This window comes from Neofelis nebulosa, chromosome 2, assembly GCF_028018385.1.
Source record: "Neofelis nebulosa isolate mNeoNeb1 chromosome 2, mNeoNeb1.pri, whole genome shotgun sequence".
Taxonomy (NCBI): Eukaryota; Metazoa; Chordata; class Mammalia; order Carnivora; family Felidae; genus Neofelis; species Neofelis nebulosa.
In genome coordinates this window covers 79237121-79724707 of record NC_080783.1, presented here as the reverse complement: position 1 = coordinate 79724707, position 487587 = coordinate 79237121, and the positions used below count along the sequence as shown (strand labels likewise).

Here is a 487587-nt window from a genome sequence, read left to right as displayed (position 1 = left end):
CTTTTACTCAGGTTTTAAAATACACAATACAATCTTCTGTGTGAAAACTATTAAAAAAAAAAAAAAAAGAAAGAAACAGTTCAGTTTTCTAGCCTCTGCAGTAACTAAAAGGCAATGGCGTGTTTTTATTAGGAATGAGAAAAAATGGTTTTGCTCATGTTTCCTAAACTATGGTTTGTTATCTAGTTTTTTGTTTTGTTTTTTTCCCCTCAAATAAAGCACAAATTGTGACTTAGAAATCCTCAGGGCTGTGCCATCAGTACTCCAAACATATAATACCATAGAAAACACATATAATTTATTAGACAGACTTAAAAACCCACACAAATCAATTTTAGGCACTTCTTGGGTACAGACTATGGGCATCTTCTTTCAAAAAACAGGATATCTAATAGGCAAGACCATAAACTTTAATTTTTAGAATACAACAATTAGACAATTGATTTAAAAAATTGCATAAGCAACCCAACTGTATCCTGTTATGATTTCTTCACAATTCCACACACCATTTTAGGATTTAATAGAAACAGCCATTTTTTAGCATCGAAAGTTTTAAAACTCTCCTTCCTTTACTTCACCGATATGGTCTTAAAACTCATATATTCTTTGAGGAAGCATGATAATACAAGTTCTACTTTTATATAGGTAGAACTTTAAATTAGTATTTTCTATACTGTGTCTATATCTATACAGAATCAACATATTATGGTTGATGATTTTGATGTCTTCTAAAGTCCATTTCAACAGGTTTATTTTGTAAAGATAGGCTTCTCATTACTAATTCTTTTAGACATCTAATGTTTATCTGTGTTCTTTAAGTAAACATGAGGAAAAAAACAGAATGTGAGCTATGGTTTTAAGGAGATCTTCAGGTTAAATACTACATATATATATGGTTTGGCAACTATTTTTCTAACTCAAAATAGTTTTATGGGTATCCTCCAAAATGTAATCGATTTTTGGTAATGGGACGATAACATGCACATAATGTAATCCCTTCCATGCGTAACTAGCAGCTTAAGGAGCTGGCAAAGTCTAGGTAGTTCTGTTATCTTTCTGAATCTGCTTTTCAGCATATGAAGCTAAAATTAAGAAACATTAAAATGTTAAATACAGTATGAAGGATTTTACTACTGGCTTTTATTTGCTGTATATACAGCAAGCCAATCTTCTGATATACCCCACAACCCTGACAATACACTCTTAATGAGCAAAGTACAAATCAATACATAAACCCAGTAGTGGGGACACAGCCAAGAACTAGAGAACCTACTTAGAAACTGGTGGTTTGGGGAACAATGGCTGTAAGGCAAAGTTTAGAATACCTCCAAGACTGAGTAACATACCTTCACTGATTGTGAATGAAGATACAGGAGAGCAAGGGATGGCTGAGCTATGAGAAAGCTGATCCTGAAGCAGGAAGTTTTAGAGTACATTTGGACATCTGGGAGGGGTTACTAAGTCATGCAAAGAAACCTTGCCTCTACCCAGCCTCGAAAGAGGGACTGATGCCAAGATATAAGTGGGCAATTGAGAGAAGATGACCCCAAAGTCCACAGGATAATCTGGGATGTGCTGCTATCCTCTATATACAAAGTAGAACACATTACAGATATATTCCCAAAAATGCCTGCAAAGAAAACTAGAAAGCTGTCTATAGGTTTTCTATTTACATTAATATAAACAGATTTTGAGGTTGTCTGTACTGTCTGTGGTTGCTGTAGTCACAGCAAGAAATGTAAAGTGCCTATGAGAGAGGACAATAAAATCCCATTTCCAGGCATCTTAATTCTATACACTCAGACAATAAAGAAAAGAACATCTCAGGGACTTCCTGCCTTTCCTCAAGCTCCCTGTATTTTCTGTTAACTACCTACTAGGCACTTCGTAAAGGCCAGAAACAACACTCTTCCATCTCATGCCACACTTCTAAAATCACTTTATCTATCTGCATTAAAAATGCCAGCCAGCAGTGCTAAAGCACTTTATTCTTAAGGCAAAATGTCATATTCCATACCCACTTCCCCCGTCCCCCAAACCACCTGCCTTCACTATATTCTTTGCCCATCATGAGAGCCAAAGAAGTTAGAAAGAACTGAAAATTTTCAAACGAGACTCCTCGATATAATGTGTAAGATATACTTTATAAATGCTATTATCACAAAATTAAACACACTTAAATGCTTATAGCATATGGTTACTTTTACCAAGATATCAAGAATAACTGTATGACTTTCAAAATTAATATCAAACACGGGATATTTAATCCAGCCACATGTACAGGGGTATGAGGCTTTGTTCTTTTCAGAGGTAAGCACAATGACTCTAAATTTAAAGATGATTGTTTACCCCCAAAAGTAGCATATTAAAAACCAAAAGCATTGCCCTTCACTTAATTCTACTTAAACTACATATAAATTGCCAATATAACTATTCATAAGGCTCGTCATCATATTTGGAAAGAATACTGTTAAAATTATCTTGATGTATATTTATACATGAATTAAAATTTTTTCCTCATTGTAATTTTGGTTTTATGTACAAGCATACAGGTACAACCTTATTTCTAATGCTTGGCCTAGAAAGGTAGAATGTCACAAAAAATAATGTTTCATAAATGTGGTATAAGACTTCATGCATTCCCATGATGCCATGTCAATAACCTACTACACTAAACCAACTGTAACAATGCAGTGCATGCTTTAAACATCCAATTAAGAATAAATTTTAGCCAGCAGCTTGTCAACAAGGGAATGTGCTGGTATACTGCTGAATTCACATGGCAGCAACCCACAAGGCTAACCCATGAAAATTCAAATTAAAAGATAAATAGGGTAAAAGATGTAGATTTGCTGGACTACTTTACAGAATATCTCAGATGAAAATGCAACATCTGCAAAATGGACTTGGGTTTTTAAGGGAGTTTTTAATATAAAACAAGTGATTCCTAATAGTGATTTGAAAAGTATGAGAACATATGAACAAATAAAGCTTAGTAATTTAGAATTTACTTTTGTAAAAGCAAGTTGACAAATATTAAAATGTTATACTTGCATTATGAACATTATAATATAAATATAAAACACAAAACATCCACTGTTAAACACTGATCTCCCATGCCTGACTTGGATTTAGCTACTGAGTATATTATATTTTACAGAAAGAAACTCAAAGTTTTGTCAATGCTTGTAGTATATACTATTACTCCTCATCAAAATCTGCGTGAAATCCAAAAGGCTCATATTAAAGGTAGTTACTTCTCTTCTTGAATATTCTAAAACATGCCACTTTTATCAGCCTTCAGATTTTCAGGGCATGAATACAAAGAGAGTACCCAAAAATATGTGTGAACACATTTAGGATAAGTCTGTTTACAATTACAATAAAAATACCTTCAACCTTCATATCTTTCCATTTTCAGTGAAAAACAAAATACCCTAACCAAACATAAGATATTTGGGGCCAAGTTACTTCTTTGTAAAAATAATTTATCATGTGTTGATCGACTTTTTAAACCAAACTCTTAAAAGCATTAAAAAAATTGTGTTTTATAGCTGTCGATGCATTCACGTTAGTAAGAAGTGAAAAAGAAAAAAGTGTAGAAACAAAAAAATCTCAAACTATCCCAACTCCAGAAATAAGAAATTTTCAAATTAAGAAATAACCTTTGTTGCTTAGAAAATAAGTACTTTTCATCTCAAACTCACTCTAAATGCTTGTATAATTCAATACCTAAGAAGACTCTAGGTAAATTATTTTATAATATTTATAGGGTGATACTTCTCTGGGTAGGCATATTTTACACAATAGCTTCCAATTAATGCGGGAAAAAAATCACTTGATAATTTTAATAATTAATGATTGATTAATGGATTAACATTTTTCTCAGTAATTCAGATGGCATAGATACAACAAAGGGAACAAGGATTGCTCAATGTGAAATTCTGTCCATTCGTAACACTAAGCCAAAAATTTGCAGGTACTCCATTCAGATTACATATTTTCATGTATGTAATTTGAACAACAAAAAAATAGGTACAAAGTGTCGAGCTTTCTCCTTTTCTTTCTTTTTCGTTCGTTCTTTCTTTTTTTTTCAGAGCAGTTCAATGATTTTGGGGGTTGGTTAGTACAATACAGAGAACACAAGGGAAAGCACAAAATGGCACTTAACACCACTGCCAGTACTCATCTCATTATGGTTATAACTAAGGATAGTATTACCTTTTGTGTTATTTGCTTTTCTTTAGAACATAAATCAAAGCCATAAACTTGAACTTGAGGTATATACACAATAGATACACAACCTTATGCAAAATACTTTTCATAAGTAACCTTACATTTTAAAATATTGGAAACTGAATATCTGTGCTGATTTGTATTCTGACTTAATGGAACAAGAAGAGAACAACATTCAACTAGGGAGGCTTATACTGACAATAAAGCTCTTAAAGTTAAAAATGTCTCCTTCTCCCTTTGTACTTACCACAGGCTACACAATGTCCTGAGAGGATTCATTATGAGAAAAATGGCAATCACAGCTTTAAAGACCTTGCTTTGGAAGGGACTAATGAGAAAGCAGATTGGAAAATGAGACTTCATCTTTGTTCTCAAATAAGTGGTCTTAATTATTCTTCTTATAGAAAAAGTTTAAATCAGTTTATTATAAATATATCTAAACCATGAATTTTTGCAGCTTTCAGATAAAGTCCAGCACTTCGTTTATACAAAGTCTATGAGAAGAGGTCAGTAGAGATCATCTAATCTTAAGTCGTGACATCATCCATTCAAGTCCTTGGCATAATCTATAAAGAATATAAAAATCACTTGATTAAATTCAACTAAAAAACTATGAACAAACTAAAAGAAGATACCATTTTTCATTTACCTAGACAACAATGATTAAAAAAATCATTAATACCCAATGTTGGTGTTACTGTGGTGAAGCCATACTCTCATACACACATCCATGCTTTTTTTGGTTCTTTTTTGTCTCTAGTGCCTAGGACACTGTCTGACACATAAAAGGAACTGAGTAATTATACAATGAATATCCACAGAAAATAATTTAGCAATGTGTATCAGAAATATTTAAAATATCAATACTCTACCTTTTTTCTACTTCTAGAAATATATTCTAAAAAAAACATCAGACACAAGGACAGGTTGATGTATAAGACTGTTCAAAGCATTTTTAATGGGTAAAGGTAAAATTTAACTACTTAGAAATAGAGAAAATTAAATTATAGAACATTCATATGATGAAATATTAAAAACTTCCTTTCAAAGACTTTATTACAGTGTGATAAAATGCTCACGATATAAATGAGGTAAAAGTGGCAGGATACTAAACTAAATATGTAGCTGAGCTGCTAAAACAAAGTATATTTGCAATATGTATATTACATCTGTATATTTAAAAAATTTGAAGGAAATAAAGTCTCTCATCACTAATACTAGTTACTGTTGAATAAGGTGTAATTGAACGCAATGCAAAATACAGAAAGAAATGTTCACTATGATAAAACAAACTAAATGTTTACCAAGAGTAAAATTATATTATAACAAGAAGAAAGACTGTTAAAGACTATTATATAATTATCTATGAGGACGTTTGATAGGTATGAGAAACCATGCTACCGCACTTAATTGAAAAACACCACAACCCAGATTTTTGTGGAAGTATGAATCTAATATTATAAAAGAAGAAAAAAAGAAATCACAATGAGGTTAAAAAAAAATGGTTATTTTGGTGTTGGCCCATACTTTCCCTCCTATTACCAGATTCCTTACTTTTAAACTACTAACAGGAAATGGTACAAAAAATAAGCAAACAGATTAACTCCAAACTGTTAAATGAACAGAAGTTACCTAATAGCAAACTAGAAACCATGCTAAGCATTTAATATCCATTATCTTAATCTTTACAATGTTGAGACCAGAACCCTTCCCATACTACAAGAGGGAATCCAGGCTTAAAAGATGCTAGCAAATGGCAGAGGTGGGGGTCAAAATGCCAACCAATACTAAAACCAAGAATTTAGATCAAGGTGGCTAGACTGCAGAAGGGAAACATTTTCACCCAAACCAAACATTTCCACTTGATAACTACTGCAAAGGGAAACCCCCATAAACCCAAAAATTGAAAAGATATACGATCATTCATTGATTTCCTCTTTTAAGAATGAAATTGCCAGGGTTCATATCCATCCTAACTAATGATGTATTTTCCACACAATTACTCAAAGTATGTAAGTCAATCATCTACCAATTCTAGATGATCTTCTTTGCTGTCAAATTTATTAAAATCAGTGCTTTTGCTTAAAGACCTTTGGTAGACAAAGACAATGTATAAAGATATATCTATAACTATAAATGTATCTTAACATGTATTAAATTATTTGACAAAGAAATATGCAATGGATAAGGTATTTTTTTTACCTAAATGAGGATGTAGACAATTGGTATTATTTGTGACTTTTTAAAATGCATATATTTGCTTTCTTAAGGTTCTAATTATGCTCTATCAAATGTCTGTCATCAGGTAATACTGCCTTCTAGTTCACTAAGATTCAGCTTCAGCTCCATTTAATTCTTTTTTTCTCTGCTTTTAAATACATACATGAGGGATTCTAAGTAGAGGTCTTAAATTTGGGGTTGAGGTTCTTCTGATGTTAGGTTAAGAGCAGAAGCTTGAGGCAGACACAGATGAGTTAGCTGAAGTGAGAGAAATTCTCTTCCTCACAAGACCAAGGTGAAGGGTGAACCAATATAATGGATTACTGAAGCTATCTTATCTCTGCCCCGAGCTTCTGCCCTTTCCAAGTACCTGAAGAACCTCAACTTCAAATGTAAGACCTCTAATTAGAATCTTCATCTCCAATTTATTTTTCACTGCTTTTAAATATATACAGATCCACCACATTTTGGAAAAACAACTACACCAAAAATCTTAATTTGCTCATCTTTCTAGCTCTTTATCCTATTTCTAACCTCCTTTATTCCATCTCTCCTAATAGCATTCTCTCCATCCTCCTGATCCTTGACCTTACATTTGACAATGCTGACAACCACATCTTTCTTGAAATCCTTTCAGGTCTGGGCATTAGACTAGAGCAAAATTCTACTGTAGGCACCTACCTTTCCTTCCCAAACCAGGAACCGTCATGTCACACTCTCTCCAATTCTAACTTTTTTTTTTTTTTTTAAGTGCAGCGACCTCCTCTTGACAACACTGGTGGCAAAATGAGTACTCCCAAATTAGTCTTACATTTGAACCCTTTTCTAGTTCAGCTTCTTTATGGATAAAACGCAAACTAAAGACACTTGGTCCACCAGATTGTTACGAGGAATAAATGATACACCTGATACATGATACACCCTATGAAAAGCACTGGAGACACAGACTCGCTAGTGTTAAATCCCACCATCAGTGCACGAACAGTTTCCTGACTTGTCCAGCTCTCCTTCACACTTCCATTTCCCTGAACCCCTACAGCAACTCTATCAACTACGTGTTCACATGGATTTGTTCAGTATGTTCATATGTATTACATGTATGTTACAGGTTTTATTTATAGAACCAAGGTAAAACTCTAATTATAGATACAGATTATCCCTTACGTTGTTTTATACATGGTAGCCTTAAATATTTATTGACTTTAAGAAAAAATACATGTTTGTAAACTAAATACATGTTTTCTAAAAGACCTCTTACCCCTCGCCAGTAAGAGCACAGCATGCTTGGATATGCCACTGGTGATCTTTAATAGAAGTTAATTTCAAAAACTGGGAGATTTCTGCTACAGTCATGCATTCTTTAACATCTTGCTTATTAGCAAAAATCAGCAATCCAGCTTTTCTTAGGTCCTATAAAAGCAAATAAAACTGTAAAAAGGCCAGTGCATTTTTATTCACAGATTTTCCAACTTAAACAAATACTTTTGACAATCTTTTAACCTAGAATTCGACTACCTGACATAAAAGCATCTCACGGCTCTGATGCTGATAGATGGCAAACTTAAAACTAAGCACATTTTAAATAAACACATCTGTATTTGTATGGATTTACGTATTTCTTATAGCCCTGAATTACATTTTTTATGGACCCAACTGCTATATTTAACAATAGTCATGACTTCAAATACATATTTACCCCTTCCCCTAATCCAAAACTAGGTTTCCATGGCCAAGAGCTACTCTTTAGCCTGGCACTCAAGAACTTTTCAAAATTTTACCCCTATCTATTCTTTAGGTACCCATACCTAAAGCTAGTACCTTCTAGGTGCCTAGGAAACACACCATGTACGCCTTAGGGCCTTAGAGCTTAATTCTCAGTTGAGAAGTGCTATCCTAAACCAATCCTATTCTTCTGAGACCTAGCTCCTCTTTGTCCATGTAGATTCCTTAGATTTGAATATTCAATACGGCCATTTTGGACTGGCATTAAACTTATCAAATTTCCCAATTAGACAGTAAGTTCTACCACTTCTATGTTCTGCCTCTGAAGCAAATTCTTTAATCTTTCTGAATTTGTTCTTAATAACATTTATTGAGTATCTAATCTGAGCAAGACACCCATTATGTTAACCATTTTCCAAATAAAATCTCTTTTAATACTCACAGGATTCCTGTAAGGTAGGCCTTACTATTCCCATTTTATAGATAAGGAAACTAAAACTCAGCAGTAAGTAACTCATACAAGGTTATACAGCTACTCAATGACAGAACCAGGTTTGAGCTGATATCTTCCCACTATACCTGCTGCACCTCATCTATAAAATTCTGAGACTATCACCTACCTCCTGCGGATATAGTTTGAATGAATGAACTACTACATGAAAAACACTCAGTTCAGTACCTGGCTTCAGGTAACAGTTCAGTAAATGTTAGTTCGCTTACTGTCCTGAAAATGTGGATCACCTTTATCTTTGTGCATACCCCAAACTGACTGGTCTAATGTTTTATTCACAAAGCAGGCCAATGGTTAGTCATCGCCTTTTGCTCTATCCTACCCTCCCCTCTCCCATTTTTAAAGACAGAAACTTCTTTGATAATCTGCTGAAAGTCATGGACCTTTTCCTCATAAAAATGTATATATGTATATATGCAAAAAAAAGTTTATATGTAATTTTAGGGTGTTAATAGATACTCTAAAGTCCATTCATGGATCCTAGATTAAGAACCCATGATAGATGCACTCATATATATGTGTGTGTATAGATACACGTGCGCGCGCACACACACACACACACACACACACACACACATATGGAGAGATACTGAGAAAACTAAGGTTTTGGTGCTGTGCTTGCAAGTTTTCTCAACTGTGCAGAATGACATCTTTATAGGATATTTTTATTTCAATCGTGTGTATCTGTGTCTGAAATAAGAAAGTCTTTAGTAGATACAAATTGACATTGCTCCACATTATTTTACTCTTATGAGAACATAGTTTCAACAATTTATATATGATTTTATTTATGATGTCAATAAAAAATATAAATAGTAAATTTCTTATTTGTTAAAAGGAGTCATGCAAAACGTTTTATACAACAATCAAGACAGACTTTTAGCTACAGCGCCCTCTCCAGGATGGCAGCTATGCTACTACCATGGTTAATGACAGTTACCTGAAGAACAGGGTCAGAAAAGGATACTCTAGAATGTTAAGTTTTAAGATTTTATGTTCAATTTATTTCACCTATGTTCAGTTCACCTGTCTTATAAACAAGGCAAAAAGTTGAAGGGATGGGCTATAACCAGGATATCTATTATATTCATTATCAAGGATCAAGTACTTTTTCTCCTACCCTAAACGGAAAATAGCATACTTATCAATAGTTGATATGTGGCTGGATCACTGAGTAGATGGACTTTCCATGGAATGTAATTCCTATCTTCCTATCTCCCAGGTTTCAATACCTCTTGCTAGTATATGCTGAAATCTTATATAGGTCAGGATTGCTAATGCTGGCATGTTCAAAGAGCACATTTCTGACATTAGAAATGCCTGGCACAAGTTAAAACACATAGTTTATGCTATTTTATTTGTATATAATCTATACTCATCACTCTTAGTGATGAAATTATTCGAAGAAGCCCCTGGACTAAAAATTGGAAAACAAAAAATAAAGCCATTCTATTGAAAGATTTCAAAGTAAAACCCATATTGAATATAATTTTTCTAGATTTCATAGGTTCAAGTTATTTTATTTGGGGTTCTTGTTTTTTTTTCATTTTCTTTTAAGTTTATTAATTTATTTTGACAGAGAGAGCGCATGTGCATGTGTGCACAAGCAAGTGGGGACAGGTAGAGAGAGGGAGATTCCCAAGCAGGCCCTGCGCTGACAGTGCAGAGCCCGAAGCAGGGCTTGAACCCATGAACTGTGAGGTTATGACCTGAGCTGAAACCAGGAATCTTAAATGACTGAACCACCCAGGTGTCCCAGGTTTCTTGTTTTAAAAAAACAAACAGCTATTTTCCCTATTTTTTAAGCAGTATTTAGGAAGAGAAGAAAATCTTCCTTTACTGTTTTTATTAAGTAACTTCAGGATCAATTATACATTTTGCTAACAGAAAAGAGATATATTGGATTAAGGCTGTTCATCAACTGGACTTAGCAAGAGGTCAAAGTACAAGGTGAACAGTGGTGATTTTTATCTATTAGCCATTTTAAACTTTGAAAAACTTTCTGCTACCTGTTACAGATTGTTGTTAAGAGTCTAAAAATATTTTTTCATTTAGTGAAGAAGATGAATAATTGCTGCACACGCAAGACATATTTATTTAGCATCTTCCATATGCCTTATGCAGTTGTCAATATGTCTCTCCAAGCTTCATTTGCAAAGATAATTCCTAGAAGTTGAGTTACTCCAAATAAAACGTCATCTACCCTTTTGTGTTTGGAATGATTTTAAAATTCATGAGCTTCAAAGTTTTGCACTTCATTTAAGATGAAGCTTTCGGAAATATTTAAAATCATTTTATAGTTTTATAGTTTTGTATTCAGTAATACAGGTAAAGCATCATTAGTGATGGTAAAAAGATTTTGTTGGTTGCTATGATATATATGAAACATCTGACTAACCCCATGTCAAAATTTGTCTTTCACTCACACATTCTCATTCTTTGATCCATTCGCCCCTTTTCAGATTTCTGCCTATTTGGCTCTTCCTGACCCTATTAATTGGTTTAATCCAGCTCCCAACTTCATCTGTAATTCCTTTCTTCTCTGGCACTCTCCCCATTCAGTCTCTTTCACTTTCCAACTAGGCCTTATTTCTGTCTTTTTTTCTTCTTAGCAAAGAGTCTGAATAATGAGAATATTTAAGTTCAAATACTGGCTCTTAAAAATCTGGTCAAGTCAAATAAATTTTCAGGACCTCAGTGTACTCATCCATTACAGATGAGTAACATCCACAAGAGAGGAAGTGACCAGCTCAATTTAATGTCCCCAGCTAGTAAAATTCAATGACTTTGAGTCCTACTACTGAGCTCTTTGATCCTGCTATATATTGGCCAATTAGAACAAGGATCAAAGAAGAAGACTGTTAAGAGTGTAAAAAACATACTCAAGATACAAATACATTTGTGTCTTCTTTTTCCTAACTCTTCAAACAACAATAACTCCTTGGTGTAAAATACAAAAGGAAAATTAAAAAAAAAAAAGAAAATCCTTAGTTTTCTACCTTTTTTATAGTTTATTTTTTGTTTCTCAAACTAGAATCAAAACTCGTTAAATGCATGAATAGCAACAGGTATTATCTTTTTTAAAAACCCAAGGGGTTTCACAAAGCTGCCAGAATGAATCCAAGACAGGAGAAGGTGCATCTTGGTGGACGTGATCACCACATGGAAAACAGAACTTCAATTTATACAACCACTTTATTAGGTGTCCTTACATCTTGACCGGATGCCAGAAACATTCCAAAATTCCTAATGCAAATCTCAAAAGCAAACCATCAAATCAATATTAAAATTAACATAAAACTTCCTTACAGATACACCATTTTTAAGCTTTGTTAAAATTCCACTAAAATTAACAGTTACACATATAAATCTAAACATTAATTTTTCTATTTCTGTCTATAAATATGAGTTAAAAATGTAATATCTGTTGGGTTCCTGGGTGGCTCAGTCGGTTAAGCGGCCAACTTCAGCTCAGGTCATGATCTCAGTCTGTGAATTCAAGCCCTGCATCAGGATCTGTACTAACAGCTCAGAGCCTGGAGCCTGCTTCAGATTCTGTGACTCCCTCTCTCTCTTGCCATCTCCCCCACTTGCACTCTGTCTCTCTCTCAAATATAAATAAACATGAAAAAAAGAGTGTAATATCTGCAATAAAAGGCACACAAAAAAATCAACTGCTACTACAGTAAATATTATATGATTTTATAACTTATTATTATTAACTATATTGTTTAGTTTATTTCATTTTTAAATCATGCTACCTATAATAATTCTCAAAGACTAAGAAAATGTGGCTAGTCACGTAGTTTTGTTTACTCAAAGGGACAATATCAGAGAAACATAAGAGCGACAACATTTAAGTATTAGTCTGATAACTGAGTTACAATCAAGCCTTACTAAATGTCCATGAGACCTTAAAATCTCATTTCTAGTGATAACCGTCTATATAATTATTGTTATAAAAGGCAAAATGAAAGCCAATTTAGGTCTTTTCACCCAGGAAAACTTCTAGACCAAATTAATCTAGGATAAAAGAAATAGAAATCTATAACTGACTCCACAATCTTTCTGTTGTTTCCAGATACACTTCCAATTTGGGAAGTGTCAAACTGGTAAAGCAGAATGGCCAACAGATTTAAGCCCGTATTTAAATCTGAAGTACGGGTGCTTGGCTGGTTTAGTCAATACAAGCATGTAATTCTTGATCTCAGGATCATGAATTCAAGCCCCACACTGGGCGTAGAGCTTACTTAAAAAACTTTTTTAAAAAAAATTAATAAGTAATATTAATAAGTAATATTATTTTAAAAATAATAAGTAACAAATCAATAAATATTTGAAGTAATATCGTAACAAGAAAGTAGAAAGAACAAATGTGATAGCAATATCACACACACACACACACACACACACACACACACACATAATGCCAGAATTCTACTTACCTCATGGGCTAACATTTTATAGAGTTCTTCTCTAGTTACAGAAATTCTTTCTCTGTCTGTACTGTCCACAACAACAATTACAAACTAAAATAATTACAAAAAAATAGTGATTACACAATTCAATATTCATAAAATTTATAAAGTACTTAATTGATTTACAGACCACAAATACCAAGAAATTAGAGCCTCATGGTATGGTATTACTGGAAAACCAGAGATACCTTCTATATACATTGTGAAGCCTGAAGGTTTGATCCATTTCTATTCAAATATCATTTGCTAATTTTTAAGAGAAAATAAGAGAAAAAAGAATACAATGCTAACACTATTAGAATGTTAGTTCTACTACTCCGTTAATATTCTACTCCATTAATACTACTCCGTTAGTATTCTAACCAATATACATGTTTGTTTCTAAATTAATGTCTTGAATGGTAATGAGCTTGTATCCAACTATGTGCACCACAGTCAATATGAAAAAAATACAGTGAAGCTAACATAATGTTGTACGCTAATTAGACTTTAATAAAAAAATCTTACTGAGAAAAAATATGAAAAAGAATACATTATAATCCTAGATTTTATATATTTCTACAGATATTATTTATTAATATCGATCTGAAACTCTAAAAGGGCATGATACAGGAGTAATGTGACAGTTAAATCAACTTTTAAAAATCAACAAATGAAAGAATACATCTATTTAAATCCATGCTTCTCTTGTTTATGTAAATGGTACCTACTGCCTGCAAGCACAACTCTTTCTTGAACTAATGATGAGACTAGGGTCAGAAGATGTAGTGAGACCTGTGAAGGAGCCGAGGAGGACTGAGCTACACTGTACCTCTTCTTCACCTGCACGAGTACCAAGAACCACCATGGAAGCAGAACCCGAAACAGTCACTTTATGACGGCACTGGTGATGCCCAGGTTAACTCTGCTTATAAAGAACAAGCACTATGGATTTTTTAAAACTAGCTTTCCATTTCCAGATAAACCACTGTTAATTTTCAGAGTCTTTTCTATTTATCAGATGTCATTAACCATACGGCAGATGGCTAAGAGAACTGCTACTTTACCTCTTCTCTCACTTGACACTCACCTAAGACCCATCCTATTCTAAGGCATTTTAATAAAACCATTAATTTTTAAGATGTTGTCATAAATTTGATACTTGCAGCATTATACACAGAAATACTAACCATATATACCTTTCCTTCTCTAAAATACATGATCAAATGCTTAGCAAAGTGTTAGGGGATCAGGTCATTAGAGACAATTAATAGTGTCTTAATGATACAATATGCATCTTTATATACATTTGGAGTTTTATAATCAGTACTACAAAAACAACTGTCACAGTAAATTGAACTTTCAATTTACAAGGTCTGTACAATAAAGGTCTCAAATGTCATAGGTCTGAATTGCCTCTTGGGAAATAACATATAAATAAAAACATATGATTTATGTCCAAATTGCTTTATAACCAAAAGAAGAATTATTTCATGTGCAATTGTGCTGCATAAAAGAACATACATAGTAAAGGTCTGGCCAGGATTCAAGCCTCCAGAACCCTCTCATTTAACTAGGATTTTCTGTACGCAGACAAAAATAAATACTAAGAGAGAAATAAAATGACAAAGTGTGAGATTGAACTTACTGTAAAAACAACTATTTAAGATGAGTTCTGGGATCCATACATAATCAGACTAATCAATCACCCCTTCATTCCAATTCTCCCTATAGACAGGTTCAATGAGAGTGGATATACAGAACAATGACCCTGAAACAGGGAATCAAAGATTCTATCATGTTTAAATTCTACTTTTATTAACATATTGGGATATTTCAAAAAGATTAATTATAAGAGTTCACATCTAGGAGATATTTCCCAAGCATTCTGTTCTTAGAAGTTTTAGTATATTAAGAAACATTACCTCTGTGTTAGTATAGTAAGTGTTCCAGGAAGAACGAAGAGATTCTTGACCACCAATATCCCACATTAAGAAACGTGTATTATTAATCACTATTTCTTCTACATTACTTCCAATTGTAGGTGATGTATGTACAACTTCATTCATAGAACTAGAAAAAAAAAAGTTCAAATATATTACAATTAGCAGGGAAGCTAGATTGTTTGAGCATTTTGCAATCAAAGGATAAATCAGCATGAGTTTTCATATTTTATATCCAAATGGCCCTTTCCCACTAGCTCAGAAGAGTAAGGTAAGGGTTGGGGCATCTGGGTGGCTCAGTCCTTACGCATCTGACTTTGGCTCAGGTCATGACCTCATAGATCATGAGCTTGAGTCTCACACCGGGTGAGCACATGCCCTGCTTTGGGGGGAGCATGAGCTCCACTTCAGGTGAACACAAGCCCCGCCTCAGGTGAACCCCACTTCTCTGTCTCTGTCCTTCACTCACTTGTGCCCTCTTTTTCTAAAAAAAAAAAAAAAAAAAAAAAAAAAAAAAGGAGTGAGGTAAGGGTTTAAACAGGGATGGAACTAGGTAGTGGACGATCTGGAATACTCTAGATTGATTCCCAGAAACTATATAAACAATATTTCTCTACTTTCTATAAGTAAAAAAACTGAACAACATGCTCTACATCATATAAATTTCTAGCTGTCCTACAACAGTTGCTTAAATCTGGCTCCTGGTTTATAGTCAACCTGACTTCTTACAGAATATTTTAGGTGCATATAACTTTTTATTGCTTTTGCTAATCAAATATTACCCAGGCAGAAAAAATAATTATGAATGATAAAATAAAAATTTTAAACTAGTTAATACTTACAACTGGTAAAGGATGGTAGTTTTCCCTGCATTATCCAGCCCAACAATGATAACTTTGTGCTCTGAAATAAAAAAAAAAACATTAATCATTTATTAATTAAAAACAAAAATAGGCCATTTAAGTTCTAACCGTGAATTTTAGCCATCAACTGGGTACATAGTGGGGTGGGGTAAATTAGAAAAAAAGGTCAGCCTTTAAATCTGGTAGCGGAAGGCCAGGTCCCATCATAGATAACCGTAAACTGAGTACATTTAGACCACAGAATTGTTCTAACACCAAATCTAACCAAATTCTAAGGTTAGAATTTGTTCTAACCAAATCTAAGGATGTATGGCTATGGTGGCAGTGACTCCCTCTCCCTTGGCTTCTATGACACCACCTTCTCCCAGTTCTCTTCCACTCTCTCTTGATATATATAGATTTTTTTACCACAGATTCCTCTTCCTTGGGTCTTCCTTCAAAAACATTGTTACCCAAGGCTGTCTTCTTCCATTCTCTTCACATTTTATTTAGCAGGCACTCTTAGGGCCTATCTAGTTCTATGCTATCTAAAAACTATTCCAAAGATAGTATGTGGAAGAAGCTCATTTCCAAAGATGGTGTCTGCATAGTCTCTTCCCTTCCCTGATTCCATGTGAATCTGAGCTGGTCCTGTGACTCACTTTTAACCAAAAGAATATAGCAGAAGTGATGCTGTGTGACTTCAAGCCTAGACCATTACAAACCTTGCAGCTGCCTGGCTCTCTTGGACAACTACCCTTGGAGTAAACTGGACACCATGTAACAAGTCCTACTATCCCCCAAACCACTATATACGTAAGTCAGAAAGCCTAAGCTGATCATGTGGCTTGACCCTGTGGAGAGAGATCACCACATGGTTGCCCCAGCTGTTCTAGCCATTCCAGATGAGATGCCAGACACACAAATAAAGAAGCCATCTTGGATATGTAGCCAGGTCAAGCTATAGATGACTCTAGTTCTAGCTGTTAACTGCAACCAAATGAGAATCCCAAGCTAGAACTTCCTAGCTGAGCTCAGTCAAATCACAGAACCATGACAGATAAATAATAAATTATTGCTTTAAGTCACAAAATTTAGGAGCGGTTTGTTACACAGCGGTAGATAACACAAGCACTATGGAAAAAGACATGCAATTATGTGATCTTGGGCAAATGACTTATTTCTCTAATCCCTAAGTTTTCTCGCTATAAAACAGGGACAACAATACCTATCTTTCAGAGTTGCATAATGATTAAGATAGCACATGAGCAGTGCCAACCACTAAGAAAGATTGTTCCTAATCCCAAATCTCTCCTAAACTCCAACCTATCTAGTAGACACAGTGCCACTCAACATATCCCAAACCCAACATTCAAACCTTTTTCTAATTCTATTCTACCTAATTTGCTTAATGGCATTACCACAAATTCAGTTGTCCCTGGAGCCTATTCAATGTTTCCCTCAACCCCAACAACTAATTTGTCACCAAGTTCTATGGATTCCACCTCAAAAATATATCCTGAACCTGCCTCCTTTCACCGGTCCTAGTTGTAGTCCTTCTCATTTCTTATTGTAAAACCTTCCCTAAGTAGACTGTCTCCAATCCACCTTCCCACGGTTTTTACAGTAATTGTTCTACACTATAAAGCTGATACCACCACTCTTATTGAAATGATGGCTCTCCATTTTGACAGAAAGACATGGCACAAGTTCTCAGCCTTGTAAATAAAGACAGTCATAACTGACTAAGCTCCGGCTTTATCTCTCACCACTACCACCAGGTACCTAGGCTGAAATTCAAGCCATTCTCCCCACATAAGCTGCCACATGTCTTTACAGCAAACATTTCTCTACCTCTGCTCGGTTTTTCCCTGAGCCAGAATTATCTTCTCCGATTCTCCATTTAGGGAATTCCTACTAATCTTTTAAGTTTAGTTTTCCCCCCAAAATCACTTTCTCATGCTTTTCCACAATATCTCTAACTAGCACTTACCATTAACTATTTACACATACACTAACTAATCTTCTCAGCCCAATGAGGCATGCTTTATGCATATAGATCCCAGGCCAATCATCTTTATAATCCCAGTCACTACAACTTTTCCTGGCACAAGGTACTCAACAAATGTTGAATTAATTACTATTCATTCTATAAATAATAGATGTTGAGGACTGTAACACCTCACAGTAAGGATATCTTTGAGAAAAAGCCTTTTCAATGAGATGGCATAAGTTTTCCAATAGTTGCCATTTACCGTAGAGGGGAATTCCTATTATACAAAAATAGGAAGATCAAGTAAATAGAAAATTTTAATACAGTCTATTTTCTCCAATCACTCATTTCTCTGAAGAGAGGGCAGGCAGCTTAGGACCACTAGGGTTCTAAAGGGAGATGATCATGTTTTCCCCTTATAGGTTCTTAAAAACAATTTTAAAGATGCAGGGCCCAGTACATTTAATCTTTCAAGGTGACTAGGGTAAAGGAACTGAGAAAATGATCAAATACAAAGATGATACTTATTTTAAATAAAAGGTTAATAACACGTAGAGGGCTTGCTAAGGCAAGTTCAGTTGAATGACCACCAAAAGGCCTCATCAAGTGATGTTTCTCTCTGGTGAATTTACCTAGTGCATGGCCCTTCATCTCCCAGGTCCACAAACTCAATCCTGCTAGTATCTCAGAGTAGACAGGGCTCAGAGAAAGCAACTCACAGAAATGACATATACACAAGAATGTCAAAATGAGTAACATACAATGAGATCAAATGTTCAAAACTAACCTGGCAAGTGCAGTCTCTCCCTAAGGAAAAGTAATAGGGTGGTCAGATTATTTGGGGAACATGGGCTCCCGCCAAAGGGTGTGTTTTATAAGCTTAATGACTGGATATATCCATCTTCACATTAGGGCCATACCTGCATCAGGGCCAGATTATAGAGTTCTTGAAGGAAGGTACATTTTACCTGGAAAGTTTTTAAAATGCATGGCAATTCTGCCTAATTCTGTATTTTTCTATGCCCCCCAGAATAAGCATTCTTCTTTTAATGGTGTATCTCTTCTTCACTTCTATTACTACAACCACCTATAAACATTTTAATTAAGCAGAATTCACATCAGGCTATACCATGATCTCTGGCTTGGATGAAAATTTTTAGCTTCCCACTTGAATACTAATTTTTAATAATACCATTCTCAAAATGCCAACTATTTTTAGTTTCAGGAATATCATTTTCTAACCTCCACTGTATCACTGGACTAAATTTAGACAGACTAGACTAAGACAGACTAGACTTTAGGCCAATACTGAGGAAGAAAATACAATTAATCTGACCCATGTGAGAAATATCATTCTAAAAAGTATCAAATTAATAGGGGCAAAAAGAAACAGTACAAATATAGGCAAGAATCTATGGCAAATAACTATAGACTGACTTAAAAAAGTGTGTGTGTACAAATAACACATACAGACACCCCAAATACAAAAAGCATTGTCTGTTACAAAGTCCTTCATCACTTAAAGAGGTTGGAGTTTTATTCTAACCATGCTTCCATTTTTCAAAGTATTTTGCTACATTTCATTTGTAACTGCTATCAGAGCCTGTGGTACACTGTTTTGAGCATTCACACAGAGCCCCTTAACAGCTGAAGACCCCTTAACAGCTGAAGATGAATTTGAATTTAAAGGGGGATGGGAGCCACTTGGCATTATCTCAGCCATAAAGTAAAAGATGGTTCAAATGAGTGCTATCTTTTTTCCATTAAATGAAGTATGACCCCTAAATGATAAGAATGATTTAAAGATTTGTCTAAAAAATTCTAAAAGGAGTTTCTAGGGGCACCTGGTTAAGCGTCGGTTAAGTGTCTGACTCTTGATTTCGGCTCAGGTCATGCTCTCATGATCAAGCCTCACTTTGGGCTCTGCTTGGGATTCTCTCTCTCCCTTGTTCTCTAAACAAATAAACTTAAAAAAAATAAATAGGGGTGCCCAGGTCACTCAGTTGGTTAAGTGTCCAACTTGGGCTCAGGTCATGATCCCACAGTTCAGAGTTTAGGCCCTGTGTTTGGCTCTGTGCTGACAGCTCAGAGCCTAGAGCCTGCTCCGGATTCTGTCTCTCCTTCTCTCTCTGGACCTCCCCTGTTCCCACTCTGTCTCTCTCTTTCTCAAATATAAACATTAAAAAATAGTAATAATAAATAAATAAAAGGCGTTTCAATACATATTTTGAGTAATAGCAGGCGTATATGTAGAAAAGCTCTCCAGCCTTCTAAAAAGCTTTTGGGGCACCTGGGTGACTCAGTCAATTAGGCATCTAACTCTTGATTTCAGCTCACATCACGATCCCAGGGTCGTGGGATTGAGCCCTGCATCAGGGTCCACACTGAATATGGAGCCTGATTAAGATTCTCTCTCTCCCTCTCTAAAATAAACTTCTAAAAAAACATTTTTTAATAAAGTAAAACAAAATACAATGATAGCTTTTAAGGTGAAAACTTAACCTAGCTTTGTTTTTTAAAACGGTCTCCTTATTTTAGCCATGCCCCATAGGACTTATTTCCTGATTCCAACCATAGTACTTTTCTACCACTTCTATAAGGAAGGACTACAAGACAAAAAAATACTACAGAAAGATTCTTTATCATACCTGACCACAAGCTGAACATAAGCAAGGTAAAATTGCTGTGAACAAAACCCACTGTGCAATAACACACAGACATAAACTGAGATAAAGCACATGGCAGAAGAGGCTCATACCAGAGGATTCCATCTTCTCATAACACAAGTTAGTTGCCTGCTGAGGACAGGATGTGATTTTCACAACCACTGCATAGAATGAACTAGAGAATCAATAAGATGGAATCAGATAACAACATATCCTGTTGTGGATAAATATTTAAACTGCCATAAGTCTGTCTTCAGTAGTGCCTAGGAAAAAAAAGGATACTGGGAAGAGAAGGCACGGAGGATAGTAACAGGATGAGGATTCTTGTCTGGCATGGTGGAAAATAAGAGACAAAAGCATCAAAGATGGTGAGAGGGGAAGTAATGTAGTACTGGTTTCTGTACTGGAAACCTCCTTCTTCTATTTAATTTTACAACCTCAATACATTCCTTTGTCACCTGCAAGTGCATAAATATGCAAACATGCCTCCAAATTCTTAAGACATAAGAGAATTTCTAAAGTCCATCAAGGGAATACAAGCTAATGGAATTAAAAATATAAAGTTTTTAAATTGGTAAAAAAAAATTTTAAAGAAAAAAAAAAGAAACTCCAATCAAATGTGTGTGGCACCTGGAAAATCTCCAAGGAGCTGCATGTTCTATGGGGCAGTCTAAGATCTCTTTGGAGGGCATTCCAACGAGGAATCCATGATGCAGAAGACCTTCACCTTTTCACCCCACACGAACACCTACAAGCCACATTCATCACCAATTTCTATCCACCCTTCTCCCCAAGATTTGTCTGGGGAATTTTTAAGTGTTTTACAATAAAGCACCAATGGCTGTTTAACTGCTTCCTAAGTCTAAGGTATAGCACATAGACCACAGTGAGAACTACAAAATTAAGATATAACTGCGTAATAGGCTCAAAGATAAAGGTGGCAACTTCATGGTGAAAAGCCAGTTTACTACCAATGATAGGGTTAAATTATTCAGACTTTCTAATACTGTATCAACTTCCTTTGGAAATTCTTAGGCTCCTTCACCACCCCAGCCTGTTCCTCCCATTACCAAGATGGGAGCAGAATTCTATGCAAAACCTAAAGTTGTAGCCCAAAAGTGTTCTAAGGCACTCCAAAACAAATATTCTACAAAACCTAAAACATAACATGCATACTAAAAGATAAGGTTATTATGGGCAAATGCAGTAAGAATTTTGGCTATTCCAATTCTTTGATTCATGTGATTCATTACGAGTTTAGTGTTTAGCATGATTTTTCTTTTAGAGTATCTATGCCACAGCATTCTTATTCAGATAAGCCAAAACAACTACACAGGGTTACAATGCTTGGATAGAATTTGGAATTATCATTTAGGCTTCAGTTTCCCAATCAATACTTTACTGTTTTGTCATGAAAATGCTCCTAGTTTCCCCTCTTCATTTCCTTTTGTCACACCCAGACAGCCTATCAGTTCCATTCATTGCCAGGTTCTAAAACTCAATTTATATATATATTCCTCCAACCACCAGTCAGCAAATTAAACGAAAAGATGTCACTGCCATCCTGGAGGACTTCTAGTTCTGTGAATCATACCAAAGTCAAAAAACACAAATGCTAAGGCAGATAAATTGAGAGTCATTCTGACCCTTCATTATCATCTCATTTCTACACTACACAAAACCCTAACTCTATCTTACATAGAGCAAAAAATCCACCTGTCATGTTGTCCATCATTCATTCTCCCAGTCCCTAGCACCGAACCTGGAATAAAGCAGGTGCTTAATAAAGTATGAATGAAGAAATAAATCAGATCTGGAAGATATAAAGGTTGGACGTGAAATATCTGATCAAGTCACTTTGTATTAAAAGTTCAATTTTCAAAATCTAGAAGCATCATTAACAAAAAATAGTTTGAAAATAAACTTACTATTTATAACAATGGTAGTAAAGTCTCAGGGAAAAAACACCTCTTTCACACTAAGGTTGCTGAATGAAAAGCGATGATCATACATGGCAAAATCAGAGATGCAATCAGGAAAGAGAAACCACACAATAATTTGAACTTGCTAAGTTTAGTGTAAAGAAAACAGCTGGGGCAGGGAGCACCTGGGTGGCTCAGTGGGTTGAGCGTCTTGACTTCAGCTCAGGTCATGATCTCACGGTTTGTGAGTTCGGCCAGGCGGCGGACTCTGTGCTGATAGCCCAGAGCCTGGAGCCTGCTTTGGATTCTGTGTCACCCTCTCTCTGCCCTTCCCCCACTCATGTGCTCTCTCGCACGCACGCGCTCTCTCTCCCAAAAACAAATAAACATTTAAAAAAAAAAAAAAGAAAGAAAAAACTATTAAATGGGATCAAAGTAATGAGGGCTTGGCTAATAAAAAATAACGCTAGACTATTGGACTGACAAATATAAGGAGAATCCACTACACTTAGGGGCTTAGACAGAGCTTCCCCAGAGCCCCCTGGACTGAGATGCAGACCTCATTGGAAGCCTTGGTTGTGGCTCACTGAACGGCACAGAAGTAGCTGTGGGGATCTGCCAGTGAATCTTGCTGGAAATCTTCCCTTTAGGGTGTTGGGGAAAACTTCATTGAGAGAGATTTTGCTGGAGGTCCTCCACGATGAAATCAACTGAAGTGGGTGCTAGAAACAGCTGGTGATTGCTAACCACTATGCAGTGCAGGAGCCAGCCACTAGAAAAGGTGTTCACCCTCCTAAAGCAGGACAGAACCTGCTAAAAGCACACTGTACCCAGGAAGAAAAACTGTTTCCTCATTCAACGTCCCTCCAATGCCTTGTCTACTGATAAAGCTTAATATTGTGCCAGCTGGCAAAAGAAAAATATATAAGGATCCAGCTCCATATCCACAGAGCATGCAAGAACGAGGATTATGGAGCTAAATTTTATTGCCATAGTCCATCTCTTTGACTGAGCTTCCATATGTACTCTACTCTTCTACATAGCTGAACTCCCATACAAAAAAACCCAACAGCAGCAGGGGTGGCCTTCCCAGCACCAGGCTCCAGCAGCACAGGCAGCTTCATCAGCATTCATTCATAACTTACTCCTTTCCTAAGAGCCAATCAGAAGAATAATACAGGCTATCAATAAGGAAATTTCACAACTTATTCATAGTTCACATAATGACAAAGTTCTTCCGTTTAGCTAACGTGAATCCTTCTTACACAAAGAAAGTTTTTTTATTTCTTTTTTAAAGAGCACTAACTATGGCAATAGGTGACCCTGGTTAAAATCCCAGGTCTCTTAACTGTAGTGCCTTAAGCAAGTTACTTAATGTTTCTTTGTCCCTATAAATTCGGGAGAAATCTTCCTCCTAGGGTTGTTGTCAAGAGTAAATCAACTGAAGTGAAGACTAAATCAACTAATCTGCGTTGAACCTAACCTTGCAAAAGTCAGCAAATGTTAACTATTATTATCTCATCTCTAGAGATGGAGTTAGCTTATATCCTGTCTCCCCACACTAGAATGAACCCTCCACAAAGGCAGTGAGATTTGTCTGTTTTGTTCCCTGCTTTGTTCCCACCACCTACAACAATAACTGACACAAACAGGTGCTCAAAAATATTTAATAAACCACTGATCACAAGCCCTTCTATACTAAAAGACACTCATGACAATTCTTCAAAGTCCTACTGTTACAAAGACTTATAACTTAGTAACTGAGAAACAATAAATGGGGAGAGGGGAATCAAAGAAAAAAATTATGCCAATCGCTCCTTTAATAAGACATGTGTCTACAACATATTTCTTCAGTGTTTTAACGTGGCATTTACCAGTTGTGTGGCCCAGGAAAATCACTCCATCGGAACATCAGTTTCCTCTTTTGAGGGGAATAACTACAAAGAATAACTACAAAGAACTGTTGAAACATTTTTTTTCTTTAAATAATGTATATAGCACCATTTAGGACAAAATTTATATTCTATTGAATTTAAATATCACCTAAAGGCAACCTCTGGTTTTTCAAGTTTGAGAAGTATGCAATTAGCTTTCACTGTGCACTCAACCAAGCTAAACTTAAACTGAAAAAAAAAAAAAAAAAAAAATTCTAAAGGTGTTTCAGAAAAAAAGAGATATGGCATGAAGTTCCCTCAGCACAGCCAATTCTGTAATCCCCTAAAATTTTCCTTCCAAGAGTTTATGTGAAAAGAACATAGGATTGTGTTCTGTACCTTCTGAAGGTAAAATAAAGCATCCAAGATCTATCTGACATATATATCATATCTCCAATTTAAAAGCATCAAAATCTGACATTAGATTTAATGAATATTCTGAAATATGATCCTACTGATTAACAACCACATCATTTAGCAGAATAGTTTATTCACATTTTCACAATATTTTGACATCTAAATTTCTAAAACTTAACTTCATTAGTTCCTCTTACTATTAATTTCCCAACACTGAAAGAAGTGTCCAGTCAAAAATTACCACAAAATACAAGCAACAAGAACACCACTATTAGCAATTTTTAGTAGCAACGATGCAGTAACATCCTTATTGTTTACTACTTGCAAGTAGCTGTTGGCAAAGCTGTAATTCATTCTTAAGTTACAGACACAAATAATTTTATCACTGACTTAAAATAGGAAGTGGAGATATCTCATTTTTCTTGCAGGACTAGAGCTCAATCAACAAGCAATATAAATTTCATAGCAGAGCTGAAATACTAGCTTTGCTAAAAATAATACAAAAATTATGGAGGTAAAAACTAGAATAGATCCTATCTACTAGAAACACTACCGATTTTACAGCAATGTTAGTTCCTATTCTTGAGACCTAGAGATTACCTTTCCAATATCTGTAGGCTCCACAGTCACTCACCCAAGATCCCTGGTGTTCTACATTGAGAACATCTAGACCCAAACAGGTTAAATGACTATGTCTCACTTCCCCTCTCCCCACAGAAACAGCTAGCTAGAGACCAGGCAGATTAGAACTGGTTTTCTCCATTTAAGAAAAATTCCCATATCAGAAAAATCATTTTAAATATTGCTCTTCTGAGTGTCATGTGATCTACACTACCATTTTTTTTTTTTTTTTAAAGATACACAGCAATTGCAAGTTCCAGTTCTGCTCCCTTCCTATCATCTTCTTATAGGAGGCTGGATCACGAAGGAGAAAGTGGGGATACGTTGTACATAATAGATGCCACCACTCATTCAGGTCTTTATTGGAAAACTTTGGGATGTGACACCACCACCAGCTTACCCAAGACAAAATAGCAAACTAAGTTACTGACAGCAGAAATGATAAATCACCCAGCATGCGTTAAAAAGGAACAAAAGAGCACCACTAACTATAGTATATCTCAATGACTATGGAGTTTTGTTAAAGTTGTATCCTCTTTCCTCAGTTTTAGAGATTCATCTTGTAACAAATTTTAATAAACCTGATATGCATTTCCAGTCAATGTTTGAGTTCAGATGAACTTAAGCATCCCTGTGTGATAATATATTCTGTATGTAGTAACTTGCTCGTTACCTACCTAAACAAATGTTTCGTGTGGCATGTTTTCACATGCTTTCAGTGAAACACTTTAACACTTTTCATCCAGCCAAAAAAACCCCAAACCCTCCACTTAAATAAGGAACACAAACAGGAAAATGATCTTAAGCTTAACCTTAAACACAAATATGAATATAGGAAAAGGAGTGAGATCCATTGCCATTCGGGATGCACTAGTCTCCCCAAGGAGAGGGATGGAGGTGCAGGGAGAGCTCATAAACCGAGGTGTACTGGACAACTCAAGAGCGATTCCTCAAGTTTCCCGCATTCTGCAACCCTCCATCGCTCAGTGGTGCGGCTCGGGCCATAACCTATAACCTTCATCCCAGAGGACCCCAGCATTTCTATGTGGTGTCCAAACCCAACTGCTGGAGGAAAAAGGGCCACAAGATAGGCCAGGCCCTACAAAGGGACGCCGGACGTGGGGCAAGAAACCTTTTCCTTTCCAAATCGAAATCGGAGCAATGGGTGCATTTGCAGAACGGATTTCGCAAGTAGGTCCCTTAAGAAAAAAACCATTCCCGAACTCGGGAGTGGAGACTGAAAGCCCCCCGAACCCGCATCAACGCAGCCCGCACCCAGAGCTGAGACGGCGCGCAGTCGTACCGCCCACATTCCGGAAGTATTCGGAGACCACCCCCCCCCACCCCAACCCTCCCGGCCAGGGCCGACCCTCTCCCCCAATCCTAAGCCCTCGGCCCGCACCCCTCACCCTGGTGATTGAACAGTCTCCATATCCTGGTGAAGAGAATTCCCATTCTTGGGCAGCGGACCCCCCCTCCAGCCACCCGGGCCGCCTGGCCTCCCCCGGCTCAGGCTGAAGGGGAGGAGAGAGACGCGCCGGTGCCTCCGCCTCTGCTGCTGCTGCTGGTCCCGCGCTGGCCGCCAGCTCGCTTCCTGGGAACCGGAGGGAGGCCGAAGCCCAGGCCGCCCTGCCGCGTGCGAGGCCCCGCCGCTGCCGCCGCGGCACTCGCCTGGCTCGCGGACATCGCCGCCGCGTTGTCTGCGACGAGCCTCGCGGGCCACCGTCCTCCCCCAGCTCCTCTCGGGCGGCTGCGGTGGCGGCGACCACGCGGGCGGGGGAGGAGAGGGGCGGGACGAACGGGACCTGAGGGCGCAGGCGCGCGGACGGAGGGGCGGAGCCTGAGAAAGGGCGCCCGCTTGGCCCTCTTTCATTTGCTTTTCGGAACGACCTGTAGCGTGCGGGACTGAGCCCGGGGGGGAAATCGAGGTAGTGCAGACTGCGGGTTGTGACAGATAGCTTTTATCTACTTGCTTTAACGTCCTTGCCCTTTTCATGTTATTCCCTGCATTTCCTCGACGGAACCATAATGTAAATGTGTTAATTGAGTGCCTAATACCCATCCGCAATCTTTCATACACGCTACACCAAAAGTTCCACGTCTTGCCCCGCAAAGACTTTGGGGTTCTGTGAGGGAAGCTTAACTTCTCTCTCGCTCGCTCTCTCTCTCTCAAACCTCTTGCCCCTGCCATCCAGCTGAAGCCAGTGGCCTTACCTACACAATCACTTATTGCACTTAAGGATTGTACGTCAGGGCTCTTCCCTATCCAATCTCCCTCCTCTTTCCAGTCAATCTTGCCCCGAGCAACGATTTTGATCAAGTCCCTCCTAGGGTTAAAAAAATCTGCCTGGGTGGCGCAGTCGGTTAAGCGTCCGACTTCAGCCAGGTCACGATCTCGCGGTCCGTGAGTTCGAGCCCCGCGTCAGGCTCTGGGCTGATGGCTCGGAGCCTGGAGCCTGTTTCCGATTCTGTGTCTCCCTCTCTCTCTGCCCCTCCCCCGTTCATGCTCTGTCTCTCTCTGTCCCAAAAATAAATTAAAAAAAAACGTTGGAAAAAAAAATAAAAAAAAAAATCTGCAGTAGCCACTAAAACTGAGCAGGAGAGTCCAAATACCTTAGATACTAATTTTTCTCCAGACTATGGCCCCAAATAGCCTTTCCAGCTGGGATTTCCGTTATTCCAAACTGGTTACGCAGCAGGTCAAATGTTTTCCCCTGCTCTTACAGTCTCCTTGCCTGGACACCTAGAATAGCTATGTCCCATGCTCTGCATGTGTCGCATTGTATTTAATCAACCTTCTGCTATGGGATATTTCGAAACTAGCATAAAAGTGAACCATTAGGTTACTTGATATCAGAGTTCTGCTTCCACGTGTTATATTTTATCTGGGTAAATTGCTTAATCTCTCCAGGCCTCAGTTTTCACATAAGGAAAAACAGTGGGTTTGTCCCTAAGGTCTTTCTTTGATTCTAGGTCATCCGATGAAGAGGTCATTTGATAATCTGATAATTAGTCTCTACGCTTGTTAAAGGCGAGAGGTGGGAAAAGAGAAACTAAAGTTGTTTACTTTTCTTTCACAAAGGAATCAGAAACAGCTCCGACCCTTTCTATTCTCCTTAACTTTGGTAAAAAAAGAATAGAAAGAAGAAAATGTGAAACTTATAAAAGGCATTTTGAACTGTTCTGCCCCTCCATGCTCAAGAACTGAATGAAATTAAACAAAATCAACAGTAAATTACATCTTTCCACCTTACATCTACTAGCTGTACAATATCTTGTGTCAATATATAGAACAAGTAAGACCTTGACAGTCTACATTTCTTCTTAATTGAGCTAGAAAATTGTACCCGTAATACAAAGAGCAGCATAGAGGACTAAAATGTGTCTCTTTTTAAACATCTGTGCAAGAAAAAAGTCCTTTGACTTCTTTTGGGGCTTATGGTTAAAAAGCCAAATTTTATTTTATTTTTACTTATTTTATTTTAGAGAGAAAGAGTATGTGTGAGTGGGGAAGAGGGGTAGAGAGAGAGAGAAAGAGAGAGCCAGAGAGAGAGAGAGGGAGAGAGAATCCCAATCCATGCTTGGCATGGAGCCTGCTATGGGGTTTAATCCCACAACCCTGGGATCATGACCTGAACCAAATTCAAGAGTTGGATGCTCAACTGAATGAGCCACCCGGGTGCCCCAAAAGCCAAATTTAGAGGAGACATATGAAAGGAAAGAAAATACTACATTAATCCATTTTATGTTTATATTTACATAATAAAGTTCTTTCTAGGCTATTTAGAAAAACAATATTGTTTGTGTAATCAATTTACATTAACTCTTTGATATTTCCATTCTTGCACACTGTAGGTGGTACTTTTGGCAGCTCTTAAGACATTTTACAAACTCCCCACACATCTCTGTCCACCTATGAAATGGTTATCATATCCATATTTACTTGCAAAGTTAGGGCTTAGTCTGCCAGATTATCTCTAAGTGGCTCTCAAAAAAAAAGAAAAGAAAAAGAAAGAAAGAAAGGAAGAAAGAAAGAAAAGAAAAGAAAAAGGGAATTTGCCTAATATAATATTGTCCAACTATAGGATCCATAGGTGAAATATAAATTTGGACCACTATGTAAGTACAGTAATTGGAAATGTTTGTCAAGTAGTATGAAGCTATTTGTGAAAACAAACTCCTTATAAAATCTTTTAAAGACTATCCATGATGATAGTAATGTGCAAAATGTCATTAAAGAGACTTCTGCTTCCAGGTATGGGAAAGTGGGATAGTCCAGAATTATCCTCCCATCATTAACAAACAGGAAATTGGACAAAATGTAGAAAACAACTGTTTTCAGATATTGGGCAACATACAGCACAGGATTGTGATCTCTGATAAGAGCCACGAATGAGGTGAGTCTAACCATTACCTGGATTTTCTGCCTGGAGGCAATGCCTAGCCAGTGACAGAGGGGGTGGGAACTCAAATTGAGTCTAGCAGTCTCCTTGAGTTGAAGACAAAGATCAGTGTTCCAAGGTATCAAGGTAGCTAGAATTTGTGAAGCAGAGTGGCTGAAAGGAGGGAGCTGTACAGAGAAAAGCTCCAGAAGCCTGCTGAAGTCAGCGACTAAGTCTTTGGCTATGTATCAACCTGTATCCGTGCAGAAACCCGAGACTAGCCAATAACAATTTCTGAGAAAAAAAAAAAAAAAAAAAAAAACAAGTACCAGGGAGCCGTAAAACATGTAATTCTTAGAGTTTACTAAGGACCAGGGATGATCTGAGTTCCCTTCCATCAGAGTGAAGAGAATTCACTAAATATATGGGACATTCGGTAGACACCCCAGAGACCTTAGAAGAGGAGCTAAATTAGCCTAAGAAGAAATCCTACTCTAGACTAGTCCTAACGGAGCTTAAAAACAAACCTTCAGAGGATCAAACTAATCTACAATTGCCTGTCAAAACAAGTCCAGCATTTTTTAGAGGAATATAAGAACAAGCCATCCACAATGGAATATTTACAATACCTTGAACCCAGTAACAAAATTACCGGACCTACAAAGACACAAGACAATGTGACCTGTAACCAAAAGGAAGATTGCTCTACAAAAACAGATTAAAGTACAGGCAGGTTAAGTGATTGCCCCAAGCTCATAGTTGGTTACTGCCAGATCCAGGCTTTGAACATAGGCCGGAGTTATGGCTTACAGTTTAACCACTATCCCAATCTGCATGTTGTATGACAGGACAAGCAAGATTTTTCTTCACAACCTATCCTATTAGTAGAGATGTGTTAATGACCAGAGAGGTGGCTTCAGGCATACGGCCTTGATGGAGTCGTTGCAGTGAGCTGTAATTATTCTATTTGGGAATTTCGGATTGTGGGTTGAAATGCTTTAATAGATAGGACAGCCCTATTTAATATTTCTCCAATAACTGAAGTATCGTTCATTTAGTCAACATTTACTGTATTCCAGCACTGTGTGCTTCAAATGACTACCAGCGTAAAAACATTTGATGTATGTATTTTTAGACAAAAGTATTTTGCAGAGAAAAGTTACCATGATCTTTGTTTTTCTCATTTGTAATTGGGTCTAATAATCTATGCCCTTCCTATTTTCCAGGGTGGTCAGATGGATTAAATGAGATAATGCTTGTGAAACAACTTGGCTGCAATAAATCACTGTGTAATTCTAATGCAGTAATTATAATCAACATAGTGCACATTTCTTTTGAACTTCTTGCGCACTACAATGAGAAAAAAGTCAAATGCCAATCAATTCACAGCATGGTCGACTGACATGGAGCACATGAAATGTCAAGTCATAAGCTATGTGCCATCCATGAAATGATTATGGGTACAGGATAACCTCTGGAAACTTCTGGTAACTACTACATTAAAGTAATCATTTAGAGATTTGTCGGGAACAATAAAGTTTACCTAGTTTAATTTTCTATACTGTATTTGATCCTGTTTTACACACACATATTGTAATATATTCTCTGTGTATGGATTTAATTTAAATGCTGTTTCCGGGGCGCCTGGGTGGCGCAGTCGGTTAAGCGTCCGACTTCAGCCAGGTCACGATCTCGCGGTCCGTGAGTTCGAGCCCCGCGTCAGGCTCTGGGCTGATGGCTCGGAGCCTGGAGCCTGTTTCCGATTCTGTGTCTCTCTCTCTCTCTCTGCCCCTCCCCCGTTCATGCTCTGTCTCTCTGTCCCAAAAATAAATAAATAAAAAAAAAAAAAGTTGAAAAAAAAAAAAAATTTAAATGCTGTTTCCTAATATAATACTTCTTTTGTAATAACTCATATATCCTAGCAGAGTATTCAGGAAATCATCATTTAGCTGAATCTGTGTTGTGAGAGTAAATGTTTAGGCTTCTTTTTTTCCTGCAAGAGGTATAGGAACATACCTCCAGAATGACATAAATATCTCTAGAATAATATAAAGGAGAGGTATAAGGCTGATTTCAGTGTTTTCTCATTTATTATATAAAAGAAAAAATTAATGCAGTTGATTTATACACATTTAAATTCCATAAAACAAATCCATAGAAATTAGGATACTCTATGCATGCACTCTGATTTTTCTCTGTTAAATGTTTTTCTTCACAAAAATAACAACACATTTTTTTCTTTAAAGCCACAAGAGCAGAGGGAGAACAAAACATGCAGCACTGTACACATTTGCATAGTATATTTTACCCAGCATGCCTTGTAGAATGCTACACATTTACCTATATAAGAAAAATAAAAGGGGGTAAATTTTTAAAATAAATAACTAAAATTTAAAGAAAGAAAAAACATTATTCAACAAAGGCAATATATTTTTTTTCCACTTAGTAGCTGGAGATATAGCAATAGCTTGGGATATCAACAGCCCTCAGAATAGTAGGGGAAATCTTTTTACATTAATTTGCCATGTTTATTTTTAGTGTTAATAAATGTATGTTTTTCCCTCCCGCCACCCAGTCAAAAAAACAACTGATGGCTTTAACTTATGTTTCAAAATAGTATTCAGTACAAAACAAATTGAAGAATCCCTAAATACTTTTTTGTTGTTGTTGGGACATTTGTATTTATTGTTCTGACTTTAGGCTGTGAAAAATAGAAAACATTTCAAGTATGTCCAAAATTCAGAGGAGCCCTATGAGCTCACTTGCCATACTTTTTGTAGTTGTTACTGAAGGAGCAGAAATAAGAACAGTAAATATAATATGAATCTTATCACAAAATAACATTTAATAAGTTTTATGCAAGGGAATAAAATAAAAGAAATTACATCCACAGGTTGCAAGGCTATGAAATAAATTGCTGGAAAAGTATCGAGCAGCAAGTTAAAAAGATGGTAGATGAAATAAATCTGATAAAACTTAGAATTAAATCTATATATTTTTAAAAAATACGACTGCCAAATTTAACAGTGGATTTTGTTAAGTTTGTGCTATAACAAATGTGCTTCTTTCTCCTCAATCTATTTTCATATTATTGGCAAAATATATATCTTTTATAATTTTGTACTGTACAATATATGTTTTGCTACATTATTTATTTTTCTACTGCTAATGCAGATTAGAAGTAACAACATAGATTTATTTTGGCAATAAAATGCTTTCATTTTAATAACGTCCCAGAAAATATCGTAAGGCATATGAAAAATAGTATGCAACAATATAGCATTAACGATCCTGTATCTTTAATACATCCCTTATGCATACGGAATTCACACTGACTTCAGTTAAAAGTGTGTGAAAATGGCATGCAGGTAGGGCAAGAGTGGCCCTTACATAAATATAGACATAGCCATTTGTTGAGAAATTTGAGTGTTCAAAACATAACTAAGAACACTTACAAAATTGAAAAGCTAGAGGCCAGCCACTTTGGGTTCTCACATAGCTCTCATTTTAACTCCTAATTTTCAAAGAGGATGCATTCGCATACACCCCAGACCACTCTAAATTCATTGGTAACATTTTCTACCATGTTTCAGCAAACGCTTTACATACGTCACAAGAAACGGAGGAAAATTTTTATATGTAACCGTGACTCTCCAACAGTCTTGTTATTCACTCTTATTTATATGCTTTTCACGGTAAATGGGAGTTACAGCCCTTGTTCAAGATTATCTGATGAGATATTTTATAATCGTCTTTTTTGTCCCTCAATTACAGGAAGCATTTGGGATTAAACGATCCACAAGTAGATAAAGATAGTTGCCAAAAGAAGATGTATTTCATTGGAGAAAGTTCATTTTAATAAAAGAAGAAATCTTTAAAAAGTGATTTTTGAATGCTGTAGCTCTCTGCCCGTTTGAGCCAGTTTTACTATTTTGACTAACTTGACTGCTTAAGTCAACAACAAAAAAGTTATCCTTATTGTCTGCAGACAACTATCTTATTGACTGGTTTGCTCATAATTATCATTTAAAAGAGGAGGCCTGCTCTTTGTCCTATAGACACAATTTGAGTAAGTAACTCAGTAACAAAGTATTAACAGTATTTAAAGGTATGAGGAACTAATAAAACAAATTTTATTACATAATTTGCTCTGTTTTCATTCATGTGGTCATCCAAAGATGAGTTTTATATAATTAAAAAGAAAACAACAGGCAACATTGTCATGAAACACAAAGGCAGAAATATAAAAGAAATAAGGGGTACATTCCCATTTATTTAAAACATTTATATGGAATTTGCTCCAATGACATGGGAGTCCAAGATAATGCATACCCTCACCTAGTAAATGGCTGTCCATGGGAGACATTAAGGATCAAAATTTGAATTTTCAAACCAGCTGCACTTAAATATCAAGTCTCTGGATCTATCCTTGCAGGCTTAGAGCTAGATATTATAACAAATTTCACACAAAGGCAATTCCCTTGCAGATTATTTTATTCCCTCTGATGACTGATTTCTTAAATTAACTTTGTGTGCTGGTAAAATGTGAACCAATTCAAAGAAAACTTCACTAACATGGAAGAAATGAAGGGTGACAAGAGTATTTTGGATACAGTTTAAAATTTAAAGGGAAAGTATATTTTAAGAATTTATGCATTTAGTTTTGCAGCTGGGTTAGCAGTAAGAGTGATAAATTTGATCACTACTTACTGAAAAGTGTTTTTCTCCTTAAAGACAGATTGTCTTCTCTAGAGAAGAGGTAGTATAAATATTAATATATAGGGCAATTTCTATAGTGGCATTACATCATTTTTATTTTTTAGCAAATACCAAAATAAAATTGTATTAACTGAAAAAACACACTAGCATGCAAATTAAAGTTGCCTAGAAACATTCTTAAATGACATCCTGGGTCTCAACAACATTTTGTGATATGTTCATTCAGAGTTTAAATTTGCAAACCACCTTTTGGCATAATTTCTTTCTCTCCCTCCCTTTCACTGACCTAGCTTCCTAGTATGAATTTTAAGGCCCCCACACAAAAGACAAGTTCAAGTATGCAGGTATGAAAAGAGGTTAACATTCCAAAAATACGTTTTGCAAACAACGACAATAATAATTAAAGTAATTAACAAATTACTCAAAGGGAACAAATAATTTTCTTAGAATTTGTTTTATATTTAAAAAGTTCTTTTCATTAAGGACTAAGTGCAATGACATATTGTCACATAATTAAGACTCTCTTATTAGGAAAGACTATCAGTCTAAATTGTTAATTTCAATTTTCTTTCCAATAGAACTGTATAAAGATAAGAGAGAATAATCAGTCATTTATAAACATTTCCAAGTGTTGCTTTAAATATTGGTGTAAACAAGATAACATTGTTGATTATAATATTGGAGTCACATTGCCTTGAGAATTAACATCAGGATTGACAAATTGCATTCCCTTTTTTCCAGAACTACATTTCCACATTGTCACACATGTCTACAATGTTACATGTTCGCAGACTGAAATTACAGAATATGTAATTTACATATTCTGATATATATACTGAAGTTACAGAATATGTGATTTATACTACAAGTTAAAACAGACTTAAAACATTGTAAGACTTGTTTCTCCTGCTTATCATTTGCTATTTTGAAATGAAGTCAGTTAAAAACAAAGTATTTGAGGAATATGTATTTTTCAAAGGTGCTTGATATGCTTGGCAAAAATAAAACTTTCATTTAGTATATATGTGTATTTAAGTATCATTTACACAGTAAACTCTAACACTTAAAAAAAAGGAAATGCATATTTCTTTTTCATTTGGAGAAGATAAACTTGTTAATTACAAAAGGAATGAAAAGAATATGCCAAATCAAAGTAAAAATTTAAATATATCCATCAAGAAAATATACTTTATACCCCTTCCAAGATTGTTAGCTTTTGAATAAGAATGCAAAGCAAAACAGGTACAGACACTTGATGGTAAATGACAGATTGGTTCTGTGCACAGATATTGAACGGACCTCTCTTTATTAGCATATGACATGGGAGACTTAGAAACAAGGCTTTGAGAGGTTTTTAAAAAGAAGTGATTTTCAAAAGTTGAAAGAATATGGTAATCTTGCTGACTAGGAAATATATGTAAATGCTGTTGCAGCTACCTGCCATAAAATGTAAATATCTTAAAGTAGTTAAATGACCAGATTGCTAATGCTACTACAGAAAAAGCTGAACAGCTGTCTAGTCTAAATTTATCACCTTGATGCACTCTTTGCAATTAAATACTTGAATGCGCACAAACAAGAAACCAGTAAAGCATATAGAAAAATGTTTTGGCTAATGTTCTCTTTCTCATGCAAATATGTGCTGTACATGTAATAAATATATTTTCATTTGCTGGAAAATGCTCTTCTTTGTTCTAACAAAGTATTCAGTAATGGCAGGTTATATGTTTATTAAAGTGCCTAATGAATACAGCTCTTTGAAATGTCTTAACTGAAAGTTCTGTAAGCTTCATTAGATGACAAAAGAACTCACAAGCCAATATCACATGTTAACTTTTAGAATTTACCGAGCCCATATTTTCAGTTGTATCAAATATGTGAAATAACTTACATAATTATAGGCATCCCCATCATCAGCTAAACAGGTTCATAATGGAGTATGCACAGTGAACAGGAGGAGGAGAGGGAATGTGGGAGGTCACCATGGGCGTCAAGAGATGTATAACTGATCAAGAAATTGGAACTTGTTTTCATGGCGAGGAAGATTATTTAACTGGTGCATGCTTTGAAAGCCTAAAGATTGAAAGGCTTGGGAAGAAAATAAGGTAATAGAAATCAATTATCATTGTTTTCAAAATACAGTCTTCATGACATGTACCAGTACAAAGGGATTTTTATGCCTGGTCCTTTGGGGGCTTTAGAAAAATGCATGCATTGTGGATTTTTAGAAACAAGAGGCTTTTCTGAAAGATATTTGTATAATATATAAAAGGGTCAATTTTCAGTAATTCCTTGGATCATAGTGAATCTAAGGCTTCCTTGATAATATAAGACAGAAGGTCACCAATTTCGTAATTACAGCCACTGGAAAAACTGTGAAGATTTCACAGGTGAAGAGGAGTGTTCATTAGAAATAAGGCAGCTCAATCTCCAAATTCTTTATAATTCTCGTCAGTAAAAATGCTATAATTTTAGTGAACAGATATACTCTGAATCTGTGAGTTTGCTTTATATTGCAAGCTTTAAGTTCATCATTTTTGTTTTCACATTTTTCATTCCATTATTTTGTATAAACACAGCTCTCAATATCAAAATTGAATGTTTCCATGTAAAACAAGTCCTTAGCATGATTATAAAGAATTTGGGGAAGGGCTAGAACATTCACATATTCAAAGACAGAGACTGAATGAAGCAATGGAAAGATATGCAACTGTGCTGGCAGGAAACACAGGCCCCATGTTTGTGGTAAGTTGGACAGATGAATTCCCATCTGGAGATGTTTAGCTTCGCACTCAGGAGGCTCTGTGCCCATCCTTACTGTCTGACTTCGGATTCCTGGATGTTGTTGTGTATGTAGTTATGCTCAGATTGAGTAAAGGGGAAACAACTCCTCTTTTTCCATTTCCTGTGACCAGCTATGATTGGGCTTCTTTATATTATTCTCTCTCACTGCTAAAGAAATTTTGAGGGTTTTTGTTTGTTTGTTTGTTTGTTTGTTTTTTGCCAACTTCAGACAAGCTAACAGTAGTGACTAAACACAAAGCAAAACACTTTGAATACAACAGCTGTGCCAGGAAAGAAACAAAAATATTAAAATCTGAGGAGAGTGAATAATTTCTGCATTAATTGGAGACTTTTTTTTTTTTTTTGGCATCATCAATACTTTTGGTGAGTTTGAAAGCCATTCTGGCAACGTTAACATATATTAAAATGTTTATACATTCCGACTTTAAATGTAAATTTAGCTTCCAGCAAATAAAACCATACCTGGTTTTGGCTTCTTTTGGTATTTTGATTTTCTCATTAATTAGGTTTTTGGTTTTTTTGGTTTTTTTTTTTTTTCAGATTTTTAAATTGACTACAACATGCTCAAGTAGACTTTCTAGTCGATTCACCCAAATTCCAACAGGAATTGGTTTATAAATTGGTTCCAACTGGAACTGGTCATTTGGAATTTCCAGCATGGGAAATTATTTTATATGTGCCTTGATAAGTACCCTAAATTACAAATCGATGTGTCTAAATCTAATGAAGAAAACAAAAGGTACTGTTATGTAAATGCCGCGCTTAAAAATATCTATATGACTGGGCATCTAATAACCATCTCGACTTAAGGGCATAATGTTTTTTTGTTGGTTTTTTTTTGCCCCTTACCTAGCATCAAATGACAGCAGCCCACAAGCACAGGAAACACTGTGCTGTACTTGCCAAGTTAAGATGATTGGTTTATCCTAGCAGTGCTATGGCAAATTGTCAACAGATGAATTTTTTGTTTGCTTCTGCAGACTCAAAGCCTATGTCGGGAGTCATGGCTATATCCCCCAGGCGATCCTCGGTTCCTATGGGGTTTGTAAGTGTCCTGGTATGAGTCAGGGTAATCTTCTTCCACAAGAGGGTAATGATCTCGGCTATGCTGGGAACTGGAAGACAAGCGGTTCCTACTCTTCCGAGCCCTTTCATTGTGATAATTTTCATCAGAGGTCATTAGACTTCGTCTTTCAATTGGAGAGTTCTCTGTGGAGTGGTTGCTGTGCCTCATACGCTGACTCTATAAATATCAGATAGTTCAATGGTTAAATCATGTCAGCCTCATTCATCTAGAACATTTAAATATACGTACAACAGTAGGATATGTACAATAAAACGCTATCAGACTTAATAAAACATTTTGATGCATAAATGGTCTGCTCAAAAGATCTGGTCTATTCCATTCAGGACACAACGTTGCAAAGATACTAAAATGCTGATATTTTATGAATTTAATTACATAATGCTAGGTGATTAGGCTGCCTATTAAAAATAGAGAATTGAAAGTTAATTGCTGAATGGAACTTAATATATCTAGGAATACCTAATAACTCCACTTCTACTGCAAAACTGAGGATTATTTTACTTTTGGGAAATAAGTTAAAGTTCAGAATAGCATCTGCTATTTTATTTCTCTCTTTAACTGGTAAAATCTTTCTCCTCCTAAAGTCACACACTTCACCTTTATCTAGCTGAATGTCCCTTATGCCCTATAAAATATTTTCATGAAATTATGATTTGTGCTGCCCATAAAATAATGTGTTTGTTTCTTCATCACACATAAACATTAAGGCTCTCAGCAGTGTTCTCTCCAAAGGAGTGTATAATAATTATGGAGCTGGCTAATTGATATTTGCAATTCTTGCTTCCTCAACTGAAATGTCCTGCAAAAATTATCTTCAGATATCAACTAAATTCCTCTAATATCATTTATTGAAATTAATATCTTCAGATACTTATTTGATGGCTCAGAAAATGTTATTCAACATTTTTCTTTAAATCATGGGAAAACACGTATCATAGCTGTGGCTCTCTACTTAGGTAGGTCACCTCCATTAAGAAACAGGATCCCGATGAAACCAAGGACCGAGATACATTTCCTCTAAAGGGACACTCACCTTCACCCAGTGGGAAAATCATTCAATAATTAGAGCCTGTGTCTTTCACCCCAGCCAGGAGGCTAACAATTAAATACTCATGGTCACTAGGAGAAATAGGCTCCAGGATAAAGGGCACCACATTAACTCAAGTGAAATTGGGAGAACCACTCTAGGTGGATGCCTTAGAGGTGAGTCAGAGTGTTATATTCATAAATAAAGTGCATTTCGCTTCTACCTGCATTATAGAAGCATATTGCTTCATGCATCCATTTCTCTCCCATAGTATACAATTTGGAGCCAACCCAAACTAGTCAGTGGATATGCCACACTTGGATTAGCACACAGGCAGCGAAACCAGGCAAGAAACAGTCCTGGTGCATACATAAATATGTGTATTACCCTAGCACATTTCCCATGTTCATTTCCAGCCTCAAAAGCTGCTCCTTTATAGGGCAGTTTTTTGCTTATAAAGATGAAATTTTGTAGGAGAGTAATACAGTTATAACACAATACTTCAGAGAGTGCCCTTCCTCTCAGGCTTAACTTTACATGATCTATAATTACGATTATCATTATAACTCTTTAATATAAAACTAGTCATGATACAAGAGGGCTCAATTGACTAGATGTACCTCAGCCACCTGTGGGTTGGGCTCCATTCCAGCAGACTCTCGATAAATGGTAAATAATTATTGATGTCAAAAGGCAAAATTCAGTTTGTATCATAATGCCTCTGGCTCCTGACATCTAGCCCTGACTGCAACAGTAGAATAGCAGAAGAGAAAACCTCCGGTCCTTGAACTTGTCCCCAGCTTTCCTAAAGGAGACCTACCATAGCCGCTGACCAACATGGGCCCCCACACTCCCCCCACCCCAAGAAAACGCAGGGATCTGTCACTGTTTCCAAACAGAGTGACTCTACTTGTGTGCACATTCTGTGTTGAGGAAGCTAAGGGACAGGCCCTATGGGCCTGTAATATTTTGGATTTTTTTTTTAAAGATAACACCCACATATGTTTTCCTCTTCAGATTAAGGATAATCCCAGTCTTCATCCCCATTAAGTTCTCTGTAGAATCTTCAGTTGTAAGACTGTAAAAGCATGAGTGGAAAGTGGCAATACCTGTAACCCAGAAATTGCTGTGGGGTATGGTGACAGTGCGGTTGAGCCCAAATTCCTTCCGAGCAGAGGGGTCATGGGGGTGCTACTGGTTGTGTGGGTAGCACGCCAGTATGCTTCAAGGTACTCTCCCAGATGTTCACACGCATCCTCCAGCTGATTTTCATCCAATATAACATCAAACATTTCCTGCGGGTGACAAGACAAATCCGTTTTACTTATACTTCACGTTTTAAGCAATGAAACCTAAAATTCCACTTAATGCAGATAATAGCACCCCTAACATCTACTAGCAAATATCACATTGGAGAGGCTATGCTGTCAGTTTCTAAAGTTAAAGTCCAGTGAGGAGCTATACAGTTAACCAAGTGCAAATTTGGACATGGTCACGAAAATGAGAGTGCTCATGAAATATTTAGATCTTTCACTATTTAGAAGAAAAAAGATGACGTGAGTGTAAAAGTGTTATATGTAGAAGACAGCAAAAACATATTTATATTTATCCATACATTCCTATAGAACTCAATTGTACTTACTTCAGAATATTAATGGCATTGAAAGAGGCATTCTCAAAATATTCTGGGCAATGACCATATCATGGGAATAAACATTTCTCCCCCCCCCAAAATATCTATGTTGAAGGGAATAACATTTACTAAGGCACTTTTCAGGATGTTTGTGAAAATGTTATCTGTCTCATGATAAAGCAACATGGAAAGAAGATTTAAGATTAATAATAGAAATGCACATTACAGTGATTTCTGCTACCAAAAGATCATTGTGTGAAATGGTTAAAAAAGAACAAGGACCAGGAGTATTTAATTGTGGGAAGGATGGAGTGACACACAGGAAGTATCTGGTATCCATGTTTCTGTCAGGAAGGACTTTGTTCAACATCTGGCCTGTAAGCAGGATGTGTTCTACCCCAGAGGGGCAAAGTGGCACTTCAGTGACCCTGCAGTGTGGCTGGGAAAACCGACAGGATTTACCCAGGATGCAGATTCCCTGGAGAGACAGTCAGAAAGCCGTGGCACCTCACAGAGAGAAAAGCCATTCCATAGCTAGTGAAAGCACATCCCTAGCTTTCAACCGCTGCATTCACACCTGCCCTCTTGCAAAATCTCCACCACTACCTACCTGCTTTCACAAACTCATTTTGCCAAGATAAGAACCTTTCACTAACGAATCAAATACAGGGTTACTGCCACCAGCACTGATACTGCAGCTAGATTGTCGGTTCACGGAAACTGGACGACTATGAGTTGGTGGTAGGTCAGCCGACTCACCTGCATCAATGTGAGGCTTCCCTTAAGCAGAAGTCCCCATGGAAACAATCTTTTCCCAACATTTATACTGGAGTGTTTTCATCACATTGATCTCTACTGCATATGTGGACCCTAATATGCAAAGCAGTTTGCAAGTCATTGGTTGCAACTGAGAAATGTTTCGCAACTAGGCAAAGAATAAGGTGACTTCAGTCCAAACCGACTGCTGTTTGAGAAGACTCAGCCAGTTCAACTCATGCAGAGGCTTTCCCCTTATTGGTAGACTTCAGGTGTTGTTTCGTATGTTTTATTTATTCATCAAATATGTACTCAGGACCTATTTTGTGCTAGGTATTGTAAGTGTACAGAAAAGAAAACAGACATCATCCCTTTGCTTAAGAAGCTCCCCTCTTCTAGTGGGAAAGACACGTAATAAACTCCTTAATACCCCAAGTCACACTGGGACTTTAATTCAGAGCAATCTAGAGACAGTTAATGTTCTCAGCTGCAGCTTCCAATTCTGAATTTAGAAGGAGGCCCAGAGACACATGTGAAAGTTGGACTTTAATAAGGGAGGGAAAATTATGAGTAAATCAAAGAATTCTATCTGTAGAGGGAAGAGAATAAAACAGAAGAAGCAACGGAAGAAAGAGACCATGTGGCCCATGAGAGAATGGAAAAACAGCTCGTTCCTACAGAGTCAGGCAACATACACCCTTATAATAAATCCCCTGTTCCACTAAATAACTCAAAGACATTTCTGCCTTTTGCAATCAAAAGCCCTTTCCCCACCTTAAAGTAACCCATCAAATGTCGAATCTGAGAATTATTCATACTGCTCTGATATGAACTTGCATTCTGACAGCTTTGCAGCACTGACTTGAGTGGGACGAGAACAGGCTTACCCCAGAGAATGTTGCACAGACTCAGACAGATGACACAGGGAGAAGAAAGTTGAAACTGGGCAGCACTGGAACAAAGGCCCACTCTGTCAGCCAGTCCAGGCTAACACGGTTCACAGTTTCTAAACTGTGTGTGATTTGGAGGCTGCTGTTTACATAATTTCATTTATGCTAACTGTCTAATTCACCCTCATAGGTCTCATTCTATAATGCGGGTTCTCAACAAGGTGTGGTCTCAAAAACTCAATTTTTTTCCTTTCATAGAGTCCCAAGTTAAAGAACCTCTGAGGACACCTGGACTGAGGGTCCTGACTGTCACAGGACAACAAAGCCCAGAGAGGGCAAGACCAGGCAAGCAGCCCCCACAAAAAAGTATTATTTGAATAAGGTTTATATCCACTTGGCTGTTCCACACGCTACAGCTATACCGTCATGCTGCAGATACAATTAAGCATACAGTTTATTACAAGTAATTTTAACAAAGTACTCCTCTTTGCCAATGGACAGAATTTGTATCCATCAGCACACGGCTGTTTGCTCAAGCCTCAATCATTTCTAGGAAACGATGCTTTTGCACCTGCTAAAAAAGACAGTTATATGATGGAAGATGATTTGAAACTGTGCTTTCAAAAGCACAGAGGAAAGCAAATTTCAGCTTCTGAATGAGTACTGACATATGCGGCTTATTTTCAACTAAGAAGAATTTCACAGCCTGTATATCTGTGACAATTTTTCTTTTCAACTGTTGAGGAAATAACACAGCTGATTAGACCAGAGTGTTAGAAAGTGAGTATAAGGGCATAAATTTTTAAAAATATTATACATGAAATTCAGAGGAGCAGCCCCATGAATTATGCAAACTGGCTTTGCCAATTTTTCAAAAATGTAATGGTTCAAGTCTAATTAGTTCCTTACTGTGCAATACGTGAGGCCTCCAGCGTGGGATATGGACTCAGAGAGTTATCTGATCAGCAGAAGAGGGTGTGGGTAATGGGACAGTCACAGGCAGTGAAGAGGGACCCACTCAATGACACCATGCCCTTGGTGAGTGCCAGAGATAGGGTACCACTAAGCTGTTTTCAAAGCTCTACCACGGCAAACGCCTCTGCTATACTGTGATGGGATATTTTCTTTAGCTGAAGTGGGCAGAAATAATGTGGCTGCTAAAGTAAATACATAGTGAACACAGGAGTCAAAACCATTGGAAAACCAGGCACAGTAGGTCCCTTTTCTGGATAAGCTCATTCAGGAAAATGATATACTAAAGCTTTATAAATAAGAAGAGTGAAACCCAGGCCTCCAGCTCACCCAGTAGTTCAGAGAACTAGATGACAGGGACGAGAGAAAGCAAAAGACTGATGCTGAACTGAATGGACATGAAGAAAATTGGCAATATCTTTTTAAAAAATTTAAGTACTTAACAATCTGTCTGGTTCTCCATCCACAGAGCATCACAAAGTTTCCTATGAAAGGCACCTGAATTAGGGCAACCAACTATCCTTATGTGCCCAGGACTGAGTGTTTTTGGGTACTTGGGACTATCAGTGCTCAAATCTGGAAAACCCAGGGGGAACTGGAATAGTCGGTCCTCCTAGTTTTTACAGAACATAGAGCACTTCTCAGTTCCTACAGTGAGAACTGGAGCAGGTCCCATTTACTTCTGGTACATTCTTTGAGGAGGGGAGATACAGAGACAGAGTGTACAAGTCTTTCTTTATAACTATGAAATTCATCCTTTCTAGCACAGAAGGGAATGTCTCATCAAAACTAACATATAATTTGTAATAAGTCTTATCTAGCAAGTTTAGCAAGTTGCTAAACATTTTCTAATAAAAAGTATATTAGGCTTAGAAATTAATTTTGCAAGTTAATTTTACCTTTTTTTTTTTTTTTAAAGCTGGTGCATGACAGAATACTAGCTAGTGAGGACATTAAGTACAAACTCTCCCACGGTATACGCATTGTTTTACATTTATTTATTGTGCATAGATAAAACCTCATGTGGGGAATCTTTCCTATTTCTAGGAGGAAAAAAATAATAGGGGTGGGTATGTTTTTATTTCTTTGCTACTAGAATAAAGAGATCCTGAATCTGCCACCATTAAAAAAACAAACAAACTGGAAAATACTATTCAGTAAAATAAAATGGCTGAATGGCAACTATGTAATACTAATTATAAAATAATTAACCAACGTTTCTTTCATATCACAAGTGCATTTTTGATATTATTAAAGCTTTTGAAGTCCTGAGTACTTAACTAGTGATGGGAAACTATTACTAAATTAAACAAATCTAGGAGGTATTATGGGGATAAAGGAAAGCCTACCGATATTGTGGGGCTCTAGCAGTTCATCTCAGGTACAGTTTCCAGCTTTAATAAGCTGCACAGGAATGACAATCAGAATTTGCCACTAATTTCGGGGGCGGGGGGGACATGAAGGCAAAGAGTACCAGTGACTTTTATCCCTTGTAGTTCCTGTCTTAACAATCAATGATGTTCATTAATGAACCCACGCACATTTCCTCACTACCCCCCTCCATCCTGTCCATTCCTATTCTTCAAAGAATATAGCAACATCTACCCGTGTTACTGTCTGTAGAAACACCCAGTGTTTTTGTTACGTTCAAATTAATCCAATGCTTTAAATCATAGCACTGGTGGGAGTGAACTATCCCTAAGTCCATATATCTAAGTTGGGTGGCTAAAATCCCTACAACAAGAGAAGTCTCCTTTGGATTGAGAGAACTAGATCCTATGTGGCCTTGTTTCATGAAGGAGACATCTCAAATTGATTACTGTCTTTTTCAAAAGCAGTATTATGAATTAAACTGTGGATGTCCAGAGGCTCTGTAATAGTGAAAGCACCGCTGGTGACAGTACTTTAAATAGATGGATGAATCCACACGATTCTAAATAATTTACATAAAGTGGCTGGAAGAGGGCAGTGGAAAATTACTACCATGATAGCAATATGATCAAGGATACGGGGCACCATTATTCACTTCAGAGTGCTTGTATTTAATAGAATAAATCTGAGTCTATTCAGCAGTGGAAAATAAAGGGTGACAGAAGAGAATTCCTATGGTGACTGTAATGTTAGAGGTTTGCAAGACTCCGTGAGGAGATGAGTTCCCCTCTTGCAGAGAGAGCGATCAATGTCGTTTTACACGCTCAAAAAAATCACCCAGCTCAGAGAGCCACAGGGTCATCTTATGGTAACACAAGCCAGCTTGTAACTAAGTAGGATTAAAGGATTACATTTCATTTATATATTCAATTGTCTGCCTGTCTACTTTTCTCACCATGTATTATGTAGCTCTTATTACCACGGTACTGGGCCAGTTCGAACTTTGGCCTTCTTAAAATGTACTATTTTCAATTTCTCTGAAAAGGACAAGGGTACCGATACCCAGTGAAACCAAAATGAAATCTAATCATGTAGTGTATACATGAATATTCCAACTACAAATTCAGGCCAGTCATATTAAAAAAAAAAAAATGGGTCCTAGGTTCATTGGCCCCTCTTCTGTCTGCATCCCACGTTTTCTTCTGTGAATCCAGGGAAGTCAATGAGGCACTTCTTCCCTCTTCCAGAGTAGAGCTGTCTGTGGCAGATTAAACATGGCCACATATTCTTTTGATGCTCCCTGCACTGAGATGGAGAATTTATGTCCTCTCTCCTTGAATCTGTGCAGCTTCTGTGACTCCTTTGCCTGGCAGAATGCTGTAGAAGTGATGCTGTACCATTATCTAAGTCCAATATCTAAGCTTAAGAGATTGGAATGTTTGGCTTTCAGAGCCCTGGGAGCTGCCATGTAAGAAGCCTATATCCCTGTGGGAGAGAGCCCATGGAAAGGCCCAGCAACCATGTGGAGACAAAGAGGAAGGAGCTGGCTAAGCCCAGCCTTCCAGCCATCCCCAGTAAGGAACCATGTCAGCCACCGGCTGAATACCACCAAATACTCATTGTTTGAAGTCACTAAGTTTGAGGGAAGTTTATTGCACAGTTATGGATAAACAAAACATTGTCCCAGAACAAGGGTGGCGACTTTGGTGCAACTTTGGTAGGGTGGCTACAGGCCTGCCTCCTGCTTCTATAAACAAAATTTCACTGGAACACATGCACTCACTTACACATTGGGTATGGTTGCTTCCCTGCTACCAAAGCAGAGTTGAGTAGTTTTGTGAAGAAGACCATAGGGCCCACAAAACCAAAAATATTTGCCTTCTGGCCTTTACTGAAAAAGTTTGCTCACCCCTCTCTTAAAAGAAGCTTCCCCAGGGTGCCCGGGTGGCTGAGTGTTGGACTCTTGATTTTGGCTCAGGTCATGATCTCATGGTTTTGTGAGTTCAAGCCCCATGTTGGGCTCTGTGCTGACAGTGCAGACCCTGCTTGAGATTCTATCTTTCTCCCTTTATCTCTGCTCCTCCCCCACTCATGCTATCTCTCTCTCAAAATAAATAAATAAACTTAAAAAAAAGAGAGAGAGAGAGAATCTTCACCTGTGAAACCCAAGCTTCTCTTTCCAGGAGGATAAATAATAACCAGTTTGCTGCCATTTACCATCTGATGCTGACTTTGGCCAAGTCTTATGTTCTTTGGAAAGCCAATTCACCTCTCTTGGTCTCAGTTCCCTCCTTTGAAAAATGAGGAGGTTGGACTAGATCAATCTTTCCCTAGAAGTGTTCCACGAAACACTAGATTCATAGGATGCTCTGTGGAAAAATGGTTCCACAGTCAAAATTTAAGGGAAACACTATATACTATCCTGATGGAGATATAAAACACTCATTAGCATATTAATGCAACTGTAGTAGAGAAATCAGTTTATCTTTGTTTACATAAGTTGTTTCTTCAAACATTTTTGGTATCAGAACTCTCCCCATAGTACCTGCTGACATCACATGGAGATCATATTGGGAAGAAAACACTCCAAGAAATACTACACTGGCTGCTTTTCAAGGTTCCTTTCTGCTTCAACAATCCCTGAGCCTAGGATTCATTTTTCTGGCTACAGAGAGCTAAGTTTTTTCAGCACTATTTTAGACTTCCCTTTCTAAAGACTGCTGCCTTTAATTTCTTAGCAATGTGCGACTCTGCCAGTATAATTTGCTGACTTTTCAGATTGGAGATGTAGTGGCCAATTAAGCAAGTTGTAAACTCTCCTAGAGGAACTAAAATGACACAGTGATCACCAGTCTTTCAGTGACAATTATAATCATGGTCTTAAAGTAAAGTAGGGACAAATGCAGACACATTTTTAAATTACTACTAGTTTTTATAATCCAAAGACTTTTTTTCACACGTGCCAACATAGAGTGTAAAATTCCTTCTTAGCATTACAAATGCTATTCAAACAATATCAAATGAACATGTTTAATAATGTAAACAGTGTTTAGAAAATATTAAATACAAAGTAACCTTACTTATCCAGACTGCTTGTTTAATATTTCAGGTTATCCGATCAATTACATAAAACAAGAATTTGCTGCAGAGGGGAGCCTGGGTGGTTCAGTCGGTTGAGCGCCCCACCCTGGATTTCGGCTCAGGTCATGATCTCATGGTTTGTGGGTTTGAGCACTCACAGTGTGGAGCCTGCTTGGGATTCTCTCTCTCTTTCTCTCACACTGACCCTCTCCCTCATGTGCACGCACATCTGCCCATGCTATCTCCCTCTCTCTAAGTAAATAAACTTAAAAAAACTTTTGCTGCTGAGACATAATAGAGCAAGACTGTCTCCCAAGTGCCTGAGGCTGTGTGAGGTTCCTGACATGTGGACAAGTCTTAAGGGACCTCACGGTATTATTTGCAATTAAGTATGCGCCTATATTTTCTTGGTTCCAGCTATTTCAGAGGTAACAGATGCATCATATACACAACTATTCAATTTTCAGCCCTCTCAGAAGCTAAAATGCCTCAGTTTTAATAGGACACAAGTATTTTCTCTAATAGTCATGAGGAATACATATTAATAAACTCATTCTCATAAAAAGATCAAACTAAAAAGAAACAAGTTTAATTCACCTAGAACGTATCTCAAGAAATCACTTACTAATAAGACTTCTAAAACATTACTCACCGAGACTTACGTATATATTAGCCTAAACCAGTGGTTCTCAACCAGGAGTGATTTTTTTTTTTCCCTAAAGGACATTTGGCAATGTCTCGAGACATTTTTGGTGGTCACAATTTGGAAGTTGTTGCTGGCCAGGGATGCTGCTAAACATCCCACAATGCATAGGACAGGTTCCCATAACAAAGAATTATCCAACCTAAACGGTCAATAGTGCTGAATTGGAGAAACCCTGATCTAAACCACTCTTTTGGGGTGCCTGGCTGGCTCAGGTGGAAGAACATATGGCTCTTGATCTCAGCGTCATGACTTCAAACCCTGCGCTGGGTGTAGAAATTACTTAAATAAAAAAAACTTAAAAAAAAAAAAACACTTTTAATCTATAAGACATTTCTGAAGTAATATCTGTAAGGATATTATGATCTACCAAATTGTTTGCTAAGAGCTGACTTAGTCAACTGCAATCTATTTTTTAAAAAGTGAAGTGTAGTTGACATATCCTATCAGGACACACTGATTCCACAATTGTATACATTACAGAATGCTCACCACAAGTGTAGCTGCCATCTGTCACCATAAAAAGTTATTACAAATTATTGACTATATTCCCTATGCTGTACTTTTCATCCCCATGGCTTATATTCATTTATAACTGGAAGTTTGTACCCTGTAATTCCCTTCACCTATTTCCCCTGCCTCCCCTCTGGCAATCATCAGTTTGTTCTCTGTATTTGAGTCTGTTTTCTGCTCTTTGTAGCCAACTGTAATCTTATTAGATTATACAGTCCTTGAAGGCAGGCACGTGCCTTTGAATCCCTAGCACCTAGCAAGGTAACAGGCCTAATGCTTGAATAATATTTGCTAAATGTCATTCTTGTAAGTGAGCCACACGGAATTGAGATGACCAAATATTTGAGTTTGTCTGACTTAACCATACGGTGACATGGATACTGTGTCCTCAGACATGCTCACGGACCATCGGTAGAAGTATCTGATCTTAATGCCATTTTGTTTGTTTGTTTGTTTAGCTTCTTTTTTTTAATTCAATTTTTTATTTTATTTAATTTACATCCAAATTAGTTAGCATATCATGCAACAATGATTTCAGGAGTAGATTCCTTAGTGCCCCTTACCCATTTAGCCCATCCCCCCTCCCACAACCTCTCCAGCAACTCTCAGTTTGTTCTCCATATTTATGAGTCTCTTCTGTTTTGTCCCCCTCCCTGTTTGTATATTATTTTTGTTTCCCTTCCCTTATGTTCATCTGTTTTGTCTCTTAAAGTCCTCATATGAGTGAAGTCATGTGATTTTTGTTTTTCTCTGACTGACTAATTTCACTTAGCATAATACCCTCCAGTTCCATCCACATAGTTGCAAATGGCAAGATTTCATTCTTTTTGAGTGTCAAAAAGAATGATCTTAATGCCATTTTGAAACAATGAGGATATCACTTTACTTGACATATTTTTTGCTTTTAAAATTTTTAAAAATTTTTTTTAAATGTTTATTTTTTAGAGAGAGAGAGAAACAGAGCACAAGCAGGGGAGGGGCAGAGAGGGGCAGAGAGGGGCAGAGAGAGAGAGAGAATCCAAAGCAGGCTCCAGGCTCCGAGCCATCAGCACAGAGCCCGACCGGGGGCTCAAACTCACGAACCATGAGATCATGACCTGACCCGAAGTCAGACGCTTAACCCACTGAGCCACCCAGGTGCCCCTCTGCTTTTTTTAAATACTCTTCTCTTCCTTGGGCTCCATAGCCTTCATGGTTTCACTAACATCTCTACACTGATTACTTCCAAAATCTAGATAGAATCAGTCTTGCAGTTGAAAAGGGTCTTAGACACCATATCCTTCAGCCTTCACCAGAAGAGATTCCTCCTACATCTTGACATCTGTTTCTAGAGGCCACTCCACCTCCACCCTGCCTTCAAATGAATGCAGTGAGAGACTAGGAGCTCAGTACTTAGAAAGGCATCCCATTCTTCCTGGCATTTGCATTTGAGTAGACTTGTAAAATGCCTTGCTCCTTGTGGATGAGTCTGCTCACTCTGTCCAGTGAAATTAGACACACGTACCTGCTCTCTAGTCAACACAGATCTGCTCCCAAAACTTCTGCAGATCTTGGGGTCACCTCAGGGACCTCACAGAACTAGGCTGACTGCACAGCGTAGACCCTTCTACCTCTCTGAAGGTAGATATGATCAACGAATTTTGAGGTAATAATCTGTGTTTCTCCTTTTGTATTTCCCCCTTTTCTTTTCTACCACTCATGCAGGTGGCAGCGTCTGGGCTTCCTTGTCTGGGGGGCAGGGGAGGGGGTGCTATGGCAGGAAATTGCCAGCTCTCCATTTCCCTTCCTGGGTTTTGTTTCCCAAAAGCCTAAATTGGTTGGAGAGATTCTGCTGACTCAGGAAACAATAGAAGGTGGGGATGCTTTTAGATACAACAAAAGCAAAGAGGAAGTTCCGTTAATAGCAACAGTAGGGGAAAAGAGGGAGACACCTCCTCTCCCCCAGACATAGAAGAGAAAGGAACTCTCCTGCCAATGTCCCAGAGAGGAGGCGCTTATCTAAAGATTCCCTGCCTTACCAAAGATTCTCTGTTCCAGATGAGGTTTGATGCAGCAGAATATCCATCCTTAAGGACCACATGGGCATGGCCAATGGTTGTCTGAACTGGAACTCCCCCCCACAACTCCCTCAACTTCCTCAACAACCCCCGCCCTACCCCACCCCCAGCCCCCATCCTTGCCCAGTTGAGGTCTTTGTTCTGCCCTGAAGATATTTCTTGCACAGCAAAGTTGGGGCCAAAGATTCACCTGCACTACACAGCTCTGTGCAGAGGTAGAGAGGCATGGGAAACAGAGCTTTGTTGGAGTCAGACAGATCTAGGGTTGAATCTTGGGGCTCATTTACTAATTGTCACCTCCAACAAATTTCTTAGTCAGGGACTTAGCTTCTTTCCCTTCTAGAAAGCAGGGATAATGTTATCTACTAGAGTACTCTCAGATTTCCTGGAAAATTTGCTGTGATGAGTGAAGTCAGCAGAAACCCCGGGATGGGGGTTAGGGGACCTTGGCACCTTCCAGAACCACTACAGCATTCAAGCCAAGGCCACGCTCTCCACAGGCTGCTCCTAGCCAGTGCCTGAGCACAGCGTGGGGACTAGAGCCTGGACATTTCTGCCAACATGTGACAAACATGCAAGAAATCTGCATCTCAGTCTGAGGCTCCTTCTATCCATTTCTCCTTCCTTCCTCCTTTCCTTTCATGAGATCAGACTTAACGTCTGATCAGAAGGCTCTCCCGCCTTCTGCCCCTTTCTCAGGCATTTTCTCCAATCAATTTTCAGTTCTAATTCCATTTAGGTGTCTGCTTCCCAGAAGACCCAAATTGATACAACTCTACATAAAACTATTCTAAAAATTGGAAACAATAGCATAGTTCCTAGCTTTTGGTAACTGTTCGATAAAGGTTAACATCCTTTAGCTGGGAAAGATTATAGAGTCAGGGCTGGGTAATACATTCTTCAATATACATGCAGTGCTTTAATCATACATCCCATTTTGCAAGTGGACTTCATTCATAGGCCATGTGTAGTGAGGCTTCTTAACATAGCACTCCAGCTATCCAAATTATCTGTGGACAGGTAACCAGGCGTGTATATAGGTGGGTGGGACTGTGAGGGCAGGAAACTGGCTTTGACACCAGATAGATCTAATCTAATCCTAATTTGCTGTGTGACCTTAGTAAAATCATTTAACCTCTCTCTCTCTTCAGTCGCTTCATCTACAAATGGGGATAATATTGCCTACTTTACTAGATAACAGTGAAGATTAGAGATAATCTATGTAAAGCATCTAGCACAGTATCTGGCCTATCCAATAAAAGGATGCATCATACTCTTATTGCCTTTCATTCACTCACTCGTCAAAAAAAATATTTACCGTGGGCCTACCATAATAAAGGACTGAGATAAAACAGTAAAACGGACAGGGACAGATCCTTACAGAGCCTGACAGGTTAGGCATGGCACAATGCAAAGTACATCCAATAATTATAACAGAAACACCTAGATGGTGCTTAGTATGTGCCAGTCCCTGTTCTAAGAGCTAAGAGTCTCTCGTTGAATCTTTATACCAACCCAGTGAGGCAGATACTTGCTGAAGATTACATAACTAGTGTGGACTTGAACAGGGCAATTTGGCTCCACAGTCCATACTTTTTGCGGCTATGCTGTATTGTCTCTCTAAACATCTGAATTAGATTTTATGCTTCCACAGAGCATAAATGATCCTTACACAAGTATATGAAAAAATCTAGTGAATCAAATCAGTAGGAAAGACAGTTATTTCCTTTAGACAAACACAGGCACAGAAGTAGTAAATCAGCTGAGCAGGAGTAGACACTGATCAGCCACTGGTGACCCATATGATAGCAGTTATGTCCCCCAACACCCACCAAAATCTCTGCCATTTTCTTGGCTTCCAACTCAGCAGCTGTTTTCTGGCAATGGCACTAGGAGTAGAGTTGCTATGGTTTTTATGGTTTTTCATTTTTCTTAACCCTGACTTCTTCTTTATCTGCTATAACCACAGGGCTCTTCTTGTTCCCATAAATTCTCAACCTTCAAGGTCCTATCTTTTCTGCCTACTGGAACTTCCTGGCAGAAAAGTTAAAGAAAAGTCAAATCAGTATGTTTTATTTTTCTTCTCTGTTCATAAAAGTGCTGGCATGACTGGATTAAGTAGTTTGCTGAGTGTTTGCGAGGTAATCAAGGTAGCAGGCAAGGACATCAGACGCTGAACACTAGGTTTAGTTCTTACTACATGGCAGACACCCCCCGTTTCTGGATGCCTGAATGTAGCCAACATGACAGCAGCACTTTGTTTGAAAAATACCTTAATGTTTACGACAACATGTCATTGCCATCATTCTAGAACAAAAATGGCAATGGTAACACGAAAACAAACAACAACAACAACAACAACAACAACAAAACCACCACTCTCTCCTGTCTAGGCAAGAATGATTATGACTAAACACAATGGTACTTACTGGGGGGCATTGTGCAAGTTTATCAGCTGCCACCAGTTGAACATTTAAGTGTTTACTTTGGGACTTTCCTCTAGATTTAATCAACCGCTGTAAAACCTGATAGAAGAAGACATAAATCAACAAGTTAAAAGAAAACTAAAAAAAAAAGACAAGATCTTTTAAATAGTCTGTTTAAGCCCTGAGTATTAATAGAGAAGAAATACAATATGAAAAACCATATATATATATATATATATATATATATAAACTCTGTAATGACATCACCCACTTACACTGGCTCTCAGTTATAGTGGATTTGATAGGTTCATCCTATTCTCGCTCCGTGTGAGGCCTTGGTGGGATCTTGAGTTCCCGCCCTAGATTTTACCCAGAGAGTTCAAAGAGAGCCCTGCAAAAGTGGAGGAACTGATCTGTACCAGGTCATTTATGTCCATATTCAGTTGAGTAATATTTTAGTTCACTATCTCAATGTCAGATAAATATCAGTCACTTATATATTTGGTTCTTTTGGTCACTGATAATTATTAAGGTGTTCCAGTTTAACTTTACATTAATAAGAATGATTTTATGATAGAAATCTAGGCAAAACATTTGCACTGGCATATTGCTACATATAAACCAGTGAATATCTGTTCTATAAATGCTATAACCGCATTTGCCATATACTCCCCTCTCCCTTACTTTTTTAAGCTGAAACAGGGTCCTTCCCCCAAAACAGTACTAGTCAGTGAGGCTCTATGATAACTCAGTGCATATATCCATAGGTACCCCTGTTCCTACACTTAATGACCCCATGGTGACTGGAGCAGGGGTGATGGAGGTTGAAATCTATTCTACTGCAGTGAAGGATGCTTGAATCTCCTTCAGTTCTGGGCCAAATAGACCTCCAGGTGGTCAAGGCAATTTCAATCCATTCTAATGGTTCTCCAAAGGCCCAGGTTTGGTCAGGATTCCCAAATCCATCCTGTGCAGAACCAGTGCCCAGAGAGATGGAAAGCTGAGGGGTTGGGGAAGGGCACAGCTTCTCTAGACATTCTCCACCTGTGAGAGATGACTGGTTGGAAGCTGAATTGGCATTTTAGCACTAAACTGAACTCTTGGAGGCATTGAAAATAAACTAATTATTAAGCTTGTACCTCTCTAGAATATCTATTTCACATTACTTATTACAATATCATCTACCTTTGTGGCATAAAGACACATGGCAGATATCCCATTGTGTTTAATCACAGCGTATCTTATTCCTTAAAGAAGCCAACCTAAGCATATATATACACACATCAATTACTTTTCCATAATAGATTCTATACAGTAATGTTTGACTCTATACACGATTAATGTAGATTCCTTTCTTGAATTACATACTCTCTCAACTGGGGAGAGAAGATAGGTGTTACAAGAATCAATACTACTCAAGACATTTACTAGGACAGAACATAAGTCTCTGAAAAGCCATACTTTACTTTTCCTCACCTTTCTTAATCTTTTGTTTCTATTTTGCTCTTGCATAACTGCCCAGTTGGGGAACCACAACAGACAGGGAACTTCTTTAAAACAATGGCTATTCTTTATTTGCTATCTTAGGATTTCTAGAAGCTGTACAGACTACAGGAATTAAAAACCGCCCATTAAAAAGGGCCTCAAATGTGGAGAAACGGGAACCCTCTTGCACTGTTGGTGGGAATGCAAACTGGTACAGCCACTCTGGAAAACAGTGTGGAGGTTCCTCAAAAAATTAAAAATAGACCCACCCTATGACCCAGCAGTAGCACTGCTAGGAATTTACCCAAGGGATACAGGAGTACTGATGCATACATAGGGGCACTTGTACCCCAATGTTTATAGCAGCACTCTCAACAATAGCCAAATTGTGGAAAAAGCCTAAATGTCCATCAACTGATGAATGGATAAAGAAATTGTGGTTTATATACACAATGGAGTACCACGTGGCAATGAGAAAGAATGAAATATGGCCCTTTGTAGCAACATGGATGGAACTGGAGAGTGTGATGCTAAGTGAAATAAGTCATACAAAGACAGATACCGTATGTTTTCACTCTTATGTGGATCCTGAGAAACTTAACGGAAACCCATGGGGAAGGGGAAGGGGAAAAAAAAAAAAAAAGAGGTTAGAGTGGGAGAGAGCCAAAGCATAAGAGACTCTTAAAAACTGAGAACTAGGGGCGCCTGGGTGGCGCAGTCGGTTAAGCATCCGACTTCAGCTCAGGTCACAATCTCGCGGTCTGTGAGTTCGAGCCCCACGTCGGGCTCTGGGCTGATGGCTCAGAGCCTGGAGCCTGCTTCCGATTCTGTGTCTCCCTCTCTCTCTGCCCCTCCCCCGTTCATGCTCTGTCTCTCTCTGTCTCAAAAATAAATAAACGTTAAAAAAAATTTTTTTAAAACTGAGAACTAAATGACGGTTGATGGGGGGTGGGAGGGCGGGGAGGGTAGGTGATGGGTATTGAAGAGGGAATCTTTTGGGATGAGCACTGGGTGTTGTATGGAAACCAATTTGACAATAAATTTCATATATTAAAATAAATAAATAGGGGCGCCTGGGTGGCGCAGTCGGTTAAGCGTCCGACTTCAGCCAGGTCACGATCTCGCGGTCCGTGAGTTCGAGCCCCGCGTCAGGCTCTGGGCTGATGGCTCGGAGCCTGGAGCCTGTTTCCGATTCTGTGTCTCCCTCTCTCTCTGCCCCTCCCCCGTTCATGCTCTGTCTCTTTCTGTCCCAAAAATAAATAAAAAACGTTGAAAAAAAAATTTTAAATAAATAAATAAATAAATAAATAAATAAAATTAAAAAAAATAAAATAGAAAGGGCCTCAATAAGATACTCTCCTTACTCATGAACAAAAATGCACAGAGCAAAGACTATTTCAAAAGAAATGAGCTTCTAATTCTTAAGGCAGAAATGAGGCAATTACCTTTGGAGATGAAACTTTAACATGAACAATAATTGGCGCTAAAGAAGTCTTTATAAGTTGTGCTGGGTGATTGATGGTGTCTGCGTCAAGAACAACCAGTTGCAAAGATCTTGCCAACTCAAAGATTCTTTCAATTTCACTTTGCACTTCCGCTAAAAGGAGAAATAATAAACAACAGGGCATGGTTATTTTTATTAATTAGTTCTTATATGTAAAACCATTTAAAACCATTTGGATGTTTGTCTATATTGCACAACAGAACATTCTGAATGTCATGCTTCTGTTAACTTAAGATCTTTCCTAAAGAGAGAGAGATGGGTTGAGTTTTTCATAAAACCAAAAAATTGGTGAAAAAAAATTGAGATGGCTCTCTTGACTCACTTCTTACACTTGCCCTGATATTCAGCTACTTATATAGCTATGTTGTTTTTGATTATTGCTTTGTTCCAAAGAACTTTTACTTTAGCTATAAAAGCTAAAACCACAATTAGGAAAGAATTGAAATACATGCAGAGCAACACTGCATAGAAAGCAAATTATACTGAAATATTCCAGCTAAGCAAGAATTTATATATTGATATTTTGTGAATATGTTTTTAAAAAAATCCCACAATTCATCTGTTTTGACTGATGTGCACATTTTTGTATCCAGGGTTAAATGTTCTGGGTCTACACTTAACGTTAACAAACTGCTACGCTTTAATTCAAGTATTAGGGCCAGTACACTTGTTCTAAGGCATAATCTTCAGCATTAAAAAGAAAAACAACTAAGGCCAATTATATTATAAATGCTGCAATGCCTTGAGAATGCAAATCTATTCAATTGGTTGTAACAGCCAAGTGACTGAAATCTCTGTGTGAATCTGGTCGAATAAAAAAATCTAGTTATTTGTCTGAAGTACTCTAGCTATTTTTTTAAAAAAAAATTTTTTTAACGTTTATTTATTTTTGAGACAGAGAGAGACAGAGCATGAACAGGGGAGGGGCAGAGAGAGAGAGGGAGACACAGAATCTGAAACGGGCTCCAGGCTCTGAGCTGTCAGCACAGAGCCCGACGCGGGGCTCGAACTCACGGATCGTGAGATCGTGACCTGAGCCAAAGTCGGCCGCTTAACCGACTGAGCCACCCAGGCGCCCCACTCTAGCTATTTTTAAAGCAAAGCAGATTACCTATAAAAACATAATACGTCTTTCTAAAACATAAAAAACTTTTTCACATACGTTTTATAAATCATCTGACTTATTGGGTCATGTCTAAAGTCTGAATTAGACTACTTAATTTTCAGAGAGATGATCTTATTTTGCTTTTTACTTGTTTTTATTTTTGGCCTATTTATTACAGGCATGACCCAGCAATGTTGTAATCTCATTTAAATTACACAGAGCAAACAAGTTACCTAATTTAAATAACTTCAAAGATGGCCTAAGTAAGAGGTGATGTTGCTCTAAAAATAACTCTAGAAGAGTTTCTACCACAATGTCGTGATTTGTTTTGCTTATCCAGTATACATTCAAGTTCATGTCACCCACCACAAGCCAAAACCTGCCATAACCAAACATACGGACAAGGTGTGTGGGATCATGGATGTTCAAGACTATCATGTAACTCTAATTTGGGGGGCTTTGCATAATAGCATAAAATTCTGACTTCCCACCAAATCACTGATGTTTAATGCATGATTTGTATTAGAAATATGAATTTAGAGAGTCAACATAGCAATCATTGTTCATATTATCCAATTCCAATGGTCTGAAAGATGTCATGTTACTTTGAACTGTGACTAGCTCTCAAGGTATCTATGTAAAGAATCTGGACGATTAGGCTTATTTGCAAAATTCTTCTGAAGTCACCTAGTACATTTGTCAATAATAAATAACATACCCGTCCCTTTTTTCTCACATGTCAAAAACACTTTTTAAAAAAAGAGATCTTTCTTATGAGAGAAGTTCAGAAAATAAATTTTATTTTTATTGTAGTAGATTTCAGCCTCAGGCTGTTGGGGTGTGTTCTCCATTTGTTGTTGTCATTAAATTGACACTGGTTTAAGGTAACTCCTGGTCAGGACTGTTATAGAACAAGTCTGCATTGCTTTAAGTTTCAAATCTGAATACAACATTCTCTCAAGTAGCAAAATGGCAGTGAGGCAAACTGGACTGCTCTGGTATAAAGAACCCTTGAGACACACTGTGTAAATAACTCAGAAATGCCTGGGCCTTATTTACTCTACACCAGCAATGAGATAAGTGTGGTTTTTGACCTGTGCGGAGGGCAAGCACATCCACAGCTTAGGCAACACAAAACTCTTAGGCAATGGCATTCCAGCACAAGTGGAGAGGTGCTCAGGCAAGCAAGCCAGGAGGCTGCAGACGGCCACACTATATACTAGAGTGGGTCCCTATGTGGATAATAGGTATATAGAATTCAATACCTAAACTGTCTGAGAAAGAGAATGGCATATGTATCTACATAGCTCATTTTCTTAAAAACTTAGAGCAAGCCCAGCAATCCTGACTTTCCATGCTGATTCTCAGAAGGTTCCAAAGTTTCACCATGATCTTACTACAGACAAATGGGGCTCTGAGAAATTTGGACTATGATGCTGGAGGGACCTCAATGAACACTTCTATAACTTGACCACGACTGATCTAGATCCACCTCTCTCTAGCATCTCTGACACCTGTGATCTTTCTTATATCCAAATGCTTAAACTACTTCAATGGCTCCTTTGGGTTCAAAACAACATTGCCCAAAGTGAATACCCTGGAACACTAATCCCATAAGATATCTTAAGGGGAAAAAGAGATTTTTTTTTTTTTGCAGGCTATAATAATTTCTTTTGGAATTTCAAACATGCATTACCCTTTGCATCTTTTTTTTTTTTAATTTTTTTTTCAACGTTTTTTAATTTATTTTTGGGACAGAGAGAGACAGAGCATGAACGGGGGAGGGGCAGAGAGAGAGGGAGACACAGAATCGGAAACAGGCTCCAGGCTCCAAGCCATCAGCCCAGAGCCCGACACGGGGCTCGAACTCACGGACCGCGAGATCGTGACCTGGCTGAAGTCGGACGCTCAACCGACTGCGCCACCCAGGCGCCCCGCATTACCCTTTGTATCTTAATGGCTCTTCGAAGTCTTGCAGTAAAGAAATCTGCCAATTGTTTAATCCAAATTTCCAAATTTATCTGACTGAGGAAAATGTTTGGATGTAACAACTATTAGTATCTTTTAGAACCCACATTTCATAGAATCTACCTTGGAGGAGGTTTCTTTAGCAAGGCATACTAGAGCCCTAACATACTAGCCTCAACCCACTTTTTCAGTCTCTTTCCCTGTTGCTCTCAAACCATGCCATCCACTCTCTTTTTTTAAGTATGCTGTGCACAAACTATTTGTTTATCACCTACACAGTGTTTTTTACATGTTGATGCCTTTGGACATTCTTGTCTTCCATGAAGAACCAGCTCAAATATAACTTCTTCGAACTCTTCTCTTTCACCTCTTACTCCCTACCCTTCTTTCTTTATACCCCTAGCTTTTTGTTCATAAATCTATTATCAGACAGTATTTTAACCACCTGTCCCTTCTTTCTGTTGGCTTATAGGTAAGACACTTTGTCTTTAGTTATGTTTGTACTTACTAAGTCTGGCATAATTTGTGGCATATAACAATAACCATGTGATGAGGAAATCTACAAATGTGCATTAACAAGCAGGCAAATGGACATAAGTGGCTCACATAGGGATTATCATAATAGATTTCCATTAAATTAATTCCAATGGCTATAGGTATATGAATTTACAAAGCAAAGGAAAAAACCAGTGAACTGACACTGCCTTGTTTCTTCATCAATATTTACACTAGCTCCACTCCACTGAGTGAAACAGGTGACTAGATTACACAGAATGACTTCAAAGAATGTCCATGAAACCCTTGGCTGGTATAGATGGTGAGAGTCAGGCAACCTCACTTATGCATCTAAGTGTTTTTTAGCCTCTCATTATTTATCAGAAGAAGAAGTAACTAAAAGTCAAAGGCACTTTGTGGAGTGAGGAGAGTGGAAGAGGGAAGAACAGACAACAGATGCTTGTTCGAGAAATCTTCAGTCTAACTTTTCCAAAGAAGACATCCAGATGGCCAACAGACACATGAAAAGATGCTCAACATCACTCATCATCAGGGAAACACAAATCAAAGCCACACTGAGATATCACTTCACACCGGTCAGAGTAGCTGAAATGAGCAAATCAGAAAACAACAGATGCTGGTGAGGATGTGGAGAAAAGGGAACCTTCTTGCACTGCTGGTGAGAATGCAAACTGGTGCAGCTGCTCTGGAAAACAGTGTGGAGGTTCCTCAAAAAATTAAAAATAGAACTACCCTATGACCCAGCGATAGCACTACTAGGAATTTACCCAAAGGATATATATATAGGAGTGCTGACACATAGGGGCACTTGTACCCCAATGTTTATAGCAGTACTTTCAACAATAGCCAAATTATGGAAAGAGCCTAAATGTCCATCAACTGCTGAATGCATAAAGAAGATGTGGTTTATATATACAATGGAATACTACTTGGCAATGGGAAGGAATGAAATCATGCTATTTGCAGCAACGTGGATGGAACTGGAAGGTATTATGCTGAGTGAAATAAGTCAGTCAGAAAAGGACAGATATCATATGTTTTCACTCACAGGTGGATCTTGAGAAACTTAACAGAAGACCACATGGGAAGGGAAGGGGGAAAAGTAGTTACAAACAGAGAGGGAGGGAGGCAAACCACAAGAGACTCTTAAATACAGAAAACAAACTGAGGGTGGATGGGGGAGGGTGGCAGCCCAGGGGAAACCCAGGGGAAAATGGGTGATGCGCATAGAGAAGGGCACTTGTTGGGATGAGCACTGGGTGTTGTATGTAAGCCAATGTGACAATAAATTATATTCATAAAAAAAAAAAGAAATCTTCAGTCTAATTTGGCATCCTTGTCTCTCACAGTATTTAACTTTAGTCACCTAATCTGATTCATCATCATCAACTCTTTCATTGTTACCACCTCAAGGTCAAAATTACTGTCTCTTTAAGAGTGTTTCACTCAGCATGTGAGGGATCTAAATACAAAACTAAGGAAAGAACCACTGATGTCCAAGCTCCTGCCTTCACAAGAACAAACAACTATTCATTTGGTATGTTTAACATTCTTTTTATAAAGCAACCATGCAGCAGACATTTATTGAACAATTACCATGTGCCAATCCCATGCTAGGAATATACAGGTGATACTTTGTAGCCTCTTTGCAATCTGTACAATTCTTGGTGCAGGGTCAAGGTATAGCCTTCAATGAATTCTTGATGGGACGTTTAGGCATGCAAGCGATCTTGGAATTTTTTTGTTTTCTATTATCATCTCAGTAGTTTAAGAAAATATAGTGACAGAGAAGACCCTTATCTTTCCCACTCTGCCCATGAGGGAGGAGGTAGCAAAACAAACTGCCCTCAGAATGTGAATGCAAAAGAGACTCCTAGAAAGTTATAAGTGGACTGCACCACTCTTGGCAATCATAGAAACCACAAACAGGCTTTTGAGATGAATGTCGTGATTGCCCAGCAGTGTGGACTTGTTTCTGTGGATGGTAATTCCATCTTCCACAGCCCTGCTCATAACATGGTGTTATGTAGCTAACCATATAAGGTGTTCTTCCATTTTCCATCATGGTGAATTTCATAATTCTTTCTAACTAGTGCTCCAGGAAAGACACATTTAAACTCCCTACATGTTATTAATGCTCATTGCTATTTCCACTTAAAGATGTGACTGTTCTGGGGCACCTGGGTGGCTCAGTCGGTTAAGCGTCCGAGTTCAGCTCAGGTCACGATCTCACGGTCTGTGAGTCCGTGAGTTCGAGCCCCGCGTCGGGCTCTGGGCTGATGGCTCAGAGCCTGGAGCCTGCTTCCGATTCTGTGTCTCCCTCTCTCTCTGCCCCTCCCCTGTTCATGCTCTATCTCTCTCTGTCTCAAAAATAAATAAACGTTAAAAAAATTTTTTTTTAAAAAAGATGTGACTGTTCTGGATACTACCAGCTAGCAGCGAAGCTATACTAAGACACCGTTAGCTAGCTTTCTTCTAAAGATCTGAGAAAGTTGAACATCTCATTTCTTTTCATGTCAGCTGCGACTCAGGTATGGCATATCATTAGCATCACTGAGAAACTTGGGCAGAGTAGAGATGGGTGCTTTCACGTGGTTAGGCAGTAGCAGACCAGGGGAGCCCAATGAGGGTTCTTCCCACCAGGCTACAGATTAACTGATTGACTAGAGCTGAGACAGAGGAGGTTCTGGCTGTTGAAGGAATCTGCTCCCTTCTTTTCCATGAGAGCATTCTCTTCAGTTCATCAGCACTTCCCCATTCAGAATGGGGAGAAGACTGGAAAAGACATTCACAAATGAAACATGTGTCATCCCACTCCGAAAACACAGCTTGGAGAAGTACCATATTTGAACATCTTACCTAAGCTGGACCGAGTGTTCGAACGTTCAATTATTGCTCGCTTGCTGGGATTATTTAGGACAGACCTCTTAGCAAGAGAAATGTCAGCTGTCACTCTTGTTATTGATATCCTATGAATAGGAACACAGAACAGAACAAGCCAGTAGAAATGTTATGGGGCTCTCAGGTGATTTATAACCACAGTATTTAGTAACCACTTTACATACTGCATTGCAACCACAGTATAATAAACATCGCCACAAGTATTTTAAATAGGCTTTGGCTAGTATTGAAAATATAAGTCAGGTATAATGGAGGAAGGTTCTGGCTATTTAACCAAAACAAAAAGCAAACCTGTGGTTAAAAACAAAGCTCTTCCTCCACCACTGTCTAGCTTGTCAAATTCTCTTTATAACGCACACCACACCAGGAGGGAATCAAAATATGTGAATAAACATGCTCTTTCTAGGAAGCATCAACACAATTTCCCTACAATTCACAGTTGATTTGCTCTTGAATAAGACCTTCAGGAACTACAAATGTTCTGCCCAGGCATATCAACCAGAGGGGAAAACCCTGTTCATTTTCATCAACACTCAACCAGTTGGTAGTGATGTTGTATTCCTGATGCCTAACAGTTAATTCATGATACAAGAAGCATCTCTCCACGAGCCCAAAGGAATGTTTCATTTCGAAGAATATGGAAAATATGACTTCTATTCTGCCTGCACAAGATCCGTCAGCATATTTGCTTAGGACTTTGAATGCATAAAGTGGAAAGGCATAAGACACTATAGTTGAGGGCAATGTGAGGATTGCGCCAGGATTTTGGCAAGTCAGAAAGTTTCCTGCAGTTACACAAGAGAAGAATAAAGCTAAGAAGTTGCAGATGAACAAAGAGAGGAGTCCATATGCACATGATTTATCAAATAAGAATCTCTGGAATTTACAGCCTTAAAATTCTTTATTTTAAACCGCGACTGATGAATTTCAGGTTATTATCTACCTGTAGAATGCAAAGCATGCCTCTCTAAGCCAGTTACTGCCACCATGGACCTTTCCCCATTCTCATTTTCAGAGCTTTGGCAGAGTTCTGGAATGGAGACAAGAGAGTAGTGCCCCTTCCTTTTTTGCTCAGTGCACCCATTTGCCTTCATTTTTATATTCCTTCGGCGACTGGTGCAGGGAAGAGGTAGAGTTGATATCAATGACTGAGTCATAGTTTTGGTATACTATCAGCACTCTCAGGAGACTCTTCACCTGACTTCAGTGACCCAAAGCCTTAAGGAAAATTTAAAGTATTCCTTGTCACAAATGGTTCTTTAAAGCTATACAGGCTATCTAAAAGTTCTGATACCATTTTAACGCAAAGCACCTTCTTGTGTCATTGTATTGTATTTACATGCTGTAGATGGTCAGTGAGTTTTAAATTCTTAATGTTTTTAGAATTTTTAGTCACTAATAAATTATTGGAGTCATCTTCATATTATCTTCTACAGAAACCAAGAGTTTTGTGAAATACCTCTGGGCCACCGAGAACACCAAGGGGAAGCTGAGTTGGCAGACCTCCAGCTTTCCTACCTTCCACTTCAGGCAAACGCCTCTGCATTTCTGTTTTCTACATTGGGGCTTTATATATGATTTCCTTGTAAAAAGCTGCCCAACTGCTAAAAGACATTGGAAAACACTGGTCAAGTACAACTGCTTCATTTTACCAAGAAAACTGAGACACAGAGAGGAAGTTCCACATGATTAGTTAGAGACTAAGAAGACCTGAAACACAGGCCCCCAAGCACCAGGCCAATCCTTAGTCACCTGAGTGATGATAAGTCTCACAGAGCTTCAGTTTTCTTCTCCAGCAACCCCATATCCCCAGATGTAAGCCAAATCATCAAGTGCAGATGCAATCGATCTTGGCCATGTGCAGAGAAGTGGTCAGGACTTTAGTGAGCTTAAAGTCAAGGGAACCCCATGTCTGAGTCTGCATTACTCAGTTGGCTTTTGCAACTTGAAGTATGAAATCTCATAGGCATCCTGTGTTCACAGCTTCTTTAATTTACAGAATAGAGATTGCTCATTTATTTTTGTGTGTTTGTTTGTTTGTTGTTTTAAGGACAGAGTTGTTGGTTAGAAACATACAGTCAAGTTCCAGAGCAATTCAAATACATGACTGGAGACGAATGGGTTAAATTAGGAATAGAATTCAACTTTCTAAAATAAAGACTTTTGAAGGGCCCAAAAAGTCTATTCTGCTTATGGGAGATCAAAATTTGTAGTTCTATACAAGCCAAATAGTGAGTCTTGGTTCTTAAAATTTGAAAGGATTACCACCATACCATCACATATAGAGTTTTATAAGTTTTTACAAGTTTTACAAAAAAGCAAGCAAACAAACAAAACAGTAAGACACACACACATCTGCTTCATATATTCTCCAAACAGAAAAAGGTATGGACAATACAGGGTTCTTTTTCTTGTTTTATTTGTCACCAAAATACCAGCGAACTTGTTAATACAAGTTATTTCTTTTTAAAATTTTTTAATGTTTATTTTATTTTATTTTATATTTTTTGAGACAGAGCATGAGGATGGGAGGGGCAGATGGAGGTGGAGACACAGAATCTGAAGCAGGCGCCAGGCTCTGAGCTATCATCACAGAGCCTGATGCGGGGCTCAAACCCACAAACCGTGAGATCATGACTTGAGCCGAAATGGAAAGCTTAACTGACTGAGCCACCCAGGCACCCCAATACAAGTTATTTCTTAATAAAAGTACACATGCATGCATGAAGGAGCTCAGGACAAGATAGACACAGCCCCAGAAACCCTTCAGTAAGACAAAGCAGAGTTTTCTGTTTTCTACTGCAAAGATGCTTACTATTATCAAAATAAAAAACCAAACCCAAACTTTTTTTTTGTAAAAGACTCTCCAAAAATATAATTGAATACTTCTAGTTTATATACTTTTTTTAGTTTTATATACTTAAAAAATATTTTATATACTATATATTTTTATATTTTTATATACTAGTTATATATTTTTATTACTTTTTTTAACTTAAAAAAATGCCCTTTCCACTTCTTTTCTTGCTGTACTCATTCCCCCCAGTACTTCCACGCATCTTGTTTGATGTATGTTTTTACGAAGTTCCCTAGGAAACTTTTCTGTGACATAGTGTTAGTAGTTACTGGCTGGTCGATTAATGCTAACAGAAGTTCAGCTCCTCAGCAAACGGGGTTTAGTAGCAAATGTCACTGAAAACTAGCAAAAATTGTTCTCTAACTCTAGCAAATCTGAACCCCACCTGTTCTTTATTTCTGTTTTCGAATTCATCAGAATTGCCCCAATCTATCATGACCTATGAGTATTAGTTTTTTGAGAAAAGATATTACTTTCAGTTATAACATATCCATTCAAAAATAATTGTTATTTCCATATTGGTTCAGAATGGCTATAAGGTCCTTCTATGCTCTATCTTTGCTACATCTAATATGCAACACTGTTAGTACATTAATTAAAAAAAAATAACTCCTAGTATTCATAGAGAAGAGTATTCCAAAGAACAGAACAGTGCACTGTCAAGAGAATTGGGATGGAGGGCCTACATAGACCTGAGTATTCTTCCTGGATCTTGCTCTTGCTGGTTGTGTGACCATGGACAAGTCAGATTAGCATCAGAATCCTAATCAACAAAATGGTGATACTGGTCAAAATAGCTAAAATTAACAACTCAGGAAACAACGGATGTTGGTGAGGATGTGGAGAAAGAGGATCTCTTTTGCACTGCTGGTGGGAATGCAAACTGGTGCAGACACTCTGGAAACAGTGTGGAGATTCCTCAAAAAATTAAAAATAGAACTACCCTATGACCCAGCAATAGTACTACTAGGAATTTATTCAAAGGATACAGGAGTGCTGATTCATAGGACACATGTACCCCAATGATTATAGCAGCTCTATCAACAACAGCCAAATTATGGAAAGAGACCCAATGTCCATCAACTGATGAATGGATAAAGAAGCTGTGATTTACATGTACAATGGAATACTACTTGGCAATGAGAAAGAATGAAATCCTGCCATTTGTAATAATGTGGATGGAACTGCAGGGTATTATGCTAAGTGAAATAAGTCAGAGAAAGACAGATATCATATGTTTTCACTCATATGTGGAATCTGAGAAACTTGACAGAAAACCATGGGAGAAGGGAAGGGAAAAAATAGTTTTAAACAGAGAGGGAGGCAAACTGAAGGTTTAAGGGGGGGGGTAACAGGGGGAGGGGAAAATGGGTGATGGGCATTGAGGAGGGCACTTGTTGTGATGAGCATTGGGTGTTGTATACAAGTGATGAATCATGGGAATCTACTCCTGAAGCTAAGAGCACACTGTATACACTGTATGTTAGCTAACTTGACAATAAATTATATTTAGAAAAAAAATAATAAAATAAAATAAAATAGTGATAGCAGCTTTGCCAAACTATCTTCTGGGAGTGCCAGTAGGGGCAAACGAGGTAATATACAAAAGTGCTTTGTCAACCTAATATATAAAAGACAATTACTGCAGATTTGAAGACTTGAAGGGGACAGTTTCTTTATATTCTGTCCTCAAAAAAAAAAACAGTCTACCATAAACTCTCCTACCACCAGAGTCCATGGAATTTATATAGACTTTCAGGGGAGGAGGATCAGGTCAGACGTGTTGTAATCAAAACCTGCTAATTTAAGTATTCATGTTTGGCATTAAAGTGTTCAATTACTTATCTCTAGTGTTTGACCACTGATGAGTCTCCACCTGAAGAGAGAGAATGGTAGAAGGAGATGATAAGAGGGTGATATTGACTTTGAAACAGAAGGTGCTGTGTTGTTCTTTTCCATTTGTTGACGGCAGTTACAAGGTGTTTTGATTCTGCCATGACTTGGCTGCTCTGTTGATAGCATCAAGGATTCCCATTGCTGTTTATGAACAAACATTACCTCTCTGAGTCTCCTAAGTTGTATTCTCAGCCTCGTTTCTTCAAATTCTTCCTCAAACCCTTTTTAAAAAAGTATTCCCCCTCCCTTTATTTTTATTTTGGAAAGAGAGAGAGAGTGAGGGAGTGTGAGAGGCAGAAGGGCAGAGGGAGAGGGAGAGAGAGAATCTCAAGCAGGCTCCACCCCCCAGTGCAGAGTCCTGACACAGAGCTCGAACTCAGGAACCATGAGTTCATGATCAGAGCCCAAATCAAGAGTCAGATGCTTAACTGACTGAGCCACCTAAGTGTCCCTCAAACCCTTTTTTCCTTCGAGTGGCCTTTGGCTAATAACTTCCTTTAACTTTAGATTTTATCTATATAGATTACAGGATGTTCATTTAGGATTTTTGGCCACGATCATGTCGATTACAAAGTGTTCAGTAATTGCCATAGAGCTGATCTGATCTAGTCATCAAAATGCCTAAAGCCAGCAATTTTATTGGAATTTGAAACGATTAGCATAGTTCAACAAATGGCAGTTGGTTTGACTGCCTGCTGTTCTATGAATGGTATATTCAACCAGCTGAACAAACCTCATCCCAAAGGATGATCCCCAATGAATGTTTGTGGTAGAAAATGAAGAGAGAAAAGTTCTACATCGTTGTGAACCCTGTGTGTTCACCAGGCTGATGCCATCGTACCAGCTGGTTAGGCTCATCTAATTTACGATCTGTGCACAGGCACTGTCACCACGTGTGGATATGCACATGGACGAGGGTTCCTCAGGAACTGTTTGGTACTATGCTTTTCATTTTTCTTCCGCGTATTACAGTTAGGCCCTACAGTAGCAATCATGGCGATAAAACTGTCCAATAAGCAGCTCTCAACGGACCCAAATAATTTCTAAGGTATCAAAAAAGGGCAAGTATATGATTTTGTAACAATCAAGCTACTGGACTTTAATCCAATTTGTTGAATACTGTCTAACCATGATCTGGAAAACAGTACTGAAGAAAGCCTCTTGGCCAATGGATCCATTTTTTGCTTTGTCTGGAAAATAATAAGACTTTCTCTTGACTATTTTGTCTAACCTACTACATTCATAGCCAATGACACACTGAGTGGGTTTTCATTAGAACATACTGTTTATGCTGTATCACTGTGCTATAGCCTTCTGTGTAATTGTTCTCTTGGCTGGTTTCAGTTAAAGACTATTTGTTGTTTTCACTCTCTTTATTAATTGGTAAAACATAATACAGCAGATTGTCACAGCTCAAAATGTAAGGCTATTTCCCACACAGCAGATGTGTCAGAGTCTGCGTGAAGCTACAAGCACATGGCTTCTTCCTTATCAAAGTCTCTACATACCCTCAACTAATAAATTCATTACTGGTTTTTCTGCAGCACTGTCCTCTTATTATCTGAAAGCAAGTCCACTCTGCTACTCCCACCTTTACTGTCTATCTTCTATCAACTCTGCCATAAATCAGAGCTCTACAGCACCGAGTCTCTTTCTCTGGCTATTACTTTGGCTGCTGTTGAAATCTTCCTTTTATCTCTAGATCCTCTGCTGTGCCATCAGACCATATGGAACACTTGGCGTTGACATTTCAATCCTATTTCTACTAAAACCATCTTCAACAATGTGTATAAATGCTTGATGCAGCAACTTTACCCGACTCAAAACAAATCTCTGCTGTTACAATCAAATGAACTTCCTCTTTCTGGGCTGAAAATTGAGGAAGAACCTCAGATGCTTCATTCTTGAAAGTAGTAATTAAGCCATTCACTTTCTCTTTGTGAAATTTTAAAAAATCCCCTTCTTCTTTTCCTTTCCATCCTACCTTTCAGACAGTTAAAAATACTATTATTTATAAGGATGTTACATGGTGATGGAAAGAATCTAACACAAACAGGCTGTGTTATGGGACACAATTGTTCAGCTTGAGGACTGTTACCGGGTCTCATGATGAGGTACAGCTCAGAACTTCCTTAGGTAAAGACAACAGAGGTTAAAACCATGTGACTTCAAGCATAGTTAAAGGAAGTGTGTGTGTGTGTGTGTGTGTGTGTGTGTGTGTGTGTGTATGTGTGACCAAGAACACAGAAGACTGAGGGGCGCCTGGGTGGCTCAGTTGGTTAAGCATCCAATTTTGGCTCAGGTCATGATCTCGTAGTTCATGGGTTCAAGCCCCACATTGGGCTCTGTGCTGACAGCTCAGAACCTGGAGCCTGCTTTGGATTCTCTCTCTCTCTCTCTCTCTCTCTCTCTCTCTCTCTCTCTTTGCTCCTCCCCCACTCATGCTCTATCTCTCTCTGTCTCTCAAAAATAAATAAACATTAAAAAAAGAAAAAGAACACAGAAGACTGAGCCATGAATGTTAGCTGTCAACAATCCACAGACTGCTGCATGAAGGTAGGGATTAAGGCCCAATCACTAGAAGGCAAGACCAAGACCAATGCTATTAAATTAAAGAGTCGGAGTTCAGCTGTTCTTTGCAATGCTTTTTCAAGAAGTGAATTCTCAATAACCAAACATTCCCAAACAGAAGCAGTTTATCCATCTATTTGTGGTTGCTGAAGCAAAGAGATTAGAATAAAAGAACTTTTACATTTCCTTCCAACCCCAATATTCTAGTATTCAGTGCTTCATTTGTTTTCTTTGAAACCACCTCATTCTCTGCGTATCTTCTGTTTAAAAACAAGGGGGGTGGGGAGAGGAGCAGGATAAATCCAAAGCTTTCTTAGTAAGCCTTTTGGGTGCACTAGATGAATGTGGCAGAGACGGTTATTTGTTCAGCAAAATCGATTTCCTCTTCCTCCTGAGCCATGGCTAGACTGTATTTCCCAGCCTGTTCTGTAATTCAGTGTGGACACACAACCAAGTTTTAACCAATGAAAAGTGAGGATCCATGTGCGTCATGTCCAGGCTGGCATGTGCCTCTCCCCACCAGCTGACTGGAGAGCCCCTCTCAGGCAGAGGGCTCCAAATGATGGATGAAAGAAGCTTTCCGCCCAATCCTCCCCTCCGCCACTCTATCACTTCCTCCTCGCTGAGGGACACCTGCCTCAGACTGTTAAATGAGCAACAGTAAGCTCCCACTTGTGTTTAAATCATTATATATTTTGGGGTCTATTTATTAAGGCAGCCTGGCACTGTATTAATGTACTCAGCTATTCACATAATGGCTCTGAAGCATTCTGATTTCTTGAACTAAAATCTCAATTATTGGAACTAAAATCTCAGTTTCTTTGTATATAGTCCCAGAAGCTAATGAATATTTTAAGTACAATTACCCAGAAGGCTTTTCTTTTGACAAAAGTATACAGTTTGTACTCAAAGCATGGTTTGCTTTTTTCCCTTAAAATAGCATATTTTTCAAAATGTATTTGATGCTGTTTAAAAAATATATTTGGTAAGCTGGATGCATGTACCCATACTTCTCAGTATACACTGTGTGCCTTTTCTTCATTTCTACTATGTCTTCGATATTTGCATGTTATTTTTACAAGGAGTGTGTTCTGCATTGTAAAGGAGCTTAGTACATCGTATCAAGTCAACATGGACTTTTTCCCATTTCTCTGCGAAACACAGGAACTCTTTCTAGACGTTTTTCACAAAACCTAAATGATAAAATTATTTGATGGCTAAAGACTGAGCCGTATGAATAAGAGGATACATACAAAATACACTAACAAACTACAAGGTGATTTCTGATGAAAGGAACCCAGAACTAAGCATCCAAACAAGTGCTATTCTCTACAAAGTAGTCACTTAGGGAGGTTTATGATGAAAACATTTCTTGCACTCTTCTTCTGAGAAAACGCAGCACTTTACACCTTCATATGATACACACGTACATGCATACACACACACACACACACACACACACATATGCACGCACACAAACATACGCACGCACAGTTCCCAAGTGCTACTACCAGCTTGACCAGCAAGCCACCACATTTATCAAAATATTCTATATTTTCATTAATATATTTCATAAAAATAAGTTTGATATGAATTCACTAACAAGCAAGGAATAAAGACAAACACATACATTTAATTAAAACAAATGGGTTATTTTCCTTCTCAAGGTCCTTTCTCCCTTAGGGATTCAATGCTATACTTCATAACTTCATATCTTCAGAATTCCCTCATTGTATTCTTCCCTGAATACTGAGTTAACTTTTAATTAGAGAACTTCTGCAATCGCTGGAAACACAGATCCACAAATCAATTTATCATACACGTTCGGTTAAAGGAAAATAAAAATACAAAAACATCTGTATGTCTCACCTCCCATCAAACCTGTGCTTCAGGAAATCAAAGAGGGCTTTCTGCATCATGTCTGTTACCTTTGCAGAGGTGAGAAAAAAAGAATGAGGCAAACACACGCAGAGAGACAGAGAGAGAGAGAAGTCAAAAGTGAGAGAGGTGGAAGGGAAGGGCACTTTGTCTGAGCAAAGACCTCACACAGCCTGTTGTCTCTGAGGGGTAGGGCAGGTTGTCCTGGAAGGTGTTTTTCATGCTTAACCACTTACACTTACTCAAGTTTCCCCCTTGGTTGTCCTCTAGGTTGTTGAACGAGCCAGCAGTGTTCACTAGACCTAAGGCAGACTCCCTTCCCTTATTAGGTGATAGAACTGCAGCCAAGAGACCACAATAGGCTGGCTTTGCTCGCAAGTGCTGCCTGTCCTTGGCTCGCCCGAATGGGTGCTTGCCTCCAGTGAGGACCAGCTAGAACTCCTGCGGCCAGCCCTGGGCTTGGCCACCTGCTAGTCTGTGCATGCTGGTAGAAATTCTCCATTCCTACAGATCACTCGCCTGCTTTTCCTCGGACATTCCCCACTGAGAACCGAAGGGAAGGGGGAGAGGAAGGAAGGAGACACATTTTAATGTCCCACCCCACCTAGTTTTATCTATGCTAGCACGAAATCAAAATGGAAACACCCGAAACATAGTACTTCTAAAGCCTTCACTCTTTTCCTTCTTAAACGCATTAAACGCATGGTATTGTTTAATCTCTGAACAAGTTCATTAATACTTTCGTGGACAATTTTTCCCTTCTATGTGTCTTTGAAATAAATGGGAGAAATATTTGGTGGGGTATGGCATCATGTTGAGCACCCAGCAAGGTGAGGTTTGTTGGTGCTTTGAAGGTTTAAGTTTGCTGGAAGATTGCCTACATTGTTCTCTTGTGCTGTTCATACTCATTTATTTATTTATGCATTTATGTATTTATGTATTTATTTATTTATTTAGTTTTACGTAAGCTCTACAGCATGGGGCTTGAACTCACCACCCTGAGATCAAGAGTTGCATGCTCTACCACTGAGCCAGCCAGGTGCTCCCATACTTGATTATTTCCAACAGTAATGGGAATGGTTGAGACTACATAGTCCTTCACTTTGAATTTAATGCAGAGGAAACCTTTGACCACAACTTTCCATCATAAAGGTTTTAAGGGATGTATTTCTAAACAAAGTGATACATATAAGATGAGAAGCGTGCCAGAGAGGGAAGAAAGAGTGAAGGGCCACATGAGCCCCATGCTGTGCCACCCGCCTTCACATGTGGAGAATTGGCCCCATCGGTACCTCTCTGTAAGCAGACCCTAGAGGAGCAAGCTCCCAAGGCTGTCTCCTAGGTTCTTGATCAAGGACTGAAGCATAACAGACTGGTATTTGTACCTCATAACCCTTCAGTGACGGCCCCACTAACACCACCGGACGCATGGATGGCACAACATCATAAGGAGGGATGTGCTCCGTCTGAAAAAGATGATTGGACAGCATGACAAGGTGAGGATAAGCATGCCTTCTCAAAAGCCATAGCAATCGTAATTCTCAGGTCGAGCACAAAATGATTACCACAGGTCCCCACCAAGGAGGCTCATCCCTTATTTTATAGCCATTTGGGTCACTGAAATGGAACATTGCAGGCACGTGCGGATAGAAACCTTAAAGGAAGATTTAAAAAGGAAACACAACTTACCACTTTTTGCTTCTGTTTTGCTAAAAGACAACAATGAGAGCCATATCAAAATACGTAATCTCTGTAAATGATAGTACATGATTTTAAAAGATGGAAGAATGTACCAATTTGTCCCTATAATTCTCATCATGTCACTATTACCCACTCTGTGGAGAACTACTCTATTATTTCATTCTGGACGAGACAATTTTGAAGACAAATGAAAAAACAGACAACTTCTCCCTGTACGAATGACCTTATATCCTGATTTCATGTTGGGTGTGGAGGGTGGACTGCATGAAAACACTAGAAATTCTGGGCCAGCCATGGGCCATAGGTTGTTTCCTGCTACACACAGCATACAGTGTGGCTGAGAACAACTTGGACAAATATAATTTGATAAAAAGGAATTAAGAACGACGATTTGGGTAAAAATGATCATCACCTTTATCAGGAGTTATTTTTGGATTTGTAATTTTGATGAACCAGGAGAAAAATTCTGCAGTCCTTTGTGTGTTCGTTAAGTTTTTGCCTACTTTCCAGGATAGTGACATATTTTTCCTACTATGCTGTTCTTAATTTCAAATAAATTTATAACCATTTATTCCTGTTCTTTCTTGTTTTTAATAGTGTAATAGGTTTGTAATGACCTAAATGTCCAACAAATGGGGATGAGGCAAAATACATTTGATACCTGATTAAACTGATTTTGTTTAAACTGGTTTTGTTTGGCCATCAAAGTGGGTCCGGTCCATCTGGGGACAACCCAGAGACCTAGTTCAGTTCAGAGCACAGGATATGAGGAAAGATCCACCCAAACAAGGACCCAGCACTCAGCACTACTCCAGAACCAATCCCGTTTCCTGCAGTTACGGTAGGCCAGGCTAGACCTTACACTTGCCCTTCTGAGTTGGTAATACTGGATGCTCTAATGCAGCATCAATTCTGGGCCAGAAGAAATTAGACTATAGGAGTCAGGGAATGTGGTAGAAGGAAAATTCCTGCTTGAATGTCTCCATAATTATCAAATATATAACAACTCTTGATTGGACCACCACTGTCACTTCATTTCCATTAATTCCAGGGCTTGGTTATCTGCTTTCCAAACAGAAATGAGGTCATCTGGGCCCATTTGCTGCTTCAACCTTTCCAGTCTCCACAGCCCAGGCTGTACCATCTTAAAGTTCCCCATGGAGACTGAAATAGAGCATTTTCTTGAGAGTCTACAACTTTTTTTTTTTCTTTTTAATTGGCTTTCACCATCTTAAAGTCTGTTGGGTTCTTGGGTGGAATAATGAACTTGCTTCAGATTGGTCTGCACAATGGACAGTTACTCGCTCTGGGGGGTAAACAAGATTTTTCAGAATCAGATTGTAATGATTTGAATTTTTAGTTTCACAAGTACCCTTTAAATCAAATCAAATTACTATAGAAAGCAAATGAGCAATGAAGAGTTAAGTAGAAGAATTTTTAAATCAAAGCCTTAAATTATTTCCAAATTAGTAAAACTACTTGTGTGTATGTTCAAATCCTAAGGGGAAAAAAAACCCATTCCATTAAAAAAACCCGTAAAACCCTTACCTGCTGATGTGGGTGTTGCTCGAAATGTCCCTGATACCATTTCTCCAAGACTTGAAGAAGAATTTCCACTGGATTTCCTAGGATAGAGAAAAGGAACTTAGGACTCATTCCCCAGATTCCTTGAAAATAGAACTTGAGAGTACAAAGCTTTCTTTGGCCTAAATCCTACTAAATAATTCAAAACACACCAAATCCTGCCTTGGAGAAGAACTTCAAGAATCTGTCCACATGTTTTCTTTGACCTATTTCTTAGAGAAGGTGGGGAACAAACTGGACCTAGAAATACTATGCAAAAATATCTCTCCTAGTTATTCAATACAGAAATTAGGCAGAAAAAATCACTGACAGAAACACTCTTGTGAACTGATGCTTAATACCAGTCACCAATGCACCAGTCAGATGTCAAACACAGCTCAAAACAGCTGTAAGACCTAGAAAAAAACATTTCCTTTTAAAAGTGATTTTATTGGGTGGTGCCTGGATGGCTCAGTTGGTTAAGCATCTGACTCTTGATTTCGACTCAGGTAATGATCTTACTGTTCTGGGTTCGAGCCCCTCATTGGGCTCCACACCGATAGTGCGAAGCCTGACTGAGATTCTGTCTCTCCCTCTCTCTCTGCCCTTCCCCTACTCACGTGTGTGAGCTCTCTCTCAAAATAAACTTTAAAAATAAATTTTTAAAGTGATTTTATGGGAGTCAGAATTAAAAAAAAAAAAAAAGGTAAGGATTTGGTCACAAAAAACATTAGTTGTGACCTATTGGGCAATTGTTCCATCAGTCTCCTCTTGCTGCTTTGGAAGCTTCCCAGAAGCCCACAGAGTCCCTTGGGAGCCTACCTTCCTAGTGTTCTTCCCTTTTATGCTTGAGAGTATGGTCCTTAGGTCAGAACTATCTAATTTCTCATCCTGGCTTTTCCCCTTACTAGTTGTGGTAGCTTGGCACATCATATTTCATGTCTTTGAGCCTTAGTTGCCCTATCTACAGAAAAAGTTACACCTCACAGGGTTGTATAAGATCATGTCTGTGAGCTCTTGGTTTTACTCCTGGCCTGCCACACACACACAAAAAAAGCTTTTATTCAAAAGTACATAATAACATAATAAAATAATAATAAAATAACAATTTTGGAAATGATAAAAATTCATTTATTATTTCATTCAACAAATATTTATTGAGCATCCACTGTTCTAGAAACTAGGAATACAACAGTAGGGGGGAAAGACAAAATCCCTTCCTCACAGAGACAGATTTTAGTGGGAGATATCACTATCAAACAGATGAACAGGTAAATACATCGTATTTCTGACAGTAATAACTGCAATAGGGAAAACGAAGTCAAGGAGAGAGATAGGAAGTAAGGGAAGGGAAATGGGTACAATTTTAAAGATGGTGGCAGAAAAGGGGTCACTGAAAAGATTATATTTAACAAAGATCTGAAGCAGATGAAGGAGTGAGCTGGTGGAAATATGAAGCAAAGTGTTCCAATAAGAAAAAAAAACTAGCAGGTGCAAAGGTCCTAAAGCAGGAACGTGTGTTCCTCATGCATTTAAGGAGCAGCAATCGAGACGAAACAGTCAAGAGAAGAAGGGATAAGAAGAATTAATAATTAATAATATTATAGGCATGTTACATACTAAAGAAGATTGGCAATTAAAAGTGGGGCTAACTGTACTTTTGTGATGTTTTATCATAATTAAGAAGTTCCCTTTAAGACAAAGGCAAAGGGCCCCTTAAGAACACAGGAGTTTTTGAAGCAGAAAAGGATCCAACAGAAAAAGGAAGTGAGAGTCAAGAGAAAGAACTGCTTCTATTTTAGGTCTTTCAAAAAATGGTAACACTTATTAAATTCATGCTTCATTGTAGGTTCTCAATATATGCAGGCTCAGGATGATTCTGATTTCTCTTTTCTCAGGCTTTGTTTGTATCCTTGGGACCTACAAACACCTGCACTCTGAGATTTTTGTAGCTATTTCTTTAGTGTACTACAGGTTGATTCATCTGAAGTTAGAACCTTCACTCCATCATCAAGAGATGGTAGATGCCGTGGGGTGGAGGCAACCTCTAGCCCTGGGATGGTACCATATGTACCACTGCATTACATGCCCACTTGAGAGAGGGTCTCTGAAAGTTAACCAGGAAGGGCCCTGATGCCAGGTCAGGTCAGGTTCCCACTTACTGTACTGAGAAAGAATGCCCTGTGACCATCACGGAGGAGACCTTAATCTCCAAGCAGGGTTTGCTGAGGCCACAGAAAAGTCTCCGCTGTGGAATTCATGGTGATGCCAATGAGGTGAGACTTTACATGCAGTGGGGACAATGAACTCCCTGAAACCCCTCTGTGTCAATGTCAGAAACACCTCATACACAGAAAAGTACCTTTTACTCTCAAAGCATACATATTTAACCTGATGAGCAAACTTGAAAACATCATCGTATTTTTCTACTCACCTCCCAAAATAAGTTTCTAAGAAGGAAGGAGCCTTACCCTCCGTGAAAACGTCCCCTTTTTTGTTCTTGCTGAATCCGTATATTCTCCAATCTAAGTGGACTTGGGATGAAGCCAATCTCACAGCCCTCTTTCACCAGTCTTCCTATCCACCAATCATTGTTGTATTTCTGGAATGCAGAAATAAAACTGCTATCAATAGTAATTCACTTATCTTCACATTCCATTAATTAATTTCTGGGGGTGAGAAGAACCAAAAATACTCTTTACATTATACTGTACTATATTATATATACACACTACATTATATTATACTATGTTATACATATCAGAACATGTATCGACTAAAGCCAAAGTCTACAACCTTGTATCTAAAGGCACAGATAGTAAATATTTTAGGCTTTGGAAGCCACATGGTTTCTGGTGCAACTACTTAAATCTGCTATTGTCACATGTTAGTGGCTATAGACAATACGTAAACAAATAAGCATTTGCTATGGTTCAGTTAACCTTTTCTTTCCAAAAAAGACAGCAGGCTCTAATCAGCCTGCAGGCCACAGTTTTCCAATCCCTGGACTAAAGTTGGATCCTAATCTTTGGATTCCTTTGGTCCTTGTCAAGAAGGCCTAGCCAAGTCTTAAGGAATAGATAGTATAGGGATAATTATGCATCAATGTAATTGGAACCCTGGAGAACAAGACAGACAAGTCTGAGATGAAATACACTCAACTGTCTGTTATTTGTCGAAAAGTTTCAGGTAAAGATTCCACAATATTGTCTGTAATCTACTCTCATTGGAGAACTGTAATCTTCCAAACACAGGTTTACAAACTAGGGTCCATCTCACTACCTGCTGAAAAAGGTTACTCTTACAAAAGAAGTATATTGTATATATGTGGAATTTTTGAAACAATATCCAGATGGCCTGAAGTTCAACAGAAAAACCAGGATTTCCATTTATATAAAGTTCCATGACACATAAATTCAGAAAACAAACCCACACAACTGCTTCAGCCAATATGGGGTAAGACTCTGTGAACGTGATCCTATTCGGTGGGTCAGCAAAATTGTATTTGGAAATACAGATTTGCTGGAGCCTAAATCAGAAGGTATATTTAATCCAAGCCACCTGCCTCAAAGGAAGGTTTCAGGTAGATGATTTTTAGAATGCAGGTATCAGTCCTATTGTTTACATCCTCCAGAGATGATTCCAAAAACTCTTGTCTTCATCAGCGTGGGGCAAGGTAATTCTCTCTCTTTTTGATCCAAAAAGTATCTGCTTTTTTTCAAAATGAAAAACTATATGTAGTACACTTTGTTTAGCTCAGAGAAAAGGGAAATTTATGTGTATATGACATTGATACACTGTGAAGGAGGAATGGATGTTTTCATTAACTCACTGCAGCATGAAATTCTGCATAGCTTTGAGTAATTCTCAGCAACAGCCTCACACTCAAAAGCAAAATGATATGCCTTAGGGATTTGGCCTTTATTATGCACACAGCTCCTACATGAGGCATGCATGGCATGTAGTATGAGACTGCACTGAAGAAATGTGAGTTGACCTAATATAAAATCTTGAACAATCTAAGTCGTGGTTTTTCTATCTTCCCATCTTTTATTTCAGGATAACAGGGCTGAAATAACAGGCCTGTTTATTATGGAATTAACAAAAGGCAAGAGAGTCCTTTTAGAATCTTTGGTGCACAGGTCTGGAATTCAAATCTTATTGTGGTGGGGACAAAGCAGACTATGAGTCAGAGTGTCCTAGGGTTTAAGTTATTTCCTGAACTTTGAGCCTGCTAGAACGCTAATTTATTAAATGATACCCAAGTGACCTTAAAGGGCTTCCTGAAATGGTTAATGGCAACTTCCCAACCTGTTTTAGCCTAGTTCTAGGAAACAGTGAAAGCTCGGTGATAATCTGGCTCAACGTAAATGAAAAATTCTTTGAGCTACCGGGCGGGAAGTTGCTAAGTACATTCAGGAGCTTAACACACTCGTCATTTGGTGTGTGTGATAAGCAGAACTGTAGCTTTTCTTTAAGGTTAAGCTTCTCATTACTGAAAAAAGTGTTTAAAACAGTGCATGAGAGATGGCTTTCTAGATGACAGAGAGAGGAGGCTACAACCTGATTACACAAATGTGTGCAAATGTGGATGTTCCAGGAGCTTGTGCCAGCGTTCTGGGGAGGTCACCTTAGTGTTGCTCCAGTCCTTCTCATTTTCATCTCCCTAACATGATTAGCACTTTCTCTTTCTAAGATGTTTTCTTATCTGTTATCACAAGCTCTGAAAACAAGTGGCTCTAATCCACATAGGATTACCAGCTCAATACCATCCATCCACCTGCCTGTGTGAAGAGAAAGTCACTGATCAAGAGACATGTAGATCAAAAAGCAACCAACGAGACAAATGGAGAATATTGATGGCATGGAGGAAAGCAATAAAGTACAGCAAGATTGGAATGCAGGTGTGAGTGGGTATGGATAAATATGTGAGAACCTCTTACCTTTTAAAATTCTGCTTCTCCTTTGAAGCAAGGGGTGTTAGTGACTAATGAGCATGGTTTGGTCATTTTTGGTGGAAACGGTGAGACAATCAACTTAACCATTCAGAGGCTGGGGCACATGTTTCAGGCTGAGAGTCCCCGTCTACTAGGCAAATATGGATATCCTCACCACATACACCTTGAGAATGCAGAAGCCATCAAGTCAATGCTACCCCAGCTTCCTGTTACCAAGGCTCTGAACTGTCTGTGCCTTCACCCATCCTTTCCCTGCGTGTTGCAATAAGTAAGTGGATACCCTGCTGTCAAAAATCTCTCTCCCCTATTCAGGGTCTGGATCCCACCCTTCTTGCCTCCCCAAAAACTTTACTCCATTGCCTATCTTTCCTTTCCCATCAACCTTTCCCTCTCTCTGTTTGTTAATATCAGCCTGTGCAGATGCTCCAAGCGCTTCTTTCTCAAAGAAAACCTCTTTTGACTTCACATCCTCCTCAGTCCACTACCTGGTCTGTGTCAGCTTCCTTGAAAGCATGGTCTATGTTTACTAAACATACTTCCTAACCCCCTTCCCACTTCATCCCCTTTCATTTGGCTTCCAGACCATGGTCCCAGTGACTTCCATGCCACTGACCACCATGTTGCCGATCCAACATTCATTCCTCACTCCTCATCTTAGGCAACGTGTGACACCATTCACTACGGCTGACTTCTTCCTCCTTTTGTACACACTCCTCTCTTGATGTCTACATATGGCTCTGTCTGGTTTTCGTCCTATATCTCAGGCTTCTCCTCTTCAGTTTCCTTATTTGTTGAGTCATTTCACATAGCCCACCTCTGCAGAATGGAATTCCTTAGGGTTTGATGCCCGGCTGCCTTCTCTTCTCCCTCTAATCTCCCTTAAGTGACTTTGATCATTGACCCACACAAACTAATGATGTAAATTTACATCTTTGGCCCAACTCTTTTCCTTGGAGCTCCAGATTCTTATATCTAACTTCTACTTGATATCTCCATTGAGATGTCCACTCCTCATCTGTCCTCTTCCCACCCTCATCATCTCCATCCCTATTGATCAGTTCATAAACCTTGATTTCCTTGATCATGCTGGATTTCTCCCTCCGTCTTAGTTTCTACACCTGACCCATCACCAGCACTCTTCATTGAATGTCTGCAATAGATCTCAAATCTGTCTACTTCTTTCCATCTCACTGCTGTAATGCTGGCTCAATTCCATTATCTCTCACTGAGAATGGTTCTAATGGGCTCCCTGATTCCATACTTATCCCATTCCAATCCGTGGTCTCTATAACAATCAGAGTAGCTTTAAAAAAATAATAAATTCATCCCATTCTTCTGCTTTTAAAGTTTTCAATGGTGGGGCGCCTGGGTGGCTCAGTCGGTTAAGCGTCCAACTTCGGTTCAGGTCATGATCTCACCGTTTGTGAGTTTGGGTCCCACATCGGGCCCTGTGCTGACAGCTCAGAGCCTGAAGCCTGCTTTGGATTCTATGTCTCCCTCTCACCCGGCCGCTCCCCTGCCCGCACTGTGTCTCCCTTTCTCTCTGTCTCTCAAACATAAGTAAACATTAAAAAAAAAAGTCTTCAATGGCTTCTCATTCCACTTAGAATAAAATCTGGTCTCATGATCACTTTAAGGTTCTCCTTGACCTGTGCCCCACTTAGTTCTATAACTGTCTCCTACTACTAGGTCCCTTGTTTATTGCATTCCAGCCATATGGCCTTCTTCTAGTTAACTGATTGTTCCAGGCTATTTTCCTACTACAGGGCCTTTGCACATAGTGTTTCCTTTCCCTAGAAAGCCTCCTTTTAATCGTTTTAATGCTGGCTCCTCTTCATCCCTCAGGTGTCTGCTTAACAGTCATGTTCTTTAAAAGGCCTTCTCTGGTCACCTCTGTATTTAAAAGTATATATAACCTCCTCATCCCTATATTTTAATTTTTTTTAGCATCTGCTTCATTTTTTCCCCAAAGACACAATTTGGAAGTATTTGTTCATTATCTGTCTCCCCACTAGAATTTAAGTCCATGAGGGAAGGAAATCTGTCTGCTTTTTTTATAGCTGTCAGACAACATCTGCCAGGGCCTGGCACATACTAAATGTTCAAGAACTATATCTTGAACGAGTAACTTAACAAAGGAACAAATGTAGAGCCTCAGCCAGCTCACATGGACACAGCAAAGAGAGACATCTGTAGACATCCAGATGTTTGACCTACTTGCTATCAAGTGGTTAAAATGTTAAAACTATGTACGTCTTGGTGTCAATAATGCCATCTTAGAATGCAGAGTTTCTTTCTTTTTTTTTTTTATGAAATTTATTGTCAGATTGGTTTCCATACAACACCCAGTGCTCATCCCAAAAGATTCCCTCTTCAATACCCATCACCTACCCTCCCCGCCCTCCCACCCCCCATCAACCCTCAGTTTGTTCTTAGTTTTTAAGAGTCTCTTATGCTTTGGCTCTCTCCCACTCTAACCTCTTTTTTTTTTTTTTTCCTTCCCCTCCCCCATGGGTTTCTGTTAAGTTTCTCAGGATCCACATAAGAGTGAAAACATATGGTATGTGTCTTTCTCTGTATGGCTTATTTTACTTAGCATAACACTCTCCAGTTCCATCCACGTTGCTACAAAGGGCCATATTTCATTCTTTCTCATTGCCATGTAGTACTCCATTGTGTATATAAACCACAATTTCTTTATCCATTCATCGGTTGATGGACATTTAGGCTCTTTCCATAATTTGGCTATTGTTGAGAGTGCTGCTATAAACGTTGGGGTACAAGTGCCCCTAGAACGCAGAGTTTCAAAGACAATGATTTTCAAAATTGTTACATATTTACCATGCATATCACGTTTTAGACTGTGGGATAAGTGCAGGTATCTCAGCAACCTGGAGTGATAGGTTTATGTTGACCACACTCCTGTTTCACCTTACTGTTCCCCCTGTACACTCTTTCCTAAGACCCAGTTTCTAACACCTCCCTCTAAGCAGTGTCACTGGAGACCAGCAAGCCTACATGCCCTCCGATGTTAAGCCCCTGAGTCTGACTGGGAAGTCCTGTGCAGAACAAGAAAGGCAAGACTGTGCTCCTGACTTGACCTAGTTCTTGTGACCATCTCCCAAATGCCATCCTCACCCCCCCACCGCCGCCCATCCCCGCCCCTCATTCAATCAGTGATGGTTTTTCCATCCAATATATTTCACTAGGTTCATTATCTCAGCATGGGAAACATGCTGAAATCTTCCCTGTTTAACTAAAAAAACAGGGGAGCCTGTGTGGCTCAGTGGGTTAAGCTTCCGACTTTGCCTCAGGTCATGATCTTATGGTTCATGAGTTTGAGCCCTGCGTTGGGCTCTGTGCTGACAGCTCAGAGCCTGGAGCCTGCTTCAGATTCTGTGTCTCCCTCTCTCTCTGCCCCTTCCCCATTCACACATACTCTCTCTTTCTCTCAAAAATGAATAAACAATAAAAAAAACTTGGGGGGAGGCACAAAAACAGATACTCAGATCAATGGGACAGAATAGAGAACCCAGAAATGGACCCACAAACATATGGCCAACTAATCTTTGACAAAGCAGGAAAGAATATCCAATGGGATAAAGACAATCGCTTCAGCAAATGGTGCTGAGAAAACTGGACAGCGACATTTAGAAAAATGAACCTGGACCACTTTCTTACACCATACACAAAAATCAACACAAAATGGATGAAAGACCTCAATGTAAGACAGGAAGCCATCAAAATCCTCGAGGAGAAAGCAGGCAAAAACCTCTTTGACCTCGGCCACAGCAACTTCGTACTTAACACGTCTCCAGAGGCAAGGGAAACAAAAGCAAAAATGAACTATTGGGACCTCAAACCATCAAAATAAAAAGCTTCTACACAGCAAAGGAAACAATCAGTAAAACTAAAAGGCAACCGACAGAATGGGAGAAGATATTTGCAAATGACATATCAGATAAAGGGTTAGTATCCAAAATCTATAAGGAACTTATCAAACTCAACACCCAAGAAATAAATAATCCAGTGAAGAAATGGGCAAAAGACATGAATAGACACTTCTCCAAAGAAGACATCCAAACAACACATGAAAAAATGCTCAACATCACTCATCATCAGGGAAATACAAATCAAAACCACAATGAGATACCACCTCACACCTGTCAGAATGGCTACATTAATAACTCAGGCAACAACAGATGTTGGCAAGGATGGGAGAGAGAGGATCTCTTTTGCACTGCTAGTGGGAATGTAAACTGGTGCAGCCACTCTGGAAAACAGTATGGAGGTTCCTCAAAAAATTAAAAATAGAACTACCCTACGACCCAGCAATTGCACTACTAGGCATTATCCAAGGGATACAGGTGTGCTGTTTCAAAGGGACACATGCACCCCCATGTTTATAGCACTGCTATCAACAATAGCCAAAGTATGGAAAGAGCCCAAATGTCCACTGATGGATGAATGGATAAAGAAGATGTGGTACACACACACACACACACACACACAAAATATGGAATATTACTTGGCAATTAAAAGAATGAGATCTTGTCATTTGCAACTACATGGATGGAACTAGACAATATTATGCTAAGTGAAATTAGTCAGAGGAAAACAAATATAATGTGACTTCATTCATATGAGGATTTTAAGATACAAAACAGATGAACATAAGGGAAGTGAAGTAAAAATCATATAAAAACAGGGAGGGGGACAAAACATAAGAAACTCTTAAATATGGAGAACAAACAGAGGGTTATGGGGGGGGGTGTGGAAGGGGGGATGGGCTACATGGGTAAGGGGCATTAAGGAATCTACTCCTGGAATCATTGTTGCACTATATGCTAACTAACTTGGTTGCAAACTAAACAATAAATAAGTTAATTAGTTTTTTTAAAAAGTTAAAAAAAATTTTTTTAATAAAAACAAATACAAATTTAAAAACACTCCTTCAATTCTATGTTACTTTTCTCTGGCAAGAATGCATTCTCCTTTTCAACTCAAAGCATTTAGGAAGAGCAAATTGCAATTCCTCTCCTCTGGCCTTCAGATTATGTGGGTAAAGGCCTATTAAGTGTCTTTTTTTTTTTTTTTAATTTTTTTTTCAACATTTTTTTATTTATTTTTGGGACAGAGAGAGACAGAGAATGAACGGGGGAGGGGCAGAGAGAGAGGGAGACACAGAATCAGAAACAGGCTCCAGGCTCCGAGCCATCAGCCCAGAGCCTGACGCGGGGCTCGAACTCACGGACCGCGAGATCGTGACCTGGCTGAAGTCGGACGCCTAACCGACTGCGCCACCCAGGCGCCCCTGTGTCTTTTTTTTTTTTTTAAATTAATGTTTACTTATTTTTGAGGTGGAGGGAGAGACAGAGAGAGAAGGAGACACAGAATCCAAAGCAGGTGCCAGTCTCCAAACTGTCAGCACAGAGCCTGACATGGGGCTCGAATCCACGAATCGTGAAATCATTACCTAAGCCACCCAGGCGCCCCAAAGGCCTATTAAGTGTCTTCACAGGGGTTTCAGAATACCCCAGACACAGTGTACCTAAAAGCCAATTCATAACCACATCCACCCTGCAACAGGCGTCTCCCTTCTCTGCCTTCTTTATTTTGAAAGCTGACACTGCCCACCTACCCTTTCTAGCAAGCTGTAAAGCCTTTCTCCATCCTTCCTTTCTATTTGTCTTTCTCTGATATCCCTTCCTCATGTGAAGTCTCCCAATCCTGTCTGTCTGTCTCATCATTCTCCCTCCAAGCTTCTCCCTCTCTCCAGCCTCTCTGCTGCAACCTTAGTTCAGCCTCTACAATACTCCCTGGACCATCAGAGTTATTATGCTAAGATCCAAGGCTGGTTGTAACTGTCCATTATTTAAAATTCCTCTTCAGCCCACTGCCTGGTGATAAAGTCCAGTTTTCTTGTTAGGGCCAAAGAGGTCTTTTCTTATCAGGCCCCTGCCTCTGAGACCTGGCTCATCCCCTGCACCACTCCCTACTTACTGCCCTCCAGCCATGCTGCAATGCTCCTGGCTGTCCCTTCCACCAGATGCCACCCCCATCCCACCCAGCCTGAATGTCCTCAGGCTTTACCACTTGTGTAGAGCTCTCTGGCCCTGTGATCCTCCTCCCCACCAGCCAGGTGGTCCCTCCTGCTCCTTCTTCAGGCTCCCACAACACCCATTCAGTTTTACTATAATAGAATTTGTCATCCTTGGCAGAAACTAGGTGCCTGTTAGTCTTTTCCACCAGATTCGGAGCTCCCGGGCAGTGGGGACAGTGAGCCTTCATCTCCAATCGCTCAGTGCCCCGCACAATGTCTGAGATGAAGTAGGATTTCAATTTAGGGTGACTAAATGAAAGTTTTTCATGTAATTATTCCACCTTTCAAGTTGCAAGGACTCAAGTCCTCCTTGTACTGCTCAATCCTTTAAGTTTTCTGTTTCCCCAAAGTCCTCTGCCCTCTTCTTAGCTTTAATACTCTAATGATTATAATGTCTAGTGTCAGTTCCAAGGTCAAGGTCCACAGGATTACAGCACAGATGTTTATAATTAAAATATCCCTTGTAAATGGTGCCTCATGAGTAGGGCTCCATGCCACCAAATTCACGTTTCCCTAAGTTGGATCCATAGATCTGTGGCTCTGCAGTCATACAAGGTGGTTAAAAGGTGACCAGGAGACCACAGGTCTGTCTTAAATCCATCCTATGATGACGGTGATCCAATATTCTCAATGTGTGATAATGCAAGCGATGATGTCAGTCTTCTAAATCTCAGTGAGAATGAATGGATTCGGAAAGCCCAGCAAATTAAATGAGGTAACACATTGGCAGTTCCTCAGGGTTCCTCTCTAGTTTGGCACAGAGCGGATTCGAGCTCTGGCCTTGTGGCAGTTGCAGAGAATCCTACATTTACCTCTTTAATGTGGAGAAAGTCCTTGGCATCAAAGGAGATGGCCGTGCTTGGAACAGGCACATCCTCATCCAACGCACCACAGTAGCTCACGTTCGTCTTCACAGCAAATGCTACAGGCTTGGACTTCGGGCAGAGCCATGGTGTGAGGATGGGGGAGGAAGACAGAGCAGGATTTTTCATATTGAAAAGTATAATACGATAATTGATAGTACCAGGCCGGAAGGGAAACCACTTTTCAAACAGGTGTCTCCAATGGGTTCCCTGGCAGCATAAATTTGTAGCAATGACTCTAACGGTGATTCAACCAGATCAGCCCAACCATTTCCTCCCTCTGTGGTACTTTCCAGCATCCTAAAGACAGAATCCTACCCTGAAGTATTGGGGACAGATGGAAAGATGGAAAGAGGTTCTCTGCTTTCTCCTCTGGTCCTAAGCTTATGTTTGTTTTTTAAAATGATAACTGGTGTCCCTTGGGATACAGGAAACGTGTGCTAGGTCTTACATTAAAAGGTGGTGGTGGGAGTAAAATAAATAGTTTTGAAATAGCCTCCTATTTCTGAAAACCTGTGGGGTCTCACTCAGTAGAATACCTTGTCCTGCCAGGAAAAAAGAAAGGCCATTCAGGGGGTAGACAGCAAGGACAAACATCATCTTCTCTCTAGGTAACAAAAGCCGGTTCTGAAACTGTTGAGACAAATTCCTCCTCGGCAAAGTGCTTAGGCTGGTGCAGCCTCACAGAGGCTAAGCAAACCAACAGCCTGAGCTGACGGCACTCTGGCCGCCATCTGGGTGACCACAGAGGCCACAAAACACTCTGAAAGAAAACTAAAACAAAAATTAGCCACAAATGAGAACACGAGGTTCCTGCAATCTGGGGCTACTTTGTTAGTGGCTCATTGTTTGTGCTGAGAACGTGACTGGGGGGCAACAGCTGAGGGGAGACCCCAGCTAGGGTCTCACTTTCACGGGCACCACCCCAAACCCCCCTTGGCTAACCGAGCACAGACAGCATGGGTGTTACAGCAAATGAAGATGCCTCGTTCTCCTCTTACTACTCTCATAAAGATTTTATTATAAAAACAGAAAAAGGAAGGAATTCATATTATTTGAGTTTCAGTTTTTCTTCTAAAAATAAGAAAGATTGGATCAATATGCTTTAAGAAGTCTGTCATGGAACGCAAGGAAGAGAAGCTGGCCATGACCCCTGTCTTATATTTTGCTATTATGCATAAAACCTCATCTGACAAAAGGAATTCTACGCTAAAAAACAAAAACAAGAAGTTTGAGAGACACAGAATGGGAGATCTCTAGTGACTCTTCCGATTCTAAGATTCAAAAATGCAATTTGCTCCTGTGGCCTCTTGTGGGTACAGAGATTTGGGGCTGGAGGTGGGGGGGGGGTCATCCTTTTGTGTGATATCTGAAGTTCGGCAATGCCTTCTACTGCTCATCTTTGCTGAAATGCTAGTAGTTGTTCAAAGCTCTGAACTTCACCCTGAACTTGAGACAGGAGGCTGAAACCAAGAGGCAACTGGTAGAGAGACCCACAGGGAAACCCACAGAACAATAGTGCACATGTAGCCTGTAATGAAGGCTGAGGTCACGGACAATGAGGGGTCAGAAACAGATAGAGAACCTGTACCTTAGGAGGCTCTCTGCCAACACTGGGAGCGGCATGCTTAATATTAGCCACAACCGTGAAGTTGGAATATAGCTGATAATTCAGCCCCAAACCTAACACAAAGGGTGAAGAAGGGTCTGTACCTCAGGAAATGGCCCCCTGGGAAAGTTACTAACCTCTCTTAGGGGATGAATGGATCAGGGAGCCTTGAAATCTGGTGCCTCATTAGGATGATCCTAAAATGACTGTTCCAGAGGAATTTGAGGCAGGGGAAGAGCAGCTGATACCTGCTGAGCAACATGACACTTTGGAACCCAAGAGGGGCAAGAAAGTCACCTTTGCTCTCTCAAGCTGGATAGCGGCTTGTTGCTCTCTCTCTTGCCGAATCGCTTCCCGATCCTCTTCCAAAGAGACATCGGAGTCAGACGGCCTGCTCGTGTAGGAATCCGCTGAACCCTGGAAAGGAGAACCCACAGTGGTTTAAATGAGGTGACGTGGAGCTTCTTAAACTGTCACGTCCATAACAGCATCCTGGAGTGAGTTCTTTTCACTTGCATGGGGTTTGATGCACACACTCTGTGCCTCTGTTGCAGGTATACATTTAGACAGCAGAATATAGTGAAGCATCTGAGGGATCCGGAAGGTAGGAATGTTGTGAAGGAAAAGAGTTTGACTAGATTAAGCGCTAGGAAGTGAACTGCGATGAAAATTGTGTGATATTTGGTCCCAATTCTTCTTGCTTTATGCTATGTTTATATTAAGCTCACATTAATTTGTAGACCTGAAGTTTCATTCCATTCTCTTATACATACATCTAAAGGAAAAAGAGACTCAGCTTATGACAAGAGCTAAATTCTACCTATATCTCGGACTACAGAAGATAGATTTATCTAAGGTTGCAATACAGGCAAGCAGAATCCTGCATTAGTACATGAGTTCCAGTTCTAGCATCCACACCATCGAACTCTTTCACTGTGAAAATTTCAGTCATTGTCCTATAGTAGCCATACCTGGTCACTATGGCCACTAAGCCATGAGCCTTGAGGATGAAAACAAGGATGTCCTCAACTGAAGCACACAACCTAGAAGGGCTATTTGAGCAACACTGAAATCCAGTCTGACAGAAGTGACAAGGTACTGGGGGTGCCCAGCATCACTCAGTATTCATGCTGTAAGAGCTGAGAACTACGGCAGCTAGTTAAAAGTTAAAAACAAACAAACAAACAAACAAACAAACAAACAAAAACCTCTTTGTTTGCCTCTGATTGCTAAAGGAACATCACTGTGACAGTTTCCTTAAGCTGGCATTACCAGTTGATATTTGCATAGATGACGGCATTTACACAGCAGAGGTATTGATGGAACTGGTGTATTTGGCATTTTTCATAAATCATGCACAGATTTTGAAAAGCATAGCTTAATCCAGATAGCTGTGAATTTGTTATCCACCTCAGAAAAGAACTCTAAGAATGGTTGACCGCTGAAATGGATCTTTTGAAAATTTTTCTAAGCTTAGAAATGTTACCATTAGCACAGATTTTCCTGGTAGCCTAGAACAGTAACTCCTGATCAGAAGTTTAATCAGAATACCCGATAGACACTGGTTCTAAATTCTGCCTCTGCAATGTACTTTTGAAAATCTTATGCAAGTGACTTCAGCCACTCCAGACTCAGTCTCCTCATCCACACAATGGGGACACTGCTTACTTCAAAGAATTAAATGGAATAAGACATAATGAACAGCTAATATTTACTTAGCCCTCACTATCATAGTAGCACAGAGCTAGCGGCTTATCTCTCTGAATCCTTGTAGCAGTGTAGAAGCTAAGATTCAAACTTCGGTAGTCCAACCTTCAAACCAGCAGTTTCGAACCCTACATACACTGAGCTGCACTGGATATTAAAATATTTACTCCAGGATCTGGCATCTGGTAAGCACATAATAAATGGCCATTCTCATTCCTATTTCCTGGTCCTGACAGCTCTACATTGATTAAAAATTAACAGATTTTAATCATTCTTTCAACTCACTCATAATATATATTCATAATAGCCCATCTTGAAATGTATCCGTTTTTCTTATTGTATTTGTTGCCAAGAAAACACTATTGCTTTCCCCCAGCTCTGTTGAAATATAATTGACATGCAGCATTGTGTAAGGTTAAGGTATACAATTTTTTTGATTTGATATATACTGCAAAATGATTACACTTTAAGTTTGATAACTACCATGTGCCCAAATCCATGCACTTTTGAAAAGGCCCTTTATGGAGGAAATGGATTTGTTAACCAAATTATAACCAAATTCTTCTGTGCAAACCTACTGGGGAAAAATTTGGACCTACAAAATGGATAAATACAGAGCAACGGACTATTCTCTAGATTCCTCATTACTGGGGGGGGTGGGGGGGGGGAAGAGCTACCTTGCAATCTTTTAAACAAATTCTCTTAGAACACAACTTTTGTCCAGATGCATAAAATCCAGAGTAAGAGAGAAAGAAAACAGCATTTCTAAAATATATATGAGAACAGTTTTGAGTAAGTTCTAGGGAATGCTTTGCTGTAGGGTGATATGTGCAATAGATCTTTCTAAGGTAATGGACTGGCTACATGAAGATGTCTGGACTATAACATGATTATGATGCAGGAAGTCAGGAAGGAGGCACTTGCCTTGTTTTGAAAACACGCTGGGGAGGCTAATAGTGAGCACAGGCCACAAGCAAGCAGGCTGCCTGCTGGAGCAGTGGGGTGAATGACTAGAATACACAATCTACTGTTGACATAAGGAGACATAATTCCCAAAACAACCTTAACGACTTTTCAAATCCTGGCGTTCCGTCATCTCTGAGCACACAAGAAGCAACTCAAGGATTCCTGCCAATGAACTTTATTTTGAAATGTGAACAAGACTGTGAAAATTTCACAATTATTTAATAAGTTCTACTATTGCCAAATATGTAAAAGCAGAAACTTCTGTTTACTTCCCTATTTCTAAGAATATTGGTTGACGGAAAGATAAAGCACTAGGGTATCCATTTTCACAATTACAGTTGTTCCATCATTTCAGCATTTACTCTGCTTTTTCTTTTTCTTTCTTTCTTTTCTTTCAATGCTGGCTACATTCTTTGAATATGGAAATCACTGCTGCTGTGTCTCAGGATCCTAGGGAAAACAGAAGTCCAACGTCAAGAGCCCAAAATTGGCCCATGGACGTCTTCTGCTGGCTTGGTACAGAATTGGTTTCTTGTTTTTTTTATTTGTTTTGTCTTGTTTCAGCCGGGTGAAAGAGAGGAGAGACATATCCCAGGAGAAAGGAAGGAAAGGAAAACAAAAAGGATCTGTATTATTTATAAAGACTCAGAACAATAGAGCCACCGAGAGGCAAGAGGAGAGTGCCAGGCCAGACCAAAGGAAGGATCTGGAAGGGAGGGGGCTACAGGAAGCTTAGTACAACTGAGGGTTGGAGGGACTTCCAGAGAGATGGTTAAACATTTGTGATCAGGCATAGGGACCTGGCAAGAAGAGAACAACGCTAGATGCTGGGAGGATATAAGTGAAGATGTAAAGGTTACTAGCTCTGGCAAAAGCTGGAAAATGCAGCCCCATCAGCTTTTCATTTTCCAGAATTCCATTTCATAAAATAGGTGAAGAGCAAGCTAACCAGCTTATCAAGTGAGACAAGCCTGTACAAGAGGCACAACAGGGGCTCGCCTCAAAAATTCCTAAGCAGACACCACTGCAAGTCACATCCTGAAGTCTCCAATGAACCAAGTAAAATCAGGAATAAAAATGGAAATAAATGCTGCAAATCTCTTCATATATATCATATTGTATGTAGACGTGTATATACAGGCATATATGTATATGCATATATATCATTTTAAAAGCATCTTAGTGAACATCAAGAGAGAAACGCACTATCTTTTCATTAACCTAAGGTTTGGCGTCTCTGCCCGCCTTTTATTCAATATTGAAAACAGATTCATGCCTTTCAGGAATCCTTTTGAGTACAAAATACAAAACACTGATAGAAACATTGGGAAATCGGTTTCCCGTTGTCCTGGAAGAAGGAAAGTGACCTCAAGTCAAGCAATGGAAGGACTTCTTCTCAGAGAAAGGGCACGATGTAGGGGAGAGGGCTGCCATGTGCTGGTGGGCCAGACAGTGTTACATTTAACACTCTTGCCAGTTCTCACTGGCTGTGGATCTTGGGCAACTTTATTTTAACTTTCTGACTCTCAATTTCCTCCCCTGTGAGATGAGGATAATAATAGACACCTTGCAGAATTTCCCAGTGTTTGGTTAGAGACAGAGCATCACTTCTTTTACCATCAATAGGGAAATTCAGGAAATTCCACCAACTAATCTTTGACTCACTAAAATTCTGGACAGCTTTCAACATTAAATTTGTGGCTGCCCCAGAGTTTTAGGGTTTACATCTTGCTCTTTAAAAAAACAAAACAAAACAAAACAACAGCGTTTCTAAGGCATAATTTATATACCATTAAATTCACACATTTTTAAATGTACAATTCAATGATTTTTAATAAAGTTACAGAACTCAATTTAGACCACAATCTTGTATTAGAGTATTTCTACCACCTCCAAAGAGACCTATGCCATCTGGGCATCCACTTACTTACTTTGTCCTTTTATTATTATTTTTTAATGTTTATTTATTTCAAGAGAGATTGAGTAAATGTGCGCATGCACGCATGTGGGAGAGAGGCAGAGAGAGCGAGAATCCCAAGCAGGCTCCATGCTGTCAGCACAGAGACTGACGCTGGGCTCAATCTCACTAACCATGAGATCACGACCTAAGCTGAAATCAAGACTCAGATGCTTAACCAACTGAGCTGCCCAGGGTCCCCTTACCTTTTCCTTTTAAAACTGAAATATACTCTCTCTTTTTATATGTAATTTTGATATTTGTATTTTATTATTTTACTTTATTGTTTATATTTTGTGAGTATTTTACTATTATGTCATTAAACTAGATTAAGGAGGAGGGAAAGTTCACAAATGTTTGATATTAAAGTGCACCAATAGCAGAACAGAATCTTGTTCTTGCCGGAACTTCTGGGCTTTCGGGTCGGACAGTTCTGGGCCTCTCACTTGGTAGCTCAGCTGTTCGTTCACTGAACCACTGGTCAGGTGCTGCAGTGGCCACTATGTGAGAGGAGAATGGCTTAACTTTCAGAAATTCTTTCCTCATCTGCAAAGTGGGAATGAAACCCTTCAGGGTTATTTTGGAGAATTAATAAGAGACCATAGCACAACAAAGTGAACAAGCATAATAATGGCATGTAATAAACCCACGCTGTCCAGGAGAACTTTCTGCAATGATGGATGTTCTTTATATGGGTGCAGTCCAATATGGTAGCCACTGGTCACAGGTGGTTATGGAACACTTGAAATGTGACTAGTGAAACCAACAAACTAGAATTTTCATTTAATTTTTTTTTTAATTTTTTTTTAACGTTTATTTATTTTTGAGACAGAGAGAGACAGAGCATGAATGGGGGAGGGTCAGAGAGAGGGAGACACAGAATCTGAAACAGGCTCCAGGCTCTGAGCTGTCAGCACAGAGCCCGACGCGGGGCTTGAACTCACGGACCGGGAGATCATGACCTGAGCCGCAGTCGGCGGCTTAACCGACTGAGCCACCCAGGCGCCCCTTCACTTAATTTTTAAATGCTTAAAATTTTATTTTACTTCAATTAATTTAAATAGCCACATGTAGCCAGTGGCTACCATATTGAGCTGTGTGAGAAATAAGCCCACTGACCCAATCAAAAGAGGGACTGGGAGCACAATGAAGCAAGGCTTTAATCAATGTTCTTGCAAGAGCCTGTCTGATGGACAGGCACACTGGGGTAAGTTACAGCAGGCAATTTATCCCCTAGCATACAAATCCCTTCCCTGGTTCCTCATTGGCTGAGTACTACAGAGGTTACAGCCTTACCGGGATGTCGCCTATGCCCATGTAAGGCAAAAAGTCATCTGATTGGAACAAATATACATTCCTTGAGGTGACGCAGAGACTTCAGTTCTCTGGCGCGTGCTCATTGCAAAGCCCACAAAACAGAGAGGGGAAGAACCAGAAAGCGATGTGTCAGGGTTTGGGACTCCATTGTGGCAGGGCCAGGTGGTGGGGGTGGGAGGCTCGTACGTTTTCCAATAGGTTGTAAGCCTATTTTAATTAGACAGCACAGCTTTTATTTGGTACTTCTGAAAACGAATCATCTCCCTTCCTTCTCACAAGCTGTGCAGTAGCAGACATTCCACATGTCAGTTTCGCTTCCAGATCAGATAAGTGAATGTTCAACTTGGTGTAAATCTGGTATGTTAATAGTTGCACTGAGTGGACTAAATGACACTGAGTGGACTAGTTGCACTGAGTGGAATGTCCAGAGAAACCTGTCACTCCCAACAGGTTTGAGTTTGTTTCTCTCCAACGAGCTTGCAATGACTGGGAGGATGCACTTTTCCACACTGCAGAAGAACAAACCCTTTCCGGATTACTTTCCCAGATTTCCCAGGGTAGAAGGGCGAATAGCCCACTCACAAGGCTGCCCTAGGCAAAAAGATCTCTTAGGCATCCCTTATGTTTACAACCTACCCCCACTTTCTTACAGATGCTTTCTTTTCCTTCACCCCTTTCACCCTGGAGACGCAGGGTCCAGGCTGCATCTCCAAGTATACAGGCCTTGGCAGTGTCTGGCATACTGCAGAGCCTGAGTTTTGTTGAAAGAAAGACACTCTTACTCCCATCAAAATCTATCTATTCTCTATTCCATGATTTTAAGTTCTAAGATGGCTGGTTAAGTTCTAAGATGGCTGATCAAAGTTTATGCTTACTGGGTATGATGATAATTGTTAGCAGTCCCACCCCCAAAACATGAGTGGGTTTTTTTTTTTTTAGTTTAGTTTTATTTATTTTGAAACAGAGATAGAGAATGGGCAAAGGAGAGGCAGAGAGACAGGGACAGAATCCTAAGCAGGCTCTGTGCTGTCAGCACAGAGACTGATGCGGGGCTTGAACTCCTGAACTGTGAGATCATGACCTGAGCCGATACCAAGAGTCAGATGCTTAACTGACTGAGCAACCCAAGTGCCCCAAGATTTTTTTCTTTTTAAGAATTATGGTTTTCAATGCCTTAAACCAAAGCACTGCATAGTGTGTGCATTCCCAGCACTTTGGCAGAACAAGGACCTTTTGAAACTATACCTTAGAGATGACAATTTAACTTTGCTTTAAGTTACCTTCTGCCATTTCTTGTAATTAGGAGGTTGGTTGAAAGAATGAGGCAGCTCTGCAGCCCACTTCTACTGGACAGAAGACCTGAAGGTCAACCACAGCCATAAATCCAAGCTTCGTTTTGGGGCTTCAAAGAGCAGTCAAGTGCAGCAAAGCAATATGACAAATGCTTACTCAACCCTTACTTTATGCTGAAACAAGGAAACTGGATGCCCTTTTTTTTTTTTTCTTTGTTCCTTTTCCAGCTTCTATTCTTGTTAGGGCCTGCATGCCCACCCCACCCTACACATGCCTGGTAATGCAAACAGCATATGTCCTCCTTGTAAGGGATAAAGAGATAATGGTATCTTTGGAGTCTTTCAGCACAAGAGATAACATCTAAGGAGTGACCAGGTGGGGTCATCATAAATGTTCTCCAAGACCACTGACTCCAAACACCTGACTTCAGGGAATGAGCGACTTGTGAAGGACCCCTGGACCTGTCCTTGCTCTGACCAGTTCCTGGATGCCTAAGAGTGACATGTGTACCAGATCACAATCATCGATAAAATCCTAGACTCCAAGCAAAGATGAAACTCATGCTCTTTTCCTATCTGAGTCTCCCAGATGTTCTGTCCATAGCTCTCTTTCTATATCTATATCTTCAGTAAACTCTGCTTTCACTTCCTGCTGGCTCCCATTTGACTTCCATCTTGCATAAAGCTAAGGACCTTCTTGGCTAGTCCTGTGGGACCCCCTTTCTGGGTCCTTGGACCTGACCTGCTGGCATCAATGTGAATTACTAACTATGGACTTTATATTATCCTATCAATCCTATGAAGTAGGTTATAATTATCCCCATTTTGCATATGAGGCATCTGAAGCTCTTAGTGAGTAAGAAACTTCCTCCATGCCACTCTCACAGGGCATTGTGCAGGGGGCAGTGTAGGTAGAATCTTTTTAAAAAATTTCCTCTACAAAATCAGATGCAAAAACTTATGTCCAATATTTTAGTTGCCTTCAGTAAACCAAAACAACATTCTGCAATATTTTAACACTGATCATATACTAAAATTCAGTAATTTGGAATGACAGATGTAGGTAAAGAAATGAGAATCCGAGGTCATAGAAAGTGAATTGCAGGCTACCTTTCAAAAGACATGTTTGCTAACTCCACATAGTATCTCTAGATTATTAAAGTTTTGGTTTGTGGATTTCTTTGAGCATCTGTTCTAATGACAGGATTTTGATGCTGCATTTTAGTTACTGGTAGGAAATTCGAAGGTAACTTTGAAAGCTTTTTCTCTTAAATGATAACTCCTTCAACTGTGTTGACACTACATATCTATAGACTATGTCTTATAATTAAATTGTAATTATATATAAATATATAGTTAAAAACAAAATGCCTACTTTGAATGATCTCATTAGTGGAATCCAAATTAATGGGTTCTAATATAAGTGTTTTACACAATTTATTTAAAAGGAAGTAATATTCATTTAGAAAACTTAACCAACCTCACCCTTCTTGTTGACTAGTTTGACAATTGCTGTAATTGACTAATTTCAGATTGCTATTTCGCTTGTGGAGAAGACCCATTAACGGAGGTACAAGAACAGCAGAAGAATGTCAACTGACCTCACAAGTACAAAGAGGGAAGTGACAAAAAGGCCTAGATGGAGACGGACAGGAAATCTGCATCAGCCAGAGCCATGTAGGTGCTGTGGGAAAGGAGAAGTTGAAATGTGGGCTGAGAGCAGATTTGCAAACTAATCACTGGTGATGGTGGTAACCAGGGCGGCGGATTCTTTCTATACTGGGCTACTATAAGAGCTGCAATTTCATACGGTTCTACTTAAGATACTGGGGGAATATCAAAAGATAAAGATTACTTCCTGTAGATGGTATCGGGCAAAAACTGCTTTGATAACTAGTGCCTAATATTATACACGTATGTAAAAAGTGCTGCATCAATGAACACAATTAGTAGTAAGTCAAATCCCGTCTGTGAGACTGAGTGTAGCATAACTTGAAAAGGTCATGATCAGGGTCTTTTGGGGCATCCAATAAGAAATTGTATCCTAAAGGTGGGGATGGTGAGATTACGGGGCTCACTCGCCTTTTGGGAAAGCGGAAGTGATCACCTGCTGGGAAGGTGGCCTCAAGCAATCAGCTTTAGCACAGTACAGGCCACAGAATGACTTCATGGGCCACTGAGCTGCCACCCCAGGAACCACCCCTGCCTGGTCAAAACTTAGCGAGAGCTTCTGACCAATCCATGTGACACAGGTGAGTGCCTTGGCGGCTCCACCTGACTAAGCCCAGCCCTGGCAGCTGTAAGCGGTAGCCACAGCACAAGGTCTTTATTCAAGGGCAGCAGCTAGAGCGGTACTAATCTAGTTCCCGCTGAGGCGTTAAAAAGGAAATGACAGTATTTGCTCAGGAAACCCTGGATATGCTGCTGGTAGATGCAGACCTGGATACTGATGAGGTGACTAATAGTTTCTTGTAAATGTGGACTTCTATGGCCCTTCCGGAAGTGCTTCCTTCTCATGTTGCCCATGGTGGTTTGCAAAGTAACCCACCAAACACTACTTTTATATTGTGGTCTTTTTTTGAAAATCATATTCGAGATATGACAGTAAAATGTTTCTCCTAAAAGTAGCTCCAGGCAATCACTTACATCTTAAAAAAAAAAAAAAAAAAAAGACCTTTCCTTCTAGCATATAAGGGGAGGGATAATACAGGTTGGTTTAGAAGCGAAGAAAAACGTATGGAAAGACTTAAACCTCTCCTGTATATTATTTCTGTAGCCTCAGAAACTGATGAAAAAGTACCTTTAATTCTCTGGAAATATTTTCATTCATTCAATTTCTCATTGAGTGAATGTGTTTTGACCGCTAAGGAATCGAGGTGTGTTGTCAAGAAGCAGAAATGCTTCCCTCAGAGACAGCCGCAGGTATAACAGAAGCCACAGGGAAGCATCTACTTCATTTCAGACGGAGACCGTGTCTTACCAGCTTTTGTTGTCCTCGGAGCGTCCAGCACAAAGCTCAAAACCACTTACTGAATGAAAGAGTGCATTAACCTCAAATGGAAATTTTGATAGGCAACATTAAATATTAGTAATCATTATAATATCAAAAACAATAGTAACCGATATCATTTGCTGAGCACTTACTATGTCCATATATACGTACTATGGTTAAGGTGAAGCCTTTTGTTAATTGTGCTCTTTGGAAAAGAATATTTCCTGTTCCTGTGAAAAGGCCCAGCAAAGAAGGCTAGATTGGTATGAGATTTTCTCTTTGGTTGCCAGACAATCTCCTAAATTTGTGAAACCTGTTGGTGTTAAGTTAAAAACAAGATGATGTAATCTCGTGGAGTTGTTTACACTTAGGTACAAATGCTATTATTAGACAGTGACTGACCTGAGGATATTTGAGAGGTGTGGTGGGTCCCTTCTCTTCAGGCAGAACACCTGCCACTCTAGGTCAGAGCTGTGTCAACCCCTCCAGTAGCTTAATGTCACAGAACTTGTACCCTAGGCAGCCTTATTCCTTACACATTTGCTATTCCTCTGCTCTTTGGAGCCTCGAAAACGACTACACAGTGCCCAGCCCTCCTCATCAGTGTGGACCAACCCCATTTGGAGCGTGGAGTGGCCAGAGCTCACACCCTTCCCCTGGGGTAGTGCCCTTCCTCCCCAGCACTTCAGAAGTGGGAGGAGAGGAAAGTAAGGCTTGTTTTTTGACTCCCATCTGATAATTCTGAGTTGGAGCACATGAGGTAGAGGAAAAGGACTTATTCTTAGTTCAACCTTTGGAACCAGGAAATGAAGCTTTAATCAGAATAAAACGGCACTTTACAGATGTTATCTAATTTAGGCACCATAAAAACTTTAAGAGACAGAGTTCATTTTCTGCATTGAAGTAAACATGGTTACAGACACCAATAACATGCCCAAGCTTGCACAGCTGGTGGCATGTGGTAAACTTTGGTGTGACCGACTCTAGTCTTTGCCAATAGCTAATAACCAAGCCCAGCAGAGGTGCTGGTAGGCACTGCTGGACGAGCAGATCACTGAGGTTCCAGGCTTAAAAAAAAAAAAAAAAAGTAGAGTCAATTTCTCTCTTTTTGCATTTAAATTGAACTAATAATTACTAGGATGTTATGTTCGCTCTAGCACATTATCTTGATTTCTCTCCAAAGTTCTTTTGAAGCCTTACCGACAGGTCAGGCTGCATGCCCTAAGTCACCCAGACATTAGCTGGTGAAGCCAAGACTTGCATTTCTTGGCAAGAGCGTCTCTTGGATGATCTCTGAGATTCCTCTGAGATCTGTTCTTAAGGATGTCTTCACGGTGCCAGGAATTAGGTCTTTAAGTACTTGGAGATGGAGTGTTCATTTGCATTGACATCAGAATATGTATAATCAACTATTACTAAGGATGTGACCATCAAACCTGTGGCCTTTCTCTCCCGTTTCTTCAGGCCTATCCATTCGCTCATTAATATATTCAGGGTGATCAGAGAGAAAATCAATAGCTGCTCACTTTTTGTTGGAAACTTTTTTGGAGCAAACAAACAAAAACACATTAAGAGATGAAATTATTAAAAACAAAAACAAAAAACAAAAAAGATTGAATTATTGATGAAAATAATCCTGGAAGAGATACTATGATATAATTTAATCTTTTTTTTTTTTAAGTTTATTTCTTCATTTTGAGAGAGAGAGAGAGCATGCAGGCATGGCCACAAGAACACATGCCCATGAGTGGGGGAGGGGCAGAGAGAGAGGGAGAGAGAATTCCAAGCACGTCAATCCCAATCTCTGCATGGTCATCCTACAGACCCCGACGCAGGCTCGATCTCAAGACCCGTGAGATCATGACCTGAGCCAAGATCAAGAGTCTGACAACCAACTGAGCCACCCAGGCACCCCTGATTTAATTTATTCTGATCACCTTTATTTTTCATTAGGATACATAAGGAGAGGGAGAGATTATTCAGATGAGAGCTGGAATAGAAAAAAGCCCAAATTCAGGCTTGGGCTTTGAAGTTAGACTGATCTAGTTGGAATCCTCAGGCAGCACTTACTAGATATTTGCTTCTGAACAAGACATTTAATCGTTCTATGCTCAACAACCTTTCTGAAAAGCAGCATGTTAACCTAACTCATGCACTGCTGTGAAGAGTATGCACTCAGAACAAGTTGAAGCACTCAGCAGAGGAATCACTCCTTAGAGGTTAGCAAATACACTTCAGTTGACAGATTTATCCCAGCTCTTCCCCCACCCCGTGAGCCCAACTTGCTGTTTTTAACCCCTCTATAACAAATGGACAGCTGATGGCAACATCACATTCTTTTCTACTACTGGGTAATATTCCACTCTGTGTGTGTATGTGTGTGTATGTGTATCTCACATTTTCTTTATCCATTCATCTATTGATGAACACTTGGATTGCTTCCACAGCTTGACTACTGTAAATAATGCTGCAATAAACATAGGGGTGCATGTATCTTTTTAATAAGTGTTTTTGTTTTCTTTAGGTAAATAAAATGGATGGACCTAGAGAGTATAATGCTAAGTGAAATAAGTCAGACGGAGAAAGACAACTACCATATGATTTCACTTATATGTGGAATTTAAGAAGCAAAGCAAAGAACAAAACAAACAAACAAAAGAGACAAAAAACCAGACTCTTAAATACAGAGAACAAGGTAGTGGTTGCCAGAAGGGGGGGTGGGTGGAGGGATGGGTGAGACAGGTGAAGGGGATTAAGAGTACATGTATTGTGATGAGCACTGAATAATTGTAGACTGGCTATATTGCACACCTGAAACTAATATAACACTGCATGTTAATTATACATCAATAAAAAAATGGATAATGATGTAAAGCTTAAATTAATCAACTGAGTAGGAATTAAATGCTCTAGTAAGAACTGTTATCGAAACAATTAAAGGTATTGGCTAAAATGAAATTTAGAAGTCGGGATGGCTTTATTCCTCCATATTTTCTCTGCCTGCCAAAGCTATGTTTACTCAGGAGGCATTCCCTCTTTGAGAATAACCTGAAGATAGTCCGTTGTTTTGTTTTGTTTGTTTTGTTTTGTTTTGTTGGTCAGAGAGTAGCATGGCTAAGATGACAGTCTTTTGAAAGCAGGAATGATGTGCATGACCCACTCTCCACTCTGAGCTGCATGGTAGCCCCAAGTGACATGCACACTCGCTGGGCTGATGTGGTGGCCCTGCTCTTTAAGACTCCTGCACCCACTTCACGATGCCTAGGGCTGGGGTAGTCACCAGCACAGAGCATAGTCATGTCCTTTGCTAACCCACCCTCACCAGTCACGGAGTGTAGTCACATCTCTCCTCACCCACCCATACCTCAGGCTTCAGGGCCAGCCCTCTCAACAAAATGAACCAATCCATCAGAAACTTTAGAATCCTAAATGGGTTCAAAGAGTTACCTCCAAGAGATAAGACACTCTTTTCCCTTCCAAAAACAGAATATGGAGTCTCTGGCCACAGGATACATCTTCAGTTGTTTCAATTAAGAATATAAGGCAAGGGGCACCTGGGTGGCTCAGTTAAGTGGCCGATATCCCTCAGGTCGTGATCTCATGGCTCATGAGTTCGAGCCCCATGTCGGGCTCTGTGTTGACGGCTCAGAGCCTGGAGCCTGCTGCAGATTCTGTCTCCGTCTCTCTCTGCCCTCCCCCTGCTCAAGCTCTCTCTAAAATGAATAAATGTTAAAAAAAATTTTTTTTAAGAATGTAAGGCAGCAGTTGCTTTACCTTCACTACATTTTGCTTTCTTCCCCCCATTTCCTCACCCTTTTTGCCTCCTTGAAACATACACTTAAAAAATGAAAATACTCTCATTTTAAAGCTGTGGAGAATTTATTTAAAATAGGCCTTTTGTTATCACTCTCATTCTGAATCTTAATAGGAAAAAATTCAAGAACCATATACATACATAATTCAAATGGCTAGATTTGGAATAAATTAACAAATATTTGAGTACCACAGTCCTACAGTCTCTATTGTTAGGGGTGATGATGTTTCTAGAGCAGAACCCAAGTCTGGGTGAAGGCGAGGCCGGAGAAGAGAAGCAGGGGTTCCCATCAAAACCTAAGAGACAGGATGTCCATTCAGTGCGAAAGCTTTTACCTCACTGGGCTCATCCTGGAAGCTCTTCTCCTTACCCCCCAGCCCCAGTACTGCAGGGGATATAAAACTCCTTCCATGCTGCCACAACACTCAGAGAGACCCACGGTGCAGAAGAGGACAAGCCTGGGACCTGCAGCCCGCACCAGGCAGGCTGACGGGGAGGAGACAGGCGCCTCCCTCCATCTTTCCAGTCCTGTGTGTACCTATGTACTGGGTAGTGGAAACAGAAGGGACAAGTTCAAGAAATTCAGTTCAGGGAGACTTGGTCCTTAAATGGAGAACTTACAGCAAATGCAGACACATACGCTAACAGTTCTCTGCCCCTTGAATAAAAAGGTTCCAGATGATGAAGGATTATTTCAGTGAAGGTGGCCTTCACTGTTTCAGTAGAAACAGAACAGCACTGGACCAGTGAACACGGATGTGCGTGGGCCCTGGGAAAAAGAGGGACCAGAGGTATTTTCCTTATGTCCCCAGAGTAAGGGTGCTACCAACACCCAGTGGCAAGGGCCAGAAGTCAGTACTCAACAGTCTTGCAGCGGCTGTATAGTCCACTCTACACACAGTAGTGAAATTATGCTTAACTGCTTGGTTCTAACCTCACAGTCTAGCTTTAGTCATTAATACTGGGCATTTTATGGTCTTCATTATTTTCCAAATAAAAGAATCATTTCAAGTGTTGTTAAAAATATATATGTGAATCAGGTGACTCTAATAACTATTACCAGGCTCTGGATACCCCAAGAAGACAGAGCAGGTGAATGGCCCTTCATACATCAAACATACTCACAGGCCCCCTAACAGTGCTTAGTCATGTCTGATTGCCTGCCATCTAATATGGGATTCAGAGTGACAAACACTTGTTAAAAATCAGTATATATATGACCCATGCTAAGCGCATGAAGATGAATAAGCTGTAGTCCTTGCACAACAGGGGCTCATAATCTGAGAGGGCGAACAGTTACGCAAATGACCACACTATGAAGGAGAGCATGAGAAGTGCTATAACAAAAATACAAATCTAACTCGTGAGTAGGAGACAGCAGATTAATTCTTTCTGGGGAAACAGGAGATCGTAGTGAGAAGGTAAGAGAGTGGTAAGCAGGGCCACCAGGAAGAGGCTGTACAGCAAAAGACATCAGGATAGGGCAGTCCAGATGGAGAGGGCAACAAAGCCAAAAGGCAGGAAAATAAAGGAAATCTTTGAAGAAGGGAGAATTTTGATAACTGTGTAGTCAGAATTGGGGTGAGAGTTGTGCAGGATAAAAGGCATGTTTCTTGCCATTAAACAGTCTGTAATCAAGTTCAGGGGATATGTGTTCATGAAACAGAACAATTTGATGCTAGAACTAGATTATTTAAAAAAACAATCAGGGCTACTGATTTTGGAGCTGCAAGAAGGTCAGTCTGAGGTGGCCGAGCCAAAGAAGCCTCATGGAGAAGGCAGGGTTTGAGCTGCATCTTAAGGACAGGCTAGGGTCAGGCAAATATTTCCTGGGCATCTCAAGAAAAGGCAGAGGCATTGTGAACACAAGCATGAAAGTAGCACCTTGCCTCGTGTGTTGGGGAATGAGAAGTTCAGAGGCTCCTGTTGACAAGTAGCTGGAAATAAAATCGTGGAGTGAAATAAATGCAGATCACAGCGAACCAGCGGAGCGGGGCGGGGGTGTTTGTAGCCCTCTCGGTTCTGAGTACCTGGCTCACGCTGCCAGGTTGAGTGGGAGCTTCGGATGGGAAAGGGTGCGTTGGGAAGACGGTGGAGAAGCGCGAAAGAGTGCAGTCACAGAGACTGGGTGACCGACGGGATCATGGTGGTGTAACACATTCCAAAGGACATATTCTAAAAATGGTTTAGACGCATGGTAGCTAAACTTGTGGTGCGCAGAGCATAACACGGAGAGTTGTGGCATCACTATGGTGTACGCCTGAAACTAAGGTAATGTTGTATGTCACCTAGACTTCATTTAAAAAAAAATCACCAAGTTAAATGGTAAACATCGCATACAGAATTTTTACAATAAATGTACGAGAGATAAAGTATTAAAAATAATAGGTACCATGTATTACCTACTCTATTCCAACAACTTGTCAAAATCATCTTATTGGATACCCAGTGCCTTTGTGATGTTCATTTTTGTAAACTGTCTTATAAGTGAAGAAAGTTTGTGTTCGAGAGACACTTTAATGTGCTATTATGGATTGTATGTTTGTGTCCCTGCAAAATTCACATATTAAAGCTCGAACCCCCACAGTGACTGTATTTAGCCTTAAAGACTTTATGGAAGTAGTTACGATTAAATGAGGTCATAAGGATGGGTTTGGCCTGGCTTCTGTTTCCATGTGGTGCCGGCTCTTCATGGTGGCTCAGCTCTATATGCAAACCTAGTCCTAGGAGATATCCTGGCACCATGTGGAGGCTAGGGCCCCTGAGGAGGCTTAACGTCTTTTGGAGGCCTCTTTCTCCCCATGGGCTTCTTCCCTAGAATGGCTTCTTTCTGAAGCAAGAGCTGGTTTTGTGAGAGCTGGTGCTCACATTTCATGGGTTTTATGGGTGGAGGAGATGGTCTGGCTCCATGGGACCATCTGGTTCAATGGCCTATCTCCTTAGGATGCCCATCTGAGGCTTAGTCAACAAACACTGAGTGAGTGCACTTGAAGTCTTTGTTTCTCTGAGAGGAATCTGATCTTCCTGCTGTTGAGTTCTTTGCAGCTAGCTCTGGAAGTCTGAAAATTAGGAGGTACTTCTCAGAGACCCTTCCAGGAAGAGAGGACTGAGGGTTGGGAGTCTGGAGGTGTCTACAGACTCCTGGCTGTGGTTCTGATGTTAGCCCTCAAATGTGCCTTCCACCAGGCAGAGAAATCTCTTTCTACAAATATATATTCATACATATATATACTTGGCTATATTCATACACTTTTCTAGAGTTACACAGCTAAAACTTGAAACAGGAGACAAGCAAATTCTGACTCATCTGGCTCCAAATTCCACGCTCTTTCTTACTGTACCTTCTCTAAAACATTTATTAAATGTATAAAATGCTACAGATAGTAATAAAAACAGCAAAAGAACATTTCATGAATAATGAAAGAAGAAGAAATATGATCAGGAGAAATGTGGTTTTGCGTGGGTGTGCACATCACTTCATGTTGTGATAACAACAAAAATTTACACAAGAACAAAGATTAAATAAATAAATTAATTAAAAGGGTTGGCAGGATATACAGGGGATATATACAATTTACTGACCATTTAGCATGTGTCAGGCACTGTTTTAGAGGCAGGCTACACAGACAAAGGAGGTTTAATTTAATCATTTTCAGCTTGAAGATCAGTCTTGTTCACAGTTTGTTTGTTTTTAACTGTATTAAATCCATCAACAAACCGTCAGCATTTGTCTATCTTCTCTGTTCAGCAGAGACAAGGAGAAACAAAAATCATAGCTGATAAGAGAGAAAAAATGGAGTAGAGGTGGGAAAGTTTTAAAATACACTGAGTCCTTTATCTAACAAGTCCAATAAATCCTCATTATTAACTTCATATCTTGTGAAAAGGTTCTCAACTTAAGCTGTACAGGTTCAAGGCAATCCTACCTCCAACACTGTACAATTAGTAAATAATCCTTCCTACTACAAAAGATCACAAAGAATTAAAAAAGGAATGTGGATTGAGTTTTGGACATCGCTATTGAAATATATAGTTTTGTACTTGTTCCCGGAGTTATTTATAACCAAAGAGAGCATAAAAACTGACAATGATGAACAAGCAAAATGCCTCACTGGGTGGAGGCTGAAGCTTATCTTAATTTCAAGAATAAGAATTTGAGAAACGAGTCTTTCTCATTTAACGCTTTACTGAATGAATTCCGGATACCCTATTTGTTTTGCAAATTCTATTACTCCACTACAAAACTGGAACCCCAACAAAACCTATTACCATCGAGCATGAAATGCTGTAAAGATGCTGAATATGAAGGAAAAATGAAGCTCACATGGGCAGAACACCTAAACTTGACCAGAAAATAAATCACTAAGTGCGCTGTCACAGACCCGGTCTCATGAGAATGATGGAATGCCTATTTAAGCTTGCATAAAAACTCTGCGGCCAAAAGGCCCCATGAACACCCTGGGAAGTCCTTCAGTGAAAACGCTCCCGGAAAACATGCAAGGCTGAGTTAACCAACTTACACCTCACATGACTAAATGAAAAATGGTTCTCCGCAAATACTAGAATCTCGTGTTCTAGATAATAAAAGTTAAGTCCTGTCCTGAGATAGTGTCTCCATTGATGTTATTTTGGTTTTTGCTTCAGCCACCAGGAAGCTCAGAGTTAAGTCCTAACTTTCCTCTTGACACAGATCTTCTTTAATTTATTATTTCCATGACCCTGATCTTTGCTTACTAACTTTTGTTTGGCTTTATATTTCTTTGAATTCACCTCAAAAACTGTAGAATGAGATGAGAATAGAATTAAAAAAAAAAAACTACCATGATTTTCACCAAGTTTTATTCTACCGTTTTTGTGATGAGTGAAACTTTCGTTTGTTTTCTATAAAGATAATTCTTTTAAGCCCTTGGTTGCTGCTATCTAGTTAAAATAATTGTTAATTGGGTCTCTTTTTAGACCGGATTTTTTTTTTTAATCCCTCTCTTGCCCAGGTTTTGCCCAGGTTCCTATTAGCCATTTGGAAGTTTCCAAGTGAGAAATTAGCAATTCACTGTGCCACAGGCTGGCCTACTTCTGCCCATGAATGCTGAATTTGTGATTCATTCAGTATGTTTCTTTCTTTTTTTAAATTGAGGTATAATCGACATATAACATTATATTGGCTTCAGGTGTACAACATAATGACTCAGTATTTGTACATATTGAGAAATGATCACTACAATAAGTCCAGTTAACACCCACCACCACATAGTTACAATTTTATTCTTGTGATGCGAACTTTTAAGATCTACTCTCTTAGCAACTCTCAAATATGCAATACAGTATTATTAGCTACAGTCATCAACCGTATGTTTCTTTGTGTATTTACAAAGATCAGGCATAAACATGTAGCAAATCAACTCAAAATCTTTGTCCCATTACTCTTTATTTCATCCACATCGAGCTAAAACAGAATTTTAAAATGTCTGTTCATTTATTTCGCAAAAAGAAACAAAACCAGGGGCAAGGTTGTTAAAAATGATATTTTAAATTGTCCCTGCCCACACTCAGGCTCATCGTCCATCTTTCTCCTCCAGCATGCTCTGGTCATAATATACTTCTCACGCTTTCCCAAAGATGCTTCCTTCACAGTATGTAGCACATGGTAGAATGTGCTAGAAAATACCTGTTGAATAAGGGGGTAGGGGGGGATGCTCTGATACCAGCTTGCCCTTGTGCAGGGTGTTGACTATTATTTGAGAACTCCTTTTCTCCTGTCCCTGCGGCAAACTCCATTTCATTGGGCCCTGTGTTATAATTGTCTGTAAGTGTAGCTGTTTTACCTGATAATAACTACTCAGGGCAAGTACTCCATCGTTTTCATCTTTGTGCCTGCCACATGGACTTGGCAGATGTATAATAAATATTTGCAGGTAGGTAGGAAAGGAGGGAAGGAGAGAAGAAGGGAGGGAGAAAGGGTGAAACAGTTTTTTGCATTTCTCTTTAAAAAAGAACGTGTGGCACTTTGCTCTCCACTCAGAGTTGCATTCCACAGAGAAAAATGCTTGCCTCCAATTTTTCAAAGCCACTCCTGCAAAAGCAGATTGTATTTTGTGTTTTACTGAATCCATCCATTCATGATTAATTGAGTAGTTAAGCACTTCCAGTTACATGTGTAGCTGGGAATTCTTCCAGCTGTCGTCAATGTTACTAAAGATTCAAATTCGCAGTATTTATCTGCTGAAATGAAGCCACTGTTACTCCTCAGCCTATCAAAATGGAGTAATAAACTGTCTGTTACTGACAAACAACTGAGTATTTTACAAAAGCTACAAGTATGCTAACTCTAGTTGCCCCATTGGTTACTATCATAATAAATATGATGCCATTCAGTCCCCTGTTTTCTTCCACAAACCAGTTAAAAAAATGCAGATATACCCTCAAATCAGTGAGCTCCGAGACATTCAACAAAAAGACAGTAATAATAAGCAACATCCTAACAACTGAAATGGAAGGAAATACAGTTTCAGCTTCCAGTTTATTAGTTGGGTAGGAAGAGAGGAAGTGCACTTGAACTCCATGCAGTATCTGGTGATGAAACGTTCTGAAGTATAACAGACTTTTCCAAAAAGAAGAACTAGAATACTATCATTTCCGCTCACAGCCTGCAATCATGCAATGAAGTGGGTCATGATCCAGCTCATTTTAGCTGCTAGCCTCTCAGCACGGTTCAAGCACGTGCTAGGATGCTGTGCTATTAAATGTAATATACATAGGGGCACCTGGGTGGCTCAGTGGGTTGGGCGTCCAACTTCGGCTCAAGTCATGATCTCATAGTTTGTGAGTTTGAGCCCCACATCGGGCTCTGCGCTGACAGCTTAGAGCATGGAGTCAGCTTCAGATTCTGTGCCTCTCTCTCTGCCCCTCCCCCACTAGCACTCTCTCTCTCTCTCTCTCTCTCAAAATAAATAAACATTAACAAAATTTTAAAAATAAATTATATATATTATACACATATACATACGTATATATGTATACATATATATAACATATATGTATAATATATATACATATGTGTGTGTGTGTGTGTATATATATATATATATATATATATATATATAATATGTGATATAGGCCTGCAGATGAACCTAAAACATTCAACCCATTCTCCAAAGGAGAAAAAAAATCTCAGCCACCGTGCCTAGTCATTTTCCTCCCCCAAACTGGACTTCTCACCAGCCAGCTGTTTGTCACCCATCGACACCTCATTGCTAACGTATTATCAATGTACAATTCTCATACGTGACAGATAATGCAAATGGACTTTGCTTCCACCTAACACACATCTTCCATATGTGCACTCATCTTTCAAGCTAAAAACCCAACTCTGTCTGCAGCAGAGAAGAACAATTAAGAAGTAGACAATTTGTCAAAGCCAAGTGTTCTGGGGGTCTTGGGTGATGACTTTGCTGTCTTTAATTCACAGACATAAAGATGATAACAATATGATAGAATAGCCACAAATATGCATATTGTACCTTGCAATACAGAGTAGGGGTCAGGTTCAGTTTCTCTCTTCAAGGATCAGTTGCCTTCTATCAAGGCAGGGTCTTTAGCCAACAGACAGTAATTCTTCACATGCCGGGGAATATCACTGATATAGCTAGCCTCAGCAAAAAAAAGATAAAGAAAGCAGCCAGACAGTCCAGTGCAAAGAGGGCTAGACATCCAGAAGTATTCCCTGACCAGAAACAAGAATGTGTTCCTTACTGTCTGAAGTAATTTCCTAGTGAAACTGTTCACAGACAGAAGGATTACTCAACTTCTTATATCAAGTTCATATTCAACTCAATGGGCATAAACCCTGATACAGCCAAATCCCCTTTAAGAAAATAAAGTGTTGGGGCACCTGGTTGGCTCAGTCGGTTGAGCATCTGACTCCTGATTTCGGCTCAGGTCAGGATCCCAGGGTCATGGGATGGAGCCCCATGTGGGGCTCTGTGCTGAGCCTGGAGCCTGCTTGAGATTCTCTCTCTCTCTCTCTCTCTCTCTCTCTCTCTCTCTCTCTCTCTCTCTCTCTCTCTCTCTCCCTCTCCCCCACCCCCACTCACTCTCCCTCTCTCTCTCTCTCTTTCTAAAATTAAAAAAACAAAAGGAAAAAAAAAGTGTTTAGCCCAAACTCTACCTTGGTTTCTTCCTAGCTCTGCACAAGCAGCTACCTCATCCAGTCTGTACACACACACGCACGCACACACACACCCATCATGCTATCATCTACCTACTCAAAAGTCTCCAGGAATTGCAACAAATCCAGAATATAAAAATTGGCTTTTTCCTCAAAAATTTTAGGGACGCTGTATCAGAAAAGAACTACTCAGATGCATTTCTGTTCTCAGAAATCCTCATTTCAAATGAGTGATTGATAATACAAAAACATTTAAAAAGAAGCATCTATCTGCCTCTTTAAATAGTTTCTCATACTTTGTCACATGAATTTTTAAAATAAGAAATAACTAAAGGCATTGGCTGCCCTATGAATAAAAGCAAAAGATTGATATTTCACTCCTTGTCAGGAATAAAAATTATTGTCTTACATATTATTGTTTACGTGCAATCATTATTGAGCATTATTACCCATATAAACACTAGACATAAACCACTGTTTCCAGTTAATAGGGCAAAGGGGAAGAGGCTAAGAATAATCATTCCAACTACAGAGCCAACAACTCCTTTCATGGCAGGACAAGCTACTTCAGGGTTTGCCATATTTTCAGGAAATATGTGACCCACTTTCAGTGAGCCACTGTAATTGATGGGAAATAAGGTGAAGATAAGATGCACCCATATCATTGAATAATTATCTCTCTGCAGGTTTATTCCCACTGGCTTATACATACTTTACAGGCAGAAACCACGCTTTATTCTGCTCCTTTTCTTTTCCTCAGGGTTAAGCTCCATACCTGGTTTTATAAATGTTCATTGAATGAGGGAGCGAGTGAACGAGTAAGTAATTTATACATCAGCACGGAACAGAAGGTGGGAAAAATAGCATAAGAAAGAGCACTAATAAATGATCAGATATTTTCATTAGGGATATGGATGAGTTGTAGCAGTAACAATTCTTTCCTGCATGGTAAAGCTGTATTTTACGTTGACATTTTTTTTCCATGAATCAGGTCCTTAATATATTGCCCAGTAAATATATAGAGGCAAGCAACCCCAATTATTCTAGAGAAAAATATGCTTTTATAATTAACTTTTTAACACCAATTTTCCATTTCTTTTTTTTTAATTCATGGGAAGACTCAAAAAAAAAAAAGTGGCCTTGACAAGACGGGAATGTCCAGGGGCCAAGGGAAACTGTTATGAGTCCGAGTACGGTGTGGCCAGTCTCCTGCCTCAGTTTCCCCAACCTCCATCCTCTGTGTATGAAAGCGTCTGTGTGGGTATGAGGCAGGTCTAGGGCTGAGCTGTGGCCCTCTAAAATAAGTTTTTTATTTTCGAACAATTTTAGATTTACAGAAAAGTTGCAAAGACAGTACGCAGAGTTCCCACATAGCCTTCACCCAGTGTCCCCTAACATTAACATCTTCTATAACCGCGGCCGTTTGTCCAAACTAAGAAACTAACACTGATACACTACCACTAACAAAAAGCCAGCTATCATCAAATTTTGCCGGTTTCCACTCATGTCTTTCTTTCTGTTCCAGTTCAGGATACCACACTGCAGGTAGCATATACTTTTCTAAATCATATATCGACTTGATTTTGACTAGGAAAGACTGCTTCAGGGATTGATTAAACGTCACAGCCCTTCTTCCTGTTTCCTCCACCTCATGTGTGCCAGACTGGCCAGCGGCCTCTGTCTCTGGTCTCAGCCAGGAAGAGCACTGCAGGTGCTGTCCTGCTTCAACTGCCGGGCACAGCTGCTCACTCCTGTGGGCTAAGAATATTTCAATCAGGTCACCACACAGTTTCTAAATAAAAGAAACTGAGGTAGAGTAGAGACGACAGCAAAGAAGGTAGCTGGTAATAAAGAGCATCCTGAGTTGGTTTTTCAAAGGGATCACACGTGGATCAAAAGTTCTCAAATACCCTTCAAGAGGCTTTTGTCTGGAAGCTTAGCTTGGTGCAGTGGGTTAGAAAAAAGCCACCCTGGGAGAATGCACGGATGGGATGGGCCTTTGTTGCTGTCAAAACCAAAACGCTAGCAGGGAGGCCGGAGAGGAAGAGCACAGTAGGAAAGAGGACAAAGGCACCAGGGAGCGCCCCATTTCAGCAAAGGGGCCTTTCAAGGTCCATAGGGCATTAACAGCAGAAAATAAGGAGCTCATTTGCAGCTAATTTCCGTGTTCCCAGGCCTTATAAGATAGAGAGCAGTATATTTAGGTAGAGGTGGTGAACTTGAACAGTTTGGAAAGTCTGAAAGCAGACATCACGCAGGGACTATTTTTAAGGCAAAGAGAACCTAAACTTTTTGCTTGATGATAAAGAAGAGAGGATTCTATTCTAGTCAGAATAGCAGCTTAAGGCCAGTCACGATACCTTACCTGGCATCCTCAGCTCTGCCTGGTTTGAGGGGTCTGCACTGCAAAGGAAAGTGAAGATCCCTGAGGGGAGCATGTGGAAGGTTGCAGATCATGGCAGATCATGGCAAAAAAAAAAAAAAAAAAAAAAAGGATCAACTAATCTGGAGACAGAAAGCCAAGGGAAGATTTTAAGCCAAATGTTTTAAGAATCTGAATGGCTCAAACTCAAGGGCTGAAGAAAAGCAATTTTGCAGTAAGAGCAGGGTGGAAAAAACCATGCCTCTTTGCAGCCTCAGAGATTTAAGTCAGACATAAACATTTTTGGACCAAGACAGTAAGAGTTTTGAGGTGCAGGACTAGTGTTCTGACCCAGGTTATAAAATCTCATGCCCTATTTTCTCAAGTTCCCTCATACTTCTGAGAGTTTACTTAAATAAGACGGGGTTTTAAATATTTCCCCATTTTCTTTAAGTAAAAATCAAAAGTGGCAACATACAGCGTTTTGTTAAGTATAAGATTTTTTTTTTAAGGCAACAGGTATTATGTTTAAGAAAATAATAGCTGGATATATTTAGGAAGAAAGAAAACTTTCAGTTTTTACTCTTAATTATTCCTTGGTCTTTTTTTTTTTTTTCCAAAGGTTTTCAGGTCTCTTCCTGTGATTACCTTATCTCCTTTTCATAGCACAGAAAGCCCCCTTCTACATGATTTCTTGATATAACCCTTCTCTATTTGTTATAGAGAAAAACAATTAGAGTGGACATCCCTGTCATGTTCCTGATCTCAGGGGAAAAGCTCTCAGTTTTTCCCCATTGAGGATGATGTTAGCTGTGGGCTTTTCATAAATGGCTTTTATGATCTTTAAGGATGTTCCTTCTATCCCGACTTTCTCGAGGGTTTTTATTAAGAAACGTTGCTGAATTTTGTCAAAGGCCTTTTCTGCATCGATTGACAGGATCATATGGTTCTTATCTTTTCTTTTATTAATGTGATGTATCACATTGATTGATTTGCGAATGTTGAACCAGCCCTGCATCCCAGGAATGAATCCCACTTGATCATGGTGAATAATTCTTTTCATATGCTGTTGAATTCGATTTGCTAGTATCTTATTGAGAATTTTTGCATCCATATTCATCAGGGATATTGGCCTGTAGTTCTCTTTTTTTACTGGGTCTCTGTCTGGTTTAGGAATCAAAGTAATACTGGCTTCATAGAATGAATTTCTTCTCTAATAGAATGAGTCTGGAAGTTTTCCCTCCCTTTCTGTTTTTTGGAATAGCTTGAGAAGGATAGGTATTATCTCGGCTTTAAACGTCTGGTAGAACTCCCCTGGGAAGCCATCTGGTCCTGGACTCTTATTTGTTGGGAGATTTTTGATGACTGATTCAATTTCTTCGCTGGTTATGGGTCTGTTCAAGCTTTCTATTTCCTCCTGATTGAGTTTTGGAAGAGTGTGGGTGTTTAGGAATTTGTCCACTTCTTCCAGGTTGTCCAGTTTGTTGGCATATAATTTTTCATAGTATTCCCTGATAATTGCTTGTATCTCTGAGGGATTGGTTGTAATAATTCCATTTTCACTCATGATTTGATCTATATGGGTCATCTCCCTTTTCTTTTTGAGAAGCCTGGCTAGAGGTTTATCAATTTTGTTTATTTTTTCAAAAAACCAACTCTTGGTTTCGTTGATCTGCTCTACAGTTTTTTTAGATTCTATATTGTTTATTTCTGCTCTGATCTTTATTATTTCTCTTCTTCTGCTGGATTTAGGCTGTCTTTGCTGTTCTGCTTCTATTTCTTTTAGGTGTGCTGTTAGATTTTGTATTTGGGAGTTTTCTTGTTTCTTGAGATAGGCCTGGATTGTAATGTATTTTCCTCTCAGGACTGCCTTCGCTGCATCCCAAAGCGTTTGGATTGTTGTATTTTCATTTTCATTTGTTTCCATATATTTTTTAATTTCTTCTCTAATTGCCTGGTTGACCCATTCATTCTTTAGTAGGGTGTTCTTTAACCTCCATGCTTTTGGAGGTTTTCCAGACTTTTTCCTGTGATTGATTTCAAGCTTCATAGCATTGTGGTCTGAAAGTATGCATGGTATGATTTCAATTCTTGTATACTTATGAAGGGCTGTTTTGTGACCCAGTATGTGATCTATCTTGGAGAATGTTCCATGTGCACTCGAGAAAAAAGTATATTCTGTTGCTTTGGGATGCAGAGTTCTAAATATATCTGTCAAGTCCATCTGATCCAATGGATCATTCAGGGCCCCTGTTTCTTTATTGACCGTGTGTCTAGATGATCTATCCATTTCTGTAAGTGGAGTGTTAAAGTCCCCTGCAATTACCACATTCTTATCAATAAGGTTGCTTATGTTTGTGAGTAATTGTTTTATATATTTGGGGGCTCCTGTATTCGGTGCATAGACATTTATAATTGTTAGCTCTTCCTGATGGATAGACCCTGTGATTATTATATAATGCCCTTCTTCATCTCTTGTTACAGCCTTTAATTTAAAGTCTAGTTTGTCTGATATAAGTATGGCTACTCCAGCTTTCTTTTGACTTCCAGTGGCATGATAAATAGTTCTCCATCCCCTCACTCTCAATCTGAAGGTGTCTTCAGGTCTAAAATGAGTCTCTTGTACACAGCAAATAGATGGGTCTTGTTTTTTTATCCATTCTGATACCCTATATCTTTTGGTTGGTGCATTTAGTCCATTTACATTCAGTGTTATTATAGAAAGATATGGGTTTAGAGTCATTGTGATGTCCATAGGTTTCATGCTTGTAGTGACGTCTCTGGTACTTTGTCTCACAGGATCCCCCTTAGGATCTCTTGTAGGGCTGGTTTAGTGGTGACGAATTCCTTCAGTTTTTGTTTGTTTGGGAAGACCTTTATCTCTCCTTCTATTCTAAATGACAGACTTGCTGGATAAAGGATTCTTGGCTGCATATTTTTTTTCTGATCATCACATTGAAGATCTCCTGCCATTCCTTTCTAGCCTGCCAAGTTTCAGTAGAGAGATCGGTCACGAGTCTTTTAGGCCTCCCTTTATATGTTAGAGCACGTTTATCTCTAGCTGCTTTCAGAATTTTCTCTTTATCCTTGTATTTTGCCAGTTTCACTGTGATATGTTGTGCAGAAGATCAATTCAAGTTACGTCTGAAGGGAGTTCTCTGTGCCTCTTGGATTTCAATGCCTTTTTCCTTCCCCAGATCCAGGAAGTTCTCAGCTATTATTTCTTCAAGTACACCTTCAACACCTTTCCCTCTCTCTTCCTCCTCTGGAATACCAATTATGCGTATATTATTTCTCTTTAGTGCATCACTTAGTTCTCTAATTTTCCCCTCATACTCCTGGATTTTTTTATCTCTCATTTTCTCAGCTTCTTCTTTTTCCATAATTTTATCTTCTAGTTCACCTATTCTCTCCTCTGCCTCTTCAATCTGAGCCATAGTTGTCTCTGTTTTATTTTGCAGTTCATTGATAGCCTTTTTTAGCTCCTCCTGGATGTTCCTTAGTCCCTTGATCTCTGTAGCAAGAGATTCTCTGCTGTCCTTTATACTGTTTTCAAGCCCAGCGATTAATTTTATGACTATTATTCTAAATTCACTTTCTGTTATATTGTTTAAATCATTTTTGATCAGTTCGTTAGCTGTTGTTATTTCCAGGACGTTTTTCTGAGGGGAATTCTTCCGTTTGGTCATTTTGGATAATCCCTGGAGTGGTGCGGACCTGCAGGGCACTTCCCCTGTGCTGTGGTGTATAACTGGAGTTGGTGGGCGGAGCCTCAGTCAGACCTGACGTCTGCCCCCAGCCCACCGCTGGGGCCACAGTCAGACTGGTGTGTGCCTTCTCTTCCCCTCTCTTAGGGGCGGGATTCACTGTGGGGTGGCGTGGCCCATCTGGGCTACTTGCACACTGCCAGGCTTGTGGTGCTGGGGATCTGGCGTATTAGCTGGGGTGGATCGGCAAGGTGCACGGGGGGGGGGGGGGGGGGCGCGGGAGGGGTAGGCTCAGCTTGCTTTTCCTTTGGAGATCCGCTTTGGGAGGGGCCCTGTGGCACCAGGAGGGAGTCAGACCCACCAGAGGGATGGATCCGCAGAAGCAGAGCGTTGGGTGTTTGTGCGGTGCAAGCAAGTTCCCTGGCAGGAACCGGTTCCCTTTGGGATTTTGGCTGGGGGATGGGCGAGGGAGATGGCGCTGGTGAGCGCCTTTTTTCCCGGCCAAGCTGAGCTCTGTCGTCGGGGCTCAACAACTCTCCCTCCTGTTGTCCTCCAGCCCTCCCGTTCTCTGAGCAGAGATGTTAGCTTATAACCTTCCAGATGTCAAGTCCCGCTTGCTGTCGGAACACACTCCGTCCGGCCCCTCTGCTTTTGCCAGCCAGACTCGGGAGCTCTGCTTGGCCGGCGGGCTGCCACTCCGCCCCGGCTCCCTCCCGCCGGTCCGTGGAGCGCGCACTGCCTCGCCGCCCTTCCTACCCTCTTCCGTGGGCCTCTCATCTGCGCTTGGCTCCGGAGACTCTGTTCTGCTAGTCTTCTGGTGGTTTTCTGGGTTATTTAGGCAGGTGTAGGTGGAATCTAAGTGATCAGCAGGACGCGCGGTGAGCCCAGCGTCCTCCTATGCCGCCATCTTCCCAAGATCCCCCAACAATTAGAAATACATGAGAGATCAAGAAAGATGTAAATTGAACCAGTTTACTCTATATTTATATGAACGCTTAGAAGAATAAAAAGTGATTAAAGCATAGCATTATTCATGCCTGTTTTATTTTATTTTATTTTACTTTTAGTTTATTTATTTATTTTGAGAGAGAAAGTGTGTGTGCGTGGACACATGTGCGCACGTATGGGGGAGTGGTGGAGAGACAGGGAGACAGAGAATCCCAAGCAGTCTCTGCACTGTCAGCTCAGTGCTCGATGCAGGGCTGGATGTCACAAACTGTGAGATCATGACCTGAGCTGAAATCAAGACTCAGATGCTTAACCGACAGAGCCACTCAGGTGCCGCCATGCCTATCTTAAAAGCTTTCCATTGAAAAAGACATATTATGGAATAAAACATGAGAATTTATCACCAGTTTTAAAATAGTCAACTAAAAACATCTTCCATCTTATCTGGATTATAAATTGTTGAAGGTAATGAGTTGTGCATATTTATATTTATCTCAGAAACATGCAATACTTAATGATTGCTCATATTTAACAAAGAAAGCCAAAATATTGACCTGCATACAACTTGCCTGCAGAACCTCAAGGAAACAGCAGATTTCCATTCTGGTGCAAGGTCAAGCTTCTTAAACTATGGTCTTAGAACAGTGGTTCCCAATGAGGGGGGGGGTAGTTTTGCACCCCCCAGCGGACATTTAGTGATGTCCAGAGATCATTGTGATTGTCACACTTGGGGGGGAAGGGGCTGCTACTGACATCTAGTAGGTAGAGGCCAGGGATGCCGCAAACATGTTAGGATGCAAGGAATAGGCTCCCACAACAAAGAATTATCTGGTCCAAGATGTCAATAGTGCAGAGGTTCAGAAACTGGCTTACACCATGGAAAACAGTACGGGTATTTCTCAAAAAAGTAAAAACAGAACTACCATATCATCCAGCAATCCCACTTCTGAGTATATACAAAATAACTGAAATTAGGATCTCAAAGACACACCAGCATTCCCACACTCACTGCAGCACTACTCCTAATAGTCAAGATGGAAACGACCCAAGTGTCCATCAAAAGATGATTGGATAAAGAAAATGTGGTGTATACATGCAGTGGGGCATTATAAAAGAAGGAAATCCTGCAATTTAACAGCATGGATAAACATGGAGATGAAATAAGTGAAATAAACTAGTTACAGAAGGGCAAACACTGCCTGATTCCACTTATATGAGGTACCTAAAATAGTTAAACTCATAGACAAGAATGGAGGTTGCAGGGGTGGGGTGGAAAGGGGGGAATGGGCATGGTTCAGTACATATAAAGTCTCCATTTATATTCAGTGAGATGAGTAAGTTACAGAGATCTGCTATATTATGTAGTGCCTATAGCTAATAGGAATACTGGCTATAAACTCACAAAGGGACACTGGGAAGCTTTTGGAAGTGATAGATATGTCTACTGCCTTGATTGTGGTGACTGTTTCATGGGTATATGTTTATGTCCAAGTCTATCAAACCATACACATTTTTTTTTAAAGAAACTCTGGCTTAGAATCATCAGCTTTGTCCTTAATGATCAGTTTATTTTTTCAAAATTAAGTGGACATATTTAGAAACATGTTTGTGTTTTTCTGATTAACAGGGAAACTATTTACCAGCCAACCAACTATAGCTTGACCTTTCAATAAACATCTCAATAAGAAGATAAGTAGGATGTAAGGCAACTAGTAACAAAGTTCGCCAATATTTATAAAGCTGGAGTTGTGATCACACACACCTTGCATATCCAGAAGAGCATGTAGGTATCTCCTGTGAAAGAACTGAAACCATCACAGATGAAAAGACAACTGCCAGCTTGGAAGGCTTTGGGAAGACCCAGCAGATCTCGTGTGACTGGATCTCAGTGGAGTCCCTACATATGACACCTGCTGCTGGAGTAGAAGGAATGTAACAATAAAACAATCTCCTGGAAGGACTCTGAGGTGAATTTGGGTCTAGTAATGTGCTGGTAAAGGGTTGAATAAAGAGGAACTGCCACATAGAGCTTAGGACTATGTGCCATAGAGAGCTCAGTGCCCTGCAGAACACAGAGTAAGTGTTCGAAAATATATTAGCTATAATGAGGATAATGAAAACGACTGTTATTGTTATTATGAATACCAAACGAGTCTTTCCAAAATGAGCGCCATTGTTTACCCCCAAACTTCTCCCTTCCATATGCTTTGTCTGTGACAACTAGAAGGGCATTAAAGAGAAAGCTAGCTGGAAACCTCAATACACTGACAAAAAGAGATCTTTTGTCTTGACTCCTCCTCTCAACGTGGCAGAAACAAACATTTTGAAACAAAAGTGGAAAGGGCTGGGGGGGAAAGGATGCTACCAATTTTCACAGTAAGAACATACAACAGCTACCCTCAACCATATGTACTGGTTTGTCCCCTTCCAAAATATGTGGTTTGCCATCGGGGAGGCACAGCATGTTTTCCATTTGCCACAAAAGCGTGCGTTTATTTTTTTTAACACAACATTTATTCAGCGTTGACTAAAGTCTGTTAGTTCATTCATTCCATCAACAAGTATGTGTTAAGCACTCACCTACAGGCAGGGTACTATAGGAGTCGCAAAGATCTGTAGACTGTCTTTCCTCTCAAATTGTTCACAATCAGGCAAAGAGAATGGTAAACTATACCAAGAGACAAATATGGATGACTCCAGAGACTCATTTCCTTTCTGTCCATTTGGCTAGTTGTGCAGAAAGCTGGCTCAGCTCAACAGAAAATAAGCTGATACCAACCACTGGGCTCCAGAGGCTTTCCTCTTCTAATAAGGTCACTTCCCTGACCAGGGAGCTTCCACTGTTATACAATCACATCAATGTGCCCTGGCCGCAGGCCCTATAAATACAGAGAGCGTTATCTACCAGCTGTGGCTACAGTGCGTGCAGATATTCACACCTGGATTAAGCCATGGGAGGAAAGCTCAAAGGATTGCATGCATTCTACTGTGTCTGCTTATTATTTATTCTCTAAATAAAACCCATGTTATATCTGCACTGTGTAGCAGTATATCCTGCAAGTGACTCCTTGCATACGACACAGAATTGGCAATGGCAGCATGTCCAGAGATGCAAATACCATGTTAACTACATCTATAGTTTACCATCCCAACTTTGTATAGATTTATGACATTTAAAATTTTTCTTTTTTCCCAAAATAGATTCAAATTATTATTGACTGAAGAGTTTCCTAAAATCAAAAGGCATATAAGAGAGTTGAGTGAATCCTGTTCTCTAAAATTCTGTAACACATGGAAGGTGTGCTTTAGATTGGAGCCGACTGTAGAGTCAAGTTCTCTTGAGGGGTGAGCCTAGAATCTTGACCAGGGTAGCCTCAGGAAGTATGGTTCAAAGGAGAGATCATGCTCAACTGTGGGTTGATCTGGGGCCATACTAAGTAAGCCTTCTGTGAATTCTGCTTAGCAGCTGAGGGTCTGCCAATGGGGTGGTCTGGAATGCATGAGGAATCTCAGGACAAACTTGATTTGCAAATACAGACAGGCTTACATCTATCATTACAGCCATCATCGGCCATGCCCTCACCTTTAAAGAGAGACTATTGAGGCAAATGGGGTGCCTTGGTTGCAAAGTGTAAGAAGGCACTCACTATCAAAATGGTGCCAGTGCCAACTCAGCATATGCATGATCCTGAGAGTGAGTGCCTCCTTACAGTTGTGCCCTGGGCACCTCTGCCTTGAGGAGGCACCATCCCCAGGATCATGCAAGTTTAGGTTGGCATGTGCACATTTCAGAGAGTAAGCACTTCCTTAAATTTTGTACCCTAGGCTCCTCACTTGCCTCACTGCTCACCCCTTCCCTTCTTCCTCTTTCCCATTTGGTGCCCCCTTAATTTGTACATTAGTCCTCCATGAACATTTTGAAGAACTAGGATCTAGCAATGTCTAAAGGAAACATCAAGACCAGACCCACCATGATAACACATCTTAACTTTGAAAAAAACCTACCCAGACTGAACTCTTCCCTCATGGAAAACCAGAATATACCTTGAAAAGTTCAGATAAAACAGGACTGAATTCCTGACTCATTTTTCTTCCTGCCAAGATGAACACTCAAAAATCCAGCTTAAAAGCCATTTTGCAATGGTTGTGATTTCAAAATTGAATGCCTTGTAACTTGCTCCTCCTATATGTTTGGTAATCCTATTACAGCAATTCATTAAGCATCACACCAATTTAGGCATTATTAGGTGTCAGAATGTGTCTTTCTTTTGTGAATATTAATTAATGGAATATTTGTGGAAAGATTTCATGTTATATTTCTTTTTTTTTTCTTTTTACTTTATCAGTCCAGAGTCTTTGTAGTACCCTCAGACCTATACCAGTCCAATGTAATTTATAATTTGGTTCTTTATTTACCAAAGAAGAATTTCCACCTAAACATGAAACTGTATTTTATGATAATGATACAAATGACAAGCGAAACAATGCTAAGTAGCTAGTTATGATCAGTCTTCAAGATTTTGACAACTGGCCTGAGAATCCTTAGCCTTTGTCACTTAAACTCATTTGATTGGTTTAGGAAGTTTGAAAGAGCTTCACAAACATTGCTCTTTGGAAACAAGTCACCATCAAAGGATGATGTTTGTTGCAAATGCCAATCTAACTATCATATGGTGAATCTTGGTTTAAAATAGCATAAATGAGAGTGGGTGAGCCACATGGATCTTGTCATGTCTCATTTACACATTCTTCATCCAGGAGTGTATTCATTTCATATTCTTGCTGTAACGAATGACCACAAACTCCGTGCTTAAGCCAACACAAATTTATTATTTTATAGTTCTAGAGATCAGAATTACAAAATGTGTTTTACTGGCCTCAAATGAAGGTATTGGCAGGGGTACATTCCTTCTGGAGACCATAAGGGAGAATTCATTGCAGAGGGTGAGGGGAGAATACGATTCCTTGCCTTTTCTAGCTTCTAAAGGCTGCCCATATTCTAAGCAAGTAATGTGTGGTTGAGCCCTTCGGGTGCTGCCAACTCTCTGATTCTTTCTCTTCTGCCCCTCTCTTCCATTTATAAGGACCCTAGTGATTACAGTGAGTCTACTGGGATAATCCAGGATAATCTCTTCATCTCAAAGTTAGCTGATAAACTACCTTAATTCTCCTTTGCCATGTACCCTAACGTATTCACAGCTTCTGGGGATAAGTATGTGGACATCTTCAGGATCCACAAGGAGTTTATATAAAATCTGCCCTGTGTGAGGCAAGGGTTTCTAAGACTCATGACATTTCAAGTGTTGGATCTTTGGCATATACAGTCTGGAGTTTTCTGACAATCAGAACTTTCACAAAAAAAATTTTTTACAAGGCAGTTGTAAATCACACAGGCGATTTTCCTATCATCACTTTGAAAACTTTTGAACTTCACAAGTCAGTTTCATAAAGATATGAGTTGATTCTTAAGGACCAGGTCTAGTCAATACCCAAGATGTGTAGATTTTGCTTACTGTGAAATAACTGCACATTGGAATTTATCCACATTCCTATTTATGAACCTATGAGGATTGTCAGACTGTGTAAAGGAATGGTGCTTGCTCCCTAACCCACTCTGCAATGACGGGGCCCCTAAAGAAACAGCAACCTGGGCTTCTTAAGTACCTGTCTGAATGTCTGTGAGACAACAGCCAGGACCATGGTGAGATGGAGAGCATGTGACCTGCCTGAAAGTATTGCAAGTAATTTTTTTAAAATAATAATTATTCTCAACCAAATATACTGCAGGTCATAGGTGGCCCCCAGCCACCCCTGCTAGAGGCTGCTTCCATTCTGAGCCTGGCTCCAATTCCCACAGTTCCAGAGGATTCATTATGGCTACTGTGCTATAAGAACTTCACTCTACTTTGCCCTCCCAATTCCTTCCCATCCTTAAAGAGTCTGACATCTCATCTTGCTCTTCTACACAGGCACTAGATCTCTCACGAGTTAGCTTGATTTTTGGTGCATTGCTGACCAGACTCTGAACTTCTCCTGTGCTCTGCCCCGGTGCTGGCATCAAGACTATGATCCCATGTGGCCCCAGGCTTGTGGACTGCTAGAGCCGCTCATGTGGCCTTTCTGTAGGAGCCACTATGTGAGAGGGAGCCTCACTAGAGGCCAACGGATGGCCTCTAGCTGATACACCATTTTTCAAGTGCAAAATATTTATATTTGGCTAAATAATCTCAGATTGGCCTACAGAAACCTGATGGAAAAAGTTGTTTCTGGGGGTCAGACAATGTAATTGCATTAATAAAGCAGAAGCAACAGCACAGGACTGAGACAGGAAACTTGGATTCTATTCCCAGTGCTCTTCAGATCAGTGGGGTAACTCTAGGAAAGTTCTTCATCCCCAAATTAGCCTCAGTTTTCTTATACGTAATATGAAGAGGATGGGGAGATTACTTCCTGCCTCAATACACCCCAGTATTCGTAAAGCGAGATGGGAGCAAGTGATAATATAACACTGAACTCAGGCAGTCTAATTCCAAAATTTCTAATAGTTTTCTATGAGTTTCCACTTCATCTCCACTCAGGAGTGCTGGTTTTTAGATATAAATCTCTGATATATTTATATTTATATTTGTTTCATATGCACACACACTTAAAACTATATTATATATATGTGTGTATGTATGTGTGTATGTGTGTGTAAAATCTATTCTAAAATCTCCTAAAGTACAAACATACACACATTTCCCACAGAGAAAGTTGTAACATGGAGGTAAATTACATATAAGGTAGAAATCCTAAGAAGCTTTAACGATCTCTGAATCAATAAGAGAAGTTCTGGAATATAGCTACTTTAGGAGGTTTCAGAATAGATTCCACTTTGTCAAACATTTCAGACAGGCATTTTTCCAACCTAGGGTGTTTACAATACTTATGACATCCATTTTTCACCCTTTAGAATTCCAAGCCCTAGAACACAGCTGACTGTATCACTTTTTAAGGAATCTCAGACAATACCTCAAGATTGAAACTTCCTGACGGATTTACACAAAGCTGATCATTCCTTCTTTGCATTGTACTATTGTCGTCTGTAATCCTACCACTCCTATTATGGTGCATATCACATTGCATTGTACCTGTTTACTCCTCTGCCTCTTCCACTTGTCTGTGATCTCTCTAAGGATGTTCACTGGATTTTATTCATCTTTGTATCCCCAGCACCCAGTGGAGTGCCTGGCACATAAACGCCATTCAACAGTATTGATTGAACAAATGACTAAGTTAATTGCTAAGAAAGTTTACCTGCACTCTAAGCTACTTGAGGCATTTCTATTATTTTCTGATTAAATATCAGAGAATGAACAGTACAAGGATGTGGCTTTTAGCTAAAACATTCTATGTATTTAGTAGTCACATGACAAAAATAACATAATAATTTGGGGATCTAGGTCATGATTTTATTTGAACATCTGAAGCAATTTCTGAGCATCCTTTAAAAGTGAGCTCCTGGGGGTGCCTGGGTGGCTCAGTCAGTTGAGCATCCAACTCTTGATTTCAGCTCAGGTCATGATCTCACAGTTTGTGGGATGGAGACCTGTGTCAGGCTCCGTGCTGACAACACAAAGCCTACTTGGATTCTCTCTCTCCCTCTTTCTGCCCCTCCGCCACTCATGTTCACAGGTGCTTTCTCTCTCTCTCTCTCTCTCTCTCTCTCTCTCTCTCTCTCTCTCTAAACAAGTAAATAAATACACATTAAAAAAATGAGCTCCTGAAGTTGAGGTACCACCTTCATATCAACCTTCATACCAAACCTGTAGAGCGACATTTAAAATTCCATCAGGTTCATGATGTTGCTGCTGAATGAATTCCATAAGTCACTCATGGGAAAATATCCATCATTTTGGAACTGTGTACATTATTAATACCTGAAACTTAGACGAGTTTTGAATACAGTTAGGGAACTATGCATATTTCTTCTGAATTCAAAGGAGCAGAGTGAATGGGATGCTTGTAGGATTTGTGAACTTCAAACTTTAAGGACAGAAAAAAGGAATGGGGGGAGGGTGAAGATACCAAGTATTCCAGGGAAAGGCCTCGGAAGATTGTGTCAGGGTAGCAACAGTGAGGCAGTGGAAAATGGCAACACCCAGGACATACTTTGAAGTTAGAAGTGACAAGAGTTCCTGATAGACTGCTTTGTGAGAGGAAGAAGAGCTCAACCTGATTTCAGAGTGTTTGACCAAAACAACTAAAAGAACTGAGCTACCGATTGCCAAGATAAGAAAGACTGCAAGAAAAGCAGGTTTGGGGAGAACACTGGAACCCAGATTTGGACATAATGAATTTGTTTGCCTACTAGGCAACCAGGTGGAAATATTGAGTAGGCAGCTGGATATATGAGTGTGGGCTTCAGTGGACAGATCAGTGCTGGAGCTATCATTATTGGATGGGAACATTAGAATAAAATGAGTATTTATTTATTTTTTATTTTTTTTAATGTTTATTTATTTTTGAGACAGAGAGAGACAGAGCATGAACAGGGGAGGGTCAGAGAGAGAGGGAGACACAGAATCTGAAGCAGGCTCCAGGCTCTGAGCTGTCAGCACAGAGCCCGACGCGGGGCTCGAACTCACAGAACGTGAGATCATGAGCCGAAGTGGGATGCTTAACCGACTGAGCCACCCAGGCGCCCCTAAAATGAGTATTTAAAGCTCACAGCTGGATGAGGTGAACAAGAGAATGCATAAAGATAGAAATAAAAGATATCTAAGGATTCAGTCCTAGGTCGCTCCAAGATTGAGCACGTAGATGATGAACCAGTAAAGAGATCTGAGTACTAGTGGCTAGAAAGGTAGGAAGAAAACCAAGGGAGTATGTATATATATATATATATATATATATATATATACATATATATATGTATATATATATACGTATATATATCTTTTATATATATACGTATATATATGTGTATATATATATATATCTTTGAAGTCAAGTGAAGACAAGCATATCAAGAAGAAAGAATGATTAGTTGTCTCAAATACTGCGGATAGGGCAAGGAAGATCATTGGCTATAACAATATGGAAGTCACTGGTGACCTTGATAAAAACAGTTTCAATTTGGTGGTGAAAGCCTGACTGGAGTGGACTCAGCAGAGAAAAGGGAAAGAGAAGAACAAAGCAGAGACTACAACAACTCTCAAAGGGATTTTTGCTATCTAAAGCAGGGTCTCTTAGATTAGGGTGACCAAAGAATCTATGGATAGTATTCAGAAAATTCATGAATTTAGATGGGGGAAGGGATTGCATCTTTATTTCCACTATTCTCATTTTCTTCAGTTATTAATGTAAAATCAGCAGTGTCTGTTTCTTTGTCCCTACATCTAGAATTCATGGATATTTTCATATCACATTATAGTTGTTACAGATATCTCAAAACATCATGATCATCACTATTTCAAATGTACAGTAATTATTAGCCCATCGCTAGATCTCATGAGACTATGATCTTCTGCTGTAAGTGTTCATACCAACATGGCTGGCCAACTCTTAGCAAATGTGCCCAGAAGTTCAGCCACCTGGGTAGTGAAGGGACATTTTCTCACAGTGGTAACCCAGGCAACTTTGTTGCTTTTCAGTTTTCCTTTTCTATCCATAATTGCTTGTTGGCCAATTCATGGAAGGAGATGAATCATTTGCATTGTTTAAAAGTAATAACATTTGACAGATCAAATGAGAATTTTTAATTCTGGTAAGATGGAGTTTTGTAACAGAGGTACAAGGTGCAAGAGCTATGATTGAAGAGAACCTCTGTAGCAAGATGTCTTTAAAAAACAAATTTTAACTTTAGCTTGCCTGTATTTGAGATGTATTATCTAATTCATTAATAAGAATAATATGTTACCACTTCACAATAGCTGAAAGTTATTTTAATAACTATATTCCAATATAATTTATTTCTTTTGCAATCCTATGTTTTATTTTAAGCACTTAAAAACATTATTCTGAGGAGTCCATGGTCCTTAGCAGGGCATTAAACACATTCATAACCAAAAAGTGAAGAATGCCTGCCAAAAATGGAAGGGAGAAATGATAATGCGAGGAGGAGGAAGCATCAAGAGCATGTTCTAACATGGAGACATACAAAGATATCTGCACTGAGGACGAGAATGATTCAATAGAGAGGGACAAAGAGATGATGTAGGAATAGGGGGAATTGCTAGAGCAATGCTCCTGAGTAGGCAAGAAGAGATGGACCTAATGCACAAGTGGAGGGGTTGGCTTAAGACGCAACAATGGAGCATTTGTGCAGTTACAGAAGAGAAGGCAGAGAACATGGGTGAATAGCAGGTACGTAGGAAGAGATGCTGACAAACTCCTATGGGAGTTCTCCTCTGATTGCTCCTATCATCGCATTACAATGAGAAGAGAAGTCATCAACTGAGAGTGGGGTAGGGAAGGAGGTGCTTGAGGTTTGAGGAAAGAGCAGAAGGTATAAATGAAATGGTCGTCCAGAAGAGTAGGAGAGTGAATGGACTAGTAAAATGCAGGGTGACTGGTGACTAGTACTGGGGACCCGCTTGAGGGTAATGATGACAAATTGCAAGTGAGTCATCACAATTGCGTGCTTTACTCCAGTTTCATCTAGCTGCAGCGATGCAGGTGCTGAGTAGGTGGAGAGTTGGATGTACCAGGGTTGTGCAAGTGAAGACAAAGCGAGAGAATGCCAAGAATGTGGAGAGTGGCCAACGGCTAGAAAATAAAGAGATCTGATACAGAAGAAGTGAATGTGACCAATCAGACTCATTTTCTCTTTCTACCTTTCCTGTCTTCTTCCTGTCTCCTGCTTTTCTGGGAGGCAAACATGAGAGAAAGGAAAATTATCAGGCAAGTGACCTACGGAACAGAAGCTGAAATACTGTCTAGTGGAGAGGCACAGAGCAGGCTGTGAGTAAGCACAAGTCTTTTTTTTTTTTTTTAAGTTTATTTATTTATTTAAGTCATCTCTACATCCAACAGGGGACTCGAACCCATGACCTCAAGATCAAAGGTTACATATTTTTCCAACTGAGCCAGCCAGGTGCCCCCAGGTAAGCACAAATCTTAAGTCAGCAGAAATCAAAGTTGAGTAAGAGGTAACAGAAAAAGAAGACTTGGTCAGGTGAATGGTTGAGCATGGAGTGAAGATCTACCAGCTCCTGCTGTTCAGGACACAACTTGCTCAAAACTGGTCCCTGGAGCTGCTTTAGAACCTGAGTACACAGGTGTCATCCAGGGCTATCTGGATGAGAGGGTATACAAGCAAATGGGAGCCACTTATTACCTGATTTTTTAAAAATACCTTTTTACTACTGAATGACTTTCAACTTACAAATGGGAGCATTAGACTTCCTTGATGCCCACTTTTGCATCACTTTCTATTTTGTGTGCTAAACTGTATATATCTAAGTGTAAGTATCTGAATAACTATAACATAACAGAACCAAAACCAAGCCTCGCTTATTCCCATGTCTCTTAGGACATCCTATTATGCTTGGGAGGCAGTCCACAAATGCATAGGTATGATGACACTTAAGGGATTACACCCTGATTATATCTCATCTATTTCTGCCTCCTTGAGAAACTGAGTTGTGTAAGTGGTCAGCCAGGTAGTTGAAAAATCAAGTGTGGATTTGCAATCCCTGCACTTTATTTGGCAATACTGATATACCTTGGAGATATCACAGGGCTTGTTTCCAGACCACCACAATAGAGTATCACAATAAGGCAAGTCAAATGAATTTTTTGATTTCCTAGTGCATGTAAAAGTTATTTTACACTATACTTTAGTCTATTAAGTGTGCAATAGAATTATGTCTAAAAATTACAATGTATACACCTTAATTTAAAAATACCTTATTGCTAAAAAATGCTAACCATCATCTGAGCTTTCTGAGTGTTGTAACCTTTTTGCTGGTAGAGGGTCTTTGCCTTGACGTTGATGGCTGCTGACTCATCAGGGTGGTGGTGGCTGAAGGCTGGGGTGGCTGTGGCATTTCTTAAAATAAAACAATGAAGTCTGCGACATCAACTGACTCTTCCTGTCACAAATGATTTCTCTGTAGCATGTGATGCTGTTTGATAGCAGTTTACCCACCACAGAAATTCTTTTCAAAACTAGAGTCAGTCCTCTCAAACCCTACTGCTGCTTTATCAGCTAAGTTTATAGAATATTCTAAAATCTTTTCTTATCATTTCAACAGTCTTCACAGCACCTTCACCAGTAATTTCCATCTCAACGACTTCTTTTCTCATCCATAAGAAATATGGATCTCTTCATCTGCTAAAGTTTTATATGAGATTACAACAATTCAGTTATATCTTCAGGCTTCACTTCTAATTCTAGTTTTCTTGCTGTTTCCACCACCTCTGCAGTTATTTCCTCCACTGAAGTCAAAGTCATCCATGAGAGCTGGAATCAACTTCTTCCAAACACACCCATTCATGTTGATATCATGAACCATCTATTGCAGACTATGAGTCTGGAGTTCTCTCTTATCCAACAAGACAGCAGACACAGAATTGAATACAAGAGAGGCTAATGTCTGGCAGGAGACAAGAGACCCAAACAGGGGTTTCATCTCCATATTTATTGAGAACTCAAGATCTTACACACGTGGTGAATATAAAGAAAACAATCAGACAGGAGTCATTAATTTGTGTGTATAAGAAGCAAAGGGTCTGGGGGCAAGTGGAGTTTGTGATCAAGGTACATTGGTGCCAGATGGAAAGTAATTTCCTGCAGGTGATATAAGTTTCTCGTGATCCCATTACAATACCTCACTAACTAACCCCGGGTGCTTCTTCCCCGTGGTGACAGCTTTCCACCCTAAGCTTTTTTTCTAACCCATTTATGTAAGTAGAACCTATTTCCCCACACCATCAATGTTCTTAATGACCTCTACAATGGTGAATCCTTTCCAGAAGGTTTTCAATTTACTTTGCCCAGATCCATCAGAGAAATCATGATCTATAGTAGTCATAGCTTCATGAAAAATGTATTTCTTAAATAACACTTGAAAGTCAAAATTACTCCTTGATTCATGAGCTGCAGAATGGATTTTGTATTAGCGACCATGAAAACATTAATCTCAAGCATCTCCATCAAGAGCTCTTGGATGACCAAGAACATCATCAGCGGTAGTATTTTGAAATGAACCTTTTTTACTGAGCAGTGGTCTCAACAAGGGGCTTAGAATATTCTTTAAACCATATTGTAAAAAAAATAAAATAAAATAAACCATATTGTAAGCAGATGTGCTGTCATCCAGGCTTTGTTGTTCCACTTACAGGACATAAGCAGAGTACAGTAAGCATAATTCTCAAGGACTCTAAGATTTTCAGATTGGTACGTGAGCACTGGCTTCAACTTAAAGTCACCAGCTGCATTAGCCCATAACAAGAGTCAGACTGTCCTTTGAAGCTTTGAAGCCAGGAACTGACTCCTCTTCTCTAGCTATGAAAGTCCTAGATGACATCTTCTTCCAACAGAAGGCTGCTTCATCTATGCTAAAAACCTATTGTTTACTGTAGCCACCTTCATGGATTATCGTAGCTGAATCTTCTGGATACTTGCTACAGCTTCTACATCACCACCTGCTGCTTCACTCTGCACTTTTAGGTTATGGGGATGGCTTCTTTCCTTAAACCTCATGAACCAATGTCTTCTAGCTTCAAACTTTTTTCTGCAGCTTTCTCACCTCTCTCTGCCTTCACAGAATTGAAGAGAGTTAGGGCCTGCTCTGGATCAGGCTTTCAGTTAAGGAAATTTAGCTGGTTTTAGCTTCTATCCAGACCACTAAAACTTTCTCCATATCACCAATAAGGCTGTTTTTGCTTTCTTATCATTTGAGGTTCACTGGAGTAGCACTTTTAAAATTTTTTTAAGTTTATTTATTTATTTTGAGAGAGTGTGCACATGAGAAAGAGCATGAGCAGGGGAGGGGCTGAGAGAGAGGGATAGAGAGAATCCCAAGCAGGCTCCACGGTGTTAGTGAGGAGCCTGATGTGGGGCCCAATCCCACGAACCGCAAGATCATGACCTGAGCTGAAATCAAGAGCCGGACACTTAACCAACTGAGCCACCCAGGCGCCCTAGAATAGCACTTTTAATTTCCTCCCAGAACTTTTCCTTTGGAGTAAAATCTTGGCTAACTGACACAAGAATCCTAGCTTTTGGCCTATCTTGGCTTTTGACATGCCTTCCTCACTAAGTTTAATCATTTCTAGCTTTTGATTTAAATTAAGGGACAAGTGAGTCTTCCTTACTCTGGAACACTTGGAGGCCATTATAGGATTATGAATTGGCCTAATTTCACTACTGTGTGTTTCAGGGAATAGGGAGGCCCAACGAGAGGGAGAGAGCTGGGAGAACAGCAGGTTGGTGGAACCGTCAGAACACACACACCATTTATTGACCTCGCCATCTGTGGGCATGATTCATGGCACCCCAACACAACTACAATGGTAACATCAAAGAAAACTGATCACAGATCACCATAACAAATATAACAATAATGAAAAAGCTTGAAATACTGTGAGGATTACCAAAATATGGCACAGAGACACAGAGTGATACATTGGAAAAATGGCACTGATAGACTTATTCAATGCAGGGTTGCCACAAACCTTCAATCTTGTAAATGATAACAATAACTGCAAAGCACAATAAAGCAAAGCAAAATTAAACAAGGTATGCCTATAATTCAGAACTAACCAAAAATGGCAGTACAGATGGACTCACTACTCTGTCTAAACTCAACAGATAATGGCTTTGCCTTTTGGTTTGTTGTTGTTGTTTTTTAAAGCAAGCTAGCTATAGTCTGTCTCCTGAATATTCTGCTGAAGGTACCACCTGCCAACCCAGAGCTTCCCCTACCCACTCTCATTCAAAAGGCTATTAAGCCACCATTGTGCTTGCAAAATTCCACCTCAGTTACTTGTGGGGAGACAAAGGGAGAGAGTATCCTCTAACTGCAGAGGAAAAGGAAAAGCATGCGTAAGTTCCAGAAATAAAATCACTTACATGAGTGTATGTCAAACATTTTTTTACCACAATCTGCAGTTAAGACATTAATTTCAGTGTGATCCAGCAACACACATGCACAGACACACCCACAACTGAACCCACAGATTCTGAATTCTCAGTGTGGGTAGTGCTCTCGGATAGTTTTCCATTTTTATTCTATTTTATTTCTGGTTTCAAAAGTGCAAGTCATAATATATTAAATGGATTTAATGATCCACAAATGATTTGTCACCTACAGTTTGAAAATATTAACCTATGTGAGTTAGGAAACAAAAGGTACTATGGTGTCTCTGTTCTGTAATAGCATACAAGTAATTTTTTACCACGATAGAAAATAAATCTCCACAGTTGAAAGGAATAGGCAACAATTACCATTATTTGCAGGTAATACGATTGTATACCTGAAAACCTCAAGAGGGTCAACTAAAAATCTAGTATGAACAAAATGAAAGTTGAGTAAATTGTTGGTTACTATATTAACACATAAAACCCAATAGTTCTCCTTTACACAAATAATAACCCAATAGACAACAGAGAGGGAAAAACCTCCCATCTAGGATAAAAACAAAATAGGTATAATACTTAGGGGAAAATACAGATGCCCAGGCCCTATTGGAAGAAAAGCATAAATTTTCAGCAATGATCATTCAGGAATTGCATAGAAGGACATGCACTGCTCTGGGGTGATAGGAGTCAAAATTGTGAAGATGTTCTTTTTCCCACATTAAATTTAATGTAACTGTAATTAAAATACAAATGGAACTTTTTGGAAAGAATTTTGACAAACTCATACTCAAACTCAAATGGAGAAATAAACTTGTGAGAAATGCCAGAAAAACTGTCAGGCAAAGAAAATATCAAATGGGAAAACTAACCCTACTAATTATTTAAATGTATCATAAAGCTATAGAATTTAAAAAGTTTGATAGCACAGAAAAAGACAAAATGACTGTAAATACAGAGTTCAGAGAAAGTCCTAAATGTATATGGATGTTTTGTAAATAGTACATGAAGTCCTTCAAAATTGGGGTGGGGCAGGCAAACATGTCATATTAATAAAAGATGTTAAGGGGCACCTGGTTGCCTCAGTCAGTAGAGCATGAAACTCTTGATCTTGGGGTTGTGGGTTGGAGCCCTATGTTGGGTACAGAGATTACTTAAAAATAAACTCTTTAAAAAAAAATATTAGGATAGCTGGTTGGCTTTGGGAAAGTAGATTGGACTCTTACTATTACATTCCCCTAAAATGTCATACAGATCAAAGACTTAAATAGTAAAAAATTTAAGCTAAACCAGTGTAAGGATAAAGTATATACAGCTTTAAAATTTTCTTTATCTGAGGAGTATTGAAGCATGACCCAAATTTCAGAAGTCAAAAAAATAAATAATAGATCTGTCAATGTAAAATGGAATACACATGACTGCACAAAGATAGTTGTTTAACTTGTAATATTGGATGTAATATGAAAACACTCAAAAGTACATAAATGCTCATCAGGATGGAACTGGTGAAACATTACAGCACAGCCCAACCAAGGACTGTTAAGCAGCAAGTGAGAAGAATGAGTGGGTCTAAATGTACTGACATGGTGAAAGGGCAAGTTCTAGAACATATACATTTATGTATACATATATGCACATGTAATATGAACACATATATATGTGAGTGTCTTAACATACACTATAGATACATGTAATATTCACATTACAGTTTACTGTGTGATATATATAGCAAAATAGTATATATATTGTTCTGTCATTTGCTTTTTTTCATTTAACAATTCATCTTGAAAATATATGTATTACACAAGAAAATGTTAGCTACCTCTGGGGATTAAAATTCTGGGATCCCAGGTTTTTACTTGTCTTACTTCTGTACCATTTGAAGTTTGTTTTATCGTAAGTTTTTCAAAAGAAGATGAGGGGCGCCTGAGTGACTCGGTTGAGCATCTGACTTCGGCTCAGGTCGTGATCTCACAGCTCGTGAGTTTGAGCCCTGCATCAAGCTCTCTGCTGTCAGCGCAGAAGCCTGCCTCAGATCCTGTCTCCCTCTCTCTCTGTCCCTCCCCTGCTAGTGCTCTCTCTCTCTACCAAAAAGAATAAATAGTAACAACAACAACAACAACAACAAAAGGTGATGAAAACAAGCCAGTACCACATCCAAATACACCATGCTCCGTCCCCCTCCGTTTTAACCATGCTCTGCTCCTCTTCAGTTAAAATACATAAACCTATAAACTCACTTCCTGCAGTTGAACTCGCAGGTTATCCTGGGTCACTGCAGCCCATGAGCTGGCCGCTAACCAGAAACTGCTACACAATCTGCACTGTGCTTGCTCTGACAATGGAACCAGATTATGAATCATGCTAACTAGTGACTAAAACACAATGTCTGGAAGCCTGTTACTGATATTTCTATGGACAAACTAAGGCCTGAAATGTCTCTAACATGGCAGGTGACATCAGTTTCAGCTTACTTATAAAATCCAGGTCATGTTTACTGTGTTCTAATTATTTTTCCTGAAGAGCCTGCTTGCCCAGTCTAGCTGGCAATAACATATGCAGTATGTGACACATGAAGGCTTACTTTAAGGCTCACAAAAAGAACACGGCAGCACCAAGTTATGAAACTCAGGCATCATTAAATTACAAAGTTCAAAGATGCTTCCAAATCACATTTCACACTTCCCATTGGTCCCAGGCTCTCCCTCTGTCACCTTCCTGGAGGCACAGGGCAACACAGTGGCAAAGGGTTTCACCACTCCATGAAACCCTGCCAGATACTCCTATATTGATAAGAACTGAAATTTTGTGGGTTCTTTCTTTAAAAATAATAACTCTTCAAGTTGCCCAGTAAGAAGACAAAGAAACGATTTCTACCCCTTCTCAACATTGCCTACAATTCAAATGGGAAAGTGGCAATCTAAATTTCCACCGATCAGTTTTAAAAATGAGTAGAAAAAAAGCGTAATATACCCATATATTATGCAACTATTAAAAAGAGACACAGCTTTTGATCTATGACCTGGATGCAAGCAAAATGATAAATATGACACAACCTTATTTTCTGTAAAAGTAAAAAGCCAATAAAATGACAAGAGATATTGTAATGATTGAACATGAAGAAATAAATGGAAAGATAGACACTAAGTTACTAGTATTGACTTACTTTTGGAGATGGTGAAAATGAAAGAAAGCTGGAAGAGATGGCTAACTTCTGCTTTTATGTATCACTGGGTTGTTATAATGAGCACACATTACTTTTATGATTTTTTAAATTACAAAATAAAGGAGAAAAACATTTTTTAATGTTTATTTTGAGAGAGAGAGCACACGAGCAGGGGAGGGACAGACGGAAGGAGAGAGAGAATCCCAAGCAGGCTCCATGCTATCAGCACAGAGCCCAACATGGGGCTTGATCCCATGAACTGTGAGATCATGACCTGAGCCAAAATCAAGAGTCGGATGCCCAATTGACTGTGCTACCCAGGCGCCCCAAGGAGAAGGGAAGTAAAATAGACCACTGAACAAGTATGCATCCTGAAAGAATCTGTAGGAGTGGCAGATTTCTACCACACATAAAGCTACAAGTGAGACATGACCCCAAATTCCGAAATGGCCAATGCACAGTAGTTGACAAATGCCATCAGTGAGTGACCTCTGGTGCAGGAGGTTATAGACAACCCTAGAGAATATGTATCTGATGTGAGTTGAATTGTGTCCTCCCAAAAAGATACATTGAGGTCCAGTGGATCAGAATGTGACCTTTTTTGGCAATATGATCTTTGTAGAGGCAATCAAGTTAAAATTAGATAACTTTGGGGCCCCTGGGTGGCTTAGTCAGTTAAGCCTCTGACCCTTAGTTTCAGCTCAGGTCATGATTTCATGGTTTGTGACATCAAACTCCACCTCAGGCTCCGTGCCGACAGTGCAGAGCCTGCTTGGGATTCTCTCTCTCCCTCTCTCTGCCCCTCCCCCGCTCACTCTCACTGTCTCTCAAAAATAAACTTAAAATATTTTTTAAAAAATAAAATAAAATTGGGGCGCCTGGGTGGCTCAGTCGGTTAAGCGTCCGACTTCAGCTCAGGTCACGATCTTGTGGTCTGCGAGTTCGAGGCCCGCGCCGGGCTCTGGGCTGATGGCTCAGAGCCTGGAGCTTGGTTCCGATTCTGTGTCTCCCTCTCTCTCTGCCCCTCCCCCATTCATGCTGTGTCTCTCTCTGTCTCAAAAATAAATAAACGTTAAAAAAAATTTTTTTTAAATAAAAATAAAAATAAAAAATAAAAAAATAAAATAAAATTAGATCATTTTGTAAGAGAATATATATATATGTATATATATGTATATATATATATATATATATATACATATATATACATATATATATATACCTTTATTTTTCTTTTCCTGTTGTCATTGGACCTAGCTATTACAAATCTCACAAATGTAAGCATGGAAGAGCCACAGATTTCAGACTTCTAGCTCTCAGAACTACAAATACAATAAATTTCTGTTGTTTCAAGTCACCCAGTCTGTGGTACTTTGTTATGGCAGCCCCGAGAAATGAATATAGTGTCCAACAAGTGGTTCATAAATCTCAGTATCTCAATGCTAGTCTTGGTATACATTCAACACAATTTAGCATGCCATCCATGGAATTACATCCTCTGATTGCTCTGTAGACACATGCTGTCTCCAATGAGACAGGAAAACACCTTGACCATGTCTTGTTTGACAATGATAGCTCGCACTTTGATTACTTACTAAATATTAAACATTGTGCTTTCCATGCATTGTTTTATATAAACCCCATCACAACCCTTGAGAGGTGATCAGTTTTATTGTTATCATTCCTCTTTTTACAGACAGTTTTTTGGAGCTGCAGTTCCCCTAAGCAATGTACTCCAGAGCATACAGTCAGAAGCTTGGACTCAAACCTGGGTCTGACAGCTTCAAGTTCACTCTTTGAGCTGCTAAACTGCACTGCTCCCACTCAGGCTTCCCACAGTGCGTGGTACTGTGGTGAGGCAAGGATGGCTTACAACACCTGGGCTTTTCAATTAAGTGTTACACTTGATAACCCATTCTATATATGTTGAGATTTTGTTTCAGTTATAGGATCACCATTAAAATAACTATTCTGAGGATTCTTTTAATTGATGGGGAAGACTGCCTAAGATACATGTTCCTAATAGGTAGCAGCCAAATATATGAAACTTCAGACTTGAAAAAGTAGGCACTATATTATATATATATGAAACTGTCAGACTTGAAAAAGTAGGAACCGACTTGGCATATGAAACCCACAGTTTCGTGGCTACAATGTGAAGCTGGGTCTTTCATCCTGAGGAGAACTATACTGTGAGGGGTATAGATTCTTCCGTACCTACGCCAAATAAAGATAGCAGTGATGCTTTCCCTTGTGTAGTCAATAGCGATCTCTGTACCTCCCCAGAACTTACCTGGACCATCATGGGTAGGTGAAAAATAGATATGTGTTGACTGGCTGATTAACTAAATTAGAACTCTAAGAACCATTAGAACTTCAAGACATGGTCTTCATTTGCATGTTACTATGCAGTGTGACACAAGGCTTTCTTGTGCAGATGGAAGGAAAGTTCTTATACAGAAGAGATTAAATGAGAGGTTTTAGAATCAGAGACCTTGATTTACATCTTTGGCTCGGCTACTTACCACCTGTGCTTTTGGGTGGGTAGCTAATTTTCTAAGCCTCAGTTTCTTCATTTGTAATGAGACAGCTACAATATACACAGCACAAAGGATTTCCATAGTAAAAGTGAGACATGTATCAAAGCACTTAGTATGGGACAGAATCCATGGAAATTATCATATAGTCTAAAGCAACATCCCTGGACATGTGAAATTTTGTGCTCTAATTCTTGGCTTGTGTAGACTTTCCTATTTTAACATAAGAATGGCTTAAATAAGACTGGGTTATTAGAAATTAGTGAAACAAGCTGGTTCATCTTAATAAACTTTTGGAAACAACTGTTACATAATTGGGCACACCACTATGGAGGAATCCATATGTGGATATAGAACTTGAATGCAGATGCTGAACTCACTAAAGAAAATTCAAATTATTTCATATTCATAACACTTCATTACAAATCATCAAAATTTTCAATGTCATGATGGACCTGAAAATTGTTACAAGATTTGGTGAAATAGTATTTACCAGGCAGCTAGATATTCCTCATGGTAGGATATGTTCTTTTATTCAATTAAAATATCAACTTTCAAAAAGCTTTCCTTTAAAAGAAAATGAAATGCCTAGAAAAAGGAGATATGGATTGCCTTCTGAAAGACTATGGTTACCCTTTTGTTATAAGTTTTTGTATAAGTGAATCTACCCATTTTTCAAATTCTCCAACTATTATGGATCCAGTTTACAGATGCTAATGCATAAATTCTCAAGCCAACTCTGAAAAACAAAACACACTAAACAATATCAAAACTATGTCAACTTTACCATAAGATTCACAAATCTTGGTCAATTGAGCAATCTGGTCCATAACAAATTAAATGAAAGTTGTGGAGTAAAGTACAATTCATGAATTTTTCTGTGCTATTTGAAACAGAAACATAAACAGCTTTTGCAGAGTGCCAGGAAGCCCACGTTAATTTTCCAAGGAATGGAAGTTCAGACAGCCCACAGTTAGTAATCCTTGACTGAAGAATTCTGGGAAGCAGCCAACTCTGTTTATTACACAGAGGACTGTGGCTTATTTACAATGAAAAGTCATGTTCAGGGCTCTAATGGGCATTCAGGGATCATAGTGCATTCTGTTTCTGCTCGCTTCTTCAGGGAATCTTGGCCAAAGACCCCAGCCAAAGAAACATGAAATTGTAGTCTGACCTCCAAAGAAATTCTGTGCAAATAATTTTGTTTAAGTGGTTCCCATTCCATGAAGAATAGTAAAAGTCTCTGGGTCCTGTTGTGAAAATAACTATTAAAAGTGAATCATGCTGTTTCATTTCAGCTCTGTGAATTAATGTGTTCTGTGCCTGGGATGTCCTGGGGTATTTGGTTCTGTGGTCATTTGTGTGTCAACTTCCTCTTTCAGGGATGAAAAGCAGCCTTCCTGGGAGCAAGTCTAACACTGGTTAGGAAGTCCCTAGGGCCTGGCCCACCTCTCATTAGGGAAACAAGATGCCTATTACATCATCAGGTGTAAATTCAATCTCCTCCTGCAGACTAATATGCTGTGGTCTAAAATGAACCAGAAGAACTGCCACTAAAAACCTCTAAAAGCCCTGCTGTGTTTCGAGATTATAAATGTTCTCTGGGCTCTCAAGGCATAAATCACTGAAGATGCTTCAGCTGATTTATGGAGGTCACTTCATGAGAGTGCATTTGGTGTCTTTATATGTCTCATTGAATAAGGTTCTTTTTGTAGGGATCGGAAGTGGCCTTGTCAAAGGGAACATGTGGTAGTCATGGAAAAGATACAAATTACCTTTTAACTCAATTACAACAATGAATAAATTCCATTCTACACTCAAAGAGCTTCCTATTTGGAAATCACTAAAATCAACACATTTCAGTGAATTCCTATCAGAGCAGGACTTGTAAGTGGTTAGGTTAGATATCGACTTACATGACAGGAAGGCTCTACTCCCTTCCAGTCCTTCCTCCCACCAAATCTCTTTCTGCCAGTCCCAGGATTAATTTCCACCCTTAGTGAGTTATTCTTTTAAGTGTTAGAGTTTTGTTTCATTTTATCTTGATCATCCAGAACTCCACATAAAAATCCAAAGACCTCTGGGAGGGGGCTAGCTACAGTAAATCTTTTTCAACTATCAACTCACTTCCCAGCAACCCAAGAGTCAGTTATGGACCTGGAGGTGAAACAGGAGGGTAAATACAGGGATCTGAGATGTGAGGTTCTTCCAAAAGGAAGGAAACCTTTCTCAGCTAATTTCTATTTACTATGTGTTTTTGCATACTATGGAGGAGATCAACAGGATATTATGGAATGATACCAACTCAGAAATCAGAGAAAAAACTTGACGGTCTTCTAAGAAACCAATGCATCATCTTGGCATCTATGGTCTGGGGAATGCTATGCCTGGGGTCGCTCATGGTACCCTTTTCTGTAGACGATGGATATCTGGTGACTTGGAGAATTTGCAATGGACCATGGAGTTTTATATTATGGTGCCATATTTGATGACTGCTAATTGGCCACTGATGTAATGATCAAATGCCAAGTCTAACTTTATTCAGCTGACACACAGAATCACTTCATTTCAAAGTTGGAGGACAGACACCTTAGAGAACATCTAGTTCATTTGCCAATTTAAGAATCAAATTCCACTACACTGTAGGTTAAATAACTTGAATTTAAATAAATAAATGTTTAAAAAAATAAAATTCCATCTAAATAATAAACACTAAGTGGTCTTTTAGTCTCTGCTTGAACACCTGCAGGGCTGGGGAGCTCACCCATTCAATTTTCAGAAAGTTCTGAAATTTTACTCTTATGTATTATAAAAATATGCCTCCCTGAGATTTCTAACCATGAATGCTAATCCAGTACCCTGAGCTCCTACAGAACAAGCCAGACACGCATGACAGTCATTCAAATATCTGAAGACAGCTGTCATGTCCCCTGAATCTATTATGTACCAGAAATGATGAATAATAAAAGCACTGCCTTTGATCTGAAGAAATTCTACCACATTCTCTGCAAATATGAGTTAATAAGGAGAGCAAAGGTCTTGTCTGAGGTCCTCTCTTGGAATATCCTAACTCTCTACTATGGTGACCTAAACAACCCTGTCAAGTTTGTCCAGTAGACATAGATATACAAAATGCACCTGCCTATCTTAAAAGTATGGGTAGGCTATTCAAACCATTCTTAACTATTTGTTTCTTCTTTTATAGCTATATATTTGCATCTTCTTTTGGGAAAGACTACAAGATAGAGCATTTTGAATTCCTGGACCCAATTTAACTAGCCTCTGACTGGCTACATAAAACCCTCCCTAGTCAAAGTTTCCTTTTGTGTCTTTCCAAGTGGTGTCATGTCTGAGTAAGAGACAGTACTACCAAGGAATGGAACCTTCCCCCTTCAGCATGGATGGGCAAAGGGTATCACTGGTGCTTAGAAATTCATCTATTTTTACTTTCACCTTACATTGGATTTCTAGAAATAAGACTTTTCCCATTGTTTCAGAATTTTAGCTGGGTGTCAGAATGTCAGTGAGATAAAAAAAATTTTTTTAAGAAAGACATTTAAAGTATGAGTAGGGTTGAACTACCACCATTCCTCTGCCACACACAAAAATAAGAATAATTTGGAATTCTCTTGCATTAGGAGAATCTGGAGAAAAGGACAGTAACCTAATTGCAAACAACAGCCTCAGATGTCCAATACTGTGGTAAATACAATGGAAGAAGTCAAGGATTAGAACCAGCAATGCTTTCTGGTGAGAGAAAAGCTGTATTGGGAGCTAGGAAACAGATTCTTCCTCAGCTCTGCCATACTTTGAGACTTTTATCAGATCTCCTCACATATCATTTCTTCGTCTATGAAATAGACATAATACTTTCCCTATACACTTCCCAATGTTACTCTTAAGAAAATCCAGAAAGTCTAGTATATATCATTATAAGATCTTAATCTTTTGCTTTTATTTTTTGCCCTTCCTTGCTGGAGTCCTTTCCCCCTCAGTCAGTGTATCCATAACGCCTCAAGGGGAATTAAAACTAGCATCCAAAGAGTAACAATTCAGTGAGAAAAAAAAAAGTGTATCCTTACTTCCAACCTCAAAAATAGATTTAAAAAAATATTTACATGGGAAAGGAGCTTTGAAAGCCAAAACACTTATTTCAAAGCAGTGGGTTTTGTTGAGAGAACAAAAGTACCCTTGAAAATTAAAGAGAAGATATTCAAGGAGTAGGCCAGAGGCAACCAGATGATGGTAACCTGGATTTTGAGGGTTGGGGGAGAGGGAGGTAGCCCAGGCCTGACCTTGAGGTTTTGCAGCGGGGCCTCAGAAAAAGGGGTCAGGTCTGAGGGGTCACTGGAAATAAATGGAAATGGCCCAGGACTTTCTTTGAATGAATGACAAAGTCTAAAGTCTCCAGCAAGGCATTATTCATTACCATTTATGTGATCACCTTGGATCCCTTAGGTGGAACTCTTCTCCCTGGCAAGTGAGGGACTTCCATTCACAGCTGTGGGCACCTCACCTGGGAATTAGCTCACCCAAGTAGCCATGATGCAGCAATTTGCTGAGACCCTTCCAAACTTCTTTGTGTGAGTATCCCCCTTCTCAGTGACCCAGGATACTTAAAAGCACCCTTCACTACCCAGAAAAAAATTGATGGGCTAAGACAATGGTGAAACTCACCCTGTTATGACATAGAAATTCTTCAGAAAAGCAATCATCATGATTATGATCATAATCATAATCATAATCATAATAACAAAATAAATACTATACAAATGTAAGAAATTAAGAAACAAATAAGGGGGGAAGCTCTTTTCATTAATTTCAACTCATTTCTTAAAGTAAAAAGCCTCACCTCTTAGATAAGAAGGGCTGAGAATTATATCAAATCTTATATGAGATAATCTGTCCTACTCCTAAATTATACTCTTGTTAGTTTTTCTGCCTCCAAGTTTTATTTATTTAAGTAATCTCTGCACCCCATGTGGGGCTTAAATTTATGACCCTGAGGTCGAGAGTCACACACTCTTCCAATGGAGCTAGCCAGGCACCTCGACTCTTGTTAATTTTAAAATTGATCCAGAAAAAAAAAAAGTTGTTCCAGCCTAATAAAATTCACCCAAATAATGATTCCTAGTTTCTCTATATTACTGGCAGTCATTAACATGTATACATACGCACAAGCAAAAAGCAAATTAATAAGCAACGGAATCTAGTTTCTTTTTTCCCTGTGAGGAATGTCTCCTTCTAGTTAATGTCTCCTTCTAGTTAATGTGACATTAATAAATAAATAGTGTTCTGAGTCTTTACACTACACACAAGAGATGTGAGGCGCAAGGTGCTGATCTCAAACCATACAGCATGACACAGATTCTAGAATCTCAAGAGTCTCCTGAAAAAGAAGTCTCAGAATTGGAGTAGAATGTAGGTAGAAAATGGGTAAGTGGTACCAGAAGAGAGAAATGGCATGGATGCAGGTGTAAAGGCAGGAGAGGGATAAGTGTTGAGTGAATGGAAAGTCTCAGCTAACTGCTTTCCCCAAAACAGGATTCTGGAGTAGGAGGCCAGATTTCTGACTACTGATGCTTTAGGACTTGGGGCAAATCTGAGTGCTGGGAGTGTCTCTGGGGCGTCTAAAGACTTGAGAGCTACCAGCTGGAATTTAAGTCTCAGGTTCAGCATTTATTAACTACTGGGCTTCAGATATTTATCCTATCTGAGCCTCAATTTATTCATCTGTAAAATGGGCACAATACTACTACCACCTGACGCAGCCTTGAGGCAGAAATATTTTTGCCAACTATAAAGATTAAAGAAAACAAGGGAGGGCTATGTGCTTTAACAGTTTAAAGTGGAGATAAAAATGCCTTTTGCCAAATGCTTGTGTTTGTAAGGTAGTGTGATTCTAATGAAAGAGGGATGTGTGAAGGTATTATTTCATTATTGTCCCCATAGCCATAGCACCCTTCTTTTGGCACAGAACTGGGCATACAAAAATGCTCAAACGGGCATTTGCTAACAATAACCTCATGTAATAATCTATTGGTTTCCTCCCTAAGTGTGCTGTGACTAATGACTAATTACCCAGATCCTCTGAAATGGATTTATAAACATAGCCAGTGTCTTATTTTTGGAAACTCTAAGTTGTGGACTGAAGGAAGCCTTATTCTGCAAGTATTAGACTCTCCCATGCTATTATTTATGAGACAAAGAATTCTTCCGAATGAGCAAGGAACACTTAGAAAGTAGATTTCCATTTAGCACGGCCACAGAAATATGTAAAATGAATCAAATCAGACCAGGAGTAATTGGGAAAGAGAGACTTTTCTTCAACTGCCTTCCTAGTCCATTTTGACGACCCCAAAGAAGCACAGAGTTGTTCGTTTTAAAAATGGTTAATTTAATTTCATGTTATGTGAATTTCCCCTCAATGAAAAAAAAAAGGAGAAAAAAATCATAAAACTAGCACCTCCCCTCAAGAAGTTTACAGTTAAGGTCTGATAAAGACAACAGAAATAACCTTTACTCATCCAACACATATTTCCCAAGTGTCTGTTTCATTTCAATACCAAGAAATGTACAGTGCAAAGCACCTTCAGGTTAGGGGTTAAATTGTGTTATAGAAAAAAAATGAATGCCTAGAATTAATGGGAAGGAGATGAGTTCTGGCTTCTTAGAGGAGGCAGAACTGTTCTGGCCACGAAAGAGACTATAATGAATTTAAGTAAAAGGTGAAAAGAGCTTTCAGGGAGAAAGAATGAAAAAAGGCCCAAAAGTCACCCTGAGCATGACATAGATGCTGGATAGCAAGGAATCCACCCTGATATCTATGCTCTTCTTTTGTGATAAGGCTACAAGAAATACTATTTGGAAATCATCAAGCCGCTGAACAGAGTAACTCACAAAATGGAGAAACACAGACCACGTTATAGTTAGATGAATGTGCAAGTGTCTGAACACAGGGTACCTATCAGTGTATCAAATATTAGGCAGGAGGATGGATTCCATTTCTGTGCTGTTGGTTCTGAAACATGTCCTGCTCAAGATGTCATTATCAGAAGCTTGGCTGAAGATATAAATGGCACTGATGATCAAATTTACGGTTGACCATGACACAGGGAGAGAACATTCACACATAGGATGACAGATGGAAAATCCATAAAGAACTCTTCTGGCTGAAATGATGGCCATATTGGACAAGTTGAAATTTAACATAGATAAATGTATTTATTTCTGGGGAGGGGGAGTATCCAAGTACAGTTATGAGAAGCCTGACTTAAAACAGTACAAATAATTAAAAGAGCTTGTGGTTTTAGCTGACTATTAAATTAATGTTAACCATGTCAGCTCCCTACCCCCCCCCAAAAAAAAATTAACATGGGGTTCAGTTCTAAGTGGCTCATGTTAGGAGGAACTGCATCAACCAGGAGAGCCTCCAGAAAAGAACCAGGAGGGTAAAGGATTTTTGAGGATCATTTAAAGAAACTGAACATGTATCATTTGGAGAAGACAATGTATGGTAATTATGTACAAATAGTTAAGGCCAACAGGTGAAAAAAAGGAAGAACTAAGGCCAATGGACAATTATTACAGAGCCTCTGATTTTACCTGTATTTGAAAAAGACTTTTCTGGCAAATAAAGTGTGTGAAAAAGAAACATGCTTCCATACGTTGCCTGTCACTAAGGCTGTTAAAATTGCTCCTGAGTGATAATTTGTGTGGGACACTGATCATCAGATAGAAACAGGATTAGACTTTTAAGGTCCCTTTCAGTACTGAGCTTCCAAGATTCAGAGATAAAGAATGCAGTAGAGGTGAAAAGTTAGTCGGAGTTTCTCAGGTCTGATCTGGAGGATCAGAGGAGGATCATGTCTGTATTGAGCAGAAGACAGACATGATAAAAGCTGTATCTGAAGACAGGAGGGAGCACTGGAAGGGAAAGAAGGAGAAACACTGGAACCCAGGAAGTCAGAAATAGGGCTGTGGCAGTGGTCCAGCTATAAGCCACGAGGGTCTAGATTGGGTCAATATTAACAAGACTAAGAAGGAAATGGCATACTACATAATACAAGAAAAGCTGCCAGGATTTAGTCACTAGCTATTTATGAGACATGGAGTAAAAGCTATGCTTTTTCAGGGTACCGGACCTGAAGTGATAAGATACTCGAGTAGACATATCTGGTAGGCAACTGGAGACTGGACAATAAATCATAGATACAGCTAAAGATTGGAGGCTTATTAGGATAAAAATGATGGTTGAAGCCATGAAACAGATGAGCTTCTCGAGGAATAAAATAAGAAAAGAGAAAAAGACCGAGTCTAAAATAAATCTTAGGAAAGAGTAAGTGCAAGAATAAGTGTCCAAGGTGGAAGAGAAGACAGCAAAGGTCACAGAGGAGGGACCAGAAGAGCAGAGGAGACCACGGACAACACATGTCATGAAAACTATACCCAGGGCAGAGCAGCTGTGTCAAACACTGCTGTCCTAGTGGTCCAAGGTTGGATGTGTCAAGACAACCAAGAAGAAGCAGTTTATGGTGGACAAGCCACCCAATTTGTCACTCTACAATAGCTCTGCTTACCATAGAATATTCCTCCACTATAACCATTTTATATGTTATATGGTTGTTAAGTGCCAGTTAGACACATAGTAAAGTACAACCTGGTCTGAGTTATGGATTTGGGGACCCAAAGCATAAGCAAGGTGAGCTTGCCAAGTTAGACTATATCACATTCTCCATTGAAGAGAACAATTTTATCTCATGACTGTACAGAATTATTAATTTAGGAAGTTTTAGAATTATCTTTTACTCATGAGGCAAACCAGTGACAGAACTAAACCCCAAAGTAGCAAGTTCTGCCTTGTAAATTGTTATGGACTGAGTTGTGTCCCCTCAAAGTCGCATGTTGAAGCCCTAAGCCCTGATATATTTGGACATAAAGACTTTAATAATGAGGTAAATAAAGTCAACTGAAGCCACAAGGGTGGAGCCCTAATCCAGTAAGACCAGTGTCCTTAGAAGAAAAGGAAGACACATCAGGAATGTCCCTCCCCCACCAACAGAGAAAATGTGTGAAGACACAGTGTGAAGGTCTATGAGAGGTCTAACCAAAAACCAGCCCTGCTGGTACCCAGTCTCTAGAACTATAAGAAAATAAATTTCTGTCGTTTTGAGTGTATTTTGTCATGATAGACCAAGCAGACTAACACACAGTCACAGACCTTCTTTCAATCTTGCTTCTGCTCTAGGGTCAATAACCTGCACATCATTTCTTTTTTTTTTTTTTTTTCAACATATGAAATTTATTGTCAAATTGGTTTCCATACAACACCCAGTGCTCATCCCAAAAGGTGCCCTCCTCAATACCCATCACCCACCCTCCCCTCCCTCCTACCCCCCATCAACCCTCAGTTTGTTCACAGTTTTTAAGAGTCTCTTATGCTTTGGCTCTCTCCCACTCTAACCTCTTTTTTTTCCTTCCCCTCCCCCATGGGTTTCTGTTAAGTTTCTCAGGATCCACATAAGAGTGAAAACATATGGTATCTGTCTTTCTCTGTATGGCTTATTTCACTTAGCATCACACTCTCCAGTTCCATCCATGTTGCTACAAAGGGCCATATTTCGTTCTTTCTCATTGCCATGTAGTACTCCATTGTGTATATAAACCACAATTTCTTTATCCATTCATCAGTTGATGGACATTTAGGCTCTTTCCATAATTTGGCTATTGTTAAAAGTGCTGGTATAAACATTGGGGTACAAGTGCCCCTATGCATCAGTACTCCTGTATCCCTTGGGTAAATTCCTAGCAGTGCTATTGCTGGGTCATAGGGTAGGTCTATTTTTTAATTTTCTGAGGAACCTCCACACTGTTTTCCAGAGTGGCTGCACCAATTTGCATTCCCACCAACAGCCTGCACAGCATTTCATATCTTCACCCAGTGTCCCAATCATTTGCTGAGACTAAATTCAATATTTATTGGAGGTTCTACTAACAGAGAAACCCAGACTGCAAGCATCAAGTAATTTTCTGCAGGTGCTTGATGAATTTGTGTGTTAAAACAATTTCTCAACTGTCCCACCAAACTAAAAGCTCACCAAAAGGAAAGCCACAAAAGGGGTAAGGGAAAATATTCAGGTTTTGAAGGCAATTTTATCCGAGGACTACCTCCCACAGGGTGGCCTTACTCAGAGGTAAAACAGGCAGACACGTGGCTGGCAACTTAAGGAATTCTGGAAAGCGTCCTCTCCTGCATGAACTTGGGCATGTGTGTCCGTATCTCAGTTTCCCCATCTACAGAATAAGGATAATGACAGAATGCATCTATAGGGTTGTTGAAAGGAGTAAATGAGCTAATATGGGGAAGAACTTAGAATAGCACGTGGCACAAAGGACCATACAAATACTAGCTAGTATTATTGCTAGTGTTGTTGTTGTTATTATTATAAAACAGCTCCCCAGTGAGGCTTCAGAGACCAATCTTCCGGGTTTGCCTGGGACATGCCCAGGATGTGCCCAGGATGCACACATCAATCTCAAGCAAACTTGGGTGGGCTCAACCTAAGAGGCCTCAAATTCTTACGTGTTCACTTCACTGAGGTTGCTACTGAGATGCAAATATTATCAGAGGAGGCGGAGCTGGTTTAAACCATTAGCATTCCTTAACATTTTACAATCAGATCTTCAACTTAGCTAACAAAATGCTGAGAAGAGCAGCCACATGACAGAAAAGTTCTGAAAAACTTCAGCAGTCAGAAAAAGATCGGAGCTTCAGGCTGTGTGGTTAACAGCCAAGTGCTCTAGCAGGGCATCAGGCAGCTGGCAGGAGGAGGCAGGAAGGGGGCTGACACGCCAAACAGGGATGAAAGAAAGAAGCAAACAACAGTCCCAGAAAGATGCTGTTTCTCCCTCTCAATTTTCTCGGAAACCGTCCTTAGGTGGGGGGTACTTCATCAGAGTTGTAAAGATCCCTTCCCTAGATCCTTAGAGAAGTGAGATTAGGACTCGGAAGGATTGTGGCTATTCTGAGTCCTTTAGAAAACAAAATCTGAGTAAATCCCGATGCCCCGTGCCACAAATCCTGATGTGACATGTGCTCACAGACTGAGATTTGATTTCAGTCCAATCCCCCGAAGAGAGACACCGGATGAAAAACATTCTGTGTGTGGCCAGTGTGAAGAAAAGAGCAGTCATCAGAAAAAGCAATGCGGCTGAAAAGAATGGATTAAATCAGATCTCCAGAAGAGCTCTCTACAGCCGGCAGCAGGTGCTATGCAGCTGGTCCTGTCATTCCTGGATGACAGGGTTACCCAGGTGAGTCAACAGGGAAGGAGCTCTGCAGGTGTGCAAATAGATGTCTGGAGCTTGCCTTTCAATGTGTGCTGCTCTGTAAACCTGCAAGGCTGTGGTTCTGGTGCTTTTTAAAGGTGGTGCTCCTTGCTGCCTCTAGTGGATCCTAAAGGGGGTTCCACAAGTTGCATTCCTAACCAGCTTCCCAGGTGATTCTACTGTGATCTGTGGACCATACCTTCAGAATCACTGCTGCAGGGGTTCTGGGTCACACGTGAACTAAACAACTTTAGAAATGGTTTCCAAGTGGCCTGAAATGTGTCTATGCATTTTTCAAAGGTGCTTCTGGAAGCATTTACGGCAGGGCTCTCTTAAGGAGAAGATCCTTTGATTTGCATAAAGCTGTGAGGTCTTCTGGCTCTGGCCACAGAGGTTTCTAACTTGGAATGAGTACTGCCTGCTCTGCTTGCCTTCTGTGAGCCCGCCCTGCACTTTCTGCAGATACCTGCCCCAACAGAGAATCATAGGAGATCAGATTTTAATCATGTTATGAGAAGGGCTGTTTGTTGGCTGACTAGTCTCTGGTTTACAGAAACAAGCAGCAGTAGACTTAAAAAGGGAAGGAAAGGCTAATGAAAGAGCACAGAAATGGTATATTAAGAAGTCTTTTCTTAGCTGTGGCTGCCAGAGGAAGGTAGGCATTCCAATGTTCCACCAATGGAAGCTCAAGGAGCTCAAGGAGCTCAGACCAATGATTCACGAGGAGGCTTTCTTGGGCCTTCAGTCTGGGGCATGCATAAAACAATGTGGGTATGGATGCTGGGTCATTAGTGCATTTATCACGTTTGGATTGGCTGCTTAAAAATCTCTTGTGAGAAACTAGGAATGAACCTACTGTCATTTTCTCTGTAGAGACCTGAATTTAAAAAGTCTTCCTAGCCCCATGCCACACTCCCTAAGTGAGCCTTTCTTTCCTATTTAGCTGCAGAGCCAGAAGATAGCGGCATCACCTAGCAGCTGCCTGCAAAGTACAAATTATGTAACGTGTGCTATGTAAGCAAAGAAGAGCAGACACTTAGGCTGGGCAGAAGGCAGCCACTCTTACTTTGATCTCAAATGTCCCTTTATGTGCTGTGACCCAGAGGTCGCAAAAACAGACTAAAAATGATGGGACTAATGGAGCAGCTATACCTGCCAAGTGTCTTACACCCTCAAGGACTTGGAAAATACTAGTTCCTCTGCCCCTGGCCACAGTGCTGAATGGGTGTGGAATGGGGTGGGATTAGAGAGGCATTCACTCCAAGACCTCAAGCCCTTCATGCCTCCAGCCTTTCTCCCTCTCCCCTTCCAATATGCAAGCACATGTTCTGATGCAATAAGTCTGAAATTTATAGAATAAATGGCTGCATTTTTTTTGAAACTAGGCATCGATGACCTAGCTACACCCTGCCTTCCCTAGTTTCGTTCAGACATCTATTTTGAGAGCTCCTTTGTGCCAAGAACCGCTGCAGGTGTTTGAGACACATGATGAACTAACAGTCCTGTCCCTGTCCTCCTGGAGTCTAGTAAAAGTCATAAAGAAGCCATTAAAATACAGTGGAGAGTACCAAAAGTTCAGACTGGGGAGTCATGAGGGACTCTGGCAGGATAAGGGTGTTTGAGCAAAGCCTTTGAGATGTGACAGTCAGTCCTGTGGGCGAAGGAGAGAACATGTGCACAGGCATTAAGGTATGTAAGAACATGACCCATTTGGGGACCTACAAGTAGGTAATGTGGCTCAAGTGTGATGCCTATGGGAGGAAGGGAGAAACTGAAGCTAAAGACCCCAGCCAGGGCCAGTGCGGAAAGGTCCTGATGTGCCAAGGAAGGAAATCTGCGATGTATTCTGAAGGCCATGGTGAACCATTTAAGGATTTTAACTAGGTAGGTAACAAGTGAGAGTTGCACTTTAAGCAGCTAATTCTGAGAGCAGACCATTCCAAGGGAAGGACTAGAAACGGACAACAGCAGAGGGAGAGCAACCAGTGATGAGGTCATCTCAATAATCCCAGTAGGAGGTGGACTGTGGAGACATAAGAAATTCTCTGTTCCCAAGGGTATCCAGCTATGTTTTTTTATTGCTCAATATTGGTCTCTAGAAGACATCCTACTGTATTTAGTCTTGTTTCAAGATGCATAACTTTCAGTAGAGACAGTCATATGTTCTTTCCTGTCTTCATGACATCTGCCCTAAAGTTCTCTATCAAAACTAACGACCCATGCTTTAGCCCCTGTGGAAGACAGTTTGTCAGTTCCTTAAAAGCTAAACATAGAATCACCATATGACCCATAAATTCCACTCCTGGGTATATACTGCAAAGAAATGAAAATAGGTACTCAAACAAACACTTAACATAAAAGTTTCCTAGCAGCAAAAGGTAGAAATAGCCCAATTTCCACCAAGAAATGAATGTGTTATATCCATGTAATGGAATATTATTCAGACATAAAAAGGAAGTAATGGTACATGCTACAATATGGATGAATCTTAAAAACATTATGCTAAAGTGAAAGAAGCCAGATATCGAAGGTCACATATTGTATGGTTCCATGTGTCTGAAATATCCAAATAAGTTAAGTTCACAGAAACAGAAAGACTGGATGCCCAGGGTAGGAAGAGAGAGGAGTGGGGAGTGACTGCTTGATGGGTAGCAGGTGTTAACTGTGGAGTTATGAAAATGCTTTGCAACTGGACAGACATGGTGGTTAAATGACATTATGAATGTACTACATGCCACTGAATTGTTCACCTTAAAATGGTTAATTTCATGATATGTGAATTTCACCTCCATTTTAAAAGATTGTTTTTAAACCTAATGCCCTAATTTCACTCTCCTCTTTCTCCAGCCCTCTTCCCCTATAATCAACCTCCTTATGACTGAAGTGTTACAGGCTTGAGTTGGCCAGAGCAAGCCCTCCAGAGTTGGCACACACACAGGTGACGACATTTTTCAATTTCTCTTAAAGATGCTGAGAGTTTAGAGGAGCTGGCAGAATTAGAGAGGTCAACAAGCACACGTTCCAGTTTGCTCCTTTAAGTGGTGGCATCCGATAGTTTAAGAGAATGAGATATATCCTAAATCAGGGCAACAAGATGAAGTCCATGCATAGGAGGAAAGCTTCTGCATCACAGAAACACATGCAGCAGGCTTCAGGGAAAGTAGCTTGAGAGATGCTTGCAGACTGTAGTTTGGCTTCTGCTGTGGCTGTGCCCCTGTTTCTTCCTACTAGAAAAGAGTAATGATGAAAAACTGGAGTGCTGTGCACAAGGAAGCTGATTAAACCTCCCTCCTCCAGTCTTCTAGAAGAAGGCATATTCTCAGAGACCTCATCTAGTAAACAAAGCAGCATGACATTACTTAGGCTCACCTAGAATTGAAACAGTACTTTCTAGAGCTTGGAAAGTAGCATTGCATACTAGGAAGGCCCAAAGGCTCTGAGTATGTGCGTGGATACTGCCATGGACTAACTGTGTGACCACCAGAAGTTATTTACTCTCTCTGAGCCTCAGTTTCCCTGTCTGCAAAATAGGGGTAATGATACCTATCTCACCCGCTCTTGCAAGAACTAAATGATGTATGTCATGCAGCATATTCAGAAAGTGCAGGGTGATATTCAAATTGTGTGATAACTAGTATAATATCAATACCAACTAATCAGAATAAGTGCTGAAATAAGCAATCCAATCAGAATAGACATCATCTATGCCCCACTGTGTGCTTTACAAATAACCATATGTATCAGCTCTGAAATAACCCATGGTTCGCAGTAAGCCTTAAGTGAAGAGTAACCATTATTTGGAAGAGGCAGCTAGAAATAGGATGCTGGAGGTCACTGTTTCTATAAAACACAGACCACTCTTGGACAGCTCTAAGTAGAACATAGACAAAGGCAAGCAAGTACAGGCTGGAAAAGATCTTTGAAGGTCCTCCTTCCCTGGGAGCCTCCTCTTTCTCCTGACCCCTTACCACACCCCACTTATGTCAACAGGTGATCTCCAGGGAGGGTAGCAAAATGGATCCTGTTTCCCGAACATTTAAAAAGGAAGCCCAAAGGAAGTGTAAATATGCATGAGGTATATTTGAAACGGACTAATAATTTGATTCGGAAAAAAAGGACCTCCGAGGCAGCTAGCCCAGGACTTAAAGGCTGCCCCCAAAGGAGACTGGAGTGTGCACCAGAATGCAAATCAATGCCCTGATGTCTTCATTGGAGAAGGGTTGCTATGGAGTGGGGGAGGTGTGAGCTGCGCTAACAGCACATTTAGTGATGTAGTTGATTCACATTCTGGCATTGCTCTCAAAAACATTTGAAACATTTATATTCCTAGGAATCGAGGGTAAATTTCAGGGAATTGTGTGAGAAGGAAGAAAACGGCTTCTGGCTCTGCTCAGCGTTTTGCTAGCATGGTCTTCAAGTGTTCAGACCTGGCTGAACAGATACATGGATGAGTGTGAGTGAATGGCTTGTGGAGAAGAAAGGACAGGGTATATTTAGAGAAGAAACCGCATATTACATGGAGTACTAGAATGCAATTTCTGCCCTAGGCTTAAGAAAATTAAGAGATAACAGAGCTGAGATTAAAGATTCTGCCCTGACACAGGAAGTGTACATTAAGAGGCTCGGTCCTCATCACTAAGAACTCAAACAGGGAAGAGATGCAGTAGTGGGAGACCACCATGTTCCCAGGACTCTTCCAGATGCAAAGGAAGCTCTCTCTGGAGAGGCTCCACCTTCCCTCTGCCTCCAGATCAGTCCAGAGGCTTGGGTCCGAAAGCCATGCCCAATCACTAGCAGGTCTCCCTCCTTATTGGTCTGTCGGTACTTTACTTATTCTTCTCCTGTTGTTCTGTTTCTTCATTTGATCTGCATGCCCCACCCCCACCCCCCAACCCTTAACTTCCCTTTTTCAGGAAGAGGCTCTGAGTCAGATACTTGGATTCAAGTCCTGGCTCTACTGTTTACTGTGACCTTGGACAAATCACTTAAAATCACTAGAAAATGAGTGGTAAAAGTATCTACATCATCAGGTTGTTGTGAAAATTAATGGAAGGAATCCATGTAGAGCACTTAGAACAATTGGGGCCCACAACACATGGTAACTATTATGATTACAGTGGTCTGGCTTAAATATCAGCACTTTACAAAGTTATACAGAAGAGTCTCATGCCTCCAAAGGCTTTCTACGATTCCCAATTCCTTTTGTGCCTGGGTTTAGAGTCTATGCCAACCCCCCTAAACCTTATTTCAGTCACCTTAAGCTATCTCCCTATTAATCTATTAATAATAACAATAATACCTATACTTTATTAAACTACTATGTGTCAGGCATTTCATTTAGCTCTTTACATATGTTCTCTAAATTGATTTTATCACCACAACAACCATGTAAGAACATTATTATCCTCATTGTACTGATAAGGAGACAAACTCAGGGAGGTAAACAATTTCTCCAAATCCCAACAGTTTGTAAATGGCAAGCACTGTGATGGATCTAATTCTTTTTGCAAGAATAAAGGCCATCCCATTATTTTATGGCCCCTCCTCGTTGTTTCACATAATGAATCTGGTCCTCTTACCTTAACTAAGCATTTTCACGTGGGACACATCTTCTATTTCCATTATTCTTACAAGAGCCACCACCCCCTACGGTGTTAGACATGCCAAGGTACTACATGTTTGTTTAGATGTTCAGAAAGAAAGTGCACCTGTAAACAATTCTTTGGTAACACTTTGATTTACTTACTGGTCCTGCACAAAAGCCATGAACAGATAGGTCTAGGATTAATTTACAAAGCTGATGCCTTAGTTTTGCACAAGTAAGAACTTAAGGAAGTCACCCAGACGACCCCTTGTCTTTACATGAAGGGGCCTCAGGATCCAATCACACATTCCTGCTGAAGGGATCTACCTGTTCTACCTATTACAGTGAAAAAGCAAATCAGGATGGCCCTGAAGTAGTAAGTACTTGGGTAGCAATGACCAACTGATGCTACCCTAGAGTTCTTTTCAACATCACACAAAAATTAAGGCTATGAGTTAATAGAGTAATTTTATTTATTATTTAATTTTATTTAGGCAGAATGACTTCCATGGACCTTTTCATAATTAACTTGTAAAGAAAGAACTGAGATGATTTGTTTATACTCTCATCTATAGAGAAATAACTGAAGAGTAGGTTTTATAGGAAAATGATTGAAATTTTCATTGCCAAGTACAGGAAAAACTAAAATATCTTTGTTCTGTTTCCAATTTTTATACCTTTCTGTCTCGTTTCCTGTAATCTTTCTGTTTTCATTTGGATTTACAGATTAACATAAGGTCCATTTAGGTAGTGCTCATTCAACTGACCTCATTTGCAGAGTCATAGAAATTTCGGATATGACCATCACAGACATAATGGCTCTGATAATGACAGAGTTGCTAAATGATGATCTGAGCTTGGAAATAAAAGAGAGGAAGTTGCAAGGATCTTATTTTCAAGACAACGTCCCTGAACATGTCCTTGCAAATGAGAACAAGTAAGAAGAAATGAAGAGAATATATGATGTTCAGACAGGATTATTTCTATACAGAATGCCTTTCAGCATTTTCTGTGACAAGTCAGCAGCTCTTTAAATGAGCCCCTCACAATTTCAGAGCTGCACCTGGTTTAATTGATGACTCTCGTCATTTCCTCACTGGTTGGTGCAAACCAGTCCCATTTTCCTATGCACTGAGAACATCAATGTCATGGAGGCTTTGAGCTATAGCATTCATTCACTGATTCAATATTAATTTTACTCTTACCCTTGGTGTAGTTGGGGTTGAAGTAAGGGAGGCACAAAAGAATGAAAGGACTTGGTCCTTGCCCTCCAGCACCCTGTATTTGTAGAGATAAGATACAGATGTATGAAATAGTGAACTAGTCAAATGAGGCAACAGGTGGTTAATGCCCAGGTGAACAGGGTAGACGCTGCTATGTGAGTTCAGAAGATTTGGAAATGCTGGGAACAGTCTCACACAAGTGGAGTAAGAGTTGGACCTTGTACAGTACGAAAGCTGTAAAGGGGGGGTGGGCAGAGAAGAGCTCTCCCAAAGGAGGGGATGGTGTCTACAATTCTTGCACTTGAGACTGAGCACTGTCTATGTGAGCAAGTCTGAGAGAATCACACTGACTAGAGCAGGGTTACATGGGAATAGCTGAGATATGGCCATCTAGGTCAGTGGAGTGGGATTCTATGATACTTTGAATCATCAATACAGTAAAACCTTGGTTTGCGAGAATAATTTGTTTTGGAAACATGCTTGCAATCCAAAGCACTTGTAGGTCAAAGCTAATTTCTCCACAAGAAATAATGGAAACTCAGATGATTCATTCCACAACCCAAAAATATTCATATAAAAATGGTTACAATACTGTAATATGCTACAAAATAATAAAGAAAATACAAACTATAAAGAAAAATAAGTTAACCTGCACTTAACTTTGAAAACCTTTGTGGCTGGTGTGAGAGAGACAAGAGAGAGGAGGGTTATGGTGTAGAACAACATTCACTGTCACTAACGGAATCACTGCTATCTATTGGCTCAGTGGAATCTTTGTCTTTTCAAGCAACTTTAACAAGGAACCTATCCAATGACCTAGAATGAAGGAAAGCATTCCTAAGCTTACTCTTGTATAGAAAAGCAAAGGACCGTCCACAGGTGCTTTGAAGTGACAAAAAATACACTAGTGCCAGTCGTGGGCACCTTCCAACGTTCTGAAAAATCACTGACTTCTGCCAAACACCTCAGCCTGAGACCGAGCAGCAGAGCATGAAAGACGATCACCCATAATCCCGCAGCAAGAGAGAGAGAGAGAAAGAGAGAGAACCACTGGCTCAGTTGTGATCATGCGACATTTGCCATCATGTACTAATTGTATTGCAAGACATCACTAGTTTATCAAGTTAAAATTTATTAGAAATGTTTGCTCGTCTTGTGAAACACTTGCAGAACAAGTTACTCACAATCCAAGGTTTTAGTATATATCTCTAGTATGTCTCAAATTATTAAAAATGGCTTACATTTTAAAGTGACTGGTCAAGAAACTGTTAAGTTCCACATACACACACAAACTTGTTACAAATGTTCATAGCAACATTATTCATAACAGTCCAAAAGTGAAAACAACCCAAATTTCCATCAACAAAGAGATAAATAAAATGTGTTATATCCATACAATGGAATATTACATGGCAATAAAAAGAAACGGAATGCTGATACATGCTACAACACGATAAACCTGAAAACATTACGTTAAGCCAAAGAAGCCAGTCACCAAAGGCCAAATATTGTGTGACTAATTCCACATGGACAAAATATCCAGAACAGGCCAATCCACAGAAACAGCCCAGGCCTGGGAAAATTGGCAGGAAATGGAGAGTGACTACTAACACGTATGCAATTTCTTTTTGGTGTGATTAAAATGTTCTAAAATTGACTGTGGTGATTGTTGCACAATTCTGTGAATATACTAAAACCACTGAACTGCATACTTTAAATGGGTGAATTGTATGGTATATAAATTATATCACAATAAAGCTGTTATTTAAAAGCAAACTGTTAAGAGAAGTGAACTCTAGGGAAAAGGGTGTAAGGAGTGTAGGGTGGGAGGGAGGCTTCGTGTCACCAATTTGTTTACAGTCAGCATAACCCCATTGGAAATATCAGAAGAGAAGACTGAGTTTCCCTTATCACACTCTGGCTCTTCTAAAAATAAAGGCCTTTTAGGGGCACCTGGGTGGCTCAGTTGGTTGAGCATCCGATTTTGGCTCAGGTCATGACCTCATGGTTTGTGAGTTTAAGCCCCACATGGGGCTGTCAGCACAGACCCTGCTTTGCATCCTCTGTCCCCTACTCTCTCTGCACCTTCCCCACTCAAGCTTGCTCTCTCTCTCTCTCACTCTCTCTCTCAAAAATAAATAAACATTAAAAAATAAAGGTATTTTAATTTCCTACATCTGCTAGCCTTCATTTTAAAATTTACTTTGATTTTTCAAGAAAAAAATAATAGCGTGGCTGGTATGTATGTGCATATATATATATATATGTATGTATATACATATGTGTATACATATATATGTGTGTGCATATATATATATGTATATATATATATACATATACATCATATGTATATATATATATATATATATACATATATATATATGTATATATATATATCTCCATCCATCCCTTGGGAATCCCTGACAAATATATCACATTCAATCATTTCTTTTTTATTAATTTTTTTAACACTTATTTATTTTTGAGACAGAGAGAGACAGAGCATGAACGGGGGAGGGTCAGAGAGAGGGAGACACAGAATCCGAAACAGGCTCCAGGCTCCGAGCCATCAGCCCAGAGCCTGACGCGGGGCTCAAAGTCACGGACCGCGAGATCATGACCTGAGCCAAAGTCGGCCGCCCAACCAACTGAGCCACCCAGGCGCCCCCACACTCAATCATTTCTGACCACTCCCTGGGTTCCTCTTGATTTCTCGAGGAATTAAGGTTATTGAATTTCAATTCTTCCCAGCAACCGTTTATTGAGTGCCTGTCTTGTGGCATGCACATGAGGTTTGCAAGGCTATGTAAGGGCAGGGAGATGAGTAAGAAAGACATTCCTATTTCAAAGTGCTTGCTACTCCAGAGGGAAATGGGACAAATAAATTGGGACCTGAAAGAAAAGGGAAACTAAGTACCGTGTGCTGTCACCAAAGTGCTGAAGTGTCTGCATGAAAATCATCTCTCGAGGGTATGTCAACAATGCAAGTCCTAAGCCCCATCCTAAACTAATTGAATCAAAGTCTCTGAGAAGAAGGCTCCAGAAACATATATGCTTTTCTAATGTAAACTCCATTCCAGCCCATAAAATCCACACAATTTAAGACATTGAGAATGTTTCCAGCAAATAAGTCCAATGTAAGTAACTACACCAGCATTTCCTCCAGTGAATTCTGCAGCATGCTAATTCTTCAAGTAGTTAATAGGTATTCCTTAGGGGGAAAAATGGGTTCTGAGGACAAAGAAGTTTGAAATATCTTTGGGTTAAACAAAATATATTTTGTTTATTTATTACAGAATGCTAAGAGACTTTAGTGGCCTATTGTATGCTGTGAAACTTTGAGAAAGGGACATAGAATGTGGTTATTACCAAACTTATTTGACTAGGGGATCATTTTTTTTTTTCCACATACATCAATGGGCATATCACATTAATGGTCAGAGACTCATCTACTAAAATTAAGAGATAGGGGCACCTGGGTGGCTCAGTCAGTTAAGCGTCCGACTTTGGCTCAGGTCGTGATCTCATGGTTTGTGGGTTCAAGCCCCTTGACGGGCCCTGTGCTGACAGCTTTGAGCCTGGAGTCTGCTTTGGATTCTGGTTCCCCCTTCTCTCTGCTCCTCCCCCCCCCCCCCACCTCACACCCTGTCTCTCTCTCTCTCTCTCTCTCTCTCTCAGAAATAAACATTAAAATTTTTTTGTAAAAAATAAAATTAAGAGATAGAGATACTCTGGGAAAATATTATGATCTTCCACTCCTTAATAGAAAAATAAACATATACAAGACAATATTATTTTTTTTAAAAGATTGTTTTTAAATAGTTTTTTTTCCTGGTTACTATCTGAGCAATATCCCAAATGCCCCCCTTTTTTTTAATAATCTAGTTGTTACTTAGAATAATACTCATTTACTGTGGAAAAAGATGATTAAAAATCAATTTGAAGGGGCGCCTGGATGGCTCAGTTGGTTAAGTGTCTGACTTGCGCTCAGATCATGATCTCAAGGTTCATGAGTTCGAGCCCCACATCGGGATCTGTGCTGACAGCTCAGAGCCTGGAGCCTGCTTCGGATTCTGTGTCTCCCTCTCTCTCTGCCCCTCCCTTGCTCACATGTCTTTCTGTCTCAAAAATAAACATTAAAAAAATTTTTTTTAATCAATTTGAACATTCTTTGCTAAGAATAAGAAGTTCCTCAAGATGGAGAGCACATTTCCTCTATGGTTTCCAGATATGCATATATTAGGATATATAAAGATGGGTACAGGGGCCAGAATGCATAGAGCCAGAACATAATTATTCTACAGCCAGTTCCTGGTCACTGTGGGTCCTGGCTGTCTAGAACAAACCTATTTCATGACCTTGGAATGAAACCAGTAATTTTCTTAGCCAGGAATCGAGACCAACAGCTGAAGGATTGAAAACTTTAGAACCTGGACCCTGCTTCTAACCTGAGCTCCCTTGGGTCAGTTCAAAAGGCATCAGAAGAGGGGCACCTGGGTGGCTCAGTCGGGTAAGCCTCTGACTCTTGATTTGAAGTCAGGTCATGGTCTCACGGTTCATGGGCTTGAGATTCTCTTTCTCCTTCTCTCTCTGCCCTTCCCCTGCTCATGCTTTCTCTCTTTCAAAATAAATAAACTTAAAAAAAAAAAAGTCATCAAAAGAAATGGCCTAGTTTGCCAATCTCAGTGGCACCATCATCCAACCAGTCAGTCACCCAAGCCAGAAGTTGGGGGGTTCATTCCAGACTCCTTTCCCTTCCTAAGCTAATTAGTCATTAAACCTGCTGCATTTATGACTTAAATATTTCTCAGTTCACCTCCTCCTCTCTATTCCCACTGCTACTGCCCTAGTTGAGGCCTATGCCACCTCACACCTGTACTATTTCGACAGCTTTCTAATTGGACTCCCTGCCTGAATTCTCCCTCCTCAAACCCATCTTCCACTCTGACCAATGCATATCTGATTACACCTTTCCCGTTTAAAAATCTTCCACCAGCTCCTAATTACCTACCGCAAATAATTTCCCCCAAAGTGTTCTGCAAAACACTAACACAATGTGTAATCCACAAAAAAAGAGGGCTCCTTGAAACTGAAAAGTAGGTACAATGAGGGAGAGTACCTTTTAGTGTCTCATCTGTCTCCAGTATAGCAGAAAGGTCTAAAAATGCCTTGGAGACTCAGCACCCAGAGGTAGGTCCAATCCGTAAATAAAGAAATGCTTCCAGAGTCTATCAATGTCCTTGGCTAGGGGATCTTGGAAGTCACGTAACATAAATGCTTATGGGGTAATGGGCATTTTTTATGCTTCTCAGAAATGGTAATAGATTATAGCCAGAGCCTACTGAATATCCTCAAGTCTTCTCCAGGAAGGCATTCTTTAGCTTTGAAACTATCCATCTTCTGTTAAGTATGCAGAAGTGAAGTTTTATGTTCACAGCATCTCTGCAAGCCCTAAATTAAGAACCGAAAACTCAAATACTCTAAGAATCAGATAGATCACAACTGAGAGGATTCTGGCTGAGTTTCCAGAACAAGGTATCTGATGTGTGCCCTCCCCCTCAACGTCCTCAAGATATCTTCTTACTAAACTAGTCACTGAGTTAGACAAATCTTTAGTATTTGAGTTGGCTGCTGGCTGGCATTTGAAAGCCAGCTTCTCTATGTAAATGCAACACTCAAATGAAAAATCTAACAACTAGTTGCACATCTTACTGCCAGAACATATTTTAGTTAAAAGGGATATGAATCAAAACTTTCACAGAATCTAGGTTATGCATTTCCTTGTCCTTTTTCTACCTTATTTATATTCTTTTCTATTTTTCCTTCTCTTAAAATTCTTTGGATAATTTATACTAAGTTTGGAATGTAGCATGAACAACTTTTTTTAGCTACCTTTCTATCAGTGTATATTTCAAAACCAGGGCAAAACAATACATATTTATCAACATACTATTCAGTCCTAATAAAATCCTGATAGTTATATCTTGTAGAGTTCTTTATATTGTAGCTTTGATCCAAGGCATTTCTCCCTCTCCCTCTCCTTCTCTTTCTCTCTCTCTCTCTCACACACACAACACCATTCAAAATACCACAGCTAATGAAAGCATCTATAACAACAAATGGCAATAGTGTACTTCAATTATAAGACCCACCTCACCCTTCTTGCAAGACTGCACTCTGTGCTAATAATAATTTAAATATTAGAGCTACAAAAATAATATAAGAAACCAATCTCTAAAAACAACATGTTATTTTAGAAGTATGTACATTCTGAAAATGAAAACATTCAAGCAGTGTTCATATAATATGTACCCTAGCTTGGCTTTAATGTAGCTCCTTACATATATTTAAAGACTTATGCACTACTTCTCTATTGAGTGTGGACACCCATGTACCAAGTGCACACCCTTCCAGGAGTGAACATCTGAACCTTAGGACCTTATTTCAATAAACGTCATCCACAACTCGCCGCAATCTTCATTTTATTCCCTGTCACCAGAATGGACTCTCTGCTGAGGCACTGGCATGGTTCTAGAAGCATAAGGACCAGGTCTCACTGCTGAGAACAGCTTGGCTCTGACCCTGCAGACCATGCTAAAGGCAGGGAGAAAAGCTACTTCCCAGAGTCCCCCTTACCTTAAAAATCATGGTGTTCAGAGAAGTGAGATATCTGCCACACATGGGTGTGTGAGCACTACTATAACGACCTGTCCCAGGGAAAGCATGACACAAAAGGCCAAGATGAGCAGCTACCAATGAGAGAGGCTTCTGCTCCAGACACTAGAAGGATATGGTCTTCCTATCTCTCAGCAATGAATCATGTGTCCCATCCTTGGCCAATTGGCCCACTGGTCAAGACTTATTGCTCTTTCTGAACCCAGAACTCCAGCACATAGTCAGAATGTGAATCTACTCCCTTCTACATTTCCCAAGTCCTAACAATTAGAAACAAGAGCCTTTATTATATCCAGCTCCTAGATTCCCACTAGTTAGACTTATTTTCCCAGAAAAGACCCCTAAAATTTCTAATTGAAGTATAACGCACATACAGAAACGTGCATATATTGTATGTGTACAATTCAATGGATTCTCACAAATTTTGCACACTGTATAACCAGCAACCAGTCAACACTGACTTCTTAATAGAGACACCCATGGTCTGCTTACCTTTGTTAAAAAGGGAAAGGCCTAACCTCCATCCTAATATTTTCCAAGGATTTCATCTACCTTCAAAAACAAGTTCTGCTTCCAACACTGTAAAGGAAACGCTCTTCTTGACTTTCCTGCCCCCACTTAGTCCATATATCCTTTAATAAGGAGGCTGTTGTCAAAAGTGCAAAATCTCACAACGCTAATCCTTACTCCCACCAATCCTCCCACTGTTTTATGTGGTGGGAATCACGATGTAATGACATTAGGACACATCCTAAGAATTATTCTCATCTGGTCATGACAGTGGAGCACAGTGGGGCCACAAGTTGGTCTGCTACATGCTTTTCTCTCTCTGCTCATTATCCGCAGAAGACCTTTGTGTATTTGAAGGCAATCACGGAAACCCACATAACTTGGCTTCTCAAACCTTCTCCCCAACACTAACATTTAAGCCTTTTATTTTATCCCATTTCTAGACCTTGTTGAAGTACTCCAAATCTTGATAATAATTTTAAAACAGAGTACAGGAATGAAAAACTCAGGTCACCGTTGTAGTGGAACTATTGGCACATCAAAGCCAACACATATCTCCAATGGAAAACCACCAACAGCATCTCTTTCAGAGCTTCACTAACCTCTTCAGAATTGTGGTTTAGGAATGCCTTCAAACTGCATGATGTCACCTACTGAGACCAATATAGTCAGACAGGGCCCATCAGTGATGTGGATGAAATCAACATCCATTTACCTCTCCAGATCACCTTCCACCCCACCCCCCTCTGCTTTTGCACTGTGTTGCTGACCCATAAGCTCTGCTCTTTGGCTTCTGGTTGTGTTTGGCCAGTCAGAACCTTAGCATCGATTAGAGTGAGGGAAGAGAAAGAGATTCCCTGGCTCCCCCCACCATGTGGGATGGCAGTAGGCTGCCTATATCCCTCCCCAAGGAAGACTGCATCCATATCATGATAGCCTTCTTGGCAGAACTCAGCTCTCCTGGTTCCTGTAACCATGCCCTTTCCTAATTGTGTCGCACCTAAGGGAGGTTAACAGTTCTGCAATTACCAGCCCTGGGAGTACTGTGGTATCCCTTGTGGTTTCCTTATACCCTAACAACACCTCTTCTATTTATTAAACCTCTCAAATTATCCTAATTTGAGGATGCTATTTTTTGTAGGGATTCTGATTGATTCTGAAGGAATCCCATTCATAACTTATAGTTCCTTTGGCCTTTTAAATATATTGATATCCCTTTTTACTTTTTAAAAATATCACTCCTAAAAAAAATGCATCACTACTAACTCATGCAAATGTTTCCCTGAATTGAAAGTCCATGGAGAGAATTGACAACGAGAAAAACAAAATAAAAATGGAACTTTGGTACTCTTGGCTAAGGCCAAATGTAGCATCCACATGCAACTGTCACCAAGACCTGCATACAAATAGTGAGAATTCTAACATTTCCCTAAAACACAAAACCTCTTTCTGACATTCTCTAGCACTGAGCTTTTATGTACATGTAGGTTTTGTGGATGTGCTGTCGTTTCAATCCATCAAACTGGAGACTTTCAACCATACCAGAAAGCAGTATCAAACAAGAAAGCTTGAAAGAAACCGGGACTCTAATCTGGATTCCAAAGGTCTCTCCATTGGGGTCAGAGAGCAATCTGTTCTCTGTTTTGGAGATTCTCCCAACTCCCAACTGCTTTGTAAGCTGTCAAGCAAGCACCATACAAATAATGACTGTACCACCCTTCAGCGGGTTATTACAGTTTTTTTATATTATTAACCCTTGCATTTGGCATCATGAAAAGACCACTGCTCTAGTTAAAGATCTGAGGACAGCTCTAGGTCCAGTTCCACAGTAAATTGTCTGGGTCATTCTGCACAAGTTGCCTAACTTCTTTGGGCCTCAGTTTTGTTTCATTTACAAAGTAAAGAGAGATGAACTTCATAAGTTTTTGTGGGTTTTTAAAACCAAATTATAATAAACAGAGACTAAAAAAATTCTTATGAAACCTGGAGGCCATAGCCTAATGCTGCTTCCCACAACCAAGAAACTTCTTTGGAATCTTCTATTTCATTTTGAGCTAATTCGCTTTAGTCTTAATCGAAAAAGAATGTTTATTTCAATATAAAAATATTTTACAATACACACCAGTACACATATATAAATCTTTAATTTTGCTAAATTTTAATTTTAATTTTGCTAAATTTTAATTTTACACATAAATAAATCATTTACCTCAGCAATTCCACTTCCAGAAAGCTATTCTGGAGAAATGCTCCATGTGTACACAAAGATTCATATGTAAGAATTTATCTACGGGATTGAAAAACAGGAAATATTCTAAATCTATCAGTGGGCTAAACTTGTTACAGTAAATCCATACTGTACATCAGCTTATAAGAAAGAATAAATTCATATGGAGAAAATCCATGGTACATTTTTTGGTGAAGAAAAAAAGTCACAGGAAAATATTTATTATGATCGTATTCATACTTTTTAAAATTACAAATGTGATATGTGCATTTATAAGTATGTTTTTCTAAATACCCATGTTTGTCAATGCATAGAAAAGAGTCTAAATGGATACCCACTGAGTTGTTAAAAATGGCTGCCTGTAGAGACATGAACAGGTCGGGAGGTTGTTAAGGAAAACCAATTTTTCATACTATGCAGTTTTGTATTATTTATATATTTCCCCCCCAAAACCTCATGTCACTTAAGATACCAGTGATTTTTAAAAATCAGCGTTAGATTACATATCACTAAGAGAAAAAAACCACCAATAGAACAATAGTTTTAAGATGTAGCTCTATTTTAGATGTATCAAAATGTTGGGGGTGGAAGGTGGGGAATGTGTGCCTTAGTATCAATAAAATACAACATATAACTTCAGAAATTGTTACCATATTAAAAAAAAATAACATTAGCGCTTTAGGAAGACACATCATGTTTCACATACCAACTTGTTGGTTTTCAGTTAACTAATAATTAAACATGACCATCGAATGGTCTTTTCTTTTTAAAATCAAATATCTAGGAGCAACTGGGTGGCTCAGTTGGTTAAGCGTCCCACCTCGGCTCATGTCGTAGTCTCTGAGTTTGAGTCCCGCGTCAGGCTCTGTGCTGACAGCTCAGAGCCTGGAACCTGCTTCGGATTCTGGATCTCCCTCTCTCTCTCTGCCCCTCCCCCCCCCTTCTTTGCACTCTGTCTCTCTCTCTCTCCCAAAAATAAACATTAGAAATTTTTTTTTAAAAAAATCAAATATCTAACCTAGCCCTTTTTGATCTGTTTGGTTTTATTCCTTACTCTACTTTATTCTACTGGGCAGTATCCTAGCACTTCAAAAAGTGCAACATGATAGCTAACACATGTTCTGTGCTTCCCTACCTTATCAACTTTATTCTAATTCCATTTCTATATTCTAAGCATTAACAATATGATCAAATGTAATATGATTTGGATATCTGATAAATTAATTCTTAATTCTGTCCCTTGGATCAATAGAGCCATTGAATCAAATAAGTCCAAGACATTAATCTCTGGGACCTCAACTGAAATTAAATGATATTAAGCTATCAACAATGACTCTTTGGAAATGAACTGGAGAACTAATTTGTTGACCAGGTATTTTAGCATGATATTCACCACATTTTTCTACCTTCATGATAAATATTTGCTTCCAACTCTTACTTTATTCAAACAATATTTAAGGGACTATTTAAGAGATTGGGCTGAAGTAATGATTGTCCCCTTTATCCCTTTGCCTTTCATTTTATCACAGAGAAAAATTAAACAGATTAGGCATAGTTACTGCTTTTAAAAGAAATGAATGACTTAAAAAAATGAATGTCTCCTAGAATTTATTATATTCCTGTGGTTTTCTAATTGATTGATTATTGCTTTTAGTACAACCCAAAGGATAATAATGATGAACTGAAGAAAATTTTGTAAAGCAAGAAAACACCCCAAAATAAACATTCTTGATGATTAGGCAATGTTACAATCATAAAATCATTATTTAAACTTTTTTTTGCAGGGGGCGGGTAGGGGCAACAGTCTCCTAGTGCATAGCTCAGACAATTTCGCCAAGAAGGAAAGATAGAGATCATTTAAAGCAGAAATACCTCTCCTCAATTATCAATAAGAGTTAGGAGAAGCTCAATTCTCAGAAAGCATTCGTCTTTGATTTTTTTTTTCTTAGAGATGAGACTCAAGTGTCTTCAGCTCAAATCCCTGTGGGCTGGGCATGCACTGTGGGTATTGGCAAGCAGATGAGCAATATGCAAAACACCATTCTGGCTTTAGAATTAAAAATCTTAAATAAAACATCTTTCCTCTTCAAAAATCTAGTCCTCTCAAAGGTGTGCACCAGACACAACTTCCTACTTCAAAGAGTCTGAAAAGGCCAAATGTTCAGACTCTGGGACCAAATATGGAGACCTTACTCAGTATATACAAAACACCACGGTAGTTGAGCCTTTCAAAAAGTAAATGGCATATGGTGGCATTTGTATCCAAACTGAAGAAATTGCTTATCAGCAAACAGAACAGAATTCTCGATGTGAAGAAACCTTAGAAATCATCTAATAAAGAGTTTTCATTTTATAGGAGGCAAAATTGAGAATTGGAGGGATCAAATGACTTGCCCAAGGTCACTACTAATCAGTGGCAAAGACCAAGAATTCCACTTCCTTGTGCTCCCTCAATTAGACTCTACTGCCCCCCTTTCTGAAACAAAATACAACAAACTAATCAGAAGGCCTGAAGAGATTAGTACATTCTTTCACTTGACAACCACTGTAATATTTTTGGAAAGCACTGTCAAAAACCATGCAAATGCTCTGAAAATAAACCAAAGGATTTGATGGAAATATCAAAACCTGCAGAGAAAGGAGCATGCCAAAAGCTTAAGTATATTCATGATGTGAAGAATAATAATAGCAGAAAACACATGTTTTAAGGGTTACACATATTACCTTATTTAATCTTCAAAAACACCCAAGACGTAGGTTTATTATTATTAACACTTTAATAATGTGGAAACCGAGGCACAGAAAGTTTAAGAAATGTACCCAAGGCCATAAATTAGGAAGAGGGGAGCTGAGACGTAATCCCTGGCAATCCTGCACAGAGTCTCCACTTTTAATCCCAGCATTATTACAATACATTATTAGTTCATGATACAAAGTACAAAGAGTAATTTTTTAAAAGATTGAGAAAAAATTTTAAATACAACCCTTTTACTCACCAAACTTTTCAACAAATCTGCTAATAAAGAAAAACACTGAAGGTCAGAATCTTTTATGTTATACGATGCTCAAGCTAAAAAGAGAAGAAAGATTAAGGAGTAATAGGATTCAAAAGGCAAAATAAGAATTAAATTATTCACAAATTATACAATCAAGCTCCTGAATAATTGACAGCTGCCGATATTTGTGTTAGGATGTATCTCTTACATCAATTCCCCTGAACAAAAAGGCTGAAAGCAAATTCAAAACATCCTGTTTTAAGTTTAAGACGTTTTGCTATTTCTTTTTTTTTAAGGTTTTTTTTTTTTCTAAAGTAATATCTAGACCCAATGTGGGGCCCAAACCCACAACCTTGAGATCAAGAGTCACATGCTCCACCAACTGAGCCAGCCTGGCATCCCTCCTGAACAGATGCAAAAGAAACAAAAATAGGACGCAGGAAGTACTGATACTATGGCACTGTTTAAGACGAGAGAAAAATACTTATTACTAAAACTATGTATTTATATTATAAAAGAATACATGAATGCAGAGCAAGCCCAAGCACTTTTCTATTTAGATCTTGCAAACTATCACGTGAGCTATCTGAGCCGCCTTCCTTTTGGTCTACTTGTGAGAACTGCAAGAGTGGCTGCACGGTTTTAGCTTAGACTCACACTCCAGAATCTTAAAAAGTTCAAAGTCCAAGCCATAAAAATCTACAACTCCCAACCTGCTTGCCATTATTTTATATGAACTGTAAAATCCCTTGAGTTTACACACCAAGCAGTGGCCTGGTCTCAAGCAAGGTCGCATGCCAGTGTCCTTACCAGTCCAGCAGTTTAGAGTTGTTACTGTTTTTCAAGTCAGCGTGGCCCAATGCAAACACGTCACAGGCAAGTAAATCAGCCTGATTTAGATCAGCTACAGAGTATCTACAGAGCTTTCTTGGCATAATTTTTAACTTAGTCTCATGGATATCTGAGCTCATGACATGATGATCATTGCAAAGGACTGGTGGAGGAAGGAAGAGAGGTAACAAAAAACAGTAACAGTCCAGTTATGTCTTCTTGTCCTCTTCCGGTGGCTCAGTTTACCCAGGTAAGGGATATTAAAGGGAGATGGTGAGCAGAATGATGAGAGAACCACCCACATAGAAATAAGGTCTACATTGAACTCTAATAGAAAAGGAAAGGGTAAAGCAAGGATGCTTGCTCACCTTCACCCTAAAAGTACGTGTTTTCCTAGTAATTGTTGACCTTCCTACAGAATACCTTGTACCATAAAAAAATGTAGTGTTCACTAAGCACTTGTGGAGGGAGTCACAGGGCTATATTCTAAATCCTGATAGACTCATCATAATCTAATAGGAAGAAGAACACCCACAGGAGAGAAGACAGCGAAGTCCCAGAGAAAATGTGGGGATCAATCCTAACACATCATTCTGTCACTTGAAAGTGGAAATGGCAGAGAAAGTGATGAGACTGATGACCTTGGAGAGGCAAATTCATGGGTTCTAATCAGATTTAAGGAATTTCTATAGCTCAATGACAACTACATCTAGAAATCATTTCAACATATATTTTAGAAAACCATCATTGCTAAGAACTGATTGATGAAAGAGAAGTTTCTGTTCATCATTCACTTAGATTCTTAACAAATACCAGAATCACTCAGCTGAGTAAAACAGGTTGATTTTCTCAAATTTCTTACACAAACCATGAGCAGCATTTGTCTTTCCTCTCTGGCCAGTGAAGCCAACAGACCTTGGATTCTTTAACGGAACAGGTCTCATTCTCTAGAAATAGGCCAGAAAGACTTTCTAACCCCAGAAGGTCCTCTGATCTGCCAAACCATAAAGACCTCCAGCCTTCTCATTTCCAAAAGGCATCTAATCCTTAGTATCTCTAGACTCTTCTTCCAAAAGTCCCTAAACACACAGAGCCATCTGTCTGAAGTTGATCCTCCTTCCTAGCAAGCACAAGGACATATCTTCATATTTAAAAGAACTATATTATATCTTTGAAAACAGCAATTCTTTATTCTCTTGTGGATGTGTGCCTTTCAACCCTCTTGGGTATCTTTCTTTATGTCAAGAGCAGTTAATTTTTCATCTCCAAAAGCTGTGTGGCAGAAATCTCCCACTTAGCGTTAACCATTAATTAGCAAAGCACGGAGCATATCTATATATGAATGTACAGGGCATACAGTGTGCATACCCCTGCAGGAACACAGACATTTAGGCAAACGTGCATAGTTGTGCAGCTTATAGAAAGTGAGTAGTTTAAATAATTAACATATAGTTATAATAATGTATAGGTACATATAAAGTAAATAATGTGCTTTTATATGTACATACAGATATTACGTACACATTATAGTTTGTAAAATTCACCTTCACTTTAACTTTTATGTCTGTAACATTTCTAACAGTATTAGTAAATACATTATGCTCCTTTCTGTGACTTACAGAGAATATATTTTCCTCTCTAGTAAATGCCCTGAATTATGATCTGATCATCTTTTTCACTGAAAAAGATCATGTCTCTCCCTCTCAGTACTTTAGAATTTAAGCATTTGGAAATGGAAGCAATTGTGTTGGAGAAATCAACTATTAATTCTATGTGCAAGTAGCCCTGGCTTCACTTTACAAAATACTCTAAGAATCTATACTTCATTTAAATTGCTCAAAGTCACAGAAGGTCTGTGCAGGAGTTTTAAATTTTGCAAAGCATCTCTTGCACGGGCCAGTCTAGTCCTAGTGTGCTGAATCTTTTATCAAATGAGAACATCATTTCACAGCATAGGATGCAATACACACACAGTAGCAGGTTTAGAATGGCATATTCACGGATATGCGCATTGACAGTTTGAAAAGATACAAGGCAGTATGATAACAGTCATTATCTTGGGGTGGATTTTTAGGTAACTTTTTCTACTTATTTGCTTCTTCCATTTATCCCCATGAGAACATCCCTGCTATTGTGTGTATAATAAACCCCTGCTGAATAAAAAAATAAATCTACTCATAATGATCTCACAAAAGCCAAAATATACAGTGAATCCATTTATGAAACATGTATACCACTGAGCAGATCTATCAAAATCTATTTTGGTCGATAAAAAGTACAAAGAGTATACTGGAGGCTCAATGAGTGAAAAGTATCTTGGCCACCTGGACTTGTATTAAGACCAAGTGCAGGTAGTGAAAGTGGAATAAGGCAATCCTGACACAGAAGACAACATAGTACAAGTCTGTGTGCATGATCTATTGTAACTGGCCTAGTCTGGGTATGGACTCATTCAGGAGCACACATTCCTTTATCCATGGCAAGGCAACAGAAGGAGTAAGGTGATGTTCTGCGTGAAATCTCCCATTCCTGCGCAGAGCCCTTGCTGTGGGGCACTGAATCATCTTTTGCACTTCCTCGTATTCTGAATGATGCAAACAATTAACTACTCTCCTGGAAACCAGGGCAGAAGCTAACGGACTTGTCCAAAAAGGCTCCGTAGAACTCAAGAATCTAAAATGCCCAGACTCAAGTGTGTTCCCACAAGGCTCTTGTTCCTCTCTCTTTATACATATAAAGCATGAAATACGGAGATTACAACTGAAAAGCTAGGGTATTAGAAGTCTAATATCTATCTCTGGACGAGAATCTTAAGAAAAACCTTGCATAACAGTACCAAAGTCTCTCTCACACTGCGGGGATGTGAGGTGCTAACAGTGTATAATAATGCTTTATTCTTACTCAGAATAAAATATCATCAGTCCCTAGGCAAGATGATCTCATTACAGACTTACTGTGTGAACACGCTGAATACAATCACTTATCACATGTTAAACCCCCACACACCCCACAAAGGCATTTTCAACAGCGCAGAGTGGTCGGAAATATGTGGATGGCAACCCAGCCCCCCAAAGAAAGTGCCGTACTCAGCTTTTAGTGCCTGTATATTCTTGGACTGCAGCTGGTCATTGGAGAAAAGCCTGTCCACACCTATCCACCAGACCTGATCCAAGAGCTTTGCTTCAATCTGGGCAACCCCCCACACTTACAGCCATAAATGCATTGGCACTGAGAAAGACTGCTGAGGATGTGGCACTCCAGGTGTGGCTTTATTTCTCACTTCACCGGGTCAGCTATTTAGGCCTAGTCTTCTCCATTGGCTTGAAGCTTTGTTCACACCATCTTGGGTAACACATCACATTATTCTTCCTTATAAAAACAAATAAACTCAAATGAGCATTCTGAGTCAGTTCACCCCTCCAAACACCTCTGTCTTCCCCTCTAATTTAAGTGACACGCTTTCAGTCCCACCCAACCGAAAGCTTCCCATACTTTCAGGTGAGGATTGGCCAGATGTCTTTCTTCGTTCCTTGGGTGTCCCACCTTCCTCGCCTCCGCAGATCCCCGAGGATCTCAGGCTGCTGGCCACCACTGAGTCACCAGGAGCACAGCACTGCAGTACCTAGCACTACCCGCCATCAACTACTGCCAGAGTCAAATCACTGCACTCTTCACTCTCTCCCCCTCCCCTCCAGAAAAACTCAGCTGTCCTGTGAGGCTGGACCAAAAGAAAAAAAAAAATGCTTTCATACTCCTAATGGCTCCCCTCTGAACCAGTGCATCGGAAATTTATACAGTTCTAGAGAACAAGGTGCTAGATACATTAGTTCCTAGCCGACTCTGTTCATTCCAGCCAGTTTCAAAAATAACCTGTTATGCCGAAATAACTCCGATCTACCTAAGTGCAACACAGTGCCCGAGGTAAAATCGATGGTCGCAAATAAAAATTACAATCCAATAAGGCATCACATGTTTCATAACTGAGTGTGGAGAGAAGGGGTGTGAGAAATAATCAGGCTTCATGAAGAACCCCAGATGGTTTACTGAACTCCTATAGTTGCATTTTCCATTCTTCCACCCCACTTGCACATGTGGACTTCCTCTATTTCAGCCACCAATGTTTCAAACTACAGTCCCTTGCAATAAACTGGCAGTGTGATAATTTACAAGCACGCTGGGCAATACTCAGAGAGACTTTGCAGAAACAGAGTTAGAGTCAAAGCTAACACACAGACAGGAAGGAAAAATGGAATGCCTTATCAGAACTGAGAATTTCTATCCTTAATAGAGTACATCATTTGATACATATGTCTGCATTGATTTGTACCATGGGGCTTTTTTGTTGTTATTGTTGTTATGGTCTGTTTATTTGGTGGGTTAGCCGGGGAATCTTATATAACACATTTCCTGTTTCAAATGTAGCAACATGTATGGCATTGCACTCCTATAAAATTCAGACTCCCCACAGCAGGTCCCATTAGCCACCCCAAATCATTTTACCTTGCACGGTTTCTGGATGATTGATGAAAAATCAAGAACTGCCACTAGCCATAGTAAAAGATTCAGCAATCAGCTTTACCCTATACTTGAAAGCTAACATTCTGGTGGTATGATTTTAGGGATTTCAGAAAACCATTTTCATCCTGATTTTAATAGATTACATGAGCCTGACCTACGGAGGGAAAGGAGTCCAGTTTTCTCAGCCAAAACACACGTGAGCCTACTTCAGTCTTCCAAAGCAGAGTACAGTGACTCTACCCTCTGCCTCTGCACTGGGGTGTTCTATGACCACAACCTTTGTATCTGATTTCCTTAACAAAGAAGCAGATCTGCACCACTTGTTTGGCCAGAAAGCACATAACACAGCTACAGCTGAACAACTTCCATTCATGCTAGCTCAATAAACAATGTGTATTATATAATGAATGAGCCTTTTCTGTGAGCCCTTCTATTGGAAAACATAGGCACTTTCTGCATAGTTTAAGCCAGGCTACAAGGAGCAGTTACCCCTTGTGAGATCAAACGTGGACTGAGTAATGTATAAATCCGAACAGCCTACACTCTCAGATGCCTTTGCAAGCACCCTAATTTCTTTTTTGCGTGACAAGAAATTATATAATAAAAAATAATCTCTGTTCACTCTAAACTACACAGAGAGCATTTACACAGAAGCTAGCAAGCACCCGAATGATGTTGGCTTTCAGCTCCATGTTCCCTGCGTTGCCTAAGAAATGGGGTTGGGGGGGGGGTGGTTAGTGAGAGGAGGAAGAGGAGGGGAGAGGGAATCAGCTATCTATGAAAATACTTACAGCCTCCGAGTCTTCAATTCCATGCAGGTACAAATTGTCATACATGGAGGTCTGAGAATCCAGAGCACTTCTTTCAAGGCAAAAATAAAATTGCTACAGAAGCCCCAGCTACAGCTAAGAGATAGAAAAGGCCTGTTGGAAGAACTGCGTCTGCCTTATCAATTCCTGTGGATTTACTAGGCAAGATGCTATTCATTCACATCACACAGGGTGAGGTTATCCCCAGAGGCAGTCCAGCCCTGGCATTTTATCTGCCTTCCCAATACAGAGCATAAAAAAGCAAAAACCCTTCCTCAACCACAGACTGGTGACTGAGCTAGGAAAGCGGCCTGTGATTGGCTCAGCTTCCCTGCTTCAGTCAGCTGAAGAGCGTTCCCTTGGAGAGTGGAGGGCGCCTCAGAGCATCCTACCCAGCCAAGAGCTGCTTCCTGTTTCGCCCGTACTGTGTAGTTCTGCAATATACACTTATCGATATCTGAAAGGCTGCTTGGAATGCTTGGAAAGGCAGACTCTTGACTACTTCAAACACAACACCTCACCTTCTTAATTAAATTCACAATGGGTGGGTGGGGGTAGGGGAGCAACGGAGAAATTTTATTTTCGGAGAATATTGTATAAAGACAGGCAAACAGATACTAATCTCCATCCAACATCTCTGCTTAACAGATGCAATTTAAGTCAAACAGGCAATAAGTCATTTAAAATAAAAAAAAAAAACAACACCAAGGTAAAGGAAAACGTTAAATAAACAGATGGTAAGATTTCTTGTGGGAATTTCTGCTGTAAAAGTTTTCAATGTTCTCGCTGAAGTCTCTCTGCCCCACTGGTAAGAAAATACCTCCGTGACCCAACTGTCGAAGTTTGAAAAAGAAGCCCAAAGACTCTCAAAGGCTTGTAGTTAGATGCAAAATGTTCAATGTCTTTTTAACTTGACATGTTTAACCTCCTATAAGTGACAACTAGTATTTTAACTTAAATCTTTCACCCCCTTTCCAATACTTAGACTTTAAAATTCCTAAGACGGCACTGATCATCTCCCAAAGCCCAAACAAAAAATGCCTACTCTCTCCCTGTACTCCCACCACACCACAATTCAGCTTGACCTAGGACAGGGCCCACGCTGGAGCTTACCCAGATGCTTTCTGGTCAACCAATAAGGTTCTGCAGCCTTCAAACAGGAGAGCTCTATAGCTCACACTAAGAGAAGTCAGCTAAATTTGGAAAAAAAGAAGTTAGTGATGGGCAAAGAACATAATCTAGAGAAACTGCATGACTCACTGGGGTAAGCAGTGACCCAGAAACTCAGAGGCTCTGAGTCCAATATCAGCTTCAGCATTAATTGGTTGGATGACTCTGGACCAGTCACCACTTCTACGGGCTTTAGTTTCTTCACCTGCCAAATTGAGGTAAGAAATAACTCAGAGAAAGAACTTTGAAATCTAAAGTGCAACATAAACACTTATCAATGACAACCCTGCTTTCTCAGCCGGAAGGCATTGGCTGCAGTTCACGGGAGCTCAGCACAGGAGTAACTGGCTGGCCCTGGACCTAGGAAATAAGACCTGTGCTTCTAGCCAGTATCTCTGAAAAGCGTAACTCTTAAAGGAACAAACCTGAATCACAAAAGGCAACCCAAGAGTTACAGCTGTTGAGCAGAGTACTGTTCTTCTGGGTCTGCGCTGACCTACCTATATCTTTCAATCATAGTTGCATGCCTAGGAAACAGCACCAACAGTCACTTTCAAATATAAAAGATGGCAAAGGGATTCATCTGTCCTTCAGAACCCCAAAATGGTAGGGTTCATACAGGATGTCATCTGTGCCATCGCAGAGGGAGAAATGGCAGAAGAGGATGGGGGCAACTGGCAAGATTTCAGAGAGAAAAAACCCAGGGCCAGCTCCAACTGTGGGTCCTGGAGCAAGTTCCTGCCGGGCTGAACCTCAGCTCTCCCCTCCATAAAGCAAGAGGACTGTGTCAAAGGATTTGGAAGCTCAAATTCTTGTATCAAACTCTGTTATTATAATTAACTACAGCCATATGGTATTTCAGCCAGAATCTGCAGAAAATTGAGGCAAGAGGGTCTTTTCTCTCCTTAGATTTTCTAGATCATTTCCTTACTCTACCACTTCAATTGGAAGTATAGTTATTTCTGGAGTATCTTTAAATAGGCAACTAAATTACAGGTGAAACGAGAGGCAGTCCACTTCCATAACTCACCCAGGTGAGAGAAACTGCTCCCTACTGGGAAAACTGGGCACAGCTCAGTCGCTCTCCTGCATTTCCTGGCCTTGGAGTGCTCCTGACAGCTAATGTGAGAGTCTGAAGGAAGTTTTTAAGGAGGAGGGGCTCATTCTGTGATATACAAATGTATGCAATAAGCAAGTGGGACACCAGGAGGGAGGCAGTTGATAGAGCAGAGCATCCCGTAGTTACTCCTGCAACTCAGCCTCTCCAGGACTAAGAACAATGTGAAGCAGGGGCAGGCTGGCTTGGTCTGCTTCCCAGGACATTACAAGAATGCTGGACTCAGAACCAAAACCTGTTAGAGGTGGGAGAACCTCAGAGGTCACCTAATCCAGCCCTCATTTTAATACCCAGAATGGTTAAAAGGCTGTATTGAAAGCCACAATTTTTTATACTTGAGTGTTCCTTCCCCACTCCCTTCTTTTTTTTTTTTTTAAGGTTTTATTTTTAAGTCATCTCTATACCCAACATGGGGCTCGAACTTACTACCCTGAGATCAAAAGCCGCATCACTGAATGAGCCAGGCTCCCCTCCCCACTCCCTTCTTGATGGGGTTTTCAAGATAAGGGATGAGAAGCAGTGGGCATGTTCCCAGGAGGAATTTGGCAAAAATAGAAGCAGGTCACTTTGGTGGGGAAAACCCCTATCTTTTCTTACTTTCATCCTAAAAGAGGTCCCATCCCAAGTCATTTGGTCACCCGCAGCTGACAAGAGAAAAATCAACGAACAGACTGGGGAATCTGCCCCTAGGATTTCGATCTACACAGACGAAGCACCGCACCCGCAAATCACCTAAAGACTTCAATCCAATACTCAGGCTAATCCCAGAGTTCCAGAAGAACTCTAGTGAGAGATTCATTCTGGACTTCCCCAAAGGAACTCTGAGGAGTTTCTAGGAAAATGAACTCCAAGAGAATTTGCAAGTGACAATCTCTGTGCCTATATTCTCAGAACTGAGAGCTGGCGGAGAAGTATTGAGAGACCCCTGGGAGCTTCCTGAGCCTGTTTCAGATCATCTCAAGTCCCTAGTTTTTGATAAAAGGGCCTTGGGATTGCAGCAAGTCTAAGTTCCAAGGGCCACATTTCAATTCTCGCTGCAGCATGAGGTGAAAACTAGCTAAGGGCCTGGCACCCTCAGGGTTTTAACTTGAAGAGTTCTCTAGTTCAGTGACTGGCTGAGAGGATAAAAGTGACACCACCCACAACCAGTCTACTTCTGCAACGTCAGGCTAAAGTGAGAACAAGTCTGAAAACCTTGTGGCTCAGCTTGTGTTGGTGTTTCCATGAACACAACTACCTCTCATGTTGAGTAGCCTCCAAAACTGCATAGCTGCCTCCCAGAAAGGCTGCCTTCCATTTTGAGGCTGCTCTGCAGAATGTGTGTTTCACCCAATTCCATTCAAGCCACCTCTCATTACGATCCACAGTTCAAAGTCACAAGACCTCATGAAATGGCATTGCCTACCTGATTCTATTTTGTAAAGTCCACGTGATTCTTGGTATGGAGGTAGTTCTCGCAACTTGACAAATGTCTCATCTGAGCTCAATTCAGTGGAGGAAGTGTTATGGCTCTCGACAAATCAGGAAAGCTCTCTTCGGTATCTCAAGGGAAGAGTTTGGTTTTTGTTGGTTTCAAACCTATGGATATGGAGTTCCTTTCCCTTACCCGGGCTGGGCTTTGTGGTCAGCAAACCCATGGAGTTGGCAGTGCAGTCAAAGGTCAAGCATTTCTCCTTTGCACTTGTCTTGGGAGGCAGGGCGGGAGGGAGAGAAAAGTGAAAAGCTAGCTGATTAGCTCTGAGCTCTAGAGAGCCATGATCAAGACAGCTGGTACTGATTTGGAAGCAAAAGGGAATTCTGCTATCTGATTTTCCATCCAGATTTCTCCAGAATTTCACTTTTCTAAGCCAGCGTAGTTATATGTTCTATAGCAGGACTCTGAGAGGTCAGGGAGAGACAAAGGAACAGTGTTTGGATTCTTATTGGCTCTATGGGCTAAAGCACAAACCCAAGGCTTTTCCTTGCCAATTCAGCCTTGGGGTTGTTTTGCTCTTTGTTTTTGTTTAAGTTTTGCTAAGTGAACACAGTGTGCTAGATGATTTTCTCCCTCTTCTGTTCTCCAAGTATTAATCCACTCATTCACCTCTAGAAATCTGTGCGGCACTGTAAGCATTAATATTGTAACCCCTGTTTCCTCCCTGATGTGATTCAGATAGGTGGTACCTGCAGAGCAGACAAAGAAATGGAAACAAAAATACAAAACACTACCATTGATTCCCCTTTTAGTAGTTTTCTGAGTTTGAGTTTAGACTTTACTACCTAGAGAGGTACATCCTGGACTCTCTCTGGGCCTCATCTGTAACATGGAGATAAGAATAGTTCCGGACCTAATGAGTTAATATATGAAGGGTGCATGGAAAGTGCCTGGCACATTAAAAGGCAGAAAGGAAGAATTGGTGTTTTGTTTTTTTTTTTCAGAGGAAGTAGTATGGAATCAGGGCCGCCTACCTCGCCCAGCTCCAAGGCCCCCCACATACTGCAGTTTGTGTGAATGGTACTCCCAGGCACAGTGTAAGAGGAATACTATGGAACAGAGTGGTTAAGAGCAGGGACTCCTAACACATCCCCACTGTGCCACTTCCCAGCTGGATAACACTCAGCAAGCCACTTGGTCTTTTTGTGCCTCAATTTCCTCATTTATAAAACAAAGATTATCCTAAGATTATCGTGCAGATCAAAAGCCTTGATACAGGAAAGTGCTCAGAACGGTGCCTGGTACAAACTCAGTGCTCCACAAGTATGAGCTGCTTCTTTAAATTCTGGCCTAAAGCCGTGGGATGGGATTTGCCTCTGGGATGGGATTCCTACTACCTGCCTCTGATGCTGGCCTGGTCCTCTCCATCCCCACCTGGGTCCCTCGTCTCAGCCAGCAGAGCTGAAATCAGCATCCTGCCTCCCGCTGCCCTACTTAACTTCATGCCAGCCTCCTCCCGGTTGCCTACCTGCTTTCTCTGGCCAGCCTGGCTGCTCCTTATGCTGAAGCTGGCATGCACGCCCAGGCCTTCTCAGCTTGAAAGCACCCCGACCCTGCAGCCACCACACTGAGCGCCACATTCTCCTGTGTGTCCCAGCACACGAGATACCCACGCTCCCGGATACCCAGCACTCCCGCACCGGCCTTCCCAACGGACTGACTTCCGTCACCCCCGCCAGCCACTCCTGGACTGCCCCAACCTGTCACAAACCACTGCCAAGAAAAGGTCCCCCGTGGAAACCCTGTAACACATGCCACTATTGGTTCTGACCAAGGAGGCGAGAGGAGTGTGAGAAAGACCGACACAGAGAGAGACAGGGATAAAAAGGCAGAGACAGAAAACCCTAGAGACACTCAAAGTAAGGATGAATATATGGAGTAGCTCCCTTCCTCCCTGCCATTCTTGATGGCTCCAGGAAAAAAATAATACTTCATAATTCATAAAAGAGCAAGTGTGGGTAAGGTAGAAAATTCCCATGGCCTATTCAACTTGACAGAAAATGACAGATCCCTCCCTGTGATTGACATATTACTCAGAAATCTCTCACTTCCTAAAATTTCTGTTAAAAAAAAATTGCCAATCTCTTGACAAAAACATTCCACATAGCCACAATTTTCATTAATGCTACGTAACTCTACCTTCCATTCTTCTCCAAAATGAACTGAGGAGACTAGTCCAGCTGGCCTCCTCTCTGTCACCTATACATCATTTAGCTAATATTATTCATGCTAATTTAATAGTTACAGCTTCTACACTGCCACCTGCTCTGCACTACTTTAGAGGCTGGGGACTCGAGTATCAGCAGGACAGGACTGCATCCTCCTGGAAGCTGACAGAGGGACGGTACGGTAGCGATACTGGAGATCTCGAAGACAGAGACTGAACCAAGGAGATGGTTGCAATCCTGGAGAGTAATCTGATTCCTTTACCTGCAAAGCTTCAGCAGGGGAGAGAAGCAGGAAAGGGGGAAGGAAGAGCTCAGTCTCACCGATGCGGCAGGGCAGACATGAATCAGTCACCAATTTACTACGTGGCCTTGGGCAAACCACTTTCCCAAGCTTCCTAATTTGCTATCAGGGGTAAACCTTAGTTTAGGGGCTTTTTAAGGTGAAACTTGTTATATTGCATTTTCTCTACTGTTACCACTTTTAGGTAGAAATTCATGTTTTTCCCTCCCAGAGGGAGTTTTTCTCTCTGATTTGACAACACAGTTTATGTACAGATCCATTTGGCCATCAAATAAACATCCACAAATGTGTATTGGGTACCTAATATCTCCTCCAAACAAAAATGAGATTGTGTCAGATCCTGTCTGAAATTTTTCAAGGCTTCCTGTTGCTCTTAAGATAAAGACCCAAATATTTAATGTGGTCTAGCATGGCTCGATGTTTCTCTTCTGTCACCCCTCATTTTGCCCCCTGTGTCCTTTACTGTCTTCTGTACAGCCAGTCTGCTCTTTTTGGACACATCACACACACTCCACAACCACTCTGCTGTGTCTATTCTGAGTCCTTTGCCTGGAACCCTATCCCTTCTCCCTCCCAACTTACCCTCCATAAATATGCATTAGTGAAACTGATGAATCAATACCTTTCTCCAGAATGTGAGTTCTATGGAAAGAGAAAACCTGTAGCTTCTTATTCACCATTATATCCTCACTGTCTAGCACAGAGCCTTGTGCATAGTTTTCAATAAATACGCGAATAATTCATGAATGGCCCTGAACTCCTTGGCTACTTCTGCACTTTGGCTACCAAAACAGTGTAGTGAGTAACACACACACACACACACACACACACACACACACACACAGAGGCTTACAAAATGATATGTGGATATTTTTTGAAGATAAGAAAACCCAGAACATGAGCATCCCTAGAGGGTCCACACCAAATTGTCCTCATGCCCTGACTGGGAGAGCAGTCCTGTTCAGATTTAGATTCTTACAAATTAAATAATCTAGGTATGATGTACTGGTGTTCCTTTAACAACACCTTTATTTCAAAGAAAACAATTATCTCAATTTACAATGTGCTGATAATTTGGGGGAGGGGGGCAAAAGACTCCATGATCATTCATATCTTCAGACCCTTGCTCACAATGTTCACTCTGTCTGGGAAGTCTCGTCCACTATGCCACACTCCACCCTCAACTTTTTGTATTTGGTGAAGTCATTCCTTCTTGCAAGTCCAATGTAAATGTCACAAAGACCTTCCCCAACTCCCTCATACATTAAATACTGCTTCTTCTATACTCCTTTAGCACTCTGCCCTTCTCTACTTCTATTAATAGGCTTAACACATGACAATGTACTTTGTCCAATAAACCTGCTCCTTCCACTGCAAGATAAGCAACTAAAGAACAAGAACCATGTCTTACTCAGTTTTGTACCCAAATGCTTCATTCCATAGAAGATCCTCCATAAATACCAGTTGCAGGAACTAAATGACACACATGAAAAGAAAATCCACATTTCGAGCTCTAATGACACTGCCGTCATCAAAACCCATGCAGACTGTGCTGTAGATGTTTGATTCTTAACGGAGTCAAAAGAAAAGGAAATGAGCCAGGAATCTGTGAGGTCAGTTTAAAGGCTGCGGTAGATTTAGAAAAAAAAGCCACAAAAATGGAAAGGGGTGTCAGAAACTCAGGTATGAGCTGGACTTGGGTCAGTTGCAGAGTCTTTTCTTAGGTGGAATCTATGAGCAAAGGGGATATTGGTACATGATGGATGAATAGTAGTGTTAGGGTCCTGAGATGTTTCCTAAAGCTTTGCTGCCTCAGGACATATTTTTGAAGAAATACCTATTTCCCTTTGGAAAAAAGTGCCAGACCATGTATCCTTAAAGGGCAGGAACTATGTCTTTTTCATCTTTATGTTAATAGGAGTTAGACCATCTGACCCAATGCCTATCAAAATAACTAGAAAATAGAAGTTCCGTGACTACACTGGAAAAAGCCAAGTAAGCAAGTATGATATAGATGACTTCCACAATACCACATAGCCTGAGGGGACCATGGTCTCATGGTCCCAAAGGCACCTCACCAGGTTGTGTCATTTCTTCTAATTTTTCTTTCACAAAATGCTGACAAAACTAAAATGGTGGTCAGTTATAGCAAATCCCCACCCCACCTGCTCCATCCCCTTATAACCAGACCATTGTAATGTAAATTTTTAGCCACAATAAGCCTGTTTGTTTTCTGAAACCAAGGATTAGGGACAAAGCCAAAATGTTGGTAAAGTAAAAACACAAATTGCCAATTGCATACTGCTTTTTCAAAGCCCAAATGATTTTTTTTTTTAATTTTTTTTTTTCAACGTTTTTTTATTTATTTTTGGGACAGAGAGAGACAGAGCATGAACAGGGGAGGGGCAGAGAGAGAGGGAGACACAGAATCGGAAACAGGCTCCAGGCTCCGAGCCATCGGCTCAGAGCCTGACGCGGGGCTCGAACTCACGGGCCGCGAGATCGTGACCTGGCTGAAGTCGGACGCTTAACCGACTGCGCCACCCAGGCGCCCCTGATTTTTTTTTTTTAATTTTCAACTCTATTGAGTTTTTGAATTGAAGTAGACCACTACAAAAAGAAAATTATTCACCACCTTTAGCAAGGTCTATAAGGATTTCCTCATGAAGATTTGAATTGTCAGTATAATTTCTCTTAGTTCCCAATCTGTTTGGTCATTTCCTTTGCAGTACTGGATGGAAAATTAGTTGAAGCACTAAGTCCAAAGCCTTTTCCCAAGAGGCACAAACAGAAACAAGCTGAGTTACTTGATCTAAATTCCAATTCTCGGGGCGCCTGGGTGGCGCAGTCGGTTAAGCGTCCGACTTCAACCAGGTCGCGATCTCGCGGTCTGTGAGTTCGAGCCCCGCGTCAGGCTCTGGGCTGATGGCTCGGAGCCTGGAGCCTGTTTCCGATTCTGTGTCTCCCTCTCTCTCTGCCCCTCCCCCGTTCATGCTCTGTCTCTCTCTGTCCCAAAAATAAATTAAAAACGTTGAAAAAAAAAATAAATTCCAATTCTCAGAAGTGATTCTTGCATCAAATATTCAAAAAAATAACAATCATCTCCACAGAAAATAGTATAAATTTGGGGGCAAATAACAAAAATAATGTATATTTGTACTGACAGAAAACAGAGGAGAATGAAAAAAATGATTAATAATTCCTTATATCTATAGGCATATCTCAAATTCAAAAGCATAAACAAATTGAATAAGCATAAAGACTTTAGAAACACACACACACAAACACACACACGCACACACACACACACTACTGGGCTTTGGAAAGTTGTTTGGCAATGAATGCATTTTTCCTTATGTCAGAAGGTGATCTCTCAAATAGTTAATAAATATAGATTGAAAATTAAAAATAGCAATATCCAGGGGCACCTAGGTAGCTCAGTTGGGCACCTAGGTAGCTCACCTAGATATCTGACTCTTAACTTTGTCTGCGGGCATGGTCTCATGGTTGCTGAGTTCCAGCCCCTTGTGGGGCTCTGCACTGACAGTGAGGAACTTGCTTGGGATTCCCTCTCTCCCTCTTTCTCTGCCTCTCCCCTGCTCTCTCTCTCTCTCTCTCAAAATAAATAAATAAACTTAAAAAAAATAGCAATATCTGGGGGCACCTGGCTGGCTCGGTTGAAAGAACATGGGACTCTTGATCTCAGAGTCCTGAATTTGAGCCCCATGTTGGTTGTAGAGATTACTAAAAAAAATAAATAAATAAACTTAAAAAATAACAATATCCAAATAAATATTTAGGTGCCATATACCTTACAGCACACAAAACTCACTGCATTTCTGAAGCATATATCAAAGGGAAAGCTATAACCTTCTGGTCTGGCATACTTTAGAAATCTATGTTCTTCTAAACTGGGAAAGGCAGTAATATCATAATTTTTCAATAACAGTAGTTTAAAACAAATTATCTCTAACAGTCCCTCTAAGTTACTCTTTAACATCCAATTAGCTCTAAATAAATATAAAACACTACAATATGGTAAACAGGTAACTAGTCAGTCTGGAAATAGTGTCAAATCATAATGTTCCCTTGGTTTCTTGGGCTCTTCTAACCATCCATTCAAACCTATGGATCCCATAAACATGGAAGGACTCTGTTAACATAATTTGGATATGATAACACACTATGAAGACACTAACAGTCCATTCTGGAAAACAGGGGGGAAATTCATTAAACATATTGCTCTCAGAGTACTATCAGCAGGCATTAGGAAAAGGAGTATTAGTAGTAAATGTTCAGATTTACCTAACTTAATGAGAAATTATAAGCTTTTTCCTACAAGTTACCTTTAAAGCTTTCCACCAAAGTCTTGAACTAAAAGACAATGTCAGGCAGATGGCCTGTGGGCCTCGACTAATGCAGGCTTACTTTAAAAAACAAAACAAAACGTTATTTAGTACAAGAGTAAGACATTAACCAACCACAATTTTGGAAATCATTATCTTATCTTCCAACAAGCAAATCAACGACTAAAAGTTGCAGGAGAAGAATAAAGGTCCAGTAGGAGAAAGGATGACCCAGCTAAGTTCATGGCAAGTAGAGGTCATGCATTTCCTTCCACATTCAGCTCTTGTTGGTTGTGTTTACTTCATGTTGAACCTTATACTTGATGAATATAAAGCAACCGGAATGATCTGAAGGGTTGGAAATCATGGGGAAACTGCCTACCATCACACAACTCTGAAACTATAAACGAAGAGAATAAATATATTTTTCATTATATTTGCCCTCCATCTTCTTGTTTACCATCACTATGTCTTTCTTATCCTTACTTGATCCTTATTTCATCCACTCACTACACTTTCCCGAAAACATGTGCTTACAATCCAGCTTCCTGCTGCTTCTTATGCCTGAAACCAACTTAAGCATTTTTCTAGTTGACCGAAATTTTCCACAAATCCTACCTTCACAGATCAACTCTCCACTTTATAATGAGATCTTCCACTGCCAATTCTTCCAGAAAATTTGTTTTTCAAACATTTCCAAGGAGTAGATTTTTTTTTTCTGAGTAAATATGTTCTTTTAAAAAGTGATATTGTAGGGGCACCCTGGGTGGCTCAGTTGGTTAAGCGTCTGACTCTTAATTTTGGCTCAGATGACAATCTCATGGTCATAAGATCGAGTCCCGCATCGGGCTCCACACTGAGTGTGGCACCTGCTTGGGATTCTCTCTCTGCTCCCCCCACCTCTAAAAAAAAAAAAAAAACAACAACTTAAAATATTAAAATTTTAAAAAATGATACTGTGCAAAACTTGCAAAATTCAGGAAAGTACAATGACAAGAATAAAAATCTATAGTCTTACTGCTGAAATGATTATGGTTACTACTTTGGTTTCTTTCTCTGTATGCACTCCCATCTCTATAAACAATTTTGTTTCAATTTAAAACATGTTCCATGTAAACTTTTGTATTCTCTTAACAATAACAAGTATTTTCTCCCACATTACTAAAAACTCCTTATAATTTATTACAATTACATAATATTGCATCATATGAATATAATATGCAGTTCTCATTGTTTGGCTCTTATAAATAATGTTAGAATTATATTTGTCTGCAATTCAGATTATTTTCCTGGGCTGAGTCCCAGATATTCTTGGGTCAGAGTGTATGAACATTTTAAGTCTCCTAATCACAATGCCAAATACTGTGCAGAAAGATTTCTACCAATTTACATACCTATTAGTTCAATGTGAAATGCTGGTTCTAAGCCCTATCACTAGCCATGGGGCAAGGGTGGGGGGGTGGGGGAACCTAATGGTCTAATTTTTTAAATCTGTTTATTTGATGTGCAAAAAGTGGAATCTCAATGCTGCTTTAATTTGCAGTTTTTGCTAATGAACATATATATTTGTTAATAAACATATTTTTGCAATGCTGCATTTTTTTCATAAGGACGGCAAATCTACTTTCTCTGAGTGATGAATTTCCACATCTAAATAACAAAGACTGTGATGTTCTTGTCTCCAGTTTCTTCTGGGAAAGTATTATGAAAATGGCATTAAAGACAATGGCTCTCAACAATGGCAGAAGATCAAAATTACCTGTGGAGCTTTTAAAAAATCCATTTACACTCTAGAAATAGAGGTTCTAGAATAGTAGAGGTTCTATCATCTGTATTTTCTAAAATCCTCACTGCCATTTTAGCAGGCAACTGAATGAGAAGACCACTGAGCTAAGACTGCAATAGTTAAATATCGCACTTGTCAAGTAAATAAGAAAGTGCATGCAATTCTTCAGGCAAGTGATGAAGAGTGTGTGCCCTATACTATCATTTTATTCTATGCTGCTGATCATACAACCATAAAGCAACTTATTTACTCTGTGAGATGTACTTTTACTGGGTCACATAACATTGCCTATATATCAACTCTCATTTCTAAGAATGATCTTGTTTCACATGAAAAAAAAGTAATCTAAATACTGATGTACCAGCACTCAGCATTTGGCAGAAGTATTTCCACAGTAGATAGGATAAACATCTGGTGTGTTTTTCCAAAATGGCACTTCTTCCAACTCAAAGGGAGCGTCTGCCTGTATTCTATGGGCCAGGGATAAGTGTTCATATTACTTACTGATTTATGGGGATGTTTACCAAAATACGAAATCTCAGCTAACCCTTAGACCCACCCCAACCCCACTCCCATCTCTAAACAATAAATTACTTCCCTTGAACACTAGTAAGCATCATAGTGGAAGAAGCTATGACTATTAATACTGGTGTCACAGGGCTTAGCATAGTCATAACCTGACACAACCTGGCTTAGAAAGTGCCCTCGTGTCACTCTCAGAGCTAGGTTAGCTAACACTATCAGGGGGCAAAATATGAGGGGAAAAAAGATCTACATCAGAGAGAAAAGTGTTTTCTAAGTCAACTCTAGTAAATCCTATTTGGCTGCAATATACTAGCATAAGAACAGCCTGGGCCCAATCAGACTCTCCTAGCATTGCTTGGACCTGAGGGCCACCTTTAGCGTAATCCCTTATTGTGGATCCCAAATTGAACCGTAATAAATCATTGGCACAAGTTCTGTAAGAGCTATTTCAGAGATTGTTTTTTTCCTTGGTAGGTGCTAAAAGTGACCATCCCGTACCACCACAGAGAGACCATTCTGGAAGAAAGATATGGAAGGAGAGCACCAACTGAAGTGCTAAGACCCAGTACTTACACTCTTGGGTCAGAATGTAATGACTAAACCCATATCCTTGACAAATCTGTAAGTGGAAAACTGATTTGAATTTTCCAACAAAAAAAAAGTAAGGCGCGGATTTTCAAAATTAGGTAAAATATGAATCCCAATGAATTATTTTATCTGTTCTGCAAATAAATTCCCCAAAGTATCAGCATTACCATGCTAACCACCTTGGGCTCTTGATACAAATTGATTGACAACGATGGATAGGCTATATGAACTTCAAAAATGAAATCTTTATATGGCAATGGATATTCTTTATGGTTTACTACTGCAGCTCAGGGGGGTGCTTCAATCTCTTGGCTTGGTTGAGTTCAGAGAAGCAAAGTGAACACTCTGCTTCATTCTGTTCATCTCTCTCCAGGGGCTTTTTGCCTGCCTTTGGCTTGTACCTGCCATGGACATCATCCTCAAAAAAGCCTCAGGACAGAAAAGCTTGGAGGCCACTGAGTATAATGAACTATGATAATGCATTCAAAATAAAGGGACTTTGTTGATGTTTTGAACTAAGCAAAAGAGAGAGAGAGAAAAAAAAGCATTAACAAGTGCACCAAACTTAGTGACTGGAATTAGCAAATCAGGACACATATACAAAAGTGTAATCACAAGGTCACACGTTCACACCTAGGCATTTAGCTGTGTGTCACTGTAAATCACCACACCAGCACTTTCCCTCCTCTTCATTTTTTTTTTTTATTTTTCTAAATTTAGCGTCATTACAAATGCTGTTAACTCAGATAACTTAGAATCTATGCACAGGAAAGTGAATCACAGTTTCCATGAAATCCACCAATTTAAATGTCTTCCCTTTTGTATATTTCCATTTCCAATGACACTATCTCAATCATTATGTATCGTTTTCTGGTGTTCACTCTTGAGGATTTATACACCTGCATAAATTTGCCTGAAAAATATCTTTATATATATTCATTAGAGATCGTACCCCTCCTTTTGAAAATCTGATCCCATGAAATAATTTTTATATTCCCTTATTACCAAATAATTTATTACCAAATCAAATACAATTTTTTAAAAGATTGTAAGTTTGAGATGAGAATACACTGCTTAAATAATCTAGAAATCAAAGTGAAGTAAAATCTTATTGGGAAATTGTTGTAAGTGATTGGCTATAAATTAGTGTTACTGTCTATTTCTTTCTAAAAAAAAGTCAAAGTGGACAACAACAGCAAACAGATAGACAAACCAGGCTTCCTACCCAAGGACAGCGTCTCTTCTATTAACTCCCCTACAGGTGTCTCTCAGTTACTCACATTCACTTGCTCTGTGGCTCTGCGGAGCTTTCTAGACCCTAAATACCTCACCTAATACGTCAGCCTTTCCTATGCTCACTGCACTCACATACTGGCGGAATCTAAAAACTTTCTCCACCCTAAGCCAGAGTGGATTAACAGTCTGATTTTTTTTTTAATCAAAATTATGCAGATGCAGCCTCATGACCTCCACTGGTCTCTCCATACTACTGTTTTAGTCAACCCAGGCTGCTGTAACAAAATACGATATACTGGGGGGCTTGACCAACAAACATTTATTTCTCATTGTTCTAGAGAGTGGGAAGTCCAAGATCAGGGTACCAGCAGATTTGGTGTCTGGTGAGAGCCCCTCTTCCTTGTTGGCATATGGCCACCTTCATGTCATACTCTCACATGGCTGAGAGAGCAAGCTCTAGTGTTTCTTCCTCTCCTTATGAGGGCACTTACCTTATCACAGAGGCTCCACTCTCTTTGTCGAAACCCAATTACTTTCCAGCGGCCTCACCTCAAAATATTATCACACTGGGAATTGGAGTTTCAAAATATGAATCGGTGGGGGACACACTCCGATATAACAACTGCCCAGCACTCTTCCTGTATCTATCAGTTTCTCCTCAGTCCACACAAACTTTCATCACTCTGAAAGTTCTACCTCATCCCTCTTCCTTTACCATTAACAGATTATCTCACGCCCCAACTCCCCAGAAGGAGAACATGTCAACAACCCCTGGGTTTCCTGTTCCATCCCACAAATTGGACCTCTTTCCATTCCATTCCCTCTAAGGTTGAGTTCTTCATCTGTGCTCTGAACCCCGATCTCTCAGGCCTCATTATGAACCTGGTTCCATACTCTCTTGACAATAACTTCAACCCATACCTCTCACCTGGCTGTTACCCTTAACACATAAGTGTTGTTAAGTACCATTCACTTTCAAGAACAACCGCCCTTCCCTCGCCTTGCCTCTCCATACTACAACCTATTTCCATTTTTCCTTCATAGTCAACATTCAGAGAGTATACCTACACTCTTTATCTTCATTTATTCTATTTAGTCTTCACAATCCACCCATTTCTGACTCAAACTGTTCTCACCAAGGTGGCCAATGACCGTTTTGTCAGTGTATCTACAGAATTTCATCTTTCATGACCTCTGACACTTTAGACCTCCCCTTTGTTGGAAGCTCTCTGCCCACCTCTCCAATTTTCCAGAGTTCTACCTCCAGCTCTCCCTTAGCTTCAACCACCTCCCATCTTCTGATAATTCAGACATAAGTATGTTCAGTTCAAATTCAGGTCTGAAGTTCCAAGTCCTTGTACCCTAAAACAGAATGACACTTCTACCCAGTTGTCTGATTTAGAGATTTAAAGATAATCCATGACTCTTCCCTTCCCTCCCTCCACTGAATCCCACATTCTGTTATTATTCCCAACACCTTCTGGACTTCTCTTCTCTCAATCCCTAGGAGTTTAGCCTCTCCTAATTTTTTCCCTGCATTGTTGTGATAGTCTCCTTACCGGCCTTCCTGTCTCCAGCTGTGCCCACCTCTCAATTCCCACATCTTTCCACTTTAATACCAAAATATTCTGCAAAACTTACCTTATGACCTCCTTTTCTTTAATATAAAATTCAAATTCTTTCATGGATAAAATACACACCACTTCCTGATGTGACTGGCCTCAACTCCTGCATGACATCCTCACACTACATACTCCAGCCACACCATACAGTAGTTCCTGAAGTACTTGGACTTGCTATCCTGTGTTTCTGAAAATACTGAACCATTTTCCTCAAAAAATGGTCTCCTACCTCATTCTCTTTACCTTACTTTCTCAATTAGTCATTCGAAAGTCAGCCTAAGCACCTCCTCACTTGGAAGCCTTGCCCAAAGCACAAATCCTTCTGGTCAGAGATTATAAGGTCCCTGGTGCAAGATATCTCAGGTTCCAGCACCCCCATATCCCAGCATGTACCACAGTGTGCTGTCCACACTTAGGTGAGAACAGGGATTCCGGGAGGAACAGGGACTAGACGTTGCTGTACTATCGATTCCTTAAAAACCACTGCAGTGCCTATTCCACAAAATGTGTTCCCCAATTTTTTTAATACATGAAAGAGTTCTACAAACTCTCACATTAACCTCATCGTTGGTCAAGGGGGTTCAATGAAACATATTCTAATCCCTTTTACTCTCTGATTAGACTTAACACACCAGTGTCATGACATTCCTCCTGATGAAGGTACTATTTCAACCGAGCAAGAGAACAAGGAACTAGCCAGTCAACTGCATCGGAAAGAGAGTACTATGTGCAGAGACACATAACAAAAGATGTGAGGAGAATTTTCAAAAATTAGTTTGATAAAATGACAAGTCCACTTACAATCTTGCTAATAGTTGTTTAAAAAGTCGTTTTGGAATGCTGTTTTGCAAATGGGAGTTGGTGAATGGTGTAGCTATACAAAATGACATAATCCAGTGGGAATACATTTGCAATGAATTACATATGGAATACAAATTATACTAAGGTTCTTTCAAAAACTGCATGTCTAAGTCGCATTTATCTTTAGACATTTGGTTATACCAGAAAATATCTGAGAGAAGCCTGCTTATGATGAAATCCAGATTATCTCTAGCATGTTCCCAAATAACATTTACTAAATCTCTTCAGAAAGAATGCTTGTGTACTGCTCTACACAATGGAGGTGAGCTGCTCATCACCTCCTAACTCAGAGTTTAGCTCCAGATTAAGCTTTAGGACTCTGAGCACAGGAATTCCATTTTGGAGATGCAAGTTAGCTCTTATTATAACCAATAACAAATAAAGCCAAAATTCCAGATTGGCTGGAGCCTAGCCAGTCCCTTCCTGGACTGGAAGGGAACCAGTCTTCCCAGAAGTTGGTCTTCACCGTTGGTAAGCTCATTGTGAAGTATGTCTTCATATCAGTCCCTAACAAGACAACTGAGTTTAACTCTTGGCCTGTCTGAAGGCAGAGGGGTTGACCAGATGACTTTTCCTTATCTCCTATTATAATTCTACGTATGTGGTTCTGAACTGGAAGTAGCCATTATGCGCCAAACTTTGTTAATGTGCCAAATGACATGGCAATAATTGAAAAGGGGGTGTGAAGAATGTGCCTCTAACTTTCTAAAGTCATAACCATCTGAATGTAGAGCTTCTGAAAATCTTATTTTGACCATAAAGGTCTTATATGACCAAAATCTTATTTGACCGTAAAAACAAAACAAAACAAAACAAAAAAACCCACACATAATTCTTTTCTTCATCTTTTCATTTTTCTGGCTTCCAAATTCCAACAAGTCAGGAAATATTATCTTTATCAGCAGAGATTTAAACAGAGATGTTGAAGGAGATGCTTCTAATGATCTCTTCATCATTCTGTGGTGGCAGTCATCTTAATTTGGCTTCCTCCAAAGCAGAACCTAAGATAAAGGATTTTAGGAGCTGCTCTCAGGAACCAGGAATGAGGAAGACAGGAGACTGGGTCAAGAAGGAAGAAAAGCCAACGAAGAATACATTCCTGATTCACCATTTCAAGTAATTAGGGCTCAATCCTACTGACGACTTCTGAGCAACAGGGTAAAATGCCCGTCAAATTGCTCCTCTGAAGGTATAGGAGTAGTTTGAAGGGCATTTAATCATCAAATCTTCTGAGCCATAGCTGACAGAGCGTTAACTCCTCTGCATCTGAGGAAAAGCTTCAGCAAGGACTGAGTAAACTCCAGAGGCTTCAGGAGGAAGCCCTGAGGCAAAAAAAAAGAAAGACAGCAAGCAGACTTTGTGCACCAGAACTGTCCACCACAGCTGCAGCTTAATTTGAGGTGGAGAGAGGTGATGTGGCCTGGGGCCCCCAAAGTGCCAGCTATAAGTATATGTGGGTATAAGATTCTTTATGCAATGTGGCAAGCTGTACTTGCTATTTTTAAAAAGCACTTTTCTCTTCATTTTGTCCCATTTCCTGGGAATTTTAATTAATAACGATGTGCATTTCCTCCCTGCATTATTAGTTTATCTTTCAAGTAATTAAGAATGAAATCTAAGGGCAAGTGTGGCTTTGGGAGGTTGTTAAGTACATAACTGTGGAGAGAAAAGAAATACAGTAACCACTGGCAGGGATCATTAAGTGGATACCTACTCTGGAGGGCTTTTACTTATCAACACAAAGTTCTAGCTTTTTCTGTAAACATCATAGCTATTTCATGTGTCATTATGATAGTTCCTGACAGGTGTGAATGCAAACCGGGTCCTTGGGGATCAAATTTAAGTTTCCAGAAAAGGTGCAACCAGACTCTAGCCACTGCATCAATCAAAGATACAACTCTCAGCTCCATGTCTTCCCTTATTCCACCTGGGACCCATTTTGTCACCCCTAGAAAAAGTTGCTGCTATGAGCACCCAGTCGATGCAAGCTGAACATTTCCCATCCTCTGAGTGACTTTTACTCTGCTAAAATCAAGGTCAGGCCATGTCACTAAAGAAGCTTTGGAAAGATTCCACTTCCTAAATTGCAAATGGTTTTGCAAGCGATGCAAACAGAAAACTTCAGTTTTCAGTACTGTCAGAATGATACCTTCATAGGCTTCTAAATTCAGTAATTATTGTTTTCCTCACACCCACTGACAGGGCTGAAATTGAGTGGATCTCACAAGGTTCTCAACTCTGGTCCCTTTTTGGGGGAAGTGTAGGAAGAAAGGACAAGAAAACATCTCAGATAAGGTCAGGGTCAGAGATGTTGAACCATGTTTCCTTAACATCTTTTTTAACTATCAAGGCTTTACCCACAAGCTTCCCTCTTGTTAGGAAACACATTTTTGATCACTAACTATATCTAGAAACACTCTTTGAGACAAAGTAATTTGTAGATACCATTTTTGTTTGACCCAGGAAGCCTAGACCTACTTTCAGGGACAGGAACTAGGAGCCTGGGGCCCAGGAGAGAGATATTCATGGGAGCCAATGACAGTTGAGTGAGACCAGGAGGATAAGGCAACAGAGGTGAAGCAAGGATGAAACAACACAGCAGGGAGAAATGTGCAGCCCAGGTGAGGCAAACAAACTGCAGGAGGGAAGTGAGCAGAAAAATAAGCTAGTTCCGGTGGCTACTGCTCCGAACAAAGGGGCATAGGTCAGGGACTACTTTTAAAGTTGAAATGGATAAATGCAAAGAAACACATTTGGAGAATATCAGTCGAATGTGTCTAATATCCTCATACTGAGGTTTAAATTTTACTAGGATGCCTCCTGGGCTCCGAATGCAAACATTATTGTCTGCCCAGCCTACATCTAGGAGACACATACATGCAAAGGCCAGATTCCTTCTAGCCCACGGATTCCTATAAGCCTTGCAAATTCTTACAATGGCTTCTGTGCCCAAGTGAAAACTGAAAGCAACTTAGACTTGAGGCCCGTATGCTGATCAAGCCAGGAATTAGATAAATTTGCAGAAACCTTAGTTTTTAAGCTGTTCAGAAGTTTATACTCAACAAGACATACTCCAAAATATTACTGGCCCAATTATTACCTCCAAAAGGTTGGCAAGCAGAAATGTCAATGTTAGCTATGAATATGACTATCCCCTTAGATACATACCAGGAGTGTTCTTGTCCTTTAGATGACACAGTAAAAATATACCTTGAAAACTTCCCCAGGCAGTGACAATAAACCACAAGGCCATTGCAGTTATAAGGTCAAAGGAAAAAAACATCATGTGTGAACTTTTTCTGCAGCTTGTGTTTAGCATAAAAGGTGTTTAGCCCATTAGACTGAATTAGAATGAGTTTTTAAAAAAAGGTGGTTAATTTGCAGGCAAAATAACTCAAAGCATAATACCACAGTGGAGATGCTTCATTACAGTCTACCATTTACAAGTCTGTGAGGCCTGGCAGTGCAGCCCGGTACACAGACCCTATGTTGTAACACCATCCACCAGCACCTGCTAGAACCATCAACTACTCCTAAGAAGAAGCAACGTTTTCCTTGGCCCAGTTTACTTGAACATTTCCTACAGCTCCCCAAATAGCTTTGATTCAACCAAGTTGTTGCAGGGCTGACCTTGCAAACAAGTTCAAAGCAGTTCAAAGTCTGCAAAGGGAAAATATGCTTGTAGATGAATGCTTGGTGCAAGTCCTTATTAAGAAGAAAGAATGTTTTCCATTCTGTTGTTGTTTTTCTCAAACGACCATATAAACAACGACTCCAGCCGTGATTATCCTTCAGACAACTCACCTGGATTCAAGGAAGGCATTGACAATGGCAGGTATGGGTATGGAGAAAAAAAATCCATTTGCTTGCAGACACCACACCTCTAGCCTGCTCAGACAGAGTCTGAACAATACAACCACGGCATTTGTTTTTTCACCCACTTATTGAATGAGGCTCAAACAAAACAAATTCGAGGCCCAGCTTCCCCTGTGTGTTCTTTGACTGTGAATGTCGAGACCCTCATATACCGCCCAGACAACCAAAAATGAATGGTGTAAGAACCCCTGGAGATGCTCTGTAATTCAGGGGATTGGAGCAGAGAACTCAGAAGCTCCAAGTGTTAATGCTGGGTCAGCCTACGACTTGCCAAGTGACCTTATATAATCCTCCTGGCTTTCATTTTTTTTCCTTCTGCAAACAGAAAATGCAAGTGTCTCAAAAATTAAAAGTCTGATATCCACTCCCTTCCCAATGCTTTTACCTTTCTTCCAATCTGGAGCTGAGTAAAGCTGCCATTCCATTCCACTGCTAAAGAATACAGAAACTACAGAACAGTTTTCCTATTTTCTTTTGCATGATTGCCTCTCTTCTGAACGGTAGTTTCTAAGACTGAAAACCAAATATCTTGCCTAGGAGGCTAAAGAAAAGGAGGGAGAAACAGAGTTATAGGAAATGTCATGACAAACAGACACAGCTCAAGACAAGCTCTGGTCTTCAAACTGGCAGCTGTTACCAGTTGGTGTTTAAGAAAAAACAACAAGGATCTAATCTCTACAGCTGAGGTGTTCTGATGGTTGTATAAATTTACATCATAGGGCATGAGAGCCAAGGGATTTTTATTTCACTGTGGAAAAAAATAGATAAATAAGATATTTACACTCTGTAGTGGGTTGAATGGTGCTTCCCATAAGATCTGTCCATATCCAGGGGTACCTGGGTGGCTCAGTCGGTTGAGCGTCTGACTTCAGCTCAGGTCATGATCTCATGGTTTGTGGCTTCAAGCCCCGCATCAGGCTCCATGCTGACAGCTCAGAGCCTGAAGCCTGCTTCGGATTCTGTGTCTCCCCCTCTCTCTGCCCCTCGCATGCTCATGTTCTGTCTCTGTCTCTCAATAATAAATAAATGTTAAAAAAAATTTTTTTTAAAAGATCTGTCCATATCCAAATCCCTGGACCCTCTACATGTGACCTCATTTGGAGAAAGTGTCTTTGAAGATGCAGTTAAACTAAGGATGTTGAGATGAGATCATCCTTGATTATGCACCTTGATTATGCAGGTGCACCCTAAATCCAATGAAAGGTTACAAGAGACAGAAGAGGAGAAGACACAGACACAGGGGACGAGGTGATGTGAAAATGGATGCAGAGATTGGAGTGAAGCAGTCACAGGACTGGAGGTCAAGGAATGCCAACAACCACCAGAAGCTAGGACAGGAAGGAAGGGAATCTCCTCTAGAGCCTTCAGAGAAAGGTGACCCTACCGACATCTTCACTTCAGACTTGTGCCTTCCAGAACTGTGCGAAAATAAATGTCTATTGGTTTATGCCACACCAAGTTTGTGGTAATTTGTTACAGCAGCTTCAGGAAACTAATACACACTCTATTCAGCTACAATCAAATCCCTACAGAAACCCCTTTTTGACATATGGAACCATCCTTTTCCCTATTGTCATGTCACTCACATAGGAGCCATCATTTGAGAATATGTCTCAATATTTCACAGCTTCTAGAGTCTACTAATTATGTTGGCACATAATGCTACCTACAGCTCCCTCAGTTTGTTCTGTCTTCTAGAAATGAATGGTTACCAAATAGTTGAAATCAAATAAGTTGGAAACTATGTCATAAGGGGAAAGAGAATATAACCCGATTCCCCAGGCTTACTTTTGTATCCTAACTCTGCCACGTATTATCTGTGTGAATGTCAGTAAGTCCCTTAATTCCTCTGATCCTCGGTCACCTATTTGTAAAGCGGGAACAAAAGTACCAATGCCTCAGATCATAGATGTGAAAGTAACTGAGGACCATGCAGAAATCAACAGTGCCTGCTATCCTAGCTCTATCCTAGCTCTCACCCTATCATCTCCTCTCTACAAACTAGCAAACAGAGTCACAGAGTAATCCATCCAGGAGAATCAGCGATGGATCTGGCTAATAACTGGCTGCTCATGCCAAATCTGGGTCCGGATGTGGTTTGTTCAGCACATACCGCAGAAGATCTATTTGTACAGCTGGCCTCTCCTGAATTCCAGCGCTGTCTAGCCGACTCTGTGAGAACCTGCACACAAGCGGGCAGACAGGCCATCTGCCAGCATCCCCATTGGATGTGTGAGTGGGGCAGTAAAGCAAGTGACCAGCCCCTCCACCAAAGTAGGACGAGCAGGTGAGTCTTATTACTCCCCCTCAAAGTACGGTTACCTGTGTGGTGCTTCTCTCTGTCACCTCAGTGCCAATGCTGGGGACTCCCACCCTAACACATAGTCTGAATTTTACTTGGAGAACTGTTCTTGCAGCTCTAGCCTCGAGACAAACGCTGCCACCAGCTGCTCTGCATGAGAAAGCAGGTGGCAACAGGGTGCCTTCATTAATTACCTTGACAATCAATCACTCCGAGGCCTACTACTGACCGCCACTAGATGGCGCGGTGGCGTTTCTTCCCAGCTCCCGCCCACAGTGGCGCTCACCTCAAGCAAGTCACTCCAGATCATTTTAAGTTTTCTACTCCGTAACCCTTTTGAATCCGATCCCATCTGCTGGTATTTTCCAGAAAAGCCTCAGCATTTCTGAACCGTTGATTGCACCCTTTCCTGTCAGCTCTATTACAGCTTTTTTTCCCCTTATATCTTTTTTGGGGAAATAATTTCAATGAGATTGTCAGATAAAGAGGAAATCAATACTTATGTCATTGCATCATCTTAACAAAAGCACACCTATCTGAGAAATGCATTGGTCCCCCTCCCCGGCCAAAAAAGCCCTAGTCTGCTCCTCTACCCCCACCCTGATTTACTGAACCAATATTCATTCACAGGAGGGGGGGCCCAAGTGTGCAGTTTTCTTAAAGCTCTCCAGTGATTCTGATTCCAAGTCAGAGCTGAGAACCACAGAGTTAAACTTCTTGGTATAATTAAGGCAGCAAGTAGAGTGCAAAATAAATCATTAGCAGCCACTTCATTTTGTTTAGGCACCAGGCTATGCCACCCTAAAAGTTAATTGAAAATTACTAACCCAGCTCCAGGACATAACTAGTGCTTTGCAATCCAAACCCTCTTTCAGTGGGTGCTTTATTAAATAAAATGCCTGGTGAGGAGTGTCTAACCAGGATTCTATTGCCATATTCATTTCTTCCTAGGTACCCTCAATAATAACACTTACTACCTACTTACCTCACAAGAGCGTTAATTTACAGAATTTGAAAGAAATTCACGCAAACCTTGATTGAAATGGGCAACCTAAATATTGTATCAAATCACTGTCATCAATCCTGTAACCTTTTCTTGGAGATTTTAATAAGAATGTGGTATTAGTTAGCTCAGGCTGTCACAAAATACCAGACGGGCTGGCCTAAACAACGAATATTTATTTCTCACAGTTCTGAGACTGGAAGTCTATGACAAGGGTGCCAGCGGGGTTGGGTTCTTCTGAGAGCCCCCTTCCCGGCTTGAACACAGCTGCTTTCTTGCTGTGTCCTCACATGGCTTCTCTCACCTGTCTCTTCTCATAAGGGCACTAATTCCATCACGAGGGCCCCACCTCCCAAAGGCCCTATCCCCAAATACCTTCCCATGGGGCATTAGGGCTTCAACATCTGGATTTTGGGGAGGGACACAAACATTGAGTCCACACCAAGTATTATGCTCTCACTTGACCTTTCCTCCCACTCATACCTTACGTCGATCCTGTATCCTCCATGATGATGTTCCCTTATGCCAGCAAACGGGTTTCTTTCAGTGCACACCCACCTCACTCTACAGTCTCCCTTCAAACAGTACCATCACTGCGGTGGCTTCACCACATCTACATGCCCAGACTTGCCTTCCTCTGAGACTACAGATAGAGGGTCTGCGTAAAGTGGTGGGTAAATGGGAATAACAACAGTATCTCTCTCATCGGGTGGTTGTGAGACCAAGTGGAATAGAACCAGTGAAGGGCTTGAACAGTGGCGGGGAACATCATATTCTTCTGACACACGCTATCTGTTGTTGTCGTTACCAGTGGGTGTCTCCATCTGGATGCATCCTGGACACTGCCAACTCAGCATGTCCATAACTGAACTCCTTACCTGCCGCTCTGATCTGTTCTACTACTCTCGGATCCCTTTCTCAGTCAGCAGCATCACTGTCAACCTAGATATCCAAGCTGGAAACCTGGAAGACATCCGTAACTCCCCACGTATTTCCCCTACTTCCACTGTGCAGGCACCAAATCCTTTCCACTTGAACCTTGGAATTCTCTCTCAGTGACAGCACTCTGCATCTACTCTCCCCTCCTAGAAGCAAATGGTGAAGGAGCCTGAGCTGAGGCAGGCCTGACACCTGTGGCCCATGCAGAGAGTAAGGAGAAAGGTGCAGGAGGCCTGGAGCCCATCCCTCCATTCTCACTGCCCCAGCGGTCTCTTCATGGGCCTCCGGTCTTCCACCTGCAGATGTTTGCTGAAAAATAACAATAACTGAGGCCTCTATCGTGTTTATATGGTACTGTTCTATGCACTTTTCACACCATACCTCACTGAATCTTCTCAATAACCCTATGAGGTAGATAGTGTTAAGATTTCCATCTTACAGAAGGTAGGTTGCCTCTGGGTTCCCAAAGGTTACAGTCAGGAAGTAGCAGTCAGCATGCAAATCCAGGAAATCAGGCCCAGAGTACATGTGCTTAATCACCACCTCTCAGCACACTGGACCTGGCCCAGGGCTGGGTGCCTAAAGAAGGTGGAAGAATGGGTAGCAGCAGCCAGTTCCTGCCCACCTGAAGTTTACACTCAAGTCGAGGAGATATTCCTGAACAAAACCATCATCGGGCAAGGCAGTACCTGCTCAGTTATAAAATGAGTCCTACCGGTATAAATATTTGTGGAGGAAAATTTTACATCAGGTTGGGATTTCAAGGAAAGCATGTGGGAAGCGTGGTTCTGATGGGCTGTTGAAGAGAATGTGAGTCAATGTGAAGGGTCAGTGGGAGCTTTTCAAATCAGGTGGGATGACAACACAAAAGATAGCAAGGAGATTTGTGAGAGGTGTTTTAGAAAGCTGGCTTCTGTGTCCTTCCAGGCAGAGATCTAAAGATGCTGACGATGACCAGCCCTCCGAGGAGTGTCCCAGGCACACTGAAGCCGGCACGCACCATGTGCCACCGCCAAAGGGCTGCCCCCGCCTTCCCTCCCATGCTTTAGACGTGATCATGGATGTGCCTGTGCCTTCACTCTCTGCAAGTCCCAAGAATCTTGTTAAACAAACTGTTCCAGAGTCTTAAAGGGGATAACTCGCAATACACCAATACTTTTAAAAAATGTTTATTTATATGAGAGATATGAGAAAGGGAGAGAGCGCAGGCCGGGGAGGGGCAGAGAGAGGGAAACAGAGGATCCGAAGCAGGCTCTGCCCTAACAGCAGACAGCCTGACGTGGGGCTCAAACTCATGAACCCTGAGATCATGACCTAAGCTAAAGTCAGATGCACAACCAACTGAGCCACCCAGGCGCCACAATGCAGCAATATTTTTAAAGTGAAGCTATTTCACTGTAAAAGTTTGCCTCCCTCTTCCCCTCGCTTAAAAACAAAACCTTGGGGCGCCTGGGTGGCGCAGTCGGTTGGGCGTCCGACTTCAGCCAGGTCACGATCTCGCGGTCCGTGAGTTCGAGCCCCGCGTCAGGCTCTGGGCTGATGGCTCAGAGCCTGGAGCCTGTTTCCAAATATGTGTCTCCCTCTCTCTCTGCCCCTCCCCCGTTCATGCTCTGTCTCTCTCTGTCCCAAAAATAAATAAATGTTGAAAAAAAAAAAACCTAGCAGTATGATTTTTTAGGAAGATGATCTTTTTAACACAAAATAACGTGGAGCTAACAGAAATCTAAGATGTATCTGTTTAACTTTTTCTCTGTACATATACACAACAAATACACTGAGGTTAGACAGTGACTATGGTCTAAATATCTGCAGTGGAAGATTTTACAAATACTTTCCCAGAGCAAAAGCTTATTAATGGGATCTATTTATTTTAATAAGAATGCTTCTGTTGGGCAATGGAAAGCACACAAGCCGAATAGCAAAAAGAATTTTTTTTTTAAAAAAGGATACATTGGGGCACCTTGGTGGCTCAGTCAGTTAAGCACCCAACTCTTGGTTTCTGCTCTGGTCATGATCTCAGGATCGTGCAGTCAAGCCCCATATGGGGCTCTGCACTGAACATGGAGCCTGCTTAAGATTCTCCCTCCCTCTACTCTATGACTCAGCAATAGCACTGCTAGGAATTTACCCAAGGGATACAGGATGCATAGGGGCACTTGTACCCCAATGTTTACAGCAGCACTTTCAACAATAGCCAAATTGTGGAAAGAGCCTAAATGTCCATCAACTGACGAATGGATAAAGAAGATGTGGTTTATATATACAATGGAATACTACTTGGCAATGAGAAAGAATGAAATCTGGCCATTTGTAGCAATGTGGATGGAACTGGAGGGTATTATGCTAAGTGAAATAAGTCAGGCAGAGAAAGACAGTTACCATGTTTTCACTCACATGTGGATCCTGAGAAACTTAACAGAGAACATGGGGGAGGGGAAAGGGGGAAAAAATTAAAGAGAGGGAGGGAGGCAAACCATAAGAGACTTAAAAACTGAGAACAAACTGAGGGTTGATGGGGGGTGGGGGAGATGGGAAAGTGGGTGATGGGCATTGAGGAGGGCACCTGTTGGGATGAGCACTGGGTGTTATATAGAAACCAATCTGACAATAAATTATGTTTAATATAAAAAAAAAGATTCTCTCTCTGCCCTCCTCAGGTTGCATGTGCACTCTTGCTCTCTCTCTAAAATGTAAATGAATGAACGAACGAATGAATTAAATAAATAAAGGTGGAAAGTTTCTTGAAAGCACCAATTATGTTCCAAATTTTTTTAAAGTTATTTTTAAGTAATCTCTACACCCAACGTGGGGCCTGAACTTACAACCCCAAGATCAAGAATCACATACTCCACCAACCGAGCCAGGCAGGCGCCCTTATGTTCCAAAATTTTTAAACACATCCTATCAATGACCATAATGCAAAGCATACTTTCCACTTCTGTGCAAATGAACTTCAGGACCCATGTAAAATATAAAATTCTGCATGATAATGACATTCTCTTCCTATAATTTAAAGACAATCAGCTGTATTGTTTGCTTTATTAGCCAGATTTTTTTTAAAAGATCTCTGCAGCTGTTCTCATAACTTATGCAGCCCCACTTTTCAAAACAGCTCCTGATGTGACTATTATATTCTGACCTCCTCTCTGAAAGAAAGAAGACACATTTCAGTACAAACTTTACATTTTTCTCCTAGCAGTTTTCCCCCCTTCTCTACTCTACTTTTGTATAAACACCCTGTTTTAGAGAACCTTCTCTTCATTTTCCTGCCTCAAGTGAACTGGAATAAAAATGTAATTCATCATCTATTGACTGCATTAAGGTATAAATACAGAACTCTCCAGAAGTTTGCAATAGAGAAGAAAGATTTCAAAATTAGTTGTAGAATGCTGAGACCAAGGAAGAAAAATTTTAAAAATAAATCTTATATTTTTGATTTGCTCATTCTTGACACATCTTTGTAGGCACTGGAAGAAAAATGTGTGGGTTCTATAGTTGTACCCTGAATCGGTGCTGGCTGGGGAGCTGTAAGGAGGGCACAGTGTCCCTTGCTCCGTCTGTTTCTTTCCCTCTGAATGAGACCCTGGCACATTCTCCTCATCCACCTCCACCACCCACAGCCCCAGAGAGGCCCCAGACCCTCCCTATTCCCTTTCCAGATTGTTCTCTCATTTGCTGGTGCCTCATGTACAAGCCCCTCTCCTGCCCTTCTGTGTACTTCAAAGACAGGTGTTTGTCACACTTGTACTGTGTGCAAACACCATGGTGAAGGTCGAAACTGAAAGCCCTAGTCCCAAGGTATTCAAAACTGGACAAAACACAATTTAGTCTCTGCCTCTGTCTCTCTCTTACACACACACACACACACACACACACACACACCAACAGCCAAAACCCTCCAGCCCATCCTCAGTGGAGCTGCCAGTCTATGAGGGAGGGAACTGAGGTATGAAGTGAGAGTCTCTTCTGTTTTCCTGAAATTATACAACCCACCAGGGTTGGGGTCCGAAGCACCTAGCTAGCTGGGCTGGACTGAGGGTGGGAGGGAAGGAAACAGAGGTGCTATGGCAACCAGGTCAGGTTGGCATTTTCCAACAGGAATACCGTAAATACCAGTGGCTATGGGGTTTTTTTTGTTTTTGTTTTTTTCCTGTTTTCTTCAAGTCCCGGGGAGTCACGGGGTTCCAGGACTGTTTCTTTAAAAGCACCCGGTAGTGACATCTAGTGGCCACTAGTTAAATTACTCTTGGACTGTAGGGCCGTGAATAAAGAATTTATGCATAACTTTGAGGAAACTCAGAGTTCATTTTAAGTACAACCGTGGCAACCACTGTGACCTAGATTCCTGCTAGAGTCACCTCTTCACACCTCTATCTCCTCATCTGTAAATAGGAGTAATAGCAATTAGTGATCACGTGGTCTGTGACAAGGATCGAAAGAGATAATACATGCAAATTGCTCTGAATGGCACCTGGCACATAGTGAGTGTTCAGTTAGTATTAGCTTCACATTATTTTCATCGACAGAATGTATCTTAAAAACTTGGAACATAATAACTGGTTAGCTACATTAGTATTCTAATGTATTCCATTTGTCTTTGTCATAACATAAAAATATCTTTAAATACTTAACACACAATTTTTACCCACAATCTTCTAGTACTTTTGACTCAGCCAAAAAGATGAGACTCATGTGTCATGTGGTCTTGCATATCCTTGGCATCACCCTGCATACCTTCAGGGATGTGAGGACCTCACATTGAGAAGTTCAGTATTACCTAACACTTGTCTGAAAGCCCAACAGTGGCCCTCACTTCTCTGGGATTACGTATGAAATCTGAATGTCTTAGGTGGGATGTGGTCTATTCAGTATGCCATAGTCTACACCACTCCCTGTCACCTTGCGCTAAGCCACTTCCATTTATGTTGGCTGCGGGCTCTGAAAACACTTCAGTTTGATACTCCCATCTAGAATGCCCCCCAAGTTCTTTCCACCAAAATCCTGTCTCTCCTCCAAATTCCACCAACTTCTTGGAGACTTCTCTGTTTGTTACATACAGCCCTCAGTAATCTCTTCCTTTTCTTGGTTCGGACATCTATCAGCAGGGCTAATAAGCTTCCTGGGGTGGTTGTTGTAGGCTAAAGAAGTTAAAAAGCACTTTGCACCTGGCACATCACGTGTGGTCCACAAATAAGGCCTGACTGTCCTCATTTTATTTTTCTCACCTGACAACTCGACCATCTATTATTCTTCTCGTGCACGTGCCTTTTAAATCATTTTTTAAATGATGGCAAAATATACATGACATAAAAATTTACCATTTTAACCATTTCTAGAGTTAAGATATAACTGACACATACTAGTTTCAGTTGTACAACATAATGATTTGATAGTTGTACATATTGCAAAATGGTCACTACAAGAAGTCTAGTTAACATGCACCATCACACAGTTATAAGCTTTTTTTCTTGTGACCATTTCCTTGTGACCGTTTTTAGTGTACAGTTCAGTGGCATTAATTACATCCACACTGGTGCGCAACCATCACCACTGTCTAGTTCAGGAACTTCATCTCCCAAAACTGAAACTCTGCCGGTGAAACACTAACTCGCTATTCCCTCCTCCTTCCCAGGCCCTGGCAACCAGCATTCTACCTTCTGTCTCTGAACTTGACTCCTAAGGGTAGCTCAAGCAAGTGGAATCTTGCAGTACTTGTCCTCTTACGACTGACTTATTTCATTGAGCGTAATGTCTTCAAGGGTTATCCATGTTGTGGCCTGCATCAGAATTTCCTTCCTGTGTAAGGCTCAATAATATTACAGTGTATGTGCATAGCTCATTTTGTGTATCCATTCAACTGTTGATAGACACTTGGGCTGTTCAAGCCCCCTGTTCAAGTTCTTTCGGGCACATACCCAGAAGCGGAATTGCTGAATCACATGGTGATGCTACATTTCAATTTTTGAGGAACTTCTACACCATTTTCCCCAGCAACTGCACCATTTTACATTCCTGCAAGCGATGCACAAAACTTCCAATTTCTCTACATCCTCACCATTTATTTTCTGCTGTTTTGGGTTCATTTATTTTTTTACAATGGCCATCTTTACCATCTATTGCCTCCATTTCACAATTTGCTTTTTACCACCTCCTTTGTTCAGTCTTCCTTTCCCCCCTAACAGAATCACAAGGTTCTTAGTGGCAGAGACTGTCTTGAACAATTTATCTACACACAAGTATGGGGTCCTGATCCTCATAGTGTGGTCCCCTGTGCATGGGCACACCTTGGAGCCTGTAAAAATTCAGATTCTTAGGGGCACCTGGCACAGTCAGTGAAGCATCCGACTTCAACTCTGGTCATGATCTCGCAGTCTGTGAGTTCGAGCCCCACATTGAGCTCTATGCTGACAGCTCAGAGCATGGAGCCTGCTCCGGATTCTGTGTGCCCCCAACCTCTCTCTCTGCCCCTCCCCCACTCACGCTCTGTCTCGCTCTGTCTCTCAAAACTAAATAAATGTTAAAAAAAAAAAATTCAGACTCTCAGGCCATGCCCTGGAACTACTAAACCAGAATCTGCATTTTAACAAGCTCTCCAGGGGCTCTGCAAGCACTTGAAAAGTTGAGCCGCAGGATGATGAGGGAAGGCAATTTACCTTCATTCTGTCCAGAGGTTCCATTACCTCATCTCGTAGGTGCTTTATATATGTTTGTTGAAGGGTTAATGAGAAAAATTAACAGCCCTGTTAAGACCCACCATCAGGCAGGCATTTATCAAAAATGTAAAAGAGCAATTTCTTGAAAAGTAGTTCAAAGCAGGTTGATAGGGCAGAGAAAACTCAAAACCAAGAGGAACCTAAGGAGACATGATTAAATGGCATGTGGAATCCTGGGTAGGATCCTGGGACAGAAAAAGGGCATTGGGCAAAAAGTAAGAAATCTGAATAAAGTACAGACTTTTGTTCATAATATGGTACAAATACTGGTTCGTTCATTGTGACAAATGTGTCCTTTTAATGCAAGATGGTAGTAACAGAGGATATGGGGTGCGGGGTATATGTGAATTCTACCTTCACAATTTTTCTGTAAGTCTAAAACTACACTACAATAAAAAGTTTATTTAAAAGAGGGAGGCACAGAATAATCAGGGCGTCAAAATGACAGCTACCGCAGTATGGGAAGTAACATTTGTGTCATTAATTTCCTGTCATGGGATTGGTTGATACCAAAACCAAAATGTGTAATCAAAATGACATCTTTGCAGCACTGAGGAAAGATGGCCAGCAGCTGCTTGTCTTTGAATCTGACATCCGTCCAGCCTTTCTCTGCTGGGCCCGGGATGGGACACAGCACACACTAAGAAATATCCAAGCCACTGTCTTATCTGCCTTTTGTGGGTTGAAATGTACTTTCTTGAGATTAAAATCTAAGTTATGTCAATTCTTAGAAGAAAGCACTGATGTCGAGTCCGGAACGAAAGTCAAGTGCCACAGGGGGCTAAGTTTTACTGACAGGCTATGAAGTTCAGGTGCTGCACTAACCCTTTACATAAGCTCATTCTCCCTAACTGGAACGATTCCTTTCTCTCTTAGCTCCTCAAAAAGCTTTTTCATTGAATCTGTCACATTTTGTTTATATCAAAATATTGACCTTAGGGAAGTAAACACCATTAAAATCAATTTGCAGTAAAACAACTAGTATAACTAGCAATAATAAAGATCACAGCTAGCTTCTTCACTGTACCGTATTTAAATTATGTGCCACAAAGGGGCGCCTGGCTGGTTCAGTTGGAGGAGCATGCAACTCTTGACCTCGGGGTCGTGAGTTCAAGCCCCACACTGGGCATAGAGCCTACTTAAAAAAATAAAAGAAAATAAAAAATACTGTGCCACATGCTTTACATGTATGATCTCATTTCATTTACTCTAAAGACCAATTCTATGAAGCAGGTGTTGTTATCTCCATGAGTTACTTGTCACACACTTTTTAAAAATTTTATTTATTTATGGGTGCCTGGGTAGCTCAGTGGGTTAAGCATCTGACTTCAGCTCAGGTCATGATCTCACGGTTTGTGAGTTCGAGTCCCACTTTGGGTGAGCTCAAGCCCCACTCTGGGTGAACACAAGCCTCACTTTGGGTGAGCCCCACTTCTCTCTCTCTCTCTCTCTTTCTCTCTCCCCTACCCTGCCTTCACTGACTTGTACCCTCTCTCTCTCAAAACAAATTTATTTACTTACGTAATCTCTGTACCCAACATGGGGCTTGAACTCATGACCCTGAGATCAAGAGTCACACACTCCACTGACTGACACTGACAGGTGCCCCCCTTGTTACACATTTTCAACCAGAGAGGAGAGATGGGTGTGACAACAGCACATGACAAAGAATTTGGGACTCACAATCACTGCAAATTCGGTGTGGCACAAGAATGAAGACACGGCCACCAAAAACCTGATATAGTATTGTCTGAATTAACAAATATTTAATACCAAAACAATGAGAAAAAAAAACATTTACTAAGAACAGATCATATGCCATAAACTGATGTTTGATTCTTCAAACATGTCATCCATTTATTGCTCCCAATTCCCCTTGGATGAAGGAATCATTGTCCTCATTTTACAAGATGAACAAACTCGAGGCTCAAAGATCAGAAAACAGCACACGGGTCACACAGCCAGCCTGTGGCAGAGCTGGATTCTGAGCCCAAGTGTGTCTGACGGCCAAGGTTGTGCCACTTCCATCAGGACCACTCTGCCCGGGCAACTGGCCCAGCCATGGCTGGAGTCTCACATTTATTCCAGACCTTGCATTATAAAAGGAAGGCTAGGGATCCAAGGGAACACAGCCCAAGGACAGCAACCAGAGAGAGAGGAAATGAAAACATTTTCCGTGAGAAATGGTGAGAGAAGAAACTTGGCCCCGAGGCAGGGAGACACATTTGAAGGACTCCCATGGAGGAAAAGGGATAGACATTCTGGGTGATCAAAGAAAGCAGAACTAGGGCTAAAGAAGGCCAGAAGTAGAAGGAGACAGATGTAGCTTCAATATGATGAAGACCGCAGAAGAATTATTCCACGAGAGTCACTGTCTCCTGGGGTAGTGAGGTCTGTATCCCAACAGGTGAGAGGCCACAAATGATATAGATGAACAGTGATCTAGAATTCCAGATAGAGGGGCACCTGGGTGGCTCAGTCGGTTGAGTGCCAGACTTCGGCTCAGGTCACAATCTTACCTCACGGTTCGTGGGTTCGAGCCCTGCGCTAGGCTCTGTGCTGACAGCTCAGAGCCTGGAGCCTGCTTCGGATTCTGTGTCTCCCTATCTCTCTGCCCCTTCTCTCTTTCTCTCTCTCAAAAATAAATAAATGTTACAATTCCAGATAGACTTTAAGATCCTTTCTAAATCTGAAACTCAGGACTCAGTTATCCTAATACAGAATTTTACCACAAGTCCACTTACATAGAATATACATGCGCCATATAAGGATCACGCATTTTCATAAAACATGTCTCATTCACACCAAAAATATTGAAGTCTTTGTGAGCACTTCAAACACATCATTATGAATATTAAATGTCATCAAGCAGAAGGTAGACAGAAATACCAGTGAGAAAATATATCAAGCTGCAAAAAATGAGCATGTGAAATGTGTCCTCAGGCCTGAGGGGGTCCATCGGCACAGGACCTAGTGAGCCACCATGATGGATGCCTGGAGATTCACATAGCAGGGAGTCCCCAAAGAGGAGGCCAAATCAAGCACCAGGCCCCTCAGAAAAGCATGCCCTAGGCACAAGACCCTTGCCCCCGCATACTGAAGACATCCTCTTTGAGTCTCTTCATGCAACCATTACTATGAAATCAGCAAGAATGTCAGGTTGTGATCACAAAGAGAACTCTGCAGCAAGGAGGCTCACCCTCCTATTTGCGTTACAGGACAGGCTGGTTGTTTCCTTCAGAAGGATGGAATCTTCACAGCAGACCTTTCACAGATTTCCTGACTTCACTCCACATTATAGACTGTTTCAGGTCTCCTGGACCAATACTTCTCTTCCACTTGTCTCCCCATCTGTTCTGTAGGGAAATTCACTGGCTCAGCAAGTCAGGCCTTTTCTAACTAGTTGGGAAAACACTACACTATCCTGTGAGACAACATGATGTGGCAAACATCATCAACTCCTCATGTAAATAGTGAACCTAAATCATCAGTCTCAGTTGATATACCCAAAGAAGCTGGCAGGTCAATCGAGACCACTTAAGTTTTCTTCTGGGGCAGTATCACATGAAGGAAAAGGTTCAGCCATATATTCACCTGGAATTAGTGATGCACTGCCACCCCCACTGCCACAATTCCTAAGCACCCCTTGGTTGTTCAATGTTAATGAAGTATAGAATATATATCCCAACAAGCAACACACTATGGTTCAAAAAAAGTCCTTCTTGGTCCAGTACAAGTCTCTTTCTAGATCCTTCTTCTTTCTGATGATTTGGGTGCAACCGAAAGAGTCATAATTCCATGGGGCACCTGGGTAGCTCAGGCGGTTAAGCGTCCGACTTCAGCTCAGGTCATGATCTCACAGTTCATGAGTTCAAGCCCCGCATCGGGCTCTGTGCTGACAGCTCAGAGCCTGGAGCCTGCTTTGGCTTCTGTGTCTTCCTCTCTCTCTGCCCATCCCCTGCTCTCTCTCTCTCTCTCTCAAAAATAAACAAATATTAAAAAAATTAAGAATCATAATTCTAAAACAATATAGAAAAACTACTGCTGGAAAAATGTCTTATTGGCTATTTTCATTTCTTGAAGGTCCTGTGCCTCAGAGAACCAATTACAAAAACGTTTATGCAGTCACTGGGTTCCACTATCAAAAATTAAAATGTTTATTTTAATTTAATTATCCAAAGTAACATTAATCCAAAAGATGAAAACAAATTGAAGAGAAAGTGCCTTAACCCAAGGCTGAATACACTGCTATCTTATATAAAGAGCTCATTTGTCAAAACCATGCAAACAAGTCTCCTAATTTGAGAGAGAAAAGAAGGCTAGACTTGGCACTAAGAGACCTGGTGTTAGTGCCCATTTGGCCACTAAATGGCTGCAAGGATTTCAGTAAGTCACAAATTCCTCATGGATCATTTTAACACACTCTCAAAATCTGTGATTATACCTTTATTGCCAACCATCAACATCCCTAAAAAAATCTACTATCCCAAGCTCTGATGTCCCTGTTGTGATGAATTTTATCACCATATGCACTGTCGGACATGGGGATGTTTTTTGTCCCTAACCTGTGGATTGAGGCCCAGACATGACATTTGCTGTAGATAATGAGTTGTGAGCAGAAAAGCATGTCACTTCTTGATAGAAGCTTTAAGTGTTAACATGCTCTCTTCTCTCTCTACCATAGAACTGACAAAGTCCCAGACAGGAGCAGCTCTGTCAACCCAGGTCCCAGAGTGAAGATGGCAGTAAGTGGCAGGGAGAGAGAACTATAGCAAACCTGTGATGGTCAGGAAGCACAAATGAGAAATAAACTTTTGTTGTCGTAAGCCACTGAGGCTTTTCAGCGTGTTTGTTAGCACAGCAGAAACCAGCCAATCCTCACTGCTATATGTGCAATTGCCAAATCAGTTAGTCAACGCCTGCAGAAGAGTCGGGTCTTCGTGATCACAAGCTCCAATTTTAGAATTGTTTCAGACAGATACGTGCTAAAATACGTCTTTTACAAAACTTAGGCATTGACTCAAAAGCTTTTTCTTTAAGTTGCCACTAAAAATAGGTTGACTTGCTAACCTGGGAACTCTGTAACAGTGGCTCTTTCCTCTTACTAATTACTGTAGTATTAGTCAGAAAAGTCAAAAAATACATAGTGCATCTGTTATGAGCAATAGAGAAAAACATTAGCTATTCATAGCAAAATGAGCACTTTAGGGAGCCTTGAGATTCTCATTCAGAGATACAGGAAGAATTTAGGAATGTAGTACTACAACAACATTAAAATTACTAATGGCAAGAATAAGGAAAAAGACAAAAGTTCATTTAGAAAATGTTTTGCACAGACGATATATTCCATAACTTACAGAAGGAATGAAACTTGCTTTTTTCCACTCTGAAGAGGCTTCTTAGATCCTATTTTGAATTCAGGTTGCCATGGAAACCAGTAGAATTCTGGATGGGACTCCATCATAATTGCTGCATAATTTGATGCACATAGAAGAACCCTCACTCACGGTCTCAACTTCAAACAAAGCCATAACTCTGCTGTGATTCCTTAGATGAGTCTCACAATTTGAGGCTAAAACATCTATAAAAATTAAGGCTCATGACAATGACACTCTTCCAAACTTATATCTATTTTTCTTGCAAAGAGGTAGGAGTAACTCAACATGACCATGACATACAGTTGTGTCGCTTGAAGCCAGGTCATAACATGTCATGCATGGTATCAGGCATGTCTATGTATGTGTGTTCAGGCACAGGGGTGGCTGGGGAGGGTATCTTTAGGTATAGCAGCAATCATATGCTTCAGAAAAACCACAAAAGCTATGACATAACCACTATACAAAAATATGTAGCAATAATAGCTAACATTTATTTCATGCTTTCTGCTTTTAATCCTGTTTTTATATTAATGCAACAACCTTACAAGGTAAGTACCATTGTCATCTCCATTGTATAGGTAGGGAACGGGAAGCACAATCCATTTACACAGGTTGCCCAATATTACATAGTAGTTAGAGGTAGAACTGGGATTTGAGCCCAGGGATAATGGCTCCAGAGTCTGCACTTTTAACCACAGGCTTTTCTGCTTCTCTGAGCTTCTCAGAAATTTGCAACTACAAATGTGAGACAAGCTCAGCTCAGGTTAAGAACACAGGCAGAGCACCTGTTACGATAGCCCTACACTCTAGGACGTACAAATAGCTGGGCTACTTAATGAAAATGTGTATGCTTGGGCCCTCCGCCCAGAAACTCTGATTCAACATGTCAGGGGGTGGGACACACCTGCATGTTAACAGCACCTCTAAATGATTCTGATGGAGGTACTCTGCAGGCCACATTTTGAAAAATACTGTCCTCCCCAAATTCAGCTCATGAACACTTGTGGATAGATGAGGCAACTTCACCTACCCAGAGGAAAGCTGAGAAAAAATAGCCTTTAGGGGCGCCTGGGTGGCTCAGTCGGTTAAGTGTCCGACTTCAGCTCACGTCATGATCTCACAGTTTGTGGGTTGGAGCCCCGCGTTGAGCTCTGCACTGACAGCTTAGAGCCTGGAGCCTACTTTGGATTCTGTGTCTCCCTCCATCTCTCTGCCCTTCCCTGGCTTTGCTCTCTCTCTCTCTCTCTCTCTCTCTCTCTCTCTCTCAAAAATAAATAAATAAACATTTTAAAATTAATTAATTAATTAATTAAGACTTCCTTATTAAAAAAAAAAGAAGATAGCCTTTAAAAAAATCCTCTGTGGATAAAAAAAGCTGAAAATAAAAGTCTTGAAATAATAAATCTCTTATACTTTATTCTTTAGAATTCTCTTTGAGCCTTTGATCAGTCTACTCATTCTAATTTTACACAAAATTCTAAGCACGGTTACCTGGTTTTCAAGATCACAGAAGATTAAAAGCAAAAATAAAGGGAAAATAAGGCAGAAACACTGACGGTAACGAATGAAGGCAGGTAGAAATAAATGAAGGAAAAGGCAGGAAAAAAAATTAAAAATACATTCAAAGAAGCACCAAGGCCTGGGAGCATCAGTGTTGAGACCATTAGCCCTCCACACATCTAGAGGAAGGATTGATTCTCAGGACATGGTAAAAAAATAATATTCTCGATGTCAAGTCATCCAAAAACATAAAAGCGGGGGGGGGGGCGGTTAAAGTTTTATTATATTCTGCATACTATTTTCAAAGGATATCAAGCATTTGAGGAAACTTGCCACTTAAAACAATTGAAACTAAAAACTGGGGTACTTAAAAAGCTGGTATGTGACCATTCTCTCTCTTGGGCTAGAGAAATGCTAAGCAATTTATTGGTGGAGGTGGGTGAAGTCAAGAGGAAAAATGTTGGCTGTTGATTAGGACCTGGGGGGCTGGGGGGATACACATACCCTAATGTGTTTTGTACTATGCTTCTTGTAAAATGTATGTTGCATTGACAATGGCACAATGACCAGACTTTTATGTTGAACAAAGACTCGTATTGTGTTAGTGCTGGCACTTGGGAGTATTTTTTTTACTAGAGTACAGGCTTTTCACCCAGATAGTAATTTTGAACCAGACTCCTTTTACCTTAATAAAACTGCATGATAGAGGTTACTTCAGATCATTTCTGGTTACCTCTGTGCCTTAGGAATATGATTTTATATACAAGGATCTTTCCTATTCCACTTCTACTCCTGATGACTAATTAGAACTGATTCAAAAAGTTAGATGTACATGTGTGTAAGACAGACAGACAAGAGAAATAATAAAATGAAGGAAAATTATGATTTTGAGTTCCCTATTTTTAGCAGCAATGGCACAATATGGTTCCTCAGTACATGGAGGTAGGGAGGGACAGAGGGATGGATAAGTGAACTGGTAGGTGGGTTGATGGAAGGATAGATGGAGTGATGGAAGGATGGATGGATGGAGTGATGGGTGGATGGATGGATGGATGGATGGATAAATAGGTAAGTGATTGGAAGGAAGAATGACTATACAGGTAAGTGAATGAAAAGCTTTTCTGATAATACAGAAGATAGTATCTCCCCAGCAAAATAATACTGGTCATAATAGTTTAAAAGGGTCAAAATTACAAGTGGACTAAATATAGTTAGATGACCACAAAATATATACATGTATGTGCATGCACATGTATATATGTACTTATGCAAAGGACCGAGAATGGAGGTACTCCTCAATAAAGTCAGTTTTCTCCCTCTTTACTTTTACAATTCTCTAAATGTCAAACAACTCACACAGCTGCTGTGAAACAGGCAGGAGGCCCCTGCCATGGAAATGTGGTCCAAGTCAGCAGGACATGTGGTCGGCCAAAAACCCAAGAGGAATATTTAGACCAAAAAGCAGCTGGGATTGGAACTGAGACGATAAAGAAAGTCCAAGCAATTGATGAAGCTCTAGAAACTTCAGGGAAAATCACTGTGCTTCTATTTGTCTCCAACTCAAGATCCTTAATCCTGTAGCCTATGGTACTGATTCATGTCCATCCTCAAGTCAAAGTCTCTAGAGCTTAAAAGTCCTGGTCCTATTTATTATGAGTCCTACCCTTTTAGGAAAAGGAAAGCCTTTTCAGACTGAGACATACCCAACAGCGTCCATATGAGATGCCAGGGCCATGATAGTTTAACAGGTATTTCTGTGTTCATTTGGATTTTGGCAAAATTAAGATGGTGGTAGCATTCTTCTCACCCTCCTAGGGTGTCTTCTCTTTGAGGTTCCCAGGTAAGAACTGGTCAGGATTCAGAAACAGAGAGAGCAAGCTATATTCCTATTGCTTTGAAAGGTTAATAAGAATAGAGACTAGGACTGACCCCAGAAACTGTCCTTGTGACTATAACCCTCCAATGATATAAGTGTTCTGGTTGCCTCTGATAGATATTCCTCCTGATTCCAAAAGGAAGGAGAAAACAGAGTGCTTCCCTTTATGTATAATAGTAAAGAAAAAGGTTAAGCCATGATACATACATTATACTGGAGACAATCGAAGCTTGTACAATAGGCCTAACCAAACAGCAATAATAAAATAGGTATTAAAGAGGCCATTATACAAATGGGATCCCAAACATCACATAAGTGTAAAATGGGAAATTAAGACTATCAGTTAAGCTGAAAAGATAAAACATTTGGACATGACATGAAAAAGAATCAAGATAAAAAGATGAACTCTGGCCAATGAAATATCTTAGCAACATCCAGGGACACAAGTCTTAGCCACCATGACGTCTCTCACACATAGTGACAATGTTTTGATATCACATATTGCTTCTTGTTGAACAAGAACCGTTTCAAAGAGGAAAATGGTCTTGTTTGGAAGAACATTTCTAAGTGACCGATGAGTGTGATTACTTGGGTGATGATATCAACAGACCATTTTGTCTTTGGCCTCCCAAAGACACTTTGGGGAAAGTAAAATGATTTGGGAAAAGAAAGCATAGGACATTTCCTTGTCTAAAACAATACTGGAGGGAGTAAAACGTCCAAACTGGGGCACATAACATGTGTTCTATATAAATGCATAGATTTCATCTGCATCTGTGGCTTGCCCTCAAAATGCATCAAATATCTCCGAGACGTAAAAATAATACTTTTTTTCATATTATGTTCTCTACCTTCCTTTAAGCAAGTGGAAGAATCCATTTTAGAATGGTTTCAAATAAATAAAATTTAGATTGGTACTTAAAGGGTAAAGCTTCAAATAAAGAGAAATATTACCCTTCAGACAGCCAAAGTTTGCTTTAATAAACACACGGTATTAATTGTTTCAACCCATCCTCCCTTAACATCTGATTCACCTAGAAATGTCAGTAGGCTATCAGTTAAAGCAAGGTTAAAAACAAAAAAACAGTCTCTTAATATAAAAATGTTTTTCTTTTGAGCATGTTGTCAAACCTTAGAATATTTGACACCCTTTCTAAATATTAAAACAGTGCCTATTTTCCCTTCTCATCCATTTGTTTATGAATCAGTGATGTTTACCAAGTGTAAAAATATCATTCTTTTTAAAGACTTTATAGAATTAGAGACAACGCACATAGAACTTTACACTGAATCTTGAAAGTGAGAAAACTACAAAGCTAAAAGTAACCTGATTTCCTTTTTTACTCTTCCTTTCTTCAATTCTCACCTTTTAATTTTTTTTTTTTATTCAATTCTCACCTTTTAAAGAAAGGATACTGAGATGCCTGGGTTACTCCATCAGTCAGGTAAGCGTCCAACTTTTGATTTCAGCTCAGGTCATGATCTCACAGTTTGTGGCCCCACATCCGGCTCTGCGCTGACAGTGTGGAGCCTACTTGGTATTCTCTCTCTCTCCCTCTCTCTACTTTACCCCTCTATCCCCACCCCCATCTCAAAATAAATAAATAAACGAAAGAAAGAAAGAAAGAAAGAAAGAAAGAAAGAAAGAAAGAAAGAAAGAAAGAAAGAAAGAATACAGCTTATTCTTTTACCTTACCAAGCACTGGCTTTTTGTCTTCTTACAGAAAAGATTTTTCTCTAGTAGAATATGGATTTAAAGTTAAAGGTGTGTACATTCAAGAAGTATAAGCTCCTTATATTCAAACATGTCATTTGATCCAGCAGGCAATGTTCCATAATAAATCACAATTACAGACAAGGTCCCTCACGACTGTGATGAGTGTGTGCAAGCCCACCACGGAAAACTCAAGGGACACAAGCAGCCCCTTGGCACTGCTCTTTCGCAATCGAACTTGGACATGCATTTCTCTCCTTTCCAACCACCTCTGCATCCCAATATACACCACTCAAGCCACCTCACTTATTTTAACTCCTACTAATGAACCCAGTTCGGTTAGTTTTCCCCTCAGTACGCTCTGAGTGAATGGCAGAGATGAACCGGCACAGCCACAGCCATTATGGAGAAGCAGTAGAAGAAATGTGACAGCAGTAACTATTTTACAAAGAGCACAATCAGTGGCTCAGACCATACAAAAGCAAAGTGCTTGAGTGCTTTGCAAAAAGCAATTAATTCAGTCCAAGTACAATACAAACACATGAACAGTAATCAAGAATTACACCTATTGCTACAGTTTTTCTAAAAGCTCCTGGTTTTAATAAGTTGGATGAGAAGTGTAACATTCCTTTCCAAAGAGATTCCAGCATGTCACAGATCTCTATGCTGTTAACATGCTTGATTTGCTGTCCATCGACTGATGAATATATATATATATATATATATATAATGGAATATTGCTCAGCCATCAAAAAGAATTAAATCTTGCCCTATGCAACAATGTGGATGGAGCTAGAGTATATTATGCTGAGTGAAATAAGTCAGGCAGAGAAAGACAAATATATTATTTCACTCGAATGTGGAATTTAAGAAACAAAACAGATGAGCATATTGGAGATGGGGAGAGGGAAATAAACCATGAGAGACTATTAAAGATAGAGAACAAACTGAGGGTTGACAGAGGGAGGTGGGTGGGGGATGAGCTAGATGAGTGATGGGTACTAAGGAGGGCACTTGTGATGAGCACTGGGTGTCGTATGAGTGATGCATCACTGAATTCTACTCCTGAAACCAATATTGCACTGTATGTTAACTAACTAGAATTTAAATTAAAATTTGGGGGGGAAAAAGAACAATTCAAAAAATTAGACACCCATTGCAATGATTCAGCAATTAAAATTATAATTGAAAAAGTACATAAAAATATAATTGATATCAATATAAAAATGTTTGATGTGCGATATGAAAGCATAGACTTTATTTTAATAATATGCAACCTCTACAGAGTCACAGAATTCAACATTGGGTATGATTCCCCCTTAATGGAATAACATGAAGCCAAAGAATTATAGAGAGCTGAATGCTCTACTGGGATCCACAACATTGCATCACCTGCAGTGCTGTTTCCACTACTCATCTACTGAATCATGCACAGTCCTCCTAACTGTAATCATTAGGACCCAGGTGATGAGGGCAAAGGAATTTAGGGCTGTTCTGAGGTTGTCTGAGTTTCTATTTCTTGCCAGTATTTGCATCTGGAAAAGTTGAGGAGGTCCAAGAAAAACAAAACTGAAATAAGTTTGGACAGAAAATGAAAAGACAATGGACTCTGGATAAAGGCTACTCTGGGCATGGGATGAGAATAGTACTGGCATTTAATATTAATTCCTGGCATTAACTTTTAAGGACCAAAGTAGTTGGCTATCTGTTTTGAAAATCAACCTAAGTGTACAGCTCAACGAATTAATTTTTTTAAGTTTATTTATTTATTTTTGAGAGAGAGAGAGAGAGAGCACGAGCATGAGTGGGGGGAGAGCAGAAAGAGAAGGAGAGAATCCCAAGCAGGCTCTGCAATATCATCACAGAGTCCGATGCGGGGCTTGAATTCACAAACCATGAGATCATGACCTGAGCTGAAACCAAGAGTCAGATGTTCAACCAACTGAGCCACCCAGACGCCCCCAACTCAACGAATTAAAAGCATTTCTGTTATCACAAAGCCAAAAAGAGAAGTTCTAAAAGCACAGGTAAGTACAAATGCCCTAGAGACACATACACCTCTTTGCCATGGTGACAACTGATGAGGAAGCACAATGAATAGATCATGATAGGGGTACATAAAATGTCAGGATTACCCTAACATGTCTAGTTTAAGAACCAACCATTTACCAGTTCAAGGAAATTGAGAAAGACACAAAATGGCTAAAAATGAATATTTTTAGACACTGGATTTATAATTACATAGCTTATGATGACTACTTCTACTTTATTTTTTTATTTTCTTAATGTTTATTTATTTTTGAGAGAGAGAGACAGAGCGTGAGCAGAGGGACAGAGAGAGAGACTCAGAATCAGAAGCAGGCTCCAGGCTCTGAGCTGTCAGCACAGAGCCTAACATGGGGCTCAAACTCACGAACTGTGAGATCACGACCTGAGCTGAAGTTGGATGCTTAACTGACTGAGCTACCCAGGTGCCTCGGTGACTTCTATTTTGTTGCTTGTCTATTCTATTTTTCTTTATATTTCAGCAGCTTCCATAAAGTCTTTACATAAGGGACATTATAATTTTCTTATTGGACAGTCTTAAATTGGCATTAAAATATTATATGCTATTTTAGCTTTGAACTGTGAAATAAAGAGGTGAGATATACTGCCTCAGTCACTGCTGGGTAATTTAGCATACCAACTATGACAGGCACCACTGTATCTTTCCCCACAAGCATATCATTACACGACTGAAGGGTGCTGCACACTTAGTGACCTGTTACTATAACAATGTGCTGGGCAGCACTCATTTAGAAATCTCAAAACCAGAAACCTAAAACCTGGCATTAACTTTCAACCAGTTTGTCATTTTGGCTAAACTATTTGCGACCATTAGCTTCTGTACTGCCAGACCAGTAAGCAAGTTCTGGATTTTACTGTTCTCTTGATCTTACCCCATATCCAAAATCTTGACTTTCATTTATATAAGTTAGGTATGATGGCTTGACTGAAAACAGGAAGTGGTTCACAAAATTTTTATCTTTCATACAACAGAAAGTGTAACAGTGCAAGCTTCAGAGCTGAGAGGCTAGAACGGTGCGGTGGGAACCAAGAAAGGAAAGGACGTTTTCTCCAAATTCTCCCAAACTGTCTACTTCAATCTACCTTATTCCAGATATCAGCACAAACTGTCTAGTTGCCAGCCCTCAGCCTGCATTGTAAACATATAAAAAAGCAGAAATGAGAGACATATGCATTGAGCCTTCAGGGCAAAGGAAGTGGCTGTAAAAGTCAAAGAATGATTGCTCTAGGGAGAGATTAAATTAGAAATCTGGGTCTCTAGAACATTTCAAATGCTCTGTGAGGTGCAGAAAGTATTTCATTATTGCGACACAAAAGCATCTTATTTAATAGGAAAATAAACTTCAGGAAACTGAACTGCAAAGAAGCCACTGTTTCAGTCAACAAAATCGGATACACTGCAGCTTTAAAGGAATTGTGCCCCCGTGTGGTTTTTAACAAGATTTCAGAAGATGGTCAGCGTCGTCTCACTAGTCACACTTGTTATATAGCATGAAACAGTGCATTTTTTCTTACATACACTTTTTGTTTACAGTTTTAATGCGATTCAAGTTGTGCCTAGAGCATTGCAGAAAAGTGTACGCGCATGTGTTTAGAGCCGACAGTGTTGTTCCATCTATCTCTTGCTTAGGAAAGAGAGGAGGATGTGAGGCTAGAATTTGCAAAGGGCACAAGCTGCAGGTGCTGATGCAGCAGGCTGCCATGTGCCTCTACAACAGTGCCCAGCAGAGATTCCTGGGAGCTATCAGAAGCTAACTTCCACTGCAATGGGGCCAAGTGCTCTACCTTTTTTCCTGTTGTGAGCACACCACCCAAGCTCCTGACAAAACCAGCCCTCCCAGTCATGCACTGGGTCTGACTCAAAGACTGAGTACCATAAATTCTCCCTCTTCTCTCCTGCACCATCAATTTTCCCTTTCCACTGGATTATCCCCACCAGTATCGACATATCAACACGCTAACATAAAAACCCTCTCTTGGCTCATTTCTTCCTCCAATTAGCTCCCCATTTCTCCGCTCCCTTTTACTGCCACAGTCCTTGAAAGAGTTGTGGACATTAACAAAAGCCAATTTCTTATCTTCCCGTCCTCCCTCTCTCTTTTTCCCCCTTCCTCCCTCCCTCCGTCCGTCCTTCAGTCCATCCTTCCCTCTCTTGCTTATCATGATTCTTAGCTTAAGTGGCTCAAAACTTTATTCGGCATTCCTGCATCATTAGTGGCCTTATTTTTATTGGGCTGCTTTAATTTGCCATGAACTTTCACACAAAATATGGGAGTTGTGGTTTGTTTCCTAGAGCTCCCATAACAAATTCCCATTCCCTCTTGAACCCATTCCAGTAAGGCTTTCCTGCCCACCACTCTACTGGTCTTACTGAAGTCACCAATGGCCTCCATGTGACCAAATCCATGGGTGAATCTCAGGCTCATCTAACTTGACTCCTTGCCAGCATGACACAATTACCATTCCTTCTTCCTTGGAACCCGTTCTTCCTTTGGCTTTCAGGCATCTTCTCTACTTTCCTGACACTCCTTAGTCTCCTTTGCTGGATCCTCATCTCTCTAACCTCTAAAACAGTGGCTCTCAACCCTAGGTGTGTAGTAGAATCACCCAGGAAACTTTAAGATGCCAGAGCCCACGCCTTGTGATCCTGATTTAACTAATCAGGGGAGGGCCTCGGACACAGGTACACTATCAGATTGCCCTAGGTGATTCTGATGTTCCTCCAGGACTGAGAATCACTGCTCTAAATGCTGGAACATCCCAAGGCTCAGTTCCCAGAACTCTTCTCTTTCTGTCTACAGTCACCCTCTGGAAGCTCTCATCATCCAGTCTTATGGCTTTAAATGCTTTTTACAAACTGATGTCTTAGTTTGGGTTCATCTGAAAGCAGAGCCTGATCCAAGGACTTGGGTGCAGGGAGTTTATCTGGAACATGATCCCATTAATCAGGGTCAGGGAGTGGGCAGAATAAGACAAAGGATGAGGAAAAGCCAATGTAAATTTGCATTTTCAGAGTCACTATTGTGGGCTACATTCTGCTGGGCCTCCTGAAAAGTGTACAGAACCCACCCTCCCCAGGATGCTGAAGCATTTACCTACTTGCTTCACTTCCCACTGATGGTTTCCCTGGAGGCATTAACTTCCTTGCACTTCTGGGCTGCAGTGAGCTTCAGAGAAGGCCAAGAAACAGAAAGTGAAAAGATAGGCACTTGAGGTGAGTTTGAGCTCACAGTGACCTGCCTAGTGGCAGGCATCAAGGCGGGCCAACTGGTACCCAAGGTGGGTGCCACATCTGATGCCTCCAGATTGTATGTATCTACCCCTAACCTTCCCGCTGAACCCCAGACTCACATAACCAACTTGAATTTTGAACAGGCATCCCACACTTAACATGTCCGAAACAAAGTTCCTGATCTACTCCCTTCCCTCACCAAACCTGCTCCTCTCCTGATCTTCAAACAAAGCGCAACCCCATCCTTCCACTTGCTCAGGCCAAAAGTCTTCAAAGTCATCAAAAGAAAGACTACTTGCTTTTTTCTACTCCCCATATTCAATCCATCAGCAAATTCTACTGACTCTACTTTCAAAATAAAGCCAGATCATGACCACTTCTCACCACCTCTACCTCCCCAGTCCATGCCATCATCATCTTCTGCCTGAATTAGTGCTACAGCCTCCTAAATGGTGTCTCTGCTTCTACCCGCTTTTCCTCCCTTAAATCTACTCTTTAATCGGCAGCCTGCGAAAGCCTGTTAAAACCACAAAAGAGGGGCACCTGAGTGGCTCAGTCAGTTGAGCACCTGACTCGATTTCAGGTCATGATCTCACAGTCATGGAATCGAGCCCTCTGTGGAGCTCTGTGCTAGCAGCACAGAGCCTGCTCAGGATTCTCTCTCCTTCTCTCTCTGCCTCTCCCTGGTTCGCTCACACGCGCGCGCTCTCTCTCTCAAAAATAAACTAAAGAAACTTTTTATTTTTTTTATTATTTTTTTTTTATTTAGTTTTTGGGACAGAGAGAGACAGAGCATGAACGGGGGAGGGGCAGAGAGAGAGGGAGACACAGAATCGGAAACAGGCTCCAGGCTCCGAGCCATCAGCCCAGAGCCTGACGTGGGGCTCGAACTCACGGACCGCGAGATCGTGACCTGGCTGAAGTCGGACGCTTAACCGACTGCGCCACCCAGGCGCCCCGAGAAACTTTTTAAAAAATGTAAGAGAGAACATGTAACTTCTCTGCTCACAACTTCCCAATAGCTTCCCTTCTCACGTGGAGCAAAAGTCAGGTCCAGCCCTACCCTATGACCCAGCAATAGCACTGCTAGGAATTTATCCAAGGGATACAGGAGTACTGATGCATAGGGGCACTTGTACCCCAATGTTTATACCAGCACTCTCAACAATAGCCATATTATGGAAAGAGCCTAAATGTCCATCAACTGATGAATGGATAAAGAAATTGTTGTTTACATACACAATGGAATACTACGTGGCAATGAGAAAAAATGAAATATGGCCCTTTGTAGCAACGTGGATGGAACTGGAGAGTGTGATGCTAAGTGAAATAAGCCATACAGAGAAAGACAGATACCATATGGTTTCACTCTTATGTGGATCCTGAGAAACGTAACAGAAACCCATGGGGGAGGGGAAGGAAAAAAAAAAAAAAAAAGAGGTTAGAGTGGGAGAGAGCCAAAGCATAAGAGACTGTTAAAAACTGAGAACAAACTGAGGGTTGATGGGGGGTGGGAGGGAGGGCAGGGTCGGTGATGGGTATAGAGGAGGGCACCTTTTGGGATGAGCACTGGGTGTTGTATGGAAACCAATTTGACAGTAAATTTCATATATTAAAAAATAAAAAATAAAAAATAATAAAAAAATAAAAAATAAAAAAAATAAAATAAAAAACAAACAATGGAAAGTGAAAGAAAAAAAAAAAAAGTCAGGTCCAGCAAGAGTTGGCACCCTGTGGGGCACCTGGGTGGCTCAGTTGGTTAAGTGTCCGACTTCGGCTCAGGTCGTGATCTCACGGTTTGTGAGTTCGAGCTCCGTGTCAGGCTCTGTGCTGATAGCTCAGAGCCTGAAGCCTGCTCCCGATTCTGTGTCTCCCCCTCTCTGCCGCTCTGCCCTCACTCATACTCTGTCTCTCTCTGTCTCTCAATATAAATAAATGTAAAAAAAAAAATTTAGGGGCGCCTGGGTGGCTCAGTTGGTTAAGCGGCCGACTTCAGCTCAGGTCACGATCTTGCGGTCCGTGAGTTCGAGCCCCGCGTCGGGCTCTGGCCTGATGGCTCAGAGCCTGGAGCCTGCTTCCGATTCTGTGTCTCCCTCTCTCTCTGCCCCTCCCCTGTTCATGCTCTGTCTCTCTCTGTCTCAAAAATAAATAAAACGTTAAAAAAAAATTTTTTTTTTAAATTTAAAGAGTTGGCTCCCTGTGACCTCTTAGATCACAGAAGCTACTCACCCTTTTTGCTCCTCAAACACACCAGGCACACTTGGCACTTGCTACAACCTCTGTTTAGAAGACTCTTTTCCCATTTAACCACTTGCCTCCTTCTCTCATCTACTGTGGGTCTTTACTTAAATGTCATCTTCTTATTGAGGTCTTTTCCTACCAGCCCTACTTACCATTGCAATGCTTTTCTGACCATAGTTTATTTTTCTTCATTGCATTTACCACGCTCTAACATAGGATGTGTTTTTCCTAACACCTTTTTACTTTCAGTCTTTCCTACTGGAATTTATACTCCATGGAATACTCCATGGGCAGGGCTTTGGGTCCATTTTGCTCCTCCCTGCTGATCCCCAGCACCTAGAATGGTGCCTGTTTTATAGTAAGTAATCTCTCAATAACTAGGAGTTGAATGGATGAATGGTTAGATAATAATTATGACATTCATTAATATTCACTGAGAATTTTCCATACGCCAGGCACCATAATGAGCTTCCATGGATTAACGCATTTAAGCCTCAAACCCAGTTTAAGAACTAAATTCAATTATGGTCTCTATGTTACGTATGAAAAATCGATCACAATGAGTTGCTGAGTCATATAACTGTCAAAGCTATACGATTATTAAGCAGGCCAAAGATAAGCCCAAATATATCTCATCCCAAAGTATAGACTCTTAACCACTAGGAGACACTGAGACTAACTGCTAATCCCCAAGGTTAATCACTTCTCTAGATCTTTAGGGGAACACATGTCACTGTGACAACAATATCCATGCAGATGAACTTGAGGTGGGAAAGGAGAGTCCACTTAGTGATTTGGGAGCCACAGATGGGAACGCACAGAGAAGGATGCCACAGAGGAAGGGTCAGGGGTGCAGCCAGTCACCAGGGATGAGATCTGTCCACCCCACAGCATGCCTTCAACAGATACCCATTTTGAGCCACCCACTGCTTAGTGCAGTTCTTATTCCTGGCAGTTGGGTGGTGAGCAAATCAAACAAGGTCCTTATAATCTAGCGGGGGAAAGAGCCTCTCTGAGAAGAGCTACAATAAAGGAGCTGCCTCCATTTTGGGTGTTTGGGTGCTGACAGCTTGCGAGCAAGTCCATGCCTCCTTCTTCCCCTCATGACCCACCTCAAAGCTGGTTGAAAAGCCATGTGCTGCCTCCTTTGGTTCTGCTAGGAAACTCAAAGTACACATCCCCACCTAAGCCCAAACCACTGCCTAAACCAAAACCAATTGCCCTTCCCTGCTGGCTTAAGCCATTTTCAGACCTGCCTGGGAGCCTGTCCTGCTCATCCCAGAACTTTGCCATTTGTGAGTAATGCATTTCTTTGCACCCTCTTCACACATCATCAGTGTGGCATCATCAGTCTTGCCAGCAGAACCCTCTCCGCCTGCCAGTACCACCACAAGGAATAGGTCATGTGAGCCAAACCCTAACTGAAGTGAGAGAATGACGGCGCAGCCTCTAAGTCCCTTTAAATGTAAAGAAATAATTTAAGCCTGGGAATTTCAAGGATTCCCATGGTGGCTGCTGAACCAAATGGTTACTGGTATATTAACTGTTATTGTAACCTTCAGATGATCAAAGAACACAGCTGGGAAAACGTGCATTACAAAATTGAGGCCACCCAGGGGCACTTTCACTGCCCCTCTGAATATTTAACCCATATAATTTCCAGATAACGATACGATCATTTCATCACCATGATGCAATATATATAACCCATATCATTTATATTTGTATTTATAAATTTTTTAAGTGTTTTTATTTATTTTTGAGAGAGAGACAGAGTGCAAGCAGGGGAGGGGCAGAGAAAGAGGAGAGGGAAATACAGAATCCAAAGCAGGCTCCAGGCTCTGAGCTGTCAGCACAGAGACCAATGCAGGGCTCAAACTCACAAACCATGAGATCATGACCTGATCCAAAGTCAGATACTTAACTGACTGAGCCACCCAGGCACCCCACATTTATAATTGTCTTTTTGTGAAGGCACAGTATTATTTTAATTTGTTCTCCTTAGCATTCGACCAAGACTGAGACCAAATGAGCAATCTGTTGGTCAAAAATATTTCATGTGTAACCACGTGGCAAACAGCTTGCAGGGAGCTTTGGGAGAGTCACAGGAAAAGAAAGTAGATCCCTGCATTTAGTGCTTAAAATCTAATAAGCAACAGGGAACTCACACAAGTGAGTATCACCAAGAAAAGAATAAATACATAAAAACGCACCAAGTGCTAGGGATAGGAAGCCAGGGAAACTGGCTGTTCAGAGTGTGGCACTGAACAGCTCTGAGGAGAAAAATCCAAGTCTTTGGGAAAGGACATTCCATCCAGGAGAAACAGATTAAGGCCGAGAAGATGGACTGTGTTGGTCACATGGAAGCAAAGGCACATACCGTAATGGTAAAAAGGAAATCACAGAAAAGGGAAGAGACCCTTGAAACTCAAGTTCAAGTTCAAGATGCCTCATTTTCTTTCAGAGGTAACTTGTGTGATTGAGACTGATGTTGAACAAAGCCCAGAGAAGATGGCTCATGCACTGTGTGGCCTCAGGTCTGATCCAACAAGGGAATGATGAGGAAACACAAGGGTGTAGCAGTCCTTGGGAAAGGGTCCTTGGGCAGAAAGGCATCACCATGGGGTAACAAGATATTTAAAGATGAAGAAACAGGGGTGCTTGGCTGGCTCAGTCTGTAGAACATGTAACTCTAGATCTCAGGGTCTTGAGTTCAAGTCTCATGTTGGGCACAGATTTTATTTAAAACAAAATAAGGCTGCACTATCAAAAAATAGACAAAGTATAGAAAGAGCCCAAATGTCCATTGATGGATGAATGGATAAAGAAGCATACACACACACACACACACACACACACACACACTGGAGTATTACTCGGCAATCAAAAAGAATGAAATTTTGCCATTTGCAACTACGTGGATGGAACTGGAGGGTATTATGCTAAGTGAAATTAGAGAAAGACAAATTATATGACTTCACTCATATGAGGACTTTAAGAGACAAAACAGATGAACATAAGGGAAGGGAAACAAAAATAATATAAAAACAGGGAGGGGGACAAAACAGAAGAGACTCATAAATATGGAGAACAAACTGAGGGTTACGGGAGGGGTTGTGGGGGGGGATGGGCTAAATGGGTAAGGGGCACTAAAGAATCTACTCCTGGAGTCACTGTTGCACTATATGCTACCTAATTTGGATATAAATTTTAAAAAATAAAAAGAAAATTAAAAAAAAGAAATAAAAATAAAATAAAATAATAAAACAAAATAGATTGGGGGTGCCTGGGTGACTCAGTCAGTTAAGCATGTTGGTTTTGACTCAGGTCATGATCTCACAGTTCATGGAATTGAGCCCCATGTCCAGCTCTGTGCTGACAGTGCAGAGCCTGCTTGGGATTGTCTCTCTCCCTCTCGCTCTATGCCCCTCCCCTACTCATAATCTCCCTCCCTCCCTGCCCTCTCTCTCCAAAATAAATAAACTTAAAAAATACATTTTTAAAGATGATGAAATAACGATGTACTAAGAACCGCACCCTCACCCCCCACCAGAAAGAAAGAAAGGACCTAAAGAAAGGAAGATCAACCATCCTGATTGGCCTTGGAACTGTCTCGATTCAAGCAACTAACATCCCTTCCCGGTCCTGGACCACCCAAGTCCCCAAGATGTTTGGTAACCCAGCAAAGGACAATTCACAAACTATTAAATCCAAGCAAGTAATGAGTCTAAAGTATCATGATAATGAAATAATGACAGGATAAAAGTCTGAGGGTGAATCATGATTTTAAACTGCAGCCCTATGTTACATGTGACGTGCAGTTCACAAGATCATAGGGAAAGAAAAGAATGCTCAATAACCATCCATTTTTTTTTAAATGACTATGTCCATCTATTACTAAAAATCTGCTCTTTCTATCAGCATCCAGCTGTCTAAAAGGTAAACCCCATGAGGATAGTCTTGCAGAGCTAGGGGCTTAAAGCTTTGCACCCTGAGCCATGGTTTATCTAAGACTCAATTAGGGGAGGTCCAGCTCCTTCATTTCACATTCTGGAAAGAGTGGAGTGCAGCACAGCCTCGATGATTCAAGCATCTGCATCCCTCAAGGTACAGAAAATGAGGCAAAGAAGGGACAAGAAAAATGGAACAGGAGGCCCACGACCAAGTCCGATTTTTCAGTCATTCTGTTAAAACTGCCCAGCAGATGGCTTCGAAATATAAATCCAAACACTGTGAGAGCTGGAAGGGATCCTCTTTCCACTAGTCCAGTATCTTTGTTCCACATTTAAGAAATGAGCTGAGGGAGGGAAAAGACCAGCCCAGACTGCACGGCCAGCAAGGGGTGCAAGTCAGATCTCCTGATACTCAGTTTAACCTTCTTTCCCTTAAAGCATGAGCCCAAACATACTTTTCAGCCCACAGAAATCAACAACTGGCTTGCTAAACTTGCAACTAATTTAATCGATCAGTGAATTAAGATAGCACATCTAGGGGCGCCTGGGTGGCGCAGTCGGTTAAGCGTCCGACTTCAGCCAGGTCACGATCTTGCGGTCCGTGAGTTCGAGCCCCGCGTCAGGCTCTGGGCTGATGGCTCGGAGCCTGGAGCCTGTTTCCGATTCTGTGTCTCCCTCTCTCTCTGCCCCTCCCCCGTTCATGCTATGTCTCTCTCTGTCCCAAAAATAAATAAAAAACGTTGAAAAAAAAAATTAAAAAAAAAAAAGATAGCATATCTAACTCATTGGGTTGTGATATTAAGAATGCTGTAATGAAGGGCGCCTGGGTGGCTCAGTAGGTTAAGCACACGACTTCGGCTCAGGGCATATCTCACGGTTCATGGGTTCGTGCCCCACGAACAGCTCAGAGCCTGGAGCCTGCTTCGGATTCTGTGTCTCCCTCTCTCACTGCCCCTCCCCCACTTGTGCTCTTTCTTGAAAATAAATAAATAAACATTAAAAAAAAAAGAATGCTGTAATGAATTACAAAGTCTTAAGGACAGCAAATAAAAATCATGGTTTAATCATACACTACTGAAATGCTTTAATAAAACTTAATTTTTCATAATAGGGAATTTTAAAAATCGAAGTTTTTTTTCACTTAATGCAGTTGGTCTTGTCAAAGATGTCAAGATCTTTCCACCTTCAAAGGTTTTTGGTATTTCTGCTGCAAGATTAGTAAGCAGGTCAAATAAGAACAGCACTGAACTCTCTGGTTCACTGGATCCTCTCAACACTGTGAGAGAGGGCCACTATCATCCCCCTCTACAGATGACAAAACAGGGGACACAGAATCGGCCAAGACACCTGCCAGTTAACAGCACCAAGACTGGAACACAGAAGTCTGATTCTAGAGCTGGTGCACTACCCAGCTTCTCTAAATGCCGTTACAGCGAGCTTTAAAGGCCGGACTGCCCTTCTGTCACATTGGATTCCTGCTGAAGAAACCACTGTGTGGACAAAATTAGCTTCGACCTCGTCTAGATATTTGCCCATTTGTCGTCACTAGATCAGTCCCAGAGTTTCCACGCCCTCGTGAGACAACACTGACTCCTGTAGAAGTAACTATCAGGGTTGCTAACACAGGCTACATGATGTTTCATAACATAAGCTCCCCAGAAAAATTAATATAAGGAACTCTTTGTTTACAGTCCCCTTGTATACAGACTTACTTTCCATACATTCATTTCATCTCTAAATGGCCTCAAGCCTTTTCCCTTTGCACGTATCTGGCAAGACGGTAAACTACCTGAAGGAGGGACTATGTGGCTATTTCTTTCATGTCCGGTCCTCTTAACCCTCCTTCCTCCCGCCTCATGTACAGTCTACAGCTCAATAAATGCTCTAGACCGAAACTGCCGCTGCAGAAAGCCTTAATTCTCCTGCTCAATACCAAGAGGGCTTTTGACACACACACGCCCAAAATTTTAAGGATTGATTCAATGCACTTACTAAACAGTCCAAATGCCACTGCCGTTCAGCGAGGCCAGACACACTCAAATGACACAGACCATTCTCTGAATTTGCGTTTATGTTTATTTATTATTTATTTATTTATTTATTTATTTATTTATTTAAAGTAATCTCCTTCTAGAGAGCCAAAGCATAAGAGACTGTTAAAAACTGAGAACAACCTGAGGGTTGATGGGGGGTGGGAGGGAGGGCAGGGTGGGTGATGGGTATTGAGGAGGGCACCTTTTGGGATGAGCACTGCGTGTTGTATGGAAACCAATTTGACAGTAAATTTCATATATTAAAAAATAAAAAATTAAAAAATTAAAAAAAAATAAAGTAATCTCCTTCTCACGGTCTGTGAGTTCAAGCCTCACAATGGGGCTCTGTGCTGACAGCTCACAGCCTGGAGCCAGCTTCAGATTCTGTGTCTCCCTCGCTCTTGGCCCCTCTACTGCTTACACTCTGTCTCTCTCCCCCCAAAAATAAATAAATAAACATTTTTTAAAAAAATGTTAAAGTAATCTCTTCACCCAGCATGGGGCTCGAATCCACAACCCCAAGATCAAGCGTCACATGCTGTTCTGACTGAGCCAGCCAGGAGTCCCTCCTCTAAGAATTTGTAATCCAGCTAATTTTAAAGGAAGAAGGGCATGGAAGTCTACACTGCATGATGCATTTATTAGGCTGAAAGTTGTACTTTTAAACTGCTTAATTTCAGGTTAAAAAAGAAGAATATTCATTAGCAAAAGAACATTCATTCTTATATCCACCCACCTCCCCAAGAAACTATGCTCCTAGTGTTAAGTAACCTTGTTTTATTTCCTCACTGATAGGTTTATGTTAAACCCCAAAGAGAAACTTTTCCCCTAAAAACATGTTTTTAGCTTTATTTATTTTTTCCAAGTTGGCAGGCAGAGTCTGCCTAAATAAAAAGTTTGATTAAGACCTTGGAAAACAAGTAAATTGGGAAACATTTTTTTACTAAATTAAAAAATTAGCAAATTAAAAATTCATAAAGTTGATAAAACTAGTGCTTATTTAAAGAGTTTTTCAGGGCACCTGGGTGGCTCAGTCTGTTAAGCATCCAACTTCAGCTCAGGTCATGATCTCACAGTCCGTGACTTCAAGACCCACGTCGGGCTCTGTGCTGACAGCTCAGAGCCTGGAGCCTGCTTCAAGTCCTGTGTCTCCCTCTCTCTCTTCCCCTCCCTTGCTCGCACTCGGTCTGTCTCTCTCTAAAAAATAAATAAACATTAAAAAAAAATTTTTAAAAGAGTTTTTCAATTACTCTCCCTTTTTTAAATATGATGGATTCGATTAAAATTCACTTATAATCAATAACTGATTTTTAATTTTTAAAAAATATTTATTTAGAGAGAGCGAGCAAGAGCGAAAGCAGGGGAGGGTCAGAAAGAGATGGGAAGAGACGGAATCCCAAGCAGACTCTGAACTGTCAGAACAGCCCGACGCTGGGCTTGAACCCACAAACCTGTGAGATCACGATTGGAGCCAAAATCAAGAGTCGGACACTTAACCGACTGAGCCACCCAGGTGCCTCACTGATTTTTAATTTTTACAATAATAAAACTTGACACAGGCCATAAATGTTGACTTAAACTTTATTATGGAATACAGTTTTCTCATTATCTGACAGCCAGTTTAAAAATACCTGTATACATAGAGAGAATGAGAGAGAGGGAGAAAGCACACAAACACAGCACAAGCACAAGTGAACATCTCTGTGGAGCAGGCTTTGTTCTAGAATCTAGCAAGGTAGCAAGAAGATATAGCCTCTGCCCACATACATTCCAGCGGAGACAAAGGAGGGAATACACAGGTCAACAAACACAAGATAACAATTACAATTATAATAACAACAATTAAAATAGCAAATGGTTGTAGTATTTGCCATGTGTGAGGGCATCCTACTAAGCATTTGCATGTATTAACTCATGTAATCCTGCAATAACTCAGTGAAGGAGGTTCTATTATTATGTGCACTTTATAGATGTCAGATGAGTCAGACAGGTTAATTAACTACATCATGTTCACATAGCCAGTAAGTTCTATCCCTCTTCAGGAAATAAACTCAAGACAGTTTAATAAAGATTCTCTTCACATAGGCAGGGGAAGCATTCAAGGAAACCAACAAGGTAGTGTAGAACCCCAGGGCACAGAGGGGAACAGGCCTAGCCCTGTGTGCTCTTCTAGTGCAAAGGGCTGAGGTGAGGGTGCAGGTGCAGGAACCAGGACAGTGTCTCTTGGCCAGGGGTGTGGACTTTCCTAGAGGGATGCAGGTGCCAAGCCCGGGAGAAAGCCAGACTCTGCACTGGCCTCAGCTCCCACCACCCTCCCACCCTCCCCCCGCCCCCCCCCCCCAGCCTTCCTGACTAGCCGGCCCAACCGCAAACAGAGGGGAAAGCTGGAGGTGAGAAACCCAGAGATGGGCCCAGAACCAGGTAGAGGAGAGCAGCAGCTAGATGTGGAAGGGGAAACAGGAGACATCCAGTGGCAGCACTGAGATACACCCGAGGGATCTGACACCACAGTCTGTGCTTTTACCAGGCATCTGAGAGCATTTCTGGAACTGAAAATACTATGAAGACAGAAAACAGAAAACTTATTGATGAGGTTGGTGCCGAAAGGGCCCTTTCTTTGTTTCAGGCCCATGTGAGGAAGAGGGAGCCAGGCAAAGAGCTGGAGGGCACCATGCCAGGCAGGGGATGAGCTGGGCACGTCTGAGGGCCAGAAGGGGGCCACATGGCTGGTCAAATACCGACCGTGGAGAATGGAAGGGAAATGAGGATGAAGAACTATGTTGACAAGTGTTTGTCTGTTTGCTGGTGCAATTAAACTCCTGGGCAAGTCCTCCCCTGGTGTTGTGGATGGACTGCCACCCCAACTTTAGAGTTGCTGAAAACAGCAGGGAGGGTGCCGGGGGGCTAGGCCCAGTATCCTGGAGGAACAGCAGTGGTCTCCCTCTGAGTTGAGGTCTCCTGAGGTCCCCTGAGGTCACTGTGCGGTCCCCAGCTGCCTTTCCAGCACGTGAACATTGCTCCCTATCAGCATCTGCCATTTAGGGCGAGAGGCAGATTCAGTGTGATCTGGGTAAATACCATTTCCAAAAGTAACAGGAACCCAAACCTCCCATCTTTTTATAAATTCTCCTCCACAGACGGTATAATCTCAAAGGACAGAGGAGCCAAACTTGGAAGAATTTTTTTTTCTCCCCTATTTAGAAAGTTCTAAATGATCTGACACAACACTTAGCTAGTGGGGGTGGGAGGAAGTGGGGAGGAGGGCTTCAAGACAAAAGTCACATGAAACAAGGAGAAAAATAAAAAGTATAAGCTTTCGCCCTTTTGTAAGAACTCTGATTTCCCTAAATAGAATTATTCACTCCTTCTGTTTTTAGGTAACAGAACTTTCTCTTCCTTATTCGCAAGGTGCAGGTAATCAGCAACATGACAGAAGCAAGAACTTTTTATTGCACAGTGTGTCTGGGTCAAACACTATTTTTAATTCCTGTTTCCTAACACCTGGAAGAAAAAATAAATTTCAGCAGCTCCTTAGGCAGGAAAAGAATGAGTATTTCTCCCTCACTAAGAAGCAGCTCTTCCAAATAAAACCTGTCAGGCTTAGGAGCAAGATGGACCCAGAATGACATTCTCATCATTACCTGTCTCCCAACAGGGCTGTTAAATTATCAGAATGCACAGGGTCAGTGCATTTAAGTTTTCATTTCAAATTAAAATCCCAACAGAAGTTAGGTCGTGCAAAAAGTAGGTCTTAATACATCCATGCTGGGCAGCAGAGTTCCACAGGGAAAGTAGAAATGGAGAGTGGGGTTCAGATGGAAACACTCAATGGACAGGAATGCTCCTGAAGCTTCTGTTAGGGCAGTCACATGGGGCTCCAACGAAGGGTGATGCCAATGAAGGGCAAAGGCCACCCTGCAGGGGGGTTAAGAGCAAGGAAAATACGTATCATGCACGAGGAGCAAGCTGACCTCACCACCTCCTCTGGCCTTCCCTCTTCTTTATTTTAAGCCCCATTACCAACAAAATGGGGACGCTGCAGGGAGCTTCCCTACAGAAAGGTCTCTGGTCATGAAAAGCGTCACATAAATGCCAATTTTTACTTCCTGCTTTGCATATGAAGGAGAATGATGTGACTTTTTTTTTTTTCTCTCTAGATGTCGTCAGCAGTCTGCTTTGAAAGACCAGGGGATGGCGTCATATATAGAGTTTGCTGCTTTCTCCAATGGAGCCCTCATAACACCCTTCCAAACACAGCTAACCTCCAGGGTAAGAGAAAAACGATATGGGGGAAAGCGTTCCCCAGGTCTTCTTATTGTTTACTAAGCACTGTGTGGTGCTGCTGAAATGGGAGTAACTGGTTTGGACGTTCTGTCCTAAAGATCAACGGCAGGGCTGAGACAGAGGCGCTGACCAAAGGAACCACTTGGGTGGCTGGAGGTCCTAGGAATATACTAGCAAAGTTGTCTCAGTTCTTGACAAGTAGCCCCTGTTGTTAAATGAACAAATTTCCAATGTCCTGACCTGATCATAAATTGACTGGTCTACTTTATAATCCAATGCCCTCCAAAATGCCAGACCTCTGGGTAGGAAGGAGAGAAGTCTGATTTCCAGTGAGAGATAATTGTCCAACATTGTCTCCACCATACTACAAGCAATATCCAAATGCCTCATGGGAAGCAAGAATGTTCTTAAATGGACTCTTTTATTTTGTATATTTATACCCTTCCTTGTTCCAAAATTCAATTAAGATGACTTTCGGAAATACTAGAATATTGGAATGAACTCAATATGGGCTAAGACCGTCCTTATTTAAAAAAAAAAAAAAAAAAAAAAGACTGCCTTTGTTAGGTAAATCACAAAATTACTTTGCCTAAGCTTAATCAAGAAAAATTTCCAGTATGAGGAGGTTCCTAAGAAAATTAAAATCACAACTACCATATCATTCAGCAAGTCTGCTTCTGGATATTTATCTGAAGAAAAGGGAAACACTAACTGGAAAAGATATATACACCCTCAGGTTCGTTGCAGGATCATTCATAATAGTCAAAATAGAGAAACAACCTAAGCATCCACCAATGGATGAATGAATAAAGAAATGTTGTCATATATGTTTATCTATATATTATATATATGTATATCATATATATGTCATACATATATATTAGTGTGTGTGTGTGTGTGTGTGTGTGTGTGGACATATATACAGACATATATGGGCATATATTCTAATATATAATGGAATGTTTACATGCATATATGTATGTATATATATAAATATAAAGGAATATTATTCAGCCATAAAAATGAATGAAATCTTGCCATTTGCAACAACAAACAACATGGATGGATCTTGAGGGCATTATGCTAAGTGAAATAAGTCAGACAGAGACAATTACCATATGATCTCACTTATATGTGGAATCTATTAAAAAATAAAAATAAAGTTTTAAAAAACCAAGCTCATGGATGCAGAGAATAGATTAGTAGTTGCCAGAGGCAGGGGGTGGATGATGGGGAAATTGGGGAAGGGGGTCAAAAAGTACAAACTTCCAGTTATAAAATAAATAAGCAATGGGGTGTAATGTACAGCATAGTGAATATCGTTATTAATACAGTACTGAATATTTGAAAGTTGCTAAGAGAGTGAATCTTAAAAGTTCTCATCATGAGAAAAGAAAACCATGTAAGTATGTATGATGACAGATGTTAACTAGACTTATTGTGTTGATCGTTTTGCAATATATACAAATATCAAATTATGTTGTAGACCTGAAACTACTATAATGTTATTATATGTTAGTTATACCCCAATTTTTAAAAAGAAAAATAAGTAAAAGTTTCCCTCAAGCTTGTTCCCTCAAGAATTTCTGACTTTAAAACTCAAGAATAAATCAAATTCTCCAGAAAAAATTTTAGACACCATCATATCAATGAAAATAAAGGTGTTAAATGTGATGAAGGATAGGGGCACCTGGGTGGCTTAGTCTCCTGGGTGGCTTAGTCAGCTAGGCGTCCAACTCTAGATTTTGGCTCAGGTCATGATCTCACAGTTTGTGAGATCCAGCCCGTCAGGCTCTGCGCTGACAGCATGGAACCTGCTTGGGATTCTCTATCTCCCGCTCTCTCTGCCCCTCCCCTACTTGCATTCTCTCTATCTCTGAAAATAAATAAATATTTTGGGGGCACCTGGGTGGCTCAGTTGGATAAGCATCCAACTTTGGGTCAGGTCATGATCTCACGGGTTCATGAGTTCGAACCCCACATCGGGCTCTGTGCTGACAGCTCAGAGCCTGGAGCCTGCTTCAGATCCTCCCTCTCTCACTCTCTCTCTGCCCCTCCCCCACTCACACTCTGTCTCTCTCTCTCTCTCTCTCTCTCTCAAGAATAAACATTTTTTAAAATTTAAAAATAAATAATTACTTTTTAAAATATTTTTTTTAGTATTTTTTTTAATGTGATGAAGGATAGATTTCAATGAGACTGTCAATTTCTAGAAGCATAGTTTCCAGAGCATGGGAAATGATATTCTCAAAATACTTTAGACCACTGAGAGTATATTTAGAGTTTTCAGCTTACTGTGGACCCAACGGCCTATGGATGGACCATGGTTGAAAGGCATAATGTGAAACAAAGTCTTGGCTATGCCTTCAATTATAACATAAAAAAGTATCCTGTGCCCCAACAAGAAATCCCTTCAAAAAATTGCATTTGACAAAAACTGAGTATGGAAAGAACTGCTTTAGATGATACAAAAAGCAGCTATCAGGAACCGTAGCTTCAAAAAGGCAAAAAACCTGGGTGGAATTCTTTTTTGAGTGTTCCATCTCAAAAAATTTATGATGGCCTTAGCCACAAGATGGCGCTCTTACACCATCCTGCACACCTGCTGACCCTGACAGTATATTCTTGGGGTACAAAGAGTAAGTCTCCAAATGCTTACTTAAGGTCTTCTTCCCTGAGATTCTGTTCTGTTACCTTCTCAATGAGTCATGTCTGAGAATTTTGGTTTGGACATAAATATCGATAATACCCATGTCACCCCCCCCCCCTTTGAAGAGCACTCTAAGATAGACATTGTATTAACCGTATATCTAATCATGTAACAAAGCTCTCTCTTTTGAGGATGAACCAGAGAAAGTGCTTGTATGACATTCTGTATCCCACTGATTTACAAAATGTATCATTCCAAGAAAAATTAATCCTGCTTGGGCCCAAACCTCCATCTCTGCTGAAGAAATACATCTGCAGACATTACAGGGAATTGTGCTGTTCTTGAATCCATACAAATCCTAGTTCTGCAAATGCTTACATCTCTGATTTCTTGATTTAGGTATTTCAAGGCAAAAAAATAAATACCGGCTAACACATTTTGAAGTATTCCATGAACAACTCCGTGTGACCTTCTCACACCTCATGAAGCTACATTTTTCTCATTCTTCTTGCTTTGACCAAAAGCATCTAATCCCTCCTAGGTAAGGGCACAGCATTTAGGACGACGCTCTTTCTTTCCTAGAGATGGGAGGAAGAGAAAGAAACGTTTTAGGGCAGCCATAGCTTCCCTTCAAGACCTGAAGGGAGGAGATGCTGTGCCAGAGAAATTTTTCTTCTCTCAATTGGTTGAAAGTCAGCCAGGGAGGCCATCCCGCAGCCAAGACATCCGGAGGCCTGCAGGACTGCCGCGTGCCCTGGCCCCCACCGTCCTCGGAGATGCCTGCCAAACGCTACAGCAGGGAGCTGGCGGCACCCTGTCCTGCAGGGAAGATGGAGCTGGGTTTCAGCAGCTGGATGTGAAAGGTGACGCCCCCCCAAAGAGGCTGTAACAAAATGCAGGGCCCAGGGAATCTGTTCATTGCTCACGCTGGCAGGAAAAACTGGGGAGGGTCAAGGGGGGGGGTCCCCCCCAAAGAAATGCATGTCAGGAACCTACTGCGATCTACCACGCTGTGTTTGGGGGTGGAAGGTGGGAGCGCTGGTTGCTTTCATAAATCCTGCTGATGGCAAAGCTGCTAAGTTCTTTGGAGCACTGAGGATGCTCGCCTGTGATGGGAACACAGAAGAAACAGCCATGTAAGGCCAAGAGGTTGGGAAGCTTGTAATTCTGAGGTTTGCTAATTCTCACACCAGAGTGTAAGCATGCTGGGAAGAGTGGAACAGTCCTCCCCAGCCCTTTTCCAAGTTCTGCTGTCTGCCTTTGCCCTCATGTGCCAAATTCAGGTTGCATATTCTCCATTCAGCTTCTACTAAGGACAACAGGGGTTTGGCTACTGGCAGGCTAGGAGCTGGCGTGCTGCCTGATTGCGGATAACCAGCGTGCTCCGCAGAGATGAAGAGCACTTGGGACTTCCACCCCTGGACCTGAATCTGACTTAACTGGATAAGGGTGAGGGAGCCGCTAGAGACAAGGGAGAGGGAGGGCTGTCCTTGCCTCAGCCTCGCCTTAGCCCAGCATCTCCTTCAGCAAATGAACAGCAGAGGCTGAGGCTTCCCTTTCTCCTTGAATCTCTCTCCACAAAAGACCAGGCAATCAAAGGCAGGACAGGCCGCAAGCTCAGTTGTTTTCAAAGATGCATAGAAGGTGACATGAGGAGAAGGGTGGAAGGGGGTGCCCCACAGATGGGCACAGAGGTCCTGAGAGGTACTGTGGCTGAGATCACATCACATGCTCATGGTGGACAGGGACAGGAGCCCAGGCCTCTGCTCCTCTGCCCAGGTCCCTTTCGGTGCAGCAAAGAGACTTCCATTCTCTTGCCAGGCCTCAATGACCCCACCTCAAGAGAACATGATGACAGTTCCCCAGAGATGACTCCTTGCCAGCCCCTTGTCAAGCACTCTGGACAGGTACAGAGGAAGATGATAAACTAATCCAGGACTGACGTCCCTTGTTTAATTTATATGGGAGTTTAAATTAAACGGCATTTTTTAAAGATGTAGCTCTATAAGCTAACGTTTCTTTGCATTAAAAAAAAATCAAGAAACATGGCTTTCCGATTTATCTTCCTACTTAAAAATCTCATTATCCTCCAATGTTGAACCCAAATCTTTCCTTGGCCAACATTTTACAGAAAGTCTCCACTTTTCCTACTCTATCCACTTGCCAAACAGCATATGGAGCCCTAGAATAGTCTTAGCTGTTTTTACATAGGTTCTGTCTTACCTTTCCAAAGTTATTGTTTGCTCTTTGCAGAGAATAGCCTTGCTTTATGCTTCTGTCTCTTAATGAAAACATCTGGTTGATAATTCTGCCATTGGCAGGCGTGCAGAACAAGGGAGCAGCGTGGGGCACGGGTTGCTCACAGAAATACAGAAATTCCTTTATGACACTGGACAAGCAGAGGACAGCTCTGAGAAAATGAAATGAGTCCTCAGAAACATAACTGTACACATGAAGTGAGCACTAAACCTGAACACATATAAAATAACATCAATTTTTGAAAAGAATTTAAAGTAAAGAATAGAGAATAAAATGAAGATATTTAGTCTTGTGCACACTTTGGGCATAAATCATTGACAAAGATTAAAGCCCCTTAATTGTATTAGGGAAATGGATATACTTTATTAATGAATGAATTCTAATTCCACATTCTATTTCAACAAAAATTATACTGGCTAATAAATTATGTCTCTCCCCGTCCCCTGTTTTCACTGCAGCTAAATTGTTATGTCTCATTTATGGGTTATTCTGAATAAATTAGCTGGAAGATTTTTTTTAAGTCCCCAAAATGCCAAGAGGTCTAACCCATATACTAGTTAAAAAGTAGAATTTTATATATCTGCTGTATTAGAAAGTTCATGATTTCCTATTTCATGGTATTGAACTCCTACATTTTAAAAAGAATTCAGTAGCATCTAGAACCTTCAAATTTATAAATCCCTATAATCAACTCTGGCTCAGATAAGAACTGAACCAAAGTATATGATGCCATGTCGATCCAAGGTCTCCTATTTCACTGATATTTCCTCTAGCTAATCAAATTCAGAATGAATTTTTGATGATTAGAAAATGTTTATACCTTGGGGCGCCTGGGTGGCTCAGTCGGTTGGGCGGCCGACTTCGGCTCAGGTCATGATCTCGCGGTCCATGAGTTCAAGCCCCGCGTCGGGCTCTGTGCTGACAGCTCAGAGCCTGGAGCCTGTTTCAGATTCTGTGTCTCCCTCTCTCTGACCCTCCCCCGTTCATGCTCTGTCTCTCTCTGTCTCAAAAATAAATAAACGTTAAAAAAAAATTTAAAAAAAAAAAAAAAGAAAAAGAAAATGTTTATACCTTACCTAAGAATCCGGCCCTTTTTTCACACCCAAATGTGCACGTTGCCATTGCCAAATGATGGTAATAACCATCTAACCTCTAGTTGATATTTTCTGTGAAGCAAATTGGTATTTGCAGGACAATTTTCTAGTGAGAAAATGTCCACATAAACAAAACTCCATTATGATCAAATCCCCGTGGTGGTCATCCCGGCAAAGTCCTTAATACCCCAGGCAGTGAAGCAGTGACTGCAGCCACCAATCTCGGCCTTGAGGGGGAAGCCCTGACTAGCCAGAGCAAAATCTGTGAAGTCCATGAAGGCAGCACAACATGGACTTCAACCTCAGAGAAAGCCCTCTGGTTTCTCAACAAACTCTCAGCATTCAATACGATTCTGAAACGCTAAGAAAGACATTAGCTAGTCCCACAGTATTTTGTTTTCCTCTTTGGAAGTTTTCACTGCAGAATCCTCTGTGCACAGATAGGTCTATGTCCTCAGGCTCAAGAATCTGTTTGTAAAATAAAATAATAAAAAAAGAATCTGTTAATAAACCATGAATTTATGAGGCATCATCGTATTTTAGCTGCATAAACTAAGTACTCAAAGGAAACATTTCTGGAAGAAGGTAAAGGGCGATCTGTAATGCAGACTATAAATTTCTATTTACATTTGCCATGAGTGATTAAATCCAGTAAAAAAAAAAAAAAAAAAACAGCATTAATGTGACAATGGGAGAAACATAAAAGTAGGCAATTGGCCGGAGCGGGGCGGGAGGGATGCTATTGCTGGTTATGAGAGACTTTACTAAAATCATGGAAGTCAGGGTTTACATAGGAGATGACCACAGAGACTCTGCAGGAAGAAAGAAGAATCTGGGCAATTCTGGCCATGACCAAGAGGCTGAGAGATCAAATCACTAGAAACACTTTCCAGTAATCCTCTGATTTTCTGAAAAAGACTGAACGAAGAAATAGCTCTAGGTATGACTTGTCTTTGCTCCTCCAACACCATCAAAAAGGGAGAAATGTTGCAAGTGATTAAAAGAGATAGGTTTTTGCGCAGCGTTACTAGAAGGAATATTCACCTGTAAATCAGAAGGCCAAATGTTAGCATTAATTCTCCTATTAATTCCATCAGAAAGATGAATATGTTCTGGGGATCTAATATTCAGCATGGTGACTATAATTAACAATACTGTGTATATCTTAGAAGTTGCTAAAAGAGTAAATCTTAAGTATTCTTACACAAACATTTGTAAGAATATATATAATTCTCTGAGGTGATGAGCATGTTGACTAATCTCACCATGGTAATCATTTTATAATATATATGTGTATTAAATTTTAAAAATCTAGGAGAACATAACGAAGCCCTTGTCTTGCTCACTCCATCATTGCCAGCACTTGGAATAATGCCTGGCACATAACAGGTGCTCAATAAATATTAGCTGAATGCATGAATGAATGAGTAAACTATATAATCTGTTCAGTGCACCGCTCCCATAGCCAAACCTCACCCCAATGCAAGGGCTGGAATAGACCAGCTCCTGCTTCAGAAGCAACACAAGCTTTTCCCCAGCAGCCAAGGTCAGGTCAATGACTCTGTAAGGGACAAGCCCCCAGAAGTTCCCAAACTACTTGCTACGAGGGTGGTGAGGCTAAGATGCTTTTGGGGTCCCCCAACTACTGCATCTGTGGTCACCAGCAAGATCTCCACCAGCGTCTGTTCCTACTGCCTTCCAACCCTAGGAAAGCTGTCTTATTCTGCTTCCTTTCCTCCGTCTGCTGCTATCCAGGCCCTGTTCATTTGCCTGTGGTTTTCCAGGGAACGGGACTGTATCGCTCCAACTCCTTTGCTTAGAAAAAGGCCTGCACCTCTGAGTTCCTGAGGGAGTCCTACAGACCAGAGACTTACTTTTCAAAGTCAGGCTGAGGTCCAAGGAGCTAGACTGGCAGAACCATTGACCAGAAATACCAGCTAAATTTACTACATTATTTATTGCCCATATTGCTGGACATCTGCTAATAGCAGATAATCACCAGAAGATGATTAAGGGGAAGAAAAATAGTATTTCGCATCTTAGGTTGTCCCTTCTGGCTGAAAAGTGTGGTTAATTTTTTTACACCTTCACACTTGGAAATAAAAGTGTGTGTGTGAATATATATGCATGGTAGGTACATATATTCATACGGAATACACTTATGTTCATAAAAATACATACACACACTGGGTTTTTTATATATTTGTGGAAAAATATCTAGAATTCACCTGTTTCTTTTTTTTTTTTTAATTTAAATGTTTATTTATTTTTGAGACAGAAAGAGACAGCATGAACGGGGGAGGGTCAGAAAGAGAGGGAGACACAGAATCTGAAACAGGCTCCAGGCTCTGAGCTGTCAGTACAGAGTCCAACATGGGGCTCAAACTCATGGACCGCGAGATCATGACCTGGGCGGAAGTCAGACGCTTAACCGACTGAGCCACCCAGGTGCCCCTAGAATTCACCTGTTTCTTTTATTAAGTAAGTAAACCAGCAGAAATTTCATTCTTCAAATATTAAACTAAATTGAGAAGACTTCTCCTTTTCCAGGCTTTGCAAACATTTGTTTCAATCAGACTTGTTTTTTTTTTAAGTTCATTTATTTATTTATTTTGGGGGTGGGGGGAAGGCAGAGACAGAGGGAGACAGAGAGAGAATGCCAAGCAGGCTCCAGGCCATGAGTGTGGAGCCCCAAGCGGGGCTCAATGTCACGAACTGTGAGGTCATGACCTGAGCCAAAATCAAGAGCCAGATGCTTAACTGACTGAACCACCCAGGCACCCCTCAATCAGACTTATTTAATTTAAAAAAAAACAGAATTATATGGAAAAGATCAAAATAAATTACTGATGTAAAATATGCTAAAAACAAAATGTGCTCCTCTCTTTGAACCATGGAGAATATCTGTTAAGATTACATCAAACAAAACTGCACTCCTTGTAAAGCAAAATTATTGAAGATAATCTTCCTTTATAAAATCTACTAGAGTTTAGAAATCACTATTGCTCCCAGGTAGAGGACTTATCAAGAACATCATAACAACAGAAAACATTTAAAGGCCACATACAAGTTAAATCAACTTCAAATAAGACATTCCCAACACTTCCCATCCCACATCCTCACTCAGGTCACTTTCTTTGGCTGGAACACATTTACCCTCATCTCTGCCGGCCCTTGGAAAGCCTGGACACCACAGCAGGCTCAGGGCCTGGCTCGCACAGTGGGTATCATGGGTCTTGTCTCCAACAAAAGACTAGGAACAACCCAAGGGCAGTTCTATTCTTCAAAATCCCCAGAACATGACCTTGCATCTAAAAAGTTCTCAATAATACAAGTTTGCTCAATCGAACTGAATTAAGAGAAAGAAGAGATGGGGAAGGGATGGTAGTGGAGAGAGGTAGAGAGGGAGAGGGTGGATAGAAGGGAGCATATGAAGCAAGTATATGAAATGGTATTATTCCAGCTCAGGACTTCAGGCCAGAAAAATCATTTTCCATCGTGTAACTATTCCCAGAACACATAACTAGATAAACATATGGATATATATGGATATTGGAGAGGTATTATTTGCCAACTTCTTTTCAGTGATTTAACAGAGCAGATGAGGTTTCATTTAATATGCTTTAAAAGAAAAGGACCGGGAATATACCCATGCTCATAGCAGCATTATTCTCAACAGCCAAAAGGTGGAAACCCAAATGTCCATCTGCAGATGAATGGATAAACAAAATGTGGTATACACATACAATAGAAAATTGCTCAGTCTTAAAAAGAAATGAAATTAGAATACGTGTTACAATAAGGAGGAACCTTGAAAACACGCTAAGTGAAATTAACCAGACACAAAAGGGCAAATACTGTATAATTACACGCGTATGAGGAACCTAGAATCGTCAAGTTCACAGAGACAGAGAGTAAACAGTGGTTAGCAAGGGTGAAGGGAGGAGGTCAGGGGGAGTCACTATTTAATAGGCACAGAGTTTCCGTTTGGGATGATGAAAGAGTTCTGGAGATGGATAGCGGTCGTGGTTGCACACAACAATGTGAGTGTACTTACTGCCACTTTCTTGTACATTTAAAAACAGTTAAAATCATAAATTTCACTACAACTAAAAAAAGATAAGGATTGGGAAAGAGGATCCAATATATTGCTCACCGATTTACAGGTAACCTCTTTCCCTCTCCTTCACACCCGCCACCGGAGCACATCCTAGAACCCCCTGTCCTGGGAATTCTCCCTCCTGGTTCCAAGAGAGTCAGGATCGTGCCTTAATAACTGAAGATCCACAGTGTAAACACAGTGGCTTGCAGCTAGCAGGGATTCACTGAATATTTGCAGATTCACTAAAAAGGAAAAAAAAAACACAGGTAATGAAACTTGGAAAGATTTTTTTTTTTTTCTGTTTTGGAATGGAGATTGGAATAGAAGGGGTAAAAAGTACAGATAAACCCAACTAGAATGTAGGCAGATTAGAAATCAACCCATCTTGTTCTTCAGAGTAACTGCGAATCAATGATAGGATGACAAATTTTCTTTAATGACACTTCTATTATGATAGGGAAAAAAATAAATCAAATCATATGTAATTAGGATCAACTTGAGTTAGCTTTTTTTTTTAGTTTATTTATTTACTTTGAGAGACAGAGAGAGCATGAGTGGGGAAGGGGCAGAGAGAGAGAGACAGAGGGAGAGAGAATCCCAAGTAGGTTCTGCACTGTCAGCGCAGAGCCCGACACAGGGCTCGAACTCATGAACCTCAGCCAAAAGATCATGACCTGAGTTGAAACCAAGTTAGTCCCTTAACTGAGCCACCCAGGCACCCAAAGTTAGTTTTTCTAATAAAATGGAAGAAAGAAATTAGTTATCAAGAAGGAAATGGCAACTTTAAACCTGGAAACTGATTACATAACAGTAAATGTATTTTTTCCTTTGGCCTGCCCATCCATTTAGCAGGGACAAGAACATCCCAGGACATGGAGCACCCATTTTCTCAGGTATGACCATAGGCAGAAATGACAACTCCTTCCTGGAGAAAGAAGGAATGTTAGGAACACAAATGCAGTCTGTGACTCAACGAGGTAAAAAGAGGTTCAGTTATAACTGGCCTAGAACAATTCTATAGAACAATCACTAAGATGACTATCTTCCCTCTCTAATTTCTTCCCTACAGTTATAGCTGGTTGCAACTTGACTGCAGCAAACAGGACAGTCTATTTTGCCCTTTTAAAAAAATCTGTCTCTCACACTTCAGTTTTGCCTCACTTCCTTTCTTGACTGTCAGTTAAACCTATTCAGGGCCATGCTTTGACCATCAGAGCCCTATATCTAAATGAGCCCTTGTTTCTGCCTTTTTAAGATGTCACCCTGGGCAGAGGTCTCTGATGGGAGCAGTTAAAATACTGTAGGCATCTCAAAAGGAGATGAGAATTCTGCCTGCTTTTCATCAAACCTTAACTTTTTTAATTAAATTAATTAACCCAGAAATGCTAGTCAGCTTAACATCTCAGGCAGCTTGCCTGAGCCCCCGGGTATCTGGAATAAACTGTCCCCAGGTGCTTCCACCCAGTTAGGAAAAAGTGTTTCTGCCTATCCTGGGCCACAGGTGTTGAGCTTCTGCTAAGAAGAGTTTAGGTCAAGTGGAGTTTCTCAACCTCAGCACTCTTTAACATTGTGGGCCGGATAAGTAATTCTGTTGTGCAGGGGCCAGATGTGCATTGTAGGACGCTCGGTGGCATCACTGACCTCTACCCACTAGATGCCGGCAGCATCCTCTAGATGTGACAACCAAAACCACCTCCAGGTATTGCTAAAATCCCTCATGGGGGCAAAATCACACTAGCTGAGAACCACTGGGATAAAATGAGACTCCATCCTGCTGCCCCCCACCATCAGAAACCTCCATCGGAATGCTCCTCCCGCATCACCTTCCACCACTCCAGAGACCATGTGTTAGGTCCAGAAGGGTCCATCAGCAAGCAGCTTAGCTGGACCCAAATTAGAAAGGGTGAGAATTTGTCCAAGTGGAAACCAACTGGCCTTCACTTCAAACCCCAGGCTAAATGAAGGAAAGGAGAGAATAAGAAGTACCGAGAAATAACCCCTGTCTCCCAGCCATGAAGGAGGCTGATAAAGCTAGCATTTCGTTGACCAGCCTTCCCTCCCACGCTTCCCTTAGCCAAGGAGATCCCTCCAGGAAGCGGCAGGAAGAAGCCCTCCACCCAGAGACGTGGGCGTACCTGGATCTCCTAGGTATCCGTGGGATAGCAGCCCTGCATTTCTAGTTCAGCTTTGCACCCTACTCACTATCTGACCCTGGATAAGTCATTTAACTTCTACTTCTTCTTCCTCAGCTGTAAAATGAAAGGGCCAAATCTTTTAGACCTAGACCATGATTTTAGGGGCCCAGTGCTTGGGCAAGGGTACAGGAATGTGGTAGGGGGAAGACAGAGGCAGAGCAACCAAGAAAGCAATAGAATAGTCTCAGGTGACTGCATAGGATGCACAAGAGAGGGCATGAGCTAGGTTTTTAAGAAAAGTCAGGGAGGCTGAAGCCCAGCAATGATCAAATGCCATTTTAAGGACATAAAGAAGGAAGAATTAATAAAAAGAAGTTTTCTATATTTTTCATCACTCTCTACATGTTTACCCATCCTAACTGGTGCTGTTCATACCCTGATACCTCCCTCCCCCACGGCATTTCCTTTCCCTCTTATTTTACAAGCCTATTTCTCCATCTTTCTCCCTGTTTTGTACTCAGATCCCTTCGTTTCTGTTCGCTTTTTATGACAGTTCTTTCTCTGTGGCTCTCTTGCTTGCTCTCTCTTTCCCTTCCTCCTTCCTTTCCTTCCCCTCCCTCCCTCTTTCCCTCTTCCTCCCTCTCTCTCTCCCTGACCTTCTTCATCATAAGAAGGAAGTAGGTTACCCGCCACAGTCCTAGATTCCATCTCCTTAAAAGATTCAGATCTACAGAAAGAAAGTCAAACTGCGTCCTGAAGGATGAAGCTTCCACATGCTAAGTTCCTGCTTTATTTTATTTCCTTTTATACGACCGGAGTTATGACTATGCTTACAAATGACCATCATTAACCTCAAGTGAGGAACTCCTAGTGAAGGCCAAATGTGTCGACTTGATTGCAAGGCAACCGTGTCTGAAACGACCAGGCCACAGTGTAGAGAGGCAGTACCCAAATGTCTTACTTCGGCCCGCAGAACCCAAGTAAGGAGCCTGCTTGTACTACGTGGACATATCTTGACCAAGCTGGTCCCACTCCAGGACGTGACAAGTTGGATGAGGGCCACAGATCCTTGGTGAAATACAGTTCATCACGGCCAAGCCAGGAAAATGACTTTCCAAAGCGATTCACTGTTCTGAGCCTGCTGCCTGTCATTCAGACACCAGGAAAGAAAGATTCAGGGCTCTCCCACACCCTGTTGCAACTTTCACCTTCCCCCTAATCTTATCCCCCACAGGCCGATCATAAATACCATCGTTTGCTATTTGTGAAGAGAACACCACCTGTGAATCTGAAGGACAGCTTTCTGTAATGCTGGACAGTGGGAGGAGGGCAAGTCACAAACTAGATTCACTCTAAATGAGCAAATCAGCACAAACGGAACATGAACAAAACCTCTAATCAGCCACAATCAAATAAAAAGAGACTTCCTGGAGAGGAACAGCCAGATGGGAAGTGAATATCGTTCAGACCGTTAACGTTCCACCAATGCTCGCTGCTTTTTTAACAAGCAAATGGGGCCAGGTCTGGTAGAGCGAGGAAAGAAAAATGCAGGCACATCCACTTTTTCTAAAAAAGCACACAAAGTTATATGATGTAAAAACAGGTGATTGCTGAAGAAATGTACCTAATAAAATCCCTTCCCTTGACCACGCCTGTCCCTACTTAGGAGCCCAGCTCTCCCTCTGGCTTTCTACTATCACTTTCTTCCTTTCTTTCTTTTTTTGGTAACAGCGTTATTGAGATTTAATTCGCAAACTATTCAAATCACCCATTTAAAGTGTACAATACAATGGGTTTAGCGTATCCACAGAGTTGTGTAACTATCACCACATTGGAGAGTATTTCCATCACCCCAAAAAGAAACCCCATTCCCTTTAGCAGTCAATCCCTCCTACCCCTGAGCTACCACTAATCTTTCCACCTCCGTAGATTTGCCTCTTCTGGACTTTTCATATAAATGGAATCATACAATATGTGGGGAGAGAGGGAAGTCTTCCTGGCTTCTTTCACTTAGCATAATGTTCTCAAGGTTCATCCATATTGTAGCAAGTAGAAGTACTTAATTCCTTTGTAGTGCCAAATTATATTGCATTATATGGGCATGCCATATTTTACTTATCCATTCACCGAGCCTCTCTCTGCTTCTTTTCAGATGGACATTTGGATTGTTTCCACATTTTGGCTATTATGAATAAGGCTACAACAAACATTCCTGCATAAATTTTTGTGTGGACATATGCCTTCATTTATCTTAGGTAAATGGCTAGGAATGGAATTGCTAGGTTATAATATAACTCTGGATTTAACTTTTTTTTTTTTCTGAGATGGTGGGCCATTTTACATTCCTACCAGAATTTTCTACATTGTATGATTTTCTACATTCTTGCCAAAAATTATGTCTTTTTTATAGCCATCCTAGTAGCTGTAAAGCAGTAATCTCATTATGGTTTTGATTTCTATTTCCCTAATGATTAGTGATATTGATTCATATGATTATTGACCACTGGTATATCTTTTTTGGAGAAATATATATTCAGATCCTTTGCCTATTTTTAAGTGGGTTATCTTTTTATTATTGAGTTTTAAGTGTTCTTTATGTATTCCAGACACAAGTTCCTTATCAGATATATGATTTACAAATATTTGTTCCCATTTTGTGTGTTGTCTTCTCACTCTCTTGATAATGTCCTTTGAAGCACAAAAATTCTTAATTTTTTTAAAGTTTACTTACTTCGAGAGAGAGAGAGAAAGCCCATATGCACACATACCCGCCAAGAGCAGAGGAGAGACACATAGAGAGGGAGAGGGAGAGAATGCCAAGCAGCCTCCCCACTGTCAGTGCTGAGCCCAACCCGGGGCTCAAACCCACAAACTGTGAGGTCATAACCTGAGCTGAAATAGAGTCAGACGCCCAACCGATGGAGCCATCCAGGTGCCCCAAAAGTTCTTATTTTGATGAAGTCTGAACTATCTGTTTTTATTTTGGTTACTTGTGCTTTGGTGTCACATCTTACATCAACTCCTTGTAAAAAAAGCTTTTTTCAGCTTGTGTTGCTCAGTCTCAAGCATTGATTTTTTTTTTCCATTATAGCAGCAGGGCCTCTCCTTGGCCCAAGTCCCTCATATATGCAGAGACAGCAGACCATACAGCCCATAGGTAATGTGAGACATGAATGGGTTTTCATACCCTACTGAGTCCTGCTGCTCTCTGATTAGGACTATGATTATTATTGAATACTCATACTTCTGTGTAGGGCTTTTAGGCTTCTAGAGGCTTTCAGAATCATTAATTACTACTTAAAATAGCTGTGAAGGATAGGAAGGAAGGTAATCCCCACGCCCCCACCCCCTGCCACTAACATTTTGAGATAAGAAGACAATTAAGAAGTTGTTACAGGGGCGCCTGGGTGGCGCAGTCGGTTAAGCGTCCGACTTCAGCCAGGTCACGATCTCGCGGTCCGTGAGTTCGAGCCCCGCGTCGGGCTCTGGGCTGATGGCTCGGAGCCTGGAGCCTGTTTCCGATTCTGTGTCTCCCTCTCTCTCTGCCCCTCCCCCGTTCATGCTCTGTCTCTCTCTGTCCCAAAAATAAATAAAAAACGTTGAAAAAATTAAAAAAAAAAAAAAAAAAAAAGAAGTTGTTACAAAGACATAATTTTCCTCAGAGAAACTCTAACCTCTGAAATTCCCCGACTAGGAAAGAGGGAGGAAATAGAAACTGGGCAAAGTGTGACAGAGAAGTCAAAGCACAGGGCAAGTGAGAAGCAACTGGAGTCTCATATCCTTACATAGTTACTCACTCTCACTGCCACCCCCTTTCATGACCCACCAGACCACAGCCAGAGAGGAGCCTTATTTGAAAATCTGATTGTATCTGTTGGCTCATTGATACGTGCAAGATTTTTCAGAAGCCAGAAATTTCAGGTTCCCAAATGCTCCTCCAGCCCATCTGCTACAGTCATCTCCCAAGTTTCCCACACTCACACCTTATCAAATTTCTCTGTTTACCAAAACCATTGGAGCCCTAAAAACTTCGTTTGCTCTCAGATGTACTTTCCTTCTTCTCCACAGAGCAGACTCCTACTCACCAGTGAAGACCCAGTGTTGCATCCCTGGTGAAGTCTTCCTACCTTCACGAGGCAATTAATAGATGCTGCCCTTTGTGATATCCTCAGCACTGTCTTCATAGTTCTCGTTGCTATTATAACCCAGATGGCAGCTGGAATTGCCCTGCTCTTGAGGTTCTAGTTACCCCTGGCTTGCGCCACAATTCCACATTGTGTGGAAAATTCAATACCCATCCAAGATTTATAAACTTCCAAGAGGATGAGGGGAGAGTGGTGTTCCACCCCTGCAGGTACAGTCACTTTTAATTTCCTATCTCCACTGCGTTCTTACTCTTGGCTCTGTGTCTTGTGACTATTTCTTGCTTCGACAAATATGGACCTCAACTCCTTATGCTGATTTCCACTGAAAACTAATGATCCCTGCCCCCTGTATTCCTGTCTTGTACAATTCACTCTCCATGAGTAACTGGCTTCAAATCAGTAGAACAGAGCAATGTTGAGGGATGACACTTTGTGATCAGATGACAAAAGACTGTAATTTGGTCTTGCTAACAGACCCCCTTTCACGGAATGGAGAGGCCCATGTGGCAAGGAATAGGGGTTAGCCTCCAGTCGACATCCAGAAAAGGACCTTAAGGAACTGAACCTATCACCATTCATGTGTGTGAGCTCAGAAGCAGATCTTTGCCCACGAAGTCTTCAGAAGACACCCTACGCTGGCTGACCCCTGACTGCAGCCTGAGATGCAGGTAAGCCAAGGTCCCAGCTAAGCCACTCCCAGATTCCCTAACCCACAGAAAATGAGAGATAATAAATACTGTTTATGCAATAGATAACTAACACAAAAACCTAACAAAGAAACAGCCCCATTCACTTGGGACTTCTGTGTGTACAGAAGACTTGACTCATGGTTTAGAGAGAGAGAGGCTGTATATCACAGAAATCCTAAAAACATAAAGCTGAATATTAGACATTTAGTTTGTAAGAATTCTTTAGCCACTCCACTGTGTTATTCAGCCTCTCTCCCTCTTCCTCCACGACATCTTCTACCTCATGCAAAACAATTACCATATATATTTAAAATACACACATACGTAGAGAGGGACAGAGAAAGAGAAAGAAATTGATTTTGAAACTATCTGACCCTGACAGGTCCTAACGAGGCACGCTGAAAAAGCACCATTCTTCTCCTTAATCTTTGCCTGGGGCATGCAGTGAAGAAAGGACCTTGTATTTTTCTAAGGGCATAGTATAATATAATAAATATAATACAGTTTATCATAATACATTATCATATAATAAATATAATAGTTTATCATGTCTTATAATTACTAGTTTGTATGTCTTTCTCCCCCACCCAGACTCAGTTTTTCAAGAAAAGTGACTGAGTTTTATCCACCTTTATATCCCCTGTGCACAGTGCAAAGTTGATTAAACAGTCAGGACTCAGTAAATGTTTGCTGAATGTGTATTCATGACACAACATTACACTAAAGGATCTCCATTTGCAATTAATTATTAATGCATTATTAAATGAAGAGAACCACTGTGCTTGGCTACAAGTAAAATTACACTATAATAAGATCCTCAGATATTTCAAATAACTATAACTCTTTAAATTGGTTCAAGAAAAACTATTGCTCCGATAAATCTAATGCTAGAGCATGCTGTGAGGCTCAAATGTATTAATTAAATGCTCTCTTAAAAAGCATATATTCTGGTGTGCCTGGGTGGCTCAGTTGGTTAAGCGTCCAACTCTTGATTTCGGCTCAGGTCATGGTCTCGTGGTTCATGAGTTTGAACCCCAAATTGGGCTCTGCACGGATAGTGCAGAGCCTGCTTGGGATTCTCTCCCTGCCCCTCCTTGCCCCCCTCTCTCAAAATAGATAAATAAACTTAAAAAAAATGTAAGCATATGTTTTACATTACCAGATATTCTATAACTCATAGGGGAATATGTTAGATTTTCAGCTTAGAAAATAATTGCTCAGGAATTTCAAGTGTAGAAATTCAGCAGAGAGAGCAAAACGTCAGCATTATATTTAAAAGTGAAAAATTGGAAAACCAAATATGCAGCAGCAGGGGCAAGTTAAATAAATCATAGCACATCCACACAGTGGATTAAAAGAGATGAACTAGATCTGATTTATTAACTCAGAAAGATGTCTACAATATAGTCTTGTTTAAAAAGAGTAAGTAACTTGGGGCTCCTGGGTGGCTCAGTCGATTAAGCATCCAACTCTTGATTTCGGCTCAGATCATGATCTCAACGCTTATTGGGCTCTGTGCTGATGGCTCAGAGGCTGCTTGGGATTCTCTCTCTCTCTTTCTCTCTCTCTGCCCCTCCTCCACTCACGCGGTCTCTGTCTCTCTCAAAAATAAAATTAATTAATTAAAAATAAATATATATATATATATAGATAGATAGATATAAAAGAGTAAGTAACAAAGCAGTATGTAAATGTTGGTAAAAAATACATTTGCCTATATTTACATATACACATGTAGAGAAAAACATGGAAGGATATACCCCAAAATGTTAATAACAGCATTTAACACATTATTGGTAATCTTTATACTTTTTTATATTTCTCAAATGTTTTGTAGTGAGCATGTCTTTCTTTTTATTTTTTTTTATTTTGCGAGAGAGCATGCACAAGTGGGGGAGGGGCAGAGGGGCAGAGAATCTTACACAGGCTCCACACTCAGCACGGGGCCCAACACAGGGCTCAATCCCACAACCCTGGGATCATGACCTGAGCTAAAATCAAGACTGGGACACTCAGCTGACTGAGCCACCGAGGCACCATACATATATTTCTTTTTAATCAAAATATTTAAAACTGTTTAAAAACAGAGAAAAGACTCAATTAGTAGTATCTTAACTTAGCAAACATGGACTCATAGTCGAAAATTTGCTAAATTAATATTGTGAAATGTAAAAGTACCTAACATAATCTATCACACTTGAATTTTAAAAGCAACTTTAAATAAGTGGACTCATTTGAGCCCCCCAAAACTTTGTGCAGTAGAAAGAGCTTATTAAGTACATTTTAAAGGTATTAAGTGACTTGTTCAAGTCATACACCAAGTAAATAAAAAGAGCCAGATGTAGAGGTTAGGGTTTCTGCTTCCCAAAGCGGGAAAGAGAAATGTTATGAATGGTTCCAGATGCAGCTGGTCATCTCAAATGACGATCACAGAAGTCATGATCAAGAATGTTTTGCAAATATTCTGACGTCCTGAGTACTGTAATTCTTTCTCAGCAAATACCAAAGACTAAATTCGTTTTCCATGTTGTTTTATTTGGGAAAACTTCTGACAGCTTTAGTTAACTATTCTTTTCATTGATCCTACAAATAAGCACAGACCACTATATGGAACTCCAAATGCATCCAGACAAGTGGAAAGAAGAAAACAAAGAGTTTAAGAAAAACTATCCAGACAGCCAGGATGCAGGGAAGGGCACACAAAGTCCCCACCACCCAGCCAGAGGTCTTGACAACACTGCGGAGTCACAATCAGCACTGACCAAATGCTTCACTGGCTACTTTCAAGTCATTTTATTTTAGTTTTGATGCAGTCCCTTTGTGTATATGTCACTTGTAGAGGGGAGTCTGCTTTAAATCACAGCAAAGAAATACTCAGAAAAACAGCATTTCTGACAGATACACATATTCCTAAAGCAAGCAAAGGTGGTACACATCCAGAATGGGCATAACATTTATTTTTTTTAATGTTTATTTATTTATTTTGAGAGAGAGAGAGAGAGAGAGAGAGCGAGCATGAGTGGGGAGGGGCAGAGAGAGAGAGGAGAGACAGAATCCCAAGCAGGCTCCACACTGTCAGCACAGAGCCCAACACGGGCTCAAACTCACAAACCCAAAGATCATGACCTGAGCCGCAATCAAGAGTTAGAAGCTTAACAGAATGAGCCACCCAGGTGCCCCAAGAATGGACATAAAATTTAAACAGAAGACCCCAAGGGACACCTGGGTGGCTCAGTCAGTTAAACATCCGACTTTGGCTCAGGTCATGATCTCGCAGTTCGTGGGTTTGAGCCCGCATCCGGCTCTGTGCTGACAGCTCAGAACCTGGAGCCTGCTTCAGATTCAGTGTCTCCCTCTCTTTCTGTCCCTCCCTGGCTTGCTGGCTTGCACTCTCTCTCTCTCTCTCTCTCTCTCTCTCTCTCTCTCTCTCTCTCTCTCAAAAATAAATACACATGAGAAAAAAAAAAAACAAAAACCAGAAGACCCCTGTGGCTGAGCCATACTGAAAATGCTACAGAATCAATCATCTCCTCATCACTGAACATTGAAGGAGGCTCTTCAGGGAGCACTGAACTTGAAGCAGCATAGCAAGACAGACTGCAGGCATTTGGCAGAGGACACAGGGGAGGAGACAGAACTTCCTTAAAGTCTGGCTTTGCTCAGACCTGTGCAATGACAAATTAGGAAGGAAACAGAGCAGAAGGCAGGACGGGAGGTGTGAACTGTGAGCAATTTTAGACAGAAAGGCTGGCACCTCTCTGAAACTGGCATATCCGCTTTGGGACAAGGAAGTGCCCCTTTGGACTTAGATCAGCATTAGGGTGTGGGCCAGCCAGCCACGCAGGAGAGGATCAGCAGATGAGTTGAGAAGCGTTCCAGATGGACCGGAACAGAGACAATGCTGTAACTGCTCCACACTAAGGGACTGGATTTAATATCAGACACACCAAAATGCTATTTATTGGGAATTTATTGCACATATATTTATGATTAGTTAACTATTTAGCAAACTGTGTATAGATCATTGCACATGTGGTTCAGTTATTCTCAACCAGTTTAGACATTGCCAAACAGTTACAAACCTCCTCATGATCATTAAAGGACTTGGTAAATGAAAGAAAATATAACAGCCAACCAATACTTACTATATACTAAGCAATGTTATTAGCCAGTTATTTTACATGTGTCCATTTCTTATTATCTCCATTTTACAGATGAAGAAACTGAGGCAGGGAGTGGTTTAGCAATGTGCCTGAGGTCACAGGAAACAGTACAGCCAAAATCTGAACCCAGGCAATCTCATTCCAGAGGCTGTGTTGTAATCACTAGACTATAATAAACCACACTTTAGCAATCCAGCTCCAACTGCGGCACAAAATCAGATACTGGGGCTCTGAGTGCATATACCAGGCAAACAACTCTCCTTGCAGAACGACAGGCTTGAATAGGTTTTCTGCTCATTATATAATTTCAAGAAACTTCTGTTAACATTAACCATTTGCAAAATTTAGATCAAAAGAAACAACTTAGGGGCGGTGGTTCAGTAGGTTGAGCATCGGACTCTTGTTTAAGGCTCAGGTCATCATCTCCTGGTTTGTGAGATCGAGCCATGCCTCTCGGGCTCCGTGCTGACACTGTGGAGCCTGCTTGGGATTCTCTCCCTCTCTCTCTCCTCCTCCCCCATTAATTCTCTCTCTCCCTGCCCCCCCTCTCAAAAATAAATAAATAAACTTTAATAAAAAGAAAAAGAAACAAATTCCACAAAAGACACAGCATAACTGAGTGAAGCATGCTAGGTGTTAGAAAATGGGAAGTGGGGAGAAGGGAGCTCGTGAGGACCAAGAGAACAAACACCTACCTAAAGGTGTATCTCCAGACAGTCATCTCCCCAGAAGAATAAAGAACTAGCTTTGCCAGTTCTCGCATTTTTTTATTTATTTATTTTTTTTTTTTCAACGTTTTTTATTTTATTTTTGGGACAGAGAGAGACAGAGCATGAACGGGGGAGGGGCAGAGAGAGAGGGAGACACAGAATCGGAAACAGGCTCCAGGCTCCGAGCCATCAGCCCAGAGCCTGACGCAGGGCTCGAACTCACGGACCGCGAGATCGTGACCTGGCTGAAGTCGGACGCTTAACCGACTGCGCCACCCAGGTGCCCCGTTCTCGCATTTTTTTAAAGGAAAGTTGAAAATTCAGATTCTTGTACAAAATCCTTCCAATTTTTTTCTCTGAATAATGAACCAAACAAAGCCTATCTACAAACTTAGGCTGCCCGTTGGTTCTAGATTCATTGCAGTTCTCAACAGATAATATGATAATGGTCTTCTGAATGGGAGGGTACTGGAAATTAGCAGAAGTTCTGAAATGTTAAGAAGACAATATTCAATATGTAACTATGCACGGGGGTTGGTTTTAGTCTGGTTATGTCCAATGAATCCAAACAGCTCTCGGGGTTTACTCCTGGTATAAATGCATCCAGGGACATCTGAGTCAAGAGTCCCCAAAGCGGACTTTAAGCATTCCAGGTGGCATGAAAAAACATCCACCGAGGTGCTGGAAGAAAAAATTTGAATTTATATTTCTATTTTTTTATTCTTTTAAAGATTCTTTCACATATGTGTCATAATGTTCATATTAAACTTTAAAGCAGTACAAACATATATTCCTCAAATAATAGACACACATAAAAAAGAAAACAGACTTTTTCATAATAATTGGCTCTGACAGTTATACCAACAATGGAAATACACTCAAACAAAGAAAACCATAAAATGGAAGAAATTCTATCTATATACACGGTCATGAAATCCAAGAAGTGCTGTCTACGTAAGTATACAGGGAATTCACCAACAAACTCTACATTAAACCGAAAAGTTTGGCTCTCCAGTCCCCAGTCAGCTGCTACACAGCAGTGCTCCTATGAAATAAGGAACAATGAGAGGAACTACTCTCAAGGGCAAGGACTGATTCTTATTTTTCTTTCTGTGCCAGGTGCCTGGCACGGAGCAGACATTTCATATACACTCTTGCTGGTGCAGTAAACTATCCTGACTTGCAGGTCTGTCTTCCGTCTCTTATCCACAGGCTGGTGCCAATTTTAAGAGGGGTTATATACATTTTCCATGGAGTTGCACTTCTGGCGAGTTCCTTGGCTGGTAACATCTATTTTGAAGGTTTGGTTAGGTCTGCTAAAACCACACAGAGAATCCTCCTAAGTCAGAGTAGTCCTTTAAAGTCAGAGGGAAGGGAAGAGTGTTAGAAAGAGGAGTCCTTAGTAATGAGCTATTCTGACCAGGTCTTCAAGGACTTGACGCACTGCAGTTTCAGGCTTTTCACTATAATGTTTAACTTCCCACACTCCATGTGGGAACTAACAGCACGCAGCAATTTAATGACATAATTTTTTCTCTACTCTCTTCACTCGTGCTCTCCCCCAGGCAATCCTGGGGTTAAGACTACAGTATTTATTTTTTTAAGAAGAAGTAATATTTTAAATAACATTATTTGTTATCACAAAAGTTATTTATATATTCATATTCATAGCAGAAAAAAGAAACTAAAGATAAAATGGATGCTGTTGATGACCATAAATGTATCCATTTAGTCAATGGATCAATCACATCCCTCACTAATCACTTCTCAATGTCTCAGCCCCACATCTTACTCCAGTGCCTGCTGAGGTTACCAGGTCCATGCAAGATTCAGGCAGATTCAAGCAGGTGTAATCTGACAACACCTAGCCTCTGTGGAGAGGCCTCCACACACCCTCAGGTTCCTACTTCAGAGCTTTCTAATATCAACCAAGATTTAGGGGCACATAGTTATCCACTCCATATTCATGCATTTGCAACCCAACCCCATGCATTTGCAGGGAAGTCATCACCTTGGGCCACTCTTGACCAACAGGGGCAGAAGCCAATGGATACATGCTTCTTCATTTCATTCTGAGATGCATTTTATAAGGCTCCTCAAAGTGCCAGGAATCAAGCACCCATTGCCCTCAACAGTGGTCAGTTTGACAATGTATGCTTGTTTTGGCCTCCCTGCCTCCCTTTTTCCCTTTCTCCATCCCAACTGGGACCACATCCCAAATAAAACCTGCATGCAAGCATTCACCTCAGGCTCTGCTTTCATGGGCACCTAAGCTACAAGAGTTGATAAGGAAGTGGACCTGGAAAACAGACCTTCTGGATTAGGAAGCTGGATCACTCCCCAACTGCTGGTGGTAAGCAGGGTGATGATAATCCCCTGGCAGTAGGGGGATGCAGGAGCATCATACTTACTAATACTCCTACCTGTGGTGGATTGGGATGAGGCACAGATGCACTGTGCCTATGTTCACTGTGCCTATGCACTGTGCCTATAGTTCAGTGCCTATGAAGCACTGAACTAAGTGGTAGTAACTGTGGTACTTGAATGATATGCGGTCCATTGTAAGAATTACAGAGTTGGTTAGCTTTTGTTAACTGCTTTGGAAGCCTTGAAGAGATAAAACTAAAACTACAGGTCCAGGTCAGCCAACCACTAACACAAAGCACACCATGAAATGCTTCTGTAGCAGCAATTCGGTTGATCTTAATCTCCTGCAGCCACAAGGCAGACAGTACTGAAAATCAGGCTCAGGAACTAACTGGAAAGCTGGAGGCCTGCAAAGGAGACTGAATGCAATCTGAGTACATCTCCTGTCCAAATCAGGGCCCTGATAGGAAAGCAGGTGACTCTATGATCTGAAATCTGGACATCTGGGCAGACGAGCCTAAGAATCTTAAAGCCCTGAATCCTCCAAACCGTTAACAGCAGTTCACTCCTTCCTGCTAGAGGAGAGCCACCTCCCCTTTCCTAGAGACCCTGCAAAGTCCTCACGTAAGGAGATGCCCAACAAGGTAATTCCTGTCCTCTTTGGGATCTGCCACCACATCATCTCATTGTCTCTGAACCAATAACTTAAGAGTCAAATCTCATCACAGCCCAAGCAGGGAAACATAGTTCCTGTTATAGAAATAAACTGCTTATTCACCAAAGCAATATATATCAGCAGGAACCAAAAGAAGATAATTTGGAGTGGATCCTAAAGGTTTTAGAGGGACTGCAAAATATAAGGCTGGATAAAGAATAACTGATTGACATGGGGCCCTCTCCCATGACTCTGGTTTCAAAGGCCTGGCAAGGACACCAGGACATCAATATCCTAAGTGGAATAGCTCCACGAAGCTTGGACAGGACGACAGCTTACTGTTGTTAGTAAGGTACTGAAGCCAAAATGAGGAACAGATCAGGAGGATCAGGCAGGTGAGACTGTAAAGATGAACTTACTTCTAGACACTTGAAGAACCCACCACCTATATTTCCTGGGAAGACACAGGAAAGAATCCTCCCTTCCCCAAGGCAATAAGGAATGAACCAGTGTCTCTGGGATGCACACTTGTACCCTTTAGGAACCGCTTCACATCCCCTAGGTCCCACCCCTTTCTCCCATCTCCACTGCAGCAATCAGTTCTACACAGGCTTGCAAGCAGCTTCACACCAGTGTCATCTGACCGTGCCTGGCCTCACTCCTTCTACGGACCTTGGCTCCCTGGCCCTGGGCTTCTCTGACAATGGGGTGCAGGACACGCGGCACTCACACATGTGCAACCTGGTAGTAAGAGACAGCCAACTCCTGGGAGGGCCACCCTTGATCAAGGAGGGGCAGAAGCCTAAGGAGCAATGCTTCCCCCTTTTGTTGTCCAGCATAGACAGTTCTGACATGCATTTCACAAGGCTCCGTACAGAGACATCGTGTCATCAATCACTAGCTGCTCCTAGCGCCAGTCAACCTGTTAAAACATTCTGATAATGGCTTTCACTCTCCCTCTCCCACTCCCGCTCCCTGGAATCACATTCCAAATCAACCACCTGCACAAAAGCTTTCAAAGCACGGCACCTGGGTGGCTCAGTCAGTTAAGCGTCTGACTCTTGGTTTCGGCTCGGGTCATGATCTCGTGGTTCATGAGTTCAAAACCCACATCAGGCTCTGCACTGACAGCATGGAGCCTGCTTGGGATTCTCTCTCTTCCTCTTTCTCTGCCCCTTCCCACTCATCCCCTCCCTCTGCTCCTTTCAGCCTCTCAAAATAAATAAACAAACTTAAAAAAAAAAAAAGTATATACTCTTAAAAAAAAAAAAAAGCTTCTGGAGGAAATTTTGGACAAAACAAAGCCCAATCACTTACGGGGAGTATGGGAGAGAAAGTGCTTTAATAAGGATCAAGACCTCAGCCTCCTAGGAAATTATTCCCATACACGACCAGAGCCTCATCAGCCCATACCCAACCCGAACCAACCTCCTACTAAACCTCTATCACAAGCATATAAGCAACACCCTTTTCTTTTTCAGTAGAATCCAATGCTACTTTCACACATACCCTCCACACTGGGCCTTTTACAGCTCAGCCTGAGCAGCTGACAGCAAAGAAAGTGAATATAGAGACACGACAATGGAAAATAGGGAGGAAAAGGTTTTATTTAGAACTTAAATCAAACTCTCAGACTTTCTCATAATAGGATTTTAGTTTCAATAACATAATTAGAAGGGCCCACCACAGGGCCAGGCACTGTAGATATGCTTGATACATTTCTGCTGTTTTAGAGGAAAAAAGTTTTTTAAAATTAAAAAAACATTTTTTTTAATGTTTATTTTTGACAGAGAGAGAGAAAGAGAAAGACAGAGCATGAGGGGGGAGGGGCAGAGAGAGAGGGAGACACAGAATCTGAAGCAGACTCCAGGCTTTGAGCCGTCAGCACAGAGCCCAACGTAGGGCTCGAACCCATGGACCGTGAGATCTGACCTGAGCACGAAATCGGATGCTCAGCTGAGCCACCCAGGCGCCCCAGTTTTTTAATGGTTATTTATTTATTTTGAGAGAGAGAAAGAACACACGAGCAAAGGAGGGGCAGAGAGAGAGGGAGAGACAGAGAATCCAAAGCAGCCTCCACACTGTCAGCACAGAGTCCAACACGGAGCTCGAACCCTCAAACCGTGAGATAGGACCTGAGCTGAAGTCAAGAGTTGGACATTTAACTGACTAAGCCACCCAGGCACCCCTGTTTTAGAGAAAACTTTATCCTTTATTTTAGATCTTAATAGAATAGCAATCTATGCCAATATTTACAGCTAAACAAGCAAGACTATGTCACAACTTCTCAAAATATAAACACTTATAAGTAGGCCCAAAAATAAGAATTAACTTTTCTGTGCAAGGCCCAACCATGCTCTATCAGAAATAGGGCACTTCCTGGGAAAAAGCCAGAACTTCAGCAAGCCGAACACAGCCCTCTTTAAAAAATATATTTTCGTGATTCGCTAGTATACTAGTCTTAGAGAATCATTTATGCACTAGCTGGGTTTGGGGTTGTACCACTTCATGTGCATCAGCCAAAGATACCAGAACCCAATCAAGCCATCACGGGCTATGCCCCAGAAATCATTCATGCTTTTCCTATATTTAGCACAAACACACATATGCTGAAGACAAAAATGATTGTCCACAGAAACTGCACAGCAACAAAAGAGCTTTGGTTTTGACTTCCAAGTAGATGTTAAAACTAATGCATTATTACTGTGCTGTTGACTCCTCAGGGACAGGATAGTATGCAATCTGATTTGGCTAGCAGAAAGGAAGTTAGAAAGTAGAGGCTAATTGAAACAGGTTGTCCAACAGTTAATCATTTCAGCAAACCAAATGCCATATTCTAACCTGCATGAGTATTAAAATTATATTCATACCTGCTTAATCATAGTTGCTATACATCATAAATGATTCTGGATCAAGAAACAAGTAATCAAAAGCTGCATATTTAATAACTGTTGTTCACACTGAAATTTCTTATGCTATTAATATCTAAGTTCCCTTCTGTGACTTTAGGCTATTTTAAAAGGGGGGAAAAAACACAGAAACCTTGTTACCATGGAGACTGTAAGCCGGTCAGCCCATCTGCTGAAGAGGATATAAAATTTTGTAAGTAGAATTTTAAAAGCCTTACTATGAGAAAGACTTCCTCAAACACAGCAGGGGGGAGAAGTTACAGAAAGTCTGGCAAATGGCCATTTGCAAAAATTTGGGCTATCATTACTTTGATACTAACCATGAATTTGCAATAATTCTTACTAACAGGAAACTATTAATATCTATACATTAGGATACTAAAGATGTTTATACCATTTTTTAGGGGGAAAAATGTAACATTTATATTAAAAAGTGGTCCAGGAAAGCCTACGGTTTGGTTCATTTGATTTTTAAACCTCTCCAGATATTTGCCACAGGTGTTTATAAAATAAATATGAGGCACTTTAAACAATTATGGTGTGAAGTTTCAATAGTAATATCTTTAGGATCTTATAATATTTAGCTTTCTTCTTTTGTTTTTAGATATATGTGGGCCTAACCCAGGAATCTATGTATTCAACAACTTGTAAACCTAGTAGGCACAAAGCCCTGACTAAGACAAAGGCACAAGAGACATCATAAATCAGTTCTTGGCCTTAAGAAACTGAAGGAGGTGGCTTATCTTCATTCATTCATTCATTCATTCATTCAGTAAAAGTTCACTGAGCACCCGCTGTGTACCAAGCACATTCCTAGGCACTGGGAGTCACACAGGGATCAAATGCAACAAAAATCCTTGCCCTCCTGCAGCTCATACACAGGTGTAATTTACAATTAGATGACAGTCTGACAGGGGCAGTTTAGTGATAAGAACAAGACACTGTAAGAGGACAGAAATGACTCCTTCTGGGGTGCCTGGGTGGCTTAGTCAGTTAAGTGTCTGACTCTTGATCTCAGCCCAGGTCCTGATTTCAGGGTTGTGAGTTCAAGCCCTGCATTGGGCTATGAGCTGGGCATGAAGACTATGAAAGAAAGACAGAAGGAAAGACAGACAGACAGAGGAAGGAAGGAAGGAAGGAAGGAAGGAAGGAAGGAAGGAAGGAAGGAAGGAAGGAAGGAAGGAAGGAAGGAAGAAGGAAAGAAAGAAGGAAAGAAAGAAAGAAAGAAAGAAAGAAAGAAAGAAAGAAAGAAAGAAAGAAAGAAAGAAAGAAAGAAAGAAAGAAAGAAAGAAAAAGAAATGACGACTCCTGCCAGGAGCAATTGAATAGAGATTCCAAAGAGGGGGCTTCTAAGCTGGGACTTCAGAGAGGAACAGGAACACACCAGACAAGAGTGGAACAATATTCCAGACCAAGAGAGCATGGAGTGGTGGCAGAAATCTGGAGAATGTCTGTCACTGAGCTGAATGTTACTTCACAGCTCCAAAACAACTTGAGAAATGAACGTGGCTAGAGGGGCTTAATGAATACTAAATTTGGGAGGAATGTTTGTATGCAAGATAATTTGAAAGTATAATTATTTTCATAAATATCCATGATAAGTGAATTAGCTTTCCTAAACAGCAAAATTCCTAGTTAAAGAACATTCATGCCTTAAGATACGTATCACAAGTCAAATATAAAAACAGCAATAGAAACCTTTGAATGTTTAAACCTTTTTCACAGATAATGTCTCAGTCAAAGCTTACAAAAACCTCGCAGTGAGGCACGGCAGTTATTACTTCCACTTTATAGAAGTGGTAACTACAACTTAAAGAACATAAATGACATATTCTAGATCTAAGAATGGCTAAGCCAGACCTTGAACTTTGGCTTTTACTGTCAATATTGGGCTCTTTCTACAAGACCAGAATTTTGTGCCCATTTAAGGGATTTTACAAAATAACAGGGAAATGCTCTCACAGAGCAATATATCACAAAAATGCTCCCGGTCTTTGGAAGAAATCTACACACCTACTTTGTACACTTGGCAGAGAAAGAGTAAGGCCAGGAGAACTGAGGACAGTCAGCCATCAGGAAACACAAATGTTATAACGTCAGCATAATAATTTCCTTAACAAAGCAACCTTCCTTCTTGTTATCAAAGATCCAAAAATCCATGCGTCCCACCCTTCACCCCCAACTCCTGCACCAAATCCAACCCACTTGAAAGTGTCCTCTCCATTGAAGTGTCTGCCTTAGCTCAATGCTGTTTGCCTACTGTAGTAAGCTGGCAATCGTGTTTTTACTATGCTTCCATGAGAATTTAGCCACCGCCCCCAGATTCTAGTGCCATCACCAAGTCTGGCGTTAAGTTGGCAGAAGAATAGAATTATTATGAATTTTGAACAAGCTGATACAGAAATGTAAACAAATGCGTTATTAAATATACAAATAAAAAAAAACCAAACAGGTTAAATAACATTAAAGAGATTGGAACAGAGTGCAGGATCATAAAAACTCTGAAAATAATTAAAGATACATTTTGAAAAGAGAATAAAAGACGTAATTGTGGGCATATCTGTCAGTCTGCTTTCATTGTTTAAAACAGAGTCCATTCTCCATTACCAGCTGTCTTCTTCAAGAGGGGGCTCCCAAACTTCCCAAAACCCCTTCAACAAGAAATGTAATCTCCTAGGATTAAAATCTCTCATCTGACAAGCAACTCAAAGGACTAATCTACTGGAGACACGTCTCTGGCTCCAGGGTGAAGATCAGGGATCTAGGACCAAAGAGACAAGACCGCATGGAGGCGGATGGGATGGGATTCTACAATAGATCCAGGAATCTACCCCCAAAGCCAATGTACAGAGATAGAGTCAAGAGCTGAGCCAGGTAAGGAACCCCAAGGAAGCCTATGTGGACCAAGTTAGAATAAAGTGGGCGAGCAGAGGCAGAATGGCAAGACAACAGAAACAAAGCTGTGTAGTCATCACTCCAGGAGCTGGGGACCATGAATCCCAGTAGCGGGCTGAGCAGCAGAGGTGAGCAACCCAGAGTAGGTGCCAGAAACTAGCTTGTTCCCAAAGCCTTCAGAGCTACCAACACTTACCACCGTCAGCTCCACAACAACTACCCCCACACACCCAGCCTCACCATAGCCACCACCTTTACCAACATCCCTGCCACCACCTCACCCCCAACATCACCAACACCACCATCATTGCCACAAATACCACCACCTCTGCCATCACCACAACCACCATCACCACCAGCAGCCATGTCATCAACACAACTATCATCCTTCTAAGATGCTCTCCTAAAATTGTTTTAATGTTTATTTGTTTTTGACAGGGAGAGAGAGAGAGACAGAGCATGAGCGGGGGAGGGGCAGAGAGAGAGGGAGACACAGAATCCAAAGCAGGCTCCAGGCTGTGAGCTGTCAGCCCAGAGCCTGACACGGGGCTCGAACTCACAAACCACGAGATCATGACCTGAGTCGAAGTCGGACGCTTAACAGACTGAGCCACCCAGGCGCCACTAAGATGCTCTCTTTAAAAGCACAGAGGGGGGCGCCTGGGTGGCGCAGTCGGTTAAGCGTCCAACTTCAGCCAGGTCACGATCTCGCGGTCCGTGAGTTCGAGCCCCGCGTCAGGCTCTGGGCTGATGGCTCGGAGCCTGGAGCCTGTTTCCGATTCTGTGTCTCCCTCTCTCTCTGCCCCTCCCCCGTTCATGCTCTGTCTCTCTCTGTCCCAAAAATAAATAAAAAATGTTGAAAAAAAAAAAAAAAAAAAAAAAAAGCACAGAGGGACCAGCAGAGGCTTTGAAATTTCAGCCTTCCCCACCAATCTCTGGAAAAGGAAGGCAGCAGCACTGATACAAATCGTGGCCTCTACCCTGCTTCTAAAGCAGAATAGCTACACTAGGTTGTTTTAAACAAAATAATTTGTATATGAGATTTGCGTACATTATCTCAGTTCTCAAAATTCTCATAACACCCTGTGAGGCAGATGTTGCTAGCCCCATTTTATGGGTGAGGAAAATAAGCCTCAGGGTATTCCTTGCCCAAGGTCGTACAAATAGAAGGTGATGGAGCTCACATTCCAGTCCACCTGATTCCACAGCCCATTCTATTCACAGCTCTGCAGTGCTGCCTCTCTGAAGAAAATGAAGACAGAGCCGAGTCCTTGAGAGGGATGACTGGTAGTGGGAGAGACCTGTAAACATACCATCTCAAAACAATGTGCGAAGTGCTCCAAATGTACTAAGGGAGGAAGAAACTAATTCTGCCCGGGGGTGTTGGAGAAGACTGTAGAGAGGATGTGACATTTATGCAATCGTGAAGAAAAGGAGTAGGAGTTCACCAGAAAAAGCAGTGGAGGGGAGAGTAATCCAGGTGGAGTGCTAGCGGATGCAAAGGACCTCCCCAGGGATCACTTACTCCCTCCGGCAGGCTCTGCCGATTTCCCCAGGTCAGACCTCTGGCCTGATTCAAGGCCGGCCCTCAGGTCTGGTCAAAGTACCACTGGTCGCTTTACACCACTGACCCATACACACCTCGGCCGCACACGCAGCCTTTCCCATCTCAGCCTTTCCCGACTCCGGCTCAAGCTCCAGAGCCCAACACATGCTGCTGCCTGCTGTGGAAGTCTAGGATGAAAGGATCTGGTCTGTAGGACTCAGGCATCCGGTCCCTGGCCCCAGACCAAGGCTTCAGCCACAAGGAGATGAAGATCTGAGGCCAAGTGCTAGTCAGACGGTGCAGACCGAGAGGAAGAACACGTTCTTAGATGTGTTCTGTTGAGGCAGAAACTGTCCTTAAGCAAATCCAGGATGGGGCATCCAACTGAAACAAGTAAGAGAATAAAGTTGATGCTCAGCTGCAAGTCACCAGATTGCAAATAACATCCCCGACATCAAACACGTGACCCAGGGCTTAGGGCATACATGTCATCATAAGGTCTTTTGGGAAAGGGGATTAGAAAGGGGAAGTGTCAAGAGCTAGACGTGCCACGGTAGGGGCCAGGGGGCCGTGGGGCGACAACGGCTTTAATTTTTTTTCCAAGTCAAAAACATAGCAGCGATGTCTCTGGGCTCGAATCTATGGGTCCACAAAGAGCCGTTTGTGTGTTTTTGAGAAAACTTTCTGAGACTTTTTCTGAGAGGACCCTCAGGCCACGGATCACCTCTAAACCTTTTTTTCAGAAACACGTTCTTCTTAGATACCTCCGCTCTTAAAAGAACACACCAAGTCTATCCTTAGCACAATCTCTCACTTAACTGGCAACACAGACTAGGGCTCTACCCAGGTTCTTACGCAGGTGCTGAATCTCGAAACCACTGCCATCCTATTCATTTACCAACCAACATTTATTAAACACATACAATGTGCCAGATGCCAGATACCTACCAGTTCCCTGCCTTTTTCATGCTTATGATCCAGTAAGGATGGATGGGAATGAATAAATAAAAGGAAGAATACATAATTCAGGTTATGTGAGAGCACGTAAGTGCGGGCGGCGGGGGTCTGCCTTAGATGGGCAGCCAGACAAGTGTAAGAAGGCAATGTCTGGGCTGAGATGGGAAGAATGAGAAGGAAGCCACCATGTGCAGAGCTGGGGAAAGAGCATTCCAGGACAAGAGGACAGAGGTGCAAAGGCCCAAAGACAGGATTAACCTTGGTTTATTCAAAGAACACCAAGAAGGCCTGGGCTGGGGAGACGGTAGGGGGGCAGGGTAGTAAGCAGGAGAGCGGCAGATGAAGTAAGACAGCCTGGCAGGCGTCCTGTCATGATAAAGTCTTGTAGACAATAAGGAATTTACATTACACTTTAACACAATTTAAAGCCATTTGGAGGGTTTTAAACCAGAGAATGGCATGATCTGATTTCCCTTTTAGAAAGACAACTCCGCCAGTTCTGTAAAGAACTGATCGGGTGATGAATGGAAGCAGGGAGGCTCTCTCAGTAGGCCAGAAGAGAGAGGAGGAGGCTCACAGGAGGAGCTAGGCTGGCGAAAGAAGACAGATGGAGAGAAGTAGATGGATTTGAGATGCCTTTCGGAGACAGAGCTGCCCGCAAGGATTCTTCAGACCCATCACTTCAATGCCTTCCCAATTTGCTTCCGTGAAGAACAATATTTTGGGAAGACGGTCTATAGCATATGTGAACCATCAGTTCATCTACATCTCTGATGTTCATGGGTCCTTCAAGATGCCTCTAGAACTGCTGCAGAGAGCATGAGGAGGAAACCGAGAGGGTGGTCCAGATACAGTCCCTCCCCATCAAAGCATCTCCAAGTCTGTTGATTACCAACGGTGACATCTGCAATGTCATTTGAAGAAATTTTTACTTTAAAAAAAAGGTTTTTTTAAATATTTGTTTATTATTGAGAGACAGAGAGAGACAGAGCATGAGCATGGGGTGGCGGGGGTGGGAGGGGAGAGGGCAGAGAGAGGAGGAGACACAGAATCCGAAACAGGCTGCAGGCTCTGAGCTGTCAGCACAGAGCCCAATGTAGGGCTCGAACCCACAGACCGCGAGATCATGACCTGAGCCAAAGTCGGACGCTTAACCAACTGAGCCACCCAGGCGCCCCTGAAGAAAATTTTTTTTTTTTTAATTTTTTTTTTTCAACGTTTTTTATTTATTTTTGGGACAGAGAGAGACAGAGCATGAACGGGGGAGGGGCAGAGAGAGAGGGAGGCACAGAAGCGGAAACAGGCTCCAGGCTCTGAGCCATCAGCCCAGAGCCTGACGCGGGGCTCGAACTCACGGACCGCGAGATCGTGACCTGGCTGAAGTCGGACGCTTAACCGACTGCGCCACCCAGGCGCCCCAAGAAATTTTTATTTTAAAGCCAAACTTTGCAAATCACAACTGTGATAGGGCAGTGTCTGCCTAACTGGCCCCAATATCGAGTCTCTCTTTCTCACCAGAAATAGAGCTGTCACGATTTCTAGCCTTCACGTGGCTACTCAGCTAGAGACCACATTTCTCAGCCTCCTTTGAAGGCAGATGTAGCCTCACGACAAAGTTCAGGCCAATGGGTTTTGAGCACAAAAATATGTTCAACTTCTAGGTCATTCCCTTCAAAATGAAACTGCTTATTCTCTTCTTTTGCCTTTGAGCTGCCTAGGAAATAGCGATGACTGTACCAGTCACGTTGGGCCCAAAGATGGGATCTAAATGTTGAGAATGACAGAGCCTGTCCACCAGCCTGGGTCCTTGGACCACTGATCTCAGAATAGAGCCACCTACCACTCTGACCTGCCTATCTACCTCCAGACTGTTAAGTGACCAAGAAATATACATTGTATCTTTTTGTTTCAGTGTTACAGTATCTTAGTATACGTCCAAGCAGAGCTTCAACAGCCAATGTGTGATCCACCATGTCTCTCATTCCCTCTTCTGCAGCAAACAGAAATGTTCCAGAGAATGGCTGCCCTATTGGAGTGAAGAACAACACCAAGGACACCCCTAGCTAACCCAGGAGATACACGGAGTATGTGTGCACACCAAGCTTTTATTACTGTAGTTGCTGTTTCAAGGAAGTTTCTATTACTGCAATATCACCTAACTTATGCTAATACATCCTGGTTGAAAACAGCTGCTCTAAAATCTTCCCCTTGGATTACATGAGACTAGAGAGCAGCATTCATCACCTGAGGAATTTTAAAAAACACTGATGCCTGAGTCCCATCCTCAGAAATCATGATTTAATTAAGCTGGAATGCAGCTTGGGTCCACAGATTTTTATATTTTTACCTGGTGATACTAATAGGCAGCCAAGGTTGAGAAGCACAGACACTAGTGAACCATAGATCAATGGCACCCACATAATTGCTTTTATTGAAGTGCACTCCAGCATGATGAGGAACATTATCCACTGAAGGGTATTATAAGCAACAACTCCAGAATTATGATAAAGTGTCACTTCAGGGTTTAACTTACTGACGTACACAGTGTCGACATTATGAAAACATGGGAGAATATCTACTCTCAGCGTGCTTTTCCTAAACAACTTTACTTTTACCCATGGACATTATAAATCCTGTAAGTCATCTTGCTTTCCTCTTTAGGTAGGTCCTAGAAAGTTCAGAGTCAAACTTGAGGTTCCCAACTAGCAACTGACGAGAGTTGCGTATTCAGCACACATTCTTACCCTTATTTTCTCCTTAGTTCATTTAATTCACTGGTGATGTCATACAAGCTAACTAAAGTCATTTCTAGAACAAGGCAGGATATAAATATATCTTTAAATAATAAATAAGGAGCATGTGCCACTGAGTGGAAGAGGGATGAGAAAGGAAACAGTCAAGTGCACCAGCTTACCCAGGCAACTTGAACATATGAGGTCTGTTATAAAAATATCCACCAAAGTGTACTTATTAAATAGTTAATGTCACTTAAAAACAGAAATTCCTGCCTTATTTATTGGAAAATGGGAAGCCATGCTGAGTGACGAATGCTAAACATCATGCCCCTGAGAAACTAGGGAGAAGCAGGAAAGCCAATATCGAAAGCCCCTAATGCAGTGTTCTCAAATGATATAAATCAATCTTGCGGTTCCGCTCACCTTCAGCAAAGTTTCAATATGGAAATTTTCGCCATTCTTTATTATAGTTTGAAAGCCCCATTAGCTACTTGCTCTTCCTGATGGCTGTGATAATCATAGCAGTGTGAGCCTCACTACTCCGCCGACTTCCTCTTAATAGCCTCCAGGATGCACATCTGAGAACCATCTTACCACATTACACAAATACTTCATTCTTGACAAGCCACTCTATTCTGCACATATCCTTTCATGCCGTATGCATATGCTTGAAAGATCTAGAAATTCCAGCTCTATCCCAAATTATCTTTCTTCTTGTAAGCATCTCCGCAGCCTCTCTTTGTTACAATCTAAAAAGGATAGCCTCATCTAATGCTTTCAATAATACTTTATATTGAACGACCCCACGTTTTATGAGCTCATCTCAGCAGCTAAGTGACACAGCATTGCCCCAGAAACAACAGAATACAGTGTCTTCTCCCAAGATAGGAGTTGACTACACACATTTGCAGACACAGACATAAAGTCCTATAATTACTAGTACTTGAAGGAACCTCAGAAGTCACTAGCCCTGTCCACTTAAACCCCCATTTTGCAGACAGAAAAACAGAGGTCCTGAGAAATATGACTTCAGTAGTCATTCCTCTATTAATGTATGGTGTCCCAGAAATTCATTGTTTAGTCAGTTATTTGAATCTTGGTACATATTTTTTTTTTCATGTTTATTTATTTTTGAGAGAGACAGAGCATGAGCAAGGGAGGGGCACAGAGAGAGGGAGACACAGAATCTGAAGCAGACTCCAGGCTCTGAGCTGTCAGTACAGACCCCAATGTGGGACTCAAACCCACGAACCATGAGATCATAACCTGAGACGAAGTCGGCCACCTAACTGACTGAGCCACCCAGGCACCCCTGAAATGTGTACACATTTTTTTATTAAGAAACAATGTTACGGGGCTCCTGGGTATCTTGTGTAGTTAAGCATCTGACTCAGGGTTTGTGAGCTCATGCCCCACATCAGGTGAGCTTGAGCCCTGCTTCTCTCCCTCTCTCTGCCCCTCATGGGATTCTATCTCCCCCTCTCTCTCTGCCCTCGCTCATTTGTGCCCTCTCTCTCTTAAAAGGAAGGAAGGAAGGAAGGAAGGAAGGAAGGAAGGAAGGAAGGAAGGAAGGAAGGAAGGGAAGGAGGATGGAAAGAATGGAGGAAGGAAGGGAGGGAGGGAGGAAGAAAAGGAAGGAAGGGAGGGAGGGAGGGAGGAAGAAAAGGAAGGAAGGAAGGAAGGAAGGAAGGAAGGAAGGAAGGAAGGAAGGAAGGAAGGGAAGGAGGATGGAAAGAATGGAGGGAGGAAGGAAGGGAGGGAGGGAGGAAGAAAAGGAAGGAAGGGAGGGAGGGAGGGAGGAAGAAAAGGAAGGAAGGAAGGAAGGAAGGAAGGAAGGAAGGAAGGAAGGAAGGGAAGGAGGATGGAAAGAATGGAGGGAGGAAGAAAGGGAGGGAGGGAGAAAGAAAAGGAAGGAAGGGAGGGAGGGAGGAAGAAAAGAAAGGAAGGAAGGAAGGAAGGAAGGAAGGAAGGAAGGAAGGAAGGAAAGGAGGAAGGAAGGGAAGGAGGATGGAAAGAATGGAGAGAGGAAGGGAGGGAGGGAGGAAGATAAGGAAGGAAGGAGGGAAGGAAGGGAGGGAGGGAGGAAGAAAAGGAAGGAAGGATGGAAGGAAGGAAGGGAGGGAGGGAGGGAGGGAGGGAGGAAGGGAGGGAGGAAGGGAAGGAGGATGGAAAGAATGGAGGGAGGAAGGAAGGGAGGGGGGAGGAAGAAAAGGAAGGAAGGAAGGAAGGAAGGAAGGAAGGAAGGAAGGAAGGAAGGATGGAAAGAATGGAGGGAGGAAGAAAGGGAGGGAGGGAGAAAGAAAAGGAAGGAAGGGAGGGAGGGAGGAAGAAAAGAAAGGAAGGAAGGAAGGAAGGAAGGAAGGAAGGAAGGAAGGAAGGAAGGGAAGGAGGAAGGAAGGGAAGGAGGATGGAAATAATGGAGAAAGGAAGGGAGGGAGGGAGGAAGATAAGGAAGGAAGGAGGGAAGGAAGGGAGGGAGGGAGGAAGAAAAGGAAGGAAGGAAGGAAGGAAGGAAGGAAGGAAGGAAGGAAGGAAGGAAGAAAAGGAAGGGAGGAAGGGAGGGAGGGAGGAAGGATGTTACAACAGAAAGACTCCCAGATTAGCCCACAAAGCTATACTTAGGATAGCTGGTGGTAAAGTAGCACAACAATTCAGACACACCTAAAGTCACTGGACTGTACACTGAAAAGCAGTGAAGATGCCAAGTCTCATGTTATATGTATTCCACAATTGTAAAACATTCCAATTTAATCCATGACATGGTTAAAACATGAGGTAAGAAGAAAAAGGAGGAGCAGGAGAAGGAAGAAATTCTGATTATTTGCCGAGGTTCACATGAAAGTCCTTCCTCGAGAAAACATCTGACTAACTGCTTTCGCAGCACCCATTTTCCTCTCCATCTACCACAAGCTCCCAAAACTCCCTTAGGGAACTGGTGTTCCCCATTCTCAGCCATGATGGGGCGACCCCAATCTCATCCCTAGGAGTGGCCAACTACTGACGTCGGGCAGTCTCCTGACAGCAGCTTCTTCTGCTGGAGCTATGATAGGAAAGGCTACCTGCTCCTCCGAACAGGGCGGTGGGTTAATGGGAGATCCTGAACCACTGTGGGTATTGCCACCACCATGACAGGGGTTAACCCGAGGTCCAAGGCAGCACACAGAAGGGAGCGCAGAAGAGTATGCAGTGTTGAAGGAACTGCACAGGAAAGGAGCAGAAGCCCTGATGAAGTCGTGAACTTCTAGAACAAACCACGCATGAAGCCGGTCAGACCTATCCCTGGACTTTTTACTTGCATGAGCCAATAAGTCTCTGTTTTTCCTTAGCCAATTTGTGCTGAGTTCCTGTTTACTTGCAACTGAAAAATTCCTAGCAGACAGAGTTCCAGAACAAAGCTTAAAATGGACCAAGTTGGATCCTCACTCACTTCCCTCTCTCCCACCGGTCACTGTCCTTCTCCTCAGGCACCCAGAGCCTCCTTCTATCCAAAGGTCTCCATTCTGATACCCCACCCAGGCATGCACTAACTCTCAAAGTAGTCAGCCTCCAATACCATCTTCCCTTTCCTCTTCCTTCTTCTACTCACCTCCCCAATACAAATTCATAAAACAAAAATAAAGAAAACTTCATAAATTAATTATGAGTATGTTGTAGCAGAGGCTAAAAAGAGATTCAGGGGCGCCTGGGCAGCTCAGTCAGTTTGTGAGTTCAAGCCCCACATCAGGCTCTGTGCTGACAGCTCAGAGCCTGGAGCCTGCTTCGGATTCTGTGCCTCTCTCTCTCTCTGCCCCTCCCCCATTCATGTTCTGTCTGTCTGTCTGTCTGTCTGTCTCTCTCTCCTTCAAAAATAAATAAACATTAAAAAGGAGGGGAGGGGAGCCTGGGTGGCTCAGTCGGTTAAGCGTCCAACTTTGGCTCGGGTCATGATCTCACAGTTCGTGAGTTCAAACCCCACATCGGGCTCTGTGCTGGCAGCTCAGAACCTGAAGCCTGCTTGAGATTCTGTGACTCCCTCTCTCTCTGTCCCTCCCCCACTCACACTCTGTCTCTCAAAAAATAAATAAATGTTAAGAAAAATTTTTTAAGGGATTCAAAGCTTGTATCCACATCAATTTGTACAGATCAACATGCATGGGAGTTGGCTTACAGGAGCAAGTCCTGTGTACATTCCTGGGGCAGAGGCAGAATAGTGCCTGTTCCCCAGTGTGACCCTGCAGAGAGATGCAGGCCAAAAGTACAGAAGCTGGCTTTACAAGGGAATCTTTGACATGCAGGGCACAGGGAGCGCCCAGGGGACAGAGTGTGATCCAGAGTTGAGGATGTCTGGAACACAGCTTGTCCGGGGAGGCTGAAGGGCATGGTGCTATTTGTTACCTTCTAGGTTTTGCCTGAGAAGCAGCATCTTAGTTGGCAGAAAGCAGTGTTCTCAAAGACTAAGGCAGAGCAACTGCAGCACAAGAAGCCTTCCTCAAAGGCTGTGGCAGTAGACATCAACGAGGGACAGAGTTGTGAACACCCCCTCGACCCCCAGAAAAAATGGACAAGATAGTAGGAGGCAGGTGTTAAGGTCCCGTGTCTACCTATAGGTAGGAAAAGTGAACAAGTGAAATGCGGATTATTAATGGTGATATCCTACAACTTCTCCTGCTCCTCCTTCCTCTTTCCCACAAGATTCGTAAGTGACAGTGTCCAGGGAGACCCGCAGGCTGGTGGGGAGAAGAGTCACAAGGAGAAGAGTCAAAACAGAATGCCAGCGAACGCCACAGAAGGAGATCTGGAGCCATACTACAGAGTTTTATGGGGGAGAAGGTTCTAGAGGGGTTTGACCGATGCTAAAATCATCACCAGGTGGAAATGATGAGACCTTCCTCAAGGAGAAGGAATGGCATGGCTGAGTGGGTGGAAGCGAGAGAGCAGGGGCTGAGTCCAAGTCCGGGTGCGTGTGCTTATAGCAGGAGCAGAGGGGACAAGCTTGGATGGGAAGGGAAGGGGAGGAGACTGTGAGAAAGGACAAACAGACTCAGGGAGACTGGGGTCTTTCTTGGGGACCGTGTCTGCTTTGTTGTGGCGGGTCTTTTAAGGATGGTAAGCAGGAAGTCAAACTACAGTACTAGTTTGACTTGACTAGTCATTCTAGTTGAATGACTAGAGCCGCCTGACTCCTGGGAACAAGCATATTTTTCAAATAGGCTGCTCCTTAACCCAAATCATCTTGAAGGTGCTTGGACGTCAGTGAGTGGAGGAAGAAGAAAAGCATTCGGGCGTGTAAAAACAGGTATTCCAGGGCAACGCCACCACCGGCACAGGCCCCCCGTCACAGCCCTAGTTTCCCAAGCCCACCCGGGCCCGTGGGGTTCCAGGGCACTTCCGCTTCTGGATGGCTGCTTCTTGGGTTTTCTCAACCAGGAGCCACAGCTTCGTGAAGCACTTAGAAGTCTGTTTTCTGCTGCTGCCTGTGCTTTTAACAAGGCCACAGACGTGGTGGGAGGCCTCTCCAGGTGGATGTTTTTAGCGTATTTATAAGTTGGATATATTTAGGTTTGCCTGCTTACACTTTTTAAACAACCCGCACATCCACTAAAAAAAAAATAACACTGGTAAATGCACTTAATGCCACTGAACTATACATTTAAGATTGGCTAAGATGGTAAAATTTCCTGTTATGTTTTTTTTTTTACCACAATAAAAAAGAATAAACCTAATTTTTTAAAACCCAATGTCCTTCCTTTTTTTTTTTTTTTTTTTTTTACAACCAGTACTTTTTACTCTTCTCATGTAGAAATAGTAAACAAAATACTTGGAATACGAAATTTGCATTTTATTCGGTTAGTGTAAAAATAGCAATAGTAATAAGAATGCCCCTACAAGGTACAATTACTCTTACAATGTGTTTTTGACCTCATTTTTAAAAAGATATTATTTGGTTTAAAAAAATAAAGTAAAAAAGATATTATTTGGTTTAATTTTCATTTTACAGGATCAAAAGCAATATTTATATTATATTAAAGTAAGTGAATAGGGGGGGCCTGGGTGGCTCAGTCGGTTACACATCCAACTTCAGGTCAGGTCATGGTCTCACAGCTTGTGGGTTTGAGCCCCGCGTCGGGCTCTGTGCTGGCAGCTTGGAGCCTGGGGCCTGCTTCAGATTCTGTGTCTCCCTCTCTCTCTGCCCCTCCCCTGCTCATTTTTTTTTTTTTCTCTCTGTCTCTCTCAAGAATAAACATTAAAAAAAAAATTTTTTTAATGAAGTAAATGAATATGACAACCAATACCAAATGAAAAACTGAGCCTTCCCTACCAGAAGGTCTCCCTATAGCACAGAGACCAAAAGAACAAAAAAAATATCCCCCAAACTAAATCACCCCTCAAGCTTTCTGAAATTAGCAGAGAATATTTGCAGCTGACCTATTTCTCTCCCACACGACTGTGTTGATAATTGACTTTTGTCCCCCAGGGAAGTGCTCAAATATAATTGAGCAGCACCTGCCACATAAAGAGTACAGCTTTATGTACCCAATAAGTCCCATAAATATTGTACTTAGCTTGGGACTTGAGCACTCTGCTTTCTCCTTAATTGTATCTCCCAAGGAATAAACATTATAATTACCAGAGTGGAGTTATTACAAACATCTAGATAAAATTTTGAAAGTATTTTGGATTGTAAGTATTCAAGACATTTCTATTATGAAAAATTATTGAAAACGATGGCAATAACTACTTACATTACTCACTTTTTTAATCCCAGTGATCTCATCCTATTATATAAATCCCCTTCTATAGATGACCATAACTCAGTTTTGTTCAATCCTGATGACAAGGAGGTCAGGGTCAGGGACTTGATTTCCACGCAGGTCAAATAGTTTTGCCCCCGACAAAATTGAGCTCTATGACCTGAGACTGTAGCTCCACAATAAATATAAATATAATTATCATTATCCCCATTCAACACCATGACTTGAAAAGCTCTCTGGAGCATAAGCTTAAGGAAAAGCAAGTCCCTTAACACAAGTGAGCCGACATCTGCACATTTAGACCAGGGGTTACAACTAGAAAACCTCAGGCTGGTGTAGAGAATATGTTAATGAAAAAAGAAAAAAAAAAAAAAAAAACTGAAGCCAATCACAAAAGATCACATTTTCTTATATGATTCCAGTTATATGAAATGTCCAGTAGAGGTAAATCTATCGACATAGAGACTAACAGATCAATAGTTGCCTAGGGGTGGGGAGGAGCATGGAAAATGACTGATAATGGGTACAAGATTTCTTTTGGGGGTGATGACAATGTTCTAAAATTAGATTATGTTGGGGCACCTGGGTGGCTCAGTCGGTTAAGCGGCTGACTTCAGCTCAGGTCATGATCTCGCGGTCCGTGAGTTCGAGCCCCGTGTCGGGCTCTGTGCTGACACCTCAGAACCTGGAGCCTGTTTCAGATTCTGTGTCTCCCTCTCGCTGACCCTCCCCTGTTCATGCTCTGTCTCTCTCTGTCTCAAAAATAAATAAAACGTTAAAAAAAATTTTTTTAATAAAATAAAATAAAATAAAATAAAATAAAATAAAATAAAATAAAATAAAATAAAATTAGATTATGTTGATAACAAAAGACAGCCTCTGAATTCCTGTAAGAATGACTTCCCCCTCTCTGTTCCACACAGACACACTAAGAGGCCAGGTAAGAAAGTCATGCCTTCAGAGTGTTCTAACAACGGTGATTATTTTACCCACCTGTTTGATTTGGAAACATCACCAGCATCTGAGTTGTTGACATCAGCAGGGGCCATTCGAGAGGAAAGTAGAGGGTATCACACATTCACCTACGTAAGCCACTATGAACTTCCATTACTGCTGGTCTTTCCAGTACTAAAAAAGACACTGCAAACAAATTTTTCCTAAGGAGTTTAAAAATACTATTATACTATTTGGACACAGTGAACACTCCACAAGTTCACCATTTCTAGTGATTTTGACAACCCAGAAAAAGGCAGATTCTTTCCAAGTTCATGTTTACAAAATCTTTCCTCTCCAAACGAAGGCTGATGGTCCAGCTATTAGATTGCAGCCCTCGAGAAAGATGCCCGCACCCGCAAAGAACATAAAATGAGAAATAACACGGGCCCCGCTGGTCATCCAAATGATTACAGTGATAGGATCAGACACATTCAGTAGTTGTCACATAAGCAGTACAGCCCCGATCTAATTAATGCTTTCGGTGCATAAAGTACAAATGCTGAACACCCCCTTCAGAGTCAAGTAATCACCTCCGCTCTGTGTATATGGTAATAAGAAAGGACACGTTCAAGAAAATAAGAAAGTTTGTAGATGGGCACATTTACTCTAGTTCATACGACAACGATCTTCAAGGGATTTCAAAGCCAGTTCTATATTCAAGCCAGGTGTTGATAAAATATCAGCTTTCTATATTTCTTTTTTTTTTTTTAATGTTTGTTTATTTACTTGGTGGGGGAGGGGCAGAGAGAGATGGAGAGACAGAATCCGCACTGTCCCTGCAGAGCCTGATGGGGGGCTCGATCTAATGAACCGTGAGATCATGACCTGAGCTGAAATCAAGAGTCAAATGCTTAACCGACTAAGCCCCCCAGGTGTCCAAGCCTTATCTATTTCTGAAAGCAGGTTGCCATAGCACACAGCTTGTCATTATTGTTACCTGAAAGCCATAAAACTATTCCCTTAAAATGGAATAATTTCGCCTTTTCCTTAATCTCAGCTTATATCTCTAGTCCTATCCCCACTCCCTGCCCCAGTTTACATGGTTAAATCCACATACAATTCCTGATGTGTTGCTCTGTAGTCAGGTTCACAACTTACTCTTCTAGAAGGCAGAGTGTCGTATTCTACCTCAATGTTTTCTTGGTTCACAAAGTACAAGAGCAGGTAACTAACTCTGTGAAGCAGGGCAATACCAGTTGCTCAGATCAGAACGTGTTTTTATAGGGGTTCTTTGTGCACAACAACCTAGCTCTTCTTGAGATTTCTCCATTGGCTGTTTTCTAACCTGGAGAGGTATTATAAAAAGAGTGTGTAACTGGGATGGTTAAGGAAGTGCTCTGCACGGTCCTACAGAGGAAATGTTGGTGCAACACCCTGGATGCAAAGGGAGTGAAAAGCGTCCAGGTGCTCTGCATCTCTGTCAGGCACACTGTGAGGAAAGACAAACTCAGAGGATCTGTGTTTCTGAGGCCTGTAATTCACTCGGCGCACACACTCCTGCTGGGAAGGAAGCTCCAGCAAAGGTGTGAGCGACGGAGAACATGGCACTGTTCTAGGAAATACTCTGCTCCAAGACGTTGCCTTAAAAACGGCATGCAGAGGCAAACACTGAAAGAAGAATGGGGCCTGCACGTCCGCCCCTCTGAGCACACGCCTTCTGATACTTCCTAGGGTCTTCAGGGAATCTGAGTGAAATGCAAGCCTGCTTGCCCTGGTTAGTAGTCTGCACTGCAGAAATGAGACCAAGAAATGGCCAAACTAGGACGTAGGTGAGGAGACTGGATAATGCTACAACATCAGCCAGAAAAGGTGGGTCAGAACTAGGTTGGCTGCATCCAGGAACACCACTGGGTTGGTAGACTCACCAGAAGTAGGGGGACTGATTTCTACAACCAGCCACCCACACGGTTTGACTAAACCACATTCTCTTTAGTCCACCCTTGCTTCGGCCCTTGATGAAACAGGAGTCTCTGCTCCTTAGCACCTACGGACGACACTGCCTGTGGCACCGGTGGAGTAAGTAAGGGAGGGGAGTCACAGTAAAACTGAGGTTATTTTCAACTTAAGTGTCTGCACAGCATCCTACAACTTTCTAGAAAGATTAAAATTTCAATCAAAATTTATCTAAGGTTCAATAAAATCTTACCATCCTAAAGTGAAGGGATAAATAGTTCTTTATTCTACAAAAGTGAGATTTAGGGAACTCTGTGAGCCAAGAACAGGGACTTAGAGAAATGTACAAGTGACTGGTTAATAGGTTAGTTGCCCAGTAATTGGATTTCTCAATAAGGAGCTTCGTAAATCCCGTTCCATTCCTTCAAGCCCAAGAGCAAGAACAAAGAAAGGACAGTTTGCCCGAGAGGCGGAGCTCTTTCTTGGTCTACCAGGTCTCAATTTGGGAAGATGCATTCCAGATGAAATTCACACAGGAAATAGGTGTGAACTTTTCCCTCGGGTTCATCTCAACTGTACTATCCCATTTAGCCAGGAGTTCTACTCCCAGAGCAAAAGGAAACTTCCAATTTTGCTAATGAGACGGATTCATCATTGTCTTCCATGCAGCTAAAATATACCAATGGTTGTGCCCATCCTGGCCAGTTTCCCTCAGGGTCATTCTCCCCTTCCCCTGTGCTGCTTTCTCTCTCAGGAGGGCCAAGGTCTGCAGGCTGCTTCGAGGCTCCCAGGTCAGCGGGCTTCCCGCTGGGCTCAGCCAAGGGCAAATACTCCAGGAGAAGGGGGAGGCAGAGGGTCACTCCTCATTCTCTCCCCTCAAGTGGCTTCTTTAGCAGAAGCTACATCTCCTCTGTAGGTGTGTGTCTCTCTCTTTTAATTGAGGTATGACTGGCAAATAACATTATATTAGTTTTAGGTATGCAACATAACAATATTTCTATATTTTGTGAAATGATCACAGCTCTAGTTAACAACCATCATCATACATAGTTACACATTTTTTTCTTGTAATGAGAACTTTCAAGATCTACTCTCTAAGCAACTTGCAAATATGCAATACAGTATTATTAATTATATGTACCATGCTGTACATTACATCCCCCATTACTTATTTATTTCATAACTGAAAGTTTGTACCTTTTGACCCCTTCACCCATTTCACCTATACCCCCATCCCTGCCTCTGGCAACCATCAGTCTTATAAGCTCAGTTTTTGTTTTAGGTTTTTGATTTGGGGAGGGTTTTTAGATTCCACATACAAGTGAGATCATACAGTATTTGTCTTATTTGACTTCTTTCACTTCGCATAATGCCTTTAAGGTCCATCCATATTATCACAAATAGCAAGATTTCATTCTTTCTTATGGCTGAGTAATATTCCATCGTATATATACATACCACAATTTCTTTATGCATTCATCCATCAATCAACACTTAGGTTGTTTCCATGCCTTGGCTATTATAAACACTGGCTGCAATGTATGTGGGGATGCACATATCTTTTCAAGTTTGTGTTTTCATTTTCTTTAGATAAATACCCAGAAGTGGGATTGCTAGGTCATATGGTACTTATTCTATTTTTAATTTTTGGAGGAATCTCCATACTGTTTTCCACAGTGGCGGCACTAATTTACATTCCCACCAACAGGGCATAAAACTTCCCTTTTCTCTACATCCTCACCTACATTGTTGCTTCTTGTGTTTCTGATTGTAGCCATCCTAACAAGTGTGAGGTGATGTCCTCTGTCTCTTGCTCCTATAAAACAGTACCCCAGTGGCTACAGTATCTACCAGGTGATTCTGGCCCCTGTGTTCCAGTAACAGTTTCCTCTACTTGTCCTGCTAGCCTGGAGGTAACAGTGGCTTCCTGCTGTTGCTAACCTCCAGGGTTAGTTTCCAACCTCTCCCACTGCCTGTTTAACCATGTCTCTACATTCAAGTTCCTCAGTTGCAAAATCGCAAGTAGTTTTATTTCCTAGTTAGCACTGGCTAATACAATGACTACTAATCAAACCAACCAACCACCATGAACCATGCAAACAAAAATTCCATCTCATGATAAAATTGGGGGAAAAAACTACAGTCTTGAGATTCTCCAGTGGTTGCTTTGTTCCTCACGGTAACCATATAAGGTAAGAATATTTCTAGGATCTAAGAGGAATAAGCTCCATATGTCTTTTCATGTGTCCACATCTTTGTGTTTGTATGTCTATCCTGATTATTCAGGGATGAAGTGTGTTGTGGTGGAAAAACTGGAAGATCTGAGTAAGGTCCCCTGTCTCTGTTCTATAACTACTGATGTGACGTCGGTACAGCCTTTCTGTCCTTGAGTCTCTGTTTTATTTATCTGAAAATGAGGAACTGAAGTACTTTCCCTCTGCAATGTCTTCCTGTTCTAAAATTTTGTGATTCTAAGTTTATGGATAAATTTTGCATATATGCATGTCTCTAGGCATATGATTATTCTTAGAGCTATGCACAAAGCATATACCTTCTGTTGATGAATCTGCATTTTATTGGAGAAATGTGTCTCCAAATTATAACCCAAAGAAGTTTTTGTCAGCTTGTTTTATTATAGTATCAACTTAGTAACTAAATATGTTTTAAATCTCTAAATACAGTGTGGGCTTACTGAATTATTATCATGATCGTTTGTTTAGCATACCTAAAAAAAGCCAAGGTTCTTTGATCTAGAGTAGATGATTCCAAAGACGGCTGCGAGAGTATCTTCCATTCTACATGCTCTTTTGTAAGGTGACCTTGTTGTACCCCATGGCAAGAGTCTATTTCTTCTTCCTTTGAAACTGAGCTAGCCTTTTGTTTTGATTTAAAGATTGTAACAGAAGGAATGTCATGTAGCTTTCAACAGCAGGTTTTACAAAATCTGCAGCTTCCTCCTTTGCTTCTTGGGATGCCCCTTCTTGGAACCCAGCCACCATGTTGTAAGGAAGTTCAAGCAATCATGCTGAGAGCCCAGGTGGAGGAAGACTGAGCCCCCTGCCAAAACCTCTAGTCGAGCTCTCAGCCAGCAGCCAGCACCAACTGCCAACCACACGTGTGAGGCTATTTTAGACCTTTCAGCCATGCCAGTGCCCAGATAACACCACACAGAACTAACTGGACAGCACACTGAAATTTAAAAAAAAAAAAAAAATGTTGTTGCTTTAAGCCACTAAATTTGGGGAAGTTTTGTTAGGAGGCAATTTCTCCCCATCAAACAAAGAGTTTAATGTTAGAACAGAACGCCATGCCTAAAATATATGAAGCTAGTCCTCATCCATCCGCTCCTTCATTCATCCAAATAAATACTTATTGAACATCTACTACGCTAAATGCTTAGGGTACAAAGACAATCAAGTGCACCAAATGCAGGTATGTCCCTGCCCCAGTGGTACTTATTATCTGGATGAGGGGACAGACATTAACAGAGAAATCTAATTACTGAGACCTGGCAAAATGCACTCTGGAATGAGGTACGTGGTTAAGGAACTGACATCATCAAAGAGATTAGAAAAAGAAATGAAGACTAGAGGGTGCCTGGCTGGCTCAGTTGGCTGATCGTCCAACTCTTAATTGTGGCTCAGGTCATGACCCCAGGATCATGGCATTGGGCTCCACGTCCAACACCACATTGAGCATGGAGCCTGTTTAAGATTCTCTGCCTCTGCCCCTCTCCCCCACTTGCACTCTCTCTCTCTCTCTCTCTCTCTCTCTCTCTCTCTCTCTCAAAATCAATCAATCAATAAATACATACATACATAAATACATAAGTAAATATAAAAAGTAGTAAAAAAGAGGTGAAGACTAAACCTAGGTCTCAACAAAGATTAAAAATTAACTTGGCAGAACGGAGAACAAGAGCCCTCCACACAGAGGGCTCAGCATGTACAAAGGGCCAATGGCAGAAGGGAAGGTGGTGTGTGCAAGACCTGTGTCCAAAGCTAAAAGATAATGGTTTAAGATAAGGCTGCAAACTAGTAGGGGCCAGGCCTTATAAGACTTGCAGTACTGAAAAGGGCAGCCTTAACAAGGAGAGGTCAACAGAATAATCACACTCTGATCAGATTTTCTCTTTGAACCCCAGAGGGGAGAAAACTGGGATGACCTCAGTGAGAGTAACCTGGAGTACTCCATCACAGCAACTCTATGTGCAGTGACACCCAGAGTATTACAATATTCGGTGCATATGGCCATTTTGCCCACACCCTAATTCCTTGCTACAGTTCACTATGTTGTGTGTATATATCTATGTCTCCACAAGTAGATTATAAAATCCTTTGGGTACAGGGACTCCGTCTTTTCATTCCTCTTCCATAGCATCTAGCACAGTGCTGGGCACAGAGCAGATGTTTAATAACTGCTTCCTAGAGGAGCCTGGGTGGCTCAATCAGTTTAGCGTCTGACTTTGGCTCAGGTTCGTGAGTTTCAGCCCCACATTGGGCTCTGTGCTGACAGCTTATTTTTTTAAATAAGTGCTTCCTAAAATTTTAAAACATGAATAAAGAATCCACTCACAAATGGCCTGTCACAAGTGATCTCCTAGGAAAAAAATCTACGGCCTCATTTGGAAAGCCATTTCAATGATAGCAACAGTCTTAATGAAGTCATGCAGTTCTTGAGTTCCTTCCTCAATGAAAAAGGAGAACAGTCCATCACATTTCCAAAGAATGCCTTTGTGTACACTTTGAAGACCATTACTGGGTTACCCCGAGCTCTCTTTATTCTTATCGTGGCAAAATACTTAATCTTCTCACCTTTCCTCAAAGAAACCATTTAGTTGTTTCCTGGATTCATTCCAAAATCTCCATCCCTCCTAGATTGTGGAGACCAGCAATCTAGTAGCCCACGAAACAAGGTCACAGATTCGAGAGAGACTTTGTGAGCAGTCCTCAGAGTGGAAGCAGGCTTTCTCAGTTTGCTTGTTTTCAGCCCGACTCACATGTGTGCATGTGTATGCGTGCATGTACACACACCAACACTACAACTTTTTACCAGTTTGAAGAAGACTTTAACAATAATAATAAGTGGCGCCTGGGTGGCTCAAGTCAGTTAAGCGTCTGACTTCGTTCAGGTCACTATCTTGCCGTTCGTGACTTCGAGCCCCACATTGGGCTCTGTGCACAGCTTGGAACCTGGAGCCTGCTTTGGATTCTGTGTGTGTCTCTCTCTGCCCCTCCCCTCCTTCCCGCTCTGTATCTCTCTCTCAAAAATAAATAAACATTAAAAAGTGTTTAAAAAAATAAGAAGAAAAAGAAAAAATAAAGATTAAACAATTTTACTAGGTGACAATAAAATAAACTGTTTTATTTTATTTGCCAACTGTCCTCTGTGCTTCACCATCAGCCCCATATGACCCATCTGATTCGACACATCTTTTTTTTTTAGTGAACGCTTTCCCTCTCTAATTTTGTAAATAACAAGATACAAAAATGAGCAGCACTATTTTACTGGCATCCCCACTGTCTTCTTCATGTGCAAAGGCATCACACAGACTGTGAGATATCACCAAGAAATCCCATCACTTCAGTGTACCAAGAATTCAAAAACAATAAATCATTAGTCATTCTACAATAAGAAGGCTCTAATAACATAAACAGCTATTGTGCTTTTTTAAAAATACTTCTTTGGCACTCAGGTGAAAACTCTTCAATTTTATTTCAAAAAACACAGTTAACTTCCATTTGCAGTAACTTTCCATCACTTGTCAAAGAAATAAAATCCCTCTGTTATTTTTATTGTAGCCATTACAGAAGGGTCCATTATGTCATTTTTAATCAAGATCATGTGTAGGATACTTACTCAACTGTAAGTGTTCACAAAAATTATGTATTATTTTTACACAGAAAAGAAAAAGATTGTATATATCATACAATTACAACTAACTTCTAAATTTAAATTAGACCATTTTATTAAATCAACAAATCCCAGTTTCAGAAAGATTAATGAAACATATTTGTCCTATACATTGCACTGGTTTAAATTACTCCCAAAATTATTAGCATGCAATACTTTTCACATTTTTAAGACAATACATAGCAACACACTTATCAAGAACTTATCCATGCATTATCTCATTTATTGGAGTAAACTGAGGAAAGAAGGATATTAGAAAAAATATTGTTTTGTTTGTGGTTGGAAGTCTAAAGCATTAGTGAAGTGACAGTTAAGATGAACTCAAAAGTTTTAGTCAAACAGCTCACAGAATACACTGCTGTATAATTAGTATTTCTAAGAATTTCCAACAATGAAACACCACCAAAAATAGGCACCTACAAAATAAACATCAACAAGATCTCAGTCACATAAGTCAAAAATTTTTTAAAGATGAAGAATGTCTTCGCTTTATCAAATGCACAAATGATCTAAGCACTGCAAAGGGAATAGAATGCACTTTAGAACGAATTCAGGATCCAAAATATATTTACTTTAAGAATGTAAATACTTGGTGCTCACTGAATTAAAAACAGTAGTGGTAACAATCTGTTTGCAGAAAATGAGTACTGCATAATAAATATTATCTAAATATCCCTTTATAAACCCTTTAGGAGAAGTGTGAGTCCAATTTTGAATCTAAAGCCCATTTGTCCTAGATAATCTGTTTAAATTGACGATAATCACTAAGGAAACACACCCCAGCTGCCATCATTGGTTAAAAACATATTACACAATGCTCTCAGTGACCTAGAGGGAAAAGAACTTCCCAAGGTCACTCCAGCAGCCCACAGCAGAGCCTGGGATAAAAGCGTCTTGGGGCCACAACCAAAGTATTCCTAAGCCACCCTGAAAGCACACACCTCCAGAGTTTTTCCGCTCCAAAGTAGAGATCAAGGTGACTCACTTTTGCATGATCTCGCTAGCACCGAGCAGCTATGTAGAGATGGTTTCATTTACAGCACATGGGCAGTAGAAAATTAAGGACCAATCTCCTGTGTCAAGGTGAAAGAGACCTAAGCATTCAGTGTAATCGGCGATGTTTTAGCACACAGAACGCTCACTAGAACTACACAGACGGAAACAACTACGAAGAAAACAAACACGAAGTGTAGTACCACCCAGACCCTCGAACTGAGTGCCGACCTTTGCTTATTTCAATAGAACCAGGTCTGGGCAGTCTTTTTTCCCTAGTTAAGCGAACCAAAGCAGAGGTCCCAAGTGACACCAAACTTTCTGCTCAAAGCGTCTTTCATTTGACCAGAGCTGGCAGATCTCTCCCAAGACCCACACTAAGAAGAGTATTCGAAATACGACAAATAGCAGAGACCCCGACCTGTCGGCCAAATTAAACCGTGTGCGGGGCCCCTGGGGGGCTCTGGTTACTCAAAGTCAAGTACGCGACTTGAAGACGTTACCACACACGGAAAGTGCAACTAGAAATACTTTCAGTCTTAAATTCAACATCCCTGCCCTACACCGGGTCCCCAGCAACTCGCATTCGAACGCACAAACTTCGAGGGCGATGCGGACACGCCCGGCCGGGAAGACTTTGCGCGCAGGGGGATGCGGAAGCAGGACGCAGCGGGAGCTCCCGGCCCCGGCCGGAAAGGGGCGCAAAGAGACTCTACCCGCCGCTCGCACTCTGGATGGCAGCGCTCGGCTCCCGGACCCCCGCGCCCCGCAACGGGCCTTCTCCCCAACCTGCCGCCCGCGCGGTCTCCCCGCGCCCGCCTCCTACCTGTCTGAGGATGAAGCTGGTCGAAGTGGTGCTGCCATCGGATCTTTTCAACCTGCTCCTCCGGGTCGTGGTGCCTCGGGCCACCTGGACTCGACACACGGGGCCAGAGAGAAGCCGGTGAGGACCGCAGCGCGGAGCCGGACGACCACCCCGGGCCAGCGTCCGCCTCCGGACCAGCTCCCCAGGGTCTCCCAGAGCCCGTACCCCAGTCTCCTCGGCGGTCCCCAGATACAGCCTCCACCCCCACCCCCCACCCCCCCACCACGAGCCTCGACGGCTGCAACGATGCCCGAGGAGAGCAGCCCGCGAGCACCCACCACATCCATTAACAAAGACTCTCGGGGCGCGGGGTCCGGGTCCCCGGCATCGGCTGGGGAAGGCTGCGGGCTCCAGAGCGGGAGCGCTGAGACGGACGAGGTGAGGAGGAGGAGGAGGAGGAGGAGGAGGAGGAGGAGGAGGAGGAGGAGGAGGAGGCAGAGGAGGAGCTGGAGGAGAGGGACTAGGAGGAGGGGTGGGAGCGCGCGGCGGCCGACTCTCAGGACTGGGGGCCCCGCGCTGCCCGCACGAAGGCGGGGCGCGCTCGGGCCGCCGGGGCGGGAGGGGGGAGGAGGAGGGGGCGGTACCTGAGCGGTGGGGGAGTGCGGCCCGTCGGCCGGCCCGTTCTTGGCGTAGGAGGAGGACATGGTTCACAGCCGCATGGCGGGCCGGCGCGAGGCGGGCGGAGGGCGGGCAGGCCCCCGGAGGCCGGGGAGCGGGAGGAGAGAAGGGCGGCAGCGAGACCCGCGCCGGCTCCCGGGCTCCCTGCCCGCACCTCGGAGAGCAAGACACCTTAAAGGGACCAAGGCGCTTCTCCCGCGCCCGCAGCGGGGTCCCCGGGTCACGGCCCGGCAGGCAGAGGTCCCGCGGAGGGGGCTTCTGGGGATCTCGCCTACCCGAGCCGACCGGGAGAAGCGCTCCCCCACCTAGCGAGCGCCTTACATCAGAGCTTTCCAGAGGATGGGGGGGGGGGGGGGGAATCTGGGGTGGGGGTGGAAGGATTAAAATAGTCTGCACGGTTTCAAATGAGACAAAGGTGGCACGGTTCATGAATCAGGACTTGGGGAGGGACGCTGGTGCAGTGTGGCAGGGAGTGGGAAGAGCCGACCGGGCGCGCGCGGGTGTGTGTGTGTGTGTGTGTTCCACTGGAATTTTAAAAGGGCACGAGCAGAACCTTCCTTGCACGACTTCACTCATCAGCCCGCCATGGTAAGGCATGGGGGTTTCTGGTTTGTTTTTTGTCTGTGCTTTTGTGCTGTTTGGTCAACTCTATTTTCACAACCCGGAGCCAACACATCCAGGCGGCCGCAGGAGAACCTGCCAGCCTAATGGGAGATGCAGCCTCGCAGGAGACTGGCGTGTCCTAAGGAGTTTTGAAGGTCATGTTAGACCTGCTAAAAAGCCAGAGTTGGCCACGTGCCTCCCATTTCTACGCGGATAGCTGTTTTCAAGGGAAGAAACTCATCCTTGAAACCATCCACGATCCGTGCCATTGTTGCACCCCTTGGTTTCCTCCTGCAAATACATATAAGAGGTTAATTTGAAATCAAAGCAAAAGCAAACTGTGGAGAAGAGGAATTTGAAGTAATAAGAAGAGGGAAGAAAAATATGTGAGAAGTCAAAAATAAAGAGACCTCATTTAACTATAGATACTGCATGAAAAACCCATCAAAATATATATAGTAAGTCAAACTGCTAAATCAGCCCATGTCACCTTGTATCCTAGTATTATTTTTGGTGGAAACAATTGGCCGCATATTGAGGTCCTGATTATGTTACCACCCACCAAACACTTCCTTTCCATTCCCGCCTTCTTCACTTAATCCAGACCTTCATTTCTTTTTAACAGTCTAAAACTAGTCTGTCTTCTTGCTTCCGGACTCTGCGCGTGCGCACTTACACACGCGCGCGCACACACACACACACACACACACACACACACACAGACTTCATTTCAACTACACGCTACACACAAAGTCATTTTCCTAAAATCTCTTTGCCCAAGTCACTCCTCTAAAAAGCACTCATTGCTCTCAGCAGCCTACAAAATAGGGTTCAGACTCCATGGTCCCAAAGACCAAAGCCCTCTCCTCTCCCCTGCTTTTTGGTCACCACTTCATTTCTCACTTAATCTCTTCATATAGACCTTCCAGCAACTAGGCAGGTCCACTCATTATTTCTCAAACATACTAAATGCAATCCCATTTTAGCACTTCTGCTTTGGAATGTGCCCTACCCCCAGCCCACCCATCCAGCTGAAGCCTACCTTCCCCTCCAAACGTGCCCCAGCCAACTCTTCCCCCACAGAAATCCTCCTTGGCCACTCACTCCAGTCCTGGATAGTTTCTCATGCCTATGAAAAACTGGACTATTTTTCCCCGGGAATTTAGTATAGCTGCCTTGGTTTATTAGTTCTCTTTTTTATGAAAATCTCCTAATTTCCAAAACAGATTTTTAGCTTTTTATATTTTTATACCTTACATATAGTAGACACTTCCTAAAGCTTATGGATAGTAGTACGTCTGCCAATGCAGAACTCCTTCCATTTTTAGCTCTGAGCCATTTTAATAGCTGATATCTAATCAATATATATAGAACGAGTTATTCTGTGGTTTGAGTTTTCTGGTTTTTCACTGCCCACAGTCGCTGACTTGGAGTTTTCAAAAAAGAATCTACAGCAGCCTGACAGTGAGGTGCACTCTGTACCCACCCCCACCCCACAGCAAAACTGGTGAAAATTGTTTATGTTTTTGTTTTTTTATTTAAATCTCTGGAATGGCCCTAAGGGTACACAACAAATGAAGAAACATTTATTCAAGAAAATTTACTAAAACTCCGTAAGGAAAGTGAGAGTCTGTGGTATCTGAACCAAGACCCGCTCCCTCTTTCCCTGCTTCTGTCCATCTCGGCAAGGGAGACACTCCGTTCCACACTGGTGCAGCCTGGAACACAGGGCTTCCTCTCCTGTCAACTCCAGTGGGAGGGTTATCTTCTTTGGATGGACAGGACATTATAATTTCTCATCCTGCCCCCAGCTCCTTGTTGCTAAGGTTGAACTCTCATCAAATACAGCAGGGAGGAGGGGCTTCCTTCGTTAGCCCAGCCCCCACTTGTAGGATGGAGGTCTGCCCTTGGCACCCTGCCACCGAACTGTGGCCCTGACTGCTCGGGCAGAGGCGAGCCTGGGGGCCTGGGACTGCTGCCCCTCCCTGCCAAGGGCTCAGCTCCTAAAGGGGTGCTGTCACTCAAAGAGAGGTGCACCTTTGTCCCGGCCTCCAGCACCAGAGCTGAAAGAATGAAGGTGGACCCTTACTTCTTACCACATACAAAAATTAACTCAAAATTGACCAAAGGGCTAAATGAAATAGTTAAAAATGTAAAACTGTTGGAAAAAAATGTACGATAAGGGTAAGCCTTCATGATTCAGATTTGGCAATGGATACTTAGATATGACACCAAAGTACAAGCAGCAAAAGAAAAAATAAATAAATTGGACTTCACCAAAATGAAAACCTTTTGTACTTCAAAGGGCACTGTCAAGAAAGTGAAGGTAAAATTTTTTTAAAAAGAAGGAAGTGAAGGCAACCCAAAGAATGGGAGAAAATGTTTGCAAAGCATATACCGGGTAAGGGACTCCTATCTATAATATATATAAGGAAATTTACAATGCAGTAATAAAAATAATTTTTAAAAAAATTTTTTAATGTTTATTTTTGAGAGAGAGACACAGAGTGTGAGTGGGAGAGGGGCAGAGAGAGAGGGAGACACAGAATCCAAAGCAGGGTCCAGGTTCTGAGCTGTCAGCACAGAGCCTGATGCGGGGCTCAACTTGCGAACCACAAGATCATGACCTGAGCCGAAGTTGGACACCCAACTGACTGAGCCACCCAGGCGCCCCCCCAAAAAATAATTTTTTAAACGGGCAAAGAATCTGAATAAACATTTCTCCAAAAAAAGATAGCCAAATGACTGATAAGGACATAAAGAGATGTTGGGCATCATGAGTCATCAGGAGAATGCAAACAAATCAGAACCATGAGATACCACTTCACATGCACTAGGACAGCCGTAATCAAATAGTCAGATAATAACAAGTGTTGGCAAAGATAGAAATTGGAACTGTAATACACGGCTGATGGGATTGTAAAATGGTACAGTTCCTGTGGAAAACATTTTGACAGTTCCTCAAAAAGTTAAACACAGAGTTACCACAGCAAGTCCACTCCCAGGCATATAGCTAAGATAAATCAAAGAATATGTCCGTGCAAAACTTATACAAGAGAGCGCCTGGGTGGCTCAGTCAGTCAAGCATCCAACTTTGGCTCAGGTCATGATCTTACGGTTTGTGAGTTCTAGCCCTGTGTTGGGCTCTGTGCTGACAGCTCAGACCCTGGAGCCTGCTTTGGATTCTGTGTCTCCCTCTCTACCCCTCCCCTGCTTGCACTCTGTCTCTGTCTTTCTCTCTCTCAAAAATAAACATTAAAAACAAATTTTTTTTTTTTTTGGGCGCCTGGGTGGCGCAGTCGGTTGAGCGTCCGACTTCAGCCAGGTCACGATCTCGCGGTCCGTGAGTTCGAGCCCCGCGTCGGGCTCTGGGCTGATGGCTCGGAGCCTGGAGCCTGTTTCCGATTCTGTGTCTCCCTCTCTCTCTGCCCCTCCCCCGTTCATGCTCTGTCTCTCTCTGTCCCAAAAATAAAAAAAATTAAAAAAAATAAAAATAAAAAAAAATAAAATGTGGTATATCTATACAGTGGAATATTGTTCTACAATAAAAAGAATGAAGTATTGATACATGCTGCAACATGGATAAGCCTTGAAAATATTATGCTAAGTGAAAGAAATCAATCACAAAAAGTTACATATTGTAAAATGCCACTTATATGCAATGTCCAGAATAGGGAAATCTTTAGAAACTAAAAATATGAATGGTTGCTTGGGGCTAGGGAGGCTGGGAGGTATCGAAGTGATAATTAAAGGTACAGGGCTTCTTTTGGAGGTGAAGAAAATGTTCTAAATTGATTATATTGATGGTTGCACATATCTGTGAGTATGCTAAAAACCACTTTAAGTGGATGAATTGTATGGTATGTGAATTCTGTCAATAAAGATGTTATTTTTATAAGGAACTAACTGTGAGACCTAGAGGAGAGCACAGGCAGTAATTTCTCTGACATTGGCTATAAGAACATTTTTCTAGATAGGTCTCCTGAGGCAAGGGAAACAAAAACAAAAATGAACTAGTGGGACTATGGTCAAAATAAAAAAGCTTCTGCACAGCAAAGGAAACAACAAAACTAAAAGACAATCTACTGAATGGGAGAAGATATTTACAAATGACGTATCTGATAAAGTTAGTATCCAAAATGTAGAGAACCTATACACAAGCTGGAGAGGAGCAAAGGAGGAGGGAGAGAATCTTAAGCAGTCTTCACCCTCAGTGCAAAGCCCGACGAGGGACTACATCTCATGACCATGAGATCATGACCTGAGCCAAAATCAAGAGTCAACGCTTGACTGACCAAGCCACCCAGGCACCCTTTTCTGGAATTTTTAAAAATTAAAAAACAAATAAAGGGAACAGAGTTGATTTCCCAGCTCTACCACTTACTTTTTAAAATAAGCAAGTAGATAAAACTATAGTTATGAAAGAGAGGTGAGAGTGTATGTGCAGACTTAAACATCTAAGTGAAAAAAAAGTTTTAGAACAACGATCACATTTGTGCAAAATAATGTCTGTGCATGTTTGTATGTGTATATATGTGTGGGGAGAGGGCACGTTTTATTTATTTTTTTTTTCTTTATTTTTTTTTTTTTTTAAATTTTTTTTTCAACGTTTTTTATTTATTTTTGGGACAGAGAGAGACAGAGCATGAACAGGGGAGGTGCAGAGAGAGGGAGACACAGAATCGGAAACAGGCTCCAGGCTCCGAGCCATCAGCCCAGAGCCTGACGCGGGGCTCAAACTCACGGACCGCGAGATTGTGACCTGGCTGAAGTCGGACGCTTAACCGACTGCGCCACCCAGGCGCCCCGGCACGTTTTAAATTATATACTTCCATACGATATGAACATTTCACCAAGAATAAAAACTTAATAAGAAGTGTTTTTATCCTATGTACTTAAAATGCTTGGATATTATTTAAAACTACAAAGCAAGTTTGAAGTTTTCCAGAAAAATTAAATTATACCAGGTGTGGGGGGGAAAGCTGTTGTTTTTGAAAGTCTTCAGACCTTATATAAAATTAACTCAGGGCACCTATGTGGCTCAGTTGGTTAAGCATCCGACTCTTGATTTTGACTTAGGTCATGATCGCAGGGTCGTGGAATTGAGCTTCGAGTTGGGCTCCGCACTGAGAGGAGTTAAAAATGGTAAAATTGAAAAAAATAAAAGTTAAAACAAATAAAAATAAACAACTCAAAATGGATTATACATCTATGTGTAAAGTACAGAACTATAAAACTTCTCAGAGAAAACCTATAGGACCTTGGATTTGGAGATGAGGTTTTAGATGCATGATCAGGGGTGCCTGTGTGGCTCAGTCCATTGAGTGTCTGACTCTGGCTTAGGTCACGATCTGGCGGTTTGTGGATTCAAGGCCCATGTCAGGCTCTGAGCTGTCAGCACAGAACCTGGATCCTACTTCGGATTCTGTGTCTCCTTCTCTCTCTGCCCCTACTCCGCTCATGCTTTGTCTCTCTCTGTCTCTCAAAAATAAATAAATGTAAAAAAAAAAAAATTAGATGCAAGTATGATCCAAGAAAGTAAATATTGGTATGTTGGGATTTATTAAAATTAAAAAATTTTTGCTCTGTTAAACACCTTGTTAGAGAATGAAAAGACAAGTGATAGGCTGGGGAAAAATATCTGTAAGACAAATCTGGTAAAGAACTTGCAAACAAAGGGGCATCTGGCTGGCCCAGTCAGAGGAGCATGTGGAGCTTGATCTTGGGTTCATGAGTTCAAGCCCCACACTGGGTGGAGAGATTACTTAAAAAAATAAAATCTTAAAAAAAAAGAACTTGTTGGGGGTCCTGGGTGGCTCAGGTCATGATCTTGCGGTTCATGAGTTCGAGCCCTGCTGACAGCTCAGAGCCTGGAGCCTGCTTCAGATTCTGTGTCTCTCTGTCTCTCCCCTGCTCATGCATTATCTCTCTCTCTCTCTTAAAAATAAATAAAAACATTAAAACATTTTTCAAAAACTTGTAGACAAAAATATAAAAATAACTCTCAAAACTCAGTAATAAGGGGCACCTGGGTGGCTCAGTCAGTTAAGCATCCCACATCAGCTCAGGTCATGAGCTCGCAGTTTGTGGGTTTGAGCCCCATGTCTGGCTCTGTGCTGACAGCTCAGAGCCTGGAGCCTGCTTCAGATTCTATGTCTCCCTCTCTCTGCCCCTCCCTCGCTCATGCTCTGCCTCTCTCTCTCTCTCAAAAATGAATAAACATTTAAAAAATTTAAAAAAACAAACAAACCTCAGCAATAAGACAACAAACAACCCAGTTAAAAATGGAGAAAAGATTTGAACGGATACCTTACCAAAGAAAACCTATAGATAGCAAATAAGCATGTGAAAAGATGCTCAACATCATTTATCATTAGGGAAATACAAATGAAAACAATACAATACCATTACACTCCTATCAGAATGGCTAAATTAAAAAAAAAAAAAACCTGGCAATGTTAGTTGTTAGTATTAGGAGCAGCAGGAATTCTTATTCATTGGTGATGGGTATGCTAACTGGCACAACCACTTTGCAGACAGTTTATCAGTTTCTTAAACTTTGTCAGGTTCTTCATAAGCTAAATGTAGACTTTCCATACAGTCCAACAATCATGATCCTAGGTACTTACATGATTGATTTGAAATACCACACGAAACCCAGCCCACAAATGTTTATAATGTTATAATGTTTTATTTTTAATTGCCCAAAACTGTAAGCAACCAAGATATCCTTCAATAGGTGAATGGTATAATCATACCATGGAATACTACTCAGGGATAAAAAGGAATGAGCAAGCAAGCCATAGAAAGACATGGATAAACCTTAAATGCATAGTGCTGAGTGAAAGAAGCCAGTCAGTCTGAAGCTTCATATTTTATGATAACATTTTTTTTTTTGAGATTCTAAAAACAGTAAACAGGTCAGAGGTTTGGGAGGCAGAGGGTTGAATATGTGAAACATAGCAGGGATTTTCTTAGGGTGGTGAAATTATTCTGTATGATACTATAACGGTGGATCCATGACACTACATCAATCAAAACCTGTAGAACTTTACAGCACAAAGTCAGCCTTACTTAATATGTGCAAATTTTTAAAAATTCACTTAGGGGGGCGCCTGGGTGGCGCAGTCGGTTAAGCGTCCGACTTCAGCCAGGTCACGATCTCGCGGTCCGTGAGTTCGAGCCCCGCGTCAGGCTCTGGGCCGATGGCTGGGAGCCTGGAGCCTGTTTCCGATTCTGTGTCTCCCTCTCTCTCTGCCCCTCCCCCGTTCATGCTCTGTCTCTCTCTGTCCCAAAAATAAATAAAAAACGTTGAAAAAAAATTTTTTTGAAAAAAAAATAAAAATAAAAAATAAAAATAAATAAAAAATAAAAATTCACTTAGGAAGTTGAGAAGTTCCAGAATGGAATGCAGAATGTAACAAAGGAATATAACTGTATGACAATATATGAAACAACCTCACCGAAGAAGGCTGGTGGGGGAGCAAAGATTGGGAAGGGTGGTGGTCTAAGTATCTTTGGAGATGAGTGGAGTCTGTGAGACTAAAGGCCAAAGGAACTGTGCATAAGCACTCTACTGCTGCTGATAAAGTTGCTTCCTGAGGTATGGGTTACCAATTCCGAAATCACTATGCATATATACTGGAATTGAACAATTAAGTAAATCGATGGCACATGATGGGAGCCACGTTTTCTATTGTTGGAGTGGACAGTTACAGATAAATAGGAGAAGAGGCTAGGATGATCCATGTGGTAATGGATTCAAGTTAGAAACATCAGTATGAACCCAGGTGTAGCTTATATAGATAACTATATGGATAAATATTTATAAATTTGTATATATATATACACAGGTTAATCTACACACCTATCTTCTTGCTTTCAGCCAAGGGCCGAGAAATAACAACATTATCAGTAGCAACAAACACATGTAGTACCCAGGTCTCGGTTTGTAATACCATCCTTTACCAAAAGTAACCAGGGCACCTTGAAGAAATGGTTGATCCTAAGGCTGGGGCAGGAAATATACAAGTTGAACCCCGAGTGTCTTGTAGTGCCAGAAAGTAAAGAATGCTTTCAAAGCAAAACAGAACAAAAAGCACAATGACTGGGGGTATGTCAAAGGGACACAGGAACAAACTGAAAGAGCTCCCAATGACCAAAGTTGGAACAATTTGAGCAATAAAATAAAGTAGTATTGGGATGGATCCCAAAGTATAAAATAGTATCCATGAGTCCATAGTGATAAAAATAAATGACTGAATAAATTAATAAGCAAACAAACAATGGAAGAGAAGAGACAAAGCTCCCAGGTGGAAGAATTCCAAATAACTTATGTAGTTACTCCACCTGTAAGGAGGGAAAACATGACTCCCCCTCCTCAAGTGTGGGCTGTGCATTAGTGACTTCCTTCCAACATAGCATGGAAAGAGGAATTGGAGAAACTTGACAAACACTCCCTCAGTCACGTGATTAACATCAACCGTGATGTCAGGCTGATAATAGGTACCCGTGATATAACATGAAGAGAAGCGTACTTTACCTTTGTGGCCTGCCTCTCCCAAACCTATAACTCTACTGTCATCATGAGGAAAATACCATACGAATCCCAATTGAGGGGCAGTCTACAAAATATTTGACTGGTACTCCTCAACACTGTCAAAGTCATCAAAAACAAGTAAAGTCTGAGAAAATGTCACAGCCAAAAGAAGACTAAATACCAAATCAAAAACCAAACCAAAACCCAAATCACCAAATGGACACATACCACTCCAGGATAACGTTTAAAGGAAGAATTATTTTAAAAGTTCACATGAAGGTGCTGGATGATGTAAGTTAAATGCCAAATAATATTCAAATTCTGGATTTTCTACTTTTCTGTCCCGGGAAAGAACATAGACTTACAGGGACTTAAAATTGGAAGACACCTTGAACAAATCTATACAAATCGGGCTTTGTGTGTGTGTGTGTGTGTGTGTGTAGGGGAGGGTGCCTGTATTTTTAGGCTTCAACTCAACTACTCTCCTAGTTCAAATCAGCCTCAAATAGTTGTCACCTGTTGTTTTCCTTAGAAATCCCTTGAATTTTGCGCCTTTCTGTTCAGAAAACAAAGAACTCTACATGCTTCATTAACTTCTGCTTTCCCAGATGTTTGACCCCTCCTCCTTCCTCACAGATTCTCACCAAGAGCCAGTCTGTTTACATCAAGCCCTGGTCTGATCAACCCACCTGTATGACAGAACTAATTGTACTACAGTGCACACATTAACTTGATCCAGCCACTATTATGCTGTTCCTCACAGGAGCGTTGTCACATCTGAGGGCATTTTGTAACCATGTGAGCCCTTAGGGGCCTCATCAATCTCGGTGATGTATGTGAAAGGAAGTCATTACATGGTATTACCTGACAACCACAATACACAGATTATTTCACACCAGTACAGTAGAGAAATGCACATGCTTGAGCATCGGATAGACCCAGATTTATAATCCCAGCTTTGCCACTTACTAGCTGTGTGACCTTACCCTCTTCTCCTACCTCTCTACCTAACAAGTGTTAAGAGAATTCAGTGACAATGTGTATGAAAATGTTTGGGTTTTTTTTAAGTTTATTTATTTTTGTGAGAGAGAGCACACAAGTGGGGAAGAGGCAGAGAGAGAGGGAGAGAGAGAGGGGATCCCAAGCAGGCCCTGCACTGTCAGCGCTGAGCCCCATGTGGAGGTTCGAATTCATGAACCAGGAGATCATGACCTGAACCTAAATCAAGAGTTAGATGCTTAACCGACTGAGCCATCCAGGCACCCAAGTATGGTTTTCAATCAAGCCAAAGTGCAATGTCTGACACTATACAACTAGTTCGTGCATGGCAATGCCACAAATACAACTCCGGCTCGGAAATTCAAGTCTTAGCATCCCCAGCATATAATAATTGTTATCGAACGCATTAATGAATGCTAATACAGCTTTAATTTTTTCATTTTTCAAAATAGAACAGACAAGAGTAGTTTGGAGCTTTTATCCCCATCTCCATTTTCAGGATCTTTTCTATATCTCATAAGGTTAGAAAAAAAAGTCCCAGTTTTAATCATTAAGTTGGATGCAAATATATTAAATCTAGCCTTATTGACAAAAAACTATGGTATACTCATATTAGAGAATCTTAAGAAGAGCTTATTTGACCATGGAATAATAGACCAACTTAACTTTGAATTTATTTACCAGGCACAAAAATAGTAACACCAGGTTGTAAACACATGTGGACATGTCTATCTCTGTGGCAGATTATAGCATGGCCCACTCTATATTCATTCTCAGTCATCTTGTCCCCTGCCTCCCTCTCTCTTTATAGAGGCTAGAAAGCAAAATACTCACCTTCCCAGACTCACTGGCTCCTAATGGTAGCCTTTTGGGACAGTTCTGACCAATAACATGTAGGTGGAAATCCCGAGGGGAAGGTTTCCCAGGAAAGAAATATGGTGAAGATTATTTTTGGCTGGGGTTCTAAATCCCATTTTTTTCTTTTTTAATGTTTTTTATTTTGAGAGAAAAAAAGCATGAGCAGGGGAGGGGCAGAGAGAGAGGGAGAGAGGATCCCAAGCAGGCTCCACATCTACATGAGGCTCCACATCCACATTGACATGAGGCTCAATCCCATGACCCTGGGATCATGACCCAAGCGGAAAACAAGAGTCGGCTGCTCAACGGCCTGAGCCACCCACGCACCCCCTAAGTCCCATTTTTCTATTTAGACAATACGCTTTTGGGGCACCTGGGTGGTTCAGTCAGTGACACATCTGACTTGGGCTCAGGTCATGATATCACAGCTTGTGGGGGTGAGACCTGGGTGGGGCTCTGTGTTGACAGGTCAGAGCCTGGAGCCTGTTTCAGATTCTGTGTGTCCCTCTCTCTCTCTCTCTCTCTGCTCCTCCCCCGCTCATGCTCTGTCTCTCTCAAAAATAAACATTAAAATTAAAAAAAAAAAATGCACTTTTCACACTCTTGTTTGGTTACTTGGAGGGGAAAAAAAATCTATGACAACTGAAAATCACCTCTACATACACTGACACCGTTATCATATCTGTTCACCATGGCGAGCTATCTCCTAACTAGATAGCACTGACTCCTCTTTAGGTATGTGACAGAAGTGATGAGAACAAGGCTGTTACCTTTCAGGACTATAAACTATATAGCTATGGAGTTGATGCATTACAATTACAGCAGTGTCCAAAAGCAGCTGGTAAAATAAGTCTTCAACAAATGGTGTTGGGACAACTGGATATCTATACGCAAGAGAATGAAGTTGGATTCCCTACCTCACATCGTGTATAAAAATTAACTAACAGTGAATCAATGACCTAATTACAAGAGCTACAACCATAAAGATCTTAGAACAGGAGGAAATCTTCATGACTTGGATTTGAAATGGACTCTTTGCAGGAGCAACAAAAGAAAAAAATACATAAACTGGATGTCATCAAAATTAAAGACTTTGTAAATCAAAGAACATCATCAAGAAAGTAAAATGACAACCTACAGAATGGTAGAAAATATTTGAAATAATGTATCTAGTACAGGTTTAGTATCCAGTATACATTAAGAACTCTTACAATACAACAAAGAGACAACCCAGTTAAAAAATAAGCAAAGGATTTACATAGACATTTCTCCAAAGAGGATATACAGTGGACAAAAAGCATGAATGATGCTCAACATCATTAGTCATTGAGGAAATGGAGATAAAAATCACAAAGAGGTACCACTTCACATCTACTAAGATGGCTATGATTTTTTAAAATTAAAAATAAGTGCTGGTGAGGACACAGAGAAATTGGAACTCTCCTGCATCGCTGGTGGGAATATAAAATGAATGGCTCAGCTTTGGAATTTTGACAATTCCTCAAGAAATTAAACACAGAATTACCACATGACCCACCAATTCCACTCCTAGGTATATATCCAAAAGAACTGAAAATAGTACTCAAATACATATACACACATATTCATAGCAGTACTATTCACAATAACCAAAAGATGAAAACAACCCAAGTATCCATCAACAGAGGTATGGATGAACTGATATATGAACCTTATATACTGTGGTACATGTGGAGATGAACCTCAAAAGACATATGGTACGTGAAAGCAGACACAAAAGGTCTCATTCTGGAACTAGAGGTAGTGGTTGCACAACATTGTAAATGTACTAAATGATACTGAATTGTTTACTTTAAACGGCTATTTTATGTGAGTTCACCTCAGTATCTTAAAAAAGGGAGATGGCTCCCTAGACGAAAAGGTGATCAGTAGAGGTCACTGACTTGCTGTAAAAGTATTGGAAAGCCTTTATTTTCCTCATCAGGATATGAAATGGTGTACAATAAGAAGACCAAATTCCATTCTTTAGTAGCCTTTGTGGGAAATACCCATCCACCAGTTGTGTGTCTTCTGTTTGTCTGCTTGCCTTTGAACAGTTCTCCTTTTCATTCAATACTCACTACTCAAGATGGACAGAAGAGTGGATAGTCATAAATTATAATCTTGTTACCATCTCTGACATAAGGAATTATTGAGATGTGATGTAAAACAAAACAAAACAAAAAAATACCAGTAAAATGGGATTATGAGGTTGACAGAGATCAGTTTCATTTATCCATCCAATTTCATTAGAATATAGAAAAGATAATAAAAGTGCTACTACTGGACTGCAGACATTTGTCTCTGAACTCCTGCAACAATCTTACCCACTCTTATGGAAGTTTGCAATGGTTGGTACTCAGATTTTGCTGTATACCTTTATCTATGTTTATTAGATTCCTAGGGCTGCCGTAACAAATTTAGTGGTTTTAAACAACATAAATGTCTTCTCTCTCAGGTTGAGGCTAGAAATCTGAAATCAGGGGGTCAGCAGGGCTGTGTTCTCTCTGAAGGCTCTGGGGGAGAATCCTTCCATGCTTCCTCCAGCTCGTGGCGGCCCCAGGCCATCACTGACCCGTGGTAGCATCACTCCAGTCTCTGCTCCATCTTTACATGCCTCGTCTACCTTGTGCGTCTGGGTGTCTCTTCTTCTAAGGCTGCCTTAAATCCAGAATGATCTCACCTCAAGGTCCTTAACTTCCAACATCTGCAACCTCTTTTTCCAAATAAGGTCACATTCTGACATTCTAGGCAAACATGAATTTTGGGGGGACACCATTCCTCCCACTACACTATGTAAGCTACATAATTTCTTTTTTTTTGACACAGTAAGGTTTTTAGAGAACTCTAATTCAAACTTAGTTTGGTAAAATTAGAAAAATTCTTCTGGGGAAAATGTAAAAAAAAAACCAAAAAACCCAACTTTAATCTCCAAAAGAAACTAAATTGTACTAACAACAAAAAAATTAAATCCCTAGAAATGAATCCTCCCTTCATTTACTGACTAAAACTGATGTAAGTAAATAAGAAAAATGTCTTTTCACAGAAACAAAGCATGATAGGTTGGTGCTCTATTATTTATAATTTATTACTTACAAAAATAACTTGAGCTTTCTCATAACAGTTCAATAAATCCTCTCCTAGAAGTCAAGAGACCAGACACTTATGATTTTTACAATGAAAACTTTTTAAAAGATCTAAGCCATAATATTTTTAATATTCAAAATAAATTTTTAAAAATTTTGGAAGGTGAAACTTTATAATCATCTTCAAAATGTAGTGAAATTTGTTATGTGGTCAAGTTATCAACTACCTGAAATAGAATCAGATGACAATGTATCTGCAAATAATTTAAAATCCTAATTGATAAATACTGTAATTATTTAATATTCAGGTAATTTTGTAAATTACCAAATTACAAGACAATGTTGGTAGACCGTACATTTTCCAAACTATTTTATATATCCCACCACTCCATATATTTTAACACCCAAGGGAAATTCTACATTGATGAAAAGTGATTTTATTATAAATTTTCAGAAATTTTTTCTAATGTACCAAGATTTCATATGAAAATGCAGAAGTTGTTTTTATTTTTTTATAAAACAGCAAGTATGAACCCAATGTAGAAATCTGATATTAGACAATTCCTTTGGCAGAAAACATTTAATTATAAAGAGATCTTAAAATAAATATAACCCATAAGATCATGGAAAAGAAAGAAAAATAACCCTGTTATTTCCTATTAACACCAAAAATATCATCTTAGTACACAGATTTAGTAACATTTTTATACTATCAACAACCTGCAACACAAAATTCATTACAGTATGGCCAAAATAAAATTGTTTTTAATTTAAGAGGGAGAAGAAACTTCTGGATGTATAAAATTTCACAGATAAATGCCAATATACAGTATTTATATACATGTCACCTGTTATGTTATTCCAAAACTACATTTGGTGAACTTAATTGGCTGATCCCAATTTAGTGGGTGTGCCATATTTCTCCTAGTTCAAAGACTTAAGCGGAGTTAAGCTTTTACAATTCAGAACACAATTATACATGAAATATTTACAGAAACATTAAAATAACTTTATTAAATACTGTTTGGGAGGAAAAAACGTTAAGATTTTCGATATATATGCAAACATGAACTATTATCAAGAGCAGCTTCGTAAATGCTTTTTATGTTTTTTCTTTAAAGAATAGAAGTTTCATTTCCAAAAAAATAAGGTGCCATTTTAGAAGTTTTTTTATAAGTGTATAAACGAATTCACATGGAAGAAAAATACTGGATGAAAAAAAGAACGTGACATACTCAAGGTTAAAACTTTCTCAGCTACTTCTATCTGAAATGAGACAATGACAGAAATTAGGCTTTCAAATACTGCTTGTTTTTTCCTTTAAATGTAGACCAAGTAGTATGTAGACTTTTATTTTCGGACAGTTTCCTTGAAAAAAGAACATACTTATCATTAAATTTCTGTAAATAGATAAATGATAAAAATTTCCAGCACACTGTCTTCAAATGGATCCTTGGCAGAAAGATTAAGGGCTTTCTTTAAAAAAACAATTTAGAAATCTTGCTTCCACGCAAGTAACCACTTCTGTCCTTTGTGTTCCCAGTCTAAGTACCAAGTACCTGTAAGCGTATGTATTCACCATCTTCTATTCCATTGTCTAAAAAGTGGTAGATGATGCAGTAGTGTATGAATTTTTAGGAGAAAACATTCCCTACTGGTTTACTACCTAACTCCTACAGTATGTGGAATCTATTAGCACTATAAACTAATTTATAAAATGTAGGCTTCAGAAAAACTGTCTTGATAGCTTCCCTATCAATCTATTGCCTGCTATTATCCCACAGGCTCAGAATTATCTCTGAAAGCAATGGCCAAATTTTTCAACAGCCTGGCATAGCAATGGTACTTGAATTGCCTCTTTAAAGAAACAACACAGCAATAAGAACACTTATTATTCATGCTTGGGATATATCACATCAAATTACTAGGAATGTCTCATGGCTCAAATTCACATGTAATCCGTAAAAAGAAAATGCAGCATCTCTGCACACACCACACTTATTAGAGGATGGCCAACGTCACTTTAAAAGGTCATTAGTGGCAATTCTAAGTACAAGGGAGCCTTGTTAGAAAAGAAATGTTTATCTGCAGGGAATGGGGCATTCCTTAGCTCACTGCTGGCAGGACTGGGGACTAGCTAAATGCTTTATCATATATCTGCATTTATATGGTCTTCACTGTTAACTACAGAAAACATCTTTGTTCCTTCCAAACTGCTCTTGCTTCTGTCGACAATTATATGCTAATTATTACTCAACATAACCGGAGAGCAAAACTGACAGGACTGCAAACACAACCGCAATTTAAGGAGCCAAGGGAAATATGTTGGCAAGCTAAATGCTCACCCAAAAGGAAGTTCGCCTTTTAAAATAATGGTTTGTGGGGAATACTGAAAAAACATGCAGACAAAAAAAATATTCAAAGGTTTGAGTGCGCTCCCAATTATCATGACATTTTAAGGATTAATGGTCTCTTTAAAGTAAAATTTTATCTCCTGCTGTTCAGTGTCATAAGGCTACTGATTGGGTGTCCAGATTTGTGTAGAGAGATCTGAAAGTAAGACAGGATTAACTGGAAGCTACCTGAAGCTGCCTCTCATCAAAAGTTGACTTCAAACAAATTGGACTGAAAAAATCCTTTCATGGCCTAGCAGAGTAAGGTAAGTTTTTGTGCTTTACTTATTCATGGTTCTTTTGAGTTGAGAGAAACTATTTTTTAAATATTTTCAGATTTGAATCACTCGGGTCAAGTAATACACATATGAAGGCTTTGGAGAAAATGCTTGCTTTGTTCTAAAGAAGAGGCTGCTGATGGTAATTTGTTTGCTGCTGTGCAACTGAATGAGCGGGAGCCGCCACCGGAAAGCCTGCCAGTTGCGGCAAATTGGAAGTAGCGTTCCGGTACGATGACATATCCACAGACATCCCCATCTGCTGTGTGTAAGCAGCTGTACCAGCAGCTGATTGAAGGTTAGAGTTCTGGTTCACGTAAGTAGGGTTGGAACCAGTGTCTTGTCCAGTGCTACAAACAAAATTTTGAAAAGAAAACCAGATTTACTTTGCATTATCAAGGTCATGGTCAGAGATCAATCATGAGACAATAAAAATTCCTTTTTCCATCTTTGTAAGTTTATGTAACTCTGCTGTTCCGATTATGACTTCATTATTCCAACTAGCCAACACTGTGAATGTAATTTTTAAATTTGGTAAGGAGAAAGTACTCAAAAATGAAACAAAATATAAGATTATATGGCCTATTTAATTTTGTTTTCTCCAAAATCTATCACTGCAAACATATAAAAAATCTTTTGAGGAGATGCAGACTGTGTTTCTCACAGTGGTATCCTTGGTCAGCTATAACGAGAACCGAACTCCGCTCAAGTATACCTTCAGCCATATTCTCCCTTACGCGGTCTCTCAATCCAGCATGGAGGAGACCACCTCTTTTCCTCACAGACTCTTTACACTTTCCTTTGATAGGACACTTTCAGAGCTGCCCTGCTAACTTAATCTGAACCTCTACATAAAAATAATAAGGGCAAGGCGAACAGTGTAATCCACACAGGACCCTGAATCTACCCTCAAGGTAGTCTTGACCTATAGTTTACTTATTAACACGACACCAAAACAAACAAAAGAACAAGTTGAGAAATCACACCAAACTGCAGGACTCTGCTTGTTCTTGTAATTACCATGGCATACATTCTTTTTTAAAAAAAGCTTTGTAATATGTAATTTCAAATTACTCAAATACACTGCTTACAGTATAGGAAGATTAATGTCTATACCGCTCCAGTTTTTTTCTCCATAATTTCTAGTCTCACACAGAATAACAAAATTTTACATTTTAATTGAACTAAATACCAATGTGAACAGGTTTACTTAATTTTCAGTTAATATCTAAAGTTTATACTTATGGAATTTGGGTGGGAAGAGACCTTAGAGATCATCTACCCATGACTGTATTGAATGAACATTTTGTATTGCTAAGCAAAGTTAATAGAAGGCAATAATTTAAATATGATTTTCAAAACAGAAGTGTTAGTATAAAAAAATCAGACCACAAATTCCACAGCTTACACACACTTGGAAGTCAAAGTTTTCTGATATTCAGGAATGCATGCAAATCAATATGCCTGGGACTACTTTACGAGGCTGATTACAGCATAGTGCTGAGTGTATCATGGGCTTGGTCCCTGTAAGGGACAGTTATCTTTATTTTGTCCCAGGGAACCAGACTTTAGGCCATGTTTGGAGTACCATTTTAGTAGAGGTATCAAAGCTAAGAGCAGCACCATTCTGACTTCATGGGTTTATGAATGGGAAGTTCTGTAACTTCATCTCAATTATTATTATTATAAAGAGGTCAATTTATTCTCATTATGAAAGTGTGTGAAACCTTAATGTATGTAATTACAAAATAACACAGCTCCCCAAAACTTACCTTAAATATGGAGTCTGTGCAGGCTGTGTTGTCACTGAGGAATTTACATTTGGAGGCAGAGATCTCAGTGGACCAATCTGATCTGGTCCTAGGCTGTAGCTTTGGGCCACAGTGACTTGGTGAAGGCTTTGACCCATATAGTTTCCACCATGCGATTGAACTGGGTATGTCTATTAACCAAAGAGAAAAAGTTGACTCACTGATTTCCCAAACATCTGCCTAACATATTTAAAACTTTAAAAAACTTAAATGAAATAAAATGTTACCGTTCTTCAGGGAGCAATCTGGTTCTACCAATCTATCTACCCTAGTACAAAAAGTAGACAGCTTCGAAATTACAGTGCCAAATCTATGGAAATTTGTGATTTATTTGGTTGTTCTTTTATTCTGTGGGAGGTTGAAAGGAAAGGGGGTGGCATATTTTTCAGCAGCAGGCTGGAGTCCATCCAGGTTGCCTATTGCTCAGTGACCTGCCTTGCTGCAGAGCCACAGGAAACTATACACTCCTCGAAGGGCAGCCCATCATCACTTCAAGTCACCATCCAAATGGTGAACTTCACCCTCATCCCAGGATGATTTTCAACTGGGTTGAAACAGGATGATGATTTTCACCATCATCCCAGATGATTATTCAACTCCTTCCTAAGAATGAAACTTGAGAGGATAAGAATAAATGGTATCAGGGCAGGGCGCAGATGCTCTCTAGTAACATCTCCTTTATTCTCTGCCTTTACAACAAATAGGACAAAAGCAAAGATGATTTTTAGGTAAAGGAGAAGATGTATCCTCCCTCAGGAAATAGCAAAATGGTCTAAGTCTCTTTGGATATTTCATGTGCCCTACCTAACTTTCAGGGTAGTATCTCCTTTAAGGACCTGCCTACCAAATATAGCATTCAAAACAATGCACATACTTAATAAATAAATATTAGACAGTGATTATCATCACTCCAATTTTAAACAAAGCTATTCGGTTTTTGTTTTCTTTTTTATCTACATATAAGTTTTTAGTTCACTTACACAGTTATGGGGATTTCTGGAGGCAGTTTGAACTGCACGTAATAAACAAAGCTATTTGGAAAGCCCACTGAAATGAAAACAGCATGCTAGAAGTGCCAAATCAACTTTAATGTAGTTGCAATCATACCGCTTCCTTTGTCAACATGTAACAATCCACTGACAATAAGCTGGGACTGGGAACTGACCTCTGCTGCAGGGTAGGGTTCCTGAGTAGCCTTTACAGAGTCAACTAATGGTGTGTTACTCCAACTTTTTTACTATGGAATTTTCTTCTAATTAGAATAGGAACTTTGAATAGTTTAAATGCTATTATACATAAATAGTATATAAAGAAGTTATGTGAAAAATCAGAGAGACAGACAGCTTAACTTTTTAAAACCCTGAGTTGTGCTTATTAGCAAAACACAGATTGTAAGTAGTATGCAACTAAACACAGAAACCTGATACAAGAATGACAAATAACCCTTTATAGACACACAAAGAAGCAAATAAAACACAGTTCCATCATACAATGGTGGAGACACTTCTTTTTTGTTCCACTTTCACAGGAGCAGCAAATTAACGCGTTGAAAACAGAAGCACTACTGAATAAACTCCAGCTGTCTTTTGCACCCAGAAATCCTTTCTACCCTCACATATAATGATCCTTTCACCATTTTCCAAAGTTTGGGACATGGCATATTTGATAAATGCATCTTGTCTGATGTGACAGTTACCATAGTAACCATTCTTTTTTACTTAATTATGTCATGTCAAGTCATCTAGATTATGCACCCACATTCTATCTTTTCTCCTTGGTGTCTCCTTCACACACTCCTTTACATATCAGTTCCCATAAATTAACATGAATTTTGTTCATCCAAATTCATTCTGAATTCAATTGCTAACTGAGTAAAATTTGAAAAAGGCTTCACAATGCTTGATAATGATTATAAAAATAAGTATTCACTTCAGCAAGAAGCACAGACAAGGTGTAAAGTCCTGGAAAAAGAAGCTGTTCATGAATGGCTTACGGACCCTGCACCTATAGGCCTGCATCATATCCTTGCCACACATGAATTTTTGACAATATAAGTCATTCATCAAAGTAAAAACAGAGAACATGATCTCAGGATAAAAGAAGTTCATTAACTAATAAGCCTTCCACTAATCATGTAAGTCAAATAAACCTTGAGAGAAATTTTTTTTTTTTAACGTTTATTTATTTTTGAGACAGAGAGAGAGAGCATGAATGGGGGAGGGTCAGAGAGAGAGGGAGACACAGAATCGGAAACAGGCTCCAGGCTCTGAGCGGTCAGCACAGAGACTGACGCGGGGCTCGAACTCACGGACCGTGAGATCGTGACCTGAGCCGAAGTCGGCCGCTTAACCGACTGAGCCACCCAGGTGCCCCAATCTTGAGAGAAATTTTAAAAGAAATGGTAAATCTTGCTTGTTGAGCAACAGGAACTGCATCAGTATCTCATAGAGAGGACTTGTGATGGGTCAAGCATTGTCTTAAATCAAAGGACTTAAACTTTTAAATAAAGGATTTGTGCTTTCTCTTTACAAAAGCAAATGAAGAACCAGAACTCCCATCATATATTTAACGATCTCGTTGTTCACATTAAAAATGAACTAAAATTATTTGTAAAATATCAATATCTAATTTCTCCTGGCAAACGCTAATTGTTTAGCCCATATTTTTTTTTTTACTATAAAAGCTGAGTTTTATGATTTTATTCATGGACCACAGACATTTTGATATTATGCTTTAAGACATTTTTTTGAACTTAAAACTGTTTTCCTCATTTTGAAAAATGTGCTCAAAAATACTCTCACCTGCATTGGAACCCCAGCTGATGAAGGTGGGTAATGTGCTGGAGGATGGAGCTTTGAATAGACTGGATATACTGGTGCTTCATTCACCAACCTGTTATATAGTTCCAGGGCTTCCAAGACTTTTACATTCAATTCAGACAATTCTGAATGCTTCCTGATATAGAAAAAGCACTTTAATTTTCTTCAATGCTTTTCAGCATGTATTTAGGAACACAAACTACTTTTTAAATTTAGCACGTTTTCTATTCATATTTTAAAAGGTTCTTTACATACAATGAAATATTCATCAAGAAAAATGGGAGGAGGAATTACTGAATTCTCATAATAACTAGGCTAATATGACTTCATAATATTAGGGAAAGTCCCTTCCACACTTCATAAAAATGCAATCAATTCATAATTTTGGTGCCAGGACAATTCTGTTTCACATGTTATAGGTTTCTCTTGAAATCTCAAGTACAAAGAATAATAATTTCTCAATTTTGGAAAAGCCCAAGCTTTAATTAAAAATCTAAGTAAAAGAAAGTACTCAGGCAAGGTCCAGAGCCTGCTCTGAAGCACGATATGACTGAAATCAAAACACACTCACAAACAAAATTACACATTTTCATTTGCTTATATTCACTAATGGATCCAATGAAAAAATCCTAATAATTATCCTTGAAAATGCAAATGAAAACAATGTATATATAAACTAGTCTCTACTACTCTTGTTTGTTGGTTTCTTTTGAGAAGGGGAGTGAAACCAGATACCTTACTGTGTAAATAACAAATCCAAGTAAGAGCATTCTCAAATTTGCCCAAGGAACTCTAGTTCAAATCCTTCTGACTTGGTACAACTTTGTCTGTTACCCTGGAGAGTAATAAAGAACTCCCATTGCAACTGACAAGTTCATACAAATTAAATGGCCACGTCATGTGGCACCCACAAGCCTATTTATTAAATATAGCTCTTTTTATATATATACAAGGAGGCTAAAAAGAAGCAGAGGCAGATGACCAGACACAGGGCTACCAAATAAATGACCTGGATTGAGTCATGTTAAGACTTATCATCTTTCCTCTCTTATAATCTGTTATGCCTGAAATAAACAAAAAGATGCAGTTTCCTGTCTTCCATGTGTAACTATATACAGCAAGTCAAACTGTTTTCAGAGACATCATTTGTAAACCATACACAAAAGGATGAGAAATTAGTGTCCATGCTAACAAATATGTGACTAAGAATTAACCATGGGTATTTGGTCCACATAACCCAGTATACTGATGAAACACCAAGGAGAACACAGAAATCACCTTTAAAGATTCAAGACATAACCCCAAAGCAATTAAATTTTTACTGAACTGTGTCCAAACACTATACTATCACAAAGAAAATGGAGCAGAAGGTGTGGATCTCCTTCAAAGAGACTGCAATCTATTAGACAAGGCTAAGTACATGGAAAATAGCAAACAATATAAGATGGCATATAACTGCAAAATTATATAAAATTATAGGAAACAGAAGAGTTTAGAGGAGGAGGAGGAGGAGACTAACTTGGGTTGTGGTAAACTGAAAAGGCTTTATGAGAAGCTGGGACTTAAACAGGCACCTGAGGAAGGATGGATAGGCCCAAGTAAAAAGGAAGACTAAGATCAGTGGGACAGTGCAAATCAAGTCAGGCAAAAGGAGTGAGGTTACACAATGGAAGAATGAAAAGGGCAATTTGATCACGGTGGTAGAAAATGATTTTCAGAGGGCAGTAGGAAATAAGGTTAAAATAGTCTGGGATATCGTTAAGTTCAGACTATGGATCTCTTCAATAAATCTATCTAAACTTTTTTGGAGTCAATTTACATGTTTGCCTGACATAATTTCTTAGTGTGATAAAGTCTATAAAATCTCATTCCAAACAATTACAGATAGAAAAGAAATGTAAAATTTCTTATTCTGGCAGTAAAGTTGTTTTTATTAGGGAAAACAAATTGATGGTGATCCAGTCAAGGGAAAAAACGGTATTTTATTCATCTTTGAATGCCTGACAAAGATAAAGAGTCAAAATTTGTTGAAGAACAGCAAGCGTTTTCCAGAACAAGAGCTGCATCTGTAGTCAGTGACCATGGGAAAGGAAAATGCCAGCTGGACTACTCAGAAACTGAAACTGAAGAGAGAACTGGTTAACAGGTGAGCTATGACTCAAAAAATTAACTCCTATCAGAAATGGTCACTCTGATTTTTAACTGTGCTAGACCTTTTCCTTTGAAATATTCCTTTTATCAATAAAAAAAAAAGATTATATATACTGTCGTATCCTCTGCTCTTTCATTACATAGTATGATATCTTTCTATAATCAATAGATATTTATCAGTGATAATGCTTTTTATTGTAGAATGTATGGATGTAATTATTTTTAAATCAATCTCACACTTAAAGACATTTTAGTTACTGCCAACTTGGTTGCTACAAACCTAATTTCAATAATACTGTGAAGAATAAGAGTTAAATCTTTGCGTATGTCCCTGTATACTTAGTATGGGCCTGAATTTACTGGGTTAAAGATTATGGACTATTTTTAAGGTTCAGAAAGGTTTATGATAATTGTACTCCTAGCCACACCTAAGGTAATACTGGCATTTTTCTTTTTTTTTTCTTCTTTTGTAAGTTTATTTATTTTTGAGAGACAGCACATGCAAGTGGGAGAGGGGCAGGGAAAGAGAATTCCAAGCACACTCAGCTCCGCCAGCACGGAGCCCTATGTGACTCAAATCCATGAACCATGAGATCATAATCAGAGCCAAAATCAAGATGCAGACACTTAACCCTGAGCCACCTGGGCGCCCCTGACATTTTTCTTTTTAATCCTCTCCAGTTTTATTATTCACTGACCGTTAACACCCTTGCACTGAAATAAAAATAGGAGATGTGTTAAGTAGACATTTAATGCTTTTTCCAAAATAAAAATATGATGAAACTACCACCATCATTTCATTAATTTTTGATGGGTATTTATTTTTCATTTCTGTAGAAGATATAAGGAATTTAAAAGATTTTTTTTTTTCAACGTTTTTTATTTATTTTTGGGACAGAGAGAGACAGAGCATGAACGGGGGAGGGGCAGAGAGAGAGGGAGACACAGAATCGGAAACAGGCTCCAGGCTCCGAGCCATCAGCCCAGAGCCTGACGCGGGGCTCGAACTCACGGACCGCGAGATCGTGACCTGGCTGAAGTCGGACGCTTAACCGACTGCGCCACCCAGGCGCCCCGAAGATATAAGGAATTTATAAAAAATGTCTCATGGAAACAGATTATAGTCTTCAGTGACTAGAAAAAATCTTGCTGCTATTACCCTTCTCTGGTAAACGCAGATAAGAAGTAGTTCCTGTTCTTTTTGTGCAGTTTTATACTGTAGTTCAATAAACAGATTCCAAAAAGGGATGACAATGGAACACTAAAGCCTTGTCCTTGTCTTCCATTCACCATAGGTTCTCCCTGAGACTTCAGATAGAAAGCTCTGAGGAACCACAGGAGGCAAAAATCAATGAAAAGTTCCAAATGCTGATAGTCTATCCTTCAGTGCTGTTGCTGTTTCTAAGGAAGAGTAAGACTACATGGAATAAGGAGATTAAAAGGATAACAGAAATACAAGGGAGAAAAATGAGGAGAGGTATGTGGACTGGAGTTAGCTTCACAAACCCAAGGGAAATTTCATTTGAAAGATTTACAAATACTACTTCTCATCACGGAGTAAGACAATGCTTGCCCAAAATCCCAGTTCTCAATCTGTGCTCTATTCAGTTTTTATTCCTCATTCCTCATTATCCCTCAATTCCAGTTCAAGTAAGAAAATGAAAGTTGGCACCATAAGAGCAAGAGCCCACAATTCTACGTATACTATATGGCCATGGAAGAAAACTGCTACCAAAATAAAAAGTACCACCTTACTATTCACTTGTAAGAGTTTTGGAAACTGAGAAACAATTTCAACAGATTGAACAGTTCCACAAAACTCAGTCTAAAATTTTGCCAAAAAACAAGCAATCAAAAGAAAATTATACTTGTTATTCCCTTAACAAAGAATCTCACCGATCAATCTCTTCAAGTTTTTCATCTATCATTGGACCCATCTGTTGGCAGATATCTGTAAATACAAAAATACTTTTGAATCTTGAAACTTAAACCAGTTTAAGTCAATTTCAAAAGCTTTTGACAATGGACCACACCAATATACAACACCATGCATAATACAAAGAAAATGAAATTTATGCTAGAGAAACGACTCTGAAAGACCTAATTTTAATACTGTTCATCACCAGTATTAATATCATACAACCAAAGGCAAAGTCACAATCAAAACAGAAATCCCACCATGTCCCACCAAGTAAGTGCTAACATTACAGACTATGAAATCTGGAGTTATCCTAAAATCTGGAAAACTATTATTAGCTACATATATTAACTTGAGTCACAATGTATAAAATATATAATTATGTACAGATTAGATGTGAACTTTTTCATGTATTTAAGCCATTTCAAAATCAAACATTTTGTGCATTTCCAAATGTAAACACTGATACAATGAATAGAGTAGTATCCTGTATTTATAATTAGACTTTATTCTACAAAAAGATTTAAGAAGATTTATCCATTTATCAGAGATTTTTCTGATTAAAGGATTAAAAAAAGGCATAAAAACATTTGTTTTAATTGTTTCAAATTTCTGGGGATTAAAAGGACACAGCATGCATCAAATGACTACATTACAAAATTAACACAGACCATATATAATTTCGCCCTTTAAAATCATGATACAAGAGAATTAAAAGAGAAATAAGAATTGCTAAAATTTTAATTTAATTAATTTAATATGTTCTTATTCTTAATTCTGTCCTTTTTCGGATTGCAAATCTCTTCATCCAGTATCCCTGGTGGGTTTACAGAAAAACAAAGACTTCCTTCTTGAACAGGATAGGCAGGTTTGTAACAACATCTTCCAAATCATATATTTACTATTTTACTATACTTGTCTGTTTTCCACCAGAGAGAGAGTTCTAATTTATAGAAGCAAACACAAAGCAGAAGATATTTAAGACATTATAAATAACTAAAATATTAAATGACAATGAAGTAATCCCTAACACTCATTAAGTACCTTCTAAATCCAAGAGGTCTTGGGAGTCTGGTTTTGAATCTGTTGGATCTATACTCTGGAGTACCTGCAGGGCTCTATCCATCTTATCCTAAAAAAGTAAATGGGCACTTTAAAAACGCAAAAGCTTTCATTTCAATGAACATAAAAATTACTCTTTCCAAGTATTCTCAAGGATAATAGATTTTAAAGTATTGATAGTTTAACTATTAAACAAAAGAAGAACTCTACCTCATCTATATAAACAGGCTCAGGCTCTGATTTCTTAACTTCCTCCTCCTCCTCATCAATTACATTCAATTTGTCCACAGCTGCTATGGAAACAAAGTAAACTTTAAGTTCCTCAGCATTTACTTTGGTATTTTAGTTACTAATATATAAGTAGCCTGTGATTATCCGTAAGAAAAAAAAAAAAAGGAACTCTTCAGTCATCACATTTCATAAGTAACATACATTATTTCATGTGTTCATCCACTCATGCCACAGACATTTATTAGCCCTTACTACTATGTGTCAGGTATTGTTCTAGGCATTGGATATACAGAGTGAATAAAACAGACCAGAATCTCTGCCCCAATGGAACTTACCTTCTAGTGGAACAAGTGAGCAATATTAACGGGAACTGTCATTATAGGCATTTTCTGAAAAACTGAGTGTTTTTAACACTAGGGTTAGAGTCAAATATATGAGCTCCTTCAGTACACTTTCCTTGCTATAAAAATGTATTTCCCATATGAACAAAAAAACACTCGATTTCATCTTCACAATAAGAAAAAAATATCCAATTTAAACCTAACTTTCATAATAGGTTAAAAAAATTTTTTTTAATATTTATTTATTTTTGAGAGAGACAGAGAGACAGAGTGTGAGGGGGGCGGGGCGGGGCAGGGCAGGGCAGAGGGACAGAGACACAGAATCGAAAGCAGGCTCCAGGCTCTGAGCACAGAGCCCAACACCGGGCTCCAACTTGTGAACTGCAAGATCATGACCTGAGCCGAAGTCGGACGCCCAACTGACTGAGCCACCCAGGCGCCCCACTTTGATAATAGTTTTAAAGCAATGGAAAAAAAAAAAAACAAAAAACAAACGCCTTTCATAAAGAGAAGGTTAAAAGATAATTCATAAACATACATATCCAGAAAACTATTTAAATGTTCACTAGAGTGCTGCTATAATGTACTGTATTTTAATAAATTTTGGTAATAAAATTACAATAAAACCTACCTTGCCCCTAATCCAAAAATCTCTGTGCTCTGTAGGCCACAGTGAAGACACTGTGTTCTCTATGAAGAGTATATAAGGTTTCCAAGAAAATGTATAAATACCCCCCCCCCAGAGAAAAAAGAAAAATCTCTATAACCAAAGGATTTTTGAGTCCTGACAGCTGCTTACTTCAAATATGTGGCTAACTTTCAAACAGGTCCTAAGGAGCAGAGCTCAATATAACATGAGGATGTACTGAAAAGCCAGAGTATTTTTTACTTTTAAAACCACAGCTCAATCTCTCCAGCCTATGCCAATGGGAAATTTCTATGTAGGATCCCCTGAGCATGGTCTCACCAAGTTATTAAAAACAGTGCCTCCAATTTTCATAACTACTTAGTTTACAGGAATAAAAAGTACAAATACAGGCAAAGTGCTCAGTCTTTAAATGAGTCTTTACATCTTTCAACTTTAACTGAATGCCATCACTCCATACAAAGATGATATTACACACAATGCACAGAGCTTTCACAATTTAAGTTTTTTCCCTAAAACCGATAATACAGACTAGCACTGACATGTCCCACAAGTCAATTTAAGTACATCTAAGAGCAGACCAGGAGACTTTAGAATCATGGCTCTAGCACCTACTAACCTCATAAACCCTCAGCCTCGGTTTCTTTATCTGTAAAATGGGGTAATAAAAGTACCTATCTCACAGACTTGTGAGGATTAAATGAAATAGTGCAAGCCAAGGACTTTGCACAATACCTAATAAATGAGTACTCAAGAGGAGCCTGGGTGGCTCAGCTGGTTGAGAGTCCAGCTTCAGCTCAGGTCATAATCTCATGGTTTGTGAGTTCGAGCCCCACGTCAGGCTCTGTACTCACAGCTCAGAGCCTGGAGCCTGCTTTGGATTGTGTGTGTGTGTGTCTCTCTCTCTGCCCCTAACCAGCTCGTGCACTGTCTTTGTCTCTGTCAGCTGTTCTTTACATTCAGTTCCCCCCCACCTTCCTGCCTGTGTAACAAACGGAAGCTTTCTCTGCATGGTTGACAGAAGATCTGAAGCAGGAACCTACAGTCTTAATTATACTGCTGTATTATTGCTTCAAGGTCCCAAGTTCCCTGATCAAATCAAGGTGAGAAAAAGTCTAAAATTTAGGAGTACTCCTAACCCTTGTAATCACACTTGGCACTTGTCAACCAGCCCCCCACCATGCCACCTACTCCCTTCAGTACTATGGTTCAGTGTTGAATAAAATCCATATTCTACACTGAACTGACACACACTGTCTCTTAAACCATAATTATGCTGATTTAAATATTTACATGGTCATCACAGATTGTTTTATGCCTTCTATGTAACTATGTACATTAATTCTCAAAGGGTTTAAAATAAAATAAAATAATTCTTGGAAATGACCTGGGATAAATTAACCCCTTAACTTGTTAAGAAGTAAGCTAAACTGTAGTGTCTATAAATAATTTAAAACAAGAGTTAAATGCCAATCTACTTTGTATTCAAAATTGAACCAGGGCACCTGCCTGGCTTAGTCAGTAGACCATCTGACTCTTGATCTCAGGGTTGTCAGTTCAAGCCCCATGTTTGGTGTAGAAATTACTTAAAACAAACAAACAAACTAAACCGTAAACTTAAAATGTAAAAAATTTTAATAGATTTACTCTTCACCCTTAAAATTTAACTTACCTGCCTCAGACTCTATGTTTAAATTAGTTGTTACAAAATTAGATGGGAAGAGTCCTGTTCCTCTGTGATTTTCTCCTTTCCACCAATTGGCATCACTGAAAATACAGTACAAAAATGTCATTTGTTCCTCTACATTTTAGTACTTAATGGCAAGAAGAATTAAAATAAAAATTAAATTTAGCTTATTTTGAAAATAATACCTCATATCCAACTATATTTAAACAGTTCTTATACTTAATAAAAGATACAAAAAAGCACAAATAAAGCAAACATCCATATTCCTATATTAAAATTGAGAACCATTAGCAAGTGATCATATCGGATTCTGGGCTTTAAAATAGTAATAGGGGCGCCTGGGTGGCTCAGTCGGTTAAGCGTCCGACTTCGGCCTGGGTCACGATCTCGTGGTCCCTGAGTTCGAGCCCCGCGTCAGGCTCTGGGCTGATGGCTCAGAGCCTGGAGCCTGCTTCCGATTCTGTGTCTCCCTCTCTCTCTGCCCCTCCCCCGTTCATGCTCTGTCTCTCTCTGTCTCAAAAATAAATAAACGTTAAAAAAAAAAATTTTTTTTAAATAAAATAGTAATAAAAATTATAGGTAACACTGAATCCTCTTTATCAACAACCCCAAGTCCCAATCCCACATCTAACCTGCCAAACCACTACCATAAAGCTGGTATGTGGCCTTCCTGCAAGTGTATTTTTTATTTGTTTAGATACTTATAGCAAAGTCTATAGATATATTAACCATTATAGATTTCTACAATTCACTTTATTATTTTCATATCTTATTTATCCCTTTTAAAGACTCATTATACAAACACAGTATATTTGATTTACTGATCTCCCTAATGATGGACACTTAAATGTTTCCAGCCTTTTACCATTATAAAGACTGGAGTGATGATCATTCTAGATTCTAGTGCACACAAGCAACAATTCTTTAGGCTTATTCACACACATGGACTTGCTGGGCCAAAGGATATAAACATTTTCCATTTTACCAAATATTGCCAAATATTCTCAAAAGTGGTTGTAGCCATGCACCATCCTCCTTCCCTGAGCAACATGTGAGAATGTCTTTTTCCCTCACCTGTGTTAACTGTCCAAGCAACACTTGCTATCAGACAGGAGAGAAATCCTATCTCATGGCTGTGCTCATTTGCACTTCCTGAGCATGTGCATGTGTTGCTGGCCATTCAGACTGCCTCTTCTGTAAACTGCTCATTCAGGTTTTCTGTCCATTTTCCTTTTCCCGCTGAGCCATTTATTTGTTTTTATGGATCTATAGGGGTTCTTTATATATTCTGGATAGCAACTGTTTGTCTGAATTATGTAAATGCCTTCTCTCAAACTGTTACTTGTCTTTTAACATACATTTATGGTTTCTTTTATCGCATGGTGTATTTCGTTTCATGTAATCAAATTTAGCAATCTCTTATGGTTTATAGTTTTCTTAAATCTTTCACTATCCTTGAGCTTCTAAATCTGTTTTCCTATATATTTAATAGTTTTAGGTTTTCTTTTTTATCTCTCCCCTGTGTGTAAGTCTTTAATCATTTGGAATGAAACTGTATGTACTATGTGAAGCTGAATCAAAGTTTTATTTGTACTGTATAAAGAGCTACTAATCTCAGCAAAAATTTATTGAATAGTACATCATTTTTTCTACTGATTTATAATATTCTATCTTAAGCAGGCTGCTATCTGTTCATGAGCAGATGGATCTGGATTCCATTCTGTTGAACAGTCTATATATTTATTTACTACAGCTTGTTAATATGCCTTGATACTTGGCAGGGAAAGTACTCTGTCTTGCATACTTTCATATTTCCATATTAATGTTAAAATTAAAATGTTTTCAAGTTCTCTGGGGAAAAAAAAAATCCTGTTGGGATTTTAATTAAAAATGCACTGGGGTGCCTGGGTGGCTTAGCCAGTTAAGCACCAACTTCAGCTCAGGTCATATCTCATGGTTTGTGAGTTTGAGCCCCGTGTTGGGCTCTGTGCTTACAGCTCTGAGCCTGGAGCCTGCTTCAGATTCTGTGTCTCCCTCTCTCTGCCGCTCCCCCATTAACATTCTGTCTGTCCCTCTCTCAAAAATAAAATAAACATTAAAAAACTTAAGGGGCAACTGAGTGGCCCAGTTGGTTGAGCATCCGACTTCGGCTCAGTTCATGGGTTCGAGCCCCACATCGGGCTCTGTGCTGACAGCTCAGAGGTTGGAGCCTGCTTTGGATTCTGTGTCTCCCTCTCTTTCTCTGCCCCTTCTCTGTTCATGCTCTGTCTCTCAAAAATAAATAAATATTAAAAAAAAATTTTTTGAGTTAAAAAAATAGTAATTAGAAATGCACTGAGTTTATGCATTAATGTGGGAAAAATGACATCTTTAGAACATTAAAGTTTTCTTCACCATGAACATGGTATCTCTCTCCATTTATATTTATCTAAACGGGTGCCAGAGTGGCTCAGTCGGTTAAGCGTCCGACTTCGGCTCAGGTCACAATCTCACAGGCTGTGAGTTTGAGCCCCGTGTCAGTCTCAGAGCCTGGAGCCTGCTTCGGATTCTGTTTCCTTCACTTTCTCTGCCCTTCCTCCACTCATGCGCTCTCTCTCAAAAATAAAAAATAAAATAAAAACATTACATTTATATAAACATATTATATGTATATATTTCTTTATATCTTTCAAAGAATTTTATAACTTTCTACATAAAGTCCTTATATATCTTTATTAGGTTTATTTATCCCTAGATCATCTATATTTTTTATTACTACTGAGAATGGCAATTTTTTTCTATTTTCTAAAAGCTGTGATTAAAGCACCCCCTGATTTCTGTATGTTGAGCTTGTATCCGACAACCATGAACTCTTACCAATTTTAATGGTTTGTCCATTGATTCTCTTGGATTTTCTATATGGACAATCATAGAATCCAGAAAGGATAATTTTGTCCACTCCTTTCCAAAAATTTGACTTATTGAGCAGACATTCTTAAAAATGAAACTTCAGGATGAATTAACTTGTACAATTCTGAAACATAATTTGACTTAAAAAGTACCACAAGGTGGACTCCTGGGTGGCTCAAACAGTTGGGCATCCAACTCTTGATCTTGGCTCAGGTTATGATCTCACGGTTCATGGGTTGGAGCCCTACGTCGGGCTCCGCACTGACAGGAGCCTGCTTGAGATTCTCTGTTTCCCCCTTTCTGCCCCTCCCCTGCTTGTGCTCTCTCTCTCTCTCTCTCAAAATAAATAAATAAACTTAAAAGAAAAAAAAGTACCATGAAGATGCAAGCTATGTATCATCCAAATTTTTAAAACCAGAAAATAATTGATGTATTGACAATTGTAATATATCATGTCTGCTGATGTCTATTTAGAATGAGAAATTCTCTCTTACACACATGCTTTTTTAAATTAAACCTTCCATGTTAAAAAGGACAGCTGAACTCAGAGCAATTTTTATATAAAACCAGAAACTTCAAACCTATGAAATGGACACACAGATTTGAACTTACCAACAATTTTATGTGTAGCCTTCCCCAGGCTTGATGAAACATAAAAGCAGACAAAACAACCAAATGCCATGTCAAAGCATGATGACTCCTTCCTAGCCCTAACCCAGCTCTACATTCTCTCCACTGACAATGAGTTGATTCTTTGGAATGTTAATGATACAAAATACTGTTCAATTTTTAAATTTCTAAATTAAGGTAATTCAGCACGGTAATTTTACACAAACTGATCATTAAACACAGCATTTATATTTAGTTTTTTATATTAAGTAAAAATAAATCACAGCTGAGTGAAAAATGATAAACACAGAAACTTCACTGTCAATGAACTGATCATTCAGCTAACACTTAGAAAAGACTACCAAAGAGAGGACAAGTGACATTAGACTAAGCAATGAAGTTACAAAGCTAATGGAGATAGGGTTTCTGCCCTCAAGAACGAAAATCTAGTGCAGTATTTTTCAACCCTCTCATACCAGTTAAGAACATGTTACCTTGCTTTACCTTGTAGGATTTGTTTTCTCCTTCTCCCTTCCTCTCAAAATCAACTCATGTAGCAGGACAGACATGTAAAGCAGTGACTGCAGTATAGTATGAAAAATGCCACTATGTTCAGGGATGTATAGCAGCAAAGAGAAACTATCTCTAACTACCGGAAACTAACAGCAGAGAAGATTTAAAGGCTTCTAAGAAGATATAAAATCTACATGGGTTTTGAAGATTAAGCAGGCAGTGCCAGGAAGAAAAGGAAATTAGGGTTATGGAAATAAAAATGACATTCTCTATTACCATTATGAATAAGCAAGAAAATAAAAATACAAAGAAACAGAAAACTGCACACTAACAAAAAACAAAGTTATCCTGGCTCATTTTAGGTCTCAAAAAATGAAAGCGTGAGCCTCTCCTTTAAGCTACTGACTTCCCAACTAAGACAACTTATTTACTGTCTTTTGTAATGACAATGGCTGAAAATAACTGATGCTCTATTTATGGATATGATAATCATGTGAAAAAAACAGAAACATACAAGTAGTGAATCTGGAAATCTTAGTGATCTTGTGGGGATCGTTTCCTTAATGTACGTATTTTTTAATTTAGGGGACCAATCCTTCTAAAGCCTGGACTCCCTTGCAAATCTTCCTTGCAAGTAAAGTTCCTTTTCTTTTCTAAATGTGTCTGCCTCTTTCGACAGGAGTTTCCAGGAATAAAGAATCAAATGTGCAATGCCGCAGAGGATCTAATCACAATATGGCATTTTTGGAAATGCAAGAATTCTACTTGATTATTTGAAATAATACATAAAGAGTCAGCAAGGAGTGGTGAAATAAAGCTAAAAATGTAGAAAGTGAAAAGCTTTTTTCGTATACTCTGTTAATAAGAAATGTGTGCCTTTTCTATTAGTTCAGTGTTTCTTAAGCTGAAATCCAAGAATGATGTAGCCTCAAGCAACTTCAAGTTCTGTATGTGAAAATTTTAATTTTGTGCTTTCATTTCCACAGCAATATGAAAACAATGAAAATGGTCATATTCTGAATCATTTAGGTGAACTTCTTTCAACTGAAGACTGCCATTTAACTTTTTTTTATTTTTTATATTTTTTGCCATTTAACTTTAATACCCAAGTTTGCATTTGAGCTTAAAAACCTTTGCAAAGATAATCCATCATCCAGAATGATAACATGTAACCTATTGGTGTTAATGAGGAGGTCTATGGCAATTTTAAGATTGGGGTAGCCAATCAAATGACTGTAATCAACCTACATATTCCACCATATTCATGTTGAGTCTCTTAGAAGTTATTAAAAAGTTCTTTTTTATAGTGTTAAGTCTCCACTGAAAATAGTTTTAGGAGTCTAAGTTGTTAAATGTATTTGTGCCTAATTAAACATGTGTGAAAAGACACATGCAGCACAGCAACATAACCCTTTACTCATGGCAAGCCTGTAGACTATAATAGGAGTATAATGCCACGTGAACACCAAATGATGTCAAGGGATACAGTATGCATGAAGGATTCATGACAATTACAAAAGAAAAAGTCAGAGAATTGAGTTATTATAGCACAGGGTAGTAGAAGCCTACTGAAGATAAGTGATAAAGTATCTGTGCCATTAATCAGTACCCTGTAAGTAGCAATTTATTTTCGAATATTTTCTCACTAGATCAAATACTCAAAATTTGAATCTTAGAGCAAAAACTACTCATTTTATAGTTTTCTTTCCATTTATTTTATAAATGTCTTTAATTTTCTAGTTGCATAACAGTATTTAAAGTATAAACTTAAGTTCCTTTGTAAATATTCTAACTAAAACTACACTAAGAAGCCTGACATTTCAGACTGTCAGTGTTCAGAGCCCACACTACTTAGTCGTCGTCTTCTTTTTTTTAAATGTTTATTTACAGGGGCGCCTGGGTGGCGCAGTCGGTTAAGCGTCCGACTTCAGCCAGGTCACGATCTCGCGGTCCATGAGTTCGAGCCCCGCGTCAGGCTCTGGGCTGATGGCTCGGAGCCTGGAGCCTGTTTCCGATTCTGTGTCTCCCTCTCTCTCTCTGCCCCTCCCCCGTTCATGCTCTGTCTCTCTCTGTCCCAAAAATAAATAAAAAAACTTAAAAAAAAAAAAAAATGTTTATTTACATATTTCTTTAGAGAAGGAAACAGAGAATGAGCAGGGAAGGAGCAGAGAGAGAGGGAGACACAGAATCCAAAACAGGCTCCAGGCTCCGAGCTGTCAGCACAGATCCCGACGCAGGGCTCAAACTCACAAACTGTGAGGTCATGACTTGAGACAAAGTTGGATGCTTAACCGACTGAGCCACCCACAAGCCCATTTATTTATTTTTGAGAGAAAAAGAGACAGAGCATGAGCAGGAGAGGGGCGGAGAGACAGGGAGACACAGAACCTGAAGCAGGCTCCAAGTTCTGAGCTGTCAGCACAGAGCCTGATGCAGGGCTCGAACCCACGAACCGCGAAATCATGACCTGAGCCAAAGTCTGATGCTCAACCGACTGAGCCACCCAGAAGCACCAATATTTATTTACTCTCATTCGGGAGTCATGTGTTCCATTCTCAATGACTAAAAAAAAAAAATTCTTAAAAAAAAAAGATTATTTTCTTGATCACCTAAGAGACCTTCCTTTTCCTACTCTCAATTTCTTGCAAAATTTTTCCTATCCCATCAAAACCAAAGTTCACCTGAAATGAACTCTCAGCTTAAGCCTTCTTTCCCAGATGCTTGCATCCAGTACAAATCTGGTCTTTTCTGGACCCCAACATTGCCTCTTTTATGGCATTCACAGTCTGCATTCCATACTAATACCTGTATAGAAATTTCAACTCCCTTACTTTAGATTTTATGAGACAGAACTGCATCCTCATTCATTTTTTATATAAACAGAGCCTAGTACATAATACTTTTTAAATAACTATTTACTGCAGCAAAGTAACACTATTTTGTGTATATACTCATTTAAAAATGCACCAGACTAAATATCCTTACTAAGTTATTTGTAATGGATACCAAATGCATCTGCAATCTCTGTTCACAGTAATAAGCTATTATGTCCACCCTTTTACTAAATTTCATCAACATTTTTTTTTACGTTTATTTATTTTTAAGACAGAGAGAGACAGAGCACAAGCGGCGGAGGGGCAGAGAGAGAAGGAGACAAAGAACCCGAAGCAGGCTCCAGGCTCCGAGCTGACAGCACAGAGCCCAACATGGGGCTCAAACTCCTGAACCGTGAGATCATGACCTGAGCCAAAGTCGGACGCTCAACCAACTGAGCCACCCAGGCGCCCCTCATCAACTTCTTTTAAAGGCAAAGTAAAAAACAGAATTAGGCCCAATAGAGACAGACCTACCTACCTACCTACCTACATGCATACATTTATTTATTTTAAGTTTATTTATTTTTGAGAGAGAGAGAGAGAGAGAGAGAGAGAGAGAGACAGAGTGTGAGAGGAGGAGGAACAGAGAAAGAAGGAGATACAGAATATGAAGCAGGCTCCAGGCTCTGAACTATCAGCACAGAGCCTGACGCGGGGCTTGAACCTACAAATCGTGAGATCATGACCTGAGCCGAAGTCAGATGCTTAACCAACTGAGCCACCCAGGTGCCCCACGATCTACCCTTTTTTAGAAGTTGAAGTGTAGTTGACATACAATACTATATTAGCTTAGGTGTACAACAGATATATTCTTTACTGCAACTTTAAGTGATAGAGTAATTGTGAGGGAGGGTACAGTAGCAGATTTAGAATTAGAGAAGACCTGAGCATAGGTTTTGGTTGCTTTTACCAAAGATAATATAGCTGTATTTCTTCCTAAATTTTTTTACCAGTTTTTTTGATATACACAACTCCCAGTGCAAATGGATTCAGAGGACCAAATATTTATGCTTCACAATTGTGATAAGTAACATTATTTAGTACATCTTTTATCCAAGACACAGAAAATACTACCAAATTTAACAAAACAATAACAAACTCACATTACCTAGTCTAACTAACTTTTATTTTTATTTTTTAATTTATTTATTTTGAGAGAGAGAGAAAGAGCATAAGCAGGGCAGGAGCAGACAGAGAGGGAGAGAGAATCCCAAGCAGGCTCTACGCTGTCAGCACACAGCCCGATACAGGGCTTGATGTCACGAAGCATGAGATCATGACCTGAGCTGAGCTCAAGAGTCAGACACTTAACCAACTGAGCCATCCATGCATCCCTGATTAAATTTTATTTTAGAAAAAAATTAAGGTATGAAAAGGCTCTATTATGATTTAAATATACTAAGTCAAAGACCTTAATATCCATATTCTAAATTAAGAATATTATACTTAATAACTTCAAAATATTCCAGAAATAAAGATAGAAAACTCACCTGTCATCCAAAACAATAATAATTTCACCGTGTTTAAAAGTAAGTTCATTGTCCTCAACAGCTTCAAAATCGTATAAAGCTCTCACTTTCCTTGCAACTTTATTATTTAACTGAATTTCTGCAGATGGATATAAGGATTTTGTTTCTGTGTGCTGCTGCTTCTGTTCTTGTAATGATAATTCAATAGCTAATTTGAAAAATTAAAATGCAAAAAACAAGATAGCCAAAATTAATTCTGATTTTTTTAAAGCAAAAAAGAAATACTTTTAATGTAATACTTAATAAGAATAAATCAAGTTGAGTATTTTATTTGTCCAATTAAATGCTAAACAGTTAACTTTTTTGGAGTGTGGGAGGACAGGGCAGAGAATCATGACATTTTTTAAAATAAAGTTTTTGCTCATTCCTTATTATCACAGTCTGTCATATACAGCAGCTATTATTTTTATAGCAAACAGATTGTGACATTATAATATGGGTAGCTTTCCATATAGGACAAGCCGTGAACATATTTCTGTGCTTGACTCATAACTTTGGCATTAAAGAAAAGGTGAAATGAAATCTCTCCAAAGGTAAGACATTAAATACGTATTATTGACAATGATTATGAATTAAATCATTCTTGTATCATGTTAATTGTTTTCCTTACTTTTCAGACCCTACTAGATATGAGGCAAAATTGTAAAAGCATACCCAGTTTGATTATAATTTTTATTTAAATAAATTGTTCTGGCAAGGATGTTTTAAGCAATATTAAATTATACACGCTTGAGCATTTACCTTTAGCTATGTCTTCATCTTCTTTGTTTTTGTTCGATGATGAACCATTCTTGGCAGCAGCTGAGACAGTCTGTAAATGTATGAGTAAAATGAACACAACTACTGTTTCAAAGAAAACACAAGCTCTATAATTACTCGCACATGTTAATTTTTAAAAAGCTGACAAGAGTTTCTTCTAAAAGTGAAGTTCTTTGTAAAAATTTAAAGTAGCAGTTTTCAAATACTAAAATAAAATACCATGGTTTTCAAGAAAACATAATAAACTCACAAGGCACAAACTGGCTTACATTTTGCATAAATCTTAGTATATGACACAGATCATGGCATACAGAAAATACTTAAACACAAATCTTTCCCAATTGGACTTTCCTAACCTCAACTGTCCAAGGTATTTTATTCAGTGAGGGACACTGAAGTCTAGGAGAGGCAGCAAGAAGCCATAATAATTACCGAAAAGAAGAGGGTGGATGCAGACAATAGGTGCGGTTCTAGGAATACTTATTAAGCTCTTTTAGTACCATTGTACTTGAATCATGGTGGCACCTCAGGCACATCAGAATTAGGAGGTTCATGCTTAAATTTAAAGGCATGGAAGACAGGGGTGCCTATGTGGCTCACTCAGTTGAGCTTCTGACTTCAGCTCAGGTCATCATCTCACGGTTCATGAGTTCGAGCCCCACGCTGGGCTCTGTGCTGACAGCTCAGAGCCTGGAGCCTGCTTTGGATTCTGTGTCTCTGTCTGTCTGTCTCTCTCTCTCTCTCTCTCTCTCTCTCTCTGCCTTTTCCCTGCTCAGGCTGCCTCTGTCTCACAAAAACAATTTTCAAAAATAAAAAATAAAATTAAAAACAACGTTAAAGCCATGGAAGACAGAGATGTCCAGGATCCTGAACCATCAACCAGTTCGTTAAACACAGGTTTTTACCATAAGAGACTCTCCTAAAGACTGAGAACAAACTGAGGGTTGATGGGGGTGGGAGGGAGGGGAAAGTGGGTGATGGGCATTGAGGAGGGCACCTGTTGGGATGAGCACTGGGTGTTGTATGGAAACCAATTTGACAATAAGTTTCATATTTAAAAAAACACACACACAGGTTTTTAAGGACATGCAGAAAGGACAAAGCAGAAAAATGCTTGCTTTTATTACTTATAAGGTTTTTGTCCCCAAATTCTCCCTTGAACCTAGTTCTGCTCAGCTATAAAGATTCTTTTTGACTGTGTAGTCTACAGTCTAAAGTAAAATAAAATATACAGTACTTCTCTTAGTTTCTTTCCCTAGTCCATATCCCAATATTAACTGGAAGGAAAGAGGCACTGAAGCAAAACTTAAGATAGTGTTTTTCTCCCACACTTAGACAGCCCACTCTTTGGCTTATTATTCTGACCTTCACCCCTGTCCTACTAAAGCTATCTTCCCATCTCCTCAAATAAATTTCTAGTCTTATAGTTCCCCTTATCTATTTGTAAACCATTCCCTGCAGGCATATTCACTCTTCAAAAAATTGGTGTTGAGCTTTCTCAATTCCATAAACTTGTTTGTATCATTCTTCCCCCAGTAGGATCTCCTCTCCTGTGTACATACTGAAATGCATTCCAGTCTAAAAATTCTACCTCTTTACCATCCCAGTCTGTAGTTGCCTTTCTCTCCTGGCATCCTGTCTTTGTTACCCATCCTACCCATCCGTCATCCATATGTGTCACTTATAATTTAGTTATTTTTCACCTGCCTATAACAATCCAACTTTACTATAAATTTCTTAAACATAAGGGCTCCCTCATACATATATGCCTTTTGCATGACTCTAGACTTAGAGTAGCATTAAACAGATTATTTATGGCTGATTCACTTTTCAAAGTTCTGATAAGTATAAGACATTCACTCAAGAGGGGCGCCTAGATGGCTCAGTCTGTTAAGCAGTCGGGTCATGATTTCGGATCAGGTCATGATCTCACGGTTTATGAGTTTGACCCCACACTGAGCTCTGTACTGACAGTGATAAGCCTGCTTGGGATTCTCTCTTTCCCTCTCTCTCAAAATAATAAACTTAAAACAAAAAAAGAAATTCACTCAACAATTAGAACATCTACTAATATAAGGCGCTATTTCAGATAGGCACCCGGAGAGTGGAGGTGGGAAATGATGATTAAGACAGACTTTGTCCAGCCTTTATATGATACGTACCTTCAAAATAGTGTAAGATCAACCATGGGTGTAAGTAAATCTCTTACCTGAGAACCTGCTGGAGGAAAAGTAATTCCTTCTTCTTTCATAGATTTAATAGTTGCAGATATTAGACTAAACTGAGGATCCTTCTGAAATTCTTCTGACCACTCCACCATTAAAGATTTCAGTTTTTCACACACTTTAGGATGAGCCTTTTAAGGGCAATGCAAAGAAAGAAATAAAACTATCGTTAAGTAATGGTTAAAGAACTTGAAACATTTAACAAAGAGAATTACCACCAAAATTAAACATCAACGAAAGTCCAGCAATCCTCAGCCTACATGAGTACTTGGTAAATGCCTATTTTTGCTTTAAGATAGAGTTATTTCTTGTAAAATTACCCTTTTAAACATCAATTTCTAACTCTTACTATAATGACAACAGATTTTTTTATATTCAGAGGTTATTTCTTGTTTTCTTAATATGCTCAACATTAGACTAAGCTTTTTATATCAACCAAACTAAAATTCTGGAATTTTACTAATAGCAAGAGAATGGTGCTTCAGAGTTTCTATCCCAAGGAAATCAATAACAACCCTATTGTGAAGACACCCCCGCCCCCCATCCCGGCCCTGCTCTAAAGTAAAGGCCCCCTTTGCTTGTCATCTCTAAAGTGAATCTGGACAGAATAGTGGTAGTTTGGACTTTGAAGGTACAGAAACCTAGATCTGAACCTCAGCTGTGCTACTTACTAGTCACATGACCTAGGACAAGTTACTCAACTTCTCCCTAAGGCTCAGTTTCTGTATTGATAAAAAAGGAATGACAAGAGAATCTAACTTCTAAAAGTTATTAAGAGCATTAAACAAGATAGTATATGTAAAATTCTTAGAGCAGTGACTGCTTACTAACTCTCAATAAAGAAGAGCTATTATCACTAGTATATATGTTTTGGGAAGAAAAACAGGTTTTGGTGCTTCAAATGAAAACATCAAGTTTTAGAAAAGGAAGTTTATTTCATCTCAAACTTATCTAAAAATTATTTCACTTATAACAATTTTATTAACGCTATATAGTTAAAATGACATACAGTATATGCACTTTTTAATGATTTAAATTCTTCTCTTTTTAAAATTTACCTTATTTTTTATCACAGCACGTACTTCTGTTGCAAAATCACGGGAACATACTTCTAAATGAAATATCTTTCCACAGTTTGCCACACAAGCCCCAAGAAGCTATTAATTAAAATAAAAATCAATATACAAATGTTGAGATATTATCTTATTTAACTTACTGAAATAAATACACATTTAAAATTTGGGTCAAATAATAAATAACATGACTTTTACTTACAGTTAATGCCTGCAGAGCAACATGAGGAACTTTATGATTTACCCTTTTCATTATGGCTTTTAGGCAATCTTTTGCTCTAAGAAAAAAATGAAGAAGGTTAAGGATTTATTCAGAATTTCAACTTAAACATTAAAAATATAAGGCATACCAAATAACTTTAAATTTAAAAATAAAATCCTGCAAGGGCACCTGGGTGGCTCAGTCAAACTTCTGACTCTTTGGATTTCAGCCCAGGTCATAATCTCACGGTTTGTGAGATCAAGCCCCATGTCAGACTCCATGCTAACAGCTCCCTGGAGCATGTTTGGGATTCTCACTCCTTTTTCTGTGCCCCTCCCCCATGTGTGCATGTGCTCTCTCTCTCTCAAACATTAAAAAAATATTTCCTAAATTGTACACCATAAACTAGTATTACACTGTGTATTAAATAACTGGAATTTAAATAAAAACTTTGTCCCCCCCAAAAAATATTTTCCACTGGCCACTTTCCTGTACCTTAATATTTACCAATACCTTCCAGTGATTTAGCACTGTCCTCCCCTGCTTGCTTGCATACACATGTGCACAGGATCTCTTTCTCTCTCTCAAAATAACATTAAGTAAATGAGTAAATAAATAACATCCTGCAAACTTCATTTCATTAAAGGATTAAATCTGTAAAATGATTCTACACAATCTTTCGTTCATAGAACTGCAGAACTCAAAAAAAAAAAAAAAAAAAAAGGAGCTTGCTGTGAATGTTGTATATTCCCCAATCAAGAGCCAAATCATTTCCAAAAGATCAACACAAAAAAACTATGTCATATAAATTACCTTTTTTCTTCAAGACAGGTTTAGTGTTCAGACAACAAATTCTTATCATAAAAAAAATTACCGAGACATAGTCTTCAAAGTTTTCAGTATAAACATGTATGAAGGTACTTTGAAAAGTTGTAATGTTAAAACAAATACTTTCATCAGTCTGCTAAACTTCTAAAGTATAGATCAGTTCAGCTTACTTATTGCATTCTCTCCCAAAGCACTCTTTTTTATATTCACTTTTTCATCATATTATTATTTTCATCTATTCATTATCAAAGAGCTTTTTCAGTATATTACCTACTATATTATTATATTTATCTACTTTATTAAAAGGCTCCCATACATGTCTAAGTCACAGGGGAATTCCCTAAACAACTTTCATTGTTAACACGTGTTCCTATTGTGTAAAAGCCCTAATTACATATTTTAATATGTCTCAGGTTTTCAGTTGAACTCTTTTCCATTTGTTCTTTCATGATAAGGTTAGTCCCATAAATCTGGCCACCAGGATCTCTTTACTTTTGTCCCCCAAAAGTAAACAGTAAAATCCCATTTTCCTCTCAAAGTTGTATCAGGCAAAGAGACAGGTAATTAAGCTCCTAGACATTCACCATGCATGACTGGGCATCTTACCCGTTAGGAGTGCTCCCAACTTTGTCACATATGTCCATAATAAGACTCCAATCTTCTGTAGTGTTGTACTCATTTGTGGCTTTTTCTATAAAATATCAGCACACACAAAAATTAGGACATGTCTCAATTAACAATAAAATACCAAAAAAGGCACAGTAGTTAAAACCTTTTCTTTTGCCAAATATAAAAGAACTACAGAAAAATTTAAGAAGATAAAGTATTCTCAACTTTAAATTGTATAGCTATATGAATTAAATGTTCTAAGGTACACCAATAAAATTTCTTCTAAACAGTGAAATAATACTAAATAAGTTACAAATCAGCAATAATTCTATAAAATTCTAGGGGCGCCTGGATGGCTCAGTCAGTTAAACGTCTGATTCTTGATTTTGGCTCAGGTCATGATCTCACGGTTCACAAGATGTGCTGTCAGCACAGAGCCCGCTTTGGATTCTCTGTCCCCCTCTCTCTCACGCTCTCTCAAAAATAAACAAACATTAAAAACAACAACAACAACAACAACAACAACAACAACAACGCTTTGGGGCTCCTGGGTGGCTCAGTCGGTTAAGTGTCCAGTTAAGCGTCCAACTTCAGCTCAGGTCATCATCTCATGGTTTGTGAGTTGGAGCCCCGCGTCAGGCTCTGTGCTGACAGCTCAGAGCCTGGAGCCTGCTTCGGATTCTGTGTCTTCCTCCCTCTCTGCCCCTTACCCACTCACCCTCTCTTTCTCTCAAAAATAAACATTGAAAAAAAATTTTTTTAAAAACCAATGCTTTTGCAAATAGTGAACAGTAATCCACATTTTCTTATATGATGATATATATTTTTAAGGCTTTCTTTCAAATTAGAATTTGATAGGATTTTTTTAAAGCTTATTTTTTTATTTTAAAAAACAAAATTTTTTTTAACGTTTTATTTATTTTTGAGACAGGGAGAGACAGAGCATGAACAAGGGAGGGTCAGAGAGAGGGAGACACAGAATCTGAAACAGGCTCCAGGCTCTGAGCGGTCAGCACAGAGCCCAACGCGGGGCTCGAACTCACGGACTGTGAGATCATGACCTGAGCCGAAGTCGGCTGCTTAACCGACTGAGGCGCCCCTAAAGCTTATTTTTGAGAGAGAAAGAAAGACAGAGGGCACAGAGGAAGGGCAGAGATAGAGGGAGAGAATTCCAAGCAGGTTCAGCGCTCACAGCATGGAGCCCCCGACATGGGCTCATCTCATGGTTCATGAGATCATGACCTGAGCCAAAGTTAGAAACTTGACCAACTGAGCTACCTGGGTACCCAACAAAAGCATTGTTTTTAAAGGGCAAAAGAGGAAAATGATTAATAAAATAATAGTAAATTCATACAACAGAATATGAAAATTGAGTTATATATAACTAAATGTTCAAAAAATGTATAAATCCCAAAATATAATGATTTGGTTTATACTGAGTTTAAAAAGCTAATGGCAGAATATATGACATTCACATAAACTTTCTAAACAGCTTTACTGAGATACAGTTCACATCACAATACAACTCACCCAATTTAACGTGTACCATTTGATTTTTTTAGTGTATTCAGAGTTGTGCAACTATCACTATTATCTAATTCTAGAACATTTCACCACCCTAAAAAGAAATCCATACCCATTGGCAGTCACAGCCCAATCTCCCCCCCATAATCCCCACCCTAGATAACCACTAGTCTACTTCATATCTCTATAAATTTGCCTAATCTGTATTTCTCATATAAATAAAATCATACATGGTCTTTTGTGACTAGCTTCTTTCATTTAGTACAACGTTTTCAAGTTCATCTATGCTGAAGTATGCATCAGTACTTCAGTTATTTTTATGACTGAATAATATTCCATTTGTAGATCTACCTCATTGTATTTATCCATTCACCAGTTGAATATTTGGTCATTGTTTGGTTTTATTTTTTTTTAACTTTTTGGCTATGAGTAGTGCAATGCTACTATGAACATCTCTGTGCAAGTTTTGTGTGGTTTATACCTCTCTCTTTGGTATGTACCTAAGAAAAGTGCTGCGTTGTATGGTAAAAAAATTCTGTATTTAACTTTTTTAGGAACTGGCAAAAGTTTTCCAAAGCAGTTGTTCCATTTTACATTCTCACTAGCAATATATGAATGTCTCATATAAGGTTGTAAAACATTAAAAAATACACTATAGTCTTTAGTGATACATACATAGGTAGTAAAAATATTTATAGCATACATATAAGAATGATAAATACCAAACTATCCCTCATCCTAGCAAACTAGGATGAGGGATCAAAACTGGGTACACATAGGGCACCTGGGTGGCTCAGTCGGTTAAGCGTCCAACTTCGGCTCAGGTCGTGATCTCGCAGTTCGTGAGTTCGAGGCCCACGTTGGGCTCTGTGCTGACAGCTCAGAGCCTGGAGCCTGCTTCAGATTCTGTGTCTCCCTCTCTCTCTGCCCCTTCCCTGCTTGTTCTCTGTCTCTCTCTGTCTCAAAAGTAAATAAACATTAAAAAAAAAAAAAAAAAGGGTACACAGGGGCTTACTTGTATTTATAAAATTTTATTTATTAAGTTGTACATGAAATACCTAGAGATTATTTTATTCTCAGCATGTTTTTGTGGTCTGAAGTATTTCATAATCAAAATAACAATTAAAAAGTGAATTGTTAAAAAGCATGATGAGAATATCATCACTGAATTATGTTGCATTTTTACTTGATTGACTTTTACAAAATTTCAAAATCAGGAGATACTTCTTTTCTGCTAATATAGAGGGATAAGGATATAAAAATTATGACTTTAGCAATATTTTTAAATCTAATCTCTTTTTAATAAACACATAATTTCGAATATGGTCAAACCTGAGTATTATATTCATATGGACTTATCACGGTGATAAGCAGGAAGGATGGTAGAATTCTAGAGCTGTTCCTTTTTTAAAAGGAATAATAAAAGCCAAAAAATAAACAGGCTTAGCAAACAGCTATACTTTACAAGTAGGAGAGAAAAATACAGAATCTAGTTAACCTCAGTTAAATGCCAGAACTCACTTTTAAAAACCATGCAAACTGCTTCACACTATTATAATGAATGGAAAGCAATTGTTGTGACAAGTGTAATAAAATGACAAGCCAGAGATTTAAGAAACGTAATAGATTTTTGCCTAGTATAAGTTCTAGACTCAAACACTAGGCTATGACATGGAAACTATTCGCGTCCAGCTTTTGTCCTTGTACAAAGATGACTAATTCTTCTACATGGGAAGTCAGACCAGGCTGTATATTTTAGAGGTTTAAAATATTTAACCACTTCTTTTCTTTTCTTTTTTAGAGAGAGAGAGTACAAGCACAAGTCAGGGAAGGGGAAGAAGAGAGAGAGAGAGAGAAATAGAATCTTAAGGAGGCTCCACTCAGCACGGAGCCCAACGCAGTGCTCAATCCCCCACCCTGCGGCTCGTGATCTGAGCTGAAATCAAGACTTGGACACTCAACTGACTCAGCCACCCAGACGCCCCTTAACAATTTTTTTATTTCATATCTAATAAATTCAGGGGGCCAAGATGGCAGAGCAGCATGGAAGTTCCCGGCTTCTCTCATCCCTGAAATGCAGCTAGATCAGCACCAAACCATTTTGCACACCTAGAAAATTGATCTGAGGATGAACACAACGATCTGCATAACTTGAGCCATAGAACTCGGCAGATACAGAGCTCAGAAAGGTGAAATGGAGGAGAGAAAAGCCACAGGGGGTAGGGAGCTGTTTTTGCGGAGAGGGGGCAAAGAAAGCAGGGGAGAGTGCAGGAGAAGCACTCTCCCCAGAAGTAAGTGGAGAGAAAGAGAAAGAGTGGAAACACCCACACGGGACTGAACAAGAAAGGGAGAAAGAGGCTTCAATTCCATTAGGACTCTATAAACAGGGGACAGCAGAGTCAGAAATTCTGTAGCTCAGTATCTAGCAGTGCCCTGGTGGGAAGGGCAAATTCCCAGGAGCAGGCAGTGAGATCTGAGGGGTCCGTGGGCCACACAAGGAGAAGCGGTTCCTCTGCTAGGAGGGCATTTGGTAGAGGCCATATGGCATCCTCACAGGAAAAGTTCCCAGTGGACCCTACCTGGAGAACAGCCACATGTGCTCATATTGGAACAAAGACGCAAGGGTGTGGTGAAACCTGGTGCCGGCTGTGTGTTGTTTTGCCATAATCTCTGAACCTCTGCTGCCGGGCAATTGCACAAACTTTTTCTGGGGCAAGCAGGCACCCAGCCGCAATCTCGGAACCTCTGCAACAGTGACCACACAAACATTCCCAGGGGCGAGCCAGGACCCAACCACTGCTTGGCAAGACCCTCCCCAGAGTGCTGGAGTCGGTCCAAACCACAGGGCTCTCAGAAGTAAGGGGTTTGGAAACAGCCCCATATGAGATATAATTCAGGAGGGAGGTGCTGCTGCCAGACTGACAGCTTGGAAGCAGACAGCATAGATGTGGGGAGTGAATGGAAGCTGAAGACAAAGGAGGGGTGCTTGACTGCTGGTCACAATTGCTGAGCGCAATTATTCTGGTACCAGAGACTGGGAAGCTGGGTGATACCATTTTCACCTCTCCCAAGCATGCACACACACCTGCACGTGCACCACACCAATCCACCTCAGTAAGCTAAGCAGCACCATCTAGTGGAGAACAGCTGTTACGCCAAGCCCCGTCCAACTGCGCCAACCAAGCTCAGGCCCTAGAGGACCACCACAAGTCTCTCCACCTGCTTAGTGCTTCACAGTTGACTTCCAGGGGAAACTAGATGTAATTTCATTCGGATTTCATTCTGTTCACGGGTCCATCTATTCATTTCTTGTCTTTGTTCTTTTCTTATTCTTGGATACAGAAAGAGAAAAATTTATTTTTATTTTCTGGGGTTTTTTAAATTTTTATTTTTTTTTACTATTTTAACTTTTTAAAACATTTTTTGTAGTTTACTTTCTTCATTTCATTCTATTTTATTGCATACATTTTTTAAATTTTTAAATGTTTTCTTCCTTTTTTTCTTTTCTTTCCCACATCTAATGAATTCGGTGAATTCAAAAGTACAGACAAGAAAAAAAACTTCTACCAACCTCTTTTGAAACCATGATGCTTATCTTTCCAGACATTTTTCTACATGAATATGGAAAAATAAAAATATATGTAAACTAAATAAAATAGAATCGTATGTATGAGGTGCCTCCAAAAAGAGCACCCAAAAGCTGATACCTCCTTCCCTGCCAAAGTTATGAACAAGTTGAGAAACAAAGAATAAAATATCATTGCTATTACTAAAAGAAGCTGTAGGTTTATTAGATAAATGGGCTTGCTAATTGTGAACCTCAGAGGAGAGCATGTCTTAGCACTAAACAGGCACAGACTGCTCCCTGCAGGATAAGCCTATGCACAACTTATTCCATGGAGGAGATGACAAATCACTCGATGGCTGTGGAAAGACTCGCTAGCTCTGACACATCAATGAAGTGCATCCACTGGGCCAACTAGTCTCAAATTTACCAATCAGATAAGTCATTACATCAAGGTTGAAATGACTAAGGGAGCCAGAGCAGACTCAGGGTGAACACTAACGGAATTCCCTTCTCAGGAAGGAAACCTCAGAGGTAGAGAAAAAGTATTCCTCACTAATACTTGTGATCATATTAAATGTATTATTTGCTAACTTGCATTTCTACTTATATAAACACCTATGTTCATAATTATACACCTATAACAATATTTTTAAGTAACAGTGTGATGTACCATATATACAGAGTGGCCATAAAATACCTATACAATCAACACATTGATTTTTTTAAAATGCTTTCTCTGCCTTAAGTGCATTGTTTTTTACTATTTTTTTAAGTTTATGTATTTATTTTGAAAGAGAGAGCATGTGCACATGGGCTCATGAGTAGGGAGGGGAAGAGAGAGAGGAAGAGAAAGAAACCCAAGTGTGGAGCCCAATGTGGGGCTTGATCTCACAAAACATGAGATCATGACCTGAGCCAAAATCAAGAGTTGGACGCTCAACAGACTGAACCCCCCCAGGCGTCCCAATACACCGTGATTTTAAATCCACCACGTACTCAGCCTCTCTTATACTCACTGGTATCACTCATACTGATGCCCCACAGAGAAGAAATATAAGATAATTAACAGTGGTCAGGATTTCACACAGAGGCCCTTCAGCATACTTTGTCTTTCATATGTCTCCACCCGACCTCTCTTCCTCTCCTCAACCCCAATAATGAAGGTAAGCTCCATGATGGCAGGAATTTTTGTTTTATTCACTATTATTTCTAGTCCATGGAACAGTCTGAAGCACACAGTAGCTACTCAGTAAATTCTGGTTTGATAAATAAATTGAATGATGCTGGTTGCTCCTCCATATCCTATTACTGTGGGTACAATGATGCCCAATGTGGTCTTTCTAAAGTGTGCACAAAGTTTTGGACTAGCAAGAGCTTCTGGCCAGCTAGTTTGCTGAGCAAACCTCCAAAGGGGCTATACAGGATCAAACTTCACTAGCAACACCATGTGGCAATAAAAGGCAATAGCACTAGTGGGCTTATGAGGTTCCAGTTCTCTGCTTGTTTACTAAAGAGGAATGACAATACCTTTTTGGGAGTCTTAACCAAAACCCAAGGTAAGTAGGGAAGGGACTGTCTCAAGAAGGAGGCAAAGGGCTTCCTGTGCTGTGATATACAGGTGACTTCAATGGAGTCTGGAAAGCAAATCACATTTATTATACATGACTTGCCAGTCTCATGCTCATCCTTCTCTTTGCTTATGACAGGGTTTTGTTTTTGCTGTACAGATCTAACACTCCTTTTTATACTATTATTTGATACAGTGCTTAGAACTACCTGATGATTCGACATTCAGCTATATTCTCTTTTATATATGTATTATTTCTCGTTAATAGGTAAATCTTTAGTCTCTCTGGAATTTCATCTGGTACATGGAAAGAAGCAGGGATAGAAAAATATTTTTACTAATTATTTGTCAGTAGTTCTAACATCTAAGAATCTATCATTTCCTCTTTGATATGAGAAGCCAAGCATCATCATTTACCAAATTTTGTCAGTACACATATGCATACAAAGAATTGAATCTGATTTGAGACCATCTAATAACCTACCCATTATTGATTACTCGACTTTTAATGATTATTTTTTCAATTTCAGTCCTGTGATACACAATTAAATGTGAAATCTATTTAATACCTACCAGAAACCATTCCAACAATTTTAAGTATATCTAAACAGTGTTTTTTATTTTATTTAATTTTTATAGAAAATGGAAAAATCCTGATTTGAATACTCTATCCAGCATAGTTTATGGTCTACAAATACAGGGCTCACTCTTTTAAAAAAGTATAAAATCTGAAGACTTTATAATGGTCTGCCAAAAAGGATTTCATTTTTCAAGTGAACTAAGTAACAGTCAAATTATGTACTTAGGAGCATTTTAAACTCTTGGAAAAAATTTTAAATATTATAATTAAGGAACCATTCTTTTATAGCACTGTCACTTTGCCCAGTGTTGGGGGCATACTTCACATTATCCTGTGTCAAATGCATAGAGTGGGAGAGAGTTTAAAAAGCCCTCCTGCGGCCTAAATTCTAAATTTCCAGGGTTTGGTGGGTGTAAGTCATAATGTTTCATCACCAGGTTTTGATTATTGTATATAGAAAGCCTCAAATATCCTGAAATATTTTAGAAAGATTCTAACAATATCATATTCCGTCCATCAATACCTATAAAGAACAAAAAGGCGCCCCCTCTACACAGTGCATTGTGTTTAGCATAAAACTTTAAAAAGAATTCAAGTCTACCCAGAAAACTTTTAATGAAATAGGCTCTACCAGTAATTTTTAAAATTTAACTATATAAAAGAAAAATGCTCAGAAGAGATTTATAAGGTTCCTCCTACTATGTTTGCAAATAAAAACTCACGACTGGTCTGCCTCCAACCATGGCAGAGTGTCCGCTATCAGATTTGCTATTCTACCAAAAACAAGAACAAAACAGGCCACAATATATAATGCAATTGTGTTCAGGAAATGAATAACAGGCAGTGCAGGTCTGAGATCTTTTGAGGGAAGGGAAATGTGAAGTAAGCCCCATAATGTTCCTAGTTTTTGCCTGGGAACACTTTCCTGTCCCAACACAAGGAGAACTAGCCCAAGTAGAGCAACAGACCAAATTTCTGAGCACAGGGACTTACCATGGGTCCTCGGTCAAGGGCTAGGCTACTTGAGTCTCTAAGAAGTCTAGCAGAGATTACCAACTATGGGGCTGAAAGGCTGTGCAGTGCAGGGAGTCTTTGCAGTTCTTGTTTGTGTTCCCACAAAATTCAGATATTGAAGCCCTAACCCACAGTGTTGCTGTATTTGGAGAATAAACCTCTAAAGGTTAAATGAGGTCATAAGGATGGGATCTTGATCCAATAGGATTAGTATCCTAATAAGAAGAGAACACAGAGCTCACTATCTCTCTCTCTCTCCATACATGCGCCAAGAAGAGGTCATGCAAGCACACAATGAAAAGGTAGCCATCTGCAACCCAAGGGCAGAGACACCTCACCAGACACCAACCCTGCTGGGACCTTGCTCTTGGACTTCCCAATTTCCAGAACTGTAAGAAAATAAATTTGTTGTTCAATTCACCTAGTCTAAGGTAATTTGTTATGGCAGCCCAAGCAGACTAATACTCCACCCAACTAGAGTACAGAGAACATTTCAGGCATTCAGCTGAAACACCAAAAGAGAATAAAGCCCCCCTATAATTTAATTCAATATCAAAACAGACCTGTCACACAAAGAAAACCAAAACGATCCTCTAATAACATAATTACCTGACAGAAAAAACTCAAGACTCTTTAAAGGAAGACAACCTAGCCTCCTTGCAAAGAATAATCATAGTGAACAGCATAATATAAAAAATTACCAGTATACGAGAAAGTATCCCATAATCAAGATAAAAGTAATCAATAAAAAGAGATAATAACATAACTGAAATATCAGAAATAGCAAAAGAAAAAAGTACTTTAAAGCAGGTGTTACCAAGAACTTAAGCCAAAGGCTGGTGAGTGCTCAGCAGGGAAAAGGAAACTATAAAATTGAATTTGTAGAACTAAAGGGTACAATATCAACCAAAAAATTCACCAGATGGGCTTAAAAGCAGAATGGAGACCACAGAAACAGTGAATGTGAAGAAAAATCAATAGCAGTTATCAAATTTGAAGAATAAAAAAATTTTTCTTAACTGAACAGTCTCCATATATTGATTTTTTAAAACTTGCTATGTAACCAATTACTGCAAATTAGTAGTTTAAAACACCCATTATTAGTTCATAGTTGTACAGTTAAAATCTATGTAGCCTTGGCTAGGTTCTATGCTCAGAGTATTACAAGGCTTATTGTTGGTGTTTGATGTTACTTAACTAAAACATGATAACTAGATTCATGCATATTGGAACTATGTAAAGTGAGGCCTACCTGTACATTAAAGAAAGCCAAGTTTAAATCTTTCCTCAAATGTGCATGAACTATCAAAACCTAGAAATAATCTAGGACAATATACATAATATATTCTCTAAATGCAATGCTTTTTTATTAGACCAAATGTAATACCCAACCAGATGGAAATTAACAATGAGACATATAAATAATTAAGACTGTAACAAAGCAATACAAAAATTGTTATAAATAGGATATGACATATCAGTATCTTGGGACATAACTAAAGCAATGCTTAGAAGGTAGGCAAAATTTGTTTTTTATGTATTAGTAAGAAAAAGACTAATTATTTTTATACCTTAAAATAGTAGTAGGAGAATAGGAGAAAACTGGAAAAAACTTTTTTTCAATAGCAAAAATAAACTGGAAAATGGAAAGTAAATGAATAGAATTCATTTTTGGTTTGTAACAGGAAACCACAGCCAACAGCTTTTACTAAAGATATAAACATGTTCTTTCTTTGGACCAATTCATTATGAACTAAATAATTACTGAAAATATAGTAGAGCCAATTCTTTCTAGTTTGTAAATAAATCATGGGGCACCTGGGTGGCTCAGTTAAGCATCCGACTCCATCTCAGCTCAGGTCATGATCTCATGGTTTGTGAGGTTGAGCCCTGAGTCAGGCTCTGTATTGAGAGGCTACTTGGGATTCTCTCTCCCCCCCGTCTCTCTCTCTCTGCCCCTTCTCTGCTCACACTCTCTCTCTCTCAAAATAAGTAAATAAACTTTAAAAAATAAAATAAATCATACATGTTTAATGATTAAAATAACAATATATACTTGTTATTAAGTTTCCAGACCATACAATTTTTGTGTAAATTTAGACTAAAAATATTTAAATGTCCAAAGCCTCAACCTGACGTTTATAAATATTTCACCTCTTTCTCTGACTTCAATAATACCCATACTTAGCATTCTACAATACTTGGGTTTAACATACATTTTCTCATTTACTCCTCATTTAATGTCTTGATTTGTTTGGGTATATTTCATTGCTGTAAATCTTCAGTTTACTCTGGGGAAAGCAGTAATATAAATTTTACCTTAAAATACACTGTTCATGGGGAGTGACTCCGTCAGTTAAGCATCCCACTCGTGGTATCAGCTCAGGTCATGATCTCATGGTTCCTGAGATAGAGCCTGACATCAGGCTCCACATTAGGCTCTGTTCTGACAGCATGAAGCCTGCTGGGGATTCTCTCTCCCTCTCCATCCCTCTCTCTGCCCTTCCCCCACTTGCATGTGAGTGAGCATGCTCACTTGCTCTCTCTCAAAATACATAAACATTGAAAAACATACACTATTCATTATCTTCTAAAATGAAAACCTACTTACCACTCTGAGTGCTGAATGATAGGTAATAATTTTTTTTAATGTTTATTATTTTTGAGAGAGAAAGAGAGACAGAGAACAAGCAGGGGAGGGGGGGAGAGAGAAAGGGAGAGGGAGAGAGAGAGAGAGAGAGAGAGAGAGAGAGAGAATCAGAAGCAGGCTCCATGCTGTAAGCTGTCAGCATAGAACCTGACATAGGGCTCGAGCCCACAGCCTGTGAGATCATGACCTGAGCTGAAGTTGGCCACTTAACCCACTGAGCCACCTAGGCACCCTGGTAATTTAATTAAGAAGTAACAACTTCAAAACATTTTACATATACTAAACCAGTTACACTTCAATCCAACAAAGTAAGGATTCCCCATATTGTAGATGAGGAAACATACACAGAAAAGTAACACAAGAGCACACAACTACTAAGTAGTAAAACAGGGATTTCAATTTGGGAAGTCTAGCTCAGAGTATCCTCTCTAGTGTAAATATTAAACAAACTGCCTCTTGAGTGCAATTTTTGTTCAAAACTGCTAACGTAACTCTTCCCAACAAGCTAATTTTCAGTTTCCCTATATACGAATATTTTAAACATACTGAATAGGACAAACACAAATTCAAGTCTTATTTATAAGGAAAGGATCATCCAGTATCATCTAATCTACAGCCACATCATCTAATAATACAATATATTTATAGCTTCTTGCTCTGGTAGAATACTTAGAAGAGTGACTGCCACTCTTTTGATTTCACGTATTACCACTAACATTTTTGGGGGGGGACTAGGAAGAGTTAGGTGAGTTAGGCACGTAAGGAAGTTAGGGAGGGGGAAAACCACATCAAAATCACCTTTTACTGCCTTCTAATATTACAAACCATCTGTTAAAAAAGGCAAAAGGTCTGGGCGCCTGTGTGGTTCAGTTGGTTAAGCATGTGACTTCGGCTCAGGTCATGATTTCATAGCTCATCGGTTCGAGCCCAGCATCGGGCTCTGGGCTGACAGCTGAGTCGGGACCCTGCTTCGGATCCTTTGTCTCCCTCTCTCTCTGCCCTTTCCCCACTCACACTCTGTCTCTCTCTCAAAACCAAATGAAACATTAAAAAAAAAAAAAAATTTTTTTTTAAAGGCAAAAGGTCTAAGACCAACCTTCAACTTTTTTTTTTTTTTTTTTTTTTTTAATTTATTTTTGGGACAGAGAGAGACAGAGCATGAACAGGGTAGGGTCAGAGAGAGAGGGAGACACAGAATCGGAAACAGGCTCCAGGCTCCGAGCCATCAGCCCAGAGCCTGACGCGGGGCTCGAACTCACGGACCGCGAGATCGTGACCTGGCTGAAGTCGGACGCCCAACCGACTGCGCCACCCAGGCGCCCCTAAGACCAACCTTTATATTCCTGCAAGTTCACTTTCTGACTGGCTATTACTTCCAAGGTCCCATCTCTAACCTGTCAGGTGAGACCCACGCCACCTCCCAACTCCACAAAATGGGCATGCTCATTTCCGCAAACACACTTACATTAGGGAAAAAAGAAGAAAACAGAAAGGTAGTAAGCATAATTGTAATTGACCTATCAGGAAACCTCATGTGCAAGCTGGAAAAAAGGAAAAATGAGTCTCCAAAGTAGCCAAAACGTCATAAGCAGAGGAGAATCAAAAGCAGTTAGACTGGACAGGGGATCACATGACCTCTGCAAACTAAGGAAATCATCATGCATACTCTGTATGCACCTGTGAAGTACACATATCACCCATTAAACACTTAAGACCTGTCTTCTATACACCCAGCTCTGAAACTACCTTACTAGCCTAAGGTCTCTAGGTAGGTCACCTCAGCTCAGACACAAATCTGAATCATGTTCTTATTTGTAAAATGGAAATTAAGATGGCTGCCATGCTTGAAAGAGGAGTTGTGAAAAGATAAGTAGATGAAACACTTAAACAGATACTTCAAAAAAGAGGCTATTCATTCATTCATTTTTTTAAGTAAGCTCTACATTCACCATGGGGCTTGAACTCACAACTCCAAGATCAGCAATCGTATGCTTCATCAACTGAGCCAGCCAGGTGCCCCTCAAATACATATGTTCAAAGGTGTCCAACATCAATAGTCATCAGATAAATGCATATTAATACAATAGTGAGATAACACTAGAATGGCTAAAATTCTTAAAGTATACCACCAGTTACAAATTTCTGACATGAAATTGAAGTCATATGAGCTAAAAATAAATAAATGGCATACTTCAGACTACTGACTATGTTATGTGGGGCACCTGGGTGGCTCAGTCAGTTGAGTGTCTGACTTTGGCTCAGATCATGCTCTCGCGGTTCCTGAGTTCAAGCCCCACATCGGGCTCACTGCTGTTAGCACAGAGCCTGCTTTGGATCCTCTCTCTCCCCTCTCTACCTTTCCCCAGCTTGTGTTCTCTCAAAACTAAACAAACAAACAAACATTAAAAAAAAAAACAAAAAACACTGATTTTCAGAGGACAATGTCTGATCTGTGTCACACTGACCTTCTTAGGTTCAATCCCTAAACTAAATACAAATAAATATTTATTCACTATCAAGTAAAGCAACAGAGCCTCATTAGGCAATAATGTTAAAAAAAAAAAAAAGTTCTTCCCCTTCCACCCTCAAGGGCATAGCACTACTAGGAAAACCAAAACATGTCTATGCTAGATTTAAGCAGAGTTTTTAGAAAAGAATGTTAAGATAATTCATCCCATGACATATGAAAGCAAAAGAAGCTGGTCAGATTACAATAAAAAATCCCTTCTGGTTCAAATGAACTAAATTCTGAGCCACTACAATTATCATGTTGCATGTGAAAATTAATAAATGCTTCATAAAAGAATATTTACTGACCAGAGTCTGAGAGTTTTTAGATACAATAAAAATTTCACTAGCAAACAAGTTTTTTTCATCCTATATCATTACTATCATTTAAAAATTCTATTAAATAGAGATACTGCACATAATACAAATTTTCAATTTTTCATTTCTCTTCATACTTTTATAAAAGACCTATTAAATATAACTTCTGAGGATGCACTGAAAGTCAGTCAGAACTGTAAGTACTTCATGGGATCTTCAGTTTTCAACATTCCTTAACCAGAGGAAACTAAAGAAAATCCTCCTTGAACGGAACAGTGATGGCTGATACAAGCAAGTCTCAATGGTAAAGAAATAGAAGTGTTTCACAGGGTGTTGTAGGAGAGGTGCTTATCCTTCAGACACCAGCAGATATACGCCCATTAAAAAAAATAACGTTAAGGGTGGTCTAAAAGATGGGAGCAAAATTTATTACTCCAAAAGAAAACTGAAGGTGCCAATAAGCCAATGTGAAACTCAGCCCTAAAAAGGAAAGGATACGGGAAAAAGAGGAGCAACATCAAAATGTCTCAGGTTTCTAGAAATATTCTCACCAATGGGGATTGACAAATATTGCTGATTGACAGATACCTGAAATAGGAAAGAAGACTATAGGTAAAAACATTTTTAAAAACTTTGTAAAAGACAAAGTGAAAAACCAAAAGGAGTCAGGAGGGAAAAGGCTAGATCTGGGGATAAAGGCAACCAAGGAAGGAAAAAAATAAATTTGAAAAAAAATACATATCCTTAAGTTTTATTTTGATATTTAGGGGACAGATGCTCAGAATTATCAGTTGTCAAGTAACCAGACTTTGATATTCTATACTACACACTATAAATAAGGTCTACTCTTTTAACACTCAAAACACCTTTACGTTTCTTTCATTTAAACAAAAAAAAAAGTGGCGTCGAGACACATCCACCTAAGAACACTTCTATGGTATTATGTTGTATATTCATTCACTTGTAGAAAAATTATCCTCTTGCCCTCTTGCCTTACTTTCAAACTATAATCTAAGTAAGCTTAGAACTAAATATTATTGTAAGGAATAAAAACATCTATTTTTAATTACCAACATCATCAGTTCACATGAAACAAAAATTATAATGCCTTTTCTCTTAAATTCTAAGAGCATAAAAGAAATTTCCTTTTAGGATTTCACCACTCTGATCATAAACCCAAATGAAAGAACAAAGGCCAAAAACAGCTAAGACAGAGGAACTTGCCCAAGGCCACTGGCATTTCAATGTGGTATTGGTGCAGAATAGATAGAGAATAGTGTAGAAGGACAGGAAGCAGAGACACAGACTTCATAAAAGGAAATGTACTGTAAGGAAAGAGTGTTTCCAAAGTCATGGGGAAAGGACAAACAATGCAATAAGTAGTGATTAGAAACTGATTGTTGCCTACTATACACTGATTATCCAAATTCCTCCTCAGATCCTATGCAAAGATCAAGTCCAGGTGGATTAAAGACCTAACTATGAAAATCAAAACTCTAAACTTTCAGAAAAAATATGAGAAGATCCTTATAACCTCAGGGTACAGAAGGCTTTCTTTTCTTTTTTTTTTTTTTTTTTAAAGTTTATTATTTATTTTTGAGAGAGAAGGAGAAAGAGAGAGAAAGCAAGCAGGGGAGAAGCAGAGAAAGGGAGACAGAGGATCTGAAGCAGGTTCCACGCTGTCAGCACAGAGCCCAATGCAGGGCTCGAACCCACGAACCGTGAGATCATGACCTAAGCTGACGTTCCACGCTTAACTCACGGAGCCAGCCAGGTGCCCTGAGAAGGCTTTCTTCAAATAAGAAAAATGAGGGCACCTGGGTGGCTTAGTGTCAAACTTCGGCTCAGGTCATGATCTCACGGTTCCATGGGTTCAAGTCCCACTTGGGGCTCTGTGCTGACAGCTCAGAGCCTAGAACCTGTTTCAGATTCTGTGTCTCCCTCTGTCTCTGCCCCTCCCTCATTTGCACTCTTTCTGTCTCTCTCTCTCAAAAATAAATAAACATTAAAATAAATTAACAATAAATTTAAAAAACAAGAAAAATGAAATCAGACAGTATCACTGAATTAAAACTTAGATTTTCAGGGCACCTGGGTGGCTCAGTTGGTTAAGCGTCCGACTTCAGCTCAGGTCATCATCTCATAGTTTGTGAGTTCAAGCCCCATGTCAGGCTCTGTGCTGACAGCTCAGAGCCTGGAGCCTGCTTCAGATTCTGTGTCTCCCTCTCTCTCTGCCCCTCTCATGCTCTGTCTCTCTCTGTCTCTCAATAATAAATAAACATTAAAATTTTTTTTAAAAATTAAACTTAGATTTTCTTAATAAAAGACATCAGAAAATAAAACACAACAAATTGAGATATACACCTGCAAATGACATAACCAACAAAAGATTAGGAGAGAATGAACAAGGAACTCTAAACTCAGTAAGAAAAAATAACCCAACAGAAAAATAAGTAACAAGCAGATAATGTATAGAAAACAGAATAACCACGAAATAGATGAAAAGATGCTCAACTTTACTAACAATGAAGTTGAAATGAAATGAAAACACTGCCTACCCTATTTCACACCCATCAAATGGGAATAAATTTTAAAAAAGATGGCAATACCCAGTGTTCGTAATGATGTGGAACAAGAACGAACTTCACTACCACTGCAGGTGGGAATAAAATCTCCCACAAGCACTTGGAAAGGCAGTTCTACACTAATATTTTGCAAGTTTTCACTATCTAAACTTTAATTAAGGCATTCCCCTTCAAGACACAATCCCTAGACAATCTCTCACTCACGTAAACAAGAAAACATGAGTAAGAGCCTTTACTGCACTGTTGTCTATAGGAAAAATGGAAAAAACTTCATGTCCATTAATAGGAGAATGAACAAATAATGTGGTACATTTGTACAGTGGAATATTACACAACTATTAAAATTAATGGAAGTAGAGCAATAAATGTCAACAGAAATAATCGACAAAAATGCTGAGGTGCATTCACAAAATGCAAATAACAAAGAATGACACTTTTTACAAAGTTTACAAACAAATACAATACATACAGTATATTTGTATGTATATTATATCATAAAACAGAGTTGTATCTTTTTGGAGTGTTTAACTCTGAGAAGGAAGGAAAAAGAATTGGATCAGGTAGCTACTAAATACACCAGAGAAATTAAACTCTATCAGGAATTTTTCTTAAAAAAAAAGTGTATAAAATATTAGGCTGGACAGAGTTGGCTGATAGGAAAAGGACTTTAGGTCATAACCTATACTTTATGTTAAAATACATTAATTAAAATTTGTAACTATCTGAAAGCTTAACGCTGTAAGCAAAATACAGAATGAAATTGGCTGTTAAAGCTACCATTCTCATCCATAAGCAAAAAAATTTTTAATTGTAAGTTTTTGCAAAGATCACAGCAACCTCATTGTGTTCAAGCAACTATGTTAATAAGTATGTAAATGTTATAAATTTGAACATATTAAGTAAATTGTATTATAGGAATACTATCCATTTTTTATGTAAACTTTTTTTTTAAATTTTTTAATGTTTGTTTATTTTTGAGAGAGAGAGAGAGAGACAGAGCGTGAGCAGGGGAGGGTCAGAGAGAGGGAGACACAAAATCTGAAGCAGGCTACAGGCTCTGAGCTATCAGCACGGAGCCCAACGCTGGGCTCGAAATCACACACTGTGAGATCATGACCTGAGGTGAAGTCGGAAGCTTAACAGACTGACCCACCCAGGCGACCCTCTTTTTTTTTTTTTTTTTTTTTTTTTTAAAGTAAGCTCTATGCCCAACCTGGGGCTTGAACTCAGGACCCCCAGATAAAGAGTTGCATGCTCCACCCACTGAGCCAGCCAGATGCCCCTATAAGCATTTCTTATAAAACTTCACTGGAGAAGATTCCATGACCAAAAGCCCAAGTTACCTCATGGTCAAGCTCGTCTAACACAAATGAAAGAAACAGCAATATGTGCATTCAAATGTCACTTAAAAAAGTCTACTTTTAAGATGAAAGTTCGCCCTTCAATGCACTGTGTCAGAAGCATTTTACAGAGGTAGAATTTGAGCTCAGCTTTGTGAGACACAAGTTAGTGTATCTGTAAGGGAGGCAATACCAAGGTTGTTGAAAAAAGAAAAAGGTGGGGTGCCTGGGTGGCTCAGTCGGTTAAGTCTCTGACTTCGGCTCAGGTCATGATCTCATGGTTCGTGGGTTTGAGCCCCGCGTCAGGCTCTGTGCTGACAGCTCAGAGCCTGGAGCCTGCTTCGGATTCTGTGTCTCCCTCTCTCTCTGCCCCTCCCTCCCTCCCTCCCTCCCTCCCTCTCTCTTTCTCTCTCTCTCTCAAAAGTAAAGATAAAAAAAAGAAAAGAAAAAGGCTATCACTGAATAGTAAATGGTACAAAGGCAAAGAATGGCAAAAAAAAAAAAAAAAAAAAAAAAAAAGGGAAGAAAAGAAAAAGAAAAAAAGAAAAAGGTTGTCTGGCTTGAGTATCAAGAAAAAGGATGTCCGAGTAAGAACCAGATGTGGAGGTAGAACAGACGTCCTGACTTGGGAAGCAATGTAGGGAAACTGAGAAAATTGGTACAAAATATAAGGAAATGACATCTTCCTTTTTAACACTAACCACTCAATCCTCCTACTGTGGCTCTGTCCCTCATGTTTCACTCTCCCCTTGGAATTCCCTCATAATGGCTGCCCCAACCAGGCTCCACCTCAAGAACGCTTACGCACCTCGGGGGTGACCGAGGATGGTGGCATGTGTGTGGATGTATGTTTTACTTCAGCCCAGCTTCAAAGGAATTTTATGGAACAAAAAATAAATGCAGATTTGAAGAAATCCAATAAAATATTTAAAGATCTCTAATGCTACGACAGCTAACATACCCTTCAGGGTTTATAGGATCTGACTCCAAGAAAAAAATAGGAACCTGCCAAAGATCCTTACTTCCTAGGCTTTGGCCTGCTTCCATCTGACAAGTCATTTACCATCAACAACTTATGAATGCCTTCGTAGACATTCTGACCCACTACAGCTTTTTCTCAAGGTCTGAGGAAAGAATTTCTTCCCCACATGAATAAGGTCAGAAAGAATTCTCAACCTCCAGTGAAACTGCACCTACAAAAGGAATGTAGTTTCATCTCTAAAAACCCTTAATTATAAAATGACCATATACAATTCTGCAGGCAGAATTGCTGTCAGGAAAGGAGTGGGGGAGAGAGAGAATAATGTCAACACCTTTACAGAGAAAGCATGTGCCTGAAAAGTCCTTGCTGTCTCTTCAGGGAAGTTGACTTTTAAAGAAAAAAGGAATGTAAAGCATCTTGTGTATTTCTAGCACTGTATTTATCACACTATATGACAATTATCTTTTTATATGTGTATGTATCCTCCATTAGACTGAGAGTTCCTTGAGGGCAGGGATTTTTGTGTCCCCAGAACTTAACACAAATCTGAAACACAGTAATCACTCAATGCCTGTGTGCTGAATGAAAAGTGAACAAAAGAATGACAAAGAAAATAAATATGAACAAAAGAATGACAAAAAAATCTGACTGAATCACAAAGGGTAAGTGAAAAGGCAACGACACTGCAAAGCAACATATTCCTGTAGACATTTTAAATTAAATAATAACTTTCTTATATTACTTAACTATTTCAAATTTAAAAGAGATTTAAGGGGGCGCCTGGGTGGCGCAGTCGGTTAAGCGTCCGACTTCAGCCAGGTCACGATCTCGCGGTCCGTGAGTTCGAGCCCCGCGTCAGGCTCTGGGCCGATGGCTCGGAGCCTGGAGCCTGTTTCCGATTCTGTGTCTCCCTCTCTCTCTCTGCCCCTCCCCCGTTCATGCTCTGTCTCTCTCTGTCCCAAAAATAAATAAAAAACGTTGAAAAAAAATTTAAAAAAAATAAAAAAATAAAAGAGATTTAAGTTCTGAAAAATGTGATATATAACTTTTCTTCTGTGATACAGAGTTAAGGGCAATTTAAACTCCTTCCTATTTCATTCCACTTTTTCTTCTAATTCCATTCATTTGTCTAACAGAAGTTACCGGTGGGCCTTGATCAAACTTGCTTTTACTATCAAACTGACTTTCAGACGGTGACTTCAATCATACTTAAACTAACAAGGACTTGAAGCTCTGGTTGGTAGCACTGCCCATGAAATGATCTCTACACAGCAGGGCCTCTTTTACTACAGTGGCATTAAACTGTGATCCACTAAGACATTCAGGGACATCAAGAGTCACTGAGGGGAAGGGTTAGGAAGGCAAAACAGGCAGAGCAACTCCGCCCACTTCTACCAGTTTTCAAACAGAAAACAATAGGCTTCCGGGAAAGATTTCCCTTGAAGAAAGAGTTCTACAGATTTTCAAGTCAGAAGATAATTTGTCTTATTCTATTTTGACTTGTTTTATTTCACTAAGACAAAACGAAAGTCTTCAAATCAGCAATAAAAAGGAGAGGTCTCACTGGAACAACAGAAGACGTCCTTAGGTGTTCCTAAAAGCAGAGCCTGTGAGCCTCGACCTGATGCTTCCTAGATTTATGCCAGTCACCTGTGTTAATCCACCAAGAAAAAAGCTGAAAGAAATTATGGAAATACATATTTTTAAAAATTTTTTTTTAATGTTTATTTATTTTTGAGACAGAGAGAGACAGAGCATGAATGGGGGAGGGTCAGAGAGAGGGAGACACAGAATCTGAAACAGGCTCCAGGCTCCGAGCGGTCAGCACAGAGCCCGACGCGGGGCTCGAACTCACGGACCGCGAGATCGTGACCTGAGCCGAAGTCAGCCGCTTAACCGACTGAGCCACCCAGGCGCCCCTGGAAACACATATTTGAAGACTATATAAGGGTCAAAAGATAATAATAAATTTTTTAGGTCTCTAGGAATAGAAGAAGGTTCTAACATACATTGTATTTGACTTTTGAACCTGTTTTTGGAATCACATAACACACCAAAATAGGGCACTTTCTATTAAGTCTACTCATCATTAGAAAAATGTAACTGAAAAGGTGGCTCACCGCTTTGATGTGCTGTATTCTATGCGACTGGCAATTTTCAGCCATGGGTTTTTCCATTCCACTAAGTCCTAAAACTCTACCTAGGGTTCTGTTAACTCCTACTACAGAAATGTGTACGTGGCCGGTTTATTTTACTGTTTTTCTCATTCCACAATCACTAAAGACAGCAGCAGAACTCTTACAACTCCAACAAATAAAATAGTAGTTGTTCTGATCTGTTTTGACATTCTAGGGTTTTCCTTTTCATACCCTAAGACACAGCATCTCGTAGCACTTGCGCCTTCCATGGATAGAGAGTAACAGTCCCAAGCATTGTGAATAAATCCCAAAGCTATGCTATCAGAGCTTGGATGCGTTTGTATATGAGGTGAAATGGGTTTCTCCTATTGAACAGAGGCAAGTCGAGGTCCCTAGTGTTGTGCTGCCTCAGACAGCTGGGTCTGTCCACCGCTGCACCATCTCAAAGCCGGGGGTGAGTGGTGGCGGGAACGGGAATGAACCAACTATAGAGGGAGCAGGAAGTTTGTATCATAAACTCCGCAATTGCTTAATTAGTCCAGTCCCCTGCGAGCCACAGGCTCTTCCCTATTCCTGCGATTGGCAAAGAGAAATAACCTCTTTTTCAGGGTGTCCAATCTCAGGTAAGAGGTACTCTCCAGACTGCCAGCGACGCGCCAAGGTAGCCCCACTGAAACGTCCCTGCGACTAGGCAGCGGCGCCGCCCCCTTCTCTCCCTTTGCTTGGCTTTCCAGTCCTCGGAGTCGCCACCGCCCACTTTCTAGCACGACAAACAGCGTCCTGTGCGCGGGCCCAGCACTTACCCACGTCTTGCTCGAAGGGGTTTGCAGTGAACAGAGACATCTCACCGGTGCCCGAGCCCTAAACGCTGTGGTCTGGCCGAGGCTCGGCGGCTGCTCCGAGCTGGGTGACCCGCGGCTGCCGCTTACTAGACGGCTCCGCTCCGACCGCGTCCTCGCACTTCCGCCACCGCCACTGTCCAGCCCCCGCCTGACAGGCCAGCTGCCGATTCGCACTCCACCCCCTCGCTTCGGCCTAACTCCTCTCCCGGAACGAGGTCCCGCCGGCGCGGGGATTCTTTCAGCGCACCTGTCGCCTCCGCCTCTCAGGAAGAGGCAGCAGCCCTGTCCCAGACTTTCGTGGGGGGTCAGGCGGCCGCCGCGGCCACCTTTCCATCGCTAGGACCCCGGCAAGCCACGGAGCAGGGGACCTTCGGGGCCGGAAGTTGTCGCGCCTAGAACTGGGCAACCCTAGAGGCCCGGAAACCGCTGTGCGTGCGGCGATACCCGGAGGGCCGTGGTGTTGCCGGATTTTCCGCCTTTGGAGTCTCTAGTTCTCGCTAATTTAATTCGTTCCTAAGTTGCAGCCTAGTCCCTCGAGGGCGGACCAGTGGCTTCGTTCGCGTCACAGTCCCGTTGCCCTGGAAATGGATGGAGCCTCCGCGCCCAACCCCTGCTGGAATAACTCTCCTGGAAATCGGTGGTGGACCTATGGCTCTGTGGGGGACTCCCTAACTTTTCGCTTTCCATCGTGTTCTCTGAACACGTGATCACACTGCTTGACTCTGGGAATCCAAAGACGAATGAGGCACAAACTCCCTGTTTTCAAGTTGCAGACAGTTTTGTAGGGCCAGTGTATAGCTTACACAAGACCGTATATTACGATCCTAATAGAGGGGTCACAAACTCATATCCATAGGAGCCAGCCAGATACTTAGATGAATGTAAAAGTGCAAGCATGCTTCCCAACCACACACTCCCTATCCCTCGTACCCCTGCTTTCTTTCTCTGTAGCATTTATCACTTTCTAATAATTTACGTAATTACTATGTTTTCTGTCTCTCCTCTTTAGAATACAAGCTACGTTACCAGTTTTGTTGACTGCATTATCCCCAGCATCCAATACAGTGTCTGGCAAGTAATGGGTGCTCAATAAGTACTTTTCGAATGTACTTGTGACTATCCAACTGAACAGTACATATCTAAAGATGGCAGCTGCTAGTAAACTTTGGCCATTTGTTGCAGTGTGGGCCCCACTAGAACTTAAATGATTTTAAAATGTTTAGAATTACTTTCACATTTTAACAATGGGTCAAACAAAACCATTTTACAACCTTTAGTATAAAGAGGATGTATAGAAGAGTGAACCCTTGCACATGGAATACTTCAGAACAGTGGTTGCATATACTATAAAGATAGGTGCACAAATAAACATTTGTGCTGGTTTTCAAAAACTGAACTTAGGATATTAAAGATCTGTTTGGAGACTTTGTAGATGGTTTTGTCTAGGATTAAGACTTAGTGTTGGAAGGGAAAACTAGGTAAAGAGGAAATAGATTTGTAAGAGCCTTAAAGAAGCTAAGATTTTAATTTTAGCATATAAGGCACGAAATACTCATTTAAAGATTTTGAGCAGCAGAGTAACATGCGAAAAAGAGTTCCTGGATAGTAATCTGACATCAGCATGCATGATGTATTTGAAGAAGCAGACCCTGGCAGAACAGTTTCAGAGGCTATGGCAGCACTTGAAAGCCGTTAGAAGAGGTACTGTAGAGGAGCTCGTGTTGAGACAGGAAGGAGCACAGGGCTGAGGATTAGCAGTGGAAACCATTAACATTTTAAAGACAGTCCTCTGCATCTTTAAGAGCAAGCATACCCAAGAATCTATAGGTATTTATCTTTCTCTGGGTGTCCTCAGTCTCTTCGTGAGTTCCTCCAATTAACAAATTTCCTAATGGTCACTAAGAGCCAGACTCTGTGTTAGAAACGAGAGGATACAAAGATTGTCTGTTGCTTCTTCACCTAATGAAGTTATTGAGGAATTAAAAGATATGTTAGTGACTGCTCACAAATTCTGGTGTGTAAAGAAATGCAACTTTTTCATTTTTCTATAATGCAACCTCTTTTGAGGCCCCTAACAGGGGCTCACTGATAACAGAAAATGATCTTATCAATTTCAGTTCAATTCAGTTCTTTAGTTTTCTTGGTTATTTTGGGTTTACGCTCAACAAATATATAATATCCTGACCTCAGACCACTTTCCCTGAGCATATACCAAGATCCATCCCCAGCCATGTGTGTTCTTCCAGTTCTGCCAGTAAATGTTTGGTGAAGAATCCTTTTTCTTTCAAAACAGGGACAGTGCTTCCCCAGTAAGACCATAATGAGAGCTGACCCTAGTTACTGGTCTAGAAACACTGGAGATGGTTGTGGCAAATCTCAAGAAGGGAATCTTTTGGAAGGCATCTTCATAAGGTGAGACTTCTGTGTGGTCTTCAAAACGAGGTCACTATTCTGTAGCAAGGGTGAGTGTCCCTAGTCCAGAGGACTGAAGTAAATCTATCCACTAAAAATTCTCAAGAGTATCCACCCAGGTATCTCCATCCTAGGTCTTAGGGTGTCAGGGTCTCAGTCTTCTCCCTTCAGAGCCCTGACTTTAATTTAGGAGATATGCGGTGAGTTTCTGAATTCAACCTTCTTCTAAATTCTGCAACTCTCAGAGTCAGGTCCTGAGTTTAATTTTTTTTTTTTTTAACTATCATCTGTCCCTCTGGCTATAGTAAATAAAGCACTCTCATCCCCCCTCCTCATTTTTTTCTTTGTGTTTCAGTTGGATAATCTCTCCCTCTTTCTCTGATGAATGGTATATTCTTTTCCATGAATTTCCAAAGCATTTTGTTTGTGTTATTTTTTTAAATATTTTTTTTTTATTTTGGAATAATTTTAAATTTACAAAAAAGTTACAAAGATAGTATAGAGAGTTCTCATTTACCCCTCATCCTGTTTCTCCTGTTGTTAAGATCTTATGGTTCCATGATACGTTTGTCAAAACTAAGAAACCAACATTGGGTCATTGCCATTAACTAAACTCCAAACTTTATTTGTACTTTACCAATGTTTACATTAATGTCCTCTTTTTTTCCCCAGGTATGTCAGGGTTCCCCAAGACCATCCCAATTTCAAAGACTTGCCAGGACTCAAGAGTCAACATGTAGTCATCCTCATGACGATGATTTATTACAGTGAAAGGATTAAAAAACAAAATCAGCAAAGAGAAATGGTACATGGGGTGAAGCTCATTGTAGATTCAATGCCTAGGATTTTTATTAGGACTAGTCACACAGGCACCCTCTAGCTAACATGCACCCAAATTTCTAGACTCGCAGAAGGAAAGCAGGTGTTCTGCATAAACCGTGTTGTTTCTATAGTTTAGGTGCCATGAGTCATTCTTATAAGGGAATTGTGGGAGTTCTCCCAAAAATCTAAGCTCCCAGACACTAGTCAAGGACCAACCTTGCAAGCAGGCCTTTTATAAGGATAGCAATCTCAAGACTGCAATATTATCTCATTTCTGCATACCAAGGTACCACATATCATTTAGTGGCCATGCCTCCTTAGTTGTCTCTGGTTTGTGGCAATTTATTAGTCTTGTTTTTCATGACCTTGATAGCCTTGAGGAGTGCTGATCAGATATCCTGCAGAGTGTCCCCGAATTGAAGTTTGTCTCGTGTCTTTTTTGTGCTTAAATAGGCATTACAGGGTTTTGGAAAGAATACCTCTGAGGTGAGGTATCCTCATCACATTATTGTAGGGGGTACATGATGTCCACATGATTTCTGGTGATGGTAACTGTTCAGCACTTGGTAAATGTACCAGCTGCCAAGTTCTTCCGCTTTATAGTTAATAGTTTTCTCTTTCCATACTCTATTCTTAGGAAGCAGGTTACTGATGGGGTACTGGGTGGCTCAGTCAGTTAAGCATTCGACTTCGGCTCATGTCAAAATCTTGCAGTTCATGAGTTGAAGCCCTGCATCCAAGCCCTGCCTAGGGCTCTGTGCTGACAGCTCAGAGCCTGGAGCCTGCTTCCGATTCTGTGTCTCCCTTCCTGTCTCTCTCTCTCTCTCTCTCTCTCTCAAAATAAATAAACCTTAAAAAACATTTTTTAAATTTAAATTTAAGGGAATCAGGTTACTGAGTCTAGCCCATCCTTAAAGGGAAGAGAGGGAATTAAGCTTTACTTTCTGTAAAGGTGAATATCTAAATATATTATTAGAATTCTCCTGTAAGGAAAATTTGTCTCTTTTCTCCTATATATGTATTTATTAAATTGTTTAATTATGTCCAGGATGAACTCATGTATTTTATAGTTTGAGTTGAAATCCAATAATATGTTTTGTTATTGTTGCTGTCTTGTTTGGTTTTGCTCAAATTGTTCCAGCTTTGGTCACTGGGGGCTCTTCTAAATGACTTCTAAGTCCCCCCCATTTTTTTTTTTTTTGAGAATTTCTTTACTTTCTGGTACTACAATGCTTCAGGCTCATCTTGTATTTTCTCTGCCTCAGTCTTAGATGCAACCATTTCTCAAAGGAACCCAGGTTCTGAAAGTCTCTTTAAAGGCTGCCATAGATGATTTCTAGCCTTTATGATATGCTTTGAGTAGATAGCTGGCTAACCTGAGCTTGTCATTTCCTGCAGCACATTAATAGCAATTAATAGTAACCAACTCCACAGTACTTATAATTGTCTTCATCTTCCTCAACTGCTAGTTAGAGCTATTATAAAACCAGTGCATGCCCTTCACCTATGCTTAACCCCAATTTACCATGGTCTTAGTAATTGTGATGGTACAGAGGTAATTCTCAAATTTGGCATCCATCAGAACCAGCTGGTGGGGGTTGTTAAAAACACAAATTACTGGACCCTACCTCATAGTTTCTGATTTAGTAAGTCTTTTGTGGAGCACAACCTAACCCCTAAGCAGACAATTATAAAACCTTCCCACTACAGACCTATTTTCTTCAGTTTCTTTTACTTAGCATATCATGTCTGGCTTTCCGCCAATAATTACAAGGTGTACTGAAAGACAAAACCAACACAAAACAGTAGAAAGAGCAAGCATTAGAACCAGACTCAGACATGGCAGGGATGTTAGACATTTCTTAAACTCACAGATTCTTCAGCCATGTCCAGGCTATGGATGACCCCATTAAAAACATTATTTTCTGTATAGTATTTTCGATATTTAGTATTTCTTTTTGATTCTTTCTTCAGGTTTCTGTTTCTTTGCTAACATTACCCATCTGTTCTTTTTTTAAATTATAGTTGACATATAATATTATATTAGTTTTAGGTGTACAACACAGTGATTTGACAATTACATTTGACCTTTGAATAACATGGGGCTTAGGGGTGCTGACACCCTGCAGAGTCAAAAGTCCACATTTAACTTTTGACTCCCTAAAAACTTAACTACTAATTGCATTCTGTTGACCAAGGCCTTACCAATAACATAAACAGTTGATTAACACATATTTGGTATTTTATATATACATTATGTGTTGTATTCTTACAATAAAACCAGAGAAAAGAAAATACTATTAATAAAATCATAAAGAAAAGAAAATATCTTTACACTTCTGTACTGTAAAAAAAATCTGCATGTAAGTGGACCCATGCAGTTCAACTCATGTTGTTCAAGGGTCAACTATATATCCATTACAAAATGCTCACTACTGTTTAGTGTAGTTACCATCTGATTTACCCATCTGTTCTTGCATGACAACTCAGAGCCTGGAGCCTGTTCCATTAGCACCTTTACATATTAATATAGTTAATTTAAATCCTGGTATGATAATTCTAATATCTCTGCCATATCTGGGTTTAGTTCTTTTAAAAAAAAATATTTACCTTGGGGGCTGGGAGGGGTAGAGAGAGAGAAGAAAGAGAGAATACCAAGCAGTCTCCACACCATTATGTGGAGCCCGATACAGGACTCAATCTCAGGAACTGTGAGATCATGACCTGAACCAAAATCAAGAGTCAGACACTTAACCCACTGAGCCACCCAGGTGCCCCTGAGTTTAGTTCTGATGCCTATTTATCTGGTTAAGGGTTAGGCTGTGTTTATTGTTTGCTGTAACTGTAGGTGTCAGAGACTAAGTTTCTTCTGATGTGCTTGTTTTTGTCTCCCCTGTTGTCTTTGGGTTGGTTCCTGAGAGACTTTTTTAAAGCATTTATTTAAGTGTAATTGACATACATTATATTGGTTTCAGGTATACAACATAATTATTCCAATTTGTGTACATTGCAAAATAATCACCACAATAAATCTAGTTAACATCTGTCAGCATACAAAGTTACATATTTTTTCTTGTGATGAGAAATATTTTGAGATTTACTTTTTTTGCAGTTTTTAAATTTACAATACAATATTATTGATTATAGTCATCATGCCATATATATATATATATATATATATATATATATCTCCATGACTTACTTATTTTATAACTGAAATTTTATACCTCTTGATCCCTTTCACCTATTCTGCCTACCCCCTGCAACTATCAATTTTCCTTTTTTTTTTTAGAGTAATCTTTGATTTTAATTTTTATTTATTTATTTTTCTTTTTTCCCCTTTTTTTTAAATTTAAATTTTAGTTAGTTAACATACAGTGTAATATTGGTTTTGGGAATAGAATTCAGTGATTCATCAGTTACATACACTACCTAGTGCTCATCACAAGTGTCCTACTTAGTACCCATCACCCATCTAGCCCATCCCCCACCCACTTCCCTCCATTAACTCATAGTTTGTTCTTTATCATTAAGATAAAGATTGTGTTTTGTTTCCCTTTCTTCTCTTTTTTCCCCACCTTCCCATATGTTCATCTGTTTTGTTTCTTAAATTCCATATATGAGTGAAATCATATGGTATTTGTCTTTCTCTGATTGACTTATTTTGCTTAGCATAATACATTCTAGCTTGATCTAGTTCTGTGAAAAATGCTATTGGTATTTTGATGGGGATTGTATTAAATGTGTAGATTGTTTTGGTTAGTATAGACATTTTAATAATATTTGTTCTTCCAATCTATGAGCATGGAATGTCTTACCATTTCTTTGTGTCACCTTCAATTTCTTTCATTGTTGTTTTATAGTTTTCAGAGTACAGATCTTTCACCTCTTTGGTTAAGTTTTTTCCCATGTGTTTTATTATTTTTGTTACAATTGTAAATGGGATTTTTTAAATTAATTTTACTTTCTGTGGTTTCATTATCACTATATAGAAATGAAATATATTCCTCAACAGAGATACTGTGTCTTACAACTTTACTGAATTGATTTATCAGTTCTAGTAGTGTTTTCATGGAGTCTTTAGGGTTTTCCATATATAGTATCATGTTATCTGTGAAGAGTGGAAGTTTTACTTCTTTCTTAACAATTTGTTTGTTTGCTGTGCCTAGGACTTCCAGTACTGTGGTGAATAAGAGTGAGTAAACATGTTAAGAGTGAACATCCTGTCTTGTTCCTGACCGTAGGGGCAAGCTCTCAGTTTTTCCTCATTGAATACGATGCTCAGTGTGAGTTTTTCACATATGGCCTTTATTATGTCCTCTACACCTACTTGGTTGAGGTGGGGTTTTTTGTTGTTGTTTTGTTTTGTTTTGTTTTTAGTAAGCCCTACTGCCCCATGTGGGGGTTAAAATCATGACACTAAGATCAAGGGTCATATGCTCTACCATCTGAGCCAGCCAGGTGCCCCTTGTTGAGGGTTTTATTTTTTTTAATCATGAATAGATGTTGCACCTTGTTAAGTGCTTTTTCTGCATCTATTGAAATGATCATATGCTTTTTATCCTTTCTCTTATTGATTAGATGTATCACATTGATTGATTTGTGATTATTGAACCAACTTTACATCCTTGAATAAATCCCACTTGATCATGGTGAATGATTTTTAATGTATTGTTGGGTTAGGTTTGCTAGTGTTTTTTTGAGGATTTTTGCTTCTGTGTTCATCAGAGTATCGGCCTATAGTTCTCCTTATTTGTGGTGTCTTTATCTGGTTTTGATATCAGGGTAATGCTGGCCTTATAGAAGGAATTTGGAAGATTTCCTTCCTCTTGTATTTTTTGGAATAGTTTGAAAACCATAGGTATTAACTCTTCTTTAAATGTTTGGTATAATTCACCTGTTAAGCCATATGGTCCTGGACTTTTGTTTGTTGGAAGTTGTTTGATTGCTGATTCAATTTCATTGCTGGCAATCAGTCTGTTCAAATTTTCTATTTCTTCCTCATTCACTTTTTTTTATAATGTTTATTCATTTTTGAGAGACAGAAAGGGACAGGGCATGAGTGGGGGAGGGGCAAAGAGAGAGAGGGAGTCACAGCATCCAAAGCAGGCTCCAGGCTCAGAGCTCAGAGCTGTCAGCAGAGCTGACAGAGCTACAGGTGTCTTTAGCTGCAACCCACGAACCGCGAGATCATGACCTCAGCCAAAGTCGGGCGCTTAACCGACTGAGCCACCCAGGCGCCCCCTTCCTGATTCACTTTTGGGAGGTTATATGTTTCTGGGAATGTATCCATTTCTTCTAGGTTCTCCAATATGTTGGCATTGAATTTTTCATGATATTCTCCTATAATCCTTTGTATTTCTGTGGTATCAGTTGTTATTTCTCCCCTTTCATTTCTGATTTTGTTTATTTGAGTCCTCTCTTCTTTCTCTCTCCCCCTCCATTAGTCTGGCTAGAGGTTTATCAGTTTTGTTGATCTTTTCAGAGAACCAGTTCCTGGTTTTATTTATCTGTTCTATTCCTTTCTTAGTTTCTATTTCTTTTATATCTCCTCTAATCTTTATTATTTCCTTCCTTCCGCTGGTTTTGGGTTTTGTTTATTTTTATTTTTCTAGCTCCTTTACATGTAAGGTTAGGTTGTTTATTTGAGACTTTTCATGCTTTTTTTTTAATGTTTATTTATTTTTGAGAGAGACAGAGACAGAATGTGAGTGGGTTAGGGGTGGAGAGAGAGGGAGACACAGAATCCGAAGCAGGCTCCAGGCTCTGAGCTGTCAGCACAGAGCCTGACATGGGGCTCAAACTCACGAGCTGTGAGATCATGACCTGAGCTGAACTGGGCATTTGACGGACTGACCCACCCAGGTGCCCCAGAGACTTTTCATGCTTCTTAATGTAGGCCTCTATTTCCATAAACTTTCCTCTTAAAACCACTTTTGCTGCATCCCAAAGATTTTGGACTGTTGTATTTTCATTTTCATTTGTTTCAATGTAATTTTTTATTTATTGGTTGACCCGTTCATTGTTTAGTAGCATGTTATTCAACCTCCATGTATTTGTGCTCTTTCTAGTTTTTTTTTCTTGTGGTTGATTTCTAATTTTATATTGTTGTGGTTAGAAATGATGAATGGTAGGACTTAGATCTTTTGAATTTGTTTAAGAGTTGTTTTGTGGCCTAATAGGCCATCTACTCTAGAGAATGTTCCGTGTGCACTTGAAAAGAATGTGTATTCTGCTGTTTTAGGATAGAATGTTCTAAATATATCTGTTAAGTCCATCTGGTCCTGTGTGTCATTTAAAGCCACTGTTTCCTTGTTGATTTTCTGTTGTATTGATGTAAATGGGGTGTTAAAGTCCCCTGCTGTTATTGTATTACTATTGATTACTTCCTTTATGTTTGTTATTAGCTGCTTTATGTATTTGGGTGCTTCCAGGTTGAGTGCATAAATATTTACAGTTTTTATTTCTTGTTTTTGGATTGTCCTCTTTATTATTATATGGTGTCCTTTTTTATGTCGTGTTACAGTCTTTGTTTTATATTTTGTCTGGAGACTCTTAATGATAGAGAACAAACTGAGGGTTGCTGGAGGTGGGGGGCGGGTAAGAGATGGGCTAGATGGGCGATGGATATTAAGGAGGGCACTTGTGATGGGCACTGGGTGTTAGATGTGAGTGACGAATCACTAAAGTTTACTCCTGAAACTAATATTACACTATATGTTAACTAACTAGAATTTAAATAAAAACTTGAAACAAAAAATAAAGTCTGTATTTCCGACATGAGTTTTGCTAACCTAGCTTTCTTTTGACATCCATTTACATGATAAATCTTTATCCTCTTAATTTCAATCTGCAGGTGTCTTTAGGTCTGAAATGAGTCTCTTGTAGGCAACATATAGATGGGTCTTGTTTTTTTAATCCACACAGTGGATTAACAGCTTCTAAGCTCCATAGATGCTATACTAGAAATCTTTTTCTCCCTCTCTCCTAGCACAGGCACCACAGTATTTTGGACGAATGTACTGGAAACCCTGGAGTAAGCGCTAACTCCACTATTTTTTCTAAATTTTTCACTTATTTTTTCAAAACTTTTTTGCTGTTCCCTTCCCCCTTTCTCCTTGCCATTGCTTCCATTATATCCCAGGCCATTGTTTCCTCCATGTCTTACAATTCTTCCTGTTGAAAAAGGGTGCCAAATGTAGGGAATACAAAGAGGCTGAGATCAACTTTATGCTTTGTTAACCAAGTCACAAGCCCATAAGGCTGCATGTCTCTCAGAAAGGTCTTTTCTCTTCTAAAGACCTCTACATAAAACCAACTTAATTATCCTGAAACACCATTTTTATCATTTTGTTCCCTTAGTCAAGAGCTTACTGAATTTTTCCTGCCACAGAAAGTTCAATCTAGGATGCCACTGTCTGGTAAAGAACTCATTTTTCCTTACCCAGTAATTTATTTTCCATGGCTTAGTGCATCTGTTTTTTATTTATTTATTTATTTATTTATTTATTTATTTATTATTTTTAATATGAAATTTATTGTCAAATTGGTTTCCATACAACACCCTGTGCTCATCCCAACAGGTGCCCTCCTCAATACCCATCACCCACCTTCCCCTCCCTCCCACCCACCCATCAATTCTCAGTTTGTTCTCAGTTTTTAAGAGTCACTTATGTTTTGGCTCCCTCCCTCTCTCACCTTTTTTTTTTTGTTTTTTCCTTCCCCTCCCCATGGTCTTCTGGTAAGTTTCTCAGGATCCACATAAGAGTGAAAACATATGGTATCTGTCTTTCTCTGTATGACTTATTTCACTTAGCATCACACTCTCCAGTTCCATCCACATTGCTACAAAAGGCCATATCTCATTCTTTCTCATTGCCACGTAGTACTCCATTGTGTATATAAACCACAGTTTCTTTATCCATTCATCAGTTGATGGACATTTAGGTTCTTTCCATAATTTGGCTATTGTTGAAAGTGCTGCTATAAACATTGGGGTACGAGTGCCCCTATGCATCAGCACTCCTGTATCCCATGGGTAAATTCCTAGCAGTGCTATTGCTGGGTCATAGGGTAGGTCTATTTTTAATTTTTTGAGGAACCTCCACACTGTTTTCCAGAGCGGCTGCACCAGTTTGCATTCCCACCAACAGTGCAAGAGGGTTCCCGTTTGTCCACATCCTCACCAGCAACTATAACAAATCTCCTGATTGTTCATTTTAGCCACTCTGACTGGCATGAGGTGGTATCTCAGTGTGGTTTTGATTTGTATTTCCCTGATGAGGAGTGACATTGAGCATCTTTTCATGTGCCTGTTGGCCATCTGGATGTCTTCTTTACAGAAGTGTCTATTCATGTTTTCTGCCCATTTATTCACTGGATTATTTGTTTTTTGGGCGTGGAGTTTGGTGAGCTCTTTATAGATTTTGGATACTAACCCTTTGTCTGATATGACATTTGCAAATATCTTTTCCCATTCCGTTGGTTGCCTTTTAGTTTTGTTGATTGTTTCCTTTGCAATGCAGAAGCTTTTTATCTTCATGAGGTCCCAATAGTTCATTTTTGCTTTTAATTCCCTTGCCTTTGGAGATGTGTCAAGCAAGAAATTGCTGCAGCTGAGGTCAGAGAGGTTTTTTTCCTGCTTTCTCCTCTAGGGTTTTGATGGTTTTCTGTCTCATATTCAGGTCCTTTATCCATTTTGAGTTTATTTTTGTGAATGGTGTAAGAAAGTGGTCTAGTTTCATCCTTCTGCATGTTGCTGTCCAGTTGTCCCAGCACCATTTGTTAAAGAGACTATCTTTTTTCCATTGGATATTCTTTCCTACTTTGTCAAAGATTAGTTGGCCATACTTTTGTGGGTCTAATTCTGGGGTTTCTATTCTATTCCATTGGTCTATGTGTCTGTTTTTGTGCCATATTTTTATTTTTTTATTTTATTAAAAATTTTTAAATGTTTATTTTATTTTTGAGAGAGAAAGACCGCGCATGAGTGGGGGAGGGGGAGAGAGGGAGACACAGAGGCCAAAGCAGACTCCAGGCTCTGAGCTGTCAGGACAGAGCCTGACGCGGGGCTTAAACTCACAAACTGAAAGATCATGATCTGAGCCAAAGTCGGACGCTTAACCAACTGAGCCACCCAGGTGCCCAGTGCATCTGTTTTTAAAGTCAGATGAAACTTCAAGTTACAGCCCTCCCACTTACTATGTGATTTTGGGAAAATACTTAAGTTCTAGGAACCTCCGTTTTCTTATCTGTAAGTGTATACTTCATCAGTTTGCTACAAAGATTAAATGGGATCAGGAGAGATTTTCATATAGTAAGTGCTCAGAAGCACTTACTGTAGCACTTAAAAAAGAACAATGGTGGATGACAATGGTGGATGTGTCTTATATTTGCACTTTTCTATACAGTAACCATTAGCCGCCTGTAGCTATTGATCTCTTGAAATGTGGCTAGTGCAGTTAAAGAACTGAATTTTTAATTTTATTTCATTTAAATTAATTTAAACTTAAATAGCCACATTTGCCAGAGGCTGGCATATTAGAACAGCACTAGACAATATCATTAACATCATTTGAAGGAGAAATAGAAGTGTTTTTTTTTTTTGTCTGTATCACTTGTGCTTTGTGATATTTCATTTCCAAAAACGCATGCTTTCTTCTTTCCCGTATCTTCATCTTTTACCTCTTTTTGTTTCACACCTGGGAATGTAAGAGCTGATTCAATACCCACATTGCTCAGTTGCTCCCAATTCACATGTCTTCCACGTCTCTGAAACTTTTATTGAACACATGAACACCATTGCACTACTTGGCAATCAATGTTCCTTTAACCTATTGCATGTGATAGTTGTAACTCCCCAAGAGAACAATATAAGGATCTGTGTGGGTTTTTTAAATTAAATTTTATTTTATTTTATTTTATTTTATTTTATTTTATTTTACTTTACTTTACTTTATTTTATTTTATTTTATTTTATTTTATTTTATTTTATTTTATTTTAAAGAGAGAGTGAGCAGGGGAGAGGAGCAGAGGGAGAGAAAGAGAGAACCCCAAGCAGGCACTATACTCAGCATGGAGCCCAGTGCAGGGTTTGATCCCATGACCCTAGGGTCACAACCCAAGCTGAAAACAAGTCAGATGCTCAACCGACTGAGCCACCCAGGCATCTCAGGATCTGTGTGGTTTTTAAATTCTATGCCCCTCCCAAGAAATTAACCCATTTCTTAGAATACTGTGAATACTGAATTATAGATTGAAGGTTTGTGCCCCACCCCCAATTCATACTTTGAAATATAACCCTTAGTAGAATGATACTTGGAGGTGGAACCTTTGGGAGATAATTAGGTCATGAGAGTGGAGTCCTTGTGAATGAGATGAATACCCTTATAAGAAGAGGCCAGGGAGCTAGCTCCCTCTCTTTTCACCATGTGAGGATATAACAAGAACTTTGCACTCTGTAACCCAGAGAGGACCTTCACCAGAACCTGACCATGCTGGCATGCCAATCTCAGACTTCCAGCCTCCAGAACTGTGAGAAATAAATTTCTGTTGTTTATAAACCACTCAGTCTATGCTATTGTGTTATAGCAGGCCAACCGAAGACACACTGAATAGGCCTATGTTTGATTGATTACTTGTCCTTTATTTCTCTAATTCCTTCCTCTCACCTTCCAGTCCTCACTATTGTTCTCCTGAAGTTGGCTGAAAAGAACAAAGAAGTGCCCAAATATTCAATAGAATTCTTATTACTTTTTTCTTTTCTATCTTTGTATTACTTTATTTTCCCCACTCCATCACAATGAATAAAAGCATTTTTCAAGTGTATTATATTTCTCACATTTCATATAGTAAATATTGGGTGCCTACTATTTGCAAAATACTAGTGGTGGGATAAGGGTTGATGCTGAGGAAGCATGAAAATGATATAATAACTGCCCTCAAATGAGTTATATTCAGATAGGAGGAGTGATTTATGCAAATGACCGATTAATGGAAGAGAATACATAGGCAAAAGACAGAGAAATACTAAGTGTTGGTTCAAGTGAACAATGGTATGTACACATTTAAAATATTTTAGTTGCCTAGTTGAGGGTAGTTAGCCCAACAAATATGGTGTTGGGAATAGTTCTGATTGTAATTGAAAAGATGTATCTCAAACTAAACTCTCACAAATTGGGGGCATCTGGGTGGCTCAGTCGGTTGAGCATCCCACTCTTAAACTTGGCTCAAGTCATGATCTCAGAGTTTGTGGGATCAAGCCCCATGTGGGGCTCTGCACTGACAGCATAGAGCCTGCTTGGAATTCTTTTTTTTTCTTTTTTTTAAAGGCTTAAAATATATTTTAATAAGTTGATACTGCATTACTGCTCCATTTCTCAGAAAAGCTCCAAAGATATCAGGAACAAATCAAGCGTGGTACACCAATAAAAAAATGCACAGTGTAACTACCTAAGATAAGCAAGACTAAGAGCTACTGTCCAACCTTCAGCATACAGCAACCCTGTTCCCAAGATTGTACTAGGCCTATCAAGAAAAGCTGTGAACAGCAACATCGTAGACAGAAAAGGGCCATTCCTGGGTTACCCTTACCCAAGAAAAAAGATGGAGGCAACTTAACACAAGATTTTTTTTAAAAGATACACTAAAATGAAAATCTCTAAGAGAAAAAGTCTTCTTTAGGACACGAAGGGGTAATATATGGGATATAACAGAACCATATGTATGTTGTCTGTGACGTCTGTGGACATTTGCCTGAATTCCCACCGGCAAGTGGAGCAATGGGGCTAAGGTCATTGGGGGATGTTTGTTTTTGTGGTGTAGGTGGCAGTGTCTCTGGGTTTGGAGGGTGTAAGAATGAGAAAGCAAATAGAACAGGATGGACAAAGAATGGAGTGAGCAAGATTAACGGGGTCTAACTGGCTCCATTTTGTCATGATTCCCCCACCCTCACCCCAGGCCCTCAACAATCACAGGAGACTTCAGGAATGCACTACACAGAATCAATTAGCTAGACAATATACCACACAGAACCGATTTGTTAAATTTTATCGCCCCCCACCCCTTGCCCTGGGCCTCCAGCATACTCCCTTAGAGTAGTACAGGCAAGGAAGACCTAACTATTAGGAGAAATCCCTAACACTCTTCCAGGACAGAATTCTGGCTAGTCCAGAAAAGGTCCTTCTTTTAAGAGTTTTTGGGAAACGAGACACTGAAATTTTTATTAGTATCGGCGACGTTTGTTTGGAGCAAATTCAGCTCCGGGAGCTGCACGGTTGAACGCAGGAGATGTTCCATCAATGGCCCCAATTCCTTCCATGGTAGTAGCTTGGCCAAAGCGTTCAGTTGTTGGTGGGGTCAATCCCAAGGTTCCATCTGGCATCATAGTGGCAGGTCCTGGAGGAGCTGGGGTACCAGCTGGCACTGGAGCAGGGGGCATGGCGCCTCTGTTGTTTATGCCCAAAGCACCTCCCATAGCCATCTGGCCCATCCGTATCTCCTGTTCTCTGCGTCAGGGAATGTTCCCTTGAATCCTTCCTGCTGTCGCTGCATCATTTCTTCCCGTTGCCGCCGCATCTCTTCTTCATGGCGCCTGCGCTCCTCCTCCTGCCTGAGCTCCAGTTGCTTTCGTTTTTGCAGTTCTTGGTTGTGCAGCTCTTCCCTCCTCCGGAGTTCTTCTGGACGCCTCATCAAATCCTGTCTCATTAACATGACTTGGTGTTCATGGCGAGCAGCCTCCATCTCCATCTCCAGCTTCTCACGAGCTTTCTTGATACTGCGATCCACTTGGTCCTGCTGCTGCTTCTCCTCTCAATGAGTGCCTTCCAGCATATGGCATCCTCATACTCAAAGGAGCCAGGCTGTGCAAATCTGGGTGCCTGTTCTCGCTCCTTATGAAATTGCTGGTTCTTTATAACCAGCTTCTCTGGAATCCCTCTTCATCATCCAACTGGTCCATGGGCTCCACAGCCACAGGCTGAGGAAATGTGGTTAACAAGAAGGAGCCTTCACTGCACCTGTCCAGAGCTTTCCGAGCAGCTGGCTTCCCTGAGAATTCAACAATGCCTTTTCCTGAGGGCCTTCCTCAATCATCCACGAAGACTACAGCCCTTTCCATTTGGCCAAACACAGAAAAAGCTTCCTCCAGCAGTTCGTTGGAAACATACCAAGGAAGGTTCCGGACATGAATGATGCACTATGGCGGGCAAAGCGCACACGCAGCTGCTTTCCACGAAGTGGCATGTTGTCCAGCTCTACTTTGGCAGTCTCCGCTAGGGTTCGCATTTCCGAGTGGATAAAGCCAAAGCCCTTATCCTTATAAATGAAGATTTCACCTGCCTTCCCGTATTTCTCAAGTAGTTTCCTCATCTCCTCCTCAGTGATGTCAGCAGGAAGATATTCACAAAGAAACGGCGACGTTGGGTGAAGGTGTTCTCTCCTGGTTTCCCAAAATTCTTCAGGTCAATAGTCAAGCCTTCATTCTGGCTGCTGGCTTCCTGTCCATTTGCAGGTATTGGTGGCAGTGGTGGCTGTTGCTGTTGCTGTTGGTGGTGCTGCTGGTGATGATGCTGATCATGCTTCCTTGGAGTATGGTTTTGTTTCTCCAAGTTAAAGGTTTTATTGCTCTGCATTTTTGCACCCCTCTACCGACTGTTCTCCTCAGAGTAACGGCAATGCTACACAGCCTCCACCGTCCTGAGACTGCGTGGAATTCTCTCTCCCTCTCTCTCTCTCTCTGCTTCAACCCTACTCATTCTCTCTCTCTCTCTCAAAAAAACTAAACACACACACACACACACACACACACACAAAACTCTCACAAATTGGATAGATTGGATCTTTAGCAAAATAAAAAGAGAAACTGTATGGGAAGTCTAGAAAGAAAAGAAAAAGACCACTTTGGAAATCAGCTTATGGAAAAGTAAAGGATAAATGGACCAATACTAACATTAAAAGGTCCTGATGAAAGGGTTGGAGAAGAGAAAAAGACACAAATTCAGAAAATTGTGTGTGTGCATATGTGTGTATATGTTTTAAAGAAAGATCCTGAGGAATTACAGTCCAAGATGGCAACATAGGAAAACGTTGAACTCACCTTCTCCATGGAACATACCAAATTAATAGAACCAATTAATAGAACAATTCCTGCTGAGGAAGAACTGAGGGCTGACTGAATAGTTACTAAACAACCAATGATAGAATGACAAGAAAACAGCAAGAGAAATGCAAACAAGGTAACAAAGGAAACTTCCAACCCTCTAAACTGTGAACAGCAGTGGGGAGGGATAGTACTGGGGGATGGGAACAGATCCCTCTGCTTGTGCACAGAAAAAATAGCGGTGGTTTAAAAGGGCAACTAGTATATAGAAGACAACAGTAGAGCTTCACCAAGAATGAAGGAACTACAGGAAAGCTCTCCAGGTCAGAGGGACTAGAGAATGACAGAGTTTATGTTCCCACCCCACCTTAAAAGCCCAGACCAGAGCAGGGTCTGGACACCATAATGGGCGGGTCTGATGCCCTGACAGGCAGGCCGAATGCCATAACTGCCAGGTCTGGTTATCACAAGGAGCTTGTAACCTCAGCAAGCCCAGGGTCCACAAGCCCACACCAGCCCTGGTAAGCACTGGGATATAGAAATAGAAGTCTCAGTTTTAAAGGGCTGAGGAGCTGCAGGGATACTCTCTCCCACTTCACCTTAAAAGCTCAGACTGGGACAGGGTCTGGCTCACAGTGACCTTGAAACTTCAGCACCCAGGCTCCATAAGCCCACACCAGCCTGTGTGGTGCTGGAGCACAGAAAATAAACTGTGTTTTTTAATGTTTTTTTTTAAATAAAAAAAGTTTTAAATATGTTTTATTTTTATTATTTATTTATTTATTTATTTATTTAAATGTTTATTTATTTTTGAGACAGAGAGAGACAGAGCATGAACGGGGGAAGGTCAGAGAGAGAGGGAGACACAGAATCCGAAGCAGGCTGCAGGCTCTGAGCTGTCAGCACAGAGCCCGACGCAGGGCTTGAACTCACAGACTGTGAGATCATGACCTGAGCTGAAGTCTTACGCTCAACTGACTGAGCCACCCAGGCACCCCTATATTTTACTTTTATAATTCTAATTTGTCTTGTTTTAATTTTTGTTCTTTTTAATTTTGTTTTCTTTCTCTTTTTTTCGTATTTTCGTACTTTTCTTTCTTCTTTCTCTCTTCTTCATTTTCTTCTTTCTGTAAAACGTCACAGTTCAAAAGAGGTAACTAGCATACACAGCCACAGCTCCAGCCAGCTAGCAAAACTCACCAGGCACACATAGGGACACCATACACAAGATCGCTCCTTCAATTTTGGACAAGTAGCGATTCTGCCTAATCCATAGAAATAAATAGAGAAAGTCAAGCAAAATGGGGACACAGAAGAATATGCTACAAAAGAAAGAACAAGAAAAAAACCTCAGTTGGGGTGTCTGGGTGGCTCAGTTGGTTGAGCGTAGGACTTCCGTTCAGTCATGATCTCAGAGTTCCAGCCCCGAGTCAGGCTTTGTGCTGACAGCTCAGAGGCTGGAGCTTGCTTCAGATTCTGTATCTCCCTCCCTCTCTGCCCCTCTCCTCCTCATGCTCTCTCTCTCTCTCAAAAATAAATAAACATTAAAAAATTTTTTTGAATTTAAAAAAATAACAAGAACTAATCAGAGCTGAATAATACAATAACTGAAATAAAAAGCACACTAGAGGGAATCAACAGTAGATTACAGGATACACAAGAACATATCAATGATCTAGAAGATAGGGCAGTGGAAAGCACACAAGTTGAATAGTGTTAAATAATTAAAATAATTTTAAATATAAAATAATTTAAAAAAATTTTTTTAATAAGGATAGATTGGGGCACCTGGGTGTCTCAGTTGGTTAAAGCATTCGACTCTTGATCTCGGCTCAGGTCATGATCTCACAGTTCATGGATTCGAGCCCTGCATCAGGCTACATGCTGACAGCAGGGAGCATGCTTGGGATTCTCTCTCTCTCTCTCTCTCTCTGTTCCTCCCCTTCTCATTTTTTTCTCTCTCTCAAAATAAATTAATTAATTAATTAAAAAATAAACTTAGATTAAGAGATCTCTTAAACAACATCAAGGAAACACAGATTCACACTTATAGAGGTCCCAGAAGAAGAAGAAAGAAAGGTGTAGAAAGCATGTTTGAAGAAATAATAACTGAAAACTTCCCTAAGCTAGGGAAGGAAATAGACATCCAAGTCCAAGAAGCACAGAGAATAAGATGAAGCCAAGGAGTTCCACATCACAGCACATAATAATTAAAATGTCAAAGTTTAAAAATTAAGAGAAAAATCTTAAAGACAGCAAGAGAGAAACAAAAGTTATCTACAAGGAAAAACTTCAAAGGCTGTCAGCTGAGTTTTTGGCAGAAACTTGGCAGGCCAGAATGTAATGGCATGGTATATTCAAAGTGCTGAAAGGAAAAAAACCTGCAACCAAGAATACTTTACCAGGAAAGTTTATTCAGATTGGAAAGTGAGGTAAAGAGGTTCCTAGACAAGCAAAAGTTAAAGGAGTTTATCACCACTACACCAGCCTTCCAAGAAATGTTACAGGAAATTCTTTAAATGGAAAAGAAATAGTTCTAATTAAACATGAGAAAGTTATGAATAAAAAGATGTAAAATATGACAACATATATGTAAAATGTAGAGAAGGGAGTTAAAAGGGAAGGGAAGAGGGTAAAGAAAAAGAAGGCCCCCCCCCTTTTTCTGTGTGTTTGTGTTTGGCACGTGTTTGAACTTAAATGACCGTCGTATCTATATAGACTGCTATTTACTTCAGATGTTATATATCAACTTCACAGTAACCACAAACCCAAACCTTTGGTAGATATACAAAAAATAAAGAGAAAGAAAGCCAAATGTAACACTATAGAAACTCATCAGTCACAAAGAGAGCAAGAAGAATCGAACAAGGAACTACACAAGTAACTAGAAAATAAATTTAAAATGGCAATAAATACATACCTATCAGTATGCCTAAATACTCCAATCAAAAGACATAGGGTGGGGAATGGATAAAAAAGCAAGACCTATCTATATGCTGCCTGCAGAGACTCCCCTCAGACCTAAGGGTGCAGACAGACTAAAAGTAAAAGGATGGAAAACACTCACCAGGCAAATGGAAGAAAAAAGAAAGCTGGGATAGCAATACGTGTATCAGACAAAACAGACTTTATTTTTTTTTTTTTTTAATTTTTTTTTCAACGATTTTTATTTATTTTTGGGACAGAGAGAGACATAGCATGAACGGGGGAGGGGCAGAGAGAGAGGGAGACACAGACTCGGAAACAGGCTCCAGGCTCCGAGCCATCAGCCCAGAGCCTGACGCGGGGCTCGAACTCACAGACTGCAAGATCGTGACCTGGCTGAAGTCGGACGCTTAACCGACTGCGCCACCCAGACGCCCCCAGACAAAACAGACTTTAAAACAAAAACTAACAAGAGACAAAGTCCTTACATAATGATAAGGGGGTCAATCCAACAAGAGAATATAACAATTGCAAATATCTATGCACCTGACACTGGAACGCCTAAATACATAAAGCAAATATTAACAGACATAAAGAGAGAGATTGATAGTAGTAAAATAATGGTAGGAGAATTCATGAGAATAAGAGGGACGGAGTCAATGGTATTATAATAGTGATGTAACAGGTCAGATGGTAGCTACACATGAACATAGCGTAATGTATAAACCTGTCAAATCGCTAAGTTGAATACCTGAAACTAATGTAACGTTGTATGTCAATTACACTCAAAGTAAAAAAAAAAAAAAAAAGAATAGAGAGGAGGTTTACCTTAAAAGCACACGGCTACAAAGGCCTAGCTTGACAAAACTAGGATCAATTGTTTGGTTCTCAGTAATCCAGTACACTGATGATACAATTGAGGAGTGGTATAATGTAATCACACCCAAAATTAGCTTAATATTTACCTCATAATTTATTTAAAACTGGAAAATTATTCATTTTTCCCTTTATCATCATCATTACCATGGTCTGCACAGTAGGTGGCGACATTGCCTCACTCCTGGAATCAACCAGGATGGCCTTAACTACAATACACAGATGCAAACTTTGAAACAAGTTTCAGGGACCTAAATTGTCCAAAATTAAAAACACTGCCCTTTCGGTGAGCCTGGCTAGCTCAGTCAGTGGAGCATGAGACTCTTGATCTCAGGGTTGTGAGTTTAAGCCCCATGGGCGTAGAGATTACTTTAAAAAATAGCAATAATAAATACATACATACATACATACACAGCCCTTTCTATTTACCTTAAGGTCATATGGATAATACCTCATTATAACACATCAAATTTTTATATATTTTACATAGAGTTTAATAAGTATTTACTGACTAATTCATTTTGCCGGTGAATGTCAATAAACTAGTTTGCTATTTTTAAAAATAATATTCACTTAATCTTCATCATGCGAATGTAATGAACTGTCTTTTTTTTTAGTTTTAATGTAAAGAAATTATTTATTTATACTTGATTTCATTTTGTATTCGTCATTTAATGATGTTTATTAGGCTATGATGATTGAAGTCCATGAATCTCTGTAGAGGTACAGTCAGAAGAACAAACACCTGGGCAGGGCGCTAAAGACAGGTAAAATATCAACACGCAATTGAGATTTAAAATGTCACTTTAAGGCAATAGATAGCCACATTTACAGAGTCTATGGAATAGACAATTATCCTAAAATTTACCACTTTTTACTTTAAAAGATACAGCCTAATTTTAGTATTCAGAATTTATTCAATATTTGTACTCAGTTATATCTTCCTAAGATCCTATTTTTTAAGTCTTTCTTTCTCTAAAATACATAAGAATTATTTTTTTTTAAGTCTGTCTTTATCTCTGTCCAGTTTCGGTTCCTTTTTTTTTGATCCTTTCCATGATCACTGTAGCCTTATTTGAAGTGAAACATTCTAAGTAGAGACATAACATGGTTTTATAACAGGTAGAATTATATTCCTATTTTTGCTTCCAGTAATTTCTAAAACACTAAATGTGAACTAATAGCTTTAGGAAACCAACTTCAAAATGCTAAGATCCTCTTTTGAGGCATAATTAATACACTCCTTCTAACCCAGCATACATGCATCTTAAGTGGATTTTCCCCAAATATCTTGTCATGTTCTCACTTTAGTTGAAGTTTATCTATTCTTTTTCATCAAGGGCAATTGTCAGTTGAAGAACATTCCAAAGATTTACATAAAGAACAAGAAATTGCATTTGTTGCAAGAATTCACCGTATTTTCTACAAGTATATTCACATTTTTAATAAGACATTTTATGGGTCTCAAGTTAAGTGTAGAGACAAGATGTCCTAAAAAAGCTTTAAGTTTTCTTTGCACCAAAAAAAAGGTATATATAATATCAAATAATACCTCTCTAATGTACCAAAAACGTGACTTACAGTTTTGGATCACCTGCACTGAGTGGACATGTAAACAACTGTTGGTTGAACAAATGCACCTGAGCATTCTCCATGTCCTGAGTTGCTTTGATTCCGTCCATGGGCAGGGCCTCAAGTACCCTATTAGAAGCTCCCATCCATCTTCAAGCCTTACATAGAAAGAAAAAAAAAAAGTCTTGCTAGGCATCTCCCTCCTGCTTTCTCTTATGAACTGGCTTATTCCACTCAGTACATCTGATTCCCAGCCTGTGTCACATTCCCTCTACTCTGCTGTTCCCCTTCTAATTACCATTTTGGCAAACACATTCAACATTCATACCAGTTCAACTCTCTGCCAGGCTTGTCCCAGATTTGCTGTCAGGTCTGTGTTTCAGATCTTCTTAGACATCAAATTCTGTGACCGTCACACATTAACCCAGTCTTGGGTCACCAAGGCCCCACACCATCTGGGAGGGAAATTCAGGGCAAATGTATGAAGATGAGAATGAACTAGCAAAAATTTTTTTAATTAATTTATTTATTTTGAGAGAGAGAGCATGGTGGGAAGGGCAGAGAGAGAGAATCCCAAGCAGTTTCCTTGCTCGATCTCATGCACTGTGTGATCATGACCTAAGCCAAAGTCAAGAGTTGGACGCTTAACTGACTGAGCCACTCAGGAGCCCTGAACTAGCAAATTTTAAACAATGGAGAATATTAACGACTTCAGGAGCGGAAATAATTAGACTAGAAATAGAAAATCTGTAAAGATTATGGGCCCAACTAATTAAAAAAGTATAAGGGAAGAAGTTATAAGTAGTGTCAATATAATAAAGGAGGGCCCAAACAAGCTTACTGTAGGTCTCTCTCCTAGAGATATCAGGGCAATCACTGTAAGAAAAGATCAAGGCAAGAATTGGAAGGTTTTCTTGTGGAGGAAACATTTTACCATCTCTATTTATTATTATACTATGTTAAATTGCCTTATTCAATAAGTTTAATAGGGGCACCTGGGTGGCTCAGTGGGTTGAGCTTCCGACTTCATCTCAGATCATGATCTCACAGTTCATGGGTTCAAGCCCCGTGTCGGGCTCTGTGCTGACAGCTCAGAGCCTGGAGCCTGTTTCTGATTCTGTGTCTCCCTCTGTCTCTGCCCCTCCCTCGCCCTTTCTCTGTCTCAAAAATAAATAAAAACGTTAAAAAATTAAAAAAAATAAGTTTAATAATAAATACCTTTAGACATGGTAGCATACCAAAGTAGAAGCGCCATAAATGTTAAGTGACATTGTTGAACTCCATGACAAGCAAATGTAGTGGTGGATCACCCTCCACACTTTAAGGTATTTAAGATTTTTAAAATATTTAATATTTTTAAATAGAAAAGACATTATTTTTTTATCTTATTTTTTATTTTTTAAATTTTACATCCAAATTAGTTAGCATATAGTGCAACAGTGATTCCAGGAGTAGATTCCTTAGTGCCCCTTACCCATTTAGCCCACCCCCCTCCCACAACCCCTCTAGTAACCCTCAGTTTGTTCTCCATATTTATGAGTCTCTTCTGTTTTGTCCCCCTCCCTGTTTTTATATTATTCTTGTTTCCCTTCCCTTATGTTCATCTGTTTTGTCTCTTAAAGTCCTCGTATGAGTGAAGTCGTATGATTTTTATCTTTCTCTGACTGACTAATTTCACTTAGCATAATACCCTCCTGTTCCATCCACGTAGTAGCAAATGACAAGATTTCATTCTTTTTGATTGCTGAGTAATACTCCATTACATATATATATATATATATATATATATATATATATATATATATATATATATATATACCACATCTTCTTTATCCATTCATCCATCGATGGACATTTGGGCTCTTTCCATACTTTGGCTATTGTTGATAGTGCTGCTATAAACTTGGAGGTGCATGTGTCCCTTCGAAACAGCACACCTGTATCCCGTGGATAAATGCCTAGTAGTGCAATTGCTGGGTTGTAGGGTAGTTCTATTTTTAGTTTTTTGAAGAACCTCCATATTGTTTTCCAGAGTGGCTGCACCAGCTTGCATTCCCAATCAACGATGCAAAAGAGATCCTCTTTCTCCGCATCCTCGCCAACATCTGTTGTTGCCCGAGTTGTTCGTGTTAGCCATTCTGACAGGTGTAAGGTGGTATCTCATTGTGGTTTTGATTTGTATTTGCCTGATGATGAGTGATGTTGAGCATTTTTTCATGTGTCAGTTGGCCATCTGGATGTCTTCTTTGGAGAAGTGTTTCTTCATGTCTTTTGCCCATTTCTTCACTGGATTATTTGTTTTTTTTGGCATTGAGTTTGATAAGCTCTTTATAGATTTTGGATACTAACCCTTTATCTGATATGTCATTTGTAAATATCTTCTCCCATTCTGTCAGTTGCCTTTTAGTTTTACTGATTAGAAAAGACATTTATAAATAATAGAGAAAACATTTACTTATTTTCTATAAAACCATACTCTAAAAGCTGTGAAAATAGTTTTATGGTTGCAGTATATTGTACCTCAAGAAGAATGGAGAAACTCTCAAAATAAATCCAGAAAGACATCATCAAAAAAACAAACAAACAAACAAACAAACAAAAAAACCAGAAAGACATCATCAGACTGATAAGCTATATTGGATCTTATTATCTGAAAACCAGCCCAATTATTAAAGCTATAACTTAAGAAACATAGATGTTAAGAAGGAATATGATCAGAGTTTAAAAACTGTATCTCATACATGCATAACCCTATTTTTCAAAACACACAGTCATGCATTATTTTTCATCTGATTATAAAAGTTTAGTAAATAGTAAGTATTATAATCATTTAAAAAACAACATATAAAACTATGACAGGAATTGGTAAATTGATAATATATCTCTTAATGAAATATTAGTGTATTAAAAGTGGGGAAGATTTCTTTGTAGTTTGTAGGAGATACATTTAAGACAATGAGCATAACTTAATTAAAATGAAAGTTATACAAAGGACAATAAATTTAAGACACATTTTAAAATTCAGGCTGGGAAAGTCCTCAAAGTTAAGTGATTCCAAAGAAGGTTAAGGTCAATTTGTAGGGATGACTGGGTGCTCATTCGGTTAAGCGTCCATCTCTTGGTTTCTGCTCAAGTCATAATCTTGCAGTTTGTGAGTTCAAGCCCTGCATCAGGCTCCATGCTGACAGTTCAGAGCCTGCTTGGAATTCTCTCTTTCTACTCTCTCTGCCCCCTACCCTGCCCCCCCCCATCTTGTGTGTTCTGTCTCTCTCTCTCTCTCTCAAAATAAATAAATAAACTTTAAAAAAAGATCAATTTGTAGATGATATATCCATAATGAGTTGCATAATCCATCATGAGGTCATCCATAATGAGAAAATAGAGAACAATATTCTTCCACAAAACATCTCTGTGTCTAAGAATCAAATCTTAGATGCTGAAAACAAAGATCATGAAATCAAATGCCATATTCTTCTAAATACCCTGTATGGGAGTCTTAATCTACTACCAAATTACTATTTAACCTTTTGCCACTAAGATTAACATCTTCCATATTCCACTTAAAATGACGTCGCCTTTGTGTTCCACATTAATTCGCACACTAGCAGAATCCAGGCAAATCAGTTATCAGAGAAACGGCAAAATGAAAACCTAAGTGTAACAAATGAATGACTTTACCACTTGACAAGCACACTTGTCCTTCAGAGGACAAGCACACTTTCGATATGTAAACCAACCAATCCCATGCGCCTACCCACCATCTGCCTGCTTTTATCAGGCTCCTGCACTTCAGGACACAATTTTCCTGCCCGAAACCACCCAAGGGCCAGGTAGCAGACAACCAGAGAGACCACACCTGTAGCCCCGAGCCCACAGAAGTTATTCAAACTATCTGATCCTAAACCTGTTCAGCTGCTCACCCTGCCTCATCTGTTCTGTCCCATGAAAACTGCAATCAAGTCTTTTGGCCATGCTTTCCCCTGGCTTGTTGTGCTTCCACACTGACCACGGTGCTTCCTGTGGCCCTGGGTAGCATGTTGTGCCTCCTCTCCCTGGGAACTGTAAGTAACCCACCATCTTTTCAGTGGCAGTCGTCTGCTGATCAGTTGGCTTTACTGAATAAAAACAACAAAATCCTGGGTTTATTTTATTTTATTTTATTTTGAATGTTATTTATTTATTTGGGGAGAGAGAGAGAGAGGCACGGGAGGAGCAGAGAGAGGGAGAGAGAGAGAGAGAGAGAGAGAGAGAGAGAGAGAATCCCAAGCAGGCTCTGCACTGTCAGCACACAGCCCAATGCCAGGCTAGAATTCATGAACTATGAGATGATGACCTGAGCTGAAGTTAAGGGTCGGATGCTTAACCGACTGAGCCACCCTGGTGTCCCCATTTTATTTTATTATGATTTTTCCCACCCACACAGTGTTTTTATTTTATTCAACTATAGCAAAGAGCAGAATTAACACAACATTCTGCAATTCCAGATTGGCTTTTCTTACACAAAGAGTGACCAGTTTAACAGGCACAGACAAAGATTTCTGATGACCTCTCACCCAGCCCTGCAGTTCATCTACATGGCTGTGCCTTAACTGCAAAGCGACTCTCCCTATTGCTTTTTCCAGTACTGCTCTTGAAAGGAGCCAGAGCAGGACCCTGACCTTTAGTAACCGGTCTGAGATGTACCACATTGGGGGTTAGTGAACAAGCCAGCCTCTGGCTGTCTAGGTGAGACACAGCCATGAAAACACGACTGGCTACACTTTAAAAACAAGAGATACAGGATGCAGAGGGTTTATATAGAACTTGGTTCTTGGAGTGCAGTGTAAAGAACCCTGGGGTGCCTGAGACCCTTTAGGGAGTCTGAGAGATCAAAATCATGCACCTAGTAAAAGATCCTCTCAGAGTGCAATGGATTGTAATGTAGCAGAGTACAAAGACCATCAATTTGGTCTCAGATTACTCATTGTAGCTAATCTTTGAGAAAGTTTACCACTTGTTGAATATTGGTATCAGAAGAGAATATTTATGGTTATCTATAAAGCTTTTAAAATACTTTTCCCCTTTCCAACTGTGTATCTGCATAAGGCCATATTTTCTTCATATACTTGAACTAAAACAACATTGAGTGCAAAACATATCAGAATCAGCTGTCTTCTATTAAGACAACTAGTCAAGAAACTTGCAAAAATAAAAGTGCTATTCTTTTCACTAAATTTATTTAATTTGGAAAATACATTTGGTTTTGATAAAAAGATATTTATAATAGCATGTAATGTGCATATTGTTATTTTTTAAATATTTTTTAAAGTTTATTTTTTAAGCTTATTTTCAGAGTGAGCAAGTGGGGAGGGGCAGAGAAAGAGGGAGAGGGAGAATCCCAAGCAGGCTCCATGATGTCAGTGCACAGCTGGATGTGGGGCTTGAAGTCCTGAACTATGAGATCATGACCTAATCTGAAATCAAAAGTTAGATGCTTAACTGAATGAGCCACCCAGGTGCTCCTGCTTATTATTATTTTTAAACAAGTCAATAAATCTTTTCAACATTTCTCAGTTTTAATTTCAAATATGGTAACTTTCAATAGGTATCAGCTACGCTTAAAAGTGTAAAGGGGTCATGAGACCAAAATTTTGAGAACTGCTGGTGTAAACAAATAGCAACAAATAAAACTGGAAAGGCAATGAATAACCAAGCTACAAAACAACCTGAATTGCAGGCTAAAATTGGGATTTTTTTGTGGAGGTAAGGGCGTTTCAAATAGAGAATATGATGAAAGGAACTCTTTAGGAGGAGAACTTCCATGTATGTGCTTATGTATGTAGGGCAGTTTGGAAAAGGCGTATGTGTCTATTTGGTGTGTTTTAGTGGAAAGGGAGGTGGTGTCTGAGTCAGAGAAACCAGGCAGGAAGCTGATGGAAAATCCTAGACACGTGATAATCAAGGTCTTAATGAGGACCAGGGGCGCCTGGGTGGCTCAGCCAGTTAAGCCTCTGACTTTGGCTCAGGTCATGACCAAGGTCATGATCTCACAGTTTCTGAGTTCGAGTCCCATGTCAGGCTCTGTGCTGACAGCTCAGAGCCTGGAGCCTGCTTCAGATTCTGTCTCCATCTCTCTCTGCCCCACCCCTGCTCGCGCACTGTCTCTCTCTCTGTCTCTCTCTCTCAAATATAAAATAAGCATTAAAATTTTTTTTAAATATAAAAAAATTTAAAATGTTTAAATGTTTATTTTTTATGTTTATTTATTTTGGAGAGAGAGATTGCAAAGAGTGGAGGGGCAGAGAAAGAGGGAGATACAGGATCTGAAGCAGGCTCTGGGCTCTGAGCTGTCAAAACAGAGCCCGACGCAGGGCTCCAACCCATGAACTGTGAGATTATGACCTGAGCCGAAGTCAGATGCTCAACCGACTGAGCCACCCAGGTGCCCCTAAATATAAAAAAGTTTCTTAATGAGGACTGTAGTAAGGGAATGAAAATAAGAACTAGTATTTGCTAAAATTTGTTGAGTGCTTGCTATATGTACTAGGCACTGTGTAAAACACTTGGTTTGGATTATCTCATTATCTTCTCAACAGTCTAGTAGTTAGCTTTATAAATTCTATTTTATTTTTTAAATGTTTATTTATATATTTTTGAGGGAGGGAGAGAGGGAGAGAGAGAGAGAGAGAGAGAGAGAGAGTAAAAACAGGGGAGGGGCAGAGAGAGAGAGGGAGACACAGAATCTGAAGCAGGCTTCAGGCTCTGAGCTGTCAGCTAGAGCCCGATGTGGGGCTTGAACCCACAAACTGTGAGATCATGACCTGAGCCGAAGTTGGACGCTTAACTAACTAAACCACCCAGCACCCCTATAAATTCTATTTTAAAGATGAGAATACTGGGGCGCCTGGGTGGCACAGCCGGTTAAGCGTCCGACTTCAGCCAGGTCACGATCTCGCGGTCTGTGAGTTCGAGCCCCGCGTCAGGCTCTGGGCTGATGGCTCGGAGCCTGGAGCCTGTTTCCGATTCTGTGTCTCCCTCTCTCTCTGCCCCTCCCCCGTTCATGCTCTGTCTCTCTCTGTCCCAAAAATAAATAAAAAACGTTGAAAAAAAAATTAAAAAAAAAAAGATGAGAATACTAAGGCACAAAGATCCTCATGTAAGGCAGCAACTAAGGGATGAAGCTGAGGTCTGCATCCAAGCAGTCTAACTGCAGAGTCTTAAGAGTAGAGTCAGTGCAGCATAAAGGAAGAATCACCTCAAGCATTGAGCGTGGCAGATGCCTTCGGTGTCCTCTCTGATCCCCTTACCAGGTAGTGTACCCATGCCCAGCTACCATGAATGTTGGGTGCTACTGGCTCACAGCTGCACCCCTAAGAGGAGGATGGCACTTGGCTGGCAGGGGATGGTTAGGAGAGCCGGGAGGCTGCTGCTGCTGGCTCCTGGCCAGTCACTGTGCAGCTGTGCAGGAAAGCCTCTGGGGCAGGTGCTTGACTCTTGCTTCATGCTCAAGTGCTCCCAGAAGGGTCTGGCCAGGCTAAGGCTACACCTCTCCTGAAACTACACCCTTGTCTGACTCCTTCCCCTGTCCTCTCTTGCTACCCTCCCTCTCTTACAGTGTCTGGGGAAAGTGCTTTCTCAATAAACCAATTGCACATGAATGCCTGTCTCAGGCTCTGCTTCTAGGGACCTGACTGAGACACTGAGGAAATTCATTTAAAAATTCCTTTTGGAACTCTTTTGGTGGGTCTCAGACTTTATAGCTGTCTCTGTGATGGAGTGACTTTTTTTTTTTAACACTCAGATACATTGAGAAATGCATTAAAATTAAAATCTGAGACACATTCAATCCAAATCGTAACTCCAAATAGAAGCTTTGGCGCTTTTTTTTTCTAATCAAACTATTCTGGGCACTCCAGTCTTTAGCAGAAAAGAATCACCTTGAAGAACTTTCATGCTTTACTCATCTTTATATCCCAGCAGTACCTAGCATGGTGTTTTGTATTTAGGAGATATATACTAAATGTATCAAATAAAAAGAAAAACCCATGGAATGTATTAAATCACTTTACTGTCATCTTTATGTGGAAGAATATCCTTCTGAGGATCTACTATAGTTCTTCTCGCATCTGCCTGAAACTCTCCTGGGGGAGCTTGACAAAAATGCAATTTGTAGGGCCTCATCTCTCCCACCCTCCCTCTTGTGATTTTGATCGTCTAGGGCTGAGGTAAGGTTCCAAATTTACATCTTTAGCAACACCACACACACACACACACACACAAAACATTTAAAAAATTAGAAAAAAAAATCAACACCACAGATTTTAATGCAGGTTGTCTTTGAGCCACACTTTGAAAAACACTGCTTTAAAATACTTAAATATGACCTGAAGCCACTTATTTAAACACACACACACACACACACACACACACACACACACACACAGGATTTGGGATCTAAGGGGCACAACCTTCTCTCACAGTCATGAACATTATCTCTTACCCATAACTATCATTATAAGAAGTACAGGACAATTTCAGGATCTTGGAACATTTTCAGACTTGCCAAGTTTTATTGAGATTACTTTGTTGCTGAACACAGGAACAGTGAAAAAATAATGTTTCTGACAAGCTTGGTATTTAAATGTATGTCCAACATCCTATACAGTCTATCATTAGATGCCTTCTAACATGCTATTAGTACTCCTAGGGGCCTTGGCTATCCCACCACACATTAACCACAGTGATTTGTACAGCCTTCAGGCAATTCGCCCTTCCATCCTTCAAAACAAAAATACAGCAATGAATGCTTTTGAAGTGTCTCTGAGGTAAATGACCTCTGCCACCTAGAAAGCACTATTAAAGTGATGTCTGCCCTGGGAAATTGTTGCTACAACAGTATAAAGCTGTCAGTGACCGTGATGACCGTGAAAAAGCCAGAGGTTCTGCACTGTCTCAGAGGGGTTCGTTCTCCATACTGAAAGTCAGTGAATTATGATAAACCATGCTGTGAGGGACATCTGAAAAGCTTATGACAGAATTATCCCCAGCTTATTCACAGTCTTTCTTGCCTCTAGGAACAACCCTAAAAAGACCATGAGTAGGTTGGCCAGCCATGGCATTGCCACAACAGTGGGGAAAAAAGCACTTTTACCCTCTTATCAATGATTATGTAGTAACATTCCACGGCCTTTTTCTTTTCTTTCTTTCTTTTTTTAAATTTTAAGTAGGCTCCATGCCCAACATGGGGCTCAAACTCACAACCCTGCAATTGTGAGTGGCTTGCCCCACTGACTGAGCCAGGCAGGCACCCCAGGGGGCAGATTTTACTTCTGCCAGTTGTCATCAAATTTTAAGTGTCTATTTAGCAAACATCTTGTCTTTAAATATGACTTTATAACTTAAGATATGGAAAGGTTTCTGTCCTAGCACAGAGGAGTAAGCTCCTAACAGACTGAAATTCCAACCAGATAACAAAAGAGAAAAACTACCTGAGAGCTCTGCAGAGTGAACAAAAGGCAGCAAAACTAGGGGGAAATTAAAATTTGAAAGACATGACCAGTGTGAGGTGAATCCTGTTCTGTTTTACAGCTTGACCCCAGAGGTAGACTGTAGATGAAGCAAGATGTGAGCAGCTAAAACTCTGATAAGTAAATCAGCCATCCTCTGTCCTGAGCAGCCGAGGGACAGAACCTCACATAACAAGGGCTTCCAGAGACTGAGACGGAAACCCCAGAAAAGAGAGAGCCTAAGAAGTGGAACCCAAAATTCCTGTGTGTAAATTCTGCCCACGGCTGACCTCTGAACAACATACATCCGTAGGGCGGACTATCGCAGTGCTCCTAAAATAAAATATCTGAACTGGGATTTGAGCTTCCACTGGTTACAGGCAAGAGAGAGCTTGTGGTATAAGTTTAACCAATTTGTATCCTGCTAAAACAGAATCTCAATCCTCTTTGGAGAACTATGAAAGAAACCAGAGTCCAGAATCCACAGCATAGCATTTACAATATCTAAGATATCACCCAGATTCTCTTGACATTGAATTAAGGGCATATAAGAGAAAAAAAAAAAGTAATCAATGACAGCAAATCCCAGATCCCCACATGTTGGAAATGCCAAAGGCCTTGAAGCAGCGATTATAACTATGCTCAGTCAGGTAAAGCACAATATGATTGGACTGAAAGTGTAGGAGGAAATCACTGCAGAGAAATAGAAGCTATAAACACAAATAAGATGGAAATTCTAGAGTGAAGAATTCAATACGTGGAATAAACATGTCACTGGGTTGACTTCATAGCAGAATGGAGATGACAGAGGAAAGAGTCAGAGAACTTGAAGATACATCAGTGGAAATTATTCAGTCTGAAGAGAGGGGAAGATCAAAAAAATAAAAAGAATAGAACCACAGGGACCTGGGGATATAACAAGCAGTCTAGCATAATGTGTAATTCATAAATAAAAGTTGACAAAATTGACAATTCCGTAAATATAGTTGAAGAGTTTAACACAATTATGGTTGGGGATTTTACACAGAAATTGATGAAAGTGCTAGAAAAAAAATCAGTAAAGACCTCCCGATTATGAACCACACTGCTGACTATCCTGATCTAATTGACAGTGTTGAATGTTACATTTTGGGGTTTTATTTAAATTGTTTTTTAACTTTTATTTATTTTTGATAGAGAGAGACAGAGCACAAGTGGCGGAGGGGAGTGAGAGAGGGAGACACAAAATCCGAAGCAGGCTCCAGGCTCTGAGCTGTCAGCACAGAGCCCCATGTGGGGCTGAAACTCACAAACCGCAAGATCATGACCTGAGCTGAAGTCAGATGCTGAACCGACTGAGCCACCCAGGTGCCCCATATTTGTGGGGTTTTTTTAAAGCTTATTTATTTATTTTGGGGGGGGGGAGAGAGAGAGAGAAAGAGAGAAAATGAATGAGGGAGGGGCAGAGAGATCAGGAGAGAGAGAGAATTCCAAGCAGGCTCCACTCTCTCAGCATGGAGCCCAGTGTGGGGCTTAAGCTCATGAACTGAGAGATCACGAACAGAGCGAAAACCAATAGTTGGATGCTTAACCAACTGAGCCACCCAGGAGCCGCTGAATATTTGTATTTGAAAAGAACTCTGAAATCAATGGCCTAAGTTTTCACTAAGAAACTAGAAAAAGAGCAAATTAAGTGCAAGAAAAGAAAAACTTAAAAGGACAGTGTGAGAAAGAAAATTTACAAGTTAGTATCATGCATGAAGTACAAAACCCCTAAACAAAGAATTAGCAAATCAAATCCAGCTAAAAAAGGATAATGTGTTCCACAAAATCGGGTTTAACTCCAGAAATACACAGTTTAAATGACCATTTTAACAATTGAAAGGAGGAAGTTCATATGATTATCTTCATAAATGCAGAGAATGCATTTTATAAAACATCATTTATCTTCATGATAAAACTCTTAGGAAACTAGGAATAACAGAGAACTTTCTAAATTTGACAAAAAGTATGTATAAAATCACATACCAAGTTTTATTCATGAAACAATGGAAGTTTACTCTGGCATTAGGAAAATGGCAAGGATAGCCACAGTAGCTATTTATATTCAATAGTGTATTGAATATTCTAGGCAAACAGAAAGAAAAAAAATAGAGATGAAAAGGAAGAAACATTTTTTTTTGCAGGTGAGAAGATGATTGTCCACATAACAACCAAGTTTAATCTATGGATTAATCATTAGAATTAATTTCAGAAACTTAGCAAGTTGCTAGGTACATCAATATTATTATGTTGATAAATGCATTTCTATAAAGCATGGGAAGGAGTAATGAAATTGCACCCCGTACCTTATACCATACATACAAAAAAAAGATGGATTACATACCTCATAGAAATGCAATACAATTAAACTTTAGAAGACAATATTGGATAATATCTTTATTGAATTATGGTAGGGAAAGGTTTATTAAAACAGAAAAATATAAAAAACAATGAACCAACTACATTCAAGTTTAGAACTTCTGTTCATCAAAAGACAACATTAAGAGAATGAAAATACATACCATAAGCTGACAGAAGATAATTGCAACACATATAACCAATAAAGGATTCATCCGAAATTTTAAATAATTCCTGTGACTCAGTAAGAAAAATACAAATGCTTCAGTAGAAAGATAACAACAGAAATAACCAGAAATTTTGCCAAGATGAAGCAGACATGGCTCACAAGTACATGAAAAGATGTTCCAAATCTTTTGGTAATCGTGGACCTTCAAAATAAAACCAGAGTATGGAACCACTTCACACACCAGATTGGAAAACACAGATCACTAACTTCATTTATTTTCTCTGCAGATCCATTCCTTGTGATTCGACTGCTTTAATTTTCATGAGAAATTCAACATTGTCTTCAATTCTCTTCTTAATAAATAAGTGTGAGGAAACTCACTTTACGTATTGATGATGCTACTTTCCTGTTTTTACCCGTCTTGATTGCTAAGTGGGAAAAGTGTTGCCAATGCACTTTGATGACAGTTTTCTTTCTACTCCCCCCCCTTTTTTTTTGAGGGAGGTTGGAGGGGCAGAGAGAGAGGGAGAGAGAATCTTAAGCTGGTTCCACACGCAGTGTGGAGCCTGACTTGGGGCTCGAACTCATGACCATGAGATCATCACCTGAGCCGAAATCAAGAGTCAGACACCTAACCGACTGAGCCATTCAGGTGCCCCTCTTTCTACTTTTAACCGTATCTCTGTGCTCTATTTATTTCTAGGCTGATGGTATTTTCTTATTTAACCCCTTAACAGCTATTTCAAAATAAACATTATATAGTTAGACTTATTGTTTAATTGTGATTCTTTTATCATGCTGAGTGACAAAGTAATTGACTTTGCAGAATTTATGTGCCAAGATTTTACCTGAAATATGTTCCCCACATAGGTCTCGAGTCATATTTTTTTTTCCTTGGGAGAGGACTGCTTTTTTTAATGTTTATTTTTGAGAAGGAGAGAGAGAAAGAGACAGAGCCTGAGCCAGTCAGAGAGAGAGGGAGACACAGAATCTGAAGCAAGCTCCGGGCTCTGAGCTGTCAGTACCTAGCCCAACGCAGGGCCCGAACCCACGAACCATGAGATCTTGACCTGAGCTGAACTCCGACGCTCAACCGACTGAGCCACCCAGGTGCCCCAGGACTGCTTTAAAAAAGATTTCTGGAGGGACAACTTCAGGCCACCAAGATCTTAATGTGAATTTATTTATAAGAGTTTCTCCTGCAAAACAGAGAGCATAAAGCCTAAAATGGATGCAAGGTAAAGGAGGCATATGCAGCAAAAGGAAGAAAAGAGAATCAGGAAGCAAGTGGAAACTGCTAAGAGCACAAACCTCATGATGTGCTTAGCCCTCCTCTCAAAGCCTACTCTCAACTGCTGCTTTGTCTCTGCTAATAATCTCCATGAAAATATTGTAGATGAAATAAGTTAAAAGACATTTAAGTGGTAACTTTATCTGAGGAAATGGAAGTGGGTTGCCAGGATATAGGCATGTCCCGACACTGCTGTTTTACAAAATTTTTAATCATATTTTATGATCATGTGGCACACCAGTGTTCTCAATGAAAATAATTCCCAGTCTTCGTTAGCCCAAGATTATATGAATTCTCTTCAATGAAGAAACTTCTTCCTGATCTAAAGACCTCAGTAGGAAGGAATAAACAATTTTGGACATTAGATGATGGCTGCAGTGACATGGACACATGATGTTGCACTAAGACCGTGAAGAAGAGCCTTGATTCAGGTCCCTCCGAAGAGATTATTCCTCATAGATCAAGGAATTCTGATTACAGACTTCAAGTCCCTGGTCTTCCATTCTGGCTCCTAAAACAAGTTACTTTCTTCATGTATACTTGTATTCCCCAAGAGATAGGTGAATTGATTCCCATTTTAATATTATTTTAAAATATCAAACCTACACCAAAGAGCTAGAACATGAAAAACCAGACCAGGATCTTATAAAAAGTACTCCTGGAGTCCCATATTTATTTCATAATATACACCAATGAATCAAAGTTAAACCGTCAGTCATTTTCAAAGAAGCATTCAAGTCCATTTTTATATTGCATTCAAAACACACAACACAAGGCTTATGATTTGACTTTATAGCAAGTCATAATATTCGAAACGTAAGTTTCAGTATTTGATGCTACCCTTATAGCTATGTTGGAACAAAATTGAATGCATTACCAGGAGGATGTCTCAGTGTTCCTACTTACAACAAGCTGGTTCTGGCCCTAGTTACTAGAACGACATACGTTTCTAAACCTCTGGGAATATTTTTTCTGGGTTAAAGATTTTTATGATCTATTCAGCTAGCTATACTAACTGTAAATAAGCAGCAAAAACTACCAGCACATTTTCTATTGCTAAGTATATAGGCAATATAAAAGTTAAAGCTCTTTTTTACTGAAATTACATGTATTCTTTTTCCTTACCTGCAATCTCCAGTAAGTACAGATTCTCTTCACCTTATTTTTTCCAGATTTTGTGTTATTTAGACCAACTTTCAAGATGTATGACCTTTACCATTATCACTTTCTAATCTGACCATGGTATGTCAGTATGAAAAGGCCCATGTTTTTTAGGTTTTATTTTGAGAGAAAGAGAGAGAGAGAGAGAGAGAGAGAGAGAGAGAGAGAGAGAGAGAAAGGTGGGGGGAGGGACATAGAGAGAGTGGGGGAGAGAGAATCCCAAGCAGGCTCCACGATGTCAGCACAGAGCCCGAAGAGGGCTTGATCCTATGAACCACGGAATAATGACCTGAGCCGAAATCAAGAGTCAGTCACTCAATTGAGCCACCCAAGCACTCCTCAAAAGGCCCATCTTTTGATATCTAATTTTTTTGGTAATAGTTTTATTAAGATATACTCACATGTAATGCACCTAATTAAAATGTACAATTCGAGGGGTGCCTGGGTGGCCCAGTGGGTTAAGTGTCCCACTTTAACTCAGGTCATGATCTCGAGGTTTGTGAGTTTGAGTCCCTGTGTCAGGCTCCATGCTGACAATGCAGAGCCTGCTTGGGATCCTGTCTCTCTCTCTCTCTCTCTTTGCTCCTCCCCCAGTTTTGCACATGTGAATTCTCTCTCAATCAAAAAATAAACTTAAAAAAATAAAATGTGTATTTCGATGGTTTTTACTATGTCACTTATATAGGCGACTATTATCACAATCAATTTTAGAACATTTTCATAGCCCTAGAAAGAAACACCTTCACTCTCACTTCTCAATTTTCCCACCCTTAAGCAACTGTTAATCTACCTTCTGTTCCTATAGATTTGATTATCCTGGAGATTTCATATAAATGAAATCATGTAGTATTTGGTCTTTTGTGACTGGTTTCTTTAACTTAGCATAATGTTTTCAAGGTTCATCTATAATTTGTATCAATATTCCTTTATATGGCCAAATAATATTTCATTGCATTCCATTGTATAAATATATCACCTTTCATTTATCCATTCATTAGTTGGTGGACATTCGGGCTGTTTTTACCTCTTTGCCATTATGAATATGCTGCTATGAACATTCATGCACAAGTTTTTGTGGTAACATATGTTTTCATTTCTCTTGGGTATATATGTAGAAGTGGAATTGCTGGGTGTTTAACTTTTGACGAAATGCCAAACTGCTTGCCAAGGAACTGCAGCACCTTACGTTCTCACCAGCAACATGCAAGTGTTGTAATTTCTCCATACCCTTACCAGTGTTCTTCATCATTTCTTTTTGATACTAGCCATTGTCAGTGGGTGTAAAGTGGTATCTTATTATGGTTTTGATTTGCATCTTCTTGGTGACTAATAATATTGAGCATCTTTTTGAGTGCTTATTGACCATTTGCATGTCTTTTTTGAAGATGTCTTTTCAGATTCTTTGCCCATTTTTCAGAAATGTTTATTTATTTTGAGAGAGAGAGAGAGAGGGCAAGCAGGGAAGGGACAGAGAGAGAGAGAGAGAGAGAGAGATCCTAAGCAGGCTCCATGCCCTCAGTGCAAAGCCCAACATAGGGCTTAATCTCACTAACCATAAGATCATGATCTGGCTGAAATTAAGCATTGGGTGCTTAACCAACTGAGCTACCCAGGTGCCCCTTTGCCCATTTTTTAATTGGATTATTTATCTGTTTGTTATTGAGTGGTGGGAGTACTCTACATATTCTAAATACCAGTCCTTATTCAATATTTGAATTGCTAACATTTTTGCCCATTTTGTGAGTTGTTTATTAATTTTCTTGATAGTGTTGTTTGACACACAAGTGTTTTTAATATTGATGAAGTCCAGTTTATTTTCTTGTTGCTCATGCTTCTGGTGTCATATCTAAGACAATATTGCTGAATCCAATGTCCTGAAGATTTACTCCTATATCTTCTTCTAATATTATTTTAGATCTTAGTCTTTGATCCATTTGACTTTATTTATTTATATGGTGTGAGGTAGGGGTACAAAATCATTCTTTTGTATGTGGCTATCCAGTTGTCCTAGCACGATTTGCTGAAAGACTATTCTTTCCCTATTGAATTGTTTTGGCATCCTTGCAGGAAATGAATTAACTGTGAATGTGAGAGTTTATTTCTGGATTCTCAGTTCTGTTCCATTGATCTTTATGTTTGTCCCTATGCTAGCACCACACTGTCTTGATTACTGTTGCTTTGTAATAAATTTCAAAATTGGGAAGTGATTCCTCCCACTTGGTTATTATTACTTTTTAATTAATTAATTAATTAACTAATTAATTTTAAAATTTACTTGTTAGCATATAGTGCAATAACGATTTCAGTAGAATCCAGTGATTCGTTGCCTACATATAACACCCAGTGCTCATCCCAATCAGTGTCTTCCTAAATGTCCCTTGCCTGTTTAGGCCATCTCCCACCCAAAACCCCTCCAGCGACCCTCAGTTTGTTCTCTTTATTTAAGAGTCTTTTATGTTTTGTCCCCTCCCTGTTTTTATATTCTTTTTGCTTCCCTTCCCTTATGTTTTTCTGTTTTGGATCTTAAATTCCACATGAGTGAAGTCATATGATATTTGTCTTTCTCTGACTAATATTGCTTAGAATAATACCCTCTAGTTCCATCCATGTCATTGCAAATGGCAAGATTTCATTCTTTTTGGTTGCTGAGTAATACTCCATTGTGTATATATACCACATCTTCTTTATCCATTCATCTGTCAATGGGCATGGTTATTATTTTTAAAGATTGTTTTAGCTATTATGGTCCCTCATGTTTCCAGATGAATTTTTTTATATAAAAAACTTTTAATGTTTATTTTTGAGAGAGAGACAGAGCATGAGCAAGGGAGGGGCAGAGAGAGAGGGAGACAGAATCTGAAGCAGGGTCCAGGCTCTGAGCTGTCAGCACAGAGCCCAATGTGGGGCTCAAACCTATGAACCGTGAGATTATGACATGAGCTGAAGTCTGATGCTTAACCGACTTAGCCACCCAGGCTCCCCTTTCATATGAATTTTAGGATCAACTTATCAATTCCTATAAATAAGTTATCTTGGATTCCAAGAGTAATTGCATCAAACCTGTAACTCAATTTGGAGATTATTGCCATTTTAACAATATTAAGTCTCCTGATCCATGAACATGAGTTGTCTTTCCATTGTTTAAATCTTTAATTTCTTTCAACAAAGTTTTGTAGTTTTCAAAATATTTTTTTCATTTCTTTTGTTAAACTCATTCCTAAGAATTTCATTTTTTGATGCTATTGTAAACTGAATTGTTTTCTTGATTTCATTTTCAGATATTTGAACTTGATTTCACTTGTTTATTGCAAGTGTATTGCAAAGTGTATTGTAGAAATACAATACTGATCACGTATCCCACAAACTTGCTGAACTCATTTATCAGATGTTTTTTAGTGGATTCTTTAGGAGTGTCTATGTACAATATCTTGTCATCTATGAATAGAGCTGGTTTTACTTCTTTTCTGATCTTTCCTGACTAGAATATCTATTACAATGTGGAATAAAAATGGCAAGAGTGAAGATCCTTGCCTTGTTCTTCATCACATAGGGAAAGCATGTAGTCTTTCACTGTTAAAAATATATTAGCCGCAGGTTTTTTACAGATGCCCTTTGTAAGGTTAAGGAAGTTTCCTTCTATTGCTAGTTTTTTGGGAATATTGTGAGTTCAGAAAAATATCCCAACATATATCCTTTATCATGAAACAGTGTTGGATTTTGTCAAATTTTTTTTCTGTGTTTATTGAGATAATCATATAGGTTTCCCCCCTTTACCTTATTCATATAGTATATTACATTAATTTTCTTTCTTTTTTTTTTTTTCAATTTTAAACCAAGAACAGGGGCTTATATAACATTTATAGTCAAGTTAACTAACATACAGTGTATATAGTGTGCTCTTAGTTTTTGGGGTAGATCCCGTGATTCATCACTGATTGATTCATCCCATGATTCATCCCATGATTGAGCACTGAACACCCAGTGCTCATCCCAACAAGTGCACTCCTCAATGCCCATCACCCATTTCCCCCTGCCCTAGCCCCCCATCAACCTGCAGTTTGTTCTCTGTATTTAAGTCTCTTATGGTTTGTTTCCCTCTCTGTTTGAAACTAATTTTTCCCCTTCCCTTCCCCCATGGTCTGCTGTTTCTCAAGTTCCACATATGAGTGAAAACATATGATAACTGTCTTTCTCTGACTGACTTATTTCACTTAGCATAATACGCTCCAGTTCCATCCACATTGCTGCAAATGGCAGGATTTCATTCTTTCTCATTGCCAAGTAGTATCCCATTGTATATATAAACCACATCTTCTTTATCCATTCATTAGTTGATGGACATTTGGGCTCTTTCCATAATTTGGCTATTGTTGAAAGTGCTGCAAAAAACATTGGGGTGTATACATTATTACATTAATTTTCAAATGTTGGGGCATTATATAACATATAATATATAGCAGTATATATATATATATATATATATATATATATATATATATTCCTTTCTATGTGCTGTTGAATGTTGAATTAAGGTTTTTGGTATTTTATTAAGAAGAAAATTTTCTTTATAAGGGATGTTGACAAATACATAACATTTCTATACATTATAGGCATATAAATATTTAAAAGCAATATTGTATATATATACACACACACATACAATATTGCTTTTAAATCACATAGGAGGAAAAAGATAAAGAAAAGAACATCTGTAATATTTTGTGTCATATTCTTTGAATTTCCTATTGTGAGTTCAGAAAAATATTACAACATATTTCCTTTCAGATTATTATGGTTTGATTATTTCCACCAATAGTTCCAATCCCCATAATTCATTTTGGTGTTTGGTCAGAGATAATAATTATTTTTCAAACTGCTAAGCAACTATGCCAGATAAATCATTGAATAATTCTCCCTTTATTGACTTTCATCATATTATAAAGTAGTATACATAAAAAGATTTGCTTCTCTACCATTTTGTTTGTGGTAGACATCTGCTTTCTTCCTTGATTCTGCCCCTCCACTTTCTACCAAGTTATGGTATAGCTGCCAAACATTTTAACACCACTATCACTGGGTCTAAAATGCACACATGATGATCGGTCACCAATTATAATACTCTAATCCCTTGTTTCAAGAAGTTGGTGCAAGTAGTAGGGGTAGGACCCAAGCAGGTGCCTAATCCATTCCTTGGATTAAGTATAACTTTTTCAGAGAAAGAAATTCCCTCTGAGATTGCTGACTTGGACAGTGTCATTTATATTTCTTATAATCTAGTAGTTTGATCTGGAGGCTTAATCAGATTCAATTTTATTTCTCTAGGCTACTTCATGGGTGGCATTGTATACTTCAACCAGAAGACATCCAATGTCTGGTTGATATTTTTTTGGGCTAAAACCAACAATTGATGTTCAGTGCTTAGATTTGTTAGTTCATGGGGGATATAAAATATAAAAGTGATACATCAATTCTATCATCTCTTTGTCGTATTATCTTGACTATTTTGAAAAAAATATTTTGTGGCTTTTTTAATTCAAGTGTAGTTGACATATAATGTTACATTAGTTTCAGGTGTACAACATATTGATTGGACAAGTCTATATGTTATCTATGTTCACCACAAGTATAGTTACCGTTTGTTACCATACAACACAATCACAATATCATTGACTATATTCCCTATGCTGTATCTATTATCTTCATGATTTATTCTTTCCCAAACCGGAAGCCCATGTTTCCCATTCTCTTTCACCCATTTTACTCAACCATCCACCCCCATTTCATCTGACAACCACTGGTGTATTCTCTGTATTTATCGGCCTATTTATTCTTTTTGTTTGTTTGCATGCTTATTTGTTTTGTTCTTTTATTGTTAAATTTTTAAATTTATATTTGTTTTAGAGAGAGAGGGAGAGAGGGTCAGAGGGAGACAGAGAATGTTCAGCATGGAGCCCGATGAGGTGCTCAATCCCATGATTCTAGGACCATGACCTCAGCTGAAATCAAGGGTTGGATGCGTAACCAACTGAGACACCCAGGCACCCCTGTTTTGTTCTTTTAGATCCCACATATAAGTGAAATCATAGGGTATTTGTCTTTTTCCATTTGACTTCTTTCACTTAGCATGATACCGTCTAGGTCTATCCATGTTGTCACAAATGGTAAGATCTCAACCTTTCTTTTTATGACTGAGTAATATTCCAGTGTGTGTGTGTGTGGGGGGGGTATCACACCTTCTTTATCCATTCATCTATGAAAGGACACTTGAGTTACTTCCATATCTTGGCTACTGTAAATAATGCTGCAGTAAACATAGGGGTGCATATATCCTTTCAAACTAGTGTTTTCATTTTCTTTGGTAAATATCTAGTAGTGGCATTACTGGATCATATGATATTTCTATTTTTAATTTTTTAAGGAAATTTCATACTGTTTTTCACAGTGGCTATACTAATTTTACATTTCCACCAACCGTGCATGAGGGTTCTTTTTTTCTCCAAATTCTTGGGAACACTTGTTCTTTCTTGTTTTTGACTTCAGCCATTCTTACAGGTGTAAGGTAATAGCTCATTGAGGTTTTGATTTGAATTTCCCTGATGATTAGTGATGTTGAGCATCTTTTAATGTGTCTGTTGGCATCTGTATGCCTTCTTGGAAAACACATCTGTTTTAGAAAAATATCTGTTCAGGTTCTCTGGCCATTTTTAATTTTTTTTAACATTTATTTATTTTTGAGACAGAGAGAGACAGAGCATGAGCATGAGAGGGTCAGAGAGAGAGAGGGAGACACAGAATCCGAAACAGGCTTCAGGCTCTGAGCTGTCAGCCCAGAGCCCGATGCGGGGCTCAAACTCACGGACCGCGAGATCATGACCTGAACTGAAGTCAGACGCCCAACCGACTGAGCCACCCAGGCACCCCACTCTGGCCATTTTTAAATTGAATTGTTTGTTTTTGTGTTAAGTTGTATAATTTCTTTACATATTTTGGATATTAACTACTTACTGATATATCATTTGCAAATATCTTCTCCCATTCATTAGGTTGCCTTTTCATTTTGTTGATGGCTTCCTTCGCTGTGCAAAAGATTTTAATTTTGATGCAGTCCAATAGTTTACTTTTGCATTTGTTTCCTTTGCCTGAGGAGACATATCTAGAAAAATGTTGCTAAAGTTGATGTTAAAGAAATTATTGCCTGTTTTCTTCTAGGAGTTTTGTGGCTTCGGGTCTCACATTTAGGTCTTTAATCCATTTGGGGTTTATTTTTGTGTGTATGGTACAAGAAAGTGGTCCAGTTTCATTGTTTTGCATGTAGCTGTCCAGTTTTTCCAACACCATTTGTTGAAGAGACTGTCTTTTCCCCAGTGTATGTTCTTGCCTCCTTTGTCATACATAAGTTGACCAAATAGGTTTATTTCTGGGCTCTCAATTATGTTCTATTGATCTATGTGTCTATTTTTATGTCAGTACCATACTGTTTTGATTACTGCAGCTTTGTAGTATATATGAAATCTGAGATTGTAATACCTGCAGCTTTGTTCTTCATTTTCAAGATTGCTTTGACTATTTGAGGTCTTTTGTGATTCCATACAAATGTTAGTATTATTTGTTCTAGTTCTGTGAGAAATGATGTTGGTATTTTAATAGGGATTACAGTGAATCTGTAGATTGCTTTGGGTAGTATGGATGTTTTAACAACAATTCTTTCCATCCATACACATGGAACATCTTTCCATTTGTGTCATCTTCAATTTCTTTCTCTAATTCTTTTCATCTTTTATAGTTTTTAGAGTACAGGTCTTTCACCTCCTTGGTCAAGTTTATTCCTAGGTATTTTATTCTTTATTTGGTGCAATTGTAAATGGAATTTTCTAATCTTATGCTATTTCATTATTCTTATATGGAAATGCAACAGATTTCTGTGTATTAATTTTGTATCTTACAACTTTGCATTCATTCTAATAGTTTTTGGTGGAGTTGTTAGGGTTTTCTTTAAAAAAATGTTTTTAAACGTTTTATTTATTTTTAAGAGAGAGAAGGAGAGCACAAGTGGGAGAGGGGCAGAGAGAGAGAGGGAGACACAGAATCTGAAACAGGCTCCAGGCTCTGAGCTGTCAGCACAGAGCCCAACATGGGGCTCAAACACATGAACCACAAGATCATGACCTGAGCTGAAGTCAGATGCTTAACTGACTGATCTACCCAGATGCCCCTAGGATTTTCTATGCGTAGTATTATGTCATTTGCAAATAGAATATTACTTCTTCCCTCCCAATTTGAATGCCTATTATTTCTTTTTCTTGTCTGATTGCTATGCCTAGAACTTCCAGTACTATGTTGAATAAAAGTGGTGAGAGTGGACATCCTTGTCTTGTTCCTAACCGTAGAGGAAAAGTTCTTAGTTTTTCACCATTCATGTTAGCTATGGGTTTGTCATATATGGACTTTATTATGTTGAAGTCTGTTTCTTCTAACTCATTTTTTGGAGAGTTTTTTTTATCATGAATAGATGTTGAATTTTGTCAAATGCTTTTTCTGCATCTATTGAGATGATCATATGATTTTTATCCTTCATTTTTTAAAAATTTTATTTAGAAAAAAAAGTTACAGAGAGGGAAGGAGACAAACCATAAGAGATTCTTAAATACTGAGAACAAACTGAGGGTTGATGGAGGGTGGGGGAGAGGGGAAAGTGGGTGATGGGCATTAAGGAGGGCATCTGTTGGGGTGAGCACTGGGTGTTGTATGGAAACCAATTTGACAATAAATTATATAAAAATAAATAAATAAACATTAAAAAACCCAACTTTTTAAAAAAACATAAGTACTTTAAAGGAGTCTAAACACTGTTTTAGCTGTATAAATTTTGATATGTTATATTTTCATTTTCTTTGAAACATTTGCAAGTTTCCTCTCTGATTTCTTCTTTGATCCATGGGTTATTAAGATGTGTGTTCTCTGATTTACAAATATTTGACAATATTGCAGATATCTTTTTGTTGTGATTTCTAATTTAATTTTGTTTTGGTCAGAGAACATACTCTGTATAATATCAGTTCTTTTTAAATTTATTGAGACTTGTGTGATGGCCCAGCATATAGTTTATCTTGGTGAATGTACCGAATGTACTTGAAAAGAGTGTATTTACAGCTCTTGGGTGAAAAAAATCCATAAACATCAATTAAGTAAAAAAATTTTATATTAGAGAGAGCACACAAGCAGGGGAGAGGAGCAGGGGGGCGGGGAATATCCATGCTGAGCATGGAGCCCAATGTGGAGCTTGATTCCATGACCCTGAGATCATGACCTGAGCCAAAATCAAGAGTCAGACACTCAGTCAACTGAGACATCCAGGTGCCCCTATCCTTCATTTTGTTAAATTTGGTGTATCACATTGACTGATTAGTGAATATTGAAACATCTTTGCATCATTGTAATAAATGTGGTTTGCTAATATTTTATTGGGGATTTTTACAACTATGTTCATACTATGTTCATCAGGGATATTGACCTGCAGTTTTCTTTTTTATAGCATCTTTGTCCGGTTTTGGTATCAGGGTAATGCCAGCCTTGTATAATGAATTTAGATGTTTTTCTTCATTTTCTAATATTTGGAATAGTTTGAGGACAATAGGTATTAACTCTCCTTTAAATGTTTGATATAATTTACTTGTGAATCCATTCAGTCATGGACTTTTGTTTGTTTGGAGTTTTTTTTTTAAATTACACTTTGGGGTGCCTGGGTGGCTCATTCAGTTGAGCGTCCAACTTTGGCTCAGGTCATGATCTCACAGTTCATGAGTTCCAGCCCTGCATCAGGCTCTTTGCTGTCAGTGCAGAGCCCACTTCAGATCCCTTTCTCTCTCTGCCCCTCCCTCATTCATGGTCTCTCTCTCAAAAATAAATAAACATTCAAAAATTACAATTTGATTATAGTTTTTAAACTACAATTCAATTTTGTTACTAGTAATGAGTCTGTTCAGATTTTCTATTCTTCCTGATTCAGTTTTGGAAGATTGTTCTGATTCCTGAAATGCACCCATTTCTTTTAGGATTTGTTGGCATATAATTTTTGTAGCATTCTCTTATAATTTTTTGTATTTCTGTGATACTGGTTATTTCTCCTCTTCATGTCTGATTTTATTTATTTGTGTCCTATCTTATTTTACTTGATGAATCTGGCTAAAGGTTTATCAATTTTGTTTATCTTTTCAAAGAACCAGCTCTTGGTTTCGTTGAATCTTTTCTATTGTTTTTTAAGTCTCTATTTCATTTCTTTCTGCTCTGATTTTTATTATTTCCTTTCTTCTGCTAATTTTGGGCTTTTTTTGTTGTTCTTTTCCTAGTTCTTTTAGGTATAAGCTTAGAGTATTTAGTTGAGCTTTTTCTTATTTCTTTTTTTTTTTTTTTTTTTTTTTTTAATTTTTTTTTTTCCAACATTTTTTATTTATTTTTGGGACAGAGAGAGACAGAGCATGAACGGGGGAGGGGCAGAGAGAGAGGGAGACACAGAATCGGAAACAGGCTCCAGGCTCCGAGCCATCAGCCCAGAGCCTGACGCGGGGCTCGAACTCACGGACCGCGAGATCGTGACCTGGCTGAAGTCGGACGCTTAACCGACTGCACCACCCAGGCGCCCCTTCTTATTTCTTGAAGTAAGCCTGTATTGATATAAATTTCCTTCTTAGAACTGCTTTCTCTTATTTTTTAAAGTAAATTCTTCAGGAGACAATTTTTAAAACTTTAAAATTTTCTTTAAACTTACATATGAGACTCCTAAAACCACTTATATGGATGTGAATCTCTTGTATTTAAGGATTTACAGAGATGAAAACTGAATAAATTTAATAACCAATACTAATACCTAACATCTATTGTATGTAATTTTTTCTTTACCTTCAACTAAAATCTGTCCTCCTACAAATAAAGGACATTATTCATTCTTTTTCTTAGATAATCATCGGTTTATCATCCTCCAAGAATTTTATTTTTCAGTTTTCTCTTCATGTCATATAGTGAACCACTGGTTTCAGAGAAACCAGTGGTTTCATTGTTGTGCAAATCAACAATCTAATTAGGCTTTAATTTTATGAGGCAAACATGTAGGCAAAGTCTATGCATATCTAGCAGTCAATTTTAATGTAAAGAATGCCAAATATAGATAGTTATTGCAGAATACCCAATTTCACAGTCTCATGAGAATAGACATTCAACTTCCAATGTGTCCATTCCAAAGCAGGACAATGGTGTTAAAGTCCTAAATCAACTTCCATTCCTGAGTAATTGGCAATCTCTAGGAAAATATGTGAGACTGAGCATGAGGTGATGGTTGGCAATCTCCAAAACTTATGTATTTATCTTTAGCTAACTGTGTCTAAAATATCCAACTACCAGATAAACTTCTACTTCAAGTAATTAGAAACTAAGTAATTTAAAATTTTTTAATGTTTAATTTTGAGAGAGAGAGAGAGAGACAGAGCGTGAGTAGGGGAGGGGAAAAGAGAGAGGGAAACACAGAATCTGAAGCCAGCTCTAGGCTCTGAGCTATCAGCACAGAGCCCGATGCGGGGTTCAAACTCACGAACCTTGAGATTATGACCTGAGCCAAAGTTGAACTCTTACCTGATGAGCCACCCAGGCACTCCAAAACTAAGTAATTTGAACTAATTCTCCTGCTGAGGACAATTCTAACTATTGGGGAAATGCTAAAACCATATCAAACAAAAATAAAGAAAAATGCCTTTTTGCTTAAAGATGTAAAAAGTCAAATGGACTTTCACAGCAATATTTGAGAGAAAATGAAAATCCAAAAATGTGTACTTATCATTTACAGTGACTTTTCTTCTGGAAACATTTGCCAGTTAAAGAAGAGAAACCAAGATTCTGATTGGTTCATTTAATAGCCTAATGGAGCTAGTATGATAAAACTTGGAGTCCAAGATCTGAAAGGGAAGAGTGGCCATGTTAAATCTCTCCCCATGTTCTGGCTGGAATCTTAAAGGGCTGAACCTTGGGGAACTAGTCATCACTGGGATTAGGTTTTATATCATGTTAATCTCCAGAATTTGATTAAGTTTATTTCAGATTAGGGGGTTCCTGGGCGGCTCAATTGGTTTCATGTCTGACTCTTGATTTTGGCTCAGGTCATGATCTCACGTTTCATGACATCAAGCCCCATGTTGGACTCTGCACTGACAGCGTGGAGCCTGCTTAGGATTCTCCTTCTCTCCCTCTCTCTCTGCCCCTCCCATGCATTCTCTCAAAATAAATAAATAAACATTTTTTTGAAAAAGTTTATTCCAGATTGGTAGTTTCCCAGAGCTTGGCAGAAGGAAAATAAAATCACTATGCAGTATTGTAATATTATCCTAAGCATCAAATTATTTCTGTAAGTTTTTCCAGTATAATGTCTAGCACACAATTAAAAGTAACCAGGTACCAGAGTATCAGGTACCAGAGACATGATAACATAATTGAGAACCAGCAGGAACTATAAGCAATAGAAAAAGGCACTCAGAGTCCATTAGCATTATCAGGAATAGACCTTAAAATAAATGTTTATTATCTTCAAGCAGGTAAAAGACAAGACTGAGAATTTTTAAAGATATAGAACATAAAAGACTTGGAAGCCAGAAGACAATGATAACTGTAAGGCACTAAAAATAATAAGTACCAAACTAGAAATCCATATGTAATGAAAGTAGTCTTCAATAATCAAGGGGATATAAAGACATTTTCAGACAAACAAAAACTGAAAATTAGTCATGTGCATATCTGCACTAACAGGAATAATACAGGGTATTTTTTTGGGTAGAAAAAAAAAAAAGATCCCAATTGGAAACGTAGATAAGAGTGAAAACAATGAGGTGTAAACATTTGGATAAATCAAAATGTGTATTTACAACATAAATAGTAATAATAACAACTTTTGGTCTTTAAGATACAGAGAAAATACATAACAATAGCATATTTGTTAGAACAGAGAAAATATCGTTGGTGTTCTAAGGTTTACACAATTTGGGGAAAGAGGGTAAAAGTAGTGATAAATGTCAGATTTTGATAAACCACAAATTCATGTTGTAATATTATGGTAGCCACTAAAAGTCTGATAAAACAGTAAATACTTTTCCAGCTAAATATGAGTCAAGGTTAAATATTGAGATTGAGTTCATTTTAATAATTGGCAATTTGACTAAACCAGAGAAATTTTAATGAAATATATCCTTCAGAAGACATGGCCTCATTTTAGGTAATCAAAATGTGAATAATTGCCACTTCCTTAAGGTTCTATCTTTCATTTATGGCTATTTTATCTTTTCCTTATAATTTCTAAGAAGACAATTGTTTCCTAAAGGATTTGTTTAACATTTTTAAATTTCACGCATTTTATTCTTAACCAAAAATAAAATGGAATTAAGCATGTGCAAAATAACTGAATGTCAAGTAACCAGTTATGCAGCCAGCTCATTTACACTGAATTAGTAATTTGCTCAGTCTGCAATTTATGTTAATTAAGGAAAGATTATCTTATGTTATACATTTACATAATGACATAAATGTCTCCTTCTCTGTAAATGTTATTATTATCTTAAGTTTCAGTTCTTTTTCACTATTAGTGTCTTAGATAATTCCATATAAGCTATTTTCATTATACTTTAGCTGGCACTGTAATTGGGAGACTATTCAACTTAAAAGCTAAATAAGTATTGAAAACACATAACATTTTCTTGATTTCCACAAGCTGTGTGATACTCTGAATAAAATGATTACGACAACCACTATGATATATTCTTTTAAAAAATATAAGTAGGCTCTTATATGCCTTATAAACTTTATATATTTTAATGTAATTATGCTTTTATGAAATCTTTTTGATAAATATATTAATAGTAAAATACTTATGAAATATGTTGGGTTTTCCCCCCTATTTTGCAGAGATTAAGCTGTGGTTTGGTTGTATGTATTTATTCTGAATCTCTAGCTAATTAATTTTATGTGCATAGTTTAAGGCCCCAGTGACTGGTCAGGATGATCAGGGGAGAAGGGAGTGGGGAGGACATTTTATTAGTTGTCTACAGTTCCTACATTCATCAAATAATTGTCATCTTTCTGAAATAAGTGAAGACCAAACTTTCAGTTCCATCTTAGCTACTGACTTGTTTTGTCAACTCAATTTACTTCTTTGGGCTTTTCCATTTTCCTCTTAGTAACTTCTCCTTGTCTATAGAGTCCCTGTCTATTAGAGCAATTTGATCCCGGTAGAAAAGAGTTTCTGCAAATCCAAAGTATATTTGTCATCCTTCATGGAATACTGATATCTAAAGTTTTCAGCTAAACAAAACAAAATAAAACAAGTGTTTCCCTGGGCATATTAAAGGCCTCAGCAGAAAGCTAGACCTAAATGCAAAGCATGTGCAGAACCCAGAAACCTATCTAAATCAATGAATCTGTGGTGTTTGCCATCTTGTTGTCCATTGTTTATTGTACTTGTTGACGGTAAGAGGCTGTTTTTGCAGTATTCCCCACTAACGTTCATTTCTGCTGTCATGGCATCTTTCCACCCAATACCTTGTTGTTTACCGTGAGTCAGAAAAGCATCTGCAATAGAAAACTTAGCTGATCCCACCAGAGACTTTAGGCCCAGCTGAAGCACCAAAGAAGCTTTGGAAGGAGCAAAGTCTAGACATGAGCAGCTGCTAACAGACATCCCTGTGTTTGTTCTGTAGTGCCCAAGGACCTCAGTGACTGCTGCCTGAGCTGTGAAGGCGCCTGGTTCTATGTAAGAGCTGAACTTGCAGAAATTGGAGATGAGTTAAATGTTAAAAATAGATCATCGACACCACTAAATTAGGAGTATATGTAAATCACTAAAATGTGAGTTTCAGAGTCATTGTCAAAAGAGTCTTTAATAGTAAAAAGTGAATTTTTCTCAGTGAAGATAGGGTACTAGAGAGTGAGATCAATAAAGTCACAGAAGCAGGACGATAAATGATATAACTAAAGAAAGAAGTAGGTACTTTAGGCCTAGGAAAAAAGTCATATTTGTGCCCTGTGAGTGCTTATGGCATAAAAAATATCCTGAATATGGGACTTGAGCTTTGATTTTAATGTTTAAGATTAGAAAGTGCCAGGATAAGAAATATTGTATGTACCATTAAAGAAACAGGCCTTAAAAAGTGTTCTAATAATGAGAATAGAGAGGAAAGGAAGGCTTGGGGAAATAGAAAACAGAATCAATTGACATTGCATAAAAAGAGAAAAATATCAAAAGGGAAAGGAATCGAAGGACAGAAAAGAGAATTAAACATTAAATATACTGACGAGAAATGTACATTCATCGTAGTGACTTTGCAGTGTTATTGCTACTATGGTTTACAAGATGCCTTGAACAAGAATCAAGTCATAGAATTTCACCTTCTTTTATATCTGTTTATGCAAGAAGGAGTTTGCTATGTAAGCAAAGCAGGGTGAGCTCGAGGCATACTAACAAAGATATCATGATTCCTCAAAGTTAGAGCCTGGTAAGATTAAGCCATAGCCCAGAGACACTTCTGTCTCAGAGAAACAAAGATGATGGGCTCCCCTGCTGGGATTACTATCCTAATTATCAGAGAACCATTGTTTCTTTCCACTCCTGGGCATCAAATAGGCTAACCCCCTCAACTTCAAATAAACTCCCACCAGTACTGAGAACATTCTCTGGCTCGTGCTTGCCTTCTCGAAAACCAAAGGCACTTGGCTGTAGGCCAGATTTTAGTATTACAGTCCTTGGCACATTTCCATCAGCACTGGATTTTAACACACACACACACACACACACACACACACACACACACACACACACACACATTTTAACATAGACAATTTAAAAGAAGCCTGGTTTACTTTTTTTAAACATTAGTATAAAAAAGAACTTTCTAGGGGCGCCTGGGTGGCGCAGTCGGTTAAGCGTCCGACTTCAGCCAGGTCACGATCTCGCGGTCCGTGAGTTCGAGCCCCGCGTCGGGCTCTGGGCTGATGGCTCGGAGCCTGTTTCCGATTCTGTGTCTCCCTCTCTCTCTGCCCCTCCCCCGTTCATGCTCTGTCTCTCTCTGTCCCAAAAATAAATAAAAAAACGTTGAAAAAAAAAATTTTTAAAAAAAATTTAAAAAAAAAGAACTTTCTAGTATTTCTTTTAACAATAACTTTGATCTCTTGCCACTGAACTGTCTTATAGGAAAAGTCTCCTTATGATGGATTTTTTAAAATGGAAATTCTAAAGTAATATCTTTAAAGATAAGGAACAAAAAAAGAACTCATCTTTGAGCAAATTGCGTTACTACAAAATAGGAACATAAGCACTGTTGATAGCCACGTTTCCTCTGAAATAGAACTTTATCCCAAAATTCTATTAAATCTCAAATATTTTAGTGAAACTGTATGAGGTATACATGCATTTATTTTCTTTGGCCTTAAATGAGACCTACCTTCATCTTTCTCTTCTCAAGAAAAATTCACCTCCCTTATGAAAAAGAGTTACAATTCTAGATATTTGCTTCCTGGGAATAGAATTGCATCCACCAGTGGATATTTGCATTTTATACCTTTTGATAATTTATTTACCACCCACTTTGTTTTTCTTCTTAGTACAGCTGTGTTCCCTCCACACCCAAATATGGTCTGAGTCCTGATACACAAGGGTACACTAACTTCATTACAGCTGTTGTCTGGCCAACTCTTCTCCTCCTCCACCAGACTCCACCCTTCTCAGGGATCCTAGGTCACGACTGATGCAGTGAGGGGTAGCAAAGAGATCTGGAAATCTGGAGTCTCAAATTCCAGTCAGTTAATGAGACCAACTGTCTGTGTCATCTAAGAAGTTCAGTCACATTCATAGGTCTTGGAAAATAATGACATTGGACTGTTGGTCATCTAACATTTCTTCCCCTTCTAAATTCTATGATTTGAACACTGTTTCTTGGTTCCACTGTTTCTAGAAGAGGAAAAAAATAAAAAAATCTGAAAGATGTCTTTCTGAAAAGAGACCATGTAGCAAAGAGAACTCTAATCTTACTATTCATTTACCACTCAACAAGTGTTTGTTGGACATCTACTATGGTCCAGGCACTATGCTGACTAGGCACTGAGTCTTATTTAATTACATTTATGTTTGTTCATTCCCAAACTATTTTATTGAAGCGAATTTTACATAACATAAAACTAACCATTTTAAAACACACAATTCAGAATGTTCACAATGTTGTGCAGCCACTACCCCTATCCTAGGTCCAAAACATTTGGAAGGATGGAAACCCCATACCTGCTAAGCCATCAGTCCCCACGGTTCCCTCTCCCTACCCCTAGTAACCACCAATCTGCTTCCTGTATCTATGGATTTATTTATTCTGTATATTTAATATAAATGGAATCATGCAGTATGTGACCTTTTTTGTCTGGCTCACTTAGCATAATGCTTTTGAGGTTTACCCATGTTGTAGCATGTATAATTATTTCACTCCTTTTTCTGGCTGAATAGTGTTTTATTGTATGTATATACCACAATTTGTTTACCCATTCATTTATTGATGGACATTTGGGTTGTTTCCACCTTTTGGCTATTGCCAATAGTGCTGTTTTGAACATGTGTGTACCTCAAACAACTTTTCAGATCAACAATTATGGCTCAAATACACAGTTTATGGCCAGGACTCTTACAAATACTTTTGGAAGCAGTTAACTGTCTTCCTGAGCTGGATTCAATCAAAGCTGTTACATTGTCATCTAATCTCTGACTTTTTCATTTCTTTGTTCCTAGTTTTATTGCTTAATAAATTGAGAAAATCTATAAAATATCTTCTAATCCTTGCTGTGTTCCTATAAATGTATAAGTATAAAACTAGAATCCAACAAATGTCTTTATAATCAATGCCACATACAGTCATATAAACAAGGAGCCATTAGTATCAGAAAAAGAAAAGACCATGTTTGACTTTAAAATGTTTCCAACTGATCAATTACTTACCAGAAAGGGGAGCGGGGCAAAAGTGCCAGGCTATCTGCTGTTCAGCTCAGTTAGGGCAGCAAAGATATCTGTGTTATTTTTATTCTTTAAATTACAACCGGTGAAAACCATTTCTTTTCTTCATTATATAATAACTGAATAAGAATTGGTTATTTAATTTGTGTTTTTCTGTTCATAGGCCAAGTTGCAAAATCACTTGAACTGATGTTATGATTTTTAGATTCAGCTTAATAAATACTTCGTGCCAATTCCTGGTCCTCAATATCTAAGACATCTGTGGTTTTCTTCCAATTTCCCTGCTTACCAGTCTTAAGGATCCATGTACTGTTTCCATTTTTAGATTCATTGGCTCAGTGTAAATTTGTAAGAGCTAGTGATGACAAAAACCAACCCTCAACATTCACACACACACGCGCGCACCCCGCACCCATACATACACACACATTTAGTTCTCTTTTATTCTCTTCATCGACTTAAAGATTTAGGCTTCACATGATTCACCAATTTAGAACTATTTTTTAAAAAATATTTCCCAATAAGTTCTGGCTTGGATTAGGTACAGGCTTAAAAATGATACAAAGAAATTTTTGCAAACTGACAAAAAGATAGTGCCTTTGTGAGTCAAAATCTTACTATTTTTCTAAAATAATAGACTTCATTCTTTCTAGTGTGGTACATTCACTGCTCTGTCCAGTGATAATTCTTTCAATCCAATAATAAGTGTGTGCTGTCTTTATATACACAAAGTACTACTGCTGTCATCCGTCCGTTCGGGTTTACAGTAAATTAGTAACAAACAGTTTTATGCAATACTTGTGCTTATGGGAAGCCATGCTTTAATTTTTTTTTTTTTTGGTAATGTTTATTTATTTTTGAGAGAGACAGAGTGCAAGTTGGGAAGGGGCAGAGAGAGAAGGAGACACAGAATCCAAAGCTGGTGGGGCTCAAACCCGGAACCGTGAGATCAGGACCTGAGCCGACGTTGGATGCTTAACCGACTGAGCCACCCAGGCGCCCTGGGGAAGCCATGCTTTAAATGTAACTTTTTCATGTTGAATGATCTTAAACACATTAGAGGACCTCAATAATTGAAGAAATATCCTAATATCTCTTATAAAGCAAAGGATCATCAAGAAAAGTAAATTATTTCTTAATTATTAAACTATTTTGCAAAATTAGATTTTCCTATTGAGTTTGTCTCAAAAACAAGGTGCTAAGGGGCGCCTGGGTGGCGCAGTCGGTTAAGCGTCCGACTTCAGCCAGGTCACGATCTCGCGGTCCGTGAGTTCGAGCCCCGCGTCAGGCTCTGGGCTGATGGCTCGGAGCCTGGAGCCTGTTTCCGATTCTGTGTCTCCCTCTCTCTCTGCCCCTCCCCCGTTCATGCTCTGTCTCTCTCTGTCCCAAAAATAAATAAAAAACGTTGAAAAAAAATTTAAAAAAAAAAAAAAAACAAGGTGCTAATATCTTAAGTAATAAAACTTCCATTTACACAGTTCTTTACTTTTTCTCTTGCATTTTCTCACCTGTTATTTTACTCACACAGTTACAGTGCTATTATCTACACACAAGTGAAATACCTTAAGGCCTTGCTGCTCTCAGTGTGGTCTGAGAACCGGCTTTATCACCAAATGAGTTGGTTAAAAACGCAGAATCCCAGGCCCCACCATGGACTTATTGAATTAGAATCTTCATTAAGAAATATCAAGTGGTTTGCCCTGAGTTTTTTAATAGTAAATCTAGGGCCGGATTTTCTACTGAAAATATTCTACATATTTTACTGATCTGCAGCTCAGAAATCTGTCATCTGACTATCCTGAGTGATAATGAACAAGTAACATGAACGTAAGAGAATCAATCTGGCATTGCTACTATGTCCATGATGTATGTCATTGATTACATCAAACAATAAAACTTGTAGGATCCAGGAAACAAGGCCTGGCTGCAGACAGAATGGTCTGATGAATCTTTAGAGGACCATCTGTTTTCTTCGTCAGATATTCAGCAATAATTTTATTAGTACTGAGAACAAAATAACTGCTTTGCTTTCTTTAACATAAAAATAAAGGTAACAGGAATTAAATAGTAAACCAGAAGTTGGAAATAAAGTGCTCATTAAGTTTACCAACTGACTCTGAGCACAAAACAACATACTAGCATTTTCCATGGATCGGTTAATGCTTTTTACAAAGATAATGCTTTCTTTCCTTAGTTTCTCATTGCCATGAGTAAAATATTAATGAGACCCACCTTTCTGAACAAAAAGTTATCTTCCCCTCTGGCTTGCCAAGGTGCTTTTTATGATAAGATTTTATCTCAAGAAACTTCCTTTTAAAATGCAAATATGAGTGCTGATGTATTAATATGATAATGAATAATAATTGCATTTCTGGAGTTTATCTGATTGGTATAAAACAGCGTCCTCTAGAAATTATTCCCAGCTCCAAAGGTTTATAAATGTACATCAGGTGGGGGCACCTGGGTGGCTCAGTTGGTTAAGCGGCTGACTTCAGCTCAGGTCATGATCTCTCGGTTCACCGAGTTTGAGCCCTGACTCGGGCTCTGTGCTGACAGCTGAGTGTGGAGCCTGCTGCAGATTCTGTCTCTGTCCCTCCTCTGCTCATTCTCTCTCTCTCTCTCTCTCTCTCTCTCTCTCTCTCTCTCTCTCTCTCAAAGATAAATAAACTTAAAATTTTTTTAAAAAATATACATCAGGTGGTAGTGGAAGGAGGTGCACAGAGAAGAAAGATGGAAGGTCAGGGGGATCCCTGGGGTTGGTGATAAACAAGAAAGCCATTCAAATTCTATATGGCTTCACACTTTCAGAGTGTTTCCCCTTATTTGCTTTGTGTGGTAAGGAGATCTCTGGGATGCTACTGAAGATAGGGGAAACCAAATGCAGGGCAAGCCTTTGGGTGGGCAGATGCCGGAACCTACCTAGGGAAGACACGCTGCGCATTTGGAACTACCTTTCCCCAGGATTCTGTCCCACAGAGCTCTTTGGGATGAATGCCTGGCTCCTGACCAACAGAGATCCCATGTGCATTCACAGGGGAAAGCACTGCTTCCCAGGTACTTTCCTGTACAGTCTTCCTGCTCAAGCCGACTCTCTCTTAATTGACTCAGGACAGTAAAATTCCCTAAAAGACCATTTGTTTAAAAAAAAGAGAAATGAATATTTTAAGTCCTTTTAGTTTTCTTTTACTGTTTCCTCCTAGTTTACCCTAGAGAAGGGAATCCCAAGAAAAAGGACATTTAAATACTGGAATAGTTTACAAGGGAGGTTGTAAAATCATCATAAACTGAGATATTTAAAAATAAAATAGCATCGAAGGCCTTTGGGATGATAAGATAGACATTGTCTTAAAGGCAGGAAAATGGACAAAATTATTTTTTAGTACTTCGGCTCAGCAACTCACAGAAAAATGCAATGTCTATGTTTCAAATTAGGCTTGGGACGCCTGGGTGGCTCTGTCTTTTAAACGTCCGACTCTTGATTTTTGCTCAGGTCATGATTCCAGGGTCATGAGATCGAGCACCGCGTCGGGCTTTGCACTGGACGTGGAGCTTGCTTAAGATTCTCTCTTTCTCTCTCCTTCTGCCCCTCTCTTCTGCTCACACTCTCTCTTTAAAAAAATACAAACAAACAAAAAAATAGTTTAGTGTTGAGTCCCTAAACATTTTAAAATTTCACAAAAGCGTATGTTTGAGATTTTGTGCTTGATTACAGTTTGGTTTGCAAGGGCTAACTGTAAGTGTAAGGACACCTAACAAAATAGTTTATACATTCAAGATGATTCTTAGGTGTTATGTATTATCAGAAATCAACACTAGTTTTTGTGTCTTTTTTTAAAAAAATCCGGTTACTCTTTGAATGTGCTTCTGTGGTGCTTCATACATTTTAATTATAAATTATATTTATAATTATATAAACATCATATGATAAAAAAGGATGGGATCATAGTGAATTATACGCTAATTAATTCACTAAAATTATAAATTCACTAAATTTATTTATACACTAAAAAAAAATTTTTTTTTAACTCAGCCCTAAAGTCCTTTCTTGCTTCTTGTTCTTTCAGGTCTTAGATACTTTAACTTAACTCTGGTGAGTGACTCAAGTTAATAAATTACTCTTAAATTATAAAGTATGTAAATTTAGCAGATTTGATCCAGGCTGATTTATACATTCTATCAACTTGATCCATTTATAAAAGCTAAATGCAACCTCTTAAAAATCTTATGGAAAAGATTTTAGAAATATATTTAAAATCCCTTTGTAGCATTTTAAGAAACTTCTGTAATACATTCATTAAGATATTTTAATTAATTAAAACAATAAAAGACAGTATGCTATTATGGACTTATTCCTTTTTATTAAAATTAAACTTAAGGTACTTAAATATGAAAAGGAGCCTCTTAAAATATCTTACATATCATATCTGCTTAAATTTTGTAAGTTGTATATGATAACATATTTGGAAAATGGTGTGAATTTTAGTGACTAAAAATATTAAAATGGATGAGATGATCCCATTTTTATATGAATAAATATTGAGAATTATTTTGTTTGGGAAAAATGTGTAAACTAATCAATTTATAGTTCCATGTAAAACTATGTAGATAGAGATGCAAAGATTTTAAAATAACAGGCTGTTTGCTTATAATATTTGCATACTGAAGTCTTCCAAAGAGAGAAGTATACATTAGTTTTACAAATATGCAATGTAAATACATTTGTAATGTACATTTGTGTGTGTATCCATCGCCCAAAATACACACATATACGTGCCATACATCTGCCAAAGTGATGGAAAATGAGTCCATGAATTCTGGACTATTTTTCATCGTTGCCTGGTTTAAAATAGAATCTATGCATTAATTTAAGAAGTAAACAAAGCTAATAATCCAAGAAAGTGCTCACTAGGCATAGATCTTTGATAAGTCTATACTAAGTATGGGAAGTCAAATTAGATGAAGTATTCATTGAGGAAGGCTACCACGTTGGGTATGTCTAGAATTTGACTTAAGATCATAGGATAATTGTTCTGCGCTTCAGAAGAGTGAATGTGACCATTAAACCTTGGCCTGTTGTGATATTATCAATTTGCCTGACATACTCCGGAAAGCAGTTATTTTATAGATTCAGCTTTTATATTGGGTTAGGTTTTATAAAATATCTTTTTACACAAAGTGAAAGGAAGGTTTAGTACCTGACCGGTTGTTTCTTTTTTGTTTTCAACTTGAGATGCACAAAAAGTGAAAGCCCCTGTAACCCCACTATTTGTTTCACCCTCAGCCCTATCCTCCTGCTTCCACCATTTAGCCACACGCCCAAAGAGAGCTCGCCATTAACAATGTGGTACTACAAATTCTTTTCGACCTTCCTCTTTCATACAACTATATTGATCTATCTACACAGGCTTTACAAAAATGGATCAGGCTAGCCATACTGATCTATAATGGGCTTCTTCCCCGTATTTGTAAATCTGGACATCTTTCCGTATCATCATACATGGATTTTTTTTTCACTTTCAATGAGTGGATTGCATACCAGTGTATATCATAATCTGTGTAGCTATTCCCTATTGATATTTAAATTATTTTCAGGTAGATGTTTTTCTTTCATGCTACTGAAATCACCATTTTAGGGAATATCATGTCGCTTTACGTACTTGAGCAGCATTTATGTAAGACAGATTCCCCCATAGACCAGTTCCAGTTCTTGCTCGGGTCACCTTAACTGGGATGCTGTGAGAGCCAATGGTGCTTTTTTTTTTTTTTCCCGCATGTTCTTGACCATTTTCTCTGTTCCTTGGAAGGTCCTCTGCTTTTCCTTCTACCTCTTTTGTAGTTCCTTCTCTATGCAGTTTGCTACTACATTTTCCTCAATGCAACCTCCTCAAGTTCAACCTAGATACTCTTCTCTTTGCATATCATATTCCATCTTTAGACACCTCATCAATGACCAAGGCTTCACTTACCATGTATACAAGAATGACATCTGTATTTAGAGCTTCATTTTAGACCTCTCTGTATTCCAGAACCATGTAGATTGCAACACATTTGTTACTTTTTAGATTACTTTTGATTTATTTTTCTGCTCTGTTCCTTCCTTCATGACCCAAGATGCATAAATTCTACTGCCACAAACTCATTTTATCTAAAACTGAACTCATAATTCTATCAAACCCAGCCTACCCCAGTATTTTCTTTTTTTTTTAATGCTTATTTATTTTTTAAGAGAGACAGAGTGTGAGTGGGGGAGGGGCCGACAGGGAGGGAGACACAAAATCTGAAGCAGGCTCCAGCTTCTGGGCTGTCAGCACAGACCCCGGCACGGGGCTCAAACCCACGAACCATGAGATCATGACCTGAGCTGAAGTTGGAGACTTAACTGACTGAGCCACCCAGGCATCTCCCGCAGTATCTTCTATCTGAGTAAAGGGTATTACCATCCAAATGGTTGCACAGTAGAAATAATTACCCTTATGCAATTTATCACCAAACATAATTTTATGTCCTAAAGATTTCTTCAGTCCATCGGCTTCTCCCTATCTCTACTGCTACCCAACTAATTCATGCTACTATCATCTCTTGTCATTGTAAAATCTTCCTAATTGAGTTCAGCTGCTTATTCTTGCCCAGTTCTAATCACGTTTCCATCAGATTGACCTTCCCTCCTCACTTTTGCCTTTCAGCCATACCAGCCTTCTTACAATTCCTCCAATGTTCTTCTATGCTCCCTCTGTCTGCAGAACATCTTTATTTGTTTACTTCAAGACTCTGGGGTTTTATCAGTGAAAAAGACAGGAAGGTTTTCTTCTTCTAAACCAGCTTATATTCTAGAGGGGTAGAACAATAAAAGATATACAAAAAGTCAATCACAAAAACAAACAAGACAAACATTAGACCAGTGATCATTGTTCATTGTTACTTTATGCTCTCATACTGTACAAGAGAAGACTAACTGGCTCCTCCTTTTTGGGTAAGCAGGGAAGATTCCCTGAAGAGCCCTCTCTTGCAGTTGGGATTTGAATGAAAAAGTAGCCAACATGCAGAGATCATGAGGAAGAACATTTCAGGCAAAGGGGACAGAGAATACAAAAACCCTCATATGAGAATGAGCTTAGCTGTTGGACTAGGGTGGTAGGGGTGGATGTGATGAGAAATGAACAGATTGAAGACATCCTTGTATGTGTTGTCCTCTCTATCTGGAATATTTCCCGTCCTTTTAACTCGTTAACTTCTATAGTCCCTCCTTTTTCCCAGTGTAGTCCTACTCATTCTTTGATCTCACTTCCTTGGGGAGGCCTTTCCTGACCCTGCAGACATGATCAGGTTCCCCATGTACATATATAATGCACTTTTCCTTCAAAACATACATCACAGTGTAGTTTAGTAACATTAATCTCTTTGGTGATTTGATTAATTTTTCTGTCTGCTTCATAAATACTCATTCCATGAGGGTCAGGAGCTGTCTGTTTTGTTCAATATTAATTTCTTAGTTTATAACATACATGAGGCCCTCAATAAATATTTGTTAAAGTGAGATTATTGGGTTAAAGGTATGTGCCTTTTAGATTTCAATGGATATTGCCAAATTACTTTCCTCAAAATGCATACTGCTTTCCATTTCCATTAATCATAAATGAAAGCATTCATTTTCCCTCATCCCCAACAGTCTTGTATGCTAGCATTCTGTTTAATTTCACCACTATAGTAAATGGCCACTTGCATTTTTTCTTCATGAGCACCTACATTTGAGACAAATCCAATTATAGTAAGCTCATGTCCATAGTAGACTTTTAAGGCCAAAATTAATTTCTTAAATTATGGGAATGGCTTATTCCCATCTAACTCTCCAGTTTGCATGTAACACACTGTACATCTCCTATTCCATGTTTGGAAGTTTCTATGCTTACATATGCTATTTTGGCAGCCATACTCTATACAGTAAGGAGAGATTGGGCGCCAGTGAAAGACAGGTGGGTTCTGGGCCTCCAAATGAAGAGATAACAGAGAGGAGAAGTAATTAAGAGGAGAATCCCAGAAAGGGATGAGAAAGAATTAGAACAGAGAAGAGTCTTGTAAAGGTTAGGGATAAGGTCGAATCTAATGGTGTAAAAGCCCTTCGGCAAGTATACATGAGGTCTTGATGAGTCCTTAAGAACTTGATAGAGCCACTATTTCTTCAATATTTATTCACCAAATGAAACTAGGAAGAAAAGACAGATTTGTTGGGTAGTAAAACAGAAGGGGGCCTAAATCTAAAGAGGCTTGGGTTGAAAGAATTAGACAAATATATCTGAAACCAAGGACCACTAAGATCTTACTCATTTGAACAAACTTGAACCTAGATGTTTGTAAATGTGCCCTAATAGAGTCTCAGACTTGTAGTAAGGTTGTGTTCTTGCAAAGAAACAGCACATCATCTTTTTAAATGTTTGTTTGTTTGTTTATTTATTTATTTATTTATTTAGAGTACGCACATGCATGAGCGGGGGAGGGGGAGGCCCAGAGAGAGGGAGAGGGAGAATTTCAAGCTGATAGCACAGAGCCAGAGCTGGGGCTTGATCTCATCAATTGTGAGATCCTGACCTGAGCTGAAGTCAAAAGTCAGACACTTAACTAACCAGGTACCCCACAGCACATCCTCTTTTAAGAGGGGCCTTGGGAAATCCTAGAGGAGGGACTAAGCACCTTAGCTCATAAGTATAAGGCCCCAGAGCCATGGGTGATGACAGAAGGAAGTGTCAGCAAAGTAGTTGTCATTATTTGGGACTTGGCCATAAGGCCTGCATGATCATGGTTGTTTACTTATGGCAACAACAGTGAGCAGGAACCCAGGATTCTAGACAAGGAACCCATGGGTGCAAGTAGTCACTGAGTCTCTATAGCCCTCACCTAATGATGGACTAAATATTAAGGGTCATCAGATTGGGGGTGAGAAAAGGAGTGAGAGGGCAGGGTATTTGAATTAGACTAACGACTGAGACAAGCTGAAATAAGTTATGTACCAAGCTGTTGAAAGCTGGAGAAAGAAGGCAGAGGGAAGTGAGGTGGAGTCCAGCAGTGGCAAAGACCAGTGATACACTGTGGGCTCCCTACTGAGTCTAAATTACTTGAATGTTTTCTATCACCTTCTCTATGCATGATAGCAATTTTAAAATTAATTTCTGCAGGTTTTTGGATTTAATAGTTTCCTGTGTTGTCATATGTATGAGAAGGAATGATTTATCTTGGAACATTAGGTCCTAGAATGCTGCAATGGGGTAAATGTGATGGAACCCCGAAGATGTATTAAGCTTAGTTCATTCATTTCTCCTTTGGGAAGAATTTCACCGTACATTTTCTAGTGCATTGTCTAGGCTGGTTTTCAATGCTTCATTGGTATGGATTTTTTTTTTCTTCACAGAACATACCTCACTATTAAATAAGTCTCACTGCTGCAAAATCCGTTAGACTCCCTGCATTTTCCTATTTTGTTTTATCTCACCACTTGTAATTCGTGATAGTAAATAATTCCCCTCCCAGTATGGCACTTTAAAATAAGCACTATCTATTTTCACAAAGTTCTGTTAAGATTATCTTTTGTGTTTCAGTCCAATATTTTACCTACAAGCTCTCCTGGTTCCAATTATTAACAACCAATTTGAGTCAGCAGATACCCTTGAACACGCACTGTCTGCTCCACCTAGATATTTTTGTAAATGCAGCACCTTTAGAATGGAGTAAAAAATCCTCCAAATAGGGGTGTTGGGTGGCTCAGTCAGTTGAGTGTCCGACTTTGGCTCAGGTCATTATCTCACAGCTCATGAGTTCGAGCCACGCATCTGTCTCTGTGCTGAAGCTTGGATCCTGCTTCAGATCTGTGTCTCCCCCTCTCTCTGCCCCTAACCTACTCACATTCTGTCTCTGTCTCTCTCAAAAGTAAATAAACATTAGAAAATTTTTCTGAAAAAAGAAAAAATCCTCTGAATATCTTGAGAATTATTGTTATTGTAAACGGGAAGAAAAATATGTATTTCATGTTTTTATACATGTTCAGAAATGAGATGGTTCTAGTGAATTTTGACCCTTTAAGAAGTGCTAGCAGCAATACAGCAACAATAATAGTAACAAATATTAACAGTAATAAATCACCCATGGCTTCACTGTTCTGCTTTTGTCATGAAGGCAAATATAATCTTCCTATCATACCTTGTATTCAAATGAATCCAGTATAATTTTCAGGGCTTCTTGGTAGCAACAAGAACATTTCAAATATAACAGTTAATTTTTAAAGACAGAATTAAGAGAGAGTATCTTCCTATAGAGAAAAAAATCAGATCTCTAAAAATGATAACTCACTGTCAAGACACAGAAGCTGGCCAAGTGCTGAAAAAAAGCATGCTGCTATATAGGCAATTTAGTTGGCAATCCTATCACTACCTGCTGTGTGTGTTTGTGTCCAGATGGCCAACATGCCCAGCAACTCTTTGAATCACAGGTGGTGTTGAGATGCTGATTCTGCTTAGGAGATTGTGGGTGGCACCCACCTGCCCCAGCAGGTAGGCTCTCTAAGTGAAACCTGGCAAGACATAGAATCATTGCCATCCATGTGTGGGTGATGATTGATGATGCTGAATGAGGGGATTACTGATTATGCAACAAGGCAGCTGAGTAAATGGGTATTTCCCTTCCCTGAGCTGAGACGATGTTTCTCAAGGTGTGTGTGTGTGGTCTGAGGACCCCTGAATTGGTATTATTTGGGTGTTTTTAAAACTGCTTAGTGGGTCCAACCTCTGGCTTAATCAATCTCTAGAGAGAGTTCAGGAGACTGCACTATTTTAACAAAATGTATTTTTAAGCAAACTCTATGGATGATTCTTCTGAGCATGAGATTTGAGAGCCATTGATTCATTATCAGTGGGATGATACTTAACACATGCAAACACACTGCTTTATGGAATTTAAAGAGAGCACAAAAGCCCATCTGTCCATTGGCACAGCTACATGCTGCCAGTAACCGGGTGGTTAACCACATAGTTTTCTCTGACCCTCAGTAGTCTTTCCCAAACAGTGAATGCCCTCAGTATTTACATATGTACAATGCAATTTATGGCAGCCATACAATTGGGATTTTTCAGGACAGTTCCAATTTTGTGTTATTTTATTCTTTTCAATAAAAGTAGCCTATCAAAATGAATTAATATTTTATAATTCTACAACAGAAAAATACTTCGCAATGAAATCATGTATTTGAAAATGTCATTTGCCCCCGCCCTTTCTGCATCATTCAAGTAATGCCAAGAACACTCCATATGTACTCTTCTCCAGATTGAAGTGACACAGAGAGCAATTAATGAAATTCCTGGCTTTAAGCTTTTAAAAAGACTTTAAAAATACATACGAGGCAAGAGTCTGAGAGCGAAGGCACTTGGAGCCGAGTGAAACAGCGTCAGAGACACAGAAGAAAGGTTTTTTTTTATAAATTATTTTTAATTCTAAAATCTTTATTTTTAATATCAAGAGCCAAGTTTGAGAGAACAGCCTACATGAAAAACCAAGTGGTAAAGAAGGCACCATAATAGTAAAGATAATCTCTTTGCAAATAGAATAGGAAGTACATTTTTTTCCCTTGCTAGGGGTGGGAAAAAAGTTGAGTGACTATGACTAAGGTTGCCATGGATTGTCTTTGAGAAAGAGCCCAGTGTCCTAGGCCAAGTCCTAAAGTATAGAGTTGGGTGGTTTGCTGATAGAGAGAAACTCCAAATAAATTGGGCGATAGTTGAATCTCAGAGCAGAAGAACCATTACATGGCTTCCTAGGGTGTAGCCTGGGGGTTTGCAAAGTCCTCTGTGCTGCATGAATGGCCAGGTCGCTATCTAAGTGGATGGGCCTGGGGGCCTGAATCAGCTGACTTGGAGATACTCAGTGTTGGGTGGAAAATTGCAAAGTGACCTTGCTGGACCCAGAAGAAAAGAGAAAAAGTTCATTGGAACCCTTTAGTCACTGAGGACAATGGGTAGAAAAGTGAAATGAACAACTCAAGGGAGGTCCACAAAGACCAGCACACCCTCTCCTCTATGCCAGGACATGATCTATGTGCTATGTATCTTGAGGCTTTATTTACTTATTTATTTAGCTATATATATCTTGAAGTTTCAGACCACCCTTAAGGAGACAGCAATAGAGTAGAAGAATCTCAAGTTTGCCTAAGTGTTTTTAGACAAAAGGACCCAAGTTTTAAGCTGGAAGTCACTGTGTCATGTAGTCAGTGAAACATCAAATTCAATACAACTTTGTGGAGTTTCATATGAGCAAATTCATAAACCAATAAGAAATTATCAGTCCACATATTCTGATATTTTGGCCTAGAAAATATGGCCATCATGTTTACACCGGGCTATCCTACCTTGTATTTTCCTGAAATTGTTCTCCAAATACTCTAGGCTGTCTAACTTCCAGCTCTCTGACCAGTTTAAGATCACCGTGTCCTCTATTCTCTGTCTTACATCTTCTACATCTCTGGAGGTATGGAAGTAACGAATGAATGAATGCTCTACTCAAATATATGTGGAATCTCAATTTCAACAAATTAGTAGCTGAGGAAACATACTAATGGATAAAATGTGTAGAAAAATATAGTTTGGATATTTTCCATGAAAATTTAGGTGGCCCTTACCTTGGGTATTTGTACAATATATAGGACACCTGAACAGAAATAAAGCACATTAAAGCAACAATCTGTTTAAAGTGTCACTTTTTTTTTTTTTGGCTCTGGACACCAGAATCTTGATAATTATAGTCAGCTAAGGACTTCAAATCTATATCTTTACCTGGAATATTCTTTACATTGAAAATAAAATTATTGGAATTAGAAGAGAGTGGTTGAACACCCACCAAGGCAAAAAAGTGTATACATTTTGCCATAGTATATAGTTTTTTTTTGGTTTATATCATTTGCTTGTCATTTTGTTTCTATGCCTTATGCGGTAGACATTGCTTTCTGATTACCAAATTTTCTGGGTAAGTCCTTTGTAGTTAGGGTTGGCCATATGTTTAATTTCTCATCAATAAAATGAGAGCAGAAGTGACATAGGCCACTTCCAAGCCTGGTTTCTAGAAGACTCCCTCTATAGCCTTTCCCTACCTGGTTCAATCTAAGTGCATGTTGAAGTCACATGTTGAAGATGGCAGAATAACAAAGTGGAACAAACCTGGGTCCCCGACTCATCACTTGAAGAAGAGTCTCACCAACAAGAAGTATCCATTTTGAGTACTGGGTGAGCAAGAAGTAAACTGTTACATTAAATCATGGAAACTTCAGGGGTTTTCGATTTCAGGAGCATTAGCTACTAATAAGTTCATACATCAGTCTACAAATATTATACGGTGAGATGCAAACTTCTAGTTTTTCCCTCAATAAGAAATTGGGGGGGCGCCTGGGTGGCTAAGTCGGTTAAGTGTCTGACTTCAGCTCAGGTCATGATCTTGTGGTTCGTGGGTTTGAGCCCGGTGTTGGGCTCTGTGCTGACAGCTCAGAGCCTGGAGCCTGCTTCAGATTCTCTGTATCCCTCTCTCTCTGTCCCTCCCCCACTTGCACTCTGTCTCTCTCTCCCTCAAAATAAGTAAACATTAAAAAAATAAATTGGTAAAAACCCTTAATTAGATGAATAGGCTCATATGTTATTCAAGCAAAAATACAAAAATTGATTCAAATCATTTGAGAATAATACAATTGCTACTTCATATTAAGGACCTATATGGTTATAAGCCTTTTTTATTCATCATCTCATTTAATACTTATTTATGGTTTTATATTAGGTACTAAGATTACCCATTATAAACTCAGGGAGGTTAACTTACTAGACCAGGATCACACTACTGGTAAGTGGTAGTGACAAGATTCAAACCCAGATCTGTGGTTCCAAACCTCAAACCCTTGAACATAATGTTATGCCCTTTGTCTTTATTTTGTTTGCTTTCTATCCCAGTGTGGTTTGTGCTAGGGTATTCTTAATGTGAGAGCCTTACTACACTTTGCAGAGTTTTTTAAAAATGAGTTTCAATCTGCAGTTGTGCCAAATTCATTTTATGAATTAGATTTAAACATTTGTATTTCTCTCTCTCCCTCTTTTTTTTTTTTTAGAAAGGTTTAAATTCTTGAAGATTCCCTGTATGTACCTTCCAAAGGTCACATACTTTCCCAGGAATTACTCTGTTTGCTAGTCAATAATGAGGACCCTTTGCTTTCTGACCAACAGACAGGAATGTTGGTTTTTGGTTTGTTTGCTTTTGCTCCTTTTCAAGGGAAGAGCAACTTCATGGTTGGAATCCAGACTGAAAGTGGATACCCACTTTGGGTAAAATATAGATGCCAACCTCACTGCAATCTCATCTGGAATCTTCCCTGGCTATAGCAGTTCAGATATTACCATAAACAATCTCATATCCCATTTTGTGAAGACTGTTCCAATTATCTGCTGCTATAGATAACTAACCAAACAATCAATGATTTTAAAACAATTTATTCTTATCTCCCTTAATTCTGTATACTTATTGGGCTCAGCTGGGTGATTCTGATTTGCAGTCTCTCATGCAGCTGAAGTTAGATGTTGGCTGGGGCTAGAGTTATCTGAGAACCCAACTGGATGTCCAAGAGCCTTATTTTTCTCATATCTGGTGCCTAGGCTAAGGTGGCTTGAATAGCGGGGTAGTGCCTGGACATATCTTCCTACATGGAGCTTCCAAGTGGCTAGCTTGGTCTTCATTACAACATGAAAGTCTCAGGGTAGTCAAAGGTTTCATATGGTAGCTGTCTTTCCCTAATGAGAGCATTCCAAGGGATCCAGGTAGAAGCTGTAAGGCTTCTTCTGACCTAGCCCCCTTGAAAGCCATGCAGCATCAATCCCACTGCACTCTATTGATTCTGTGATAACCAATAGAAGTCAAGACAAGGGGTACACACAGACATGAGTACTGGGAGGCATGGTTCACTGGGAGACCATCTTTCCCCCAGGCTACCCTCACTGAAGGAAAAAGACAAACAAGGAGATGGCTAAGACTTCTAATGCTAATTAAAGTAGATTTCCAAGTTTTCTCCCATCCTTTGACTGGTTCCCAGAAGATGTTCAAATTTTCCACCTTCAACTACTAATGTTGCTTTCTGCCATCTGGTTACTTTAATTAGCAACTGCTTCTGCTGTCTTTATCTCACAGTATGATCTTGTCATTATTGTTGAGCTTTGAACTCGCTTTTGGAGTGATGTAATCCTTGCTGCTTCTCCATAAGGTATGATAGACCTCTGATTTACTTGGAAGAGTCTTTCCAGGGGCATCACTGTTATGGATTTTTTATTAGGCTCTCAAAAGAGTAGTTCATTTCCCTCAAAATCTTATGGATTTTTCCATCACTGTATTTTGGTCAAGTTCCTCCAGGCTAAAGGCATCACTCAGAGACACACCCCAAACTGTCTTTTCCTTGCCATGAATCTGCCATGGTCTTCTGTTTCCTGGGATTCCAATATTTGCACTAAATTCCCTTCACTGCTTAACCCAAGAAACCTCTGACCAGACATGCTATGTGACAGAAGTATTGGGGGGAGAAGGCAGCAAATGTGCAACTTTCATGATACTAATTCATCATTCTGCAATGTTGGGCATTTGAAGGGTCCAAACTGAAATTGCTGAGTTCAAACTATGTAAGTATGAAAGCACAGAGATAAACAGATGAGGATTAAAATGTCAGCTTTATTACTGATTTGCCACTCTAGTTTTAGATCTGTGGCCAGAGAGATTGCTAACAATCTCATGCCCCACCTTACCCAAAGGTTGAATTTCCTCCTGCAAAAAAACAAAACAAAACAAAAAACACAAAAAACTGCCTACTAGGGTTATCATATCATGAAGATAGACCAGAATGTGGGAGTCACATGGCCAGGTTGGCTCCTCAAGGAAAACCCGGAAGGGCCCAGCCCAGCCAACGTGTCCTTCTTCAAAACTCACCAATGAGAACAACCATTTCTGTCATAAGTTAGTGAGAAAGTGGGGAGAAGCTGAAACATTCCTCTTCTACTCATCTGTTCATGCGAAACATGAGAACAAGGGAATATATGTTTTTCCTTATTGTGTACTAGGAAATATGTGTTTTTCCTTATTGTGCATTCTTCCTCTCCCCTGGGATGTTGGAGAAGAGGCACATAGCACTCTGAAATTTCCAACATACATACCTGTCACTGCAAGGAGGGCTGTTGGTGGCCTGTAGTGGCATGTGAGAGTTCCTGAAATAGATACATATATAAGTATCCCCATCCACCTCTGAACCTTTTTATATTGGTTCAAAAATACCGTTGTAATTACCTAACAAAACCACATCTGTGCAAATGAGGTAGAAAGATAAGGATAAAAACAACTTGGAATTCAGATTTATGATGCAAGCCTGATTATACTCAAGTATGACCTAATAATTCCACAATTTTTTCCCGTGATGTTTCATCTGCAGGCCTGTTTGTCGTCGTTTAGTACAAATGAAGCAGGAGTGTCATGTTTTATATATAGATATATGAATATGTGTGTGTGGGTGAATGAGTGTGTAAATTGCTTGTTCGTGGTAGAATAAGCGTATATGAATGCGATGTCTATGCCTTCCTAACATAAATATTCCATTGGTTTCTGTTATGAGTTTTGAAACTGGAGGTTTGGACCCCTGTGAGTTACCTCTCACATGTGATTTGTGCATTAAACATGTATGCATGTTTAGATCTGTGGCCAAAGAGATTGCTAACAATCTCATGCTTCTTTATAGCTCTTTTTATGTATGCTTCTTTATAGCTCTATAATTGTCACATCTACATAATATATGTACTGAGTAAAGAGCTTATTTTCCTTTTGAATTAAAATCTCTAAAGTATAAATCCATCTCTACAAGCAAAAACACTGATCAAAAGATGAAATGAGGGGCACCTGGGTGGTTCATCAGTTGAACCTCCGCCTCTTCATTTTGGCTCAGGTCATGATCCCAGGGTCACAGGATCGAGCCCTGCATCAGGCTTTGCGCTGAGCATATGGGTCCTGCTTAAGATTCTCTCTCTGTCTCTGTCTCTCTCTGTCTCTCTTTCTTTCTCTCTCTCTCTCCCTCCCCCTCCCTCCCTTCCTCCCTCTCCCTCTGCCCCTCTCCCCCACTTGCTCTCTCTTTCTAAAATAAAAAAAAATGAAACAAAACGAGAAAGTTCTACTATAATTATGATGAGCGATAACTTCTGGTGGTGGTTATGGGGAACTGTGCAATGGGCTTTACAAGTCACAACTCTACCACAGTGCATCTGACAAGCAGCTGGACCCTACCCTGGGTCTCTAGTAGTTACCCAACATCCCAGGAATGTTGTGCAAATGAGTTTCAAAGAACATTTTTTAAGATCTTGTAAGTAGGTAAGGAGCAAAAGAGAAGGTCTTTACCATCCCACTGCATTTTATGTTTAATAAACTCTTACATAGCACATATTAGGTATTGTTCTAGGTACTTGGCATATATTAGGACATCTAGTCCTCATAGCTAACTGATAAGTGAGAAACTCCTATTAACTCTGTTTTGGAGAGGGAAATTGAGGGATAGAGAAGTTAAGTAGGTGGCTGAAAGTCAGCCAGCTGAGCCTTGAACCCAGAGAAGCCTGGAGCTAAAGCCTGTGTACTTTGCTCCCTCAAGCCTGGGTGCTCTATTCCTAGTGATCCTACTGCTCACCTAACCTAAAGCAAATTACTTCATCTTACTGGGCCTTTAACTGGTCATCTTTAAATTTTTTTTTTTTTTCAACGTTTTTAATTTATTTTTGGGACAGAGAGAGACAGAGCATGAACGGGGGAGGGGCAGAGAGAGAGGGAGACACAGAATTGGAAACAGGCTCCAGGCTCCGAGCTGTCAGCACACAGAGCCCGACGCGGGGCTCGAACTCACGGACCGCGAGATCGTGACCTGGCTGAAGTCGGCCGCTTAACCGACTGCGCCACCCAGGCGCCCCTAACTGGTCATCTTTAAAAGATAATTTATCTATAGCTATTCTTTGCTAAACACATCTTAGTGATACGGGGAGAATAAATGGCTTAGTGATACGGGGAGAATAAATGGCTTATGAGCTTCTCAGAGTTTTTACTTGAATTCAGGATAGAATTTTAAATGTCTTTGAGTATTTTTTAAAGTTTATTTATTTATTTTTAGAGAGAGAAAGAGAGAGAGCACAAGCAGGGGAGGGGAGAGAAGGAGAGACAGAAATCCCAATCTGCATGGATAGCATAGAGCCCGGTGTGGGACTCAAATTCATGAATTGTGAGATCGTGACCTGAGCCGAGATCAAGAGTTAGATGCTTAACTGCACCACCCAGGCACCCTGAGTATTTTTTAGTATTTGGGGGAAAACTAGTCAGTTGTTGAAATTTCATAAACAAATGTCTGGTCTTATTATGCTATTTCAAACGCAGCAAATAAAATTTGAGGCAAATTGAATTATTTGATGTAACATGAAAAGCCTTTGACAGAGAAGGTTTTCAAACTAGAAGCTCTAACTCCCCTGGGCTATTATTTAGCCTTGTGCATTTGTCTTCTTCGTGTTCTATCAGATGCCTGCTTAGTAGTCTAGCTCCTGAAATGAATCCACCCTCTCAGTTGTGTTCCCAGGTCCAGACCTTAAACTCTGGCCACAATTATTAACACTAATTGGTAGGCTCAGCAGAGAGGCTGAGGGCTGAATGAGCACCAGGAACAAAAGTGGGTCCTCTCCTTAGAACTGTATGAATGAAAAGGGTGGGAAAGTTCAGCTTGCTGCTGCCTGCCCTGAATCCACGGTGGAAGAAAGGACTTCAGTCTGGCACACCTCCCAGCAAACACAATTTAAAAGAAATCCCACTAGGCAAAATTTTCTCTCTAGATTTTATCAGATTATATAGATCCTAGTTTTAGAGAAACATACAAAAAAAGGAACCAACCTATCCCATATCCTCTAGGCCGAAATGGGATCGTGTTTAGACAGTAGCTTTATGAACTACGAACTTGACCTGTGAAGCCCTGACCCTGTGATTTTGATCTACGCAGAGCTTCCATTACTACAGAACCCAGCCAGCAACTCACTCCAGGATCCTAGGGAGGTCTGGTGGTCATGGTTCTAGTGTATTCTGTACCCACGTTGCCAAAGAAACAAAAACAGAAAGAGCAGGAGCAGGACTCCCCAGATTTCAATAAGCAGAAAGAGGCTCTGGACAGCTGCAATGGGAAAAATATCACATGCAAATTTCCTTTTATGGCAGCAGTAAAATTATGAGATAGATAGGTTTAAACTGGAGCACAAAGAAGGGAGACATCTTCCTGTGGAATGTGTGTTCAGGTTTTTGGCCAACAGGAATGCATGGCATGGATTTAGGTTGAAGTAGAAAAGTAAATACCTCATGAATTCCAAGACTATGCTATTAGCTGGTCACGATTAGCTTCAAAATCTGGATAATCTGATTTCTAAAAATTTCTGAATGAGTACCACCAATGTTTTTTTTTTTCCTTTTATCTAGAAGAGATCTAGGTATAAGAAGTAGGATAATATATAGGCTACACCACAACACTTAAATACAGTCCAAAGCCTTTCATCAAATACCTGATCAAAACTGAACACAGGATCATTCAATTCAATCATAATGCTAAGGTACAGAGAAAACACTTTGAAGATGTACCTCAGATCAATCTTCATGAACTCTCTGGTTTGTGATTATTGTGTGTGTGTGTGTGTGTGTGTGTGTGTGTGTATGTGTGTTTAATCAAAACCATGAAACACTTGCAATAGACAAACATGATTCAAAGGCCCATAAGGTGTTGAAGCAAATTTGAATAAGACCATAAACTCAATGAACATTCATGAACACTTTTTAATAATGAAAATAGAATCTCTAGGGCTAACGATATAAACATCGAAAGAATTGTCAATTTTTTTCTAAACCTTGACTCTCATTTTCCTTTGTAATTTATATGATTGGTCGTTCTTTATGCTTGGGTGGATTAATCAGCACCTTTCCTAGACAGATTCCCTCTTTCCTATAACAATCGAGAAACTCAAGAAAGAGTTGCACCTTGGTTTATGATTTCTAATGCCCTGGAATCACTGTTGCTGTGAACACAAAAAGGCTCAGGCAAACTAAGATCTGTGATGAATGATACAGCTTTGGGATTCTTCTGAAATATGTTTTCTTCTTTGTACCATATTTTACAAAAGTCATTTTAGTAGATAGCTATTTTTTTGTTTATTTATTTTGAGAGAGAGACAGAGACAGAAAGAGAGAGAGCATGAGCAGGGGAGGGGCAGAGAGAGAGGGAGAGAATCCCAAGCAGGGTCCATGCTGTCAGTGCAGAGCTTGATGCAGGGCTCAATCTCACAAACTACAAGATCATGCCCTGAGCTGAAATCAAGAGTCAGACGCTTAACCAACTGAGTTACCCAGGTGCCCCTGTAGTAAATATCTATTAATTGACCTCTTTGTATGTAAAGTATGACATAACTAACAATACAAGGAATATAATTCTTTATTTTAATTGCTCCTTTAGTTTTTGGAGACAAAGGTTACATAAATGTAGCATAAAGGGATTTCCTGGAAGCGTTGGCAGCTAGACCAGTGTTTTTTGCCTCCAAAACTACGACTTCATATAAGAATTTTATAGCATATCATAGACATTGCCAGCATCTTTGTTCAGTAAACTGACATTAGAACCCTAAAAAATTAATTTTAAAAGAAGAAAGACATGCTTCTAAAGTTGTGTGGCAAGACTAACATACTAAAAATTTGTTGATTGTAGCAGATGTGCTTCACCTGCCAAAATGATAAAGTCTACAAAGCTTTTATTTCTTCTGAAGATCGCAACAATTTGGCTCTCAGACATATAAGGAGAGTATATTTATAAAAAGCACAAAAAAGACTTTTAACCCAGTGAGTGCTGGCACATTTTTTGAGGTATACCAGCAAGGCTTTCCCTTCCTCAGGAAAACAGCATGAACCATTCCCTTGATCCTACTATCATGGTGGAACTCATGCTCCAACTCATGCTCCGCTATAACAACATTTTAAAAATAAGTTATTATTATATAAGTTGCAAGTGTATGGCTTTATAATTCACACCTGTATACCCAATAAAGTGATCACCACCACAAGTCTATTAACCATCCATCACCATTTATATATAAAATATGGGGATGAAGGAGGATATAAAGGTAAATATTTGGAATATGCTTTAAATTAAGTTGCTATCAACTTAAAACAGACTGCTATTTACATAGGGTGTTTATGTGACCCCATGGTAACCGCAAGGAAAAAAATTAAGTACACAAAAGAAAATGAAAAAATAATCTAACCATAAAACTAGAGAAAGCCATACAACCACAAATAAAGAGAGGAAAAGAGAAAGAAAGAAACAGAGAGGAACTGCAAAAACAGCCAGAAAACAATAAACAAAATGGCAGTAAGTATATACTTATCAATAATTACTTTAAATGTAAATGGACTAAATTTACAAATCAAAAGACATAGAATGGCTAAATGGATAAAAATATAAGATCCATCTATATTCTGTGTACAGAGGCTCACTTCAGAAGTAAGGACACGCACAGGGACACCTGGGTGGCTCAGTCGGTTAAGCATCTGACTTCGACTCAGGTCATGATTTCATGGTTCATGAGTTCATGCCCCTCATTGGGCTTTCTGCTGACAGCTCAGAGCCTGGAACCTGCTTCAGATTCTGTGTCTTCCTCCCTCTCTGCCCCTCTCCTGCTCACACTCGTTTCTCTCCCTCAAAAATAAACATTAGAAAAAATAAAAAATAAAGAAGTAGGGATACATACAGACTAAAAGTGAAGAGATAGAAAAAGATATCCCATGCAAAGGAAATGAAAATATATCTGATATAGCTATACTCATATCTGATGAAAACGACTTTAAAACAAAGACAGCAATAAAAGACAGAGAAGGGCATTCTGTGATGTTAAAGGGATCAATCCAGCAAGAAGATATAAATTTATAAATGTGTATGCACCCAACATAGGATCATCAAGATATATAAAGCAAATATTAACAGATCTAAAGGGAGAAATTGAAAGTGATACAATAATGGTAGGATACTTTAATACTCCACTTTCATCAATGGGTATATCTTCTAGACAAAAAAAATCAATAAGGAAACATCAGCCTTAACACATTAGAGCAGAGACTTAATAGAAATATGCAGAACATTCCATCCCAAACCAGCAGAATGTACATTCTTCTCAAGTGCACATGGAACATTCTCCAAAATAGATCACACATTGGGCCACAAAGCAAGTCTCAATGAATTAAAAAAATTGAAATCTCATCAAGCATCTTTCCCAACCACAATGGTGTGAAACTAGAAATTAATTACAAGAAGAAAACAGGAAAAAACACAAAAACATAAGAGATTAAACAACATGCTACTGAACAGCTAATGAGTCATTGAAGAAATCAAAGGAGAAATTAAAATTTTTTAACGTTTATTTATTTTTGAGAGAGAGAGACAGAGCACAAACAGGGAAGGGGCAGAGAGAGTGAGGGAGACACAGAATCCAAAGCAGGCTTCAAGCTCCAAGCTGTCAGCACAGAGCCCAACGTGGGACTTGAACTCACAAACCACAAAATCATGACCTGAGCCAAGTGGGATGTTTAACCGACTGAGCCACACAGGGATCCCTAAAAGGAGAAATTTTAAAAATGCTTAGAGACAGATGAAAGCGGGAATATGACATAGCATAATCTATGGAATACAGCACAAGTGTTTTTGAGAGAGAAGTTCATAGCAATACAGGTCTACCTCAAAAATCAAGAAAAATCTCAAATAAACCATCTAACTTTGTACCTAAAGGAACCAGTAAAAGAACAAGCCCAAAATTAGTAGAAGAAAGGAAATAATAAAGATCAGGGTAAAAATAAGTGAAATAGAGACCAAAAAACACTAGAAAAGATCAATGAAACTAAGAGCTGTTTCTTTGAATAAATAAAATCACCTAGACTACTAACCAAGAAAAAAAGAGAGAGGACTCAAATAAATAAGTTCAAAAATGTAAGAAAAAAATTTACAACTGATACCACAGGAATAGAAAGGATCTGTGAGACTACTATGAAAAAGTCTATGCCAACAAACTGGTAAAGCTAGGAGAAATGGATAAATTTCTAGGTAGATATAATCTAAGACTGAATTATGATGAAATAGAAAATTTATATAGACTGATGACTAGTAAGGAGATTGAAAAAGTAACAAAAAACTTCCCAAACCTGGCTGGCTCAGTGGGTACAGCATGCGACTTTTAATCTCAGGGTTTTGAGCTGGAGCCCCACATTGAGTGTAGATATTACTTAAAAATAAAATCTTAAAAAAAACCAAAAACCAAAACAAAACAAAACAAAACAAAAAACCCAAACAAACGAAAGTAAACTAAACCCCTCCCAACAAACCAAAGTACAGAAGCAGACAGTTTCACTGGTGAATTTTACCAAACATTCAAAAAAGATTTAAGACCTGTTCTTCTCAAACTCTTTTCCAAAAAATCGAGGCGGAGGAAAGCTTCCAAACGCATTTTATCAGGCCAGTGTTACCCTGACACCAAAATCAGACAAGAACACCACAGAAAAAGAAGATTACAGCTAATATCTTTGAAGAACATAGAGGTCAAAATCCTCAACAAAATATTGGCAAACTGAATCCAACAATACATTAAAAGGATCATACAACACAGTCAAGTGCGATTTATTTCAGGGATGCAGGGATGGTTCAACATCCACAAATCAATCAACATGATTCATCACATTAACAAAATGAAAGATAAAAATCATATGTAGCAATGTTTTAATAGTTGGCTAAGACTCCTTGCTCCACTATGATAGTACTGGGTGAGATGAACAGATCAGACAAACGAGCAAGAGCCCTGATTATCTAACTTCACTTGTGGGATAGAAGTCCCACTGATACGTCATCTTTTTTCTAGATGAGTGCAACAAAAAAAGCCACAACAAAGAGGATATATAGCTCCAAAGGGCACTAAAAAAGATTCATTTCTCTGAGGCATTGTACCTTGCTGACCCTGCTGAAGACTGCCTCACTGTCAAGCCCCAAGCAAAAGTCCCCTGATTGTATTCCCAAGTGCTGATTACAGGCTAATGCAGTCAGTAGGTTAAGTAAGAGTCTACTCAGAATGAATGACCCAGAGAACCAAGAAAATATTAAAGACCTAGATCAGTGCTGGTCAATAGAAATATAATGGGAGCCACATGCGTAAGTTAAAGTTTTCTAGTAATCATGTAAAAAAAATAAGTAAAATTAATGAAAAAAAATTTTTAATGTTTCTTTTTGAGAGAGAGACAGAGTGTGAGTGGGGGAGGGGTGGAGAGAGAGGGAAACAGAATCTGAAGCAGGCTCCAGGTTCTGAGCTGTCAGCACAGAGCCTGACACAGGGCTCGAACCCACAAATGGTGAGATTATGATCTGAGCCCAAGTCGCATGCTTAACTGACTGAGCAACCCAGGTGCCCCAGTAAAATTAATTTTAATAATAGATTTTACTTAATATAACCAAGATAATCTGTAGATCTTAAACAAATTTCACTAACTATGCCACTACTGATATGTTTCTGGTCCAAGATCCAGTCTGGAGTCTCCTTGATCTGGAATGGTTCCATATTTTTTAACCTTTTAGATCTTGACATTTCTGAAGTGTCCTGCCCAGTTATTTTACAAATATCTCTTAATTTCGGTTTGTGTGATACTTCCCCATGATTAGACTTAGGTTATATATTTTGAGCCAAAGTACTAAAGAAGTGACATGATGTCCTTCTTCATGCATCATATCAAAGACACATAGTATCAATTTGCCTTACTACTGGTGATTTTAACTTTTAAAAATTGAGTTGTAATTGACTCACAACATTATATTAGTTTCAGGTGTATAACATAATGATACAACAAATGTATATATTGTGAAATGATCACCACAATAAATCTAGTTAACATCTATATCCGCACATAGTTACAATACTTTTCTTGGGATGAGAACTTTTAAGATCTACTTTCTTTTCTTTTTTTTTTTTTTCCAATATATGAAATTTATTGTCAAATTGGTTTCCATACAACACCCAGTGCTCATCCCAAAAGGTGCCCTCCTCAATACCCATCACCCACCCACCCCTCCCTCCCGCCCCCCATCAACCCTCAGTTTGTTCTCAGTTTTTAAGAGTCTCTTATGCTTTGGCTCTCTTCCACTCTAACCTCTTTTTTTTTTTCCTTCCCCTCCCTCATGAGTTTCTGTTAAGTTTCTCAGGATCCACATAAGAGTGAAAACATATGGTATCTGTCTTTCTCTGTATGGCTTATTTAACTTAGCATCACACTCTCCAGTTCCATTCATGTGGCTACAAAGGGCCATATTTCATTCTTTCTCATTGCCACATAGTACTCCATTGTGTATATAAACCACAATTTCTTTATCCATTCATCAGTTGATGGACATTTAGGCTCTTTCCATCATTTGGCTATTGTTGAGAGTGCTGCTATAAACATTGGGGTACAAGTGCCCCTATGCATCAGTACTCCTGTATTAAGATCTACTTTCTTAGCAACTTTCAGATATACAATATGGTATTATTAACTTAGTCACCATGCTATATATTACATCTCCAGGTCTTATTTACCTTACAACTAGAAGTTTGTATCTCTTAACCACCTTCACCTGTTTCACCTACTCTCCACCTCCCACCTTGGTAATATTGACTTTAATCACTTGAGTCAGTGGTGTCTATCGGACTTCCCCACTGTAAGGTTACTAAATAATTTGTGGGGAGATACTTTGAGACTACAGATGGTCCCCAACTTAATGATGGTTTGACTTACAATTTTCTTACTTTATAAAGGTGTCAAAACAATATGCATTCAGCAAAAGCTTTACTTCAAAGTTTGACTTTTGATCTTTTCCTAGGATAGTCATTTGTGTTCAGTACTCTCAGGATGTTGGGCAGAGGCCACAGCTACCAGTCAGCCATATGTCATGGGGGTAAACAACTGATGTTCTTAAACCATTCTGTACCCGTACCACCATCCTGGTTTGTTTGTTTGTTTGTTTGTTTGTTTGTTTTACTTTGAGTACAGTGTTCAATAAATTGCATGAGATATTCAATACCTTATTATAAAATAGGATTTGTGTTAGGTGATTTTGCCCAGCCTTAGGCTACTGTAAGTGCCTGAGAACGTTTAAGGTAGGTTAGGCTAAGCTATGATGCATGGTAGGTTAGGTGTACAAGTGCATTGTTAGCTTATGATACTTTCGACTTATAACAGGTTTATTGGGATGTAACCCTATCACAAGTCAAGGAAGATTGTTCTGTAGATAGTTTATTATACTTTTTTACTCTAATTTTAGCATCTGTTGATGATTCTTGCCTGAAATAATTATTACTGTGATGTTTGCCAAATGGCAATTTCCTATTTTCACCATTTCTTCCATATTTATTAGTTGGAATTCTACTGTGAGGGAGGACTTTCTCTTCTTCCTCATTTGTTTAATTATATTAGTATGGAGTTGAATTCCTATTTTTATTCAAAGAGTTATAATCCCCTGCTAAGATTATTTATTTTGTTGCTCAAATTGCTCCTGATTGGCCATTTGGAACCCCTTAACATTGTTTCCTGTATCCTTTCAAGATATATTCATCCTTTTTTGAGCACTTCCTTACTTTTTGTCACTGCAAGGTATCCCAGGATCATTGTATAGTTTTCTTGTCCAGACCTGGAATCAACCATTGATAAGGAACCTTGGTTCCTTTTAGCGATGGTATTTAGAAGACAACATCAGTATGTTAGGTTTGCTCATTGCCATGAAGTATTTCTGTTCCTTGGCCCTCTTCATGAACAGAATTAGGTAATACATGTGTATATACATATACATATACATATACATATACATATACATACACATACACATATACATATACATGCACACACACCTGTATTTACATCTATATTTATTTCTGTATATATCTATATAAGCTAAAATCCATAAACTCATGGCAATACCTCCAATTCCAATCCAACACTGAGAGGTTGACTAGTTTTCTCCTTTTCTATACCTATAATTCTTTTCCAACAGTGAGAAACCTAGCCACAATTATTTTTAATGTATTACTCCTTTGATCAATTCTCCTATATGTAACCCATCTCCTAGAAGCCATCACCACCCCTTTTCTTGCATGGATGCCTGCCTCACTACACTTAGGCTGTAACATGCTGTCAGTGTGGTCCTATGAACTGGATGCCTTCCTCATCCTGCTTGGACTCTGACACTTTGTGCCTGGCCAGCCTTCTCAACCCTTTACACTTTAACTGAGTCCATAGCCACCTGTAGAGGAGTAAACATAATCAGGGCTTTGTTAGCAGAAAAGGAGGGGAAAGTGAATTTTGGACAGGTTGCCAACAATGCCTATTATGGTACCCATTCCCATTTTGATATTAGTAACCCACTTTTTCTTTGGAAAACTATGCTTCTCAAATTGTCTTTGTGATCTGAGTGAGGCTCCAGTGAGAGTGGGCTTAACCATATTGCAAGCATTTGACCACTGTGGTTGGTTCAAGGATGGGCACATGACATAAGTCCGGCCAATGAGAGCTAAAAGGATTATATAGAAATAGAATCTCTTTCTACTGGCGTTGCCAAGCCTGGGGCTGCTGATAATCATCTTGCTTATCCATAAAGAAAGCCAGCCTAAAAGAAAAGCAGATCTATGACTTGGAAAGAGAGAAAAATTTCACTTATCATTGTTAGGCATGTGGATCCAGCAATACTGGAGGCTAGAATATGCTGGGCTAGTCAGTTATATGAGCCAATAAATTCTTCCACTTAAGCCTATTTGACATGGGTTTCTGTCACTCACAACCAAAAAAGTTCTAACTGATACAGCTGGGCCTTAGATGACTTTTATATTCTCCCAACAGCTCAGGAGGGCTTAAGTACCATAATTCTTAGCCTAATATAGTGGGATGAGACAAAAATGAAAACATGGAAACTCCATGGGAAAATCAAAGTGTTAATAATGATTTAAAAAAAAAAAATCTCTGTGGACCCTAATATATTTTAAAATTATATGCCAGTCTTATACTTAACCAGTCTGTTTCCTTTCCATGTGTGAAAATGGTGACAACAATACTAAAACTTTCAAATCACTCTGCCCAAATATCAGGCAAGGAATTATGAGCATACATGTTAAAGCAGCTTCAATTCCTCAAGAGATCCAGCTAGGTGAACTCTGCATCCTCTTCTCTACTGTGTTTCTATTCATCCTCTAGCCACGGCCAGAAACAAATACTGTTATTAGACTCTTGTACATATGGCTTACATAACTTTTCAAAAAGCAAACTTCCGCGAGAAAGAGACTTTGAAGGCCACATCTGGGCATCTCAAGAAAGAAGTTCCAAAAGGAAATCAGAAGCCACAAATGAACAAAATGGGTGCTGGAGTCCAACGACAGGGATTTGGTTTTCTATGTTTATGTAGTCATCCACCTGGCATTGAGAGGGAGGTCACCCACCCCCACCCCCATTATGCACTGCAGCATCTTGCCTTGGGGTTAGCAAAGAAAAGCAGACAAAGAGAAGCTGAGTCAGCATGACCCAAATGGCAACTGTGACAAGAGAAATGTGACGTGAAGCAGCTTTTCGTACAGCTGTACATCTGACGTTGTCTCTTCAAACCTAAAAGGAGGAATTTTAGTTTTCTTTCTTTTGTTCTTTAAGATGACAGATTTCTCTTTTCCTTTGTCTCCTGCAATTTCTGCCTCCACCCCACCCTGTGTGTCAGCCCCGCCCTGGCTTGTGGTGGTGGTGGCGGTGTGACCCAGCCCTGTGGCTGAACCCCACAGTGACTACTCAACTGCCATTCAGTTCCCAGTGGAAAAGACTTAACAGCTGTAATCCTATAATCTTTTCTTCAGACAATGACTCTATTTCACTTGAAGTAGTTAAAATGAATGGCTTTTGTCATTGAGAGTCTGGGCACGTATGGATTTAAAAAATCAAACCATTAAAATTGCAAAGAATATTTCTTGCTTTGAGGACAAATGTGATCTCATCATATGAAACACATGTTGGAGAGCTGTTTATTCTTATTTCCTCATCCTTCTGAAGTTTTCAGATAGCAAAGCTACTACTCTGGCTCATGCTAATCAGGTAAGGAAGATCGTACTGAGAGGGAATATAGGTGGAGAAAGTTCTAGCCACATGGTATTTTAGAGGTTTGCTAAAGAGAAAACAAATAAAGCTTCATATATGGCTGTGTAAGGTCACTAGCAATTTATTATTAATTATCACAAAAAGAATAACTTTAGTGGGTAAATTTAGATTTTTTTTTTTTTAAGACAGTGGGTCCAAATTTTCTCCTGGAGACTACAAATCCAAAGCCCGAACCCAAGGAAACCCCTGGATAAAAGAGAAGCTTCACGACTCAACTTTTTACTGAACTTTCACACTTCTAGAGTGATCTAAGGAATGAATTGATTTTGCACCCCAGTGAGATCTTTGGAAGAGGGAAAACATCTCTTGGTTCCTTTGCTCCATTAGTTCCTACGTAATCAGTCACCACACCTAACAGAGTCCACTTCCTAAAGAGCTGTGGTGTTGGTTTGCTCGTCTATAGCTCCATTTGTTCAAGGCTCTGTCATTTCTCCCCCCAGTTACTGCAAAAGTCTCTTAGCTGCTTTCCTTGCCACAGTCTGGAATGAGATTTCTAGTCTGTATTCTGTACCGTCCCTCCTTTGCATAACTTTTATCGGTGACTCCAAATTGCATCCATTGTAGAACACATACAGTCCTTTTTGTCTGGCCCCGCTTGTTCCTCCTGCCTCAGCTCCCCCACTATCCACTGCTTGTTACTCCAAGATACTAAATTACTTGGAAGCTGTCTTCCTTCTCTGAAGAGGAAGGAAGACAGCCTTCCTCTCATTTGAGCCTTTCCATTTGCTGCTTCCTCCCCTAGGAACTCCTTCGGCCACTTTGTCGCTGGTGAAATGACTGCTGCTAGAATTTCAAAACTTAGCTGAAATGCCAACGCCTTTCTGACATCTTCCCTGGGTTTTCATCTGCTTCCAGGTGAGAAGCCTTTCCTATTGCATCCTGTGTTCACTTCCGTTATGTCACTTATATTCTCAGTAGTAAATTTTCACTTCTTTGTCTTACACATCTGGCCTGGGAAAGGCTGTTTCTTTTCCTTCTGCACTCCCATTATCTACCAGATTCTTGGCTTATTGGTGGTGTTCCAATGTTGAATGAATAAATAAATGATGTGGAACATGGAGAATTGGCTTGATTATATAAAGTTTAATATTTTGTGTTTGGTTGGTTTTAATTAGGAATGGCAATGACATCTTTAGGTCACATTTAAATCTATTCAGTTGGACATTTTTAGTTAAGTTTTTAGAAGCTTTGAAGTGTATCTTGAGTCTCTGTTTTAGTCAACTGTAGCTGCACTAAATTAAGTATTCAACACAGAACACCGGAAGGCAAACACATAAATTCACCGTATGTGGCCAACAAAATGTGTTGGAAACAAAGGGGAAAGTTACTGATAAAATGTGATGAGGTTTTGAGACAGGGGCAATATTTTCTACTTAAATTTCAGAGACTTTATTCACAATCACCAGCAAACAAAGGAATATATAAAGTATACAGATTTGTTTTGGAGTATTTGGGAGATGGAAATAGTCCTTCTACTCCCGGTACCTGAGTTTTGTGATCAAACTTTATGCCTTACCACTCTCCTATCTGATCTTTATACCCTAGCAGGGCTAGTTTCCTTACTATTTTCTAAATTTATGATCTTCAGTGCAGGCTTCATGTCCTTGCTCATATATTCCTCAATGTTCTATTTTCTATCCTTTGACTAATCAACCTAAGTTCATATCTGTTCCTTATTCTCCAACTGAGTCCTATCACCTTCAAGGAAAACTCCTCCAACTATTCTAGCCCATATGAATAGTACCTTTTCTGATTTTCCACAGCTCTCATGTAGCCTCTTCTCATATCCTGATTCCAACAGTCCGCATACTGGCTGGAATCTACAATTCATTGGCACCTTTACACTGTCCCACATCCCACATGTCTTCCCTTTCTACCTGGTGCAAGTGACCTTCATGGTCAACCACTATAATCACTCTCTTGAATATATTTCAACTGTACTTATGATACTTGCTTAGCAAAACCCCAGTCCAGGTCCAGCACTCTCTGCCTGTGGTACAACTGCGCTCACATAGCTGAGCATGACTAGAAAATGTCACCAGGCCAACAAGTCTCATTTGAATACATGAACACTAACCTTGAATGGGTTCTTAATACTGCCTGGCAATCTTTTTATATTTCCCTATTTGCATTCACTGTCCCATTCTCCTAGACAACTGTATCATGTTGTCATGTGATTATATATTGGCCTGTCCTCTGGTTATTTAAAGAAACCTGTGTTTGCAAGGCTGTATATCACTTGAAGGCAAGAGTCCATTGTCAGAGGCCCCCTTTATATCCTTAATGATGGTAACCAAGCACAGGAACAGCGTCCTGTAAATGGGCCAAGGTCCTTGAAAAGCTCCCATCCCACCCTCAGGATATGGCAAGAAATTCTGAGAGGCTCAGAAGTTCAGCTAAAAGTAGAAGGCCTAGAGCCATTTGAAATTGCCCCTTACAGAGAATATTGATAGTGAGGGTGACAGGAGAGAGAAAAATGAGAGAGTACTTTATGTTCACTGGAGGTTGCCATCAAGGAGGCAAAAAGCTAATTATCTGGACAACTGGCCATAGATTCAGACTGCCTGAGTTTGCCCCATTACAGTTGCTCTATTACTAACCAACCATGTGATCCTGGGTATGTTCTTTTTTTTTTATTATTAAAATTTTTTTTTAATGTTTATTTATTTTTGAGAAAGAGAGAGACAGAGTACAAGAGGGGGAGGGACAGAGAGAGAGGGAGACACAGAATCTGAAGCAGGCTCCAGGTTCTGTTAGCACAGAGCCTGATGTGGGGCTCGAATCCACAGACCATGAGATCATGACCTGAGCTGAAGTCAAAAGCTTAACCAACTGAGCCACCAGATGCCCCAATCCTGGGTATGTTCTTAATTGATCTTCATATCTATTTCCTCTTTGGCAATGAGACTAAAAGTAATACTTAGCACATAAAGTTTAGAAAGTTTCGGTGAGATACACATGTCAAGCACCCGCACATACATTTAAATGTCCAATAAATACTAGCTATAATTTTTAGGAATCAGGGGGAGGCTGAACAGTTTTGCTTGAGCTTCTCCAGCTTAAAAGGCAGTGTCAATCCTCTCATTCTGGTTACAATGAGCGTTAGTATGTTATGGGGCATTACGTTTTTGAGACCCTAGACACTTTGTTAAGCTCTCTAATGCCAGCTTTCTCACTGTCACCCAGTTCATGGACCTTCAGTTAAAGAGGCCTGTGAGGCATATTTGAGCTATTTAACTCTTCACATCAGACCTGGGTCTTCCAGTTGGTAACACTAGCAGCTGGCCTAGGTGATAATAAAACTTGATGGAGTGAATTGGATTTTGAAGAAGGATGTAGGAGTTGACCCTGCCTGCGATAGAAATTTATAGAATTCCCCTCACTTCACATCATGGTAATTTGAATGAACAAACATACAGACAACTTCTGATGAGCAGAGAGAACTCTACAATGGGCCAGTCAAAATCCCGGAAGATGACAGAGCTGGCAACCTGAGCCAAAAAGAGCTTTGATGCTGTTTGGATTCAGTGTATGAGAGTCCTCTCTGTGCATCTGATATGTCCTCCTCTTAACATCTATCAATCTCTTGTTAAGTTTTGTGCTAGGTGCAATGGAGAATATAAACCAATGCACAACATTGTCCTGTCTTCAAAAAACTCACAGCCTGGCTGGGTCAGAGACCCTCAAATTCACGCACTCGGAGTTGGGGATATGGCGTGGAGTCAGGTGTTAGACTATGAGATAGTGCTCAGAGAAGAAAGCAATCAGAGCCTACATGTGGCAGGATTACTAGCAGACCCTCATCCGTAATATTGCTATGTATGTATCTGTTTAGAAGTTTGTGTGTGAATGTCTGCAAAATTTAAGTGTTTGATCTAGAGATCTAATCTTCTGGTAAACACCGGCTAGGATAGTTTTCTGCTTTAAAAAGCAACATGGAGTCTCAAGGGTCCATCAATTTCACATGTATACAAAGTTCTTACCACTTTCTTCAATGCCAGACACACATACAAAGGCTAGACTATCCCATTATATGCCCCAGGGAGAGAATACATTGATAATGTTGTCATGTAATAAAGGGTAAACTCTAGCTGCAGCTCTGTGAGAGAATATAGAGAGAACAGTTGTATAAAATAAGGGAGAGAAATGAGTGGGGACGGGTGATCCAAGGACACACCCCTCACATACACCTTTCCTTTTGCTGCTCGTCTCTGCTGTAGTCCTTAGAGGTGGACTCAATGGAATCGGGTAGTGTTCGTATATGACAAAGTCTCCAGAATCCCTGCCTCCACGGAAAGTGAGGGAATAAGTGGTAGCTTGTGGGTAACCAAGCTTAATTCATTTCTTTAAATCATTCGTTCTTTTTCTATTCAGTCACTGCCTCTCTAGCCTCTTTAATGTTGAAATGTTATATTTGTCTGGGTAAAGATGGAAGGAACAAGTGATATTAATAACTAAAAGTGCACTGTAGAGAGAGGCAGTAATGAGACACATTGTCCTTATAACAGCATTCTTAAAAAACATGCCTGGGCTATAACTTCTGACTGAAGTCACTCATCTCAGTAGGTTTTTCCCTTCCCTATTAACTCTGCCACAGTCTGATAAACTAGTCCACACTACATTTTATGAGATTTCTTAAAGGAAAAAAAAAAAGCAAAACCTTCTTCTGTCCAATAAAAATTTTCCTAAAATTTAATACTGGATGAGGGAAAAGCCAATGACCCAATTAGCGTTATTATATTTTGGGAAGAATCTGAGATCTGCATCTGGTTTGAATTAATTTGGAGCAGTTAATAATCATCATTTAACACTTATTTTGTCAAAGTCATGTCCCAGCAGTTACTAGTCCTAACCTCATCAAATGCAGATGATAATAATACTTGCTAACGTTTTGAGCTCTTACTATGTGCCAGTCACTTGCTGAGCAAGGAGCTCTAATTGTATTGCTGTTGATTTAAGTGAACAGGGGCTTTAGGCCTCGTTTTGAATCAGCTCATCAAAGAGAGTTGACTGAAGTGGAGAATCACCAAAAAAAATGTTGCATATATCTCTTAAAACATTTTGTTTAAGGGGCGCCTGGGTGGCGCAGTCGGTTAAGCGTCCGACTTCAGCCAGGTCACGATCTCGTGGTCTGTGAGTTCGAGCCCCGCGTCAGGCTCTGAGCTGATGGCTCGGAGCCTGGAGCCTGTTTCCGATTCTGTGTCTCCCTCTCTCTCTGCCCCTCCCCCGTTCATGCTCTGTCTCTCTCTGTCCCAAAAATAAATAAAAAACGTTGAAAAAAAAAATTTTAAAAAAAATAATAAAAATAAAACATTTTGTTTAATTAAAACATAGAAACTCATATTCATCTGCCAGTCTTTTGATGCTTACCAATAGCTTTTCTTTTAGTATAGGTCTGCTGCATGGAGTTTTGGATGTTTTTGTTTTGTTTGTTTACCTTTCATAAGCAACACCCATAACTAAAGGTTTGTCGTTTCCACATTTATTTTCTTTAAAGAGCAGCAAGAACGTCGGCATACTTGGGAAGCATCTTAAATGCCGAATCCTTCCAGATTTTTAAGATTGTTCCCCAATCTTTTACAGTCATCCAATTCACATAGCAATTGCTTTCCTTTTTTTCCTTTTCTTTCTTTTTAATTTTTAAAATTTCAGTATAATTAACATATAGTGTTACATTAATTTCAGGTGTACAATATAGTGATGTAACAATTCTATTTCTCAGTGCTCATCATGATAAATGTATTCTTTTTTCAAGTTTATTTATTTATTTGGAGAGAGAGCACCAGTGGGGGAGGGGCTGAGAGAGAGGGAGAGAAAGAATCCTAAGCAGGCTCCATGCTCAGGGTGGAACCCAATGCAGGACTGATCCTATAACCATGAGATCACAACCTGAGCTGAAATCAAGAGTCGGTCACTTAACCAACTGAGCCACCCAGGTGCTGATAAGTGTACCTTTTTTTTTTTTTAATGTTTATTTATTTTTGAGAGACAGAGCACAAGCAGGGGAAGAGCAGAGAGAGAGGGAGGCACAGAATCTGAAGCAGCCTCCAGGATCACAGCTGTTGGCACAGAGCTGGATGGGGGGGCTGGAACTCACACACCAGGAGACCATGACATGAGCTGAAGCGCTTAACCAACTGAGCTACCCAGGCACTCCCCGATAAGTGTACTTTTAATCTTCACCTCCTCCGACTGGAGGTGATATATATATAAAGTGATATATTTATCAGATATATCACTTGCCCCACCTACTCCCCTCTGGTAACATAGGTTTGTTCTCTTGTAGTTAAGAGTCTGTTTTTCTGTTCTGTCTCTTTTTTACCCTTTGTTTGTTTTGTTTCTTAGATTTCACATATGAATGAAATCATATGGTATTTGTTTTTCTCTGATTGATTTATTTCACTTAGCATTATACCCCTTGATCTGTCCATTTTTGTTGCAAATTTGGCAAATTTCATTCTTTTTTAAGGCTGAATAACATTCCATTGTACATATATACTACATCTTCTTTATCCATTCATCTATTGATGGATGGACACTTGGGCTGCTTCTACAATTTGGTTATTATAAATAATGTTGCAATTAATATAGGGATACAGATATCTTTTTGAACTAGTGTTTTTTGTATTCTTTGGTAAATAGAATCCAGTGCAATTACTGGATCATAGGGTAGTTCTAGTTTTTTCAAGGAACCTCCATCTGTTTTCCACAGTGGATGCACCAGTTTGCATTCCAACCAACAGTGCGCAAGGGTTCCTTGTTCTCAGCATCCTCACAAACGCTTGTTGTTTCTTGTGTTTTGATTTTAGCCATTCTGACAGGTGTGAAGTGATACCTCATTGTGGTTTTTATTTGCATTTCCCTGATGGTTAGTGATATTGAGCATCTTTTCATGCATCTGTTGGCCATTTGTATGTCTTCTTTGGAGAAATGTCTGTGCATTTCTGCCCATTTTCAATTGGATTATTTGTGGGTTTTGGTGTTAAGTTGAATAAGTTTTTTATATATTTTGCATACAGATATATCACTTGAAAATGTCTTCTCCTATTCAGTAAGTTGTCTTTTAGTTTTGTTGATAGTTTGTATGCTGTGCAGAAGGCTTTTATTCTGATGTAGTCTAAATAGTTTATTTTTGCTTTTGTATCCTGAGGAGACATAACTGGAAAAGTGTTGGGCAACAGATGTCAGAGAGATTACTGATATGTTTTTTTCTAGGATTTGTATGGTTTCAGGTGTCACATTTAGGTCCTTAATCCATTTTGAGCTTATTTTTGTGTATCGTGTAAGAAAGCGGTCCAGTTTTATTCTTTTGCATGTAGCTGACCAGTTTTCCCAACACCATTTGTTGAAGAGAGTGTCTTTTCCCCATTGCATTTTCTTGCCTCCTTTGTCATAGATTAATTAACCATTTAAACATGGGTTTCTTTCTGGTCTCTCTATTCTGTTCTATTGATTGATGTGTCTATTTTTGTGTCAGTACCATACTGTTTTGAATACTATAGTTTTGTAGTATATATGAAATCTGGGATTGTGATACCTCCAGTTATGTTCTTCTTTTTCAAGATTGCTTTTGGGGTTTTTTGGGGTTCCTTACAAATTTTACTGCTATTTTCTCTAGTTCAGGGAAAATGCTGTTGGTATTTTGATAGGGTTTACATTAAATTTGTAGATTGCTTTGAGTAGCATAAGTATTCTAACAATATTTGTTCTCTCAGTCCATGAGCATGAAATGTCTTTCCATTTGTGTATATCATCTTCAATTCTTTCTTCAATTGTTTTAATCTTTTATAGGTTTCAGAGTACAGGTCTTTCACCTTGGTTAAGTTTATTCCTAGATATGTTATTATTTTTGGTGCAATTTAAATGGTATTGTTTTCTTAATTTCTCTTTCTGGTATTTTGTTATTAATGTATAGAAATGCATTGGACTTCAGTATACTGATTTTGCATCCTGCAACCTTACTGAATTCATTTATCAGTTCTAGTAGATTTTTGGTGGAGTCTCTAAGGTTTTCTATGTATCTGTCATCTGCAAATAGTGAAAGTTTTACTTTTTCCTTACCAATATGAATGCCTTTTATTTTTGTCCAATTGCTGTGGCAAGGACTTCCAGAACTATGCTGAATAAAAGTGGAGAGAGTGGACATCTCTTATCAGGAATTTTGTTTCTGATCTTAGGGGGAAAACTCTCATTTTTTCCCCATTGAGTATAATGTTTACTGTGGGTTTTTAATATATGGTATTTATTATGTTGAAGTATGTTTCCTTTAAAACAACTTTACTGGGGTTTTTTATCATGAATAATGTTGTACATTGTCAAGTGCTTTTTCTGCATCTATTGAAATGATCATATGCTTTTTATGCTTTCTCTTATTGATAGGATATATCACATTGATTGATTTGTTAATATTGAGCCACCCTTGCATCCCAATAATAAGTCCTACTTGATCATGGTGAATGATTTTTTTAATGTATCATTAAATACAATTTACTAATATTTTGTTGTGGATTTTTACATCTATGTTCACTAGAGATATTGGACTGTGGTTCCCCTGAACCCTTTTTTTGTGGTGTCTTTATGTGGTTTTGGTATCAGGGTAATGCTGTGCTCATAGAATGAATTTGGAAGCTTTCCTTCCTCTTCTATTTTTTGGAATTGTTTGAAAACAATAGGTATTAACTCTTCTTTAAATGTTTGGTACAATTCACCTGTGAAGTCATCTGGTCCTAGACTTCTGTTTGTTGGGAGTTTTTTGATTACTGGTTCACTTTCATTGCTGGTAATCAGTCTATTCAAGTTATGTATTTTGTCCTGATTCAGTTTTGGGGGAATGTATCCATTTCTTCTAGGTTGTCCAATTTGTTGGCATGTAATTTTTCATGATACTGTTTTATAATCCTTTGCATTTCTGTGGTGTCAGTTGTTATTTCTCCTCTTTCATTTCTGATTTTATTTATTTGGGTCCTTTCCTCTCTCTCTCTGTCTCTCTCTCTGTCTCTCTCTCTCTGTCTCTCTCTCTCTCTCTCTGTTTCTTTCTCTTGATGACTCTGGCTAGAGGTTTATTAATTTTGTTGATCTTTTCTAAGAACCAGCTCCTGGATTTATTTATCTGTTCTATTGGTTTTTTAGTTTCCATTTTGTTTATTCATGCTCTAATTATTATTTCCTTCCGTCTGCTGGTTTTGAGTTTTGTTTGTTCTTTTTCCAGCTCCTTTAGGTGTAAGGTTAGGTTGTTTATTTGAGATTTTTTTCTTGCTTGAGGTAGAGCTGTATTGCTATAAACTTCCCTATTAGAACAGCTTCTGTCTCATCCCAAAGATTTTGGACTGTTGTATTTTCATTTTCATTTGTCTCCATGTATTTTTTTATTTCCTCTTTGATTTCTTGGTTGACCCATTCATTATTTAGTAACATGTTATTTAACCTTTATGTATTTGTGTTCTTTCCAGATTATTTCTTGTGGTTGATTTCTAGTTTTATAGCATTGTGGTTAGAAAAGATGTATGGTATGACTTTGATCTTTTTGAATGTATTGAGACTTGTTTTGTGGCCTAATAGGTGATCTATTCTGGAGAATTTTTCTCATGCATTTGAAAAGAATACACATTCTGCTGTTTTAGGATAGGATGTTCAAAATACATCTATTGCATCCATCTGGTCCAGTGTGTCATTCAAAGCCACTGTTTCTGTGTTGATTTTCTGTTTGAAAATCAACTGATTGATTGTAGGTGGGGTGTTAAAGTCCTCTACTATTATTGCATTACTATCAATTACTTTCTTTATGTTTGTTATTAGCTGCTTTATGTATGTGGGGACTCCCATTTAGATGCATAAATATTTATAATTGCTTTATTTTCTTGTTGGATTGTTCCCTTTATGATTATATATTGCCTTTTTGTCTCTTATTACAGTCTTTGTTTTAAAGTGTCTTTTGTCCAATATATGTATTGCTATCCCAGCTTTCTTTTCACTTCCATTTGCATAATACACTCTTTTTCATCCCTTCACTTTCAATTTGCATGTGTCTTTAGGTCTGAAACAAGTCTCTTGTAGGCAGCATATAGATGAGTCTTGTTTTTTTATCCATTCTGTCACCCTACGGTTTTCAAATGGAGCATTTAGTATATTTGCATTAAAGTAATAATTGATAGGTATGTACTTATTGCCATTTTGTTGATTTCTCTCTTGCTGTCTTCTCTAGAAATTGCTAGATTTCTTTAGTGAGGTACTTGGATTCCTTTCTCTTTATTTCCTGCATATTTATTACCAGGTTTTGATTTGAGGCTACCATTAGGTTTATATATAACATCTTATACATACAGAAGTCTGTATGAAATTGATGGTCACTTAAGTCTGAGCCCATTCTTTACTCCTGACCCTCCCCCTACCCACATTTTAGGTATACGGTGTCATATTTTACATCCTTTCACTTTGTGAATCTCTTGACTGATTTTTATAGACATACTTAATTTACTGTTCTTGTGCTTATTTTTCTTACTCTTGCTTATGGTTTTTCCTTTCCACTCAGATCTCCCTTTAACATTACTTGTGAGGCTGGTTTAGTAGTAATGAATTCTTTCAACTTTTGTTTGTCTGGGAAATTCTTTATCTCTCCTTCTATTCTATATGATAGCCTTGCTGGATAAAGTATTCTTAGTTGCAGGTCTTTTCCTTTCAGCACTTTGAATATATTATGCCATTCCCTTGTGGCCTGCAAAGTTTCTGCTGAAAAATTAGCTGATAGCTTTATGGGATTTCCCTTGTGTGTAACTGTTTTCTTTTTTCTTGTTGTTCTTAAAATTCTCTATTTATCACTATTTTTTTGCCATTTAAATTACCATGTGCCTTGGTGTGGACTTCCTTTGGTTGATTTTGTTGGGGATTCTCTGTGCCTCCTGGATCAGGGTTTCTGATTCCTTCCTGAAATTTGGGGAATTTTGAGGTATTAATCCTTCAAATAAATTTTCTGCCTTCTTCACTGCCTTTTCTCTCCCTCTGGGATCCCTATAATATGAATGTTATTATCCTTGATGGTATCATTAAGTTCCCTGAATCTATTTTTCTTTTTTCTTTCTCCTATTTTGCTTGATTACTTTCCATTACTCTGTCCTCCAGATCACTGATCCATTCTTCTGCTTCCTCTAGTCTACTATTTATTCCATCCAGTATATATTTTTTAAAGTTTATTTATTTTGAGAGAGACAGTATGAGTGGGGGGAGGGGTAAAGAGAGAGGGAGAGAGAGAGAATCCTAAGCAGGCGCCACACTGTGAGCACAGAGCCCAACACAGGGCTCCAACTCATGAAACCATGAGATCGTGACCTGAGCAGAAACCAAGAGTCTGATGCTCAACTGACTGAGCCACTCAGATGCCCCATCCATCCAGTATATTTTAAATTTCAGTTATTGAGTTCTTCACCTCTGATTTGTTCTTTTTTATGTTTTCTATCTCTTCAGTAAGGATGTCACTGAGGTCCTCCAGTCTTTCCTCAAGTCCAGTGAGTATCTTTATGACCATTTCTTTCAATTCTCTACAAGGCATCCTACTTATCTCCATTTGGTTTAGCTCTCTTGCTGTGATTTTTGCCCTGTTCTTTCATTTGAGTCATATTCCTCTGTCTCCTCATTTTGTTTAATTCTCTCTGTCTGTTTCTATGTGTTAGCAAAGTCAGCTATATGTCCTGCTCCTGAAAGTAGTGGCCTTATGAAAAAGAGGTCCTGTAGTGCCCTGCAGTGCAATGCCAACTGTTCACCAGAACCTGGTGCTTCAGGGGTATCTCTTATATGTGTTGCATGCACCCTACCATTGTGGTTGAGCCATGTTTGCTTTCAGTCCAGTCATCTGCAATGCCTCTGTTTGCCTGTTGTAGGAAGGTTTGTATCCCTGTGTTGTTAATGGACCAGTCTGGAGTCTCCCTGGGCTCAAGCTGGGTTGGACCACGTGTTTGGCAGAGATACAGTAGCATGGAACTGCATCTTGCCCCTCATATTTTTCCTTGAGAGGTTTTAGTGGGCAGGCCCTGTGGTCAGATCAGATGTCTGCCCCCCAACACTGCAGGGGTGCAGTTGAACTTGTATATGTGGTTATTTTCCCATCTTCCCAGGGCAGAAGTCACTTTGGAGTAGTGCTGCCCCCTGTCGGAGCTGCTTCCATACTGCCACGCTTGTGGTGGCACTTTGATGGACTCCTGTCAAAGATTTGTTGGAGGGAGTGGTTCTTGCGTCTGTGTATCTAGGCTGGGGAGGGAAATTGTGCCCACCAGGTCTTTTGTTATTGGAGAAGTCTACAGATCTTTGCCCCTCCAGTACATGTTCTGAAATTAGTAAATAGATTTCCTTCCCATATACCCTGGGCATTTTTAAAACTGCCGCTTCTGTGCTATACTTCAGCGGGGTTATTTGTTATACTGTCTCTTTAAGGGTGGGGACTCAGTTTCCTATTGCCCTCTAGATCTCCCAGTGTTGAGCCCTACTGATTATAAGAGCTTATGAAGTTAAGCCCCTCTGGTTTTCAAAGCCAAATATTATGGGAATTTGTCTTCTAAGTGTGGGTCTCCTGTGTCTGGTGTGCCTGGTGTAGGGTCTGCTCCTTTCCCTTCCTTGTGCTTTCAGTGTCCCTCACTCTCACCGACAGTCTTGCAGTTCCTGACAGTTTGATTCCTGACCATGTCTCTGCCCTTCCGATCCTTTTGATGTGGCCTGCTGTCTACATTTAGTTGTGGACAGACTGTTCTGCCAGTCTTCAGGTCCTTTTCTGGGTTATTTACACTGTTGTGGGTGTTATCTAGGTGTGTCCATTGGACAAGGGGAGCTTTAGATCCTCCTACTCTGCCAACTTCCCAGGAAGTCCCCCACATAACAATTACTTTTCAGTGATTTGCCTTTCCTGAAATTTTTCAAAAGCATTCAACTTGATTACATGCATTTTTTACATTAAATTTTTTACAGTTTACATGTATTTTTTATCTCTTTAATTAAATTAACTAATTGCAATAAGTACAACAGTCATAAACAGGTTTGGGAATAAACACAATGACTTATTAAGAATTATGATTTAATTGGTGGGGGCAGAAGTGTGCATGCATGCAAGAGAGTAGATTACTAGCTTCAGCCAATAACTCTGCAGTTACCCCAAGATCATTGAGAAGGGCAATTATTTAGCCTCTCTTAACCTTAGTTTCTTCATCTTCAAAATGAGGAAGATAGTCCCTACTTGTAGGATTGCTACTGGGATCAATGAAATAATTTATATAACATATTGGCACACAGAAGGAGCTTAATAAATACTGCCTCAGAGGAAAAAAGGGCCAATGAATTCCTCCCCTTTGTTCACCATTGTAATTATAACAGAGCTATTTTTCTTGCCTGAAGTGCCATTCCTCTGTCATGGTTCATCTTATTCCTAATTCCTACCTATTGCTTCGTTTGGCTGGGTTATTCCATATTTATTCTTCCCTTTTAAATAACTTACCATATACACCACATTTTTTTGCAGTTCAATTCAATAAATGTCAAATTCTTACCATAAATAAGACTGTAGTCATAACTTCAAGAGATATAATGGAGAACAAGACACAGACTCTGTTTTCAACAATTTCCAGTCTAATTAGTGATATAAAAGATGTACACAGTTGGACGTCATTAAAATTAAAAACATCTGTCAAAAGATGACATAAGTGTTTAAAAAGGCAAGCCACAAACTGGGGATATGTTTTTTGTAGAATATATATCTGACAACGTTTACACCCAGAATATATAGAATTCCTACAAATCATTGAGGAAAATAAAGACTTGACTGGGTACTTCACAAAAGAGGATATATCCAATAAAAGTGTGCTTCACATCATTAGTCATCAAGGAAATTTAAATTAAAATCACAATGTGATACCACTTTGTATCCAACAAAATGGTTAATAAAATATTTAACTGAATATTTAATTGTTAAGGATATGAAGCTACTGGAGCTCTTTTCCACTGCTGGTCAGGGTATAAATCAGCACACCCCTTTTGGAAAACTGTTTAGCAGTATCCACTACACCTGAATGAACACTTACCCTATTACATATCAGTTCTACTCCACAGACACACTATCAAAAATATGTATCAAATATATGCACCAAAACATATGTACAAGAATGCTTATAACAGCATTATTTATAATATCACCAAACTAGAAACTACTCATAGCAGCATTATTTATAATATTAACAAACTAGAAACCACCCAAATACCCCTTTTAAAGACAAATTGTGATGTATTCATAACATAAAATGTAATATACAACAATGAAAGTTTAAAAAATTGTTGCTACACTTAAAAACATGGATGAATTTCAAAAATGCAATATTGCGTTAAGGAAGACATACATAAAAGAATCCAAACTGTATGATTCCATTCCATAAACTATAAAAGCATTTAAACCTAATCTGTGGTGATTAGTTACCTTTGCAAGCAGTGACAAAGAAGGGAATTAAAGGAAGCTTCTAGGTTGCTGTGATATTGATCTGCATGGTTGTAACACAGATGTGTTAACTAGTAAAAGAATCATCAAGCCATTCACTTACAACTTGTGTACTTTTCTGTATGTATGTTATATATCTATAAGAATCTTTACCAAAAAGGGAAAAGAATTAGCTCTTCAGGGAGAAAAAAAAGATGAGCACAAGAGAAAACATGAGAAGTGCCATAAAAAGATTACAAAGTGAAATGCTGTGGAGTAAGAGAGACTGTATCAGGATAGACAAAATCATGGAAGCTGAATTTAGTTTGCCTGGGAAGGACAAGGGTGAGATACGACAGGGCAAGAGTATTTCCACTGGGAGAGATAGCAAGCATGAAGATATAGTACATGTCCAGGGAACCACAAATATTCCAAGTTGGCTGGAGTATCACAAGAGGAATAATGGGGGAAAACAAAGTCTGAAAAATAGGTTACAATTCCATTGAGTGAGGCCTTGACAATCTGGTTCAGGAATATGCATTCTGTTCAATAGAAAATAGAGAGCCATTGAAAAATTTTGAGCAGTTTACACCTTTGTACAATCACACGAATGGTAGTAGGAGGAAAACGTAGGAGCACAGGAAGTAGAAGCCAGGCCATCAGTTAGGAGTTTATCTCAAATGGACTTAAACCTTAGGACTTGAACAAAGTTGGAGGCAGTATGCATGGAAAGGAGATGTTGAGTGCAGGTGTTGACATAGAAAGACACCTCATAGAACTTGCAAAACTGATTGGACATTGGAGCAAGGGAGACAGAGTGGTCAAACACAGATACCCAAACAGTCTGTGCAGCAGGATAAGGTTGTATTCACTGTGAGAAAACGTTAAACTATTAAATCTTCTTATTTCCCAATGTTCTATTTCAAGCTTCAGATTTTCTAAGAGCAGAGCACATGTTATAATTTCTTATATTCCCAATTCTTAACCTGATGCCTTTCATATAAAAGTATTCATAAGGACATTTGTTTTTGATTGTTATCATGACAGGGACAGCATGTGGCCAAGGCTTCCCCTCACTGCTTCTAGGTAGACTACAAGTGTGACTTTGCTTTCAGTTTTAGCATTGCCAAATTCAATAGTGCTCTGGCCCTACAAACTAGTTGAGCAGGAAAGTATTTCCAAAAACAATCCAAGAGTTATCACGTGTCAAACACTCTTGAGTTAATACCAAAAGTCATCTGGATATATGAGTCAGGATTGTTCTCCCCAAAAAGTTCTTTATTCAACCAATATGTATTAAATATCTTCTATGTGTCAGGCACTTTAAGGAACCCACAAGATTTGTAAAACTCTTTTTAAGTGGATTTATGGGGTTTCAGATTTTAGACATCAGAAACAAAGATGTCAATGGGTACCATTAATGACACTTGGTTGGCAGAATATCCTTAAGTAACCATATGTTCAGGCCCCAGGGACAATTTAAATTTGTCCTACAGTCATCTTGGTTCACTGTTTTGTAAATATAATCCTTAGACTTTGTATTATTTTCTTTAACTTCAGCACCTGGGCTGTTCATTAAGCCAGAAACTGACCTTCTAAAATACCCTCTGAAAAGCTGTGTTGAGTATTTGGTCTACAAAAACAACTTTGAATTGTTTCCTAAACAAGACTGTGGTTTTTGTTTTCTTTGGATCTTACAAGCTAGACCAGTGCTGTCCTAAAACATTCTGTACTGATGGCAGATGTTCATTTTGAGCTGGCTAGACAATAGCCTGTAGCTACCACTAAGCACTTAAAATGTGGCTAAGGTGACTAAGGAACTAAATTTTTATTTTATTTAAATTTAACTATATTTAACTTAAATTTTAAATAGCCACGTGTGACTAGTGACTACCATATTGGACAGCACAGCCCAGGGTGTTAGTAGTTAGCTCTCTCAAGGGTGCTCAACCATCCTACCAACAACACAGCTTAATGTGGAGTATATTCTGTGCAGAAGATGCTGAGCTTTCGTGCTTAGTATCATGCTGAAGTTTCTCGGGAACCTGGAGGAATAATAAGAACTTCTGTGTAGTTCATTGATTTGACTCCACAAGCAATTGTTGGCCACTTCCTCAGTACTGGACCCAGTACTAGTAAAATGGTTCTTGTTTGGAGGAAGCCCACAAACTAGATAGAATCAAATAAGCAGATAATATACATTCAATGTGGAAAAGGTAGAAGAACACAGGAGGAGAATACTTCACCAAGCGCTTTCTGGTCAATCCTGAACTGAATCTTGAAGGCTCAGTATGAGTAAGCCAGGCAAAGGGGCAAGGGATAAAGATGGAAGGAGAAGAGTATTTAATTAAGGCAAAAGGAGAAGTATGGGCAAAGCTCAGTGCTGAATCAACATTTTGTTGTTGCAATGAAAAGTACAAGGAGAAGAATGGCAAGAGACGAGGCTAGAAATGTAGACATGGACCCAGATTCAAGGGGTTGATTCATTTTACAAATATTCATTGAGGACCTGCTATGTACCAGACATTATTTGAAGCTAAGTTCTTAGAACACAAAGATGATCACATGACTTGTCCTCGGAAAGCCCAATATCCATTAAGGAATACAGAAACATACGCAACTCTACAAAATTGTGAGACACTGCAATAGACTAAAAACAAGATGCTTTGAGGACACATAAAAGGGGTACATATCCAACATCGGTGTGGGGGAAAGCCTTCCTCAAACATTCCCAAGAGTTACAAAAAGTCAAAATGAAAAGGCAGAGGTTGTAACTCTTGTTGGAGAGAGAGTTGGACAACTTTCCTTAGCGGCAGGATTGTGGAGTACAGAACAAATGGGTACATCCCAAACAATATTTCACTTAATTTTCACTTATATATGTAATGTATAAAAATTGCACTGCCCATTAATTCCTCTGGTATTTTGGATAATTCAATATCCCTGCTATAGACTGTGGAAGGAAAAAGAGATCTAGTAACTGATAGACAGTTGGGACTTTTGAAATAAAGTATCTTTTAGGTATCATCTCTTTATTTTCACCAAAAATTGCTCTATGACTTATGATTATGTTTGAAAATTAAACCACTAAGTTCTCTCATTTGTATATTGCTTCATCCAACATTTGCTGAGGGCTTTTTTTTTAATTAGAGCTTTTTGAGGACAGAAACCCTATCATTCACCTCTTTTTCCCCAAGCCTGGAGTCCAATATACAGAGTTCAAATAATATTTGTGGAAAAAAATGAACAAATAAGTGAAAGAATGCCAGACAGGCACTAGATGTTACAAATATAAGAGTTCAATATAATGGCTTCCATTGACAAGCTCATGGTCCAAGAGGGAAACCGGAGACATACTTCCATCTAATGTAAAGTTGCATTTTTTAGAGTGTGTTTTATGGAACTTTGGTCTTGAGACATGATTTAAGAAAAGATAAGTCCTGGGTTAATTAAGTATGTGGAAAGTCATGTGTAACATATCTCTTCTTTTATGGATTTGCAAATCACACTAAGATATAAAAAACCTTGAGAACTCCTGTGATAAAGAAACCTGTTTAGCCAACCATTTGCCAAACTAATGTGATCTATTCTTTTTGCATAATATCCATTAACATGCCACAGAGCTAATGTCCTAAAGAGAACATTTTGGGCATTTCTGATAAAACGTGATAGACACCTTTTTACACTTTTCAGAGATATCATAAATATATAATGATGTTATCTGTTTTTATGAATGCAATGTTTATTTAACATTTAAAATGCAAAGTAATTCACCATAGTAACAAACTAAAAAGAAAAACATGTGATCATCTCACTATATGCAAAATAAGCATTTGACAAAATTCAGCACATTTTAATGATAAAATCTCCTGGCAAACTAGAAAAAGAAAGAAACTTCTTTAACCTGATAAAAGGCATCTATGGAAAACCTTTAGCTAACATCTAGACCAAATGCTGATCTTGGTAATCACTTTATAATGCATATGCTTATGAAATCATCACATTGTACCCTTCCTATATTTTTCAATTATTCTTCAATAAAGCTTGGGGAAAAAAGACTAAGTGCTTTTTCTAAGCACTAAGATCAAGAAGAAGACAAAGATATCTGATCTCACTGCTTCTATTCACCATTGCACTAGAGGTCCCCAATGGTCAATGAGGAAAGTAAAAGAAATAAAAGGTATCCAAATTGGAACAAAGAAGTAAAATTCTTTATTCACAGATGTCATGAAACTCTATGTTGAAAATCTGACAAAACCAACAAAAAAACCTTTTAGAACTAATAAATGACTTAAGCAAGATTGCAGGATGTGAGATCAATAAATAAAATTCAATTATATTTCTATATGCTAGCAATAAAAACCAAGAACCAAGTGATAAAAATATCACTTACAATACCATCAAAACATAAAATACAGAAAGATAAATTTGGCAAAGATATGCAAATTATAGAACATTGCTGAGAGAAATTAATGAAGAGAATAAGTGGAAAGATATAGTCTGCTCAGAGATCAAATAGTCAATACTTTAAAAATACCAATTATCCCCCCGTTTAATCTATAGATTTGAGGCAATCCCAATCAAAATACCAGAATTTTCTTGAAGAAATTGACAGCTTGATTCTAAAATTCAAAAAGAAACACAAAAGACCAAGAATAGCACCCCCCCCACCCAAACCTTTATAAAACAGCAACAAAATCAGAGGACTTACAATGCCCAATCACAAGATGTATTATAAAACAACACTAATCAAGACATGGTATTGACATAAAGATATTTGAATAGATCAACGGAATAGAGTATATAGAGTATAGAAATAGACTGACATATATAGTTAATTGACTTTTGACAAAGATGCAAAAGCAGTTTAAAGGAGAAACATGTCTTTTCCACAAATGTTGCAGGGATAACTCGAAATCCATGTGTAAACAATCTACTTTAGTCCGTACTTCACGCCACATATAAAAATTAATTCAAAATAGATCATAGGCCTAAACATAAAAACTGAAACTGAAATTTCTAGACAAACACACGGAAGAAATCTTTGCGATCTTGAGTTAGGCAAAGATTTCCTAGACACAACACTAAAAGGAAAACGTGATGAATGAGATTTCATCAGAATTAAGAATTTCTGCTCTTGGAAAGACACTGGTGAGAAAATTAAAAGATAAGCCACAGACGCTAGAAAATATTCACAAATCAGAAATCTGAAAAGACTAAAATCCAGAATGTATATGAGTATCTCAAAGTTCAATAGTAAGAAAACTCAATTTTTTAAGTGACTAAAAGGTGTGAAGAAAACTTCATCAGACAAAATATGTGGATGATAAATACGTGGATGATAAAAAAAATGCTCAACATAATTTTTTACTAGGGTAACAAATTAAAGCCATAATGACATACCACTGCATACCTTTTAGAATGGCAAAAATGAAAAAGCTGATCATACCAAGTGTTGTGAGGTTTTGGAGTGACTGGAAACTCTCATACACCACTGTTACAAACTCTTACCTACCACTTTGGAAAACAGTTTGACAGTTGCTTAAAAAGCCTATCTAGTCCAAAGAGATGGAGTCAACGTACTTTTTCCTATTCCTTCCACTAAGTGCAGCTATAACCCCTGCACATTATGTATAAAATAAACATAATAAAATTCTGAAAAGGTAATGAGAAAACAGACTGGTTAGGAATCTTGGACCTGGTGTGGCAGTGAATTCCCTGGGTTATTTGTTTGTTTGTTTATTTTTTCCTTCATATACCTGTTGCAAGAAGCTTATAAACCAGAAAAGCCACTAAGTATGGTCAAAACAAAAACAAAAATGCCTCAAGAAAGGCCTGATCACGCTAGCTAAAGAACAGGAGAGGGGTATCCTAACAAGACAAAAAAAAAATTACATAATAACTGCTCTATTGCAGCCAAACACCACAGAAAAACTATGACCCTATCCATGACCATGTGGAAAACCTTGCCAGGCTGTAGTGAGGTACCCAAATGCCATTGCTGGGATGGTGTCAGGAGGCCAAGTATGGAACTGGGACTTTCATCTCTGCTGGATGGTAATGAGGTCCTTCTTCCTCTGCAATATCAGTAGAGACTCCTTAAGGAATCTGGACTTGTACCTCCACACAGAAGTGACAAGATACCCCTCTCCCTTTTCACTAGGTGATATCCAAAAAAGTCGAGGGCAAAGTTAGGAATTTCCTCATAGCCCAGGTGCTAATAGGGCACCTCTTGTGGTGTCAGTAGAGACCACAGTGGAGAGCTGGAACTACTACCTCACGTAGCAGTAATAAAATTGAGTGTGGAACCTGGATTTCTACCTTCATCTTCCAATAGTGAAGCATTACCCTCTTGCCTTCTCCTACTGGATTAGTGTCAGAGGAAGTCAGCTAAAACAGAATGTTTTATCCAGAGTCTCATAATATCCTAAATATTCATATTTCGATTGGAAATCACTACTCATATCAAGAACTAGGAAGATCTCAAACTCAATGGAAAAAAAAACCTCAGTAGATGCCAACATTGAAATGAAATTGAGATGTTAGAATTATCTGACAAGGATTTTAATGTATCCATCATAAAAATGCTTCAATAAGCAATTATAAATACACTTGAAACAAAATGAAAATGTAGCATCTTTCTAAAGAATTAGAAGAGATCAGCAAAGAAATAGAAATATAAAGAAGAATCACATGAAAAATTTAGAACTAAAAAAATACAACAAACCGAATCGAAATGTCAGTGGGTGAGCTGAACAGCAAAAGAGAGGGGCCACAGGATGAAGATAGAACAATAGAAGTCACCCAAACTGCACAGCAGAGAGAAAATAGACTGAAATAAAGAGAGCTTTAGGGACCTACAAGATTATAACAAGAAATCTAACATTCATGTTATTGGTATCTCACAGGGAGAAGAGTACTATCCCAGTACTTGTTTTGGTTTCCACAGGACCTTCCCACCATGCAACTGAGATAACCAAACAATAGTTTCATGGACATTAAAAGAAGCAGGAGATTAAAACATAAAGTTGGGCGTTCTCTTGCAAATGAGCACCAACATTCAAAAACTGAGCAGTGCGTTCTCAAATGTTTAACCCTATGAACAGCAAGGATGTAGGCCAGTGTTTCCCAAAGTCTGGGACATATACATAAGGACAGGCTGAAAAATAGGGGTTGGAAACTTTCCAAATTTAGCAAAAGATATAAGCCTACAGATTCAAGAATCTTGGTGAATTCCAAACAGGATAAATTCCAGGACATCCATACTAAGATGGAGTAGAATCAAACTGCTGAAAACAAAGAGAGAACAGAAACAAAATCTTGTGGTATTTGGTGGGTTATAGGACTACAGGAGGATAATGATATTTGTCTAACCCAGGAGGAAAATTATAAATACATAATGCTTTGAGAACCTTCATGTAAATCTCCATATTCTCTTTCCAAGCTTCTACTATGGTTTTGAGGCATGTGATAGACACTGACCAGTGCTAATCATAACAAATAAAACTATTCATTGTAGAGATCACTCACTTAGAAGTAAAGGTCGATCTAAATGCAGCAAATTCAAAAAGTCTTTTTAATAATTTGTGCTTACCAGGGAAGGGATCAAAGACTTGGAACAGAACTGAACCTATTGTATTACATAACCCATTGCATATGAAGTATCTTCTAAAACAGTCCTTCTTCCTGGTAGTAATTGTTGGCATCATATTTCAGGCCACATGAATTTCTAATATTGACATATGAGCCATAAAAGCAGGCTTTTAAAAAATGAAGTGATACCTCTATGATATATGTGCTGAAGGCCATAGCTATCAGTTGCTTAACACTTACTGTGTAGGTAGAAACTGCTTTAAAAAGAGCATTATAAATGCTGGTTCTTTCTTTTTTTCTTTATCCCACCTCTGGTATTATTGGCAACAGTCGGATAATTGAATTCCTTACGGGAAAATTCTTGTTCTGTTACATGTTCTGGCTTTATTGATATGAAAATCTCAAAGGCTTTCCCTTACTGAGGCTTTGGCTGGGTGACTTCAACTCTGAGAAGATGCTTAATCATGAATGGCTGTGTCCAAATTCCATTGTTAATTTTGTGATTTTGCTGTGAGCCATGGTGGGGTTTTGTGGAACTGTCATGGGGTTTTTTTTGTTGTTGTTTGTTGTTTGTTTGTTTGTTTTGCCCTTGAAACTGCTTCCAGGTTTTACTTCATTTGTCTGTAAAACATGGACTATGTCCATGACTTCCCATGCTTCGTAGCTTGTGATGATCATAATAACATCATGTATTTTATATAGACCATTATATATGCATAGATATTTATTGTCTTCATACTCTTCAAGGCAGAGATTTTGTAATTTATCCAAGTAACACATTAAGTCAATGGCAGAGCCAAAATATGAGCTAGAATTTCTTCAATTGCACTGCTTTGCTCTTATCACAACCCTGATTTTGCAGACATTGAAAATAAGAATAAGGAAGAAAAGATGAGGCAGCTTACCAGATTGAGGTAACAATGTTTTCCTAGTGACAAAGAAACTTCTAATGAGAAAGAAATACAAGGTCCTGCCCAGTCTCCAGCTTCATCTCTTGCACTCTTGCCAGTTGCTTTCTAACTGGCCTTCTTTCCATATTCTGGAAATAGATCAAGAATAGATCTGGAATAGATCGAGCTACTTTCCACGGCAGAACTTTCAAACAAACTATTTGCTTCAGGTGGATGCTCCTTTACTCCCTCAGCCTCCCTCACCTGACCTTTCATGTTTTTGTTGACTTGTCCCTAGTTCCCAATCTAAGTAAGACCCATGTCACATTTAACTCAAATTTCCACCAGAGCAGAGCTAGAGACAAAGACTATTGTATAGTAGGAGTGAGAACAGGAGAGTAAAAGAGGGAGTGCATTACTGAATTGACCGCAGCTATGGGCGACTAGTTGCTTGGTCACACAGGACTTTCTGGGAATCTTACGAAATGCATTTGGCCGCTTAGCCATTGACTTCTGTGGGGCATTGGCTGAAAGAGGTTTGGCCAGTAGCTCAATGCTACATGAGGTTTAAAATCTCTAAATAACACTCTATTTTTAAGATAGTGCAATCTCGAAAACAGTTGGGACTGCTGATCACTGGGATCTCCTATACCTTTGGGCCTCTCAGCCATAACTAAAGCTGTAGCACGTGGATAGAACCAAGACCTGCAAGTTCTACAATCCTTTTACTTACCATACTACATATTGCTTGTGTTACACCTACCACACAACCCACTGGTTCATGTTCCATTTGAATTTCCTCCAAGTCACCAAAAGTAGTAGTCTCAGTAATTGTGATGCTATGGTTTATCAGCACACTACCAGCAACAAGTTGCTCATTGCCCTCTAATTGGCAAGTTGACCTAGCTCCAAGTTCGCATTCTTATCCTTGGTTTCCCTTCCACCCAAAGCACAGTCTAAGATAAAGACTTTTATATGAATAAGGAACAATGGGATGCTGATGAATGTTTAACAACCAGCTCTCCAGAAAAAACATATATGTATATACATACATGTGCAAAAGTACTACAAATTTTTATGGACATAAATGATGCACAGTAATTCCTCCTTATCCGCGGTTTCACTTTCCCCAGTTTCCGTTGCCTGCAATCAACCACGGTCAGAAGTAGATGATCCTCCTTCTGACGTATTGTCAGGTCAACAGTAGTCTAACGCTACGTCACAGTGCCTACATCATTCACCTTGCTTCATCTCATTGTGTAGGCATTTTATCAACTCATGTCACAAGAAGAAGGGTGAGTACAGTACAGTAAGATATTTTGAGAGACCACATTCACTTACTTTTTCTTGCAATATATTGTTATAATTATTCTGTTTTATTATTGTTGTTTGATCTCTTACTGTGACTAATTTATAAATTAAACTTTATCATAGGTATGTATATATATATGAAAAAACATAGTAAATATAGGGTTTGGTAGTATCTGCAGTTTCTGGCATATCCCTGCAGATAAGGGGGGGCTACTGTATAGTACAAAATTCCCAATTTATGATAAAATGTACAGTTCTCTTTACAGTAAATTCCATACAGCTTATTGACCCACAGAATGCTTTCATTGATTTTTGCAGAAGTTTTATATCCATAACCAACCTATGTTTGTAATTGACAAGAAAGTGCAGTTTCAATATGGCGGTTGATTTATTTATGCTAACAAGTAAAATAAAAGGGAAACTGGGAAGGTGTGTTCAATTTCATTCATTCATAAATTATGTGAATGACTTGCTGAATCAAGTGATAGTTTAGGACGCAGTGTTATGTGCTATTCACAATGTAATTGCAGGAGACACAACACACTTCTAAGTTCAACCTACATTATTAGCATTTTCTCCATCATTTCCTAAAGTCTAGACAATCAAAAAAAATCAAATTCTAATTTGTAGCGTTTGCCTATTTCTGTGATACAGGTACTTCAGCTATAGCTAATATCAAGCTACTAACATAATGTCACTGAATATGCAGGTGGGAAGAGATGCAACATTACACACTGTTGTATAGTATTTCCACCAAACAGATACAACAATAGATGTCAATAACCTCAGAGCACAGATAATAATAAGATGGAATAGAATAATTAGGAACCTTGAATATTTATTTGTTTTTAAACATAATTTAATTTTAAATTTGTATGAGTTAATTTTAAATAATGCCTGTGTTTACCACCAAATGGCAAAATTCCTGAGATTTGACAACTGGCTCTCGCCCCACACCGCTGGGGTAGGGGAGTGAATGGTGGAATGAGGGAGAGACAATACAAGGATGCATTACTGAGTCGAACACTGCTATGAATGACTGTGTACTCAGTCTCACAGGACCTTCTGAGAATTCTTTGAAATGTGTCTCGAAAGTTCCTGCCATCAGACTTCAGAAAGAGGGAAGCATTGATGCAGTGGCTCCCCACATGGCATTAATCCTCCCACACTCTCGGTTGCGCATGCGTGAGTCTTCAGTGGATTCTCAAAGTCATGCTACACCATGAAAACTGAGAAGCTCCGGGTCAGGAGCCTGGACACCAGTAGCACAGGCCTGGTAGAGTTGCAGTCACCGTTGTACTTGCATGGAACTCGTTGAAGCCTGCCTGGAACTAATTACCATAGCAGTCCCTGGAACAGGACATGAGGCCAGATGGATTTGAAGTGGCAAACAGGCAGCACCTGATTAAACCTTTTACTCTCTCACAGCACACAGCTCTTTCCTTTATTTTTTTTCATGGCACTCATTTATGGCAGTAGTTTTTTTTTTAAATATTTGTTAAGTTTGAGAGAGAGTGTGTGTAGGTGCACCCACACAGCCACACCCCCCACACCTCCCCCCCCACCACACACACACACATAAGCAAGGGAGGGGCAGAGAGAGAGGACAGAGAATCCCAAGCAGGCCTCGCACTGCCAGCACAGAGCCTGATGCGGGGCTCAACCCCGTGAACCTGAGCCAAAATCAAGTGCTGGGGGCCCAGCCTACTGAGCCACCCAGGCACCCCTCAGTATTTTCTTTATTACAGTCATTCCACTGCTTGGCTATAAGTTCTGTGATGTCAGAACTCTCTCTTTGCCTTCTATGGCCCCCAGTACCTGGCACTTGCACTTTCTCCATTATAGGTGATGAATACATTTGTTGACAAACAAATACATAAATAGGACATGACAGGAACTCTTCAGTCATCCTTTAACCTCTCCTTCCCTCCCACAGTTACCTTCCACCTTGATAAACAACAGCACAAAAATCAAGTTTTGGTATGTAGTAAACATTACTAAAGTTGGGAGTAATGAAAAGATGCAGCCACATCTGTTTCCTCCTCTGTCCATTTGGGCGGGGGTGGGGAGGTGGGGGTGGGGTTCCTGTCATCAGGCTCCTCCCACTAATGGGAACGCAATTAACCTTTCTTCCAGTAGTTGGCTCCTTCTCCACTCCCAGAAACACTAACATGCTCTGCCCAGCAACAGTGAATTTGCTTCCTGTCCCTGTCTCTAGAAGCACAGAAACCTCACCAGGAGGATTGAAATTCCCTTCTTTTCATTTTCTTCCCTCTTTCCCCAGTCTCCTCTTGGAAATGAGCAACACGGAGATTTATTTCCCCACTGATGTGAATTATGATACTTCCACCAGTGAAAAAAATTCCAGAAGGAAAAAGCACCTATGGCTAGTTTGGGTTTGAACTGTCAAAATTTCCAGTCTTCATCACAAATGCCTAATACTTGGGAGAGTACTTCACACATAGCAGAAACCAATATCAATTCTGTTTACTTTTGCCAGTGTTTCTCAAACCTCAATCATTCCCATGCAATTTTCACATTTTTGACATATTTGTATGCCACCAGAAAGACTGCTTGTTTCACAGTTTCTTTCAATCATGCCACTTTTTTATTTAAATAAGTTTATTTAAGTGGTGAATTGTATATGCCTACCATAAATAGAGCTTTTTGAATTACCTGTTATAACTAGAAAGCAACCATAAAACATATTGTTATGGATTGAATGTTTGTGTCCCTCCAAAATTCATTTTTTGAAGCTCTAACCATCAATGTGATGACCCTTGGAAGTGAGAACTTTGGGAAGTAACTGGATTTAGATGAGGTCATGAAAGTGGAGCCCCTATTATGGGACTGGTGTTCTTATAGGAAGAGGAACAGGCCAGAGCTCACGCTTTCTTGCTCACTAGAGTGCTCAAGCTTGTGTGCACATAGTCTCTCTTTCGTCTCTCTCTCCTTTCTCTCCCTCCCTCCTTCCCATGTGAGGATAAGTCTAGAAGGTACCCATCTGCAGACTAGGAAGATGGCCTTCCCCAAGACCTGGATCTGCCAGGACCTTGATCTTGGACTTCCTGGCCTCCAGAACTGTGAGAAATAAATGCCTGTTGTTGAAGCGCCCCCCCCCCCCCCACTTTTGGGTATTTTGTTGTAGAGCCTGATCAGACTAAAACACATGTATATCATGGCAAGCAATTCATTAATCAAGTACTAGCTGGATAAATACCTGATAAGTGCCTGGAGTGTGATGCCTGTTCTCTCATTGTTTAAAAAAATAGGTTAGCAAATGTGAGAAAAGTTTTTAAGAACATGGGAGATTTTTCTCTTGACATCATCAGAAAGATTAAAATAGAATTTAAAAGGGAGTGACTTCCCCACTTGGGAGGCCTATGATTTGTAAAATTGTATTTGTGTACTCCCCCAAATTGTCTTATGCATGCATATGTCCCAGACTTTGGGAAACACTGGCCTACATTCTTGCTGTCCCTAGGGGTAAACATTTGAGAAGGCACTGCTCAGTTTTTGAATGTTGGTGTTCATTTACAAGAGGACACTCCAACTTTACGTTTTAATCTCCTGCTTCCTTTTTTTTTTTTTTTTTCAACGTTTTTTAAATTTATTTTTGGGACAGAGAGAGACAGAGCATGAACGGGGGAGGGGCAGAGAGAGAGGGAGACACAGAATCGGAAACAGGCTCCAGGCTCTGAGCCATCAGCCCAGAGCCCGACGCGGGGCTCGAACTCACGGACCGCGAGATCGTGACCTGGCTGAAGTCGGACGCTCAACCGACTGCGCCACCCAGGCGCCCCATCTCCTGCTTCCTTTAACGTCCATGAACCTATTGTTAGATTCTCTCAATTGCATAGTGGAAAGGTGCTGTTCTAAACCACAACACATACTGGCAGGGAGGGGGGCCTGTCCTTCCTTCAGGCTACATAAAGTGAGCAGATCCCTGAGCTAGCTTTGGTTGCTCTGCCTATAAATGAGGTGTCACAATCAGTGGGAGAAATGAGGCAAAATGACAGGAAGGGGATGTAGAGATTGATCCTACCCCATGTTCTGACTGATCTATGTCAAAGCTTTTAAAACAGCTACGTATAACCATGGGAGAGTGCGTTGTTGTGAACCTTATCTATCACTAGTATTGTAGCAGAAAAGCTGCTGAGAATATGGAACCAAATCATTATTCCCAAAATGTGACAGGCATTGTTTTGCGAACTGATTTGGGGTGGCACACACGTACAAACGTATCCGCAGTCGTAATAGTTCTGCATCAGTTTTTACAACTGTCTTGCTAATTATGGAATAGAGGAAGTTTCTATTTAAAATGAATGCACTTAAGGGGTGCCTGGCTGTCTCAGTTGGTACAGCACGCAACTCTTGATCTTGGGGTTGTGAATCTGAGCCCCATGCTGGGTGTAGAGGTTACTTAACAATAAAATCTCGGGTGCCTGGGTGGCTCAGTTGTTAAGTGTTTGACTTCGGCTCAAGTCACCATCTCATGACTCATGAGCTGGTGCCCTGCTTCAGGTGAGCACAAGCCTCACTTTGGGTAAGCTAGAGCCCACTTGGGGTGAACAGGACCCCCGCTTCAGGTGAGCCCCTCTTCTCTTTCTCTTTCCCTCTCTCTCTCTTGCTCCTCCTGGGATTCTCTCTTTCTTTCTCTGTCCCTCACTCAGTTGCACCCCCCCTCAAAAAAAATCTTAACAAGAATAAACAAGTAAATAAAACTCATGCATTTAAGTAATACAGGTGAGTCAGTTTAAAGAAATACACTCCACTGATGAACTAGGCATGACATGTGAATATGACCAAATCTATGAGGTGGACCTCAAACAGCTGAAGCTTAGGAAATGCCAGCTCAATCTTTAAGACACTTTTCATCTAAAGCAGTAAAATTCTGTGCCTTAGTTTCCCCCAAAGTATAGTAGAAATTAAGACACTCATCTATTTTCTAAGATGCTGTGAAAAGTAATTAATAAAAAATAAGGTTGCAAGGGCAGGAGGCTTATGGGAACTCTGTACCTTCTGCTCATTTTTGCTGTGAACCTAAATCTACTCTCACAGATAAAGTCTATTTTAAAAGAAACCAAGGGGTGCCTGGGTGGCTCAGTGGGTTAAGTGTCTGACTTCATCTCAGGTCATGATCTCGTGGTCTGTGAGTTCAAGCCCTGCGTCGGGCTTTGTGCTGATAGTTAAGAGCCTGGAGCCTGTCTCCAATTCTGTGTCTCCCTCTCTCTCTGCCCCTCCTCCACTCACATTCTGTCTCTGTTTCTCAAAACTAAATAAACATTTTAAAAAATCAAAATCAATAAATAATAAAAGAAACCAAAAAACAAAACCAAAAACCAAAAAGTGAATGGTAAAGCATTTCATGTTATAGGCACAGAAAACTTAGTAACAAACACTCTCCTACTGCAGTTACATGAATAACCCTTTGTTACATAGAGAAGATATGTGTTTTGACCTCCAAATATGCAATTTTAATGACTCACTCTTTACTGTATAATATTCCTCCGAGGTTACATAAGGCAATGTATGTATGTATGTATGTATGTATGTATTTAGTGCTTCTTTTTTATTTTTTTAAATATTTTTTTAATGTTTATTTATTTTTTATTTTTGAGACAGAGAGAGACAGAGCATGAACAGGGGAGGGTCAGAGAGAGAGGAAAACACAGAAACTGAAACAGGCTCCGGGGTCCGAGCTGTCAGCACAGAGCCCAACACGGGGCTTGAACTCATGGACCGCGAGATTATGACCTGAGCCGAAGTCGGATGCTCAACCGACTGAGTCACCCAGGTGCCCCAGTGCTTCTTTTTAAAAAAAATGTTTATTTATTTTTGAGAGAGAGACAATGACAGAGAGTGAGTGAAGGAGGGGCAGAGAGAGAGGGAGACACAGAATCCGAAGCCGGCTGCAGGCTCTGAGCTGTTGGCACAGAGCTCCATGTGGGGCTTGAACTCACAAGAACTCACAAATGGTGAGATCATGACCTAAGCTGAAGTGGGACGCTTAACCGATGGAGCCACCCAGGCACCCTATTATTTATTTATTTCTAAAAAATGTTGATTTTTTTCTTTTGAGGCAGGGGGAGGTGGGGTTGGAAAGGGCAGAAAGAGAGAGAGAGAGAGAGAGAGAGAGAGAGAGAGAGAGAATCCCAAGTAGGCTCAGCTGTCAATGCAGAGCCCAACATGGGGCTTGCTCCCACAAACCATGAGATTATGACCTGCGCCAAAATCAAGAGTTGAACGCTTAACTGACTGGGCCACCCAGGCACCCCTACTGTTTATATTTTCCAATGCCAGTGTTAACCATAAGAGCATGAACTCCTACACAGAATCTCTGAAATTACACAGTTCTTATTTCATGGCTCCTACATGCATACGCATTTTGTTCTTACCAGAATTCTAGAAAAGCTGCACAAAACTAATTCAACTGTTTCTATTTCACTTCATGATATTGGCACATTCTACCAACACACTACTTTGCCTTACTGGTGAGTAAGGAAGAGCTGAAAGGAAAAGGATCTATGGGTTACCTTATCTTCCCCTTTCCTTCTATGTTGTCATTTCGAGTGTCAGTGGCTGGCTAACAGGGAAAGTCCTATGAGGGAGAAAGGATGTGATAAGGTTCCTTGGTTTTCACGTTAGAATGCCATCACCTTCGGGTGCCTGGGTATCTCAGTCGGTTATGCGTCAGACTTTGGCTCAGGTCATGAGTTCATGGTTTGAGGGTTCATGCCCCGTGTTGAGCTGTGTGCAGACAGTATAGAGTCTGCTTGGGATTCTCTCTCTCTTTCTCTCTCTGCCCCTCCCCCATTTTGTCTCTCTGTCTCTCAAAATGAATAATCTTCAAAAAAACCTAAAAATATAAATACTAAAATTCATGCTAATAATGAAGAAAGCTTTTTTTACTTAGAATAACATTAAATAGCAAATAAAAATCATCACAAGTGAAAAGAGAGATCACAAAGAAAGGAAGAACCTTTATATTTCAGTACCTTTAACACTACTTTTTTTCCTCTTTTTGAGCAAAGGGTTCCACAAATGATGTAGCTTCCCTGTTTGTGAGAATGGTGTATATATACAATCTTGGCTAAACACAGAAAGATAGTGTGGTTTCTAAAGATACTTTTCAGCCCAAATATTTCCTAATTCCTTGTACCTTAGGTAATTCTCATGGATCCTTAAAGGATCTTCTAGGCCTGCACTACTGTATGGGACGTTTAGAGGCCTTCTGAGCATCTCTGCCCCAGGAGAAAGTTAACTAGTACCCCTCTGTGCTGCTACTGTACCCCCTACTCAATTTTACTGTTGTACTTAGAATAAGGTGTTATAATATGTTTATAGATGTGTTTTCCGTGATAGGCTTTGGGCTTCTTGAGGAGAAAGACTTAATTTATTTATGTCTGTAATCCCAGGAACCTGGCTCAGAATAAATACTCAGTAACTGTTTGTTAATAAATCATTCAAATTATTTTTTAATTACTTATGTATAGAATAGATTAAGGAATGTCTCTAGAGTAGGTTATTTCTCCCCTGAAATATCTGTCCATTTGTGCCAGAACAGCTCTGGACAAGCACAATACCAAAGAAAGTGTTACAGTGGGATTTGGATTCTAGTGTCTCCAAAACCGATATTCTTTTGACTATATGGCACTGTTTACAGTCAGGGGAGAGCAGAATAGAAAAACAGGAGACTGCCGATTGTGGTTCTTACCCTTGGCTAGAGCTTTCCATATGGCTCAGGGGCCCGACGGTGACCTCATCTGTCTTCAAGCCTGCCCTATATAACAAAATGGAGGGTTGGTTAGAGACATCTAAACCCCACACAGTGTTGAGTTGAGAGTCAACCCTATTTCAGTCTAATGTCTTACATTTGGAAAAGGTGCTCATTTGTTAAAGTTATGTTAGCTATCAGAAATTTAGGTAAATCACGCACATAGTGTGACTTGCATGGGAAAATGCAAATGGTATCGGCGACAAAGATATCTCAGAGCAATCCAGGAGCTGTGGAGAATAGTCAGGCGGCCTCATGTTTTAGGGCGTTTGGACTTAAAGTTAGCAACAGTCAAGAAGGCATTTCTGAATGTCTTGTCACCACATAGATGATATGCTTCCTGTTAGTCTAACCCCGTGGTGGCAGAAATAAGAGCTGAGTGAGCTCTCAGTGGAAAGGAAAGGTAAAGGATGGGATTAGGCAGACCATCAGATCCCTATCTAAGATAATACAGAGTGAGGAAATCATGTTATAATCCAAGTTACCCAGTTAATAAACCAAATCATTATGCCCAAATCATTTTTGGCTTGACACACAGAAATAATTAAATCAAAAAATCAAAATAAAAAATAAAAATAATTAATTCATTCTTCCCTTCCGTCTGTGAGTGGTAGAAATGGATAAATCCTAACACTTTGCAGAGAGCTCTCTCTGATTTCTGTGTGTAGCTGTTCTCATGAGGCACAAATCATAACACCTTCTTGGAATCCTATAACCCCTGGTACAAATGAGCAGTAGCTTTTCTATCTCTCCCCCTTTTTCTTGTTTCCTTCCATCTCACATCCTTAGCCTAAATATATTTACATAGATGCTGTAAGCCAGGTTCACTTTTGTAAAGTAATTATGTATATTCCTTTAATGACAAAATATCTGGTTCTTACTGTCGTAAAAACGAACGTCACTGGACTTGATAAATAATAAAACATCCACTGCAGCAAACATAACTTTTATTCTCAATGCTCCTTTCAAGGTAACAGCCTTGGGCATACTAATAGGCTCAAGTCAAGCAAAGCCAGGAAAATTCCATTGATGTAGCAGATAATTTGCCCCTGGCAAAATCCCAGGCCTAAGACCAGTGTTGACTTGGCAAATCAACCTGTATTTTTCAAGTGCTCATTAACTGTAAGTCTTTTAAAAATTGCTTGGTTAGTGTATTTTAGATCACAACCTCCAGGTATAGGCTTAAGAGGACAGCACGAGAAATGGTAGCCATCATTAATGGTAACGCTTGGATCATCTTCATACTCAAAGTCTGTGGTGTGTGTGTGTGTGTGTGTGTGTTGTGTGATAGAGACAGAGACAGATAGGTAGGCAGGGGAGGGAGGCAGGGGAAGAGAGATAGCCAGTTACCATCCCACGGTTCACAAATGGACCAGCTGTCTTCACAGCAGCAGTGCAGCAGGGAGAAACCACCAGACTTGCTCTCAGGAGACTTGGGCTCTGGTTCTGCCTCTGCCACAAGATGTCAGGGAGTCTGTCAAATCCTGCCACTTCTCTGGGACTCTGATGTAATGAAGAGTTTGAATAAAATATTTGAGTTTCCACCAGCATATAATATTCTGATCACTAATTCTGAAATTATTGAAGAGACTTCAAATTCTCTTCTTTCTGTGCCTAGTTCATCCCACTCCAACAGGAGGTTCAAATTAGCATAAGGGGGCTTCCTTCGTCATTATTCCTCCTGCCTGTGCTTGCTCCCGCACCCCAATCTGATTCTGAATCTTCTAATTTCTCACATACGTAGACTATATTACAATGTACTTTGTTTCTGAGCCAAGAAACAATTTGCAGAAGCCTCTCTTCCCCAGTTAGGCCAGGCTTAGTGTGGCAGGATGTGCTTCTAGGCACCAAAACGTGGTGCCTGGTACTAACCACGGGGCACTTTCACTGTGCTCCACGTTGCAAGTGCCCTAACATTCTCAAGCTTCTTACAATAGGCCCCTGAATTCCTTCTCTTGACTACCAAAAATTTGAAAAATTAAAGGAAAAATAGAGAAGAAACCATAAACTGTAATCCCATTACCCAGGCAACCACCCTCAAATTTTTGGTGTTTATCTGTAGCAAATTGTTGCAGCAATGTATCCCCACCTCCCTGTAGGTGCAGCCTTGGGTATTCCTTTCTCACCACTGACTCAGGGATTGGCCAATGGGACAATAGCTGATGTATCACAAGCAGAGACTTAGAAAATGCTTATAACTGTGCTTACCCTCTCTTGCTGCCCTTGCAATGTACTGCCATCCTATAAATCAGCCAACGCTAACCTTCTGAGTGACAAGAGATACATGCCTAGTTACCCCTGTCACATCAGCCAACACTCAGCAAATCCCCATAAGCAGAGCTGCCTAGGGGAGTGGCAGGTGAACACAGACACTTTAGTGAACTCAACCAAAACCAGCAGAAGAACCACCAGTAAGTCCAGTCCAGAGGTCAAATTCCCTGAATCCCAAGCTAAATAAATGGCTCTTATCTAAACCAAGAAGTTCTATAGTCTGTTATGCAGCAAAAGCTAACACAAAATAACCCTTTACTCTTTTCATATATAATAAAGTCAAGTATACCATACATAGTATTCTACACCAGCTTTTTTCCACATGATATTTCCCATATCTTTCATAGTATTTTCCTTCTCACATAAATTCCACCAGAGTGAGGAATTATACCTCTTTTATGCAATGCTGTATTTCTAATATATAGAACATACTGCAAACATAGTCGGAACTCAATAAACATTTGTCGAATGAGTAATAGAGGATACGATTTTTTTTTTGGATGATTAAATAGTGTTATACAGAGTTAATCACCTTTGCCACGTTCTGAGTTCTTGCTGCTCTAATAGAGTTGGTGTCTCAGTTTTCCACTCGCACTGGAATTCAGCTGTGTTTTTCCTATCACCTAGAAACTGGACTTTTGATCCTAGATCATAGCCAGGAGGAGGGCTTTGTTGAGCAACCTTCAAACTTCGGTTCAAATAGCATGTCCTGTGAGGGTGTACTTGTCCCTTATCAGGGTTTACATATTGTGTTATACAGATCTCTACCATGGCAAGTACATGTCATTGTATTTAATTTATGAGTCTATTTCTTCTACTGCTTTGTGAATTTCTGAGGGTAAAGACTCAGCTCCCAAAGTGCCTGGGACATAATAAGCACTCAATCAGCGCCTGTGGGACAAAGGAAGAAATTAATTAACACATTGCAAAGGACTTCTCTGACAGCAGTACACCTGCAATTTCACTCATTTTTTAAAAATGTTTATTTATTTTTGAGAGAGAGAGTGTGCACATGCACGTGAGGAGAGGAGGGGCAGAGAGAGAGAGAGAGAGAGAGAGAATCCCAAGCAAGCTCCATGCTGTCAGCCCAGAGCCTGATGCAGGGCTTGAACTCATGAACCATGAGATCCAAACCAAGAATCGGACACTTAACCAACTAAGCCACCCAGGTGCTCCGAAATTTCACTCTTTTTAAATAAGAAATGCACGTTTACTACAAACAATAAATACATTAAGGATTATAATAACATTGTGCAAAAGCATACTTATATCCAAAAAAACCTTAAATAGGAAATACCACCAAGGAGGACATTTCTTCTTTTTTCTTAAAATTTTTTTAACTTTTATTTAGTTTTGAGAGACAGAGAGACAGAGAGAGAGGGAGACACAGAATCTGAAACAAGCTCCAGGCTCTGAGCTGTCAGCACAGAGCCCAAAGAGGGGCTTGAACCCACTAACCATGAGATCATGACCTAAGCCAAAGTTGGATGCTTAACCAACTGAGCCACCCAAGTCCCCCTCTATTTGGATCTTTTTAAAGACATGAGGAAATGAAACTCAGAAAGGGGGAAACAGAAGTGGGACATAGAAAGAGAGCCTAATACTCTAGTTTAAGTTTACATGGTCCATTATCTGCCATCGATAGGAGGCAGACAATATCAGTTTGCATATTGGTTTAAACACAATTAAAACATAGAGGTTAAAGCCTGAACTCAGGCTAATGTCAAACAAAGGGGATACTAGGTCTCCAATTGATTAGAATTCTTTTTGGGATTCTTTGTTGAAAAGAAAATGCCGTGCTTTTGTGAAAACAACCATTCTGTGAAAAACTATCTAAGAATAGGACTTTGCCAAGGAATGTTAAGACTTGCATTATTCACGCACATGTACACATGTGAAATTCCAACACATTACTCTGATTGCTGTAATAAACTTAAAAGACTTTGGTTTAGACAAGAACGGGGCTTTGTTATAATAAGCATAAACTCTAATTAATTAATGTGTTGCAGTTCTCTCCTTTTAAAGGACATTGGCTTAAGTTCTGACTTCAACTGAGTATAATTCATACACGTGAACATTTTAATATACTCACCATATGTAAGTCTATGCCAACAACATTGTTGGTCATTCTTTAACTATCAGAGGGCCGAGACAACATTCTTTGAAACTCTCTTAGGCCATGGAAGCAGCATTTACTAAAAGCCAGCTTTGGTTCCAGCCAGGGTTTTATTTTATTTTTTTTTAATTTTTAAATGTTTATTTATTTTTGAGACAGAGAGAGACAGAGCATGAGCGGGGAAGGGGAAGAGAGAGAGGGAGACATAGATCCGAAGCAGGATCCAGGCTCCGAGCTGTCGGCACAGAGCCCGACGCAGGGCTCGAACTCGTGAACTGGGAGATCGTGACCTTAGCCGAAGTCAGATGCTCAACCAACTCAACCACCCACGGCCCCTGAGTTTTATTTTTATAGCATAAAAATGCTTTTATTGTATTTTAATTATTTATTTCAGTTACTCTTTGACATACTCAGTTCAAGTAAATTGGTAATTCTATTTAAAAAATAATAAATTAAATGGATCCAGGAAACAGGAAACAAGAAAGGGATGGAGTTAGGAAAAGATTTTAGTTGTGAGAAAGAGATGAGTAAGACCTTTCAAGTTTTTATCTGGAAGTAAGTGTTGGTTAGAGCACTGTAAGTACCAAGATGCTAGCATTTGATCTTAGAGATTTTGATGCTGATTTCTAACTTTGTGCTCATTTTGACAAAACAACAGAACACAAAATTTTCAGTTAGCTCACTTTTTTTTTTTTAATTTGTCACTCAGGTTTAATAACTTAATATTTGGTATTGTTTGCTTCAGATTTTTTTTTACACTTTTAAAAAATTGCAGTACAGTTGACACCTAATGTTACATTAGTCTCAGGTGTACAATATAGTGATTCAGTAAGTCTATACATTAGGCTACACTCACCACAGTGTAGCTACATCTGTCACCATACGACACAATACCACTGCCTATATTGCCCGTGCTGTACCTTTATACCTGTGAGTTATTCATTCCATAATTGGGAACCTGTATCCTCTACTCCCCTTCACCCATTTTGCTCATTCCTCTAACCCCCTCCTCTCTGGCAATAATCAGTTTGTTCTCTGTATTTATGGGTCTGTTTCTACTTTTTTCTTCTTTTTTAAAATTCATTTTATTTTATCTTATTTGTTTAATTTACATCCAAGTTAGTTAGCATATAATGCAACAGTGAGTGATTCCAGGAGTAGATTCCTTAGTGCCCCTTACCCATTTAGCCCATCCCCCCTTCCCCAACCCCTCTAGTAACCCTCAGTTTGTTCCCCATATTTAAGTCTCTTATGTTTTGTACCCCTCCCTGTTTTTATATTATTTTTGCTTCCCTTCCCTTATGTTCATCTGTCTGTGTCTTAAAGTCCTCATATGAGTGAAGTCATATGATTTTTGTCTTTCTCTGACTAATTTCGCTTAGCATAGTACCCTCTAGTTCCATCCACGTAGTTGCAAATAACAAGATTTCATTCTTTTTGGTTGTCAAGTAATACTCCATTGTATATATATATACCACATCTTCTTTATCCATTCATCCATCGATGGACATTTGGGCTCTTTCCATACTTTGGCTATTGTTGATAGTGCTGCTCTAAACATTGGGGTGTGTTTGTCCCTTTGAAACAGCACACCTGTATCCCTTGGATAAATGCCTAGTAGTGCAATTCTTGGGTCGTAGGGTAGTTCTATTTTTAGTTTTTTGAGACATCTCCATACTGTTTTCCAGAGCGGCTGCACCAGCTTACATTCCCACCAACAATGCAAAAGAGATCCTCTTTCTCCGCATCCTCGCCAACATCTGTTGTTGCCTGAGTTGTTAATGTTAGCCATTCTGACAGGTGTGAGGTGGTATCTCATTGTGGTTTTGATTTGTATTTCCCTGATGATGAGTGATGTTGAGCATTTTTTCATGTGTCAGTTGGCCATCTGGATGTCTTCTTTGGAGAAGTGTCTCTTCATGTCTTCTGCCCATTTCTTCACTGGATTATTTGTTTTTTTGGGTGTTGAGTTTGAGAAGTTCTTTATAGATTTTGGATACTAACCCTTTATCTGATAGGTTGTTTGCAAATATCTTGTCCCATTCTGTTGGTTGCCTTTTAGTTTTGCTGACTGTTTCCTTCACTGTGCAGAAGCTTTTTATTTTGATGAGGTCCCAATAGTTCATTTTTGCTTTTGTTTCCCTTGCCTCTGGAGACGTGTTGAGTATGAAATTGCTGCAGGCAAGATCAAAGAGGTTTTTGCTTTCTCCTTGAGGATTTTGATGGCTTCCTGTCTTACATTGAGGTCTTTCATCCATTTTGAGTTTATTTTTGTGTATGGTGTAAGAAAGTGGTCCAGGTTCATTCTTCTGCATGTCGCTCTCCAGTTTTCCCAGCACCACTTGCTGAAGAGACTGTCTTTCTTCTATTGGATATTCTTTCCTGCTTTGTCAAAGATTAGTTGGCCATACGTTTGTGGGTCCATTTCTGGGTTCTCTATTCTGTTACATTGATTTGAGTGTCTGCTTTTTTGCCAATACCATACTGTCTTGATGATTATAGCTTCGTAATACAGCTTGAAGTCCGTGTTTCTACTTTTTGTTTGTCCATTTGTTTTGTTGTTGTTGTTGTTGTTGTTGTTTTTTAATTCCACATATAGATGAAATTACATGGTATTTGTCATTTCTCTGTCTGACTTGTTTCACTTAACATAATACCATCTGGGCCCATCTGTATTGTCACGGATGCCAAGATCTCGTTCTATCTTACAACTGAATAGTATTTCATTCGATATATACATTACATCTTCTTTATTCATCTATCAATGGACACTTAGATTGTTTTCATATATCTTAGCTATTGTAAGTAATGTTGCAATAAACATTGGGCTGCATATATCTTTTTGAATTTGTGTTTTCATTCTCTTTGGGTAAATAAGCAGTAGTGGAATTACTGGATCATATGATGATTCTATTTTTAACTTTTTTTTTTTTTACAAGTCAAGAGACCTCTATCAGATCCTTTTTGCCACGTTTATTTCAGACCTTGTCATTTTTTAAATTTATTTATTTTTTAATTTTTTAATTTATTTTTTATTTTTTTATGTTTTATTTATTTTTGAGACGGAGAGACAGAGCATGAACAGGGGAGGGTCAGAGAGAGGGAGACACAGAATCGGAAACAGGCTCCAGGCTCTGAGCTGTCAGCACAGAGCCCGATGTGGGGCTCGAACTCACGGACCATGAGATCATGACCTGAGCCGAAGTCGGCCGCCCAACCGACTGAGCCACCCAGGTGCCCCTATTTTTAACTTTTTGAGGAAATGCCATACTGTTTTCCACAGTGGCTGCACTACTTTACATTCCCACAAATAGTGCATAAGAGTTCCTTTTTCTCTGCATCCTGTCAACACTTGTTCTTTCTTGTTTTTCGATTCTAGCCATTCTGACTAGGTGTAAGTTAATACCTCATTGTGGTTTTGATTTGCATTTCCCTGATGATTAGTGATGTTGAGCATCTTTTCATGTGTCTTTTAGCCATCTGTGTTTCTTCTTTGGAAAAATATCTGTTCAGGTTCTCTGGCCATTTTGTAATTGGATTTTTTTTCATGTTAAGTTGTATAAGTTCTTTATATATTTTGGATACTAACGCCCTTATCAGTATATCATTTGCAAGCATCTTCTCCCATGAAGTTGAACTGGATTCCAGCCAGGATGTCCTGGGATGCTCCACGAAGGGGGTGCCCTTGCTAGGTGGCTAGACCCAAGGTGAGGCATGGACAAGGGGTTTTAGGGTACTCCATGCAGGGGGTGTCCTAGCAATTGCCACCCAAGGCTTTTAATTGTTCCAGAAGAGTTTAGGGGAGTTGTTTCACCTCCTTTTCCTGGATTCAGGCAAGCAGCTCTAATGGTATCTAATTCATTTGTTTACATTTCCTCATAAAATTTCATTCAAAGATAAAAAAGGTTTTATGCCCTGGGTGCCAATAAGGATAAAGGCTTCAACAGAATCCTTCCAACTGCAAGTTTGGCCTGTGGCTGCAGTCCCATGACCACAGGCTGCACCTGGAACCCTGGCTGTCCATTTTGTAAGCAAGAACCCTAGACTCACAAGAGGATGAAGAAGAGAGGCTGGGTCAGAGCAGATGGCAGGGAGGCCAGGCTAGAGTCCCTTGGCTGTTCTTTCAGTACCAAGATTGGAAATAATGGGAAGCACCTGTACGGTAGACACTGTTAGTGATATAACATACATCTAGTAAAAACAAAAGGTATTACAATGACATTGTAAGGAAGCATATTTATATCCAGAAAAAAAAATTAATTAGGAAGTACCATCAAGGAGGAGATTTCTCCACTTCTGCCTTGCTAATAAAACTTTAGTTTAGTTCAGGGCATCAGTGTTCGCAGTCCCGGGCAAAAATAATAATGACTGATCTAAGTCATTCTTGGCAATCCTATTTTCTCCTTTCTCTGCCTTTTGGAGGGGGCAGACTTTATTTTTTAGGATAGTTTTGGGTTTACAGCACAATTGAGCAGAAGGTGCAGAGACTTGCCATATACCCTCTGTCCCCACATATTTCCCACCACCCCAACTATTGACATCCCACACCACAGTGATACATTTTTTACATTCAATGAACCAACACTGATACATCATTATCACTCACAGTCTATAGTTTACATTAGGGCTCATGCTTGGTGCCGTGCATCCTATGGTTTTTGACAAATGCAGAAGGACATATATCCACCATTTAATATCACACAGAGTAGTTTTATTGCTCTAAAATCCTCTATGCTCTGAATACCCATCTTTCTGCCTCCTCTCCATCCCTAGCAAGCAACTATTCTTTTACTGTCTCCATAGGTTTGCCTTTTTTCAGAATGTCATATAGTTAGAATCATGTAGTTTGTGGCCTTTTCAGATTGGCTTGTTTCACTTAGTAATATGCATTTAAGTTTCCTCCATATCTTTTCATGGCTCAACAAGTCATTTCTTTAATTTTTAGGGTTTTTTTAGGTCATTTCTTTTAAATGCTGAATAACGCTCCATTATCTGGATATACCACAGTTTGTCCATCCGTTCATGTACTAAAGGGCATCCTGGTTGCTTCTAAGTTTTGGCAATTATGAATAAAGCTGCTATAAACATTCATGAGGTTTTTATGTGGATATAAATTTTCAATTCATTTGGGTAAATAACAATAAGCACTATTGCTGGATGGTATGGGCAGAGTATGCTCAGTTTTATAAGTAACTGTCTTCCAAAGCAGCTGTACCATTTTGTATTCCCACCAGCAATGAATGGAAGTTCATGTTGTTCCACATTCTACCAGCATTTAGTGTGGTCAGTCTTTTGGATTTAAACATTTTAATATGTCTATGGTAGTGTCTCATTGTTTTAATTTGCAATTCCCTAAGGACATATGATGTTGAACATCTTTTCATATGCTTACTTGCCGTCTGTATATCTTCTTTGGTGATGTATCTCTTAGAGTATATTGCCCATTTTTCTAATTGGGCAGTTCATTTTCTTATTGCTGAGTTTTAAGTGTTAGTGTATTTTGGACAGCTGTCCCTTACCAGATGTGTCTTTTGCAAGTGTTTTCCCCAGTCTGTAGATTGTCCTGTCAATCTCTTGACAGTATCTTTTTCAGAGCAGAAGTTTTTAATGTTAATGAAGTTAAATATCAAATATTTCTTTCATCAATTAATTTCTCTGGTATTGTATCTAAAAAGTTATTGCCATATCCAAGGTAATCTAGATTTTCTCCTATGTCATCTTCTAGGAGTTTTATACTTTTGCATTTGTTTTAAGTTTTACTTTTTTAAGTAATCTCTTCACCCAACTTGGGCTCAAACTCATGACCCTGAGATCAAGAGTCATGTGCTCTTCAGACTGAGCCAGCCAGGTGCCCCTCTACTTTTGCATTTTATATTTAAGTCTATAGTCCATGTTGAGTTAATGTCTATGAAGGGTGTAAAGTCTGTCTAGATTTATATTTTGCATGTAGATGTCCAATTGTTATAGCATCATTTTTTGAAAAGATTATTTTTGCTCTGTTGTATTACCTTTGCTTATTGTCAAATATCAGTTGACTATATTTATGTGGCTGTATTTCTGTGCTCTCAATTCTGTTTCATCAAGCTGTTTATTTCTACTGATTTATTCTTTCACCCATATCACATTGTCATGACCATTGCAGCTTTATAGCAAATCTTGAAGTTGGGTAGTATCAGTTCTCAAACTTTATTCTTCAATATGTGGTGGCTACTCTCATTCTTTTGCCTCTCCATATAAACTTTAGAACCAGTTTGTTAACGTTTACAAGATACCTTTCTGGGATTTTGATTGAGATTGTACTGTATCTATAAATCAAGTTGGGAAGAATTGATATCTTGACAATATTGAGTCTTTCTATCCATGAACATGGAATATCTTTTCATTCATTTTCTCATCAAAGTTTTGTAATATTTTTAAAAATTTTTAAAAATATTTATTTATTATTGAGAGACAGAAACAGAGTGTGAGCAGGGGAGGGGGAGATAAAGAGGGAGGCACAAAATTCAAAGCAGGCTCCAGGCTCCAGGCTCCCAGCTGTCAGCATGGAGCCTGATGTGGGACTTGAACTCATGAACCATGAGATCATGACCTAAGCTGAAGTCAGACACTTTACTGACAGAGCCACCGAGGCACCCCATGTAGTATTTTTTAATACATAAAACTTATACATATTTTACTAGATGTATACCTAAATACTTAATTATTTATATCAAAATATTTTATTGGGGATGCTAATGTAAATATCTATATTTTAAATTTTATGTTCCACTTGTTCATTGCTGGTATATAGGAAAGCAACTGACTTTTGTATATTAACTGATGTAAAATGCTGGGGTCTGGGAGCAAACAGTCAAGCAAGAATTCTTGAAATATCCTCAGTGCAAAAAAGGTGGGTTTTATTAAAGGACAGAGACGGGACCCATGGGCAGAAAGAGCTGCACTGGGGTTGTGAGGAGTGGCTGATTATGTACTGTAAGTTGGGAGGGGGCTAGAGGAAGCATAAGTCTTTAAGGAATTTGGTAGCAAGGTTTCCAGGACCTTGAGGGGTCATTTACTACTGTCTAGTTAAACCTTAGTGATGAGACCCATCAGATGTATATCAGTGGGCCATATGTTTGGAGGATGATTGCTAACATATATCTTGAGGTGGGTAGAGATAAAGGAAGTTTCCAAAGGGGGATGTTCACATGTTAAAGAAGACTTACAGGATCCTGGAGTTTGGGCTATTGTCAAGCTAATGTTAATATTGAGGCAGTTGTGTTACTGGAGGAAGGCCACTCTGCCTGTATCAAGTACTTGACAATGGGCTGTAAGTTGTAAGGAAGCTTTTTTTTTCTCCTATATTTATTTTGCCTTTGTTTTCCACATCATTAACCTAGTATCCTGAAACCTTATTATAATCTTTTATTAGTTCCTGGAGGGTTTTTTTTGTTGTTGTTGTTGGTTCTTTCACATTTTCTACATAGTCATGTCATCTACAAACAAAGACAGTTTTATTTCTTTCTTCCCAACATGTATGCCTTTCATTTCCTCCTCTTGTCTTACTGCATTAGCTATGACTTTTAGTATGATGTTGAAAAGGAGTGGTGAAAGAGGACAATCTTGCCTTGTTCCTGATCTTAGCAGGAAAGCTTCTTGTTTCTCATTATTAGGTATAATGTTAACTTTAGAGCTTTTATATATGATGATCTTTACCTAGTTGAGGAAGTTTCCCTCTGTTCCTAGTTTGCTGAATTTTTATCATGAATGAATGTTCAATGTAAAAAACAATTATTTTAATGTTTATTTATTTTTGAGAGAGGGAGAGACAGAGTGCAACAGGGGAGGGGCAGAAAGAGAGGGAGACAGAACCCAAAGAAGGCTCCAGGCTCCCAGCTGTCAGCTGTCAGCACAGAGCCTGATGCGCGGCTTGAACTCACAAACCCTGAGATCATGAACCAAGCCAAAGACAGACACTTAACCAACTGAGCCACCCAGGTACCCTGGGTGAGTGTTCACCTTTGATAATGCTTTTTCCATTGATATGATAATGTGATTTTTATTCTTTAGCCTATTGATGTGCTGTTTGCCCTAATTTATTTTCTTCCTTTTTAACAGCTGGTTGGTGGTGGGCCTTGTGACCCATTCTGTTCAACATGGCCCTAGGGGAAGTCTGCTGGGCTTGTATAGGAGGATGTGTGAAAATACCACTGCCACTGCCCTTTCCTCTTTCGTTTGGTTTTGAATGTGGATGCAATAGCTGGAGATACAGCAGCTGTCTTGTTATCAAATGGAAGGAAAAAGTAAGGGGATCAAAGGTGGCTCAGTCGGTTAAGCATCCAACTCTTGACCTCAGCTCAGGTCATGATGTCACAGTTTTGTGGGTTCAAGTGCCGGGTCGACGGTGCAGAGCCTGCTTGGGATTCTCTGTCTCCCTCTTTTTTCTGCCTCTCCCCCACTTGTGCTGTCTCTGTCTCTGTCTCTCTCAAAATAAATAAATAAACTTAAAAAAAAGTCAGTAGAATTGCAGAGACATTAGCTGTGAAGTCATTATGGAATCTTGTGTGAACACTGACTTCTAAACTTCTTGTTATATGAGAAAAATAAACTTTTTGTTTAGTGACTATGGTTGGGTTTTATGTTATGTGCAGCCAAACCTACTTTCAATGAAACTCATGTCATATCTATAACAAGACAAATGGAAGTCATCAAAGAAGACTACATTATTGCTTTGTTTCTGAAAGTGGTACTCTATATTTGTGCAAGACTGGCCATGAAGAAGCTGACAGGGTAGGAAGGAAAGTGTCTGAGTAACAGGAAAACAATAGAGCATCTGATTGCTAGGGAACTCCTGGGTGAGACCAATTCAGAATAGGAAGACTAACACATGGCCAAGAATAAGGCACATGTCTTGGGGAGGGCAGAAAGGCGTTTGAGAGGTCGCAGAATAAAGTGAAGAAGCAACATGGTAGAGTAGAAAGTAGATGAGCCTAGGGACCAAAGAAATGGTAAATTAAGTCCTGGATCTGCCATTTCTTAGCTATATAATTTGGTCCAATCATACAAACATTATTAGCCTTATATTAGCCTATCTTTTCTATAATATGGGAAGAAAACAGTATGCCTCACAGTCACTGCAAAGATTAAAAACAATGACATATTTGGAGTTCACAGTTATATCACATTTGCTCCATTTCTCTCTTCACATGTTCAATGTCAAAGTAAGTTTAGCGAAAAGATCAAGGTGACATCTGTTAGGAAAACAGACAGGAGGGAAACTTGAGTGTTAATGAGTTATGCTGATAGGAACTAAAGGTCTCTTAGAGTCAGCAATCCAAAGTGTCTACCTGGAGTCATCCAGCATTGAATGACTTGCAACTAGGGAGCATAAAGAGCTTTCAAACTTAACTGAATCAAGAAGTCAAAATTAATATTCCCAGAAAACAATAAGAAATCATTGGCTTCCTTGTACGCACTGCCTGTGAAAACAATCTGAACATCTAAGTACAGTCAATATTTGTTGAATTAATGATATGTTAAAACACTAAAACCTATTTAGTAGTCCCTATAACAATATTTACCTGGCTTATAAAACCGTTTTGGTATTTCCTTACAGTCATAATTGGAGAAAACTCTTATAGCTTTTACCTAGGAGGAGGTCTAAACCAAATTAAAGAACACCTTGAGAGTTTTGAACCAGTTTGATATGATATTTCATCACAACCAATGTAAATTAAATTACATTATTTTAGGAAGAAGCAAAATCCAAAGGAGATTTAAGCAGTTTAACCCATGAAGGAATGAGGATTATCCTAATTGAAGTTGGTATTATGGTCACATTTAGTGATAATTGCAAATATTTCCTTAGAGTAGGGAAGATTTCCCATGACTGGATTTCCTTCTAACATTAGATTTATTCATTCTTTGACCCAAGAAGCAATTAGTGATAATCTTCCAGGTGCTAAGCACAGACTGGAAGTACTTGGAATATAAAACAAAAAACAAAAAAAACCACCTTATGATTATAGTATCTGTTCTTACAGTACAATGGTCCCAAGCTCTGTATGCATAAGAATCACCTGGCAGCTTATTAAAAATGCATTCTAGGGGCACCTGGCTGACTCAGTCAGTGGAACATGCAACTCTTGATTTCAGGGTTGTGGGTTCGAGGCCCACATTGGATGTAGAGATTACTTAAAAATAAAATATGAAAAAAAATATACTTCTTGGACTTATCTTAGAAATTCAAATAGAATTTTGGGATGGAGCTAAAAATGTTTACTTTCATAAAGCACTCCAGATGATTCAAGGGCAGATGGACTGAGAATCACAATGTGAAGCACATTGTTCTACAGGTAGAATATATAAGCTAGTTGGAAAAAATAAGAAATATATATTTCAGGAGGTCAAGAACACAAGATGGCAGATTAGGATGAAAGGTGTCAAGACAGAGGCAGAAAATCAGAACAAGCTGGTTTGGGGAGCAGATGTACCTGATATTTTCTGGGAAGCTGCGATCATGAGTAGCTTAGAGCGAGACAAATAAACAGTCTCAATTAGAACATATAATAATCCTATAAATTAGGGCAAAGCAATAATTGAGACTAAGCAGAAAACCAGAAGAACCAAGGGCAGTCAAGAATTACAGATTTTTTTTTTAAAAAGACTAAAAATAGACTCTGATTTGGGTGATAGTTCAGTCCTATTGAAAAAGTCCTTACAGGGGTGCCTGGGTGGCTCCATTGGTTGAGCAACTGACTCTTGATTTCAGATGAGGTCATGATCTTACATTTCATGGGGTTGGGTCCCACATCAGGCTCTGAGCTGATGGCAAGGAGCCTGCTTGGGTTGCTTTATCCCTCTCTGTGTGTCCCTCCTCCACTCATGCGTGCTCTCTCTCTCTCTCTCTCTCTCAAAATAAATAAACATTTTTAAAAACTACTAAAACCCAAAAGGTCCCTACAGGCCTCCCACTGGGAAAGAAAGCAGTTCTGGGGTGAGGCTTGCCAACAGGAACAGAGGAGTGGTACAGAGAAGAAAGTGAAGGATTGAAATGGAACCATGGAGCCTGCTCACTTTGGGAGAGCAAGAAGGAAAGCAGCCTGGGAAAGGGAAATATCCTCTGGCTTGAGTTTAAACTCCTTCAGTGTGGTAATGTCCATTTCACCAATTTAGCAACCAACCAGTAACTAAGACATGCTGATGGACAGAGGTGGCAGAGAAAA

At 39.6% G+C, this 487587-nt stretch overlaps 3 protein-coding genes, 2 long non-coding RNA genes and 1 pseudogene across 16 annotated transcripts; 1 reads left to right on the top strand and 5 right to left on the bottom strand.

Moving 5' to 3' along the window:
- Positions 1-276: 276 nt before the first annotated feature.
- Positions 277-27208, bottom strand: ARL5A (ADP ribosylation factor like GTPase 5A). Of its 2 annotated transcripts, XM_058715279.1 has the most exons (6): positions 26834-27199; positions 15932-15992; positions 15072-15219; positions 13135-13218; positions 7715-7866; positions 277-4802 (listed from the first exon to the last, which is right to left on the bottom strand). In XM_058715279.1, the coding sequence occupies exons 1-6, from the start codon at positions 26877-26879 to the stop codon at positions 4754-4756; spliced, it is 540 nt and encodes a 179-aa protein (XP_058571262.1). In that variant the 5' UTR covers positions 26880-27199; the 3' UTR covers positions 277-4753. The 2 variants fall into 2 exon arrangements, with proteins under 2 accessions (XP_058571262.1, XP_058571263.1); XM_058715280.1 differs by lacking the exons at positions 277-4802; positions 7715-7866 and adding an exon at positions 11866-12334 and having other exon boundaries at positions 26834-27208.
- Positions 27209-31874: 4666 nt separating this feature from the next.
- CACNB4 (calcium voltage-gated channel auxiliary subunit beta 4) lies at positions 31875-290513 on the bottom strand. 7 transcript variants are annotated; one of them, XM_058715277.1, is made up of 15 exons: positions 290164-290273; positions 290007-290124; positions 289690-289773; positions 89622-89741; positions 87665-87787; positions 78263-78393; positions 75777-75853; positions 74217-74236; positions 73913-73993; positions 72519-72577; positions 63284-63393; positions 56777-56928; positions 53850-53945; positions 40554-40739; positions 31875-38573 (listed from the first exon to the last, which is right to left on the bottom strand). In XM_058715277.1, the coding sequence occupies exons 2-15, from the start codon at positions 290013-290015 to the stop codon at positions 38313-38315; spliced, it is 1509 nt and encodes a 502-aa protein (XP_058571260.1). In that variant the 5' UTR covers positions 290016-290124; positions 290164-290273; the 3' UTR covers positions 31875-38312. The 7 variants fall into 7 exon arrangements, with proteins under 7 accessions (XP_058571260.1, XP_058571255.1, XP_058571257.1 ...); XM_058715272.1 differs by lacking the exons at positions 290007-290124; positions 290164-290273 and adding an exon at positions 290313-290513; XM_058715274.1 differs by lacking the exons at positions 289690-289773; positions 290007-290124; positions 290164-290273 and adding exons at positions 173904-174063; positions 176004-176298.
- LOC131503690 (uncharacterized) lies at positions 112246-114010 on the bottom strand. Its single transcript, XR_009257531.1, has 2 exons — positions 113899-114010; positions 112246-113291 (listed from the first exon to the last, which is right to left on the bottom strand). It is a non-coding gene; the product is annotated as an uncharacterized LOC131503690 (long non-coding RNA).
- Positions 290514-304426: 13913 nt separating the features above from the next.
- On the bottom strand, positions 304427-356235 carry STAM2 (signal transducing adaptor molecule 2). 4 transcript variants are annotated; one of them, XM_058715269.1, is made up of 15 exons: positions 355476-356234; positions 338642-338753; positions 333896-333980; positions 332462-332537; positions 332245-332343; positions 331171-331317; positions 328944-329013; positions 328164-328350; positions 319772-319866; positions 317092-317174; positions 316864-316951; positions 315798-315852; positions 311733-311886; positions 308893-309062; positions 304427-307470 (listed from the first exon to the last, which is right to left on the bottom strand). In XM_058715269.1, exons 3-15 carry the CDS (start codon positions 333931-333933, stop codon positions 307242-307244), a joined length of 1491 nt encoding a protein of 496 aa, XP_058571252.1. In that variant the 5' UTR covers positions 333934-333980; positions 338642-338753; positions 355476-356234; the 3' UTR covers positions 304427-307241. The 4 variants fall into 4 exon arrangements, with proteins under 4 accessions (XP_058571252.1, XP_058571251.1, XP_058571250.1 ...); XM_058715268.1 differs by lacking the exon at positions 338642-338753 and having other exon boundaries at positions 317092-317171; positions 355476-356235; XM_058715267.1 differs by lacking the exon at positions 338642-338753.
- LOC131503687 (uncharacterized) lies at positions 310137-315658 on the top strand. 2 transcript variants are annotated; one of them, XR_009257530.1, is made up of 3 exons: positions 310137-311065; positions 313670-313896; positions 315197-315658. It is a non-coding gene; the product is annotated as an uncharacterized LOC131503687 (long non-coding RNA). The 2 variants fall into 2 exon arrangements; XR_009257529.1 differs by lacking the exon at positions 310137-311065 and having other exon boundaries at positions 312332-313896.
- A 14491-nt stretch (positions 356236-370726) lies between the features above and the next one.
- On the bottom strand, positions 370727-372426 carry LOC131503685 (non-POU domain-containing octamer-binding protein-like; annotated as a pseudogene).
- Positions 372427-487587: the final 115161 nt, after the last annotated feature.

What these genes read in the sequence shown, in the direction of transcription:
- ARL5A (XM_058715279.1), bottom strand. Translation starts at nt 26,879, where the DNA reads ATGGGAATTCTCTTCACCAGGATATGGAGACTGTTCAATCACCAGG. An exon ending in CTTACTATACTAACACAGAG is followed by an intron (nt 13,219 to 15,071) that starts GTAATGTTTCTT and finishes TAATTATTTTAG; the next exon opens with TTTGTAATTGTTGTTGTGGA. An exon ending in TGTGCTCTTACTGGCGAGGG is followed by an intron (nt 4,803 to 7,714) that starts GTAAGAGGTCTT and finishes TATTCTTTATAG; the next exon opens with ATTATGCCAAGGACTTGAAT.
- CACNB4 (XM_058715272.1), bottom strand. Translation starts at nt 290,372, where the DNA reads ATGTCCTCCTCCTACGCCAAGAACGGGCCGGCCGACGGGCCGCACTCC. An exon ending in AGGGGACGTTTTCACGGAGG is followed by an intron (nt 75,854 to 78,262) that starts GTAAGGCTCCTT and finishes TCTCTATCCTAG; the next exon opens with GAAATCCAGTGGAAATTCTT. An exon ending in CAAAACAGAAGCAAAAAGTG is followed by an intron (nt 73,994 to 74,216) that starts GTAAGTTGTGTT and finishes CATCTTTTTCAG; the next exon opens with ACGGAGCACATCCCTCCTTA.
- STAM2 (XM_058715267.1), bottom strand. Translation starts at nt 355,515, where the DNA reads ATGTCTCTGTTCACTGCAAACCCCTTCGAGCAAGACGTGG. An exon ending in AAACATAGAGTCTGAGGCAG is followed by an intron (nt 317,175 to 319,771) that starts GTAAGTTAAATT and finishes TTGTTTCCATAG; the next exon opens with CAGCTGTGGACAAATTGAAT. An exon ending in CAGCTGGGGTTCCAATGCAG is followed by an intron (nt 309,063 to 311,732) that starts GTGAGAGTATTT and finishes TTTGGTTAATAG; the next exon opens with ACATACCCAGTTCAATCGCA.